Below are 576,716 nucleotides of genomic sequence, written 5' to 3'. Positions count from 1 at the left end.
CAAGAATTTAGATTGCTCGGCTTCAAGTCTTTCTTTTCTCAATTTACTTGGGTAAGGAAGTGGTGGTTGATATGGTTTAACATAAGGTTTAGCCTTAACTGTGTTATCTTCATTAACCTTTTCAACTACCGATTCTGTTTCCTTATCTTGTTCAGATTATGGTTCTTGTGGAGTAGGAATAGAGTCATCAGAAATTACAGGCATTTCAGGTGGTTTAAGCGTAATACCACTTCTCGTGGTAATGGCTTTAGCTATTTCATTCCGGGGGTTAGCATTTGTATCACTAGGTAGACTTCCCGATTTTCTTTCACCTATCAACCTTGCTAGGTTGCTCACTTCTTGTTTCAAATTTTGAATAGAAGCTTGTTGATTTCTAAATGCTTGAGCATTTTGTTCATTGGTTTGTTTCTGAGATGTAAAAAATTGAGTTTGAGATTCAACTAGCTTCGACATCATGTCTTCTAAATTTGGCTTTTTATCATCGGTTTGTGGTGGTTTGTTTGGAAAAATAGGTCTTTGCTGATTGTAGGTATTATTAGATACTTGTTGATTGCTAGGACCTTGTTGGTTGTTGTATGGAACATTTAGGTTATAATTCTGATTTTGATTGTAAATTGGTCTTGGAAGTTGATAATTATTTCCAGGCCTTTGGTTTATGTATGAAACATTCTCTCTTTGTTCCATTGTTTGTTCAATACTGAGACAATCTTTTGTCAAATGTGGTCCTCCACACTGCTCACAACTAATTCGTATTGAGTGAATATCTTTAGTCATCTTTTCCATTCGTCTCTCGACAACATCTACCTTTGCAGAAATTGAATCAAAGTCATGGCTAGAATCGGCTCTAGCCGCTTTAGATGATCTAACGATATCTTTTTCTTGATGCCACTCATGTGAGTGGGAAGCAGTGTTATCAATAATTTTGTAAGCTTCAGTTGCGGTTTTCTTCATAATGGAACCATCAGCTGCTATGTCGATGTCTTTTATTGTAGTGATGTCGCATCCTTGGTAGAATATTTGTACTATTTGATAAGTATCTAAACCATGTTGCGGACATCCTCTCAATAACTTTCCAAATCTTGTCCATGCCTCATATAAAGTTTCATTTGGCTTTTGTGTGAACGTAACAATTTCTTCTTGAAGTCTTACAGCCTTAGATGCCGGAAAGAATTGTTTAAGAAAATTTTCAACTAAAACATCCCATGTATCGATCGCCCCTTCAGGTAACGATTCTAACCAATCTTTGGCTTCTCCCTTTAAAGTCCAGGGAAATAACATGAGATAGATCTGTTCATCCTCCACTTCTCTAATTTTAAATAGAGTACAGATCCTATTAAAGGTACCAAGATGTTCATTTGGATCTTCCTTCGGCGCACCACTAAATTGGCATTGATTAGTTACCATGTGTAGGATTTGTCCTTTGATTTCATAATCTAGTGCATTAATGTCTGGTTGAGTAATTGCATGACCTTGGCCAGTGCGTTTAGCCCTTATTCGGTCTTCCATACTTAGAGGTTCCAGATTTTTCATGATCGAATTTGTTGAATCTGAATCACTAGAGGATTCTGATTTAATGGTTTGTTCCTCGACAATCTCTGTTTGAATGATTGGTGGTTCCGAAGGAAAGATTAGTGGTTCAGGATCTATGAATTGTCCCTGAATATCCTCCGGATTCTCAATTGTGAGGTCAGGTTCAAAAAATGGATTATCGGAAATTGAATTGGAGTACTTGGTCGACTAGATGACGATTCTAAAGAAAAATCAACGGCGAAAATATTGGCTAGATGTCTTGATCGAGTTGCAGGTGGTGAACGTATGAAAGGTGGTGAACGTTTTGCTCGGTGCATTCACTGAATATCCTATTAGTTATAAAAATAAAAATTATATAAGTTATCAAATTAATAGACTTTTCTGATTTTACCCACGTTTCGAATAGCCAAAAGATGCAGCAGGTAGCCAGGACCCTTTAAATCGGAAGCCCACAACTCGCCACTAACAAATCCAACTATTACTACGAACCAGAAAAATTTGGATGTCTATCAATTTAACCGCTTAAAATAATTTTTCGTTGAAGTTTAAATAATTTTTAGAGAAGAAATAGAAAATTCTATGTCCTAAAAACTAGAGAGTCGAGAAATAAGAAAGAAAAAGAGTGCGTCGAAAAACGTCGAAAAATAAAAATAAGAAAGTAGTGCGTCGAAACTTAGAATTCTAAAAATTAAAAATTAAAAGTTGCGTCTAAAGGTATTAAAGCTTAAAAGGAATTCTATATCCAAAATGGCAATAACTTAAAAAGTACTAAAATCTTAAAACGGCGTCGCAAAATTCTAAAGCACCTATATCTTAGTCTAAAGAAAAAGCACTTAAGGGATTTTACGGCAAATCTTAAAAATCTAAAAATATAAATAACTACGGCAAAATACTAAACTATAACTTAAAACTAATTACGAGCGAAAAATATAAATATTACGAATTAACGATTAAAAAGATACAAAATATAAAAATAAAACTTAAAGTTTATAAAAATACAATTTTTATAAAAATATTATTTTTAAAAAGTATTAGTTTTATAATTAATAAAACTAATTTAAACTAAATATTACAAATTAAATAAAACTAAACTAAATATTAAAATAAACTAAACCTAATTAGGTTTTAATTAATAATAATAATTAATCAAATCTAACCCTAAACTGGTCGGACTAGGATACTGACCTGTCTTTTCACCTCATGCGATCGCATGAGGTATTAGTTGTTTTTCCATGTGATCGCATGAACTCAGATACTAGGCCTGATTAGTTGGGCTGCTACAGTGTCAGCCCGATTACTTATTTTTTTTTCTGTTTTTAATTTATATAGAATATTTATATAAAATAAATAAAAACTTAATTTTTTTTAAAAAAAACTACCTATTAGTTTTTGTAACTAAAAGAAAATACAAACTTTTTAATTTTTTATATTTTGAACAACTCTTAAAAATATATATATTTTGTATTTTTTTTTAAATTTTTGTATTTTTAATAATTAAAAACGTATTTTTTTATTTTAAAAAAAATTAAAACTTGATAAAAAATCTTTATTTTTATAGCGTTGCGCTTTCGGCGTTTAACTTTCCCCGGCAGCGGCGCCAAAAATACTTGATGTGCGTAGAGGTGTATACGAAATAGTTATATTTTTACTACGAAATACTATTAAATATGATATAATTTTACACAAGTTATTTATTTATTTATAGAGTGGATATACTTAAACCTTGCTACAACACTTATAGGCAGTGTACCTAATCGTACAGTAGTGTAGTTTTTAGTAAGTCCGGTTCGTCCACAGAGAACTAGCTAAGTTTAACGCTATATTTTTAAAACTATATTTGTAAATATATAAATATATATATAAGTAGTATTATTATTATAAAAGGGGGTTTTTACCGTTTAATGATCGGTTTGTCAATTTTAAAACTTAAGTCGCAGTTAAAACCTAATGTAAAATATTAAAAATAAATATAACTTAATTTAAAGCGTAAAGTAAATGACAATAATTAAAGTGCGATAAATTAAAGTGCGTAAATAAAATGACAATAAATAATATTGCGATAATTAAAAAGTACGATAATTAAAAGTGCAATTAAATAAAATGACAGTAAATAAAAGTGCGATGAAATATGAAATAAAGGAATTATGCTTATTTAAACTTCCGTAATCATGATGTTTGACGGGTTGATTTTAGTTTATTACCATGGGTTAATTGTTCTTTGTCCTGGATTATTCGATATGTTCATCTGGTTTTTGTCCAAAACAGTCCATCAGTCATAAATATAAAGTGCGAGTATCCTCGTCAAATTATTCTTATATCCGAAGTCAAATATTCCAACTAATTGGGGACTTAAACTATAATTACACCAATTTTCCTTGTATGTAATTCACCCCTGTTTTAATAAGTCTATTAACTATTAATCCATTCCCGTGTCCGGTTAAATGAACAATTATTAGTACTTATAAACATCCCGCCCATCGTGTCCGATCGAGTGTATGTGGTTATTTATAGGTACGTCCAATTATAATTTTTATATTAAATTAACGAACTATCATTCAATTAAACAAATATAAAGCCCATTAATAGCCCATAGTCTAATTTCCACAAGTGTCGTTCGTTTGTCCAAACCCCAATTATGGTACAAAGCCCAATTACCCAATTTTAATATTTAGCCCAACATCACGATTACTTCGGCTTAAATAAGCATAATAATAACTTTGCTACGAGACATTAATTTAAAAAGGTTGAACATAACTTACAATGATTAATAATAGTGTAGCGTTAAACGGACAGAAATTCGACTTACACACTTACAACATTCGCTAACATACCCTTATTATTAAACTTTAATATTAAAATTATAATTAAAATATAAATATAAATATATATATATATGAGAGGAGTGAGAGATAGATGATAGAGTAAGGTGTATATAATTCGGCCAGAACTCGTTCCAATTTATAGATGTGGCCAGGCATTTGCTCTAATGCGATCGCATGAAAAACCTTCTTCCTAGCCATGCGATCGCATGGCCACTTTTTACAGCTCAGGATCTTTTGTTTTTTATTTGCCGACGGTTTATATAATGTAATATATATATATATATATAATTTTAAGAATTAATTATATATTATATTATATTTATCTGCATAGTTGACTTGTAATTTTTATTCCGTTGCGTCGAGCGTTGAGAGTTGACTCTGGTCCCAATTTCGGATTTTCGAACGTCCTTTCGTACTATTTAATATCTTATACTTTGCATTTTGTGGCTCGTACTCTTGTAATTTTTAGACGTTTCTCATCAATAATTTGAACCTCTTGGATTGTACTTTGTACTTTTTAACTTTTTAGTTGTTTGTGTCTTCAATTCGTCGAATCTTTCTTTTTTCTTCACCTTTTATTGTTTAAACGAATATCACTTGTAAATAGAACAATTGCAACTAAAAGTGTGACGACCCGGAGATTTCCGACCAAATTTAAACTTAATCTTCATATTTGATTTCGACACAAGAAGCAAAGTCTATTTAAGTGAATCTCAAAAACTTTGAACTATTTCATATATCCATATGACGTTCGACTATTTCCGACGATTCAAGAAAAATTGCTTATAAATAAAGATGTATATATATATATATATATATATATATATATATATATATATATATATATATATATATATATATATATATATATATGGTTTTTATTACCTAATTAATATTATATGTATATTACAATATAAATAAAATATATAAATATTAACTAATCAATAGGTGTTAATATGTATATTAGATGTTATAAAATATTACATACTTTAAGAATATGCAATATCAACAAATTTAAAGTTACTTACAAGATAAAATGTAATAATAGTATTATTATTAGTTTTATTATTATGATTTTCATTATTATTTATTATTAGTATTAATATATATTTATTTAATTAATAACACAAAGTATATAGAATAGTATATCTATATGCAGAAGTTGTTTCCCTATCTTAATCAACTTTTGCAATTTGTTTTCTGTCTCAATCCTAGTTACCAGTCGAGTGATCACATATACAAAAGAACAAAATTTGTTGGACAACAAAATCTCTAATTTGTACAATCAATTAAAATCAATATCTGCTTTATTCATTTTTTTTTCTGTTCGTTCTTTATCTTCTTCCTCTTGTTTGGAATAACCTGTCGACATCCCTCCCATCTATACCAATCGATCAACTTGTGTACTGAGTGAATTATTCAGTTTTGTAAATTAAATTCTTATCTGTTTTGATAAAGAAAACGAGAGAGATAGATGCACACAACCATCTTCACGATCTCTGTAAAACACCACTCAACCATGCACCACCTTTCAATACCACAAGTCCGCCACCTCCTGTTTCGTGAATACCACAACCACCACCACTAAAATTGTTATTGTTTCGGTTTATAACCCATCACCAAACCAATTATATACGGCTGCACCTATTTATATTTAAGTTCTTGTTATACTAGTCATGTACCATCGCAAAACAACATCATAAACCTATTCTTCCTTTTCGGTTGTTGTCACATACTGCTGCTACATGTGTAAGTTCTTTCTGTTTTCTGTTTCTGTTTAAAATAATTGCAGTAACCCTACAACCATTTAAACCCTCACCTTTTTGTTTCTTCAAAATGTTTTCTGTCAAATGAGCTATGCAGTTGCTTTACTTCAGTCTTTCTGTTTGAACACCTATGGAAACCAATCCTTTAGACAACCTGCTACTAACTGCTATTGCTGCTACACTTAATTTTTCTTCTATTTTCTTGTTCCCCGAATTAATCAAACGAAGCCAGAAGATTGCTGCTGCTGCTTTATTTGGTTTCTAATATTGGTGAATGAACTAGGGTGTTGATAATATTTGTAGTGAAGTAATAGCAATGATAAGGATGATATGCTATAAAGATAAGATATTGCATATTAATATGCATGCATTATTAATCATCAAGAAAGGAATATGCAAGTGGGTAGTATGGCAGACAAATCAATGCAATTAAAATCCACTAGATAAACTTTTGAGCTGTCTTAATTTTTTGGAATTCATATTTGACATCGAGCATAATTAGAGAATTAGGACAAGTCTAGTAATTGGGTTGAGGTGTCATATGGGTCGGTCCATTATGATTTGATTATAAAATTCAAGGTTGCTAATTGATCGAGTGTTTTTTTCCTTTATGGCCGAGAACACACAACCCCACTTGATATTATAAGGGCCACGCATGCTGTAAAGTAGATGAAAACAATCAGATACATATTACAAACTTAATTAACAATAATTAGATATAGATTATGATAATAATGATTATGATAACGTACATGATGGTGATGATATCGATAATGAAGATGATTAGAGTGATGATGTATAAGGATATGATTAGATGAAGATTACGTTAATGAATAAAATTAAGAGCGTTTACGATATTGATAATGATGATAAAACTTATGATGTCGATGATGGTACCTAAAGGTGATGATAAATGGAACGGATGATGATGATATTAATTATGTGATGATAATGAGGATGTTATGATCATAATAATATTCCATACGATTAGGATAGATATAGGATGATGTTGATGATGATCATGTATTGATCATGATGTTAGTAAAGAAGAAGACAGACGAATATACTGGGTAAATCGATTTCATCTGGGAAACTAAAACAGAATTAAACAAACAGAGCGTTGGTTAAGGGTTTCTTAGGAGAAGGAGAGATCTTGGTTTCGAACCTGGGCAGTGACAGTTTATTTATCTTTTTATGGAAGCTTGTTTATCTCTTAAGGTATTATTATTATTATTATTATTATTATTATTATTATTATTATTATTATTATTATTATTATTATTATTATTATTATTATTACTACTACTATTATTATTATTATTATTATTACTACTATTATTATTATTATTATTATTATTATTATTATTATTATTATTATTATTATTATTATTATTAGTATTGGTATTATTATTATTATTATTATTATTATTATTATTATTATTATTATTATTATTATTATTATTATTATCATTATTATTATTATTATTATTATTATTATTATCATTAGGTATTAGTAACATCATGACCATTATTAGTATTAATATTATCATTATGATTATTATTATTATTACTATTATTATTATTATTATTATTACTCTTATTGTTATTTTTATCATTATTATTCTTATTATTATTTTTAACATTAATATCATTATTTTTAACATTATTATTATTATCATTTTTACTACTAGTATCATTATAAGTGTTATTATTATTATTATTATTATTATTATTATTATCATTATCTTTATTACTAGTATTATCATTATTATTATTTTTACAACAAATAAATATTATGTATATAAAAATTATACTTATAATAATATTACATATTATAAACATATTTTCTTACATATATATATATATATATATATATATATATATATATATATATATATATATATATATATATATATATATATATATATATATATATAATTTAAGATATAATAAATTTGTTCGTTTACAAATATATGTGTTAATATATATACATGATATAGGTTCGTGAATCCGAGGCCAACCCTGCATTGTTCAATATAGTCATATGTATTTTTACTACAAAATACATTAGGTGAGTTTCATTTGCTCCCTTTTTAAATGCTTTTGCAATATATTTTTGGGACTGAGAATACATGCGCTGCTTTTATAAATGTTTTACGGAATAGACACAAGTAATCGAAACTACATTATATGGTTGAATGATCGAAGCCAAATATGCCCCTTTTGCTTGGTAACCTAAGAATTAGTAAACCGATCTACTAATTGACGCGAATCCTAAAGATAGACCTATTGGGTCTAACAAACCCCATCCAAAGTACCGGATGCTTTAGTACTTCGATTTCGTTTTTATCATGTCCGAATGATTTCCCAGAATGATAGGGGATATTCTTATATGCATCTTGTTAATGTCGGTTACCAGGTGTTCAATCCATATGAATGATTATTTTTGTCTCTATGCATGGGACGTATATTTATGAGAAATAAAAATCTTGTGGTCTATTAAAATGATGGAAATGATTATTTATGTTAAACTAATGAACTCACCAACCTTTTGGTTGACACTTTAAAGCATGTTTATTCTCAGGTGTTAAAGAAATCTTTCGCTGTGCAATTGCTCATTTTAAAGATATTACTTGGAGTCCTTCATGACATATTTCAAAAGACGTTGCATTCGAGTCGTCGAGTTCATCAAGATTATTATTAAGTTAATTATAGTTGGATATACTATAAAATGGTATGCATGCCGCAACTTTCGATGTAATGAAAGATTATTTTTTCAAAAACGAGTGAAATGTTTGTAAAATGTATCATATAGAGGTCAAGTACCTCGTGATGTAATCAACTGTTGTGAATCGTTTATAATCGATATGGACTTCGTCCGGATGGATTAGAACAGGTCGTTTCAGTTGGTATCAGAGCGGTGGTCTTAGCGAACCAGGTCTGTATTAGTGTGTCTAACTGATAAGTCGATATGATGCATTAGTGAGTCTGGACTTCGACCGTGTCTGCATGTCAAAAGTTTTGCTTATCATTTCTAGTCAGAAATCATCTGCTTATCATCCTTAGAAAATTACCTGCTTATCATTATTAGTCTAGACACGTCTTGCTATATTAATTACATGAGTAGTGTATGGACAAAAATTCATATCTTAACGTATCTGCTAAATCATATCTTATCGTATCTGTTACTTTAAACTTTGCATGACATATCCCGCAAATTCCTCCGTAATCTACAAAATCTTTTGATCTATATATATAGATATCCTATGTAAATAGAATACCACCCGATAGCCAGAAAAATCACTTTATATCGAAAAAAATCCTTTATCCAATCGTACGAAATGGAATTCGTCGTTAGTTCAAGTCACTCGGATTCTGAAATGGAATCTCGCTCAAGCTCCGAAAGCAGTGTGACCGGAATGGATCAACCAATCAGTCATCACCTAATCTGGATGAATTGGGGATGGGTTTGTAGCCTCCTCAATCATTGGAGACAAGAAGAATGCGATCCTTTCCATCCACCACATTGTCCTCTTGACGAAGAACCTGAAGCACTTACCGGCGAACCTGTCCGAAACACCATTTTCTCTCTCATTTCTAGAGTGTCTCGTCACGATTATATACTTCATTAAAATCTAGATTTTATTTATCCGCTCGTCTGAACCGACAATCACCCCGGTGTAATAGAAGAAGTCAACGAGCTTCGTGCTAGGGTAGTGGCTTTGGAGAATATGGTGCAAAGGTTACAAACACCAGCCGCAACACCAGCAGCATAACCAATACCATCATCATCAATACTAACAGTACCATTACCCCCTCCAACCACAACCGCGTCGTAAACCTCAACTTTACAATCTATCCCACGAGCACCCATGTCATACGCTCTGTAGATATCAAGGAATACCAATAACAACAAACGATGAAGTATTGATTCATAACTTCATTAAAGAAACCTTCTGCAGCGATTATGTAATCTCCAAAGTCTTAGAGATTATCTATTCTAACTCTAACCAGAAATCAGATGAGTGAACCAAAATGATAGAAGGAAGAGTAGAAACCCTGACAAGAATGATGAGTGATTCGCAAGCTAGAATTGTTTTACTGCAACATCAACAGTACCGTTAACATCACCAGCACATTCAGTGCCATCAGCATCGCCAGAATCAGCAACACCTATAACATCAAAAGCTCCGCCAGTTCAAGAATCACCGTGGACACCATTACGAATCAATAACACATATCTTGTATCCACAAGTTATGAAGTATTAACTCATTGCCACTGAAGAATTTATATGTATATATTATATATATAAATTTTTAAACCATAATAAATCTTTCCGTACTAAACTATTATGTGTGAATCTTAACTACTCGGTTAATTCATACTACTAATATGCTATAATGTACATCCTTAGACAACGACTTAACCATTATTAACTACAATCTATGTTTCAATTTAATGAATTCCATTTCATAATAATCAAGCGTATTATTCAAATATATGTTTGATTTTACACTTTCATCATCGATGTACTCGAAACTTTTCAGATAACATCATTCGTATCTTGCGAAGTTCACAAGAATTTCACGAACACCAACATCACGCAAAGTATAAATTCATAATATTATTGAAGAAATACTCCGTAAAAGTGATGTAATTTCTAAAGTTTTTAGAGATTATGCAATTCTAGTTGCAACCGTAAATCAAATGAGTTTAATAGTAACTTAATAAATCTATATTACATCTGAAGAAAATATATATGTAAGTATATTTTCATAAGGATTATAATTAAAAATTCTTTTGTACAAACTGTTAATGGTGAAAATATTTTAACGGGTAGGTAATACCTGAGGAATATTCAGATTTCGCATTAATAAGTTACACTGTACATTCTTCAAAGCTGATTCAATAGTCGTTTACTATCTTACTTACATCCGCCGATATACAAATCCGTTCACCACAGAATAACCATTTTCTTCCAATTTCATATTTGGATTTTGATTTATCAGAATCCAACAAGTGGCATAATGAAGAAAACATTTGACAAAATAAAATTTGTTAGAAACAAATAAATTAACTATGAGAAATTTTACTAAGAATCCACGCTAATTGTTCCTAGCTAATTTTTCCTAGCTAACTGATTACATTTTATTTATCGCAATTTACATTCTCGCAATTTTATTTATTGTCATTTAATTTCTGTTATTTATTTTTACGCACTTTAAATATCGGGACACGTATACAAGGTTTTGACATATCATATCGATGCATATATATATATATATATATATATATATATATATTATTTGGAATAACCATAGACACTCTATATGCAGTAATGATCGTGTTCTCTATACAGGGTTGAGGTTGATTCTACAATAATATATATACTTTGAGTTGTGATCGAGTCTGAGACATGTACATGGGTCACGATACGTATTAATTAATTCGAATATTATATATTAAACTATATATGAATTATTGAATTGCTAACTGTGGACTATAAACTGAGGACTACCAACATTGGACAATTAAAATGAATTAAAATATTGATTATAACACATGAAACTAAACAATTCTTCAAGTTTGCCACTTGATTTCATTTTAAACCTCATTTGTATCTTGACGATTACAATCTGCGTTCAAACCTTTCATGATTCTTGAAAACACCTCAATCGAAAGGATGAACCAACCGCACTTCATCTACGAAAGGAAAGATTTACGCATATAGTTATGCACCTGAAAAACTCTCAGAAACTGAGAAAATGTTTAACACGTAGCTGTGCTAATTCCTTAGTGTTATTATTACCCAAAATAACTTTGCAGTTCTTTTTAAAAATAGCCAATTTTTTCACAACTCCAACAAGACAACTTCGATTTTTCATTCAAAACAACCTTATTATAATCTTGATATATCTGCGTGATCATTTATTGTTACCAGAGAACCTTTTATATTCCACCATATTACCATCAGCGTTTAATCATCTAAAAACACAATTCTCCTAAAACCACCTCGGATTGATAACCGATGATTCAGATATCGTAGCATTAAATACAGAGGAAACAGAAAAATGGTAGATGGTTTAAACGGCCAAAAGTTTAATGATAAACAAAGGAGTGTTAGGAACGCTCGATAGAAAATTTGGTACTGAAAAACGGTTTGAGCTAACCATGGAGGAGACCAAGGACAAATACAAGGACCAAACCTTATATTCAAAGAATCCAGGAAATTTTGGATCCGCCGAAATCTTTAGAGAAAATCCTGCTCCGAAGTCATGTTAAAATCTTACGGAAAATTTTTCTTCATCAACCTTCGAACTTAGAAATTCCAAAATATCATCATAAATATCTTCGATATTTCTAAGGATATTTTCATAAATATTCTTGTCCGCAATTATCTACCTCTTCGTGTTTTCTGTATTCCATTATATTGAAAAATTCTGTAAAAGCTAAGTATAAATTATGAATGAATTGTGGAGAAGTGTTGGGAATTGAAACATGGGTTAGTATAATATAATGACGCTTGGCCAACGTGATTATATTACAGTAAGTCATGCTGAGTTTCTAATGAAACATGATGATGATTCACAGTAGATCATACCATCATCATGAGTCATGTTACATCACTCTTTCATTCTGATTAACTTCTAAACATATCAAGAAAATATATTCTTGATGGTTCTATTCTCAGTGATTATGGTAATTTACCAAATCAAATCGTGCTGTTATGTTCCTTCCTGCTAGAACATTACGATCATTCGAAACTCCATATCTACGAATCCTGGACTGTTACTCACTTTACTAGAGGTCGAAAAGAGAAGAAAAAGGCAAAGAGCTCCGAAACATAAGGGAAGATATAAAACCCGACAACAACACAGAAATCACAAACCGTGTACATTAATACGAATAGCAATATAAAGACACGGTAGTATGATAAACACAATAACCCCAAGGTAATAGTAGAAGTGAATAGATTCCTCCGGTGGTAAATGAAAAGAAGAATGACAGATACGATAGTTAGGAAAATATCAAGAATCAGAACTGGATGGAGCATTTCCACAATATTTTGGAAATAGGAATAGAGGAAGAAAGTATAGGAATGGTGGAAAATAATGGAATGGAAGAAGTTCATTTATAGTGGAAATACCAGACAAAGCAATCGGGACAGATGACCGCATTTAATTATAGAGATCTTAATTTCCTTATTCGCCGAAGGATCAAATCTTTTAGATTTCGAAGATTTTCTTTAAATTTCTTGAATTCCGGAATTCAACCAAGGCAATGTCAAAAGTTAAGACGCGCCTTATTTTCTAAATTCAACCATGACTAGTCAAAAGTTATGATGAAACTTATCTTTCACATTTCACTATTTAGTAATAGCTTCATTCGTATGCTTCGAGTAGTTGAATTGTTTTATTCAATTTATTCAATGGTGATAAAACTCTATTCTGCAACTATTATTCGTCATGAAAACATTCTTATTGTTAACCACGATAACCACACTCAAATTTCGGGACGAAATTTCTTTAACGGGTAGGTATTGTGACGACCCGGAGATTTCCAACCAAATTTAAACTTAATCTTCATATTTGATTTCGACACAAGAAGCAAAGTCTATTTAAGTGAATCTCAAAAACTTTGAACTATTTCATATATCCATTTGACCTTCGACTGTTTCCGACGATTCACGAACAATTGCTTATATATATATATATATATATATATATATATATATATATATATATATATATATATATATATATATATATATATATATATATTTATATATATATATATATATATGGTTTTTATTACCTAATTAATATTATATGTATATTACAATATAAATAAAATATATAAATATTAACTAATCATTAGGTGTTAATATGTATATTAGATGTTATAAAATATTACATACTTTAACAATATGTAATATCAACAAATTTAAAGTTACTTACAAGATAAAATGTAATAATATTATTATTATCAGTTTTATTATTATGATTTTCATTATTATTTATTATTAGTATTAATATATATTTATTTAATTAATAACAAAAAGTATATAGAATCGTATATCTATATGCAGAAGTTGTTTCCCTATCTTAATCAACTTTTGCAATTTGTTTTCTGTCTCAATCCTAGTTACCAGTAAAGTGATCACATATACAAAAGAACAAAATTTGTTGGACAACAAAATCTCTAATTTGTACAATCAATTAAAATCAATATCTGCTTTATTCATTTTTTTTCTGTTCGTTCTTTATCTTCTTCCTCTTGTTTGGAATAACCTGTCGACATGCCTCCCATCTATACCAATCGATCAACTTGTGTACTAAGTGAATTATTCAGTTTTGTAAATTAAATTCGCATCTGTTTTGATAAAGAAAACGAGAGAGATAGATGCACACAACCATCTTCACGATCTCTGTAAAACACCACTCAACCATGCACCACCTTCTAATACCACAAGTCCGCCACCTCCTGTTTCGTGAATACCACAACCACCACCACTAAAATTGTTACTGTTTCGGTTTATAACCCATCACCAAACCAATTATATACGGCTGCACCTATTTATATTTAAGTTCTTGTTATACTAGTCATGTACCATCGCAAAACAACATCATAAACCTATTCTTCCTTTTAGGTTGTTGTCACATACTGCTGCTACATGTGTAAGTTCTTTCTATTTTCTGTTTCTATTTAAAATAATTGAAGCAACCCTACAACCATTTAAACCTTCACCTTTTTGTTTCTTCAAAATGTTTTTTGTCAAACGAGCTATGCAGTTGCTTTACTTCAGTCTTTCTGTTTGAACACCGATGGAAACCAATCCTTTAGACGACCTGCTACTAACTGCTACTGCTGCTACACTTAATTTTTCTTCTGTTTTCTTATTCCCCGAATTAATCAAACGAAGCCAGAAGATTGCTGCTGCTGCTTTATTCGGTTTCTAATATTGGTGAATGAACTAGGGTGTTGATAATATTTGTAGTGAAGTAATAGCAATGATAAGGATGATATACTATAAAGATAAGATATTGCATATTAATATGCATGCTTTATCAATCATCAAGAAATGAATATGCAAGTGGGTAGTATGGCAGACAAATCAATGCAATTAAAATCCACTAGATAAACTTTTGAGCTGTCTTAATTTTTTTGGAATTCATATTTGACATCGAGCATAATTAGAGAATTTGGACAAGTCTAGTAATTGGGTTGAGGTGTCATATGGGTCGGTCCATTATGATTTGATTATAAAATTCAAGGTTGCTGATTGATCGAGTGTTTTTTTCCTTTATGGCCAAGAACACACAACCCCACTTGATATTATAAGGGCCACACATGCTGTAAAGTAGATGAAAACAATCAGATACATATTACAAACTTAATTAACAATAATTAGATATAGATTATGATAATAATGATTATGATAACGTACATGATGGTGATGATATCGATAATGAAGATTATTAGAGTGATAATGCATACGGATATGATTAGATGAAGATTACGTTAATGAATAAAATTAAGAGGGTTTACGATATTGATAATGATGATAAAACTTATGATGTCGATGATGGTACCTAAAGGTGATGATAAATGGAACGGATGATGATGATATTAATTATGTGATGATAATGAGGATGTTATGATCATAATAATATTCCCTACGATTAGGATAGATATAGGATGATGTTGATGATGATCATGTATTGATCATGATGTTAGTAAAGAAGAAGACAAACGAATATACTGGGTAAATCGATTTCATCTGGGAAACTAAAATAGAATTAAGCAAACAGAGCATTGGTTAAGGGTTTCTTAGGAGAACGAGAGATCTTGGGTTCGAACCTGGGCAGTGACAGTTTATTTATCTTTTTATGGAAGCTTGTTTATCTCTTAAGGTATTATTATTATTATTATTATTATTATTATTATTATTATTATTATTATTATTATTATTATTATTATTATTATTATTATTATTATTACTATTATTATTATTACTATTATTATTATTGTTTTTGTTATTATTATTATTATTATTATTATTATTATTATTATTATTATTATTATTATTATTATCATTAGGTATTAGTAACATCATGACCATTATTAGTATTAATATTATCATTATGATGATTATTATTATTACTATTATTATTATTACTCTTATTGTTATTTTTATCATTATTATTCTTATTATTTTTTTTAACATTAATATCATTATTTTTAACATTATTATTATTATTATTATTATTATTATTATTATTATCATTTTTACTACTAGTATCATTATAAGTGTTATTATTATTATTATTATTATTATTATTATTATTATTATTATTATTATTATTATTATTATTATTATTATTATTATTATTATTATTATTATTATTATTATCATTATCTTTATTACTATTATTATCATTATTATTATTTTTACAACAAATAAATATTATGTATATAAAAATTATACTTATAATAATATTACATATTATAAACATATTTTCTTATTTATAAATATTAAAATAACTATATAAACATTAGTCATTTTAAAGATATATATATATATATATATATATATATATATATATATATATATATATATATATAAAATTTAAGATATAATAAATTTGTTCATTTACAAATATATGTGTTAATATATAAACATGATATAGGTTCGTGAATTCGAGGCCAACCCTGCATTGTTCAATATAGTCATATGTATTTTTACTACAAAATACATTAGGTGAGTTTCATTTGCTCCCTTTTTAAATGCTTTTGCAATATATTTTTGGGACTGAGAATACATGCGCTGCTTTTATAAATTTTTTACGGAATAGACACAAGTAATCGAAACTACATTATATGGTTGAATGATCGAAGCCGAATATGCCCCTTTTGCTTGGTAACCTAAGAATTAGTAAACCGATCTACTAATTGACGCGAATCCTAAAGATAGATCTATTGGGCCTAACAAACCCCATCCAAAGTACCGGATGCTTTAGTACTTCGATTTCTTTTTTATCATGTCCGAAGGATTTCCCAGAATGATAGGGGATATTCTTATATGCATCTTGTTAATGTCGGTTACGAGGTGTTCAATCCATATGAATGATTATTTTTGTCTCTATGCATGGGACGTATATTTATGAGAAATAAAAATCTTTTGGTCTATTAAAATGATGGAAATGATTATTTATGTTAAACTAATGAACTCACCAACCTTTTGGTTGACACTTTAAAGCATGTTTATTCTCAGGTGTTAAAGAAATCTTTCGCTGTGCAATTGCTCATTTTAAAGATATTACTTGGAGTCCTTCATGACATATTTCAAAAGACGTTGCATTCGAGTCGTCGAGTTCATCAAGATTATTATTAAGTCAATAATAGTTGGATATATTATAAAATGGTATGCATGCCATCAACTTTCGATGTAATGAAAGATTGTCTTTTCAAAAACGAGTGAAATGTTTGTAAAATGTATCATATAGAGGTCAAGTACCTCGCGATGTAATCAACTGTTGTGAATCGTTTATAATCGATATGGACTTCGTCCGGATGGATTAGAACGGGTCGTTTCAAAAAGCTTGTCTTTCTTGAGGGATAATGCTATGAAATATATGTTCGTTTTTAGCGTTATCAACCATCCTAAAGAAGAAGATGTGAATCTCTCTGATTCTTTCCAAGAACTCGTCAACGAATACCTGGAAGAAACCATGGCTATATGTAGTCAAGATCAAATTTCTAAGGATCTATTTTTTACACCTCCTGAAGGAAATCTCGACAACCATTCAGCCATAAACCTTAGTTAACACAAATCTCCCCTCTCTGAAAGTAATTTTCTTGGCAAGACTATTCAAATAGCACCGCTAGGACAAGGCATTCCTTTACCTCTATTAAGGAGAAGACCGAATGAAGAAACAGATTTCATTCCAGTATATCAGGAACCCCAGTCAAAGGAGGGCTGTGAGGAGTTTCCCGAACCTAACTTTGAAACTAAAGAAGACGTTTCTGAAGAGAAAGCATTAAGAAGGACAATTTCCAGAAATAGAAATGAAGAACAGATAGCATCAGTGACCGCTACTGAAGAATCAGAATTCCAGGAGAAGTATGACTCATTAGACCGAAAGGAGATAGCTAGGATGAAGCCATCTATCGAGGAACCTCTGAAATTGGAATTAAAGAAGTTACCCGAGAATCTGGAGTATGCATTCTTAGATGGAGAATCGTAACTCCCTGTAATCATCTCGAAAGACCTCACGCCACAAGAAAAGGCAAAATTAATTCAAGTTTTGAAATCACATAAGAAAACAATTGCTTGGAAGATCTCCGACATAAAAGGGATCAGCCCCAACTATTGCACCCATAAGATCTTCATGGAAGATGATTTCAAACCTTCAGTTCAGAGGCAAAGAAGGGTCAACCCTATGATTCAAGAAGTCGACAAGAAAGAAGTAATCAAACTTCCGGACGCCGGTCTAATCTATCCCATCTCTGATTTGCCATGGGTTAGTCCTGTTCAAGTGGTACCCAAAAAGGGAGGGACAACCGTAATTCAAAATAAGAATAATGAGCTTATTCCAACTCGAGAAGTCACCGGTTGGACGGTTTGCATTGATTATCGTAAACTAAACGATTCAACCCGGAAGGATCATTTTCCATTACCTTTCATCGATCAAATGTTGGAACGTCTATCAAGAAATGAATACTACTGTTTCCTTGACGGTTTTTCCGGCTACTTTCAAATTCCCCTCGATCCAAAGGACCAAGAAAAGACAACCTTTACCTGTCCTTATGGAACATTTGCTTATCGACGCATGCCCTTTGGGTTATGCAATGCACCAGCTACATTCCAGCGATGCATGGTAGCAATATTCCACGACATGATTGAACGTTGTATGGAAGTCTTCATGGACGATTTCTCAGTTTTTGGTAGTACCTTTGATTCGTGCCTTTCAAACCTTGACAAGATGCTCACCCGGTGTGAAGAGTCGAATTTAGTTCTGAATTGGGAAAAATGTCACTTCATGGTTAAAGAAGGGATAGTTTTAGGACATAAGATTTCAAAAGCAGGAATAGAAGTTGATAAGCTAAGATTGAGACCATTACTAAACTTCCAGAATCAACCATAGTAAAAGCGGTAAGGAGTTTCCTAGGACACGCCGGTTTCTACCGACGCTTCATTAAGGATTTTTCAAAGGTCACACGACCTCTCACTCATCTCCTAGGAAAGGAAGTTCCGTTTGTCTTCAATGAAGAATGTCGAAAAGCATTCAACTATATGAAGGAACAGCTAACACATGCACCCATCATGATAGCTCCTGATTGGAGTCTACCGTTTGAAATCATGTGTGATGCGAGTGACTTCGCATTTGGATCCGTGCTTGGACAATGGGTAGATAAGCACTTTCATCCAATCTATTATGCAAGCAAAACCCTAACCGGAGCTCAAGAGAATTACACTACCACGGAAAAGGAGCTGCTAGCCATAGTATTCGCCTTCGACAAATTCTGTTCCTATCTCATCCTGTCCAAAACTACAGTCTATACAGATCATTCAGCCCTCAAATATCTATTCACTAAGCAAGAAGCGAAACCAAGACTCCTACGATGGATCTTACTCCTTTAGGAATTCGATATTGAGATTAAAGATAAGAAAGGAGCAGAGAATGTCGCAGCAGACCATCTTAGTCGTTTGGAGAACCCAGCGATGGAAAAACTTGTTGAACAAGATATCAGAGATAAATTTTTGGAAGAATAGCTTATGAGTTTAGGACAAACTCACATAGGATCACAATTTACTGACACTCCTTGGTATGCCGACATGGCCAACTACCTAGTTTCCGGAGTAGTACAGAAGGGAATGAGGACCTCCAGAAGAAGGAAGTTCTTCAGGGATGCCAAGTACTACTACTGGGAAGATCCTTACCTGTTTAGAATTTGCCCTGATCAGATAATCAGGAGGTGCGTAGATGAAAAACAAGCAGCAGGGATTCTTCACCAATGTCACCATGGACCAACTGGAGGTCATCATGGAGCAAACTTAACCGCAAGAAAAGTCTACGAATCAGGATTTTATTGGCCGTCTATATTCCAAGATGCGCAAGAGTTTGTAAAGCGTTGCTACGCATGCTAAAGGCAAGGTATTATCTCTATGAAGAATGAGATGCCTCGGACTAATATCCAAGCTTGCGAGATCTTCGATATATGGGGATTAGACTTCATGGGGCCATTCCCAAAGTCTAATGGAAAAGAATATGTCCTCGTAGCAGTAGATTACGTCTCCAGATGGGTCGAAGCCCAAGCATTTCCAACTAATGATGCCAAAGTCGTCACCAACTTCCTGAAGAGACTCTTCTGCAGATTTGGAGCTCCCCGTGCTATAATAAGTGATAGAGGCACACACTTCTGTAATACTCAATTTATGAAGGTGATTCAACAATACGGAGTTACCCACAAAATGTCCACTGCCTATCATCCGCAGACTAACGGACAATCAGAGGTCACGAATTGAGCACTCAAAAGAATCTTAGAATGAACTGTCAGCCATCATGGAAATAAATGGGCCAAGAAACTAGACGATGCTCTGTGGGCATTCCGGACTGCTTACAAGAATCCTCTAGGGACTACACCCTACCGCATGATCTATAGAAAAGCCTGTCACCTTCCGCTAGAACTTGAATATAAAGCTCTCTGGGCGCTGAAGACCTGCAACCTCGACCCCTCAGTTACCACAAAGCATCGGAAGATGCAGATGAACGAACTCGCCAAATTAAGAGATCAAGCATACGAAACATCATACATCTACAAGGAATGAACGAAGCTTACGCATGATGCAAAATTAATCCCTACGAAGTTTGCCCATGGAGATAAAGTTCTACTCTTCAATTCTCGGTTCAAAAAGTTCGCTGGAAAATTTAGATAAAGATGGAGTGGCCCATACAAAGTTGTACATGCTTTTCCACACGGAGCCGTGGAATTGGAAGGACCTACTGGCAACTTCAAAGTCAACGGCCACCGGTTAAAAGCTTATCTAGAAGACCACGATAAGGAGGAGCACCTCTTCTTCTTTGATCCATTCTGAAGATCTGGCAAAGAAAAGTCGAGCTGTAACGACTTGATAAACAAAGTGCTTTTGGGAGGCACCCCATGCTTATCCTTTTATTATTATTTATTTTTATTTCGATTATTTTCAGTCTTAAGATATTATCTCTGTGTACTAACAACTAAGCACCGTACTTGCGCTTAGTAGTTAAAAGATTGTTGAATGTGTTCAGGCAAAAATGCCAAGTTCAGGAGCTTCAGTTTACATCCTAGTTCGCAGGAGGAGGACTCCTAGAGTTTACTCATCCGAAAGTAGTGCTGATCAGAACAGACCATCAACAGGGAAATTAGGCCCAAGGCGATTCATATTGGAGAGTGTTGAGGAGGACATTGGTACAGCACTGCCAGCTCCTCACGTTCGACGATCTAGACGTTTAGCCAGGAGACCTGCCGAGCACACAAAGCTACCAGAGACACATGAGCCACAGACGGTGATACACTATGGAGCCACTTTAAGTGACCCTGATCTTACATGGGCACTACTCAGAGACCAGCAGAGGCTCTACCGAGCTCTTAGAGCATACCTTCAGCGTGAGGGGATGCCGCGCAGTACTCTGGGCCTGCTTCATTTAGGCTAGCGCGCCGTGTTCAGCCGACACGACAAGCTACCCCCAGGCGTTCCACACCGGCCTCAGCTCACTCAGTTGACTCAGCTGCCATGCCTGCACATGCTACTCCTATTCACATCACGCCGCCTACTACAGTCACTGAGCCAGTTCCACTCTCTGAGCTACCTGAGGGTTGTCACTTAGTCACTATTCCCATATCAGTTGAGCCACCAACGGCCCAGGTATTTGAGATCACCGGGAGCATACCTGACGAGGAGCCTTTTCAGAGCCTATCCCACATGGAGTTGCCATCAAACCTCTGTCTGGATTCACTACTAGGCCCTGAGTTAGATATAGGGCAACCTCTTGAGTACTTACCAAGACTAGAGGATGATGATGATCCCTTTGGATACTTCGCGGCGCCGACTCAACACATCGACCAGGATAGTATCCCATAGACTATTTTACATTATTTTATTTTTAGTTTTATCTTTTTGAAGCATTGTACTAAAAAAGTTATATATAGTGGAAATGCTGCCTTTCTCTTTTTTTTTCTTCATGCAGAAATATTATCAAAAGAGACTGGTCCTTAGGAGATTGACCGTAGGAGGGCCCAGCACTAGGAAAGTAACACGACCATAAGGAAGTAATCCTTCCTCAAACCTATTTCAATTATAACGCACTAAAATCTCTAAGTGTGGGGTAACCCCCGCAACTAACTTGGAAATTTTAGAAGTCAATGTCCTTAATTTATAAAATATTAAAATATTCTTTCTAGAGAACATTAGGGACAATGTTCTTCTAAGTGTGGGGTAATGGGTAAAGGTCGAAGGTTTTAAAGGTCAAGTAACCGTAAAACGCCAAGTTTGAAAAATTCTTTTGTCTAAAAAGTAATTAAGCAATGGATATTGGGTAATTTTGAAAAATTCTTACCTTGTTTTTGCCCAAAAGATCTAATAAAATTGCTAGAAATTGGTTTTCAGAACATTTATTAGAACGGAACGATTAAGCTGAAACTTATGTTTTGTGTCAAAATATTTCTTTTAAGAAAATATGTAAAAGGCTACGCATGATCAATCACGACCTCTACTCCCAAAAATGTAAGGAATCTTGAACCCAAAGTACCTGTATGACCCATCAAATCTACAGTACTTTGTCATTTTGATTGATGAGCGTGCCGGTGTATGGTTCAAGTTAGAACTTGGTTTAGACATACGTTTCAAGACCAATGGTTAGTAAGCGCCATACGTGGTGCAGGTGCGATACTCCTTCCGAAATCATTCTGAATAGAGAAGACAAAAGCCATCTGTTTCCGTTTCCACTCCACGCAATTTAAGCCGACCAACTCACATAAAGAGTTGATGAATCAGAAATATTCACCCCAAATTCGCTCCCAAAATACACCATTCACCTTCACTCCCATTTCCATTCATCAAAAGATCCAGAGATTAGTAAAGAGATAGATCGATCAAATTCGCTTCAAAAGCACTTATTGAAAGATTCCGAACCCCTGACTGTTTTTGATAGTTCTAAGACCTATTCTCAGTGTATTATCACTTCCTCTCTGGGCACTAGGAACGAAAGATAAAAGTTTAGAGAAAGGTGAAGCGACCCGTCCTAATCCATAAGGACGAATACAATAACATATGATTACATCGCGAGGTATTTGACCTCTATATGATACATTTTACAAACATTGCATTCGTTTTTAAAAGACACACTTTCATTACATCGAAAGTTGACGGCATGCATACCATTTCATAATATATCCAACTATAATTGACTTAATAATAATCTTGATGAACTCAACGACTCGAATGCAACGTCTTTTTAAATATGTCATGAATGACTCCAAGTAATATCTTTAAAATGAGCAAATGCACAGTGGAAGATTTCTTTAATACCTAAGAATAAACATGCTTTCAAGTGTCAACCAAAAAGTTGGTGAGTTCATTAGTTTATCGTAATCAATCATATTCCATAATTTTAATAGACCACAAGATTTCTTTTTTCCATAAATATACATCTCATATCAGGCATTTAGCAAACTGCATAGAGATAAAAATCATTCATATGGTGAACACCTGGTAACCGACCTTAACAAGATGCATATAGAATATCCCCATCATTCCGGGACTCCCTTCAGACATGATAAATTTGAAGTACTAAAGCATCCGGTACTTTGGATGGGGCTTGTTGGGTCCAATAGATCTATCTTTAGGATTCGCGTCAATTAGGGTGTTTGTTCCCTAATTCTTAGATTACCAGACTAAAAAGGGGCATATTCGGTTTAATAATTCAGCCATAGAATGTAGTTTGAAGTACTTGTGTCTATTTCGTCAAACATTTACAAAGCAGCGCATGTATTCTCAGTCCCATATATTGCAAAAGCATTTAAAAAGGGAAATATTTTGTAGTAAATATATTCATACGACGATACTAAACAATGCAGGGTTGGACTTGAATTCACGAACCTATACCAAGTATATATATTAACACATATAATTAACATGTAATGTTAAACAAACTAGTTTATGTATATTACTTATTTAATTTAGTAATATATTTGTTATTTCAAAGGTTATATATATATTTATTTTGTATTTTAATATTTATACATATAGTTATACTAATACATATATATCTATATAATTAGTATCATATTGTTAAATCAAAATTTTTTTATATATAAATATTAATGTAAACAGTGTTATTAGGTTCAATATATAATGTATATGTAATATTGATAATGCTAAAAATGAACATATATTTCATAGCATTATTCCTCAAGAAAGACAAGCTTTTAGTTGCAATTGTTCTATTTACAAGTGATATTCGTTTAAATAATAAAAGGTGAAGACAAAAGACAGATTCGACGAATTGAAGACGCAAACGACCAAAAAGCTCAAAAGTACAAAAGACAATCAAATAGGTTCCAATTATTGATAAGAAACGTCTCGAAATTACAAGAGTACAAGATTCAAAACGCAAAGTACAAGATATTAAATTGTACGCAAGGACGTTCGAAAATCCGGAACCGGGACCAGAGTCAACTCTCAACGCTCGACGCAACGGACTAAAAATTACAAGTCACCTATGCACATAAATATAATATAATATTTAAATAATTCTTATAATTATTTAATATATTATATTTATTTATAAAACCGTCGGTAAACAAAGAGCCAAACTTGTGTGAGCTGTATTTACAAACTCCGCGACTCGCGGAGTTTTAAGGCCAAAAGGGCCGCGAGTCGCGGAGGCCCAAATTCTGAAAGTCCCTATAAAGCCAACCGAATTCTGATCATTTTTGACACTCTTAATCTATCTCTCTTTCAATATATACGTAAAAATATATATATAATTTATATTTTAATTTTAATTTTAATTTTAAATCCTAATAATAAGGGTATGTTAGCAAATGTTGTAAGGGTGTAAGTCGAAATTCTGTCCGTGTAACGCTACGCTATTTTTAATCATTGTAAGTTATGTTCAACCTTTTTAATTTAATGTCTCGTAGCTAAGTTATTATTATGCTTATTTAATCCGAAGTAATCATGATGTTGGGCTAATTACTAAAATTGGGTAATTGGGCTTTGTACCATAATTGGGGTTTGGAGAAAAGAACGACACTTGTGGAAATTAGACTATGGGCTATTAATGGGTTTTATATTAACTAAACAATACCTTGTTAATTTAATATACAAACTTATAATTTGACGTATTTATATATAACCACATACGCTTGACTGGGTACGGTGGGCGGGATATCTATAAATACCAATAATTATTCATTTTACCGGATACGGAACTGGATTAATAGTTAATAGACTTGTTGAAACAGGGGTGAATTACATTCAAGGGTAATTGGTGTAATTGTTAACAAAGTAGTAAAACCTTGGTTTACACGCAGTCGATAACCTGGTGTATTCATTAAACAAAGTATTAAAACCTTGTTACAATTCGAATCCCCAATTAGTTGGAATATTTGACTTCGGGAATAAGAATAATTTGACGAAGGCTTTCGCTCTTTATATTTATAACTGATGGACTATTATGGACAAATCCGTATGGACATATTAAATAATCCAGGACAAAGGACAATTAACCCATGGGCATAAAACTAAAATCAACACGTCAAACATCATGATTACGGAAGTTTAAATAAGCATAATTCTTTTATTTCATATTTAATTTCCTTTATTTTATATTTAATTGCACTTCTAATTATCGCATTTTTATTGTTATTGTATTTAATTGCACTTTTAATTATCGTACTTTTTAATTATCGCAAGTTTATTTTATCGCACTTTTATTATTCGCAATTTCATTATCGTTATTTACTTTACGCTTTAATTTAAATCTTGTATTTATTTTTAATATTTTACATTTGGTTTTAACTGCGACTAAAGTTTTAAAATCGACAAACCGGTCATTAAACGGTAAAAACCCCCTTTATAATAATAATATTACTTATATATATATTTGTATTTTTATAAAAGTAAACTAATATAGCGTTAAGCTTTGTTTAAAAAGATTCCCTGTGGAATTAACCGGACTTACTAAAAACTACACTACTGTACGATTAGGTACACTGCCTATAAGTGTTGTAGAAGGTTTAAGTATATCCATTCAATAAATAAATAAATATCTTGTGTAAAATTGTATCGTATTTAATAGTATTTCCTGTAAAAATATAAGCTATTTTATATACTACTCTGCTAAAACATCAAGTATTTTTGGCGCCACTGCCGGGGAACTCTTAAAAGCCGGAAGCGCAACGCTAATAGGAACAAAAAAAAAAGATTTTTAGTTTACTTTTATTAAAATTCGTTTTTATAAAAATACGTTTTAAATATTCGAAAATATAAAAAGAAAAACAAAAATATAAGTATTTTTAAGATTTTGTTAAATATTTAAGTTTTATAAAGTTTATTTATTTTTATTTTACAAAAATATAAGTCTTATTTAAATATTTGGTTTTTATTTAAAACATAAAAAAAAATGCGTCAAAATTAAAACTGTACCAGAGTTGAATTTTGAACCCCGCGACTCGCGGAGTTTTCTTCCTCGACTACCGCAACTCGCGGAGAAACTCTGACACGCGACAGAACCCTAATTCTGCATTTATTACGGGTAATTATTAATTATTATAATTATTAACCCTAATTATTATTATTATTATAATTAGTTTTATTTTAAAGTTTTACTTTTTATTTAATTTATATTTTAGTTAAATTAGTTTAATTAAATTGTAAAATTAATAGTTTTATAAAATAAATAATATTTTTATAAAAAATTGTACTTTTTACAACTTTTTGTATATTTTTATATTTTATCCATTTTTAATTGTTTTAGCGTAATATTTGTATTTTTCGCTCATATTTAGTTTTAAACTTAGTTTTTGCCATAGTTATTTTTACTTCTAGATTTTTAGGCTTTGCCGTAAAATCCCTTAAGTGCTTTTTCTTTAGACTAAGATTTAGGTACTTTAGAATTTTGCGACGTCTTTTTAAGTTTTAGTTTCTTTTTAAGTTATTTCCATTTGGGATTTAGTTTTTCCTGTAAGGTTTAATATTTTTAGACACCTTTTACCTATGTATCAATTATCATTCCAATTAGTAATCTCAATTTGCGATTATAATTTTAAGTTAGTTGTAGTAATAAGGTTAGGTTAGTCAAGTATTTTTAAGTGTTATAAGTTTCTTTTATTTTTCCGTCACCTTTTATTTTTCAACCATTTTTCTTTTTCGACCTTTTTCGACGAACTCTTTTTCTTTCTTATTTCTCGCTATTCTAGTTTTAGGACATAGATTTTTATTCTACTTCTTATCTAAATTTCTTAAAATTACGAAAATTTATTTTAAGTGGTTAAATTGATAGACATCAAAATTTTCTGGTTCGTAGTAATAGTTGGATTTGTACGTGGACCGGGTTATTGGAGCCAAACAGTCCTCAATTATATTGAGACCAAACGAATCCTGCCCCTCTGCTGCATCTTTTGGCTATTCGAAATGTGGGCAAAATCAGAAAAGTCTATTGATTGGATAACTTATTATAATTTTTCTTTCCTTTTAAAAACTAATAGGATATTCAGTGAATGCACCGAGCAAGACGTTCACCACCTTTTGTACGTTCACCACCTTTTGTACGTTCACCACCTGTAACTAGATCAAGACATTTAGCAAATATTACCATCGTTGATTTTTCTTTAGAAACATCATCCAGTCGACCAAGTACTCCAGTTCAAATTTCCGATAATCCATTTTTTGAACCCGACCTCACAATTGAGAATCCGGAGAATATTCAGGAACGATTCGTAGATCCTGAACCATTAAACTTTCCTCCGGAACCACCAATCATTCAAACAGAGATTGTTGAGGAACGAACCATTAAATCAGAATCCTCTAGTGATTCCGATTCAATAAATTCAATTATGGAGAATCTGGAACCTTTAAGTATGGAAGACCGAATGAGAGCTAAACGCACTGGCCAAGGTCACGCAATTACTCATCCAGACATTAATGCGCCAGATTATGAAATCAAAGGACAAATTCTACACATGGTGACTAATCAATGCCAATTTAGTGGTGCGCCGAAGGAAGATCCAAATGAACATCTACGTACCTTTAATAGGATCTGCACACTATTTAAAATCCGAGAAGTGGAGGATGAACAGATATATCTCATGTTATTTCCCTGGACTTTAAAGGGAGAAGCCAAAGATTGGTTGGAATCGTTACCTGAAGGGGCAATTGATACATGGGATGTTTTAGTTGAAAAATTTCTTAAACAATTCTTTCCTGCATCTAAAGCCATAAGACTTCAAGCAGAAATTGTTACGTTTACACAGAAGCCAAATGAAACTCTATATGAGGCGTGGACAAGATATGGAAAGTTATTAAGAGGATGTCCGCAACATGGTTTAGACACCTGTCAAATAGTACAAATATTCTACCAAGGATGCGACATCACTACAAGGAAAGACATAGATATAGCAGCTGGTGGTTCTATTATGAAGAAAACCGAAACTGATGCTTACAAAATTATTGATAACACTGCTTCCCACTCACATGAGTGGCACCAAGAAAAAGATATCGTTAGATCATCTAAAGCAGCTAGAGCCGATTCTAGCCATGACTTAGATTCCATTTCCGCAAAGATAGATGCTGTCGAGAGATGAATGGTAAAGATGACTAAGGATATTCACTCAATACGAATTAGTTGTGAGCAGTGTGGAGGACCACATTTGACAAAAGATTGTCTCAGTATTGAATTAACAATGGAACAAAGAGAGAATATTTCATACATAAACCAAAGGCCTGGAAATAATTATCAGAATAATTATCAACCGCCAAGACCGATTTACAATCAAAACCAGAATTATAACCGAAATATTCCATACAACAACCAACAAGGTCCTAGCAATCAACAAGTATCCAATAATACTTACAATCAGCAAAGACCTAATTTTCAAAACAAACCACCACAACAAACCGATGATAAAAAGTCAAATTTAGAAGATATGATGACGAAGCTAGTTGAAACTCAAACGCAGTTTTTCACATCTCAGAAACAAACCAATGAACAAAATGCTCAAGCATTTAGAAATCAACAAACTTCTATTCAAAATCTGGAACAAGAAGTAAGTAACCTAGCAAGGTTAATAGGTGAAAGAAAACCGGGAAGTTTACCTAGTGATACAAATGCTAACCCCCGAAATGAAACAGCTAAAGCCATTACCACAAGAAGTGGTACAACACTTAAACCACCTGAAATACCTGTAACTTCTGATGAAGCTATTCCTACTCCACAAGAACCACAACCTGATCAAGATAAGGAAAAAGAACCGGTAGTTGAAAAGGTTAATGAAGATAACACAGCTAAGTATAAACCTTATGTTAAACCATACCAACCACCACTTCCTTACCCGAGTAAAATGAAGAAAGAGAAACTTGAAGCCGAGCAATCCAAATTCTTGGATATGTTTAAACAGATAAATGTAAATCTTCCTTTCATTGATGTGATTTCAGGAATGCCTAGATATGCTAAATTCTTGAAAGATCTAATCTCAAATAGAAAGAAAATGGAAGAACTCTCGGCTGTTACCATGAATGCTAATTGTTCAGCAGTGCTGTTGAATAAGATACCAGAAAAATTATCTGATCCAGGAAGTTTCACAATTCCATGTTTTCTGGGTAGTCTTAGTTCAATAGAAGCATTGGCAGACTTAGGTGCTAGTATAAATCTAATGCCGTATTCACTATACGCTAAACTAGACCTTGGAGAATTGAAACCAACCAGAATAAGCATACAACTAGCCGATAGATCAATTAAATATCCTAGAGGGATAATGGAGAACATGCTAGTTAAAGTTGGTACTTTAGTATTTCCAGTAGATTTTGTTGTTTTGGACATGGAAGAAGATTCTCAAGTTCCTCTCATATTAGGAAGACCATTCTTAAACACGGCTAAAGCAATGATAGACGTGTTTGGTAAGAAATTGACCCTAAGTATAGAGGACGAGAGTGTTACCTTTTCAGTTGATAGAGCAATGCAACAACCACAATCTGCAGATGATACATGTTATTATATTCAAACTATAGATGCACATGCAGAATTATTAGAAGAATTTCCAGAATTACAAGGAACAGGAGAATGTTCTTTAGGAGAAGGTAATGAACCAATTGATGAAGCTGAAATGTTAGCTACACTTATAGCTAATGGATATGAACCAACAACAGAAGAAATTCAAATGCTAAAAGAAGAAGACAGATATCGATACAAATCATCGATAGAAGAACCTCCGAAATTAGAGTTAAAACCACTTCCAAACCATTTGGAATACGCTTATTTACATGGTGAATCTGAATTACCTGTAATAATATCGTCTTCTCTTACTGAAAATGAGAAATCACAACTCATTTCTGTGTTGAAAGCTCATAAACCAGCCATTGCATGGAAGATTCATGATATTAAAGGAATAAGTCCTTCGTATTGCACACATAAAATCCTTATGGAAGAAGGCCATAAAACGTATGTGCAACGCCAACGAAGACTAAATCCTAATATGCAAGATGTAGTTAAAAAAGAGATTATTAAACTGCTAGATGCAGGTCTAATTTATCCAATCTCTGATAGTCCATGGGTAAGCAGTTCAATGCGTGCCTAAGAAGGGTGGCATGACTGTCATTACAAATGAGAAAAATGAGCTTATTCCTACTAGGACTGTAACAGGATGGCGTGTGTGTATTGATTATAGAAAATTAAATGACGCCACCAGAAAAGATCACTTTCCCTTACCTTTTATTGATCAAATGTTGGAAAGATTAGCCGGAAATAGTTACTATTGTTTTCTAGATGGATTTTACGGATATTTTCAAATTTCAATAGCACCCGATGACCAAGAGAAAACCACATTCACGTGCCCTTATGGTACTTTTGCTTACAAACGCATGCCATTTGGACTTTGCAACGCCCCTGCAACCTTTCAAAGGTGCATGATGGCGATTTTTCATGACATGATAGAAGAATGCATGGAAGTTTTCATGGATGACTTTTCAGTCTTCGGTGATACATTTGAATCATGTCTAGTTAATCTGGAACGAATGCTTATTAGATGCGAACAATCAAATCTAGTACTTAATTGGGAGAAATGCCATTTCATGGTTAAAGAAGGCATCGTTCTTGGACATAAAATTTCAAAAGAAGGAATTGAAGTGGATAGAGCTAAAGTAGATGTAATTGCTAAACTTCCACATCTCACCAATGTTAGAGGAGTTAGGAGTTTTCTAGGGCATGCCGATTTTTACCGACGTTTCATAAAAGATTTTTCAAAAATTGCCACTCCTATGAATAAACTCCTAGAAAAAGATGCTCCATTCATCTTTTCCGATGAGTGTATCAAATCTTTTAATATTCTTAAAGAGAAACTCACTAATGCGCCGATCATGATAACACCAAATTGGAATCTACCATTTGAACTAATGTGCGATGCAAGTGATTTTGCAATGGGAGCCGTTTTAGGACAAAGGATTGAAAAACGATTTCAACCTATATATTATGCTAGTAAGACATTACAAGGAGCACAAACGAACTATACAACTACTGAAAAAGAACTCCTTGCTATTGTCTTTGCTTTTGACAAATTTCGTTCATATCTCGTTCTAGCAAAAACGGTGGTCTATACCGACCATTCTGCTCTTAGATACCTATTTTCAAAACAAGATGCTAAACCAAGATTAATCCGTTGGATCTTACTCTTACAAGAGTTTGATATTGAAATCCGAGATAAAAGAGGAGCAGAAAATCTCGCCGCTGATCATCTTTCTCGTCTTGAAAATCCTGAGTTAGAAGTTCTAAATGAATCGGCCATACAAGACAACTTTCCTGATGAATACCTATTGAAGATAGATTATAAAGAAATTCCATGGTTTGCAGACTATGCAAACTATTTAGTATGTGGATTCCTTGAAAAAGGATTATCATACCAAAGACGAAAGAAATTCTTCAGTGATATAAAACACTATTTTTGGGAAGATCCACATCTGTTTAAAAATTGTCCCGATGGAATAATACGCCGATGTGTATTTGGAGATGAAGCTAGTAAAATATTAAACCATTGTCACACAGGACCAACAGGAGGGCATTATGGGCCTCAACTAACAGCAAGAAAAGTTTATGATGCTGGATTCTATTGGCCTACAATTTACAAAGACGCACACCTTCTTTGCAAATCCTGTGATGCTTGTCAAAGGGCCGGAAAAATAAGTCAACGTGATGAAATGCCACAAAATGTCATCCAAGTATGTGAAGTATTTGACATTTGGGGTATTGACTTTATGGGTCCATTTCCAAAATCTCATAATAATCTATATATACTCGTAGCCATTGATTATGTATCCAAATGGGCGGAAGCACAAGCTCTCCCAACTAACGATGCACGAGTTGTAGTCAACTTTTTAAAACGTCTTTTTGCAAAGTTTGGAACACCGAAAGCTTTAATAAGTGATCGGGGTACTCATTTCTGTAATAATCAACTTGAGAAAGTTCTTAAAAGATATGGAGTAACTCATAAAATCTCCACCGCATATCATCCACAAACAAGTGGACAAGTTGAAAATACCAACCGAGCTTTAAAACGTATTCTAGAGAAAACCCTAGGATCAAATCCGAAGGAATGGTCCATTAAATTGGAGGATGCACTCTGGGCTTTTAGAACAGCCTACAAAACTCCAATTGGAACCACACCTTTTAGACTTGTTTATGGAAAAGCATGTCATCTTCCAGTAGAAATTGAACACAAAGCATTTTGGGCTTTGAAGACATGTAATCTTGATTTACATGAAGCTGGACGTCTACGATTAAGTCAACTAAACGAATTAGAAGAATTAAGGCATGAAGCATATGAAAATTCGTTAATCTATAAAGAAAGAACGAAGAAATGGCATGATAAAAGAATCAGAAGTTCAAAAGAATTTAAGGAAGGAGACAGAGTTCTTCTTTTCAATTCACGATTCAAGCTATTTCCTGGAAAATTGAAATCAAGATGGTCTGGACCATTCATAGTCAAAAGAGTTTTCCCATACGGAACGATAGAATTAATAAATTCAAATGGGATTGAATTTAAAGTTAATGGTCACAGAGTTAAACATTACATAGATGGTCCGATGGAAGTTGACAATGAAGTTAATCATAATTTCACCACCCAAGAAAACCTTCAAAATGAAAACATAAATATGTTATCAACAACATATGAAAAATCAAAATTGGAATATAGGGAGGATTCAAATTTGAGTGATGAAGAAGAATTCCTATACAAACCTCCCATTCCAAGAAATGAAGAAAAATGTGAACAAGAAATTCAAATAGAAATAAAAGAATCAAGGAAAGAACACCCGAAAAAAGTTTACAAACCAACTCAACTTACTAAAGCAGGAGACCCGGGTGAATTTATCATTTCTTGCTTACTTAATGATGGTGCTGTATATAATGGACTCGCAGATTTAGGAGCAAGTGCAAATATTATGCCTCTTTCCTTATACAAAAGATTAGGCATGGGTAAATTAAAACCAACCAAAATAGGTGTTCAATCATTTGACAAAACCATTAAACACCCGGTTGGAATAGAAAATAATTATTTGTTAACGTGGGAAGTTTGACATTTGTTGCAAACTTCATAGTGATTAATATGGAGGAAAACCTTGATATTCCTCTAATTCTAGGTCGCCCATTTTTAGCGACCACCGAGGCATTCATTGATGTAAGAGAAGGTAGAATGACACTTAGGGATGGTGATACATCGATCACCTTTGTGAACCGAAAGTTTAGATCTCCACAAACCAAAACTGTTAGACCAATAAAAACGCATAAGTGTGGGGAAGATGAAGAAACACTAAATGATGATCCAATCACAAAGAATGCCGCTGATAATACGAAATTAGATGAACCCATTTTTAACAGTTCAACGAAGAAACTTTATAAACGGATTCACGATGCTAAGATTAAAGGAATCTTTAAGTTATATAACCGATTAATATCCAATTTATCGTCAAAAGAAAAGGCAATGTTAGTTGAATTTGTGAAAGTTACGGAGGAAATCAACAAATGGATTGAAGAAAAAGTCAAAGATATACAAGTTGTTGAAGATTCAATTGAAAATAATGTTAATCACAATTTCAACTAAGTATAGGGGGTTTATGTATTTCTGTTAGAGTTAGATTGTCTGTTTTCGTATAGTTCACAAAAATGGAACCCGAATGGTCTTTCCCTAGCAGACCCTAAAGAACTAGTCTTCTTCCCCCATTCTGAATTTTTATTTTTTTTTAGGTTTTTACAAAATGAAGACTGCCTGTGAACTAAACCATGGTCTAATGCTACACGCTTTGATCACTAAACGTAATAATGACACACTTCCGAGTGAAATAGTATCAGTAATCAGAGAAAGAATGGACGGAGTTAGAAAAGAATCCAGATGCGAAGATAATAAGTTACAATTTGGTAAAGGAAAATCAAAATCCGCAGCGAAAAGAAGAGCACGACACCTAGAAAGATGTCACAAATGCGGAAAATGGTCACATGGAGGTAAATTTTCAAATAATCAAACCTATTCAAACACCGAATTTGTTACTTTATGCAGAGACGGACCGTTCATATGTTTAGAAAAAAAGACACTGAATGCTCGAGGTTACGCCTATGTATCCATGGAAAACCAATTAAATCGACTATCTTATGAATGGGATAGATCATATAACTAAGAAATCTATTTCACAGGTATGTTTGTACAGTTTTTATTTATTTTTATTTTTAACCTTTTGATAATAAACGCTAATTTGTTCGCTATAAAGTATTAAATTGGTATTGAATAAAATTAGGTTTGGCGACCGAAATTATTGATATCATTCAAAAATTTATTACATCACTGCGAAATTTAACGTTTATTCTTAAGGTATAAATATCTTTAATCAATCAACCCAAAATATTTCAAAAATTCGACATGAGTTAAATTAGGTCTTGGAACCGAAATTACTTTACCGAAAAGAGGGGCGCATATTTTTGATAATATTTGATTGATTAAAGTGGAATAAAAAGCCAAAAAGATTTTTAATTTTATTTTTACCATGTTTTTAAAATTAATATATAAATCTTAAATTAATATTGTAAACTTTGTAAAATCAATATATTTAAAATTGTAAATATTTGAAAAAATTAATATAAGTTTGGTGTGAATTTATAATATGAATTTTTAAAATTAAGTTTGGTGTGAATTTTTAATTTTTAAAAAATGAATTTTTAATTTTATGAATTTCAAATTTTAAGTTTGGTGTGAATTTTTAATATTAATTTTGAATTTTATATTTAAATTGTGTGAATTTAAAAACAAAAAAATTTACTTTATCTCATTAAGTTAAAAATATGATTTTTAAAATTCGTCGTAAGTTGAAGACTAGGTCGTTGAACCGAAATTGCTTTACCCGAGGGAGGGACGAGAACTTTTATTATCATTATTTTTAATCTTATTGAATTAAAGTATGCCAAAAACATTAAAAAACCCAAAAATCTTAGCTTTTAAAACAATCGCTACAAAAAGACAAATTTTAAAATTTTGTCGAAGGACGAACTAGGACATCGATCCGAAACGACCTCGTCCTAAATAACAAGGGAAACAAAATTTTAAAATTAATTACTTAATTGTTTTAATTAGTATAAGTTATAAAAAAAAAATACCAAACTCCGCGACTCGCGGAGTTTGAAGGTCCAAACACCGCGACTCGCGGAGGGACCAAAACACAGAAAAAAAATAAAACGTAAAAAAACAGATCAGTCCACACTACCACCTACACATACTGCAAAAACACTGCGAAAAAACCCGAAAAATACACCCCAAAATCACAATTTTTAACCGTTAATCATCAAATCTTTTACTAAAATCATGTTGAGAAGGATGCTATCAAGGAATTACTCAAGAAAAACGGTAAATTTCTACACCTAAACACCATTTAATCCGAAATTAGTGTTCTTGAGCAATTTTTTCCCCAATTTGATTTTGATGCTTTTTAGTGTAATTATGCTTAAATTGTTTATGTATTATGCTTGTATAACCTAGATTGATGCTGTTTAACATGATTAGAAGCCTTAAACTTTGAATTTTGAGTAATCTAGGGTTTGTGTTCTTGAGCAATTTGGGGCTTTTTGATATAAACAGGTTATGGCCGATTTTTGTCATGAATTGTTGCTAAATTAAGTAGTGTAACATGTTTAGGTAGTTAAATGATCCAAACTTTGAGCCTAAACATGATTTTGAGAATTAAAGTGGACTTTTTCAAGTCTAAAAATTCATGAACTTGATTTTTGAAAGATAATGCCATTTGAAACTTGTTTAATTGCTAGTAATGATTATTTTGACATGTTATTTGAGTTGAATGCTTATGAACTTGGCGAACATTTTCGTATATGCTATTTTGAAAAAGTGTAGATTTGATAAAAATATGAAAATGAGCTTAAGTTTGATATAAATTGATCATGTCATTGTAATTATTTTGATTGATGATTTTGCTGACACTAATGCATATTTGGATGCACAAAAATTGTGTTTGATGTGTTTTGCAGACTGAAAGGGGTGAATCTTCATCCCAAGCTCGCAATGCTCCTGCTGAGAATGCGGAACAATAGAAGGTGGATAACTACTACAACCAAGATATACCTCATCCAGTCATGACATTTTCTGATATGCACTTGGAAGAGTTGCACCCGAACCTGAGATTTGACAGACTTTGGATAGATTATCCAATGTATCAAAGGGGTTTGCATACTCTTCATTCTAAAGTTGTTGAGGTACCTAGGGTCATAGAATGGGGACCATTAGAAGCTGTAGAATTGGCCGGGCCAATTAGGGAATTACTTGTACAGAGGTATGGTAATTCTACTTTTAATGACTGGGTACGTTTATTCACCATGCGTAGACCTGTATATAAAGTATGGTGTGAAGAATTGTTGTGTAGTATAGAATTAAATGATCGGGTAGCTAGTTTAACCGATCGATCTTTTATTAGATTTTTGTTAGGAGGTTCGATGCGCCACATGTCTTTACTAGACATGGCTCAGGCTTTACGTATATATACGCCTGAGGAGTTAGCATCTGCCGATTGTAGAGGGTTGATACTAAATGGTAGAAAGATAGATGAAAATTTTGATACACACGGTGTATGGAGTCAAATGAAAAGCCATCACCGATTCAAAGGGGGAAATTACTCTTATTTGGATATAGATAGAGCTGAATTAAGAGTAATTCATAGGTTTTTAGCTAATTCGATTACACAAAGAGGTAAAAACAAGGAAAAGGTAAATGAACAGGATTTGTTTTACCATATGTGTATTCGAGACCCATAAAGCGATGTAAGTATACCTTATTGTGTGGGTTATTATTTATCAGCTATGGTTAGGGGGATGAGACCGCATAGCATAATAGGAGGTGGTATTTTTATTACTTTGATTGCTAAATATCTCGGTGTGGATATAAGTCGGGGGGAATTATTAGTCGAAGAACCAGAACCCCGCGATACAATAGGTTTAAATGTATACCATGGTGCGAAAGTTTTGAAGAGGCGAAATAACGCCGCAGTACAATACCATGGTAGACATCCACAGGTTGAGAGAAACCAATAGCAAGGTAATGTAGGAGGGGGAAATGAAATGCAAGAAATGCAAAGGTTTATAGCTTCACAGGAATACGAAAATGCTAGACAGAGAGCATTTGAAGATTGGCAAGTTCATCAAAACCAAATCATAGCTCATTGCCAACATATAGGTAGAAACTATATTCCTACACCAAAACCCATATTCCCTCCCTGGTCTATAGAGATGCAACCACCGTATCCTACGTATAACCCTGCCGAAGCATTCTATAGCACCTATGGTTATGCTTGGAACCCCTATTGGTATCAGTATCATCCCTAGTCTACTTAGTTTTATTTATTTTGTAATTTATAATGTTGATACGTTTAATACTTATGTTAATATTGTAATAGTTGTTATAATTTTCTAACTTTTATTCTTAGATTTTAATAATTTTTGAATGTGGGGTAATATACCAAACTTCAAAAATATGTATATATGTTTGCAGTTTATCTTATGTACACAACAGGGTAAAACAACGCATTTTCAAAGACTGGCATTAAGTTCAGCAAAAGCAACTAATTTTGACGACAAGATGCAAAATATATGTGAAATAACAACAAGACGGAATGAACAAATGATGTACACCATTTATCATTCAGCAAACAAACGCCAATATATTTGGAAACTTTGGTAAAATTTAATCATTTTCACACAAATCACCCTCAATAATTTAAATTGTTACTGATTTCTTGCAAATGAGGGCATTGCAAGATCTTAAGTGTGGGAAGGGGTTAAATTCTTTCGGATTTTAAAATTTTTATCTTAAACACTGGGTTACCATTAAAAATACTAGTAAAGCAGTAGTTGTATTAGAATCTAGTGCTCTCTGATAATAAAGAACAGCCCTAGTCTTATATACTGACTACCCAATTCTAGTAAAATTTTTCAAAATTTTCAATTAAATGAACTCAAAATCATGTTTATACATATTTATGAACGATAAAACTAGGTTTTAACACCGAAATTATTGTAACCTCGGAAAGGACATAAATTGAGAAACAAACCAAAATGTTAAAATTCATTTAAAATGGAATAGAGGACAATAAAAAGGAAAATAAAAGCCAAGTGTGGGAAAATTTTCCAAGTTATTCAAAACATATATCACATATTTTTGTACAAATAACTGAAAATACTTTTGCTTTGGACTAAACTAAAAAGTTTTACCTGATTTACTGTAAGAAAGATGGATCTACACGATGAATCAATTCCATCATTAAAAGGAAGTAAAGTCTTCCGAAAAAGACACGCGCTTCTTGATTTAGGTCATGAAGTTGTCGTCCAGACCAGCTGTAGGTTGACGAAAAATCTAGAAAAGTCATCACTAAAATCAGCAGGAAATCCACGGACCTCAGCATTAAACAGGGTCGCCAAGTGGTCAGATTTATCCTAACCATGAGAAGGATTTATCTCGTACAATGGGGGGCACCATGCAAATTAGCTTGATAAGACTAATGAATCAGATCCCCAGAAAGGATAATCTCCTTAAAGATTAAAAATCAGCTTTTAAGACTGATATTACTCAATCCTTGAGATTGACCTTAAAGATTGAGAATTCAAACTCATGGAATTCAATGATATCTAAACTCGAGCTTGAACGAGAAAATATTTTGATCAAAATTACAAACCGATTTGTTTTCTGAAAACCCTATTTTCAATGCGTTCATTACCATTGAACGTAAAATCCTAGGAATTCACCTGGAATTCATTAGGTCACCTGAACTAAATCGGGTGTCAACCGTAAGAACGGTGGTTGCATAGTTGTCAAAGACAGGACCTTGTGCCAGACCGAAAAATCATAAGGGTGAGCTTTACTATTGCTCCTACCAAGGATAGTAATTGCGTCCGACACGTTATAGACCATAATCAAATGCATGTCATTAGACATTGGCTTAACAGTTGCTTGTTCAACGCTTTCCTTTATAACCAGACGGTAGTTTACCGAAAGGTAATATACGGGACAAGTAAACTGGACGTGTTGCTTTCCAAATACAAGGTTAGCAAGTGGGTGACACAAAACCATAAGTTTTGAGCTAAAATTTTCAAATCTGAAACCCACCAAACCCACAAAAATATTTTGCAAACACCGGTAAAGGGTTATTCCGGAAAACTTATCTAGGGTAAAAACTAGATTTAATTTTCAAAAGATCAAATGTTTTCATAAAGATCCAATTTCCTTAATGGATCTAAATTTTTATAGTCATGTGGGACTGTAAACCATATCGTTACTACCATTGTTTATACCACCGTATAGAAATCACTGATGTACAAAGTGTGAAGAATAAAGAAGTGATTCTAGTATTTCAAGACGATATTGCTTGAGGACAAGCAACGCTCAAGTGTGGGAATATTTGATAATGCTAAAAACGAACATATATTTCATAGCATTATTCCTCAAGAAAGACAAGCTTTTAGTTGCAATTGTTCTATTTACAAGTGATATTCGTTTAAATAATAAAAGGTGAAGACAAAAGACAGATTCGACGAATTGAAGATGCAAACGACCAAAAAGCTCAAAAGTACAAAAGACAATCAAAGAGGTTCCAATTATTGATAAGAAACGTCTCGAAATTACAAGAGTACAAGATTCAAAACGCAAAGTACAAGATATTAAATTGTACGCAAGGACGTTTGAAAATCCGGAACCGGGACCAGAGTCAACTCCCAACGCTCGACGCAACGGACTTAAAATTACAAGTCAACTATGCACATAAATATAATATAATATTTAAATAATTCTTATAATTATTTAATATATTATATTTATTTATAAAACCGTCGGTAAACAAAGAGCCAAACTTGTGTGAGCTGTATTTACAAACTCCGCGACTCGTGGAGTTTGAAGGCCAAAAGGGCCGCGAGTCGCGGAGGCCCAAATTCTGAAAGTCCCTATAAAGCCAACCGAATTCTGATCATTTTTGACACTCTTAATCTATCTCTCTTTCAATATATACGTAAAAATATATATATATAATTTATATTTTAATTTTAATTTTAATTTTAAATCCTAATAATAAGGGTATGTTAGCAAATGTTGTAAGGGTGTAAGTCGAAATTCTGTCCGTGTAACGCTACGCTATTTTTAATCATTGTAAGTTATGTTCAACGTTTTTAATTTAATGTCTCGTAGCTAAGTTATTATTATGCTTATTTAATCCGAAGTAATCATGATGTTGGGCTAATTACTAAAATTAGGTAATTGGGCTTTGTACCATAATTGGGGTTTGGACAAAAGAACGACACTTGTGGAAATTAGACTATGGGCTATTAATGGGTTTTATATTAACTAAACAATACCTTGTTAATTTAATATACAAACTTATAATTCGACGTATTTATATATAACCACATACGCTTGACTGGGTACGGTGGGCGGGATATCTATAAATACCAATAATTATTCATTTTACCGGATACGGAACTGGATTAATAGTTAATAGACTTGTTGAAACAGGGGTGAATTACATTCAAGGGTAATTGGTGTAATTGTTAACAAAGTAGTAAAACCTTGGTTTACACACAGTCGATAACCTGGTGTATTCATTAAACAAAGTATTAAAACCTTGTTACAATTCGAATCCCCAATTAGTTGGAATATTTGACTTCGGGAATAAGAATAATTTGACGAAGGCTTTCGCTCTTTATATTTATGACTGATGGACTATTATGGACAAATTCGTATGGACATATTAAATAATCCAGGACAAAGGACAATTAACCCATGGGCATAAAACTAAAATCAACACGTCAAACATCATGATTACGGAAGTTTAAATAAGCATAACTCTTTTATTTCATATTTAATTTCCTTTATTTTATATTTAATTGCACTTCCAATTATCGCATTTTTATTGTTATTGTATTTAATTGCACTTTTAATTATCGTACTTTTTAATTATCGCAAGTTTATTTTATCGCACTTTTATTATTCGCAATTTCATTATCGTTATTTACTTTACGCTTTAATTTAAATCTTTTATTTATTTTTAATATTTTACATTTGGTTTTAACTGCGACTAAAGTTTTAAAATCGACAAACCGGTCATTAAACGGTAAAAACCCCCCTTTATAATAATAATATTACTTATATATATATATTTGTATTTTTATAAAAGTAAACTAATATAGCGTTAAGCTTTGTTTAAAAAGATTCCCTGTGGAACGAACCGGACTTACTAAAAACTACACTACTGTACGATTAGGTACACTGCCTATAAGTGTTGTAGCAAGGTTTAAGTATATCCATTCAATAAATAAATAAATATCTTGTGTAAAATTGTATCGTATTTAATAGTATTTCCTGTAAAAATATAAGCTATTTTATATACTACTCTGCTAAAACATCAAGTATTAATATAGTTTTACTATGTGTAATAAGTATATTTTTATATACAATTTGTTTGTTAAAATGATAGTTTTTGAAATAATGATTTACCAATAATAATAATAATAATAATAATAATAATAATAATAATAATAATAATAATAATAATAATAATAATAATAATAATAATAATAATAATAATAATAAATAATAATAATGGTACTACCTTAAGAGAAACGAGTATGTTGCAGCTTCTAAAAAAAAATGTGACTGATCGGATTCGAACCCATGACCTCTCGATTAACACCAACAGGCTCAACCACTTAACCATTCAATTATTTCTGTAATAATTCTCTCGATGGTATATATAATACGCATGGAACAGTTTTAACTTCTATCATTATCATTAGTAACACTTTACTTATCATCATCATCAATATCATAAAACACGCACCAACATTTTCTTTTTCACGTATCATCCTATCATCTTCCTCAATCATTATCAATACCGTATCATCATCATGATTATACATCATCAACCGTCGAGCATCATCATTTTCCTAATCTAACTACCAACATCATAATACGCAAGGCATCACCATCATCTATCTGTTATCAACACAATTCGTATATCATATAATATCATCAACTCGACATCATAACCTATTCATAATCGTTATTTATCCTACTTATTATTATCGAGTATCATGTATCATGTATCATCGACATGTTTAAAGTTATGATATCATCTTAGCATCAGTTTTATTATGTATCGTATATTAAAAGTCCAGCCCACAAAAGAACATCAAATGGGTCTTGACCCAATAGAACACAAGTTCATGGCCCAAGATCTAAAATAAATTCACGGTCCATCAATAAAATAAAAAAAACGTCTGCAAATAGAGTGAAAATTGGTTTACTTGCAAGTGGGATTGAGGAGATAGTGATCCATCACTTTCATCCCTTTTCTTTTCCTTTTCTTTTTTTTTATACGCCATAATCATCATTCATTGTCATCTTGTTTTATCCACTTTTCCATCATCATCATCATTTTGTTCCAAAAAAAACATAGCAATAACAGTGGGTTTGTGAGATTTATATCGGACAGAAGGAAGAAGAGAAAAAAAACAGAAAGATAGATGTTTAGGTGGCGGTGGTTTGGTGTTCGATGGTGGATTGAAGGTGGACTAGGATGATGATGGCGGGTTTGGGTCGTAAAAAGTGGTGGTGTTCTTGATTGAGGTTCTCTTATAAAAATCATAACAGTGATCGATGGTTCCAGGTTTGATGCGTTTGGAACGATTTAAAACTGAAACAAGAAGATTAAAGGAACAGTTGCAGGTGAGTGTGGTTTAGTGGTCGTGTTTGTTTGAAACATAATTAGAAACACAAGATAAAAGTGATGGAAGGTTGTAGGTTCATGATGGTAGGGGTGGAGAATGGTGGCGGTTCAATGGTTATCGAGTGGTGGCTTGGTGATCATGAGGTGGTAATCGATGGTGGTTTAAATGACAAAGTGATGATGAAAGTGTGTTGGTGATCAAGGTTATAGAATGCATATGATTATGTATACGTATGTTATATAAAGAAGATAGATAGATAAGATAAAGTGTGGCTAGTTGAAATAAAAAGAAAACATAAATGTTAAGTAAGAATATTATGCAAGACACAAGAGGGGTGGAAGCACAGAGAAAAAGAAAGAAAAAATATTAAAGTTGATATTGATATCTAACAGATTTCGCGTTTCTATCTGATTTCATGTGTTATAATTAATATTAATAATTAATAATAATAGTATAATAATAATCATTAACTTAAAACATGTGAATTGTAAAAATATCTGCCGACACATTTGAGTTCTTTAATAAACACAGTGAATTTCATACTCCGTTGATAATCAGTGGCGGATAAACTTATTCAGAAAAATCCCAGATTTTGAGATTAAATATATTTATTTATTTTGGTCATTATGGTATAAAATTCGATCATTAACTATTAAATAAAAATTACATTAATTATTCACTCCCAACCCCAAGTAAAATATGAAAAGTTTTAGAATTCAATAAATAGTTCCTAAATACATTTTTAATAAGTCTAAAATTTATAAAACTCATTTTCGGATCACCGCTTATTTTAAAATCACATAAATTCCTTTTTAACTCGTTTACTATCAATCGAATGACACTTGAGCGTTACCGTCGTTTACTAAATAGATTAGAATCACAAAATATATATTTAATATACTTTATTTATAGATATGTTTTAAATAATATTTATTATATTTTTATTTTATTTTACATAATTAATTTTACCATCAACAACATATACCATTTCAAATTATATTTCGAATTATTATTTATATATATACACACGTATCTATTTTCAATTAATTGTTCGTGAATCGTCGGGAACAGTCGAAGGGTAATTGCATACATGAAAATAGTTCAAAATTTTTGAGACTCAACACAACAGATTTTTCTCATCGTGTCGAAATCATATAAAGATTAAATTTAAATTTGGTTGGAAATTTCCGGGTCGTCACAAAAGGGTATGCCGAAAAAAAATGATGATGAAAGAGCAAAGTCTGTATGAATAAGGCAAAGAAAAAGCCGAGAAGTTGCCCTAAAGAAGGATGTCGAAAGAGCCAAAGAAAATTCTAGACAAAGTCTTAGCAAAATCCGCCTCTTCCGAAGAAAGCTTCTACGAATTCCAGGACGTTCTCTATCCAAAAATGGAAACTCTAAAGAATCAAAGTCGATCAATTCTCTCAAAAATCAAAAGATCTGGATACCTTTCACCGATCCATAAAATTCTCAACCAAACCCTATAACCCGTCTTCCTCTTGAAAGAATGCTTAGGAAGAAGATCAGTGCCGTCCTTACTTAACCGGTGGAGATATCGATGCTTTACCAAGCCTATGATGAGAACTGTTACACGACTGGCTTCTGAGCAATGATACAATTAGAATAGGACACCCTAAACACTTGAGTGATATGAGTGATCCACTAGTGAGGAGCCTGATCATGTATACTCTACATCTGAGAGTTGGAAAGTACGCCTTTTTCACTATGGACGCGATTGAAATCTAGCGACCAAAACATCAAAGCTCGAAACTTTTTCTAATACTTTTGAAAGATGTGCCGACTTCCGATGAAGGCATAATAAAAAGATCTACGGGTGGGGCAAGGGAGAGTCTATTATAAAGATCCTTATATTCCCGCTTTTTGCTTGAGGACAAGCAAAGGCAAGTGTGGGGTATTTGATATCGGATAAAAAGTCACATTTTTATCCCTAATATTAAGCCCTAGAACAATAAAGATTTAAACTTTGTCGGAAAAATTATCGCTTTTTCGGTTGATTTTGCAGATTAAGTAATTACGAAGGCGATGTAAAAAGAATCAAGTAAAACGGAGCTAAAACGAAGATCCTAGAGCGAAAACGGTGAAAGACAAGAAATCAAGTTACGATCCAGCAAACCAGCAAGCCAAACGGCCTGCTAAACGGTCTGCCAAACGGCTTGCCAGTATGGCAAACGGCCTGCTAAACGGTCAGAGCAAACGGGCACCTTAAACAGGCAAACCTGGCAAACGGCCCCTGCAAACTGCCTGCCAAACGGCTTGCCAAATGGCCTGCCAGCCGTTTGCAGGCAAATTCCAAGTCTATTTAAAGGGCTTTCTCCATCCATTTCAACACATACTCAATTTGTAATTCATTTCATATTTTTAAGTTTTTAGTTAGTTTTTAGTAGTAGTTAGATTAGCTTTTATTTTCCGGAGGATATCCCGGCGAGTCCCTGCGATCTCGGGCAGATTTCTTCGGCCTTTTTAGGTTTTTATCCGAAACGCTTGTCTTTTGTATTAAACATGTATTCTTACTTTTTATATTTAATGATTCATTCCGATATTACCATGATAGCTTAATTAATCTGTATGTTGCCATGTTAGAAGTTTGGGTTAGCATAATTATGTTAATTTAGTACGATTACTGTTATAATACTGAACTAAGAAGTCTGATAGATTTGTATGCTAGCATCTTAAGGATTGACCAACCTAGGTTGTGATCAAGACTTGTCCACCTATATGAAATTAGCTACTTCATAGGATTAAGACCCCTGGTTATACTGTATCTGAAGATTCTATAAACTCGGTATGGCCGGAGTTCCCGAGAGGCATTTAATGCGCTTTTAGGACACGGAACTTAGGAATTGAGACATGAATGACCTAGTTGTAGCGACCCGAACTTTTCCATGTTTATATATATTAAATGAAATTATCATTTACATGATTAAGTATTTCGAACATGTTAAGTAATCGAACTTGTTAAGACTTGATTAATTGAAATAGGTTTCATATAGACAATTGACCACCCAAGTTGACCGGTGATTCACGAACGTTAAAACTTGTAAAAACTATATGATGTCATATATATATATATATATATATATATATATATATATATATATATATATATATATATATATATATATATATATATAGTGAAATGACCCGTCCTAATCCATCTGGACGAAGTCACCAACATCTGGTCCATTGCGATGAACGACTCCAAATAATGTCTTTAAAATGAGCAAATACACAGCGGAAGGTTTCTTTCATACCTGAGAATAAACATGCTTTCAAGTGTCAACCAAAAGGTTGGTGAGTTCATAAGTTTATCATAAAACAATTAAATTCATCATTTTGATAGACCACAAAATTTAAATCCTGCATGGTACAAATGGGCCCAAATCCTACACCCACCTGTAATGTACATGCGATATCTTTTAAATACAGTACACCTTTCTCGTGTACGAAATCTATTTTTCATAAATCTTAGTAACCGTACACATATCTCGTGTACAAAATATAATACACATAACTTGTGTATAAAAATCATTCTCTCGATACATAACATTCACATCAATTGGTGGCAATTATCATGTCCACATAATTCAACGGTGGCAATTATCATGTCCACATAATTCAATGGTGGCAATTATCATGTCCACATAATTCAATGGTGGCAATTATCATGTCCACATTATGCAATAGTAATCCACAGAACTTCTGTCTGCAAAATAATTCATTCGAGGAATGTTTTGCTTGTGTCTATCTCGTCAAACATTTATAAAAGCATTTCATGTATTTGCAGTTCAAAATATATTTCAAAAGCATTTAATAAAGCAGTTGTAAAAACAGCGCATGTATTCTCAGTCCCAAAAATGTAAAGAGTAAAAGGGAATCAAATGAACTCACGCATATAAATATTGTAAAACAGTCTTTAAAACAGTGCATGTATTCTCAGCCCAAAAATATAAAGAGTAAAAGGGAGCAAATGAACTCACAATACGATATTTTATAGTAAAAATATTCATACGACGGAACTGAACAATGCAAGGTTGACCTCGGATTCACGAACCTATATCATTTATATATATATTAACACATATAATGGTAATCGAAGAAATATATATATTATTAGTGATTTTAATTGTTATTTTATATTATGTGTTTTATTAATAACTTAATTAGATATATTTATTTTTATATAGCTAATTAACATTTATTACTAAGGTATTAATATGGTTAGGTTTTATGTCATAAATATATTTTTATATAGAAAATCTTTATTTGATATATTAATAATACTAATAATAATAATGATAAAAATAAAACTAATTGTGATAAAAATTATGATAATTCTAATAATAATAAAAGTGACACTTTTAATAATAAAAATGATAGTTTAAAAAAAAATGTTAATTTCAATAATAATACCAATAAAATGATAAATAATAAAAAAAATAATTTTAGTAATAAAGATCAAAATAATAATATTACTGATAATAATAATAACTATAATAATAATTTTTCCCCTAAACCCTAAAATGATAATAATAATAATAACAATAATGGTTTTACTCAAAATAATACTACTAATAATAACCTTAATGCTAATAATAATACTTCTAATGATAATAATAATAATGATATTTATAATGATAATGATAATAATAATAATGATACTTTTACTAATAATGATATCTTTTATCCATTAATGATAACAACAATAATATCAATAATGTTAATAATAATAATAGTTGTAATAATAATGATAATAGGAAAAGAAGACTACCTTTAAGAATAAGATTTCAAAAAAAAAAAAAAAACTATAGCCCAGGCTCGAACTCGCGACCTCTTGTTCCATGCAAATACCCTTAACCATCCAACTGTTCGTTTATTTTTGAAGTAAATAGGATTCTAATTTGTTTTAATCCGATTTTCTGTATTACCAACTATTAACTAACCCGTGATTATCATAATCATTATCTTAATGGATCAAATGTTTCTTAAGCCCAATTCTTCCAATCCATCAACAAACAAGGCCCAAGTAGCAATTCCATATAAGCTTAAATGGCCCAATATAAGAGTAATCCAAAGTTTAATATCAGTTATATCTATCGATCCATTAATCAAGAACAAAAGTTCCGTAACAGTTCTGAATCATAGTAGGGTTCAGGTGATGTTCGTTGGTTATCTTAGTCGACCAGGAGCAGGTTCGAAGCAAAATAACAGAAATAACAATCGAAAGTAAGTAGTTGCTTTGGTTTGATCTTGCTCGACAGAAAAACAAAAATACCAGTGGTGGTGGTTGTGATCCGATCCAGGAATAGAATAGCAGCATGAGTGTATTGTACAGAACTTGAAGGTAACGGTTTTTAATGGTGGTGATGATTGTATTGGTCCGAACAAAAAACACATTAACTGTAGCAGTTGACGAAATCAACAAGTGGGTCTTCTTCATCATTCATCAACAATCATAAATTATCATCATCTTTATCATCTATATTCGTCATCATTTCTCATCATCATCATAATAGAAACAGATGATGTACATAGTAAGTTCGATAGTGATGGGTTAATAAATAGTGATTGATGGTGGTTTGGTTTTCGTTTGGGTTTCGTACAGCAACAAAGAACGGAGCAGTGACATAAGGTGGTTTAATGATGGTTTGTAGTGTTCGACAATAAACAGGTGGAAACAGAATTGAAAACGAAGGATAGAAGAAAGACAGAAAGAAAGAAAATAAGATAGTGATGGTGGTGTTTGTGCGTTGATCAAAATGGTGGCAATGGTGATGGTGAATCTTCAAAGATGGTGGTGGTCTATTGTGTTCACGGAGAGAGAGAGAGAGAGAGAGAGAGGAACTAAGAGAGAGAGAGAGTGGCAGTTTTGGGTGTTGGACTTGGCGGAGATGGTAGCTTCGGTGGTGGTGAAGGTGATACTATTTCGATGATAGTGATGGTTATCGATTTACCAGTGCTTCGTATTTGATTATGTTGGTTTGATGTTCAGTGATGGTTGGTTCGGTTTTAGTCTGATCAAAACAGAAATATAGATTGAAAAGAACAAACAGTGGTGACGTTTGTAATGATGTTGATGGTGGTGATTTTCGAAGGTGGGATGTTGAGTGGTTGTCGTCATGGTGGTGATTGGTGGTGACTCGCGGTGGTGGAAGGCCTAGGGTGATGAAGGTTGATCGGGTAAATGATATTATTGATTGCACACCTATTTTGATTCGTATATGATATGTATATAATATATATGCTGTGAGGTTGATAATGAAAGAACAAAAAGGAACACAGTAATACTTGTGAATGATTAGTCTTATTTTCATTAATTTTTGCTGACACTCAGCATAGCTATTATTTCGTGTCCATTGCTAAACAGTTAAAATATAAAATTGTTCCTAAAAATCCCAAACTTTTAGATTAAATATAATTAATTATTTCACTCATTAACTGTTTGAAACCTGATCAAAAAGGCTTGAGAATTGTTTATTTTCTGTTCCAATTTATGTGTACGGAGTACTAATATTTAATCTTAAAAATGTAAAAATATTTTTAACAAATCTATAATCTTCGTAATCAATTTACAGTCCAACTTTTATCTTAATTATTCATGAACATGTATTATATCTATATTAAAACTAAAGAAACGTCAACCGAGTGTTACTGACGTTTACTAATTAGGCTCGAAATCAGTTATTTTTAATATATTCTCTTTCTATATGCAAACAGTTTTAAATAACAAGTTTTAACTACTAAAATAAATATATTATATATTTTTAATATAATTATATATTTACAAGAAATATTTACATATATATATATATATATACATATATATATATATACATATATATATATATATATATACATATATATATATATATATCTATACATTTATAATAATAGCTTTTATTACATCGCATAATATTTTACATCTTTATTTTCAACAATTTAATCATATATTATTTCAAATAATATTTCAAATTATTATTATATATGTATATATATATTTAAATATACATGAATCTATTTACAATTAGTTGTTCGTGAATCGTCGGGAATGGTCGAAGGTCAATTGAATACATGAAAACAGTTCAAAGTTTTTGAGACTCAAACTAACAGACTTTGCTTATCGTGTCGAAATCATATTAAGATTAAGTTTAAATTTGGTCAGAAATTTTCGGGTCATCACAGTACCTACCCATTAAAGAAATTTCGTCTCGAAATTTGAGTGTGGTCGTCATGGCTAACAATAAAGATGTTTTTCATGACGAATATAAGTTGGTGAATAGAGTTTTATTACCATAGAATAATACGGATAAGATAATTCGATTACTCGGAGAGTACGAGTGAAGCTATCACTAAATAGTGAAATGACAAAGACATGTTTCATCATAACCTTTGACTATTCATGGTTGAATTCCGGAATTCAAGGAATTTAAAGAAAATCTAGAAAATCTATAAAATCTGATTCTTCAGCGAATAAGGAAATTAATATCTCTCTAATTAAATACGGTGATCTGCTTCGATTACTCTGTCTGATATTTCCATTATAAATTAAACTCTTCCGTTCCATTATTCTCACCATTCCTATACTTTCCTTCTTGTTTCATACATCCAAAAGATTCTGAAAATGCTTAATCCCTTTCTAATCCTTGATATTTTTCTAATTATCATTTCTGTCATCCTTCTTTTCAATCTTCCACCAGAAAAATCTGTTTACCTCTACTATTACCTTGGGGTGATACTATTCTTAATTCTACCGTGTCTTTATATTGCTATTCGTATTAATATCCATGGTTTGTAATTCTGTTGTTATTGTTGGGCTTTATATTTTTTCTCTTATATTTTGGAGCTCTTTGCCTTTTTATTCTCCTTTCGTCCTCTAGTAAAGCGAGTAATGATCCGGAATTCGTAAGTATGGAATTTCGAATGAACTTAATGTTCTAAACGAGAAAGAATGTAATAGCACAATTTGATTTGTCAAATTACCAGAATCACTGAGAATAGAACTATCAAGAATATATTTTCTTGATATGTTCAGAAGTTAATCAAAATAAAAGAGTTATGTAACATGGCACATGATGACATTAAGATTTGTGAATCATCACGTTCCATTAGAAACTCAGCATGACTTAATGTAATATAATCACGTTGATCAAGTGTCATTATATTATACTAACTCATGCATCAGTTCCCAACATTACTTCAATAACATTCATATTTTAAGCTCGAAAGTTTACAGAATATAGAAACTAACAGTTTCTATATGATGTAACACTGATAGCACGAAGAGATTAATGATTTCAGATAAGAATAGTTATAAAAAATATCTTCAGAAATATGGAGGATATTTATAATAAAAGATACGATGATATCTTGGAATTCCTAATATCGAAGGTTGGTGAAGAAAATTTGTCCGCAAGAGTTTGGAGTCAGAAACAAGGTATTCGCTAAAGATTTCATCAGAGACAGAATCATCAGGATTCTTAATGTACAAGTTTAGTCCTTGTGATTTGTTCAGAGACTTCTTCGTAGTTTGCTTAAATCAGTTTTTTTTTTCAGTTTCAAACCTTTTTCTGAGCTTTGCCAACATACAATTTTTTATCATCAATTTTTGGTTGTTGAGGTCGTTTACATTTTTTGTTGCTTCATTCAACTTTTCAAAATTCAAAGTATTAATTCGCAGACTGGGTGCTTTTTAGAATTTCAGAATGGAAGATCATAGTTCTAAGAGATAAATGTTATATGGATACATATAACTGTTGATGTGAAAGTGTTGCGAGACTCACCATACAGATTTGCTGATTCCCGGTAATTGGTATGGCAATTCTTGTTACAAGATGCGGATGAGTACATGATGAGACTTCAATAGATAAATATAGTGATTTTTCGGAGAGATTTAAGCCAAGGAGCAACGAGGTTGTTGGTACGTTTGCTGGTAATATGATGGAATATAAAAGAATTCTCCGGTATCAAAAGGGTAATCGTATATATCATGATTATAGTAAAGCTACTTCGAATGAAAAGTTGAAGTTGACTTGTTGGAGCTGTGACAAAATTGGCTACTTTGAAAAGGGATCGCAAAGTTATTTTTGCTAATAAATGCCAAAGGATCTGACGCGGCTACGTGTTAAACTTTTACTCAGTTGCCGAGAGTTTTCAGGTGCATAATTATACGCATCAATCTTTCTTTCTGTAGATGAAGTGCGGTTGGTTCATTATCTTGATTAAGGTATTTTTAAGAATCATGAAAGGTTTGAACGCAAATTGTAATCGTCAAGATACAAATGAGGTTTAAGATGAGATCAAATGGCAAACTTGAAGAATTGTTTAGTTTCATATGTTATAAACAATATTTTAATTCATTTTAATTGTCCAAAATTATTAGTCCACAGTCGATAGTCCATAGTTAACATTCCAATAATTCATATATAGTTTAACATATAATATTCGAATTAATTAATACGTGTCGTGACCCGTATTCGTCTCAGACTCGATCACAACTCAAACTATATATATTATTGTAGAATCAACCTCAACCCTGTATAGCTAACTCCTGCATTACTGCATATAGAGTGTCTATGGTTATTCCAAATAATATATATAGATGCGTCGATATGATATGTCAAAACCTTGTATACGTGTCCCGATATTTAAAGTGCGTAAAATAAATAACAGAAATTAAATGACAATAAATAAAATTGCGATAAATAAATTGCGATAAATAAAATGTAATATGGAATTAATCAGTTAGCTAGGAACAGTTAGCTAGGATTTTGTTAGCGTGGATTCTTAACAAATTTTCTCATAGTTAATTTGTTTGTTTCTAACAAATTTTATTTTGTCCAATGTTTTCTTCATTATGCCACTTGTTGGATTCTGATAAATCAAAATCCAAATATAAAATTGGATGAAAATGGTTATTCTGTGGTGAACGGATTTGTATATCGGTGGATGTAAGTAGGATAGTAAATGACTGTTGAATCAGATTGGAAGAATGTACAGTGTAAGTTATTAATGTGAAATCTAAATATTCCTCGGGTATTACCTACCCGTTAAAATATTTTTGCCATTAACAGTTTGTACAAAAGAATTTTTAATTACAATCTTTATGAAAGCATATATACATATATATTTTCTTCAGATGTAATCATAGATTTAATGAGTTAACATGATATTAAACTCATTTAGTTTTTGGTTGGAACTAGAATAAATAATCTCTAAAACTTTAGAGATTACATATTCGCCATGTCGGACGAAGATAAATGAGGTAGAACGATACGTAGAACGATGATTGTACTTGAAGTACAGAATGAGATATTGAGGCATGGATTGTTGATAGTACTGGTGCTGTTACTGATGGTACTGTTGGTGCCAGTGATGTTGCTGAAGCTGTTACATTTTGCACCATGTTCTCCAAATTGATTATTTGAGCGCGAAGTTCGTTGATTTCTTCTATTATTCCGGGATGATTGTCGGTTCGGACCAGCGGATGAATAAGATCTAGAATCTGAGATAGTACTTAATCGTGACGAGATACTCTGGAAATGAGAGAGAAAATAGTATTACGAACAGGTTCGCCGGTAATTGCTTCAGGTTCATCGCCAAGCGGTGAATTCGGTTGGTGGAAGGGATCGCCTTCTTCACGTCTCCATTGATTAAGTCGACTACGAAACCATCTCCAATTCATCCCGAATAGATGATGGCTAATTGGTTGATTCATTCCGGTTACACTGCTTTCGGAGCTCGAGTGGAAATCCATATCGGAATAGCTGTCGGAATAACTATCGGAATAGCTATAGAAATCTGAGGGACTCGAACTGGTTGAGTGATTCATCTCGTATGATCAGATGAGGGATTTTCGATAAGAAATGGATTATAGATGTAGATTAGTACCCTACAATACATAATTTACATATGCATATATAATACTAAAATCCCATAAGTTACGGAGGAATCTACGGAAGCTGTCAGGCAAAGGTAACAATAACAGATACACTAAGATATGAATTTATCTATACACTGTCTATGCAATAGAGGCAGTAAGACATGTCTAGACTAAGAATGATAAGCAGGTAATTTCCTAAGGATGATAAGCAGATGATTTCCGACTAAAAATGATAAGCAAAACTTTTGACATGCAGACACGGTCGAAGTCCAGACTCACTAATGCATCTAAACAACTATCAGTTAGACACACTAGTGCAAGACCTGGTTCGCTAAGACCACCGCTCTGATACCAACTGAAATGACTCGTCCTAATCCATCTGGACGAAGTCACCAACATCTGGTCCATTGCGATGAACGACTCCAAATAATGTCTTTAAAATGAGCAAATGCACAGCGGAAGGTTTCTTTCATACCTGAGAATAAACATGCTTTCAAGTGTCAACCAAAAGGTTGGTGAGTTCATAAGTTTATCATAAAAAATTAAATTCATCATTTTGAAAGACCACAGAATTTAAATCCTGCATGGTACAAATGGGCCCGAATCCTACACCCACCTGTAATGTACATGCGATATCTTTTAAATACAGTACACCTTTCTCGTGTACGAAATCTATTTTTCATAAATCTTAGTAACCGTACACATATCTCGTGTACAAAATATAATACACATTACCTGTGTATAAAAATCAGTCTCTCGATACATAACATTCACATCAATTGGTGGCAATTATCATATTTACATAATTCAACGGTGGCAATTATCATGTCCACATAATTCAACGGTGGCAATTATCATGTCCACATAATTCAATGGTGGCAATTATCATGTCCACATAATTCAATGGTGGCAATTATCATGTCCACATAATTCAATAATAATCCACAGAAATTCTGTCTGCAAAATAATTCATTCGAGGAATGTTTTGCTTGTGTCTATCTCGTCAAAAATTTATAAAATCATTTCATGTATTTGCAGTTCAAAATATATTTCAAAAGCATTTAATAAAGCAGTTGTAAAAACAGCGCATGTATTCTCAGTCCCAAAAATGTAAAGAGTAAAAGGGAATCAAATGAACTCCATATAAATATTGTAAAACAGTCTTTAAAACAGTGCATGTATTCTCAGCCCAAAAATATAAAGAGTAAAAGGGAGCAAATGAACTCACAATACGATATTTTGTAGTAAAAATATTCATACGACGGAACTGAACAATGCAAGGTTGACCTCGGATTCACGAACCTATACCATATATATATATATATATATATATATATATATATATATATATATATATATATATATATATATATATATATATATATATATATATATATATATATATATATATATATATATATATATATATATATATATATTAACACATATAATGGTAATCGAAGAAATATATATATTATTAGTGATTTTAATTGTTATTTTATATTATGTGTTTTATTAATAACTTAATTAGATATATTTATTTATATATAACTAATTAACATTTATTACTAAGGTATTAATATGGTTAGGTTTTATGTCATAAATATATTTTTATATAGAAAATCTTTATTTGATATATTAATAATACTAATAATAATAATAATGATAAAAATAAAACTAATTGTGATAAAAATTATGATAATTCTAATAATAATAAAAGTGATACTTTTAATAATAAAAATGATAGTTTAAAAAAATGTTAATTTCAATAATAATACCAATAAAATGATAAATAATAAAAAAATAATTTTAGTAATAAGGATCAAAATAATAATATTACTGATAATAATAATAACTATAATAATAATTTTTCCCCTAAACCCTAAAATGATAATAATAATAACAATAATGGTTTTACTCAAAATAATACTACTAAAAATAACCTTAATGCTAATAATAATACTTCTAATGATAATAATAATGATATTTATAATGATAATAATAATAATGATAATTTTACTAATAATGATATCTTTTATCCATTAATGATAACAACAATAATATCAATAATGTTAATAATAATAATAGTTGTAATAATAATGATAATAGGAAAAGAAGACTACCTTTAAGAATAAGATTTCAAAAAAAAAAAAAACAAAAAACTATAGCCCAGGCTCGAACTCGCGACCTCTCGTTCCATGCAAATACCCTTAACCATCCAACTGTTCATTTATTTTTGAAGTAAATAGGATTCTAATTTGTTTTAATCCGATTTTCTGTATTACCAACTATTAACTAACCCGTGATTATCATAATCATTATCTTAATGGATCAAATGTTTCTTAAGCCCAATTCTTGCAATCCATTAACAAACAATGCCCAAGTAGCAATTCCATATAAGCTTAAATGGCCCAATATAAGAGTAATCCAAAGTTTAATATCAATTATATCTATCGATCCATTAATAAAGAACAAAAGCTCCGTAACAGTTCCGAATCATAGTAGGGTTTATGTGATGTTCGTTGGTTATCTTAGTCGACCAGGAGCAGGTTCGAAGCAAAATAATAGAAATAACAATCGAAAGTAAGTAGTTGCTTTGGTTTGATTTTGCTCGACAGAAAAACAGAAATACCAGTGGTGGTGGTGGTTGTGATCCGATCCAGGAATAGAATAGCAGCATGAGTGTATTGTATAGAACTTGAAGGTAATGGTTTTCAATGGTGGTGATGATTGTATTGGTTCGAACAAAAAACACATTAACTGTAGCAGTTGAAGAAATCAACAAGTGGGTCTTCTTCATCATTCGTCAACAATCATAAATTATCATCATCTTTATCATCTATATTCGTCATCAGTTCTCATCATCATCATAATAGAAACAGATGACGTACATAGTAAGTTCGATAGTGATGGGTTAATAAATAGTGATTGATGGTGGTTTGGTTTTCGTTTGGGTTTCGTACAGCAACAAAGACTGGAGCAGTGACATAAGGTGGTTTAATTATGGTTTGTAGTGTTCGACAAGAAACAGGTGGAAACAGTATTGAAAACGAAGGATAGAAGAAAGACAGAAAGAAAGAAAATAAGATAGTGATGGTGGTGTTTGTGTGTTGATCAAGATGGTAGCAATGGTGATGGTGAATCTTCAAAGATGGTGGTGGTCTATTGTGTTCACGGAGAGAGAGAGAGAGAGAGAGAGAGAGGAACTAAGAGAGAGAGTGGCGGTTTTGGGTGTTGGACTTGGCGGAGATGGTAGCTTCGGTGGTGGTGAAGGTGATACTATTTCGATGATAGTGATGGTTATCGATTTACCAGTGCTTCGTATTTGATTATGTTGGTTTGATGTTCAGTGATGGTTGGTTCGGTTTTAGTCTGATCAAAATAGAAATATAGATTGAAAAGAACAAACAGAGGTGACGTTTGTGATGATCTTGATGGTGGTGATTTTCAAAGGTGGGAGGTTGAGTGGTTGTCGTCATGGTGGTGATTGGTGGTGACTCGCGGTGGTGGAAGGCCTAGGGTGATGAAGGTTGATCGGGTAAATGATATTATGGATTGCACACCTATTTTGATACGTATATGATATGTATATAATATATATGCTGTGTGGTTGATAATGAAAGAACAAAAAGGAACACAGTTGAAATGTCCCGTTCTTATTGATTAAAAACGTTCCATATTAATTGATTTCGTTGCGAGGTTTTGATCTCTATATGAGACGTTTTTCAAATACTGCATTCATTTTTAAAACAAACCATAACCTTTATTTCATAGATAAAGGTTTTAAAAATCTTTACGTAGATTATCAAATAATGATAATCTAAAATATCCTGTTTACACACGACCATTACATAATGGTTTACAATACAAATATGTTACAACAAAATAAGTTTCTTGAATGCAGTTTTTACACAATATCATACAAGCATGGACTCCAAATCTCGTCCTTATTTAAGTATGCGACAGCGGAAGCTCTTAATAATCACATGAGAATAAACATGCTTAAAACGTCAACAAAAATGTTGGTGAGTTATAAGTTTAACCTATATATATCAAATCATAATAATAGACCACAAGATTTCATATTTCAATACACATCCCATACATAGAGATAAAAATCATTCATATGGTGAACACCTGGTAACCGACATTAACAAGATGCATATATAAGAATATCCCCATCATTCCGGGACACCCTTCGGATATGATATAAATTTCGAAGTACTAAAGCATCCGGTACTTTGGATGGGGTTTGTTAGGGCCAATAGATCTATCTTTAGGATTCGCGTCAATTAGGGTGTCTGTTCCCTAATTCTTAGATTACCAGACTTAATAAAAAGGGGCATATTCGATTTCGATAATTCAACCATAGAATGTAGTTTCACGTACTTGTGTCTATTTTGTAAATCATTTATAAAACCTGCATGTATTCTCATCCCAAAAATATTAGATTTTAAAAGTGGGACTATAACTCACTTTCACATATTTTTACTTCGTCGAGAAGTAAGACTTGGCCACTGGTTGATTCAAGAACCTATAACAATATATACATATATATCAAAGTATGTTCAAAATATATTTACAACACTTTTAATATATTTTGATGTTTTAAGTTTATTAAGTCAGCTGTCCTCGTTAGTAACCTACAACTAGTTTTCCACAGTTAGATGTACAGAAATAAATCGATAAATATTATCTTGAATCAATCCACGACCCAGTGTATACGTATCTCAGTATTAATCACAACTCAAACTATATATATTTTGGAATCAACCTCAACCCTGTATAGCTAACTCCAACATTCACATATAGAGTGTCTATGGTTGTTCCGAAATATATATATAGATGTGTCGACATGATAGGTCGAAACATTGTATACATGTCTATGGTATCTCAAGATTACATAATATACAATACAAGTTGATTAAGTTATGGTTGGAATATATTTGTTACCAATTTTCACGTAGCTAAAATGAGAAAAATTATCCAATCTTGTTTTACCCATAACTTCTTCATTTTAAATCCGTTTTGAGTGAATCAAATTGCTATGGTTTCATATTTAACTCTATTTTATGAATCTAAATAGAAAAAGTATAGGTTTATAGTCAGAATAATAAGTTACAAGTCGTTTTTGTAAAGGTAGTCATTTCAGTCGAAAGAACGACGTCTAGATGACCATTTTAGAAAACATACTTCCACTTTGAGTTTAACCATAATTTTTGGATATAGCTTCATGTTCATAATAAAAATCATTTTCTCAGAATAACAACTTTTAAATCAAAGTTTATCATAGTTTTTAATTAACTAACCCAAAACAGCCCGCGGTGTTACTACGACGGCGTAAATCCGGTTTTACGGTGTTTTTCGTGTTTCCAGGTTTTAAATCATTAAGTTAGCATATAATATAGATATAGAACATGTGTTTAGTTGATTTTAAAAGTCAAGTTAGAAGGATTAACTTTTATTTGCGAACAAGTTTAGAATTAATTAACTATGTTCTAGTGATTACAAGTTTAAACCTTCGAATAAGATAGCTTTATATGTATGAATCGAATGATATTATGAACATCATTACTACCTTAAGTTCCTTGGATAAACCTACTGGAAAATAGAAAAATGAGATTTTAAATTATTATATTATCATGATATTATCATGTATGAATATCTCTTAATATGATATATATACATTAAATGTCTTTACAACGATAATCGTTACATATATGTCTCGTTTAAAAATCATTAAGTTAGTAGTCTTGTTTTTACATATGTAGTTCATTGTTAATATACTTAATGATATGTTTACTTATCATAGTATCATGTTAACTATATATATATCCATATATATGTCATCATATAGTTTTTACAAGTTTTAACGTTCGTGAATCACCGGTCAACTTGGGTGGTCAATTGTCTATATGAAACATATTTCAATTAATCAAGTCTTAACAAGTTTGATTTCTTAACATGTTGGAAACATTTAATCATGTAAATATTAATCTCAATTAATATATATAAACATGGAAATGTTCGGGTCACTACAGTACCTACCCGTTAAATAAATTTCGTCCCGAAATTTTAAGCTGTTGAAGGTGTTGACGAATCTTCTGGAAATAGATGCGGGTATTTCTTCTTCATCTGATCTTCACGTTCCCAGGTGAACTCGGGTCCTCTACGAGCATTCCATCGAACCTTAACAATTAGTATCTTGTTTTGTTTAAGTCTTTTAACCTCACGATACATTATTTCGACGGGTTCTTCGATGAATTGAAGTTTTTCATTGATTTGGATTTCATCTAATGGAATAGTGAGATCTTCTTTAGCAAAACATTTCTTCAAATTTGAGACGTGGAAAGTGTTATGTACAGCTGCGAGTTGTTGAGGTAACTCAAGTCGGTAAGCTACTGGTCCGACACGATCAATAATCTTGAATGGTCCGATATACCTTGGATTTAATTTCCCTCGTTTACCAAATCGAACAACACCTTTCCAAGGTGCAACTTTAAGCATGACCATCTCTCCAATTTCAAATTCTATATCTTTTCTTTTAATGTTAGCGTAGCTCTTTTGTCGACTTTGGGCAGTTTTCAACCGTTGTTGAATTTGGATGATCTTCTCGGTAGTTTCTTGTATTATCTCCGGACCCGTAATCCGTCTATCCCCCACTTCACTCCAACAAATCGGAGACCTACACTTTGTACCATAAAGTGCTTCAAATGGCGCCATCTCAATGCTTGAATGGTAGCTGTTATTGTAGGAAAATTCTGCTAACGGTAGATGTCGATCCCGACTGTTTCCGAAATCAATAACACATGCTCGTAGCATGTCTTCAAGCGTTTGTATCATCCTTTCGCTCTGCCCATCAGTTTGTGGATGATAGGCAGTACTCATGTCTAGACGAGTTCCTAATGCTTGCTGTAATGTCTGCCAGAATCTTGAAATAAATCTGCCATCCCTATCAGAGATAATAGAGATTGGTATTCCATGTCTGGAGACGACTTCCTTCAAATACAGTCGTGCTAACTTCTCCATCTTGTCATCTTCTCTTATTGGCAGGAAGTGTGCTGATTTGGTGAGACGATCAACTATTACCCACATAGTATCAAAACCACTTGCAGTCCTTGGCAATTTAGTGATGAAATCCATGGTAATGTTTTCCCATTTCCATTCCGGGATTTCGGATTGTTGAAGTAGACCTGATGGTTTATGATGCTCAGCTTTGACCTTAGAACACGTCAAACATTCTCCTACGTATTTAGCAACATCGGCTTTCATACCCGGCCACCAAAAATGTTTCTTGAGATCCTTGTACATCTTCCCCGTTCCAGGATGTATTGAGTATCTGGTTTTATGAGCTTCTCTAAGTACCATTTCTCTCATATCTCCAAATTTTGGTACCCAAATCCTTTCAGCCCTATACCGGGTTCCGTCTTCCCGAATATTAAGATGCTTCTCCGATCCTTTGGGTATTTCATCCTTTAAATTTCCCTTTTTTAAAACTCCTTGTTGTGCCTCCTATATTTGAGTAGTAAGGTTATTATGAATCATTATATTCATAGATTTTACTCGAATGGGTTCTCTGTCCTTCCTGCTCAAGGCATCGGCTACCACATTTGCCTTCCCCGGGTGGTAACGAATCTCAAAGTCGTAATCATTCAATAATTCAATCCACCTACGCTGCCTCATATTCAGTTGTTTCTGATTAAATATGTGTTGAAGACTTTGGTGGTCGGTATATATAATACTTTTGACCCCATATAAGTAGTGCCTCCAAGTCTTTAATGCAAAAACAACCGCGCCTAATTCCAAATCATGCGTCGTATAATTTTGTTCGTGAATCTTCAATTGTCTAGACGCATAAGCAATCACCTTCGTTCGTTGCATTAATACACAACCGAGACCTTGCTTTGATGCATCACAATAAATCACAAAATCATCATTCCCTTCAGGCAATGACAATATAGGTGCCGTAGTTAGCTTTTTCTTCAATAACTAAAACGCTTTCTCTTGTTCATCATTCCATTCAAATTTCTTCCCTTTATGCGTTAATGCAGTCAAGGGTTTTGCTATTCTGGAAAAGTCTTGGATGAACCTTCTGTAGTAACCAGCTAGTCCTAAAAACTGGCGTATGTGTTTCGGAGTTTTCGGGGTTTCCCACTTTTCAACAGTTTCTATCTTTGCCGGATCCACCTTAATACCTTCTTTGTTCACTATGTGACTGAGGAATTGAAATTCTTCCAACCAAAATGCACACTTTGAAAATTTAGCGTACAATTCTTCCTTCCTCAATACTTCTAACACCTTTCTCAAATGTTCACCGTGTTCTTGGTCATTCTTTGAGTAAATAAGTATGTCATCAATGAAAACAATGACAAACTTGTCAAGGTATGGTCCACACACTCGGTTCATAAGGTCCATGAACACAGCTGGTGCATTAGTTAAACCAAACTGCATGACCATAAACTCGTAATGACCGTAACGTGTTCTAAAAGCAGTCTTTAGAATATCGTCTTCTTTCACCCGCATTTGATGATACCCGGAACGTAAGTCAATCTTTGAATAAACAGACGAGCCTTGTAGTTGATCAAATAACTCGTCGATTCTCGGTAGTGGGTAGCAGTTCTTGATGGTAAGTTTGTTCAACTCTCGGTAGTCGATACACAACCTGAATGTACCATCTTTCTTCTTGACAAACAAAACAGGAGCTCCCCATGGTGATGTGCTTGGTCGAATGAAACCATGCTCTAAAAGTTCTTGTAATTGGCTTTGCAGTTCTTTCATCTCGCTGGATGCGAGTCTGTAAGGAGCACGAGCTATTGGTGCAGCTCCTGGTACAAGATCTATTTGAAATTCAACGGATCGATGTGGGGGTAATCCCGGTAATTCTTTCGGAAACACATCAGGAAATTCTTTTGCGACGGGAACATCATTGATGCTCTTTTCTTCAGTTTGTACTTTCTCGACGTGTGCTAGAACAGCATAGCAACCTTTTCTTATTAGTTTTTGTGCCTTCAAATTACTAATAAGATGTAGCTTCGTGTTGCCCTTTTCTCCGTACACCATTAAGGGTTTTCCTTTTTCTCGTATAATGCGAATTGCATTTTTGTAACAAACGATCTCTGCTTTCACTTCTTTCAACCAGTCCATACCGATTATCACATCAAAACTCCCTAACTCTACTGGTATCAAATCAATCTTAAATGTTTCGCTAACCAGTTTAATTTCTCGATTCCGACATATATTATCTGCTGAAATTAATTTACCATTTACTAATTCGAGTAAAAATTTACTACCAAAGGCGTCAATGGACAACTTAATTTGGCACAAAAATCTCTACTCATATAGCTTCTATCCGCACCCGAATCAAATAAAATGTAAGCAGAATTATTGTCAATAAGAAACGTACCCGTAACAAGCTCTGGGTCTTCCTGTGCCTCTGCCGCATTAATATTGAAAACTCTTCCGCGGCCTTGTCCATTCGTGTTCTCCTGGTTCGGGCAATTTCTAATAATGTGGCCCGGTTTTCCTCATTTATAACAAACGACATTGGCATAACTTGCTCCGACACTACTTGCTCCGCCATTACTCGTTCCGACATCATTTGTTCCTTTCATTCTATTAACCCCTGGTCCGTAGACCTCACACTTCACCGCGCTATGACCATTTCTTTTACACTTGTTGCAAAATTTGGTGCAGAACCCCGAGTGATACTTTTCACACCTTTGGCATAGCTGCTTCTGATTGTTGTTGTTGTTGCAGTTATTATTGTTGTTGGGATGATTGTTGTAGTTGCTCTTGTTGTTGTTGTTGTTGTTGTTGTTGTTGTTGTTGTTGGGCCGTTTGTTGTAGTTGCGATTGATGTTGCGATTGTTGGGATAATTGTTGCGATTATTGTTGTAATTGTTGTTGTTGTTGTATTGGTGATTCTTATCACCATTTTCCTCTCACTTTCTTTTGACTTGCTTCACATTGGCCTCTTCAGCAGTCTGTTCTTTAATTCTTTCTTCAATCTGGTTCACTAGTTTGTGAGCCATTCTACATGCCTGTTGTATGGAGGCGGGCTCGTGTGAACTTATATCTTCTTGGATTCTTTCCGGTAATCCTTTCACAAACGTATCGATCTTCTCTTCTTCATCTTCGAATGCTCCCGGACACAATAGGCACAATTCTGTGAATCGTCTTTCGTACGTGGTAATATAAAATCCTTGGGTTCGTAACCCTCTAAGTTCTGTCTTGAGCTTATTGACCTCGGTTCTGGGACGGTACTTCTCGTTCATCAAGTGCTTGAATGCTGACCACGGTAGTGCGTACGCATCGTCTTGTCCCACTTGCTCTAGATAGGTATTCCACCATGTTAACGCAGAACCTGTGAAGGTATGCGTAGCGTACTTCACTTTGTCCTCTTCAGTACACTTACTTATGGCAAACACCGATTCGACCTTCTCGGTCCACCGTTTCAATCCGATCGGTCCTTCGGTTCCATCAAATTCCAAAGGTTTGCAGGCAGTGAATTCTTTCTAGGTGCATCCTACACGATTTCCTGTACTGCTAGATCCAAGGTTATTGTTGGTATGTAGCGCAGCCTGTACTGCGGCTATGTTTGAAGCTAGAAAAGTACGGAATTCCTCTTCATTCATATTCACGGTGTGTCGAGTAGTCGGTGCCATTTCCTTCAAAATAGTCAAATGGAACAAGTTAATCATACAGAATATTAAGAGTAGTTAATAGTATTTCGTAGCATAATATGAACTCATTTATAAAAGCTTTTTCTTCATATTAGCGTTTTATAAGTTTAAATTCGGGTAGTACCTACCCGTTAAGTTCATACTTAGTAGCTAATATACAATTCAACTACTACAATTCTATATGAAAAACTGATTATAATAATATTTCGCGTTCAAACTTTTACGCAATATTTTACAAACTTACAATACCGCTTATTTTACATATAGCATGAAATATAGCACACAATAAATTTGATACAAGATAGTTGTGAAGATAATTCTAGCTAGTACACAAGTCGTTCAGCAAAGGCAATAAAGACACGTAATTCATACGTCCAGAAACAAGTCATGCATTCTGGTTTTACTAGGATTACTTCCCATCCTTGGTCTTGTGGAACATAACCGTTATGGCCGTTGATAAGACAGCGTGTTGTAACGTCGTCAAAGGGACGAGGGTTACGTAATGTCCAACAGTCCCGTAACAATCTAAAAACCTCATTTCTTACCCCAATTACCGACTCCGTCACTTGTGGAAACGTTTTGTTTAATAGTTGTAGCCCGATGTTCTTGTTCTCACTTTGGTGAGAAGCGAACATTACTAATCCGTAAGCATAACATGCTTCTTTATGTTGCATGTTAGCCGCTTTTTCTAAATCACGAAGTCCAATATTCGGATATATTGAGTCAAAATAATTTCTTAACTCATTGCGTAAAATAGCATTTGGGTTCCCCGCAAAATATGCGTCAAAGTAAACACATCGTAACTTATGGATTTCCCAATGTGATATCCCCCATCTTTCGAACGAAAGCCTTTTATAAACCAAGGCATTCTTGGAACATTCTTCGAATGTCTTACAAACTGATCTCGCCTTAAATAGTTGTGCCGAAGAATTCTGACCGACTCTAGACAAGATTTCATCAATCATGTCTCCGGGTAGGTCTCTTAAAATATTGGGTTGTCTATCCATTTTGTGTTTTTATACTGTAAAATAGACAAGAGTTAGATTCATAAAAAAATACTTATTAATACAAGCAATTTTTACATATATCATAAAGCATAAGCACACTATATTACATATATTACACCACATGAATACAACTATCTTATTCCGACTCGCTTGTTTCTTCTTCTTCGGTTTTGGTTCGTTTTGCCAAGTTTCTAGGGATATATGATGTTCCCCTAATACGAGCCGTCGTTTTCCACATTGGTTTAGAAAAACCTGGTGGTTTAGAGGTTCCCGGGTCATTGTTACAACTTAAGGACTTCGGGGGTTGACGATACATATAAAGTTCATCGGGGTTGGAATTAGATTTCTCTATTTTTATGCCCTTTCCCTTATTATTTTCTTTTGCCTTTTTAAATTCAGTTGGGGTAATTTCTATAACATCATCGGAATTCTCGTCGGAATCCGATTCATCGGAGAATTGGTAATCCTCCCAATATTTTGCTTCCTTGGCGGAAACACCATTGACCATAATTAACCTTGGTCGGTTGGTTGAGGATTTTCTTTTACTTAACCGTTTTATTATTTCTCCCACCGGTTCTATTTCTTCATCCGGTTCCGATTCTTCTTCCGGTTCCGATTCTTCTTCCGGTTCCGACTCTTCTTCCGGTTCCTCTTCGGGAACTTGTGAATCAGTCCACGAATCATTCCAATTTACATTTGACTCTTCATTATTATTATGTGAGTCAATGGGACTTGTTCTAGAGGTAGACATCTATCACATAATATCAAACGCGTTAAGAGATTAATATATCACATAATATTCACATGTTAAAAATATATAGTTTCCAACAAAATTTGTTAAGCAATCATTTTTCAAGTAAACACGGTCGAAGTCCAGACTCACTAATATATCCTAACAAACTCGATAAGACACACTAATGCAAAATTCTGGTTCTCTAAGACCAACGCTCGGATACCAACTAAAATGTCCCGTTCTTATTGATTAAAAACGTTCCATATTAATTGATTTCGTTGCGAGGTTTTGACCTCTATATGAGACGTTTTTCAAAGACTGCATTCATTTTTAAAACAAACCATAACCTTTATTTCATAGATAAAGGTTTTAAAAAGCTTTACGTAGATTATCAAATAATGATAATCTAAAATATCCTGTTTACACACGACCATTACATAATGGTTTACAATACAAATATGTTACAACAAAATAAGTTTCTTGAATGCAGTTTTTACACAATATCATACAAGCATGGACTCCAAATCTCGTCCTTATTTAAGTATGCGACAGCGGAAGCTCTTAATAATCACCTGAGAATAAACATGCTTAAAACGTCAACAAAAATGTTGGTGAGTTATAAGTTTAACCTATATATATCAAATCATAATAATAGACCACAAGATTTCATATTTCAATACACATCCCATACATAGAGATAAAAATCATTCATATGGTGAACACCTGGTAACCGACATTAACAAGATGCATATATAAGAATATCCCCATCATTCCGGGACACCCTTCGGATATGATATAAATTTCGAAGTACTAAAGCATCCGGTACTTTGGATGGGGTTTGTTAGGCCCAATAGATCTATCTTTAGGACTCGCGTCAATTAGGGTGTCTGTTCCCTAATTCTTAGATTACCAGACTTAATAAAAAGGGGCATATTCGATTTCGATAATTCAACCATAGAATGTAGTTTCATGTACTTGTGTCTATTTTGTAAATCATTTATAAAACCTGCATGTATTCTCATCCCAAAAATATTAGATTTTAAAAGTGGGACTATAACTCACTTTCACAGATTTTTACTTCGTCGGGAAGTAAGACTTGGCCACTGGTTGATTCACGAACCTATAACAATATATACATATATATCAAAGTATGTTCAAAATATATTTACAACACTTTTAATATATTTTGATGTTTTAAGTTTATTAAGTCAGCTGTCCTCGTTAGTAACCTACAACTAGTTTTCCACAGTTAGATGTACAGAAATAAATCGATAAATATTATCTTGAATCAATCCACGACCCAGTGTATACGTATCTCATTATTGATCACAACTCAAACTATATATATTTTGGAATCAACCTCAACCCTGTATAGCTAACTCCAACATTCACATATAGAGTGTCTATGGTTGTTCCGAAATATATATATAGATGTGTCGACATGATAGGTCGAAACATTGTATACGTGTCAATGGTATCTCAAGATTACATAATATACAATACAAGTTGATTAAGTTATGGTTGGAATAGATTTGTTACCAATTTTCACGTAGCTAAAATGAGAAAAATTATCCAATCTTGTTTTACCCATAACTTCTTCATTTTAAATCCGTTTTGAGTGAATCAAATTGCTATGGTTTCATATTGAACTCTATTTTATGAATCTAAACAGAAAAAGTATAGGTTTATAGTCGGAAAAATAAGTTACAAATCGTTTTTGTAAAGGTAGTCATTTCAGTCGAAAGAACGACGTCTAGATGACCATTTTAGAAAACATACTTCCACTTTGAGTTTAACCATAATTTTTGGATATAGCTTCATGTTCATAATAAAAATCATTTTCTCAGAATAACAACTTTTAAATCAAAGTTTATCATAGTTTTTAATTAACTAACCCAAAACAGCCCGCGGTGTTACTACGACGGCGTAAATCCGGTTTTACGGTGTTTTTCGTGTTTCCAGGTTTTAAATCATTAAGTTAGCATATAATATAGATATAGAACATGTGTTTAGTTGATTTTAAAAGTCAAGTTAGAAGGATTAACTTTTGTTTGCGAACAAGTTTAGAATTAACTAAACTATGTTCTAGTGATTACAAGTTTAAACCTTCGAATAAGATAGCTTTATATGTATGAATCGAATGATGTTATGAACATCATTACTACCTTAAGTTCCTTGGATAAACCTACTGGAAAATAGAAAAATGGATCTAGCTTCAACGGATCCTTGGATGGATCGAAGTTCTTGAAGCAGAATCATGACATGAAAACAAGTTCAAGTAAGATCATCACTTGAAATAAGATTGTTATAGTTATAGAAATTGAACCAAAGTTGGAATATGATTATTACCTTGTATTAGAATGATAACCTACTGTAAGAAACAAAGATTTCTTAAGGTTGGATGATCACCTTACAAGATTGGAAGTGAGCTAGCAAACTTGAAAGTATTCTTGATTTTATGTAACTAGAACTTGTAGAATATATGAAGAACACTTAGAACTTGAAGATAGAACTTGAGAGAGATCAATTAGATGAAGGAAATTGAAGAATGAAAGTGTTTGTAGGTGTTTTTGGTCGTTGGTGTATGGATTAGATATAAAGGATATGTAATTTTGTTTTCATGTAAATAAGTCATGAATGATTACTCATATTTTTGTAATTTTATGAGATATTTCATGCTAGTTGCCAAATGATGGTTCCCACATGTGTTAGATGACTCACATGGGCTGCTAAGAGCTGATCATTGGAGTGTATATACCAATAGTACATACATCTAAAAGCTGTGTATTGTACGAGTACGAATACGGGTGCATACGAGTAGAATTGTTGATGAAACTGAACGAGGATGTAATTGTAAGCATTTTTGTTAAGTAGAAGTATTTTGATAAGTGTATTGAAGTCTTTCAAAAGTGTATAAATACATATTAAAACACTACATGTATATACATTTTAACTGAGTCGTTAAGTCATCGTTAGTCGTTACATGTAAGTGTTGTTTTGAAACCTTTAGGTTAACGATCTTGTTAAATGTTGTTAACCCAATGTTTATAATATCATATGAGATTTTAAATTATTATATTATCATGATATTATCATATATGAATATCTCTTAATATGATATATATACATTAAATGTCTTTACAACGGTAATCGTTACATATATGTCTCGTTTAAAAATCATTAAGTTAGTAGTCTTGTTTTTACATATGTAGTTCATTGTTAATATACTTAATGATATGTTTACTTATCATAGTATCATGTTAACTATATATATATATCCATATATATGTCATCATATAGTTTTTACAAGTTTTAACGTTCGTGAATCACCGGTCAACTTGGGTGGTCAATTGTCTATATGAAACATATTTCAATTAATCAAGTCTTAACAAGTTTGATTGCTTAACATGTTGGAAACATTTAATCATGTAAATATCAATCTCAATTAATATATATAAACATGAAAATGTTCAGGTCACTACAACAGTAATACTTGTGAATGATTAGTCTTATTTTCATTAATTTTTGCCGACACTCAGCATAGCTATTATTTCGTGTCCATTGCTAAACAGTTAAAATATAAAATTGTTCCTAAAAATCCCAAACTTTTAGATTAAATATAATTAATTATTTCACTCATTAACTGCTTGAAACCTGATCAAAAAGGCTTGAGAATTGTTTATTTTCTGTTCCAATTTATGTGTACGGAGTACTAATATTTAATCTTAAAAATGTAAAAATATTTTTAATAAATCTATAATCTTTGTAATCAATTTATAGTCCAACTTTTATCTTAATCATTCATGAACATGTATTATATCTATATTAAAACTAACGAAACGTCAACCGAGTGTTACTGACGTTTACTAATTAGGCTCAAAATCAGTTATTTTTAATATATTCTCTTTCTATATGCAAACAGTTTTAAATAACAAATTTTAACTACTAAAATAAATATATTATATATTTTTAATATAATTATATATATTTACAAGAAATATTTACATATATATATATATATATATATATATATATATATATATATATATATATATATATATATACACACACATTTATAATAATAGCTTTCATTACATCGCATAATATTTTACATCTTTATTTTCAACAATTTAATCATATATTATTTCAAATAATATTTCAAATTATTATTATATATGTATATATATATTTAAATATACATGAATCTATTTACAATTAGTTGTTCGTGAATCGTCGGGAATGGTCGAAGGTCAATTGAATACATGAAAACAGTTCAAAGTTTTTGTGACTCAAACTAACAGACTTTGCTTATCGTGTCGAAATCATATTAAGATTAAGTTTAAATTTGGTCGGAAATTTTTGGATCGTCACATTTAGTTAACATGGTATTATGATAAGTAAACATATCATTAAGTATATTAACAATGAGTTATATACATAAAAACAAGACTACTAACTTAAGGATTTCGAAACGAGACATATATGTAACTATTATCGTTGTAACGACATTTAAATGTATATATATCATATTAAGATATATTAATATATCATAATATCATGATAATATAATAATTTAACATCTCATTAGATATAATAAACAATGGGTTAACAACATTAAATGAGATCGTTAACTTAAAGGTTTCAAAACAACACTTACATGTAACGACTAACGATGACTTAACGACTCAGTTAAAATGTATATACATGTAGTGTATTTAGATGTATTAATATACTTTTGGAAGACTTCAAGACATATATCAAAACACTCATACTTAACGAAAATGGTTACAGCTACATTCCCATTCTTTTTTCATCAAGAATTCTAGTCGTATTCATACCCGTACAATACACAACTTCTAGACGTACTTACTATGGGTATATACCAATAGGAACTAGCATGGGATTTCACTCTTGATTATGTCATGCATGACTAATCAATTTTAACTTCTACCATGAACTAGTCAACTAACTAGAACTCCTTTTAACCCCACTCACCACTCACCACTTACCACTCATCATTCACTTCATTTCACTTCCAATTCTCTTTCTAATTCTCCATCAACACACACACATACACTTATGAACGAATTTTTCCATATCTAATCATCATCTTCATCAAAAAATACTTCAAGAATCAAGCTATAATCATCTTAGGAAGAACACTTCAAGAACACTTCGAAAATCCTTTCAAGTTTACTAGTTTACTTCCAAGCTTTCTAATCCATTCCAAGTAATCATCTAAGATCAAGAAACCTTTGTTATTTATAGTAGGTTATCTTTCTTATTCAAGGTAATATTCATATTTAAACTTTGATTCAATTTCTATAAATATAAACTATCTTAATTCGAGTAAAAATCTTACTTGAACTTGTTTTTGTGTCATGATCCTACTTCAAGAACTTTCAAGCCATCCAAGATCCTTTGAAGCTAGATCATTTCTTGTCACTTCCAATAGGTTTACCTACTAAACTTGAGGTAGTAATGATGTTCATAACATCATTCAATTCATATTTATAAAACTATCTTATTCGAAGGTTTAAACTCGTAATCACTAGAACATAGTTTAGTTAATTCTAAAGTTGTTCGCAAACAAAAGTTAATAATTCTAACTTGACTTTTAAAATCAACTAAACACATGTTATATATCTATATGATATGCTAACTTAATGATTTAAAACCGAAAAACACGAAAAACACCGTAAAACCGGATATACGCCGTCGTAGTAATACCGCGGGCTGTTTTGGGTTAGTTAATTAAAAACTATGATAAACTTTGATTTAAAAGTTGTTCTTCTGGAAAAATGATTTTTCTTATGAACATGAAACTATGTCCAAAAATCATGGTTAATCTCAAAGTGGAAGTATGTTTTCCAAAATGGTCATCTAGACGTCGTTCTTTTGACTGAAATTGCTACCTTTACAAAAATGACTTGTAACCTGTATTTACGACTATAAACTTATACTTTTTCTATTTAGATTCATAAACTTAAGTTCAATATGAAACCATAGCAACTTGAAACACTCAAAACGGATTTAAAACGAAGAAGTTATGAGTAAAACAAGATTGGATAATTTTTCTTGTTGTAGCTACGTGAAAATTGGTAACAAATCTATATTAATCATATTCTAGCTAACTTATATTGTATTATACAAGTATTCTAATATATTATGTAATCTTCGGATACCATAGACACGTATGCAAATGTTTTGATATATCATATCGACCCATCTATATATATTATTTGGAACAACCATAGACACTCTATATGCAGTAATGTTGGAGTTAGCTATACAGGGTTGAGGTTGATTCCAAAAATATATATACTTTGAGTTATGATCTAGCCTGAGACGTGTATACACTGGGTCGTGGATTGATTAAAGATAATATATATCGATTTATTTCTGTACATCTAACTGTGAACAACTAGTTGTAGGTTACTAACGATGACAGCTGACTTAATAAACTTAAAACATTAAAATGTATTAAAAATGTTGTAAATATATTTTGAACATACTTTGATATATATGTACATATTTGTTATAGGTTCGTGAATCGACCAGTGGCTAAGTCTTACTTCCCGACGAAGTAAAAATCTGTGAAAGTGAGTTATAGTCCCACTTTTAAAATCTAATATTTTGGGATGAGAATACATGCAATTTTATAAATATTTTACGAAATAGACACAAGTAAATGAAACTAAATTATATGGGTGAATGATCGAAGCCGAATATGACCCTTTTTAGCTTGGTAGCCTAAGAATTTGGGAATAGACCCCCAAATTGATGCGAATCCTAAAGATAGATCTATCGGGCCCAACAAGCCCCATTCTGGAATTTGGAATGCTTTAGTACTTCGAAATTATCATGTCCGATGGGTGTCCCGGAATGATGGGGATATTCTATATGCATCTTGTTAATGTCGGTTACCAGGTGTTCACCATATGAATGAATGTTATCTCTATGTATGGGATGTATATTGAAATATGAAATCTTGTGGTCTATTATTATGATTTGATAATATATAGGTTAAACCTATAACTCACCAACGGTTTTGTTGACGTTTTAAGCATGTTTATTCTCAGGTGATTATTAAGAGCTCCCGCTGTTGCATACTAAAATAAGGACAAGATTTGGAGTCCATGCTTGTATGATATTGTGTAAAAACTGCATTCAAGAAACTTATTTTTTGATGTAATATATTCTTATTGTAAACCATTATGTAATGGTCGTGTGTAAACGGTATATTTTAGATTATCATTATTTGATAATCTACGTATTGTTTTTTTTGAAACCTTTATCGGTAAAATAAAGGTTATGGTTGTTTTAAAAATGAATGCAGTCTTTGAAAAACGTCTCATATAGAGGTCAAAACCTCGCGACGAAATCAATTAATATGGAACGTTTATAATCAATATGAACGGGAAATTTCAGTTGGTATCCGAGCGTTGGTTTTAGAGAACCAGAAATTTGCATTAGTGTGTCTTATCGAGTTTGTTAGAATACATTAGTGAATCTGGACTTCGACCATATTTTCTTTAAAAACGATTGTTTAACACTTTTGTTGGAAACTATATATTATTAGCATTTAAATATTATGTGATATATTAACCTCTTAATGTGTTTGATATTGTGTGATAGATGTCTACCACTAGTACAAATCCCATCGACTCCCCTAATAATAATGAAGAGTTGAATATACTTTGGGAAGATTCACAAATTTCCGAAGAGGAACCGGAAGAGGAGGAACCAGAAGAAGAGGAACCGGAAGAAGAGCAACCAGAAGAGGAGGAATCAGAAGAGGATGAACCGGAAGAAGAAGAAGAGGTTCCGAAGGAAGAAATATTGATACCTACAGTAAATCGTTTAAATAAAAGAAAATCCTCAACCAACGGACCAAAGTTAAAAGTGGTCAATGGTGTTTCCGCCGAGGAAGCAAAATATTGGGAAGATTACCAATTTTCCGATGAATCGGATCCCGATGAGGATTCCGATGATGTTATAGAAATTACCTCGACCCAATTTAATATAGCAAAAGAAAATAATAAGGGAAAAGGTATAAAAATAGAGAAACCTGATTCCAACCCCGATGAGCTTTATATGTATCGGCAACATCCGTATTTCCTAAAGTGTAATAATAACCCGAGAACCTCTAAACCACCAGGTTTTTCTAAACCATTGTGGAAAACGACGGCTCGTATTAGAGGAACACCATATATCCCTAGAAAATTAGGAAAGCGAACCAAGTCCGAAGAAGAAGAAACCAGTGATTCAGATTAGGGAGTTGTAACCATGTTGTGTATTATATGTATTGTAGTGTGCTTGTACTTTTATGTTCTATGTAAAAATTGCTTGTATTGTTTGTTAATTATCTTTTATGAATCTAATCCTTGTCTATTTTACAATATAAAAACAAAATGGACGTTAAGGGTAGACAACCGAATATTTTAGAAGACCTACCAGAGGATATGATTGAGGAAATCTTGTCTAGAGTCAGTCAGAATTCATCAGCACATTTAGTTATGGCGAAATTAACTTGTCAAACATTTGAAAGACTTTCCAGAAATGCCTTAGTTTATAAAAGGCTTTCCTTTGATAGGAGGGTATATCACATTGGGGAGACTGTAAGTTACGCCGTGTTTTCTTTAAAGCGTTAAATGCGGGGAACCCAAATGCAATTTTACGCTACAGGCTAAGAACCTATTTTGACTCAACATATCCCAACATAGGATTTCGCGAGTTAGAAAGAGCTTCTAACATGCAACATAAAGAAGCATGTTATGCTTCCGGGTTAGTGACGTTCGCTTCTTACCAAAGTGAGAAAAAGAACATCGGATTACAACTTTTAAATAAAACCTTTCCACAAGTGACGGATTCAGTAGTTGAGGTGAGAAACAAGGTTTTTAGATTATTACGGGGCTGTTGGATATTACGAAACCCTCGTCCTTTTGACGACATTACAACATGTTGCCTAGCCAATGGTCATAACGATTACTTTCCACAAAACCAAGGATGGGAAGTCATCTTAGTAAAACCAGAATGCATGACTTGTTTCTGGACTTATGAATTACGTGTCTTTATCTCTTTTGCTGAACGACTTGCGTATTAACTAGAATTGCCTTTATAGCTGCCGAGTAGCAAAGTTATTATTGTGCTATATTTCATCCTATATGTATAATAGTGGTATTGTAAATTTGTAAAATATTGTATAAATTTGAACGCGATATATTATTATAATCAGTTTTTTCATATAGAATTATAGGAGTTGAATTGTATATTAGCTACTAAGTATGAACTTAACGGGTAGGTACTACCCGAATTAAAACTATAAAACGCTAATATGAAGAAAAAGCTTTTATAAATGAGTTCATACTATGCTACGAAATACTATTGACTACTCTTAAAATTCTATATGATTAACATAATTCTTTTGGGCTATTTTTGAAGGAAATGGCACCGGCAACTCGTCAGAATTTGAACATGAGTGAGGAAGACTTCCGTATTTTCCTAGCAGCAAACATAGCTGCAGTACAGGCTGCGATGCAAAATAACAATAACTCTGGATCTAGCAGTGGAACTAATTCCACAAGAAATCGTGTAGGATGCTCCTACAAAGAATTCACTGCCTGCAAACCTTTGGAATTTGATGGAACCGAAGGACCAATTGGATTGAAATGGTGGACCGAGAAGGTCGAATCGGTGTTTGCCATAAGTAAGTGTACTGAAGAGGACAAAGTTAAGTACGTTACGCATACCTTCACAGGAACTGCGTTAACGTGGTGGAACACCTATCTTGAACAGGTAGGACAAAATGCTGCTTACGCACTACCATGGTCGGCATTCAAGCAATTGATGAATGAGCAGTACCGTCCTAGAAACGAAGTCAATAAGCTCAAGGTAGAGCTTAGAGAGTTACGAACACAAGGGTTCGACATTACCATATATGAACGATGATTCACAGAGTTGTGCCTATTATGTCCAGGAACATTCAAAGATGAAGAAGAGAAGATCGACGCGTTTATAAAAGGGTTACCAGTAAGGATTCAAGAAGATGTGAGTTCACACGAGCCCGCTTCCATACAAAAGGCAAGTCGAATGGCTCATAAACTCATAAATCAGATTTAGGGAAGAATTAAAGAGCTGGCGGCCGAAGAAGCCAACACGAAACGACATAAGAGGAAGTGGGAGGGAAACGGTGACAAGAATCACCAGTACAACAACAATAACAATTACAGCCACAATCGCAACAACTATCCCAACAACCGCAACAACAATCGCAACAATAACCGCAATCCTAGCAATAACTACAACAAACATCCCAACAACAACAACAACAACTAAAACAACCGTTCCAACAACTATATCAATCCCAACAACAACCTCAATAACAACAACGGCAACAAAAACCAAAAATGCCAAAGGTGTGAAGAGTACCACCAGAATGGGTTCTGCAGGACATTTTGCACCAAGTGTAAAAGAACTGGCCATGGTGCGAAAAAGTGTGAGGTCTACGGACCAAAGTTTAACAGAACTAAAGGGACAAATAGTGGCGAAACAAGTAATGCCGCCTTTGTTTGTTATGGATGTGGAAAACCGGGCCACATTAGAAGTAATTGCCCGAATCAGGGGAATACTAATGGGCAGGGCCGCGGAAGAGTTTTCAATATTAATACGGCAGAAGCGCAGGAAGACCCGGAGCTTGTTATGGGTACATTTCTTATTGACAATAAATCTGCTTATGTTTTATTTGATTCGGGTGCGGATAGAAGCTATATGAGTAGAGATTTTTGTGCTAAATTAAGTTGCCCATTAACGCCTTTGGATAGTAAATTTTTACTCGAATTAGCAAACGGTAAATTAATTTCAGCAGATAATATATGTCGGGAGAGAGAAATTAAACTGGGGGATGAAACGTTTAAAATTGATTTAATACCAGTCAGGTTAGGGAGTTTTGATGTAATAATTGGCATGGACTAGTTGAAAAGGGTAAGAGCAGAGGTTGTTTGTTACAAAAATACGATTCGCATTATGCGTGAAAAAGGAAAACCTTTAATAGTGTACGGGGTAAAGAGCAACGTGAAATTAAATCTTATTAGTAGTTTGAAGGCGCAAAAACTAATAAGAAAAGGTTGTTACGTCATTCTAGCACACATTGAGGAAGTTAAACCTGAAGAAAAGAATATCAGTGATGTTCCCGTCTCAAAAAAAATTCCCGATGTATTTCCGAAAGTATTTCCGAGATTACCCCCACATCGATCCGTTGAATTTCAAATAGACCTTGTACCAGGAGATGCACCAATAGCTCGTGCTCCATACAGACTCGCACCCAGCAAAATGAAAGAATTACAAAGTCAGTTACAGGAACTTTTAGAGTGTGGTTTCATTCGACCAAGCACATCACCGTGGGGAGCTCCTATTTTGTTTGTCAAGAAGAAGGATGATACATTTAGGTTGTGTATCGACTACCGAGAGTTGAACAAACTTACCATCAAGAACCGCTACCCACTACCGAGATTCGACGACTTATTTGATCAACTACAAGGCTCGTCGGTTTATTCGAAGATTAATTTACGTTCTGGATATCATCAAATGCAGGTGAAGGAGGATGATATTCTGAAGACTGCTTTTAGGACGCGTTACGGTCATTACGTGTTTATGGTTATGCCGTTTAGATTGACTAATGTACCAGCTATGTTCATGGACCTCATGAACCGAGTGTGTGGACCATACCTTGACAAGTTTGTCATTGTTTTCATCGATAACATACTTATTTACTCAAAGAATGACCAAGAGCACGAAGAACATTTGAGAAAAGTGCTAGAGTTGTTGAGGAAAGAAAAACTGTAAGCTAAGTTTTCAAAGTGTGCATTTTGGTTGGAAGAAGTTCAATTCCTCGGTCACATAGTGAACAAAGAAGGTATTCAAGTGGATCCGGCAAAGATTGAAACCGTTGAAAAGTGGGAAACCCCAAAAACTCCGAAGCATATACGCCAATTTTTAGGACTGGCTGGTTACTACAGAAGGTTCATCCAAGATTTTTCCAAAATAGCAAAACCCTTGACTGCATTAACGCATAAAGGGAAGAAATTTGAATGGAAGGATGAGCAGGAGAAAGCGTTTCAATTATTGAAGAAAAAGTTAACTACGGCACCTATATTGTCATTACCTGAAGGGAACGATGATTTTGTGATATATTGTGATGCCTCAAAGCAAGGTCTCGGTTGTGTATTAATGCAACGAACGAAAGTAATTGCTTATGTGTCTAGGCAATTGAAAATTCACGAGCAGAATTATACGACGCATGATTTGGAATTAGGCGCGTTGTTTTTTCATTAAAGACTTGGAGGCACTATTTATATGGGGTCAAAAGTATTATATATACCGACCACAAAAGTCTTCAACACATATTTAATCAGAAACAACTGAACATGAGGCAGCACAGATGGATTGAATTGTTGAATGATTACGACTTTGAGATTCGTTACCACCCGGGGAAGTCAAATGTGGTAGCTGACGCCTTGAGCAGAAAGGACAGACAACCTATTCGAGTAAAAGCTATGAATGTAATGATTCACACTAACCTTACTACTCAAATAAAGGAGGCGCAACAAGGAGTTGTAAAAGAGGGAAACTTAAAGGATGAAATACCCAAAGGATCGGAGAAGCACCTTAATATTAGGGAAGACGGAACCCGGTATAGGGCTGAAAGAATTTGGGTACCAAAATTTGGAGATATGAGAGAAATGGTACTTAGAGAAGCTCATAAAACCAGATACTTAATACATCCTGGAACGGGTAAGATGTACAAAGATCTCAAGAAACATTTTTGGTGGCCAGGTATGAAAGCCGATGTTGCTAAATACGTAGGGGAATGTTTGACATGTTCTAAGGTCAAAGCAGAGCATCAGAAACCATCAGGTCTACTTCAACAACCCGAAATCCTGGAATGGAAATGGGAAAACATTACCATGGATTTCATCACTAAATTTCCAAGGACTGCAAGTGGTTTTGATACTATTTGGGTAATAGTTGATCGTCTCACCAAATCAGCACACTTCCAGCCAATAAGAGAAGATGACAAGATGGAGAAGTTAGCACGACTGTATTTAAAGGAAGTCATCTCCAGACATAGAATACCAATCTCTATTATCTCTGATAAGGATGGCAGATTTATTTCAAGATTCTGACAGACATTACAGTAGGCATTAGGAACTCGTCTAGACATAAGTACTGCTTATCATCCACAAACTGACGGGTAGAGCAAAAGGATGATACAAACGCTTGAGGACATGCTACGAGCATGTGTTATTGATTTCAGAAACAGTTGGGATCGACACCTTCCGTTAGCAGAATTTTCCTACAACAACAGCTACCATTCAAGCATTGAGATGGCGCCATTTGAAGCACTTTATGGTAGAAAGTGCAGGTCTCCGATTTGTTGGAATGAAGTGGGGGATAGACAGATTACGGGTCCGGAGATAATACAAGAAACTACCGAGAAGATCATCCAAATTCAACAACTCAACAACGGTTGAACACCGCCCAAAGTTGACAAAAGAGCTACGCTGACATTAAAAGAAAAGATATAGAATTTGAAATTGGAGAGATGTTCATGCTTAAAGTTGCACCTTGGAAAGGCGTTGTTCGATTTGGTAAACGGGGGAAAATAAATCCAAGGTATATTGGACCATTCAAGATTATTGATCATGTCGGACCAGTTGGTTACCGACTTGAATTACCTCAACAACTCGCGGCTGTACATAACACTTTCCACGTCTCGAATTTGAAGAAATATTTTGCTAAAGAAGATCTCACTATTCCGTTAGACGAAATCCAAATCAACGAAAAACTTCAATTCATCAAAGAACCCGTCGAAATAATGGATCGTGAGGTTAAAAGACTTAAGGAAAACAAGATGCCAATTGCTAAGATTCAATGGAATACTCATAGAGGACCCGAGTTCACCTGGGAACGAGAAGATTAAATGAAGAAGAAATACCCGCACTTATTTCCAGAAGATACGTCAACACCTCCAACTGCTTAAAATTTCGGGACGAAATTTATTTTACGGGTAGGTACTGTAGTGACCCGAACTTTTCCATGTTTATATATATTAAATGAAATTGTTATTTACATGATTAAGTGTTTCCAACATGTTAAGTAATCAAACTTGTTAAGAATTGATTAATTGAAATAGGTTTCATATAGACAATTGACCACCCAAGTTGACCGGTGATTTACGAACGTTAAAACTTGTAAAAACTATATGATGTCATATATATGGAGATATATATATATATATATATATATATATATATATATATATATATATATATATATATATATATATATATATATATATATATATATATATATATATATATATATATATAGTTAACATGGTATTATGATAAGTAAACATATCATTAAGTATATTAACAATGAGTTATATACATAAAAACAAGACTACTAACTTAAGGATTTCGAAACGAGACATATATGTAACGATTATCGTTGTAACGACATTTAAATGTATATATATCATATTAAGATATATAAATATATCATAATATCATGATAATATAATAATTTAACATCTCATTAGATATAATAAACAATGGGTTAACAACATTAAATGAGATCGTTAACTTAAAGGTTTCAAAACAACACTTACATGTAACGACTAACGATGACTTAACTACTCAGTTAAAATGTATATACATGTAGTGTATTTAGATGTATTAATATACTTTTGGAAGACTTTAAGACATATATCAAAATACTAATACTTAGCGAAAATGGTTACAGTTACATTCCCATTCTTTTTTCATCAAGAATTCTAGTCGTATTCATACCCGTAATATACACAGCTTCTAGACGTACTTACTATAGGTGTATACTAATAGGAACTAGCATGGGATTCCACTCTTGATTATGTCATGCATGACTAATCAATTTTAACTTCTACCATGAACTAGTCAACTAACTAGAACTCCTTTTAACCCCACTCACCACTCACCACTCACTACTTACCACTCATCATTCACTCCATTTCACTTCCAATTCTCTTTCTAATTCTCTCTCAAAACACACACACACATACTTATGAATGAATTGTTCCAGTAGCTAATCATCATCTTCATCAAAAATTACTTCAAGAATCAAGCTATAATCATCTTAGGAAGAACACTTCAAGAACACTTCGAAAATCCTTTCAAGTTTACTAGTTTACTTCCAAGCTTTCTAATCCATTCCAAGTAATCATCTAAGATCAAGAAACCTTTGTTATTTACAGTAGTTTATCTTTCTTATTCAAGGTAATATTCATATTCAAACTTTAATTCAATTTCTATAACTATAAACTATCTTAATTCGAGTAAAAATCTTACTTGAACTTGTTTTTGTGTCATGATCCTACTTCAAGAACTTTCAAGCCATCCGAGATCCTTTGAAGCTAGATCATTTCTTTTCACTTTCAGTAGTTTTACCTACTAAACTTGAGGTAGTAATGATGTTCATAACATTATTCAATTCATATATATAAAACTATCTTATTCGAAGGTTTAAACTCGTAATCACTAGAACATAGTTTAGTTAATTCTAAACTTGTTCGCAAACAAAAGTTAATCCTTCTAACTTGAATTTTAAAATCAACTAAACACATGTTCTATATCTATATGATATGCTAACTTAATGATTTAAAACCTGAAAACACGAAAAACACCGTAAAACCGGATATACGCCGTCGTAGTAACACCGCGGACTGTTTTGGGTTAGTTAATTAAAAACTATGATAAACTTTGATTTAAAAGTTTTTCTTTTGGAAAAAAGATTTTTCTTATGAACATGAAACTATATCCAAAAATCATGGTTAAACTCAAAGTGGAAGTATGTTTTCCAAAATGGTCATCTAGACGTCGTTCTTTCGACTGAAATGGTTACCTTTACAAAAACAACTTGTAACCTGTATTTCTGACTATAAACTTATACATTTTCTGTTTAGATTCATAAACTTAAGTTCAATATAAAACCATAGGAACTTGAAACACTCAAAACGGATTTAAAACAAAGAAGTTATGGGTAAAACAAGATTGGATAATTTTTCTTGTTGTAGCTACGTGAAAATTGGTAACAAATCTATATTAATCATATCCTAGCTAACTTATATTGTATTATACATGTATTATAATATATTATGTAATCTTGGGATACCATAGACACGTATGCAAATGTTTTGACATATCATATCGACCCATCTATATATATTATTTGGAACAACCATAGACACTCTATATGCAGTAATGTTGGAGTTAGCTATACAGGGTTAAGGTTGATTCCAAAAATATATATACTTTGAGTTGTGATCTAGCCTGAGACGTTTATACACTAGGTCGTGGATTGATTAAAGATAATATATATAGATTTATTTCTGTACATCTAACTGTGGACAACTAGTTGTAGGTTACTAACGAGGACAGCTGACTTAATAAATTTAAAACATTAAAACGTATTAAAAATGTTGTAAATATATTTTGAACATACTTTGATATATATGTACATATTTGTTATAGGTTCGTGAATCGACCAGTGGTTAAGTCTTACTTCCCGACGAAGTAAAAATCTGTGAAAGTGAGTTATAGTCCCACTTTTAAAATCTAATATTTTGGGATGAGAATACATGCAATTTTATAAATGTTTTACGAAATAGACACAAGTAAATGAAACTAAATTATATGGGTGAATGATCGAAGCCGAATATGCCCCTTTTTAGCTTGGTAGCCTAAGAATTTGGGAACAGACCCCCAAATTAACGCGAATCCTAAAGATAGATCTATCGGGCCCAACAAGCCCCATTCTGGAATTTGGAATGCTTTAGTACTTCGAAATTATCATGTCCGATGGGTGTCCCGGAATGATGGGGATATTCTATATGCATCTTGTTAATGTCGGTTACCAGGTGTTCACCATATGAATGAATTTAATCTCTATGTATGGGATGTATATTGAAATATGATATCTTGTGGTCTATTATTATGATTTGATAATATATAGGTTAAACCTATAACTCACCAACATTTTTGTTGACATTTTAAGCATGTCTATTCTCAGGTGATTATTAAGAGCTTCCGCTGTTGCATACTAAAATAAGGACAAGATTTGGAGTCCATGCTTGTATGATATTGTGTAAAAACTGCATTCAAGAAACTTATTTTTTGATGTAATATATTCTTATTGTAAACCATTATGTAATGGTCGTGTGTAAACGGTATATTTTAGATTATCATTATTTGATAATCTACGTATTGTTTTTTTTTTTAAACCTTTATCGGTAAAATAAAGGTTATGGTTGTTTTAAAAATGAATGCAGTCTTTGAAAAACGTCTCATATAGAGGTCAAAACCTCGCGACGAAATCAATTAATATGGAACGTTTATAATCAATATGAACGGGACATTTCACTAGTATGCCTATTGACTGTTCCGAAGAGACTTCTTAAGAGCTGTTAAGATCTAGTTAGTGCCTTCACTGTTTGACTCAAGCCTATTGCATGTTCTTGTCTGATTGTTGCCTTAGGTCTTAATCATATCAACTGTTTAGGTATTCATTAGATTTCTATCTGCTTTACTATCAGTATATTAACTGTGATGCTGTATAATGTTTGAATTGATATGATCTGATTAGTATGATGTAATGGTTGTTAGTTTTCATTTAAGGTTTTGCCAACTTAAACCGACGGATTCCTTCGGTTTGTGATCAGTGTTCAATCAACACGGCACGTTGTTATTCAGTTAACTAAACTGATAACGAGGGTTAGGATTAGAGCTTAACTCACTAATAAACCTAGTGATTTACTGAGGATAACCTCCGAGGTATTGTTACCTTTCAATTATACGACCAAGTGACATACTTCTCACTGCTCAAAGAGAACTCCAAGAGTTCAGAGATAAGTAGGTCTGTGTAATTGGCTCATCCAACCAGATCTACATCATTCCAAGCATCGTCTTAACATAAGCATAATTACCTTTTCCTAACCCAATACTGATATCTTGGTCAACATTTCCCTGATCTGCATACTCCGGATATCCTTTCACTTATTTACTTTTCTGCACCTAGGACTTTTAGCTAAAAAAACAACTACTATCTTTTATCCAAGTATTTTAACTAAAAGACAATTATCCGCTTGATCTTCAATTCGTTAATCAGCAAAAAAATACGACACTAGGTTAACTTATACCTTCTACACCTTAGAAAGTAAAGGTAAATTTAGGCCCCGCATAATATAAATAAATGAAGACACTGTGTGCCACCAAACCGGACATCCTGCGACCTAACGACACCGCACAAATAAAATCATTCGTTAGTAGCATATCAACGCTCTTATGCAATATGGAGGGCGGACAGTGATTTTGATATTTTCTTAATATGAAAATAACAAAGGCGTATACATTTTACTGATACACTAATATTAAGCAGAAATATATTATGCCATATAATGGCAAAAATTTTTAATTTCATAAATATGTTATGAAACAACATTTGACGGATAACGGATAACGAAACACAAATCAATACATATGTCATAATCAGTATTCAGTTCAAGGTAAAAATCATCTTATATGATTTTTAAGTTTTCTGTAGCTTAAATTAGTTAAACACATATAATAGAAACATGTTAATCATGGAAAGAAAGAGCATGATAAAATCAAATATAAGAATACATATGATCAGCATTAAAAAGTTACATGTTGTTATTACAGATCGATTTCATTGTACTTTCAAATGGGCACACCTAAGATATCTTTCACAGAAACATCTTCCCTGCTGCATATATCTTTTAAAGTGACAATCTTCAGGGTGGATACTTCATCCATTGCCACCTGTAGCTTAGCATCAACATCTGGTTTAATATGTTTTGAAATTTCAGCTGGTAAGGGGTCAGGTTTCGTAGGAAGAGCATTCACAATTTCCTCTACAGCCTCTGCAAGGTCTTTTTCTTTAAATGCCACCAAATATCTGTGAAAAGTTTGACCAACAAGAGGAGAGCTTAATACCCTTTCCACAAGGGCAGGGAGACCAGCCTTTAAATCCATAAAATTCTTCTTAGCATCAGCAGCAGCAGCAGCAATGTTTTCTTCAATCAATCGATTCTTATCCTCTAACATTTTCTTTAACTCCTCATTCTCCTTCAGCTGTTTATCATTCTCCTCCATACACTTTTCTTTCTCTACCCTCTCCGAAATGCATTTTGTTTCTACCACCTGCAACAACTCATCTTTCTTCTTTGCTGCATCCACTGCAGTTCTCAGTTTCAAACTCCCATCTTCCAAATCACTTTCCAGTTTCTTTATTTTGGTAACATTATGTGCAACATTTGAAATAATGGCCTTCTGAGCCTCTTGCATCTTAAGATCGTGGATCACATGTTGATTTAGAAGTACCAAGGCTGCAGCAGTGGATTAACAACTTTGTTTGTGCGTCATAGTAGACAGAGAAGAAGACAGATCAACAAGTGTATTTTCCTGCATTGAATACAATAGTTATGATAAGAAAATAATTACCAATGAAATGGTGTTATTAGACCATAAATCTTATAAGGATTACATTCAGAAACTCAGCAAAACTATCAGATTTATTGGCGGGATCATCAAGGAAAGCCTACAGACTGCCTAGCGGTACGGATGATGGTTAAGTAGATGCTGAGGATTGTGTTGTGTCAGTTCCTTTGGGAGTATGCAGAGTATTGAATGGAGGAGTCTCAAAAGTATCATCATCAGTCTCTTCATCACTGTCATCTTCCACATCAGTGGCCTTATTACTCTCATCATCTTTCCAAGCAGTAGTATTAACAACATCATCTTGAAGAATCAATCCTATTAAATGAAGAAGCAGATAAATATACATCAGAGCACCAACACAAATGGACAATTTACTTACAAAGGTACAGATAAGAAACATACTTCTCTTTTTTGGCTTCTCAGTAGAATCACTTATTGGACGCTTCCCTTCACATTTGGAGTGTCTAGCAGTCTTCTTGGCGCTGGACGGTTGAGGGGTAGTTTCGATAATCTCAACATCAGGAGACGGTTAAGCAGTACCACCATCTCCACCCTCAGCAGGCCGCTCTGGGCTCTTCAGTTGTTGCTCTAATTCAGCATCCTTGGCTTTATCAGCCTCTATTTCAGCAGGGGTCTTGGGACGCTCATAAATAATAAGCGGATCTAGATTGGTTTTCTTAAAGTCCTGTAGACCTGCATCTCTTATTCTGCAATCAAATAACATACAAACAAGCAAAAACATATATATAAGAACATATACAACTCATGGTAACATAACAATGGGCAAAATATATCAATAAAGGTGCCTACCATGTTCCCAGCGTAGCACCGGCATATATCCAGCACACCAATTATTACTCATTTTGTAGAGCACTAAAATGGCTTCATAATCATTGTATGACCTTTGTGGAAACTGAAAAGTCTTTAATGTTTCAAGAATCAAATTTTCATCATCAGATACAGTGATTGACTTGCTAACTCCTATTGTTGTTTTTCTCCATCCACGAACACATGCCCGGGCATCCTGAACAACCCTTTCATTGACAAAGAAATAGGGATCTTTCCAATTTTTTAAGGAAGTTTCCTTCACCCCAGTAAAAGCTTTATTTGGCTTACAATCAAATGTATACCAGCATCTGCTAACTAATCTAGTTCTAAACAGTTCATGAAAAATATTTACATTTGGGACTTTTTCTACAGCATTACAGTAAATTTCAAAAAGAATAATTTTTTGTAACCCTAATGGATGAATTTGACTAAGACCTATTCTATAATGGGCTAGAATCTGTTGAAGAAAAGAAGAGAGACGAATACGGAGGTTTCTTACAGTTAATTGAAGTTTATAGAGAGTAATCATCTTCTTAGGAGGTGTATTGGCCCTATCATTGGGCGAGGGAACAATAGGATTTAGCAATCTAAGATTTCTGTGCTTTTTACATAATTGTTCTATATCGGCTTCAGTAATACTGGAAGGGATGGTGCTAACATCACGATTATCTCTTTGGGAAGAAGTGCTACTGGATTCGGTCATGGTAGTATGAAAAATAAAAATTCAAGCAGAATTTTGAATAATTGCACTTAACAGATCGCTAAAATGAATAATTGCAGTTATCTTCACAGTAAATAATAATTTTTCAGATAAGGAAAAAGGAAAAGGGAACGGGCTACTTATAGTCAAGTATATTGATAATGAAGGGATAAGATTGACACAGGTGCATGGGCCAGATCAATTGGACAACAATTTAAATTTTGAAAATAAATCAAAAAGATTTTGGGGTAATTTCATAATTGAAATGCGACGTCAGAGCAGGAAAGCAGACGGCTGCAGCAGTTTTGTGTCTTCGAGGAAAAAGGCATCTTTTATTTTTAGTTTAATGACTTTATTTTTTGCAAAAATAAAGACATTAAACTGGGGGGACTTAATGGTGTATCCTAGGGGATACACGCATAAAAACACCATTTCCATACAGAAAGATGGATCAAAAAGCATAAAAGATAATAAAATTTGGCAGTTTTTAGTGTTTGCCGCCCAGCGTCAAGTGTAAGCCCTGCAGGCAGCTTCTATGCTTAAGCACTTTAACTTAGCGCGTGAACGGCACGCAGCCACGTCAGCACATGCCATCGACCTTCCGGATACTTCGCGTAATAGAACTATTCAGCGATTGACACGTGTATCCCGAGAATTTCGGACATTCTATGCCTATAAATAGACCCCCTGGGTCACCACATTTGACATCTGAACTTCAGTCAGAGAGAAGTATGTGATGACCCGAAAATTCTGAACAAATTTAAACTTAATCTTTATATGTTTCCGACACGATAAGCAAAGTCTGTAATGTTGAGTCTCGAAAAATTTGGAACTGTTTCATATGTTCAACTGACCTTCGACCATTCCCGACGCTTCACGAACAACTATTTGTAAATAGATACATATATATATATATATATATATATATATATATATATATATATATATATATATATATATATATATATATAATAATAATAATAATAATAATAATTTGAAATATTATTTGAAATAATATATGATTAAATTGTTGGAAATAAATATGTAAAATATTATGCGATGTAATGAAAACTATTATATATATATATATATATATATATATATATATATATATATATATATATATATATATATTACTTGTAAATATATAAAATTATATTAAATCTATTTGTTTAAAAATATATATATATATATATATATATATATATATATATATATATATATATATATATATATGTATATAAATATTACTTGTAAATATATAAAATTATATTAAATCTATTTGTTTAAAAATATATAATATATTTATTTTAGTAGTTAAACTTGCTATTTAAAACTATTTATATATAGAAAGAGACTATATTAAAAATAAATGATTTCGAGCTTAAATAGTAAACAATTGTAATACTCGGTTGGCATTTCACTAGTGTTCATATAGATCTAATATGAGTTTATGAAGATTCAAAATTAAAGTTGAACTGTAAATCGATTACGAAGATTTTAGATTTGATGGAAATATTTTTACCTTTTTATTTTAAATTTTAGTATTCCGTATACATTATTTGGAACAGAAAATAAATAATTAACGAACCTTTTAAATCAGGTTTCAAACAGTTAATGACCAAAATAAATAAATGGATTTAGTTTTAAAATATGGGATTTTCTGAATTAAATTTATCCGTAACTGTTTAGCAAGGGACACGATATAACACTACGTAATAGGACAAACTTCTGGCTGCTAAACTATTTATTAATGTTCAATTGATTATTGGTTAACTGTGCCAATGATTTGCATTATATTACTGTGTTGTTGCTTTTCCTATCTACCTCAATTTTATATATATACATACAATGTTCATATAAGAGAGATAGAGATATACATATGTTTGATCATCCATAAATCTCACCATCTCCACCACTACACCCCGTCACCTCTCTACCACCCTGCAACTGTTACTTCCACCACCACTCAACCCACCATGATCATGAAAAACCGCCACCTTGAGTAACCCCTTCACTTCCACCACCTTCATCTCTAATGAAACCCAAAATCAACCACCATACTTATTTCATGTTTTCTGTTTTGGAGATCACCATCGACCAACTAGCCGTCATCATCACGCTCGTTAAACCCTCATCACCATCAAGAATCCGCCATCAACTATTTCGTCTACAACCGAGTACACACCACCCATCAAAACAGCTACACTCTTCTATTTCTGTTACTATCGACTGCTACAGCTACACTTTTCCGTTTCCATTCAGCCGTCCACCATCACCGGTTACACTCACCACCCTAACCCACTCTCACGTTTTATATATTTTTTTTCTTTTCGAAAACAGCAAACAATCACCACGTATCCATCGCTCCTTACAAATTTATCTCACTCAGTATATTGAATTTGGTGGATTACAATTCATCTGTATGAATCAATATATCCTACTTGTAATAAGAACAGTTATCGTGTTAATAACAATACTTATACCAAATACGAAAACAATGAAATCGATGTTTGACGACTGGTTTCAGCTTCTGTTCCTGTTTGTGGTGATGTAATGAAGCTTCAGATAAAAGTTGATGACAAAATTAGAAGGATAACTGATGCGTGTTTCAAAACAGTTGGTTGTGGTTCTGCTATTTCCTCTTATGTTGTCGCAAATAAATGGGTCAAGGGAAAAGAAGGAAGAAGATGATGAGCTGGAAAAAAAACATTTAGATAGCGACAGTTATAATTCATGTTCCAAACATAATGAACTCGGGCCAATTAAACTTCTGTTGGACTGATTTATTAAATTAAACTTGGGCTCGTGAACTGATTGGGCCGATTAAGTGAAGTTGGGCCGAAGACCCAACTAAATTAAGGTTGGACTAAAATAGTTACTGATGAGTAATATGGGTTAAATAAAATAAAACGTGATATAGTTTAGAAAATCAGGAACAGAGCGACTTGTTAAGGTGTTTGTAGGTATTCGAGAGGTCTCGGGTTCAAGCCCGGTCTCTGCCATTTTTTTTTAGGAAAGCTTTTAAGGTAGTTTTATCTATTATTATTATTATTATTATTATTATTATTATTATTATTATTATTATTATTATTATTATTATTATTATTATTATTATTATTATTATTATTATTATTATTATTATTGATATTATTATTATCACATCTTTATTATTATTAAAGATAAGTATTATTATTACCATTAACATTATTATCATTATAAGTATTATTATTATCATGAGTATTAAAATTCTCATTTTTAAAACTATCATTAGTATTATTATTAGAATTTTTTTTTTTTATTATTTGTATTATTTTTAGTGACATTATTATTATTTTTATTATTATTGTTGTGTAAACAAAAGTGTAGATCGGCAGGGACACCTTAACCCTGTGTTGCTTTTGGCAACCCACCAAGCCAACCCCATAATAGCCGGATGCCTGTAAAATACCTCCCCCCAATACCCAACAATTGCGTGCAAGCCGAGTGATTCGAACCTGCGCCCCATTTTTGTGTAAGGGGTAAACAACTGCGGGCCCGGGGATCATAAGCAACAGGTACCACTGAAGCACTTATTATCATTTTTATTAATAATAGTGTCATTTTTATTATCATAATAACTATTATTATTATTATAAAATAAAACAACTTTTTATTTTATTATATAACTATTAATTATATAAAACTATATTTGATACAACCATAGTAATATTTTTATATTAAATAGTAATTATTTATTTAAGGTATATAATTAGTTAAGTTATTAATGAAACACATGATTTAAAATAACAATTAAAATCACTAATAATATATAAATTTATTCGATTACCATTACATGTGATAATATACATAATTGAATATAGGTTCGTGAATCCGAGGCCAACCTTGCACTTGTTCAATACCATTATATGCGTAATTACTACAAAATACAGTATAGTGAGTTTCATTACTCCCTTTTTAAAATGCTTTTGTAATATATATTTTTGGGACTGAGAATACATGCGCTGCTTTTATAAATGTTTTACGAAATAGACACAAGTAATCTAAACTACATTATATGGTTGAATGATCGAAATCAAATATGCCCCTTTTAGTCTGGTAATCTAAGAATTAGGGAACAGACACCCTAATTGACGGGAATCCTAAAGATAGATCTATCGGCCCAACAAGCCCCATCCAAAGTACCGGATGCTTTAGTACTTCGAAATTATCATGTTCGAAGGGAGTCCCGGAATGATGGGGATATTCTATATGCATCTTGTGAATGTCGATTACCAGGTGTTCAATCCATATGAATGATTTTTGTCTCTATGTATGGGACGTATATTTATGAGAAATGGAAATGAAAATCTTGTGGTCTATTAAAATGATGGAAATGATCGATTATGATAAACTAATGAACTCACCAACCTTTTGGTTGACACTTTAAAGCATGTTTATTCTCAGGTATGAAAGAAATCTTCTGCTGTGTATTTGCTCATTTTAGATATATTACTTGGAGTCATTCATGACATATTTCAAAAGACGTTGCATTCGAGTCGTTAAGTTCATCAAGATTATTATTAAGTCAATTATAGTTGGATATATTATGAAATGGTATGCATGCCGTCAACTTTCGATGTAATGAAAGTTTGTCTTTTAAAAACGAATGAAATGTTTGTAAAATGTATCATATAGAGGTCAAGTACCTCGCGATGTAACCAAATGTAATGTATTCATCCAGATGGATTAGGATGGGTCACTACAGGTGGTATCAGAGCGGTGGTCTTAGCGAACCAGGTCTTGCATTAGTGTGTCTAACTAATAGTTGGTTAGATGCATTAGTGAGTCTGGACTTCGACCGGATCTGCATGTCAAAAGTTTTTCTTATCATTCCGTGTCAAAAATTACCTGCTTATCATTCTTATAAATTCACTTGCTTATCATTCTTAATCTAGACATATCTTACTGCTTGAATTGCATGAATAGTGTATAAACAAAATTCATATCTTAGCGTATCTGCTAATTCATATCTTAGCATATCTGTTACAATAAACTTTGCCTAACATATTCCGTAAATTCCTCCGTAATCTACGAAATATTTTGTTCTATATATATAGATATTCTATGTAATTAGAATACCATCCGATATCCGAAAATTATTTCATACCGAAAAACCCTTTACTCAATCGTATGAAATGGAACTCGTCACTAGTTCAAAACCCGCGGATTCCGACAGCCATTCCGACATGGATGTTCACCTAAGCTTCGAAAGCAGTGTGACTGGAATGGATCAACCAATTAGCCATCATCAATTCTGGATGAATTGGGGATGGATTCATAGTCGACTTAATCAATGGAGACGAGAAGAAGGCGATCCTTTCCACTAACCGAATTCACCTCTTGGTGAAGAACCTGAAACACTTATTGGTGAACCTGTTCGAAACACCATTTTCTCTCTCATTTCCAGAGTATCTCGCCATGACTGTATCATAACTCAGATTCTAAACCTTATTCATTCGCTCATTCCTACTGACAATCATCCCAAAGTAATCGAAGAAGTCAACGAACTTCGCTCTCGAGTAATCAATTTGGAAAACATGGTGCAAAACCTACCAGCTTCAGCAACAGCACCGGCAACACCAGTACCACCAATAACATAAGCCTCAACATCACACGCCTCAGTATCACCATCTGTACTTCGAGTATGATCTTCGTTCTACGTATCGTTCTACCTCATTTATCTTCGTTCAACATGGCGAATATGTAATCTCTAAAGGTTTAGAGATTATTCATTCTAGTTCCAACCGAAAACCAAATGAGTTTAATATCATATTAACTCATTAAATCCATGATTACATCTGAAAAAAATATATATGTATATATGTTTTCATAAAGATTGTAATTAAAAATTCTCCTGTACAAACTGTTAATGGTGAAAATATTTTAACGGGTAGGTAATACCCGAGGAATATTTAGATTTCACATTAATAAGTTACACTGTACATTCTTTGAATCTGATTCAACAGTCATTTACTATCCTACTTACATCCACAGATATACGAATCCGTTCACCACAGAATAACCATTTTCATTCAATTTCATATTTGGATTTTGACTTATCAGAATCCAATAAGTGGCATAATGAAGAAAATATTGGACAAAATAAAATTTGTTAGAAACAAACAAATTAACTATGAGAAATTCTGTTAAGAATCCACGCTAACTATTCCTAGCTAACTGTTCCTAATTCCTTATTACATTTAATTATCGCAATTTATTTATCGCAATTTATTTATCGCAATTTTAATTCTCGCAATTTTATTTATCGTCATTTAATTTCTGTTATTTATTTTACGCACTTTATTTATCGTCATTTAAATACTGTTATTTACGCATTTTAAATATCGGGACACGTATACAATGTTTTGACATATCATATCGACGCATCTATATATATTATTTAGAATAACCATAGACACTCTATATGCGGTAATGATAGAGTTAGCTATACAGGGTTGAGGTTGATTCTAAAATAATATATATACTTTGAGTTGTGATCGAGTCTGAGACATGTATACAATGGGTCACGATACGTATTAATTAATTCGAATATTATATATGAATTATTGAATTACTTACTGTGGACAACTATGGACTACCAATATTGGACAATTAAAATGAATTAAAATATTGATTATAACATATGAAACTAAACATTTCTTCAAGTTTGCCACTTGATTTCATCTTAAACCTCAATTGTATCTTGACGATTACAATTTGAGTTCAAACCTTTCATGATTATTGAAAACACCTCAATCGAGAGAGTAAACCAAACGCACTTCATCTACGGAAGAAAAGATTGATGCATATAGATATGCACCTAAAAACACTCGAAAACTGAGTAAACATTAACACCTATCTGTGCTAGCTCCTTTGCGTTGTTATTACCAAGAATAACTTTACAATCCCTCTCCAAATTAGCCAATTTTGTCACAGCTTTAGTAAATCAACATCGACCTTTCATTCGAATAAGTTTTATTATAACTTTGATATATACGTTTGCCCCTTCATCATCGTTACCGGAGAACAGTTTATATCCCACCACATTAGCAGAAAACTTACCAGCAACTTCATTACTCATTGACTTAAGTTTCTCCGAAGAATCATTATATTTGTTCATTAAAACCTTATCATATACTCAACCACATCTTATAACGAGAATTGTCATACCAATTACCGAAAATCAGCAATCAATATTTTGAATCTCGCAGCGTTTCTACATCAACGGTTATATGTATACATATAACATTCATCTTTTAGAATTATGATCTTCCATTCTGAAATTCTGAAAAGCACTCAGTCTACGAATCAATACTCCAAATATTGAAAAAGCTGAATGAAGCAGCAAAAACTGTAAACAACCTTAACAGTCGAAAGTTTGATGATAAAGAATAGTGTTGGCAAAGCTCAGAAAAAGAGAAGGTTTGGAACTAAAAAACGGATTGAGCAAACTATAAAAAAGGCTGTGGACAAATCATAAAGACTAAACCCGCCTTCAAAGAATCCAAATGATTCAGTATCTGCTGAAGTCATTAACGAATACCTTGCTCCTGACTCTACACTTTCACGGACAAATCTTCATCATCATCCATCGATATTAGAAATTCTAAGATATCATCGTATCTTTCATTATAAATATCCTCGATATTTCTGAAGATATTTTTATAGCTATTCTTATCTAAAATCAATTATCTCTTCGCACTATCTGTATTACATCATAAAGGAAATTGTTTAGTTCTATATCCTGTAAACCTTCGAGTTTAAAATACTAATGTTTTGAAGTAGTGTTGGGAACTGATGCATGAGTTAGTATAATATAATGACACTTGATCAACGTGATTATATTACAGTAAGTCATGCCGAATTCCTAATGGAACATAATGATTCACAGATCATAACATCATCATGTGTCATATTACACGACTATTATATTCTATCTAACCTCTAAACATATCAAGAACATATTATCTTGATAGTTCTATCTTTTCCTTGAATTCAGGAAATCAACCACGACTACGTCACCGGTTAAGGTGAACCTGTATTTAATCATTTCACTCTTTTGTGATAGCTTCACTCGTACGCTTCACATAAATGAATCGTTTTATCCATATTACTCACTAATGATAAAAACTCTAATTTATAGCTCGTATGCGTCATGAAAACATACTTATTATCAGTCATGACCATTCTAATCAAATTTTGGGACGAAATTTCTTTAACGGGTAGGTACTGTGATGACCCGGAAATTCCGAACAAATTTAAACTTAATCTTTATATGTTTCCGACACGATAAGAAAAGTCTGTAATGTTGAGTCTCAAAAAATTTGGAACTGTTTCATATGTTCAACTGACCTTCTACCATTCCCGACGCTTCACGAACAACTATTTATAAATAGATACATATATATTTAATATATATATATATATATATATATATATATATATATATATATATATATATATAATAATTTGAAATATTATTTGAAATAATATATGATTAAATTGTTGGAAATAAATATGTAAAATATTATGCGATGTAATGAAAACTGTTATTATATATATATATATATATATATATATATATATATATATATATATATATATATATATATAGATATATATATATATATATATATATATATATATATATATATATATATATATATATATATATATATGTATATAAATATTACTTGTAAATATATAAAATTATATTAAATCTATTTGTTTAAAAATATATAATATATTTATTTTAGTAGTTAAACTTGCTATTTAAAACTACTTATATATAGAAAGAGACTATATTAAAAATAAATGATTTCGAGCTTAAATAGTAAACAATTGTAATACTCGGTTGGCATTTCGCTGGTGTTCATATAGATCTAATACGAGTTTATGAAGATTCAAAATTAAAGTTGAACTATAAATCGATTACGAAGATTTAAGATTTGATGGAAATATTTTTACCTTTTTAGTTTAAATTTTAGTACTCCGTATACATTATTTGGAACAGAAAATAAATAATTAACGAACCTTTTAAATCAGGTTTCAAACAGTTAATGACCAAAATAAATAAATGGATTTAATTTTAAAATACGGGATTTTCTGAATTAAATTTATCCGTAACTGTTTAGCAAGGGACACGATATAACACTCCGTAATAGGACAAACTTCCGGCTGCTAAACTATTTATTACTGTACAATTGATTATTGGTTAACTGTGCCAATGATTTGCATTATATTACTGTGTTGTTGCTTTTCCTATCTACCTCAATTTTATATATATACATACAATGTTCATATAAGAGAGATAGAGATATACATATGTTTGATCATCCATAAATCTCACCATCTCCACCACTACACCCCGTCACCTCTCCACCACCCTGCAACCGTCACTTCCACCACCACTCAACCCACCATGATCATGAAAAACTGCCACCTTGAGTAACCCCTTCACTTCCACCACCTTCATCTCTAATGAATCCCAAAATCAACCACCATACTTATTTCATGTTTTCTGTTTTGGAGATCACCATCGACCAACTAGCCGTCATCATCACGCTCGTTAAACCCTCATCACCATCAAGAATCCACCATCAAGTGTTTCGTCTACAACCGAGTACACACCACCCATCAAAACAGCTACACTATTCTGTTTCTGTTAATATCGACTGCTACAGCTACACTTTTCCGTTTCCATTCAGCCGTCCACCATAACCGATTACACTCGCCACCCTAACCCACTCTCGCGTTTTATATATTTTTTTTCTTTTCGAAAATAGTAAACAATCGCCACGTATCCATCGCTCCTTACAAATTTATCTCACTCAGTATATTGAATTTGGTGGATTACAATTCATCTGTTCGAATCAAGACGTCCTACTTGTAATAAGAACAGCTATCGTGTTAATAACAATACTTATACCAAATACGAAAATAATGAAATCGATGTTTGACGACTAGTTTCAGCTTCTGTTCTGGTTTGTGGTGATGTAATGAAGCTTCAGATAAAAGTTGATGACAAAACTAAAAGGATAACTGATGCGCGTTTCAAAACAGTTGGTTGTGGTTCTGCTATTGCCTATTATGATGTCGCAAATAAATGGGTCAAGGGAAAACAGAAGGAAGAAGATGATGAGCTGGAAAAAAAACATTTAGATAGCGACAGTTATAATTCATGTTCCAAACATAATGAACTCGGGCCAATTAAACTTTTGTTGGACTGATTTATTAAATTAAACTTGGGCCCGTAAACTGATTGGGCCAAACATATGATTTAAAATAACAATTAAAATCACTAATAATATATAAATTTGTTCGATTACCATTACATGTGTTAATATACATAATTGAATATAGGTTCGTGAATCCGAGGCCAACCTTGCACTTGTTCAATGCCATTATATGCGTAATTACTACGAAATACAGTATAGTGAGTTTCATTACTCCCTTTTTTAAATGCTTTTGCAATATATATTTTTGGGACTCGGAATACATGCGCTGCTTTTATAAATGTTTTACGAAATAGACACAAGTAATCGAAACTACATTATATGGTTGAATGATCGAAATCGAATATGCCCCTTTTAGTCTGGTAATCTAAGAATTAGGGAACATACACCCTAATTGACGCGAATCCTAAAGATAGATATGTCGGGTCCAACAAGCCCCATCCAAAGTACCGGATGTTTTAGTACTTTGAAATTATCATGTTCGAAGGGAGTCCCGGAATGATGGGAATATTCTATATGCATCTTGTGAATGTCGATTACCAGGTGTTCAATCCATATGAATGATTTTTGTCTCTATGTATGGGACGTATATTTATGAGAAATGGAAATGAAAATCTTGTGTTATATTAAAATGATGGAAATGATCGATTATGATAAACTAATGAACTCACCAACCTTTTGGTTGACACTTTAAAGCATGTTTATTCTCAGGTATGAAAGAAATCTTCCGCTGTGCATTTGCTCATTTTAGAGATATTACTTGGAGTCATTCATGACATATTTCAAAAGACGTTGCATTCGAGTCATTGAGTTCATCAAGATTATTATTAAGTTAATTATAGTTGGATATATTATGAAATGGTATGCATGCCGTCAACTTTCGATGTAATGAAAGTTTATCTTTTAAAAACGAATGCAATGTTTGTAAAATGTATCATATAGAGGTCAAGTACCTCGCGACGTAACCAAATGTAATGTATTCATCCAGATGGATTAGGACGGGTCACTACAAAGTACACTTTCTTTCTCACACAGTTCTTTCTCACTCTAAATGCACATTAGCCGCTTAGCAGCAATACGCTAGACGGATCAATTACAGATTGTTCCCCAGATTGATTGAGGCCACCCCACGGATCTCTCATCCGTGTTCCGGGTCTGTAGAGATTAATTCTTGAGGGCAAACATCAATCAACATCATACGCCACACGCTGAGCAGCTATTGTCTTGTACTTGTACCTTACAGCCGCTATATGGAAAATCGTACCAACAACTTTCATTAGCAAAATGACAAGTAATTAAGAAAGGTTGATGAAGTTTTTGGAAGATTATGGTTTGTCAAGAGATAAAATTCTGCAATTACCTCTTTAAGTAATCAATGACAAATGGTCAAAGCTTGAAGACTTTCTTCTTTTATGGACATGTCAACTTCCACACTTATGTCCAAAACAAAAGGGTAATGGGGATAATTTCAGAGATACTTGTCCTTTAGTTGCAGCTATTTAACAAGGGAAAATGACAATTTTCAAAGGACAAAAATGGCCATAAGAATCAGATGTCAGAGATACATGGTCGAACCACGGTCGACCGTGCAGCGAGTAGCTTCCAGGCAGGTTTCTCTTTCCTATAAAAGCCAGGTCTTGAAGCATTTGAAGACTCACCTCTTGCACTCATATTTTCTCATACTTACTGATATCACTCTTATAACTAAATTGTAATCTTTTTAGAGTGATTCTAGCAAGAGTACTTGTAAGCTTAAGTTGTAAGTTTACTTGTAAACTATCTTTGTAGTGACCCGTCCTAATCCATCTGGACGAAGTCATTAACATTAGGTTCCATTGCGATGATCGACTCCAAGTAATGTCCTTAAAATGAGCAAATGCATAGCGGAAGACTTAATTCGTACCTGAGAATAAACATGCTTAAAAGTGTCAACCAAAAGATTGGTGAGTTCATAGGTTTATCATAACAATCATTTCAATATATTAATAGACTACAAGATTTCCGTTTATATATATATATATATATATATATATATATATATATATATATATATATATATATATATATATATATGTAAACTCGCAAGTGTATAAAAGTATTCTATAAGTTTTAGGCACCCGGTAACAAGCCTTAACGTTCATGTTTTACCCTCTGAAGTACACCAAATCAGGTGTGTTTAAAATAACCTCGAAGTACTAAAGCATCCCATAGTCAGGATGGGGATTGTCAGGCCCAATAGATCTATCTTTAGGATTCGCACCTATCGTACATAGACAAGTAGTTTAATGTTACCAAGCTAAGGGTATATTTCTGGTTTAAACCCACATAGAATTAGTTTTAGTACTTGTGCCTATTTCGTAAAACATTTATAAAACAGCGCATGTATTCTCAGCCAAAAAATATATATATAAAGGGAGTAATGAAACTCACCATACTGTATTTTATAGTAAAAATACATAGGATGACATTGAACAAGTATAGGGTTGGCCTTGGATTCACGAACCTATATCATTTGTATATCTATTAATACATATAATCGTAATTGAATACTTTCATATATTATAACTTATGTTATATATTATTTATTTAGTTTGTATATATATTTGAAAAATGATTATTATTTATATAGCTTTATATAACTATTATTCATCATTAATAATAATAAAATTGTATATTAAAGTTTATATATGATAAAAATATATGTTTATATTTTAATTGATATCTTTTATATATAGCTTAATTTATATCTTTTTAATAATAAAAATAATATAGTGTAATATATTTTTATATAAAAATATCTATTTGTAGTAGTACAGACAAGGTTGAAAAAGACGCGAGACGGGGCCGAAACGGTAGCGACCTCAAAACGTCGCAACGGAAAAAACGGGACCGAGACGGGGTTGAAACGGATGTTGATTAATGTTGACTTTTATATATATAAATATATATTTACACATATTATAGAGCTAAAAAACATTCGTTGACAAGTTTGTACCTATAATTGCTAATAGCGTTAATATAATACAAAATGGAATACTAAACTAAGTTAATTTTGATTGATTTGACCGACTTATGACTGATTTTAACAGAATTTCTAACTTTTGATCGGCGTTGACCCAATTTTTTCTGCATTTGACCTGACTTTTGACCGTTGACCGACTTATAAGAAAACGGGACGGGGTCGAAACGGTTTAGTCACCAAAACACCGCAACGGGCGTCGAAACGGAAGCAACGGACGCCGTTTACAACAGTGAGTACAGATAATGATAAAAATGATAGTAATAGTATTGATAATGATAATGATAATAATAATAATAATAATAATAATAATAATAATAATAATAATAATAATAATAATAATAATAATAATAATAATAATAATAATAATAATAATAATAATAATAATAATAATAATAATAATAATAATAATAATAATAATAATAATAATAATAATAATGTACAACCTTTGAAGAAAGGAGCTCTAAAATAAAAAGCCATTGCCCGGGCTCGAACCCGAGACTTCTCGCTCAACAGCCACAACCCTAACCATTCTTCTACTTGTTCTTTTCTAATTTAATTCACAGCAGAATTCTATCTAACCCATACTTTCTGTTTTTCATATTCATTACTTAGCATCATCATTATTGTGACTATCATCAACTAATCAACTAATCATCATCATCTTCTTATCATCATAACATCATCAACTCGTTCTCACTATCATAATCATAATTCCATCATTCTAATCATAGTCCGAATCATAATCATCTATTATCTCTCGGCTCTATTAACAATATTTACCTTCATTTTCATAGTTTAATCCAACAAAAGGAGAAATGGGATTAAAACCCAACAAAACACAGCCCATATTTACGGTCATCAAACTTTGTTTTGGATGTATAATATATCTCATGGATACAAATTGGGAATGGGTCTCAATTAACAACAAACACTTCACCTAATCAATTAAAAATTCAGACGTCTTTTTACTTGGCACAAATTGGTCGGCCAACAATATTTTTTAAATGTGACGACCCGGCAATTTCCGACCAAATTTAAACTAAATTCTTATATGATTCCGACACGATAAGCAAAGTCTGTAATGTTGAGTCTAAAAAAAAAACTTTGAACTGTTTTGTATATTCAATTGACCTTCGACCGTTCTCGACGATTCATGAACAGCTATATATAAATAGATACTTATACATTAATTTGAAAATATTATTTGAAATAATATATGATTTAATTGTTGAAAATAAATATGAAAAATAATATGCGATGTAATAAAAACTATTATTATAAATATATAGATATATATTTATATATATAAATATGTATATAAATATTACCTGTAAATATATAAATTATATTAAATTCAATGGTTTAAAGATATATAATATATTTATTTAGTAGTTAAACTTGCTATTTAAAACTCTTTATATATAGAAAGAAAATATATTAAAAATAAATGATTCCGAGCCTAATTAGTAAACGTCAGTAACACTCGGTTGACGTTTCGTTAATTTTAATATAGATATATTACATGTTCATGAAGGACTAAAATAAAAGTTGAACTGTAAATCGATTACGAAGATGTTAGATTTGTTAAAAATATTTTTACCTTTTTAAGTTTAAATATTAGTACTCCGTACATATAAATTTATAAATTGGAACAGAAAATAAATAATTATAGAACCTTTTTGATCAGGTTTCAAACAGTTAATGAATGAAATAATTAAATATATTTAATTTAAAAGTTTGGGATTTTTAGGAACACTTTTATACGTTAACTGTTTAGCAAAGAGCATGAGATCTAGTCCGCGGAAACAAGAATTCTAAATAAAATAAAAATTATGTCGGCATGTACAGGAAATGGTGGCTATCTGCATGTTCTAAAAAGTTAATATTATATTATAATTATAATAATAATAATAATAATAATTATTATTATTATTATTATTATTATTATTATTATTATTATTATTATTATTATTATTATTATTATTATTATTATTATTATATATTATATAAATATAAAAATCTTCATTATATGTACCCATATCTATATCGATACATTGGAGAGGAAGTAGCTCGCCGGACTTCTCACCTCGCCGGACCATCACCTCGCCGGACCACCACTGATCACCCTCTCCCACCTACAACCACCAATCCATCCACAGAGAGCTACTCTACATCTCTTCTCTCTCTTCCCCACTCGATCTCCTTCTTCTTTCGTGATTTTTTTTTATTTTTTTTCGTAAACCCATTAAACCCACCACATTAACCAAACACAATCACCAACACAACCAATTATTTTTCCTGTTAAAGTTTGATCGTGTACAAACTGCAGTCGCTAAAAAAAAAAATTTTATTTATTTATTTTGTATACGTGAACCTGTAACAATGGTGAAGATGAGGCACGAGGAATATGATGTATAGTAATCTTGATATGATGATGACGACAGTGCATATTGATGATGATGAAGTAACGATAATTATGATGATGGTCTCCATGATGAGTCACGATGTTGATTAAAGATGATGAGGAATCGAAAAATAGAAAACGATAAAGATGATGATGATGTTACTATGACGTACATGATGATGATAAAATGGGTGATGATAAAGATTATGATACGGGATGATGAATGATGATAATGTTGAAGATGATGAATAGTAATGGGTCACAATGAAATCGTGATTTTATGTCGATGATCATGATGATGTTATGATATGATATGATGATGAAATGATCGAAGGAGAAGATGAACAGTGAAACGGTTAAGATGATGATGATAATGACGTACGGTTTAGATGATGCACTATAGTTCTATGGTTAAGATGATGATGATGATCGATAGTATTACGATGGTGATGATAACATAAGGTGTGATGATGATGATGAGAACAAGGTATGATGAGGATGATGATGCCGATAAGTATGATGATGATGATGCTGTAGAGTATGATGATAATGATGCCGTAGAGGATGATACATGAATGATGATACACTCGATGATGATGATGATGATGATGATGATGGCGTGATAGTCATGATGGTATATATTTTTATTATTATTATTATTATTATTATTATTATTATTATTATTATTATTATTATTATTATTATTATAGGTATTAACATATAACATTTTATTAAGTAATATCATTAAAATTATCATTTTTATTAAAAAAAAATTTTTATTAAAGTTATCATTATTAGTAAAATTTTCATTATATATAAAATTATCATTTTTATTAAACTTATTATTATTATTATTATTATTATTATTATTATTATTATTATTATTATTATTATTATTATTATTATTAAGTATTATGAATATTAGTTATTACTGTTATTATTACTAAAATAAATATTAGTTACCATTTATCATAACCCTAGTTGCAATTATGATTATGATTATTATTAATGTTATTACTAATATCATTAACAATAAAAGTATTACTATTAAGTAACATGATTATTAATATTATCATTAATAATAAAATTTCTATTATTATTATGATTATCGGTATTAACAATATCATTATTAGTATTATTATTAATAAAGTTATTATTATTATTAATAGTAAATCATTATTATTATCAAAACTATCATTTTAAACAAATAAATATTTTGTACATAAAATATACTTATTACATATACTATAACTATATTAATATTTCAAACAACCATATTTATCAAACTTATTAATATTACTTATTTAAATACATACATACAGCAAATTAATGATTTTTAAATATAACACTAAACAATAATGTAAATAAATATGGATATATTAATATAACTATATAGATATTAATCATTTTGAATATATACACAAATTAAATATATAATATAGAAATTAAGATATAATAAATAAATTCATTTACTACAAATTGATATAGGTTCGTGAATCCGAGGCCAACCCTGCATTGTTCTGTTGTTAAATATCGTTATATGTATTTTTACTACAAATTACATTATGGTGAGTTTCATTTGCTCCCTTTTACTCATTACATTTTTGGAACTGAGAATACATGCGCTGTTTTTACAACTGCTTTATTAAATATTTTTGAAATATATTTTGAACTGCGAATACATGCAAATGCTTTATTAACTATTTTACAATATTTACATGTGTGAGTTTCATTTGCTCACTTTTACTCATTACATTTTTGGAACTGAGAATACATGTGCTGTTTTTACAACTGCTTTATTAAATGTTTTTGAAATATATTTTGAACTGCGAATACATGCAAATGCTTTATTAACTATTTTACAATATTTACATGTGTGAGTTTCATTTGCCCTTTTTACTCTTTACATTTTTGGGCTGAGAATACATGCAAATGCTTTATTAATTGTTTTACAAAATTTATATGTGTGAGTTTCATTAATCCCTTTTTAAATGCTTTTGCAATATATATTTTTGGGACTGAGAATACATGCGCAGTTTTTACAATTGTTTTACGAAATAGACACAAGTAATTGAAACTACATTATATGGTTGAATGATTGAAATCGAATATGCCCCTTTTTATTAAGTCTGGTAATCTAAGAATTAGGGAACAGACACCCTAATTGACGCGAACTCTAAAGATAGATCTATCGGGCCCAACAAGCCCCATCCAAAGTACCGGATGCTTTAGTACTTCAAAATTTATATCATGTCCGAAGGAGGATCCCGGAATGATGGGTATATTCTTATATGCATTTTGTGAATGTCGATTACCAGGTGTTCAATCCATATGAATGATATTTTGTCTCTATGCATGGGACGTATGTTTATGAGAAATGGTAATATGAAATCTTGTGGTCTATTAAAAGTTATAAAATGATTATTTATGATAAACTAATGAACTCATCAACCTTTTGGTTGACACTTGAAAGCATGTTTATTCTCAGGTACGAAAGAAATCTTCCGCTGTGCATTTGCTCATTTTAGAGATATTACTTGGAGTCATTCATGACATATTTCAAAAGAAGTTGCATTCAAGTCGTTGAGTTCATCAAGATTATTATTAAGTCAGTTATAGATAGATATATTATAAAATGGTATGCATGCCGTCAACTTTTTATGAAATGAAAGATTGTCTTTTCAAAAACGAATGCAATGTTTGTAAAATGTATCATATAGAGGTCAAGTACCTCGCAATGTAATCAACTATTGTGAATCGTTTTTAATCGATATGGACTTCGTCCGGATGGATTAGGATGGGTCTTGACATTAAACGTCCCAATATCTCCTTTTGTGATAATAGAAAATATTTGCTCATTCCTTTAAGGTAGGGACAATCTCTTTTTTTTTTAATGGCCACTATATCAAATCACTCGCCATAATATAAAGTTGGTACCCTATCACTTTAAAAATAAAATAAAACGAGGCTAGCTGCTGTAATCATCGATGGTTGCAGCACACAATAGTAGTCCAAATTTTACGTACTGTTTGTCAAAGAAATTCAGTGGGTTTTTGCAGCGTACTTCGAGTAGGTTTTATGGCGATTTTGTTTGTGGAAGAAGGTGATAGTGAGGATGACGGTTATGGTAGTGATGGGGTGGTTGATGGTTTTGTTCATCCAAAACCGATACAGAAAGAATAGAAGTAAAAGGAGAAGTGACAACATAATTTGGAAGTGGTGATGAAGTAGTGGTTTGTTGATTTGTTTTGTTGATGTTTTGTCGAGCTGCAGTGGTCAAGAGAAAAGCAAATTTGTTTTAGTGGTGATTGATAACGAGTATCAATAAGGATCAAGGTGGTGGGTTTTGAATGGGTGAAAGTAATGGGTTGTTGTTAGTTTAAACCGAAACAAGTAATGAGTATGGAATAGTTATAGGGTGATTTTGGGTTCGATTTCCTTGTATAGAAAAGAAGTAAACTGCCGCATGTAATGGTGTTGGTTATGTCGGGTTAGTGAAGGTGATGATAAAGTGGTAATGGGTTTAGTGTTCAAGGTGTGATGAAAGGTGATAGAGTAGGTTATGGTGGCGGACGTGGTTGATGGTGATCGAATGCATTCTCAATAAGATAGAGATGATGCATATATAATTGTATATGTTGACAGATTTATTCCCTTAAGAATGAACAAAAAAGAAAATGTTAAAACTTGATTTAGACCTGCAACTGATTTTGGCTTCTGCTGCAGAGATTAAACTTGATTTGTACGACCAATTAAACAAAGTTCAATCACCTACAGTTTTCGAAAACGAATAGAATACCAAATTCCGGTATTTATGTTTACGTACATATCTGTATGTATATATATCTGTATTTATATTTGTTAATTGATAGTGTGGTTAACTGGTCTCATAATATACTCGAATTGATGACTTTAAATAAGGATCAATGGTCGTCAGAAAGATGTTCAGGTACAAAACTACAAAAATAAAAATAAAATAATCTAAAAGGAGATGGAGATTGCTAACAGACTTTGTTGGTTTGCTGTGATCTTATTCGATTTATAAACAAGGGAAACAAAATCAGTACATTGTGATTGTGACAAGAAACAAATTCCACTCATATATATCTGATTCTTTTATAATTCATATAATATAATTAATATTAATAAATAATTAAGTATATTAATAATAATAATTCTAATAATAATAATAATATCTAATAATAAAAGTGATATATATAATATATATATATATATATATATATATATATATATATATATATATATATATATATATATATATATATATATATATATATATATATATATATATATATATATATATATATAACAAGTTACAAGAATTCTATTTTTATATTAGAATAAAGATATTACTTGTACTGATATAGATATTAATGTTAACAATAATAAAAGTAATCATAATATTACACAAATATATTTTCAACTTGTAGTTACATTTAATATAATAATTTTACAATTTACTACCTATGTAATGTTCACTAATTATGCAATATATAATTGAATTATTACATATAATAATACTTATACATAGAATTCCTATATATTTATGTGTATATATTTATTACAACATACATATTATATTTATTGTGTATAGGATTCATATATAAATAACATCTTAATGATTTTGTATTTACTCTACATATTTAATTCAAATGATTAAATGGTATTATATTAGTTCAACTTAATATATACACTTATATTTATATTTACATATATATATTTAATTACTTGCTTATTTACACACAATTGTTTGTGAATCGTCGGGAATAGTCAAAGGACAAATGAATTTATATAAACAGTTCCATAAATTTTTAAGACTTAACATTACAGACTTTGCTTAACTTGTCGGAATCATGTAAAGATTAAGTTTAAATTTGGTCGGAAATTCCCGGGTCGTCACAGTACCACCAGTTAAAGAAATTTCGTCCCGAAATTTAAGTGAGGTGGTCATTGCTAACAATAAAAATATTTTCATGACGAATATGAGTTGATAAATTGCGTTTTGTCATCCTTGAGTATTATGGATAAAACGATTCGATTATTTGAAGAGTACGAGTGAAGCTGTTACAAAAGAGTGAAGTGAATAATTGCAGATTCGTCTTGTCTGGTGATGTAGTCTCGGAATTTAGAGGAAATCTTCGTAATAAAATTTGATTCTTCGATAATTAAGGAAATTAGGATCCTCTTTGGTTCAATGCGATAATCTGTCTCAATTGCTTTGTCAGATATTTCACTATAAATCTACTCCATTTATTTCCTTTATATTTTGGAGTTCTATACTTCGGTTTTCTCTTCCCAACTTTAAGTTAAGTGAATAATGGTCCAGAATTCGTAGATATAAGTTTCAGAATGAACATTGCTAATGTCCTAAGAAAGAAACGGTAATAGCACAATTTGACTTGTCAAATTACCAGAATTCAAGGAAAGATAGGACTGTCAAGAAAAATATGTTCTTGATATGTTTATAGATTAGACAGAACATAAGAGTCGTGTAACATGGCACATGATGACGTTATGATCTGTGAATCATCACGTTCTATTAGAAACTCAGCATGACCTACTGTAATATAATCACGTTGATCAAGTGTCATTATATTATACTAACTCATGCATCAGTTCCGAAACACTACTTCAAAAACATTCATATTTTAAATTCGAAGGTTCACCGAATATAGAAACTAAAACAGTTTCCTTTTATGATATAATGCAGATAACGCGGAGAGATAATTAATATCGGACGAGAATATTTATGAAGATATCTTCAGAAATATTGAGGATATTAATAAAGAAAGGTACGATGATATCTTAGGATTTCAGAATCAAATTGTGATGAAGATATTCATTCACGATGATTTAGAGTGGTTAAGGAGTAAGGTATTCGCTAAAGATTTCATCAGAAACAGAATCATCTGGATTCTTTATGTACAAGTTTAGTCCTTGTAATTTGTTCAGAGTCTCCTTCATGGTTTTCTCAATCCAGTTTCCAGTTCCAACTTTTCTGAGCTTTGCCAACATACTATTCTTTATCTTTATACCTTCGACGGTTAAAGTCGTGTACAGTTTTTGCTGCTGTATTCAGCTTTTTCAGAATTTGGAGTATTGATTTGTAGATTGGGTGCTTTTCAAAATTTCAGAGTGGAAGATCATAATTCTTAGAGATAAGGATTATATGTATACTTATAACTATTGAAGTAAAAACGCTGCGAGATTTAAAAATACTGATTGCTAATTCCCGGTAGTTGGTATAGTAATTCTCGTTATAAGATGTAAATGAGTAAATGATAGGGTTTCACTGAATATAGTGATTTTTGGGAAAGTCAAAGATCAACAGAGTTGTTGGTAAATTTACTGCTAATGTGGTGAGATATAAACGGTTTCCCGGTATCGATGATGAAAGACAACTTATATATCAGGGTTATAATAAGCTAATCCGAGTGAAAATTCGAAGTTGACTTGTTGGAGCTGTGACAAAATTGGCTAATTTGGAAAGGGATTGCAAAGTTATTTCCGGTAATAACAATGCTAAAGGATCTGACACAGATACATGTAGTTGGATCATCCTATCGATTGAGGTGTTTCCAAGATTCGTGAAAGGTTTGAACGCAGATTGTAATCGTCAAGATACAAATGAGGTTTAAGATGAAACCAAGTTACAAAGGATGTTTAAGATTAAATCAAGTGGCAAACTCGAAGAATTGTTTAGTTTCATATGTTATAATCAATATTTTAATTCATTTTAATTGTCCAATATTGGTATTCCACAGTTAGCAGTCCACAGTTACTAATTCAATAATTCATATATAGTTTATAATATTCGAATTAATTAATACGTACCGTGACCCGTGTACATATCTCAGACTCAATCACAACTCAAAGTATATATATTATTATAGAATCAACCTCAACCCTGTATAGCGAACTTGAGTATTACCGCATATAGAGTGTCTATGGTTATTCCAAATAATATATATACATGCGTCGATATGATATGTCAAAACTTTGTATACGTGTCCCAATATTTAAAGTGCGTAAAATAAATAACAGAAATTAAATAACGATAAATAAAATTGCGAGAATATAAATTTTGATAATTAAATTGCGGTAAATAAAATGTGACTAGTTAGCTAGGAACAGATAGCTAGGAACAGTTATCGTGAATTCTTAACAATATTTCAATTAGTTAGTTCGTTTGTTTCTAACAAATTTTATTTTGTCCAATGTTTTCTTCTTTATGCCACTTGTTGGATTCTGAGAAGTCAAAATCCAAATATGGGATTGAATGAAAATAGTTATTTTGTGGTGAACAGATTCGTATATCTATGAATGTAAATAGAATAGTAAATGACTGTTGATTCAGATTCGAAGAATGTACCGTGTAACTGATTAATGTGCAATCTAAATATTCCTCGGGTATTACCTACCCGTTAAAATATTTTTACCATTAACAGTTTTGTACAAAAGAATTTTTAATTACAATCTTTATGAAAACATATATACATATATATTTCTTCAGATGTAATCATAGATTTAATGAGTTAATATGATATTAAACTCATATGATTTTTGGTTTGATCTTGAATAAGTAATCTCTGAGACTATTAGGAACTACATATTCTTCGCAGAATATTAATGAAGTTATGGGTCAATACTTTATCGGTTATTGTTGTTGGTACTCCTTGGTATCTATGGTGCGTATGATGTTGATGTTCGAGGTATAGTTTGTGATGTCGAGGTGTGGGATGCGGATGTTGTTGTTGGTGATGGTGATGGTACTGTTGGTGTTGCTGATGGTGGTAATGTTTATGTTGCCGGTGCTGCTACTGGTGTTTGTAACCTTCGTACCATATTCTCCAAAGATACTACCCGAGCGCGAAGCTCGTTGACTTCTTCTATTACACCGGGGTGACTGTCGGTTCGGACGAGTGGATAAATAAGATCTAGAATTTGGTATAGTATATGATCGTGACGAGATATTCTGGAAATAAGAGAGAAGATGGTGTTTCGAACAGGTTCCCCGGTAAGTGCTTTAGGTTCTTCACCCCAGAGGTGAATTCGGTTGGTGGAAGGGATCACCCTCTTCTTGCCTCCAATGATTAAGTAGGCTACGAACCCATCGGATGAATTGGGGATGGCTGATAGATTGATTCATTCTGGTGACACCGCTTTCGGAGCTTAGGTAAATATCCATGTCGAAATAGTTGTCGAAATAACTATCGGAATAGCTATCGGAATCTAAGGGACTCGAACTAGTTGAGGGATTCACCTCGTACGATCAGATGAAGGATTTTCGATAAGAAATAGATTATAGGATGTAGATTAGTACCCTACAATACATAATTACATATGCATATATAATACTAAAATTCCATAAGTTACGGAGGAATCTACGAAAGCTGTCAGGCAAAGGTATCAATAACAGATACGCTAATATATAAATTAGCAAATACGATAAGATATGAACTTCGTCTATACACTATTCATGCAGTCGATGCAGTAAAATGTGTCTAGACTAAGAATAATAAGCAAGTGATTCCCTAAGAATGATAAGCAGGTAATTTTTGACACAAATGATAAGCAAAACTTTTGACATTCAGACACGGTCGAAGTCCAGACTCACTAATGCATCTAAACAACTATCAGTTAGACACACTAATGCAAGACCTGGTTCGCTAAGACCACCGCTCTGATACCAACTGTAGTGACCCGTCCTAATCCATCTGGACGAAGTCATTAACATTAGGTTCCATTGCGATGATCGACTCCAAGTAATGTCCTTAAAATGAGCAAATGCACAGCGGAAGACTTAATTCGTACCTGAGAATAAACATGCTTAAAAGTGTCAACCAAAAGATTGGTGAGTTCATAGGTTTATCATAACAATCATTTCAATATATTAATAGACTACAAGATTTTCGTTTATATATATATAAATATGTACACTCGCAAGTGTATAAAAGTATTCTATAAGTTGTAGGCACCTGGTAACAAGCCTTAACATTCATGTTTTACCCTCTGAAGTATACCAAATCAGGTGTGTTTAAAATAACCTCGAAGTACTAAAGCATCCCATAGTCAGGATGGGGTTTGTCAGGCCCAATAGATCTATCTTTAGGATTCGCGCCTACCGTACATAGACAAGTAGTTTAATGTTACCAAGCTAAGGGTATATTTCTGGTTTAAACCCACATAGAATTAGTTTTAGTACTTGTGCCTATTTCATAAAACATTTATAAAACAGCGCATGTATTCTCAGTCCAAAAATATATATAAAAAGGGAGTAATGAAACTCACCATACTGTATTTTATAGTAAAAATACATAGGACGACATTGAACAAGTATAGGGTTGGCCTTGGATTCACGAACCTATATCATTTGTATATCTATTAATACATATAATCGTAATTGAATACTTTCATATATTATAACTTATGTTATATATTATTTATTTAGTTTGTATATATATTTGAAAAATGATTATTATTTATATAGCTTTATATAACTATTATTCATCATTAATAATAATAAAATTGTATATTAAAGTTTATATATGATAAAAATATATGTTTATATTTTAATTAATATCTTTTATATATAGCTTAATTTATATCTTTTTAATAATAAAAATAATATAGTGTAATATATTTTTATATAAAAATATCTATTTGTAGTAGTACATATAATGATAAAAATGATAGTAATAGTATTGATAATGATAATGATAATACTAATAATAATAATAATAATAATAATAATAATAATAATAATAATAATAATAATAATAATAATAATAATAATAATAATAATAATAATAATAATAATAATAATAATAATAATAATAATAATAATAATAATAATAATAATAATAATAATAATAATAATAATAATAAAAATGTACAACCTTTGAAGAAAGGAGCTCTAAAATAAAAAGCCATTGCTCGGGCTCGAACCCGAGACTTCTCGCTCAATAGCTACAACCCTAACCATTCTTCTACTTGTTCTTTTCTAATTTAATTCACAGCAGAATTCTATCTAACCCATACTTTCTGTTTTTCATATTCATTACTTAGCATCATCATTATTGTGATTATCATCAACTAATCAACTAATCATCATCATCTTCTTACCATCATAACATCATCAACTCGTTCTCACTATCATAATCATAATTCCATCATTCTAATCATAGTCCGAATCATAATCATCTATTATCTCTTGGCTCTATTAACAATATTTACCTTCATTTTCATAGTTTAATCCAATAAAAGGAGAAATGGGATTAAAACCCAACAAAACACAGCCCATATTTACGGTCATCAAACTTTGTTTTGGATGTATAATATATCTCGTGGATACAAATTGGGAATGGGTCTCAATTAACAACAAACACTTCACCTAATCAATTAAAAATTCGGACGTCTTTTTACTTGGCACAAATTGGTCGGCCAACAATATTTTTTAAACGTCCCACTAGCTCCTTTTGTGATCATAGAAAATATTTGCTCATTCCTTTAAGGTAGGGACAATCTCTTTTTTTTTAATGGCCACTATATCAAATCACTCGCCATAATATAAAGTTGGTACCCTATCACTTTAAAAAGAAAATAAAAAGAGGCTAGCTGCTGTAATCATCGATGGTTGCAGCACACAATAGTAGTCCAAAATTTACGTACTGTTTGTCAAAGAAATTCAGTGGGTTTTTGCAGCGTACTTCGAGTAGGTTTTATGGCGATTTTGTTTGTGGAAGAAGGTGATAGTGAGGATGACGGTTATGGTAGTGATGGGGTGGTTGATGGTTTTGTTCATCCAAAACCGATACAGAAAGAATAGAGGTAAAAGGAGAAGTGACAACATAATTTGGAAGTGGTGATGAAGTAGTGGTTTGTTGATTTGTTTTGTTGATGTTTTGTCGAGCTGCAGTGGTCAAGAGAAAAGCAAATTTGTTTTAGTGGTGATTGATAACGAGTATCAATAAGGATCAAGGTGGTGGGTTTTGAATGGGTGAAAGTAATGGGTTGTTGTTAGTTTAAACCGAAACAAGTAATGAGTATGGAATAGTTATAGGGTGATTTTGGGTTCGATTTCCTTGTATAGAAAAGAAGTAAACTGCCGCATGTAATGGTGTTGGTTATGTCGGGTTAGTGAAGGCGATGATAAAGTGGTAATGGGTTTAGTGTTCAAGGTGTGATGAAAGGTGATAGAGTAGGTTATGGTGGCGGACGTGGTTGATGGTGATCAAATGCATTCTCAATAAGATAGAGATGATGCATATATAATTGTATATGTTGACAGATTTATTCCCTTAAGAATGAACAAAAAAGAAAACGTTAAAACTTGATTTAGACCTGCAACTAATTTTGGCTTCTGCTGCAGAGATTAAACTTGATTTGTACGACCAATTAAACAAAGATCAATCACCTACAGTTTTCGAAAACGATGGAAAATAGAATACCAAATTCCGGTATTTATGTTTACGTACATATCTGTATGTATATATATCTGTATATATCTTTATATTTGTATTTATATTTGTTAATTGATAGTGTGGTTAACTGGTCTCATAATATACTCGAATTGATGACTTTAAATAAGGATCAATGATCGTCAGAAAGATGTTCAGGTACAAAACAACAAAAATAAAAATAAAATAATCTAAAAGGAGATGGAGATTGCTAACAGACTTTGTTGGTTTGCTGTGATCTTATTCGATTTATAAACAAGGGAAACAAAATCAGTACATTGTGATTGTGACAAGAAACAAATTCCACTCATATATATCTGATTCTTTTATAATTCATATAATATAATTAATATTAATAAATAATTATGTATATTAATAATGATAATTCTAATAATAATAATATCTAATAATACAAGTGATATATATAAAATATATATATATATATATATATATATATATATATATATATATATATATATATATATATATATATATATATATAACAAGTTACATGAATTCTATTTTTATATTAGAATAAAGATATTAATAATACTGATATAGATATTAATGTTAACAATAATAAAAGTAATCATAATATTACACAAATATATTTTCAACTTGTAGTTACATTTAATATAATAATTTTACAATTAACTACCTATGTAATGTTTACTAATTATGCAATATATAATTGAATTATTACATATAATAATACTTATACATAGAATTCCTATATATTTATGTGTATAGATTTATTACAACATACATATTATATTTATTGTGTATAGGATTCATATATAAATAACATCTTAATGATTTTGTATGTTACTCTACATATTTAATTCAAATGATTAAATGGTATTATATTAGTTCAACTTAATATATACACTTATATTTATATTTACATATATATATATTTAATTACTTGCTTATTTACACACAATTGTTCGTGAATCGTCTGGAATAGTCGAAGGACAAATGAATTCGTATAAACAGTTCCAAAAATTTTTAAGACTTAACATTACAGACTTTGCTTAACTTGTCGGAATCATGTAAAGATTAAGTTTAAATTTGGTCAGAAATTCCCGGGTCGTCACAATCTTCTTAAAGGGATCTAAAAGGTAGTTGTGTTTTTACTAGGATAGTGCATTAGGATCTTGTGGTAAGAGCTATAGGTGTTTGTGAAATATTCAAAGGGACGTAAGGGTTCACAAGTTGCGGCTTATCGAAGTACTAGTGTTATATCCAAACACTCCACCGAGTTTGGAGTATCATAGTGAAGAAAAATCTCAATTCATAGAATTGAGGAGTGGATTAAGGAAGATTAGTTAACATCTTTTCGAACTACTATAAATCGTTGTGTGTGTTCTCTCTTCCTTTATATTTTTTATTACATCTTTACATACATATATCTTGTTAGTATCATTTGAGAACAAACATTTCAAGTTACACTATATCAAGTTCAAGTTCAAGAAGAAGAAAAGAAAATTTTTAAAAAAATCGACTAAGTAACTATTTACCCTCCCTCTAGTTACTTACAATTGGTATCAGAGCGGTTGCTTTAAACGTTTTGTCAAAAATTACTAATTTGAAATTTAAGATTAATTTTTGCAAATCTTAGAGTTTAAGATCATGGAACAAAAATTTGAGAACTTGAACTATAGTGAAGGATGCTCCATGCAAAGGCCTCCACTTCTTGAAAGTGAAGGATTTTTCTATTGGAAGCATCGATTTGAAACGTATGTCCGCTCCAAAGATATAGACTATTGGAACATTATTACTAAAGGTGATTATGTTCCATTTAATTTTGGTGATGATAAGAAAACTAAAATATACATACCCGAGGAAGAATAGACTAAGGAACACAAAGTAGATGTAGGCAAAAACTATGAAGCTAAAATGACCATTTTTAATGCTTTTCCTAGGAAAGAATATGAGAGAGTTTTTATGATGGGTAGTGCTAAAGAAATTTGGGATAGAATCATGGTTACTCATCATGGAAACCCGCAAGTCATAGAAAATAAAGTAAAATTGCTTACAACTAAACATGAACAATTTGCCATTGAAGATTATGAAAAAATAGATAGTGCCTATACTAGATTTAAAAATATTTGTTCAAGTTTGAAAGCTCTAGGTACAATCTACACGGATAAGCAATATGTTCGAAAATTCTTAAGGGCTCTACCATCAAGATGGAGACCAAACGTGATGGCAATTGACGAATCAAAGAATGCGGAGAAGTTAACTCTAGATGAACTCATTAGAAATCTCAAAGTACATGAGGTCATACTAGATAATGATGATGAGGTTGAAAAGGCCAAGAGAGAAAAGAACAAGTCAATCGCTCTAAATGTGACGACTCTAAAATTTTCGATCAAATTTTAAACTTAATCTTTATATGGTTTCGATACGATAAGCAAAGTATGTAATGTTGAGTCTAGGAAATTTTGGAACAATGTTCATATATTCAATTGACCCTTTGACTGTGCCCAACAATTCACGAACAATTGTTTGTAAATAAATATGTATATAAATATAAATATGATATTATTATCTATATAATTTATATTAATAATAATTATTATATAATAATAAGTATAAAATGTATAAATATTAAACATTCAACATATGTTATTATATAATATTTAATTATAATTTAAAAATATATTTGTTATAATATTATTATCATCACTTTTATTATCATTAATATCAATATTTGTATTATTAATATTATTATATAAAAATGGAAATATGTAACTTGTTATATTTTAATTATAAATTGTATTATTATTAACAATCATTATTATTAATTATTATTAAACTTATCTTTTTATTAAACCTCCATGGTTATTAATATTATCATATCAGTATTATTAATTCTCTTTATTATTTTGTTATTTATAATCATATTATTGTTATTATTAGTATTAGTATTCTTATTATTAATAACATTATCAATATTATTGTTATTTAATATTACTACAAAAATTATTATTAATAATTATTAGCAGCTGTATTATTATGATTATTAATAATATTAATATTGTTATAATTAGTAGCATTATTAGTATTACAAATAATATTATTATTACCATTTTTATTATTAATATCATTATTATTATCTAATATTATTATAATTATTATTAAAATAATTATCAGTGATATTATTAATATTTACTAGAAAATAATACATTTTATGGTTATTAACATTAATAATATGATTATTATCATTTTTATTATTATTTATATCATTATTATTTATTATCATTATTAACATAATTATTAATATCAATAACACCTTTAATAATTATTAAAATTTATTTTATAAACTGTGAATCAAAACATGAACGTACGAATTTGTTACTGGTAGCTTTCATACTATTTGTGATTATCAAAATTCGTACAAATCAAGGTTTAACCACTACAACAAATCCAAATTTCTGTCATCAATCAATTTTCCCTTTTTATTTTTTTATTTTTTTTATTTTCTCGATATTCTCCTGTCGAGCCTCATTCATTATTAAAATCAACCAATTGAGGTATAATTCAGTGTTTTCAATTCCTCTTCATTATCATTATCTGTTACCATTCATAAATAAGTCAAATTGTCGAATTAAAACCAAAAACAGGAACTAAAACAGTCGCCTGCTCTGTATTATCATATTTTTGCTCATAAATCGAATTTGAATGAAACTTCAAAATCCTTAAATGTAGTTTTGTTAGAAATCCTTTACTTAAACTATCTGGAAAGTTTTAATTGCCAATTTTTAGTATCAAGTTCCAATCTTGAGGTCAAAGTTTAGGATCAAAAAGTCAAACGATGTAATCTTTTTTAAATTCGAACTGGTTTTTGTGTTTTTAGTTAAATTAACGATCCAGATAGTTTATAAGAAAGATTTTCAACTGATTTCATGTAGGAATCATGGCCTCAAACAGACTAAATTTCAAAATCAAAACTGATGTTCATACGTGTTCTATATTTCCTGTTACAGCATATTTTATTTAATTTCCTTTTATTTTAATAACTTTCATCACTTAAAAGAATCGTTTCTGTGTTGTTTATCAACCCTAAAACAAATTCGATACCTTGATGTTATGTTGATTTCGTTCCTGGTCGATTTGAATTTGGTGCTGATGATGAAGAAAAAGGAAAAAAGTAATATTTCGGGTTATATAAATTTAGGCTAAGCTTTAGTCAGAAAAACGGATTAGTGCAGATGGTTTGGGGATATGTCGGTTTAGCGGGAGGTCAAGGGTTCGAGTCCCGTCGGGAACATTTCTTTTTACGCAAAGTTTCAAGGGTATACACTCTTAACTTTATTTCTATTATTATTATTATTACTAGTAATTATTATGATTATTATTATTATTATTAATGTTATGATTATTATGATTATAAGTATTATTGTTATTAGGATTATTATTATTATTATTAACAAGTATTATTATTAAATGTAATTATTATCATTATTCTAATTATTATCATTAACTTAGTACTAAATAGGATGAGTATTACGACTATTATTATTATGTTTATGATTAAAAATTATTATTATTATATATTCATTAATATTGTTATTATTATTATTGTTATCTATATCAATAAAGGTACCATTGTTAGAATTTTAGAATTTTCAGTGTTATTAATATAAGTATTATTATTACTAAGAAAATGATGCAAAAATATTATTACTTCACTAATATTTGAATTTGTATCATTTTTATAATTATTAGTATTATTATCATTAACATGAGTATCATTATTAACAATATCGTTATTATTATTGTTATTAGTATTATCATTATTAATAAAAATTTTATTACTAGTAAATCATTTTTATCAAAACTATCATTTTTAACAAATAAATATTTTGTACCAAAAATTATACTTACTATATATACTATAATTATATTTCATATAATAATATATCAAACATACTAATATTTTTATATAAATACTTACATATAACTAAATGTATAGATAAAAATTAATTTTAAATATATATACAAAATATACCAATATAACATAAGATATATTATATATAAATAAAGTATATATTTTAAATAGATTTTAGTATAAATTCTATATAATTACACGTATCTAAAAACCTATACAATTAATGAATGAAATTATGAGATTTCTATTAAATGTTTTAATAGATATACAATTGATATAGGTTCGTGAATCCGAAGCCAACCCTACACTTGTTCAATGTCGTCATATGTATTTTTACTACAAAATACAATATTGTGAGTTTCATTTGCTCCCTTTTTAAATGCTTTTGCAATATATAATTTTTGGGACTGAGAATACATGCACTGCTTTTGTAAATGCTTTACGAAATAGACACAAGTAATCGAAACTACATTCTATGGTTGGATTATCGAACCGAATATGCCCTTTGTTGAACTTGGTAGCCTAAGAATTGGTGTTTATTATAATTGCCACCAATTAACGCGAATCCTAAAGATAGATCTATGGGCCTTGACAAGCCCCAGTCAGAGAATTTGAACTGCTTTAGTACTTTGATTTATCATGTCTGATGTGAGTCCCGGAATGATGGGGATATTCTATATGCATCCTGTTAAGGTCGGTTACCAGGTGTTCAATCCATATGAATGAATTTTAATTTGCGAGTTATGCGTGCCAATATACGAAATCTTGTGGTCTATTAAAATTATGGAAATGATCGATTATGATAAACTAATGAACTCACCAACCTTTTGATTCACACTTTAAAGCATGTTTATTCTCAGGTTTGAAAGAAATCTTCTGCTGTGCATTTGCTCATTTTAGAGATATTACTTGGAGTCATTCATGACATATTTCATAGGACGTTGCATTCGAGTCGTTGAGTTCATCAGGATTATTATTAAGTCAATTATAGTTGGATGTATTATGAAATGGTATGCATGCCGTCAACTTTTGATGTAATGAAAGTTTGTCTTTTAAAAACGAATGCAATGTTTGTAAAATGTATCATATAGAGGTCAAATACCTCGCGATGTAACCAAATGTAATGTATTCGTCCAGATAGACTAGGACGGGTCATCACAGGTGGTATCAGAGCGGTGGTCTTAGCGAACTAGGTCTTGCATTAGTGTGTCTAACTGATAGTTGTTTAGATACATTAGTGAGTCTGGACTTCGACCGTGTCTGCATGTCAAAAGTTATGCTTATCATTTCGTGTCGAAAATCATCTACTTATCATCCTTAGGAAATTACCTGCTTATCATTCCTAGTCTAGACACATCTTATTACATTGATTGCATGAATAGTGTATAGACAAATTCATATCTTAGCGTATCTGCTAATCTATATTTTAGCGTATCTGTTACTGTAGACTTTATCAGACACGTTCCCATAATTCCCTCCGTAATCTACGGTTTCTTTTGTACTATGTATAGGTATTCTATGTAATTAGAATATCATCCGATATCCGAAAATCATTTTATATTGAAAAACCCTTTACTCAATCGTACGAAATGGAACTCACCACTAGTTCAAGTCCCTCGGATTTCGACAGCTATTTCGACATGGATGTTCACCTAAACTCCGGAAGCAGCGTTACCAGAATGAATCAACCAATCAGCCATCCCCAATTCATTTGATGGGTTCGTAGTTACTTAATCAATGAAGACGTGAAGAAGGCGATCCCGTCCACTAACCAAATTCACCTCTTGGTGAAGAACCTGAAGCACTTACCGGCGAACCTGTTCGAAACACCATATTCACCCCCATTGCCAGGATATCCCACAACGATTATATGATATCCCAAATTCTGAACCTTATTCATCCGCTCGTTCCAACCGTCAATCATTCATGGGTAATAGAAGAAGTCAACGAACTTCACGCTCGAGTAATTAATTTGGAGAATATGGTGCAAAACTTACCAGCTTCAGCAACAACATCAACACCAGTACCACCAACAACCCAAGTTTCAACAACACACGCCTCAACATCACAATCTGTACCTCAAACATAATCATCGTTCTACATGATGTTCTACATCATTTATCTTCGTTTGACATGGCGATTATGGAATCTCTAATATTTTAGAGATTATATATTCTTGTTCTAACGGTAAATCAAATGAGTCTAATATCATATTGACTCATTAAATCCATGATTACATCTGAAGAAAATATATATGTATATATGTTTTCATAAAGATTGTAATTAAAAATTCTTTTGTACAAACTGTTAATGGTGAAAATATTTTAACGGGTAGGTAATACCCGAGGAATATTTAGATTTCACATTAATAAGTTACACTGTATATTCTTCAAGTCAGATTCAACAGTCATTTACTATCTTACTTACATCCACAGATATATGCATCCGTTCACCACGAAATAACCAGTTTCATTCAATTTCATATTTGGATTTTGACTTACCAGAATCCAACAAGTGGCATAATGAAGAAAACATTGGACAAAATAAAATTTTTTAGAAACAAACAAATTAACTATGAGAAAAGTTTTGTTAAGAATCCACGCTAACTGTTCCTAGCTAACTGTTCCTAGCTAATTGATTACATTTTATTTATCGCAAGTTATTTATCGCAATTTATATTCTCGCAATTTTATTTATCGTCATTTAATTTCTGTTATTTATTTTACGCACTTTAAATATCGGGACACATATACAAGGTTTTGATATATCATATCGATGCATCTATATATATTATTTGGAATAACCATAGATACTCTATATGCAGTAATGATCGAGTTAGCTATACAGGGTTGAGGTTGATTCTACAATAATATATATACTTTGAGTTGTGATCGAGTCTGAGACATGTATACAAAGGGTCACGAATACGTATTAATTAATTCAAATATAATATATTAAACTATATATGAATTATTGAACTGCTAACTGTGGACTATCAACTGAGGACTACCAACATTGGACAATTAAAATGAATTAAAATATTGATTATAACATATGAAACTAAACAATTCTTCAAGTTGCCACTTGATTTCATATTAAACCTCATTTGTATCTTGACGATTACAATCTGCGTTCAAACCTTTCATGATTCTTGAAAACACCTCAATCGAGAGGATGAACCAACCGCACTTCATCTACGAGAAGGAAGAGTTAAGCAATAATCATGCACCTGGAAAACTCTCGGAAACTAAGTAAAAGTTTAACACGTATCTGTGATAGCCCCTTTGGTATTGTTATTACCGAAAATAACATTGCAATTGTTTTTCAAATTAGTCAATTTTGTCACAACTCCAACAAGTCAACTTCGACTTTTCGTTCGAAACAACCTTATTATAACCTTGATATATACGTTGTCTTTTCACCTTCGTTACCGGAGAACCATTTATATTCCACCATATTACCAATAGACGTACCGGCAACCTCGCTGCTCCTTGGCTTAAATCTCTCCGACAAATCACTATATTTATCTATTGAAGTCTTATCATGAACTCATCGGCATTTTGAGGCATCAATCGATAATCTCGAATTTCTCAACGATTATACGACAACAATTATATATATATATATATATATATATATATATATATATATATATATATATATATATATATATATATATATATATATATATATATATATATATATATATATATATATATATATATATATATATATATATAACTTCTATCTCCTGGATTTACGAACTTCAATTCTAAATTTCTGAAAAGCACCCAGTCTACAATTCAGTACCTGGCGAAATGTCTAGCGAATATCTTGCTCCTTAATTATTCTAAATCCTTGCAGAAGAATTTTCTTCAGTAACCTTCGATATTATAAATTCTAAGATATCATAGTATCTTTCATTATAAATATCATCGATATTTCTGAAGATATTATCATAACTATTCTTACCTGAAATCATTTATCTCTTCGCAAAATCACTATTACATCAGAAAGGAAGCTGTTTTAGTTTCTAAATTCTGAAACCTTCGAGTTTAAAATATGAATGTTTTTGAAGTAATGTTGGGAGCTGAAGCATGAGTTAGTATAATATAATGACACTTGATCAACGTGATTATATTACAGTAAGTCATGCTGAGTTTCTAATGAAACATGATGATTCACAGACTATAATGTCATTATGTGCCATGTTACATGACTCATACATTTTACCTAATCTCTAAACATATCAAGAACTTAATTTCTTGATAATTCTATCTTTTCTCTTGAATTCTGGTAATTTAACCAATCAAGATCGTGCTATTACAATCTCTCTCTTAGAACATTAGTTATGTTCATTCGAAACTTCATACCTATAAATTCTGGACCATTATTCCCTTGACTTAAAGTCGGGAAGAGAAAACAAAAGGATGGAACTCCAAAATATAAAGAAAATAAAGGGAGTGGATTTATAGTGAAATATCAGACAGAGAAATTGAGACAGATCATCGCATTTAACAAAAGAGGATACTAATTTCCTTAATTAACGAAGAACCAAATCTTATTACAAAGATTTCTCCTAAATCCCTTGAATTCCGGAAATTAACCATGACTACGTCACTGGTTAAGACGAACATGCAATTATTCATTTCACTCTTTTATGATAGCTTCATTCGTACACTTTGAATAATTGAATTATTTTATCCTTATTACTCAATGTTAATAAAACTCTAATTTTCAGCTCGTATGCGTCATGAAAACATACTTATTGTCAGCCATGACGATCCCAATCAAATTTCGGGATGAAATTTCTTTAACGGGTAGGTACTGTGACGACCCAGAAATTTTCGACCAAATTTAAACTTAATCTTTATATGGTTTCGATACGATAAGCAAAGTATGTAATGTTGAGTCTAGGAAATTTTGGAACAATGTTCATATATTCAATTGACCCTTTGACTGTGCCCAACGATTCATGAACAATTGTTTGTAAATAAATATTGTATATAAATATAAATATGATATTATTATCTATATAATTTCTATTAATAATAATTATTATATAATAATAAGTATAAAATGTATAAATATTAAACATTCAACATATGTTATTATATAATATTTAATTATAATTTAAAAATATATTTGTTATAATATTATTATCATCACTTTTATTATCATTAATATCAATATTTATATTATTAATATTATTATATAAAAATGGAAATATGTAACTTGTTATATTTTAATTATAAATTGTATTATTATTAACAATCATTATTATTAATTATTATTAAACTTATCTTTTTATTAAACCTCCATGGTTATTAATATTATCATATCAGTATTATTAATTCTCTTTATTATTTTGTTATTTATAATCATATTATTGTTATTATTAGTATTAGTATTCTTATTATTAATAACATTATCAATATTATTGTTATTTAATATTACTACGAAAATTATTATTAATAATTATTAGTAACTGTATTATTATGATTATTAATAATATTAATATTGTTATAATTAGTAGCATTATTAGTATTATGAATAATATTATTATTACAATTTTTATTATTAATATCATTATTATTATCTAATATTATTATAATTATTATTAAAATAATTATCAGTGTTATTATTAATATTTACTAGAAAATAATACATTTTATGGTTATTAACATTAATAATATGATTATTATCATTTTTATTATTATTTATATCATTATTATTTATTATCATTATTAACATAATTATTAATATTAATAACACCTTTAATAATTATTAAAATTTATTTTATAAACTGTGAATCAAAACATGAAAGTACGAATTTGTCACTGGTAGCTTTCATACTATTTGTGATTATCAAAATTCATACAAATCATGGTTTAACCACTACAACAAATCCAAATTTTTGTCATCAATCAATTTTCCCTTTTTATTTTTTTATTTTTTTATTTTCTCGATATTCTCCTGTCTAGCCTCATTCATTATTAAAATCAACCAATTGAGGTGTAATTCAGTGTTTTCAATTCCTCTTCATTATCATTATCTGTTACCATTCATAAATAAGTCAAATTGTCGAATTAAAACTAAAAACACGAACTAAAACAGTCGCCTGCTCTGTATTATCATATTTTTGCTCATAAATCGAATTTGAATGAAACTTCAAAATCCTTAAATGTAGTTTTGTTAGAAATCCTTTACTTAAACTATCTGGAAAGTTTCAATTGCCAATTTTTAGTATCAAATTCCAATTTTGAGGTCAAAGTTTAGGATCAAAAAGTCAAACGATGTAATCTTTGTGAAATTCGAACAGGTTTTTATGTTTTTAGTTAAATTAACGATCTAGATAGTTTATAAGAAAGATTTGCAACTGATTTCATGTAGGAATCGTGGTCTCAAACAGACTAAATTTCAAAATCTAAACTGATGTTCATACGTGTTCTATATTTCCTGTTACAGCATATTTTATTTAATTTCTTTTTATTTTAATTACTTTAATCACTTAAACGAATCGTTTCTATGTTGTTTATCAACCCTAAAACAAATTCGATACCTTGATGTTATGTTGATTTCGTTCCTGGTCGATTTGAATTTTGTGCTGATGATGAAGAAAAAGGAAAAAAATAATATTTTGGGTTATATAAATTTAGGCTAAGCTTTAGTCAGAAAAACGGATTAGTGCAGATGGTTTGGGGATATGTCGGTTTAGCGGGAGGTCAAGGGTTCGAGTCCCGTCGAGAACATTTCTTTTTACGTAAAGTTTCAAGGGTATACACTCTTAACTTTATTTCTATTATTATTATTATTACTAGTAATTATTATGATTATTATTATTAATGTTATGATTATTATGATAATAAGTATTATTGTTATTAGGATTATTATTATTATTATTATTATTATTATTATTATTATTATTATTATTATTATTATTATTATTATTATTATTATTATTATTATTATTAACAAGTATTATTATTAAATGTAATTATTATCATTATTCTAATTATTATCATTAACTTAGTACTAAATAGGATGAGTATTACCACTATTATTATTATGTTTATGATTAAAAATTATTATTATTATATATTCATTAATATTGTTATTATTATTATTGTTATCTATATCAATAAAGGTACCATTGTTAGAATTTTAGAATTTTCAGTGTTATTAATATAATATTATTATTACTAAGAAAATGATGCAAAAATATTATTACTTCACTAATATTTGAATTTGTATCATTTTTATAATTATTATTATTATTATCATCAACATGAGTATCATTATTAACAATATCGTTATTATTATTGTTATTAGTATTATCATTATTAATAAAATTTTTATTACTAGTAAATCATTTTTATCAAAACTATCATTTTTAACAAATAAATATTTTGTACCAAAAATTATACTTACTATATATACTCTAATTATATTTCATATAATAATATATCAAACATACTAATATTTTTATATAAATACTTACATATAACTAAATGTATAGATAAAAATTAATTTTAAATATATATACAAAATATACCAATATAACATAAGATATATTATATATAAATAAAGTATATATTTTAAATAGATTTTAGTATAAATTCTATATAATTACATGTATCTAAAAACCTATACAATTAATGAATGAAATTATGAGATTTCTATTAAATGTTTTAATAGATATACAATTGATATAGGTTCGTGAATCCGAGGCCAACCCTACACTTGTTCAATGTCGTCATATGTATTTTTACTACAAAATACAATATTGTGTGTTTCATTTACTCCCTTTTTAAATGCTTTTGCAATATATAATTTTTGGAACTGAGAATACATGCATTGCTTTTATAAATGCTTTACGAAATAGACACAAGTAATCGAAACTACATTCTATGGTTGGATTATCGAACCGAATATGCCCCTTGTTGAACTTGGTAGCCTAAGAATTGGTGTTTATTATAATTGCCACCAATTGACGCGAATCCTAAAGATAGATCTATGGGCCTTGACAAGCCCCAGTCAGAGAATTTGAACTGCTTTAGTACTTCGATTTATCATGTCCGATGTGAGTCCCGGAATGATGGGGATATTCTATATGCATCCTGTTAAGGTCGGTTACCAGGTGTTCAATCCATATGAATGAATTTTAATTTGCGAGTTATGCGTGCCAATATACGAAATCTTGTGGTCTATTAAAATTATGGAAATGATCGATTATGATAAACTAATGAACTCACCAACCTTTTGATTCACACTTTAAAGCATGTTTATTCTCAGGTTTGAAAGAAATCTTCCGCTGTGCATTTGCTCATTTTAGAGATATTACTTGGAGTCATTCATGACATATTTCATAGGACGTTGCATTCGAGTCGTTGAGTTCATCAGGATTATTATTAAGTCAATTATAGTTGGATGTATTATGAAATGGTATGCATGCCGTCAACTTTCGATGTAATGAAAGTTTGTCTTTTAAAAACGAATGCAATGTTTGTAAAATGTATCATATAGAGGTCAAATACCTCGTGATGTAACCAAATGTAATGTATTCGTCCAGATAGATTAGGCCGGGTCATCACACTAAAGGCCAAGATTCATGATGAATATGACATCGATGATGAAGATGATGATATTCTAAATGATGATGAACAACTTGCATTTATTGATCACTCATTTAAGAAATTTTATCGAAGGCTGGAAAACCATGTTCGTCCTCTAATGGAACAAAAGAAAATGTCGTTCGATTCCAAGAAAAAGTTTGTACGAAAATGCTTCGGGTGCGGTGACCCAAACCACTTGTTAAGTGAATGTCCTAAGAGAAAGAATGAAAAGGCTTTTCTTGGAGGTACATGGGACGATGAAGAAAATGACACACATGAAGAAGGAAAGGAAACGTGTCTCATGGCCATTGATATTCCAAGTGATGATGACAAGGCTTCACAATTCGAACAAACCGACAATGAGGTACTTTCAAATTGTTTTGAGTTTAGTATTGACAACTTTGCTAAATTATGTGTCTTAAGTAGTAAAGTAAGTAACAAAAACACGAGTCTAAAGGAAGAAACTAACTTGCTTAGGTTAGAAATCTTACAACTTAAAGAAAAAATATCCAACTCACAAGAATGCCTTACATGTGACGACTTAAAACATGAAAACCTTGTTTTGAACAAAACTAACATACTACTTGAAAATAAAATTAAGTTTTCAAAATATGATGGAAGTAGTAAAGTGTTAGAAAATATTTTGAGTGTTCAAAAACCAATAAATAACAAACAAGGGCTATGATACAAGGAGAATACTCTTGAGGTAAAATCATCCAAACAAAAGCCAATAGTTTTTGTTAAACCCAAAGTAGTGGAAATACCAAAACCAAAGGCTTCCATAGCTAATCAAGTTAAAACAAGTAGGAAAGAAATCAAGTCATTTGTGAAAAATCCTTCAAGAAGAATAATTAATCAAAACTTTGGAAGAAGTAAGGTCGAAACTAAAACACTTCTTAAAAAGAACAACAATATTAATATTGTGAAAAGATGGGTTAGATTAGGAGTCTTTAATGCTAATCATCACGGACCCAACAAACATTGGGTACCAAAGTTATTGATTGATTAAATATAGGTTTGTCTCAATGGTGTTGTACAAAATGAAGAGTGGATAATTGATAGTGGATGTACAACACACATGACGGGCAACAAAGAGTTCTTCACAAAGTATACGGAGCACAATGGAGGTGATGTAATCTTTGGTGGCGATGTGAAAGGAAAAATCGTCGGTAAAGGTAACATTACTAATCAAAAGATTACACTTGATAATGTGTTACACATTAAAAATCTAAGTTTTAACTTGCTAAGTGTAGGAAGAATATGTGATAAAGGATATAACATGACATTTACTAAAAATTCCTCACACATAATAAAAGATGGTAAAAGTGTCATAAATGGAATTAGGAAGAAAGGTCTTTATACATGTAAATTAGATGATTTCAAACATGTAGATATTTGTCTCACATCTATACATGATACTACTACCTTGTGGCATAAGAGACTAGGGCATGCTAATATGAAACTAATTCATAACATATCTTCAAAAGACATAGTTAGAGACTTGCCTAAATTGAATTATGAAAGTCACTTTTGTGATGCATGCAAAGTAGGAAAATAAGTTCATGCAAGTCATAAACCTAAGAACTTTATCTCCACAAAAATATGTCTAGAACTTTTACACATGGATTTATTTGGGCCATCGGCCGTTTAAAGTTATAGAGGAAATTTTTATACTTTAGTAATAGTAAATACTTTTCTCAAGATATACATGGACACTATTTCTAAAGCATAAGAATGAAGCGTGTGAAAGATTTATAATTTTTGCTACTAAGATACAAAATTTGCTTGGTTGTACTATAGTAACAATAAGAACGGATCATGGTAGACAATTTGATAATGATGCTCCATTTTGAGTCTTTTGTGATTTAAATGGTATCTCCCATAATTTCTCAGCTCCTCACACACCTCAATCCAATGGGGTTGTTGAAAGGAAAAACCGAACTCTTCAAAAAATGAGTCAAACAATGTTAAATAAACAATCAATACTTCAAAAGTTTTAGAGTGAAGCCATTGCCACCTCCACCTACATTCAAAATAGACTCTTAATTAGACCATCAATGGATAAAATACCCCATGAATTCTTAAATGGTAGAAAACCAACCGTAAGTCATCTTAGAGTATTCGGGTGCAAATGTTTTATCTTAAACAAAAAGGAATATCTTACAAAGATACGAAGGAGTGTTCTTAGGATATTCGTTAGAAAGTAAGGCATATAGGGTTCTAAATAAATAAACCAATGTCATAGAAGAATCCCTAGACGTCACATTCAATGAAACTCCTCCACCACCTAAGACTAAATAAAACACCCCGCCAAATTCCCATCTGATGGCGTGTTAATCATAGGTCCCATAGTTAACAGTTACGCCCTCTATACGAGACGTTTCAAAGCAATCGCATTTAATTTTATTAAAAAGTTGGCTTTCAAAACATAAGTCAATAAATTCCCCAAATAAGTAACACTGTTGTGATCGTAACCACAAGCTAACAGTATTAAACAGTTGTATAAGTTTTAAATGCGAAAGTAAATAATGTCTTTAATAAAGTATGCTGACTCCACGACCAGACCAAGAATCAAACACAGCGGAAGTCTACCTCTTAAGGACCTGAGAATAAAAACACGCAAAACAGGTCAACAATAATGTTGGTGAATCTACAGGTTTAAATTAATGTAACAGTATCTAAAAAACAGTTATCAGAAAATAGTTCAAGTTCATTGACCACGAGATTTTACAAGTACAACTCCAAGTTGTGAAACGTTTACATAATCCATGAGCACATGAATACTAGCAATGACCAGAGTATAGAATCCACTACACTCTCTTTATCCCATAACAATGTTATACACTTGTTCGAGTGTATCTAATGTTTAAAGTAAATGCGCCAGTTAATATTGTTTGGGCGAGGTTTGTCTAACCTAACAGATCCGTCCATCTAATGTGTGCTTACCCGAAGGTAATAAAAGTATTCAAGCTAGGGGCTTTGTGAACAAACTCAATATGTATAATAAGTACTCGTGTCAACATAAAAGCATTTGAAAATGTAAGTACAACAATGTGTATTCTCATCCCTGAAAACATGTAAAAAGCGGGAGTGTAGACTCACCTTCGATAAAGCTCGTATTGAAAAGTAGACAAATAACTTGTACGGATTAGTGCAGAGTAATGCAACCTAAGTATACGTATTTAGGTTGGTCAATATGTAAGTCTTTTATAATAGTGTTTTCATAGAGTAAGTTGTCTTATTGCTCGACTCGACGCGTTTCAAAATAAAAGTCAACTAATTCATGCAAGTCAAACAAAGTCAACTAAAGTCAAACCAAAAGTCAAACTTGGTCAAAGTAGTCAAATAATGTCAAAATCAGTAGGGTCATGTCAAATGTTGGTCAACATGTCAAACCTAAGTCAAACAACACGTTTTAGTTCATAAATGGTCAATTACACGATCACAGTTTATCGCCATGCATAACGTTCATGTACATGTAGCAAACGACGCATAATATCTCATAGCACGTAATTCATGGTAATACAAAAAATTCGAGATCACAAGTAGACTCAAAATCAATTCTAAAAAGTCCGGCCAGGGTCTCATACGATGTCTGCATGTTGGGTTTCAGAAGGGGTACATTTATGGTTTACTAAATCAGTTTATGTCCGCGCACTAAACTCGTAATGGCTATAACCGGAGCTAGGGACATGAAATTAATGCAAGGTCAGTGGCCATGGTTCAAGGACAAGTCAAAATATCATATATCCAAAAATGAGCAACTTTGGTTTAGCCAATTGGTACAGTTTATTCATTCAAGTTGGATGTTCTGTTTCAGCTCAATTCAGAAATTTCCAATACTATGGCCCTAGTGTGCACAATGCATAAGGTTTTAGAGGTTGCAACAAACTAAAAAATATCACATAACATATAAAGATTCATATTACAGAAGCATTCATGTTAATTCACAAAACACAAACCACAGAGTACAAATCAGAGAACAAGTGGCAGATTCGATCCTAGTATAGCTAGTCACTTTCGCATGCAATTATTCGAAGATATAGATATTAATAGACCATGATATCTACATGAAAAGTGAAGAACTTTTTATTTAAATTACAGATATGAAAAGCTCTAATCTCAAAAGTCAATACATTTTAGCATACAAGTCTGTTTTCATGCACGTGCTAGAAAAATCTACATTTTCATTCGATTAGGCATATCACAAGTTTTACTCAAGAAAATGACATGATATCCTAGTGTAACCTGAGTGTTTTTGAATTATCTATCCAATGGTAATCAATACATAAGCCAATTCGTGACCCATCAATACCAGTTTTCTGATCAAGCATAAAAACACAACGATAATTCAAACGGTCATAACTTAAGCATACGGAAACGAAAATACGCGAATCCAAAGCCTAAAATTAATAGTTTTTTGAGAGGATTCCAAATACATCATAATATTTAACATTAAAGAAAGCCAAGCTTCTGTTATCACACAAATCAAATTCGGTATTAACCCTAATCACATCAAACGATAAAATTAACGACAACAATTAACATGTACGCGTATAGACTTGAGAAATTGACAAATTACACTATCAAACATCAATAAAATCAGATTTTAAAAATTAGGGTTCATAGTATTATACCTTTGATCAAGAAATTGTTTATACCAACGAGTAGCTATCGATGTGAATTACAATTCTCGTGTTGAAGGTTAGGGCTAAAGATCAAAATTGAGTGGTGATGTGTGTGGGATGATGATCGACGAAGAGGCAGAGGGAGGAGGAGCAGTCGACTTCTTTTTTTTAGGTTTAAGGGATAATGCAGTGCAATTAGATTACTAGTCTTATTATGTTAGGGCCTAATGACACTAGTTACAAGCAAGTCCAACAAGTTAGCCCAAAAAACAAAATTGATGGGGTGGGGTGGATTGTTTGGTCGAATGGCCCATGTGGTGAGTCACTGGGCTCGTTTTTTGCAAAAGCGCGTGCTCGTGGCTCGTTTCAAGTGCCGTTTAGACGTACCGAAGGCCCGGAACGCTAAACCGATCGTTAAAACGCAACCAAACATTTAATTTATTAAATCATCAAATAAATTAAATATTTTTAAAAGTTAATAATTATTAAAATAATTATTTAGATAAACCCGAGCGTTTCAATGCTCAAAAGGTAGTTATCCAAACCGTATCGTTTTTATCGTATTTCTTTATTCGAAATATATTTTTAAATTAATATTCACCCACAATAATTATCGTAACCCTCCAAGGATCAAGTATGTATTTAATACACATAAACACATAAAACGTCAAGTAATCGCCGTTAAATTAACTAACAGAAAGTTAACGGAAGTGACGGAAAAAGCAGGGTTGTTACACTAAACCTTTAGAGGATGATGATGTGATAGAATAAGACGCTATAGAAATAATGCCAACTCAAATTGAGTCCAATGACACAAATGAGGATAGATCTCATTTAAAGCCAAGTAAGGATAACTTAGCATCCTCGATCGATCTTAAACATGTTAAGGATCATCCCATAGATCAAGTCATATGAGACATCAATACTAGAACCACAAGGTCACAAGCATTCAACCTAATTGCCAACTACGCTTTCATCTCCCAAATAGGACCCAAAAATATTAAGGAAGCCCTATTAGATGAAAGTTGGGTAGAAGCAATGCAAGAGGAATTAAATCAATTCCAAAGGAGCGATGTATGGGATTTGGTTCCTTTACCTAGTGAGAGCAATATCATAGGTACCAAATGGGTTTATAGAAACATACTAGATAAAGATGGCAATGTAGTTAGAAACAAAGCTAGACTAGTTGCACAAGGATATAGCCAAAAAGAGAGAATTGATTATGATGAAACATTTGCTCCTGTCACTAGGCTAGAGTCAATAAGAATACTTTTGCATATGCGTGTGCCAATAACTTCAAACTTTATCAAATGGATGTCAAAAGTACCTTTTTAAATGGTGGCATAAATGAAGAAGTATATGTATCACAACCTCCGGGGTTTGAAGATTTTGAAAAGCCATATCATGTTTTTAAACTTAAAAAGGCTCTCTATGGACTTAAACAAGCCCCTAGAGCATGGTATGAAAGACTTAGAACCTTTTTAATAAATCACGGTTATGAAATGGGAAAAATTGATAATACACTCTTTATTAAAATGAAAAAGATTTAGTTATAGTTCAAATATATGTTGATGATATTGTATTTGGATCTACTAACGAATCTCTTAGCAATGAGTTTTCTAAGATAATGCATGATGAGTTTGAAATAGGCATGATGGGTGAACTCAAGTTCTTTCTCGGACTACAAATCAAATAACTAGAACATGGAACGTTCATCAATCAACAAAAGTACATTCATGAAATGATCAAAAAGTTTGGAATGGAGAACTCAAAACCAATGGTGACTCATATGGCAACAAATGTGAAACTTACTTTGGAAGGGGAAGGAGAACCGTTCGATAGTACAAAATACAGGGGAATGATTGGATCCCTTCTATACTTAACGGCAAGTCGGCCCGATATCATGTTTAGTGTGTGCTTGTGTGCAAGATTTCAAGAAAATCCAAAGACATCGCACGTAGAGGCCGTCAAAAGGATCTTTAGATACTTAAAGGGGACAATGCATCTTGGATTATGGTATCCAAAGTTCACCGGGGTTGATATTATATGCTTTGCAGATTCTGATCATGGAGGATCAATGATTGATAGAAAAAGCACAAGTGGAGTATGCGCGTTCATGTGTCTTTACTTAACATCATGGTTCTCAAAGAAGCAAACGTCCGTTGCATTGTCTACCACTGAAGCCGAATATGTGGCTATGGGAAGAGCATGCGCACAAGTGTTGTGGATGAAGCAAACCTTCCTCGATTACGGTATCATATCATCCGAAATACCCATATGTTGTGATAGCAAAAGTGCTATAGATTTATCTAAAAATCAAATATTACACTCTAGGACTAAACACGTAGACAATAGGCACCATTTCCTTCGTGACCACGTCCAAAATGATAATATTGTGATAGACGAGGTAGAATCTGCGGAAAACATAGCTGACATATTCACTAAGCCCCTTAAAAGGAAACCTTTAACTAGCTTAGGAATGGGTTGGGAATGATGGAACATACTCCATAAAATCCCCTTCAGATCACGCACGATCGAACTACGGTTGACCGTGTTGGAAGCCGCCTGATGTCTGATGATTTTCTTTGTTTTTTATGTATTCTCTTAAATATCCAAACAACTTTTCCACCAACCACATGTAGCGACCCGACAAAATCGCCATTGACGGCGCCGTCTACTTAGGTCCCGTTACGTGGTCATAAGTCTTTAAATAACGTTTGACCAAAAGTATATCGCATTCATTTCATAAGTAAAGATGTTTAAAGGTTTACAAAAGTAGTTCAACGACTAGTTACATTACAATGTTAACGTACAAATGAAACCTATGCGACATGATTTAGTAAAGTCAAAAGACGCTTCACGTATGCATGTATACTCGAAATCCAAGCAAGTATCAAAATAGAGTGTGGAAGCATGTATCACTTAGCGTTCAAGGACCTGAGAAAATATATAGAAAAACTGTCAACGAAAAACGTTGGTGAAATCATAGGTGTAATAGTAAACGTTGTTTTTGAACCACAAGATTTTGTATTGCCATAACGTTGATTATCTAAAGCGTTTTCATTCCGAAGTTGTTACACGTTTGTGGAGCACCCAATTATCAAGACTTAACTATTTACGAACCTCGTTATCATAGTGTTAGAACCTACACTATATACTCGAAAATATATTTCATCCGCTAACTGTAGCGAACCGTCCGAATGAGGGCTTGTCAAGCCCATGTGATCACATAACATAAGTTCACATTTACACCCTGCAAATGTAACTAATGATAATTGAATTGAGGCCTTTTTTTTTCTAACTCGCACGTGGAATGTTTGTTTTCGTACTTGTGTTCAAAGCATAAAAGTATGATACGTATATGTTTCTCATCCCATAGTGTAAAGAGTAATAGTTGTTGAAAAGGTGGGACTATGATCTCACCTTGATTGCACGAATATAAACGTACTTCACAAAGTAATGTGTGCAAGAATAGATGCTAGTCTTGACCTAAACAAATAGGTTGTATCAATAATGGTAAACACAGTCGGTCAAAGTTGTTCAATTAGTCCTATGGCTCATTACGACTCAATTATATAGCATGTGAATCAAGCTATCAAGTTTCATGCAAGAATCAAGTATAGAAGAAGATTAGAACGGTTTAAACAAGTATTGGTTAAGTTTGACAAAAGTCAACTTTGGTCAAGTCAAAGTCAACAAAAAAGTCAACACGTTCGGGTCGGGTCCCGAACTATTTTTCTGAGCTAATTATTCATATATAAGCATGTTAGAACAAGTTACATGTTAATCGGAGGTGTGTAGCATAGTTGGAATTAAACGAAAAAGTGCAAAGTTGAACAGTCCCCAAACGCGACCAATGTTGCGCCGCGACATAGCTGGGCCGCGCCGCGGCAATACACGGGAGCTAATCCCTGGGCTGGTGCAAGTGTTCAAGTCTCGAGCCAAAACTCATTTTAACACAACTAATGAACCGTAAACACTTAAAACGCATACCATACATCGTTGAAAAGGTAATTTAACGAGGAATACAACTAAACACATATCATCAATCAATTATAGCATTTACAATAATCAAAACCACATTAAATGTTCATCATTAATGACATTCAAGCTCATAAATGCAACCAATGATTCGGAAACCAAATGCACACATATAATACGCCGTTTCGTAGGTAATTTCGCATACAATACAACTAAACACTTACAATTAACATTGCAAAGCATTCAATGAATCAAAAATCCATTTTGCTTCTATCAAACCCTAATTTAAAATCATAAATTTAGCAATTATGTTTATGGAGTCTTCCTAAGTCAACCTACACATCAAATTGAAGCTAGTGGTGCTAGTAACATATTTAATACGTGCACTTTTAACATTTAACAACATTCAAGCAACCAAATCTCAAAATCAAACACACTCATTTCAAGTTCATGCTAGTTACTCAAAATAACAAGATCGAGCATATAATTCACATATCCATGTTAGACTTGAGCCATAGACACTAATTAACATACTTTCAAGTTTAAAAGATCAAGAACAAGAAATTTAGTGTTTTTATAAAGTTACCCAAATGTAATGAAGTTGGTATGGATTCGAAGAGGAAGTTGCAAGGATTCCCAATATGTAATTTGTTTTGAAGAATGCTTGCTAGATCGGATTAAGATGATTAATTCTTGTTTGAGGGTTTGAGAGCAAAAAGGTGTAAGTAGTGGAAAGGTGGAGGATGAATGAATGGAGGAGATGGGTGTTGACCATTTGACCTAGTCAAATCTTTGCCCACTTGGTAACATTGGTCCCTCAAGTTTGTAAGCGGTTGCGTGAACTACCTAAACGAATTATTTTAAAACGCGTATTAACGGAAGATGTTATAATTAAATAACGGAATTTACATTAATTAAACGGAAAGTAAACGGAAAAAGGCGGGATGATACATTACCTACTCCTTAAAAGAAATTTTGTCCCGAAATTTAAGTAGGCGTAGTAGTCGTTGTTTCTTCCTCGTGATCTTGCATTACCGAAACCACGAATAAATGAGGGTACTTTCTTTGCATTTGATCTTGTCTTTCCCAAGTAAACTCGGTTCCTCTTTTGGCGTTTCAACGGACTTTGACAATAGGAATGCGGCTTTGTTTTAGCGTTTTGATGGAGTGGTCCATAATTTCAACCGGTTCTTCCACAAAATGAAGTTTGTCATCAATAGTAAGCACCTCGAGAGGGATGACGAGTTCGGGTTCGGCAAAACACTTCTTCAAATTTGATACATGGAAAGTAGGATGAACGGAGCTCAGTTGAGGCGGAAGATCTGAACGATAAGCAACGGTTCCAACACGCTTCAAGATTTTGAAAGGACCAATATACCGCGGATTTAGCTTCCCGCGTTTCCCGAAATAGATTACACCTTTCCAAGGTGCGACTTTTAATATTACGCGGTCACCGACTTGGAATTCGAGGTCATTGTGTCTGGTGTCGGTATAGCTCTTTTAACGACTACGGGCCGTCCTAAGCCTATCTCGGATTTGAACGATCTTCTCGGTTGTTTCATGAATGAGTTCGAGTCCGGTGATTTGTGTGTCGCCTACTTCGCCCCAAAAAGAGGTGAACGACATTTTCGGCCATATAAAGCTTCAAAAGGTGCGGCGTTGATACTCGCGTGATAACTATTGTTGTAAGAGAATTCGGAAAGAGGTAAGTGCTTATCCCAAGCTTTTCCAAAATCGATAATGTAAGCTCGTAACATATCTTCCAAGGTTTGAATTGTGCGTTCGCTTTGTCCGTCGATTTGCGGATGGTATGCGGTGCTCATGTCTAATCGTGTTCCCAACGCTTCTTATAAAGTACACCAATATCTAGAAACAAAACGACCATCTCGGTCAAAAATAATCGATAAAGGTACACCAAGATGGGCTACGATCTCTTTAATGTAAAGGTTTGCAAGTTTCTCCATTTTGTCCGTTTCCTTCATGGCTAGGAAGTGGGCGGATTTGTTGAGACGATCTACAATAACCCAAATAGTATCATAACTGCTCACCATTCTTGGTAGTTTTGTGATAAAATCCATCGTTATTCTTTCCCACTTCCATTGTGGGATTTCGGGTTGTTGAAGTAGTCCGGACGGTCTTTGATGTTCGGCTTTGACTTTGGAGCAAGTTAGGCACTTTCTAACATAGGTAGCAACGTCCCTTTTAATGTTCGGTCACCAATATTGTTCTTTGAGGTCGTGGTACATCTTATTGGCACCAGGGTGAATCGAATATCTTGACTTATGGGCTTCGTCTAGAATAAGGCTTCGTAAGTCCCCATAACTAGGTACCCAAATTCTTTCGGCAAAATATCGGAGTTCGGTCTCCTTAACTTCGAATCGAGAGGTGAGGACGTTCAAGCATTCGAGAGAGATGTTTTCATCCTTGAGAGCCTCGTCTTGGGCTATACGGATACCACTATTAAGGTTGGTGTGGTTGGTGATGTTTAAAGCTCGGACACGAAGAGGCACTGCTCTTTCTTTTCGACTTCAGGCATCGGCTACTACATTTGCCTTTCTGGGATGGTAACTGATGTGTGCACGATGGTATACGAAATAGATTATATTTTACTACGAAATACTATTAAATACGATACAATTTTACACAAGTTATTTATTTATTTATTGAATGGGATATACCTAAACCTTACTACAACACTTATAGGCAGTGTACCTAATCGTAGAGTAGTGTAGTTTTTAGTAAGTCCGGTTCGTTCCACAGGGAGCTAGCGATTACGTACTATATTTATTTTAAACTATATTTGTATCAATAAATATATAAGTAATATTATTATTATTATAAAAGGGGGGTTTTTACCGTTTAATGACCGGTTTGTCGATTTTATATTTTAAGCGTAAAGATAAATGACGATAATATAAATGACAGAATTTAAATTGCGATAAAGTAAATTGCAGTAATTAAAATGACAGTAAATAAAGGTACGATGAAATATGAAATAAAAGTATTATGCTTATTTAAACTTCCGTAATCATGATGTTTGACGTTTTGATTTTAATTAATTGTTACCCGAGTTAATTGTTCTTTGTCCTGGTTTATTTGATACCTATCTGGTTTTTGTCCATAATAGTCCATCGGTCATAATTATAAAATGCTCATCAAATTAACCTTATTCCCGAAGTCAAATGTTCCAACTAATTAGGGATTCGAACTGTAACACGGTTTTAATACTTTGTTAATAATTACACCAGGTTATCGACTGCGTGTAATCCAAGGTTTTAATACTTTGTTAACAATTACACCAATTACCCTTGTATGTAATCCATCCCTATTTTAATAAGATATGAACATTAATTTACACACTTGATCAGTTTGAATAATCAATTACCCAACCCGAATAATTAATTAAATGATCGTAAAAGATGTCATATAAACGTCACTAAATGGGACATGCATAATCATTTAATAATTATTAGATTAACTAATTTGAAGATAGGTTCGACAGATTCTAATGAGCTGTCATTCGATTAGACAATACCCCCATCTATTAATAGTTCATAGTCCAATGTCCACAAGTGTCGGTCTTTTGTCCAAACCCGAATTATGGTACAAAATCCAATAACCCCGTCTTAAATATTTAGTCCAACATCACGATTACTTCAGCTCAAATAAGCATAATAATAACTTGGTTACGAGACATTAATTTAAAAAGGAAGAACATAGCTTACAGTGGTTATTAATCGCGTAGCGTTACACGGACAGAACTCCGACTTTAAAACCCGTAAAATATTTCTTACAATAACCCAACTAAACCATAATTTATTATTAATCTTAAATTAAAATTATAATTATAATATAAATATATTACATATAGAGATTGAGAGATTGGAAAAAGGTGTGTAGAATTCGAGCAGAATGTGTGAGCTTTTATAGGCCCACTTTGAACTGTAAAGCTCCGCGAGTGCGGTACTTTTGTGCCTTACAGCTCCGCGAGTGCGGAGCTTCGGATTCCAGCTCACCAAATTGAGTTAAACGTGGGCTGCTGAATATTATAATATATAATATAATAATATATAATTTTATATAATTTTATATATATTATATTATACTCTTGTGCATAGTTGACTTGTAATTTTAGCTCCGTTGAGTTGTACTTTGATGCCCGGTTTATGTCTCAGTTTTGAATTTTCAAACGCCTTTTCGTACGCTTAGATATCTTGTACTTTGCATTTCGCGGCTTGTACTCTTGTCATTTTTAGGCGTTTCTCATCAATAAATTGAACCACTTAGATTGTACTTTGTACTTTTTAGCTTTTTGGTCATTTGCGTCTTCAAATCGTCATTTTCTTCTTTTGTCTTCGCACTTATTTATTTAAACGAATATTACATAAAAATAGAACAATTGCAACCAAAAGCTTTACATATTGGAAGGATATTGCTATGAAATATATGTTCCTTTTTAGCATTATCAAATATCCCCACACTTGAACGTTGCTCGTCCTCAAGCAATACAGAACTTGAAATTAAAATCACACTTCACTCGAATCATTTTTTTATTCCCACACTTTATACATCAGTGATTTTGATACGGCGGTATAAACAATGATAGTAACGATGTGGTTTACAGTCCCACATGACTATAAAAATTTAGATCCTTTAAGGAAATTGGATCTTTATGAAAACATTTGATCTTTTGAAAATTCAAGCTAGATTTTACCCTAGATAAGTTTTTCAAAATAACCCTTCACCGGTGTTTGTAAATTGTTTGTGGGTTTTGTGGGTTTCAGATTTTAAAATTTTAGCTCAAAACTTGCGATTTTGTGTCACCCACTTGCTAACCTTGTATTTAGGAAAGCACGCGTCCAGTTTACTTGTCCCGTATATTACCTTTCGGTAAACTACCGTCCGATTGTAAAGGAAAGCGTTGAACAAGCAACTGTTAAGGCAATGTCTAATGACATGCAGATGTTCATGGTCTACAACGTGTCGGATGCAATTACTATCCTTTTTAGGAGAAATAGTAAAGATCACCCTATAAATTTTTCGGTCTGGCACAAGGTCCTGTCTTCGACCATGCTATGCAACCACCGTTCTTACGGTTGACACCCGATTTGGTTCAGGTGACCTAATGAATTCCAGGTGAATTCCTAGGATTTTACGTTCAAAGGTAATGAAAGCATTGAAAATAGGTTTTCAGAAAAGAAATCGGTTTTAATTTGATCAAAATATTTTCTCGTTCAAGCTCGAGTTTAGATATCATCGAATTCCATGAGTTTGTAATTCTCAATCTTTAAAGTCAATCTCAAGGATTGAGTAATATCAGGCTTAAAAGCTGATTTTTAATCTTTAAGGAGATTATCCTTTCTGGGGGTCTGATTCATTAGTCTTATCAAGATAATTTGCACGGTGCCCTCTCCATTTTACGAGGCAGATCCTCTCATGGATAGGATAAGTTTGACCACTTGGCGACCCTGTTTGATGCTGAGGTCCGTGGATTTTCTGCTGATTTTAGAGATGACTTTTCTCGATTTTTCGTCAACCTACAGCTGGTCTGGAAGACAACTTCCTGACCTAAATCAAGAAGCGCGTGTCTTTTTTGGAAGACTTTACTTCCTTTTAATGATGGAATTGATTCATCGTGTAGATCCATCTTTTCTTTCAAATGTATTACAATAAATCGGGTAAAACGGATCAGTATTGTTCAAAGCAAAAGTACCTTCAATAATCTTGTACAAAAATATGTGATATGTGATTTAAATAACTTGGTAAATTTTTCCCACACTTGGCTTTTATATTTCTTTCTTTGCATTTTTATTCTCTTCTATTTCATTTTAAATGAATTCAAACGTTTTGGGTTGTTTCTCAATTTATGTCCTTTCCAAGGTAACAATAATTTCGGTGTTAATACCTAGTTTTATTGTTCATAAATATGTATAAACAAGATTTTGAAATCATTTATTTGAAATTTTTTAAAAATTTTACTAGAAGTGGGTAGTCAGTATATAAGACTAGGGCTGTTCTTTATTATCAGAGAGCACTAGATTCTAATACAACTACTGCTTTACTAGTAAAATTTAACGGTGGCTATTAAACCAAGTGTATAAGTCAAATGTTTAAAACCCGAAAGAATTTAATCCCTTCCCACACTTAAGATCTTGCAATGCCCTCATTTGCAAGAAATCAGTAAAAATTTAAATTCATGAGGGTGATTAGTGTAGAAAAGTGATTAAAAATACCCAGTTTGTAATTACTAAGCTCGTCGAGTGATAGATGGCGCGCCTCATCGTTCATTTCTTTTGTTGTAATTTCACATATGTTTTGCGTCTTATCGTCAAAATTAGTAGCTTTTGCTGAACTTAATGCCAGTCTTTGAAAGTGCGCTATTTTACCCTGTTTTATACATAAGATAGAATACAAATATATATATATACATATTTTTGAAGTTTGGTATATAACCCCACGTTCATATAATATTTTTAGCATACTTTAGATCAATAATATTAAAATAATGATAATAAAATTTTTCGCCCCGCCCTCGGGTAAAGCAATTTCGGTTCCATGACCTAGTGTTTAACTTACGACGAATTTTAGAAATCGTTTTTTTAAACTTAATGAAATAAAGCAAATTTTTGTTTTTAAATTCACACAAAACATAAACTTAAAAAGCGTATCAATTTCATATAAAACCTACAAAACAAAAACAAAAAAATTCAAAATGGGGGGAGAAAACTAGTTCTTTAGTGTTTGCTAGTGAAAAAGACCAATCGGATTCCACTCTCGAAACTACACAAGAACAGAACAACTAACTCTAGACAGCATTTTCTTTTTAGAACATTTGAATCTCCCCACACTTAGGTAGTTGTGGTGTCGAAATTGTGGTTAACTTCATCGTCAATTTCTTTTGGACCATAATCAACTTACATATCTGTGACTTTTGCTTTAAGCCATTGGTCGGATTCCTGTGTAATATCCACAAATTCAACTGGTTTCGCTTTTTCTTTAGGCGATAGATTGGATACTAACCGGCTACATAACTTAAAGTTCCCCTTGGTTCTAGCATCGCGAATCCGTTTAATAAGTTTCTTCATTGAACTGTTAATAACGGGATCATTTAATTTCGTATCAACAACGGGGTTGTTTGTTATCAGGTCATCATTAGACGTTACTTCATCTTCCCCATACTTAGGCATTTTATTATTACTAAGCACTACCGTTGGAGTTGGTAAAACAATATGCTTCTTACCAATCATTTTTGTTGGTTCAACGGTTTTGGTTAGTGGAGATTTAGACTTTCGAATTACAAAGGTGACCGATTAGTCACCATCATTAAGTGTCATTCTACCCTCTCTTACATCAAATAACGCCCCGGTGGATGCTAAGAATGGTCGACCTAAAATTAGAGGAATGTTTGGGTCCTCTTCTATGTCAATGACAATAAATTCGACTAGAAAGGTTAAATTAGCTACTTGAACGGGTAGGTTGTCAGCAATTCCAACTGGGTGCCTAATGGTTTGATCAAAGAGTCGAACACTCATTTTCGTTGGACTAAACTCACCTACTCCTAATCTCTTATATAATGAAAGAGGCATAACACTCACACTCGCACCTAAATCTGCTAGTGCATCATACATGACACAATCACTAAGTAAACAGGGAACAATAAATTCACCCGGATCACCTAACCTGGGTGGAGGTTTTGGTGGAACTGTCTTCACCGGGTTTACTTCTACTGTTTTGTTTCTTGCACTTTCTTATTCTTTTTCTTCTTCTTTCCAAAGGTATCACAAACTTTATTACCTATCACTTGCTCATACTCAACTTCTTTTCTTGAAAACGGGATGGGTGGTCTGTATGTTGTCACCACTGGCTTTACATACTCGGGTGGTGGTGGTGTTGTAACTTCTTCATTGTTACTCACATCTAAAACCTTCCCATCTTCTGATGCTGGTTTTTCAGAATTCGTTGATACCATATTAACATTCTCATTCCGAGGATTTACTTCAGTATCACTCGGTAGCTTTCCTTGTTCCCTCTCACTCATCATACTAGCAAGAGTACCTACGTATTTTTCTAGATTCAAAATGGAAGCTTGTTGAGTTCTTAATGACTGATCAAACCTCTCATTTGTTTGGGTTTGAGATGTAATAAATTGTGTTTGAGATTTCGTTAGCTTTGCCATCATTTCTTCCAGATTTGGCTTTTTCTCTTCGGTTTGTTGTGGTGGTTTATACAAGCCAGGTCTTTGTTGATTGAAAGTGTTGTTTTGAGTTGGTTGGTTATTCGGACCTTGTTGGTTGTACGAGTTATTGTTGGGTCCATTTGGATTGTAAAGAATGTTTTGATTTTAATTAAAGTTTGGCCTTGTCGGTTGATAATTATTTTGATAATTATTTCCCGGCCTTTGGTTCATGAAGAAAACATTCTCACGTTGTTCCATCGTTTGCTCAATGTGACAATCTTTTGTTAAGTGTGGTCTACCGCATTGCTCACAACTGATTCGTATTGCGTGAATATCTTTTGTCATTTTTTCCATTCGTCTCTCGAAAGCATCTATTTTTGCGGAAACAGAATCAAAGTCATGGCTAGAATCGGCTCTAGCCGCTTTAGATGAACGATATATATCTTTTTCTTAGTGCCACTCATGCGAGTGGGAAGCTGTGTTATCAATAATTTTGTGAGCTTCGGTTGCGGTTCTCTTCATAATGGAACCACCAGCTGCTGTGTCGATGTCTTTTCGTGTAGTAACATCACATTCTTGGTAGAATATTTGTACTATTTGATAAGGGTCTAAACCGTGTTGAGGACATCCTCTCAACAATTTTCCGAATCTTGTCCATGCCTCAAATAGAGTTTCATTTGGCTTTTGCGCGAACGTAACAATTTCTCCTTGAAGTCTCACGGCTTTAGATGCCGGAAAGAATCTTTTAAGAAATTTCTCAACTAAAACATCCCATGTATCAATCGCCCCTTCAGGTAACGATTCTAAACAATCTTTGGCTTCTCCCTTTAAAGTCCAGGGAAACAACATGAGATAGATCTGTTCATCCTCAACTTCTCTGATTTTAAATAGAGTACAGATCCTATTAAAGGTACGAAGATGTTCGTTTGGATCTTCTTTTGTCGTACCACTAAATTGGCATTGATTAGTTACCAAGTGTAGGATTTGTCCTTTGATTTCATAATCTGGCGCATTAATGTCTGGCTTAATAATGGCGTGACCTTGGCCAGTGCGTGTAGCTCTCATTCGGTCTTCCATACTTAGAGGTTCCTGATTTTCCATAATTGAAATTGTTGAATCTGAATCACTAGAGGATTCTGATTTAATGGTTTCTTCCTTGACAATCTCTGGTTGAATGATTGGAGGTTCAGGAGGAATGATTATTGGTTCAGGATCTCTGAATTGTCCTTGAATATCCTCCAGGTTCTCAATTGTGAGGTTGGGTTTAAAAAATGGATTATCGAAAATTTGAATTGGAGTACTTGATCGACTAGATGATGATTCTAAAGAAAAATCAACGGCGACAATATTAGCTAGATGTCTTGATCGAGTTACAGGTGGTGAGCGTATGAAAGGTGGTGAACGTTTTGCTCGGTGCATTCACAGAATATCCTATTAGTTATAAAGATATAAATTATATAAGTTATCAAATTAATAGACTTTTCTGATTTTGCACACGTTTCGAATAGCCAAGAGATGTAGCAGGTAGCCAGGACCCTTTAAATCGGAAGCCCACAACTCGCCACTAACAAATCCAACTATTAAACACTTAAAATAATTTTTCGTCGAGATTTAAAGAAAATATAGAAAATTCTATGTCCTAAAAACTAGAGCGTCGAAATGAAAAAGAAAAAGAGCGTCGAAAAACAAGCGGTCGAAAAATAAGCGTCGAAAAATAAAAGTCAAAAAATAATAAAAAAGAGAGTAGAGCGTCGAAACTAAAAAGCCTAAAAACTAAAAATAAAAACTTGCGTCTAAAGGTATTAAAGCTTAAAAAGAATTCTAAACCCAAAACGGCAATAACTTAAAAAGGTACTAAAATTTATTAAATACTAAAGCGATAAGCGACGTCGTAAAATTCTAAAGCGCCTAGATCTTAATCTAAAGAAAAAGCACTTAAGGGATTTTACGGAAAAGCCTAGAAATCTAGAAATATAAAATAACTACGGCAAAATACTAAGTTTAAAACTAATTACGAACGATAAATATACAATTGACGACTTAAACGATTAAAATATACAATTTATAAAAAGATATAAAAAATGATAAAATTACTTATTTTTATAAAAATATTATTTTTACATTATAATTTTATAAAAGTATTAATTTATAAAACTAAATAAAACTAAAAATAACAAATTATAATTAAACTAAACTAAATATATTAAATTAAAACCCTAATTAGATTTAATAATAATAATTATAATTAATTAAAACCCTAAATTCGTAATTAATGCAGGCTGAGGTTTGACCTGTCAGAGAGGCTCCGCGAGTGCGGTTTGATGATGCCAGAGGTGCTTCGCGAGTGCGGAATTACACAGATTCAGAATTCGTGGAGGCCAAAATTGCAGGTTCAGCGTAATTTTTTTTCTGATTTTAATATATTAAAATATAATTTAAATAAAACTTATATTTTAAAAATTACCTATTAGTTTTATATAAAAAAATGAACTTTTTAATTTCGTACTTAGAAATATAGATATATATATATATATATATATATATATATATATATATATATATATATATATATATATATATTTTATGTTTTTATATTTTTTTAAAAACTTATATATATAGCTTAAAAACTTATTTTTTTTTTTATAGCGTTTCGCTTTCGGCTCCCCGGCAGCGGCGCCAAAAACTTGATGTGTGCACGATGGTATACGAAAGATATTAATATTTACTACGAAATACTATTAAATACGATACAATTTTACACAAGTTATTTATTTATTTATTGAATGGGATATACCTAAACCTTGCTACAACACTTATAGGCAGTGTACCTAATCGTAGAGTAGTGTAGTTTTTAGTAAGTCCTGTTCGTTCCACAGGGAGCTAGCGATTACGTACTATATTTATTTTAAACTATATTTGTATCAATAAATATATAAGTAATATTACTATTATTATAAAAGGGGGTTTTTTACCGTTTAATGACCGGTTTGTCTATTTTATATTTTAAGCGTAAAGATAAATGACGATAATATAAATGACAGAATTTAAATTACGATAAAGTAAATTGCAGTAATTAAAATGACAGTAAATAAATGTACGATGTAATATGAAATAAAAGTATTATGCTTATTTAAACTTCTGTAATCATGCTGTTTGACGTTTTGATTTTAATTAATTGTTACCCGGGTTAATTGTCCTTTGTCCTGGTTTATTTGATACCTATCTAGTTTTTGTCCATAATAGTCCATCGGTCATAATTATAAAATGCTCGTTAAATTAACCTTATTCCCGAAGTCAAATATTCCAATTAATTAGGGATTCGAACTGTAACAAGGTTTTAATACTTTGTTAATAATTACACCAGGTTATCGACTGCGTGTAATCGAAGGTTTTAATACTTTGTTAACAATTACACCAATTACCCTTGTATGTAATCCACCCCTGTTTTAATAAGATATGAACATTAATTTACGCACTTGATCAGTTTGAATAATCAATTACCCAACCCGAATAATTAATTAAATGATCGTAAAAGATGTCATATAAACGTCACTAAATAGGACATGCATAATCATTTAATAATTATTAGATTAACTAATTTGAAGATAGGTTCGACAGATTCTAATGAGCTGTCATTCGATTAGACAATACCCCCATCTATTAATAGTTCATAGTCCAATGTCCACAAGTGTCGGTCTTTTGTCCAAACCCGAATTATGGTACAAAATCCAATAACCCCGTCTTAAATATTTAGTCCAACATCACGATTACTTCGGCTCAAATAAGCATAATAATAACTTAGTTACGAGACATTAATTTAAAAAGGAAGAACATAGTTTACAGTGGTTATTAATCGCGTAGCGTTACACGGACAGAACTCCGACTTCAAAACCCGTAAAACATTTCTTACAATAACCCAACTAAACCATAATTTATTATTAATCTTAAATTAAAATTATAATTATAATATAAATATATTACATATAGAGATTGAGAGATTGGAAAAAGGTGTGTAGAATTCGAGCAGAATGCGTGAGCTTTTATAGGCCCACTTTGAACTGTACAGCTCCGTGAGTGCGGTACTTTTGTGCCTTACAGCTCCGCGAGTGCGGAGCTTCGGATTCTAGCTCACCAAATTGAGTTAAACGTGGGCTGCTGAATATTATAATATATAATATAATAATATATAATTTTATATAATTATATATATATTATATTATATTCTGGTGCATAGTTGACTTGTAATTTTAGCTCCGTTGAGTTGTACGTTGATGCTCGGTTTATGTCTCAGTTCCGAATTTTCGAACTCCTTTTCGTACGCTTAGATATCTTGTACTTTGCGTTTCGCGGCTTGTACTCTTGTCATTTTTAGGCGTTTCTCATCAATAAATTGAACAACTTGGATTGTACTTTGTACTTTTGAGCTTTTTGGTCATGTGCGTCTTCAAATCGTCATTTTCTTCTTTTGTCTTCGCACTTATTTATTTAAACGAATATTACATAAAAATAGAACAATTGCAACTAAAAGCTTTACATATTGGAAGGATATTGCAATGAAATATATGTTCCTTTTTAGCATTATCAGTAACAAAGCTCACAATCGTAATCATTTAAGGTTTCAATCCACCGTCGTTGTCTCATGTTTAGTTGCTTTTGGTTGAAGATGTGTTGGAGGCTTTTGTGATCGGTGAAGATAGTACTTTTGGTTCCATAAAGATAGTGTCTCCACATTTTAAGTGCAATGACAACGGCTCCGAGTTCGAGATCATGTGTCGTGTAGTTCCGTTCATGGATTTTCAATTGTCGGGAGGCATAAGCGATAACCTTTTTTTGTTGCATCAATACACACCCAAAACCATGTTTCGAGGCATCGCAATATACAACAAAGTCATCATTGTCCTCGGTGAGAGATAAGATAGGAGCGGTGGTTAACTTTTTCTTCTAGATTTGAAACGCGGACTCTTGTTCGGTTGCCCAAACGAATTTCCTTCCCTTGTGAGTTAACACGGTTAGAGGACATGCAACCAAAAAGAAATTTTCGATGAACCTACGATAATACCCGGCGAGGCCTAAGAATTGGCGAATGTGAGTAGGAGTAATAGGGGTTTCCCATTTGCTAATGGCTTCGATTTTTGCGGGATCGACCTTAATACCTTGATCGCTTACAACATGACCAAGAAATTGAACTTCCTTCAACCAAAATTCACACTTAGAGAACTTGGCATAGAGTCGTTCTTGTCTTAAGAGTTCGAGCACAAGTCGAAGGTGTTGCTCGTGCTCTTCTTCGCTTTTAGAATAGACCAAGATATCATCGATGAATACAATAATGAACTTGTCGAGATACGGTTTGCACACGTGATTCATAAGATCCATGAACACCACCGGTGCATTAGTTAGACCAAATGGCATAACAAGGAATTTGTAACTACCATAACGATTCTGGAAAGCGGTTTTGGAGACATCTTCCCCCTTAACCCTTAGTTGATGATAACCCGAGCGGAGATCGATTTTTGAATATACACAAGATCCTTGTAATTGATCAAAGAGGTCGTCGATGCGTGGAAGAGGATACTGGTTTTTAACTGTTAATTTATTTAGTTCACAATAATCGATGCGCATTCGTAGGGATCCATCTTTCTTCTTAACGAATAAAATCGGAGCACCCCATGGTGAATGGCTAGGTTGGATAAAACCACGGTCAAGTAGTTCCTGAATTTGACTTTGCAATTCTTGCATTTCGGATGGAGCAAGTCTATAAGGTGCACGTGCTACGGGTATGGCTCCCGGGATAAGATCGATTTGGAATTCTACCGGTCGATGAGGTGGAAGACCCGGAAATTCATCGGGAAATACATCGAAAAAGTTACGAATAATTGGCACATCATCGATATGCTTCTCATCGGTCTCGGCTTTCTTAACGTGGGCTAGGATCGCGAAACAACATTTACGAAGGTATTTTTCAACTTTTAGGCACGAGACGAGATTGAGTCCGGTGTAACTCTTATCGCCATAGACAATCAAGGATTCACCATTCTCGATAGGAATTCGGATTGCGTTAAGATCACAAAGGATGTGAGATTTTGTTTTTGCTAACCAATTCATACCAATTATTACATTGAAGCTCCCTAGTTCCATAGGTATCAAGTCAATTTCAAACTCTTTACCCAATAAATTTAACGTATACCCCCGATAATATTTGTCGGCACTTAATAGTTTCCCGTTGGCCACTTCAATAGTATAAGTAGTATCTAGGGGGAGTGGTGGAGTGCAAAAAGCATGAGTCAAAGTCTTGGATACAAAACTCTTATCGGCACCCGAATCGAATAAACACGAAACATAAGTGTTGTTGAGAAGAAACGTACCCGTGACTAGTTCATTGTCATCTCGGGCCTCCGCGGCGTTAATGTTGAAAGCTCGGCCGCGTGCATTGGGGTTGGCTTTCTTCTTTGGGCATGTATTTCTAAAATGACCCGGCAGGCCACATTCAAAACAAACACCCGTCTTTGGTACATTAGGCCCCTTTTGAGCGACGGGGGCGGCACTTCTATAATCATTGGCCACATAACCACTTCTTTGACACCAGTGGCAAAATGGCTTGCCACATTCACCATAGTGATGCTTGTGGCATTTGTTGCAAAAAGGTTGAGTTCCGGTATAACTTTTCTTGCCGTCGGAAGTGAAAGGCTTTTTGGTGGAGGTACTGTTGTTGTAGTTGCTTGATGGAGTGGCTTCCCAATTTCTTTTGTTGCCACCCGACTTATCATCAGCCTTAGGTGCCGGTACTTCGATTTCATCCACCGTTTCTATCAATTGGTGGGCCATCTTTAAATCTTCTTGTAGGTTAGCGGGTTTGGATGACATTACCCCGTGTTTGATGCTCTTAGGGAGGCCATCCATGTAAAGTTCAACCCTTAGGGGCTCGGGAGTCACGAGGGCCGGACACATTATTGCTTGCTCGGAAAAGTGTTGATTATAAGTCTTGAGGTCGTTTTCGACCGCTTTCAAACTTCTTAACTCGCTTTCGAGCTTTCGAGTCTCCTCACGTGGGAAGTATTCGGTGATCATCTTTCCACTTAAGTCGGCCCAAGAGAGTACGTGCGCTTCATCGGTGCCCACCAATTATACATATGTATTCCACCATGTGAGAGCAATACCGGCGAAAGTGTGAGTGGAAAACTTGACCTTAGCTTGGTCCCGGCAACCGCTTATGCTAAAGACGGCTTTCGTTTGTTCGAACCATCGGGTGAGAGTAACCGGTCCCCCGATTCCATCAAAAGTATGAGGTTTGTACCCCATGAAAGCTTTGTAGGAGCATCCCTGGTTTGAATTACCGGCTCTGTTGTTGTTGTTATTGTTGTTATTGTTTTGGTTATTGTTATTGTTATTGGATGAGTGGTCGGCCATGGCCGCATCTACGGCGGTGGCTATCATTCGTTGAAGAGCTTGTTCGGGAGTTTCATTGCGTGGAACTCGGCGAGGAGGCATTGTTCCTTCAAGACACAAGAATATCGTTGACTAACATTCTCAATAATACTAATCGTGATATGGAAAAAAGATAGATAGAAATTTTCCTTGACTCGCCCTAAATTCTTCATGTTATTATGTCGGAACGTCCATATGAGTCACCGTAATATAATCCCGGCAATTATATTACCCTAATTCATATGTGCATTCGACATTATTTCATAAAGTCAAGATGGCGTGTCATTCAAATTAAACAACGTGAGATTAAGATGAAATAAGAGTTAGATATGAATAGAATAGTTTAAGTATAAATGCACAAGTAGTCAAGCAAGTCCTACTTCAAGTCTATATGCCGGTTGTAGTCTAGACTCACCAATGTACCCTATGACTCGGGGTTAACACCAATGAACTCTAAATCCCTACAACCAACGCTCCGATACCATCTGTAGCGACCCGACAAAATCGCCATTGACGGCGTCATCTACTTAGGTCCCGTTACGTGGTAATAAGTCTTTAAATAACGTTTGACCAACAGTATGTCGCATTCATTTCATAAGTAAAGATGTTTCAAGGTTTACAAAAGTAGTTCAACGACTAGTTACATTACAATGTTAATGTACAAATGAAACCTATGGGACATGATTTAGTAAAGTCAAAAGACGCTTCACGTATGCATGTATACTCGACATCCAAGCAAGTATCAAAATAGAGTGCGGAAGCATGTATCACTTAGCGTTTAAGGACCTGAGAAAACATATGGAAAAACTGTCAACAAAAAATGTTGGTGAAATCATAGGTGTAATAGTAAACGTTGTTTTTGAACCACAAGATTTTGTATTGCCATAACGTTGACTATCTAAATCTTTTTCATTCCAAAGTTGTTACACGTTTGTGGAGCACCCAATTATCAAGACTTAACTGTTCACGAACTCTGTTATCATAGTGTTAGAACCTACACTATATACTCTAAAATATATTTCATCCGCTAACGGTAGCGAACCTTCCGAATGAGGGCTTGTCAAGCCCATGTGATCACATAACATAAGTTCACGTTTATACCCTGCAAGTGTAACTAATGATAATTGAATTGAGACCTTTTTGTTCTAACTCGCACGTGGAATATTTGTTTTCGTACTTGTGTTCAAAGCATAAAAGTATGATACGTATATGTTTCTCATCCTATAGTTTAAAGAGTATTAGTTGTTGAAAAGGTGGGACTATGATCTCACCTTGATTGCACAAATATAAACGTACTTCACAAAGTAACGTGTGCAAGAACGGATGCTAGTCTTGACCTAAACAAATAGGTTGTATCAATAACGGTAAACACGGTCGGTCAAAGTTGTTCAATTAGTCCTATGGATCGTTACGACTCGATTATATAGCATGTGAATCAAGTTGTCAAGTTTCATGCAAGAATCAAGTATAGAAGAAGATTAGAACGGTTTAAACAAGTATTGGTTAAGTTTGACAAAAGTCAACTTTGGTCAAGTTAAAGTCAACGAAAAAGTCAACACGTTCGGGTCGGGTCCCGAACAATTTTTCTGAGCTAATTATTCATATATAAGCATGTTAGAACAAGTTACATATTAATCGGAGGTGTGTAGCATAGTTAGAATTAAATGAAAAAGTGCAAAGTTGAATAGTCCCCAAACGCGACCAATGTCACGCCGCTACACGGGAGCAGATCCCTGGGCTGGTGCAAGTGTTCAAGTCTCGAGCCAAAACTCATTTTAACACAACTAATGAACCGTAAACACTTAAAACGCATACCATACATCGTTGGAAAGGTAATTTAACGAGGAATACAATGAAACACATATCATCAATCAATTCTAGCATTTACAACAATCAAAACCACATTAAATGTTCATCGTTAATGACATTCAAGCTCATAAATGCAACCAATGATTCGGAAACCAAATGCACACATATAATACGCCGTTTCGTAGGTAATTTCGCATACAATACAACTAAATACTTACAATTAACATTGCAAAGCATTCAATGCATCAAAACTCCATTTTGCTTCTATCAAACCCTAATTTAAAATCATAAATTTAGCAATTATGTTTATGGAGTCTTCCTAAGTCAACCTACACATCAAATTGAAGCTAGTGGTGCTAGTAACACATTTAATACATGCACTTTTAACATTTAACAACATTCAAGCAACCAAATCTCAAAATCAAACACACCCATTTCAAGTTCATGCTAGTTACTCAAAATAACAAGATCGAGCATATAATTCACATATCCATGTTAGACTTGAGCCATAGACACTAATTAAAACACTTTTAAGTTTAAAAGATCATGAACAAGAAATTTAGTATTTTTAGAAAGTTACCCAAATGTAATGAAGTTGGTATAGATTCGAAGAGGAAGTTGCAAGGATTCCCAATATGTAATTTGTTTTGAAGAATGCTTGCTAGATCGGATTTAGATGATGAATTCTTGTTTGAGGGTTTGAGAGCAAAAAGGTGTAAGTAGCGGAAAGGTGGAGGATAAATGAATGGAGGAGATGGGTGTTGACCATTTGACCTAGTCAAATCTTTACCCACTTGGCAACATTGGTCCCTCAAGTTTGTAAACGGTTTCGTGAACTACCTAAACGAATTATTTTAAAACGCGCATTAACGGAAGATGTTATAATTAAATAACGGACTTTACATTAATTAAATGGAAAATAAACGGAAAAAGGCGGGATGTTACACCACATCTCTTCTTTAAACCCCAACCACTGGATTTCTAGATTTGCTTTTGTCTTATTTTCAAGTACTCCCCAAAAAGTGGTCCATACTCTTTCAATTCTCTTCAAGGTACGCATCTAAAATTTACTTTCAATTTTACTAGATTGATTATTGATTATATTATAGTCTTTCCAAACTAATAGGAACACTTGTTTCTTGCATGAATTCCTTAAATATATGAGTAAAATTGTTATAAAAAGCATTTCTTATCAAATGTGTCATAATAGTGATTTCTTGCATAAAAACTCATATATGTTTTAAGCTTTTATACTCACTCATACACACACACACATATGTTTGAACAAATCATTATGATACTTGTGAATCTCATGACTAGTATCTATTCTTGACAAACATAAATCAAAATGATGAAACTTGTCAAAATTTTCAAAAAGGAAATGGCACAATTTATTTTCAAATTTATGTTTTCAAAATGAGTCTAGACAAGGACTAATCTACACATGTTTAGCATATAGTTTTTCAAAATTATATAAACTTGAATATTTTGCTAAAATTGTGGCTTTTCTAGGAAATCACCAACATGAGAAATCAACGTATTACGAACAATAGGCAACACATGGAGACTAGAACACTTCATGAAGAGCGTGTTGTTCATCATACAGAATTTCCCGAACTAACTCAACTTTTCAATTAAAACAATTGATTTTTATTCCTTGAGTTTGATGAAGTCATTTATCCAACGTTAATTAGGGAATTTTATGCTCATCTTAATGTTTCAAATCCCGACCAAGTTGCATTTCAACTTTTCAATACACCTTACACTTGGTCTTTTGAACAATTCGCGACCGTTATGGCTATCCTTTCTAATGGGCTTTCCTTTAATACTCCTTCAACCGATCTAAGATAACTTAACCCTACATTTCCGTTGCAACCTATCTTAGATCTCATTACCACTCCTAGAGTACAACGAAACCTCAACCAACGACTTCGCATTCAAGATGACGATATACGCCATGATCTTCAACTCATTCTAAGCGTCATTCGAAACAATGTCTATTGTTAGGAACCTACCGCTACTCACATTTCAGGAACCGAAGTTGTTGTCATGTGGTCTCTTCTTACTCATGAACCCATAAATCTCGCTTATCTCACTACTCAAAGAATGGGTTAGCTTCAAGAACTAGGAACTCGCCCACTTCCATACTCAAACCATCTTAATCGACTTTTCCGATTTGTTGGTGCCATTAGCCCTTCTCAAATTCCTCAACCCGTGTCCACAATTCCTCTAACTTATTAGGAAGCTCATCCGGTAATCATTCTCTCTTCCGACAAATAAAGCTCAACTATCTCTGATGCGTTTAGCACCAATGGAATTTATCCTTGAACAAGCAATGTTGGTTAAGAATAATTTTAAGGGCGGGTAGATACAACACTTGTCTAAGAATGAAACTTTTTATGTATTAGTTATTGTAATGTACTTGCTATGCTTATTATGTTTTGTTACTCCTTATGTTTAATATTGGTTCGCGGGGGAGCCATTCTATTGATAAACAGGAACAATTGATAAGTGTGTACAATTTAAGGGGGAGCATTACTCTAGGGCGCACTTAGTTCCAAGAGGGACTAACCTTTTTGCTTCGACAAAAGGGGGAGAAAGTGTATGGTAAGTGATGTTAACACTTATGTCGGCTTACATAGTTAAAACACTTACTCATATGTTTGTCATCATCAAAAAAGGGGAGAATGTTGGTTAAAATTCCAATCATAATATTCAAAAGTTAATCACTTTGTTTTGATGATGACACAAAAGAGATAAGTGGTTAATCATATGTAAGACGACATGAGTTCATAAGCTTAAAATCTCTCTAGCAAAATACCAATGCATAAGTAATCAACTTTGTAAAAATGGTACGTGGCTACACCACGGTCGACCATGAACCTGACCATGTGTGTCCTGTACCAACGAATTCAAGTTTTTCTAAAACTGTCAATCTCAGCTAGCCTCACAGTCAACCACAGCTCGACTGCAGTTTTCTCTGTTACCAAATTCATTAACTTTAAGTTAGACCACTTTGAGGCATCGATAATTTATAAAACCTTTTTAAACATACTTATAATAGTTGCCCTCTTTGATCTCAAAGGAGTTTTGAATCAAAAGATGTTAATTTTTACTAATCACACCTAATGACATCTTAATGACATTTTAAGCCAAATTTAGATTAAACACACAAGTGTTATATCTTTTTATCCCATTACAGAATGTCATTTGAACATACTAATAATGGTCATTGAAGTCCCAATTAAAGAGGTGCTCTCCCATTAGTTTTATGTACTATTGTATGTATGTAAATGTGATTAGTTCAATCTAGTCAAAATTGTAACAACGATCATTTTGTTCCAACTAGACTCAAACTAGTTCATTTGAGTTGTAACAATGTTCCAAAGGGCAATATACTTCCATTAACAAAATGACAAGTAATTAAGAAAGGTTGATGAAGTTTTTGAAAGATAATGGTTTGTCAAGAGACAAAATTCTGCAATTACCTCTTTAATAATCAATGACAAATGGTCAAGGCTTGAAGACTTTCTTCTTTTATGGATATGTCAACTTCCACACTTATGTCCAAAATAAAAGGGGTAATGGGGATGATTTAAGATATACTTGGCCTTTAGTTGCAGCTATTCAACAAGGGAAAACTACAATTTTCAAAGGACAAAACGGCCATAAGAATCATATGTCAGAGGTACACGGTCGAACCACGATCGACCGTGCAGCGAGCCGTATAGCTTCCAGGCGGATTTCTCTTTCCTATAAAAGCCAAGCCTTGAAGCATTTGAAGACTCACCTCTTGCACTCGTATTTTCTCATACTTACTGATATCATTCTTATAACTAAATTGTAATCTTTTTAGAGTGATTCTAGCAAGAGTACTTGTAAGCTTAAGTTGTAAGTTTACTTGTAAACTATCTTCTTAAAGGGATCTAGAAAGTAGTTGTGTTTTCACTAGGATAGTGCATTAGGATCTTGTGGTAAGAGCTATAGGTTTTTGTGAAGTCTTCAAAGGGACGTAAGGGTTCACAAGTTGTGGCTTATCGAAGTACTAGTGTTGTATCCGGACACTCCACCGAGTTTGGAGTATCATAGTGAAGAAAAATCTCAATTCGTAGAATTTATGGGTGGATTAAGGAAGATTAGTTAACATCTTCTCGAACCACTATAAATCGCTGTGTTTGTTCTCTCTTCCCTTATCTTTTTGATTACATCTTTACATACATATATCTTGTTAGTATAATTTGAGAACAAACATTTCAAGTTACACTATATCAAGTTCAAGAAACCGAAAAGAAAATTTTTTAAAAATCAACTAAGTAACTATTCACCCCCCTCCCCCCTCTAGTTAGTTACAATTAGTATCAGAGCGGTTGCTCTAAACGTTTTGTCAAAAATTACTAATTTGAAATTAAGATTAATTTTTACAAATCTTAGAGTTTAAGATCATGGAACAAAAATTTGAGAACTTGAACTATAGTGAAGGATGCTCCATGCAAAGGCCTACACTTCTTGAAAGTGAAGGATTTTGCTATTAGAAGCATCGATTTGAAACGTATATCCGCTCCAAAGATATAGACTATTGAAACATTATTACTAAAGGTGATTATGTTCCATTTAAGTTTGGTGATGATAAGAAAACTAAAATATACATACCCGAGGAAGAATGGACTAAGGAACACAAAGTAGATGTAGGAAAAAACTATGAAGCTAAAATGACCATTTTTAATGCTTTGCCTAGGAAAGAATATGAGAGAGTTTTTATGATGGGTAGTGCTAAAGAAATTTGGGATAGTATCATGGTTACTCATCATGGAAACCCGCAAGTCATAGAAAATAAAGTAGAATTGCTTATAACTAAATATGAACAATTTGCCATTGAAGATTATGAAAAAAAATAGATAGTGCCTATACTAGATTTAACAATACTTGTTCAAGTTTGAAAGCTCTAGGTACAATCTACACGGATAAGCAATATGTTCGAAAATTCTTAAGGGCTCTACCATCAAGATGGAGACCAAAGGTAATGGCAATTGACGAATCATAGTATGCGGAGAAGTTAACTCTAGATGAACTCATTAGAAATCTCAAAGTACATGAGGTCATACTAGATAAAGATGATGAGGTAGAAAAGGCCAAGAGAGAGAAGAACAAGTCAATCGCTCTAAAGGCCAAAATTCATGATGAATATGACATCGATGATGACGATGATGATATTCTAAATAATGATGAACAACTTGCATTTATTGTTCGCTCATTTAAGAAATTTTATCGAAGGCCGAGAAACCATGTTCGTCCTCCAATGGAACAAAAGAAAACGTCGTTCGATTCCAAGAAAAAGTTTGAACGAAAATGCTTCGGGTGCGGTGACCCAAACCACTTGATAAGTGAATGTCCTAAGAGAAAGAATGAAAAGGCTTTTCTTGGAGGTGCATGAGATGATGAAGAAAACGACACACAATAAGAAGGAAAGGAAACGTATCTCATGGCCATTGATATTCCAAGTGATGATGACAAGGCATCACAAGTCGGACAAACCAACAATGAGGTACTTTCAAATTGTTTCGAGTTTAGTATTGATAACTTTGCTAAATTATGTGTCTTAAGTAGTAAAGTAAGTAACAAATACACGAGTCTAAACGAAGAAAATAACTTGCTTAGGTTAGAAATCTTACAACTTAAAGAAAGAATATTCAACTCACAAGAATGCCTTACATGTGACGACTTAAAACATGAAAACCTTGTTTTGAATAAAACTAACAAACTACTTGAAAATAAAATTAAGTTTTCAAAATATGATGGAAGTAGTAAAGTGTTAGAAAATATTTTGAGTGTTCAAAAACCAACAAATAACAAACAAGGGCTAGGATACAAAGAGAATACTCTTGAGGTAAAATCATCCAAACAAAAGCCAATAGTTTTTGTTAAACCCAAAGTAGTGGAAATACCAAAACCAAAGGCTTACATAACTAATCAAGTTAAAACAAGTAGGAAAGAAATCAAGTCACTTGTGAAAAATCCTTCAAGAAGAATAATTAATCAAAACTTTGGAAGAAGTAAGGTCGAAACTAAAACACTTCTTAAAAAGAACAACAATGTTAATATTGTGAAAAGATGGGTTAGAGTAGGAGTCTTTAATGCTAATCATCCTGGACCCAAAAAACATTGGGTACCAAAGTTATTGATTGATTATATATAGGTTTATCTCAATGGTTTTGTACAAAATGAAGAGTTAGGAGTCTTTAATGCTACTCACACACTACGTATGCTACTCGAATCAATATTTCGAATCTGTAACTGTGCGGATGCCAACCGGGTGAAGTATGCTACTCACACACTAAGTGGCCTTGCTTTGACTTGGTGAAATGCTTATACCCAAACTGTAGGGCTAGATGCTGCAAATTCCATTCCGTGGGCCGTCGTAAAAAGGATGATGACTGATAAATTCTGCCCAAGGAACCAGATTCAGAACCTGGAAGTTGAGTTCTAGGAATTGAAGGTAAAGGGCACCGACATTGAGACTTATACCAACCGATTCATAGAGTTGGCTACTTTGTACCCAAACATGATACCTACTTAACAGAAGAAAATATAGAGGTACATGGAGGGACTTCCTGAAGAGATTCAGGGAAATGTAATTGCTGCAGGGAAAGAGACCCTAGATGGGGTGATACTGATGGCTCAAAATTTAATGATGGCTAAGAAGAGAAGGAGTGCAGCCAATAAGCAAGCTGAGGTTAAGACTAGTGATGGCAAGAGGAAGTTTGAACCAGCTCAGGGTTCAAGTCAGGGTTCAAATAAAAAGGCTACTGATAATTCCAGAAGCGGCTATGCTGGGACGAAACCACAGTGTACTCATTGTGATAAGCACCATTATGGGAAGTGTATGGCCGAGTGCACCAAGTGCAAGAAGGTGAGTCATATATCCAAGTATTGTAGAGTTCCCATTAATCTCGCAACAAAGGCAAACGCAATTACTCCAACTTGCTATGGTTGTGGAGAAGTGGGGTACTACCGTACTCAATGCCCAAAGAATAAAGTAAACGCTGGAAATGCTAAGAGTCGTGCCTTTGTGATGAATTCCGAAGAAGCCCGTGATGATGAGGAAGTGATAACGGGTACGTTTCTTGTTAACAACTTCTATGCTACTATTTTATTTCAATTCTGGTGCTGATAGAAGTTATGTGTCTACTGAATTTTGTGCCTTATTCAATGAAAAACCACAAGTCTTAGAAATTAAGCATCTTGTAGAAGTAGCAAATGGTAAGGTTATGAAAGTAGACAACATTTATAAAAATTGTGATCTGATCCTAGCTGATAAACACTTTAAGATCGACCTTTTGCCAGTCGAGTTAGGAAGCTTTGATGTAGTCGTAGGGATGGATTGGTTACGTCCATTAAGAGATGCAATCATGTGCTATGAGAAAACCATTAACATCCCTTTGGAGAATGGTGAAACACTAATTGTTCCAGGGGAGACAAGTGGTTCTAAACTTAATATCATCTCTTGTATCAAAACCCGTAAGTATCTAATGAAGGGATATCAAGCAATCTTGGCTCATGTTAAGGAAGTCGAACCGGAAGAGAAACTCGTTGAAGATGTGCAAGTGGTTAGAGACTTTCCTGAAGTATTTCCTGAAGAACTCCCCGGTCTCCCTCCCCAACGACAGGTTGAGTTTTAAATTGATTTAATTCTCAGTGCTGCACCTATTGCAAAGGCACCTTACCGATTAGCTCCATCTGAGATGAAGGAATTATCCAACCAACTCCAAGAACTTTTGGAGAAAGGTTTTATTTATCCTAGCTCGTCTCCATGGGGTGCACGCGTTCTTTTTGTCAAGAAGAAAGATGGCACGTTGAGAATGTGTATTGATTACCGAGAACTCAACAAGCTCACCATCAAGAATCGTTATCCACTCCCGCGTATTAATGACCTGTTTGACCAATTGCAAGGGTCAAGCATCTATTCGAAGATTGATCTTAGGTCGGTTTATCATCAACTGAGAGTCAAGGAAGCTGATGTTTCTAAGACTGCTTTCCGAACTCGTTACGAACATTATGAGTTTCTTGTCATGCCTTTTGGTTTAACCAATACTCCTGCTGTGTTCATGGATCTTATGAACCGTGTATGCAAACCTTATCTTGATTAATTCGTGATCATTTTCATCGATGATATCTTAATCTATTCCAAGAGCGAGAAAGAGCATGAGCAACACCTGCGGTTGATTCTAGAGCTTTTAAAGAAAGAACAACTGTACGCCAAATTTTCCAATTGTGAATTTTGGCTTCGGACCGTACAATTCATCGGACATGTAGTTGATAGTGAAGTAATACATGTCGACCCGGCAAAAATCACTGCTATTCGGAACTGGGAAGTGCCTAAGAGTGCGAAACATATTCACCAATTTTTGGGACTTGCTGGTTATTACCGAAGGTTTATCAAAGACTTTTCTATTCTAGCCAAACCTCTCACCAAGGTAACTCATAAGGGGAAGAAGTTTGAGTGGTCCCAAGAACAGGAATCTGCTTTTAAGGTTCTAAAGGATAAATTGACCACAACCCCGATTCTATCATTACCTGATGGCACCGATGCTTTGTAATCTATTGTGATGCCTCGAACCAAGGTTTCGGATGTGTCTTAATGCAACGTAACAAAGTTATAGCTTACGCATCTAGACAGCTGAAGAAACATGAGAAGAACTATACCACGCATGGCCTGGAGTTAAGAGCTGTGGTATTCACATTGAAGATGTGGAGACATTACCTCTACGGGATAAAATTCACGGTATTTACCGATCATAAAAGTCTTCAACATATCTTTGACTAGAAGCAATTGAACATGAGACAAAGGCATTGGGTAGAGTTATTAAATGACTATGACTGCGAGCTTAAGTATCATCCTGGTAAGGCGAATGTAGTTGCTGATGCCCTTAGTAGAAAGGATCGTGCCAAACCGATCTGAGTTCGAGCTTTAAATATACGTATTCATACAAATCTTACATCTCAAATCCGTGAAGCACAACTTGAGGCATTGAAGGAAGAGAATGTCCAACTCGAGGGACTGAAAGGTCTCGAAAAGCAACTTGAACTTAAGGGAAACGGAACAAGGTATTTCAATAACCGAATCTGGGTCCCAATCTTCAGAAATCTTCGAGAACTAGTCTTGGATGAAGCACATAAGACTAGGTATTCTATTCACCTAGGCTCCAGTAAAATGTATCATGATGTGAAAAAGTTTTATTAGTGGCCTAATCGGAAATCTGATATTGCTGATTATGTGAGCAAGTGTCTTACTTGTTTGAAAGTTAAGGCCGAGTATCAAAAGCCGTCTGGTTTACTTCAATAGCCGATATTCCGCAGTGGAAGTGGGAATGTATCACTATGGATTTTATAACTAAATTGCCTAAGACTTCAAATGGCAATGATACTATTTGAATCATAGTGGATCGTCTTACTAAATTTGCACACTTCTTACCGACAAGATGGAGAAATTATCACAACTTTATATCAAAGAGATTCACTTCTAGATTCATGGAGTCCCTATCTCTTTCATTTCTGATCGTGACAGTCGATTCACTTCTAGATTCTGGAAATCTCTACAATCTGCTCTTGGAACTCAACCCGACATAAGTACTGCTTATCATCTGCAAACCGATGGTCAAAGTGAACGAATCATTCAAACATTGAAAGATATGCTTCGTGCTTGTGTTATCGATTTCGACAATGGTTGGGATAGACACTTGCATTTAGCTGAATTTTCTTACAACAACAGCTATCACACAAGTATTAAGGTTGCACCTTTTGAGGCCTTATACGGACAAAAAAGCAGATCCCCACTGTGCTGGGATGAATTAGAGGACAAACAATTAACTGGTCCTGAAATCATACATGAAACTACTGAAAAGATTGTTCAGATTAAAAAACGATTAGAAACTGCTCACAGCTGACAGAAGAGCTATGCTGATAATCGTCGGAAAGATTTAGAATTCCAGGTTGGTGATAAAGTCATGTTGAAAATATCCCCTTGGAAAGCCGTCGTTCGTTTTGGTAAACGAAGTAAACTAAGTCCGCGTTTTGTTTGACCTTTCAAGATTACTGATTGAATTGGTCCCGTGGCATATCGATTAGAATTACCCTCTGAGCTTAGTAATGTACATGATGTATTTCATGTCTCGAATCTTAAAAAGTGACTTGCTGATGACACACTCGTTATCCCGTTGGATGATATCCGCATTGATGATAAAATGCATTTCGTTGAAGAACCGGTAGAGGTTATGGATAGTGAGGTTAAACGCTTGAAACAGAGCAACATCCTAATTGTTAAGATCCGTTAGAATTCACGAAGAGGCCCCGAGTATACCTGGGAACGTTAAGATCAGATGAAGCGGAAATATCCCCATCTTTTCTCAACCGCTGATGCATCCGAGAAATCCACCTGAAACTTCGGGACGAAGTTTAAATTAACGGGGAGGTACTATAACAACCCTCATTTTTCCATTCTGAAATGACCAAAATACCCTAAGGGTTTCGCTTATTTGTTCTGTGTATTTGATTTAGGGTTGTTATCTGCATATAATGAATGAACTTAATTAACACACGCATTTAATAAACTTAATCATAACCCTAAATATTAATTATTACTATAAAAACTCTAACCCTAATATATTATTATTATTAATAATAAATATATAAATATGTATTATGTATATATTAATAGGTATAAATAATATATAAGTATAAAATTATGTGTACATATATAAAATGTATAAGTTTTGTGTATTAAATATAAAAGTATAATGTAAATAATTAAATAAATTAAATTTTAAGAATGATTAATTAAAATTGTAAAAATATAAATTTATATATATATATTTGTTTATTTATTTTTGGTTTATAATCAAATAAAAAGGAAAAAGAGAATAAATAAAATAACAAATAAATTCTAGAATGTTCCATTAAAAATAAATAATTATATATATATATATATATATATATATATATATATATATATATATATATATATATATATATATATATATTTAAATTTGGTCATTTTTTTAAAAATAAATAAATAAGTAATTAAAAGAATTATTTCCAAATATAAACCTTTTACTTGTTTTCCAAGCCAATTTATTAGTATAAATACCCCTCATGGCTTCACAAAATTTTTATACAAACTTGGAGCTTCTCTCTAACCCTAAATAATTTTTGTAAGTTTTTCTCATCTTTCTTATTATTTTTTTCAATTTTTATTTTCTTTTTATTTTCTTTTCAGCCAATAATAACAATAATATTAAAATAAATATAATACAAGTTAAATAAATATATATAATTTATGATAAATACTGTTATGATTGTTAGAGTTAAGAAAAGTTATTTTTATAAATTTTCAATTCGTTTTTGTAATTTGAAATTAACAAAAACAGAAACTGTTTATGTATATGTATACACTATATGTATATATGTGTAAAAAATCAAATTAAATAGTTATAACCCATTAAAATTCATAAAACTAATTTTTACAAGTTCTAATAATCTTATAAAAGATATGTAAGTCAAGATATTAATTTTTATGATGAGTTATATACTTATTTTCAATTATTCTAATCGGCTAGTATATATATATATATATATATAAAAATCAATAAAAAATAGTATACGAACTCAAAAACTGGAAAAATAATTTTTGTAGCTTCCTACTAATGTAAAAAGAATTTTTGAGTCAAAACCCTAATTTATTTACAGTTTTATATATTTATTATGTATTTAGTGTTGAAATTGATATATATATATATATATATATATATATATATATATATATATATATATATATATATATATATATATATATGTGTGTGTGTGTGTGTGTGTGTGTGTGTGTGTGTGTATGTGTTATAAAATAGATTAAATGGTATAAAATATTAAGGATAGTAGGTTATGAGTGAAAACTATTTGGAACTGTTAAAGAACATATACAAATAATTTTTGTAATTTTTGGAATATTATTTATAATTAAAAACGAATTATGTATTATTTAATCATAGAAACAATGTGAAATTCGTGATAAATATAAAACTAGTAAATGAAATTTATATAAATTTTTTTAAGTTTATATAATATACCTAGACCTGCAAAATTTATAAAAATTAATTATTGAGTCAAATTAGTATTTATTTTGTAATTTAGCTTCTAATGTATATATACCAAAAATAGATAACAAGATAAATACAAAATAAATATAATATTAAAATAGAAAATTTTTATAAAATTTTTATGAAGGTTTATAAACTGTAAAAGATCTGTAAAAATTATAGCTAAATTTGTTTGGTATTTATTTAATTAATTATGAATTTGTTATGTGTATATATATATATACGATAAATATGTAAATACAATATATATTAATTAATTATTATATTCAGAGGTAAATAATTAATAATAAACATTAATATTATATATTAGATAATAATAACTTATATAAACTATAATGTATAATAAATTTATTTATATATATATATATATATAACAAATACAATAAAGTATAATACTAATTAAATAATTAAATATAATATATATTATATATGTATAACAATAATGATTATATAGTAATATAATAACATAAAAGGAATGGTATTTGTATATATGCAATTAATATTTAAACACTTAAATATAATATAACTATTAGTATGTAATACTAATATAATTAATTAAATTAATATTTATATATATAATATATAATAAAACAATAATAATTAAATACTTATATATGTGTGTGTGTGTGTGTGTATATATATATATATATATATATATATATATATATATATATATATATATATATATATATATATATATATATATATATATATATATATATATATATATATATATAGCGACCCTACAAAATCGTCATTGACGGCGCTGTCTACTTAGGTCCCGTTACGTGGTCATAAGTCTTTAAACAACGTTTGGCCAAAACTATGTCGCATTCATTTCATAAGTAAAGATGTTTCAAGTGTTACAAAGTAGTTCAAAGGCTAGTTACGTTACAACGTTTTAAGTACGAATGAAACCTATGCGACACAAATTTAAGTAAAGTCAAGTAAGTATCAAAAAGTAGAGTGCGGAAGCATGTATCATTTAGTGTTCAAGGACCTGAGAAAACATATAGAAAAATGTCAACGAAAACGTTGGTGAAATCATAAGTGTAGTAGTAAACGTTGTTTTTGAACCACAAGATTTAATATAGTTGATTATCCAAATCGTTTGTATTCCAAAAGTATGTTCGCGAGCACCCAATTATCAAACTTAACTATTTTGTACCCTGTTACGTAGTGTTAGAACATACACTATACTCGAAAATATATTTCATCCACTAACGGTAGCGAACCGTCCGAATGAGGGCTCGTCAAGCCCAATGTGATCACATAACATAAGTTCACGTTTACACCCTGAAAGTGTAACTAATGATAATTGAATTGAGGCTTTTTGTTCTAACTCGCTGTGGAATGTTTGTTTTTGTACTTGTGTTCAAAGCATAAAAGTATGATACGTATATGTTTCTCATCCCATAGTTTAAAGTAAAAGTTGTTGAAAAGGTGGGACTATGATCTCACCTTGGTTGCACGAATAGTAAATTGTACTTCAAAAAGTAACGTGTGCAAGAACGAATGCTAGTCTTGACCTAAACAAATAGGTTCGTATCAATATCGGTAAACACGGTTGGTCAAAGTGTTCAATTAGTCCTATGGCTCATTACGACTCGATTATAAAGCATGTGAATCAAGTTGTCAAGTTTCATGCGAGAATCAAGTATGCAAGAAGATTAGAACGATTTAAACAAGTATTGGTTAAGTTTAGATAAAAGTCAACTTTGGTCAAGTCAAAGTCAACAAAAAAGTCAACACGTTCAGGTCGGGTCCCGAACTATTTTTCTTAGGTTTTTATTCATATATAAGCATGTTAGAACAAGTTACATGTGAATCGGAGGTGCGTAGCATAGCAAACATTTTTCGAAAAAGTGTCATGGTGATCAGCCGCTGAACACGGCTTATGTCGCGCCGCGACATGGAATGGCCGCATCGCGGCAATTAACTGGAGCTGGTGCATGGCTCGTTTCAAAAGTCTAAGTCCCAAACCAAATTTCATTCAAACACATTTAACGAACCGTAAACATTCAAGGCACGAATCTTATATCGTTGGAATGGTAATTTGACGAGGAACACAACTAAACACATTTTATCAATCAAAATTATCATTTGCAATAATCGAATTTCCAAATTGAATGATCAATTAATGCCCATCATTAATGCTTCAAATTCATAAATGCACATTTATGATTCGGGAATTAAATGCACACATATGATACGTCATTTCGTAGGTAATTATGCATACAATACAACTAAACACTTACAAACCACATTGCAAAGCATTCAATGCATCAAAAATCCATTTTACTTCTAGCAAACCCTAACTCAAAATCATAAATTTAGCAATTATGTTTATGGAGTCTTTCTAAGTCAACCTACACATCAAATTGAAGCTAGTGATGCTAGTAACACATTTAATATATGCACTTTTAACATCTAACAACATTTAGGCAAACGAAACTCAAGATTAAACACACCCATTTATCAAGTTCATGCTAGTTACTTAAAATAACAAGATCGAGCATATAAATCACATATTCATGTTAGACTTGAGCCATAGACACTAATTAACACTTTTATAAGTCAAAATTATCAAGAACACAAAATCTAGTGATTTTAGAAAGTTACCCAAATGCAATATAGTTGGTATGGATTCGAAGAGGAAGATGCAAGGATTCCAAATATGTAATTTGTTTTAGTTGATGCTTGTTAGATCGAAAATAGATGATGAATCTTTGAGTTAGTTGTTTGAGAGAGAAGTTGAAAGTAAGAGAGAAAGTGAAAGATGAATGGAGGAGGATGGAGTTGACTAGTTGACCTAGTCATCTCTTTGCCCTCTTGGCGAGTTTAGTCCCTCAAGTTTGATTCGGGTGCGTGAATTACCTAAACGAAATATTTTAAAACGCGTATTAACGGGAGATGTTATAATTATATAACGGACTTTAAAATAGTATAACGGAAAGTAAACGGAAAAAGACGGGATGTTACATTACCTACTCCTTAAAAAAAAATTCGTTCCGAAATTTAAGTAGGCGTAGTAGTCGTTGTTTCTTCCTCAGGATCTTGCGGTTCCGAATTCACGAATAGATAAGGGTATTTCCTTTGCATTTGATCTAGTCTCTCCCAAGTAAACTCGGGTCCCCTTTTGGCGTTTCAACGGACCTTGATAATTGGAATTCGGCTTTGTTTTAACGTTTTGACGGAGTGGTCCACAATTTCAACCGATTCCTCCATGAAATGAAGTTTGTCATCAATGGTAAGCTTCTCATGAGGGATGACGAGTTCGGATTCGATGAGATACTTCTTTAAATTAGAGACATGGAAAGTAGGATGCACGGAGCTCAATTGAGGCGGAAGATCTAAACGATAAGCAACGGTTGCAACACGCTCCAAGATTTCGAAAGGACCAATATACCGTGAATTTAGTTTCCCGCATTTCCCAAAATGGATTACACCTTTCCAAGGTGGGACTTTTAACATTACGCGATCACCGACTTGAAATTCAAGGTCGTTGCGTCTTTTGTCGGTATAGCTCTTTTGAGGACTACCGGCCGTCCAGAGCCTATCTCGGATTTGAACGATCTTCTCGGTTGTTTCATGAATAAGTTCGGGTTCGGTGATTTGTGTGTCACCTACTTCGGCCCAACAAAGAGGAGAACGACATTTTCATCCAAACAAAGCTTCGAAAGGTGCGGCGTTGATACTTGCGTGGTAACTATTGTTGTAAGAGAATTCGGCGAGAGGCAAGTTCTTGTACCAAGTTTTTCCAAAATCGATAACACAAGCTCGTAGTATGTCTTCCAAGGTTTGAAGCGTGCGTTCGCTTTGTGTAACACCCCGACTTTTTCCGTTACTATCGTTACTTGTCCGTTAAGTATTTAACGGTGATTACTTAGAACCGTATGTGTTTAACAGAATTAAATGCATATTTGATCCTAGTGGATTACTTGAATTAATATGTTATATTAATTTATGAACTTATTTCGGACAGCGAAATAACTAGAAAACGTTACGATTAAGTTAATCGCCTAGAAAGCTTTTCAGTTTACGAAATTCAGAAAAACGATAAAATAAATATTTATAATAATTATTGACTTTATGAAAAACATATTTAATTTATTATATATTTAAAGAATTAAACTTGGTGGGATGCGTTTTAACGACTAGTTAACGTTCCGGAGATCCGGTACGGTTAACGGCACTTGAAATGGACCACGCGCACATGAGTAGTTATGCTAAAACAAGCTCGAGACCTCATTAAGAGGCCATTCGGCCGAACCCCATTAGTGGGCACCCTTATGTACTAAGTTTGTGGCTTATTGGATCTTTAATGACTAAATTAGGCCCAAACCCGACATTTAAATAGCTAGCAACCCTCCCCTAAACCCTCATTCTTTCTTGGCCGATGGTTTTTGCTCCCTCCCCCTCCCTTCTTGTCATCGACATCAGCCCACACCACCATCATCACCAAAACTCAAAATTTGAAGAAAGCATAAGCATAAATGTTGTTCCAATCGTCGTTCTCTACGCGTACATACTTGCAATTTGTGATTCTAAGGTATAATTGAAAACCCTAATCTTATTAGATCTGATTTTAGTTCAATTACATAGTGTAATCAAGTCTAGTGCTCAATTGATGGTGTTATGTGTTGTTATTTATCGTTTGGTTGCGTAATTAACGTTGTACGTACGAAAAACGAATTTGTTTATTGATGATCTGATTTAATTGACATGAGATCTGATTTTGTAATATGTTTAATTAGAAAGATGTCAAAAATTTATTAATTTTAGACTCCGATTTTGCCTGATTTCGTTATCGTATGCTTAAGATATGCTTAATCGAAGTTTTCGTTAGGGTTTGCATGAGATACGAATTTTCTGAGTTGCATGCTTTGTGTTTTAGCTTATATAGAGTATACTACTGTATTCCTTGTAAAAATTTATGCAATTTAGACTTAAGATTTGCGTCAAAAGGTTATGTAATGCTCCCGCTATGTCAAAACGAAGTTTCGTGTCGTAAAGTGAGCTGAATCAGTTTTCAAAGTTACATAAAAATTTCTAGAGTGTACTAGGAGTTGATTGAGACTTTTATATTCTGGAATATGTTAGATTATATGTTACTTGACATATTTCATTTGTATGCGAACTTGCGAGAATGTGATTTTCCATGATATATATGCTCGTCTAAATGATGTGTCCGGTTGATGATTAAAAAATGATGAGTCTGTAAAGATTTGCAAAACTGTACAAATTGGCTAAAGATATGTCTTTGATTATTTTATCACTAAAACTTTGGGATGTTTTAAGATAACACCAATTGGCCGTTCGTCAAGGTCTATTTTCTATATTTTATGAAAAATGTTTAAAAACTGATGCTCGGGCAGAAATTTCTGTAATGAACTATGAATTGATCCTTTCTGATATTGGACTTTTATTTATCGTATGAGGCTTTTGCTGGACTTTTGGAATCGATTTTAAGTGTAGTTATGATCTGGAGTTTTTCATGATTTAATGATTTATGTGCTATGAGCTATAATTGGATCTTTCTACGACGTACGAATTTCTAAGACATGCGTTAAGGTGCAAAAGTGCAATATGCTTAATTATGACTTGTAAAGTGATACTTGACCTAGGTATGAATTATTGATCATGTTTGTATAACCTACTGAGATGTTTGACTTTAGTTAACCACATTGACCGAGTTGACTTTAGGGTTGACTTTGGTTGACTTGCTTGGATTAGTTGACTTTTACTTGTTCGTTGAGTCAGTCTGAGCACTAGGACTTTGCGTACACTATGTGTTGAAATAGTATGACCTATATGTATATACTTAAGATGACTTACGTGATTAGGTTGCGTTGTTCGGTCGAGATTGTTCGACTACAATACGTTTTGCTAAGATATTTCAGGTGCTTTTGCTAAGGTGAGTCTACAGTCCCTTTTTCATCAACATTTTTGGGATGAGATACATGCTACTTTTGAACTATTTTCTTAAACTATTTTTACAACGATATTACATATTAGGCACGAGTAACTTACCAAGAATATACATATGAGTTCAGATCAAAAATCCCTTAGCTTGATTATATTAGTTACTTTGTAAGCTCGACTTTATAGGGACGGTACCGTTAGGTTTGAAAAACCTCACCGCAATGTTAAACAGGTGCTTATATAGTTGTTACTCGTACACTTGATCGGTGTATCGCCAGTATAGGGTAAACTAAAGATGTGTGCTCGGCTCACGCAAAGGTTAAAGCTTTATAATCAAGTGCTCATGATAAGTGTATATTATTACGAAGCTTTTCAGAAATCTCGTGGCCTAACTTACGAAGAATGTTACTTAAAGATGATGTTTACAAACTTGAAACTAGACATGGTAATGTCTACAAACAGATGAAATGAAAAGAACTTTTTGATGTCACTCACAGTTGAAACTTGACATTTTACAAACAGTTTATTACTTAGCATTTTCTATATGCAAACTTTTTAGATTAAACCTTAGCGGTTTATTCAGATAAACGATTTTTGAGAAATGATTTTCAACAAACGATTTATGGAAACTGTTTTATGAAACATACGAGAACTATTTACTCAAACCTGTAGATTCACTCAACTTTATGTTGATCCGCTTTGCATGTTTTATCTCAGGTATTTGTTGCTTCCGCTGTAGAATATTGCTGTTATGTAGAAGTCAAGCCAAGCATTGGGACCAGAGTTAATACGCCGTTAGTGGATTCTGACGGGGTATTACATTTGGTATCAGAGCTTTGATATAGGGAACTAGGATACATTAGTGTGCTAACCGTAGGGCGCATTAGTGGGTCTAGTCTAAAGTCATGTACTTAGAATGACTGTTATACGCCATGCTTGCACTGTTTGCTCTACTATGCTACACGTAGGGCTACATATTATATATCACATGCATATACGCATCTATACCCATAATTATATGGACTTGGACTAGATATATGATATCACGAATCACATACGTACACACGACGCGACACTTAAGAGAATTAAGTTGACTATGCTATCTTGAACTTATGGAGTGATGTCGAATGGATATGTGAGATAGCATAATGTAATGACCAGGATTACATTACGGTAACTCATATAGAAGTTCCAAAATTACAAAATAAGGAATTGGGAGCGAGTCAAGTAGGTTACCAGGATAAACATCGTTTAGAACTTGAACCCTATAATCTCCAATATGTGTAGAAATTTACACAGTGCGAATTAATTGCTATTATAACCTATAAGAAGCGTGTAATCAAGTCACAACTCGTCACTACTTGAAACTGTCCGTCACCACCAAACACTACTTGATACTACGAAGACACTGCTAGAACATACTCATCATCTCATACCACTACTTATCGTTGCTTACTACTACACAGCGTCGCCTCTCACTGCTAGACACGACTGATCACTACTTTCTCACTGCTTGTCATTACTAGTTACTACTTGATGCCACCCATTGCTACTTACGAATACTAAAATACTACTCATCACTACTAGCACCTCCACGATTTACTACTAGCTACTATGCATCACGACTCATTTATGATATATCCTTAGAGGATGAATTCCTTGTAACAGCCTACAAAATCCGTAGTAGATATTGTCCACTTAACGTCCGACTTTCCTATCATTCAGCCACCCGCGGCTTCACGATTTTGCTTTCTAATACTGGACTACCGGAAGAGGTATTCACACCTTCCCTCATAAAGGGTATTTCGTTCTTCTTTCCCACCGATGTGGGACAAGTCTGATAATTCACCCTGCAATCAATATCAACATCGATGAAGTTCTTCACGAGTCTGTTCTTACTCAGCAATCATAATGTTTATATACTATCATCATCGGTGCCGATAGAAACTTTATCGCTAGAGAATTCTGTCACAACATTTGGAAACCAATAACTGCCTTAGACAACGTGAACCCTACGGAACTATCAACTGGGAAGAAAACACATAAAGATTGATGTGATTTTGGTTTAAGGAGGTCCTTCTTTAAGAAGTTTGATCGTACACTCCCATCGTAAACGTCTCTCACCCGAAACTCACCCCAAACTTAAATCAACGATTGCTCCTAAACCTTTGCAAATTAGAAGCTAAGACCCATATTGTTAAGCTCATAACAACCTTCCATACCGAACAGTACTTTTTCCGACAATTGGCGAGCCATTACAATAGAAATCTACATGAGTGATGCTTGGAGTTAAATTATTATACTTGGACTACCATATCTCTTTATTTAACATTGTGGTTCGAATGGATTGGTTATGTGACGACACAACCAAGGCTGTTGCGACCAGAAGGCCATTCGAATTTCTTTTACCGAAGATGAATCAATGATGGTGTACAGAGAGAAGATCAGTACACCGTTGTATTACATTAATTACTCGGAGGTCCAGAAGTACATGAGATAAGGATGTCTCGTGATTCTGGCACATATGAGCAAAGTTGAATCAGTAGTTAAGAGCTCGAAGATGTCCCAACCGTTAGAAATTTTCCTTAAGATCCTTCCGAGAGAATTACCATGTCTTCTACCGCATAGAGACGTAGAATTTCATATTGACTTAATGCCGGGAGTGGCGCCTGTAGCACGTGCACCGAATAGGCTTGCACCTTCAGAATTGAAAGAGCTGTCTAGTCAGTTACGAGAGCTTTTAGACAAAAGATTCATTCGACTGAGTTCTTCACCATGGGCAGCTACAATTCTTTTTGTGAAGAAGAATGATGGATCTATGAGACTATGTACCGATTACACTGAGTTGAATAAGTTGACTATCAGGAATAGATATTCGTTGCCAAGAATAGATTATTTGTTTGATCAATTGCAAGGATCGGGATGTTACTCTAAGATAGATCTGAGGTCAGGTTACCATTATATGAGAGTAAAAGGGATAGATATACCAAATACAGCGTTTAGAACATGCTATAGGCATCATGAATTTACCATAATGCCGTTTGGATTGACGAACGCACCGGCAGTGTTCATGGATCTCATGAACCGTGTGTGTAAGCCATATCTAGACAAGTTTGTTATTGTGTTTATCGGCGATATTCTGGTATATTTCAAGTATGAGAAGGAACATGAGCAATATCTTCGTTTGCTACAAGAGATGCTCAGGAAAGAGCAGCTATATGCGAAGTTTTCGAAGTGTGACTTATGGCTGCGAAGATGGAAACGGTCAAGAAATGAGAGACTCCTAAGTCGCCAATGCATGTTCGGCAATTCTTAGGTCTCGTCGGCTATTATAGAATATTCATTGAGGGATTTTCTACAGTTACACGACCGTTAACAGCTTTGACTCACAAGGGTAAGAAGTACGAATGGACAAAGTTGCATGAAGCTGCATTTCAGTTGTTAAAAGAGAAGTTAACGACTGCGCCGATTTTGTCTTTACCCGAAGGAACCGAGGATTTCGTAGTCTACTGCGATGCTTCACGACAGGGTTTTGGTTGCGTGTTGATGCAATGTACGAAAGTGATTGCTTACGGATCACGACAATTAAAGATACAAGAACAGAATTACACTACGCACGATTTAGAACTTGGTGCTGTGGTATTTGCACTGAAGATGTGGAGACACTATCTGTATGGTACTAAGTTTACTGTTTTTACGGATCACAAGAGTTTACAACATATCTTTGACCAGAAACAGCTTAATATGAGGCAGAGACGTTGGATAGAGCTATTGAATGACTACGACTGTGATATTTGCTATCATCCTGGCAAGGCTAATGTAGTTGCAGATGCTTTGAGTAGGAAGGAGAGAGTTAAGCCTATTCGAGTTAGAGCATTGAACTTGACTATTCGAAGGAACCTTACTTCACAGATACATGATGCACAGTTAGAGGCGTTGAAATACCGAATCACTTCGAGGAATCGATAAGAAGTTCATTACTCGAGACGATGGAACCCGATATTTTATCGACAAAGTTTGGGTACCGAAGTTTGGCGGATTAAGGGAACTAGTGTTAGAAGAGGCACACAAGACTAGGTATTCTATTCACCCTGGATCTGACAAGATGTACCAAGATCTTAAGGCACTTTATTGATGGCCTAACATGAAAGCTGACATCGCTACCTATGTTGGTAAGTGCTTGACTTGCGCTAAGGTCAAGGTTGAGCATCGGAAACCGTCAGGACTGCGGACACAGCCAGAGATTCCTCAATGGAAGTGGGAAAATACTAGTATAAATTTTATCACTAAGTTACCCAAGACTGTGGGAGGTTATGATACGATTTAAGTCATCATTGATCGTCTCACAAAGTCTGCTCATTTTCTACTGATTAGAGAAACGGATAAGATGGAGAAGTTGGCACAGGTTTACCTAAAGGAAGTGGTTTCACGACATGGAGTGCCGCTATCCATTATTTCCGACAGAGATAGTAGATTTACATCTAGATTCTGGCAAGCTATGTAAGATGCCATGGGAACTCGTTTAGACATGAGTATAGCATACCATCCACATACTGATGGTCAAAGTGAGAGAACCATTCAGACATTAGAAGACATGTTAAGAGCGTGTGTTATTGACTTTGGAATTGGATGGGATAGACATTCACCGTTAGTAGAGTTTCCTTATAACAATAGTTATCACACAAGTATCAAGGCAGCGCCTTTTGAAGCACTGTATGGCAGAAAGTGCAGATCACCCGTATGTTGGACTGAGTTAGGAGATAGTCAATCGACTGGTCCTTAGATCATACACGAAACAACCGAGAAGATCGCGTAGATCCAAGACAAACTAAAAATGGCGCGAAGTCTTCAAAAGAGTTACGCCAATGTTAGAAGGCGAGATTTAGAATTTCAGGTTGGAGAAAAGGTTATGCTCAAGGTATCACCCTAGAAGGGTGTAGTACGTTTCAGTAAAAGAGGCAAGCTAAGTCCGAGATATATTGGACCGTTTGAGATTACCGAAAGAATTGGACCGGTAGCATACAGATTGAAACTATCGCAAGAACTTAGTGAGATTCACGACACTTTTCACGTTTCTAACTTGAAGAAATGCTCATCGGACGAAAGTTTGATAATTCCTTTGGATGAGATACAAGTTGATAGTAGACTTCATTTCGTAGAGGAAACTATTAAAATTACGGACCGTAAGGTCAAACGTATAAAGCAGAGCAACATACCGATTGTAAAAGATCGGAGGAACGCCCGTAGAGGACCAGAATTCACGTGGGAGCGTGAAGATCAAATGAGACTAAAGTATCCGCAACTGTTTTCCAAGGAGACGGCTATGGCGGATGATAGTGCTCCAAATGAACATATATTTAGGCACAATATCCTTCCAATATGTAAAGCTTTTAGTTGTAATTGTTCTATTTTTATGTAATATTCGTTTAAATAAATAAGTGCGAAGACAAAAGAAGAAAACGACGATTTGAAGACGCAAATGATCAAAAAGCTAAAAAGTACAAAGTACAATCCAAGTGGTTCGAATTATTGATGAGAAACGTCTAAAAATTACAAGAGTACGAGCCGCGGAACGCAAAGTACAAGATATCTCCGCGTACGAAAGGACGTTCGAAAATCCGGAACCGGGACCAGAGTCAACTCTCAACGCGCGACGCAACGGAGCTAAAATTATAAATCAACTATGCACATAAATATAATATAATATATAAATAATTCTTAAAATTATATATATATATATATATATATATTATATTATATATTAAAAACCGTCGACAAACTAGAAAACAAAGTTATGTGAGCTGGATCAGAGGGCCATGCGATCGCATGGCCAGAAGGCACAAAACTCATGCACTCACATGAGTTACTGTAGCAGGCCAAGTATTATAAAAAGGCAGTTTGCTCGACGTTTTAAAGACACAAGATTCAATCTATCTCTCACTCTCTTAAATATATATATATATATATATATATATATATATATATATATATATATATATATATATATATATATATATATATATATATTTAATTATAATTTTAATATTAAAGTTTAATAATAATAAGGTTATGTTAGCGAATGTTGTAAGTTTTTAAAGCCGGAACTCTGTCCTGGTAACGCTACGCAATAAATAATCACTGTAAGTTATGTTCTTCCTTTTTAAATTAATGTATCGTAACTAAGTTATTATTATGCTTATTTAAGCCCAAGTAATCGTGATGTTAGACTAAATATTAAAGACATGGTTATTAGATTTTATACCATAATTAAGGTTTGGACAAAAGACCGACACTTGTGGACATTGGACTATTGACTATTAATAGATAGGGGTATTGTCTAATCGAATTACAACTCATTAGAATCTGCCGAACCTATCTTCAAATTAGTTAATCTAATAATTATTAAAATGATTATGTATGTTCTATTTAGTGACATTTATACGACATCTTTTACGATCATTTAATTAATTATTCGATTAACTAATTTGAAGATAGGTTCGACAGATTCTAATGAGTTGTAATTCGATTAGACAATACCCCCTATCTGAAAGGACTCGTCCTAATCCATCCGGACGAAGTCCATATCGATTATAAACGATTCACAACAGTTGATTACATCACGAGGTACTTGACCTCTATATGATACATTTTACAAACATTGCATTCGTTTTTGAACAGTCAATCTTTCATTACATCGAAATTTGACAACATGCATACCATTTCGTAATATATCTTACTATAATTGACTTAATAATAATCTTGATGAACTCGACGACTCGAATGCAACGTCTTTTGAAATATGTCATGAATGACTCCAAGTAATATTTCTAAGATGAGCAAATGCACAGCGGAAGATTTCTTTCGTACCTGAGAATAAACATGCTTTAAAGTGTCAACCAAAAGGTTGGTGAGTTCATTAGTTTAACATAATAATCATTTCATAATTTTAATAGACCACAAGATTTCATATTTCCATTTCTCGTAAACATACGTCCCATGCATAGAGACAAAAATATCATTCATATGGATTGAACACCTGGTAACCGACATTCACAATATGCATATAAGAATATCCCCATCATTCCAGGATCCTCCATCGGACATGATATAAATTTCGAAGTACTAAAGCATCCGGTACTTTGGATGGGGCTTGTTGAGCCCGATAGATCTATCTTTAGAGTTCGCGTCAATTATGGTGTCTGTTCCCTAATTCTTAGATTACCAGACTTAATAAAAAGGGGCATATCCGATTTCGATCATTCAACCATATAATGTAGTTTCAATTACTTGTGTCTATTTCGTAAAACAGTTATAAAAAACAGAGCATGTATTCTCAGTCCCAAAAAAATATATTGCAAAAGCATTTAAAAAGGGATTAATGAAACTCACGCATATAAATATTGTAAAACAGTTAATAAAGCATTTGCATGTATTCTCAGCCTAAAAATGTAATGATGTAAAAAGGGCAAATGAAACTCACGTAAATAAATATTGTAAAAACAGTTAATAAAGCATTTGCATGTATTCGCAGTTCAAAATATATTTCAAAAGCATTTAATAAAGCAGTTGTAAAAACAGCGCATGTATTCTCAGTCTCAAAAATATAAAGAGTAAAAGGGATCAAATGAAACTCACCATATTGTATTTTGTAGTAAAAATACATATAACGACATTGAACAAGTATAGAGTTGGCCTCGGATTCACGAACCTATATCATTTGTGGATATATTAATACACGTAATCGTAATCGATCAATTATATATATATATTTTTGGTATTAATAATATACTTGTTGTTCTATATGTTATTTAATATATTTAGTTTATATGTTTTATATAACTATTACTTATCATTAATAATAAAAACTATATATTAAGGTTTAGTATATATTTATATATTAATTGATATAGTTTAACTAATATCTTTTTAGTAATAAAAGTATAGCGTAAAGTATTTTATATAAAAGTATCTATTTAGGATACTATTGATAGTTTTAGTGATAACAAAATAATAATTTTATAAGAATGATAATAATGATAATAAGTTTAATAATAATAATACTAATGATTATATTAATAATAATGATAATATTTTATAATACTACTTGTGTTACTAATAATAATAACAATATTCTTATTTATAACTATAATCATAATAATAATAATGATAACTAATACTTGCATGACAAAATTTATAATAATAAATACATTAGTAATGTTAATAATAATAATAATAATAATAATAATAATAATAATGGTTTTAATACTCATAACTATGATAATATTAATAATAAGTGTTATAATACTAATAATAACAATAACAATAATATCAATAACAATAATAATAATAATCATAGTAATAACATTAATAATATAAATGATAATAATAATAATAATAATAATAATAATAATAATAATAATAATAATAATAATAATAATAATTAATAAAGAATAAATATGAAACTACCTCTTATAAATCGAGTTCCAAAAAAAAAACAAGCCACTGCAGGGCTCGAACCTGAGACCTCTCGCTAACCCGTAAACTCCTTTAACCGTTCATCCATTTATGTTTTTCTGTTATATTACTCAACCTATATATATTTAATCCGTATATTTGTTTTTCCCTATTTCTTCTTCTCTAAAAAAATATATATATGCTCCAAACCAGAATTGAACCCACGATCTCCTGGTAATCTAACAACACTCCTAACCATCAGACCACTCTTATTTTTCTAACATTAATATCATTCCAAAACTATAAAACCCGTGTCCCTTTCTGTTTCGTGTTCTTCTTAGCCCTTCACTCATTTAATCGGCCAAAGCCATAGGATCATAACAGCAACACGACCCAACTAAGATGTCTAAGCCCAACCGATTCTTTAGTTCAATTAACAGCCCGTAATATTAACTAAAAGAATTCCACAGATTCTCGTGGCTGTTTAACAAATTCGAATCAAATGAATAAAATAAAGGGGCAGTCCTCTTCTTTCTATGCTAATCGACCAAAGGGAATGGCCCCCTATTGCTCCCCACTAATATTTATCTAACTTATTATATCTATGTACTACAATCAATTGGATTCCCACTTGCGTGTCTTAAAATAACGAATAAAAACAACATGTCTATATCATTCATCATCATTCACGCAAGATTATCATATAGCCCACCATCCTTTATATTTGATTATAATCATCTTGGTTCATCATTTTATCATCACAGCTTAAAAAAAATATATATAAATAAAGTAGAAACAACTGCTACAGCAGCGAGACAACAGAAAGATGGTGTCGTTGGTTGTGTTGTGATGATTGGAACGGTGGCGATTTGTTGTAGTGGTCATGAGTTGATGTAGTGGAGGATGATGGCGGTTTTACAAAGGTGATAAAGAATAGTGATGGGTGCTCGATAATAGTGGTTTAGTGGAAGTGTTTTGGTGGTTCGTAACTGTCGAAACAGAAATAAAAACATTTAAAAATTCTGTTTTTGTTCAGCGTTTGCAGCAGTAGTTGTTGTTGTTTGTATTGTTTTCAAGATGAATGAGAAGGTGGTTTTGGTTGGCAATCAACGGTGGCCAAGGTGGTTATCATAGGTGGTGGTTTAATGTGGTGGTCTGGTTCTCGGTTGTCAACAACAATTGAAGGTGGTACCTAAGTGGTAGTTCTTGGTGTGATTATAGCCGAAGGTAGTTGAGTGGTTTAGAGTGATGGGAGGTGGTATAAGGTGGTGATTAGAAGTTGGTTTATAGTGATACAGTGGTGATGAATATCAAACTGAAACAGGAAGATATAGCAGTGGTTCTCGATGACTTGTGGTGATTGTTCAAGTTTGCAATGAAATAAAAGGTGTTGGTTAAATGGTTCAGTAATGGGTTTCTATTATAACAAAAATAAACAAAAAGTGTAGCAAACACAAGTGGATGTCTTGAAAGTGTAATTAAAATGTGTGTTTGGCTTTCAAACAGAAATATATATAGTAGGTGATTGAATCGTTGAAGAGAAGATATAGATGATTAGTTTATGGTGGTTCTCGGTTTGTGTTTGTACTACAGATATGAAGATGATGATAGAGTGGATGTGAGGGTGTTGGGGAAGAAAGAATTAGAAGGGAAGATGGTTATGCATTTTTAACTACATGTGGGAATATGTATATATAATATTAGATAATGGTTAAATGAGAATCTAAAAACAGAACGAATAGATACAAATGGTGGTGTCGACATGAATTCACAAGCAGATAGGAAGAATCAATCATAAAGATAAATAAGTAAAAATAATATAAAGTAGATAATGACATCAAACGGATTTTGTAATATTCTGTTTGATTTTTCATCGAATTGTGGTAGCTAGTGAAGATATAAGATTTAACAATGATGGGTAACAACTTATGCATAATTAACTTGTCTTTGTTTTTAAATATAAATATATTAATGATAATAAGAATTCTGTTAATAATAATTCTGTTAATAAAACAATTACTAATAATAATAATAATAATTCTAATAGTAATATTAATACTAGTAGTAATTACAATAATAATAATATCAATAATAATACTAATGTTGATATTAATATTAGTAGTCATAATAATATTAGTGTTAATACATCATTTATATTTTAACTTGAAATATATATATTACATCTTTCTACATATAACATTTATACTTATTACGATATTCATAAAACCATTATGTATAGGAATTATATATATATATATATATATATATATATATATATATATATATATATATATATATATATATATATATATATATATATATATATGTGTGTGTGTGTGTGTGTGTGTGTGTGTGTGTGTGTGTGTGTGTGTGTAGCTACATAATCATTTACACACATTTGTTCGTGAGTCGTCGGGAGTAGTCAAAGGTTAACTGAATCCATATAAATAGTTCAAAAATTTTGTGACTCAACATTACAGACTTTACTTATCGTGTTAAAATCATATAGAGTTTAAGTTTAAATTTGGTCGAAATTTCTGAGTCGTCACACTATCTATTAATAGTCAATAGTCCAATGTCCACAAGTGTCGGTCTTTTGTCCAAACCTTAATTATGGTACAAAATCTAATAACCCTGTCTTTAATATTTAGTCTAACATCACGATTACTTGGGCTTAAATAATCATAATAATAACTTAGTTACGATACATTAATTTAAAAAGGAAGAACATAGCTTACAGTGATTATTTATTGCGTAGCGTTACCCGGACAGAGTTTCGGCTTTAAAAACTTACAACATTCGCTAACATAACCTTATTATTATTAAACCTTAATATTAAAATTATAATTAATATATATATATATATATATATATATATATATATATATATATATATATATATATACATATATATATATATATATATATATATATATATATATATATATATATATATATATATATATATATATATATATATATATATATATATATATTTAAGAGAGTGAGAGATAGATTGAATCTTGTATCTTTAAAACGTCGAGCAAACTGCCTTTTTATAATACTTGGCCTGCTACAGTAACTCATGTGAGTGCATGAGTTTTGTGCCTTCTGGCCATGCGATCGCATGGCACTCTGATCCAGCTCACATAACTTTGTTTTCTAGTTTGCCGACGGTTTTTAATATATAATATAATATATATATAATTTTAAGAATTATTTATATATTATATTATATTTATGTGCATAGTTGATTTATAATTTTAGCTCCGTTGCATCGCGCGTTGAGAGTTGACTCTGGTCTCGGTTCCGGATTTTCGAACGTCCTTTCGTACGCGGAGATATCTTGTACTTTGCGTTCTGCGGCTCGTACTCTTGTAATTTTTAGAGGTTTCTCATCAATAATTCGAACCACTTGGATTGTACTTTGTACTTTTTAGCTTTTTGATCATTTGCTTCTTCAAATCGTCGTTTTCTTCTTTTGTCTTCGCACTTATTTATTTAAACGAATATTACATAAAAATAGAACAATTACAACTAAAAGCTTTACATATTGGAAGGATATTGTGCCTAAATATATATTCATTTGGAGCACTATCAGCGGACGTGCACTAAAATTTCGAGACAAAATTTTTCATAACAGGTGGGTAATGTAACAACCCGACTTTTTTCATTACTATCGTTACTTGTCCGTTAAGTATTTAACGGTGATTACTTAGAACCATATGTTTTTAACAGAATTAAATGCATATTTGATCCTAGTGGATTACTTGAATTAATATGTTATATTAATTTATGAACTTATTTCGGATAGCGAAATAACTAGAAAACGTTACGATTAAGTTAATCGCCTAGAAAGCTTTTCAGTTTACGGAATTCAGAAAAACAATAAAATAAATATTTATAATAATTATTGACTTTATGAAAAACATATTTAATTTATTATATATTTAAAGAATTAAACTTAGTGGGATGCGTTTTAACGACTAGTTAACGTTCCGGAGATCCGGTACGGTTAACGGCACGCGAAATGAACCACGCGCACATGAGTAGTTATGCTAAAACAAGCCCGAGACCTCATTTAGAGGCCATTCGGACGAACCCCATTAGTGGGCACCCTTATGTACTAAGTTTGTGGCTTATTGGATCTTTAATGACTAAATTAGGCCCAAACCCGACATTTAAATAGCTAGCAACCCTCCCCTAAACCCTCATTCTTTCTTAGCTGATGGTTTTTGCTCCCTCCCCCTGAAATGTCCCGTTCTTATTGATTAAAAACGTTCCATATTAATTGATTTCGTTGCGAGGTTTTGACCTCTATATGAGACGTTTTTCAAAGACTGCATTCATTTTTAAACAAACCATAACCTTTATTTCATCAATAAAGGTTTAAAAAGCTTTACGTAGATTATCAAATAATGATAATCTAAAATATCCTGTTTACACACGACCATTACATAATGGTTTACAATACAAATATGTTACAACAAAATAAGTTTCTTGAATGCAGTTTTTACACAATATCATACAAGCATGGACTCCAAATCTTGTCCTTATTTAAGTATGCGACAGCGGAAGCTCTTAATAATCACCTGAGAATAAACATGCTTAAAACGTCAACAAAAATGTTGGTGAGTTATAGGTTTAACCTATATATATCAAATCATAACAATAGACCACAAGATTTCATATTTCAATACACATCCCATACATAGAGATAAAAATCATTCATATGGTGAACACCTGGTAACCGACAATAACAAGATGCATATATAAGAATATCCCCATCATTCCGGGACACCCTTCGGATATGATATAAATTTCGAAGTACTAAAGCATCCGGTACTTTGGATGGGGTTTGTTAGGCCCAATAGATCTATCTTTAGGATTCGCGTCAATTAGGGTGTCTGTTCCCTAATTCTTAGATTACCAGACTTAATAAAAAGGGGCATATTCGATTTCGATAATTCAACCATAGAATGTAGTTTCACATACTTGTGTCTATTTTGTAAATCATTTATAAAACCTGCATGTATTCTCATCCCAAAAATATTAGATTTTAAAAGTGGGACTATAACTCACTTTCACAGATTTTTACTTCGTCGGGAAGTAAGACTTGGCCACTGGTTGATTCACGAACCTATAACAATATATACATATATATCAAAGTATGTTCAAAATATATTTACAACACTTTTAATATATTTTGATGTTTTAAGTTTATTAAGTCAGCTGTCATCGTTAGTAACCTACAACTAGTTGTCCACAGTTAGATGTACAGAAATAAATCGATAAATATTATCTTGAATCAATCCACGACCCAGTGTATACGTATCTCAGTATTGATCACAACTCAAACTATATATATTTTGGAATCAACCTCAACCCTGTATAGCTAACTCCAACATTCACATATAGAGTGTCTATGGTTGTTCCGAAATATATATAGATGTGTCGACATGATAGGTCGAAACATTGTATACGTGTCTATGGTATCTCAAGATTACATAATATATAATACAAGTTGATTAAGTTATGGTTGGAATAGATTTGTTACCAATTTTCACGTAGCTAAAATGAGAAAAATTATCCAATCTTGTTTTACCCATAACTTCTTCATTTTAAATCCGTTTTGAGTGAATCAAATTGCTATGGTTTCATATTGAACTCTATTTTATGAATCTAAACAAAAAAAGTATAGGTTTCTAGTCGGAAAAATAAGTTACAAGTCGTTTTTGTAAAGGTAGTCATTTCAGTCGAAAGAACGACGTCTAGATGACCATTTTAGAAAACATACTTCCACTTTGAGTTTAACCATAATTTTTGGATATAGTTTCATGTTCATAATAAAAATCATTTTCTCAGAATAACAACTTTTAAATCAAAGTTTATCATAGTTTTTAATTAACTAACCCAAAACAGCCCGCGGTGTTACTACGACGGCGTAAATCCGGTTTTACGGTGTTTTTCGTGTTTCCAGGTTTTAAATCATTAAGTTAGCATATCATATATATATATAGAACATGTGTTTAGTTGATTTTAAAAGTCAAGTTAGAAGGATTAACTTTTGTTTGCGAACAAGTTTAGAATTAACTAAACTATGTTCTAGTGATTACAAGTTTAAACCTTCGAATAAGATAGCTTTATATGTATGAATCGAATGATGTTATGAACATCATTACTACCTTAACTTCCTTAGATGAACCTACTGGAAAAGAGAAAAATGGATCTAGCTTCAATGGATCCTTGGATGGCTCAAAGTTCTTGAAGCAAAATCATGACACGAAAACAAGTTCAAGTAAGATCATCACTTGAAATAAGATTGTTATAGTTATAGAAATTGAACCAAAGTTTGAATATGATTATTACCTTGTATTAGAATGATAACCTACTGTAAGAAACAAAGATTTCTTGAGGTTGGATGATCACCTTACAAGATTGGAAGTGAGCTAGCAAACTTGAAAGTATTCTTGATTTTATGAAACTAGAACTTTTGGAATTTATGAAGAACACTTAGAACTTGAAGATAGAACTTGAGAGAGTTCAATTAGATGAATAAAATTGAAGAATGAAAGTGTTTGTAGGTGTTTTTGGTCGTTGGTGTATGGATTAGATATAAAGGATATGTAATTTTGTTTTCATGTAAATAAGTCATGAATGATTACTCATATTTTTGTAATCTTATGAGATATTTCATGCTAGTTGCCAAATGATGGTTCCCACATGTGTTAGGTGACTCACATGGGCTGCTAAGAGCTGATCATTGGAGTGTATATACCAATAGTACATACATCTAAAAGCTGTGTATTGTACGAGTACGAATACGGGTGCATACGAGTAGAATTGTTGATGAAACTGAACGAGAATGTAATTGTAAGCATTTTTGTTAAGTAGAAGTATTTTGATAAGTGTATTGAAGTCTTTCAAAAGTGTATAAATACATATTAAAACACTACATGTATATACATTTTAACTGAGTCGTTAAGTCATCGTTAGTCGTTACATGTAAGTGTTGTTTTGAAACCTTTAGGTTAACGATCTTGTTAAATGTTGTTAACCCAATGTTTATAATATCAAAAGAGATTTTAAATTATTATATTATCATGATATTATGATGTACGAATATCTCTTAATATGATATATATACATTAAATGTCGTTACAACGATAAACGTTACATATATGTCTCGTTTCAAAATCATTAAGTTAGTAGTCTTGTTTTTACATATGTAGTTCATTGTTAATATAATTAATGATATGTTTACTTATCATAATATCATGTTAACTATATATATAACCATATATATGTCATCATATAGTTTTTTTACAAGTTTTAACGTTCGTGAATCACCGGTCAACTTGGGTGGTCAATTGTCTATATGAAACCTATTTCAATTAATCAAGTCTTAACAAGTTTGATTGCCTAACATGTTGGAAACATTTAATCATGTAAACATCAATCTCAATTAATATATATAAACATGAAAAAGTTCGGGTCACTACAGTACCTACCCGTTAAATAAATTTCGTCCCGAAATTTTAAGCTGTTGAAGGTGTTGACGAATCTTCTGGAAATAGATGCGGGTATTTCTTCTTCATCTGATCTTCACGCTCCCAGGTGAACTCGGGTCCTCTACGAGCATTCCATCGAACCTTAACAATTGGTATCTTGTTTTGCTTAAGTCTTTTAACCTCACGATCCATTATTTCGACGGGTTCTTCGATGAATTGGAGTTTTTCGTTGATTTGGATTTCATCTAACGGAATAGTGAGATCTTCTTTAGAAAAACATTTCTTCAAATTCGAGACGTGGAAAGTGTTATGTACAGCCGCGAGTTGTTGAGGTAACTCAAGTCGGTAAGCTACTGGTCCGACACGATCAATAATCTTGAATGGTCCAATATACCTTGGATTTAATTTCCCTCGTTTACCAAATCGAACAACGCCTTTCCAAGGTGAAACTTTAAGCATGACCATCTCTCCAATTTCAAATTCTATATCTTTTCTTTTAATGTCAGCGTAGCTCTTTTGTCGACTTTGGGCGGTTTTCAACCGTTGTTGAATTTGGATGATCTTCTCGGTAGTTTCTTGTATAATCTCCGGACCCGTAATCTGTCTATCCCCCACCTCACTCCAACAAATCGGAGACCTGCACTTTCTACCATAAAGTGCTTCAAACGGCGCCATCTCAATGCTTGAATGGTAGCTGTTGTTGTAGGAAAATTCTGCTAACGGTAGATGTCGATCCCAACTGTTTCCGAAATCAATAACACATGCTCGTAGCATGTCTTCAAGCATTTGTATCGTCCTTTCGCTCTGCCCATCAGTTTGTGGATGATAGGCAGTACTCATGTCTAGACGAGTTCCTAATGCTTGCTGTAATGTCTGCCAGAATCTTGAAATAAATCTGCCATCCCTATCAGAGATAATAGAGATTGGTATTCCATGTCTGGAGACGACTTCCTTCAAATACAGTCGTGCTAACTTCTCCATCTTGTCATCTTCTCTTATTGGTAGGAAGTGTGCTGATTTGGTGAGACGATCAACTATTACCCAAATAGTATCAAAACCACTTGCAGTCCTTGGCAATTTAGTGATGAAATCCATGGTAATGTTTTCCCATTTCCATTCCGGGATTTCGGGTTGTTGAAGTAGACCTGATGGTTTCTGATGCTCAGCTTTGACCTTAGAACACGTCAAACATTCTCCTACGTATTTAGCAACATCGGCTTTCATACCCGGCCACCAAAAATGTTTCTTGAGATCCTTGTACATCTTCCCCGTTCCAGGATGTATTGAGTATCTGGTTTTATGAGCTTCTCTAAGTACCATTTCTCTCATATCTCCAAATTTTGGTACCCAAATCCTTTCAGCCCTATACCGGGTTCCGTCTTCCCGAATATTAAGATGCTTCTCCGATCCTTTGGGTATTTCATCCTTTAAATTTCCCTCTTTTAAAACTCCTTGTTGCGCCTCCTTTATTTGAGTAGTAATGTTATTATGAATCATTATATTCATAGATTTTACTCGAATGGGTTCTCTATCCTTCCTGCTCAAGGCATCGGCTACCACATTTGCCTTCCCCGGGTGGTAACGAATCTCAAAATCGTAATCATTCAATAATTCAATCCACCTACGCTGCCTCATATTCAGTTGTTTCTGATTAAATATGTGTTGAAGACTTTTGTGGTCGGTATATATAATACTTTTGACCCCATATAAGTAGTGCCTCCAAGTCTTTAATGCAAAAACAACCGCGCCTAATTCCAAATCATGCGTCGTATAATTTTGTTCGTGAATCTTCAATTGTCTAGACGCATAAGCAATCACCTTCGTTCGTTGCATTAATACACAACCGAGACCTTGCTTTGATGCGTCACAATAAATCACAAAATCATCATTCCCTTCAGGCAATGACAATATAGGTGCCGTAGTTAGATTTTTCTTCAATAACTGAAACGCTTTCTCTTGTTCATCATTCCATTCAAATTTCTTCCCTTTATGCGTTAATGCAGTCAAGGGTTTTGCTATTCTGGAAAAGTCTTGGATGAACCTTCTGTAGTAACCAGCTAGTCCTAAAAACTGGCGTATGTGTTTCGGAGTTTTCGGGGTTTCCCACTTTTCAACAGTTTCTATCTTTGCCGGATCCACCTTAATACCTTCTTTGTTCACTATGTGACCGAGGAATTGAACTTCTTCCAACCAAAATGCACACTTTGAAAACTTAGCATACAATTCTTCCTTCCTCAATACTTCTAACACCTTTCTCAAATGTTCACCGTGTTCTTGGTCATTCTTTGAGTAAATAAGTATGTCATCAATGAAAACAATGACAAACTTGTCAAGGTATGGTCCACACACTCGGTTCATAAGGTCCATGAACACAGCTGGTGCATTAGTTAAACCAAACGGCATGACCATAAACTCGTAATGACCGTAACGTGTTCTGAAAGCAGTCTTTGGAATATCATCTTCTTTCACCCGCATTTGATGATACCCGGAACGTAAGTCAATCTTTGAATAAACAGACGAGCCTTGTAGTTGATCAAATAAGTCGTCGATTCTCGGTAGTGGGTAGCGGTTCTTGATGGTAAGTTTGTTCAACTCTCGGTAGTCGATACACAACCTGAATGTACCATCTTTCTTCTTGACAAACAAAACAGGAGCTCCCCACGGTGATGTGCTTGGTCGAATGAAACCACGCTCTAAAAGTTCTTGTAATTGGCTTTGCAGTTCTTTCATCTCGCTGGGTGCGAGTCTGTAAGGAGCACGAGCTATTGGTGCAGCTCCTGGTACAAGATCTATTTGAAATTCAACGGATCGATGTGGGGGTAATCCCGGTAATTCTTTCGGAAATACATCGGGAAATTCTTTTGCAATGGGAACATCATTGATGCTCTTTTCTTCAGTTTGTACTTTCTCGACGTGTGCTAGAACAGCATAGCAACCTTTTCTTATTAGTTTTTGTGCCTTCAAATTACTAATAAGATGTAGCTTCGTGTTGCCCTTTTCTCCGTACACCATTAAGGGTTTTCCTTTTTCTCGTATAATGCGAATTGCATTTTTGTAACAAACGATCTCCGCTTTCACTTCTTTCAACCAGTCCATACCGATTATCACATCAAAACTCCCTAACTCTACTGGTATCAAATCAATCTTAAATGTTTCGCTAACCAGTTTAATTTCTCGATTCCGACATATATTATCTGCTGAAATTAATTTACCATTTGCTAATTCGAGTAAAAATTTACTATCCAAAGGCGTCAATGGACAACTTAATTTAGCACAAAAATCTCTACTCATATAGCTTCTATCCGCACCCGAATCAAATAAAACGTAAGCAGATTTATTGTCAATAAGAAACGTACCCGTAACAAGCTCCGGGTCTTCCTGTGCCTCTACCGCATTAATATTGAAAACTCTTCCACGGCCTTGTCCATTCGTGTTCTCCTGGTTCGGGCAATTTCTAATAATGTGGCCTGGTTTTCCACATTTATAACAAACTACATTGGCATAACTTGCTCCGACACTACTTGCTCCGCCATTACTCGTTCCGACACCATTTGTTCCTTTCGTTCTATTAACCCCTGGTCCGTAGACCTCACACTTCGCCGCGCTATGACCATTTCTTTTACACTTGTTGCAAAATTTGGTGCAGAACCCCGAGTGATTCTTTTCACATCTTTGGCATAGTTGCTTCTGATTGTTGTTGTTGTTGCGGTTATTATTGTTGTTGGGATGATTGTTGTAGTTGCTGTTGTTGTTGTTGTTGTTGTTGTTGGGCCGTTTGTTGTAGTTGCGATTGATGTTGCGATTGTTGGGATAATTGTTGCGATTATTGTTGTAATTGCTGTTGTTGTTGTATTGGTGATTCTTATCACCGTTTTCCTCCCACTTTCTTTTGACTTGCTTCACATTGGCCTCTTCAGCAGTCTGTTCTTTAATTCTTTCTTCAATCTGGTTCACTAGTTTGTGAGCCATTCTACATGCCTGTTGTATGGAGGCGGGCTCGTGTGAACTTATATCTTCTTGGATTCTTTCCGGTAATCCTTTCACAAACGCGTCGATCTTCTCTTCCTCATCTTCGAATGCACCCGGACACAATAGGCACAATTCTGTGAATCGTCTTTCGTACGTGGTAATATCAAATCCTTGGGTTCGTAACCCTCTAAGTTCTGTCTTGAGCTTATTGACCTCGGTTCTGGGACGGTACTTCTCGTTCATCAAGTGCTTGAATGCTGACCACGGTAGTGCGTACGCATCATCTTGTCCCACTTGCTCTAGATAGGTATTCCACCATGTTAACGCAGAACCTGTGAAGGTATGCGTAGCGTACTTCACTTTGTCCTCTTCAGTACACTTACTTATGGTAAACACCGATTCAACCTTCTCGGTCCACCGTTTCAATCCGATCGGTCCTTCGGTTCCATCAAATTCCAAAGGTTTGCAGGCAGTGAATTCTTTGTAGGTGCATCCTACACGATTTCCTGTACTGCTAGATCCAAGGTTATTGTTGGTATGTAGCGCAGCCTGTACTGCGGCTATGTTTGAAGCTAGAAAAGTACGGAATTCCTCTTCATTCATATTCACGGTGTGTCGAGTAGTCGGTGCCATTTCCTTCAAAATAGTTAAATGGAACAAGTTAATCATACAGAATATTAAGAGTAGTTAATAGTATTTCGTAGCATAATATGAACTCATTTATAAAAGCTTTTTCTTCATATTAGCGTTTTATAAGTTTAAATTCGGGTAGTACCTACCCGTTAAGTTCATACTTAGTAGCTAATATACAATTCAACTACTACAATTCTATATGAAAAACTGATTGTAATAATATTTCGCGTTCAAACTTTTATACAATATTTTACAAACTTACAATACCGCTTATTTTACATAAAGCATGAAATATAGCACACAATAACTTTGATACAAGATAGTTGTGAAGACAATTCTAGCTAGTACACAAGTCGTTCGGCAAAGGCAATAAAGACACGTAATTCATACGTCCAGAAACAAGTCATGCATTCTGGTTTTACTAGGACTACTTCCCATCCTTGGTCTTGTGCAACATAACCGTTATGGCCGTTGATAAGACAGCGTGTTGTAACGTCATCAAAGGGACGAGGGTTACGTAATGTCCAACAGTCCCGTAATAATCTAAAAACCTCATTTCTTACCCCAATTACCGACTCCGTCACTTGTGGAAACGTTTTGTTTAATAGTTGTAGCCCGATGTTCTTGTTCTCACTTTGGTGAGAAGCGAACATTACTAATCCGTAAGCATAACATGCTTCTTTATGTTGCATGTTAGCCGCTTTTTCTAAATCACGAAGTCCAATATTCGGATATATTGAGTCAAAATAATTTCTTAACCCGTTGCGTAAAATAGCATTTGGGTTCCCCGCAATATATGCGTCAAAGTAAACACATCGTAACTTATGGGTTTCCCAATGTGATATCCCCCATCTTTCAAACGAAAGTCTCTTATAAACCAAGACATTCTTGGAACGTTCTTCGAATGTCTTACAAACTGATCTCGCCTTAAATAGTTGTGCCGAAGAATTCTGGCCGACTCTAGACAAGATTTCATCAATCATGTCTCCGGGTAGGTCTCTTAAAATATTGGGTTGTCTATCCATTTTGTGTTTTTAAACTGTAAAATAGACAAGAGTTAGATTCATAAAAAAAATACTTATTAATACAAGCAATTTTTACATATATCATAAAGCATAAGAACACTATATTCCATATATTACACCACACGAATACAACTATCTTATTCCGACTCGCTCGTTTCTTCTTCTTCGGTTTTGGTTCGTTTTGCCAAGTTTCTAGAGATATATGATGTTCCCCTAATACGAGCCGTCGTTGTCCACATTGGTTTAGAAAAACCTGGTGGTTTAGAGGTTCCCGGGTCATTGTTACAACTTAAGGACTTCGGGGGTTGACGATACATATAAAGTTCATCGGGGTTGGAATTAGATTTCTCTATTTTTATGCCCTTTCCCTTATTATTTTCTTTTGCCTTTTTAAATTCAGTTGGGGTAATTTCTATAACATCATCGGAATTCTCGTCGAAATCCGATTCATCGGAGAATTGGTAATCCTCCCAATATTTTGCTTCCTTGGCGGAAACACCATTGACCATAATTAACTTTGGTCGGTTGGTTGAGGATTTTCTTTTACTTAACCGTTTTATTATTTCCCCCACCGGTTCTATTTCTTCATCCGGTTCCGATTCTTCTTCCGGTTCCGATTCTTCTTCCGGTTCCGACTCTTCTTCCGGTTCCTCTTCGGGAACTTGTGAATCAGTCCACAAATCATTCCAATTTACATTTGACTCTTCATTATTATTAGGTGAGTCAATGGGACTTGTTCTAGAGGTAGACATCTATCACATAATATCAAACACGTTAAGAGATTAATATATCACATAATATTCATATGTTAAAAATATATAGTTTCCAACAAAAATGTTAAGCAATCATTTTTAAAGAAAACACGGTCGAAGTCCAGACTCACTAATGCATCCTAACAAACTCGATAAGACACACTAATGCAAATTTTCTGGTTCTCTAAGACCAACGCTCGGATACCAACTGAAATGTCCCGTTCTTATTGATTAAAAACGTTCCATATTAATTGATTTCGTTGCGAGGTTTTGACCTCTATATGAGACGTTTTTCAAAGACTGCATTCATTTTTAAACAAACCATAACCTTTATTTCATCAATAAAGGTTTAAAAAGCTTTACGTAGATTATCAAATAATGATAATCTAAAATATCCTGTTTACACACGACCATTACATAATGGTTTACAATACAAATATGTTACAACAAAATAAGTTTCTTGAATGCAGTTTTTACACAATATCATACAAGCATGGACTCCAAATCTTGTCCTTATTTAAGTATGCGACAGCGGAAGCTCTTAATAATCACCTGAGAATAAACATGCTTAAAACGTCAACAAAAATGTTGGTGAGTTATAGGTTTAACCTATATATATCAAATCATAACAATAGACCACAAGATTTCATATTTCAATACACATCCCATACATAGAGATAAAAATCATTCATATGGTGAACACCTGGTAACCGACAATAACAAGATGCATATATAAGAATATCCCCATCATTCCGGGACACCCTTCGGATATGATATAAATTTCGAAGTACTAAAGCATCCGGTACTTTGGATGGGGTTTGTTAGGCCCAATAGATCTATCTTTAGGATTCGCGTCAATTAGGGTGTCTGTTCCCTAATTCTTAGATTACCAGACTTAATAAAAAGGGGCATATTCGATTTCGATAATTCAACCATAGAATGTAGTTTCACATACTTGTGTCTATTTTGTAAATCATTTATAAAACCTGCATGTATTCTCATCCCAAAAATATTAGATTTTAAAAGTGGGACTATAACTCACTTTCACAGATTTTTACTTCGTCGGGAAGTAAGACTTGGCCACTGGTTGATTCACGAACCTATAACAATATATACATATATATCAAAGTATGTTCAAAATATATTTACAACACTTTTAATATATTTTGATGTTTTAAGTTTATTAAGTCAGCTGTCATCGTTAGTAACCTACAACTAGTTGTCCACAGTTAGATGTACAGAAATAAATCGATAAATATTATCTTGAATCAATCCACGACCCAGTGTATACGTATCTCAGTATTGATCACAACTCAAACTATATATATTTTGGAATCAACCTCAACCCTGTATAGCTAACTCCAACATTCACATATAGAGTGTCTATGGTTGTTCCGAAATATATATAGATGTGTCGACATGATAGGTAGAAACATTGTATACGTGTCTATGGTATCTCAAGATTACATAATATATAATACAAGTTGATTAAGTTATGGTTGGAATAGATTTGTTACCAATTTTCACGTAGCTAAAATGAGAAAAATTATCCAATCTTGTTTTACCCATAACTTCTTCATTTTAAATCCGTTTTGAGTGAATCAAATTGCTATGGTTTCATATTGAACTCTATTTTATGAATCTAAACAAAAAAAGTATAGGTTTCTAGTCGGAAAAATAAGTTACAAGTCGTTTTTGTAAAGGTAGTCATTTCAGTCGAAAGAACGACGTCTAGATGACCATTTTAGAAAACATACTTCCACTTTGAGTTTAACCATAATTTTTGGATATAGTTTCATGTTCATAATAAAAATCATTTTCTCAGAATAACAACTTTTAAATCAAAGTTTATCATAGTTTTTAATTAACTAACCCAAAACAGCCCGCGGTGTTACTACGACGGCGTAAATCCGGTTTTACGGTGTTTTTCGTGTTTCCAGGTTTTAAATCATTAAGTTAGCATATCATATAGATATAGAACATGTGTTTAGTTGATTTTAAAAGTCAAGTTAGAAGGATTAACTTTTGTTTGCGAACAAGTTTAGAATTAACTAAACTATGTTCTAGTGATTACAAGTTTAAACCTTCGAATAAGATAGCTTTATATGTATGAATCGAATGATGTTATGAACATCATTACTACCTTAACTTCCTTAGATGAACCTACTGGAAAAGAGAAAAATGGATCTAGCTTCAATGGATCCTTGGATGGCTCAAAGTTCTTGAAGCAAAATCATGACACGAAAACAAGTTCAAGTAAGATCATCACTTGAAATAAGATTGTTATAGTTATAGAAATTGAACCAAAGTTTGAATATGATTATTACCTTGTATTAGAATGATAACCTACTGTAAGAAACAAAGATTTCTTGAGGTTGGATGATCACCTTACAAGATTGGAAGTGAGCTAGCAAACTTGAAAGTATTCTTGATTTTATGAAACTAGAACTTTTGGAATTTATGAAGAACACTTAGAACTTGAAGATAGAACTTGAGAGAGTTCAATTAGATGAAGAAAATTGAAGAATGAAAGTGTTTGTAGGTGTTTTTGGTCGTTGGTGTATGGATTAGATATAAAGGATATGTAATTTTGTTTTCATGTAAATAAGTCATGAATGATTACTCATATTTTTGTAATCTTATGAGATATTTCATGCTAGTTGCCAAATGATGGTTCCCACATGTGTTAGGTGACTCACATGGGCTGCTAAGAGCTGATCATTGGAGTGTATATACCAATAGTACATACATCTAAAAGCTGTGTATTGTACGAGTACGAATACGAGTGCATACGAGTAGAATTGTTGATGAAACTGAACGAGAATGTAATTGTAAGCATTTTTGTTAAGTAGAAGTATTTTGATAAGTGTATTGAAGTCTTTCAAAAGTGTATAAATACATATTAAAACACTACATGTATATACATTTTAACTGAGTCGTTAAGTCATCGTTAGTCGTTACATGTAAGTGTTGTTTTGAAACCTTTAGGTTAACGATCTTGTTAAATGTTGTTAACCCAATGTTTATAATATCAAAAGAGATTTTAAATTATTATATTATCATGATATTATGATGTACGAATATCTCTTAATATGATATATATACATTAAATGTCGTTACAACGATAAACGTTACATATATGTCTCGTTTCAAAATCATTAAGTTAGTAGTCTTGTTTTTACATATGTAGTTCATTGTTAATATAATTAATGATATGTTTACTTATCATAATATCATGTTAACTATATATATAACCATATATATGTCATCATATAGTTTTTTTACAAGTTTTAACGTTCGTGAATCACCGGTCAACTTGGGTGGTCAATTGTCTATATGAAACCTATTTCAATTAATCAAGTCTTAACAAGTTTGATTGCTTAACATGTTGGAAACATTTAATCATGTAAACATCAATCTCAATTAATATATATAAACATGGAAAAGTTCGGGTCACTACACCCCCTCCCTTCTTGTCGTCGACATCAGCCCACACCACCATCATCACCAAAACTCAAAATTTGAAGAAAGCATAAGCATAAACGTTGTTCCAATCGTCGTTCTCTACGCGTACATACTTGCAATTTGTGATTCTAAGGTATAATTGAAAACCCTAATCTTATTAGATCTAATTTTAATTCAATTACATAGTGTAATCAAGTCTAGTGCTCAATTGATGGTGTTATATGTTGTTATTTATCGTTTGGTTGCGTAATTAACGTTGTACGTAGGAAAAACGAATTTGTTTATTGATGATCTGATTTAATTGACATGAGATCTGATTTTTTAATATGTTTAATTAGAAATATTTTGAAAAGTTATTAATTTTAGACTCCGATTTTGCGTGATTTCGTTATCGTATGCTTAAGATATGCTTAATCGAAGTTTTCGTTAGGGTTTGCATGAGATACGAATTTTCTGAGTTGCATGCTTTGTGTTTTAGCTTATATAAAGTGTACTACTGTATTCCTTGTGATAAGTTATGCAATTTAGACTTAAGATTTGCGTCAAAAGGTTATGTAATGCTCCCGCTATGTCAAAACGAAGTTTCGTGTCGTAAAGTGAGCTGAATCAGTTTTCAAAGTTACATAAAAATTTCTAGAGTGGACTAGGAGTTGATTGAGACTTTTATATTCTTTAATATGTTATTTTATATGTTAATTGACATATTTCTTTTGTATGCAAACTTGCGATAATGTGATTTTCCATGATATATATGCTCGTCTAAGTGATGTGTCCGGTTGATGATTAAAAACTGATGAGTCTGTAAAGATTTGCAAAACTGTACGAATTGGATAAAGATATGTCTTTGATTATTTTATCACTAAAAGTTTGGGATGTTTTGAGATAACACCAATTGGCCGTTAGTCAAAGTCCATTTTCTATATTTTATGAAAAATGTTTAAAAACTGACGCGCGGGCAGAAATTTCTGTAATGAACTATGAAAGGATCCTTTATGATATTGGACTTTTATTTATCGTACGAGGCTTTAGCCAGACTTTTTGGAATCGATTTTAAGTGTAGTTATGATCTGGAGTTGTTCATGATTTAATGATTTATGTGCTATGAGCTATAGTTGGATCTTTCTATGACGTACGAATTTCTAAGGCATGCTTTAAGGTGCAAAAGTGCAATATGCTTAATTATGACTTGTAAAGTGATACTTGACCTAGGTTTGACTTATTGATCATGTTTGTATGACCTACTGATATGTTTGACTTTAGTTAACCACATTGACCGAGTTGACTTTAGGGTTGACTTTGGTTGACTTTGGTTGACTTGCTTGGATTAGTTGACTTTTACTTGTTCGTTGAGTCAGTCTGAGCACTAGGACTTTGTGTACACTATGGGTTGACATAGTATGACCTATATGTGTATACTTAAGATGACTTATGTGATTAGGTTGCGTTGTTCGACTACAATACGTTTTGCTAAGATATTTCAGGTGCTTTTGCTAAGGTGAGTCTACAGTCCCTTTTTCATCAACATTTTTGGGATGAGATACATGCTACTTTTGAACTATTTTCTTAAATTGTTTTTACAACGATATTACATATTAGGCACGAGTAACTTACCAAAAATATACATATGAGTTCAGATCAAAAATCCCTTAGCTTGATTATATTAGTTACTTTGTAAGCTCGACTTTATAGGGACGGTACCGTTAGGTTTGACAAACCTCACCACAACGTTAAACAGGTGCTTATATAGTTGTTACTTGTACACTTGATCGGTGTATCTCCAGTATAGGGTAAACTAAAGGCGTGTGCTCGGCTCACGTAAAGGTTAAAGCTTTATAATCAAGTGCTCATGATAAGTGTATATTATTACGAAGCTTTTCAGAAATCTCGTGGCCTAACTTACGATGAATGTTACTTAAAGATGATGTTTACAAACTTGATACTGGACATGGTAATGTATACAAACAGATGAAACGAAAAGAACTTTTTGATGTCACTCACAGTTGAAACTTGACATCTTACAAACAGTTTATTACTTAGCATTTGCTATATGCAAACTTTTTAGATTAAACCTTAGCGGTTTATTCAGATAAATGATTTTTGAGAAATGATTTTCAACAAACGATTTATGGAAACTGTTTTATGAAATATACGAGAACTATTTACTCAAACCTGTAGATTCACTCAACTTTATGTTGATCCGCTTTGTATGTTTTATCTCAGGTATTAGTTGCTTCCGCTGTAGAACATTGCTGTTATGTAGAAGTCAAGCCAAGCATTGGGACCAGAGTTAATACGCCGTTAGTGGATTCTGATGGCGTATTACACTTTGTCCATCGGTTTGTGGATAATATGCGGTGCTCATGTCTAAACGCGTTCCCAACGCTTCTTGTAAAGTACGTCAAAATCTAGAAACAAAATGGCCAACTCGGTCGGAAATAATCAATAAAGGCACATCGTGATGGGAAACGATCTCTTTAATGTAAAGTTGTGCAAGTTTTTCCATGTTGTCGGTTTCCTTCATGGCTAGGAAGTGCGCGGATTTGGTGAGACGGTCTACAATAACCCAAATAGTATCATAACCGCTCGCCGTTCTTGGTAGTTTTGTGATAAAATCCATCGTTATCCTTTCCCACTTCCATTGCGGGATTTTGGGTTGTTGAAGTAGTCCAGCCGGTCTTTGATGTTCGGCTTTGACTTTGGAGCAAGTTAGGCATTTTCCAACATAAGTAGCGACATCCCTTTTAATGTTCGGCCACCAATATTGTTCCTTGAGGTCGTGGTACATCTTATTGGCACCGGGGTGAATCGAATATCTTGACTTATGGGCTTCGTCTAAAATAAGGCTTCGTAGGTCCCCATAACTAGGCACCCAAATTCTTCCGACGAAATATCGGAGTCCGGTTTCTTTACCTTCGAATCGAGAGGTGAGGACGTTCAAGTGTTCGAGAGAGATGTTTTCATCCTTGAGAGCCTCATCTTGGGCTACACAAATTTGACTATTGAGGTTGGTGTGGATGGTGATGTTTAAAGCTCGGACATGAAGAGGCACCGCTCTTTCTTTTTGACTTAAGGCATCGGCTACTACATTTTCCTTCCCGGGATGGTAACGAAGCTTGCAATCGTAGTCGTTTAAGGTTTCAATCCACCTTCGTTGTCTCATGTTTAGTTGCTTTTGATCGAAGATGTGTTGGAGGCTTTTGTGATCGGTGAAGATGGTACTTTTAGTTCCATAAAGGTAGTGTCTCCACATTTTAAGTGCAAAGACAACGGCTCCGAGTTCGAGATCATGTGTCGTGTAGTTCCGCTCATGAATTTTTAGTTGTCGAGAGGCATAAGCAATGACCTTCTTTCGTTGCATCAATACACACTCAAAACCATGTTTCGAGGCATCGCAATATACAACAAAATCATCATTGCCTTCGGGAAGAGACAAGATAGGAGCGGTGGTTAGCTTTGTCTTCAAGATTTGAAATGCGGATTCTTGTTCGGTTGCCCAAATGAATTTCTTTCCCTTGTTAGTTAACGCGGTTTAAGGACGAGCAACCAAGGAGAAGTTTTCGATGAATCTACGATAGTACCCAGCGAGACCCAAGAATTGACGAATGTGAGTAGGAGTAGTAGGAGTTTCCCATTTGCTAATGGCTTCGATTTTCGATGGAAAAACCTTAATACCTTGATCAATTACAACATGACCAAGAAATTGAACTTCCTTCAACCAAAATTCACACTTGGAGAATTTGGCATAGAGTCGTTCTTGTCTCAAGAGTTCAAGCACAAGTCAGAGATGTTGTTCGTGCTCTTCTTCGCTTTTAGAATAGACCAAAATATCATCGATGAACACGATAACGAATTTGTAGAGGTATGGTTTGCACACGCAGTTCATAAGATCCATGAACACCGCCGGTGCGTTAGTGAGACCAAATGGCATTACAAGAAATTCATAACTACCATAACGAGTCCGGAAAGCGGTTTTGGAGACATCTTCCCCCTTAACCCTTAATTGATGATAACCCGAGCGGAGATCGATTTTCGAATATACATGAGATCCTTGTAATTGTTCAAAGAGTTCGTCGATGCGTGGAAGAGAATATCGGTTTTTAACCGTCAATTTATTTAGTTCACGATAATCGATGCACATTCGTAGGGATCCATCTTTCTTTTTAACAAACAAAATCGGAGCGCCCCATGGTGAATGGCTAGGTTGGATAAAACCACGGTCAAGTAGTTCTTGGATTTGACTTTGCAATTCTTGCATTTCGGAGGGAGCAAGTCTATACAGTGCACGTGCTACGGGTGCAGCTCCCGGAATAAGATCGATTTGGAATTCTACCGGTCGATGAGGTGGAAGACCCGGCAATTCGTCGAGAAATACATCGGAAAAGTCACGAACAATTGGCACATCATTGATATGCTTCTCATCGGACTCGACTTTCTTAACGTGGGCAAGGATTGCAAAACAACCCTTACGGAGTAGTTTTCTAATTTTAAGGCACGAGACGAGGTTAAGTCCGGTGCAACTCTTATCGCCATAAACAATCAAAGGTTCACCATTCTCGATAGGAATTCAGATTGCGTTAAGATCACAAAGGATGTGAGATTTTGTTTTTGCTAACCAATTCATACCAATTATTACATCGAAGCTCCCTAGTTCCATAGGTATCAAGTCAATTTCAAATTCCTTACCCAATAAGTTTAACATACACCCCCGATAATATTTGTCGGCACTCAATAGTTTCCCATTGGCCACTTCAATAGTATAAGTAGTATCTAGGGGGAGTGGTGGAGCGCGAAAAGCGTGAGTCAAAGTCTTGGATACAAAACTCTTATCGGCACCTGAATCGAATAAACAAGTAACATAATTGTTGTTGAGAAGGAACGTACCCGTGACTAGTTCATTGTCATCTCGGGCCTCCGCGACGTTAATGTTGAAAGCTCGGTCGCGTGCGTTGGGGTTGGCTTTCTTCTTTGGGCATGCATTCCTAAAATGACCCGGTAGACCACATTCAAAACAAACACCCGTCTTTGGTGCATTGGGCCCCTTTTGAGCGACGGGGGCGGCACTTCTACAATCATTGGCCACATGGCCACTCCTTTGACACCGGTGGCAAAACGGCTTGCCACATTCTCCATATTGATGTTGTGGCATTTGTTGCAAAAAGGTTGAGTCCCGGCATAACTTCTCTTGCCGTCGGAAGTGAAAGGCTTTTTGGTCAAGGTGTTGTTGTTGTAGTTGTTTCATGGGGTGGCTTCCCATTTTCTCTTGTTGCCACCCGATTTATCCTCGGCCTTAGGTGCCGGTACTACGATTTCGTCCACCGTTTCTATCAATTTGCGGGTCATATTCAAAGCTTCTTGGTGATTAGTGGGTTTGGATGACATTACCCCGTGTTTGATGCTCTTAGGGAGGCCATCCATGTAAAGTTCGACTCGGAGGGATTCGGAAGTCACGAGAGCCGGACACATTAAGGCTAGTTCGGCAAACCGTTGATTATAAGCTTTGAGGTCGTTTTCGACCACTTTTAGAGTTCTTAGCTCTTGCTCGAGCTTGCGAGTCTCTTTACGTGGGAAGTATTCGGTGATCATCTTCCCCTTTAAGTCGGACCAAGAGAGAGCGTGGGCTTCATCGGTACCCACCGATTGTACATACGTGTTCCACCACGTGAGAGCGATACCGGCAAAAGTGTGGGTGGAATATTTGACCTTGTCTTGGTCTCGACAACCGCTTATGCTAAAAACGGCTTCCGTTTATTCGAACCATCGGGTGAGAGTAACCGGTCCCCCGGTTCCATTGAAAGTATGAGGTTTGCACCCCATAAAAGCTTTGTAGGGGCATCCCTCGTTTGAATTTCTGGCTCCATTGTTGTTGTTGTTGTTGTTGTTGTTGTTGTTGTTGGGGTTGTTGGTGTTGGATGAGTGACCGGCCATGGCCGCATCTACGGCGATGGTGATCATTCGTTCAAGAGCTTATTCAGGAGTCTCATTGCGTGGAGCTCGGCGAGGAGGCATTGTTCCTTCAAGACACAAGAATATCGTTGATTAGTATTCTCAATAATACTAATCGTGATATGGAATAAAGATAGAGAGAAAATTTTCCTTGACTCGCCCTAAATTCTCTATGTCATAACATCGGAACGTCCATATGAGTCACCGTAATATAATCCCGGCAATTATATTACCCTAATTCATATGTGCATTCGACATTATCACATAAGGTCAAGATGGCGTGTCAATCAAATTAAACAACGTGAGATTAAGATGTAATAAGAGTTAGATACGAATAGAAGAGTTCAAGTATAAATGCACAAGTAGTCAAGTAATTCCTACTTCAAGTCTATATGCCAGTTGTAGTCTAGACTCACCAATGTACCCTATGACCCGGGGTTGACATCAATGAACTCTAAATCCCTACAACCAACGCTCTGATACTATCTGTAGCGACCCGACAAAATCATCATTGACGGCGCCGTCTACTTAGGTCCCGTTACGTGGTCATAAGTCTTTAAACAACGTTTGACCAAAAGTATGTCGCATTCATTTCATAAGTAAAGATGTTTCAAGTATTACAAAGTAGTTCAAAGGCTAGTTACGTTAAAACGTTTTAAGTACGAATGAAACCTATGCGACACAAATTTAAGTAAAGTCAAAAGACGCTCCGTATGCATGTATACTCGACATCCAAGCAAGTATCAAAAAGTAGAGTGCGGAAGCATGTATCATTTAGCGTTCAAGGACCTGAGAAAACATATAGAAAACTGTCAACGAAAAACGTTGGTGAAATCATAGGTGTAGTAGTAAACGTTGTTTTTGAACCACAAGATTTAATATAGTTGATTATCCAAATCGTTTGTATTCCAAAAGTATGTTCGCGAGCACCCAGTTATCAAAGTTAACTGTTTTGTACCCTGTTACGTAGTGTTAGAACATACACTATACTCGAAAATATATTTCATCCGCTAACGGTAGCGAACCGTCCGAATGAGGGCTCGTCAAGCCCAATGTGATCACATAACATAAGTTCACGTTTACACCCTGCAAGTATAACTAATGATAATTGAATTGGGGCTTTTTGTTCTAACTCGTTGTGGAATGTTTGTTTTCGTACTTGTGTTCAAAGCATAAAAGTATGATACGTATATGTTTCTCATCCCATAGTTTAAAGTAAAAGTTGTTGAAAAGGTGGGACTATGATCTCACCTTGGTTGCACGAATAGTAAATTGTACTTCACAAAGTAACATGTGCAAGAACGAATGCTAGTCTTGACCTAAACAAATAGGTTCGTATCAATATCGGTAAACACGGTTAGTCAAAGTGTTCAATTAGTCCTATGGCTCATTACGACTCGATTATAAAGCATGTGAATCAAGTTGTCAAGTTTCATGCGAGAATCAAGTATGCAAGAAGATTAAAACGGTTTAAACAAGTATTGGTTAAGTTTGGACAAAATTCAACTTTGGTCAAGTCAAAGTCAACAAAAAAGTCAACACATTCGGGTCGGGTCCCGAACTATTTTTCTGAGGTTTTTATTCATATATAAGCATTTAGAACAAGTTACATGTTAATCGGAGGTGCGTAGCATAGCAAACATTTTTCAAAAAAGTGTCATGGTGATCAGCCGCTGAACACGGCTTATGTCGCGCCGCGACATGGAATGGCCGTGTCGCGGCAATTAACTGGAGCTGGTGTCTGGCTCGTTTCAAAAGTCTAAGTCCCAAACCAAATTTCATTCAAACACATTTAACGAACCGTAAACATTCAAGGTACGTATCTTATATCGTTGGAAAGGTAATTTGACGAGGAATACAACTAAACACATTTTATTAATCAAAATTATCATTTGCAATAATCGAATTTCCAAATTGAATGATCAATTAATGCCCATCATTAATGCTTCAAATTCATAAATGCACATTTATGATTCGGGAATTAAATGCACACATATGATACGCCGTTTCGTAGGTAATTATGCATACAATACAACTAAACACTTACAAACCACATTGCAACTCATTCAATGCATCAAAAATCTATTTTACTTCTACCAAACCCTAACTCAAAATCATAAATTTAGCAATTATGTTTATGGAGTCTTTCTAAGTCAACCTACACATCAAATTGAAGTTAGTAATGCTAGTAACACATTTAATACATGCACTTTTAACATCTAACAACATTTAGGCAAACAAAACTCAAAATTAAACACACTCATTTATCAAGTTCATGCTAGTTACTTAAAATAACAAGATCGAGCATATAAATCACATATTCATGTTAGACTTGAGCCATAGACACTAATTAACACTTTTATAAGTCAAAATTATCAAGAACACAAAATCTAGTGATTTTAGAAAGTTACCCAAATGCAATATAGTTGGTATGGATTCGAAGAGGAAGATTCAAGGATTCCGAATATGTAATTTGTTTTAGTTGATGCTTGCTAGATCAAAAATAGATGATGAATCTTTGAGTTGGTTGTTTGAGAGAGAAGTTGAAAGTAAGAGAGAAAGTGAAAGATGAATGAATGGAGGAGGATGGAGTTGACTAGTTGACCTAGTCATCTCTTTGCCCTCTTGGCGAGTTTAGTCCCTCAAGTTTGATTCGGGTGCGTGAATTACCTAAACGAAATATTTTAAAACGCGTATTAACGGGAGATATTATAATTATATAACGGACTTTAAAATAGTATAACGGAAAGTAAATGGAAAAAGATATATATATATATATATATATATATATATATATATATATATATATATATATATATATATATATATATATATATATATATATATAACATGAACTAATTGTATGTACAAGTAACCCTTATTAGGTGTTGTATTTATATACACACCCGACTAGTGAATACTATAATCATACTGATGAAAGTTTGACTTATGCAAACCTCGCCGCTACTTACGGTCGTAAGTGAATGATGTCTAGGTTGCCATTATGGGATAAGGTTGTGGATCTCGAATGTCATGACATAGTTTCTGATCAAGATTCCTGGCCCTCGGTAACATCTGGTCATTCCGGACTTATTTGATAGCATCGAGGTTTGCGAAGGTTGTACAAGGTCTAAACTTGATTATGGTAGACATGCAAACACTTGTAAAACCACTCTAAGTTTACCTAGGATTTCCATTGTCATTTGGACAATGTCTGATTGAACTCTTTCATCTCTAGGTTGAGGTCTTTGCTGTTCATTTCTTGCTTCTATTTTCGTTTATGGATTTTCTTCGCCGTGCTATTTTAGGGTGAACTTCATAGCCCCACTTTTTACTATTTCTTAATTGTTTACAAACTTTGGGGTGAGACACATGCTTGCTTTTAAAATTGTTTTACGCTTAGACACAAGTACTTAAAACTGTTTAATTGTGGTGCCATACTATGTTTCATGCTAAATCCATACCATGATATCGTTAATTTCTTAGTGAACGCAAACTTAGTTAATGTGAGTAGGCCTACTGAGAGCGACATCTCTATCTAGTTGACTGTTGGTCAATGGATACATGTTAATGATTCCACGACACGAACGAACAAAGTGTTAGGGTAACTTAGGTTTAGTCTCGATATCATAACTTCAGCACTTACTTTTGAACGATGTCTCTACATCAAACTTTAAAACTAAATCTTGTGGTCTAAAATGATTATAAACCTATGTTGTTCACTCAACCATTTTTGGTTGACACTTTAATCATGTTTTGTCTCAGGTGAAGATTGTTAAAAGATTAGTTGCTACTTGGACCTGGTTACTATGGAGTCCGCATTCATTATTTATATTATGCATTTAAACAATTTCATTTACATTTTGGTTTATCATTTGTAATGACAATTTATTTTCGCTGCTTTAAATACATTGGTTTTTTATAAAAACGTCTCATTTAGAGTCGTTCTCGCTTTACACTTGTGTTATGGTAATGGTTAGTCACATATGACCCCCGATCCCATTTAGGGGGTGTGACAATCGAAAAACAGTAGTATTTGGCTGATGAAATCTACCTCGAATTGGCAACCGTGTGGAATCGTTTAAATGTCCAGTTGGCCCAAAGACATCAAATTTCAAGAAATACCAAGAAGCTACAAGAAAAGATATAGAACGAGCATTTGGAGTTCTATAAGGTTGATGATAAATCACTAAAAACCCCGTAATACCATATTATGCGAGTAAAATTCAAAGAATTATGTATGCGTATGTGATCTTATACAATATAATATGGTCGCTGAAGACAAATGACGCACAAAAGGTAAACTTGAAGAAGATTACCAACTAGTCACCGTGTTCAAACTATTGAACATGTAGGTTCTTCCAACGTTTCTAACAGTTCGGACGACGAAGACGACGATCAATTTTATCAAAAAAAAAAAAAAAAAAAAAAATTCCATTTTGAGTAGTTTATATTAATTTAATTTCGCTGTCATTTTATTTAGTTTTAATGTATTGTTTAAATTTATATTGATGCTATTTAAGTTTAAAAAAGTTACTCCTATAAATTATAAATAATTATAAATAAATTAATATATAATAATGGATTAATGGGGTTCTTATTATGTGAAGAAATGTGTTATAGATGACGGTGAATGTATTTTGATATGGGAGGAAATAGTGACGTGGGAGAAAATGATATTATAGTTGGGACTGGCTCTGAGGCTCTGAGATAAATGCCACTCCGTATTTGGTTTAAAAATAAGCTATTTTGACTTGATGCATAACATTTTTTTGGTACATCTGTAGTTGAAATTGATTGGACGGCCAATTGTAAAGCAACCAAAATGAGATTCAAGTATTATATACAGGTAGAGAAGAATCTAAATAGTTGCTGCTGGCTACAAGTTACAACTCTTGTCTCTTATGAATTTATAACTCAAATGAAAAAGAACATGGTACTTCATGACTCGTGAGGTGACGAGGGTCGTAATATATTTTATTTGCATGTATTCTTTATTGGTTTAGATGCAGGCTACAAGTAAGTCAAGTAAAACGTAGGAGATTATAAAAGTTTTTCGTTTTGTCATTTTTCGAAGTTTTGTTATATTAGTAAAGTATTTTTTATTTAAAAATGTAATAAACAATATTTATGGAATTATAAGGGGGTTTACTTTATAAAACAACATATCTCCTCACCCATTAGATTTGATAAAAAAAAATTAGTTATATTGTAAAAAACTAAAAAATTAATGTATAATGATGACGTAGGGTTTGGCCCAATTAGGGTCTATGCAATTAACTTGGCCCCAAGTCAAGTAACCCTAATTCCCATCTATAAATATGGGGCAAAACCTACATCAAGTTCACACTCTCCCAATCGCATACACCCTCATGCGGTCATTCAATCTCGCCTCTCACTCTCTCAATGAAAGCACGCGGCAGTCATAGCCGGATCTTCTCCTCGATCGTCTTCACGATCGCAACACTAGGGTTTTTACCTACGGGTCTTGTAGGGTTTTTCCTCCCTTTGCCGTCGATAGGGTCCGACTATCGACCGGCGGGCAATTCGTTGGCCACCCTCCCGAGATCATCATCTCGGGTACGGGTTATTCACGATAACTGGACCGGAGATCAACGACGTTGACGCCTAAAAAAACCCTTTCGCATTGATGTTCGTGTGTAGGTTTTCCCTTGGAAAAAATATGCATGAACAATTGGCGCCCACTGTGGGGCACGATGCATTATGTCTCGTGTTTCTACCGTCTATCGTTCGGTTTGAGAAGATTTATCTTTTCTTATTGAGCTTTTAATTCGTTATATGCGGTTTAAGTACATGAATATTTAGCGCAGATGTTCGCGCGCTTGCGCAACTGTCCACACGCTTTTGTCCAGGTTACGCACGCTTTGCGCACAGTTGTCCGCGACTTTAGACGCAATTTTCATGCGGTTTTACGCATGCTAGTTCATGCGGTTTCCCCGCGCATTCTGCATGCGGTTTTTTGCGCATATGTTCGCGGGTTTACGCACAGTTGTTTGCGCAGGCTCCTGTGAACTTATTTTCCGCAGCATAATGAGAAGTTCGATACGATACTTGACAAAAATATCATACCGAACTTGCGGGACTTGATGACGTAGGGTTTGGCCTAATTAGGGTCTACGCAATTAACTTGGGCCCCAAGTCAAGTAACCCTAATTCCCATCTATATATATGGGGCAAAACCTACATCAAGTTCACACGCTCCCAATCGCATACACCCTCATGCGGTCATTCAATCTCGCCTCTCACTCTCTCAATGAAAGCACGCGGCAGTCATAGCCGGATCTTCTCCTCGATCGTCTTCACGATCGCAACACTAGGGTTTTTACCTACGGGTCTTGTAGGGTTTTTCCTCCCTTTGCCGTCGATAGGGTCCGACTATCGACCGGCGGGCAATTCGTTGGCCACCCTCCCGAGATCATCATCTCGGGTACGGGTTATTCACGGTAACCGGACCGGAGATCAACGAAGTTGACGCCTAAAAAAACCCTTTCGCATTGATGTTCGTGTGTAGGTTTTCCCTTGGAAAAAATATACATGAACATATAATTATAATTATAGTAAAAGTAAATAGTAAACTTATCAAAATACTCAACCATTGAATTTGATAAATTCTTCCTTAATTATATTGTATAAATAATTAATGTATAACTAGAAAAACACTAGCCCGCGCAATGCGGCACGGACTTTCGGGTTACATATTCATATTTAACGTAACGTTAGCATTTACAGAATTTAAAACTCGTTGATACGGTATGTTTGGAAGCGCGTGGTTAGTACCTAGTATGCCTAATGTACTGCGCATGTTTTATGCCATAAAAATCACGTAACAAAGGGAACAGAACCATCAATATGAGTTGGTTAGTTTGGGGTTGTTTGTTATACGTGTTACGTGTATGTATATGTATAAAAAGTAGTCTCAAGTATTTAACGTTTTTAAAGTCCGTTTTACGCATAGCTAGTTGCGTTGTGTTCATAAAATTATTTCGAGTTGAACTGTTAAGTCAGAAAATTTAATTCAAAGCTAGTGGAAAGATACAACCCGTTAAAAAATCGGGTGAAATTTTTTTTTTTTTTATTAGTTTGTTTACATTTTACCTTGTTTGTTGGGGCTTGAAATTGTACATAGAGAGTAAGTTTGAGGGGTGTGTTTGTAATTTATTTTAGAATATATATATAAAGAAATTATAGTAAACTTATCAAAATCAGTTATATCATCGCACCGGGAGTTGACTAATTCGGTAGTACCTGCAAACAAACTGTCGGATTCTACTTCGGCTTTTATGCCAACTGACTCATTTGAAAATTTAAATAGCTTTGCATAGCATAAATACTGAACGTTTCGTTTTCTTTGGTTCTGGCCCACACAAAATGGCCGGGAAGGCCCAATCATAATTATACATGTATCTATGTTTATATTATACATGTATCTATGTTTATATTAATATAATGATAATGATTTTCTTGCTTTTTAAAATACAAAAAATAGATAGAGAGATGCAAGTTTTTGTTTAAAACAACTTTACTTTGCAATGATTAATTAAAGATCAATTTGTTGGTTTGTGGTCCAAACATCTACACAAATAGATTAGATTAATTAATAATTAATTAACCACAAATATCTACACATCTTCTACTTAAAACTATTCATATTTGCTATAAGCAATTTTTCGAGTCTATAGTATTCTATTCCAACTTGTAACTTTTACAAATGAATAGTTAAACCAATGCCATTTTTAATGTTCAAGTAATTTGTGAACGACGAGTATTAATGAGTTATATGGTGGATGTTTTCAACTTTTTTTATAGTTACAACAGAATATAATATTTGTAAAGTATTTACTTGAGACATCTTGTAAAAATATTAGATCCAACTATTATTAATTATTATTAATTATTAATCCTACATACTATTACCCATGCAAAATTTGGTGGCATGCTCAAATAAAAAAAAAAAAAAAAAAAAAAAAAAAAAAAAAAAAAAAAAACAACTGTCCCTCAAACTTTGCACAAGTTACACTTCTAACCCCCAAAACAAGACCCAAAATGTAAACTCATACTTTTACTTAAAAACTTAAATAAACTCCACCCAATTTTTTAACGGGACCTATCTTCTCGCTTGCTATACGTTGAATTTATTCGACATCACCGTTCAACTCGAAATAATTTTACAAACACAGCGCAACTAACAAAATCAACTATTAGGTTATCAATAGTCAATAGTAAGATATAAAATGCATTCCAAGTGTTCTAATACACATAATGCTATTTACCCACGGTGACTTTAAAAAACTCACAAAAGTTGTGGCCGCTTTGTAAATAATCAGTTCGTAAACCGAATCAAATATTCAAATTTTTAATAATAAAAATATATAATTACAAAATAGTATTATATTTATTTGATAATATCTCCCAAAGTTACGTTTAAGAAAATCTTATAATATGTTATAAGATATAAGATTTTCTCCAAGACAATTTTAAAAGTTGTTTTTAATGTGCAAAACAATTGTATGCAAGGATTATACATTTACTTTAAATGATGGTTATGAAATGTATAAAACCTTTATACATTTTAACGACGACTTTGAAGTGGTCTATACTATACTACTGTGGTCATGTTTGACAACAAGTTTTTTTGAACTTTTAGCTTTTAGTTTTTATGTAAATACTCGTATTAAATAAAAAGTTCCATTTGGTTGCAATAGCTTACAACATTTTAAGGGAGGAAAAAAGCTAAAAGCTACCAGAAGTAGCGTTTAGCTTTTTGTCATTTTACTCTTTATTTAACAGTTTCAGCTTCACTGCCAAACAACTAAGAGTATGTTTGGCAAAACTAGCTTGTAGCTGGTAGTTTTTAGCTGATAGCTAGTAGCTGGTGGCTTTTAGTTGATAGCTGATAGCTGGTAGCTGTTAGCTTTTTAATATATTTTAGTGTTTGACAGAGAAGCTGAATCTGTTAAATAAAGAGTAAATTGACAAAAAGCTAGAAGGTAGAAGGTAGAAGGTAGAAGCTAAAAGCTAAACAAGTTGTCCCGTTAGTTATGGTACTGCGACTCTCGTGCAACTCGGCTTGTTATAATACAAGTTGTCCCGAACATAAGCAAGCCTAGGAGATAAGGTGTTTTTCCTACATTATCATTCGAGTTTAATTTAGCTTTCTCGTGTTTGCGGGTTTCTCGTGTTTGCATTATACCTTGTATAGATATAGGAGTAATTCACATATCATCTTGCGTAGTGACCCAAACTTTTTCATGATTATATATATTAAATGAAAACTATATTTGCATGATTAAATGTTTCCAACATGTTAAGCAATCAAACTTGTTAAGACTTGATTATTTGAAATGAGTTTTATGTAGACAATTGACCACCCGAGTTGACCGGCGATTCACGAACGTTAAAACTTGTAAAAACTATATGATGATATATATATATATATATATATATATATATATATATATATATATATATATATATATATATATATATATATATATATATATATATGGATATATATATATAGTTAACATGATATTATGATAAGTAAATATCTCACTAGGTATATTAACAATGAGTTATATACATAAAAATTTGAGATTACTAAGTTAAGAAACTCGAAACGATATATATAACGATTATCGTTATAACAACGCCTTACTAAATACATATGTATCATATTAAGGTATTGTTACACTATATTTAACATGATAAAATGATAATTATATATATCATTATGTATGTTAACAATGAACTACATATGTAAAACAAGACTACTAACTTAAGAATTTCGAAACGAGGCATATATGTAACGATTATCGTTGTAACGACATTTTAATGTATATATATCGTATTAAGATATATTCATACATCATAATATCATGATAATGTAATAATTTAACATCTCATTAGATATAATAAACAATGGGTTAACTACATTAAATGAGATCGTTAACTTAAAGGTTTCAAAACAACACTTACATGTAACGACTAACGATGACTTAACGACTCAGTTAAAATGTATATACATGTAGTATTTTAAGATGTATTCATACACTTTTGAAAGACTTCAAGACACATATCAAAGTACTTCTACTTACCAAGACATGTGGGAACCATCATTTGACAACTAGCATGACTTATGAGCATGAAAACAAAAACTAGTAACCTTATATTGACTAAGCATTAGGCATTTTTTTCAAACAACACACACATCACATTTCTTTGATTTTCTAATCCAAATTCTCTCCACCTTAACTCTCTCTAAGTTTAAAAACGTCTATACTTCAGTAATATTGATCATCTAGGTCAATCTAGCTTCAATTACAATCAAGAAACATCATCATTCAAGAACACATCAAGAACACTTCACAAATACTTTCAAGTTTACTAGCTTACTTTCAATCTTGCAAATCCATTTCAAGTGATCATCCAATCTCAAAAAATCTTTCTTATTTACAGTAAGATATCTTTCTAATTCAAGGTAATACTCATATTCAAACTTTGATTCAATTTCTATAACTATAACAATCTTATTTCAAGTGGAAATCTTACTTGAACTTGTTTTCGTGTCATGATTTTACTTCAAGAACTTTCAAGCCATTCAAGAATCCTTTGAAGCTAAATCAATTTTGTCACTTCCAGTAGGTTTACCTACTAAACTTAAGGTAGTAATGATGTTCATAACATCATTCGATTCATATATATATATATATATATATATATATATATATATATATATATATATATATATATATATATATATATATATATATATATATATATATATATATATATATATAACTATCTTATTCGAAGATTTAAACTTGTAATCACTAGAACATAGTTTAGTTAATTCTAAACTTGTTCGTAAACAAAGTTAATACCTCTAACTTAACTTTTAAAATCAACTAAACACATGTTCTTTATCTATATGATATGCTAACTTAATGATTTAAAGCCTGGAAACACGATGAACACCGTAAAACCGGACATACGCCGTCGTAGTAAAACCGCGGGCTGTTTTGGGTTTGATAATTAAAAAAACTATGATAACTTTGATTTAAAAGTTGTTCTTCTGGGAAAATGATTTTTCTTATTAACATGAAACTATATCCAAAAATCATGGTTAAACTCAAAGTGGAAGTATGTTTTTCAAAATGGTCATCAAGACGTCGTTCTTTCGACTGAAATGACTACCTCTTACAATATTGACTTATAACCTGTATTTCTGACTATAAACTTATACTTTTTATGTTTAGTTTCATAAATTTTAGTTCATTATGAAACCGTAGCAACTTGAATCACTCAAAACGGATTTAAAACGAAGAAGTTATGGGTAAAACAAGATTGGATAATTTTGATTGGTGTAGCTACGTGAAATTTGTAACAAATCTATACAAACCATAACTTAACTAACTTATACTGTATTATATATGTATTCTAACATATATTATGTAATCTTGGGATATCATAGACACGTATACAATGTTTTGACATATCATATCGACCCATCTATATATATTAGTTGGGAACAACCATAGACACTCTATATGCAGTAATGCTAGAGTTAGCTATACAGGGTTGAGGTTGATTTCAAAATAATATATATACTTTGAGTTGTGATCTAGTCTGAGACTTGTATACACAGGGTCGTGGATTGATTCGAGATAATATATATATTGATTTATTTCTGTACATCTAACTGTGGACAACTAGTTGTAGATTACTAACGTTGGACTGCTAACTTAACAAACTTAAATCATTAAAACGTAATAAAAAATGTTGTGAATATATTTCGATCATACTTTGATATATATGTACATAATTGTTATAGGTTCGTGAATCGACCCGTGGCCAAGTGTTATTTTCCCGACGAAGGAAAAATCTGTGAAAGTGAGTTATAGTCCCATTTTTACTATCTAATATTTTTGGGATGAGAATACATGCAGTTTTGAAAATGATTTACAAAATAGACACAAGTATTGAAACTACATTCTATGTTGAATCATTATACCGGATATCGCCCTTGTTGAACTTGGTAGCCTAAGAATTGGTGTTTATTATAATTGCCACCAATTGACGCGAATCCTACAGATAGATCTATGGGCTTTGACACGCCCCAGTCAGAGAATTTGAACTGCTTTAGTACTTCAATATTTATATATGGGGATATTCTAGATGCATTTGTTAATGTCGGTTACTAGGTGTTCAACCATATGAATGATTTTTATGCAGATTGCATGTTATTGAAAGATGAAATCTTGTGGTCTATTATTACAATTTGATATATAGGTTAAACCTATAACTCACCAACATTTTTGTTGACGTGTAAAGCATGTTTATTCTCAGGTGATTATTAAGAGCTTCCGCTGTTACATGCTAATTTATGGACAAGAGTTGGAGTCAGCATGCTTGTATAATATTTTTCAAAAACTGCATTCGAAGACATATATATTGTTGTGTAATATTATTGTAAACCATTATGTAATGGTCGTGTGAAAACGCTATATTTTAGATTATCATTATTTGATAATCGTCGTAATATTTTAAAGGTTATGGTTTGTTTTAAAAATCGAATGCAGTCTTTGAAAAACGTCTCATATAGAGGTTAAAACCTCGCAACGAAATCAATTAATATGGAACGTTTATAATCGATATGAACGGGACATTTCAGTTGGTATTCGAGCATTGGTCTTAGAGAACTAGAAATTTGTATTAGTGTGTCTTATCGAGTTCGTTAGGATGCATTAGTGAGTCTGGACTTCGACTGTGTTTACTTGAAAAACGATTGCTTAACATTTTTGTTGGAAACTATATATTGTTAACATGTAAATATTATGTGATATATTAATCTCTTAACATTTTTGATATTGTGTGATAGATGTCTACCTCTAGTACAAATCCCATCGACTCGCCTAATAATAATGAAGAGTCGAATATATTTTGGGAAGATTCACAAATTCCCGAAGAGGAACCGAAAGAAGAGGAACCGGAAGAAGAGGAACCGGAAGAAGAGGAACCGGAAGAAGAGGTTCTGGAGGGGAAAATATTAGGAACCACAGATAAACAGATAAATAAAAGAAAATCCTCAACCAATGGACCAAAGTTAATAATGGTCAATGGTGTTTCCGCCGAGGAAGCAAAATATTGGGAAAATTACCAATTTTCTGATGAATCGGATCCCCATGAGGATTCTGATGATGTTATAGAAATTACCTCGACCTAATTTGAAAAAGCAAAAGAAAATAATAAGGGAAAAGGCATCAAAATAGAGAAACCTAATTCCAACCCCGATGAACTCTACGTTAACATGAAATACCCTGATGGGGTGTACCGTAAACACCCGTATTTCTTAAACTTTCACTATAACCCGGGAATATCTAAGCCACCAAGTTTTTCTAAACCATTTGTGAAAACGACGGCTCGCATTAGAGGAGCACAATATATCCCTAGGAAGTTAGCAAAACGAACCAAGTCCGAGGAGGAAGAAACGGGTGAGTCGGAATAAAGAATTGTAATCATGTTGTGTAATATATGTATTGTAACGTGCTTGTATTTTTATGTTATATGTAAAAATTGCTTGTATTGGTTGTTAGTTATCTTTTACAAATCTAATCCTTGTCAGTTTTACAGTATAAAACACACAATGGACGTTAAGGATAGACAACCAAAAATTTTAGAAGACCTACCAGGGGATATGATTGATGAAATCTTGTCTAGAGTCGGTCAGAATTCATCGGCACAATTATTTACGGCGAAATTAGTTTGCCGAACATTTGAAAGATGTTCCAAGCATGCCTTAGTTTATAAAAGGCTTTCCTTTGAAAGATGGGGTATATCACATTAGGGAGACTTTAAGTTACGCCGTATTTTCTTTAAGGCATTAAATGCGGGGAACCCAAATGCAATTTTACGCTACGGGTTGAGAGCCTATTTTGACTCCACATATCCCAACATAGGACTTCGTTCTTTAGAAAGAGCTTCTAACATGCAACTTAAAGAAGCATGTTATGTTTACGGGTTAGTGATGTTCGCTTCTCACCAAATTGACAAAAAGAACATCGGATTACAACTGTTAAATAAAACATTTCCACAAGTGATGGAATCGGTAGTTGGGGTAAGAAACAAGGTTTTTAGATTGTTACAGGGCTGTTGGGCATTACGTAACCCCCGTCCTTTTGACAACGTTACAACATGCTGCCTAGCCAACGGTCACAACGGTTATTTTCCACAAGACCAAGGATGGGAAATAATACTAGTAAAATCCGAATGCATGACTTGTTTCTGGACTTATGAATTACGTGTCTTTATTGCCTTTGCTAAACGACTTGCGTATTAACTAGAGCTGTCTTCACAACTACCTTGTATCAAAGTTATTGTGTACTATATTTCATGCTATAAGTATAATAGCGGTATTGTAAGTTTGTAAAATTGTATAAAAGTTTGAACGCGAAATATTATAATCAGTTTTTCATATAGAATTGTAGTAGTTGAATGGTATATTAGCTACTAAGTATGAACTTAACGGGTAGGTAGTACCTGAATTAAAACTTATAAAACGCTAATATGAAGAAAAAGCTTTTATAAATAAGTTCATATTATGCTACGAAATACTATTAACTACTCTTAATATTCTATATGATTAACTTAATTCTTTTGGCCATTTTTGAAGGAAATGGCACCGAATACTCGTCAGAACTTGAACATGAGCGAGGAAGACTTCCTTGTTTTTCTTGCTGCCAACATAGCCGCAGTACAGGCTGCAATGCAAAATAACAACAATAACTCCGAATCTAGCAGTTGAACTAATTCCACAAGAAATCGTGTAGGATGCTCCTACAAAGAATTCACTGCCTGTAAACCTTTGGAATTTGATGGAACCGAAGGACCAATCGGATTGAAACGGTGGACCGAGAAGGTTGAATCGGTGTTTGCCATAAGTAAATGTACTGAAGAAGACAAAGTAAAGTACGCTACGCATACCTTCACGGGTACTGCATTAACATGGTGGAACACCTACCTCGAGCAGGTGGGACAAGATGTTGCTTACACACTACCGTGGTCAACATTCAAGCATTTGATGATGAGCAGTATCATCCCAGAAATGAGGCCAATAAGCTCAAGGTAGAGCTTAGAGGGTTACAAACACAAGGATTTGATATTACCACGTACGAACGACGATTCACAGAGTTGTGCCTATTGTGTCCGGGAGCGTTCGAAGATGAAGAAGAGAAAATCGACGCATTTGTAAAAAGGTTACCAGAAAGGATTCAATAAGATGTGAGTTCACACGAGCCCACCTCTATACAAAAGGCAAGTCGAATGGCTCATAAACTCATAAACTCATAAATCAGATTGAGGGAAGAATTAAAGAGCAGGCGGCCGAAGAAGCCAACACGAAACAAGTCAAGAGGAAGTGGGAAGAAAACAGTGACAAGAGTCACCAACAAAATAACAGTAACTATCGCTTCAACAACCAACACAGCAATCACAACTACAATCGCCCCATTTTTCGCAAAAACAAACGCAACAGCAACTATCCCAACAACAACAACAACAACCACAATAACCGTCCTAACAACAATAACAATAGCAACAACAACCAAATCAATAACAACAATGGCAACAACAATCAGAACAATAAATGTCTAAGGTGTGGAGGGTATCATCCACATAAGTTCTGTGTAGTAGTGTGTACCAAGTGTAACAGAACCGGACATAGTGTAACAAAGTGTGATGTCTATGGACCAAAGGCATATAAAAATAACAGAACAAATAATTCCATTATTTGTTACGGATGCGGAAAGCCGGGCCATTTCAGCAAAGCATACCCTAATCAAGGGAATAATAATGGGCAAGGCCGTGGATGAGTCTTCAACATTAATTCGGCAGAAGCGCAGGAAGACCCAGAGCTTGTTACGGGTACGTTTCTTATTGACGATAAATCTGCTTATGTTTTATTTGATTCGGGTGCGAATAGAAGCTATATGAGTAGAGATTTTTGTTCCAAATTAAATTGTCCATTAATGCCTTTGGATAATAAATTTTTGCCCGAATTAGCAAACGGTAAACTAATTACAGCAGATAAAGTATGTCGGGATAGAGAAATTAAACTGGTTGACGAAACGTTTAAGATTAACTTAATACCAGTCGAGTTAGGGAGTTTTGATATAATAATTGGCATGGACTGGTTGAAAAAGGTGAGAGCAGAGGTCGTTTGTTACAAAACTGTGATTCGCATTATGCGCGAAAAAGGAAAACCTTTAATGGTGTACGGAGAAAAGAACAACGCGAAGTTAAATCTTATTAGTAGTTTGAAGGCGCAAAAACTAATAAGAAAAGGTTGCTATGTCATTCTAGCACACATTGAAGAAGTCAAACCTGAAGAAAAGAACATCAGTGATGTTCCCGTCGCAAAAGAATTTCCCGACGTATTTCCGAAAGAATTACCGGGACTACCCCAGATCGATTCGTTGAATTTCAAATAGATCTTGTACCAGGAGCTGCACCAATAGCTCGTGCTCCTTACAGACTCGTACCCAGCAAAATGAAGGAATTACAAAGTCAACTACAAGAACTGTTAGAACGTGGTTTCATTCGACCAAGCACATCACCATGGGGAGCTCCTGTTTTGTTTGTCAAAAAGAAGGATGGTACATTCAGGTTGTGTATCGACTACCGAGAGTTGAACAAACTTACCATCTAGAACCGTTATCCACTACCGAGAATCAACGACTTATTCGATCAACTACAAGGCTCGTCAGTTTATTCGAAGATCGATTTACGTTCTGGGTATCATCAAATGCAGGTGAAGGAGGATGATATTTCAAAGACTGCTTTCAGAACGCGTTGCGGTCATTACGAGTTTATGGTTATGCCGTTTGGATTGACTAATGCACCAGCTGTGTTCATGGACCTCATGAACCGAGAGTGTGGGCCATATCTTGACAAGTTTGTCATTGTTTTCATCGATGACATACTCATTTACTCAAAGAATGATCAAGAGCACGAGGAACATTTGAGAAAAGTGCTAGAATTGTTGAGGAAGGAACAACTGTACGCAAAATTTTCAAAGTGTGCATTTTGGTTGGAAGAAGTTCAATTCCTCGGTCACATAGTGAACGAAGAAGGTATTCAGGTAGATCCGGCAAAGATTGAAACCGTTGAAAAGTGGGAAACCCCGAAAACTCCGAAGCATATACGCCAATTTTTAGGACTGGCTGGTTACTACAGAAGGTTCATCCAAGATTTTTCTAAAATAGCAAAACTCTTAACTGCATTAACGCATAAAGGGAAGAAATTTGAATGGAAGGATGAGCAGAAGAAAGCGTTTCAATTGTTGAAGTAAAAGTTAACTACGGCACCTATATTGTCATTGCCTGAAGGGAACGATGATTTTGTGATATATTGTGACGCCTCAAAGCAAGGCCTCAGTTGTGTATTAATGCAACGAACGAAAGTAATTGCTTATGCGTCTAGACAATTGAAGATTCACGAGCAGAATTATACGACACATGATTTGGAATTAGGCGCGGTTGTTTTTGTATTAAAGACGTGGAGGCACTACTTATATGGGGTCAAAAGTATTATATATACCGACTACGAAAGTCTCCAACACATATTTGATCAGAAACAACTGAACATGAGGCATCGTAGGTGGGTCGAACTGTTGAACGATTATGATTTTGAGATTCGTTACCACTCGGGGAAGGCGAATGTGGTAGCCGACGCTCTGAGTAGAAAGGACAGAGAACCTATGCGGGTAAAAGCTATGAATATAGTTATTCGTACTAACCTTACCACTCAAATAAAGGAGGCACAGCAGGGAGTTTTAAAAGAAGGAAAGTTGAGGAATGAAATACCTAAAGGATCAGAGAAACATCTAAATATTCGGGAAGACGGAACCCGGTATAGGGCTGAAAGAATTTGGGTACCAAAGTTTGGAGATGTGAGAGAAATGGTACTTAAGGAAGCACATAAAACCAGATACTCAATATGTAAGACCCAAATATTTATTGTACATAATGTATTTATGGTGTACGATGCGTGTATAAAGTTTACGTGTTGCTTGCTCGAACGCCGAAGGAAACTGGACGTTGTCTGAAGTGACAAGGTGTGTACGTATCCTTTCAACCCCAAATAAAGTTTGTGTTGATGTTCCAAAGCCTTACCATTGGAAAGGAAATCTTATCACGTTTCCAACGATATTTGATTCATCGAAAACGGATCTACGGTCAAAAAGTTATGGCCAAAACAAGAAACTGAAAACTGACCTGAAGGTTGGAGCGGCGCTCCACCTTTCGGCGCGGCGCGCCGAACCCGTCTGATGCAATTTTCAGCCTTTTTAAAAGATCTAAATGAGGGGTACTTTGGTCTTTTCACTTGTGGTCGGTTTGGGGTCATCAAAACTGATCCATTGATCAGTTTGGATCACATCTCACTCATCAAACACTCCCATCCTCAAACCCTAGAGAGAGATTGAGTTCTAGTGAGAGAGAACTCCATTTGGAGAAGAAGGAGGTTGTTTAGGGTCAAACCTTAAGCATTAAAGTTGTTCTACTCGTCAACGGCATCATTTTGGCGGTATTGGTAAGTTCTAACTCCAATTTCATTCTTGATTTTGCTATTCAAAGTTAGGGTTTGAACTTGATTTGTTGATAAACCCATTTAGACTCATGAAGTGGGTTTAGTGACGCTAGTAATCGGGTTTATTGTTAGTGTTGGTGGATTTTGGGTTGGTGAACAAATTGGCCTTGATTAAGACTTGTAATTGGGTTTAATCACTAGGTTTAGCGATTATGGAAGTGTTGGAACACTTTTAGGTGTGTTGGTTGACTAATTTTGACTTTGGGTCAAAATTAGGGTTTGGTGATGATTATGACCCAATTGTCGAATTAATAAGGTTTATAAACTTAAAATGGATTAGGTTGAAGCATAGAACCGAGTTAAATATGTTTTGGTGTCAAAACTTGCTAATGGCGTGATATTGACTTCTTATGGGTCAAATTAGGGTTTAAGTGTCATTTTGGGTAAGATAGGTATTTAACACCTATGATGGGGTTTAATTGGCGTATTAAGACCATTCTCACTTGTGTTAGTGATTATTGGTTAATTTTGGGCGCGGTTTGTACTTGGAAGTGCATTTGGGTCAAATTTGCACTAAGTGTCAAATTGGGCTGGTTTGTAAATCCAATCTAAGTGTGTTGTTGAATTTGTGATAATGGAATAGGTACTTTCCATTGACGAGTTGCAGATTATTTGGTAGCATTCTTCAAGGCGACAAGGTGAGTGGTAATATCCTATATGCATATGTATGTGTAGGAGGAGTGCGGGTCGGGAGAAGGGGTTCTCGCTTGTAGAGCTCGTTTCTCGTATAGGTGGAATAATTATATGTGTAGGTATATAATATATCTATTTGTGGTAGCGTGAAATGTGTAGTGTCGAGGTGTTAAGACACCACGTTTCATGTGACGAGTGATGTGTCGAGGTGTTAAGACGCCACTCGGAGTGAAGCATCGAGGTGTTAAGATGCCACTCTAAGTAATTGACGGGTGAAGCATCGAGGTGTTAAGATGCCACTCGGGGTGAAGCATCGAGGTGTTAAGGTGCCACCTAGGGGTGTAGTGTCGAGGTGTTAAGACACCACTCCGTAAAATAATGAGTGAAGCATCGAGGTGTTAAGATGTCACTCGGGGTGAAGTACCGAGGTGTTAAGGTGCCACCCTAGGGTTTAGTGATACGAGGTGTTAAGTATACTAAAGAATGTTATGAACATCGATGACTTGTTTCGCGAAAGTCATTCCCTTGCGAAGATTTGGTTAACCATGGTTATTGTGATGTAAGCGTAAGCAATTATGCTATTCGAGATATTTAAATATATATATATTGTGTACGTATAATGTTGTTTATATTAATGAATTGTTGTGATGTAGCTAACCCTCCGGGTGTGGCTTATTGGCGTTGTTCACACCGTCGTTGGTGAACTCACTTTATTTATTGTTAGCTTGTTGCTTAGTGATGTTACGGTATGCTTAGACTAGCTTGCCTTTATGCTTGGATGCTTCGGTATGCGGTATTTGATATTTGTGTGGCGTGTCCATTTTATACATATATATGTATGTAGTATGTTATCATTCACTAAGCGTTAGCTTACCCTCTCGTTGTTGACTTTTTTTATAGATTGCATGGATGCGGAGGCTCGGGTAAGCGGGGACTAGTGGACTCGCGTAGTTGCTTTAGAAGGCTTGCTTTTGGATTGATTAGGATTGGGTAGCGTATCCCCAATCGCCATGCTCGACCTTTATTTTGTATTACAAATCATGTGGTTGAAAACTTGTATTTTCGTACGAAAGTCGTAAAACGGCCGATGTGGGCCCGGTCTTCGTAAAACTAATTTTATTAATGGAACGTGTTAGTTCTACATATATTAATGTATGGTTAAAAGCGTTTTGTCTAAATACGTCGGGAAGTGGTCAAACATTTTCGCATTTCATGACTTTTTGGACAGGCCACTTTGGCGCGCCGCGCGGCCATATGGCGCTCTGCGCCATGTGCTGTGCCAGCAAAATATTTTTTTTTCTGCGTTATTGGTTGGTTAATGGGTTGGGTTGTTACAAGTGGTATCAGAGCATGGTCTAAGGGATTTAGGTGACTTGAGATAGGTGCCTAGACTTAGACTTGTGTGTGTGCTTAATTGTTGCGGGACTTGTAGGATTACGGGTCGAAATGGGTTTAGTTAGTGCCTTGTTTATAGATTGACTAACGTGTATATTAGTAATGCGGATATTATTAATATATTATTGTGATGTGATAATAATTCTCGCGTGTGTTTATATCACGTAGGATTTTGTTTGTGCTTTGTTTATGTTGCAGTTGCATATATCATCGAGCGAGGCGGTCGTTGTACTAACGAGCCGATACGGTGTGTATGCGTAATAAGGACTTGCAAACCTTATTACGGGTGCAAATCGTGTCTAGCAAGTGATGTACGACGAGTGTTTAACAAGATGGGACGGTGTTGTGCGTGTGGTTTATACGTTCGTGATCTAATCGTTTGCATTCCTTAGAATGAAAACGGAAGATGGATACGGAACGAGTGAGCCTATTCACGAAGGTAAGGATGAGTTAACGTTAAAGATTGAGGCTGTGTTTGAACGATATGTCTCGATTTTCACCGGCAGAGTTAGAGAAGTAACCAAGGAGTTGGTCGAAGGACAAATGACGAAAGTGGTCCGAGACCAAGTGACTAAAGTTGTAAAGGAAGAGTTTGAAAAGAGGTTTCCCAAACCTCGAGGTAGCGATGATGAAGATGTACTTGCAAGGTTAGGATTACACGGTGCTCATGGTAAGAGGGCACGAAGTACGCCTGAAGGCGTCGGGAATGTGAAGAAGAAGAGTAAGAAGGGTTACAAGCCTACGTGCTTTAAGTGTGGGGAACGGGGTCATTTGGCACAAGATTGTACGGTAGTGCCTTTAGGCTCAATCAGGTGTTTCATTTGCCGGATGGAGGGACACCGGAAGTCAGAGTGTTCCGAATCGCATGACGATCGGGTTAGGAGGTTAGATCGCGAATATATGATGGGAAATGGAGCACGGAAGCCCAACAGCGCTACATCAGGTACTTTTAGTACGAAATCATATGTCATTCGTTTGTAATAACATGCGGTATGTGCGTAAGTCTTAGCTAAACTTTATTCTCCGTTGGAGATAATTTGTAGCAAGCGGGCGGTTTACGTTTATGGTTCCGGTTTGCTCTCAGCAGAGTGTATAAGTGGTGTGTTGTGCCTTGACTCTATGGTGTGAATCCTTGGGTGCTTAGGCATTTTGGTTGGTATCGAGTTGTTTAGCTCGTTCGAGTGAGACCCTTAAGGTCTCAATTGTGTTGTGCATGTTATTGATATGGGTGACGTTCCTAATGGAAGTACCCTATGGTGACTTTGGATTGTCGGGCGAAGGGCGTAAGACTTGGCGTAACCAAGCATTCCTTAGTATTTGGGAAATGTCTCTACCAAGCCTTGGAAATGAGTTTTGGTGTTTGGATGTTAGAGCGTGTTCGCTCTCGTGTTGAAGTTGATGAACCATGAGGTTCAACGGGTGGGATGAAACCCGAGAAATCGAGTGTTTTGGATCTCGATGTATGTTGGTAAAGGATTCTATGTGACGCGACATTAGGTGCCTCTTTTATACCTACTAGCGTGGTGTTCGACTCCGATTGTGTTGCAGTTACATTGTACTTAGGGTACCGAAGTGAAACCCTTAGGTTCATGAGTGATCGGGTGAAATTCGACAAACTAAAGCAATTGGATGATTGCGAGTGTATAGTTCGTGTAATTTGTGGTACACTTTTCATTCGAAATGTTCAAGGATAGGTTAGGATCCTTGGTATGCTCAAAGTTGGAGCAAGACATGGTGATGGGCCGTGCGAACCCAATTATTGGTAAAGTCTACCTTTGGTAGCATTGTACGGGTGTATGAAATGCGGTTATGGAACATAATTCCAAGAGGAGGAGTTACACTCCCGCACGAGGAGGTTTTAGTGTGAGATTTCGGACAATGTTTTAGTAAACCGAAACTTGTGTCGGGACCTAGATTTGGTCGATTGTGGTAGAGTACAATTTCGGTTAAATTGTACTTATGATTTTGGATTTGAATTATCACCAAGGTGGTAATGTGGTAAATCTCGTTGAGAGATAATGGACGTGTTTGGCAAGCAAGGTGAAATCCCTCGGTTAAGGGATGTGTGTGTCGGATTCTCTTTTAGAGAATTATTGTTTTGTACCTATGTTTGATATAGGTGGTTCTTGCTCGATTGTGTGGATGGTTAGTGGTATCCGTTAGGGTTCACTATTGTAGTGACCCGAACTTTTCCATGTTTATATATATTAATTGAGATTGATATTTACATGATTAAATGTTTCCAACATGTTAAGCAATCAAACTTGTTAAGACTTGATTAATTGAAATATGTTTCATATAGACAATTGACCACCCAAGTTGATCGGTGATTCACGAACGTTAAAACTTGTAAAAACTATATGATGACATATATATGGATATATATATATATATATATATAGTTAACATGATACTATGATAAGAAAACATATCATAAAGTATATTAACAATGAACTACATATGTAAAAACAAGACTACTAACTTAATGATTTTTAAACGAGACATATATGTAACGATTATCGTTGTAAAGACATTTAATGTATATATATCATATTAAGAGATATTCATACATGATAATATCATGATAATATAATAATTTAAAATCTCATTTGATATTATAAACATTGGGTTAACAACATTTAACAAGATCGTTAACCTAAAGGTTTCAAAACAACACTTACATGTAACGACTAACGATGACTTAACGACTCAGTTAAAATGTATATACATGTAGTGTTTTAATATGTATTTATACACTTTTGAAAGACTTCAATACACTTATCAAAATACTTCTACTTAACAAAAATGCTTACAATTACATCCTCGTTCAGTTTCATCAACAATTCTACTCGTATGCACCCGTATTCGTACTCGTACAATACACAGCTTTTAGATGTATGTACTATTGGTATATACACTCCAATGATCAGCTCTTAGCAGCCCATATGAGTCACCTAACACATGTGGGAACCATCATTTGGCAACTAGCATGAAATATCTCATAAAATTACAAAAATATGAGTAATCATTCATGACTTATTTACATGAAAACAAAATTACATATCCTTTATATCTAATCCATACACCAACGACCAAAAACACCTACAAACACTTTCATTCTTCAATTTTATTCATCTAATTTATCTCTCTCAAGTTCTATCTTCAAGTTCTAAGTGTTCTTCATAAATTCCAAAAGTTCTAGTTTCATAAAATCAAGAATACTTTCAAGTTTGCTAGCTCACTTCCAATCTTGTAAGGTGATCATCCAACCTCAAGAAATCTTTGTTTCTTACAGTAGATTATCATTCTAATACAAGGTAATAATCATATTCAAACTTTGGTTCAAATTCTATAACTATAACAATCTTATTTCAAGTGATGATCTTACTTGAACTTGTTTTCGTGTCATGATTCTGCTTCAAGAACTTCGAGCCATCCAAGGATCCATTGAAGCTAGATCCATTTTTTCTCTTTTCCAGTAGGTTTATCCAAGGAAATTAAGGTAGTAATGATGTTCATAACATCATTCGATTCATACATATAAAGCTATCTTATTCGAAGGTTTAAACTTGTAATCACTAGAACATAGTTTAGTTAATTCTAAACTTGTTCGCAAACAAAAGTTAATCCTTCTAACTTGACTTTTAAAATCAACTAAACACATGTTCTATATCTATATGATATGCTAACTTAATGATTTAAAACCTGGAAACACGAAAAAGACCGTAAAACCGGATTTACGCCGTCGTAGTAACACCGCGGGCTGTTTTGGGTTAGTTAATTAAAAACTATGATAAACTTTGATTTAAAAGTTGTTATTCTGAGAAAATGATTTTTATTATGAACATGAAACTATATCCAAAAATTATGGTTAAACTCAAAGTGGAAGTATGTTTTCTAAAATGGTCATCTAGACGTCGTTCTTTCGACTGAAATGACTACCTTTACAAAAACGACTTGTAACTTATTTTTCCGACTATAAACCTATACTTTTTCTGTTTAGATTCATAAAATAGAGTTCAATATGAAACCATAGCAATTTGATTCACTCAAAACGGATTTAAAATGAAGAAGTTATGGGTAAAACAAGATTGGATAATTTTTCTCATTTTAGCTACGTGAAAATTGGTAACAAATCTATTCCAACCATAACTTAATCAACTTGTATTGTATATTATGTAATCTTGAGATACCATAGACACGTATACAATGTTTCGACCTATCATGTCGACACATCTATATATATTTCGGAACAACCATAGACACTCTATATGTGAATGTTGGAGTTAGCTATACAGGGTTGAGGTTGATTCCAAAATATATATAGTTTGAGTTGTGATCAATACTGAGATACGTATACACTGGGTCGTGGATTGATTCAAGATAATATTTATCGATTTATTTCTGTACATCTAACTGTGGACAACTAGTTATAGGTTACTAACGAGGACAGCTGACTTAATAAACTTAAAACATCAAAATATATTAAAAGTGTTGTAAATATATTTTGAACATACTTTAATATATATGTATATATTGTTATAGGTTCGTGAATCAACAGTGGCCAAGTCTTACTTCCCGACGAAGTAAAAATCTGTGAAAGTGAGTTATAGTCCCACTTTTAAAATCTAATATTTTTGGGATGAGAATACATGCAGGTTTTATAAATGATTTACAAAATAGACACAAGTACGTGAAACTACATTCTATGGTTGAATTATCGAAATCGAATATGCCCCTTTTTTATTAAGTCTGGTAATCTAAGAATTAGGGAACAGACACCCTAATTGACGCGAATCCTAAAGATAGATCTATTGGGCCTAACAAACCCCATTCAAAGTACCGGATGCTTTAGTACTTCGAAATTTATATCATATCCGAAGGGTGTCCCGGAATGATGGGGATATTCTTATATATGCATCTTGTTATTGTCGGTTACCAGGTGTTCACCATATGAATGATTTTTATCTCTATGTATGGGATGTGTATTGAAATATGAAATCTTGTGGTCTATTGTTACGATTTGATATATATAGGTTAAACCTATAACTCACCAATATTTTTGTTGACGTTTAAAGCATGTTTATTCTCAGGTGAATATTAAGAGCTTCCGCTGTTGCATACTAAAATAAGGACAAGATTTGGAGTCCATGTTTGTATGATATTGTGTAAAAACTGCATTCAAGAAACTGATTTCGATGTAACATATTTGTATTGTAAACCATTATGTAATGGTCGTGTGTAAACAGGATATTTTAGATTATCATTATTTGATAATCTACGTAAAGCTTTTTAAACCTTTATTTATGAAATAAAGGTTATGGTTTGTTTTAAAAATGAATGCAGTCTTTGAAAAACGTCTCATATAGAGGTCAAAACCTCGCAACGAAATCAATTAATATGGAACGTTTTTAATCAATAAGAACGGGACATTTCAGTTGGTATCAGAGCGTTGGTCTTAGAGAACCAGAAAATTTGCATTAGTGTGTCTTATCGAGTTTGTTAGGATGCATTAGTGAGTCTGGACTTCGACCGTGTTTTCTTTAAAAATGATTGCTTAACATTTTTGTTGGAAACTATATATTTTTAACATATGAATATTATGTGATATATTAATCTCTTAACGTGTTTGATATTATGTGATAGATGTCTACCTCTAGAACAAGTCCCATTGACTCACCTAATAATAATGAAGAGTCAAATGTTAATTGGAATGATTTGTGGACTGATTCACAAGTTCCCGAAGAGGAACCGGAAGAAGAGTCGGAACCGGAAGAAGAATCGGAACCGGAAGAAGAATCGGAACCGGATGAAGAAATAGAACCGGTGGGGGAAATAATAAAACGGTTAAGTAAAAGAAAATCCTCAACCAATCGACCAAAGTTAATTATGGTCAATGGTGTTTCCGCCAAGGAAGCAAAATATTGGGAGGATTACCAATTCTCCGATGAATCGGATTTCGACGAGAATTCCGATGATGTTATAGAAATTACCCCAACTGAATTTAAAAAGGCAAAAGAAAATAATAAGGGAAAGGGCATAAAAATAGAGAAATCTAATTCCAACCCCGATGAACTTTATATGTATCGTCAACCCCCGAAGTCCTTAAGTTGTAACAATGACCCGGGAACCTCTAAACCACCAGGTTTTTCTAAACCAATGTGGACAACGACAGCTCGTATTAGGGGAACATCATATATCCCTAGAAACTTGGCAAAACGAACCAAAACCGAAGAAGAAGAAATGAGCGAGTCGGAATAAGATAGTTGTATTCGTGTGGTGTAATATATGTAATATAGTGTTCTTATGCTTTATGATATATGTAAAAATTGCTTGTATTAATAAGTATTTTTTTATGAATCTAACTCTTGTCTATTTTACAGTTTAAAAACACAAAATGGATAGACAACCCAATATTTTAAGAGACCTACCCGGAGACATGATTGATGAAATCTTGTCTAGAGTCGGCCAGAATTCTTCGGCACAACTATTTAAGGCGAGATCAGTTTGTAAGACATTCGAAGAACGTTCCAAGAATGTCTTGGTTTATAAGAGACTTTCGTTTGAAAGATGGGGGATATCACATTGGGAAATCCATAAGTTACGATGTGTTTACTTTGACGCACATATTGCGGGGAACCCAAATGCTATTTTACGCAATGGGTTAAGAAATTATTTTGACTCAATATATCCGAATATTGGACTTCGTGATTTAGAAAAAGCGGCTAACATGCAACATAAAGAAGCATGTTATGCTTACGGATTAGTAATGTTCGCTTCTCACCAAAGTGAGAACAAGAACATCGGGCTACAACTATTAAACAAAACGTTCCCACAAGTGACGGAGTCGGTAATTGGGGTAAGAAATGAGGTTTTTAGATTATTACGGGACTGTTGGACATTACGTAACCCTCGTTCCTTTGACGACGTTACAACACGCTGTCTTATCAACGGCCATAACGGTTATGTTCCACAAGACCAAGGATGGGAAGTAATCCTAGTAAAACCAGAATGCATGACTTGTTTCTGGACGTATGAATTACGTGTCTTTATTGCCTTTGCTGAACGGCTTGTGTACTAGCTAGAATTATCTTCACAACCATCTTGTATCAAATTTATTGTGTGCTATATTTCATGCTATATGTAAAATAAGCGGTATTGTAAGTTTGTAAAATATTGTGTAAAAGTTTGAACGCGAAATATTATTATAATCAGTTTTTCATATAGAATTGTAGTAGTTGAATTGTATATTAGCTACTAAGTATGAACTTAACGGGTAGGTACTACCCGAATTTAAACTTATAAAACGCTAATATGAAGAAAAAGCTTTTATAAATGAGTTCATATTATGCTACGAAATACTATTAACTACTCTTAATATTCTGTATGATTAACTTGTTCCATTTAACTATTTTGAAGGAAATGGCACCGACTACTCGACACACCGTGAATATGAATGAAGAGGAATTCCGTACTTTTCTAGCTTCAAACATAGCCGCAGTACAGGCTGCGCTACATACCAACAATAACCTTGGATCTAGCAGTACAGGAAATCGTGTAGGATGCACCTACAAAGAATTCACTGCCTGCAAACCTTTGGAATTTGATGGAACCGAAGGACCGATTGGATTGAAACGGTGGACCGAGAAGGTTGAATCGGTGTTTTCCATAAGTAAGTGTACTGAAGAGGACAAAGTGAAGTACGCTACGCATACCTTCACAGGTTCTGCGTTAACATGGTGGAATACCTATCTAGAGCAAGTGGGACAAGACGATGCGTACGCACTACCGTGGTCAGCATTCAAGCACTTGATGAACGAGAAGTACCGTCCCAGAACCGAGGTCAATAAGCTCAAGACAGAACTTAGAGGGTTACGAACCCAAGGATTTGATATTACCACGTACGAAAGACGATTCACAGAATTGTGCCTATTATGTCCGGGAGCATTCGAAGATGAGGAAGAGAAGATCGACGCGTTTGTGAAAGGATTACCGGAAAGAATCCAAGAAGATATAAGTTCACACGAGCCCGCCTCCATACAACAGGCATGTAGAATGGCTCACAAACTAGTGAACCAGATTGAAGAAAGAATTAAAGAACAGACTGCTGAAGAGGCCAATGTGAAGCAAGTCAAAAGAAAGTGGGAGGAAAACGGTGATAAGAATCACCAATACAACAACAACAGCAATTACAACAATAATCGCAACAATTATCCCAACAATCGCAACATCAATCGCAACTACAACAAACGGCCCAACAACAACAACAACAACAACAGCAACTACAACAATCATCCCAACAACAATAATAACCGCAACAACAACAACAATCAGAAGCAGCTATGCCAAAGGTGTGAAAAGAATCACTCGGGGTTCTGCACCAAATTTTGCAACAAGTGTAAAAGAAATGGTCATAGCGCGGCGAAGTGTGAGGTCTACGGACCAGGGGTTAATAGAACGAAAGGAACAAATGGTGTTGGAACGAGTAATGGCGGAGCAAGTAGTGTCGGAGCAAGTTATGACAATGTAGTTTGTTATAAATGTGGAAAACCAGGCCACATTATTAGAAATTGCCCGAACCAGGAGAACACGAATGGACAAGGCCGTGGAAGAGTTTTCAATATTAATGCAGTAGAGGCACAGGAAGACCCGGAGCTTGTTACGGGTACGTTTCTTATTGACAATAAATCTGCTTACGTTTTATTTGATTCGGGTGCGGATAGAAGCTATATGAGTAGAGATTTTTGTGCTAAATTAAGTTGTCCATTGACGCCTTTGGATAGTAAATTTTTACTCGAATTAGCAAATGGTAAATTAATTTCAGCAGATAATATATGTCGGAATCGAGAAATTAAACTGGTTAGCGAAACATTTAAGATTGATTTGATACCAGTAGAGTTAGGGAGTTTTGATGTAATAATCGGTATGGACTGGTTGAAAGAAGTGAAAGCGGAGATCGTTTGTTACAAAAATGCAATTCGCATTATACGAGAAAAAGGAAAACCCTTAATGGTGTACGGAGAAAAAGGCAACACGAAGCTACATCTTATTAGTAATTTGAAGGCACAAAAACTAATAAGAAAAGGTTGCTATGCTGTTCTAGCACACGTCGAGAAAGTACAAACTGAAGAAAAGAGCATCAATGATGTTCCCATTGCAAAAGAATTTCCCGATGTATTTCCGAAAGAATTACCGGGATTACCCCCACATCGATCCGTTGAATTTCAAATAGATCTTGTACCAGGAGCTGCACCAATAGCTCGTGCTCCTTACAGACTCGCACCCAGCGAGATGAAAGAACTGCAAAGCCAATTACAAGAACTTTTAGAGCGTGGTTTCATTCGACCAAGCACATCACCGTGGGGAGCTCCTGTTTTGTTTGTCAAGAAGAAAGATGGTACATTCAGGTTGTGTATCGACTACCAAGAGTTGAACAAACATACCATCAAGAACCGCTACCCACTACCGAGAATCGACGACTTATTTGATCAACTACAAGGCTCGTCTGTTTATTCAAAGATTGACTTACGTTCCGGGTATCATCAAATGCGGGTGAAAGAAGATGATATTCCAAAGATTGCTTTCAGAACACGTTACGGTCATTACGAGTTTATGGTCATGCCGTTTGGTTTAACTAATGCACCAGCTGTGTTCATGGACCTTATGAACCGAGTGTGTGGACCATACCTTGAAAAGTTTGTCATTGTTTTCATTGATGACATACTTATTTACTCAAAGAATGACCAAGAACACGGTGAACATTTGAGAAAGGTGTTAGAAGTATTGAAGAAGGAAGAATTGTACGCTAAGTTTTCAAAGTGTGCATTTTGGTTGGAAGAAGTTCAATTCCTCGGTCACATAGTGAACAAAGAAGGTATTAAGGTGGATCCGGCAAAGATAGAAACTGTTGAAAAGTGGGAAACCCCGAAAACTCCGAAACACATACGCCAGTTTTTAGGACTAGCTGGTTACTACAGAAGGTTCATCCAAGACTTTTCCAGAATAGCAAAACCCTTGACTGCATTAACGCATAAAGGGAAGAAATTTGAATGGAATGATGAACAAGAGAAAGCGTTTCAGTTATTGAAGAAAAAGCTAACTACGGCACCTATATTGTCATTGCCTGAAGGGAATGATGATTTTGTGATTTATTGTGATGCATTAAAGCAAGGTCTCGGTTGTGTATTAATGCAACGAACGAAGGTGATTGCTTATGCGTCTAGACAATTGAAGATTCACGAACAAAATTATACGACGCATGATTTGGAATTAGGCGCGGTTGTTTTTGCATTAAAGACTTGGAGGCACTACTTATATGGGGTCAAAAGTATTATATATACCGACCACAAAAGTCTTCAACACATATTTAATCAGAAACAACTGAATATGAGGCAGCGTAGGTGGATTGAATTATTGAATGATTATGACTTTGAGATTCGTTACCACCCGGGGAAGGCAAATGTGGTAGCCGATGCCTTGAGCAGGAAGGACAGAGAACCCATTCGAGTAAAATCTATGAATATAATGATTCATAATAACATTACTACTCAAATAAAGGAGGCGCAACAAGGAGTTTTAAAAGAGGGAAATTTAAAGGATGAAATACCCAAAGGATCGGAGAAGCATCTTAATATTCGGGAAGACGGAACCCGGTATAGGGCTGAAAGGATTTGGGTACCAAAATTTGGAGATATGAGAGAAATGGTACTTAGAGAAGCTCATAAAACCAGATACTCAATACATCCTGGAACGGGGAAGATGTACAAGGATCTCAAGAAACATTTTTGGTGGCCGGGTATGAAAGCCGATGTTGCTAAATACGTAGGAGAATGTTTGACGTGTTCTAAGGTCAAAGCTGAGCATCAGAAACCATCAGGTCTACTTCAATAACCCGAAATCCCGGAATGGAAATGGGAAAACATTACCATGGATTTCATCACTAAATTGCCAAGGACTGCAAGTGGTTTTGATACTATTTGGGTAATAGTTGATCGTCTCACCAAATCAGCACACTTCCTACCAATAAGAGAAGATGACAAGATGGAGAAGTTAGCACGACTGTATTTGAAGGAAGTCGTCTCCAGACATGGAATACAAATCTCTATTATCTCTGATAGGGATGGCAGATTTATTTCAAGATTCTGGCAGACATTACAGCAAGCATTAGGAATTCGTCTAGATATGAGTACTGCCTATCATCCACAAACTGATGGGCAGAGCGAAAGGACGATACAAACACTTGAAGACATGCTACGAGCATGTGTTATTGATTTCGGAAACAGTTGGGATCGACATCTACCGTTAGCAGAATTTTCCTACAACAACAGCTACCATTCAAGCATTGAGATGGCGCCGTTTGAAGCACTTTATGGTAGAAAGTGCAGGTCTCCGATTTGTTATAGTGAAGTGGGGGATAGACAGATTACGGGTCCGGAGATTATACAAGAAACTACCGAGAAGATCATCCAAATTCAACAACGGTTGAAAACCGCCCAAAGTCGACAAAAGAGCTACGCTGACATTAAAAGAAAAGATATAGAATTTGAAATTGGAGAGATGGTCATGCTTAAAGTTGCACCTTGGAAAGGCGTTGTTCGATTTGGTAAACGAGGGAAATTAAATCCAAGGTATATTGGACCATTCAAGATTATTGATCGTGTCGGACCAGTAGCTTACCGACTAGAGTTACCTCAACAACTCGCGGCTGTACATAACACTTTCCACGTCTCGAATTTAAAGAAATGTTTTGCTAAAGAAGATCTCACTATTCCGTTAGATGAAATCCAAATCAACGAAAAACTTCAATTCATCGAAGAACCCGTCGAAATAATGGATCGTGAGGTTAAAAGACTTAAGCAAAACAAGATACCAATTGTTAAGGTTCGATGGAATGCTCGTACAGGACCCGAGTTCACCTGGGAGCGTGAAGATCAGATGAAGAAGAAATACCCGCATCTATTTCCAGAAGATTCGTCAACACCTTCAACAGCTTAAAATTTCGGGACGAAATTTATTTAACGGGTAGGTACTGTAGTGACCCGAACTTTTCCATGTTTATATATATTAATTGAGATTGATATTTACATGATTAAATGTTTCCAACATGTTAAGCAATCAAACTTGTTAAGACTTGATTAATTGAAATATGTTTCATATAGACAATTGACCACCCAAGTTGATCGGTGATTCACGAACGTTAAAACTTGTAAAAACTATATGATGACATATATATGGATATATATATATATATATATAGTTAACATGATACTATGATAAGAAAACATATCATAAAGTATATTAACAATGAACTACATATGTAAAAACAAGACTACTAACTTAATGATTTTTAAACGAGACATATATGTAACGATTATCGTTGTAAAGACATTTAATGTATATATATCATATTAAGAGATATTCATACATGATAATATCATGATAATATAATAATTTAAAATCTCATTTGATATTATAAACATTGGGTTAACAACATTTAACAAGATCGTTAACCTAAAGGTTTCAAAACAACACTTACATGTAACGACTAACGATGACTTAACGACTCAGTTAAAATGTATATACATGTAGTGTTTTAATATGTATTTATACACTTTTGAAAGACTTCAATACACTTATCAAAATACTTCTACTTAACAAAAATGCTTACAATTACATCCTCGTTCAGTTTCATCAACAATTCTACTCGTATGCACCCGTATTCGTACTCGTACAATACACAGCTTTTAGATGTATGTACTATTGGTATATACACTCCAATGATCAGCTCTTAGCAGCCCATGTGAGTCACCTAACACATGTGGGAACCATCATTTGGCAACTAGCATGAAATATCTCATAAAATTACAAAAATATGAGTAATCATTCATGACTTATTTACATGAAAACAAAATTACATATCCTTTATATCTAATCCATACACCAATGACCAAAAACACCTACAAACACTTTCATTCTTCAATTTTCTTCATCTAATTGATCTCTCTCAAGTTCTATCTTCAAGTTCTAAGTGTTCTTCATAAATTCCAAAAGTTCTAGTTTCATAAAATCAAGAATACTTTCAAGTTTGCTAGCTCACTTCCAATCTTGTAAGGTGATCATCCAACCTCAAGAAATCTTTGTTTCTTACAGTAGATTATCATTCTAATACAAGGTAATAATCATATTCAAACTTTGGTTCAAATTCTATAACTATAACAATCTTATTTCAAGTGATGATCTTACTTGAACTTGTTTTCGTGTCATGATTCTGCTTCAAGAACTTCGAGCCATCCAAGGATCCATTGAAGCTAGATCCATTTTTTCTCTTTTCCAGTAGGTTTATCCAAGGAAATTAAGGTAGTAATGATGTTCATAACATCATTCGATTCATACATATAAAGCTATCTTATTCGAAGGTTTAAACTTGTAATCACTAGAACATAGTTTAGTTAATTCTAAACTTGTTCGCAAACAAAAGTTAATCCTTCTAACTTGACTTTTAAAATCAACTAAACACATGTTCTATATCTATATGATATGCTAACTTAATGATTTAAAACCTGGAAACATGAAAAACACCGTAAAACCGGATTTACGCCGTCGTAGTAACACCGCGGGCTGTTTTGGGTTAGTTAATTAAAAACTATGATAAAATTTGATTTAAAAGTTGTTATTCTGAGAAAATGATTTTTATTATGAACATGAAACTATATTCAAAAATTATGGTTAAACTCAAAGTGGAAGTATGTTTTCTAAAATGGTCATCTAGACGTCGTTCTTTCGACTGAAATGACTACCTTTACAAAAATGACTTGTAACTTATTTTTCCGACTATAAACCTATACTTTTTCTGTTTAGATTCATAAAATAGAGTTCAATATGAAACCATAGCAATTTGATTCACTCAAAACGGATTTAAAATGAAGAAGTTATGGGTAAAACAAGATTGGATAATTTTTCTCATTTTAGCTACGTGAAAATTGGTAACAAATCTATTCCAACCATAACTTAATAAACTTGTATTGTATATTATGTAATCTTGAGATACCATAGACACGTATACAATGTTTCGACCTATCATGTCGACACATCTATATATATTTCGGAACAACCATAGACACTCTATATGTGAATGTTGGAGTTAGCTATACAGGGTTGAGGTTGATTCCAAAATATATATAGTTTGAGTTGTGATCAATACTGAGATACGTATACACTGGGTCGTGGATTGATTCAAGATAATATTTATCGATTTATTTCTGTACATCTAACTGTGGACAACTAGTTATAGGTTACTAACGAGGACAGCTGACTTAATAAACTTAAAACATCAAAATATATTAAAAGTGTTGTAAATATATTTTGAACATACTTTAATATATATGTATATATTGTTATAGGTTCGTGAATCAACAGTGGCCAAGTCTTACTTCCCGACGAAGTAAAAATCTGTGAAAGTGAGTTATAGTCCCACTTTTAAAATCTAATATTTTTGGGATGAGAATACATGCAGGTTTTATAAATGATTTACAAAATAGACACAAGTACGTGAAACTACATTCTATGGTTGAATTATCGAAATCGAATATGCCCCTTTTTATTAAGTCTGGTAATCTAAGAATTAGGGAACAGACACCCTAATTGACGCGAATCCTAAAGATAGATCTATTGGGCCTAACAAACCCCATCCAAAGTACCGGATGCTTTAGTACTTCGAAATTTATATCATATCCGAAGGGTGTCCCGGAATGATGGGGATATTCTTATATATGCATCTTGTTATTGTCGGTTACCAGGTGTTCACCATATGAATGATTTTTATCTCTATGTATGGGATGTGTATTGAAATATGAAATCTTGTGGTCTATTGTTACGATTTGATATATATAGGTTAAACCTATAACTCACCAACATTTTTGTTGACGTTTAAAGCATGTTTATTCTCAGGTGAATATTAAGAGCTTCCGCTGTTGCATACTAAAATAAGGACAAGATTTGGAGTCCATGTTTGTATGATATTGTGTAAAAACTGCATTCAAGAAACTGATTTCGATGTAACATATTTGTATTGTAAACCATTATGTAATGGTCGTGTGTAAACAGGATATTTTAGATTATCATTATTTGATAATCTACGTAAAGCTTTTTAAACCTTTATTTATGAAATAAAGGTTATGGTTTGTTTTAAAAATGAATGCAGTCTTTGAAAAACGTCTCATATAGAGGTCAAAACCTCGCAACGAAATCAATTAATATGGAACGTTTTTAATCAATAAGAACGGGACATTTCAACTATAGTGTAACAGAGTGCGATGTTGCACTACTCGTTGTTCGAGGCCAAAAGTACGTATGTGATTGGTGAAGCATGACCTTCGGGGTCCGCTAACTTCATCATAGTATTTTTGATTGGTGGAGCATGACCTTCGGGGTCCGCTGACTTCATCCGGTGTTGAGTGATCTATTGGTTGTTTTATACACCGATGGTAGGATCGTGAGGACCATGTTGTGTGATTAGTAATTGCGATAGCCGTGTTTCGCTCACGTGTTGTTACGGGTGTGACAATAGTCGATTTTGGACACCTTGGGATTAGCGTTGCCATAGTCGTTTTGGGCGCTTTTGGTTTTAGTCGTTGCTTATGATGTTAGGATAGTGGCGTATTGGTTGTATTGCGCACTACAAAGGATGTTTAGTGGTAAGAGTAATCCGTGAGGATTCATGTGGTTCGATCTTCAACGTTCTGATTGTTGACTTTAGGTTGAGACTTGGTCACTTTTAGCGTTGTCCGTGGTAAAGGTACGCTAAGGAATTTATATCTCGGTACGAGGTTGGTTGAGTTTTTCCCGATATGGGAAATTGAGCAGGTTTTAGTGCTCGGATTGTGGTTTAGATAAATCACGGTTGACGATTTTAGTTGTTAAAAGTGATCCATTGGGAAGAATTGTCTAGGGAAGTTCGTATTGGGACTTGAGTGAGGATCGTTGAGTAGGTACGGATTGGTTAAGTGGAGAAAATCACGAGGACGTGATCGAGTTTAAGTGGGGGAGAGTTGTAAGACCCAAATATTTATTGTACATAATGTATTTATGGTGTACGATGCGTGTATGAAGTTTACGTGTTGCTTGCTCGAACGCCGAAGGAAACTGGACGTTGTCTGAAGTGACAAGGTGTGTACGTATCCTTTCAACCCCAAATAAAGTTTGTGTTGATGTTCCAAAGCCTTACCATTGGAAATGAAATCTTATCACGTTTTCAACGATATTTGATTCATCGAAAACGGAGCTACGGTCAAAAAGTTATGGCCAAAACAAGAAACTGAAAACTGACCTGAAGGTTGGAGCGGCGCTCCACCTTTCGGCGCGGCGCGCCGAACCCGTCTGATGCAATTTTCAGCCTTTTTAAAAGGTCTAAATGAGGGGTACTTTGGTCTTTTCACTTGGGGTCAGTTTGGGGTCATCAAAACTGATCCATTGATCAGTTTGGATCACATCTCACTCATCAAACACTCCCATCCTCAAACCCTAGAGAGAGATTGAGTTCTAGTGAGAGAGAACTCCATTTGGAGAAGAAGGAGGTTGTTTAGGGTCAAACCTCAAGCATTAAAGTTGTTCTACTCGTCAACGGCATCATTTTGGCGGTATTGGTAAGTTCTAACTCCAATTTCATTGTTGATTTTGCTATTCAAAGTTAGGGTTTGAACTTGATTTGTTGATAAACCCATTTAGACTCATGAAGTGGGTTTAGTGATGCTAGTAATCGGGTTTATTGTTAGTGTTGGTGGATTTTGGGTTGGTGAACAAATTGGCCTTGATTAGGACTTGTAATTGGGTTTAATCACTAGGTTTAGTGATTATGGAAATGTTGGAACACTTTTAGGTGTGTTGGTTGACTAATTTTGACTTTGGATCAAAATTAGGGTTTGGTGATGATTATGACCCAATTGTCGAATTAATAAGGTTTATAAACTTAAAATGGATTAGGTTGAAGCATAGAACCGAGTTAAATATGTTTTGGTGTCAAAACTTGCTAATGGCGTGATATTGACTTCTTATGGGTTAAATTAGGGTTTAAGTGTCATTTTGGGCAAGATAGGTATTTAACACCTATGATGGGGTTTAATTGGCGTATTAAGACCATTCTCACTTGTGTTAGTGATTATTGGTTAATTTTGGGCGCGGTTTGTACTTGGAAGTGCATTTGGGTCAAATTTGTACTAAGTGTCAAATTGGGCTGGTTTGTAAATCCAATCTAAGTGTGTTGTTGAATTTGTGATAATGGAATAGGTACTTTCCATTGACGAGTTGCAGATTATTCGGTAGCATTCTTCAAGGCGACAAGGTGAGTGGTAATATCCTATATGCATATGTATGTGTAGGATGGGTGCGGGTCGGGAGAAGGGGTTCTCGCTTGTAGAGCTCGTTTCTCGTATAGGTGGAATAATTATATGTGTAGGTATATAATATATCTATTTGTGGTAGCGTGAAATGTGTAGTGTCGAGGTGTTAAGACACCACGTTTCATGTGACGAGTGATGTGTCGAGGTGTTAAGACGCCACTCGGAGTGAAGCATCGAGGTGTTAAGATGCCACTCTAAGTAATTGACGGGTGAAGCATCGAGGTATTAAGATGCCACTCGGGGTGAAGCATCGAGGTGTTAAGGTGCCACCTAGGGGTGTAGTGTCGAGGTGTTAAGACACCACTCCGTAAAATAATGAGTGAAGCATCGAGGTGTTAAGATGCCACTCGGGGTGAAGTACCGAGGTGTTAAGGTGCCACCCTAGGGTTTAGTGATACGAGGTGTTAAGTATACTAAAGAATGTTATGAACATCGATGACTTGTTTCGCGAAGTCATTCCCTTGCAAAGATTTGGTTAACCATGGTTATTGTGATGTAAGCGTAAGCAATTATGCTATTCGAGATATTTAAATATATATATATTGTATACGTATAATGTTGTTTATATTAATGAATTGTTGTGATGTAGCTAACCCTCCGGGTGTGGCTTATTGGTGTTGTTCACATCGTCGTTGGTGAACTCACTTTATTTATTGTTAGCTTGTTGCTTAGTGATGTTACGGTATGCTTAGACTAGCTTGCCTTTATGCTTGGATGCTTCGGTTTGCGGTATTTGATATTTGTGTGGCGTGTCCATTTTATACATATATATGTATGTAGTATGTTATCATTCACTAAGCGTTAGCTTACCCTCTCGTTGTTGACTTTTTTTATAGATTGCATGGATGCGGAGGCTCGGGTAAGCGGGGACTAGTGGACTCGCGTAGTTGCTTTAGAAGGCTTGCTTTTGGATTGATTAGGATTGGGTAGCGTATCCCCAATCGCCATGCTCGACCTTTATTTTGTATTACAAATCATGTGGTTGAAAACTTGTATTTTCGTACGAAAGTCGTAAAACTGCTTATGTGGGCCCGGTCTTCGTAAAACTAATTTTATTAATGGAACGTGTTAGTTCTACATATATTAATGTATGGTTAAAAGCATTTTGTCTAAATACGTCGGGAAGTGGTCAAACATTTTCGCATTTCATGACTTTTTGGACAGGCCACTTTGGCGCGCCGCGCGGCCATATGGCGCGCCGCGCCATGTGCTGTACCAGCAAAAAAAAAAAATTCTGCGTTATTGGTTGGTTAACGGGTTGGGTTGTTACACAATACATCCCGGAGCGGGAAAGATGTACAAAGATCTCAAGAAACACTTTTGGTGGCCGGGTATGAAAGCCAATATTGCTAGATACGTAAGAGAATGTTTGACATGTTCTAAGGTCAAAGCTGAACATCAGAACCATCAGGTCTACTTCAACAACCCAAAATCCCAGAATGGAAATGGGAAAACATTACCATGGATTTCATTACTAAATTGTCAAGGACTGCAAGTGGTTATGATACTATTTGGGTAATAGTCGATCGTCTCACCAAGTCAGCACACTTTCTGCCAATGAGAGAAGATGATAAAATGGAAAAATTGGCACGTTTATACTTGAAGGAAGTTGTCTCCAGACATGGAATACCAGTCTCTATTATCTCTGATAGGGATGACAGATTTGTTTCAAGATTCTAGCAGACATTACAGCAAGCATTGAGAACTCGTCTAGAAATGAGTACTGTCTATCATCCACAAACTGATGGCCAAAGTGAAAGGATGATACAGACCCTTGAAGATATACTACGAGCATGTGTTATTGATTTCGTAAACAGTTGGGATCGACATCTACCGTTAGCAGAATTTTCCTACAACAACAGTTACCATTCGAGTATTGAGATGGCGCCGTTTGAAGCACTTTATGATAGAAAGTGCAGGTCTCCGATCTGTTGGAGTGAAGTCGGAGATAGACAAATTATGGGTCCGGAGATAATACAAGAAACTACAAAGAGAAAATCATTCAAATTCAACAACGGTTAAAAACCGCTCAAAGTCGACAAAAGAGCTACGCGGATATTAAAAGAAAAGATATAGAATTTGAGATTGGAGAGATGGTCATGCTTAAGGTTTCACCTTGGAAAGGCGTTGTTCGATTTGGTAAACGGGGAAAACTAAATCCAAGGTACATTGGACCATTCAAAATTATAGATCGTGTCAGACCAGTAGCTTACCGACTTGACTTACCGCAACAACTCACCGGGGTACATAATACCTTTCATGTCTCGAATCTGAAGAAATGTTTTGCTAAAGAAGATCTCACTATTCCATTAGACGAAATCCAAATCAATGAAAAACTTCAATTCATCGAAGAACCCGTCGAAATAATGGATCGTAAGGTTAAAAGACTTAAGCAAAATAAAATACCGATTGTTAAGGTTCGATGGAATGCTCGTAGAGGAACCGGGTTCACCTTGGAGTGTAAAGATCAGATGAAGCTGAAATACCCGCACTTATTTCCTGAAGATGCGTCAACACCTCCAACAGCTAGAAATTTCGGGACGAAATTTATTTAACGGGTAGGTACTGTAGTGACCCAAACTTTTCCATGATTATATATATTAAATGAAAACTATATTTGCATGATTAAATGTATCCAACATGTTAAGCAATCAAACTTGTTAAGACTTGATTATTTGAAATGAGTTTCATGTAGACAATTGACCACCCGAGTTGACCGGCGATTCACGGACGTTAAAACTTGTAAAAACTATATGATGATATATATATATGAATATATATATATATATATATATATATATATATATATATATATATATATATATATATATATATATATATATATATATATATGTAAAATATATATATATATATATATGTAAAATATATATATATATATATATATATATATATATATATATATATGTAAAATATATATATATATATATATATATATATATAGTTAACATGATATTATTATAAGTAAGTATCTCACTAGGTATATTAACAATGATTTATATACATAAAAAAATGAGATTACTAAGTTAAGAAACTCGAAACGATATATATAACGATTATCATTATAACAACGCCTTACTAAATACATATGTATCATATTAAGGTATTTTTACACTATATTTAACATGATAAAATGATAATTATATATATCATTATGTATGTTAACAATGAACTACATATGTAAAACAAGACTAATAACTTAAGAATTTCGAAACGAGGCATATATGTAACGATTATCGTTGTAACGACATTTTAATGTATATATATCATATTAAGATATATTCATACATCATAATATCATGATAATGTAATAATTTAACATCTCATTAGATATAATAAACAATGGGTTAACTACATTAAATGAGATCGTTAACTTAAAGGTTTCAAAACAACACTTACATGTAACGACTAACGATGACTTAACGACTCAGTTAAAATGTATATACATGTAATATTTTAAGATGTATTCATACACTTTTGAAAGACTTCAAGACACATATCAAAGTACTTCTACTTATCAAAAATGCTTACAATTGCATTCTCATTCATTTTCATCAACAATTCTACTCGTATACACCCATATTCGTACTAGTACAATACACAGCTTCTAGATGTATTTACTATTGGTATATACACTCCAATGATCAGCTCTTAGCAGCCCTTGTGAGTCACCAAGACATGTGGGAACCATCATTTGACAACTAACATGACTTATGAGCATGAAAACAAAAACTAGTAACCTTATATTGACTAAGCATTATGCATTTTTTTCAAACAACACACTCATCACATTTCTTTGATTTTCTAATCCAAATTCTCTCCACCTTAACTCTCTCTAAGTTTAAGAAAATCTATACTTCAGTAATATTGATCATCTAAGTCAATCTAGCTTCAATTACAATCAAGAAACATCATCATTCAAGAACACTTCATAAATACTTTTAAGTTTACTAGCTTACTTCCAATCTTGCAAATCCATTTCAAGTGATCATCCAATCTCAAGAAATCTTTCTTATTTACAGTAAGATATCTTTATAATTCAAGGTAATACTCATATTCAAACTTCGATTCAATTTCTATAACTATAACAATCTTATTTCGAGTGGAAATCTTACTTGAACTTGTTTTCGTGTCATGATTCTACTTCAAGAACTTTCAAGCCATCCAAGAATCCTTTGAAGCTAGATCAATTTTTGTCACTTCCAGTAGATTTACCTACTAAACTTAAGGTAGTAATGATGTTCATAACATCATTCGATTCATATATATATATAACTATCTTATTCGAAGATTTAAACTTGTAATCACTAGAACATAGTTTAGTTGATTCTAAACTTGTTCGTAAACAAAGTTAATCCCTCTAACTTAACTTTTAAAATCAACTAAACACATGTTCTATATCTATATGATATGCTAACTTAATGATTTAAAACCTGGAAACACGATGAACACCGTAAAACCGGACATACGCCGTCGTAGTAAAAACGCGGGCTGTTTTGGGTTTGATAATTAAAAAAACTATGATAAACTTTGATTTAAAAGTTTTTCTTCTGTTCTTATTAACATGAAACTATATCCAAAAATCATGGTTAAACTCAAAGTAGAAGTATGTTTTTCAAAATGGTCATCAAGACGTCATTCTTTCGACTGAAATGACTACCTCTTACAATATTGACTTGTAACCTGTATTTCCGACTATAAACTTATACTTTTTCTATTTAGTTTTATAAATTTCAGTTCATTATGAAACCATAGCTACTTGAATCACTCAAAACGGATTTAAAACGAAGAAGTTATGGGTAAAACAAGATTGGATAATTTTGCTTGTTGTAGCTACGTGAAATTTGTAACAAATCTATACAAACCATAACTTAACTAACTTATATTGTATTATACATGTATTCTAACATATATTATGTGTAGTGACCCAAACTTTTCCATGTTTATATATATTAATTGAGATTATATTTACATGATTAAATGTTTCCAACATGTTAAGCAATCAAACTTGTTAAGACTTGATTAATTAAAATATGTTTCATATAGACAATTGACCACCCAAGTTGACCGGTGATTCACGAACGTTAAAACTTGTAAAAACTATATGATGACATATATATGGATATATATATATATATATTTAACATGATACTATGATAAGTAAACATATCATTAAGTATATTAACAATGAACTACATATGTAAAAACAAGACTACTAACTTAATGATTTTTAAACGAGACATATATGTAACGATTATCGTTGTAAAGACATTTAATGTATATATATCATATTAAGAGATATTCATACATGATAATATCATGATAATATAATAATTTAAAATCTCATTTGATATTATAAACATTGGGTTAACAACATTTAACAAGATCGTTAACCTAAAGGTTTCAAAACAACACTTACATGTAACGACTAACGATGACTTAACGACTCAGTTAAAATGTATATACATGTAGTGTTTTAATATGTATTTATACACTTTTGAAAGACTTCAATACACTTATCAAAATACTTCTACTTAACAAAAATTCTTACAATTACATCCTCGTTCAGTTTCATCAACAATTCTACTCGTATGCACCCGTATTCGTACTCGTACAATACACAGCTTTTAGATGTATGTACTATTGGTATATACACTCCAATGATCAGCTCTTAGCAGCCCATGTGAGTCACCTAATACATGTGGGAACCATCATTTGGCAACTAGCATGAAATATCTCATAAAATTACAAAAATATGAGTAATCATTCATGACTTATTTACATGAAAACAAAATTACATATCCTTTATATCTAATCCATACACCAACGACCAAAAATACCTACACACACTTTCATTCTTCAATTTTCTTCATCTAATTGATCTCTCTCAAGTTCTATCTTCAAGTTCTAAGTGTTCTTCATATATTCTACAAGTTCTAGTTACATAAAATCAAGAATACTTTCAAGTTTGCTAGCTCACTTCCAATCTTGTAAGGTGATCATCCAACCTCAAGAAATCTTTGTTTCTTACAGTATGTTATCATTATAATACAAGGTAATAATCATATTCAAACTTTGGTTCAATTTCTATAACTATAACAATCTTATTTCAAGTGATGATCTTACTTGAACTTGTTTTCGTGTCATGATTCTGCTTCAAGAACTTCGAGCCATCCAAGGATCCGTTGAAGCTAGATCCATTTTTCTCTTTTCCAGTAGGTTTATCCAAGGAACTTAAGGTAGTAATGATGTTCATAACATCATTCGATTCATACATATAAAGATATCTTATTCGAAGGTTTAAACTTGTAATCACTAGAACATAGTTTAGTTAATTCTAAACTTGTTCGCAAACAAAAGTTAATCCTTCTAACTTGACTTTTAAAATCAACTAAACACATGTTCTATATCTATATGATATGCTAACTTAATGATTTAAAACCTGAAAACACGAAAAACACCGTAAAATCGAATTTACGCCGTCGTAGTAACACCGCGGGCTGTTTTGGGTTAGTTAATTAAAAACTATGATAAACTTTGATTTAAAAGTTGTTATTCTGAGAAAATGATTGTTATTATGAAAATGAAACTATATCCAAAAATTATGGTTAAACTCAAAGTGGAAGTATGTTTTCTAAAATGGTCATCTAGACGTCGTTCTTTCGACTAAATTGACTACCTTTACAAAAACGACTTGTAACTTATTTTTATAACTATAAACCTATACTTTTTCTGTTTAGATTCGTAAAATAAAGTTCAATATGAAACCATAGCAATTTGATTCACTTAAAATGGATTTAAAATGAAGAAGTTATGGGTAAAACAAGATTGGATAATTTTTCTCATTTTAGCTACGTGAAAATTGGTAACAAATCTATTCCAACCATAACTTAATCAACTTGTATTGTATATTATGTAATCTTGAGATACCATAGACACGTATACAATGTTTTGACCTATCATGTCGACACATCTATATATATTTCGGAACAACCATAGACACTCTATATGTGAATGTTGGAGTTAGCTATACAGGGTTGAGGTTGATTCCAAAATATATATAGTTTGAGTTGTGATCAATACTGAGATACGTATACACTGGGTCGTGGATTGATTCAAGATAATATTTATCGATTTATTTCTGTACATCTAACTGTGGACAACTAGTTGTAGGTTACTAACGAGGACAGATGACTTAATAAACTTAAAACATCAAAATATATTAAAAGTGTTGTAAATATATTTTGAACATACTTTGATATATATGTATATATTGTTATAGGTTCGTGATCAACCAGTGGCCAAGTCTTACTTCCGACGAAGTAAAAATCTGTGAAAGTGAGTTATAGTCCCACTTTTAAAATCTAATATTTTTGGGATGAGAATACATGCAGGTTTTATAAATGATTTACAAAATAGACACAAGTACGTGAAACTACATTCTATGGTTGAATTATCGAAATCGAATATGCCCCTTTTTATTAAGTCTGGTAATCTAAGAATTAGGGAACAGACACCCTAATTGACGCGAATCCTAAAGATAGATCTATTGGGCCTAACAAACCCCATCCAAAGTTCCGGATGCTTTAGTACTTCGAAATTTATATCATATCCTAAGGGTGTCCCGGAATGATGGGGATATTCTTATATATGCATCTTGTTAATGTCGGTTACCAGGTGTTCACCATATGAATGATTTTTATCTCTATGTATGGGATGTGTATTAAAATATGAAATCTTGTGGTCTATTATTATGATTTGATATATATAGGTTAAACCTATAACTCACCAACATTTTTGTTGACGTTTTAAGCATGTTTATTCTCAGGTGATTATTAAGAGCTTCCGCTATCGCATACTTAAATAAGGACGAGATTTGGAGTCCATGCTTGTATGATTTTGTGTAAAACCTGCATTCAAGAAACTTATTTTGTTGTAACATATTTGTATTGTAAACCATTATTTAATGGTCGTGTGTAAACAGGATATTTTAGATTATCATTATTTGATAATCTACGTAAAGCTTTTTAAAACTTTATTGATGAAATAAAGGTTATGGTTTGTTTTAAAATGAATGCAGTCTTTGAAAAACGTCTCATATAGAGGTCAAAACCTCGCAACGAAATCAATTAATATGGAACGTTTTTAATCAATAAGAACGGGACATTTCAGTTGGTATCCGAGCGTTGGTCTTAGAGAACTAGAATTTTGCATTAGTGTGTCTTATCGAGTTTGTTAGGATGCATTAGTGAGTCTGGACTTCGACCGTGTTTACTTGAAAAATGATTGCTTAACAAATTTTGTTGGAAACTATATATTTTTAACATGTGAATATTATGTGATATATTAATCTCTTAACGCGTTTGATATTATGTGATAGATGTCTACCTCTAGAACAAGTCCCATTGAATCACCTAATAATAATGAAGAGTCAAATGTAAATTGGAATGATTCGTGGACTGATTCACAAGTTCCCGAAGAGGAACCGGAAGAAGAGTCGGAACCGGAAGAAGAATCGGAACCGGAAGAAGAATCGGAACCGGATGAAGAAATAGAACCGGTGGGGGAAATAATAAAATGGTTAAGTAAAAGAAAATCCTCAACCAACCGACCAAGGTGAATTATGGTCAATGGTGTTTCCGCCAAGGAAGCAAAATATTGGGAGGATTACCAATTCTCGGATGAATCGGATTCCGACGAGAATTCCGATGATGTTATAGAAATTACCCCAACTGAATTTAAAAAGGCAAAAGAAAATAATAAGGGAAAGGGCATAAAAATAGAGAAATCTAATTCCAACTCCGATGAACTTTATATGTATCGTCAACCCCCGAAGTCCTTAAGTTGTAACAATGACCCGGGAACCTCTAAACCACCAGGTTTTTCTAAACCAATGTGGAAAACGACGGCTCGTATTAGGGGATCATCATATATCCCTAGAAACTTGTCAAAACGAACCAAAACCGAAGAAGAAGAAACAAGCGAGTCGGAATAAGATAGTTGTATTCGTGTGGTGTAATATATGTAATATAGTGTGCTTATGCTTTATGATATATGTAAAAATTGCTTGTATTAATAAGTATTTTTTTTTATGAATCTAACTCTTGTCTATTTTACAGTATAAAAACACAAAATGGATAGACAACCTAATATTTTAAGAGACCTACCCGGAGACATGATTGATGAAATCTTGTCTAGAGTCGGTCAGAATTCTTCGGCACAACTATTTAAGGCGAGATCAGTTTGTAAGACATTCGAAGAACGTTCCAAGAATGCCTTGGTTTATAAAAGGCTTTCGTTCGAAAGATGAGGGATATCACATTGGGAAATTCATAAGTTACGATGTGTTTACTTTGACGCATATATTGCGGGGAACCCAAATGCTATTTTACGCAATGGGTTAAGAAATTATTTTGACTCAATATATCCGAATATTGGACTTCGTGATTTAGAAAAAGCGGCTAACATGCAACATAAAGAAGCATGTTATACTTACGGATTAGTAATGTTCGCTTCTCACCAAAGTGAGAACAAGAACATCGGGCTACAACTATTAAACAAAACGTTCCCACAAGTGACGGAGTCGGTAATTGGGGTAAGAAATGAGGTTTTTAGATTGTTACGGGACTGTTGGACATTACATAACCCTCGTCCCTTTGACGACGTTACAACACGCTGTCTTATCAACGGCTATAACGGTTATGTTCCACAAGACCAAGGATGGGAAGTAATCCTAGTAAAACCAGAATGCATGACTTGTTTCTGGACGTATGAATTACGTGTCTTTATTGCCTTTGCTGAACGACTTGTGTACTAGCTAGAATTATCTTCACAACCATCTTGTATCAAATTTATTGTGTGCTATATTTCATGCTATATGTAAAATAAGCGGTATTGTAAGTTTGTAAAATATTGTGTAAAAGTTTGAACGCGAAATATTATTATAATCAGTTTTTCATATAGAATTGTAGTAGTTGAATTATATATTAGCTACTAAGTATAAACTTAACGGGTAGGTACTACCCGAATTTAAACTTATAAAACGCTAATATGAAGAAAAAGCTTTTATAAATGAGTTCATATTATGCTACGAAATACTATTAACTACTCTTAATATTCTGTATAATTAACTTGTTCCATTTGACTATTTTGAAGGAAATGGCACCGACTACTCGACACACCGTGAATATGAATGAAGAGGAATTCCGTACTTTTCTAGCTTCAAACATAGCCGCAGTACAGGCTGCGCTACATACCAACAATAACCTTGGATCTAGCAGTCCAGGAAATCGTGTAGGATGCACCTACAAAGAATTCACTGCCTGCAAACCTTTGGAATTTGATGGAACCGAAGGACCGATCGGATTGAAACGGTGGACCGAGAAGGTCGAATCGGTGTTTTCCATAAGTAAGTGTACTAAAGAGGACAAAGTGAAGTACGCTACGCATACCTTCACAGGTTCTGCGTTAACATGGTGGAATACCTATCTAGAGCAAGTGGGACAAGACGATGCGTACGCACTACCGTGGTCAGCATTCAAGCACTTGATGAACGAGAAGTACCGTCCCAGAACCGAGGTCAATAAGCTCAAGACAGAACTTAGAGGGTTACGAACCCAAGGATTTGATATTACCACGTACGAAAGACGATTCACAGAATTGTGCCTATTGTGTCCGGGAGCATTCGAAGATGAGGAAGAGAAGATCGACGCGTTTGTGAAAGGATTACCGGAAAGAATCCAAGAAGATATAAGTTCACACGAGCCCGCCTCCATACAACAGGCATGTAGAATGGCTCACAAACTAGTGAACCAGATTGAAGAAAGAATTAAAGAACAGACTGCTGAAGAGGCCAATGTGAAGCAAGTCAAAAGAAAGTGGGAGGAAAACGGTGATAAGAATCACCAATACAACAACAACAGCAATTACAACAATAATCGCAACAATTATCCCAACAATCGCAACATCAATCGCAACTACAACAAACGGCCCAACAACAACAACAACAACAACAACAACAACAGCAACTACAACAATCATCCCAACAACAATAATAACTGCAACAACAATAAGAATCAGAAGCAGCTATGCCAAAGGTGTGAAAAGTATCACTCGGGGTACTGCACCAAATTTTGCAACAAGTGTAAAAGAAATGGTCATAGCGCGACGAAGTGTGAGGTATACGGACCAGGGGTTAATAGAACGAAAGGAACAAATGGTGTCGAAACGAGTAATGGCGGAGCAAGTAGTGTCGGAGCAAGTTATGCCAAAGTAGTTTATTATAAATGTGGAAAACCGGGCCACATTATTAGAAATTGCCCGAACCAGGAGAACACGATTGGACAAGGCCGCGGAAGAGTTTTCAATATTAATGCGGCAGAGGCACAGGAAGACCCGGAGCTTGTTACGGGTACGTTTCTTATTGACAATAAATCTGCTTACGTTTTATTTGATTCGGGTGCGGATAGAAGCTATATGAGTAGAGATTTTTGTGCTAAATTAAGTTGTCCATTGACGCCTTTGGATATTAAATTTTTACTCGGATTAGCAAATGGTAAATTAATTTCAGCAGATAATATATGTCGGAATCGAGAAATTAAACTGGTTAGCGAAACATTTAAGATTGATTTGATACCAGTAGAGTTAGGGAGTTTTGATGTGATAATCGGTATGGACTGGTTGAAAGAAGTGAAAGCAGAGATCGTGTATTACAAAAATGTTATTCACATTATACGAGAAAAAGGAAAACCCTTAATGGTGTACGGAGAAAAGGGCAACACGAAGCTACATCTTATTAGTACTTTGAAGGCACAAAAAATAATAAGAAAAGGTTCCTATGCTGTTCTAGCACACGTCGAGAAAGTACAAACTGAAGAAAAGAGCATCAATGATGTTCCCATTGCAAAAGAATTTCCCGATGTATTTCCGAAAGAATTACCGGGATTACCCCCACATCGATCCGTTGAATTTCAAATAGATCTTGTACCAGGAGCTGCACCAATAGCTCGTGCTCCTTACAGACTCGCACCCAGCGAGATGAAAGAACTGCAAAGCCAATTACAAGAACTTTTAGAGCGTGGTTTCATTCGACCAAGCACATCACCGTGGGGAGCTCCTGTTTTGTTTGTTAAGAAGAAAGATGGTACATTCAGGTTGTGTATCGACTACCAAGAGTTGAACAAACATACCATCAAGAACCGCTACCCACTACCAAGAATCGACGACTTATTTGATCAACTACAAGGCTCGTCTGTTTATTCAAAGATTGACTTACGTTCCGGGTATCATCAAATGCGGGTGAAAGAAGATGATTGTAACATCCCGCGTTTTTCCGTTAAATTTATTTTTAACACTATTTTCTTTTTTAAATAAAATCTTTCGTTATTTAAATTCGTAGTTTCCGTTGACCAACGTTCTTAATTTTTCCCGTTATTTAATTATAACATCACTCGTTTACTCGAGCGTTTTTAAAATATTCGTTTGGTTAATTCCCGCACCCGCTTTGAAACTTGAGGGACCGAGGTTGCCAAGTGGGCAAACTAGTTGACTAGGTCAACTAGTCAACCCACCTTATCCACCCATTCATTTCACCTCCCACCTTCTCCCTCTTTTCTCTCTACTTCCCTTTCATGAACTCAAACACCCATCCTCACAAATTCATCATCTAAATCCGATTGGAGAAGCAAACATCAAAACAAATTACTTTTTCGTGATCCTCTCTTCATCCTCTTCGATTTGGTACCAATTTCATAGCTTGGGGTAAAGTTTCTAAAAACTCTAGATTTCTCTAAATTCGTGTTTTGACTTGAAATGGTGTTAGTTAGTGTCTATGGCTCGTGTATAACATGAAAATATGATTTATTTGCTCGATTTGTTGTTTTGAAGTAACTAGCATGAACTTGAAAATGGGTGTGCTTAATCTTTAATTTTATATGAGTTAATGTTGTTAAATTGTTAAAGTTCATGTTTTAATTGTGTTACTAGTATCACTAGCTTCGTTTTGATGCATAGGTTGACTAAGAAAACTTCAAAAACATGAATATTGATTTTTGTAGATTTTGGTTAGGGTTTGATAGACTTAAAACGAACTTTTTGATGCTTGAATGCCATGAAATGTTATTTGTAAGTGTTTAGTTGTAATGCACGTTTCATTACCTTCAAAACGGCACATCATATGTGTGAATTGGATTCCCGAAACTTAAAATGCATTTGATGAACTTGAACTTTGAAAATAAACCTTTATTGATCAATTGACGAGTTTTCGGTTATTGTAATTGATGTTTTTGCTTGGTGAAAAGTAGTTAGTTGTATTCCTTGTCAAAATACCTTTCCAACGATATAAGATACTTGTTTTGGATGTTTACGGTTTAGGATTTATGGGTATTTGAAGTTGGATTCGTGCTTGAGTGTGAAAACTGCCAGAATTCTCTGCACAGGTAATGGCGCGGCGCGCCATATACCCGCGCGGCGCGCCAAAGTGGTCTGTCCAACTTTGTCGATTTTTGAATAATGTTTGCTATGCTACACACCCCCGATCAACATGAAACTTGGACAACATGCTCATATATGATTTCTAAGCTCATGAAAATAGTTCGGGACCCGACCCGACCCCATTGACTTTTTCATTGACTTTGACCAAGTTTGACTTTTAGTCAAACTTAACAAAACACTTATGCAATCGTTCTAATCTTATTTTATACTTGATTCTTGCATGAAACTTGACAACGTGATTCACTTGCTATACTATTCGAGTCGTAACGAGCCATAGGACTAATTGAACACATTTCACCCGACCTTGTGTCGTAACCGGTTAATTGATACAACTTATTTGTTTAGGTCAAGGCTAAGCAACTTTCATGCACACGTTTACTTTGTGAAGTACATTTATACTCGTGCACTCGAGGTGAGATCATAGTCCCACCTTTTCAACAACTTTTTATACTTTTAAATTGTGGGCTGAGAAACATATACTTTGTTACATTTTGTACTACTTACTTTTATACTTTGAACACAAGTACAAGGAAAACAAACATTCCACAGCGAGTTAGAACAAAAATCCTCAATTCGATTATCATTAGTTACACTTGCAGGGTGTAAGCGAGAACTTATATTGTGTGGCCATACGGGTTTGACAAACCCTCATTACGGACGGTTCGCTACCGTCTACGGATGAAATATATTTTCGAGAAACAGTGTATGTTCTAACACTATTGTGATGGGGTTCTATGGAAGGAAACGTTAAGTCTTGATAATTGGGTGCTCGCGAACAATACTTTTGGAATGCAAACGATTTTGATAATCAACTATGGGAATACTAAATCTTGTGGTTCAAAAACAATGTTTACAAATACACCTATGATTTCACCAACGTTTTTCGTTGACAGTTTTCTATATGTTTCTCAGGTTCATACTCAGCTACTTGATACATGCTTCCGCACACTTTGATTACTTGCTTGAGGTCAAGCATACATGCATACGCTAGTGATAGCACTTTTGGATTAAACCTTAAAGCATACATACTTACGCTATTTATAGCAACTGTGATTTTCAACTTATATTATGTCGCAAGTTATTTCATTTATACTTTACAATTTTTGTAATCTTAAACTTGTTGTCGAATTGTTTGTAAACTAAACTTTGCAAGTCTTGTACATTTCAAATGAATGCGACATAATTTTGGTCAAACGAGTCTCATATAGGGACTATGACCACGCAACGGGACCTAAGTAGTCGGCGTCGTCAATGACGATTTTGCCGGGTCGCTACAGATGGTAAAAACTACACTACTGTACGATTAGGTACACTGCCTATAAGTGTTGTAGTAAGGTTTAAGTATATCCATTCTCTAAATAAATAAATATCTTGTGTAAAATTGTATCGTATTTAATAGTGTTTCGTTGTAAACTTCAATAGTATTTTATACCCCTTAGCTTTGACATCAAGTATTTTTGGTGCCGCTGCCAGGGAACTTTCTAAACGCCGGAAGCGCAACGCTAATAAAAAAAAAAAAAGATTTTTAGTTTACTTCTATTAAAAATTCGTTTTTGTAAAAATACGTTTTAATTATTCAAAAATATAAAAAGAAAAACAAAAATATAAGTATTTTTAAGATTTTGTTAAATATTTAAGTTTTATAAAGTTTCTTTATTTTTATCTTATAAAAACATAAGTTTTATTTAAGTATTTTGTTTTTATTTAAAAAACATAAAAAAGATATATATATATATAAATCTAGTTTTAAGCATTTTATTTATAAAATTATAAAGTGATTCTATTTTTTTTAAAGTTTTAAATATAAAAGTTTTATTAATACACATATTTAAAAACAGAAAAATAAATAAATAAAAAAAATAAATAAAGAAAAAAACGCGTCGAATTTAATAAGCTGTCATCTGAATTTCTGAACCCCGCGACTCGCGGGATTTTCTGCATTAATTACCGCAAGTCGCGGAGATAACCTGACACGCGACAGAACCCTAATTCAGCATTAATTACGGGTTATTTAATAATTATTATTATTATTAACCCTAATTATTATTATTATTATAATTAATTTTATTTTAACTTTTACTTTTTATTTAATTTATGTATTTAGTATTAATTAGTTTTATTAAATTGTAAAATTAGTAGTTTTATTAAATAAATAATATAAAAATAATATTTTTATAAAAATTGTACTTTTTACAACTTTTTGTATATTTTTATATTTTGTCCCTTTTTAATCGTTTTAGCGTAATATTTGTATTTTTAGCTCATATTTAATTTTAAACTTAGTTTTTGCTATAGTTATTTTTACTCCTAGATTTTTAGGCTTTGCCGTAGAATTCCTTAAGTGCTTTTTCTTTAGACTAAGATTTAGGTGCTTTAGAATTTTGCGACGCCTTTTTAAGTTTTAGTTTCTTTTTAAGTTATTTCCATTTGGGATTTAGTTTTTCCTGTAAGCTTTAATATTTTTAGACACCTTTTACTATGTATCAATTATCATTCCAATTAGTAATTTCAATTTGCGATTATAATTTTAAGTTAGTTGTAGTAATAAGATTAGGTTAGTCAAGTATTTTTAAGTTTTATAAGTTTCTTTTATTTTTTTTCGTCACCTTTTATTTTTCAACCATTTTTCTTTTTCGACCTTTTGCGACGAACTCGTTTTCTCTCTTATTTCTCGCCATTCTAGTTTTTAGGACTTAGAATTTTTTCTACTTCTTATCTAAATTTTCTTAAAATTACGAAAATTTATTTTAAGTGGTTAAATTGATAGACATCAAAATTTTCTGGTTCGTAGTAATAGTTGGATTTGTACGTGGACCGGGTTATTGGAGCCAAACAGTCCTCAATTATATTGAGACCAAACGAATCCTGCCCCTCTGCTGCATCTTTTGGCTATTCGAAACGTGGGCAAAATCAGAAAAGTCTATTGATTGGATAACTTATATAATTTTTCTTTCCTTTTTAAAAACTAATAGGATATTCAGTGAATGCACCGAGCAAGACGTTCACCACCTTTTGTACGTTCACCACCTGTAACTCGATCAAGACATTTAGCAAATATAACCGCCGTTGATTTTTCTTTAGAATCGTCATCCAGTCAACCAAGTACTTCAGTTCAAATTTCCGATAATCCATTTTTTGAACCCGACCTCACAATTGAGAATCCGGAAAATATTCAGGAACGGTTCGTAGATCCTGAACCATTAAACTTTCCTCCGGAACCACCAATCATTCAAACAGAGATTGTTGAGGAACGAACCATTAAATCAGAATCATCTAGTGATACCGATTCAACAAATTCAATTATGGAGAATCTGGAACCTTTAAGTATGGAAGACCGAATGAGAGCTAAACGCACTGGCCAAGGTCATGCAATTACTCATCCAGACATTAATGCACCAGATTATGAAATCAAAGGACAAATTCTACACATGGTGACTAATCAATGCCAATTTAGTGGTACGCCGAAGGAAGATCCAAATGAACATCTACGTACCTTTAATAGGATCTGCACACTATTTAAAATCCGAGAAGTGGAGGATGAACAGATATATCTCATGTTATTTCCCTGGACTTTAAAGGGAGAAGCCAAAGATTGGTTGGAATCGTTACCTGAAGGGGCGATTGATACATGGGATGTTTTAGTTGACAAATTTCTTAAACAATTCTTTCCTGCATCTAAAGCCGTAAGACTTCAAGCAGAAATTGTTACGTTTACACAGAAGCCAAATGAAACTCTATATGAGGCGTGGACAAGATATGGAAAGTTATTAAGAGGATGTCCGCAACATGGTTTAGACACCTGTCAAATAGTACAAATATTCTACCAAGGATGCGACATCACTACAAGGAAAGACATAGATATAGCAGCTGGTGGTTCTATTATGAAGAAAACCGAAACTGATGCTTACAAAATTATTGATAATACTGCTTCCCACTCACATGAGTGGCACCAAGAAAAAGATATCATTAGATCATCTAAAGCAGCTAGAGCCGATTCTAGCCATGACTTAGATTCCATTTCCGCAAAGATAGATGCTGTGGAGAGACGAATGGAAAAGATGACTAAAGATATTCACTCAATACGAATTAGTTGTGAGCAGTGTGGAGGACCACATTTGACAAAAGATTGTCTCAGTATTGAATTAACAATGGAACAAAGAGAGAATATTTCATACATAAACCAAAGACCTGGAAATAATTATCAGAATAATTATCAACCGCCAAGACCGATTTACAATCAAAACCAGAATTATAACCGAAATATTCCATACAACAACCAACAAGGTCCTACCAATCAACAAGTATCTAATAACAATTACAATCAGCAAAGACCTAATTTTCAAAACAAACCACCACAACAAACCGATGATAAAAAGCCGAATTTAGAAGATATGATGACAAAGCTAGTTGAAACTCAAACGCAATTTTTCACATCTCAAAAACAAACCAATGAACAAAATGCTCAAGCATTTAGAAATCAACAAGCTTCTATTCAAAATCTGGAACAAGAAGTGAGTAACCTAGCAAGGTTAATAGGTGAAAGAAAACCGGGAAGTCTACCTAGTGATACAAATGCTAACCCCCTGAGTGAAACAGCTAAAGCCATTACCACAAGAAGTGGCACAACACTTAAACCACCTGAAATACCTGTAACTTCTGATAAAGCTATTCCTACTCCACAAGAACCACAACCTGATCAAGATAAGGAAAAAGAACCGGTAGTTGAAAAGGTTAATGAAGATAACACAGTTAAGGATAAACCTTATGTTAAACCATACTAACCACCACTTCCTTACCCGAGTAAAATGAAGAAAGAGAAACTTGAAGCCGAGCAATCCAAATTTTTGGATATGTTTAAACAGATAAATGTAAATCTTCCTTTCATTGATGTGATTTCAGGAATGCCTAGATATGCTAAATTCTTGAAAGATCTAATCTCAAATAGAAAGAAAATGGAAGAACTCTCGGCTGTTACTATGAATGCTAATTGTTCAGCAGTGCTGTTGAATAAGATACCAGAAAAACTATCTGATCCAGGAAGTTTCACAATTCCATGTTTTCTGGGTAGTCTTAGTTCAATAGAAGCATTGGCAGACTTAGGTGCTAGTATAAATTTAATGCCGTATTCACTATACACTAAACTAGACCTTGGAGAATTGAAACCAACCAGAATAAGCATACAACTAGCCGATAGATCAATAAAATATCCTAGAGGGATAATGGAGAACATGCTAGTTAAAGTTGGTACTTTAGTATTTCCAGTAGATTTTGTTGTTCTGGACATGGAAGAAGATTCTCAAGTTCCTCTCATATTAGGAAGACCATTCTTAAACACGGCTAAAGCAATGATAGACGTGTTCGGTAAGAAACTGACCCTAAGTATAGAGGATGAGAGTGTTACCTTTTCAGTTGATAGAGCAATGCAACAACCACAATCTGCAGATGATACATGTTATTATATTCAAACTATAGATGCACATGCAGAATTATTAGAAGAATTTCCAGAATTACAAGGAACAGGAGAATGTTCTTTAGGAGAAGGTAATGAACCAATTGATGAAGCTGAAATGTTAGCTACACTTATAGCTAATGGATATGAACCAACAACAGAAGAAATTCAAATGCTAAAAGAAGAAGACAGATATCGATACAAATCATCGATAGAAGAACCTCCGAAATTAGAGTTAAAGCCACTTCCAAACCATTTGGAATACGCTTATTTACATGGTGAATCTGAATTACCTGTAATAATATCGTCTTCTCTTACTGAAAATGAGAAATCACAACTCATTTCTGTGTTGAAAGCTCATAAAACTGCCATTGCATGGAAGATTCATGATATTAAAGGAATAAGTCCTTCGTATTGCACACATAAAATCCTTATGGAAGAAGGTCATAAAACGTATGTGCAACGCCAACGAAGACTAAATCCTAATATGCAAGATGTAGTTAAGAAAGAGATTATTAAACTGCTAGATGCAGGTTTGATATATCCAATTTCTGATAGTCCATGGGTAAGCCCAGTTCAATGCGTGCCGAAGAAGGGTGGCATGACTGTCATTACAAATGAAAAAAATGAGCTTATTCCTACTAGGACTGTAACAGGATGGCGTGTATGTATTGATTATAGAAAATTAAATGACGCCACCAGAAAAGATCACTTTCCCTTACCTTTCATAGATCAAATGTTGGAAAGATTAGCCGGAAATAGTTACTATTGTTTTCTAGATGGATTTTCCGGATATTTTCAAATTCCAATAGCACCCGAAGATCAAGAGAAAACCACATTCACGTGCCCTTATGGTACTTTTGCTTACAAACGCATGCCATTTGGACTTTGCAACGCCCCTGCAACCTTTCAAAGGTGTATGATGGCGATTTTTCACGACATGATAGAAGAATGCATGGAAGTATTCATGGATGACTTTTCAGTCTTCGGTGATACATTTAAATCATGTCTAGTTAATCTGGAACGAATGCTAATTAGATGCGAAAAATCAAATCTAGTACTTAATTGGGAGAAATGCCATTTCATGGTTAAAGAAGGCATCGTTCTTGGACATAAAATTTCAAAAGAAGGAATTGAAGTGGATAGAGCTAAAGTAGATGTAATTGCTAAACTTCCACATCTCACCAATGTTAGAGGAGTTAGGAGTTTTCTAGGGCATGCCGGTTTTTACCGACGTTTCATAAAAGATTTTTCTAAAATTGCCACTCCTATGAATAAACTCCTAGAAAAGGATGCTCCATTCATCTTTTCAGATGAGTGTATCAAATCTTTTAATATTCTTAAAGAGAAACTCACTAATGCGCCGATCATGATAACACCAAATTGGAATCTACCATTTGAACTAATGTGCGATGCAAGTGATTTTGCAATGGGAGCCGTTTTAGGACAAAGGATTGAAAAACGATTTCAACCTATATATTATGCTAGTAAGACGTTACAAGGAGCACAAACGAACTATACAACTACTGAAAAAGAACTCCTTGCTATTGTCTTTGCTTTTGACAAATTTCGATCATATCTCGTTCTAGCAAAAACGGTGGTTTATACCGACCATTCTGCTCTTAGATACCTATTTTCAAAACAAGATGCTAAACCAAGATTAATCCGTTGGATCTTACTCTTACAAGAGTTTGATATTGAAATCCGAGATAAAAGAGGAGCAGAAAATCTCGCCGCTGATCATCTTTCTCGTCTTGAAAATCCTGAGTTAGAAGTTCTAAATGAATCGGCCATACAAGACAACTTTCCTGATGAATATCTATTGAAGATAGATTATAAAGAAATACCATGGTTTGCAAACTATGCAAACTACTTAGTTTGTGGATTCCTTGAAAAAGGATTATCGTACCAAAGACGAAAGAAATTCTTCAGCGATATAAAACACTATTTTTGGGAAGATCCACATCTGTTTAAAAGTTGTCCCGATGGAATAATACGCCGATGTGTATTTGGAGATGAAGCTAGTAAAATATTAAACCATTGTCACACAGGACCAACAGGAGGGCATTATGGGCCTCAACTAACAGCAAGAAAAGTTTATGATGCTGGATTCTATTGGCCAACAATTTACAAAGACGCACACCTTCTTTGCAAATCCTGTGATGCATGTCAAAGGGCCGGAAAAATAAGTCAACGTGATGAAATGCCACAAAATGTCATCCAAGTATGTGAAGTATTTGACATTTGGGGTATTGACTTTATGGGTCCATTTCCAAAATCTCATAATAATCTATATATACTCGTAGCCATTGATTATGTATCTAAATGGGCGGAAGCACAAGCTCTCCCAACTAACGATGCACGAGTTGTAGTCAACTTTTTAAAACGTCTTTTTGCAAGGTTTGGAACACCGAAAGCTTTAATAAGTGATCGGGGTACTCATTTCTGTAATAATCAACTTGAGAAAGTTCTTAAAAGATATGGAGTAACTCATAAAATCTCCACCGCATATCATCCACAAACAAGTGGACAAGTTGAAAATACCAACCGAGCTTTAAAACGTATTCTAGAGAAAACCGTAGGATCAAATCCGAAGGAATGGTCCATTAAATTGGAGGATGCACTCTGGGCTTTTAGAACAGCCTACAAAACTCCAATTGGAACCATACCTTTTAGACTTGTTTATGGAAAAGCATGTCATCTTCCAGTAGAAATTGAACATAAAGCATTTTGGGCTTTGAAGACATGTAATCTTGATTTACATGAAGCTGGACGTCTACGATTAAGTCAACTAAACGAATTAGAAGAATTAAGAAATGAAGCATACGAAAATTCGTTAATCTATAAAGAAAGAACGAAGAAATGGCATGATAAAAGAATCAGAAGTTCAAAAGAATTTAAGGAAGGAGACAGAGTTCTTCTTTTCAATTCACGATTCAAGCTATTTCCTGGAAAATTAAAATCAAGATGGTCTGGACCATTCATAGTCAAAAGAGTTTTCCCATACGGAACGATAGAATTGATAAATTCAAATGGGATTGAATTTAAAGTTAATGGTCACAGAGTTAAACATTACATACATGGTCCGATGGAAGTCGACAACGAAGTTAATCACAATTTCGACACCACAGCTAACTAAGTGTGGGGAGAATCAAGTCTTTAAATGATAATATGTATTTCTGTTAGAGTTAGATTGTCTGTTTTCATGTAGTTCTCGAAAATGGAACCCGAATGGTCTTTCCCTAGCAGACCCTAAAGAACTAGTCTTCTCCCCCCATTCTGAATTTTTTATTTTTTTTAGGTTTTTACAAAATGAAGACTGCCTGTGAACTAAACAATGGTCTAATGCTACACGCTTTGATCACTAAACGTAATAATGACATACTACCGAGTGAAAGAGTATCAGTAATCAGAGAAAGAATGGACGGAGTTAGAAAAGAATCCAGATGCGAAGATAATAAGTTACAATTTGGTAAAGGAAAATCAAAATCCGCAGCGAAAAGAAGAGCACGACACCTAGAAAGATGTCACAAATGCGGAAAATGGTCACATGGAGGTAAATGTTCAAATAATCAAACCTATTCAAATACCGAATTTGTTACTTTATGCAGAGACGGACCGTTCATATGTTTAGAAGAAAAGACACTGAATGCTCGAGGTTATGCCTATGTAGCTATGGAAAACCAATTAAACCGACTATCTTATGAATGGGATAGATCATATAACTAAGAAATCTATTTCACAGGTATGTCTGTACAGTTTTTATTTTTATTTTTATTTTTAACCTTTTGATAATAAACGCTAATTTGTTCGCTAAAAAGTATTAAATTGGTATTGAATAAAATTAGGTTTGGCGACCGAAATTATTGATATCATTCAAAAATTTATTACATCACTGCGAAATTTAACGTTTATTCTTAAGGTATAAATATCTTTAAACAATCAACCCAAAATATTTCAAAAATTCGTCATGAGTTAAATTAGGTTTTGGAACCGAAATTACTTTACCGAAAAGAGGGGCGCATATTTTTGATAATATTTGATTGATTAAAGTGGGATAAAAAGACAAAAAGATTTTTAATTTTATTTTTACCATGTTTTTAAAATTAATATTTAAATCTTAAATTAATATTGTAAACTTTGTAAAATCAATATTTTTAAAATTGTAAATATTTGAAAAAAAAAAATTAATATAAGTTTGGTGTGAATTTATAATATGAATTTTTAAATTAAGATTGGTGTGAACTTTTAATTTTTAAAAATATAAATTTTTAATTTTATGCATTTTAAATTTTAAGTTTGGTGTGAATTTTTAATATTAATTTTGAATTTTATATTTAAGTTGTGTGAATTTAAAAACAAAAATTTACTTTATCTCATTAAGTTAAGAATATGATTTTTAAAATTCGTCGTAAGTTGAAGACTAGGTCTTTGAACCGAAATTGCTTTACCCGAGGGAGGGACGAGAACTTTTATTATCATTATTTTTAAATCTTATTGAATTAAAGTATGCCAAAAACATAAAATAAAAAAAAACCCAAAAATCTTAGCTTTTAAAACAATCGCTACAAAAAGACAAATTTTAAAATTTTGTCGAGGGACGGACTAGGACATCGATCCGAAACGACCTCGTCCTAAATAACAAGGGAAACAAAATTTTAAAAATTAATTACTTAATTGTTTTAATAAGTTAATGATTATAAAAAAAAAAAATACCAAACTCCGCGACTCGCGGAGTTTGGAGCTTAAATCTCCGCGACTCGCGGAGGGTTCGGAAATCAGAAAAAAAAATAAAGAGCTGCAAACTGATCAGTCCACACCCCCAACAGCAAAATAACTGCGAAAAACACTCCGCAAAAACATGAAAAAAACCCCCAAAATCACAATTTTTAACCGTTAATCACCAAATCTTTTGCTAAAATCATGTTGAGAAGGATGCTATCTAAGAATTACTCAAGAAAAACGGTAAATTTCTACACCTAAACACCATTTAATCCGAAATTTGGTGTTCTTGAGTCATTTTTTTCCCAATTTGATTTTGATGCTTTTTAGTGTAATTAGGCTTAAATTGTTTATGTATTATGCTTGTATTACCTAGTTTGATGCTGTTTAACATGATTAGAAGCCTTAAACTTCAAATTTTGAATAATCTAGGGTTTGTGTTCTTGAGCAAATTTGGGGCTTTTTGATATAAACAGGTTATGGCCGGTTTTTGTCATGAATTATTGCTAAAATAAGTAATGTAACATGTTTAGGTAGTTAAATGATCCAAACTTTGAGCCTAAATATGATTTTTGAGAATTAAAGTGGACGTTTTCAAGTCTAAAATTCATGAACTTGATTTTTGAAAGATAATGCCATTTGAGACTTGTTTAATTGCTAGTAATGATTATTTTGACATGTTATTTGAGTTGAATGATTATGAACTTGGCGAACATTTTCGTATATGCTTATTTGAAAAAGTGTAGATTTGATGAAAATATGAAAATGAGCTTAAGTTTGATATAAATTGATAATGTCATTGTAATTATTTTGATTGATGATTTTGCTGACACTAATGCATATTTGGATGCACAAAATTTGTGTTTGATGTGTTTTGCAGACTGAAAGGGGTGAATCTTCATCCCAAGCCCGCAATGCTCCTGCTGAGAATATGGAACAACAGGAGGTGGATAACTACTACAAGCAGGATATACCTCATTCAGTCATGACCTTTTCTGATATGCACTTGGAAGAGTTACACCCGAACCTGAGATTTGACAGACTTTGGATAGATTATCCAAAATACCAAAGGGGTTTGCATACTCTTCATTCTAAGGTTGTTGAGGTACCGAGGGTCATAGAATGGGGACCCTTAGAAGCTGTAGAATTGGCCGGGCCAATTAGGGAATTACTTGTACAGAGGTATGGTAATTCTTCTTTTAATGACTGGGTACGTTTATTCACCATACGTAGACCTGTATATAAAGTATGGTGTGAAGAATTGTTATGTAGTATAGAGTTGAATGATCGGGTAGCTAGTTTAACCGATCGTTCTTTTATTAGATTTTTGTTAGGCGGTTCGATGCGCCACATGTCTTTACTGGACATGGCTCAGGCTTTACGTATATATACGCCTGAGGAGTTAGCGTCTGCCAATTGTAGAGGATTGATACTAAACGGTAGAAAGATAGATGAAAATTTTGATACACACGGTGTGTGGAGTCAAATGACAAGCCATCACCGTTTCAAAGGGAGAAATTACTCTTATTTGGATATAGATAGAGCCGAATTAAGAGTGATACATAGGTTTTTAGCTAATTCGATTACACAAAGGGGTAAGAACAAGGAAAAAGTAAATGAACAGGATTTGTTTTACCATATGTGTATTCGAGACCCACAAAGCGCTGTAAGTATACCTTATTGTGTGGGTTATTATTTATCAGCTATGGTTCGGGGGATGCGACCGCATAGCATAATAGGAGGTGGTATTTTTATTACTTTGATTGGTGAATATCTCGGTGTGGATATAAGTCGGGGGGATTATTAGTAGAAGAACCGGAACCCCGCGATACTATAGGTTTAAATGTATACCATGGTGCGAAAGTTTTGAAGAGGCGAAATAACGCCGCAGTACGATACCATGGTAGACATCCACAGGTGGAGAGAAACCAGCAGCAAGGTAATGTAGGAGGGGGGAATGAAATGCAAGAAATGCAAAGGTTTATAGCTTCTCAGGAATACGAAAATGCTAGACAGAGAGCATTTGAAGATTGGCAAGTTCATCAGAACCAAATCATAGCTCATTGCCAACATATAGGTAGAAACTATATTCCTACACCGAAACCCATCTTCCCTCCTTGGTCTATAGAGATGCAGCCACCATATCCTACGTATGACCCTGCCGAAGCATTCTATAGCACCTATGGTTATGCCTGGAACCCCTATTGGTACCAATATCATCCTTAGTTTACTTATTATTTTTTTTTTATTTTGTAATTTGTAATTATTGATACGTTTAATACTTTTGTTAATATTGTAATCATTTTTATAATTATCTAACTTTTATTCTTAGATTTTAATAATTTTTGAATGTGGGGTAATATACCAAACTTCAAAAATATGTATATATGTTTGCAGTTTATCTTATGTACACAACAGGGTAAAACAACGCATTTTCAAAGACTGGCATTAAGTTCAGCAAAAGCAACTAATTTTGACGACAAGATGCAAAATATATGTGAAATAACAACAAGACGGAATGAACAAATGATGTGCACCATTTATCATTCAGCAAACAAACGCCAATATATTTGAAAACTTTGGTAAAAATTTAATCATTTTCACACAAATCACCCTCAATAATTTAAATTGTTACTGATTTCTTGCAAATGAGGGCATTGCAAGATCTTAAGTGTGGGAAGGGGTTAAATTCTTTCGGATTTTAAAATTTTTATCTTAAACACTTGGTTACCATTAAAAATACTAGTAAAGCAGTAGTTGTATTAGAATCTAGTGCTCTCTGATAAAAAAGAACAGCCCTAGTCTTATATACTGACTACCCAATTCTAGTAAAATTTTTCAAAATTTTCAATTAAATGAATTCAAAATCATGTTTATACATATTTATGAACGATAAAACTAGGTTTTAACACCGAAATTATTGTTACCTCGGAAAGGACATAAATTGAGAAACAAACTAAAATGTTAAAATTCATTTAAAATGGAATAGAGGACGATAAAAAGGAAAATAAAAGCCAAGTGTGGGAAAATTTACCAAGTTATCTTAAACATATGTCACATATATCTGTAACAAATAACTGAAAATACTTTTGCTTTGGACTAAACTAAACTGTTTTACCCGATGAAAGAAAAGAAGAGATGGATCTACACGATGAATCAATTCCATCATTAAAAGGAAGTAAAGTCTTCCGAAAAAGACACGCGCTTCTTGATTTAGGTCAAGAAGTTGTCGTCCAGACCAGCTGTAGGTTGACGAAAAATCTAGAAAAGTCATCACTAAAATCAGCAGGAAATCCACGGACCTCAGCATTAAACAGGGTCGCCAAGTGGTCAGATTTATCCTAACCATGAGAAGGATTTATCTCGTACAATGGGGGGCACCATGCAAATTAGCTGGATAAGACTAATGAATCAGATCCCCAGAAAGGATAATCTCCTTAAAGATTAAAAATCAGCTTTTAAGACTGATATTACTCAATCCTAGAGATTGACCTTAAAGATTGAGAATTCAAACTCATGGAATTCAATGATATCTAAACTCGAGCTTGAACGAGAAAATATTTTGATCAAAATTATAAACCGATTTGTTTTCTGAAAACCCATTTTCAATGCGTTCATTACCATTGAACGTAAAATCCTAGGAATTCACCTGGAATTCATTAGGTCACCTGAACTAAATCGGGTGTCAACCGTAAGAACGGTGGTTGCATAGCATGGTCAAAGACAGGACCTTGTGCCATACCGAAAAATTATAAGGGTGAGCTTTACTATTGCTCCTACCAAGGATAGTAATTGCATCCGACACATTACAGACCATAATTAAAAGCATGTCAGGGGACATTGCCTTAACAGTTGCTTGTTCAACGCTTTCCTTTACAACCGGACGGTAGTTTACCGAAAGGTAATATACGGAACAAGTAAACTGGACGTGTTGCTTTCCAAATACAAGGTTAGCAAGTGGGTGACACAAAACCGCAAGTTTTGAGCTAAAATTTTCAAATCTAAAACCCACCAAACCCACAAAAATATTTTGCAAACACCGGTAAAGGGTTATTCCGGAAAACTTATCTAGGGTAAAAACTAGATTTAATTTTCAAAAGATCAAATGTTTTCATAAAGATCCAATTTCCTTAATGGATCTAAATTTTTATAGTCATGTGGGACTGTAAACAATATCGTTACTACCATTGTTTATACCGCCGTATAGAAATCACTGATGTACAAAGTGTGAAGAATAAAGAAGTGATTCTAGTATTTTAAGACGATATTGCTTGAGGACAAGCAACGCTCAAGTGTGGGAATATTTGATAATGCTAAAAACGAACATATATTTCATAGCATTATTCCTCAAGAAAGACAAGCTTTTAGTTGCAATTGTTCTATTTACAAGTAATATTCGTTTAAATAATAAAAGGTGAAGACAAAAGACAGATTCGACAAATTGAAGACGCAAACGACCAAAAAGCTCAAAAGTACAAAAGACAATCAAAAAGGTTCCAATTATTGATAAGAAACGTCTCGAAATTACAAGAGTACAAGATTCAAAACGCAAAGTACAAGATATTAAATTGTACGCAAGGACGTTCGAAAATCCGGAAGCGGGACCAGAGTCAACTCTTAACGCTCGACTAAACGGACTAAAAATTACAAGTTAACTATGTATATAAATATAATATAATATATAATTAATTATATTAATTATATATATATTATATTTATAAATAAAAACCGTCGGCAGGGAAAGACTCCAAAGGGACTGAGCTGTAAATTCATTCTCCGCGACTCGCGGAGTTTGAAGAGGATTTCACCGCGAGTCGCGGAGCCCCCAGTTTTGAAACTCCCTATAAAGCAAACCGAATTCTGATCATTTTCATCCATCTTTTTCTTCTTCTTCTCATACGTAAATTATATATATATATTTATAATTTATATTTTAATTTTAATTATAATTCTAATAATAAGGGTATGTTAGCGAATGTTGTAAGGGTGTAAGTCGAAACTCTGTCCGTGTAACGCTACGCTATTTTTAATCATTGTAAGTTATGTTCAACCTTTTTACATTAATGTCTCGTAGCTAAGTTATTATTATGCTTATTTAAAACGAAGTAATCATGATGTTGGGCTAATTACTAAAATTGGGTAATTGGGCTTTGTACCATAATTGGGGTTTGGACAAAAGAACGACACTTGTGGAAATTAGACTATGGGCTATTAATGGGCTTTATATTTGTTTAACTAAATGATAGTTTGTTAATGTTAATATAAAGATTTACAATTGGGCGTCCTTATAAATTACCATATACACTCGATCGGACACGATGGGCGGGGTATTTATATGTACGAATAATCATTCATTTAACCGGACACGGGAATGGATTAATAGCCACTAGAATAATCAAAACAGGGGTGAAATTACATTCAAGGGTAATTGGTGTAATTGTTAACAAAGTAGTAAAACCTTGGTTTACACGCAGTCGATAACCTGGTGTATTCATTAAACAAAGTATTAAAACCTTGTTACAATTCGAATCCCCAATTAGTTGGAATATTTAACTTCGGGAATAAGGATAATTTGACGAGGGCACTCGCACTTTATATTTACGACTGATGGACTGTTATGGACAAAAACCAGACGGACATATTAAATAATCCAGGACAAAGGACAATTAACACATGGGCATAAAACTAAAATCAACACGTCAAACATCATGATTACGGAAGTTTAAATAAGCATAATTCTTTTATTTCATATTTAATTTCCTTTATTTTATATTTAATTGCACTTCTAATTATCGCATTTTTATTGTTATTGTATTTAATTGCACTTTTAATTATCTTACTTTTTAATTATCGCAAGTTTATTTTATCGCACTTTTATTATTCGCAATTTCATTATCGTTATTTACTTTACGCTTAAAATTAAGTCTTGTATTTATTTATTATTTTACATTTGGTTTTAACTGCGACTAAAGTTTTAAAATCGACAAATCGGTCATTAAACGGTAAAAACCCCCCTTTATAATAATAATATTACTTATATATATGTATTTGTATTTTTATAAAAGTAAACTAATATAGCGTTAAGCTTTGTTTAAAGATTTCCCTGTGGAACGAACCGGACTTACTAAAAACTACACTACTGTACGATTAGGTACACTGCCTATAAGTGTTGTAGTAAGGTTTAAGTATATCCATTCTCTAAATAAATAAATATCTTGTGTAAAATTGTATCGTATTTAATAGTGTTTCGTTGTAAACTTCAATAGTATTTTATACCCCTTAGCTTTGACATCAGTTACCTCAACAACTCGCGGCTGTACATAACACTTTCCACGTCTCGAATTTGAAGAAATGTTTTACTAAAGAAGATCTCACTATTCCGTTAGATGAAATCCAAATCAACGAAAAACTTCAATTCATCGAAGAACCCGTTGAAATAATGGATCGTGAGGTTAAAAGACTTAAGCAAAACAAGATACCAATTGTTAAGGTTCGATGGAATGCTCGTAGAGGACCCGAGTTCACCTGGGAGCATGAAGATCAGATGAAGAAGAAATACCCGCATCTATTTCCAGAAGATTCGTCAACACCTTCAACAGCTTAAAATTTCGGGACGAAATTTATTTAACGGGTAGGTACTGTAGTGACCCGAACTTTTCCATGTTTATATATATTAATTGAGATTGATATTTACATGATTAAATGTTTCCAACATGTTAAGCAATCAAACTTGTTAAGACTTGATTAATTGAAATATGTTTCATATAGACAATTGACCACCCAAGTTGACCGGTGATTCACGAACGTTAAAACTTGTAAAAACTATATGATGACATATATATAGATATATATATATATAGTTAACATGATACTATGATAAGTAAACATATCATTAAGTATATTAACAATGAACTACATATGTAAAAACAAGACTACTAACTTAATGATTTTTAAACGAGACATATATGTAACGATTATCGTTGTAAAGACATTTAATGTATATATATCATATTAAGAGATATTCATACATGATAATATCATGATAATATAATAATTTAAAATCTCATTTGATATTATAAACATTGGGTTAACAACATTTAACAATATCGTTAACCTAAAGGTTTCAAAACAACACTTACATGTAACGACTAACGATGACTTAACGACTCAGTTAAAATGTATATACATGTAGTGTTTTAATATGTATTTATACACTTTTGAAAGACTTCAATACACTTATCAAAATACTTCTACTTAACAAAAATTCTTACAATTACATCCTCGTTCAGTTTCATCAACAATTCTACTCGTATGCACCCGTATTCGTACTCCTACAATACACAGCTTTTAGATGTATGTACTATTGGTATATACACTCCAATGATCAGCTCTTAGCAGCCTATGTGAGTCACCTAACACATGTGGACAATCATTTGGCAACTAGCATGAAATATCTCATAAAATTACAAAAATATGAGTAATCATTCATGACTTATTTACATGAAAACAAAATTACATATCCTTTATATCTAATCCATACACCAACGACCAAAAACACCTACAAACACTTTCATTCTTCAATTTTCTTCATCTAACTGATCTCTCTCAAGTTCTATCTTCAAGTTCTAAGTGTTCTTCATATATTCTACAAGTTCTAGTTACATAAAATCAAGAATACTTTAAAGTTTGCTAGCTCACTTCCAATCTTGTAAGATGATCATCCAACCTCAAGAAATCTTTGTTTCTTACAGTAGGTTATCATTCTAATACAAGGTAATAATCATATTCAAACTTTGGTTCAATTTCTATAACTATAACAATCTTATTTCAAGTGATGATCTTACTTGAACTTGTTTTCGTGTCATGATTCTGCTTCAAGAACTTCGAGCCATCCAAGGATCCGTTGAAGCTAGATCCATTTTTCTCTTTTCCATTAGGTTTATCCAAGGAACTTAAGGTAGTAATGATGTTCATAACATCATTCGATTCATACATATAAAGCTATCTTATTCGAAGGTTTAAACTTGTAATCACTAGAACATAGTTTAGTTAATTCTAAACTTGTTCGCAAACAAAAGTTAATCCTTCTAACTTGACTTTTAAAATCAACTAAACACATGTTCTATATCTATATGATATGCTAACTTAATGATTTAAAACCTGGAAACACGAAAAACACCGTAAAACCGGATTTACGCCGTCGTAGTAACACCGCGGGCTGTTTTGGGTTAGTTAATTAAAAACTATGATAAAGTTTGATTTAAAAGTTGTTATTCTGAGAAAATGATTTTTATTATGAACATGAAACTATATCCAAAAATTATGGTTAAACTCAAAGTGGAAGTATATTTTCTAAAATGGTCATCTAGACGTCGTTCTTTCGACTGAAATGACTACCTTTACAAAAACGACTTGTAACTTATTTTTCCGACTATAAACCTATACTTTTTCTGTTTAGATTCATAAAATAGAGTTCAATATGAAACCATAGCAATTTGATTCACTCAAAACGGATTTAAAATGAAGAAGTTATGGGTAACACAAGATTGGATATTTTTCTCATTTTAGCTACGTGAAAATTGGTAACAAATCTATTCCAACCATAACTTAATCAACTTGTATTGTATATTATGTAATCTTGAGATACCATAGACATGTATACAATGTTTCAACCTATCATGTCGACACATCTATATATATTTCGGAACAACCACAGACACTCTATATGTGAATGTTGGAGTTAGCTATACAGGGTTGAGGTTGATTCCAAAATATATATAGTTTGAGTTGTGATCAATACTGAGATACGTATACACTGGGTCGTGGATTGATTCAAGATAATATTTATCGATTTATTTATGTACATCTAACTGTGGACAACTAGTTGTAGGTTACTAACGAGGACAGCTGACTTAATAAACTTAAAATATCAAAATATATTAAAAGTGTTGTAAATATATTTTGAACATACTTTGATATATATGTATATATTGTTATAGGTTCGTGAATCAACCAGTGGCCAAGTCTTACTTCCCGACGAAGTAAAAATATGTGAAAGTGAGTTATAGTCCCACTTTTAAAATCTAATATTTTTGGGATGAGAATACATGCAGGTTTTATAAATGATTTACAAAATAGACACAAGTACGTGAAACTACATTCTATGGTTGAATTATCGAAATCGAATATGCCCCTTTTTATTAAGTCTGGTAATCTAAGAATTAGGGAACAGACACCCTAATTGACGCGAATCCTAAAGATAGATCTATTGGGCCTAACAAACCCCATCCAAAGTACCGGATGCTTTAGTACTTCGAAATTTATATCATATCCGAAGGGTGTCCCGGAATGATGCGGATATTCTTATATATACATCTTGTTAATGTCGGTTACCAGGTGTTCACCATATGAATGATTTTTATCTCTATGTATGGGATGTGTATTGAAATATGAAATCTTGTGGTCTATTATTATGATTTGATATATATAGGTTAAACCTATAACTCACCAACATTTTTGTTGACGTTTTAAGCATGTTTATTCTCAGGTGATTATTAAGAGCTTCCACTGTCGCATACTTAAATAAGGACGAGATTTGGAGTCCATGCTTGTATGATATTGTGTAAAAACTGCATTCAAGAAACTTATTTTGTTGTAACATATTTGTATTGTAAACCATTATGTAATGGTCGTGTGTAAACAGGATATTTTAGATTATCATTATTTGATAATCTACGTAAAGCTTTTTAAAACCTTTATCTATGAAATAAAGGTTATGGTTTGTTTTAAAAATGAATGCAGTCTTTGAGAAACGTCTCATATAGAGGTCAAAACCTCGCAACGAAATCAATTAATATGGAACGTTTTTAATCAATAAGAACGGGACATTTCAGTTGGTATCTATTTCTGATGATGTTATAGAAATTACCCCAACTGAATTTAAAAAGGCAAAAGAAAATAATAAGGGAAAGGGCATAAAAATAGAGAAATCTAATTCCAACCCCGATGAACTTTATATGTATCGTCAACCCCCGAAGTCCTTAAGTTGTAACAATGACCCGGGAACCTCTAAACCACCAGGTTTTTCTAAACCAATGTGGAAAACGACGGCTCGTATTAGGGGAACATCATATATCCCTAGAAACTTGGCAAAACGAACCAAAACTGAAGAAGAAGAAACAAGCGAGTCGGAATAAGATAGTTGTATTCGTGTGGTGTAATATATGTAATATAGTGTGCTTATGCTTTATGATATACGTAAAAATTGCATGTATTAATAAGTATTTTTTTTATGAATCTAACTCTTGTCTATTTTACAGTATAAAAACACAAAATGGATAGACAATCCAATATTTTAAGAGACCTACCCGGAGACATGATTGATGAAATCTTGTCTAGAGTCGGTCAAAATTCTTCGGCACAACTATTTAAGGCTGTGACGCCCCGTACTAAATCATCATGTACGGACCATCAACAACAGGATCATTACAAGGTTAAGTACTATATGCGTTTTCAAAACAGAGTTTGTATTCATTAATAAAAGTGACGTCATAACATACGTCAATTGTTTTACAAATCAAAGTATGCTTCACTAAGTAGAAGCATTAAATAAGTGTACGTGACCATAATGGTCGTTACATAACATAAATTCGTAAGCAAAAAGTTTGAATGCAACATAAGTAGTCATGCGATAACAACTCTAGGCAGAGGGTTCTACAGCACGACTAGTAAGATAGCGAAAGCGACTTCAAGCACCTGAGAAAATACATGCTTAAAAAGGTCAACACAAAGGTTGGTGAGCTATAGTTTAAGTATAACAGTAATGTAAGTAGGCCACAAGATTTCAGTGCTACAACGAGCGTTTCAAAAGTATGTAAAAGTATATGCTTAACCGTGGGCACCCGGTAACTAACTTAACGTTTAATGTACCCCCTTAAAGTGCACTTGGCAAGTGCGTATAACCTCGAAGTATTAAACACTCGTTAAATGCTAGCGCTACTAGCCCGAGTGGGGATGTCAAACCCTATGGATCCATATCTAAGATTCGCGTTCACGGTTCAAAAACCAATGATTAAACGTTACCGAGCTAAAGGGAATGTTTCTTCCGTTATATAACCCACACATATATAAAGTTTAAGTACTCGTGCCTAGTATGTAAAACATAAAATCCGCATGCATTCTCAGTTCCCAAAATAAGTTAAAGTAAAAAGGGAATGCTATAACTCACAATGATTAGTAGTAATGGTAAGGTAGTAGTCGGAAAGTGGTGTGCAAGTAACGGTCCAAACGTCCTCAACCTAAGTCAAATAGCACTAAGTCAAATAGTCGTCTCAAAAGGTTTACAAGTACGTAATTAAGGTCATAAGGGTCATCATCAATCATCATTAAACAAAAGGTAACAAGTAAGACTCGTTTATGAAAGTCGTTTAAAACAAAGGCTGACTTCGGTCAGTCACCACGGCCTCTACCCTTACTGAATTAAGGTGAGACCAGTGGTCATGGCTCCGTATATGAGTCCCTTAAGTGTGGTAAAATTTACAGAAGCAAACTCGTCTTGGTTTGACCGTGGCGACGGTCTAAGTGCGAGTAGGTCAGAAATTTCTGCACAACGTTAAAGGACATGGTAACGATCGGAGGGCCATAAATCCTAAACCGTAACTCGGATTAAGACGAGTCCTATATGAAAAGTTATCTACTCGAAAAGTTCTATCTAAAAATCAAGGTTAGAACAGCCCAGGTCTACTGGTCTGTTCCAGAAGCATCAGGTCAGTAGGTTTTGGACAGAACAGTGGGTTTTGGAGAGTTCCGGTTGTCTCGGTGCTTGATGTTCATCACGGTTCTCATCCTTGATGCGTATAGCTTCAAGTGTACAACTCGTTGATGTGTTAACATCATTTTGACCAAGGTTTGTCCATCATAACTCAAGTGCAAGTGTTGTAAGTGTTTGATGAACCAAGGTTACATGTAAGTTTATGAACAAGTTCATGAACACTAAGAAAGATCACAACCAAGTGTTGGATCCATGATACTTGCACCAAAGTGTAAGCTCTTGTTGGTTTCATGTCCTTGTTCAAATGTGTAGTAAGCAACTAACAATAAGAAATAAAGAAAATGAATGATAAGCCTAAACCAACCATGAAGGTGGTATTCTAGTAACATACAACAATCAAGAACACAAGTAACAATTATAAAGATTATAAACTTTAAATCTTTTGAAACAAAATAAAGTAGAAAACTAACTAAATAAGAAAATGGTTCATAGTTGCTCATACTTTTAAAGATTCAACCCAAGTTGATCTTTAAGTGAAGTAACTTTAAAGTTACTTCAAGAACTACAAGTAATGAGTTTATACAACTATGAACTTTGATCTTTTGAAACAAAATATGTAGAACATAACTAGATAGATTATGTTCTTGATGTTCTTGTTATAACAAGATAAAGATGAAGAATCAAAACTAGAAAGTTTGATCTTGTAACTTAGTAAATAAAGACAAGTAAGTAAGTAAATAATAACTAGTAACTTTCAAGTAATCAACCTTAAACAAGAACAAGTAACAATTTAACAACAAAGAATGATGATGAAGATGGATTGGAAATCGGTTTTGGTTGAAGAAAAAGAAGAGAAATAAAGTTCATACACTTACAAGAACAAGAGAGAATTTGAGAGAGAATGAAGCAAGTTTTGTGTGTGTGTTTGAGTGAGAGATTTCAAGTGAATTAGTAATGCAAAAATAATGAAGTGTGGACTCCTTGAAGCCCCCAAACCCCACGGCCTGCAGCCCCTAGGGGAAGGGTGCATGGTTTGTTGGTTAAAAGCTTGTAAAGGTTGATTAAAGTTGGATAATAAGGTGGTGTTCATGGGGATTATGGCAACTAGGTTCCATTTCCAAGCTAACCATCTAGTTCCAAGTTAAATGATACTTACAAGTTGCAAGAGTGGGCTAACTAATCCATAATATAAGTAGGGTGGGCTTACACAAGTCCATTAACACTAAAAGGCCCAAGTTTGCAAGTAGTTAGCAAGTAATCCAATAAAAGTCCAACTTAAGCCCAAGTAACTAACTAATAGCTTTAGTTAATTAAAATGATTAATAAAATTAATCATGAATGTAAATAATATCTTAAAATATTATTCGTGCAAGTTCCGGGTGTCACAAAGACGTTTCGGGCATTTAAAGTTCAAGTACGGGCAATTAAAGCAACATGTAAATGTAATAACATACATTCGTTTAATCAAGCGTATTAATAATAATAATTATTAATAAATAACGTTGGAAAAACCAGGGTCGTTACATTACCCACCTGTTAAAGAAAATTTCGTCCCGAAATTTAAGCTGAAGTAGATGGAGGAGTCGGGAAAAGATGAGGATATTTCCGCATCATTTGATCCTCTCGCTCCCAAGTAAACTCAGGTCCTCGTTTGGCATTCCATCGTACCCGAACGATCGGAATCTTGTTGCGTTTCAAAGTTTTGATCTCACGATCCATAATCTCAACAGGTTCCTCCACAAAGTGGAGTTTGTCATCAATAGTAAGTTCTTCCAAAGGTATGATGAGTTCGGGTGCAGCAAGACACTTCTTCAAGTTTGACACATGGAAGGTAGGATGAACTGAGCTCAATTGTGCTGGTAGATCCAAACGGTATGCAACTGGTCCAACACGTTCCAAGATCTCGAATGGACCAATGTATCGTGGGTTCAACTTTCCACGTTTTCCAAAACGGATCACACCCTTCCAAGGTGCAACCTTCAACATTACACGATCACCAACATTAAATTCAAAGTCCTTCCGTTTAAGATCGGCATAGCTCTTTTGGCGATCACGGGCAGTCTTAAGTCTAGCTTGGATCTGAGCAATCTTCTCCGTGGTTTCGTGAACTACCTCGGGTCCGGTGATTTGCTTTTCGCCTACTTCGGCCCAACAAATAGGAGATCGGCACTTACGACCATACAATGCTTCAAAAGGTGCAGCATTAATGCTTGAGTGATAACTGTTATTGTACGAGAATTCGGCGAGTGGCAAATGCCTTTCCCAGGCCTTTCCAAAATCAATGACACATGCACGCAGCATGTCCTCCAAGGTCTGAATCGTTCGTTCACTTTGCCCGTCAGTCTGAGGATGATAAGCAGTACTCATGTCAAGACGAGTTCCCATGGCTTCTTGCAAAGAACGCCAAAATCTGGAAGCAAAACGGGGATCGCGATCGGAGATGATTGATAAAGGTACACCATGACGAGATACAACCTCTTTGATGTACAGCTGAGCAAGTCTTTCCATTGTATCAGTTTCCTTCATCGCTAGGAAGTGTGCAGATTTGGTGAGGCGGTCAACAATAACCCAAATAGTATCGCATCCGCCCACCGTCTTCGGCAGCTTAGTAATGAAATCCATTGTGATCCTTTCCCACTTCCATTGTGGGATTTCCGGCTGTTGAAGTAACCCAGAAGGTCTCTGATGTTCGGCTTTAACCTTCGAGCAAGTCAAACACTTACCAACATAAGTCGCAACGTCCTTCTTAAGATTCAGCCACCAATACTGTTCTTTAAGGTCGTGGTACATCTTACCTGCACCAGGGTGAATCGAATATCTCGATTTGTGTGCTTCATCAAGTATCAGGCTTCGTAGATCTCCATAGTAAGGTACCCAAATTCTTCCGGCATAACATCGGAGTCCAGACTCTCTAACCTCGAATCGAGAGACAAGTATGTTCAAATGCTCGTGAGATATGTTCTCCTCCTTGAGAGCCTCAACTTGGGCTACTCTGATCTGGTTGTTGAGGTTCGAGTGGATGGTGATGTTCAGAGCCCTAACACGGAGAGGTGCCGTCCTCTCCTTTCGGCTTAAAGCGTCAGCTACAACATTGGCCTTGCCAGGGTGATAACGGAGTTCACAATCGTAGTCGTTGAGCGTCTCGATCCATCGACGCTGTCTCATATTCAATTGCTTCTGATCGAAGATGTGCTGGAGACTCTTGTGATCGGTGAAGATAGTGCTCTTAGTTCCATACAAATAATGTCTCCACAATTTGAGTGCAAAGACAACGGCTCCAAGTTCAAGATCATGTGTAGTGTAGTTCCGCTCGTGAATCTTCAATTGGCGGGAGGCATAGGCAATAACCCTTGATCGTTGCATCAGTACACAACCAAAACCACTCTTCGATGCATCGCAATAAACAACAAAGTCGTCACTGCCTTCAGGAAGTGATAGGATAGGTGCGGAGGTTAACTTCTTCTTCAAAGTTTGGAATGCTGATTCGTGTGTGGGTTCCCAAGTGAACTTCTTGCCCTTGTGAGTCAGTGCGGTCAAAGGACGCGCAATCAGAGAAAATCCTTCGATAAACCTTCGATAATAACCGGCGAGACCTAGAAATTGGCGAATATGCGTTGGAGTAGTGGGGGTCTCCCACTTGCTGATGGCTTCAATCTTGGTGGGATCAACTTTGATACCCTGGTCGCTTACAACATGACCCAAAAATTGTACTTCCTTCAACCAAAATTCACACTTGGAGAATTTGGCGTAAAGTTGCTCTTGTCTTAAGAGTTCAAGCACTAATCGGAGGTGTTGCTCATGTTCTTCTTCGCCCTTAGAGTAGATGAGGATATCATCTATGAAGACGATAACAAACTTATCCAAGTAAGGCTTGCAGACACGATTCATGAGATCCATGAACACGGCAGGTGCATTTGTCAAACCGAATGGCATCACGAGGAACTCATAATGACCATAACGGGTCCTGAATGCAGTTTTCATCACGTCACTTTCCTTCACCCTCAGCTGGTGATATCCGGATCGCAAATCGATCTTTGAATAAACGCTCGATCCTTGTAGTTGATCAAAAAGATCATCAATTCGTGGAAGAGGATATCGATTCTTGATAGTCAATTTGTTGAGTTCACGGTAGTCGATACACATACGGAAGGATCCATCCTTCTTCTTTACAAACAACACAGGTGCGCCCCAAGGCGAGAAGCTTGGTTGGATAAACCCTCGATCTAATAGCTCTTGTAGTTGACTCTGTAATTCTTGCATCTCGGAAGGTGCGAGTCTATAAGGTGCGCGAGCTACAGGTGCAGCTCCTGGCACTAAGTCAATCTGAAACTCTACTGCCCTCGGTGGCGGTAATCCAGGCAGTTCTTCGGGAAATACATCGGAAAACTCGTTCACAATACGCACATCGTTCACGTTCTTCACCTCAGTTTCTACCGCTTTCACATGTGCTAGGACAGCAAGTCCCTTCTTCATAATCTTTTGCGCTTTCACGCAACTAATGAGGTTCAACTTCGAGGTACATCTCTCTCCATAGATAACCAGTGGTTCGCCATCTCCTTGTGGTATGCGAAGTGCTTTATCTCCACAGATAACATCGGCCTTTATCTTGCTCAACCAATCCATACCGACGATCACGTCAAAACTTCCCAGTTTGATAGGTATCAAATCAATTTCGAAATCTGCACCAGCTATGTTGATAATAGCTCCACGACTAATATGGTCAACCTTTTCAAGTTTTCCATTGGCGACCTCGACAAGCATACTTTCCTTCAAAGGAACTAACGACCAATCTAACTTATCACAAAAATGTCTACACACATAGCTCCTATCGGCACCAGTATCAAATAGGACAGAAGCTAAAAGATTGTTGATCTTGAATATACCTGTCACCAAGTCGGGGTTGTCGCGAGCGTCCCTTGCATTAACGTTGAAGGCTCTAGCACGTGGTGGTCCGCCATCCTTACGCTTGTTAGGACACTCGTTTCTGAAATGGCCCGTCTTTCCACATTCATAACACTTCTTAGGCCCATTGTTGTTGTGGTTTGGCTTCACATTCAAAGTGGTAACCTTGCAATCCTTGCCAACATGTCCAGATCGTTGGCACTTCTCACAGATAACATTGCAATACCCAGTGTGGTGCTTGTAGCACCTATTGCATTGTGGTAAGGTTCCTTTGTAGTTCGGATTGGTGCGGTTGTTGTTGTTGGGGTTGGTGTTGTTGTTGTGCATGTTGTTGTTTTGCCTGAACCCTTCATGTCGTTTTGCCGGGTTTTGATCATAGTTCCTACCCCTGTTGTTGTTGTGGTTGTTGTCCCATTTCCTCTTTTCACCACTAACAGTTTCAAACTTAGCCTTCTCCGGCTCGTCAAGGATGATTTGATTCAAGAGAGTATGCGCCATGCGCATTGCTTCGGGAACACTTGGTGGCTTGGATGAGGTAACATTACCCTTGATGGACTTAGGAAGTCCCGAGAAGTATTTCTCCAAACGCTTAAATTCGGGGGTGACCATGGTTGGACACATAAGAGCCAATTCCAAAAACCTACGGTTGTAGCTGTTAAGGTCGTTCCCTACGGTTTTCAATTGCATAAATTCGATTTCCATCTTTTGAATCTCGGTTCTCGGACAGTATTCCTCGATCATAGCACATTTAAATTCTTCCCAAGGCGTAGCATACGCCTCATCAATTCCTTTCGCTTGGGCCATGGTATTCCACCATGTGAGCGCGCCATCAGATAGCGTGCAAGATGCAAATTTCGTTTTGTTAGCCTCAGAACAATTGCTAACCCTGAATACCGATTCCAACTTTTCGAACCATCTGGTGAGACCGACGGGTCCCTCAGTGCCACTGAAGTAGTGTGGCTTGCAGTTTTGGAATTCCTTGTAAGTACACCCATCTCGGACGACAGGTGGATTGACAGGCGGTGGTGGTGGAACTTGGGGTTGTCTTTCAGCTAGTGCAGCAGCGACTCGCTCGTTAATCATTTCCTCAATTTGTGCCGCGGTGGGGATAGATCTCCCGTTGGCCATGATGTTCTATACAAACATTTTGACTCAAGTCAAAATCCATTATGCAAATAATAATAATATAGTATATAACAACCAACATGAAAGCAGCACAACACATGTTGATTAAGTAACGCAAGCAGATATAGGTACCACAAAACCATGAGATGATAACGTAAATAGAACACTTGCGCAAGAAGTAAGCAACACAAATTCCATTCATTAATGATAATAAGTTCATACATTACAATAAGTTCGTACATTACATAAGTGAAATATGAAATTACAAAAGAAATTACAATACAGAATCTAGTACAAAGTCCTACGGCGATGGTGGGTACAAGATGTCCAAAACATGAGCCAACTGCTCCTCGAGCTCAGTAACTCGGGTCTGGAGAATCTCAATCTCCCGCCTCATTTCCTCATTAGAGGAAGATGATGGGGCAGGTGGTGCTGGCGGTGCAGGTGGAGCCGGTGGTGCTGAAGTGGATGGTCCGGCTCTGGGTGGAGACGGTAATATCAGTGGGTCGGCGGGGTACGGCACCAGCCGTTTACGAGCAGTGATCCTACGACGCCGACCATAAGCGTCAGTGATAGTACGACCAGGAATTATGCCAGCGAAGCGATACCGCTTCTTCGGCGGGGTAGAAGGTGCCTGAATCGGTCGGTCAGCGGGATCCTCCTCATCACTGGAGTCGTCAGATGAGGTGTCGTCTGAAGAAGCATCGGTGGAAGAACCGTCGTCTGAATCATGCGGTGGTGGCGCGGGTGGCTCAACATATCCGAAAGCGGCCAACATCTGTCGGTGTCGGCCTGGCGTAATCACGGCTAAGCGGCCGTCGGCAGTGCGTCGGCAAGGTGTGCGCCAGTGATTACGGAAGGGTCCTTCCCCGAACTCCGCGGGGATCTCCATGCCACCAATGCGAGCCAGTTGCCTCAGGGGTCTGGAAGAAGACGCCGGGATAGGCACACTAGAGCTAGCTCCAGAACTAGAGGCGCCGGGGTTGCCAGTGGGTGTCGGGGCCGGAATGTCGGCAGCAGCAGCAGCAGCAACAGGTGCAGCAGTGGGTGGAACAACGGGGCCTGAGCCGCTCGGGATGTCAGTAGGTGGAACGTCCGACATCTGAACAAGGAAAAATAAATTTTCCATGTCAGTATGTCATAAAGCAAGCAAATAATAGGCCAACAGTTTAATTCATGTATAACAATAAGTAGCATGGCAATATCAGTAATCGTACGAAACTAGCATGCAATCGAAAGCAAGTAATAGCATGCAGTAGTGAAATCACGTAGTAGCATACGGCATATAGCAGTAACAGTAAGCAGCAGCATGCAGTAAGTTCAGCGGAAACAAGTAAACTAACAAGTTGTAGATTAGCCCTATTAGTGAATCCTACTCGGGTCGGTCTTAGACTCACTAACGCATCCTAATTCCCTACAACCAATGCTCTGATACCAAATGTGACGCCCCGTACTAAATCATCATGTACGGACCATCAACAACAGGATCATTACAAGGTTAAGTACTATATGTGTTTTCAAAACAGAGTTTGTATTCATTAATAAAAGTGACGTCATAACATACGTCAATTGTTTTACAAATCAAAGTATGCTTCACTAAGTAGAAGCATTAAATAAGTGTACGTGACCATAATGGTCGTTACATAACATAAATTCGTAAGCAAAAAGTTTGAATGCAACATAAGTAGTCATGCGATAACAACTCTAGGCAGCGGGTTCTACAGCACGACTAGTAAGATAGCGGAAGCGACTTCAAGCACCTGAGAAAATACATGCTTAAAAAGGTCAACACAAAGGTTGGTGAGCTATAGTTTAAGTATAACAGTAATGTAAGTAGGCCACAAGATTTCAGTGCTACAACGAGCGTTTCAAAAGTATGTAAAAGTATATGCTTAACCGTGGGCACCCGGTAACTAACTTAACGTTTAATGTACCCCCTTAAAGTGCACTTGGCAAGTGCGTATAACCTCGAAGTATTAAACACTCGTTAAATGCTAGCGCTACTAGCCCGAGTGGGGATGTCAAACCCTATGGATCCATATCTAAGATTCGCGTTCACGGTTCAAAAACCAATGATTAAACGTTACCGAGCTAAAGGGAATGTTTCTGCCGTTATATAACCCACACATATATAAAGTTTAAGTACTCGTGCCTAGTATGTAAAACATAAAATCCGCATGCATTCTCAGTTCCCAAAATAAGTTAAAGTAAAAAGGGAATGCTATAACTCACAATGATTAGTAGTAATGGTAAGGTAGTAGTCGGAAAGTGGTGTGCAAGTAACGGTCCAAACGTCCTCAACCTAAGTCAAATAGAACTAAGTCAAATAGTCGTCTCAAAAGGTTTACAAGTACGTAATTAAGGTCATAAGGGTCATCATCAATCATCATTAAACAAAAGGTAACAAGTAAGACTCGTTTATGAAAGTCGTTTAAAACAAAGGCTGACTTCGGTCAGTCACCACGGCCTCTACCCTTACTGAATTAAGGTGAGACCAGTGGTCATGGCTCCGTATATGAGTCCCTTAAGTGTGGTAAAATTTACAGAAGCAAACTCGTCTTGGTTTGACCGTGGCGACGGTCTAAGTGCGAGTAGGTCAGAAATTTCTGCACAACGTTAAAGGACATGGTAACGATCGGAGGGCCATAAATCCTAAACCGTAACTCGGATTAAGACGAGTCCTATATGAAAAGTTATCTACTCGAAAAGTTCTATCTAAAAATCAAGGTTAGAACAGCCCAGGTCTACTGGTCTGTTCCAGAAGCATCAGGTCAGTAGGTTTTGGACAGAACAGTGGGTTTTGGAGAGTTCCGGTTGTCTCGGTGCTTGATGTTCATCACGGTTCTCATCCTTGATGCGTATAGCTTCAAGTGTACAACTCGTTGATGTGTTAACATCATTTTGACCAAGGTTTGTCCATCATAACTCAAGTGCAAGTGTTGTAAGTGTTTGATGAACCAAGGTTACATGTAAGTTTATGAACAAGTTCATGAACACTAAGAAAGATCACAACCAAGTGTTGGATCCATGATACTTGCACCAAAGTGTAAGCTCTTGTTGGTTTCATGTCCTTGTTCAAATGTGTAGTAAGCAACTAACAATAAGAAATAAAGAAAATGAATGATAAGCCTAAACCAACCATGAAGGTGGTATTCTAGTAACATACAACAATCAAGAACACAAGTAACAATTATAAAGATTATAAACTTTAAATCTTTTGAAACAAAATAAAGTAGAAAACTAACTAAATAAGAAAATGGTTCATAGTTGCTCATACTTTTAAAGATTCAACCCAAGTTGATCTTTAAGTGAAGTAACTTTAAAGTTACTTCAAGAACTACAAGTAATGAGTTTATACAACTATGAACTTTGATCTTTTGAAACAAAATATGTAGAACATAACTAGATAGATTATGTTCTTGATGTTCTTGTTATAACAAGATAAAGATGAAGAATCAAAACTAGAAAGTTTGATCTTGTAACTTAGTAAATAAAGACAAGTAAGTAAGTAAATAATAACTAGTAACTTTCAAGTAATCAACCTTAAACAAGAACAAGTAACAATTTAACAACAAAGAATGATGATGAAGATGGATTGGAAATCGGTTTTGGTTGAAGAAAAAGAAGAGAAATAAAGTTCATACACTTACAAGAACAAGAGAGAATTTGAGAGAGAATGAAGCAAGTTTTGTGTGTGTGTTTGAGTGAGAGATTTCAAGTGAATTAGTAATGCAAAAATAATGAAGTGTGGACTCCTTGAAGCCCCCAAACCCCACGGCCTGCAGCCCCTAGGGGAAGGGTGCATGGTTTGTTGGTTAAAAGCTTGTAAAGGTTGATTAAAGTTGGATAATAAGGTGGTGTTCATGGGGATTATGGCAACTAGGTTCCATTTCCAAGCTAACCATCTAGTTCCAAGTTAAATGATACTTACAAGTTGCAAGAGTGGGCTAACTAATCCATAATATAAGTAGGGTGGGCTTACACAAGTCCATTAACACTAAAAGGCCCAAGTTTGCAAGTAGTTAGCAAGTAATCCAATAAAAGTCCAACTTAAGCCCAAGTAACTAACTAATAGCTTTAGTTAATTAAAATGATTAATAAAATTAATCATGAATGTAAATAATATCTTAAAATATTATTCGTGCAAGTTCCGGGTGTCACAAAGACGTTTCGGGCATTTAAAGTTCAAGTACGGGCAATTAAAGCAACATGTAAATGTAATAACATACATTCGTTTAATCAAGCGTATTAATAATAATAATTATTAATAAATAACGTTGGAAAAACCAGGGTCGTTACAAAGGCGAGATCAGTTTGTAAGACATTCGAAGAACGTTCCAAGAATGCCTTGGTTTATAAAAGGCTTTCGTTCAAAAGATGGGGGATAACACATTGGGAAATCCATAAGTTACGATGTGTTTACTTTGACGCATATATTGCGGGGAACCCAAATGCTATTTTACGCAATGGGTTAAGAAATTATTTTGACTCAATATATCCGAATATTGGACTTCATGATTTAGAAAAAACGGCTAACATGCAACATAAAGAAGCATGTTATGCTTACGGATTAGTAATGTTCGCTTCTCACCAAAGTGAGAACAAGAACATCGGGCTACAACTATTAAACAAAACGTTTCCACAAGTGACGGAGTCGGTAATTGGGGTAGGAAATGAGGTTTTTAGATTGTTACGGGACTGTTGGACATTACGTAACCCTCGTCCCTTTGACGACGTTACAACACGCTGTCTTATCAACGGCCATAACAGTTATGTTCCACAAGACCAAGGATGGGAAGTAATCCTAGTAAAACCAGAATGCATGACTTGTTTCTGGACGTATGAATTACGTGTCTTTATTGCCTTTGCTGAACGACTTGTGTACTAGCTAGAATTATCTTCACAACCATCTTGTATCAAATTTATTGTGTGCTATATTTCATGCTATATGTAAAATAAGCGGTATTGTAATTTGTAAAATATTGTGTAAAAGTTTGAACGCGAAATATTATTATAATCAGTTTTTCATATATAATTGTAGTAGTTGAATTGTATATTAGCTACTAAATATGAACTTAACGGGTAGGTACTACCCGAATTTAAACTTATAAAATGCTAATATGAAGAAAAAGCTTTTATAAATGAATTCATATTATGCTACGAAATACTATTAACTACTCTTAATATTCTGTATGATTAACTTGTTCTATTTGACTATTTTGAAGGAAATGGCACCGACTACTCGACACACCGTGAATATGAATGAAGAGGAATTACGTACTTTTCTAGCTTCAAACATAGCCGCGGTACAGGCTGCGCTACATACCAACAATAACCTTGGATCTAGCAGTACAGGAAATCGTGTAGGATGCACCTACAAAGAATTCACTGCCTCCAAACCTTTGGAATTTGATGGAACCGAAGGACCGATCGGATTGAAACGGTGGACCGAGAAGGTCGAATCGGTGTTTACCATAAGTAAGTGTACTGAAGAGGAGAAAGTGAAGTACGCTACGCATACCTTCACAGGTTTTGCGTTAACATGGTGGAATACCTATCTAGAGCAAGTGGGACAAGACGATGCGTACTCACTACCGTGGTCAGCATTCAAGCACTTGATGAACGAGGAGTACCGTCCCAGAACCGAGGTCAATAAGCTCAAGACAGAACTTAGAGGGTTACGAACCCAAGGATTTGATATTACCACGTACAAAAGACGATTCACAGAATTGTGCCTATTGTGTCCGGGAGCATTCGAAGATGAGGAAGAGAAGATCGACGCGTTTGTGAAAGGATTACCGGAAAGAATCCAAGAAGATATAAGTTCACACGAGCCCGCCTCCATACAACAGGCATGTAGAATGGCTCACAAACTAGTGAACCAGATTGAAGAAAGAATTAAAGAACAGACTGCTGAAGAGGCCAATGTGAAGCAAGTTAAAAGAAAGTGGGAGGAAAACGGTGATAAGAATCACCAATACAACAACAACAGCAATTACAACAATAATCGCAATAATTATCCCAACAATCGCAACATCAATCGCAACTACAACAAACGGCCCAACAACAACAACAACAACAACAGCAACAACAACAACAACAACAACAGCAACTACAACAATCATCCCAACAACAATAATAACCGTAACAACAACAACAATCAGAAGCAGCTATGCCAAAGGTGTGAAAAGTATCACTCAGGGTTCTGCACCAAATTTTGCAACAAGTGTAAAAGAAATGGTCATAGCGTGGCGAAGTGTGAGGTCTACGGACCAGGGGTTAATAGAACGAAAGGAACCAATGGTGTCGGAACGAGTAATGGCGGAGCAAGTAGTGTTGGAGCAAGTTATGCCAATGTAGTTTGTTATAAATTTTGAAAACCGGGCTACATTATTAGAAATTGCCCGAACCAGGAGAACACGAATGGACAAGGCCGCGGAAGAGTTTTCAATATTAATGCGGCAGAGGCACAGGAAGACCCGGAGCTTGTTACGGGTACGTTTCTTATTGACAATAAATCTGCTTATATTTTATTTGATTCGGGTGCTGATAAAAGCTATATAAGTAGAGATTTTTGTGCTAAATTAAGTTGTCCATTGACGCCTTTGGATAGTAAATTTTTACTCGAATTAGCAAATGGTAAATTAATTTCAGCAGATCATATATGTCGGAATCGAGAAATTAAACTGGTTAGCGAAACATTTAAGATTGATTTGATACCAGTAGAGTTAGGGAGTTTTGATGTGATAATCGGTATGGACTGGTTGAAAGAAGTGAAAGCAGAGATCGTTTGTTACAAAAATGCAATTCGCATTATACGAGAAAAAGGAAAACCCTTAATGGTGTACGGAGAAAAGGGCAACACGAAGCTACATCTTATTAGTAATTTGAAGGCACAAAAACTAATAAGAAAAGGTTGCTATGCTGTTCTAGCACACGTCGAGAAAGTACAAACTAAAGAAAAGAGCATCAATGATGTTCCCATTGCAAAAGAATTTCCCAATGTATTTCCGAAAGAATTACCGGGATTACCCCCACATCGATCCGTTGAATTTCAAATAGATCTTGTACCAGGAGCTGCACCAATAGCTCGTGCTCCTTACAGACTCGCACCCAGCGAGATGAAAGAACTGCAAAGCCAATTACAAGAACTTTTAGAGCGTGGTTTCATTCGACCAAGCACATCACCGTGGGGAGCTCCTGTTTTGTTTGTCAAGAAGAAAGATGGTACATTCAGGTTGTGTATCGACTACCGAGAGTTGAACAAACTTACCATCAAGAACTGCTACCCACTACCGAGAATCGACGACTTATTTGATCAACTACAAGGCTCGTCTGTTTATTCAAAGATTGACTTACGTTCCGGGTATCATCAAATGAGGATGAAAGAAGATGATATTCCAAAGACTGCTTTCAGAACACGTTACGATCATTACGAGTTTATGGTCATGCCGTTTGGTTTAACTAATGCACCAGCTGTGTTCATGGACCTTATGAACCGAGTGTGTGGACCATACCTTGACAAGTTTGTCATTGTTTTCATTGATGACATACTTATTTACTCAAAGAATGACCAAGAACACGGTGAACATTTGAGAAAGGTGTTAGAAGTATTGAGGAAGGAAGAATTGTACGCTAAGTTTTCAAAGTGTGCATTTTGGTTGGAAGAAGTTCAATTCCTCGGTCACATAGTGAACAAAGAAGGTATTAAGGTGGATCCGGCAAAGATAGAAACTGTTGAAAAGTGGAAAACCCCGAAAACTCTGAAACACATACGCCAGTTTTTAGGACTAGCTGGTTACTACAGAAGGTTCATCCAAGACTTTTCCAGAATAGCAAAACCCTTGACTGCATTAACGCATAAAGGGAAGAAATTTGAATGGAATGATGAACAAGAGAAAGCGTTTCAGTTATTGAAGAAAAAGCTAACTACGGCACCTATATTGTCATTGCCTGAAGGGAATGATGATTTTGTGATTTATTGTGACGCATCAAAGCAAGGTCTCGGTTGTGTATTAATGCAACGAACGAAGGTGATTGCTTATGCGTCTAGACAATTGAAGATTCACGAACAAAATTATACGACGCATGATTTGGAATTAGGCGCGGTTGTTTTTGCATTAAAGACTTGGAGGCACTACTTATATGGGGTCAAAAGTATTATATATACCGACCACAAAAGTCTTCAACACATATTTAATCAGAAACAACTGAATATGAGGCAGCGTAGGTGGATTGAATTATTGAATGATTACGACTTTGAGATTCGTTACCACCCGGGGAAGGCAAATGTGGTAGCCGATGCCTTGAGCAGGAAGGACAGAGAACCCATTCGAGTAAAATCTATGAATATAATGATTCATAATAACCTTACTACTCAAATAAAGGAGGCGCAACAAGGAGTTTTAAAAGAGGGAAATTTAAAGGATGAAATACCCAAAGGATCGGAGAAGCATCTTAATATTCGGGAAGACGGAACCCGGTATAGGGCTGAAAGGATTTGGGTACCAAAATTTGGAGATATGAGAGAAATGGTACTTAGAGAAGCTCATAAAACCAGATACTCAATACATCCTGGAATGGGGAAGATGTACAAGGATCTCAAGAAACATTTTTGGTGGCCGGGTATGAAAGCCGATGTTGCTAAATACGTAGGAGAATGTTTGACGTGTTCTAAGGTCAAAGCTGAGCATCAGAAACCATCAGGTCTACTTCAACAACCCGAAATCCCGGAATGGAAATGGGAAAACATTACCATGGATTTCATCACTAAATTGCCAAGGACTGCAAGTGGTTTTGATACTATTTGGGTAATAGTTGATCGTCTCACCAAATCAGCACACTTCCTGCCAATAAGAGAATATGACAAGATAGAGAAGTTAGCACGACTGTATTTGAAGGAAGTCGTTTCCAGACATGGAATACCAATCTCTATTATCTCTGATAGGGATGGCAGATTTATTTCAAGATTCTGGCAGACATTACAGCAAGCATTAGGAACTCGTCTAGACATGAGTACTGCCTATCATCCACAAACTGATGGGCAGAGCGAAAGGACGATACAAACGCTTGAAGACATGCTACGAGCATGTGTTATTGATTTCGGAAACAGTTGGGATCGACATCTACCGTTAGCAGAATTTTCCTACAACAACAGCTACCATTCAAGCATTGAGATGGCGCCGTTTGAAGCACTTTATGGTAGAAAGTGCAGGTCTCCGATTTGTTGGAGTGAAGTGGGGGATAGATAGATTACGGGTCCGAAGATTATACAAGAAACTACCGAGAAGATCATCCAAATTCAACAACGGTTGAAAACCGCCCAAAGTCGACAAAAGAGCTACGCTGACATTAAAAGAAAAGATATAGAATTTGAAATTGGAGAGATGGTCATGCTTAAAGTTGCACCTTGGAAAGGCGTTGTTCGATTTGGTAAACGAGGGAAATTAAATCCAAGGTATATTGGACCATTCAAGATTATTGATCGTGTCGGACCAGTAGCGTACCGACTTGAGTTACCTCAACAACACGCGGCTGTACATAACACTTTCCACGTCTCGAATTTGAAGAAATGTTTTGCTAAATAAGATCTCACTATTCCGTTAGATGAAATCCAAATCAACGAAAAACTCCAATTCATCGAAGAACCCGTCGAAATAATGGATCGTGAGGTTAAAAGACTTAAGCAAAACAAGATACCAATTGTTAAGGTTCGATGGAATGCTCGTAGAGGACCTGAGTTCACCTGGGAGCATAAAGATCAGATGAAGAAGAAATACCCGCATCTATTTCCAGAAGATTCGTCAACACCTTCAACAGCTTAAAATTTCGGGACGAAATTTATTTAACGGGTAGGTACTGTAGTGACCCGAACTTTTCCATGTTTATATATATTAATTGAGATTGATATTTACATGATTAAATGTTTCCAACATGTTAAGCAATCAAACTTATTAAGACTTGATTAATTGAAATATGTTTCATATAGACAATTGACCACCCAAGTTGACCGGTGATTCACGAACGATAAAACTTGTAAAAACTATATGATGACATATATATGGATATATATATATATAGTTAACATGATACTATGATAAGTAAACATATCATTAAGTATATTAACAATGAACTACATATGTAAAAACAAGACTACTAACTTAATGATTTTTAAACGAGACATATATGTAACGATTATCGTTGTAAAGACATTTAATGTATATATATCATATTAAGAGATATTCATACATGATAATATCATGATAATATAATAATTTAAAATCTCATTTGATATTATAAACATTGGGTTAACAACATTTAACAAGATCGTTAACCTAAAGGTTTCAAAACAACACTTACATGTAACGACTAACGATGACTTAACGACTCAGTTAAAATGTATATACATGTAGTGTTTTAATATGTATTTATACACTTTTGAAAGACTTCAATACACTTATCAAAATACTTCTACTTACCAAAAATTCTTACAATTACATCCTCGTTCAGTTTCATCAACAATTCTACTCGTATGCACCCGTATTCGTACTCGTACAATACACAGCTTTTAGATGTATGTACTATTGGTATATACACTCCAATGATCAGCTCTTATCAGCCCATGTGAGTCACCTAACACATGTGGGAACCATCATTTGGCAACTAGCATGAAATATCTCATAAAATTACAAAAATATGAGTAATCATTCATGACTTATTTACATGAAAACAAAATTACATATCCTTTATATCTAATCCATACACCAACGACCAAAAACACCTACACACACTTTAATTCTTCAATTTTCTTCATCTAATTGATCTCTCTCAAGTTCTATCTTCAAGTTCTAAGTGTTCTTCATATATTCTACAAGTTCTAGTTACATAAAATCAAGAATACTTTCAAGTTTGCTAGCTCACTTCCAATCTGGTAAGGTGATCATCCAACCTCAAGAAATCTTTGTTTCTTACAGTATGTTATCATTCTAATACAAGGTAATAATCATATTCAAACTTTGGTTCAATTTCTATAACTATAACAATCTTATTTCAAGTGATGATCTTACTTGAACTTGTTTTCGTGTCATGATTCTGCTTCAAGAACTTCGAGCCATCCAAGGATCCGTTGAAGCTAGATCCATTTTTCTATTTTTCAGTAGATTTATCCAAGGAACTTAAGGTAGTAATGATGTTCATAACATCATTCGATTCATACATATAAAGCTATCTTATTCGAAGGTTTAAACTTGTAATCACTAGAACATAGTTTAGTTAATTCTAAACATGTTCGCAAACAAAAGTTAATCCTTCTAACTTGACTTTTAAAATCAACTAAACACATGTTCTATATCTATAGGATATGCTAACTTAATGATTTAAAACCTGAAAACACGAAAAACACCGTAAAACCGGATTTACGCCGTCGTAGTAACACCGCTGGCTGTTTTGGGTTAGTTAATTAAAAACTATGATAAACTTTGATTTAAAAGTTGTTATTCTGAGAAAATGATTGCTATTATGAATATGAAACTATATCCAAAAATTATGGTTAAACTCAAAGTGGAAGTATGTTTTCTAAAATGGTCATCTAGACGTCGTTCTTTCGACTGAAATGACTACCTTTACAAAAACGACTTGTAACTTATTTTTCCAACTATAAACCTATAATTTTTCTGTTTAGATTCATAAAATAGAGTTCAATATGAAACCATAGCAATTTGATTCACTCAAAACGGATTTAAAATGAAGAAGTTATGGGTAAAACAAGATTGGATAATTTTTCTCATTTTAGCTACGTGAAAATTGGTAACAAATCTATTCCAACAATAACTTAATCAACTTGTATTGTATATTATGTAATCTTGAGATACCATAGACACGTATACAATGTTTCGACCTATCATGTCGACACATCTATATATATTTCGAAACAACCATAGACACTCTATATGTGAATGTTGGAGTTAGCTATACAGGGTTGAGGTTGATTCTAAAATATATATAGTTTGAGTTGTGATCAATACTGAGATATGTATACACTGGGTCGTGGATTGATTCAAGATAATATTTATCGATTTATTTCTGTACATCTAACTGTGGACAACTAGTTGTAGGTTACTAACGAGGACAGCTGACTTAATAAACTTAAAACATCAAAATATATTAAAAGTGTTGTAAATATATTTTGAACATACTTTGATATATATGTATATATTGTTATAGGTTCGTGATCAACCAGTGGCCAAGTCTTACTTCCCGACGAAGTAAAAATCTGTGAAAGTGAGTTATAGTCCCACTTTTAAAATCTAATATTTTTGGGATGAGAATACATGCAGGTTTTATAAATGATTTACAAAATAGACACAAGTACGTGAAACTACATTCTATGGTTGAATTATCGAAATCGAATATGCCCCTTTTTATTAAGTCTGGTAATCTAAGAATTAGGGAACAGACACCCTAATTGACGCGAATCCTAAAGATAGATCTATTGGGCCTAACAAACCCCATCCAAAGTACCGGATGCTTTAGTACTTCGAAATTTATATCATATCCGAAGGGTATCCCGGAATGATGGGGATATTCTTATATATGCATCTTGTTAATGTCGGTTACCAGGTGTTCACCATATGAATGATTTTTATCTCTATGTATGGGATGTGTATTAAAATATGAAATCTTGTGGTCTATTATTATGATTTGATATATATAGGTTAAACCTATAACTCACCAACATTTTTGTTGACGTTTTAAGCATGTTTATTCTCAGGTGATTATTAAGAGCTTCCGCTGTCGCATACTTAAATAAGGACGAGATTTGGAGTCCATGCTTGTATGATATTGTGTAAAAACTGCATTCAAGAAACTTATTTTGTTGTAACATATTTGTATTGTAAACCATTATGTAATGGTCGTGTGTAAACAGGATATTTTAGATTATCATTATTTGATAATCTACGTAAAGCTTTTTAAACCTTTATTGATGAAATAAATGTTAAGGTTTGTTTTAAAATGAATGCAGTCTTTGAAAAACGTCTCATATAGAGGTCAAAACCTCGCAACGAAATCAATTAATATGGAACGTTTTTAATCAATAAGAACGGGACATTTCATTATGTAATCTTGGGATACCATAGACACGTATACAATATTTCTGACATATCATATCGACCCATATATATATATTATTTGGGAACGACCATAGACACTCTATATGCAGTAATGCTAGAGTTAGCTATACAGGGTTGAGGTTGATTCCAAAATAATATATATACTTTGAATTGTGATCTAGCCTGAGACTTGTATACAATGGGTCGTGGATTGATTCGAGATAATATATATTGATTTATTTCTGTACATCTAACTGTGGACAACTAGTTGTAGATTACTAACGTTGGACTGCTAACTTAACAAACTTAAATCATTAAAACGTAATAAAAAATGTTGTGAATATATTTCGATCATACTTTGATATATATGTACATAATTGTTATAGGTTCGTGAATCGACCCGTGGCCAAGTCTTATTTTTCCGACGAAGGAAAAATCTGTGAAAGTGAGTTATAGTCCCATTTTTACTATCTAATATTTTTGGGATGAGAATACATGCAGTTTTGAAAATGATTTACAAAATAGACACAAGTATTGAAACTACATTCTATGTTGAATCGTTATACCAGATATCGCCCTTGTTGAACTTGGTAGCCTAAGAATTGGTGTTTATTATAATTGCCACCAATTGACGCGAATCCTAAAGATAGATCTATGGGCTTTGACACTCCCCAGTCAGAGAATTTGAACTGCTTTAGTACTTCGATATTTATATATGGGGATATTCTAGATGCATTTGTTAATGTCGGTTACCAGGTGTTCAACCATATGAATGATTTTTATGCAGATTGCATGTTATTGAAAGATGAAATCTTGTGGTCTATTATTACAATTTGATATATAGGTTAAACCTATAACTCACCAACATATTTGTTGACGTTGAAAGCATGTTTATTCTCAGGTGATTATTAAGAGCTTCCGCTGTTGCATGCTAATTTATGGACAAGAGTTGGAGTCAGCATGCTTGTATAATATTGTTCAAAAACTGCATTCGAAGACATATATATTGTTGTGTAATATTATTGTAAACTATTATGTAATGGTCGTGTGAAAACGCTATATTTTAGATTATCATTATTTGATAATCGTCGTAATATTTTAAAGGTTATGGTTTGTTTTAAAAATCGAATGCAGTCTTTGAAAAACGTCTCATATAGAGGTCAAAACCTCGCAACGAAATCAATTAATATGGAACGTTTATAATTGATATGAACGGGACATTTCATCTTGTATCTATTTCATCGTTTTATTAATAAAATTTCATCCGATCTTTCAAAAAAAAAAAAAAAAAAAAAAGCTAAACGCTACTTCTAGTAGCTTTTAGTTTTTTTTCCTTCGTCTAAAAGCTTTAATCTTCTTTAATCAAACGGAGATTTTAAAAAAAAAAATATAGGTTTTTTTCATAAAAATTATAAACTAAAAGTTCCAAAAAACTACGCACTAAATATAGCTAAAATACATATAAAATTAACAGTTACCTACTAGCTAAAAGTTACCATGTGTTATCTTAATTAACACAAAATTAAGAACAACAAAACAAGACAAATAAAACCCCCCCTCCGTCATATCTATTGTCCATCTTTATCTTTTTAGATGTCCCAAATTAACTGTCTACTTTTATAAATGAAAAAAAATAATGTAATAAATTTCTTTTGTATCCCTACTTATAAATGTAACACAAAAAGATGGATAAAATATAAAGGTAAAATTAGAAAGTTAACAGAAAAATACATATGTATCACTTTAGGGAGATGATTCTTACACACACTTTTTTGATCCTTACACATCAATTTAAAGAAATGGAGTATTATTAGAAAAGTAAAAAGTTAAAATAGGTGTGTGAGGATTAAAAAAAAGTGTGTTAGAATCATCCCCATCACTTTATCACGTATTTTTTTCTTAAACAATTGATTTGGGACAAAAGGAGTAAAGAAAAGAAACAGAAAAAGACGCACCAAATGACAACAGAAACCCCAACCACTTTAGATCATCTCCCACAATCCAAAAAAATGAATTCTATATTTCTACTGGCCGGCGGCCACCATCATCACCACCACCGTAACCATATAAATAATCATCACCACTTCACTCCCACTACTCAGATTCAATTAATTACTTAATTTCACCTCAAATGGCAACTTCCTCTTTCATCTCAACCAAACCACATCTCGATTCTTCCAGAATCCCATCTTCTTCTGATGTTATTTTTCCTTCAATTTTGAATACAAGTATCAAGAACTCAAACCGAAAAGGGTTTCGTGGAGTTCGAATTGTGAAATCTTGCAGTCAAGAAGTTGTAGTCATTGGTGGTGATGATCATAAAGTAAAAGTTGCTGTTGAGGGAGTGAATGATAAGTACAAAAATAAAGGCAGAGTCTTGAAAGTTGGGTTAATATGTGGTGGGCCCTCTGCTGAACGTGGGATTTCGCTTAATTCTGCTCGATCAGTTCTTGATCATATTCAGGTCTTTAATTCAACTAATTTAATCAGCCCATTATGTGTTTTTATGTATATGTTGTTTAAGTCCATGTGTTTTTCACTGTTGGGACTATTTAGTTATGTAACCTCACTTAAGTGTCATTCATTTATTCATAGTAATGTTGCAGGGTCAACAATTTGCAGTTTAATTGACCAAAAGGTCACATTTTGATTAGTTCTTGATCATATTCAGGTTTTTAATTAAACTAATTTAATCAGCCCATTATGTGTGCTATATATACAGGTTGTTTAACTTTATATATTTTACACTGTTGGGACAATCTAGTTATGTAACCTCACTTAAGTGTCAATCCATTAATTCATAATAATGTTGCAGGTATAACAATTTGCTGTTTAATTAGCCAAAAGGTCACATTTTGACTAGTTAATACTAGTATCGCATTTGAAGTAATTACGAAATATACATATACTCACTGGATAATGGTGTTTTGTACTTATGTCAGGGTGATGACCTGCATGTAAGCTGCTACTACATTGATCCTAATCTCAATTCGTATGCTATATCCTCTGCCCAGGTTATACGCTATAGCTTTATATTCTATAACAACTTTTCAAGTTATTAGTGTTTTTGTTGATCTCCGAGATGTTTAGGACCATTATGAGTTTAAAAATGCCCTACAGAAGTAACAATAGAAGGGGCTCATGGATAAAAAATGTATAACATCTAGAGGTAGTTATGGAGCCAATGGGAATAAATAGGTATTTTTGACTTTAAAGTATACTAATTACTTTTGCAGGTCTATTCGAATACTCCTGCCGATTTTGATTTCAAACTTGAAAGGTAAACAGTGAGTGAGAAAATTGTTATTTGTATAAACGTGGAAATTTCGAGCATTTACTTATGAATGGTCACGTGGGTAATGTTCTATCTGTAACAGAACAATCAGCTAAATGGAAATTTAATAAAAAAAACACCTTAACAGGAGAGGATCGTGTGGTCGAAGTTCTCCAAAGTGTGTTATTCATGTATAAAACCTCGTATATGTTACACTGTTATCGTAATAATCATACTTTGACACATTTCTACCCGCACCAAAACTTACCCATATTGACCTATTACTAAATCTACTCGACATGCCAATTTTCCACCTGTATTTTCAGTTGATTCTTCTGTATACTGAATTTTCTTATTCCTTTTTTTGCCAGCCTGGCACGAAGTTTCAAGACTCTGACCGAGTTTGCAGAACACCTAGGTGCATCTGTGGACATAGTTTTCCCTGTTATACATGGTCGTTTTGGTGAAGATGGTGGCATTCAGGTTAAAACCACTTCTAATATATATAGTTAAACAAAAAAATCTGAAATCATGTGTAGTAATAATAGATAAAATATATTTATGATGTTTTTGCTTATTGAAAAATCATCAGGAGCTTCTTGAAAAATCAAATGTTCCATTTGTTGGCACAAGATCAAAAGAATGTCGTACGGCATTTGACAAGGTATGATTACTTGCTCTTTCATGTATTATTTCATATCCATTAATTATTTGTTGAAGCGCATAATGTTTTTGTTGACTTTGGCAGTATGATGCTTCACTGGAGCTTAAGAGGCAAGGATTTATAACAGTGCCCAACTTTGTACTTCAGGTAATTTTTCTGAGTAAAATAACCTTTTTAGCATCTGATTTATGTTTTCCCGTTTCCCGCTTCTGTTTATTATTTTTATTTTTTGGCTTGAGTAGTAACAGCATCTTAGAATCTGCGATGTTAAGAATTATATCAGTAATAAGATGTTTGTGCCTATGCAAGTAATACCTGTTGTATTCTCGTTTGTTCTCTACGAATTACTTCTAAAATGTTACTGTGCTCATTCCTTAAAATTTGAACGTTTCAGGGAAGTGAACTGGATGAGTCTGGGCTGTTGAAATGGTTCGTTGACAATCAAGTAGATGCTAATTCAGGGAAAGTTGTGGTAATTTCCGAAATATAAGTACCCATAACGAAGAACTTGTTTAAGTCTTGATCTGGTTGCATAATTGAGTGTTACTCACATGTTTTCAGGTGAAACCCACCAGAGCAGGGTCAAGTATTGGAGTTACCGTTGCCTATGGCGTTTCCGATTCCCTAAACAAAGTTAGAGAAATAATATCCGAGGTCTTTTTTGTCTTTTTCTACTTTCCCAATCTTTAATTTATGACGACACACAAGATTATTTTCACTATAAGTGGCAATTTGAATCCATTTAGTTATAAATTGGGTCGATTTAGGGGTGAAATAAGATCTTTAACTATGAGTTTATTTTTTATTTTACTACTTGTCAGGGGATCGATGATAAAGTTATTGTTGAAATTTTTCTTGAAGGAGGTAGAGAATTTACGGCAATTGTTCTTGACGTTGGTACAGATATTGACTGCAAACCGGTTGTGTTTCTTCCAACTGAGGTAACTAACAACTAATCATCATCTTACGTTAATCGAACCCACAACCACATTTTTATTCTTTTAATAGGATATAACTTGGACCCACAAAATGGTCACACATAGGATGTTTATGTGCTCCGTTGCATTGTTATAATTAGGTGGAACTTCAGTCTAGTGATAGTGCTGATATAACCGAAAAAGATGCAATATTTAACTACAGGAAAAAGTATCTTCCCACTCAGCAGGTAATGTAAAATATTTTCGATATACGTTGTAATCTTTACTATTATGATAGTTTTTTAATCTTTTTAAAATAACATTTAAGGTTTTCAGGTTGTTTATCACACTCCACCTCGTTTTCCGATAGAAGTAATAGAGAAAATTCGGGAAGGGGCGTCTATATTATTTAAAAGACTTGGATTACGAGATTTTGCAAGAATTGACGGTTGGTATTTACCGCCTTCTGATAATATTTCGTCATCGGAGACAAATAATTTTGGGAGGACTGAATCAGGAATCGTCATATATACTGATATCAACTTGGTAAAAACTATTTTATTTGTAATCATGCAGTATATTCATCAACTTGCATTTCATTAACATGTTCCTCTCTTTTAGATAAGTGGAATGGAGCAAACAAGTTTCCTATTTCAGCAAGCTTCAAAGGTAATCTTGACAAATTCATTTGTAAATTTTAAGATTTGTTGATGATTATTGTTATAAACAGCTACTGTAATAGTAATTATATGGAAGTTTTATGATTTAGGTTGGGTTCTCACACTCAAATATTTTGAGAACTATTATCAAGCGTGCTTGTTTGCGGTTCCCTAATCTTGCTTCGTATTGTACCGAGTCAAACCAAACACCTAGAAAACCGAAGTCTTCAAAGCTTAGTGAACTATTTTCTGACCGTGAAGATGTTCGCAAAGTTTTTGTCATATTTGGTGGAGACACGTCCGAACGGCAAGTATCTCTTATGAGTGGAACTAATGTTTGGCTCAATCTTCAAGTGTCCGGTGATGTGAGCTCTCTTCTTTCAAAATATACATTTCATATACCACTAATAAATGTTAGTTGCCAATATTGAACTTAATGTTTATGAAAAATCTGGAAAATTTGCGGGACTTGAACCGTATAAGGCACAAGTTTATCAAGAAAACAAATAGTATTAAAAGCATTTTAGTTCAGTTTTCGGTGATTTTATGGTGTTTCCCAACAGAAAGAAAAAAAAAGGGTTAAAAGTCATATTAAAAATATGTTATGATCAGTTACCGTTGTTAATTCACAGAATGAATTCATTTTGTGTGGTTACAGCTTGAGGTAACTCCTTGTTTACTTGCTCCTGGTAATGATGCTTCATCTGAGGTCAGCTCAAGGACGGTGTGGTCATTACCGTAAGTCAAATTTTAATATTATGTGTGCTTATAACTTATAAGATGCTAGTAAAAGATTATAAATGTTTAAAAAAATAAATACATAAATAAATAAATGTTTTAAAAAAAAAATACATTTTACTCCATATGATAAAAGAAATTGAGTAATTTTTTATCAGCTAAAAAGAGTGTTTGAATGTGCTTATGTTGTTTAAAGTTGATAAAAGAATAATTTTTCTGTATGAGCAAAATATATACAATCTAATACTAAAACTTATTATTATCGATGATAATAACATTTTTGTTTTTTTGTTTGTGTATACAGTTACTCCCTTGTGCTAAGGCATACTACAGAAGAAGTCCTCGATGCTTGCACCGAGGCACTTGAGCCTTCTCGTGCTGCATTGACTTCACGTTTGAGGAAGCAAGTGATGGATGAACTAGCTTCTGGTTTTAAAAACCATAAGTGGTTCACGGGTTTCGATATATCTGATGAACAACCTAAGAAATTTACACTAGAAAACTGGATAAAGCTAGCCAAGGAAGTTCAGGCCACGGTTTTCATTGCAGGTTTGTAGATACTCAACCATATGATTATTGCAATACTGATGATTGATTACAAAAGTTGGAAAGTGTTATGTAATTATTGATATTTCAATTTTGATGGAATATTGTTAAGATTAAGTTTTGATATATATTAAAATAAAACACTTGGACAGTGCATGGAGGTATTGGTGAAGATGGTACGCTGCAATCTTTGCTTGAGGCTGAAGGAGTGCCTTACACAGGTGGAAGTTTGTGCACATGTTTATAATATTTTTATTGTTATTCATCTACATTACTTGTGTATACTGCCCTTTCCATATCAAAGGTCCTGGATTTTCGGCTTCAAAGACATGTATGGACAAAGTGGCAACATCTCTTGCCGTTAAACATGTACTATTCCTTACTTAACATGTTCCCTACAAGTGACAAAATGGGTATCCATTGTATCACTAATTGAACAAATTTGAATACAGCTTACAGATTTCGGGGTTCTTACCATAAATAAGGACGTTAGGCGAAAAGAAAATCTTGTGAATACTTCTACATCTGATGTTTGGGATGAGGTGGTATCAAAGCTCCAATGTGAAACTGTGTGTATCAAACCAGCAAGAGACGGGTGCTCGACCGGAGTCGCAAGACTCTGGTAAGTTTCGTTCATAGACTACTACACTCCATTTACTTGTACATGTGTGCAATTGGGTGATTCCTTATATTTATGGTTTAAACGGGAAAGAAAGAAAAAAAGAAATACTATCTTATAATAAACCTACTAATTGTGTACTAAATAATCAGATATTTGTCGAAAGTAAATGTTGCACTTTTTTGGGATTGAGAGTGCATTTATTACCTTTATGTATATCGTATTATTGTATCATCGTGTCATATATCCATATCTATATGTTCTCGTTCTTTATATTTTTCTTTTCTTTATGAAAACTCAGTTGTGCCGATGACCTTGCTGTTTATGTAAAAGCGTTGGAGGACTGTCTTCCTAGAATTCCTCCAAATAGCTTTGCAAAGGTACTAAGTATATTACCCTTGTTGAACAGCTACCCAACTTGCCAATTATACATTTTCCTATATCGGGCATTAGTTTGAATGTTTTTTTGTTATGATTGCATACATAGGCTCATGGGTTAATTGAGATGCCAGTTCCTCCACCAGAGCTTTTAATCTTTGAACCGTTCATTGAAACTGATGACATCACTATTGTCTCCAAATCAACAAATGAAAGTGAACGTCTCTTGTGGGAAGGAAGTAGTAGATGGGTCGAAATAACCGTTGGGGTCATTGGAAAACGAGGTTCCATGCGCTCTTTAATGCCTAGTGTCACCGTTAAAGAAAGCGGTGACATTTTATCCCTTGAAGAGAAATTTCAAGGTGATTGATTGTACCTTTCCTTCTCTTTGGATACAAACATTACTAGTGTCTGTTTTGAGTAACAAAATCTGTTTTGGAACTGATTATCTAAGAGTATAATAAGATTATGTGCTGATATCTACTACTCATCCTCAATAGTAGTTTCTGTATCAAATATTTAGTTTTTTTTACTAATAAAAGATAATATTTGATTATGACATCTACTTTCATTGCAGGTGGAACAGGGATTAATCTTACCCCACCCCCAATGTCAATAATGAGGTTAGTAATGAAATATGTAATGTTTATATTTATGTTGGTACATACTACTCTACTTATTTTTAAAGTAATCTGTGCATGAACATATTAATTTTTTGTCTATGAAGTTAAATAGCCAACGCAAACTATAAACTTGATGTTTGGAAATATATCTTCTGCCAGTATTTATTATACATTCGCATGTTTATGTTTATGTTATTGTTTTGTGTGATGTATAATATAACTATAACAATTATATTCTTTTGACCTCACATATCAATGGACGTTCGACAAATCTAGTGACCCATTCCTGTAACGTTTTTGGGCCAATGAATGATAAAGTACATTGCTTTGTTAGCATTACAAGCTGTTTATTTTATGTTGCATTTTGTGACGGTTTTCTTGTTTTGTCTGACAACTGTTTAAGTACCGAGGCGTTAATAAGATGCAAAGAGCGAATTGAGCTTATAGCTAACACCCTGGAGCTTGAAGGATTTTCTCGTATTGATGCGTTTGTTAATGTGGATAGTGGAGAGGTACGCCGATACATTCCAGTTATCTTCAAATTTTATTGTTTCATTTGATTACCATATAGACATGGCCTTGTTTCTGTTAGGATTTAGGACCCAAACAAGACAAGTGATTTATACTAATCACTAACCCACGAACGACAAACGAATAATTAAAGCAAAACGATAAATAAACGACACAGGATTTAACGTGGTTATATCCCAACTCCAAAACACGGAGAAGGGTTTAGTCCACGGGCGCAAACCAAAGATTTTTCACTATTAATTTCGTGCACATATGTTAGGGTTACAATAGGGTGTTTATATAGGCATATCTAAACAAGGAAACAACTTAAAGAGCAAGAAAACGCTTTTTTCCTCGTCAGGCTCCCGGATAGGCTTAAGCCGCGACGCGGCTGGAGGAGCCGCGTCATGGCTTAAAGCGTGATTTTCAAAACTCACAGCATTGCAACCTTCGAACCTTAATCCAAGTGTTGAGCCATGACGCGCCTTAAGACTAAAACGCACTTTTCTTGTTGTTTTGATATCCTTCACACATCCAACAGTTTCTCATTACGGAGTATATGATTTCGTATAGTTTTTTTTCTTATAAAAATTAATTTTCTGATAATGTAATTTCAAAGAGGTCAACGGAACTTAATGTATTTTAAAAGTTAATTTTAATTGTTTTCTCATTATCACTTCTGATTGCAGGTTTTGGTTATCGAAGTCAACACTGTGCCCGGAATGACTCCTTCAACTGTATTGATTCATCAGGTTTGTTTACATAAAAGAAACTCCATCAAATGAAAATTATAACGTTGCGTCTTTCGATAGTTCTGAAGTTTAAATTACATATATGTCCCTTGGCAACATTACAAAATGACACATGCTACTAAATCAGTTTCAAAAGATTCCTTTTTTAGTGCACATTAAAAAGTCTTAGTCATATAATGAAATGTACTATGTACTACTAGTAATCACTAAACAAAACTTCACCAAATTAACTGCACATATCATGGAAACATGATTACTTGTGTTCATTTTTTTACCTTTATGAAAGTCATCCTAGTTTTTCAACTTCAGTATTGTAACGTCATAAGATATTGAGACAAATTTCAAAAATTTATTAAACTAAATTAAGTCCAAAACTATTAAGAAGACAATTAGTTCTTATATTTTCTAGGGATAAAAAAGCTTGCTTTTGAATATGTAAAGTCTTGTTTGACTTTCTAAGTCAAACATGGTATCTTTCTGGGAATAGGATTAAAAGCTATACGGTTTTTAAAGTTTCGTTGTGGGTTTATCCTGTTACGTGGTGCTTGTTTCTCATCCTTATTGTGTGGGTTCCAGATTTATATATCGCGAAATTGGGAGCCTTTAAAATTTGTAACAATATTAGTTTAAAAATATACACAAATATCCGTATTTATCCTTGATAATAAACGGTTTACCATTTTGTTACAGGCACTTGCAGAGGAACCTCCGGTGTATCCTCATCGATTTTTCCGTATTCTTCTTGATCTGGGTTCCGAACGATTCATGTAAAGCGTATTGTTGTTAGAACATGTTTTAGTCCTTGAAAAAACTTTGTGTTGCAACTTCTTTAATTTGAATATGTCAAACACATCAAATGAATTTAATTATTATAAATAAATGTTATCTACTGTTTTATGTCCATATTTTCAAGTAAGATGTTTATAATTCAGGACAGTTTTTATAACTAAGCTACAATTGTTATTATAATGTTTAATTTAAAGAGTACAAATTACACAGGCGTATGAATAAGGAAAATAACACTACTTTTTTAAAGAGTACAAATTACACAGGCGTATGAATAAGGAAAATAACACTACTTTTCATATTCATTCATTTATAGTGTAGTAGAAATTTGTCTATTTCATTGCATGAAAGAGATGGGTAAAGAGTCAATGTTGAGTTTCTATATTTTTCTTTTCAGTGAACATAAAATAAATAAACCCAGATGGTGAATAAATTTATTTTCTATATATCTGTCAACATAAAAAGTCGTTTTAATCTACATGGCAAGCTTAAAAAGTCAATATTAATCTAGTATATATTTGGTTATCTTACACTATAAGTTCATGTTACATTTATAAAAAGATTTAACCCAGTCGATATCTAGTACAATCACCTTTCATTTGTCAATGGTACGTCACTATTATCATGTAGATCAGGTCATATAATGTTACGAAGATAGGCTCGCAGCTAGACTTGGTCCAAAGCATGTCGTTTGCACCAGTTGTGAACAGGTCAACAATCACATCTTTTTAAATCTCGAGGCTTCTCGCTCACAAGGTCATTTCGTGTTTATTGTGTTGTTCTTGATGGCTCAACCAGGCTATGTTCCTTCATGTGTTTCAGTTTTTGTGATTGGGTCTCAGTTTGTAGCACCATATCCATTTGAACTCATTGTGTCCACAAATTCAAGTGGAAACCATTTAGTCACAGATGTTGACCATAAAGTCTTGTTCAAAGTCAAACCATGCAACTCAGACTACCACGAGCAGCGTGTACTGCTTGGTTATGATGACCAACCCATCGCTCTTATTCGTGAAAAGGTGAATTTCTACTTTACATAGAATATTAAATTTGTCCGTTGTTTTTTTTTTCAAAGGCGAGTTGTTAACATCGAATACTCTCATTTGCCACGCACGCACGTGTTTTCGGGCGGAAACCCGAACCGCATTACAGGTATCCAAACCTTAAACCATCCCGAGGGGCATGCAGGTCGGACCTGGATCCTGGATACGGGTCGGTAGAGCCTCCCAGGGCAAATCGGCTTTCAGGAAATAAATCCCACGGATACTTTTAAGGGGAGAGGCTCGAACTTGAGACCTCCCCAACTCATCCCAATACACAAGTGTAAAGAGGTGAATCACTGGACCACTAGGGTGGGTTCAAAATTGTCCATTGTTGCATTATCATTATCTTAACATTGAATAGTAACAAATTTTCAGAACATGTGTACACGTAGTACATGGAATGTATTTAGAGGAGAAAGTAAAGAGGATACAGATTTGATATTTAGCGCCAAAGAACCAAAGATTTTTCAGTCTAAGACAGATCTGCGCGTGTTCTTGGCAAACAAAACGAGCAGTAAAGAAGCTTGTGATTTCAAGATCGCGGGTAGTTGGACAAACCGAAGTTGCACTATTTATATGGGAAATTCTTCAACAGCAATAGCACAAGTAAGGTTCACTATCTTTACGTTGTACGTTTTCTAGTTAATTCGGTTATTTTGAGGTTAGTGTATGAAGTTTATGTTGTGGAGAGTTAGCATGAAGTCAAACTATTGAGTGGACCTGTTCTTGTAGATGCACAAGATGACAAAGAATTCAAAGTACATAAAGGACAAATTCATGGTGGCCATTAATCCAAACGTGGATTATGCATTCGTGGTTGCGCTTATTGCGATTGTTGAAGCTATGAAAAGCTCTGGTGATGATGAAGATGTTGACAATATGGTTCAAGCTATTGGAATTGTGGCTCAAGTTGTTGGTGCAAATTAAGTGTTTGTTTACGTTTTTTTTCTTGGTTAACTTCACTGTAATGATTAAAGATGACAATATCAATATATAATATCAATACAAAATGAATGTATACAATTATCAAAGAATGAATAATCGTGTGTACTTATTTTGTCTAATAAATAATAAATAATGTAAATGATAAAAATGATAATTGTACATAAATTTTAAGACTTTTAGCTTAAATCTTAATCAGACATAAATATATAAATAAATATGTGAAAAATACAACATCTCACTGATACTAATAAGCAGGGTGGTTAGTCGCGCATTGCGACGACCACCACTCTGCTGCGCACGAGAAACTTTTTGTAATACATAACTTTATATTTCAACAATAATATTTTAACGCTAATAAGCTTAAATAACTCGAGACAATAATCTGCCACGTGTCATTCAATCAGTTATTTTCATCTATTAAGAGTGTTCCCAATGGAGTAAGACCTTCATTTTAATCCAGGTCCGCTACCTCAGCGCCACTTCAGCACTTCCTTCCCAGGACTAACCAGGACTAACTCAGGACTAAACACTCTCAACAGTTACACCCTTCTTATATATATATATATATATTTCTTAACATTTAAATAATTAAAACAAACATAAAATATAAAACTACATTTTCATTAAAATAAAAAAACATTACAATTAATTAAAAAAACAGTTCGAAAAAAAAAAAAAACAATACGAAATTAAAAAAAGCAGTGCGAATACAATTAAAAAAAAACTAGTCGTCGCTTAGTATGGTTGAGATTGTTGGGTCGGGTAGTAAGGTTGGTTATTAAAGAATTGTTGGTGTTGATTTTGTTGGGTATGAATGTTTGTGAACATACCTGTGTAGGGATTGGAGGGATATGAATTTGCAAAACGAGAAAACCCCGCATTTTGTTGCGATTGTTCAAGACAAAATTGAAACATGTCATTTCCGACATTCGAGTCTTGAACAATTGGGCGTTTGCCTTTGCTTTTGGATGAAGATTTTTTGGAAGAAGACATGGTAGAAATTGACAGAATTAGGAAGAAAATGTGTGTAAAAATGATATGAAATGGTATGTAAAATGGTAGAATAATGAGTGTTTATATAGGAGTGTATTTGAAGGAAAAAAAATTAAAAATTAAAAATTAAAAAGAGACGTTGGAAGAAATAGCCGTTTTTTTTTTTTTTTTTTTTTTTTTTTTTTTTTTTTTTTTTTTTTTTTTAACGGCTACTTTTTGCTTTTTTTTTTATTTCTCTCGCCCTCATATATGATTAAAATGGACACAAGGTTGGACGAAAAGGTGGGCGGCACCTTGGGCGGACCCCTGGGCGGCCCGCTGCCATCGGCTCCCAGGAGGGCGGCCGGCTGGGCGGCCCCAGGGCAGTACCGTTGGGAGTTCTCTAATTGAATTACGAAATTTAATATTTAATAATTTAATTTAATAAACAAATTTCATTACATAAATATTATATTATATTATCATATAATATTATAATAATAACGATAGATGTTATAACTATATTAATAATATTATATTATTATTATTATTATGAAATTATTTTAGAGACTATTTTAGTATTTATGTTCAAACAATAAATATTATTATAACGAGGTTTAATTAAGTTCTATAATAAAATAAATAATATCATAATAATCTTAAATTTATATTAAACATGAAACTTCAATTTAATATAAATGTTGGAGTAATATAGGGGCAGGATCAATGGGGAAGTAACCAATCGGGGAAAAGCGGGGGGAAGTAAAAAAAAAAAATTTCTTTTTTTTGGAATTTTTTTTCAGTCATCAAGATCACACGAAAATATGAACATTTAGAAAAGAGACTTCGTGATGAATGTTATTATTTAGGGGGGAAAACGATCGACAAAAATAACATTCAAGATAATATTGATCGTGAAGAATGTTAACGTTTTTTTTTCATGTTTTGTGAAGTAAAATTTAGCCCAATTTAGAGTTTAGGGTTTATGGTTTAGTGTTTTGAGTTTAGTCCCCAAACCCAAAACCCTAAACCCTGAACCCCAAAACTCTAAACCGTTAGCCGGCTTTTGTAGCAAATTGTCACGACCATACTTTTTTCGTTATCTTTTACCGCTTATTATTTAACGTCCGTTAATTGTTATTCGTGCCACGTCATTTCTATGAACTATATTATTATTTTAGTAATAATATATTAATTATTATGTGCTATGTGAATATTTGTAATCATATTTTAAAATGTACGTTTCTACGTGTCGGGGATTTCTATCCGGCGAATCTTTTCGGTTTTCAAACTAATGGTCAGACTTTTGGGATTTTTAAATCTAAATTATTTTAAATATGATATTTTGATGTCATATGATTATATATAGTGTTTATATATTTTATTTATCGCGTATATGTTATCTCTCAGAAGAATTAATCGCGTAGTAGTGTTTTCGCGTTTCGGACTTCGATCGGGCGTTCGGGCCAAAAGTAATTTACCATTTAACAAAATTGGGCTAGTGGGGCCCACCCCATTCATATTTTCGGCCGAACCAAGACCCCCCCCCCCCCCCCCCACCAATTCAATTTCATTTTCATTTTTGCATTTTTCATTCACTTATTCCCATTTTCTCTCTAAACCTAATTCTCTAATATTTTATCTCCCTCTTCTCCTTTCTTTTTTTTGGCCGTCGCATATCACACCACCATCATCATCATTTGATCATCAAAACTTGCTTGGATCATTCAATTGTTTGCATAATCGAGTTGCTCTCATTGATCTCTACGCGTTCATATCAATTGATTCTCGATTAGGGTATAAACCATAACCCTAGCTTTTTGATTTTTATTTAATTTTTCTGTTTTTGATGATTATTATGATAGTATAGCACTTGTGTATTGTTAGATTAATGATTGGATGCATAGAGTTACTCGTTATTGCATGTTTTCGGTTTGTTTGATTTGGGACAGCGGACTATTTGATCATTTCAGTACATTTAACTGATGTTTTTGATAAATTAAAGTGTTTAGACGAGTTCCTCTCATCAAGAGATTAATTTTAGACTCCGAATTCATGTTATTTTGATTCTCGGAACTTAAGTTAGGCATAAAATGGTGTTTTCATGGAATTAAAAGATAAAAACGAATGTGTTCAGCTTTGGTCCGACTTTATGACAGAGACGACCCGTCCTAATTCATAAGGACGAATACAATAACATATGATTATATTGCGAGGTATTTAACCTCTAAATGATACGTTTTACAAACATTGCATTCATTTTTAAAAGACAAACTTTCATTTCATCGAAAGTTGACAGGCATGCATACCATTTCATAATATATCCAAACTATAAATGTCTTAATAGTAATCTTGTTGAACTCAACGACTCGAATGCAACGTCTTTTGAAATATGCCATGAACGACTCCAAGTAATATCTCTAAATGAACAAATGCACAGCGGAAGATTTCTTTCAAACCTGAGTATAAACATGCTTTCAAGTGTCAACCAAAAGGTTGATGAGTTCATTAGTTTAACATAAACATTCATTTTCATCATTTTAATAGACCACAAGATTTCAGATATTTAATTGTACACGTAACCCGAGTACAAAATAGTACGCATAACCTGCGAATTAAAAATCATTCATATGGTGAACACCTGGTAACCGACATTAACAAATGCATCTAGAATATCCCCAAATATACAGGTACACTCATCTGTATATAAAGTCGAAGTACTAAAGCATCCATAACCTGGATGGGGTTCGTTAGGCCCATAGATCTATCTTCAGGATTCGCGTCAATTTGGGGGTCTGTTCTCAAATTCTTAGGCTACCAAGCTAAAAAGGGTGATATCCGGTATAATAATTCAACCATAGAATGTAGTTTCAGTACTTGTGTCTATTTCGTAAAACAGTTATAAAAGCAGCGCATGTATTCTCAGTCCCAAAATATATATAAAAAGGGAGTAATGAAACTCACAATATTGTATTTCGTAGTAATTATGCATATGATGGCATTGAGCAAGTGCAAGGTTGTCCTCGGATTAACGAACCTAAATTAATTATATATATTTATATGTTGGTCAATATCTGTCTAACAATTTAGGTCAAGTCGTAGTGTATCACAATCCTAATGCTCGAGATCGATATGCAAAAGTTAACAAAATCAGTTTGACCCAAAATGACTTTCAAAATCTATACATGATTATTATATAACTTAAATATAGTCGTTTTATATATTTAACAGATTTTATTAGAGTAAATAATATAAATCATTTATTAATAAATAAAAATTTATATTAAAATTTATATATAATAAAAATATTCTTTTATATATCTTATATAATAAAATTTATAAAGTTCATTTAATATCATAAAAATATAATAGTACGTATTATTAATGTAATTATATTACATGTGGTAAAATATCTTAGTATCACATATTCATTTAATAAAATAATATTGATAATAATAATAATGAATAAAAGTTGTATTATTTTGTGATAATAATAATATTAATTATAATAATAACAATATTTATATTTACTAATGATAATAATAATTTTGATAGTTAATAATAATCATTTATAATAATACCAATGTCATAATAATAATATTACTAATAATGATAAAAATATTATAATCATGTTAATCATAATAATAATGTTAATAATATTGTTGTTATTAATAATACTAATAATAATAAAAATGATAATTTAAATGAAAATATAGTTTTAAGATTATAATGATATTTTCTAACAACCATGATAATTATAATAATAACGATACTTTTTAATATTAACTGTAGTAATAATAATATTTTATATAAAAATAATAATTCTAGTCAAAATGACAATTTTTAATAATAATAATAATACTAAAATGATTATAATAATGATATCTTATAATAATAATAATATTTCTTAATAAAAATGATAATTTTAATAAAAATGATGGTTTTAATATTAATGATACTTTTAATAATAATAATAACGATAAAAATAATAAAATGATAGTTTTGATAAAAATATTAATTATTTTAATAATAATAATAATAATAATAATAATAATAATAATAATAATAATATTGATTATTAAATAATAATGATAATAACGACGACAACGATAACGATAACGATAACGATAATGATAACGATAACGATAATGATAACGATAACGATAACGATAATAATAATAATAATCATATTATAGATAATTCAATTGACGATATATTTTAATCCGTTCATCGACATCGTACACTTTCTAAATGAAAAGTTATTAAATTTTCGACAGCTTTCCAACGACATGCATATCATAAACCTTATATCAGTAATATATGTATTAAATTCGTGAATCATCATATGATATCTAACTACAAAATTAAATATACAAGCATGTATAATCCCATATACTCGAGCACTAGTCAGGGATACACTATTAATATATGAAAGTTAAGTTATGAGTACTCACGTATCAATATTGAGGTTCAATATTGCAGGAAAGTACGTAGGCGCAACGAAGATGATAAACACTAGTTTGACCTCACGAGCTATACCCCCGAACCATACCCATAACCTCCATAGCTATAACCCATAATTTCCTTAGCTCAATCTCATTCGAAAAACATGTTTTGAAATAACCCGAGCATACCCTCGTCGTAGTATTTTATATATATATTAATAATAATACCCATACTACTAGTTAAGATTAATAATAATATTAATCTTAATAATAATAATAATAATAATAATAATAATAATAATAATAATAATAATTATTATTATTATTATTATTATTATTATTATTATTATTATTATTATAATATATATAAAGAGAGATTGAGAGACATAGGTAATTATGTGTGTGTATATGTGAACGAACTCGCTCGATTTATAGAAGTGTCCTGAGATTCCAATCCATGCGATCGCATGGATGTTGTGTGTGGTCTTCATGCGATCGCATGGCCACAGCTTACAGCTCATAAACGTTTGTTTGATCCTGCCGACACACATTTAATATATATATATATATATATATATATATATATATATATATATATATATATATATATATATTTAATCTTTATAATTATTTAAATATTATATTATATTTGTGTGCATAGTTATCTTGTAAATTTAGTTCTAACGACTTGTACGTTGTCACTCGACTTATGCCTCAGTTTCAGTTTCTTGAACGCATTTTCGTACGCTTAGAAAACTAGTGTTTTACGTTTCGCGATGTGTACCTTTAATAAAATATAGACTTAAGTTATTAATAAACTATATCACTCAAAATGTAACTTGAACGTATAAGTGTTATGGTCAATTGCTTCTATAAATCGACTTCTCGTTGTTTACTAAAATACATTTAATAATACATAAATATAAAATTTTTATTATAAGAAAATAATATAATCAAAATGTTTTATATATTTTATTACGTTATGAAGTATATATATTAACGTTCGAAAATATATTTAATGTTATTTAAAATCCTTATTATAGTAAATAAATATAACATTTTACCACGTTATATTATTATTTATGAATATATAAATTTATATATCTTATATATATTTGAAGTATTTTAATAATATAACATCAAACTAATTATATTAAAACTCATTTTATTTAAAGATTAAAATAAATAGAACTCATTATCTCATAAAACGTTTTTAAGAAAGTATAATCGTATGTAACTTATAACGAATCTCAAGTTTTTATCTTATAGTTTAATCGTGAATTGGGAAGTAAGGTCTAATGGTTAATTCAAGGTAGGAAATCATTTTAAAGTAAACATTGATTTACCTAACCTGTCACTATCCATTCTCTAAACTATTTTCATTCACCAATTTTCATTTTTCACATTAAATAATATGAAAGTTAAATAGTTATCTTATTAAAATCACGAAGAAATTATTGTAAAGCATGAATTTGAAATCAAATAGGAATCTCCACTAACCCTTATCTAGTTCTCGTTAATTGACACATTTGTTCTTATATGTAGATTACTTTATCAATTATTCCGAATATCGTTAAAAATATTAGATTTCTCAAATCATAGTGGACCTCAAAACAAAGATCCGTAATCATAATCACAATGTAACTGATAAATCAATTATTTAATATTACCTTCTAATTCCATCGATAAATATATTGAAACAAATACGTTCATGTAAAGTACTATACGTTTAATACTTTGTTAATATTCTCAAGTTATAATATATATATATATATATATATATATATATATATATATATATATATATATATATATATATATATATATATATATATATATATATATATATATATATAATTATATCCATTTATATAATGGTTCGTGAATCGTTGAAATTTGGTCGAGGTTAAAATGAATGTATGAATGCAGTTTAAAATTCTTGAGATTTAACTTAACAAACTTTGCTTATCGTGTCGGAGTAATATAGAGATAAAGTTTAAATTTGGTCGGAAATTTCTGGGTTGTCACAGTGACCACTTTTGGAGTCTCTAGGGTGTACTAGTGTGTTACGATTGATGATGGGATGAACATTCATGTTCGGGTCATCGAAATCCTTGCCACGGATCACCCGGTATGACTAAAATAAGATTTTGAACGGATTAAAGTTCCAAGTTGAATTATGGCTGTTGGTCACAACTTGGGGGCTGATTTTGGGGTGTTCTTGAGTACCCTAGTGTGTCAGGTGGTTTGGTTAGGCGAAGATATATATAAGACTCGCCGAAAACCGACACCCGGGGCTCAAGTTATGACCCGATGAACTTTTAATTAAAACTTATGGTTATAAAATTTGAACTTATGATATAAATAATGATTTTCATTATTATTACATTAATTATGATATAAAAGTAATTAATTTAATTTAAGACTTATGATATATACATTTACTATATCATTTAATAATTACTTATGATTTAATGAAACTTTTAATTAAACTTATAATTAATAATACATTTATTATTAATGAAAAATACTTATGATAAGTATTAAAACTTACGTTATGAGATTATTATAATAAGACTTATAATAAATATTAATTAATTAATTAATTATTATAAGTCTTAGTTATTATTTAATTATAATTTAATTATTAAATACTTATGATTTAATAATTATAATTAAAACTTATGATATGATTAATAATTCATTATTATTTAATAATACATATGACATGATTAAAATTTATTATTAATTAATAATACTTATATTATGATTAATATTTAATTACTTAATTAAATACTTATGATATATTAATTATATCATTTAAACTTATGTTAACTTTAATAATTCATTTTAATTTAATTAAACTTATGTTATGACATGATTATACATATATGAATTTAAATAACATTATAACTTATATTATTAATATAATTTATACTTTAAAATTTCAATGTTGACTAAGTTTGGCTAAGGTTGACTTTTGAGTTGACTCTCGGTTGACTTTGACTTTCAGTTGACTTTTCTAATTAAGAAAACTTTCCTAAGTTATAAACTTTCCAAAAATATAAACTTTCTAAATATGAAAACTTTCCTAAAATAGAAACTTTCCTAAAATAGAAACTTTCTAAAAATAGAAACTTTCCAAAAATAGAAACTTTCTAAAAATAGAAAGTACGGGTTCTACGCTGTCCTGATCATACCGAAACATACCGAGTGTTGTTCTATGCTTATTTGCAACAAGTACTATAGCTATCATACTAAGACTTGACCTAAGTTAGTTATTTATATCGACTTGCTTTAATTATAGGTCGGCATTGTGATCATTCTTGATCACTTTTTCATTTGCGGTTCACATTTTCGTGTGGTTACTTCGTTTACGTTAAGGTGAGTTATAGTCCCGTTTTTCATACTATTTAAAGTATTTTTGGGATGTGATTACATGCATTTTGTTTTTACGGTTAGACACAAGTGGCAATTAAATTTAAATTATTCATTATGAGTTGAACGAAAATATTTCCTAGTCTGGTAACTGTAATCACTGGTTTCTACTGGTGAACGCGAATCCTGTGAATAGATCTATCGGGCTTGACAACCCCATTACGAGCTAGTCGCGCTAGTAATTTATAATCAGAATGTATTAGTACTTCGTTATTATTTGAAGATACACCTGTTCAGTGTATATATTGTGTTTCGTAAGGGTATGGAAATGGTTAAGTGGTTACCAGGTGACTCATGGGTTAATGGAATAATATTTTATGTTTTCTAACATTTTAAATATTGTGGTCTAAAGTTTATACGTTTATTTAAACCTATAATTCACTCAACATTTTTGTTGACATTTTACTCGCATGTTTTTTGTAAAGACCCGTCCTAATCCATAAGAACAAATACAATAACATATGATTACATTGCGAGGTATTTGACCTCTATATGATACATTTTACAAACATTGCATTCATTTTTAAAAGACAACTTTCATTACATCGAAAGATGACAGGCATGCATACCATTTCATAATATCCAAACTATAAATGACCTAATCTGTCATTTATTTAACAATAATCTTTAGCGAACTCAATAACTTGAATGCAACGTCTTTTGAAATATCTTTTGAAATATGCCATGAAAGACACCAAGTAATATCTTTAAAATGAGCAAATGCATAGCGGAAGATTTCTTTCAAACCTGAGAATAAACATGCTTTCAAGTGTCAACCAAAAGGTTGGTGAGTTCATTAGTTTATCATAATCAATCATTTCCATAATTTTAATAGACCACAAGATTTCATTTATTCAATAATCATACACTCGCAAGTGTTTAAAATTCATTCATATAGATTGAACACCTGGTAACCGACATTAACAAAATACATCTAGAATATCCCCAAACATATAAACATCGAAGTACTAAAGCGGTTCAAATTCTCTGACTGGGGCGTGTCAAGGCTCATAGATCTATCTTTAGGATTCGCGTCAATTGGTGGCAATTATAATAAACACCAATTCTTAGGCTACCAACTTCAACAAGGGCGATATCCGGTATAACAATTCAACCATAGAATGTAGTTTCAATTACTTGTGTCTATTTCGTCAAACATTTATAAAAGTGCATGTATTCTCAGTCCCAAAAATATATATTGCAAAAGTATTTAAAAAGGGAGCAAATGAAACTCACAATACTGTATTTCGTAGTAAAAATACATATGACGTCATTTGCACAAGTGCAAGGTTGGCCTCGGATTCACGAACCTAAATTAAGTATATATATATATGTATGTCGATAACTTACACTATTCTTATTTCATCATGATACTTATACTCATTATTTCCTAATCGATTCGTTTAATAGCTTTTAGTACTCTTTTATATCGCATTCATAATAATGATAATAATCACAATCATAATAGTTAGATAATACTAATATTAGTTTTAAAGATAATGATACTAATAAGTATTATAATAATAATACTAGTAATTATAATAATAATGATGATAATATTAATAATAATTTTTGATGATAGTAACAATAATAATAATAATAATAATAATAATAATAATAATAATAACGATTTTTAAATAATGATACATATATTAATAATGATAATAATAATAATAATAATAATAATAATAATAATAATAATAATAATAATAATAATTACTAGATAATAATAATATTAATGGCGATAATAACGACGATAGTAATAATAATCATTTTAACAAAAATTCAGTTGACTATAACTTCTAAACTGTTCATCGAAACCATTCGAGTTCTAAATGAAAAGTTCTTAATTTTTCGCTAGCTTTCCAATGACATGCATATCATATACCCTATCTCAGTAACATATGTATCTAATTCAGGATTCAACATAACTATCTAACGATTATAGTAGACGTACAAGCATGCATAATTCTAAATACTCGAGCACTAGTCAGAGATACACTAATAATATATAAAAGTTAAGTTATGAGTGCTCACGTATCAATATTGAGATTCAATATTGCAGGAAAGTACGTAGGCGCAACGAAGATGATAAACACTAGTTTGACCTCACGAGCATACCCTCGAATCATACCCATAACCTACATAGCTATAACCCATAATTTTCTTAGTTCTGCCCCGCTCGTAAAATTATTTTGAACTAACTCGCTCATGACCTCGTCGTAGTATTTTATGTATAATAATACTAATAATAATAATACTACTAATAATAATAATACAATTAATAATAATAACTAGAAAAACAAAACTCGCGCTTCGCTGCGAGATGTTTTGATCCGTTAATAGTTGGTTAAGTAAATGTTTAAAATATAAGGAAATGAAAAAGGGAAAAAAAAAAAGGAAGTTGTAAAGATAATAAGGGGAAAAATTAATGTATTTTTGTGAAAATATGGCAATTATCATTTTGTTCGATGGTCTCTGGTATTGACGGTTGGGTCATTGATGTGCATCAAACAAATAACCCAGAAGATTTAACGTTAAAACTGCGAAAGATTAAACATATTTACTAATTTTATTATTATCCTTAAAATAATAATAATAATAATTAATAATAATAATATAATAATTAATAATAATAATAATGTAGTATCCTAATTTGGTCTTGTATCAGCTGATTTTGTAAATTTATACTCCAATATTGTAATATTGTTGTTGAACTAAGCGTACCGAATAAGCTTCTTATTATCTCTTACTATTTTAACTCCCTAAAAGCATCTATATTTTTCATTTCTCTCCTTTTCAACTCCCTAAATAAAAAACCTCACCACTCAACTCCACCCTAATCAGGGTGCTGCCGCCAACCACCATATAATAGCCGCCGTGAATCACCAAGAAATCGTCGCTATAACCACCCAACCGTCTCCTTCTCATAGATCTGGACACCTTCACCTCCGCCGATACCATGAAACGCTGCCATCGCATGTCTTCTTCCTTTATGCTCCAAATCCGGCAACCATAAGCCGCCACGCGCCGCCACTTTTACTGCCGGAAGTTTTCCTTTTAACTGGAAAAACTATTTTTCTGACGCATTTGAATTCAACTCCCACGCGGTCATCTAGTATCCAAGGGTATTCAATTACATGTACTATTTTCTCTCTACATCTTCCATCACCAATATCTACAAAGCAAATATTTTTTAAACTGACTTTTAGTGCTGATCGGATCTTCACTTCTGTTTGCTTCTGGTGTGGTGTTCATGTTTCGCCGGTGACATGTGGCGGAGGCTGAAGGTGGCTAGTGGTGGTGTTGATGGAAGGTGGTTGCTGATGGTGGAGTGGTGGTGGTGGTGGTGGCAGGGGTAGGAGGGTTCATGGTGGTAGAAGGTATGGTGTTGGTAGCAAAAGCATTTGTTTCAAGATTTTTTTTTTTTTTTGCAATTTATAAAAATTAATAAGTTGTCAATTTTGGTGTATGATCTTGTTTATCATATTTGTTTCAAGATTTTTTTTTAATTTTTTTTTTTTGCAATTTATGGGGTGTAAAAAGACAAAATTACCCTGTATGTTACTGTTATACTGTAGCTACTGTTATATTGTAGCAATTTTGAAGATGTGGTGGGATTTAATTGGTGGGCATTGTCCATATATATATATATATATATATATATATATATATATATATTAATCTTAATAATAATAATAATAATAATAAATATGAAGTGCGAGAGAAAGATTTAAGAATGAAGTGAATTACATAAACTGAAAACAAGCTCGATTTATAGCACCTGGCACACCTACTCCCCTCATGCGATCGCATGAGTGTGTGAGGGTGGCCTCATGCGATCGCATGAGCCACATTTCCAGCTCATAAATCACCATGTAGGCTACTGACACCATTGTTTGCATATATATATATATATATATACATATATATATATATACATATATATATATATATATATATATATATATAATATATATAATCTTTAGAATTAATTAAATATTATATTATATTCTCGTGCATAGTTGATTTGTAATTTTAGTACCGATGTGTTGTACGTTGACCCTTGACTTAAGTATCGGTTTCGGTTTTTCGAACGCATTTTCGTACGCTTAGAAAACTGGTACTTTCCGTTTCGTATAATGTACCTTTATCAATAACAAGACTCAAATCAATGAAAAATTATCCCACTCAAAGTGTAACTTATTCATTTGAGTGTTTTGGTCATTTGCTTCTATAAATCGACGTCTCGTTATTTACCAATATATATTATAATAATACTATTTTAAATCCAAAACGTTTTACGACCAAGTTAATATTATATTTTATCACTTTGTAAAATAATGATATTATTATTTAAAAATATAAACTTATATATTTTAGAAATATTTATTTGCTAATATAATATTTAGTTTTTCAAAAACTAATTATATTTCAAAGTTTAATATATTTAAAATCGTTTAAATGTTAGATATTATTATATCACCTTACCTTTTACGCTCTAGTACATAATTTGATATGATTCATTTATGCGCCAATGTTTAATTTAACTTCTCAGATGTTCTAATTAACATATCTATAAATCAATCAAATCAATAAACAAGTGTTACTATCGATTACTTAACTTATCGATATTCATTTTCTAAGTTATCTATATTCCCCAATTTTACTTTTACATTAAATAATATGAAAGTTAAATAGTTTATCTTATCAAAAGTTACGAGACAATTATTGTAAGGCATGTATTGGAAATCAACAGAAATTTCCACCAATCTGTCTAGCTCTCGCAACTTGACACTTTGTCCTTACTCGAAGATCACTTTACCATTTATTTTGAATACCGTTAAAAAGGAAAGGTTTCCTAAATCAAAGTGGATCTCTCAACAGAGACTCGAATCATAATTCAATGTATCTGACATTTCAACCATATGATATTATCTTTTAATTCCGTCGATAATTATTTTAAATAAATTTTGAAACAAAAACGTTCATATAAAGTATTATACATCTAATACTTTGTTAACGTTTTCAAGTTATAATATATATACATATATATACATTTTCATATCCAATTAAATAATGGTTCGTGAATCGTCGAAATCCGGTCAAGGTTAAATGAGTGTACGAACACAGTTTAATATTTTTGAAATTCAACTTAATAAACTTTGCTTATCGTGTCGGAAACATATAAAGATCAAGTTTAAATTTGTTCAGAAATTTCCGGGTTGTCACAGTACCTACCCGTTTGTAACAACCCGACTTCGCTTTACCAAAAAAAAGTACCAAAAAAAAAAAAATTTCTGGTGCAGCACATCTGGACGGCGTCCAGCAAAGAAAGCTTGGACGGCATCCAGCAGATCTGGACGGCGTCCAAATGGCCTGCCAGATTTTGCTCACGGGTCCAACTCACATGAGCGGAAATCTCGCTTCCCGACACTTTTAAACGAAAACCTTTTTAAAACATATCAATATAAGTAAACTAATAGATTTCCAACATCAAAACAAGTTTTACATCATCGGGCCCACAATCGCCCATTGATGTACGCAGAGGTGTATACGAAATAGTTATATTTTTATACGAAATACTATTAAATACGATACAATTTTACACAAGTTATTTATTTATTTATAGAGTGGATATACCTAAAGCTTACTACAACACTTATAGGCAGTGTACCTAATCATATAGTAGTGTAGTTTTTAGTAAGTCCGGTTCATTCCACAGGGAACTAGCCAAGTTTAACGCTATATTTTTAAAACTATATTTGTATCAATATATATATATATATATATATATATATATATATATATATATATATATATATATATATATATATATATATATATAAGTAGTATTATTATTATAAAAGGGGGTTTTTACCGTTTAATGACCGGTTTTTATGTCTTAAGTCGCAGTTAAAATCTAATGTAAAATATTAAAAATAAATATAACTTAATTTAAAGCGTAAAGTAAATGACGATAATTAAAATACAATAATTTAAAGTGCGATAAATAAAATGATGATAAATAAAATTGCGATAGTTAAAAAGTATGATAATTAAAAAGTGCGATAAATAAAAATGCAATGAATAAAATGACAGTAAATAAAAGTGCGATGAAATATGAATTAAAGGAATTATGCTTATTTAAACTTCCGTAATCATGATGTTTGACGTGTTGATTTTAGTTTATTACCATGAGTTAATTGTCCTTTGTCCTGGATTATTCGATATGTCCATCTGGTTTTTGTCCATAACAGTCCATCAGTCATAAATATAAAGTGCGAGTGTCCTCATCAAATTATCCTTATATCCGAAGTCAAATATTCCAACTAATTGACAACTTAAACTGTAACAAGGTCTTAATACTTTGTTTAATAATTACACCAGGATATCGACTACGTGTAACCCAAGGTTTTAATACTTTGTTAACAATTACGCCAAGTGTCCTTGTACATAATTCACCCCTGTTTTAATGAGTCCATTGACTATTAATCCATTCCCGTGTCCAGTCAAATGAACGATTATTAGTACTTATAAATATCCCGCCCATCGTGTCCGATCGAGTGTATATGGATATTTGTAGGTACGTCTAATTGTAAATCTTTATATTAAATTAACGAACTATCATTTAATTAAACAAATATAAAGCCCATTAATAGCCCATAGTCTAATTTCCACAAGTGTCGGTCTTTTGTCCAAACCCCAATTATGGTACAAAGCCCAATAACCCCGTCTTTAATATTTTAGCCCAACATCACGATTACTTCAATTTAAATAAGCATAATAATAACTTAGCTACGAGACATTAATTTAAAAAGGTTGAACATAACTTACAATGATTAATAATAGCGTAGCGTTACACGGACAGAATTTCGACTTACACACTTACAACATTTGCTAACATACCCTTATTATTATTAATCTTAAATTAAAATTAAAATTAAAATTATAAATTATATATATATATGTATGTATATATATATATATATATATATATATATATATATATATATATATATATATATATATATATATATATATATATATATATATATATATCGTGAGAGAGTGTGGATAGAAAAAGATGTGTTTTTGTTCGCTGAATTCGTCGCCTTTTATAGATGTGGCCAGCATTTTAGGGCCATACGATCGCATGAGCTTCCTTTGCATATGCCATGCGATCGCATGGAGTCTAGGGACAGCTTACATAACTTTGTTTTCTTGTTTGCCGACGGTTTTAATTATATAATATATATATATATATATATATATATATATATATATATATATATATATATATAATTTTTAGAATTAATTATATATTATATTATATTCATGTGCATAGTTGACTTGTAATTTTTAGTCCGTTGCGTCGCGCGTTGAGAGTTGACTCTGGTCCCGGTTCCGGATTTTCGAACGTCCTTGCGTACAATTTAATATCTTGTACTTTGCGTTTTGCGGCTCGTACTCTTGTAATTTTTAGACGTTTCCCATCAATAATTTGAACCACTTTGATTGTACTTTGTACTTTTTAGCTTTTTTGGTCATTTGCGTCTTCAAATCGTCGAATCTATCTTTTGTCTTCACCTTTTATTATTTAAACGAATATCACTTGTAAATAGAACAATTGCTACCAAAAGCTTGTCTTTCTTGAAGGATAATGCTATGAAATATATGTTCGTTTTTAGCATTATCAAATATTCCCACACTTGAGCATTTCTTGTCCTCAAGTAATATAGTCTTGAAATAAAAATACTAGAATCACTTCTTTATTCTTCACACTTTGTACATCAGTGATTTCTATACGGCGGTATGAACAATGGTAGTAACGATGTGGTTTACAGTCCCACATGACTATGAAAATTTAGATCTTTTAGGAAATTGGATCTTTATGAAAATATTTGATCTTTTTGAAAATTCAATCTAGCTTTTACGATAGATAAGTTTTCTGGAATAACCCTTCACCGGCGTTTGCAAAATATTTTTGTGGGTTTTGTGGGTTTCAGATTTGAAAATTTTAGCTCAAAACTTACGGTTTTGTGTCACCCACTTGCTAAACTTGTATTGGAAAAGCAACACGTCCAGTTTACTTGCTCCATACATTACCTTTCGGTAAACTACCGTCCGGTTGTAAAGGAAAGCGTTGAACAAGCAACTGTTGAGGCAATGTCCCGTGACATGCTTTTGATTATGGTCTATAACGTGTCGGATGCAATTACTATCCTTTGTAGGAGCAATAGTAAAGATCATCCTATAGTTTTTCGGTCTGGCACAAGGTCCCGTCTTTGACCATGCTATGCAACCACCGTTCTTACGGTTGACACCCGATTTGGTTCAGGTGACCTAATGAATTCCAGGTGAATTTCTAGAATTTTACGTTCAATGGTAATGAACGCATTGAAAATAGGGTTTTCAGAAAATAAATCGGTTTGTAATTTAATCAAAATATTTTCTCGTTCAAGCTTGAGTTTAGATATCATCGAATTCCATGAGTTTATAATTCTCAATCTTTAAGGTCAATCTTAAGGATTGAGTAATATCAGGCTTAAAAGCTTATTTTTGATTTTTAAGGAGATTATCCTTTCTGGGGATCTGATTCATTAGTCTTATAAGCTAATTTGCATGGTGCCCCCCATTGTACGAGACAGATCCTCTCATGGTTAGGATAAGTCTGACCACTTGGTGACCCTGTTTGATGCTGAGGTCCGTGGATTTCCAGCTGATTTTTGAGAAAACTTTTCAAGGTTTTTCGTAGACTCTACAACTGGTCTGGACGACAACTTCCTGACCTAAATCAAAAAGCGCGTGTCTTTTTCTCGGAAGACTTTACTTCAATTTTAAATTCTATTACAATAAACTGGGTAAAACTTGATTAAAATCGTCCAAAATAAAAGTATCTTCAATTATTTGTACAAAAATATGTGACATATGTTCTAAATAACTTGGTAAATTTTTCCCACACTTGGCTTTTATTTTCCTTTCTTTGCCTTTTTATTTTCCTCTATTCCATTTTAAATGAATTCTAACATTTTGGGTTGTTTTTCAATTTATGTCCTTTCTGAGGTAACAATAATTTCGGTGTTAACACCTAGTTTTATCGTTCATAAATTTGTATAAACATGATTTTGAGTTCATTTAATTGAAAATTTTGAAAATTTTTACTAGAATTGGGTAGTCAGTATATAAGACTAGGGCTGTTCTTTATTATCAGAGAGCACTAGATTCTAATACAACTACTGCGTTACTAGAATTTTTTAATGGTAACCAAGTGTATAAGTCAAAAATTTTAAAAATCCGAAAGAATTTAACCCCTTCCCACACTTAAGATCTTGCAATGCCCTCATTTGCAAGAAATCAGTAACAATTTAAATTATTGAGGGTGATTAGCGTAGAAAAATGATTAAATTTTACCAAAGTTTCCAAACATATTGGCGTTTGTTTGTTGACTGATAAATGGTGCACATCATTTGTTCATTCCGTCTTGTTGTTACATCACATTTGTTTTTCGTTTTGTCGTCAAAATTAGTAGCTTTGAAATTAATAACATGCATGGTAATTTGAAATGGGACTTAACATCCCACTTTCAAATCAAATATGAAATATTAGTACGACATAATAAAAATGTTAAAACTTACATAAAAGTATCACAATATTATATGTTTAAACATAAATAAATAAAAATAATAAAATGATAAAAATCATAGAAATTCACCAACGGGAACTGTATCAATCTGGATAGGGGTTCCAGTTCATGTTGTCGGTCGGGTTCCACGGTTGGTTATAGGTGTACTGATAGGCTTGGTTGGGGTCGTAGAGAGTAAATGGTGGCCGCATATCGGGCTGGTGTGGCGGATAGTAAGCAGGTCGGGTCGGTACGTAGTTATTTGGTACCTGAGGTGATAGCTGGCTCATGATCTGATGCTGATGATAGTGCCATCTATCATGCTGTCGTTGCCTGGAATGCTCATACACATTCTCGGCGTGTCACTGCTCGAACTGACTATGTCTAGCCTCATTTATCATTTCTACCTCATCTATACGCTGGTAAACGTCAGTAACAGCCTCCCTATTGACATCCCTAATGTCATCCGGTTCCTCCATTTTCTCATCTGAACCTCTCTCTACCTGTGGATGACGACCCTCATATGGTACTGCCTGATTGCGTCTTCTCTTTAATACCTTTGCACCCTGATAGACCCGCAATCCTAAAGTCTCAACCTGTTCCCTACATACCATTAGTGAACCCCCTTGATCCCTATCTATACCTAAATACTCTCCAATAAAAGTAACAAAAATACCTCCTCCTATTATTCCCCCATCCTGTATTCCTTCCACCATTTTGGACAGATAAAAACCAACACAGTAAGGGATATTAACAAAGCTTCTAGTGTTTCGAATACACTTATGGTAAAATAAATCGTGTTGAGTCACTTTCTCCTTGTTGTTACGTCTTTGTGTAATCGAATTAGCTAAAAATCTATGTATAATACGAAGCTCAGCTTTGTTAATGTCTAAATAGGAGTGTCTTCCTCCCCGCGTAAAAACGTTATAATTTGACATATGCCTCCAGACGACGTCAGCGTCAAAATTCCTATCTACCCTTTCACCATGATAAATCAAATTTGTACAATTAGGTAGTAGTAATTCACCAGGAGTGTAAATCTGTAAAGCCCTGGCCATGTCCAGCATGGACATCCTATACATCCTACGGCCAAGTAAAAATCTAAGAAAATTCCTATCGTCTAACCTAACTACATCTGCATCAACACACCACTCCTTATATACAGGCCTACGAATGGTGAATAAACGTTCTCAATCGGGAAAAGAAGAGTTACCATACCTTTGGATCAGATGCTACCTAACTGAGTTAGCTAGTTGGACCCTTTCCAAAAGCTCCCAATCGATTACCCTCGGTACTTCTACATTTTTCGGTACCAATTTAAATTTGTTACTTTGGTACGTCGGGTAATCTCTCCATCTTCGATCAAATCTCAAATTGGGATGCAACTGTTCTTCATGAATCGTTGGGTGTTCTATTATTGGATGAATCGGAAATTGTACGTAGGCATTAACATATTCTTGTTGCGGATCATAATACGGTATGTGTTGATCATTATGATATTGTTGTTCCTGTTGTTGTTCCTATTCAGGTTCTGGTTCATATTGCATTTCTGGTTCAGGTTCGTTTTCAGGTTATTTGGATGATGATCCACCGCCAGATTCGGTATATTTCTGCAAAACACATTAAACACAAAATTTGTGCATCTAAATATGCATTAGTGTTAGCAAAATAACAACTTGAAACAATTACAATGACATGTTTAATCCATATTAAACTCATGCTCATTTTCATATTTTTATCAATTCTACACTTTTTCAAATAAGCATATATGAAAATGTTTACAAAGTTCATAAGCATTCTACTCAAATAACATGTTAAAATAATCATTACTAGCAATTTAAACAAGTTTCAAATGGCATTTACATCAATTTAATCAAGTTCATGAATTTTAGACTTAAAAAGTCCACTTTAATTCTCAAAAATCATGTTTAGGATCAAAGTTTGGATCATTTAGCTACCTAAACATGTTACACTACTTAATTTAGCAATTATTCATGACAAAAATTGGCCATAACCTGTTTATATCAAAAAGTCTCAAATTACTCAAGAACACAAACCCTAGATTTCTAAAAATTTTGAAGTTTAAGGCTTCAAATCATGTTAAATAGCATCAATCTAGGTTATACATGCATAATATACTAACAATTTAACTCTAGTTACACTAGAGCAACAGCAAGCGTCGATTTATTGACGTATTGACTGCCGTTTAGAGCCTAAATTGAATTGTAGGCAGGATTTAAAACCCATGGAAATTTGATTCTACCATTTTCATGGCGTCTCACCTTTATTTTTAATTTTATTTTACTTTAAAAAAAAAAATTTCCTACTTATTGGCCGGAGGTCCACTCGGAAGCAATCTCTTTATCCGTCGAATAGAGAGAGGGATGACTTTCTCTACTTTTGAGAGTGTTCCACTCTGGGTGGAGAAATGACTTGTTTTTATTCTAGGATAGGGGAAGGATTGTCTACATCTCACCTCCCCTATACACCACTCATGTGGTATTGGGTTTTGTTGTTGTTGTTGTTGTTGTTGTTGTTACACTAGAAATTAACAAAATTAAATTAGGTAAAAATTAGCTCAAGAACACTAAAACTGAAAATTTAAAGAGTTTAGGGGTGAAATCTTTACCTTTTTCCCTCCCCATCTAAAGAAAGACATGATTGTAGTTGATTTTAGGACGAAATTTGGTTGAATTTGGTGAAAAATTGATGATTTTAGGGGTGATTTAGTGTGTGTGTTCGTGTTTGTGTATGTGTGTTGTGTGAAGAAAGAGCAGGTCGACTGACTTATGCTCCTGACCAGTTTTCTGCCTTCATGCGATCGCATGAGGTTACATGGTAAATCTCATGCGATCGTATGAGGTCCCTGCCTTTATATATATATATATATATATATATATATATATATATATATATATATATATATATATATATATATATATATATATATATATCAAAATCTTTAACTTATAAAACAAATAATTAAATAAATTTAAAATTTTGTTTTCCTTGTTATTTAGGACGAGGTCGTTTCGAATCGTTGTCCTAATCCGTCCCTCGATAAAATTTTAAAATTTGTCATTTTTAAGCGTGGTTTTAAAAGCAAAGATTTTTGAATTTTTTTAATGTTTTTGGCATACTTTAATTCAATAAGATTAAAAATAATGATAACAAAATTTCTCGTCCCGCCCTCGGGTAAAGCAATTTCGGTTCAACGACCTAGTTTTCAACTTACGTTGAATTTTAAATATCAAATTTTTAACTTAATGAAATAAAGTAAATTTTTATTTTTAAATTCACACCAAACTTAAATTTAAAATGCGTAAAATTAAAAATTCATATAAATATCATTAATATTTTTATATATTAATTTTTCAAACTTATATTAAAAATATTAATTTTTTTTAAAAAATATTTAAAAACTTAAAAATATTGGTTTTAAAAATGTACATAAATAATTTAATATTTATATATTAATTTTAAAAATAAGGTAAAAATTAAAATTAAAAATCTTTTTGGTCTTTTTGAAGGTATTTCGTATGCCCGAGAGACATACTAAATTAATGTGGCTGACGTGTTATGATCCAAGTCGGGTCATACCCAATAACAAACTTACCGACACCTTATTTGTATTTGATTTTAACGATTGGTTCATTGATCAAATACGCGACACTTGAACTTTAAGAAAAATGGTTTTCTTAAATATTACTTGATGTGTATTATATAAATTATGGAATAATTTATATATTATGGATTTAATTATTTATAGGTTAAATAATTAATTTATTTATGTTACATTTTATATATAAATTGGTTTTATATAATAAAATGTATATAATAAATGGAAGTTTTATAAAATGTGTTTTATAAAATCTAATTTTATAAAACAAACCATTTTATTTAAAAGAATTGGAAGTGGCATGGGAGTATGGAGTAAGCATGCTCTTTTGACTTGTCTTTTACCATGTTACTTCCATTCTAGGTGCATATTAACCAAGGCTCTCTTGGAGACCAAAAAAACATGCATTTACACATCAAAACATAAGCAAAAAAAACTGCACAAAGCTCTCTCCAAGAGCTGTTCTGGCCGTGGCCTTTTGGTGCACAAAAGGGTTTCATAATTTGGTTTTTGGAAGCCAAATTCAAGTGTCAACAAAACCTAACCAAAGTACAAGGTGTTGGTTACAAGTTTGGGGTATAATCTCTTGAGGTTTCATCCATTTGAAGCTCCATTCAACATCATCATCTTCATCACTTTCAACTAGCTTGGAATAGGTATAACATCTTATTCTTGCTTGTAGTTTGTAAGCTTATTTCTCAACTTGATCCTTTTCTTGGGATTTAACTTTTATATGGTTAAAGATATACAAGTTTCAATTGGTAATTTTACATGCTTCCGCTTTGAATGATTCTTAAAAGGTTTTAAGTATTATGAAACTTGTTAAATCCCAACAATGGTATCTAGAGCCGAAGTTGTTGAAATATGCTTCGAGATGATTTATTAAACCCACTATAATTTTGCATTCTATGAACATGCATGAAGTAGAATGTAAAATTTTCGGTTTTGGGTGGTTTGTCTTTTTGGCCAAAATCACTTGTGATTCTGCATTCTGTATTGTCAATCACTTGTGATTCTGTACTGCCAATCACTTGTGATTCTGTACTGCCGATCACTTGTGATTCTGTACTGCCAATCACTTGTGATTCTAAACTGCCGATCACTTGTGATTCTGTACTGCCAATCACTTGTGATTCTGTATTGCCTATCACTTGTGTAGTTAATGTTCACAATCTAAGCCTTGACCTTGTGTTTGGTTGCATGCATGGTTGATTGATATTTATTCAATTGGTTTGTAATAATATTTATTCATTTGGCATGTAATAATTCATTTGGTTATGTAATTTATTTTATATTTGGTATGTAAAATAGATTAGGTTGTAATTTCATTTTTTAGACAAAATGTATTAGGATATATTTTGTAAAATGATGAAGAATGATGAAGACTTGAAGAACAAATGAAGAAGCATTTGGATGCAAGGTTAAGTGGGAGATTTGAAATCTCCTACTTTGTGTTATAACCCCTTATCCGGTGGCATTTGTTTTCGGCTAAACAAATGTCTATCAAAATGGCTTGATTGTGAACATATTTGTTTTGCATGCATGGTTGTTTATTGTATGATTGTGGATTGTATGGTTGTATGCTACAAGTTAATCACACAAGTTAACAACAAGCAAAATGGCAATTTAATTGGTTAAATTATACATTAATTAACGACATGCAAAACGTCAATTTAAATGGTTAAATTAAAAATGGCTAAAAGGACATTAATAAACGGTTATTAAGATCATGATTAGGATCATATATATAAAATGGTTTATAGACATGAAATTGGCTTTTCATAATGAACTATACACCAAATGCATGTTGGTGTATGGCAAATGTTTTCTTAAACTAGAATTTATGAAAACTTAAAATCCCTTAACTAAAACAAGGTAAACAAGTTAAACGCCATCCTTTTGTGGAAACACTTAGACGTATTAGGAAACTCTTGATGGGATAAAGGTCACCTAACCGTCATGAGCGAACTAATATGAGTAAGGTACACTTCGCATACATGTGGGATAAAGGTCACCTAACCACTTGTATGTTAAGTCTACATGTTTACACAAGTAGGACGACTTGATTTGGGAATCATGAACTTAGGGTCACCGAAGCATGATGAACAAATAGGCGTTGATGGGATAAATATGCCATGCAAAAGGATTGCATGATCCCATAACTTAGAAGTTGCAAAAGGATTGCAATTGTCACATAAATGACTACCTAGCTAAATCAAATAACGGGATAAAGGTCACCTAACCGAAATTTGATTTACCGTTGGATTCTAAGATTTAATAAAACAATTAAAAACAAAAGGGTATTGTTTATTAAATTTAAAATCGATACTTAAAAGGACTTTGTTAAATTTTGTAGATGGCTGCAAATAACAACAACATGCAAAATGCACCACTTAACCTAAACAACCTATCATTAAGGTCTCTCCTCGAGAAAGACAAACTCAACCATACGAACTTTATGGATTGGTTCCGTAATCTTAGGATTGTCCTCAAACTTGAGGACAAAGCGTATGTGTTGGAGGACCCTATTCCCGACCAAACGGATGAGGAAGATATAGAGGGCATGGCTTATTATGACAAGTATTGCGCCGATTCGGTGCAAGTCGCTTGTCTAATGCTTGGGACTATGATACCCGAACTCCAAAAGGATTTCGAACATCATAGTGCATATGACATGATTACGCAATTGAAGGAGATGTTCCTTCAACAAGCACGTGTCGAGCGCTTCGAAACGGTTCGAGCGTTACATGCATGTCGTATGGATGACACCCAATCCGTATCCTCTTATGTCCTCAAAATGAAAAGCCTTATTGATCGCGCAAACCGTCTTAATCTCAACATATCTAATGAGCTAGCCACTGATCTTATCCTAAACTCCCTGTCAAAGAGGTTTGACCAATTTGTAATTAATTACAATATGAATGGGATGGATAAGACCATTGGTGAGCTTCATGGCATGTTAAGAACGGCCGAAACAAGCATGGGTAAAAGGGCTTCACCCGTGCTAATGATCAATGATGGCGGGTCAAAAGGTAACAACGCCTCTAAGCCTAAGGTGGCTAAGAGAAAAGGACCCGCCTATCAAGGCAAAGGGAAGGGGAAGATGGTTACCCCAACCATCAACAAGGCCAAGAAGCAAAAGGTAGCCGAGAAGGCAAACCCCAAGGAAGACCCATGTTTCGGTTGCGGTGAGATGGGTCATTGGAAACGAAACTGTCCGGTCTACCTTAAGGAGTTGAAGGACAAGAGGGATGCAGGGCAAACCTCAGGTAATATATATATGGTATATATAGAGCTAAGTATTACTTCTTCTAATACATGGGTATTAGACACTGGATGTGGAACTCATATTTGCAATTCTTTGCAGGGGTTCAAAAGAAGTGATCATAAGGCGGGAACATCAAGTCTCTATATGGGCAATGGTGCAAAGGTGCATGTTAAAGCTCAAGGAGATTTTATTTTGAAGCTTCCAAGCGGATTGGAACTTATTTTAGAAAATGTTTTGTATGCTCCGGATTTGTGTAGAAACATTATTTCTATTTCTCGCTTAAAACAATGTGGTTACGTTGTTAATTTTATTGATGATGATATTCATGTTTCTAAAGATAATGTATTCTATTTCAAGGCTTCGCCTTCAAATGGAATTTATGAATTGGTTCATGATGACACATCATCTAGTAGCTCAATGTACCATACAAGCACCAAGAAACTCAAAAGGGATTTGAGTGATTCCTACTTATGGCATTGTCGCCTTGGTCACATAAACAAGAACCGAATACATACACTTCAAAAGAATGGACTTTTGAAATCAAATGAAATGGATTCGTTTGAAGTATGTGAATCTTGTTTACAAGGCAAGATGACTAAAGCACCTTTCAAAGGGACCTATGAAAGGGCTAAAGATTTATTGGGATTAATACATTCGGATGTATGTGGACCCTTTAAACCCATGACTAGGAAAGGTGAAAGATACTTTGTTACTTTCATTGATGACTTTAGTCGTTTCGGATATGTCTACTTATTAAGACACAAGGACGAAACGTTTGAAGCATTCAAAGAATATCAAAACGAAGTACAAAATCAACTCAATAAGACAATTAAGGTACTACGTACCGATAGAGGAGGTGAATACCTAAGCGATGCCTTCCAAGATCATCTTAGGAGTTGTGGGATTATCTCACAACTTACTCCACCCGGAACACCCCAACTTAATGGAGTTTCCGAAAGGAGGAACCGAACCCTAATGGATATGGTTCGATCTATGATGGCAAGAAGCTCGTTACCTCTGTCATTTTGGGGTTATTGTCTAAGCTCCGCGGCTCGTATTTTAAATATGGCCCCAACCAAGAAGGTGGAACGAACTCCTCATGAGATGTGGTTTGGAAAACCTCCTTCTCTTTCATACTTGAAAGTATGGGGATGTGAAGCTTATCCTAAGCGTTATGTAGCAAATAAGCTACATGCTCGATCCACAAAGTGTATCTTCATAGGATATCCCAAAGATGACATGGGATATTACTTCTATGATCCATCCGAGCAAACCGTATTTGTTGCTCGGAAAGCGGAATTCCTTGAAACCAAGTTCCTTATGGAAGGTGATGGTGAAAGGAAGATAGATCTTGTAGAGGTACAAGATCAAGCCGATGATACACAATTGGTTGGCACTAGTACTCAACATGAGGATGTTGAAAATGATCAAGTGGATGATCAAGGTACACAAGACGTTCGAAGATCTAGTAGGATTAGTAATCCTCCCGAGAGATATGGGTTTCTCGTGGAAGGTTGCTATACGGTTGATTTGGATGAACCGACAAACTACAAAGATGCTTTATCAAGAATTGATAAAGATAAATGGCAGGAAGCCATGAACGCCGAGATGCAATCCATGTATGAAAACCAAGTTTGGGAACTTGTTGTGCAACCTCCTAGCTCCAAGCTAGTTGATTGCAAATGGCTTTTCAAGAAGAAAACCGACATACATGGAAACTTGGATACATACAAAGCTAGACTTGTAGCAAAAGGTTTCACTCAAACTCAAGGGGTTGATTATGATGAAACTTTCTCGCCAGTGGCAATGCTAAAGTCTATTAGGATATTATTTTCCATTGCTGCTCACTATGACTATGAAATATGGCAAATGGATGTCAAAACCGCTTTCCTAAATGGATATCTTGAGGAAGATGTCTATATGGTACAGCCCGAAGGTTTTGTTGATCCGAAAAATCCTAAAAAGGTATGCAAGTTGAAGAAATCAATCTACGGATTGAAACAAGCATCTAGAATGTGGAATCATCGCTTTAATGAAGAGGCAAAGAAATTTGGCTTCATTAAAAATGGTGATGAAGCTTGTGTATATAAGAAAGCTAGTGGGAGCACTATCATGTTCCTTGTACTATATGTGGATGATATATTATTATTTGGGAATGATATTACCACAATGCAAGGAGTCAAAACTTGGCTAAAGAGTTGCTTCTCCATTAAGGATCTTGGAGATGCACAATACATATTGGGGATAGGGATCTATAGGAATAGATCCAAGAGATTGATAGGTTTAAGTCAAAGTACATACATTGATAAAATCTTGAAAAGGTTCAAGATGGAAAACTCTAAGAAAGGTTTGGTACCTATTCAAAGAGGAACCGTTCTCAATTCATCTCAGTGTCCTACCACGAAAGATGAACAAGAGAGAATGAAGAAAGTCCCATATGCATCTGCTATTGGGTCTATCATGTATGCGATGATATGTACTAGACCGGATGTGTCATGCGCTCTAAGCTTGACAAGTAGATACCAGAATAACCCAGGAAACAGTCATTGGATTGCTGTTAAAAGTATATTGAAATACCTTAGGAGAACTAAGGATATGTTTCTAATATATGGGTCTGGTGAGGAGGAACTCGCCGTAAAAGGTTACGTGGACGCGAGTTTCCAAACTGATCGAGATGACTCTCGATCACAATCCGGTTATGTCTTCATGTTAAATGGTGGTGCGGTCTCTTGGAAGAGTTCGAAACAGGAGGTTGTTGCGTTATCCACTACAGAGTCGGAGTACATTGCCGCCTCACTGGCAGCTCAGGAAGCTGCATGGATGAAGAAATTCATCGACGACTTAGGAGTGGTCCCTTCCATTCAGGACCCTCTTGAGATCTTTTGTGACAACGAGGGTGCGATTGCTCAAATCAAGGAACCTCGTGCTCATCAAAAGACTCGTCACATTGAGCGGAGATTCAACTACATCAGGGATGAGGTTGAAAAGGGAAAGATATGTATTCACAAAGTTCACACAGATCATAATGTTGCGGATCCACTCACGAAGCTTTTACATGGGCCAAAACATGAGGGACATGTTTGTGCGTTAGGGCTTCGATATTCTAGTGATTGGAATTGATCTACTTTATGTATTGTAACGGAACGAATTAGTTCAAACTCATTAATATAATTATGGTATTAATTTAATTATGAGTCATGTTCCAATTTAGCATATTTCATCCATGAATAAACTATTATTCTAAATTCCGTAGTCGATCACATTTGTGGGAACAAGTGTGAGGTTTAGACTATTATGAACTCGGATTGGTATACATTCATAGGTTGAATGTGGGGCAAGGTTGCAACCAAGGTTCATAGATATTTGTGGGAAACAAATATTGGAAGACCCGCTCTCAAGAATTACTGTATAGAGCCTTTGTGGTTGATCACATGTAATCTTGAGTAAAGGCGAATATCATTGTATCCTCTGACCTGAGATACATATTGGGTTCGGATATTCACCTAGTACTGTGCCTTGATTCTTTTCTTCGCTATTCTGAAACATGGTAGTACATAAGGAAGAACTCAGGTATATTACAAAGTGTATATCTAGGACGTATGTAGTCAAGATGGAATTTGTCCCTCTTATTTGTTGAGAGTAAGATGTCTAAGGCCTGAAAAGTTAAATCTATAAGAGAGTGATCACTCTGTATCTCTTGGATTTAACATGACATCTAGGACGAAAGGAAATAATGAAAGATTCACCTAATCATATTCGAGATGGGAACTCGAAAGGGATGATGTTATTGAATGGCACAAAGTCATAACATATTAGGGGTGATGGACGGTGTGTTAGGCTGTATCCATCACTTGCATTAATTTCTTATGTTTCTCGTGCAAGTGAGAGATTGAAGGTATTTCGTATGCCCGAGAGACATACTAAATTAATGTGGCTGACGTGTTATGATCCAAGTCGGGTCATACCCAATAACAAACTTACCGACACCTTATTTGTATTTGATTTTAACGATTGGTTCATTGATCAAATACGCGACACTTGAACTTTAAGAAAAATGGTTTTCTTAAATATTACTTGATGTGTATTATATAAATTATGGAATAATTTATATATTATGGATTTAATTATTTATAGGTTAAATAATTAATTTATTTATGTTACATTTTATATATAAATTGGTTTTATATAATAAAATGTATATAATAAATGGAAGTTTTATAAAATGTGTTTTATAAAATCTAATTTTATAAAACAAACCATTTTATTTAAAAGAATTGGAAGTGGCATGGGAGTATGGAGTAAGCATGCTCTTTTGACTTGTCTTTTACCATGTTACTTCCATTCTAGGTGCATATTAACCAAGGCTCTCTTGGAGACCAAAAAAACATGCATTTACACATCAAAACATAAGCAAAAAAAACTGCACAAAGCTCTCTCCAAGAGCTGTTCTGGCCGTGGCCTTTTGGTGCACAAAAGGGTTTCATAATTTGGTTTTTGGAAGCCAAATTCAAGTGTCAACAAAACCTAACCAAAGTACAAGGTGTTGGTTACAAGTTTGGGGTATAATCTCTTGAGGTTTCATCCATTTGAAGCTCCATTCAACATCATCATCTTCATCACTTTCAACTAGCTTGGAATAGGTATAACATCTTATTCTTGCTTGTAGTTTGTAAGCTTATTTCTCAACTTGATCCTTTTCTTGGGATTTAACTTTTATATGGTTAAAGATATACAAGTTTCAATTGGTAATTTTACATGCTTCCGCTTTGAATGATTCTTAAAAGGTTTTAAGTATTATGAAACTTGTTAAATCCCAACACTTTTATCCCACTTTAATCAATCAAATATTATCAAAAATATACGTCTCTCTTTTGGGTAAAGTAATTTCGGTTTCATAACCTAGTTTTACTCATGACGAATTTTTGAAATATTTTGGGTTGATTGATTAAAGATATTTATACCTTAAGAATAAACGGTAAATTTCGCAGTGATGTAATAAATTTTTGTACGATATCAATAATTTCAGTTTCGCATACCTAATTTTATTGAATATCAATTTAATACTTTATAGCGAACGATTTAGCGTTTATTATCAAAAGGTTAAAAGCAATAAATAAAAACAAATAAAAACTGTACATACTTACCTGTGAGAAAGAATTCTCAGAGACCTGCTTTAGCTGACTCATAGGAGAGTCGTGTGATTTGGTTTTCCATAGCTACATAAGTGTAACCTCGATTCTTCAATATCTTTTCTTCTAAACATATGAACGGTCCTTCTCTGCATAGAGTAACAAATTCGGTATTTGAATATGTTTGATTGTTTGAACATTTACCTTCGTGTGACCATTTTCCGCATTTATAACATCTTTCAAGGTGTTGTGCTCTTCTTTTTGTTGCGGATTTTGATTTTCCTTTACCAAAATGTATCTTATGATGATCTTTCCTGAGTTCTCTCCTTACTTCGTCCATTTTGCCTCTTATGAATGATACCACTTCACTCGGGAGTGTGTCATTATTACGTTTTGTAATCAAAGCGTGTAGTAGTAGACCATGGTTCAGATCAAAGGAATTCTTCATCTCGTAAAACCTAAAAAAAATAAAAATTCAGAATGGAGGGAGAAGATTAGTTCTTTAGGGTCTGCTAGGGAAAGACCATTCGGATTCCATTCTCGGGAACTACACGAAAACAGAATATCTAACTCTAACAGAAATACATATTACCTTAAAAAGATTCGAATCTTCCCACACTTAGTTAGCTGTGGTATCGAAATTGTGATTAACTTCATCTTCAACTTCCATTGTATTATCTATATAATGTTTAACTCTGTGACCATTAACCTTAAATTCAATCCCATTTGAATTTATTAATTTTACTGTTCCGTACGGGAAAACTCTTTTGATTATGAATGGTCCAGACCATCTTGATTTCAATTTTCCAGGAAATAGCTTGAATCGTGAATTAAAAAGAAGAACTCTGTCTCCTTCTTTAAATTTTTTTGAACTTCTGATTCTTTTATCATGCCATTTCTTCGTTCTTTCTTTATAGATTAACGAATTTTCGTATGCTTCATGTCTTAATTCTTCTAATTCGTTTAATTGACTTAACCGTAGACGTCCGGCTTCATGCAAATCAAGATTACATGTCTTCAAAGACCAAAATGCTTTGTTCTCAATTTCTACTGGAAGGTGACATGCTTTTCCGTAAACGAGTTTAAAAGGTGTGGTTCCAATTGGAGTTTTATAGGCTGTTCTAAAAGCCCAGAGTGCATCCTCCAATTTCATGGACCATTCCTTTGGATTTGATCCTACGGTTTTCTCTAGAATACATTTTAAAGCTCGGTTGGTATTTTCAACATGTCCACTTGTTTGTGGATGATAAGCGGTTGAGATTTTATGAGTTACTCCATATCTTTTGAGAACTTTCTCAAGTTGATTATTACAGAAATGAGTACCCCGATCACTTATTAAAGCTTTCGGTGTTCCGAACCTTGCAAAAAGACGTTTTAAAAAGTTGACTACAACTCGTGCATCGTTAGTTGGGAGAGCTTGTGCTTCTGCCCATTTAGATACATAATCAATGGCAACGAGAATGTAGAGATTATTATGAGATTTTGGAAATGGACCCATAAAGTCAATACCCCAAACGTCAAATACTTCACATACTTGAATGACATTTTGTGGCATTTCATCACGTTGACTTATTTTTTCGGCCCTTTGACAAGCATCACAGGATTTACAAAGAAGGTGTGCATCTTTGAAAATTGTAGGCCAATAGAATCCAGCATCGTAAACTTTTCTTGATGTGAGTTGAGGCCCATAATGTCCTCCTGTTGGTCCTGTGTGACACTAGTTTAAGATTTGACTGGCTTCATTCCCGAATACACATCGGCGTATTATTCCATCGGGACAACTTCTAACAAATGTGGATCTTCCCAGAAATAGTATTTTATATCACTAAAGAATATCTTTCGTTTTTGGTACGACAACCCTTTTTCAAGGAATCCACATATTAAGTAGTTTGCATAGTCTGCAAACCATGGAATTTCATTATAATCTATCTTTAATAGATATTCATCAGGAAAGTTATCTTGTATGGCCGATTCATTTAGAACATCTAATTCAGGATTTTCAAGATGAGAAAGATGATCAGCGGCGAGATTTTCTGCTCCCTTTTTGTCTCGGATTTCAATATCGAACTCTTGTAAGAGTAAGATCTAACGAATTAATCTTGGTTTGGCATCTTGTTTTGAAAATAGGTATCTAAGAGCACAATGGTCGGTATAGACCACCGTTTTAGCTAGAACGAGATATGAACGAAATTTGTCAAAAGCAAAGACAATGGCAAGGAGTTCTTTTTCAGTAGTTGTGTAATTCGTTTGTGCTCCTTGTAACATCTTACTAGCGTAATAAATAGGTTGAATTTTTTTTTCAATCCTTTGTCCTAAAACGGCTCCCATTGCAAAATCACTTGCATCACACATGAGTTCAAATGGTAGATTCCAATTTGGAGTTATCATGATCGGCTCATTAGTGAGTTTTTCTTTAAGAATATTATAAGATTTGATGCATTCATCCGAAAAGATGAATAGAGCATCTTTTTCTAGGAGTTTATTTATAGGAGTGGCAATTTTAGAAAAATCTTTTATGAAACGTCGGTAAAAACCGACATGCCCTAGAAAACTCCTAACTCCTCTAACATTGGTGGGATGTGGAAGTTTAGCAATTACATCTACTTTAGCTCTATCCACTTCAATTCCTTCCTTTGAAATTTTGTGACCAAGAACGATGCCTTCTTTAACCATGGCATTTCTCCCAATTAAGAACTAGATTTGATTGTTCGCATCTAATAAGCATTCGTTCAAAATTAACTAGACATGATTCAAAAGTATCACCGAAGACTGAAAAGTCATCCATGAAAACTTCCATGCATTCTTCTATCATGTCGTGAAAAATTGTCATCATGCACCTTTGAAAGGTTGCAGGGGCGTTGCAAAGTCCAAATGGCATGCGTTTGTAAGCAAAAGTACCATAAGGGCACGTGAACGTGGTTTTCTTTTGGTCTTCGGGTGCTATTGGAATTTGAAAATATCTGGAGAAACCGTCAAGAAAACAATAGTAACTGTTTCCGGCTAATCTTTCTAATATTTGATCAATGAAAGGTAAGGGAAAGTGATCTTTTCTGGTGGCTTCATTTAATTTTCTATAATCAATACAAACACGCCATCATATTACAGTCCTAGTAGGAATAAGCTCATTTTTTTCATTTGTGATGACAGTCATGCCACCCTTCTTAGGTACGCATTGAACTGGGCTTACCCATGGACTATCAGAGATTGGATAAATTAAACCTGCGTCTAGCAGTTTAATAATTTCTTTCTTAACAACATCTTGCATATTAGGATTTATTCTTCGTTGGCGTTGCACATACGTTTTATGACCTTCTTCCATAAGGATTTTATGTGTGCAATATGAAGGACTTATGCCTTTAATATCATGAATCTTCCATGCAATAGCTAGTTTATGAGCTTTTAGCACAGAAATGAGTTGAGATTTTTTATTTCCAGTAAGAGAAGACGATATTATTACAGGTAATTCAGATTCACCATGTAAATAAGCATATTCCAAATGGTTTGGAAGTGGCTTTAACTCTAATGTCGGTGGTTCTTCTATCGATGATTTGTATCGATATCTGTCTTCCTCTTTTAGCATTTAAATTTCTTTTATTATTGGTTCGTATTCATTAGCCATGAGTGTAGCTAACATTTCAGCTTCATCAATTGGTTCAGTTCTTTCTCCTAAAGAACATTCTCCTGTTCCTTGTAATTCTGGAAATTCTTCTAACAATTCTGTATGTGAATCTATATTTTGAATATAATAACATGTATCATCTGCAGATTGCAGTTGTTGCATGACTCTATCAACAGAAAAGGTAACACTCTCGTCCTCTATACTTAGGGTTAGTTTCTTACCGAACACGTCTATTATTGCTTTATCCGTGTATAAGAATGGTCTTCCTAATATGAGAGGAACTCGAGAATCTTCTTTCATGTCCAGAATAACAAAATATACTGAAAATACTAAAGTACCAACTTTAACTAGCATGTTCTCCATTATCCCTCTAGGATATTTTACTGATTGATCGGCTAGTTGTATGCTTATTCGTGTTGGTTTCAATTCTCCGAGGTCTAGTTTAGTGTATAGTGAATACGACATTAAATTTATACTAGCACCTAAGTCTGCCAATGCTTCTATTGAACTAAGACTACCCAGAAAATATGGAATTGTGAAACTTCCTGGATCTGATAATTTTTCTGGTATCTTATTTAACAGCACTGCAGAACAATTAGCATTCATAGTAACAGCCGAAAGTTCTTCCATTTTCTTTCTATTTGTGATTAGATCTTTCAAGAATTTGGCATACCTAGGCATTCCTGAAATCACATCAATGAAAGGAAGATTGACATTTATTTGTTTAAACATATCCAAGAATTTGGATTGCTCGGCTTCAAGTCTTTCTTTTCTCATTTTACTAGGGTAAGGAAGTGGTGGTTGATATGGTTTATGTAACACCCGATAATTGGGCCTAGATGAAATGACCATTTTGCCCTTGTGTGCGTTTATATTGTTATTTTATTAGTTGAATGTTTATAGTCATTTGACTATTTGGTTGAGACCAGTTCGTGACAAGGGTCATAGAACAGGTTTGTTTATTTAATTTGGACTTCGTTTGGATTGCCAAATGATGTACGAAAGATATCAGATAACTGATAAATACCCGTGTGTCCCGTACCTTCATCTTCATCTAATCAAAACCCTAAAATCTAATCTTTGATCTAGAGCTTAAATTATTCACATCTTCTTGTTCTCTGTGATTTTGTGATCATTTTAAGGTAAGCATCTCTTATATTCATGTAGTGATTCTTGCTCAAATTGGGTTTTTGTGTTCTTGAGCAAAAGTTAGGTTTTGATGCTTGATTATTGATCTAAAGTGTTTGATATGTTCTATTGTTGTTAGAAATATGTTTTATATAGTTTATATGATGTTTTGGGAGTGGTTTTGGTGTTAGATCTTGCAAAAATTGAGTTTTTGGGCCAAAATGGCAAAAATCAGTGAGCTGGAAATGTTCTAACAGCTCCCACACTTCTGACAGGTCACCCGTACATGTGACCACGCGTTTGAGGCTCAACCACGCGGTTGAGGACTCACTCGCACGAGTGAGGCCTCGTCCGTGCGAGTGAGCACTGGTCAGTTTTTGGTAAACTTGAAAAGGCTGTAACTTTCTAACCGTAACTCTGTTTTAGATGAATAAACTATCGTTGGACTCATCTTGAAATTTAATATCCAATGATAAGGTTTTAAGAAACTAAATCAAAATTTATTTTGGTCAGAAAAAGGGATTTTATTGTGTATGTCTTGTTCTGTACTCGTTTGGTGTCATTATTGACTGAGTTTATGTTGTAGACTTATAATATGATGAATATATGATAATATGACCTAGTTTATAGTATTTATCAATTATATTATTGATTAGAATACTATACTGACTTTGTTTCCGATGTTTCCAGGTGATCAGGAGAAGTGAAGACTCAGAAATATAAGACCTCTGAGTACTTCTTGTGCTGGTTTTCGGTGAGTGGGTTAATCTAGCCATTAAGACATATAGTGACATGACCTAGACCGTTGACCTAGTTGCTATGCTTAGAATCTTTATTGTTGTGTGATGTGGACTATGACCTCACGCGTTTATTGGACCGACCTTGCTTCTAATTAGGTCGGGAGAGATCAACCTTGCTTCTGATCAGGTTGGGCTCATTAATGTTGTATGATTAATATAAGTTAGAATCACGCATCCGTCGCGTGTGGAAGACTTATACTAGTGATACAGAGTTATGAGTTTTCGGTAGACTCTAGACTGATCAACTGGGGTCGTTGGCCCGGCTAGGCCACCGAGTCTCTCAATGGGTTACTTCAAATTACCCAGATGGTTGCTTCTGATTGACCATTGCTTGTAGTTATCACGGTTACTTTGGATTGACCGTTGCTGAAGATGTGTTTATGCCTTAGTGGTCTTTGGAATTAATTAATTGTTGGATATTGTATTTGTATTGCTTTTATGTTGTATGTTAAGGGTAGATTGCTATGTTTCTGCATGTTCTAGTAGTTATGTGATTAACTGTCTGATTAATTTGTTGCTGCATGTTCTAGTGATTGTACCTATGTGTTTTAGCTGTTAGATTAGTCCATTTACTTAGCTTCGTGCTAACCCCTCCACCTTCCCCCTTGCAGATTGTAGGTCTTTTGCTTTTATGGACATGGGAGAAGATGGGCGTGTTGAGTTGTGTTCGAAAAGTCTAGAACTCTGATGTTGTCTATATGAAATCGAATATTAACGTAACACCGGTTTTTGATAACAATGTATTTATGTATGAAGTGTAATAATTATGTTTACGTTTGTACGTAAGGGCACGTTTTGTAAATAAGACTACCACTGTGTTACAAAAAAAAGTACGGTGTTACAATTTGGTATCAGAGCATAGGTTTGGCCGCATCGACATTGTACTTGAATGTCATGTTCCCAACCTTGAGAGGATCTTGTCGAACATAACACAAAGGGGACGGGTTAAGTGAATGTAGGAGCTTTTATGTGTTAGTTGATAGGCACTAACCGGTTATCTACTAAGAGTTTGTGTGAGATGTTGTGGTAGTGCAGATATGTCAGGTAATCTAGACACTGCCCCCAATGCCTCTGAAACCTTTAGAGCTCCTGATGAAGAAGGTCATGTATCAGAAGAAGAAGTATCAGAAGAAGTGTTAGAGCTTTAGAGTCAGTTGAAAGATGCTCAAGATAGGATCAAAGAGCTTGAACAACAAGTGATATCGCATTCTAACACCACAGCAATAAATCAAAGCTTTCCTCCAAGTGTTTACCCACAGTTTGGAAACATTTCTCAACAACAGTATGTGCCACCTCAGTACCAGATACCATCTCAGTTCAATCTACTACTTCCGAATCAAGTGATGTACCCGTTTCAGACACCATTCTTCCAACCACCGATGTTTGAAAAGAAGAAGTGCTCGTATAAGGACTTTCTTAATTGTCAACCTTCAGAGTATACTGGTAAAACTGACCCGACTGAGACTCTAAATTGGCTCAGGGAAGTGGAAAGAGCATTAGATGCTTGTCAGTGCGAGCCAGAGTTGAGAGTGTTATATGCCAGTCGATTGTTCAAGGGGCGAGCTATGGAGTGGTGGGACTCTATCACAGGTCATTTATTAAAGGAACAACTAAGTCAAGTGTCATGGGAGCAGTTTCATGCCAAGGTTCGTGAGCAGTATTGTTCAAAATATGATCTGGAGAAATTGAAAACTGAGTTTTTGGGGATGAGAATGACTGATGATATGACGATTGATGATGTTATTTTGGACTTTACCTCTAAGTTAAGGTTTTGTCAACAGTGGGTAATGCATGAGAAAGATAAAATTCAGCATTTTATTAGAGTTATTAAGCCGGAGTATCGGTCAATGGTTAGATTTGCTTCTTCTTTATCGCAAGCTTTTGAGATGGCTAAAGCGATAGAGGGTGATGTTAAAGCCGCAAGGAATACGGCAGTGGGGAGTGGTTCTTATGGGAAGAGGTCGGAAGGTCAATCCAGTTATCAGTCCAGTCCAAAATCAAGAAAGTCAACCGGGTCTAGTATGAGGGAAGTTTCGAGTACGAGTGGGTCAGGTTCCGTACAGAAAGAGTGGTGTAACTCGTGCAGATCTTACCACAGTGGACAGTGTTCTCCAGATACGAAAAGGTGTCTAAGGTGTGGTATAGTGGGTCATGATGTTCAACAATGTTCTTTCGAAAGCAATGTATGCTGGAATTGTTATAAGGAAGGTCATAGGTCAGCGCAGTGTCCGGCAGCGGGTAGAGGGAGTTCCGGGGCAGGGTCTGGGTGCAGTCGGCGTCTGTTGGTGGATCTACCGCATCAGTAGGATAGAAGAGAAAAGGTCCTCCCACGGCTATAGCCAGAGTTTATCAGATGGTAGCAGATACTGATGTTGTGTCAGAAGACGTAAACACTGGTATGTTCAGACTAACTTTGTTGTTGCTTTTGATTTCAGGAATGCGTGTTTAGTATGTTATATAGATGATGTAATCTATTTAGTGATAGGTGATTTGAGGTAGTGTTATCTGTAGTGATAGAGATGGATTTAGGTTTCTCGGATTTTCTTAACTGAAATGGAGACGTGATCTATGATAATGTATTACGTCTGGCCAACGTAAGCACATTTTGGTAGATCATGCAGAAGTTTCAATAAGATAAGACGAGAATTAGGTTAGGTGACTACTTGATTAGATGTTGTTATGTGTTGTGTGACTGGTAGTTGATAGTATTTTTGTCGTGACCTACGACTTTGACCAGATTTTGAGGACGGAATCTCTTTAAGGAGGGTAGATTTGTAACACCCGATAATTGGGCCTAGATGAAATGACCATTTTGCCCTTGTGTACGTTTATATTGTTATTTTATTAATTGAATGTTTATAGTCATTTGACTATTTGGTTGAGACCAGTTCGTGACAAGGGTCACAGAACAGGTTTGTTTATTTAATTTGGACTTCGTTTGGATTGCCAAATGATGTACGAAAGATATCAGATAACTGATAAATACCCGTGTGTTGCACAGTGTGGAAATTATCCACAATTAAGTGTCTAGAGCTGGCCATTTCTCTCACTTTCCAGATTATTCCCAAACACACACTCGTACCTTCATCTTCATCTAATCAAAACCCTAAAATCTAATCTTTGATCTAGAGCTTAAATTATTCACATCTTTTTGTTCTCTGTGATTTTGTGACCATTTTAAGGTAAGCATCTCTTAGATTCATGTAGTGATTCTTGCTCAAATTGGGTTTTTGTGTTCTTGAGCAAAAGTTAGGTTTTGATGCTTGATTCTTGATCTAAAGTGTTTGATATGTTCTATTGTTGTTAGAAATATGTTTTATATAGTTTATATGATGTTTTGGGAGTGGTTTTGGTGTTAGATCTTGCAAAAATCGAGTTTTTGGGTCAAAATGGAAAAAATCAGCGAGCTGGAATGTTCTAACAGCTCCCACACTTTTGACAGGTCACCCATACATGTGACCACGCGTTTGAGGCTCAACCACGCAGTTGAGGACTCACTCGCACGAGTGAGGCCTCGTCCGCGCGAGTGAGCACTGGTCAGTTTTTGGTAAACTTGAAAAGGCTGTAACTTTCTAACCGTAACTCCGTTTTCGATGAATAAACTATCGTTGGACTCATCTTGAAATTTACTATCAAATGATAAGGTTTTCAGAAACTAAATCAAACTTTATTTTGGTCAGAAAAAGGGATTTTATTGTGTATGTCTTGTTCTGTACTCGTTTGGTGTCGTTATTGACTGAGTTTATGTTGTAGACTTATAATATGATGAATATATGATAATATGATCTAGTTTATAGTATTTATCAATTAGATTATTGATTAGAATACTATACTATTTCTGATGTTTCCAGGTGATCAGGAGAAGTGAAGACTCAGAAATATAAGACCTCTGAATACTTCTTGTGCTAATTTTTGGTGAGTGGGTTAATCTAGCAATTAAGGCATATAGTGACATAACCTAGACCGTTTACCTAGTTGATATGCTTAGAACCTTTGTTGTTGTGTGATGTGGACTATGACCTCGCGCGTTTATTGGACCGACCTTGCTTCTGATCAGGTCGGGAGAGATCAACCTTTCTTATGATCAGGTTGGGCTCATTGATGTTGTATGATTAATATAAGTCAGAATCATGCATCCGTCGCGTGTGGAAGACTTATACTAGTGATACAGAGTTATGAGTTTTCGGTAGACTCTAGACTGATCAACGGGGGTCGTTGGCCCGGCCAGGCCGCCGAGTCTCTCAATGGGTTGCTTCGGATTACCCAGATGGTTGCTTATGATTGACCATTGCTTGTAGTTATCACGGTTGATTTGGATTGACCGTTGCTGAAGATGTGTTTATGCCTTAGTGGTCTTTGGAATTAATTGATTGTTGGATATTGTATTTGTATTGCTTTTATGTTGTATGTTAATGGTAGATTGCTATGTTTCTGCATGTTCTAGTAGTTATGTGATTAACTGTCTGATTAATTTGTTGCTGCATGTTCTAGTGATTGTACCTATGCGTTTTAGCTGTTAGATTAGTCCATTCACTTAGCTTCGTGCTAACCCCTCCACCTTCCCCCTTGCAGATTGTAGGTCTTTTGCTTTTATGGACATGGGAGAAGATGGGCGTGTTGAGTTGTGTTCGACAAGTCTAGAACTCTGATGTTGTCTATATGAAATCGAATATTAACGTAACACCGATTTTTGATAATAATGTATTTATGTATGAAGTGTAATAATTATGTTTACGTTTGTACGTAAGGGCACGTTTTATAAATAAGACTACCACTGTGTTATAAAAAAAAGTACGGTGTTACAGTTTAACATAAGGCTTAGCCTTAACTGTGTTATCTTCATTAACCTTTTCAACTACCAGTTCTGTTTCCTTATCTTGCTCAGGTTGTTGTTCTTGTGGAGTAGGAATAGAGTCATCAGAAATTACAGGTATTTCAGGTGGTTTAAGTGTAATACCACTTCTTGTGGTAATGGCTTTAGCTGTTTCATTCTGGGGGTTAGCATTTGTATCGATAGGTAGACTTCCCAGTTTTCTTTCACCTATCAACCTTGCTAGGTTGCTTACTTCTTGTTCCAGATTTTGAATAGAAGCTTGTTGATTTCTAAATGCTTGAGCATTTTGTTCATTGGTTTGTTTCTGAGATGTGAAAAATTGAGTTTGAGATTCAACTAGCTTCGACATCATGTCTTCTAAATTTGGCTTTTTATCATCGGTTTTTGGTGGTTTAATTGGAAAAATAGGTCTTTGCTGATTGTAAGTATTGTTGGATACTTGTTGATTGTTAGGACCTTGTTGATTATTGTATGGAACATTTCGGTTATAATTATGATTTTGATTGTAGATTGGTCTTGGCGGTTAATAATTATTCTGATAATTATTTTCAGGCCTTTGGTTCATGTATGAAACATTCTCTCTTTGTTCCATTGTTTGTTCAATACTGAGACAATCTTTTGTCAAATGTAGTCCTCCACACTGCTCACAATTAATTCGTATTGAGTGAATATCTTTAGTCATTTTTTCCATTCGTCTCTCGACAGCATCTATCTTTGTGGAAATGGAATCAAAGTTATGGCTAGAATCGGCTCTAGCCTCTTTAGATGATCTAACGATATCTTTTTCTTGATGCCACTCATGTGAGTGGGAAGCAGTGTTATCAATAATTTTGTAAGCTTCAGTTGCGGTTTTCTTCATAATGGAACCACCAGCTGCTATATCGATGTCTTTTCTTGTAGTGATGTCACATCCTTGGTAGAATATTTGTACTATTTGATAAGTGTCTAAACCATGTTGCGGACATCCTCTCAACAACTTTCCAAATCTTGTCCATGCCTCATTCAGAGTTTCATTTGGCTTTTGCGTGAACGTAACTATTTCTTCTTGAAGTCTCATGGCTTTAGATGCCGGAAAGAATTGTTTAAGAAAATTTTCAACTAAAACATCCCATGTATCAATCGCCCCTTCAGGTAATGATTCTAACCAATCCTTGGCTTCTCCCTTTAAAGTCCAGGGAAATAACATGAGATAGATCTGTTCATCCTCCACTTCTCGGATTTTAAATAGTGTACAGATCATATTAAAGGTACGAAGATGTTCGTTTGGATCTTCCTTCGGCGCACCACTAAATTGGCATTGATTAGTTACCATGTGTAGGATTTGTCCTTTGATTTCATAATCTGGCGCATTAATGCCTGGTTGAGTAATTGCGTGACCTTGGCCAGTGCGTTTAGCTCTCATTCGGTCTTCCATACTTAGAGGTTCCAGATTTTCCATTATTGAATTTGTTGAATCTGAATCACTAAGGGATTCTGATTTAATGGTTTCTTCCTCGACAATCTCTGGATGAGTGATTTGTGGTTCAGGAGGAATGATTAGTGGTTCATGATCTCTGAATTATCCCTGAATATCCTACGGATTCTCAATTGTGAGGTCGGGTTCAAGAAATGAATTATCGGAAATTTGAACTGGAGTACTTGGTCGACTAGATGACGATTCTAAAGAAAAATCAACGGCGACAATGTTGGCTAGATGTCTTGATCGATTTATAGGTGGTGAACGTATAAAAGGTGGTGAACGTTTTGCTCGGTGCATTCACAGAATATCCTATTAGTTATAAAAGATAAAAATTATATAAGTTATCAAATTAATAGACTTTTCTGATTTTGCCCACGTTTCGAATAGCCAATAGATGCAGCAGGTAGCCAGGACCCTTTAAATCGGAAGCCCACAACTCGCCACTAACAAATCCAACTATTACTACGAACCAGAAAATTTTGGATGTCTATCAATTTAACCACTTAAAATAATTTTTCGTTTTGAAATTTTAGAGAAGAAATAGAAAATTCTATGTCCTAAAAACTAGAGCGTCGAGAAATAAGAAAGAAAAAGAGCGCGTCGAAAAATGTCGAAAAAAATAAAAGGTCGAAAAATAAAAATAAGAAAGAAAAGTGTCGAAACTCAAAAGTCTAAAAACTAAATATTAAAAGTTGCGTCTAAAGGTATTAAAGCTTAAAAGAATTCTATATCCAAAACGGCAATAACTTAAAAGTTACTAAAATTTTGAATACTAAAGCAATAAGCGACGTCGTAAAATTCTAAAGCGCCTAAGTCTTAATCTAAAGAAAAAGCACTTAAGGGATTTTACAACAAAGCCTAAAAATCTAGAAATAAAAATAAACTACGGCAAATACTAATCTTAAACTAATTACGAACGATAAATATATAAATTACGATTAAACGACTAAAAGATACAAAATTTAAAAAATAAAACTAAAGTTATAAAAATACAATTTTTATAAAAATATTATTTTTATATTATTATTTTATAAAAGTATTAATTTATATAATTAATAAAACTAATTATAACTTAAAAATACAAAATAAATAAAACTAAAACTAATTAATATAATAATTAACCCTAATTAGGGTTTACTAATAATAATAATTAAATTAAACTCCGTAATTAATGCAGTACCAGGTTCAATCCTTGCGTGTCAGACAATCTCATGCGGTCGCATGAGTTTTAGCCTACGGGATCATGCGGTCGCATGGCCCAGATATTCAGATCACAAATTGGGCTGCTACAGTGTAGCCCGAATATTTTTATATTTTTTTTTTATTTTTCTGTTTTTAATTTATTTATATAAAATGAATAAAAACTTAATTTTTAAAAAATAAAATAGAAATAGAAAAACTTTATATTTTAAACAAACTCTTAAAAATATATATATATCGTTTTTCTTTTTATATTTTTGTATTTTTAATATTTAAAACGTATTTTTACAAAAAGAAATTAAAACTTAATAAAAATCTTTTTTTTTAAATAGCGTTTCGCTTCGGCGTTAAGTGATCCCCGGCAGCGGCGCCAAAAATACTTGATGTGCGCAGAGGTGTATACGAAATAATTATATTTTTATACGAAATACTATTAAATACGACACAATTTTACACGATTTTATGTCTTAAGTCGCAGTTAAAATCTAATGTAAAATGTTAAAAATAAATATAACTTAATTTAAAGCGTAAAGTAAATGACGATAATTAAAATGCAATAATTTAAAGTGCGATAAATAAAATGATGATAAATAAAATTGCGATAATTAAAAAGTACGATAATTAAAAAGTGCGATAAATAAAAATGCAATGAATAAAATGACAGTAAATAAAAGTGCGATGAAATATGAATTAAAGGAATTATGCTTATTTAAACTTCCGTAATCATGATGTTTGACGTGTTGATTTTAGTTTATTACCATGGGTTAATTGTCCTTTGTCCTGGATTATTCGATATGTCCATCTGGTTTTTGTCCATAACAGTCCATCAGTCATAAATATAAAGTGCGAGTGTCCTCGTCAAATTATTCTTATATCCGAAGTCAAATATTCCAACTAATTGGCAACTTAAACTGTAACAAGGTCTTAATACTTTGTTTAATAATTACTCCAGGATATCAACTACGTGTAACCTAAGGTTTTAATACTTTGTTAACAATTACGCAAGGTGTCCTTGTACATAATTCACCCCTGTTTTAATGAGTCCATTGACTATTAATCCATTCCCGTGTCCGGTCAAATGAACGATTATTAGTACTTATAAATATCCCGCCCATCGTGTCCGATCGAGTGTATATGGATATTTATAGGTACGTCCAATTGTAAATCTTTATATTAAATTAACGAACTATCATTCAATTAAACAAATATAAAGCCCATTAATAGCCCATAGTCAAATTTCCACAAGTGTCGGTCTTTTGTCCAAACCCCAATTATGGTACAAAGCCCAATAACCCCGTCTTTAATATTTTAGCCCAACATCACGATTACTTCAATTTAAATAATCATAATAATAACTTAGCTACGAGACATTAATTTAAAAAGGTTGAACATAACTTACAATGATTAATAATAGCGTAGCGTTACACGGACAGAATTTCAACTTACACACTTACAACATTTGCTAACATACCCTTATTATTATTAATCTTAAATTAAAATTAAAATTATAAATTATGTGTTTTTGTTCGCTGAATTCGTGTGGATAGAAATATTAAAGATGTGTTTTTGTTCGCTGAATTCGTCGCCTTTTATAGATGTGGCCAGCATTTCAGGGCCATGCGATCGCATGAGCTTCCTTTGCATATGCCATGCGATCGGATAGAGTCTAGGGACAGCTCACATAACTTTGTTTTCTTGTTTGCCGACGGTTTTAATTATATAATATAATATATATATATAATTTTAAGAATTAATTATATATTATATTATATTCATGTGCATAGTTGACTTGTAATTTTTAGTCCGTTGCGTCGCGCGTTGAGAGTTGACTCTGGTCACGGTTCCGGATTTTCGAACGTCCTTGCGTACAATTTAATATCTTGTACTTTGCGTTTTGCGGCTCGTACTCTTGTAATTTTTAGACGTTTTTCATCAATAATTTGAACCACTTTGATTGTACTTTGTACTTTTTAGCTTTTTTGGTCATTTGCGTCTTCAAATCGTCGAATCTGTCTTTTGTCTTCACCTTTTATTATTTAAACGAATATCACTTGTAAATAGAACAATTGCAACCAAAAGCTTGTCTTTCTTGAAGGATAATGCTATGAAATATATGTTCGTTTTTAGCATTATCACCCATTTTACGAGTTTCGTTCAAAAAAATACAAGTTTCGACCATTAGAGTTTAAGTTCCAAACGACACCTAGTACATGGTGTTTGGGGTTAAACTACCCAATCTCGGTCAAACTTCAAAAAGCTAAACACCCAAAAGTATCCCCTATTGATACAAGCGGGGGACCACTAATCTAACCGAATACCTTTGCCTTTGTCCACGCCGGAGCCTAAAAAGGAAAACAACGAGAGGGTAAGCTAACGCTTAGTGAATGCAATAATTATACGTATACATATATAACCTACTTACTTGCATCACTTACACAATACCCTACACGAGCTAGCAATTCTACAATCATGCAAAACATTATGCATATACCAATAATTGCAATTCACAATGAGCTGGCAATACCAATAGCATATAGTTCATAATTAAATATGCTAACACAAAATTCGTACAACCATGGTTAACCAAACGAACAAGGGAACGGTACATAAAAGACCGTCGGAGTTCATAACATCCATTAGTGTTACTTAAACACCGCGTAATCAGTAATTCCCCGGGTGATGTCTTGAACAACGCGACTCACTCACCCCCATGACAATGTGGCGTCTTGAACACCGCGACGATTCCACATGTCAATCAAAACAATGAGTGGTGCCTTGAACACCGCGGCATCCACTCCCATGACAATGTGGTGCCTTGAACACCGAAGCATCCACATGTCATTCAACCAATGAGTAGTGTCTTAAACATCGTGACAATGCTACTCGTTACTTAGAATGTGGTGTCTTGAACACCGCGACAATGCCACATTCATACAACACAAATAAATACACTATATACGTACACGCATAATTATTCCACTCACCTTACGCCTTTGGTGAATCAATCAACCAAGCTCGCGACTTCAAGGTAACGTACCTATTACAATATGCACATATATCAATCATTCATTCAAGTTGGTCAACCAACTCACTCTCCATCCTTAGGTCATTTCGACCCATGGTGCAATTCCGACCCATTTGCACACTTAACCCTAATATTGGGTCAACTTCGCCAAAAACCCTAACCCTAGCCATTTATGGTCTTAATACACATATAATCACAATGTTATCTCATTTTCACACTAACAAGAGAACTTAAGTCATCAAAGACCCGTTTTACCCATTCGAGGTTTCCACACCCATTCGGGTCACCTCATACCCAAATAGCACCCATTTACATAACATCTAGGCGTGCTAGTGGTTAACTAACCAATTTAAGACTCATAAACACATTTAGCATTTCAAAACCCTAGGTTAGTCATCCTTGAGCCATCATGACCCAAACTTACCCAAAGACCCCCAAATCACTAACAAATGGGTTTTATGTTCATTACTAGCCCAAACCCTAACCCTTAAACACATTAAACTAAGGAAATCAAGTTTAGGACTTACCACCACAATCAAAACATAGCAAATGAGGAGATGAATAACTTTAATGCTCAAGCTCTAACCCGAAACAAGCTTCTTCCTCTTCTATTTGAGCTTTCTCACAATTGAATCACACTCGCTCTTTAGAATTGAAGTCGAAGAGGTTTGGTGGTTGTAAGTGGAGTAAATGGTGCTCTAAAAACTGATCTAGGGCTTTAAATTCGTCCCCCAAGTGAGATTACCAAAATACCAACTTTAAATATCTAAAAACAAGGCAGCTGGCCTGCCAGCTAATCTGGATGGCGTCCAGATTTCTGGACGGCGTCCAGCCCTTTACAACGGGATGGCGTCCCACCAATTTGGACGGCATCCAAAGCACCTGGGAATACAGGATCTTACAACTCTCCCCCACTTGAACCGGATTGCGACCTCACAATCCAAGCCGCATGACAAGCAGGAAGATACACAAGAACAAACTCTTCGGGCTCTCAAGTAAACTCGGAACCTTTACTACGACGCCATTGAACTTTAAAAGTCCTAACCACTTTATTTCTCAATCTTTTGACCTTCTCGTCGAGTATAGCAATCGGCTCCTCAACATATTCCAACTTATTATTTAGCTCAATCTCGTCTAATGGTACCCATGATGAATCATCCGCAAGACACTTACGGAGATGGGAAACATGGAATGTATTATGGATCCCCGCAAGTTCTTCGGGTAATTCCAAACGATACGCAACTTCGCCAACCCGAGCTAAAACTTTAAATGGGCCAATAAACCGAGGAGCTAGCTTTCCCCGTTTTCAAAACCGAATAATACCTTTCCATGGCGAAACCTTAGGCATCACCATGTCACCTTCTTGGAATTCGATCATTTGCCTACGTTTGTCGGCATACGACTTTTGTCTATCTTGCGCCTTTTTCAAATGAGCCCGAATCATATCGATTTTGCTATTCGTTTCTAAAACCAAATCGGTACTCCCGATTTCCTTTTGTCCCACTTCACCCCAACAAATTGGAGTTTGACATCTTCGCCCATAAAGCATCTCATACGGTGGCATCCCGATACTAGTATGATAACTATTATTGTACGAGAATTCCACCAAAGGCAAGTGCTCGTCCTAACTACCACCGAAATCAATAATACATGCCCGTTACATATCCTCTAATGTTTGATTCATACGTTCGGTTTAACCGTCCGTTTAAGGATGATACGCCGTGCTCAATTTTAATTGTGTACCCATATCGTCATGAAACTTTTCCCAAAACCGAGATGTAAAACGGGTATCTCGATCCGAAATAATAGATATAGGAACCCCATGTCGAGCGACTACTTCCTTGATAAACAATTTAGCCAAGGTCTCCGACGATATCGCTTCCCTAATGGGAAGAAACAAAGCACTTTTTGTCAATCGGTCAACTATCACCCAAATTGAATCAAATTGGGTTCTCGACGTCTTTGGTAACTTTGTGATAAAATCCATGGTAATGTGCTCCCATTTCCACTTCGGGATTTCTAACGGTTGTAACTTACCATACGGCTTTTGGTGTTCGGCTTTAACTTGCAAACACGTGACGCATTGCTCAACATACTTAACAACATCACGTTTCATGCCCGGCCACCAATACTCCTTCCTTAAATCAAGATACATTTTTGTTGCGCCCGGATGAATGGAATACTTTAACTTATGTGCTTCATCAAGTAGTACTCGTCGATAATCCCCCATCTTAGGCACCCACACTCTTCCTTGAAAAGACAACAAACCACGCGAGCCCATAGTAATGAACTCCGATTGCCCCACTATTCGTTCCACATGCTTGTTGTGAACGTAAGCCTCTATTTGAATCACACCAAGTTTTTCAAGAAAATCGTTAGTAATAATCATACGTAACAATCCCAATCGTAACGCCGGGTGATGACTCTTTCGACTTAACGCATCCGCGACCACATTCGCCTTGCCCGGATGATAAAGTATTTCACAATCATAATATTTTACCACATCCATCCACCTACGTTGACGATAATTCAAATCTCTTTGGTTAAAGAGATGTTTCAAACTCTTATGATCCGAATAAATCGTACTCTTGACACCATACAAGTAATGGCGCCAAATTTTCAATGCATGCACAACCACCGCCAACTCAAGATCATGAGTCAGATATCTCGTCTCGTGTTCCTTTAATTGTCGAGAGGCGTAAGCGATGACTTTACCTCTTTGCATTAGAACACACCCGAGCCCATTTAGCGAAGCATCACAATAAACCGTCATGTCTTCCGCACCTTCCGGCAACACCAACACCGGAGCTTGACACAACTTTTCTTTTAACAATTGAAAAGCAATTTCTTGCTCGCTCTCCCAAATAAACCTCGCGTTCTTCCTCGTCAATTTCGTCAACGAAGAAGCGATCTTAGAAAAGTCTTGGATAAACCAACGATAATAACCGGCCAATCCGAGAAAACTTCGGATTTCCGTAGGCGTAGTCGATCGTCTCCAACTCTTCACCGTCTCGATCTTCCCCAGATCTACTTGAATACCGTCTTTGTTCACAATGTGACCAAGGAATTATACTTCCCTTAGCCAAAATTCACATTTGGAGAATTTAGCATACAACTTCTCCTTCCGCAACGTCTTTAACACACTCCGCAAATGATGTTCATGTTCCTTCATACTCTTCGAATAGACAAGTATGTCATCAATGAACACAATTACCGACTTGTCCAACATAGGTTGGCATACTCGGTTCATAAGATCCATGAATGCCACCAGTGCATTCGTAAGACCAAAAGGCATTACCACGAATTCAAAATGCCCATAACGCGTTCGAAAAGCCGTTTTCTCAATGTCTTCCTCACGGACCCGCATTTGGTGATAGCCAGACAGTAGGTCAATTTTAGAGAAATACGTTGCACCTTGGAGTTGGTCAAATAAATCGTCAATCCGAGGCAATGGATAACGATTTTTGAGCATCACTTTGTTCAACTCCCGATAATCGATGCACATCCGCATACTACCATCCTTTTTCTTCACGAATAAAACCGGAGCGCCCCATGGCGAAGCACTCGGTCGAATGAAACCCTTCTCAAGCAACTCTTGGGTTTGATTTAACAACTCTTGCATTTCCGTTGGCACTAAACGATAAGGAGTTTTAGCAATGGGGGTAGCCCCCGGAACCAACTCAATGCGAAATTCAACTTGTCTTTCCTCCGGAACACCCGGTAACTCGTCCGGAAAAATGTCTTCGAATTCACTAACCACCGGAATTTCATGAATGGGTGGTGGCTCATCACGAGTATCAACAACATGGGAAAGAAAAGCCATGCCACCACTAACAAGGAAACGACGTGCCCGTGCAAAAGTGCATATCGCCACAAGTCTTCTACGCTTATCACCGTGAATAATTAACTCTCCCCCACTTGGGGTCTTCACACGAATAAATTTTTTATGGCATGCAATATCGGCTCTATTATGATCGAGCCAATCCATACCAACAACGATATCAAAATCACCCAAAGTCATCAGGATAAGATCAATCTTAAAGTTTTCGGCACCAAAAACGACATCACAATTTTTACACACATCAACCACTAGCACCGTCTTGCCGTCCGCTATTTTGACTTCTACCGGACGACTTAACTTAGCTAAAGGTCTATTAAGTCTAGGCACAAATTTTGGAGACACAAACTACAAATTTGCACCGTTATCAAATAGAATCCTTGCCGGATTAGAGTTAACCATAAAAGTACCTGAGACAACTTCATTGGATTGCTTGGCCTCATCATTGGTCATCAAGTAATTGTGACCCCTAGCCGTACCCGCCACCTTTTCAAGCCGCTTGACATTATCATTTCGCAACTCGGGACATTCCGGCCTCTTGTGCCCTTCTTTACCACAATTATAATAAGTGACTTTGGTTGTAGAAGATGGGTTGGTGCAATCACGGGCCATATGCCCCTTTCGTCCACAATTGTGACAAGATTAACGGAATTCTCCGGGAACACTCTTCTTCATACTATTAGCACTTTCGGAACCCTTCTTACTCTTTTTGTTTGAAAAGTTCGAATGGCTCGAACCTTCAATCTTTCTCTTGTCGAACGTAAAGCCACTTTTTCTCAACACAAGCGCCTCAAACCCTTTGGCCATATTAAACAACTCATCAAAGCTCTTCACCACATTCACACTAATCTTTTCTTGATAACTATCATTCTAGATTCGATAGAAATCTTCTTTCAACATTTTATCATTCCCGACATACTCCGGGCAAAATTGGGTCTTGGACAAAAACACGGATTTGAGAGTGTTCAAATCCATCGACCCTTGCCTCAAGGAACGTAACTCGTCCTTAAGCCTAGTAAGATCGGCCGAAGTTCGGTACTCATTGAAAAACTCCGCCTTGAATTCATCCCACGTGAACTCCATACATTGTTCTTCGCCATAAACTTGGATTTTCGCGTCCCACCACAATTTAGCATTGTCCCTCAACATACTACACCCGTACCTTGTCTTCTTATCGAGAGGACATTCACAAGTACGGAAGGCCCCCTCCATATCAGAGATCCATCGGGCACTCTTAAGAGGGTCTCGTTCACCTTCAAAGGTGGGAGGTTGAGAATCCTTGAAGTTCTTATAGAAAAAGTCCCATCTTCCCGCATTATCTTCGTGAAGAACGGCCTTAACTTGCTCCTTTACTACAATGACTAGTTGCTCATCAATCGTATCAAGAAACATTTTCTTAACATCCTCGAGGAACTCCGCCTTTTGATGTTTAAAGATGGCCTCAACTTTGGTCGTGAACTCAACATCCTCATGTACTTCTGTCATTGGTTTCGTGTCCATTTCTCATTTTCATTCTAAAAAACAGAAAAGATTAAACAATGAAACGAAAGGACTTAACACATATGTATATACATATACACCACACTACCCCATCTTGCTCAACAATCGTCGTACATCGCTTGTTTGACACGATTTGAACCCGTAACAATGGTAGCTAATCATTGTTAAGCGAGAACGTCGCATTAACTTGCTAGTAAAACATCTATCTCGCTTGATGATTGCTATCACAACACAAAACAATTAGCGCAAGGTTAGTTCACATAAACCTAAGCACTAATCAACACCCGGTCCGACCCATCTCCTACAAGTCCCGCATTTAAACGCATACACATTAAAGTCTAAGTCTAGGCACCTATCTCAAGTCGCCTAAATCCCTTAGACCATGCTCTGATACCACTTGTAACAACCCGGCTTCGCTTTACCAAAAACGTGTACCAAAAAAAAAAATCTGGTGCATCACATCTGGACGGCGTCCAAATTTTTGGACGGCGTCCAGCAGATCTGGACGGCGTCCAAATGGCCTGCCAGATTCTGCTCACGGGTCCAACTCACATGAGCGGAAATCCCGCTTCCCGACACTTTTAAACAAAAACCTTTTTACATCATATCAATATAAGTAAAACTAATGGATTTCCATCATCAAAACAAGTTTTACATCATCGGGCCCACAATCGCCCATTTTACGAGTTTCGTTCAAAAAAATACAAGTTTCGACCATTAGAGTTTAAGTTCCAAATGACACCTAGAGCACGGTGTTTGGGGTTAAACTACCCAATCTCGGTCAAACTTCAAAAGGAGAAACACCCAAAAGCATCCCCTATCGATACAAGCGGGAGACCACTAATCCAACCGAATACCTTTGCCTTTGTCCACGCCGGAGCCTAAAAAGGTAAACAACGAGAGGGTAAGCTAACACTTAGTGAATGCAATAATTATACATATACATATATAATCTACTTACTTGCATCACTTACACAATACCGTACACGAGCTAGCAATTCTACAACCATGCAAAACATTATGCATATACCAATAACCGCAATTCACAATGAGCTAGCAATACCAATAGCATATAGTTCATAATTAAATATGCTAACACAAAATTCGTACAACCATGGTTAACCAAACGAACAAGGGAACGGTACTTAAAAGACCGTCGGAGTTCATAACATCCATTAGTGTTACTTAAACACCGCGTAATCACTAATTCCCCGGGTGATGTCTTGAACAACACGACTCACTCACCCACATGACAATGTGGCATCTTGAACACCGCGACGATTCCACATGTCAATCAAAACAATGAGTGGTGCCTTGAACACCGCGGCATCCACTCCTATGACAATGTGGTGCCTTAAACACCGTGGCATCCACATGTCAATCAACCAATGAGTAGTGTCTTAAACACCGTGACAATACTACTCGTTACTTAGAATGTGGTGTCTTAAACACCGCGACAATGCCACATTCATACAACATAAATAAATACACTATATACGTACACGCCTAATTATTCCACTCACCTTACGCCTTTGGTGAATCAATCAACTAAGCTCACGACTTTAAGGTGTAGTGACCCAAACTTTTCCATGTTTATATATATATTAATTGAGATTGATATTTACATGATTAAATGTTTCCAACATGTTAAGCAATCAAACTTGTTAAGACTTGATTAATTGAAATATGTTTCATATAGACAATTGACCACCCAAGTTGATCGGTGATTCACGAACGTTAAAACTTGTAAAAACTATATGATGACATATATATGGATATATATATATAGTTAACATGATACTATGATAAGAAAACATATCATAAAGTATATTAACAATGAACTACATATGTAAAAACAAGACTACTAACTTAATGATTTTTAAACGAGACATATATGTAACGATTATTGTTGTAAAGACATTTAATGTATATATATCATATTAAGAGATATTCATACATGATAATATCATGATAATATAATAATTTAAAATCTCATTTGATATTATAAACATTGGGTTAACAACATTTAACAAGATCGTTAACCTAAAGGTTTCAAAACAACACTTACATGTAACGACTAACGATGACTTAACGACTCAGTTAAAATGTATATACATGTAGTGTTTTAATATGTATTTATACACTTTTGAAAGACTTCAATACACTTATCAAAATACTTCTACTTAACAAAAATGCTTACAATTACATCCTCGTTCAGTTTCATCAACAATTCTACTCGTATGCACCCGTATTCGTACTCGTACAATACACAGCTTTTAGATGTATGTACTATTGGTATATACACTCCAATGATCAGCTCTTAGCAGCCCATGTGAGTCACCTAACACATGTGGGAACCATCATTTGGCAACTAGCATGAAATATCTCATAAAATTACAAAAATATGAGTAATCATTCATGACTTATTTACATGAAAACAAAATTACATATCCTTTATATCTAATCCATACACCAATGACCAAAAACACCTACAAACACTTTCATTCTTCAATTTTCTTCATCTAATTGATCTCTCTCAAGTTCTATCTTCAAGTTCTAAGTGTTCTTCATATATTCTACAAGTTCTAGTTACATAAAATCAAGAATACTTTCAAGTTTGCTAGCTCACTTCCAATCTTGTAAGGTGATCATCCAACCTCAAGAAATCTTTGTTTCTTACAGTAGGTTATCATTCTAATACAAGGTAATAATCATATTCAAACTTTGGTTCAATTTCTATAACTATAACAATCTTATTTCAAGTGATGATCTTACTTGAACTTGTTTTCGTGTCATGATTCTGCTTCAAGAACTTCGAGCCATCCAAGGATCCGTTGAAGCTAGATCCATTTTTCTCTTTTCCAGTAGGTTTATCCAAGGAACTTAAGGTAGTAATGATGTTCATAACATCATTTGATTCATACATATAAAGCAATCTTATTCGAAGGTTTAAACTTGTAATCACTAGAACATAGTTTAGTTAATTCTAAACTTGTTCGCAAATAAAAGTTAATCCTTCTAACTTGACTTTTAAAATCAACTAAACACATGTTCTATATCTATATGATATGCTAACTTAATGATTTAAAACCTGGAAACACGAAAAATACCGTAAAACCGGATTTACGCCGTCGTAGTAACACCGCGGGCTGTTTTGGGTTAGTTAATTAAAAACTATGATAAACTTTGATTTAAAAGTTGTTATTCTGAGAAAATGATTTTTATTATGAACATGAAACTATATCCAAAAATTATGGTTAAACTCAAAGTGGAAGTATGTTTTCTAAAATGGTCATCTAGATGTCGTTCTTTCGACTGAAATGACTACCTTTACAAAAACGACTTGTAACTTATTTTTCCGACTATAAACCTATACTTTTTCTGTTTAGATTCATAAAATAGAGTTCAATATGAAACCATAGCAATTTGATTCACTCAAAACGGATTTAAAATGAAGAAGTTATGGGTAAAACAAGATTGGATAATTTTTCTCATTTTAACTACGTGAAAATTGGTAACAAATCTATTCTAACCATAACTTAATCAACTTGTATTGTATATTATGTAAGCTTGAGATACCATAGACACGTATACAATGTTTCGACCTATCATGTCGACACATCTATATATATTTCGGATCAACCATAGACACTCTATATGTGAATGTTGGAGTTAGCTATACAGGGTTGAGGTTGATTCCAAAATATATATAGTTTGAGTTGTGATCAATACTGAGATACGTATACACTGGGTCGTGGATTGATTCAAGATAATATTTATCGATTTATTTCTGTACATCTAACTGTGGACAACTAGTTGTAGGTTACTAACGAGGACAGCTGACTTAATAAACTTAAAACATCAAAATATATTAAAAGTGTTGTAAATATATTTTGAACATACTTTGATATATATGTATATATTGTTATAGGTTCGTGAATCAACCAGTGGCCAAGTCTTACTTCCTGACGAAGTAAAAATCTGTGAAAGTGAGTTATAGTCCCACTTTTAAAATCTAATATTTTTGGGATGAGAATACATGCAGGTTTTATAAATGATTTACAAAATAGACACAAATACGTGAAACTACATTCTATGGTTGAATTATCGAAATCGAATATGCCCCTTTTTATTAAGTCTGGTAATCTAAGAATTAGGGAACAGACACCCTAATTGACGCGAATCCTAAAGATAGATCTATTGGGCCTAACAAACCCCATCCAAAGTACCGGATGCTTTAGTACTTCGAAATTTATATCATATCCGAAGGGTGTCCCGGAATGATGGGGATATTCTTATATATGCATCTTGTTATTGTCGGTTACCAGGTGTTCACCATATGAATGATTTTTATCTCTATGTATGGGATGTGTATTGAAATATGAAATCTTGTGGTCTATTATTATGATTTGATATATATAGGTTAAACCTATAACTCACCAACATTTTTGTTGATGTTTTAAGCATGTTTATTCTCAGGTGATTATTAAGAGCTTCCGCTGTTGCATACTTAAATATGGACGAGATTTGGAGTCCATGCTTGTATGATATTGTGTAAAAACTGCATTCAAGAAACTTATTTTGTTGTAACATATTTGTATTGTAAACCATTATGTAATGGTCGTGTGTAAACGGGATATTTTAGATTATCATTATTTGATAATCTACGTAAAGCTTTTTAAACCTTTATTGATGAAATAAAGGTTATGGTTTGTTTTAAAATGAATGCGGTCTTTGAAAAACGTCTCATATAGAGGTCAAAACCTCGCAACGAAATCAATTAATATGGAACGTTTTTAATCAATAAGAACGGGACATTTCAGTTGGTATCCGAGCGTTGGTCTTAGAGAACCAGAATTTTACATTAGTGTGTCTTATCGAGTTTGTTAGGATGCATTAGTGAGTCTGGACTTCGACCGTGTTTACATGAAAAATGATTGCTTAACAAATTTTGTTGGAAACTATATATTTTTAACATGTGAATATTATGTGATATATTAATCTCTTAACGCGTTTGATATTATGTGATAGATGTCTACCTCTAGAACAAGTCCCATTGACTCACCTAATAATAATGAAGAGTCAAATGTAAATTGGAATGATTCGTGGACTGATTCACAAGTTCCCGAAGAGGAACCGGAAGAAGAGTCGGAACCGGAAGAAGAATCGGAACCGGAAGAAGAATCGGAACCGGATGAAGAAATAGAACCGGTGGGGGAAATAATAAAACGGTTAAGTAAAAGAAAATCCTCAACCAATCGACCAAGGTTAATTATGGTCAATGGTGTTTCCGCCAAGGAAGCAAAATATTGGGAGGATTACCAATTCTCCGATGAATCGGATTCCGACGAGAATTCCGATGATGTTATAGAAATTACCCCAACTGAATTTAAAAAGGCAAAAGAAAATAATAAGGGAAAGGGCATAAAAATAGAGAAATCTAATTCCAACCCCGATGAAATTTATATGTATCGTCAACCCCCGAAGTCCTTAAGTTGTAACAACGACCCAGGAACCTCTAAACCACCAGGTTTTTCTAAACCGTTGTGGAAAATAATAGCTAGTATTAGGGGAACATCATATATCCCTAGAAACTTGGTAAAACGAACCAAAACCGAAGAAGAAGAAACAAGCGAGTCGGAATAAGATAGTTGTATTCGTGTGATGTAATATATGTAATATAGTGTGCTTATGCTTTATGATATATGTAAAAATTGCTTGTATTAATAAGTATTTTTTTTATGAATCTAACTCTTGTCTATTTTACAGTATAAAAACACAAAATGGATAGAAAACCCAATATTTTAAGAGACCTACCCGGAGACATGATTGATGAAATCTTGTCTAGAGTCGGTCAGAATTCTTCGACGCAACTATTTAAGGCGAGATCGGTTTGTAAGACATTCGAAGAACGTTCCAAGAATGTCTTGGTTTATAAAAGGCTTTCGTTCGAAAGATGGGGGATATCACATTGGGAAATCCATAAGTTACGATGTGTTTACTTTGACGCATATATTGCGGGGAACCCAAATGCTATTTTACGCAATGGGTTAAGAAATTATTTTGACTCAATATATCCGAATATTGGACTTCGTGATTTAGAAAAAGCGGCTAACATGCAACATAAAGAAGCATGTTATGCTTACGGATTAGTAATGTTCGCTTCTCACCAAAGTAAGAACAAGAACATCGGGCTACAACTATTAAACAAAACGTTCCCACAAGTGACGGAGTCGGTAATTGGGGTAAGAAATGAGGTTTTTAGATTGTTACGGGACTGTTGGACATTACGTAACCCTCGTCCCTTTGAAGACATTACAACACGCTGTCTTATCAACGGCCATAACGGTTATGTTCCACAAGACCAAGGATGGGAAGTAGTTCTAGTAAAACTAGAATGCATGACTTGTTTCTGGACGTATGAATTACGTGTCTTTATTGCCTTTGCTGAACGACTTGTGTACTAGCTAGAATTATCTTCACAACTATCTTGTATCAAAGTTATTGTGTGCTATATTTCATGCTTTATGTAAAATAAGCGGTATTGTAAGTTTGTAAAATATTGTATAAAAGTTTGAACGCGAAATATTATTATAATCAGTTTTTCATATAGAATTGTAGTAGTTGAATTGTATATTAGCTACTAAGTATGAACTTAACGGGTAGGTACTACCCGAATTTAAACTTATAAAACGCTAATATGAAGAAAAAGCTTTTATAAATGAGTTCATATTATGCTACGAAATACTATTAACTACTCTTAATATTCTGTATGATTAACTTGTTCCATTTGATAATTTTGAAGGAAATGGCACCGACTACTCGACACACCGTGAATATGAATGAAGAGGAATTCCGTACTTTTCTAGCTTCAAACATAGCCGCAGTACAGGCTGCGCTACATACCAACAATAACCTTGGATCTAGCAGTACAGGAAATCGTGTAGGATGCACCTACAAAGAATTCACTGCCTGCAAACCTTTGGAATTTGATGGAACCGAAGGACCGATCGGAATGAAACGGTGGACCGAGAAGGTCGAATCGGTGTTTGCCATAAGTAAGTGTACTGAAGAGGACAAAGTGAAGTATGCTACGCATACCTTCACAGGTTCTGCGTTAACATGGTGGAATACCTATCTAGAGCAAGTGGGACAAGACGATGCGTACGCACTACCGTGGTCAGCATTCAAGCACTTGATGAACGAGAAATACCGTCTCAGAACCGAGGTCAATAAGCTCAAGACAGAACTTAGAGGGTTACGAACCCAAGGATTTGATATTACCACGTACGAAAGACGATTCACAGAATTGTGCCTATTGTGCCAGGGAGCATTCGAAGATGAGGAAGAGAAGATCGACGCGTTTGTGAAAGGATTACCGGAAAGAATCCAAGAAGATATAAGTTCACACGAGCCCGCCTCCATAAAACAGGCATGTAGAATGGCTCACAAACTAGTGAACCAAATTGAAGAAAGAATTAAAGAACAGACTGCTGAAGAGGCAAATGTGAAGCAAGTCAAAAGAAAGTGGGAGGAAAACGGTGATAAGAATCACCAATGCAACAACAACAGCAATTACAACAATAATCGCAACAATTATCCCAGCAATCGCAACATCAATCGCAACTACAACAAACGGCCCAACAACAACAACAACAACAACAACAACAACAACAACAATAGCAGCAACTACAACAATCATCCCAACAACAATAATAACCGCAACAACAACAACAATAAGAAACAGCTATGCCAAAGGTGTGAAAAGTATCACTCGGGGTTCTGCACCAAATTTTGCAACAAGTGTAAAAGAAATGGTCATAGCGCAGCGAAGTGTGAGGTCTACGGACCAGGGGTTAATAGAACGAAAGGAACAAATGGTGTCGGAACGAGTAATGGCGGAGCAAGTAGTGTCGGAGCAAGTTATGCCAATGTAGTTTGTTATAAATGTGGAAAACCGGGCCACATCATTAGAAATTACCCGAACCAGGAGAACACAAATGGACAAGGCCGCGGAAGAGTTTTCAATATTAATGCGGCAGAGGCACAGGAAGACCCGGAGCTTGTTATGGGTACGTTTCTTATTGACAATAAATCTGCTTACGTTTTATTTGATTCGGGTGCGAATAGAAGCTATATGAGTAGAGATTTTTGTGCTAAATTAAGTTGTCCATTGACGCCTTTGGATAGTAAATTTTTACTCGAATTAGCAAATGGTAAATTAATTTCAGCAGATAATATATGTCGGAATCGAGAAATTAAACTGGTTAGCGAAACATTTAAGATTGACTTGATACCAGTAGAGTTAGGGAGTTTTGATGTGATAATCAGTATGGACTGGTTGAAAGAAGTGAAAGCAGAGATCGTTTGTTACAAAAATGCAATTCGCATTATACGAGAAAAAGAAAAACCCTTAATGGTGTACGGAGAAAAGGGCAACACGAAGCTACATATTATTAGTAATTTGAAGGCACAAAAACTAATAAGAAAAGGTTGCTATGCTGTTCTAGCACACGTCGAGAAAGTACAAACTGAAGAAAAGAGCATCAATGATGTTCCCGTCGCAAAAGAATTTCCCGATGTATTTCCGAAAGAATTACCGGGATTACCCCCACATCGATCCGTTAAATTTTAAATAGATCTTGTACCAGGAGCTGCACCAATAGCTCGTGCTCCTTACAGACTCGCACCCAGCGAGATGAAAGAACTGCAAAGCCAATTACAAGAACTTTTAGAGCGTGGTTTCATTCGACCAAGCACATCACCGTGGGGAGCTCCTGTTTTGTTTGTCAAGAAGAAAGATGGTACATTCAGGTTGTGTATCGACTACCGAGAGTTGAACAAACTTACCATCAAGAACCGCTACCCACTACCGAGAATTGACGACTTATTTGATCAACTACAAGGCTCGTCTGTTTATTCAAAGATTGACTTACGTTCCGGGTATCATCAAATGCGGGTGAAAGAAGATGATATTCCAAAGACTGCTTTTAGAACACGTTACGGTCATTACGAGTTTATGGTCATGCCGTTTGGTTTAACTAATGCACCAGCTGTGTTCATGGACCTTATGAACCGAGTGTGTGGACCATACCTTGACAAGTTTGTCATTGTTTTCATTGATGACATACTTATTTACTCAAAGAATGACCAAGAACATGGTGAACATTTGAGAAAGGTGTTAGAAGTATTGAGGAAGGAAGAATTGTACGCTAAGTTTTCAAAGTGTGCATTTTGGTTGGAAGAAGTTCAATTCCTCGGTCACATAGTGAACAAAGAAGGTATTAAGGTAGATCCGGCAAAGATAGAAACTGTTGAAACGTGGGAAACCCCGAAAACTCCGAAACACATACGCCAGTTTTTAGGACTAGCTGGTTACTACAGAAGGTTCATCCAAGACTTTTCCAGAATAGCAAAACCCTTGACTGCATTAACGCATAAAGGGAAGAAATTTGAATGGAATGATGAACAAGAGAAAGCGTTTCAGTTATTGAAGAAAAAGCTAACTACGGCACCTATATTGTCATTGCCTGAAGGGAATGATGATTTTGTGATTTATTGTGATGCATCAAAGCAAGGTCTCGGTTGTGTATTAATGCAACGAACAAAGGTGATTGCTTATGCGTCTAGACAATTGAAGATTCACGAACAAAATTATACGACGCATGATTTGGAATTAGGCGCGGTTGTTTTTGCATTAAAGACTTGGAGGCACTACTTATATGGGGTCAAAAGTATTATATATACCGACCACAAAAGTCTTCAACACATATTTAATCAGAAACAACTGAATATGAGGCAGCGTAGGTGGATTGAATTATTGAATGATTACGACTTTGAGATTCGTTACCACCCGGGGAAGGCAAATGTGGTAGCCGATGCCTTGAGCAGGAAGGACAGAGAACCCATTCGAGTAAAATCTATGAATATAATGATTCATAATAACCTTACTACTCAAATAAAGGAGGCGCAACAAGGAGTTTTAAAAGAGGGAAATTTAAAGGATGAAATACCCAAAGGATCGGAGAAGCATCTTAATATTCGGGAAGATGGAACCCGGTATAGGGCTGAAAGGATTTGGGTACCAAAATTTGGAGATATGAGAGAAATGGTACTTAGAGAAGCTCATAAAACCAGATACTCAATACATCCTGGAACGGGGAAGATGTACAAGGATCTCAAGAAACATTTTTGGTGGCCGGGTATGAAAGCCGATGTTGCTAAATACGTAGGAGAATGTTTGACGTGTTCTAAGGTCAAAGCTGAGCATCAGAAACCATCAGGTCTACTTCAACAACCCGAAATCCCAGAATGGAAATGGGAAAACATTACCATGGATTTCATCACTAAATTGCCAAGGACTGCAAGTGGTTTTGATACTATTTGGGTAATAGTTGACCGTCTCACCAAATCAGCACACTTCCTGCCAATAAGAGAAGATGACAAGATGGAGAAGTTAGCACGACTGTATTTGAAGGAAGTCGTCTCCAGACATGGAATACCAATCTCTATTATCTCTGATAGGGATGGCAGATTTATTTCAAGATTCTGGCAGACATTGCAGCAAGCATTTGGAACTCGTCTAGACATGAGTACTGCCTATCATCCACAAACTGATGGGCAGAGCGAAAGGACGATACAAACGCTTGAAGACATGCTACGAGCATGTGTTATTGATTTCGGAAACAGTTGGGATCGACATCTACCGTTAGCAGAATTTTCCTACAACAACAGCTACCATTCAAGCATTGAGATGGCGCCGTTTGAAGCACTTTATGGTAGAAAGTGCAGGCCTCCGATTTGTTGGAGTGAAGTGGGGGATAGACAGATTACGGGTCCGGAGATTATACAAGAAACTACCGAGAAGATCATCCAAATTCAACAACTGTTGAAAACCGCCCAAAGTCGACAAAAGAGCTACGCTGACATTAAAAGAAAAGATATAGAATTTGAAATTGGAGAGATGGTCATGCTTAAATTGCACCTTGGAAAGGCGTTGTTCGATTTGGTAAACGAGGGAAATTAAATCCAAGGTATATTGGACCATTCAAGATTATTGATCGTGTCGGACCAGTAGCTTACCGACTTGAGTTACCTCAACAACTCGCGGCTGTACATAACACTTTCCACGTCTCGAATTTGAAGAAATGTTTTGCTAAAGAAGATCTCACTATTCCGTTAGATGAAATCCAAATCAACGAAAAACTTCAATTCATCGAAGAACCCGTCGAAATAATGGATCGTGAGGTTAAAAGACTTAAGCAAAACAAGATACCAATTGTTAAGGTTCGATGGAATGCTCGTAGAGGACCCGAGTTCACCTGGGAGCATGAAGATCAGATGAAGAAGAAATACCCGCATCTATTTCCAGAAGATTCGTCAACACCTTCAACAGCTTAAAATTTCGGGACGAAATTTATTTAACGGGTAGGTACTGTAGTGACCCGAACTTTTCCATGTTTATATATATATTAATTGAGATTGATATTTACATTATTAAATGTTTCCAACATGTTAAGCAATCAAACTTGTTAAGACTTGATTAATTGAAATATGTTTCATATAGACAATTGACCACCCAAGTTGATCGGTGATTCACGAACGTTAAAACTTGTAAAAACTATATGATGACATATATATGGATATATATATATATATAGTTAACATGATACTATGATAAGAAAACATATCATAAAGTATATTAACAATGAACTACATATGTAAAAACAAGACTACTAACTTAATGATTTTTAAACGAGACATATATGTAACGATTATTGTTGTAAAGACATTTAATGTATATATATCATATTAAGAGATATTCATACATGATAATATCATGATAATATAATAATTTAAAATCTCATTTGATATTATAAACATTGGGTTAACAACATTTAACAAGATCGTTAACCTAAAGGTTTCAAAACAACACTTACATGTAACGACTAACGATGACTTAACGACTCAGTTAAAATGTATATACATGTAGTGTTTTAATATGTATTTATACACTTTTGAAAGACTTCAATACACTTATCAAAATACTTCTACTTAACAAAAATGCTTACAATTACATCCTCGTTCAGTTTCATCAACAATTCTACTCGTATGCACCCGTATTCGTACTCGTACAATACACAGCTTTTAGATGTATGTACTATTGGTATATACACTCCAATGATTAGCTCTTAGCAGCCCATGTGAGTCACCTAACACATGTGGGAACCATCATTTGGCAACTAGCATGAAATATCTCATAAAATTACAAAAATATGAGTAATCATTCATGACTTATTTACATGAAAACAAAATTACATATCCTTTATATCTAATCCATACACCAACGACCAAAAACACCTACAAACACTTTCATTCTTCAATTTTCTTCATCTAATTGATCTCTCTCAAGTTCTATCTTCAAGTTCTAAGTGTTCTTCATATATTCTACAAGTTCTAGTTACATAAAATCAAGAATACTTTCAAGTTTGCTAGCTCACTTCCAATCTTGTAAGGTGATCATCCAACCTCAAGAAATCTTTGTTTCTTACAGTAGGTTATCATTCTAATACAAGGTAATAATCATATTCAAACTTTGGTTCAATTTCTATAACTATAACAATCTTATTTCAAGTGATGATCTTACTTGAACTTGTTTTCGTGTCATGATTCTGCTTCAAGAACTTCGAGCCATCCAAGGATCCGTTGAAGCTAGATCCATTTTTCTCTTTTCCAGTAGGTTTATCCAAGGAACTTAAGGTAGTAATGATGTTCATAACATCATTCGATTCATACATATAAAGCAATCTTATTCGAAGGTTTAAACTTGTAATCACTAGAACATAGTTTAGTTAATTCTAAACTTGTTCGCAAACAAAAGTTAATCCTTCTAACTTGACTTTTAAAATCAACTAAACACATGTTCTATATCTATATGATATGCTAACTTAATGATTTAAAACCTGGAAACACGAAAAACACCGTAAAACCGGATTTACGCCGTCGTAGTAACACCGCGGGCTGTTTTGGGTTAGTTAATTAAAAACTATGATAAACTTTGATTTAAAAGTTGTTATTCTGAGAAAATGATTTTTATTATGAACATGAAACTATATCCAAAAATTATGGTTAAACTCAAAGTGGAAGTATGTTTTCTAAAATGGTCATCTAGATGTCGTTCTTTCGACTGAAATGACTACCTTTACAAAAATGACTTGTAACTTATTTTTCCGACTATAAACCTATACTTTTTCTGTTTAGATTCATAAAATAGAGTTCAATATGAAATCATAGCAATTTGATTCACTCAAAACGGATTTAAAATGAAGAAGTTATGGGTAAAACAAGATTGGATAATTTTTCTCATTTTAACTACGTGAAAATTGGTAACAAATCTATTTTAACCATAACTTAATCAACTTGTATTGTATATTATGTAATCTTGAGATACCATAGACACGTATACAATGTTTCGACCTATCATGTCGACACATCTATATATATTTCGGAACAACCATAGACACTCTATATGTGAATGTTGGAGTTAGCTATACAGGGTTGAGGTTGATTCCAAAATATATATAGTTTGAGTTGTGATCAATACTGAGATACGTATACACTGGGTCGTGGAATGATTCAAGATAATATTTATCGATTTATTTCTGTACATCTAACTGTGGACAACTAGTTGTAGGTTACTAACGAGGACAGCTGACTTAATAAACTTAAAACATCAAAATATATTAAAAGTGTTGTAAATATATTTTGAACATACTTTGATATATATGTATATATTGTTATAGGTTCGTGAATCAACCAGTGGCCAAGTCTTACTTCCTGACGAAGTAAAAATCTGTGAAAGTGAGTTATAGTCCCACTTTTAAAATCTAATATTTTTGGGATGAGAATACATGCAGGTTTTATAAATGATTTACAAAATAGACACAAGTACGTGAAACTACATTCTATGGTTGAATTATCGAAATCGAATATGCCCCTTTTTATTAAGTCTGGTAATCTAAGAATTAGGGAACAGACACCCTAATTGACGCGAATCCTAAAGATAGATCTATTGGGCCTAACAAACCCCATCCAAAGTACCGGATGCTTTAGTACTTCGAAATTTATATCATATCCGAAGGGTGTCCCGGAATGATGGGGATATTCTTATATATGCATCTTGTTATTGTCGGTTACCAGGTGTTCACCATATGAATGATTTTTATCTCTATGTATGGGATGTGTATTGAAATATGAAATCTTGTGGTCTATTATTATGATTTGATATATATAGGTTAAACCTATAACTCACCAACATTTTTGTTGACGTTTTAAGCATGTTTATTCTCAGGTGATTATTAAGAGCTTCCGCTGTCGCATACTTAAATATGGACGAGATTTGGAGTCCATGCTTGTATGATATTGTGTAAAAACTGCATTCAAGAAACTTATTTTGTTGTAACATATTTGTATTGTAAACCATTATGTAATGGTCGTGTGTAAACGGGATATTTTAGATTATCATTATTTGATAATCTACGTAAAGCTTTTTAAACCTTTATTGATGAAATAAAGGTTATGGTTTGTTTTAAAATGAATGCGGTCTTTGAAAAACATCTCATATAGAGGTCAAAACCTCGCAACGAAATCAATTAATATGGAACGTTTTTAATCAATAAGAACGGGACATTTCATAAGGTAACGTACCTATTACAATATGCACATATATCAATAATTCATTCAAGTTGGTCAACCAACTCACTCACCATCCTTAGGTCATTTCGACCCATGGTGCAATTCTGACCCATTTGCACACTTAACCCTAATATTGGGTCAACTTTGCCAAAAACCCTAACCCTAGCCATTTATGGTCTTAATACACATATAATCACAATGTTATCTCATTTTCACACTAACAAGACAACTTAGGTCATCAAAGACCCGTTTTACCAATTCGAGGTTTCCACACCCATTCGGGTCACCCCATACCTAAATAGCACCCATTTACATAACATCTAGGCGTGCTAGTGGTTAACTAACCAATTTAAGACTCATAAACACATTTAGCATTTCAAAACCCTAGGTTAGTCATCCTTGAGCCCTCATGACCCAAACTTACCCAAAGACCCCAAATTACTAACAAATGGGTTTTATGTTCATTACTAGCCCAAATCCTAACCCTTAAACACATTAAACTAAGGAAATCAAGTTTAGGACTTACCACCACAATCAAAACGTAGCAAGTGAGGAGATGAACAACTTTAATGCTCAAGCTCTAACCCGAAACAAGCTTCTTCCTCTTCTATTTGAGCTTTCTCATACTTGAATCACACTCTCTCTCTCTCTAGAATTGAAGTGGAAGAGGTTTGGTGGTTGTAAGTGGAGTAAATGGTGCTCCAAAAACTGATCTAGGGCTTTAAATTCGGCCCCCAAGTGAAATTACCAAAATACCCACTTTAAATATCTAAAAACAAGGCAGCTGGCCTGCCAGCTAATCTGGAAGGCGTCCAAATTTCTGGATGGTGTCCAGTCCTTTACAACGAGATGGCATCTCACCAATTTGGACGGCGCCCAAAGCACCTGGGAAAACAGGATCTTACACCGTTAAAGAAATTTCGTCCCGAAATTTGATTGGGATGGTCATGGCTGACAATAATTATGTTTTCATGACGCATACGAGCTGAAAATTGGAGTTTTATCATCAGCGAGTAATATGGATAAAACAATTTAATTAAGTAAAGAGTACGAGTGAAGCTATCACAAAAGAGTGAAGTGGGTAGGTGTAGATTCGTCATATCTTTTGACATAGATAGGATTGATTTCCAAGTTCAAGAGATTTGGAGAATATCTTTGTAATAAGATTTTATTCTTCGGTAATCAAGGGAATTAGGATCTGCTTTAAATGCGATCATCTGTTTTGATTGCTCTGTCGGATATTTTACTATAAATCCACCCCCTTAGTTTCCTTACAACTCACACCTTCTATTCTTTCTGAAAGGACCCGTCCTAATCCATCTGGATGAAGTCTTCAACAGCTGGTCCCATTGTGAGGTTCTGACCTCTATATGCTCTGAATGACTCCATATAATATGAGCAAATGCACAGCGGAAGATTTCTTTCGTACCTGAGAATAAACATGCTTTAAAGTGTCAACCAAAAGGTTGGTGAGTTCATCAGTTTATCGTAAACAATAAAATTCATCATTTTGATAGACCACAAGATTTAAATCCTGCATGGTACAAATGGGCCCGAATCATATACCCACCTGTAATGTACATGCGATATCTTTTAAATACAGTACACCTTTCTCATGTACGAAATCATCTTTCATAAATCTTAGTAACCGTACACATATCTTGTGCACAAAAATAACATACACATAACCTGTGTATAAAAATCATTCTCTCGATACATAACATTCACATCAATTGGTGGAAATTATCATGTCCACATAATTCAATGGTGGCAATTATCATGTCCACATAATTCAATGGTGGTAATTATCATGTCCACATAATTTAATGGTGGCAATTATCATGTCCACATAATTCAATAGTGGCAATTATCATGTCCACATAATTCAATAATAATCCACAGAACTTCTGTCTGCATAATAATTCATTCGAGGAATGTTTTGCTTGTGTCTATCTCGTCAAACATTTATAAAATCATTTCATGTATTCGCAGTTCAAAATATATTTCAAAGGCATTTAATAAAGCAGTTGTAAAAACAGCGCATGTATTCTCAGTCCCAAAAATGTAAAGAGTAAAAGGGGGCAAATGAACTCACAATACGATATTTTGTAGTAAAAATATGCCTACGACGGAACTGAACAATGCAGGGTTGGCCTCGGATTCACGAACCAATATCATTTGTATATATTAATACATACTAATTATATTATTTTCATATGTCTCACATATTTATTTTGTATATAAAACTAGTAATGTTGTTATGTTATATGTTTTAAATATATTTTTATATATGTATATATCATTTGTTTGTTAAAAATAGTAATTTTAGTAATACTACGATTATATTAATATAGGTAAAAATGATAAATCATAATTCTTAATATTACTAAATAAGGTAGTGTTGTTAATAATTATTTTAATGATATTTATAATAATAACTGTAAAATATTAATTTTTCATTTAATGATACTTAATAATAATGATTTTAGCAATTACATATTAGTAACACTTATTATAATATAAATAATCATACTTATAATAATGATACTAATAATAATAACAATATTAATGGTAATACTTATAACAATAATAATTATTTTAATGCTTATAACAATGTTAATAATAATAATAATACTAATAATGATCATAATTATAATAGTAATACATATAGTAATAATAGTAATAATAATAATAATAATAATAATGATAATAATAATAATAATACTAAGTAATGATATTTAGTAATAATAATAATAAATGAAAAGGATAATAATAATAATTATAATCTTAATAAATGTTTAAGCTACCTTAAAGAAAAAGCTGTAAAAAAAATTATGCTCCATCCAGACCTTGAACCCGTGACCTCATGTAAACCCGACACCCACATAAACCGTCCAGCTATACTCGCTTTTCTGAATTAATTATACAACCTAATTTATTTAACCTATTTTCTGTTAACTTCCCTTTTCACCTTCTGCTTCATAGAATCGAATTCAACCAGAGTACCAATTTAAACATGACACTTTATAGTTTTGATCTTAGGATTTTCAACTAAGTTTAATCGATCTACCCAGGATTTATTTATTCAATCAAACAAACAAAAAGATAAAGAAAATAATAAAAATTAAAGAAAAGCTGTCTGTTTTGGTTCACGATGAACTTCAAATTGGTTTTCGAATTCTAGACAGTTTTAGGTGGTAGTTATAACATGAAATTGATAGTAAATCATTCCTTTAAACTTTTCACATTATCAATTGAACCTGAAATACCAAAACAAGCTCGAATTCTTCAATGAACAAAACGTTTGACCTTTAAAACCCAAACTTTGACTCCGAAATTCAAACTTGTTAAAAGGAATTGAGATTTGATACTCTACAGATAGTTTTAATAGATGAATCCTAACACGACTGCACTTACAGATTTTAAAATGGCTTTCGAAATCGTAGGATTTGACAAGATGACTAAGAACGGAGAACTAGCTGTGTTCTTCATGTTTTCTGTTTTAATTCGAGTAGATGGAAGCTGTTAAGGGCATTTGAAATTTGATATTTGATAATGTGAAGTAATTGGGTATCACTTACAACAAAAATTTATCTTTTATAGCATAATGAAGTCGACAGGTTCATTACACAGACAGAAAACAAAATAAAAAAATAAATAAATAAATAAAAAGGGATATTGATTGATAACTGATTTCGTTTTCTTATGTGATTCTGATTTCTACTCGTGACTAGATCAGAGACAAGGAAATAATATTTGATAAGGATGTTAACTGATTTTAATTATATATCTGATTCTATATATAATATTTATATTAATAATAATTAATAAATATACTAAATATTATAATATGTTAAAAATAATAATACTATTAATACTATTAGTAATAATAAAGAAAAATGGAAGAAAGACAAGGAAATTAGCTGGTGAATTTTATATATCAGATAATACACACGTATTTATATATATTTTTTTATATATAATTTATATTAATAATCATCTTTAAGGAAATTGATAATAATAATAATATTTAATAATATTGCTACTATTAATCATATGGTTAAAATTACACTTTACTACTAGTGATAATAATAATGATATTAACAAATCAGATATAACAAATTTCAGTATTATAACTTTAATGATATTGATATTAACATTAATAATGATAATGAATGTAATAATAATCATATAATAATTATAATTAAACTTGTAGTTACTTTTAAAAATTTATATTACAATTTATATCATATGCTATATGACTACATCTATTGAATATTTATTATTTATATATATTTTATAAATACTTCAATATAGAAATCTTTTATATCTATAATTATGTAAATTTATAATAATATCATATATCTATTTATATATATATATTTATTTTAATAACAACTTAATTATTTTGTTTGTTACCTTACATTTTTAATTCTAATTGATGAACGTATACTTTTTAATTTAATTATATATATATATATATATATATATATATATATATATATATATATATATATATATATATATATATATATATATATATATATATATATATATATATTTACATCATTAATTACACATTGGTTCGTGAATCGTCGAGAATAGTCAAAGGGTAAATAAATACATGAACACACTTCAAAGTTTTTGAGATTTAAATATTACAGACTTTGCTTATCGTGTTAAAATCCTATACAGATTAAGTTTAAATTTGGTCAGAAATTTTTGGGTCGTCACAGTACCTACCCGTTAAAGAAATTTCGTCCCGAAATTTGAGTGAGGTGGTCATGGCTAACAATAAAAATATTTTCATGACGAATATGAGTTGATAAATAGAGTTTTATTACCATTGAGTAATAAAGATAAAATCATTCGATTATTCAAAGTGTACGAATGAAGTTATCACAAAAAGGTGGAAAGAGTAAATGCAGGTTTGTCTTAACCGGTGACTTGGTCACAGTTGATTTCCGGAAATCAAGAAATTTAAAGAAAATCTTCAAAATCTATAAGATCTGATTCTTTGGGATTTATGGGAAATAAGATCTCTATAATTAAATGCGATCACCTGTCTCGATTGCTCTGTCTGGTATTTTCACTATAAATGAACTTCTTCTGTTTCATTATTTCCCATCACTTCCAATTTCTAAATTTTAATTCATTCTTCCAAATCATCAATCAATATGCTTCATCCAGTTTTAATTCTGGATATATTCCTGACTTTCATATTAATCATTCTCCTTTTTCATCTACCACCGGAGGAATCTGTCTATTTCTACTATGCTCTTGGGTTTATAGTGTTTTTAGTTCTCCCGAGTCTTTATATTGTTTTTTGTATTAATATCCACGGTTTGTGACCTCTAAGTTGTTATTGGGCTTTATATTTTCTCTTATATTATAGAGCTCTTTGCATTTTTATCCTCCTCTCGAACTCTGGTAAAGCGAGTAACGGTCAAGAATTCGTAAGTATGAAGTTTCGAATGAAGTTAATGTTCTAAATAAGAAAGAACGTAATAGCACGATTTGATTTGTCAAATTACCAAATTTACTGAGAATAGAACTATCAAGAATATACTTTCCTGATATGTTCAGAAGTTAAGCAGAATGAAAGAGTTATGTAATATGGCACATGATGACGTTATGATCTGTGAATCATCATGTCCCATTAGAAACTCAGCATGACTTACTGTAATATAATCACGTTGATCAAGTGTCATTATATTATACTAACTCATGCATCAGCTCCCAACACTACTTCAAAATATTCGTATTTTAAACTCGAAAGTTTACAGAATATAGAAACTAATAGTTTCTCATATGATGTAACACTGATAGCTCAAAGAGTTAAATGATTTCAGATAAGATTAGTTATGAAAATATATTCAGAAATATCGAGGATATTTATAATGAAAGATACGATAATATCTTTGAATATCTAAGATCAGAGGATGATGGAAACTATTGTCTGCAAGGGTTTAGAGTAAGGAGCAAGATATTCGCTAAAGACTTCAGCAGGCATTGAATCATTTGGATTCTTTGAAGTCAAACTTATTCTTTGCGATTTGTCCACGGCTTCCTTCATAGTTTTGCATAATCCGCTTTTCGGTACTAAATTTTTTATTGAGTGTTTCCAATACTCCATTCTTTATCATCAAACTTTCGACGGTTAAGGTCTTGTACAGTTTTTGCTGCTGTATTCAGCTTTTTCAACATTACGAGTATTGGTTCGCATACTGGGTGTTTTTCAGAGTTTCAGAATGGAAGATCTTAATTCTAGAAGATAATTGTTATATGTATACATATAACTATTGATGTAGAAATGCTACTAGATTTGAAATACTGATTGCTGATTCTCGGTAATTGGTATGGCAATTATCGTTACAAGATGCGGATGAGTACATGATGAGACTTCAAAAGATAAATATAGTGATTTTGTCAGAGAGATTTAAGCCAAGGAGCAACGAGGTTGCTGGTACGTCTGCTGATAATATGATGGAATATAAAAGGTTCCCCGGTAATAATAAAAGAGCACGCATATATATCAAGGTTATAGTAAGGTTGTTTAGAATGAAAAGTCGAAGTTGAATTGTTGGAGCTGTGACAAAATTGACTAATTTGAAAAGAATTGAAATGTTATTTTCGGTAATAACAACGCCAAAGGAGCTAGCTCTGTTATGTGTTAAACATTTACTCAGTTTCTGAGAGTTTTTCAGGTGCATAACTATATGCATCAATCTTTTCTTCCGTAAATGAAGTGCGGTTGGTTCATCCTCTCGATTGAGGTGTTTTCAAGAATCATGAATGGTTTAAACGCAGATTGTAATCGTCAAGATATAAATGAGGTTTAAGCTGAAATCAAGTGGCAAACTTGAAGAATTGTTTAGTTTCATATGTTATAATCAATATTTTAATTCATTTTAATTGTCCAATGATATTAGTCCATAGTCGATAGTCCACAGTTAACAGTCCAATAATTCATATATAATTATATATATAATATTCGAATTAATTAATACGTATCGTGACCCGTATACATCTCAGACTCGATCACAACTCAAACTATATATATTATTGTAGAATCAACCTCAACCCTGTATAGCGAACTCGATCATTACAGCATATAGAGTGTCTATGGTTATTCCAAATAATATATATAGATGCGTCGATATGATATGTCAAAACCTTGTATACGTGTCCCGATATTTAAAGTGCGTAAAATAAATAACAGAAATTAAATGATGATAAATAAAGTGCGTAAAGTAATTAACAAAAATTAAATGACGATAAATAAAATTGCGATAACTAAATTGCGATAAAATAAATTGCGATAAATAAATTGCGATAATTAAATTGCAATAAATAAATTGCGATGAAATAAAATGTAATACGGAATTAACAGTTAGCTAGGAACAGTTAGCTAGGATCTTGTTAGCGTGGATTCTTAACAAAATTTCTCATAGTTAATTTGTCTATTTCTAACAATTTTTATTTTGTTAAATGTTTTCTTCATTATGCCACTTGTTGGATTCTGATAGGTCAAAATCCAAATATGAAATTGAATGAAAATGATTATTCTGCAGTGAACGGATACGTATATCCGTGGTTGTAAGTAGGATAGTAAATGACTGTTGAATTAGATTTGAATGAATGTACAGTGTACTTATTAGTGTGAAATCTGAATATTCCTCGGGTATTACCTACCCGTTAAAATATTTTCACCGTTAACAATTTGTACAAAAGAATTTTTAATTACAATCTTTATGAAAATATAGTTACATATATATTTTCTTCAGATGAAATCATGGACTTAATGAGTTAATATGATATTAAACTCATCTGATTTACGGTTAGAATTAGAGTACATAATCTCTAAAACATTAGAGATTACATAATCGCCATGAAGAACGAAGATAATTGATATAAAATGATACGTAGAATGGTGATTATACTCGAGATACAGAATGAGATGTTGAGGCATGGATTGTTGATGGTACTTGTGATATTACTGATGGTACTGTTGGTGCCGGTGATGTTGCTGAAGCTGGTAAATTTTGCACCATATTCTCCAAATTGATTATTCGAGCGCGAAGTTCATTGACTTATTCTATTATTCCGAAATGATTGTCGGTCGAAACGAGCAGATGAATAAGGTTTAGAATTTTAGATAGAATATAATCGTGGCGAGATACTCTGGAAATGAGAGAGTAAATGGTATTACGAACAGGTTCACCGGTAAGTGCTTCAGGTTATTCGTCAAGAGGGCAATGTGGTGGATGGAAGGGATCACCTTCTTCTTGTCTCCAATGACTAAGTATATTACGAACCCATATGATGAATTGGAGATGGATGATTGGTTGATTCATTCTGGTGACGCTGTTTCCGGAGCTTAGGTGAATATCCGTGTCGGAATAACTGTCGAAATCTAAGGAATTCGAACTGGTTGAGGGATTCATCTCGTACGATCAGATGAAGGATTTTCGATAAGAAATAAATTATAGGATGTAGATTAGTACCCTGCAATACATAATTTACATATGCATATATAATACTAAAATTCTATAAGTTACGGAGGAATCTACGGAAGCTGTCAGGCAATGGTAACAATAACAGATACGCTAAGATATGAATTTATCTATACACTGTCTATGCAGTAGAGGCAGTAAGACATGTCTAGACTAACAATAATAAGCAGATAATTTCCTAAGGATGATAAGCAGATGATTTTCGACTAGAAATGATAAGTAAAATTTTTGACATGCAGACACGGTCGAAGTCCAGACTCACTAATGCATCCTAACGACTTATCAGTTAGACACACAAATGCAGACCTGGTTCGCTAAGACCACTGCTCTGATACCAACTGAAAGGACCCGTCCTAATCCATCTGGACAAAGTCTTCAACAGCTGGTCCCATTGCGAGGTTCTGACCTCTATATGCTCTGAATGACTCCATATAATATGAGCAAATGCACAGCGGAAGATTTCTTTCATACCTGAGAATAAACATGCTTTAAAGTGTCAACCAAAAGGTTGGTGAGTTCATAAGTTTATCGTAAACAATAAAATTCATCATTTTGATAGACCACAAGAGTTAAATCCTGCATGGTACAAATGAGCCCGAATCCTATACCCTCCTGTAATGTACATGCGATATCTTTTAAATATAGTACACCTTTCTCGTGTAAGAAATCATCTTTCATAAATCTTAGTAACCGTACACATATCTTGTGCACAAAGATAACATACACATAACCTGTGTATAAAAATCATTCTCTCGATACATAACATTCACATCAATTGGTGGCAATTATCATGTTCACATAATTCAATGGTGGAAATTATCATGTCCACATAATTCAATGGTGGCAATTATCATGTCCACATAATTCAATAGTGGCAATTATCATGTCCACATAATTCAATAATAATCCGCAGAACTTCTGTCTGCATAATAATTCATTCGAGAAATGTTTTGCTTGTGTCTATCTCGTCAAACATTTATAAAAGAATTTCATGTATTCGCAGTTCAAAATATATTTCAAAGGCATTTAATAAAGCAGTTGTAAAAACAGCGCATGTATTCTCAGTCCCAAAAATGTAAAGAGTAAAAGGGGGCAAATGAACTCACAATACGATATTTTGTAGTAAAAATATGCCTACGACGGAACTGAACAATGCAGGGTTGGCCTCGGATTCACGAACCTATATCATTTGTATATATTAATACATATGATCGTAATCGAACAAGTTTATATATATATATATATATATATATATATATATATATATATATATATATATATATATATATATATATATATATATATATATATATATATATATATATATAATACTAATTATATTATTTTCATATGTCTCACATATTTATTTTGTATATAAAACTAGTAATGTTGTTATGTTATATGTTTTAAATATATTTTTATATATGTATATATCATTTGTTTGTTAAAAATAGTAATTTTAGTAATACTACGATTATATTAATATTGGTAAAAATGATAAATCATAATTCTTAATATTACTAAATAAGGTAGTGTTGTTAATAATTATTTTAATGATATTTATAATAATAACTGTAAAATATTAATTTTTCGTTTAATGATACTTAATAATAATGATTTTAGCAATTACATATTAGTAACACTTATTATAATATAAATAATCATACTTATAATGATAATGATACTAATAATAATAACAATATTAATGGTAATACTTATAACAATAATAATAACTATTTTAATGCTTATAACAATGTTAATAATAATAATAATACTAATAATGATCATAATTATAATAGTAATACATATAGTAATAATAGTAATAATAATAATGATAATAATAATAATACTAAGTAATGATATTTAGTAATAATAATAATAAATGAAAAGGATAATAATAATAATTATAATCTTAATAAATGTTTAAGCTACCTTAAAGAAAAGGCTGTAAAAAAAATATGCTCCATCCAGACCTCGAACCCGTGACCTCATGTAAACCCGACACCCACAAAAACCATCCAGCTATACTCGCTCTTCTGCTTTAATTATACAACCTAATTTATTTAACCTATTTTCTATTAACTTCCCTTTTCACCTTTTGCTTCATAGAATCGAATTCAACTAGAGTACCAATTTAAACATGACACTTTATAGTTTTGATCTTAGGATTTTCAACTAAGTTTAATCGATCTACCCAGGATTTATTTATTCAATCAAACAAACAAAAAGATAAAGAAAATAATAAAAATAAAAGAAAAGCTGTCTGTTTTGGTTCACGATGAACTTCAAATCGGTTTTTGAATTCTAGACAGTTTTAGGTGGTAGTTATAACATGAATTTGATAGTAAATCATTCCTTTAAACTTTTCACATTATCAATTGAACCTGAAATACCAAAACAAGCTCGAATTCTTCAATGAACAAAACGTTTGACCTTTAAAACCCAAACTTTGACTCCGAAATTCAAACTTGTTAAAAGGAATTGAGATTTGATACTCTACAGATAGTTTTAATAGATGAATCCTAACACGGCTACACTTACAGATTTTAAAATGGCTTTCGAAATCGTAGGATTTGACAAGATGACTAAGAACAGAGAACTAGCTGTGTTCTTCATGTTTTCTATTTTAATTCGAGTAGATGGAAGCTGTTAAGGGCATTTGAAATTTGATATTTAATAATGTGAAGTAATTGGGTATCACTTACAACAAAAATTTATCTTTTATAGCATAATGAAGTCGACAGGTTCATTACACAGACAGAAAACAAAATAAATAAATAAATAAATAAATAAAAAGGGATATTGATTGATAACTGATTTCGTTTTCTTATGTGATTCTGATTTCTACTCGTGACTAGATCAGAGACAAGGAAATAATATTTGATAAGGATGTAAACTAATTTTAATTATATATCTGATTCTATATATAATATTTATATTAATAATAATTAATAAATATACTAAATATTATAATATGTTAAAAATAATAATACTATTAATACTATTAGTAATAGTAAAGAAAAATGGAAGAAAGACAAGGAAATTAGCTGGTGAATTTTATATATCAGATAATACACACGTATTTATATATATATTTTTTTATATATAATTTATATTAATAATCATCTTTAAGGAAATTGATAATAATAATATTTAATAATATTGCTACTATTAATCATATGGTTAAAATTACAATTTACTACTAGTGATAATAATAATAATGATATTAACAAATCAGATATAACAAATTTCAGTATTATAACTTTAATGATATTTATATTAATATTAATAATGATAATGAATGTAATAATAATTATAATTAAACTTGTAGTTACTTTTAAAAATTTTATATTACAATTTATATCATATGCTATATGACTACATCTATTGAATATTTATTATTTATATATTTTATAAATACTTCAATATAGAAATCTTTTATATCTATAATTATGTAAATTTATAATAATATCATATATCTATTTATATTTATTTATTTTAATAACAACTTAATTATTTTGTTTGTTACCTTACATTTTTAATTCTAATTGATGAACGTATACTTTTTAATTTAAATTATTATATATACACTTGTATATATATATATATATATATATATATATATATATATATATATATATATATATATATATATATATATATATATATATATATATATATATATATATATATATATATTTACATCATTAATTACACATTGGTTCGTGAATCGTCGAGAATAGTCAAAGGGTAAATAAATACATGAACACACTTCAAAGTTTTTGAGATTTCAATATTACAGACTTTGCTTATCGTGTCAAAATCCTATAAAGATTAAGTTTAAATTTGATCGAAAATTTCCGGGTCGTCACACTTTCTCCCTCAACTCATACTTTAAAGCATTCATTAATATGCTCCATCCAGTGCTGATTCTTGATATACTCCTCACTTTCATTTCTGTCGTTCTTCTTTTTCATCTGCCGCCGGAGGATTTTATTTATTTTTACTATTACCTTGGGGTTATAGTAATTTTAATTCTCCCGTGCCTTTACGTGGCAATACTATTGATATGCACGGTGTGTAATTTATGTGTTGTTGTCGAACTTTATATTTTCTTTTATATTCAAGAGTCCCATACTTTTGTCTCCTCCTCTCGACTTCAAGTCAAGCGAGTAATGGTCCAGAATTCGTAGGTATGAAGTTCGGAATGAACATAGTTAATGTTCTAAGAATGAAATGGTAATGGCACGATTTTGATTTGTCAAATTACCAGAATACCTCGAAAATGACCGATTCATCAAGAAATATTTTCTTGATATTTTAGAGGTTAAATAGAATGTAAGAGTCGTGTAACATGGCACATGATGACGTAATGATCTGTGAATCATCACATTCCATTTAGAAACTCAGCATGACTTACTGTAATATAATCACGTTGATTAAGTGTCATTATATTATACTCACTCATGCTTCAGTTCCCAACACTACTTCAAAAACATTCTTATCTTAAACTCGAAGGTTTCAGAATTTAGAAATTAAAATAATTTCTTTTATGATGTGATGCAGATAGCGCAAAGAGGTAAATGATTTCAGATAAGAATAATTATGGAAATATCTTCAGAAATATGGAGGATATTTATAATGAAAGATACGACGATATCTTAGAATTTCTAATATCAGAGGATGATGAAGAATATTGTCCGCAAGGGTTTAGAGTCAGGAGCAAGGTATTCGTTAATGACTTCAGCAGATATTGAATCATTTGGATTCTTTGAAGGCCGGTTTAGTCTTTGTGATTTGTCCACAGCCTCCTTCATACTTTGCTCAATCCGTTTTCCTGTTCCAAATCTTCTCTTTTTCTGAACTTTGCCAACTCACTATTCTTTATCATCAAACTTTTTACTGTTAAGGTCGTTTACAGTCTTTGCTGCTTCATCAGTATTTTTTCAAAATTTCGAGAATTAGTTCGCAGTTTAGGGTGTTTTTCAGAAACCTCACAATCACAGTATGTAAGTACAAGAGATAGACGTTATAGGTACACATATAACTGTTGGCGTATACATGCTGCGAGATTTCAAATTTACTGATTGCTAATTCCCGATGATTCATATGACAATTCTCGTTACAATATGCAGATGAGTAAATGATGGGGTTTTGATAATTATAAAGATTTTTTTTTCGAAAAGTCAAAGATCAGTGAAGTTGTTAGTAAGTTTATTGCTAATGTGGTGGAACATAAACGGTTCTTCGGTAACGATAGCGAAAAGGGCAACGTATATATCAAGGTTATAATAAGGCTGTTTCGACTGAAAAGTCGAAGTTGACTTGCTGGAGCTGTGACAAAACTGACTACTTTGGAAAAGAATTGAAAAGTTATTTTAGCTAATAAATGTCAAAGGATCTGACATGGATACGTGTTAAACTATGACTTTGGTTTCAAGAGTTTTCAGGTACATAACTGTGGGTAATATGTGATTGGATCATCATCTCGATTGCTCATTATTTGAAGTGTCTTCCGGAATTTCTGAGGGTTTGAACACATATCGTAATCGTTAATATATATATATATATATATATATATATATATATATATATATATATATATATATATATATATATATATATTGAAATGTCCCGTTCTTATTGATTAAAAACGTTCCATATTAATTGATTTCGTTGCGAGGTTTTGACCTCTATATGAGACGTTTTTCAAAGACTGCATTCATTTTTAAAACAAACCATAACCTTTATTTCATAGATAAAGGTTTAAAAAGCTTTACGTAGATTATCAAATAATGATAATCTAAAATATCCTGTTTACACACGACCATTACATAATGGTTTACAATACAAATATGTTACAACAAAATAAGTTTCTTGAATGCAGTTTTTACACAATATCATACAAGCATGGACTCCAAATCTCGTCCTTATTTAAGTATGCGACAGCGGAAGCTCTTAATAATCACCTGAGAATAAACATGCTTAAAACGTCAACAAAAATGTTGGTGAGTTATAGGTTTAACCTATATATATATCAAATCATAATAATAGACCACAAGATTTCATATTTCAATACACATCCCATACATAGAGATAAAACTCATTCATATGGTGAACACCTGGTAACCGACATTAACAAGATGCATATATAAGAATATCTCCATCATTCCGGGACACCCTTCAGATATGATATAAATTTCGAAGTACTAAAGCATCCGGTACTTTGGATAGGGTTTGTTAGGCCCAATAGATCTATCATTAGGATTCGCGTCAATTAGGGTGTCTGTTCCCTAATTCTTAGATTACCAGACTTAATAAAAAGGGGCATATTCGATTTCGATAATTCAACCATAGAATGTAGTTTCACGTACTTGTGTCTATTTTGTAAATCATTTATAAAACCTGCATGTATTCTCATCCCAAAAATATTAGATTTTAAAAGTGGGACTATAACTCACTTTCACAGATTTTTACTTCGTCGGGAAGTAAGACTTGGCCACTGGTTGATTCACGAACCTATAACAATATATACATATATATCAAAGTATGTTCAAAATATATTTACAACACTTTTAATATATTTTGATGTTTTAAGTTTATTAAGTCAGCTGTCCTCGTTAGTAACCTACAACTAGTTGTCCACAGTTAGATGTACAGAAATAAATCGATAAATATTATCTTGAATCAATCCACGACCCAGTGTATACGTATCTCAGTATTGATCACAACTCAAACTATATATATTTTGGAATCAACCTCAACCCTGTATAGCTAACTCCAACATTCACATATAGAGTGTCTATGGTTGTTTCGAAATATATATAGATGTGTCGACATGATAGGTCGAAACATTGTATACGTGTCTATGGTATCTTAAGATTACATAATATACAATACAAGTTGATTAAGTTATGGTTGGAATAGATTTGTTACCAATTTTCACGTAGCTAAAATGAGAAAAATTATCCAATCTTGTTTTACCCATAACTTCTTCATTTTAAATCCGTTTTGAGTGAATCAAATTGCTATGGTTTCATATTGAACTCTATTTTATGAATCTAAACAGAAAAAGTATAGGTTTATAGTCGGAAAAATAAGTTACAAGTCGTTTTTGTAAAGGTAGTCATTTCAGTCGAAAGAACGACGTCTAGATGACCATTTTAGAAAACATACTTCCACTTTGAGTTTAACCATAATTTTTGGATATAGTTTCATGTTCATAATAAAAATCATTTTCTCAGAATAACAACTTTTAAATCAAAGTTTATCATAGTTTTTAATTAACTAACCCAAAACAGCCAGCGGTGTTACTGCGACAGCGTAAATCCGGTTTTACGGTGTTTTTCGTGTTTCCAGGTTTTAAATCATTAAGTTAGCATATCATATAGATATAGAACATGTGTTTAGTTGATTTTAAAATTCAAGTTAGAAGGATTAACTTTTGTTTGCGAACAAGTTTAGAATTAACTAAACTATGTTCTAGTGATTACAAGTTTCAACCTTCGAATAAGATAGCTTTATATGTATGAATTGAATGATGGTATGAACATCATTACTACCTTAAGTTCCTTGGATAAACCTACTGGAAAAGAGAAAAATGGATCTAGCTTCAACGGATCCTTGGATGGCTCGAAGTTCTTGAAGCAGAATCATGACACGAAAACAAGTTCAAGTAAGATCATCACTTGAAATAAGATTGTTATAGTTATAGAAATTGAACCAAAGTTTGAATATGATTATTACCTTGTATTAGAATGATAACCTACTGTAAGAAACAAAGATTTCTTGAGGTTGGATGATCACCTTACAAGATTGGAAGTGAGCTAGAAAACTTGAAAGTATTCTTGATTTTATGTAACTAAAACTTGTAAAATATATGAAGAACACTTAGAACTTGAAGATAGAACTTGAGAGAGATCAATTATATGAAGAAAATTGAAGAATGAAAGTGTTTGTAGGTGTTTTTGTTCGTTGGTGTATGGATTAGATATAAAGGATATGTAATTTTGTTTTCATGTAAATAAGTCATGAATGATTACTCATATTGTTTGTAATTTTATGAGATATTTCATGCTAGTTGCCAAATGATGGTTCCCACATGTGTTAGGTGACTCACATGGGCTGCTAAGAGCTGATCATTGGAGTGTATATACCAATAGTACATACATCTAAAAGCTGTGTATTGTACGAGTACGAATACGGGTGCATACGAGTAGAATTGTTGATGAAACTGAACGAGGATGTAATTGTAAGCATTTTTGTTAAGTAGAAGTATTTTGATAAGTGTCTTGAAGTCTTTCAAAAGTGTATGAATACATATTATAACACTACATGTATATACATTTTAACTGAGTCGTTAAGTCATCGTTAGTCGTTACATGTAAATGTTGTTTTGAAACCTTTAGGTTAACGATCTTGTTGAATGTTGTTAACCCATTGTTTATTATAACAAATGAGATGTTAAATTGTTATATTATCATGATATTATGATATATAATATATCTTAGTATGATGTATATACAGTTAAATGTCGTTACAACGATAATCGTTACATATATGTCTCGTTTCGAAATCATTAAGTTAGTAGTCTTATTCTTACATATGTATTTCATTGTTAATACACTTAATAATATATTTACTTATCATTTAACATAATTAACCAAGTGTATCAATATCTTAATATGATTCATATGTACCTAGTAAGACGTTGTTATAACGATAATCGTTATATATATCGTTTTCGAGTTTCTTAAATTAATAGTCTCATTTTTATGTATATAACTCATTGTTAAAATACCTAATGAGATACATACTTATAATAAAAACATGTTAACTATATATATAACCATATATATGTCATCGTATAATTTTTACAGGTTTTAACGTACGTGAATCACCGGTCAACTTGGGTGGTCAATTGTCTATATAAAACATATTTCAATTAATCAAGTCTTAACAAGTTTGATTTCTTAACATGTTGGAAACATTTAATCATGTAAATATCAATCTCATTTAATATATATAAACATGGAAAAGTTCGGGTCACTACAGTACCTACCCGTTAAAAAATTTCGTCCCAAAATTTTAAGCTGTTGAAGGTGTTGACGAATCTTCTGGAAATAGATGCGGGTATTTCTTCTTCATCTGATCTTCATGCTCCCAGGTGAACTCGGGTCCTCTACGAGCATTCCATCGAACCTTAACAATTGGTATCTTGTTTTGCTTAAGTCTTTTAACCTCACGATCCATTATTTCGACGGGTTCTTCGATGAATTGAAGTTTTTCATTGATTTGGATTTCATCTAACGGAATAGTGAGATCTTCTTTAGCAAAACATTTCTTCAAATTCGATACGTGGAAAGTGTTATGTACACCCGCGAGTTGTTGAGGTAACTCAAGTCGGTAAGCTACTGGTCCGACACGATCAATAATCTTGAATGGTCCAATATACCTTGGATTTAATTTCCCTCGTTTACCAAATCGAACAATGCCTTTCCAAGGTGCAACTTTAAGCATGACCATCTCTCCAATTTCAAATTCTATATCTTTTCTTTTAATGTCAGCGTAGCTCTTTTGTCGACTTTGGGCGGTTTTCAACCGTTGTTAAATTTGGATGATCTTCTCGGTAGTTTCTTGTATAATCTCCGGACCCGTAATCTGTCTATCCCCTACTTCACTCCAACAAATCGGAGACCTGCACTTTCTACCATAAAGTGCTTCAAACGGCGCCATCTCAATGCTTGAATGGTAGCTGTTGTTGTAGGAAAATTCTGCTAACGGTAGATGTCGATCCCAACTGTTTCCGAAATCAATAACACATGCTCGTAGCATGTCTTCAAGCGTTTGTATCGTCCTTTCACTCTGCCCATCAGTTTGTGAATGATAGGCAGTACTCATGTCTAGACGAGTTCCTAATGCTTGCTGTAATGTCTGCCAGAATCTTGAAATAAATCTGCCATCCCTATCAGAGATAATAGAGATTGGTATTCCATGTTTGGAGACGACTTCCTTCAAATACAGTCGTGCTAACTTCTCCATCTTGTCATCTTCTCTTATTGGCAGGAAGTATGCTGATTTGGTGAGACGATCAACTATTACCCAAATAGTATCAAAACCACTTGCAGTCCTTGGCAATTTAGTGATGAAATCCATGGTAATGTTTTCCCATTTCCATTCCGGAATTTCGGGTTGTTGAAGTAGACCTGATGGTTTCTGATGCTCAGCTTTAACCTTAGAACACATCAAACATTCTCCTACGTATTTAGCAACATCGGCTTTCATATCCGGCCACCAAAAATGTTTCTTGAGATCCTTGTACATCTTCCCCGTTCCAGGATGTATTGAGTATCTGGTTTTATGAGCTTCTCTAAGTACCATTTCTCTCATATCTCCAAATTTTGGTACCCAAATCCTTTCAGCCCTATATCGGGTTCCGTCTTCCCGAATATTAAGATGCTTCTCCGATCCTTTGGGTATTTCATCCTTTAAATTTCCCTCTTTTAAAACTCCTTGTTGCGCCTCCTTTATTTGAGTAGTAAGGTTATTATGAATCATTATATTCATAGATTTTACTCGAATGGGTTCTCTGTCCTTCCTGCTCAAGGCATCGGCTACCACATTTGCCTTCCTTGGGTGGTAACGAATCTCAAAGTCGTAATCATTCAACAATTCAATCCTCCTACGCTGCCTCATATTCAGTTGTTTCTGATTAAATATGTGTTGAAGACTTTTGTGGTCGGTATATATAATACTTTTGACCCCATATAAGTAGTGCCTCCAAGTCTTTAATGCAAAAACAACCGCGCCTAATCCCAAATCATGCGTCGTATAATTTTGCTCGTGAATATTCAATTGTCTAGAGGCATAAGCAATCACCTTCGTTCGTTGCATTAATACACAACCGAGACCTTGCTTTGATGCGTCACAATAAATCACAAAATCATCATTCCCTTCAGGCAATGACAATATAGGTGCCGTAGTTAGCTTTTTCTTCAATAACTGAAACGCTTTCTCTTGTTCATCCTTTCATTCAAATTTCTTCCCTTTATGCGTTAATGCAGTCAAGGGTTTTGCTATTCTGGAAAAGTCTTGGATGAACCTTCTGTAGTAACCAGCTAGTCCTAAAAACTGGCGTATGTGTTTCGGAGTTTTCGGGGTTTCCCACTTTTCAACAGTTTCTATCTTTGCCGGATCCACCTTAATACCTTCTTTGTTCACTATGTGACCGAGGAATTAAACTTCTTCCAACCAAAATGCACACTTTGAAAACTTAGCGTACAATTCTTCCTTCCTCAATACTTCTAACACCTTTCTCAAATGTTCACCGTGTTCTTGGTCATTCTTTGAGTAAATAAGTATGTCATCAATGAAAACAATGACAAACTTGTCAAGGTATGGTCCACACACTCGGTTCATAAGGTCCATGAACACAGCTGGTGCATTAGTTAAACCAAACGGCATGACCATAAATTCGTAATGACCGTAACGTGTTCTGAAAGCAGTCTTTGGAATATCATCTTCTTTCACCCGCATTTGATGATACCCGGAACGTAAGTCGATCTTTGAATAAACAGACGAGCCTTGTAGTTGATCAAATAAGTCGTCGATTCTCGGTAGTGGGTAGCGGTTCTTGATGGTAAGTTTGTTCAACTCTCGGTAGTCGATACACAACCTGAATGTACCATCTTTCTTCTTGACAAACAAAACAGGAGCTCCCCACGGTGATGTGCTTGGTCGAATGAAACCACGCTCTAAAAGTTCTTGTAATTGGCTTTGCAGTTCTTTCATCTCGCTGGGTGCGAGTCGGTAAAGAGCACGAGCTATTGGTGCAGCTCCTGGTACAAGATCTATTTGAAATTCAACGGATCGATGTGGGGGTAATCCCGGTAATTCTTTCGGAAATACATCGGGAAATTCTTTTACAATGGGAACATCATTGATGCTCTTTTCTTCAGTTTGTACTTTCTCGAAGTGTGCTAGAACAGCATAGCAACCTTTTCTTATTAGTTTTTGTGCCTTTAAATTACTAATAAGATGTAGCTTCGTGTTGCCCTTTTCTCCGTACACCATTAAGGGTTTTCCTTTTTCTCGTATAATGCGAATTGCATTTTTGTAACAGACGATCTCTGCTTTCACATCTTTCAACCAGTCCATACCGATTATCACATCAAAACTCCCTAACTCTACTGGTATCAAATCAATCTTAAATTTTTCGCTAACCAGTTTAATTTCTCGATTCCGACATATATTATCTGCTGAAATTAATTTACCATTTGCTAATTCGAGTAAAAATTTACTATCCAAAGGCGTCAATGGACAACTTAATTTAGCACAAAAATCTCTACTCATATAGCTTCTATCCGCACCCGAATCAAATAAAACGTAAGCAGATTTATTGTCAATAAGAAACGTACCCGTAACAAGCTCCGGGTCTTCCTGTGCCTCTGCCGCATTAATATTGAAAACTCTTCCGCGGCCTTGTCCATTCGTGTTCTCCTGGTTCGGGCAATTTCTAATAATGTGGCCCGGTTTTCCACATTTATAACAAACTGCATTGGCATAACTTGCTCCGACACTACTTGCTCCGCCATTACTCGTTCCGACACCATTTGTTCCTTTCGTTCTATTAACCCCTGGTCCGTAGACCTCACACTTCACCGCGCTATGACCATTTCTTTTACACTTGTTGCAAAATTTGGTGCAGAACCCCGAGTGATACTTTTCACACCTTTGGCATAGCTGCTTCTGATTGTTGTTGTTGTTGCGGTTATTATTGTTGTTGGGATGATTGTTGTAGTTGCTGTTGTTGTTGTTGTTGTTGTTGTTGGGCCATTTGTTGTAGTTGCGATTGATGTTGCGATTGTTGGGATAATTGTTGCGATTATTGTTGTAATTGCTGTTGTTGTTGTATTGGTGATTCTTATCACCGTTTTCCTCCCACTTTCTTTTGACTTGCTTCACATTGGCCTCTTCAGCAGTCTGTTCTTTAATTCTTTCTTCAATCTGGTTCACTAGTTTGTGAGCCATTCTACATGCCTGTTGTATAGAGGCGGGCTCGTGTGAACTTATATCTTCTTGGATTCTTTCCGGTAATCTGTAGCGACCCGACCAAATCATGTTTGACGGCGCCGTCTACTTAGGTCCCGTTACGTGGTCATAAGTCTTTAAGACAAAGTTTGACCAAAGTATGTCGCCTTCATTTCAAAAATAAAGATTGTTCCCAAAGTTTACAAGAATTGTTCAACCAATAGTTAAGTTACAACGTTATAATACGAATGAAATCTAGGCGACACGGTTTAAAGTAAAGTCAAAAGACGCTCCATGAAATGCACATATACCCGACATCCAATGCAAGTATCAAATAATGAGCGGAAGCATGTATCATGTATCGTTCAAGGACCTGAGAAAAACATAAAAATCTGTCAACGAAAACGTTGGTGAAATCATAGGTTTAAGTAAGTAAGTACAAGTGAACCACAAGATTTGCATCAATGAAATAATAGTAATACATTCCAAAAGTTTGTTTCACGAGCACCCAATTATCAATGCTTAACATTTCCTTCCATTGAACCCCATCACTTAGTGCTAGAACGTACACTGTTTCTCGAAAATATATTTCATTCGTAAACGGTAGCGAACCGTTTGAATGAGGGTTTGTCAAACCCATATGGATCCATACAACATAAGTTCTCGCTTACACCCGGCAAGTGTAACTAATGATAATCGAATTGAGGATTTTGTTCTAAACTCGTATGTAGAATGTTTGTTTTCCTGTACTTGTGTTCACTTAGTAAAAGAAATGTTTATGTTTTCTCATCCCAAATGTAAGTTCAAAAAGAGTAAAAGTGGGACTATGATCTCACCTTGTATGCACGAACCAAAAAGTACTTCGACAAGTAAACGTGCAGTAACAATGCTAGTCTTGACCTAAACAAATAGGTTGTATCAATAACGAAAGTCACGAGGGGTCAAAGTTGTTCAATTAGTCCTATGGCTCAATACGACTCGATTACGAAGCATGTGAAGCAAATAGTCAAGTTTCATGCAAGGTGCACGTATAGAAACAAGTTAGAAAGATTACATAAGTAATTGGTCAAGTTTGATTAAAAGTCAAACTTGGTCGGGTCAAAGTCAACGAAAAAGTCAACACGTTCGGGTCGGGCCTCGAACGAATTTTCTGAAGTTTTTAATCATATATAAGCATGTTGGAACAAGTCTCATGTGAAACGGAGGTCTAGAACGTCCCAAACATTTTTCGTTAAATGACAACCAAAACAGCCCACTTTAGGCTTATGGGACGGCGTCCCAAAAGGCCTAGACGGCGTCCCAATAGGAAGGTTGGGACGGCGTCCCAGGTTGCTAGACGGCGTCCCAACATAAAGATTGGGACGGCGTCCCAAGTTGCAAGACGGCGTCCTGGTTGGGTTGCAGGCCCTGTTTGCTGCAACTCTAAGTGCACGAACCAACAATCAAACCAACCCAAATTACAAACCGCAAACAATTAGAACATGTATTTTATATCACCGGAAAGGTAATTTGACGAGGAAAACACCTAGACACATTTCATCAAGCAATTCAACACTTACACACCCCAAAACCGCATTTAAACATCCATAATCAAGGTTCAAGTTCCAAATATGCATTTCATGATTCGGGCAACCAATTTACATGTACGATATGCCGTTTCGAAGGTAATTAAGCATACAACACAACTTAACACTTATAATTAACACTTCATGTCATTTAATGCATCAAAATCCATTCCTAGTTCATGAAACCCTAACCAAAAGTTACCAAATTTCATAATCAAGTTTAAGAGGTTTCTTTGATCAATCTTTACATCATAATGAAGCTAGTAACACTAGGAACAAGATTAAAACATGAAGTCTTAGCATCTAACAACACATGAACACTTAAAACTCAAGATTAAGCATGTTAACTTTCCATATGAACTAGTTACTCCAAAATACCAAAAACGAGCATACAAAACACATAAACAAACTAGACTTGAGCCATAGATACTAATTAACAAACTTATAACTTAAAAATCTCAAGAACACAAAGATTAGTGATTTTAGAAAGTTACCCAAAATTGATGAAATCGGTATGGAATCGAAGAGGAGATCACGAGGAGTTCAAATATGTATTTTGTTTGGCAAGAAGATCACTAGCTCGGTTTTGGATGATGAATCTTTGTTCTTGAAGTTGAGAGGAAAAGTTGAAGTATTAAGAAATTGGAAGAGATGAATGAATGGATAGAATGAGAGTTTGACTCTTTGACCTAGTCACAAGTTTCAACATTTGGCAAGATTGGTCCCTCAACTTAAATCGGGTGCGGGAATTACCTAACAAGATAATTCAAACGCATATTAACGAGATGTGTTATAAACATCTAACGGAACTTAAATAGTTAAACGGAAAAGTTGACGGAAAAAGGCGGGATGTTACATTACCTACACCTTAAAAGAAATTTCGTCCCGAAATTTAGGTAGGCGTAGTAGTCGTTGTTTCTTCCTCGAGATCTTGCGTTTCCGAATTCACGAATAGATGAGGATACTTCCTTTGCATTTGATCTTGTCTTTCCCAAGTAAACTCGGGTCCTCTTTTGGCATTCCAACGAACCTTGACAATCGGAATTCGGCTTTGTTTCAATGTCTTGACGGAGGTGTCCACAATTTCAACCGGTTCCTCCACAAAATGAAGTTTGTCATCAATAGTAAGTTCTTCGAGAGGGATGACGATATCGGGTTCGGCAAGACACTTTTTCAAGTTAGATACATGGAAGGTAGGATGAACGGAGTTCAATTGAGGCGGAAGATCTAAACGATAAGCAACGGTTCCAATACGCTCCAAGATTTCGAAAGGACCAATATACCGCGGATTTAGCTTCCCGCGTTTCCCAAAACGGATTACACCCTTCCAAGGTGCGACTTTTAACATTACTCGGTCACCGACTTGAAATTCAAGATCGTTGCGTCGTTTGTCGGTATAGCTCTTTTGACGACTTCGGGCCGTCCTAAGCCTATCTCGGATTTGAACGATTTTCTCGGTGGTTTCGTGAATGAGTTCGGGTCCGGTGATTTGCACGTCGCCTACCTCGGCCCAACAAAGAGGTGAACGACATTTGCGGCCATATAGCGCTTCAAAGGGTGCGGCTTTAATACTCGCGTGATAACTATTGTTGTAAGAGAACTCGGCGAGAGGTAAGTGCTTGTCCCAAGTTTTTCCGAAATCAACCACGCAAGCTCGTAACATGTCCTCTAAGGTTTGAATTGTACGTTCGCTTTGTCCATCGGTTTGAGGATGATATGCGGTGCTCATGTCTAAACGTGTTCCCAACGCTTCTTGCAATGTACGCCAAAATCTAGAAACGAAACGGCCATCTCGGTCGGAGATAATCGATAAAGGTACACCGTGTCGGGCTACGATCTCCTTAATGTAAAGTTGTGCAAGTTTCTCCATTTTGTCCGTTTCTTTCATGGCCAGGAAGTGTGCGGATTTGGTGAGACGGTCAACAATAACCCAAATGGTATCATAACCGCCCGTCGTTTTTGGTAGTTTGGTGATAAAATCCATCGTTATCCTTTCCCACTTCCATTGCGGGATCTCGGGTTGTCGAAGTAGTCCGGACGGTCTTTGGTGTTCAGCTTTGACTTTGGAACATGTCAAACACTTGGAAACATAAGTAGCTACGTCCCTTTTGATGTTCGGCCACCAATATAGCTGTTTAAGGTCGTGGTACATCTTATTGGCACCGGGGTGAATCGAGTATCGTGACTTATGGGCTTCATCTAAAATAAGGCTTCGTAGGTCCCCATAACTAGGCACCCAAATCCTTCCGGCGAAATATCGGAGTCCGGTTTCTTTAACTTCGAATCGAGAGGTGAGGACGTTCAAGTGTTCGAGAGAGATGTTTGCATCCTTGAGAGCCTCATCTTGGGCTACCCGAATTTGGCTATTAAGGTTTGTGTGGATGGTGATGTTTAAGGCTCGGACACGAAGAGGCACCACTCTTTCTTTTCGACTTAAGGCATCGGCTACTACATTTGCCTTCCCGGGATGGTAACGAAGCTCGCAATCGTAATCGTTTAAGGTTTCAATCCACCTTCGTTGTCTCATGTTTAGTTGCTTTTGATCGAAAATGTGTTGAAGGCTTTTGTGATCGGTGAAGATAGTACTCTTGGTTCCATAAAGATAGTGTCTCCACATTTTAAGTGCAAAGACGACGGCTCCGAGTTCGAGATCATGCGTCGTGTAGTTTCGTTCATGGATTTTGAGTTGTCGAGAAGCATAAGCAATGACTTTCGTTCGTTGCATCAATACACACCCAAAACCATGTTTCGAGGCATCACAATATACAACAAAGTCATCATTGCCTTCGGGAAGTGACAAGATAGGAGCGGTGGTTAGCTTCGTTTTCAAGATTTGGAATGCGGATTCATGTTCGGTCGCCCAAATGAATTTCTTTCCCTTGTGAGTCAATGCGGTTAGAGGACGTGCAACCAAAGAGAAATTTTCGATGAATCTACGATAGTACCCGGCGAGACCCAAAAATTGACGAATGTGAGTAGGAGTAGTAGGAGTCTCCCATTTACTAATGGCTTCGATCTTCGTGGGATCGACTTTAATACCTTGATCACTTACAACATGACCAAGAAATTGAACTTCCTTTAACCAAAATTCACACTTGGAGAATTTGGCATAGAGTTGTTCTTGTCTTAAAAGTTCAAGCACAAGTCGGAGATGTTGTTCGTGCTCTTCTTCATTTTTAGAATAGATCAATATGTCATCGATGAACACAATAACGAATTTATCGAGATACGGTTTGCACACGCGGTTCATAAGATCCATGAACACCGCCGGTGCGTTAGTGAGACCAAATGGCATGACAAGGAATTCATAACTACCATAACGAGTTCGGAAAGCGGTTTTGGAGACATCTTCCCCCTTAACCCTCAATTGATGATAACCTGAGCGGAGATCGATTTTCGAATATACACAAGACCCTTGTAGTTGATCAAAGAGGTCATCGATGCGAGGAAGAGGATATCGGTTCTTAACCGTCAATTTATTTAGTTCACGATAATCAATGCACATTCGTAGGGATCCGTCTTTCTTTTTAACAAACAAAATCGGAGCGCCCCAAGGTGAATGGCTAGGTTGGATAAAACCACGATCAAGTAGTTCTTGGATTTGACTTTGCAATTCTTGCATTTCGGATGGAGCGAGTCTATATGGTGCACGTGCTACGGGTGCGGCTCCCGGAATAAGATCGATTTGGAATTCAACCGGTCGATGAGGCGGAAGACCCGGCAATTCGTCGGGAAATACATCGGAATAGTCACTAACAATTGGCACATCATCGATGTGCTTCTCATCGGACTCGACTTTCTTAACGTGGGCAAGGATCGCAAAACAACCCTTACGGAGTAGTTTTCTAACTTTAAGGCACGAAACGAGGTTGAGTCTGGTGCAACTCTTATCGCCATAAACAATCAAAGGTTCACCATTCTCGATAGGAATTCGGATTGCGTTAAGATCACAAAGAATGTGAGATTTCGTTTTGACTAACCAATTCATACCGATTATTACATCAAAGCTTCCTAATTCCATGGGTATCAAGTCAATTTCAAATTTCCTACCCAAAATGTTTAACGTACACCCCCGGTAATATGTGTCGGCACTTAATAGTTTTCCGTTAGCCACTTCAATGGTATAAGTGGTATCTAATGGAAGAGGTGGAGTGCTAAAATAATGAGTCAAAGTCTTGGATACAAAGCATTTATCGGCACCCGAATCGAATAAGCAAGAGACATAAGAATTGTTGAGAAGAAACGTACCCGTGACTAGTTCAGTGTCATCCCGGGCTTCCTCGGTGTTAATGTTGAAAGCTCGGCCGCGCGTATTGGGGTTATCTTTCCTCTTCGGGCATGCATTTCTATAATGGCCCGTTTGGCCACATTCGTAACAAGTGCCCGTCTTTGGTGCATTGGGCCACTTTCGAGCGACGGGAGTGGCACTTTTACAATCGTTGGCCTTATGACCAACTCCTTGGCACCGGTGGCAAATTAACTTACTACATTCGCCAAAGTGATGTTTGTTGCATTTGTTGCAAAGAGGTAGGTTCCCGGCATAACCCTTCTTGCCGTCGGAAGTGAAAGATTTCTTGGCAAAGTTGTTGTTGCTTGATTGGGAGGGTTCCCACTTTCTTTTGTTGCCGCCCGATTTATCCTCGGCCTTAGGTGCCGGAACTACGATTTCGTCAACCGTTTCAATTAGTTGGCGAGCCATGTTCATAGCGGCTTGATGAGTAGTGGGTTTGGATGACATCACCCCTTGTTTGATGCTTTTTGGAAGACCGAGCATGTAGAGCTCAATCCTTTGAGATTCGGGGTTAACAAGATTAGGACACATCAAGGATAGTTCGGCGAAGCGTTGATTATAAGCTTTAAGATCGTTTCCGACCGCTTTCAAAGCTCTTAGTTCTTCCTCAAGCTTTCGGGTTTCTTCGCGCGGAAAATATTCAACAATCATCTTTTCCTTTAGATCGGCCCAAGAGAGGGCATGAGCTTCATCGGTACCCACCGATTGAACATAGGTGTTCCACCATGTTAGAGCAATTCCGGAGAAAGTGTGAGTGGAGTATTTGACCTTGTCTTGGTCCCGACAACCGCTTATGCTAAAGACGGCTTCCGTTTGTTCAAACCATCGGGTGAGCACGACCGGTCCCCCGGTTCCATCAAAAGTGTGAGGTTTGCACCCCATGAAAGCTTTATAGGAGCATCCCTCGTTTGAGTTTCCGGCTCCATTGTTGTTGTTATTGTTGTTGTTGTTGTGGTTGTTATTATTATTGTTGTTGGATGAGTGACCGGCCATGGCCGCATCTACGGCGGTTGCTATCATCCGTTCGAGAGCTTGTTCGGGAGTTTCATTGCGGCGTACACGACGAGGAGCCATTGTTCCTTCAAGACACAAGAATATCATTGATTAGTATTCTCAATAATACTAACCGTGATATAGAATAAAGATAAAGAGAAGTTTTTCCTCGACTCGCCTTAAATTCTTTATGTCAAAATGTCGGAACGTTCATATGAGTCACCGTAATATAATCCCGGAAATTATATTACCCTGATTCATATGTGCATTCGACATCATTTCATATAGTCAAGGTGGCGCGTCAATCAAATTAAACGACGTGAGATTAGGATGAACTAAGAGTAGATATGAGTAGAAGCGTACGAGTATAAATGCACAAGTAGTCAAGTAATTCCTACTTCAAGTCTATATGCCAGTTGTAGTCTAGACTCACCAATGTACCCTATGACTCGGGGTTGACACTAATGAACTCTAAATCCCTACAACCAACGCTCTGATACCATCTGTAGCGACCCGACCAAATCATGTTTGACGGCGCCGTCTACTTAGGTCCCGTTACGTGGTCATAAGTCTTTAAGACAAAGTTTGACCAAAGTATGTCGCCTTCATTTCAAAAATAAAGATTGTTCCCAAAGTTTACAAGAATTGTTCAACCAATAGTTAAGTTACAACGTTATAATACGAATGAAATCTAGGTGACACGGTTTAAAGTAAAGTCAAAAGACGCTCCATGAAATGCACATATACCCGACATCCAATGCAAGTATCAAATAATGAGCGGAAGCATGTATCATGTATCGTTCAAGGACCTGAGAAAAACATAGAAATCTGTCAACGAAAACGTTGGTGAAATCATAGGTTTAAGTAAGTAAGTACAAGTGAACCACAAGATTTGCATCAATGAAATAATAGTAATACATTCCAAAAGTTTGTTTCACGAGCACCCAATTATCAATGCTTAACATTTCCTTCCATTGAACCCCATCACTTAGTGCTAGAACGTACACTGTTTCTCGAAAATATATTTCATTCGTAAACGGTAGCGAACCGTTTGAATGAGGGTTTGTCAAACCCATATGGATCCATACAACATAAGTTCTCGCTTACACCCGGCAAGTGTAACTAATGATAATCGAATTGAGGATTTTGTTCTAAACTCGTATGTAGAATGTTTGTTTTCCTGTACTTGTGTTCACTTAGTAAAAGAAATGTTTATGTTTTCTCATCCCAAATGTAAGTTCAAAAAGAGTAAAAGTGGGACTATGATCTCACCTTGTATGCACGAACCAAAAAGTACTTCGACAAGTAAACGTGCAGTAACAATGCTAGTCTTGACCTAAACAAATAGGTTGTATCAATAACGAAAGTCACGAGGGGTCAAAGTTGTTCAATTAGTCCTATGGCTCAATACGACTCGATTACGAAGCATGTGAAGCAAATAGTCAAGTTTCATGCAACGTGCACGTATAGAAACAAGTTAGAAAGATTACATAAGTAATTGGTCAAGTTTGATTAAAAGTCAAACTTGGTCGGGTCAAAGTCAACGAAAAAGTCAACACGTTCGGGTCGGGCCTCGAACGAATTTTCTGAAGTTTTTAATCATATATAAGCATGTTGGAACAAGTCTCATGTGAAACGGAGGTCTAGAACGTCCCAAACATTTTTCGTTAAATGACAACCAAAACAGCCCACTTTAGGCTTATGGGACGGCGTCCCAAAAGGCCTAGACGGCGTCCCAATAGGAAGGTTGGGACGGCGTCCCAGGTTGCTAGACGGCGTCCCAACATAAAGATTGGGACGGCGTCCCAAGTTGCAAGACGGCGTCCTGGTTGGGTTGCAGGCCCTGTTTGCTGCAACTCTAAGTGCACGAACCAACAATCAAACCAACCCAAATTACAAACCGCAAACAATTAGAACATGTATTTTATATCACCGGAAAGGAAATTTGACGAGGAAAACACCTAGACACATTTCATCAAGCAATTCAACACTTACACACCCCAAAACCGCATTTAAACATCCATAATCAAGGTTCAAGTTCCAAATATGCATTTCATGATTCGGGCAACCAATTTACATGTACGATATGCCGTTTCGAAGGTAATTAAGCATACAACACAACTTAACACTTATAATTAACACTTCATGTCATTTAATGCATCAAAATCCATTCCTAGTTCATGAAACCCTAACCAAAAGTTACCAAATTTCATAATCAAGTTTAAGAGGTTTCTTTGATCAATCTTTACATCATAATGAAGCTAGTAACACTAGGAACAAGATTAAAACATGAAGTCTTAGCATCTAACAACACATGAACACTTAAAACTCAAGATTAAGCATGTTAACTTTCCATATGAACTAGTTACTCCAAAATACCAAAAACGAGCATACAAAACACATAAACAAACTAGACTTGAGCCATAGATACTAATTAACAAACTTATAACTTAAAAATCTCAAGAACACAAAGATTAGTGATTTTAGAAAGTTACCCAAAATTGATGAAATCGGTATGGAATCGAAGAGGAGATCACGAGGAGTTCAAATATGTATTTTGTTTGGCAAGAAGATCACTAGCTCGGTTTTGGATGATGAATCTTTGTTCTTGAAGTTGAGAGGAAAAGTTGAAGTATTAAGAAATTGGAAGAGATGAATGAATGGATAGAATGAGAGTTTGACTCTTTGACCTAGTCACAAGTTTCAACATTTGGCAAGATTGGTCCCTCAACTTAAATCGGGTGCGGGAATTACCTAACAAGATAATTCAAACGCATATTAACGAGATGTGTTATAAACATCTAACGGAACTTAAATAGTTAAACGGAAAAGTTGACGGAAAAAGGCGGGATGTTACATAATCCTTTCACAAACGCGTCGATCTTCTCTTCCTCATCTTCGAATGCTCCCGGACACAATAGGCACAATTCTGTGAATCGTCTTTCGTACGTGGTAATATCAAATCCTTGGGTTCGTAACCCTCTAAGTTCTGTCTTGAGCTTATTGACCTCGGTTCTGGGACGGTACTTCTCGTTCATCAAGTGCTTGAATGCTGACCACGGTAGTGCGTACGCATCGTCTTGTCCCACTTGCTCTAGATAGGTATTCCACCATGTTAACGCAGAACCTGTGAAGGTATGCGTAGCGTACTTCACTTTGTCCTCTTCAGTACACTTACTTATGGCAAACACCAATTCAACCTTCTCGGTCCACCGTTTCAATCCGATCGGTCCTTCGGTTCCATCAAATTCTAAAGGTTTGCAGGCAGTGAATTCTTTGTAGGTGCATCCTACACGATTTCCTGTACTGCTAGATCCAAGGTTATTGTTGGTATGTAGCGCAGCCTGTACTGCGGCTATGTTTGAAGCTAGAAAAGTACAGAATTCCTCTTCATTCATATTCACGGTGTGTCGAGTAGTCGGTGCCATTTCCTTCAAAATAGTCAAATGGAACAAGTTAATCATACAGAATATTAAGAGTAGTTAATAGTATTTCGTAGCATAATATGAACTCATTTATAAAAGCTTTTTCTTCATATTAGCGTTTTATAAGTTTAAATTCGGGTAGTACCTACCCGTTAAGTTCATACTTAGTAGCTAATATACAATTCAACTACTACAATTCTATATGAAAAACTGATTATAATAATATTTCGCGTTCAAACTTTTATACAATATTTTACAAACTTACAATACCGCTTATTTTACATAAAGAATGAAATATAGCACACAATAACTTTGATACAAGATAGTTGTGAAGATAATTCTAGCTAGTACACAAGTCGTTCAGCAAAGGCAATAAAGACACGTAATTCATACGTCCAGAAACAAGTCATGCATTCTGGTTTTACTAGGACTACTTCCCATCCTTGGTCTTGTGGAACATAACCGTTATGGCCGTTGATAAGACAGCGTGTTGTAACGTCGTCAAAGGGACGAGGGTTACGTAATTTCCAACAGTCCCGTAACAATCTAAAAACATCATTTCTTACCCCAATTACCGACTCCGTCACTTGTGGAAACGTTTTGTTTAATAGTTGTAGCCCGATGTTCTTGTTCTCACTTTGGTGAGAAGCGAACATTACTAATCCGTAAGCATAACATGCTTCTTTATGTTGCATGTTAGCCGCTTTTTCTAAATCACGAAGTCCAATATTCGGATATATTGAGTCAAAATAATTTCTTAACCCGTTGCATAAAATAGCATTTGGGTTCCCCGCAATATATGCGTCAAAGTAAACACATCGTAACTTATGGGTTTCCCAATGTGATATCCCCCATCTTTCAAACGAAAGTCTCTTATAAACCAAGACATTCTTGGAACGTTCTTCGAATGTCTTACAAACTGATCTCGCCTTAAATAGTTGTGCCGAAGAATTCTGACCGACTCTAGACAAGATTTCATCAATCATGTCTCCGGGTAGGTCTCTTAAAATATTGGGTTGTCTATCCATTTTGTATTTTTAAACTGTAAAATAGACAAGAGTTAGATTCATAAAAAAATACTTATTAATACAAGCGATTTTTACATATATCATAAAGCATAAGCACACTATATTACATATATTACACCACACGAATACAACTATCTTATTCCGACTCGCTCGTTTCTTCTTCTTCGGTTTTGGTTCATTTTGCCAAGTTTCTAGGGATATATGATGTTCCCCTAATACTAACTGTCGTTTTCCACAACGGTTTAGAAAAACCTGGTGGTTTAGAGGTTCTCGGGTCATTGTTACAACTTAAGGACTTCGGGGGTTGACGATACATATAAAGTTCATCGGGGTTGGAATTAGATTTCTCTATTTTTATGCCCTTTCCCTTATTATTTTCTTTTGCCTTTTTAAATTCAGTTGGGGTAATTTCTATAACATCATCGGAATTCTCGTCGGAATCCGATTCATCGGAGAATTGGTAATCCTCCCAATATTTTGCTTCCTTGGCGGAAACACCATTGACCATAATTAACCTTGGTCGGTTGGTTGAGGATTTTCTTTTACTTAACCATTTTATTATTTCCCCCACCGATTCTACTTCTTCATCCGGTTCCGATTCTTCTTTCGGTTCCGACTCTTCTTCCGGTTCCTCTTCGGGAACTTGTGAATCAGTCCACGAATCATTCCAATTTACATTTGACTCTTCATTATTATTAGGTGAGTCTATGGGACTTGTTCTAGAGGTAGACATCTATCACATAATATCAAACGCGTTAAGAGATTAATATATCACATAATATTCACATGTTAAAAATATATAGTTTCAACAAAATTTGTTAAGCAATAATTTTTCAAGTAAACACGGTCGAAGTCCAGACTCACTAATGCATCCTAACAAACTCGATAAGACACACTAATGCAAAATTCTGGTTCTCTAAGACCAACGCTCGGATACCAACTGAAATGTCCCGTTCTTATTGATTAAAAACGTTCCATATTAATTGATTTCGTTGCGAGGTTTTGACCTCTATATGAGACGTTTTTCAAAGACTGCATTCATTTTTAAAACAAACCATAACCTTTATTTCATAGATAAAGGTTTTAAAAAGCTTTACGTAGATTATCAAATAATGATAATCTAAAATATCCTGTTTACACACGACCATTACATAATGGTTTACAATACAAATATGTTACAACAAAATAAGTTTCTTGAATGCAGTTTTTACACAATATCATACAAGCATGGACTCCAAATCTCGTCCTTATTTAAGTATGCGACAGCGGAAGCTCTTAATAATCACCTGAGAATAAACATGCTTAAAACGTCAACAAAAATGTTGGTGAGTTATAGGTTTAACCTATATATATCAAATCATAATAATAGACCACAAGATTTCATATTTCAATACACATCCCATACATAGAGATAAAAATCATTCATATGGTGAACACCTGGTAACCGACATTAACAAGATGCATATATAAGAATATCCCCATCATTCCGGGACACCCTTCGGATATGATATAAATTTCGAAGTACTAAAGCATCCGGTACTTTGGATGGGGTTTGTTAGGCCCAATAGATCTATCATTAGGATTCGCGTCAATTAGGGTGTCTGTTCCCTAATTCTTAGATTACCAGACTTAATAAAAAGGGGCATATTCGATTTCAATAATTCAACCATAGAATGTAGTTTCACGTACTTGTGTCTATTTTGTAAATCATTTATAAAACCTGCATGTATTCTCATCCCAAAAATATTAGATTTTAAAAGTGGGACTATAACTCACTTTCACAGATTTTTACTTCGTCGGGAAGTAAGACTTGGCCACTGGTTGATTCACGAACCTATAACAATATATACATATATATCAAAGTATGTTCAAAATATATTTACAACACTTTTAATATATTTTGATGTTTTAAGTTTATTAAGTCAGCTGTCCTCGTTAGTAACCTACAACTAGTTGTCCACAGTTAGATGTACAGAAATAAATCGATAAATATTATCTTGAATCAATCCACGACCCAGTGTATACGTATCTCAGTATTGATCACAACTCAAACTATATATATTTTGGAATCAACCTCAACCCTGTATAGCTAACTCCAACATTCACATATAAAGTGTCTATGGTTGTTCCGAAATATATATAGCTGTGTCGACATGATAGGTCGAAACATTGTATACGTGTCTATGGTATCTCAAAATTACATAATATACAATACAAGTTGATTAAGTTATGGTTGGAATAGATTTGTTACCAATTTTCACGTAGCTAAAATGAGAAAAATTATCCAATCTTGTTTTACCCATAACTTCTTCATTTTAAATCCGTTTTGAGTGAATCAAATTGCTATGGTTTCACATTGAACTCTATTTTATGAATATAAACAGAAAAAGTATAGGTTTATAGTCAGAAAAATAAGTTACAAGTCGTTTTTGTAAAGGTAGTCATTTCAGTCGAAAGAACGACGTCTAGATGACCATTTTAGAAAACATACTTCCACTTTGAGTTTAACCATAATTTTTGGATATAGTTTCATGTTCATAATAAAAATCATTTTCTCAGAATAACAACTTTTAAATCAAAGTTTATCATAGTTTTTAATTAACTAACCCAAAACAGCCAGCGGTGTTACTACGACGGCGTAAATCCGGTTTTACGGTGTTTTTCGTGTTTCCAGGTTTTAAATCATTAAGTTAGCATATCATATAGATATAGAACATGTGTTTAGTTGATTTTAAAATTCAAGTTAGAAGGATTAACTTTTGTTTGCGAACAAGTTTAGAATTAACTAAACTATGTTCTAGTGATTACAAGTTTCAACCTTCGAATAAGATAGCTTTATATGTATGAATCGAATGATGTTATGAACATCATTACTACCTTAAGTTCCTTGGATAAACCTACTGGAAAATAGAAAAATGGATCTAGCTTCAACGGATCCTTGGATGGCTCGAAGTTCTTGAAGCAGAATCATGACACGAAAACAAGTTCAAGTAAGATCATTACTTGAAATAAGATTGTTATAGTTATAGAAATTGAACCAAAGTTTGAATATGATTATTACCTTGTATTAGAATGATAACCTACTGTAAGAAACAAAGATTTCTTGAGGTTGGATGATCACCTTACAAGATTGGAAGTGAGCTAGAAAACTTAAAAGTATTCTTGATTTTATGTAACTAGAACTTGTAAAATATATGAAGAACACTTAGAACTTGAAGATAGAACTTGAGAGAGATCAATTAGATGAAGAAAATTGAAGAATGAAAGTGTTTTTAGGTGTTTTTGTTCATTGGTGTATGGATTAGGTATAAAGGATATGTAATTTTGTTTTCATGTAAATAAGTCATGAATGATTACTCATATTTTTGTAATTTTATGAGATATTTCATGCTAGTTGCCAAATGATGGTTCCCACATATGTTAGGTGACTCACATGGGCTGCTAAGAGCTGATCATTAGAGTGTATATACCAATAGTACATACATCTAAAAGCTGTGTATTGTACGAGTACGAATACGGGTGCATACGAGTAGAATTGTTGATGAAACTGAATGAGGATGTAATTGTAAGCATTTTTGTTAAGTAGGAGTATTTTGATAAGTGTCTTGAAGTCTTTCAAAAGTGTATGAATACATATTAAAACACTACATGTATATACATTTTAACTGAGTCGTTAAGTCATCGTTAGTAGTTACATGTAATTGTTGTTTTGAAACCTTTAGGTTAACGATCTTGTTGAATGTTGTTAACCCATTGTTTATTATAACAAATGAGATGTTAAATTGTTATATTATCATGATATTATGATATATAATATATCTTAGTATGATGTATATACAGTTAAATGTCGTTACAACGATAATCGTTACATATATGTCTCGTTTTGAAATCATTAAGTTAGTAGTCTTATTTTTACATATGTATTTCATTGTTAATACACTTAATAATATATTTACTTATCATTTAACATAATTAACCAAGTGTATCAATATCTTAATATGATTCATATGTACCTAGTAAGACGTTGTTATAACGATAATCGTTATATATATCGTTTTCGAGTTTATTAAATTAATAGTCTCATTTTTATGTATATAACTCATTGTTAAAATACCTAATGAGATACATACTTATAATAAAAACATGTTAACTATATATATAACCATATATATGTCATCGTATAGTTTTTACAAGTTTTAACGTTCGTGAATCACCGGTCAACTTGGGTGGTCAATTGTCTATATAAAACATATTTCAATTAATCAAGTCTTAACAAGTTTGATTGCTTAACATGTTGGAAACATTTAATCATGTAAATATCAATCTTAATTAATATATATAAACATGGAAAAGTTCGGGTCACTACATATATGATGTTCTAACACGGTTTTGAAGTCAAAGTATAGCTTTGAAAAATGTAAGGATTCTAAGAGTGATGTCTTCTATTAAGTCTTGACTTGGATTTTGATTTGCCAAAATCAGATTATGCAATCAAATTTGGATAAGAATGGTTGTTTTGATTTATATAAAGGAATATGTATCGTTGTGAAGGTAGTGAGTATAGTTGATGATTGTTGAATCAGAATTGAAGAATGTGACATATTAATTGTGAATTCATATATCTCTCGGGTATTACCTACTCGTTAATTTTTTTCACAATTTGTACAAAAGAATTTTATTACAGTCATTATGAAAACATAGATTTAATGAGTTAATATTAAATTAAACTCATTTGATTTACGGTTGAAACTAGAATTGAATAATTCCTAAAACTTTAGAAATTACATAACTTTTACGAAGTATTTCTTCAATGAAATTGAAATTATGAATCAATACTTCGTTGTTGATTTCTAATGATGTCCACGGTGATTCTTGAACTGGCGAAGCTTGTAATATTATAGATTCTGACAGTGCTGGTGATGTTGACGATACTGTTGCTGTTGTTGGTAAAACGAGTCTAGCTTGTAAATCGTGCACCATTCCGGTCAGGGTTTCTCCTCTACTATCTTTGTTCACTTATCTGATTTGTAATCATAATCAGAATAATCTCTAAGATTTTGGAGATTACATAATTGCCGCAAAATCTTTCTTCAATGAAGTTATGAATCAATACATTATCATTTATTGTTGTTGGTATTCCTTAGTATCTACAAGGCGTATGTCGTCGATGGACAGTTTATGATGTTGAAGCATGGAATGTGGATGTTGTTGATGGTGGTAATGGTTCTATTGACATTGGTGATGGTGGTACTGTTAATGCCGGTGTTGCTGCTAGTGCTCGTAACCTTTGCACCATATTCTCCAAAGCCACTACCCGAGCGCGAAGCTCGTTGACTTCTTCTATTACACCGGGGTGATTGTCGGTTCGGACGAGCGGATAAATAAAATCTAGAATTTGATGTAGTATATAATTGTGACGAGATACTCTGGAAATGAGAGAGAAAATGGTGTTTCGGACATGTTCACCGGTAAGTGCTTCAGGTTCCTCGCCAAGAGGGCAATGTGGTGGATGGAAGGGATCGCCTTCTTCTTGTCTCCAATGATTAAGTAGACTACGAACTCATCCCCAATTTATCCAGAATAGATGATGGCTTATTGGTTGATCCATTCCGGTCACACTGCTTTCGGAGCTCGAGTGAAACTCCATATCGGAATCCGAGGGACTTGAACTAGTGGAGAGTTCCATTTCGTACGTTTGAATAAAGAATTTTTTTTTCGATATGAAATGATTTCCGGCTATCGGATGGTATTCTAATTTCTTAGAATATCTATATATATAGAACAAAAGATTTCGTGAATTACGGAGGAATTTACGGAATATATCGGGCAAAGTTTAAAGTAACAGATACCTAATATGAATTAGCAGATATGCTAAGATATGAATTTTGTCTATACACTATTCATGCAATCAATGCAGTAAGATGTGTTTAGACTTAAGATGATAAGCATAGTTTCCGACAAGATATGATAAGCAAAACTTTTTAACATGCAACTAAGGTCGAAGTCCAGACTCACTAATGCATCCTAATGACTATCAGTTAGATACACTAATGCAGACCTGGTTCGCTAAGACCACCGCTCTGATACCACATGTAAAGACCCGTCCTAATCCATAAGAACGAATACAATAACATATGATTACATTGAGAGGTATTTGACCTCTATATGATACATTTTACAAACATTGCATTCATTTTTAAAAGACAACTTTCATTACATCGAAAGATGACAGGCATGCATACCATTTCATAATATCCAAACTATAAATGACCTAATCTGTCATTTATTTAACAATAATCTTTATCGAACTCAACAACTTGAATGCAACGTCTTTTGAAATATGCCATGAAAGACACCAAGTAATATCTTTAAAATGAGCAAATGCATAGCGGAAGATTTCTTTCAAACCTGAGAATAAACATGCTTTCAAGTGTCAATCAAAAGGTTGGTGAGTTCATTAGTTTATCGTAATCAATCATATTCATAATTTTAATAGACCACAAGATTTCATTTATTCAATAATCATACACTCGCAAGTGTTTAAAATTCATTCATATGGATTGAACACTTGGTAACCGACATTAACAAAATACATCTAGAATATCCCCAAACATATAAACATCGAAGTACTAAAGCAGTTCAAAATCTCTGACTGGGGCGTGTCAAGGCCCATAGATCTATCTTTAGGATTCGCATCAATTGGTGGCAATTATAATAAACACCAATTCTTAGGCTACCAAGTTCAACAAGGGTGATATCCAGTATAACAATTCAACCATAGAATGTAGTTTCGATTACTTGTGTCTATTTCGTCAAACATTTATAAAAGTGCATGTATTCTCAGTCCCAAAAATATATATTGCAAAAGTATTTAAAAAATGAGCAAATGAAACTCACAATACTGTATTTTATAACGACCCGTCCTAATCCATCTGGACAAATACCTTACAATTGGTTACATCGCGAGGTACTTGACCTCTATATGATACATTTTACAAACATTGCATTCGTTTTTAAAAGACAAACTTTCATTTCATTGAACGTTGACAGGCATGCATACCATTTCATAATATATCCAACTATAAACGACTTAACAATAATCTTGATGAGCTCAATGACTCGAATGCAACGTCTTTTGAAATATGTCATGAATGACTCCAAGTAATATCTCTAAAATGAGCAAATGCACAGCAGAAGATTTCTTTCATACCTGAGAACAAACATGCTTTAAAGTGTCAACCAAAAGGTTGGTGAGTTCATTAGTTTAACATAAATAAGTATTTCCATCATTTTAATTGACCACAAGATTTTCATTTCTCATAAATATACGTCTCATGCATAAAGACAAAAATATCATTCATATGGATTGAACACCTGGTAACCGACATTAACAAGATGCATATAAGAATATCACCTATCATTTCGGGAAATCCTTCGAACATGATAAAAACAACATCGAAGTACTAAAGCATCCGGTACTTTGGATGGGGTTCGTCGGGCCCATAGATCTATCTTTAGGATTCGCGTCAATTAGGCGTGCACTAATTCTCAAAATTAGTGATGTTCCCTAATTCTTAGGTTACCAAGTAAAAAGGGGCATATTCAGCTTCGATCATTCAACCATATAATGTAGTTTTGATTACTTGTGTCTATTTCGTAAAATATTTATTAAAATTTCGCATGTATTCTCAGCCCAAAAACATAAAGGGTAAAAAGGCAAATGAAACTCACCTAATGTATTTTGTAGTAAAAATACATATGACAATATTGAACAATCCAGGGTTGGCCTCGGATTCACGAACCTATATCAATTGCATATCTATTAAAACATATAATGGAAATCACATAATTTCCTTTATTATATATTATTTATGTGTTTGTAGTTTATATTGAATTCCCTTTAAAAATATATATACTTATATTATATCTTAAAGTATATGTTATATGTATTCATTTTATATATATTGAAAATAATTAACATCTATACATTTAGTTATATATATATATATATATATATATATATATATATATATATATATATATATATATATATATATATATATATATACATATATATTTAGTATTATATTAAAAATATCTAATTTGTTGTATGTAAGTGTTTATATAAGAAATACTAATATGTCTTATATATTGTTATATGGAATATTTATATAATTGTAGTATATGTAATAGGTATGTTTTATGTACAAAATATTTATTTGTTAAAAATGATAGTTTTGATATTAATAGTCCTACTAATAATAACTTTATTAATAACCATAATACTAATAATAAAAATGAAAATGATAATAATGATAATAGATATGTTAATAATGATTCTAATAATACTAATAAGTACATAATGATACTAATACTAATATTAATAAAATACTAATAGTTTGTGTTATTTTGATAATAATAATAATCCTAATCATAATAATAGTAATAATACATATATTAGTAATAATGATAATGATAAAAATTATAATTTTAGTAACAATAACAATAATAATAATAATAATTTTGGTAATGAAATCTACCTTCAAAAGTCTTTCTAAAAAAAATATGCCCGAACGGGATTTGAACCCGAGACCTCTCGCTCACCCACAAACACCCTTAACCATTCTGCCATTCATGTCCTACTTATTTATTATGAAACCCAAATATATATATCTAATATCTATTTCAACTTGAATCATCTTCTACCTTAAATCCATTCAACCATGGAACTTCAAAAATCAAAATAACGAATTCGAGTTTTCATTTATGACTTGTAAACAACATGAAATAAAAAAATAAAAGTGTTCTTGTATTTAAAAAAATTGAGAAAAAACTAAAAAAAAAAGCTACTGCTTGCTAGTAGCTCCTAAAAAAAATTAATACTTTCAATTTTGAGTTCATTTTGGACAATCTTTACAACATGAAATATGTTTCAAATCATTCCTAAAAACTTTGTGAATCATCAATTTCAACAGAAACATCAATTAGAACTCGAATTTGATTGTAGAATAATAGTTGACTTTTTAAAATTAAAACTTTGACTCGCAAATTCGAATTCGTTATTAAGAATTAGAACTTGAGATTTTACAGGAAGTTTAAGTAAATGATTCCTAACAACTCTGCATTTTTAGTTTTTGAAATTTGTTTCGAATTCACATTTTTGTATCTCACGGTCAAGAACACATGACCTCAAAATTTGGTTTTTAGATTTAGAATGTTATAGGTTATGATTACAACATGTATTGTATTGCAAATCATTCCTATAATCTTTATGGATCATCAAATTAACTGAAAACATCAAAACAAATTCGAATTTGATTCAAGAACACTTAGTTGACTTTTAAAACCCAAAACTTTGACTCTCAAATTAGAGATTAATAGAAAGAATTGAGGATTGAAAACTTACAGATAGTTTAGATAGACGATTCCTAATAAGATTGTATTATTACATTTTGAAAACTCATTCAAAATCAAAATATGGTTAAAAAAGATGAAGAACAGAGGTGTCGAGCTTTATTTCATGAATTTTGTTGGTTTGGTTCTTTCTCAAAATGCAGGTGCCTATATAATGAAAGAGTTTTTGTTCTGTATTCAAGATTGAAATGGACTTGTAACAACATCCGACAATTACAAAATCACAAATAGTTTTGAGGGATATATGTAACTGATTTTGATTCTCTATAATTATTTTTAATAAATATTAATAGTAAATGTACTAATAATATTAATAATAATTATATTAATAATAATCCTAAAAATAACTAAATAATAGTAATAATATTATAAAATGATAATAAAAAAATAAGAATTCATTTAAATCATAAATAAATTTTAATCTTAGATTATTTTCATAATTATAATAATATTTATAATAATAATACTATTAGTGTTAATAATATTAAATTGTATTATTTTTTTATTAATAATAATAATGTCTTTTTAAAACAATAATAACAACATTAATATCCTAAATTACATGCTTTAACTTTTATATGTAATAATAAAAATATTCATAATACTGGGATTAATATTAATATTAATTTTAATGAAAGTAATAATAACTTTGTTAAGATAATAACTATATTTTAACTTGAAATAAGATTTAATATGTTATCCTTACATTTCTTTAATTATTTACTACTTATTTTATATAATAACCTATTTAAATATTTATATGTTTTATATACATATTACAATATATAATATCAATTATTTATAGAATTCATATATATATATATATATATATATATATATATATATATATATATATATATATATATATATATATAGATTCATTTAAATAATAGCTTAATTATTTTTGTATATTACTTTACATTTTCAACTCCAAATGATTATTTTGTATTTTCTTAATTCAACTTAATATGTACACTTATATTTATATATGAATATATATAATTACATTTTTATTTACACACAATTGTTCGTGAATCGTCGGGAATAGTCGCAGGTTAAATGAATCCATGTAAATAGTTCAAAAATTTTGAGACTCTACATTACATACTTTGCTTATCGTGTCGAAATCATTTAAAGATTAAGTTTAAATTTGGTCGGAAATTTTCGGGTCGTCACAGTACCTACCCGTTAAAGAAATTTCGTCCCGAAATTTGAGTGTGGTTGTCATGGCTATCAATAAGAATGTTTTCATGACGAATATGAGTTGTTAAATAGAATTTTATCAATATGAAGTAACATGGATAAGATAATTTGATTATTCAAAGAGTACGAATGAAGCTATCATCAAAGAGTGAAATTTGGAATCAAAGATTCATCTTAACTTTTGATGTGGTAACTGTTGAATTCCGGAATTCAAGGGATTTAAAGAAAATCTTCGAAATCTAAAAGATTTGATTCTTCGACGAATAAGGAAATTAAGATCTCTATAATTAAATACGGTGATCTGCCTCGATTACTCTGTCTGATATTTTAATTATAAATTAAACTCTTCCGTTCCATTATTCTCACCATTCCTATATTTTCTTTCTTAGTTCATACATCCAAAAGATTGTGAAAATGCTTAATCCAGTTCTAATCCTTGATATTTTCCTAATTATCATTTCTGTCGTCCTTCTTTTCAATCTTCCGCCAGAAAAATCTGTTTACTTCTACTATTACCTTGGGTGATATTATTCTTAATTATACCGTGTATTTATATTGCTATTCGTATTAATATCCACGGGTTGTAACCTCCGTGTTGCTATTGGGCTTTATATTTTCTCTTATATTTTGGAGCTCTTTGCCTTTTTATTCTCCTCTCGTCCTCTAGTAAAGCGAGTAATGGTCCAGAATTTGTAAGTATGGAGTTTTGAATGAACTTAATGTTCTAAATGAGAAAGAACGTAATAGCACGATTTGATTTGTCAAATTACCAAAATCACTGAGAATAGAACTATCAAGAATATATTTTCTTGATATGTTCAGAAGTTAATCAGAATGAAAGAGTTATGTAACATGACACATGATGACATTACAATCTGTGAATCATCATGTTCCATTTAGAAACTTAGCATGACTTACTGTAATATAATCACGTTGATCAAGTGTCTTTATATTATACTAACTCATGCATCAGTTCCCAACATTACTTCAATAACATTCATATTTTAAGCTCGAAAGTTTACAGAATATAGAAACTGACAGTTTCTATATGATGTAACACTGATAGCACGAAGAGATTAATGATTTCAGATAAGAATAGTTATAAAAATATCTTCAAAAATATGGAGGATATTTATAATGAAAGATACGATGATATCTTGGAATTTCTAATATCGAAGGATGGTGAAGAAAATTTGTCCGCAAGGGTTTGGAGTCAGAAGCAAGGTATTCATTAAAGATTTCATCAGAAATAGAATCATCAGGATTCTTCATGTACAAGTTTAGTCCTTGTGATTTGTTCAGAGACTCCTTCGTAGTTTGCTCAATCAGTTATTCAGTTCCAAACTTGTTCTGAGCCTTGCCAACATACAATTCTTTATCATCAACTTTTGGCTGTTGAGGTCGTTTACAGTTTTTGTTGCTTCATTCAACTTTTCAAAATTCAGAGTATTAATTTGCAGACTGTGTGCTTTTCAGAATTTCAGAATGGAAGATCATAGTTCTAAGAGATAAATGTTATATGGATACATATAACTGTTGATGTGGAAACGTTGCAAGACTCACAATACAGATTTGCTGATTCCCGGTAATTGGTATGGAAATTCTTGTTACAAGATGTGGATGAGTACATGATGAGATTTCAATAGTTAAATATAGTGATTTGTCGGAGGGATTTAAACCAAGGAGCGACGAGGTAGTTGGTACATCTGCTGGTAATATGGTGGAATATAAAAGGTTCCCCGGTAACAATAAAAGAGCATGCATATATATCAAGGTTATAATAAGGTCGTTTCGAACGAAAAGTCGAAGTTGACTTGCTGGAGCTGTGACAAAATTGGCTAATTAGAAAAGGAATTGCAAAGTTATTTTCGGTAATAACAATGCCAAAGGAGCTAGCACATATATGTGTTAAACGTTTATTCAGGTTCCGAGTATTTTCAAGTGCATAACTATATGTATCAATTTTTTCTTTCGTAGATGAAGTGCGGTTGGTTCATCCTCTCGATTGAAGTGTTTTCAAGAATTATGAAATGTTTGAACGCAGATTGTAATCGTCAAGATACAAATGAGGTTTAAAATGAAATCAAGTGGCAAACTTGAAGAATTGTTTAGTTTCATATGTTATAATCAATATTTTAATTTATTTTAATTGTCCAATGTTATTAATCCACAGTCGATAGTCCAAAGTTGACAGTCCAATAATTCATATATAGTTTAATATATAATATTCGAATTAATTAATACGTATCGTGACCCGTGTACATGTCTCAGACTTGATCACAACTCAAATTATATATATTATTGTAGAATCAACCTCAACCCTGTATAGCTAACTCCAGTATTACTGCATATAGAGTGTCTATGGTTATTCCAAATAATATATATAGATGCGTCGATATGATATGTCAAAACCTTGTATACGTGTCCCGATATTTAAATGCGTAAATAACAGTATTTAAATGACGATAAATAAAGTGCGTAAAATAAATAACATAAATTAAATGACGATAAATAAAATTGTGAGAATATAAATTGCGATAAATAAATTGTGATAATTAAATTTCTATAAATAAATTGCGATAAAATAAAATGTAATACGGAATTAACAGTTAGCTAGGAACAGTTAGCTGGAACAGTTAGCGTGGATTCTTAACAAAATTTCTCATAGTTAATTTGTTTGTTTCTAACAAATTTTATTTTGTCCAATGTTTTCTTCATTATGCCACTTATCGGATTCTGATAGGTCAAAATCCAAATATGAAACTGAATGAAAATGGTTATTCTGTGATGAACGGATATGTGCATCGGTAGATGTAAATAGGATAGTAAATGACTGTTGAATCAGATTTGAAAGAATGTACAGTGTAACTTATTAATGTGAAATCTAAATATTCCGCAGGTATTACCTACCCGTTAAAATATTTTCATCATTAACAGTTTGTACAAAAGAATTTTTAATTACAATCTTTATGAAAACATATATAAATATATATTTTCTTCAGATGTAGTCATAGATTTAATGAGTTAATATGATATTAAACTCATTTGATTTACCGTTAGAACAAGAATATATAATCTCTAAAATATTAGAGATTACATAATCGCCATGTCGTACGAAGATAAATGATGTAGAACGTCATGTAGAACGAAGATAATCGATGTAGGACATCATGTAGTATGATGATTATGCTGGAGGTACAGACTGAGAGTTTGAGATGTGTATTGTTGAGGCTTGTGCTGTGGATGTGGTTGTTAATGGTACTGGTGTTGCCGGTGTTGTTGCTGATGGTACTGTTGGTGCCGATGATGTTATTGAAGCTGGTAAATTTTGCACCATATTCTCCAAAAATCATTACTCAGGCGCGAAGCTCGTTGACTTCTTCGATTACTTCGGGATGATTGTCGGTAAGAACGAGTGAATGAATAAGGTTTAGAATTGTGGATAGAATATAAACGTGGCGAGATACTCTGGAAATGAGTGTGAAAATGGTGCTTCGAATGGGTTCGTCGGTAAGTGCTTTAGGTTCTTCGCCAAGAGGTGAATTTGATTGATGGAAAGGATCGCCTTCTTTGCGTCTCCATTGATTAAGTCAACTACGAACCCATCAGATGAATTGGTTGATTCATTCTGGTGACACTGCTTTCGGAGCTTAGGTGAAACTCCATATCAGAATAGCTATCGGAATCCGAGGAATTCGAACTGGTTGAGGGATTCATCTCGTACGATCAGATGAAGGATTTCAGATAAGAAATAGATTATAGGATATAGATTAGTATCCTGCAATACATAATTTACATATGCATATATCATACAAAAATCTCATGAGTTACGGAGGAATCTACGAAGCTGTCAGGCAAAGGTAACAATAACAGATACGCTAAGATATGAATTTTGTCTATACACTATTCATGCAGTCAATGTAGTAAAATGTGTCTAGACTAAGAATGATAAGCAGGTAATTTCCTAAGGATGATAAGCAGGTAATTTTTGACACGAAATGATAAGCAAAACTTTTGACATGCAGACACGGTCGAAGTCCAGACTGACTAATGCATCTAAACAACTATCAGTTAGACTCACTAATGCATGACCTGGTTCGCTAAGACCACCGCTCTAATACCAACTATAACGACCCGTCCTAATCCATCTGGAGGAATACCTTACAATTGGTTACATCGCGAGGTGCTTGACCTCTATATGATACATTTTATAAACATTGCATTCGTTTTTAAAAGACAAACTTTCATTTCATTGAAAGTTGACAGGCATGCATACCATTTCATAATATATCCAACTATAAATGACTTAACAATAATCTTGATGAGCTCAATGACTCGAATGCAACGTCTTTTGAAATATGTCATGAATGACTCCAAGTAATATCTCTAAAATGAGCAAATGCACAGCAGAATATTTCTTTCATACCTGAGAATAAACATGCTTTAAAGTGTCAACCAAAAGGTTAGTGAGTTCATTAGTTTAACATAAATAATTATTTCCATCATTTTAATAGACAATAAGATTTTCATTTCTCATAAATATATGTCCCATGCATAGAGACAAAAATATCATTCATATGGATTGAACACCTGGTAACCGACATTAACAAGATGCATATAAGAATATCCCCTATCATTTCGGGAAATTCTTCGAACATGATAAAAACAACATCGAAGTACTAAAGCATCCGGTACTTTGGATGGGGTTCGTTGGGCCCATTGATCTATCTTTAGGATTCGCATCAATTAGTCGTGCACTAATTCTCAAAATTAGCGATGTTCCCTAATTCTTAGGTTACCAAGTAAAAATGGGCATATTCGGCTTCGATCATTCAACCATATAATGTAGCTTTGATTACTTGTGTCTATTTCGTAAAACATTTATTAAAATTTCGCATGTATTCTCAGCCCAAAAACATAAAAGGTAAAAAGGCAAATGAAACTCACCTAATGTATTTTGTAGTAAAAATACATATGACAATATTGAACAATGCAGGGTTGGCCTCGGATTCACGAACCTATATCAATTGCATATCTATTAAAACATATAATAGAAATCACATAATTTCCTTTATTATGTATTATTTTTGTGTTTGTAGTTTATATTGAATTCCATTTAAAAAAATATATACTTATATTATATCTTCAAGTTTATGTTATATGTATTCATTTTATATATATTTAAAATGATTAACATCTATACATTTAGTTATTTTATTATATCCATATATATATATATATATATATATATATATATATATATATATATATATATATATATATATATATATATATATATATAGTGGTAGGATCAAGAGGGAAGTAACCATTCGGGGGGAAGCGGGGGGAAGCAAAAAACTTTTTTTTTTGTTTTTTGAAAAAACTTTGTTCACGAACATTATAGATGAGATGAAAATATGAACATTTAGTAGAGACACTTTGTGATAAATGTTTTTATTTTGGCGGGAAAATGCTCGAAGAAATAATATATAACAATTATCGTGTTTTTCGAGCGTATTTTGAGATTTTAGCTATTGGGGTTTAGATATTAGGGTTTAGATATTAGGGTTTATAGGGTTTAGATATTAGGGTTTAGAAATTTAGGGTTTAGGGTTTAGATTTAGGGTTTAGATTTAGGATTTAGATTGAGTTTTTAACACGAACGGTTTAGAGTTTAGGGTTTAGAGTTTAGGGTTTGGTGTTTTGGGTTTATTGAATAAACCCAAAACACCAAACCCTAAACCCTAAACCCTAAACTCTAAATCGGGCTAAATTTTAATTCACAAAACATGAAGAAAAAAAACGTTCATATTCTTCACGGACAATATTATCTTGAATGTTATTTTTGTCGATCGTTTTCCCGCCTAAATAATAACATTCATCGCGAAGTGTCTCTTCCAGATGTTCATATTTTTGTGTGATCTTGATGCAGGAAAAAAAAATTCAAAAAAAACGAAAAAAAAAAATTTTTTTGCTTCCCCCCGCTTCCCCCCGATTGGTTACTTCCCCATTGATCCTACCCCTATATATATATATACATATATATATATATACATATATATATCTATATTTAGTATTATATTAAAAATATCTAATTTGTTGTATGTAAGTGTTTATATAAGAAACACTAATATGTCTTATATATTGTTATATGGAATATTTATATAATTGTAGTATATGTAATAGGTATGTTTTATGTACAAAATATTTATTTGTTAAAAATGATAGTTTTGATATTAATAGTCCTACTAATAATAACTTTATTAATAACCATAATACTTAATACTAATAATAAAAATGATAATGATAATAATGATAATAGATATGTTAATAATGATTCTAATAATACTAATAAGTACATAATGATATTAATACTAATATTAATAAAATAATAATAGTTTGTGTTATTTGGATAATAATAATAATCCTAATCATAATAATAGTAATAATACATATATTAGTAATAATGATAAAAATTATAATTTTAGTAACAATAACAATAATAATAATAATAATAATTTTGGTAATGAAATCTACCTTAAAAGCCTTTCTAAAAAAAATATGCCCGAATGGGATTTGAACCCGAGACCTCTCGCTCACCCACAAACACCCTTAACCATTCTGCCATTCATGTCATTATGAAACCCAAATATATATATATATATATATATATATATATCTAATATCTATTTCAACTTGAATCATCTTCTACCTTAAATCCATTCAACCATGGAACTTCAAAAATCAAAATAACGATTTCGGGTTTTCATTTATGACTTGTAAACAACATGAAATAAAAAAATAAAAGTGTTCTTGTATTTAAAAAAATTGAGAAAAAACTGAAAAAAAGCTACTGCTTGCTGGTAGCTCCTAAAAAAAATTAATACTTTCAATTTTGAGTTCGTTTTGGACAATCTTTACAACATGAAATATGTTTCAAATCATTCCTAAAAACTTTGTGAATCATCAATTTCAACAGAAACATCAATTAGAACTCGAATTTAATTGTAGAATAATAGTTGACTTTTTAAAATTAAAACTTTGACTCGCAAATTAGAATTCGTTATTAAGAATTAGAACTTGAGATTTTACAGGAAGTTTAAGTAAATGATTCCTAACAACTCTGCATTTTTAGTTTTTGAAATTTGTTTCGAATTCAAATTTTTGTATCTCACTGTCAAGAACACATGAACTCAAAATTTGATTTTTAGATTTAGAATGTTATAGGTTATGATTACAACATGTATTGTATTGCAAATCATTCTTATAATCTTTATGGATCATCAAATTAACTGAAAACATCAAAACAAATTCGAATTTGATTCAAGAACACTTAGTTGACTTTTAAAACCCAAAACTTTGACTCTCAAATTAGAGATTAATAGAAAGAATTGAGGATTGAAAACTTACAGATAGTTTAGATAGACGATTCCTAATAAGATTGTATTATTACATTTTGAAAATTCATTCGAAATCAAAATATGGTTAAAAAAGATGAAGAATAGAGTTGTTGAGCTTTATTTCATGAATTTTGTTAGTTTGGTTCTTTCTCAAAATGCAGGTGCCTATATAATGAAAGAGTTTTTGTTCTGTATTCAAGATTGAAATGGACTTGTAACAACATCCGACAACTACAAAATCACAAATAGTTTTGAGGGATATATGTAACTGATTTTGATTCTCTATAATTATTTTTAATAAATATTAATAGTAAATGTACTAATAATATTAATAATAATTATATTAATAATAATCCTAAAAATAACTAAATAATAGTAATAATATTATAAAATGATAATAAAAAAAATAAGAATTCATTTAAATCATAAATAAATTTTAATCTTAAATTATTTTCATAATTCTTATAATATTTATAACAATAATACTATTAGTGTTAATAATATTAAATTGTATTATTTTTTTATTAATAATAATAATGTATTTTTAAAACAATAATAACAATATTAATATCCTAAATTACATGCTTTAACTTTTATATGTAATAATAATAATATTCATAATACTGGGATTAATATTAATATTTATTTTAATGAAAGTAATAATAACTTTGTTAAGATAATAACTATATTTTAACTTGAAATAAGATTTAATATGTTATCCTTACATTTCTTTAATTATTTACTACTTATTTTATATAATAACCTATTTGAATATTTATATGTTTTATATACATATTACAATATATAATATCAATTATTTATAGAATTTATATAATTAGAGATTAATAGAAAGAATTGAGGATTGAAAACTTACAGATAGTTTAGATAATAGCTTAATTATTTTTGTATATTACTTTACATTTTCAACTCCAAATGATTATTTTGTATTTTCTTAATTCAACTTAATATGTACACTTATATTTATATATGAATATATATAATTACATTTTTATTTACACACAATTGTTCGTGAATCGTCGGGAATAGTTGTACGTTAAATGAATCCATGTAAATAGTTCAAAAATTTTGAGACTCTACATTACAGACTTTGCTTATCGTGTCGAAATCATTTAAAGATTAAGTTTAAATTTGGTCGGAAATTTCCGGGTCGTCACATATTTCGTAGTAAAAATACATATGACGTCATTTGAACAAGAGCAAGGTTGGCCTCGGATTCACGAACCTAGATTAAGTATATATATATATATATATATATATATATATATATATATATATATATATATATATATATATATATATATATATATATATATATATATATATATATATATATATGTCTAACAATTTAGGTCAAGTCGTAGTGTATCACAATCCTAATGCTCGAGACTAATATGCAAAAGTTAACAAAAGTTAATTTGACTCAAAATAATTTCTAAAATTTATACATGTTTATTATATAACTTAAATATAGTCGTTTTATATATATTTAAATATATTTATCAGATTTTATTAAAGGAAATAATAAAAGTCATTTATTAATAAGAATTTATATTTAAAAATTAATATATGATAAAAATATACCTTTTTATATATTTTAAATAATAAAATTCATAAAGTTCACTTAATATTATAAAAATATAGTGGTATGTAATATTAATGTAATTATATTACGTGTGGTAAAAATATCTTTGTATCACATATTTATTTGATGAAATAATATTGGTAATAATAATAATAAGTAAAAGTTGTATTATTTTGCGATAATAATAATTATTATTGTTCTACTAATAAAAATAACAATATTTATATTTACTAAAAATGATATTAATTATGATAAAATGATAATTTATAATAACAATTATATTCCTATTAAAATGATAATTTTAGTAAAAAAATGATAGTTTCAATATTAATAATACTTTTGATAATAATAATAGTGATAAAAATGATATTTTTATCTAAGTCGATAACTTACACTATTCTTATTTCATCATGATACTTATACTCATTATTTTCTAATCGATTCGTTTAATAGCTTTTAGTACTCTTTTATATCGTATTCATAATAATGATAATAATCGCAATCATAATAATTAGATAATACTAATATTAGTTTTAAAGATAATGATACTAATAAGTATTATAATAATAATACTAGTAATTATAATAATAATGATGATAATATTAATAATAATTTTTGATGATAGTAACAATAATAATAATAATAATAATAATAATAATAATAATAATAATAATGATTTTTAAATAATGATACATATATTAATAATGATAATATTAATAATAATAATAATTACTAGATAATAATAATATTAATGACGATAATAACGACGATAGTAATAATAATCATTTTAACAAAAATTCAGTTGACTATAACTTCTAAACTGTTCATCGAAACCATTCGAGTTCTAAATGAAAAGTTCTTAATTTTTCGCTAGCTTTCCAACGACATACATATCATATACCCTATCTCAGTAGCATACCTATCTAATTCAGGATTCAACATAACTATCTAACAACAATATTAGACGTACAAGCATGCATAATTCTAAATACTCGAGCACTAATCAGGGATACACTAATAATATATAAAAGTTAAGTTACAAGTGCTCACGTATCAATATTGAGATTCAATATTGCAGGAAAGTACGTAGGTGCAACGAAGATGATAAACACTAGTTTGACCTCACGAGCATACCCTCGAATCATACCCATAACCTCCATAGCTATAACCCATAATTTCCTTAGTTCTGCCCCGCTCGTAAAATTATTTTGAACTAACTCGCTCATGACCCCGTCATAGTATTTTATGTATAATAATACTAATAATAATAATACTACTAATAATAATAATACGATTAATAATAATAATATTAATCTTAATAATAATAATAATAATAATAATAATAAATATGAAGTGCGAGAGAAAGATTTAAGAATGAAGTGATTTGCATAAACTGAAAACACGCTCGATTTATAGCACTTGGCACACCTACTCCCCTCATGCGATTGCATGAGTTTGTGAGGGTGGCCTCATGCGATTGTATGAGCCACATTTCCAGCTCATAAATCACCATGTAGGCTACCGACACCATTGTTTGTATATATATATATATATATATATATATATATATATATATATATATATATTATTTAATATATAATATATTTAATCTTTAAAATTAATTAAATATTATATTATATTCTCATGCATAGTTGATTTGTAATTTTAGTACCGATGTGTTGTACGTTGACCCTTGACTTAAGTATCGGTTTCGGTTTTTCGAACGCATTTTCGTACGCTTAGAAAACTGGTACTTTATGTTTCGTATAATGTACCTTTATCAATAACAAGACTCAAATCAATGAAAAATTATCCCACTCAAAGTGTAACTTATTCATTTGAGTGTTTTGGTCATTTTCTTCTATAAATCGACGTCTCGTTATTTACCAATATATATTATAATAATACTATTTTAAATCCAAAACGTTTTACGACCAAGTTAATATTATATTTTATCACTTTGTAAAATAATGATATTATTATTTAAAAATATAAACTTATATATTTTAGAAATATTTATTTGCTAATATAATATTTAGTTTTTCAAAAACTAATTATATTTCAAAGTTTAATATATTTAAAATTGTTTAAATGTTAGATATTATTATATCACCTTACGTTTTACGCTCTAGTACATAATTTGATATGATTCATTTATGCGCCAATGTTTAATTTTGTAACAGACTGAAACCCGTGCTAGTTGTAAGTGGACTATTTTTGCCCTTAGGGTTTGTGCTTAGTCTTAAGTGATTTTTATTTTAATTATTTTATTAGTATTTTATTATAATTGTGTTGTGACCAGTTTGTGACAAGGGTCCCAGAACAGGTTTATTTATTTTATTTGGACCTCGTTTGGGTTACCTAATCTTGTGCGAAAGATATCAGATAACTGGTAAATACCCGTGTGTTGCTCAGTGTGGGAATTAAACCCAACTAAGAGACTAGTGTACTGCCTTCTTCTTTCCATTTCTAGAATTTTCCCACACACACCCGTACCTTCATCCCTCCCACCTAACCAAACCCTAATTCTCCATTGTTGATCTTGAGCTCGAATTGGTCTTGAAATCACGTTCTTTACACTCTACTAATTCTTTTAAGGTATGAATCATGAGCTTTCATGATCAATTTAGTGTTAAAATGGTGTTTTTAAGTGTATTTGTTCATAAGCTTGATTTTGTGTCAAAATCCATGGATTTGATGTTGTTATGGTCAAAACTTTATGGGTTTATAGTCTATAACATGTAGTAATTGAGTTGTGGTAAGTTTTGGTGTCGAAAACGAGCTCTAGATCGAGTTTTGGTGAATTTAGCTTGAAGTCCGTAGGTTGTGTTCAGAATCTGCAGATGATGAACACAGTCGGCCGACTGTCGGTCGACAGTCGACCGACTGGCTAGTGAACCGACCGACTGAGTTCGACTTTCGGCCGATTGTGGTGATACCAAATAAATCGACCGATTGGGAAAGTCAGTCGACCGGTTGTGTCAAAAGTCGACCGACTGTCTATGTCAGTCGACCGATTGAGGAGACAGTCAACCGACTGTGTGTACAGGGCAGAATGTTTTACCAAAATGCCTTTTTTCTAGCCGTTATGCTACCCGTTTATATTTTGGTGTTCAGGATGTAAATTTTGAAAGTGCACAAGTGTTAAGCATGAAAATTTTAGCGGACGCATTTTTTTATGAATTTGCTATAATTCGCTGTCAGTGTGTCTAATCTTGATGGGAACACTATTCTAATATGGTTTTTGTTGTTCTCAGGAGATAAGGACAAGGAAGAAGCTCAGAAATAATAACTGAGCAGTTGCTGGTAATTGGTGAGTGGGTCTATCTACGGATAGAGTTTAAGTAGCATATCATGCTACTGTGGTTGACTCTTTTACCATGCATAGTGTAGGAATTGCCATGATAGAATAATATCGTTTGCCTGATGTTGTATGTGAATTATGTGTACACTGTGTGAATGGCACCAGTCGAGCCTAGGGAGACTGGGGACTCGAGACCGTGCCTAGGAGAGGTTAGAGTCCGTATGAGGTCAACCGTGCCTAGGGGAGGTTGGGTCCATAGGCTACTAATTATGGAGTATAGCGTGAATGATGCATCCCCTGCATCTGGATAACTATACTGTTAATTGTGTAGCAGGGACTATCGGTAGACTCAAGCCCGATCAGCTGGGAGTCGTGTGCTCGTACAAGTCGCCGATCCTCGTATTGTCTTATTGTATGCTAGTTGGTAGTTAGCAAGTGTTGTTGTTAGTATATAGCTTGTGTGTGGCTTAAGCTATATCTGTTAGATAGATTTCATTCACTTAGCGGTGCGCTAATCCCCCACATATTCTCCCTTTGCAGGTTTAGGTACTGCTAGTCGGGAAGGGTGCTATTGCAGAAGACATGTTTGACAACCCAACTCTGATGTGGACTTTTGTATAAATAATGTTTTGTGATAATGTAACACCGTTGTGTAAACTTAAACGTAATGACGTGACTTATATTGTGTTTGTTAATAAAGTCTTCCGCTGTGTATTTAAAAAAAAAATGGCCGGTGTTACAAGTTGGTATCAGAGCATGGTTTGGCAGCAAGTGTGTGCGCGTACTTTGTTCCCAAACCCTGAGGCAAGTCAAACATGTCTGTGGGAGTGGGGGGCTAAGTGAAAATAGGATATACGTGTGTTAGTTGTGATTGAACTAACTGTTATCCACTAAGCTTTTGTGTGAGCTGTTTTGTAGCACAGGTATGTCTGATAGAAATGCAACTGGCCCATCCAACCCCGGAACATTTAGAGCACCAGAAGAGGGTGTTGAGTCTGATGATGATCAGAGTAGTTACATCCTTCAATTAGAAAGTAAGCTAAAAGAGGCTGAGGACAAAATTAATGAGCTTGAATTGGCAAGGCATTCTGTAAATGATGATACACCACCTGGATTCCCAACTGCGCAATCCCAAACGATACCTAATGTGCACCAGAACCAGTTTCAGAATCAAGTACCTAATCAATACTATATGCCACCACAAAACACTTTTACTTACCAAAATCCCATGATGATGAACCCGTACCAAATGCAAATGTTCCAACAACCTTACATACAACCACCCAAAAGATGTACTTATAAGAACTTCCGTGATTACAAACCCTCTGAGTTTTCTGGAAGTACTGATCAGACTGTAACTCTCAATTGGTTGTGAGAAATTGAAAGGGTATTTGAAGCGTGCCAGTGTGAACCCGAGCTGAAAGTGACATATGCTAGTCGAATGTTGAAAGGTAGGGCTATGATTTGGTGGGATTCCTTGATTTCCAGTATACCGAAAGAACAAGTGAGTATGATCACTTGGGAGCAGTTTCATGGAAAGGTGTGTGAACAGTACTGTAATCCATTTGATATGAACCGAATCAAGACTGAGTTCCTTGAAATGAAGATGACACCTCAAATGATGATCGACGAGGTAGTAGAGAAGTATATGGATAAACTAAGGTTTGTACAACAGTGGGTGCCAGACGAAGCGTCTCGTATACAACATTTTGTTAATATCATTTTGCCAGAGTACCGAACTTTTGTTAGAACGGCTACGTCGTTGTCTCAAGCGGTTGTGATGGCTAAGATGGTAGAAAGTGATGTTCAGGCTGCCAGAAATAGAATGTTTGGTAATGTGCTGCAAGTATCTGGTCAATCAGGATCTAAATTCAAGAAGTCTAGTGGGTTTAAATCGAAGGGTAAAAGTGGTCAGAGTAGTTCTGGATCTGGATCAGGTAAAGGGAATTGGTGTCACACGTGTCGATCTTCTCACAGTGGTCAGTGTTCTGAGGCTACAAGAAGATGCTTAAAGTGTGGTGTGGTTGGGCATGAGTCTTCAGCATGTCCGTATCCGAATAGTGTGTGTTGGAGTTGTCATAAACCAGGGCATCGTGCAGTTAGTTGTCCGTCGAAAAGTGGTAGTTCCGGGGCAGGGTCAGGGGCGCGTTCAGCATCAGCCGTAGGGTCAACTGCCTCGAGTGGGCAGAAGAGGAAGAACCCTCCAACAGCAGAGGCTAGAGCTTTTTAGATGTCAGTTGAGAATGCTGTGGCAACCGACGAAGTGATCACCGGTATGTTTCTAATCAACTCAATACCTGCTCGTGTATTGTTTGATTGTGGTGCCAATAGGTGTTTTATGTCCCTAGATTTCTATGCTAAGTTGAATTTACCAGCTAATGTGTTACCCAAGCCGGTTAGTGTAGAAGTAGCCGATGGTAAGATCACACCAGTTACAACATATGTGTCTGGGGTTTGTATAGAGATTGAAGGGAAGTCTTTCCCGGTGACTTGTTTAGTGTTACCTATTCCTAGCTTTGATGTAGTACTAGGAATGGATTGGTTGAGCTCGCTTAGGGCTAATATTAAGTGTGATAGGAAAATGATTACCTTTCGTTCGACCGATGGAACCCGTGTTGTGGCTCGAGGGGAGCGGGGAGGATATAATTTTCCGTTGATAACCATGATGAAAGCGAAAAAGTCGATGGAAAAGGGTTGTGATTCGTTTCTTGCGTATGTGATTGGTACGAAGAAAGAAAAGAGAACTGTGGCCGATATTCCAGTAGTATCAGAATTTCCCGAAGTGTTCCCAGATGAGTTACCAGGTCTGCCGCCGGTAAGGGAAGTCGAATATAAGATTGAGTTGGTTCCTGGAACAACTCCAGTTGCAAAAGCTCCATACCGATTAGCGCCATCTGAAATCCATGAAATGATGTCACAGATTCAAGAGTTATTAGATCGTGAGTTTACTTGTAACACCGGCCATTTTTTTTTTTTTTTATATACACAGCGGAAGACTTTATTAACAAACACAATATAAGTCACGTCATTACGTTTAAGTTTACACAACGGTGTTACGTTATCACAAAACATTATTTATTCAAAAGTCCACATCAGAGTTGGGTTGTCAAACATGTCTTCTGCAATAGCACCCATCCCGACTAGCAGTACCTAAACCTGCAAGGGGGAAAACATGTGAGGGATTAGCGCACCGCTAAGTGAATGGAATCTATCTAACAGATATAGCTTAAGTCACACACAAGCTATATACATCAACAATACCTGCTAACTACCAACTAGCTTACAAAAGAAAATACGAGGATCGGCGGCTTGTACGAGCACACGACTCCCAGCTGATCGGGCCTGAGTCTACCGATAGTCCCTGCTACTCAATTCACAGTATAGTTATCTAGATGCAGGGGATGCATCATTCACACTATACTCTACAATCAGTAGCCTATGGACCCAACCTCCCCTAGGCACGGTTGACCTCATACGGACTCTAACCTCTCCTAGGCACGGTCTCGAGTCCCCAGTCTCCCTAGGCCCGACTGGTGCCATTCACACAGTGTACACGTAATTCACATACAACATCAGGCATACTATATTATTCTAACATGGCAATTTCTACACTATGCATGGTAAAAGAGTCAACCACAGTAGCATGATATGCTACTTAAACTCTATCCGTAGATAGACCCACTCACCAATTACCAGCAACTGCTCAGTTATTATTTCTGAGCTTCTTCCTTGTCCTTATCTCCTGAGAACAGCAAAAACCAAGTTAGAATAGTGTTCCCATCAAGATTAGACACACTGACAGCGAATTATAGCAAATTCATAAAAAAAATGCGTCCGCTAAAATTTTCATGCTTAACACTTATGCACTTTCAAAATTTACATCCTGAACACCAAAATACAAACGGGCAGCATAACGGCTAGAATTCCACACTTAGTAAGAATTTCACTGCCTAAGACCATCGTTCGATGGTCCCATCCATCGGCCGATCGTCAACACACCATCGGTCGATGGTCACACCCAATCGGCCGATCGTCAAAATTTCATCAGCTGGTCAGAAGTCATACACCATCGGTCGATGGTCCTGTCCACCGGCCGATCGTCCCTCACCATCGGTCGATGGTCAACTACCATCGGCCGAAGGTAGTTCATCAGCTGCAACAGCAGCAAAGTGACGGGTTTCAACCCAAAATCACCAAATCTCGACTTTAGACACGTTTTTGACCTCAAAACTGAACACAACTCGTACACTAAACTTTTTGGAACATAAACCCACAACATTCAAACACAAACAACATCAATTTCTACCAATTTTACACAAAACCCCATTTTAACAAAAACTAACTTAAAACACCCATTTTGACACTGATTTGATCACGAAATTAAACAAACTTTACCTTGTTAGAATCACAACAACACAAGGAACGATTTGACACAAAAATCAAGCTTCAATTCGAGATCAAATGATTTAGGGTTGAGATGAAGATGGTGAAGTTTAGGTTAGGTGAATGTGTGAGTGAGAGGAAAGTTCAGGAAACCTCAAGAAAAGAGCTGGTCACTAGCTTATATTTGTGTTAAAACACAATACCCCATCACACACGGGTATTTACCACTTATCTGATATCTTTCGCACAAGATTAGGTAACCCAAACGAGGTCCAATTAAAATAAACAAACATGTTCTGGGACCCTTATCACAAACTGGACACAACACAAATATAATAAAACACTAATTAAATAATTAAAATAAAAGCACTTAAGACTAAGCACAAACCCTTAGGGCAAAATAGACAACTTACAACTAGCCCGGGTTTCAGTCTGTTACATTATCCGACCGAGTTCTTCACCGTGGGGTGCTCCGGTATTGTTTGTTAAAAAGAAAGATGGGTCAATGCGTATGTGTATTGATTATCGTGAATTGAACAAAAGAACTGTGAAGAATAAGTATCCGTTACCTCGAATAGATGATTTGTTCGATCAGTTACAGGGTGCTTCATTCTTTTCTAAGATAGACTTACGATCCGGATATCATCAGGTTCGTGTTGCTGAATCAGATATACCGAAAACAGCGTTCAGAACAAGGTATGGTCATTATGAATTTCTTGTCATGCCTTTTGGGTTGACGAATACGCCAGCAGTCTTCATGGATCTAATGAATAGAGTGTGTCGTCCATTCTTAGATAAGTTTGTGATTGTGTTTATTGATGACATATTGGTGTATTCGAAAACAGAGAGTGAACATGCTGAACATCTGAGGTTGGTTTTGAACTTGTTAAAATGTGAGCAACTATTTGCAAAATTTTCAAAGTGTGAATTTTGGTTACGTGAAGTGCAGTTTTTGGGTCATGTGATTTGTACCGAGGGTATAAAAGTTGATCCGACAAAGATAGAAGCGGTAATGAATTGGAATTCTCCGAGGACTCCGACTGAGATTAAGAGTTTTCTGGGATTGGCTGGTTATTATCGCAGATTTATCAAAGATTTCTCCAAAATAGCGGGTCCATTGACTAAGTTGACTCGTAAAGATATAGCCTTTCGATGGACTGATGAACAGGAAAAGGCTTTTCAGATACTGAAACGGCTACTATGTCAGGCACCAGTGTTAGCTTTACCAGAAGGTTCAGACGACTTCGTGGTATACTGTGATGCATCATATGCTGGGTTGGGTTGTGTATTAATGCAAAGAGATAAAGTAATCGCCTACGCCTCGCGACAGTTGAAAGTTCATGAGAAGAATTATCCAGTGCATGATCTTGAAATGGCTGCAGTAGTGTTTGCTTTGAAACTATGGAGACATTATTTGTATGGAACTCATTGTGTTATTTGTACAGATCATAAGAGTTTGCAATATATCTTCTCACAGAAAGAATTGAATATACGTCAGAGACGGTGGCAAGAGTTGATCAAAGATTATGATTGTGAAATTAAATATCATCCGGGTAAGGCAAATGTGGTTGCAGATGTGCTAAGTCGTAAAAAGTCAAGTGAAAATGTGAAATTCCTTCGTTTGAATATAACTTCAGATTTGATTAATAGCTTAAGAACCGTTCGGGCCTGTGCTTTGGAGGACGAACATATTAAATATGAACAAATGATCAAACGAAAAGTGGACTTAAGTGATGACTCACGTGGACTAAAGACTTTAAACAATCGTGTTTGGGTACCTAAGCTTGGAGATTTGAGGGATTTAATTATGACAGAAGCTCACAAATCCAAATTGACAGTACATCCGGGTAGTAATAAGATGTATCATGATTTGAAAACAGTGTATTGGTGGCCGACAATGAAAACAGATATCGCTCGATATGTTGAAAAGTGTCATATATGTGCTCAAGTGAAGGCAGAACATCAGAAACCTTATGGTTTGCTACGTCAGTTACAGATTCCAGAGTGTAAATGGGAACATATAACGATGGATTTTGTGACCAAACTACCAAGAACTCAGAAACGACACGATATGATTTGGGTAATAGTGGATCGTCTAACTAAAAGTGCTCATTTTCTTGCTACTCGTGAAACAGCTTCGTTAAGTGAGTTAGCCGAATTGTATGTTAAAGAAATAGTTAGTCGACATGGCATGCCATTATCGATCTTCTCAGACAGAGATTCCAGATTTGTGTCGAATTTTTGGAACAGTCTTCAACAGAATTTAGGTACACGTGTGAATTTAAGTACAACTTATCATCCTCAGACAGATGGTCAGAGTGAAAGAACGATACAGACTTTGGAGGATATGTTAAGGGCTTGTGTGTTAGAATACGGTGGTTCGTGGGATACACATTTACCGTTGGTCGAATTCGGGTATAATAATTCATATCATTCGAGTATAGGGATGCCGCCCTATGAAATGTTGTATGGTCGTCATTGCAGAACTCCGACTTGTTGGTTAGAAGCAGGGGAGAAACAGTTTGCAGGTCCCGAAATTGTTCAAATGACAGCCGAAAAAGTTGCAATTGCGCGAGAAAAGTTGAAAGCCGCTAGAGATAGACAGAAAATGTATGCTGATCCGCGTAGACGTCCGATAACCTTTAGTGTGGGTGAACGAGTGTATCTGAAAGTTTCGCAGTGGAAAGGGGTTATCAGATTCGGTAAACGCGGTAAGTTAGCACCGAGATTTATTGGTCCATTTCAGATCAGTGAAGTGTTGAACGATCAGACTGTGGTGTTAGATCTTCCGCCAGAGTTAGCCGGTATTCATAATACATTTAACGTGTGTTATCTTCGTAAGTGTAAAGTCGATGATGAAACGCAACTCCTTCCTTTAGAAGATTTAAGGGTCGATTTGAATAAGAAATTGGTGGAAGAGCCGGTCCGTGTAGTTGACCGAAAGGTGACTAAGTTGAGAAATAAAGAGATACCGATGGTGTTGATTGAGTGAAAACACAGTTTGGGTTCTAATCTTACGTGGGAAATGGAAGAGTTGATGAGAAACCGCTACCCTCATTTGTTTGACTAAGACCAGATTCCGAGGACGGAATCTCCTTAAGGGGGGTGGATTTGTAACAGACTGAAACCCGTGCTAGTTGTAAGTGGACTATTTTTGCCCTTAGGGTTTGTGCTTAGTCTTAAGTGATTTTTATTTTAATTATTTTATTAGTATTTTATTATAATTGTGTTGTGACCAGTTTGTGACAAAGGTCCCAGAACAGGTTTGTTTATTTTATTTGGGCCTCGTTTGGGTTACCTAATCTTGTGCGAAAGATATCAGATAACTGGTAAATACCCGTGTGTTGCTCAGTGTGGGAATTAAACCCAACTAAGAGACTAGTGTACTGCCTTCTTCTTTCCATTTCGAGAATTTTCCCACACACACCCGTACCTTCATCCCTCCCACCTAACCAAACCCTTATTCTCCATTGTTGATCTTGAGCTCGAATTGGTCTTGAAATCACGTTCTTTACACTCTACTAATTCTTTTAAGGTATGAATCATGAGCTTTCATGATCAATTTAGTGTTAAAATGGTGTTTTTAAGTGTATTTGTTCATAAGCTTGATTTTGTGTCAAAATCCATGGATTTGATGTTGTTATGGTCAAAACTTTATGGGTTTATAGTCTATAACATGTAGTAATTGAGTTGTGGTAAGTTTTGGTGTCGAAAACGAGCTCTAGATCGAGTTTTGGTGAATTTAGCTTGAAGCCCGTAGGTTGTGTTCAGAATCTGCAGATGATGAACACAGTCGGCCGACTGTCGGTCGACAGTCGACCGACTGGCTAGTGAACCGACCGACTGAGTTCGACTTTCGGCCGATTGTGGTGATACCAAATAAATCGACCGATTGGGAAAGTCAGTCGACCGGTTGTGTCAAAAGTCGACCGACTGTCTATGTCAGTCGACCGATTGAGGAGACAGTCGACCGACTGTGTGTACAGGGCAGAATGTTTTACCAAAGTGCCTTTTTTCTAGCCGTTATGCTACCCGTTTATATTTTGGTGTTCAGGATGTAAATTTTGAAAGTGCACAAGTGTTAAGCATGAAAATTTTAGCGGACGCACTTTTTTTATGAATTTGCTATAATTCGCTGTCAGTGTGTCTAATCTTGATGGGAACACTATTCTAACTTGGTTTTTGTTGTTCTCAGGAGATAAGGACAAGGAAGAAGCTCAGAAATAATAACTGAGCAGTTGCTGGTAATTGGTGAGTGGGTCTATCTACGGATAGAGTTTAAGTAGCATATCATGCTACTGTGGTTGACTCTTTTACCATGCATAGTGTAGGAATTGCCATGATAGAATAATATCGTTTGCCTGATGTTGTATGTGAATTATGTGTACACTGTGTGAATGGCACCAGTCGAGCCTAGGGAGACTGGGGACTCGAGACCGTGCCTAGGAGAGGTTAGAGTCCGTATGAGGTCAACCGTGCCTAGGGGAGGTTGGGTCCATAGGCTACTAATTGTGGAGTATAGTGTGAATGATGCATCCCCTGCATCTGGATAACTATACTGTTAATTGTGTAGCAGGGACTATCGGTAGACTCAAGCCCGATCAGCTGGGAGTCGTGTGCTCGTACAAGCCGCCGATCCTCGTATTGTCTTATTGTATGCTAGTTGGTAATTAGCAAGTGTTGTTGTTAGTATATAGCTTGTGTGTGGCTTAAGCTATATCTGTTAGATAGATTTCATTCACTTAGCGGTGCGCTAATCCCCCACATATTCTCCCCTTGCAGGTTTAGGTACTGCTAGTCGGGAAGGGTGCTATTGCAGAAGACATGTTTGACAACCCAACTCTGATGTGGACTTTTGTATAAATAATGTTTTGTGATAATGTAACACCGTTGTGTAAACTTAAACGTAATGACGTGACTTATATTGTGTTTGTTAATAAAGTCTTCCGCTGTGTATTTAAAAAAAAAAATGGCCGGTGTTACAAATTTAACTTCTCAGATGTTCTAATTAACATATCTATAAATCAATCGAATCAATAAACAAGTGTTACTATCGATTACTTAACTTATCGATATTCATTTTCTAAGTTATCTATATTCCCCAATTTTACTTTTACATTAAATAATATGAAAGTTAAATAGTTTATCTTATCAAAAGTCACGAGGCAATTATTGTAAGGCATGTATTGGAAATCAACAGGATTTTCCACCAATCTGTCTAGCTCTCGCTACTTGACACTTTGTCCTTACTCGAAGATCACTTTACCATTTATTCCGAATACCGTTAAAAAGGAAAGGTTTCCTAAATCAAAGTGGATCTCTCAACAGAGACTCGAATCATAATTCAATGTATCTGACATTTCAACCATATGATATTATCTTTTAATTCCGTCGATAATTATTTTAAATAAATTTTGAAACAAAAACGTTCATATAAAGTATTATACATCTAATACTTTGTTAACATTTTCAAGTTATAATACATATATACATATATATACATTTTCATATCCAATTAAGTAATGGTTCGTGAATCGTCGGAATCCGGTCAAGGTTAAATGAGTGTACGAACACAGTTTAATATTTTTGAAATTCAACTTAATAAACTTTGCTTATCGTGTCGGAAACATATAAAGATCAAGTTTAAATTTGTTTGGAAATTTCCGGGTTGTCACATTTTCACAGGTACTTGATTAATTGGGCTTCCGCTGTGTTAGAGTGTCTGCATGCATTTGGGCAGATTTTGTTAAACATTTTATGAAACATTGAACTTGCATTCTCTTTTTGGTTATTAAAATGTGGGTGTTGGTTGACATTGTTTTGGTCAACTTTGGATATTTTAATAAGTTGAGTTTGTTTAGAACTACTTATTTTAGTAAATTTCCTTTTTGGAAAACTTTTGAAATAAAGAATGCAATGTTGTTTAATAAATTCATCTAAAGTTCGATTAAGCTGTAAGACCAAGTGACGGAGCCGTTAAGGGTACTTGATGGGGCCATCGCACAAATTCTATCTGTTCTTCGTCGCTTTGGGTTGTGGGGATTACTTCCTAGCCCCAGTGGGAGTAGTGACTAGCGTTATAGATCGTTGGGCGGCCGGAAGGTTGCCACGAGTAAGTCAGTTTGGGGGACCGAAGGCAGTTCTTCGTGGACCAAACATGTAGCTTACCGAATCAGTTACGACACGGATAGGAATGCATGCTATAAAAGATAGGTTTGAATCTGATACATCAACCGTCTAATCAATATCCTTGTACGAGTCCACAATCACTACACGACGTTTGTGTTAAAAACTCAATCTAAATCCTAAATCTAAACCCTAAATTTAAACCCTAAACCCTAAATTTCTAAACCCTAATATCTAAACCCTATAAACCCTAATATCTAAACCCTATAAACCCTAATATCTAAACCCTAATATCTAAAACCTCAACATACGCTCGAAAAACATGATAATTGTTATATATTAATTCTTCAAGCGTTTTTCCGCCAAAATAAAAACATTTATCACAAACTGTCTTTATTAAATGTTTATATTTTCATCCAATATATAATGTTCGTGAACAAAGTTTTTTCATAAAACGAAAAAAAATTTGCTTCCACCCGCTTCCCCCCGATTGGTTATTTCTCCCTTTATCCTACCACGAGTAACATATGTATACATACCATTTATAATATTTTTTATTAATAGTATTTCTCATATAACATTATAATATTTTTTATGAATGATATATATTTTATAAAATAAAATAAATTTATTATTTGCGCATAAATTTAAAAAATTATGTTAATGTATATATATATATATATATATATATATATATATATATATATATATATATATAAGCACGTGATAATAATCCTACGTGTCAACTCCCCATTAATTCTTGCCATGTATCAACTCCTCATTTATTTCCGCCATGTGTCATTCTATCAGTTATTTCCATAATTTAATTTAATTATTTAATTTACTAATATTTTTGATACAAATATTATCAGTAATAAAGTTTTTTTTATAATTGTATTATACATTTGATAAGTGTCAATATTGACGTTATCGACTATTAATTTATACAAATGTCGTGTAACGCACGATCTCATAAAACTAGTAATAATATATAATATATATAATATAATACGGAGTATAATAATATAATCCGTAACATGTTTTAGCGTTCATATAATCTATATTTTCTATTAAATTGCTAAAATGATGATGTCATCATAACTCTATTTTAACTCATCATTTAACACATGTCATCTTCACAATAATCATGGTGATGTCATTAATATTTTAATAACTTAAATAAATAAATAAATAAAATAATTTATGAAGTGATTATTACTATAATTAAAAAACCAAGCTTCTAAATCTATCATTTTTTTCTTGAGATAAAAAAAATTACGCCTAACATAAAGCAAAACAGGGTTATATTTAAACTCCTTTCCTCCACCTATATAGAATCCGTGATTATTTTATTTTCTAAAACTTTTATCATTCAAAATTTTGGGTATGCACATTCTCTCTCAAAAAATTTGTCTGTTTATATGATTACATAAGCATATTTTATTTCTTACTTTTCAACTATGATCAAACATGTTCATGAATTACCATGTATCTGTTTTCATGCATAATCCTTAATATGATTTTTGTTAGTAATATTTTTGTCTTTTATTACTCATGAGGTTTTGTTATGTGGTATTTGTCTAATTTTTCATGAGGTTTTGTTCATCATTTATCCTATTAATTTTTTAAATACGTTTTGTTCTAGGTATCTTATTAAAAAGTATTTGAAAGGAATGACAATTGTTACACCATTTGGATATCATTTTGTTACACCATTTGGAAATTGCTACACAATTTATATGGAAAAAATTAACCGTCTTACTTTTAGGTGGAAGCAACTGCAGTTAATTGCCATGGGAGAATCGCAGAAGCTTCTGGAGTAATTAGGGAGCGATGAATGGGGAAGTGATGTGGTGGTGGTGATAAATACCAAGCAAGGAAAAATAACCGAAATACCTTTAGTAATAAAATAATAGGTTGAATAGTAAAAATATGAGTTCTAATGATATATTATTAACTTGTTTGTATTTGTAAACAATACTAAATTTTGTTACACCATCATGGTGTAATTTTTTTACACCAGTTGTTTTTCAACTAATTTTATTCTAGGCATCATTTTGTTACACCATTTAAATAATACTATATTACAGAAGACACATAATATTACAGCTCACAAAAAATTAGAAGTTTTTTAACTTCACATTTTTTTTTTATTAAAAACGTATCATATGTGTTTAGTCTATCATATTTTTAAATAACATATCATACAAATTGATATACTAAAATCTTCTCAATTTTAAAATAGCATATCTTTCCAATTTGAAATCGAATAATTTTTTATTCCACACTAAATTAACCCTTATATACTAAAATTCATGCCTAAATATGTAGTTTCAATTCATTTGCATTATAGTTTTTAGTTTGCATTCACACTACAATCGGTCCCTCAAATTCAACTCAATTTACACAACAGTCCTTCAAGTTTACAATTTTTTAGGAATAAAAAGTGTAAACATATAATCTTATTAAAATAAAAGAAAATAACTCCCCCGAATTTATACGGGCTATATCTTCTCGATCGGTGCGAGTTAAATTTTTCCGAGACCACCCCAACTCCAAAAAGTCTCACGCACCCAACGGACTAACTATACGCAAAACGGACACTTTTTAAAAAAACGTTTAACACAACGACAACCCGTATCTTTCTGTTCGCCGCAAGTTAAATTTTTTCGACAGCCTTGTTACACTCAAAAAAAAAATTATGAACACAACGAAACAAACTACGTTCGAAACGGACACTTTTTAAAAAACACTTAAGACAACAACATCTAAAACGACGCTTAAGACATGAGCCGTTTTCCCCTCTGTAAATACGCAACGCTACGTTAAATATGAATACACAAGCCGAAAGCCCCCGCCGCATCGCGCGGGCCGGATCCGGACTAGTTGAAAATAAAGTCAACATGTGAAGTTAATAAAACATATTATATTAATTATTCGATTCAACACCTGCCACTAGCACTGTAGTCATGTTAAAAAAAAATTACCGTATCATTCATTAGAACAAAAAATATAAACGATTTAATTTGACCACACTCTTCCTATATATTGATTCAAAAATCGAATATTTTTATACACACATATATTCCTTACTTAACTAAAATAACTTGCAATTACCATTGCACATTAAATGCGCATTCCCGTCAATTAACCCACTTACCAATCTATCATCTACAATCTTTTCCAAACATTTGGTACTATTAAAGGGATCTCTTGGAAACAAGATCGTTCTTTTGCCTTTGTGAGATTTGAGAAGTTAGCTCAAGCAAACGATGCTATATTCAATATGAATGGCAAACTTATCAACAACAGGACACTTTTTGTAGGGTATGCCAAAAAGGATTTGAACATCGCTTTCATCCCTACTGGTAATCATTCTGTTTCTTTCAACAAGCAAAATCCATCCACTAATGATAATAGTGTAAAGATTAACCTTCCCCCTAATCAAGAAACATGTAATCGATTATCTTTAACTGCACTCATTATTGATAAAGAGCCTATCGATGCATTTAAACTTTTCAAATGGTTAAAGAGTAGGTTCATATCTATTAAGTCGATTTCTGCTTGGGGACCATACGGATACATGGTTCAATGTAGCGATCCTGAAAGTTATCAAAGAATGACCATGGGGCCGACCTTGAATGAGTTAGAATTCATGGAAGTCATTCCTATGATTCAAAGAAAAAACATATTCTTTAGAATCACGAAAGTGAGGATAGAAGGAATCCCATTTGATTGTGTTTCTCCGAATTGCACCGTCGAAGTAGCTAAGAATTATGGTAGAGTGATTCACATCGATCAACACTCTTATAATCTCAAAAGGGCCGACGTGTTAATTGCCTTGATAGAGGTCAACGATCCAGGACCTATTAAGGGTTATACCAAAGCAAAAGTGGCAGATATGTCCTCTGTTAATCTCTGGCTCGATGAAGTATTTATCGACGATCCAATTGTAATTATCAACGATGAAACTATTGAAGAGTATAACGCTGGCCTTCGTCTGTTTATGCAGTCATTGGAAAATAATACTGACGAAAAAAGCTCACCGGTGCCGGAAGTTTCACCGGAAAATGTGCCTGAAGATGGTAAAATAGACGTTTCAGGGGAAGGTTTTGTTTCAAATTTCAAAACTCCTACTAAGCCTACCAAGCTAGATAGGATTATGGAACCAAAAGTCATACATAATTCTTTGGAAAAAGTCAAAAAGGCTATTGTAGATGAAAAAGAAAAAGCTGCACAGGAGATTACAAAATCTCTTTTTTCACCAAAAAATAAGACAAAGACAAACAGTACAAGATGGGCTTAAATCAAATTCCTCTTTCCATTCCTCTACCCAACCCTTACCTTTCAGTCACTCTCCTGCTGCAGCAAAACTACTTCATACAGATCAATGTCTTGGAAAATCCTGCAAGAAAGAATGCCAAGAAATTAATGCTAGATGTTTACCGGTAGAAAATAATAAACAACCTTTGTTTCTTAACAAAAAAGGTGGTTTTAAGAAAGCATCCAAAGTTAATTCCAACAATTGGGTTAATGAGGTTCCAAACTTAAGCGACCTTTTTGACACCACCAGCGAGATTAACCACGTTGTAGGCACCTTGGCGAATGTTAAAAACAACAACACAAACTGTCAACAATTTGCTTCAAGAAAATTAACTCGTAAAGAAGAATTGTACAATTTTGGTGTGTTTATGGATAATATGACGGATGATGATACTCCTATTAAGCATAAATCATGAGGCCGCTTCCAACCTTTTCCTCGGAATCTAAGTTCTACAATTTTCTCTCAATTAAGTTTCAATTTTCAGTCCTGTTTATCAACATCAATCATCTTTTCGTATTTTTCTGTCTATTTTACCTTTTCAATTCCTAGGCTCAGGTCCATTTTGGCATGATCCTGATTTCAAGCTTCTCATTCGTTGTCTCTCGCCTCCTTTCTTCAAGGTTTCTCTAATTTCTGTCACAAGCAAGCTGAGATCGAGTGGTATGGGTGTTGTCGAGCTTCTTCTGATGTCGTTTTTCTTTCAAGCCATTGGTGTACTCTTAGGGTTTAGATGCCCTGAATTAATTTTGGGATGACTTTATCGTACAAGCTGATCATCTTCTTCTTAGGCGTTTGGGCCCGTTGATGGTTGGTGCAAGGTGGGCTTAGGGCCTTTAATTTCGTTGGGCCTCATTTTAGGCTCCTTGTTATGCTTCTTGGGCTCCTAAGGTTGTCTTTGTTGGGATTAGTGTTCTATTTAGGTTTTTTGCCCGACATTCTTGTATTTTCGTCAATTTTTTTTGGGCTCTCAAGCCTCTTCAAATGTAATATGTTGTTTTTTCTTCATCGTTCCGATGAAGGTTTAATATATATATTTCTTTTTCGCCGTAAAAAAAAAAATTAACCCATTTACACAAATTAAATGTTAATTATCGTGTAAAACAAAAATTATATTAAAATTAATATTGATTGACGATTAAAATTGATTTATATTGATTTAAAATTGAATGTGCAAGACAATTCAAAATACAAAGCGTAATTTAATTTTGGTGGAGATGATTACAATTTTTGAATTTAAATTAGATTATATCTATCCACAATTGATTGCCAAAATAATAGCTATATACCGGGAGATTTTAACCAAAAATTGAAATAGATAGTCATTAAAAGGCGTCATTCAATCACGGATTTGGACAAGATATTTATAATTTTTTGAAAATAAATTAGATGATAAGTATCCACAATTGATTGCCAAAATAATAGCTAAACTACCGGAATTATTATAATCAAAATTCGGAACAGATTTTGAATCATAAATTAAGATATTTTATCTACAGTGTGACATATGATCGATATAAATTATAAAGGATACATATTCCATTGAATAATCCATTTATATTCGTAATTGCAAACTTAAAATTTACGGTATACACAAAAAGAAAAAAAAAATCAGTGACACTTATGATTGATGACTAATGTTATTTACAAAGAAGTTTAAAGAAGTTTTTGAGAACTTATAATATAACTTTGATACAAGTAAATTTCTACATTTTTATATTCTTTATTATAAAAAAGTGTGATTTTTATTATTTGATTTTTTTTTTTAGGTAAAGGGATCACCCGGTAAATCTTATAAATGATAAAATAAAGAATACAAAACAAGGGAAACAGTAGAAGACACAAAATCAACTACTAACGACCACAACTCAACATCACAAAGACTACCAACAAAACATTGCTCAAACCACCCCAAACTCCTTATGGGATCTTCCATCGATCTTTAAGAAGACGCACCTTACTTGAATTCTTGAACTTCAACGTCATGAGCTTCAATCTAACCGTGGAAAAAACCAAGTCAAAAACCTGATCCGCCGAACGAATTGTGATGACCCGAAAATTTTTGACTTATTTAAACCAATTCTCTATACGATTTATTATTTTAACACGCGAAACAAAGTCTGTTAGATTGAGTCTCAAAATTTTAGAACTGTTTCATATATACAATTACCTTTGATTACTCTCGACGATTCATGAACAATTATATGTATGTATATATATATATGTACAAGTAAAAACGACTTTCCTACAGTAAAACCCTATTTGCTACAGTAAAATACTATTTGCTACAGTAAACCACTATTTGCTACAGTAAAACACTATTTGCTACAGTGAAACCGTATTTTGCTACAGTGCTACAGTGAAAAACGACTTTGCTACAGTGATTTGCTACAGTAAACACTATTTGCTACAGTAAACACTATTTGCTACAGTAACACTATTTGTTGCTGTAAAACACTATGAGCCTAGGTCTGCTGGTTCTGAGAGATCACAAGCTGGTACTGATTCTACTGATATTGATCAGCAACCTTCTGTTGCTGCTCACTCATCTGAACCAGCTGATGATCAAGATGCTGTGTGTTCTACAACCAGCTATTTGATGAACCAGCATCCAATTGAGCAGATTATTTGCTACAGTAAAACACTATTTGCTACAGTAACACTATTTGATGTCGACAAACTACCAAACAAAAACAGAAAAGGCGGCCATGCGATCGCATGGCAAAAACACTGAAAACTCATGCGATCGCATGAGCTACAGTAAACGGAAAAGTAATATAAATACGCCTGTTTTGCTCGACGAATTATCACATATTTTTTTCTTCAGTAATAAAAATTTATATTTAAATTATAATTATAATTTTAAATTTAAGTTTAATAATAATAAAGTATATTCGAGGGTGTTTTAATTCGGGTTTTAAACCACTATAAGCTAAGGAAATATTGGGTATTGTTCGGGGTATTGTTCTTGAATCCAAGGCCAACCATACAGTCGTCTACCATCATTACGTCTACGCAATTTGCCTACAATATTGAGTCTCAATATTGAACTGTGAGTTTATAGTCTCCCTTTTTAAATACTTTAAATATTTTTGGGCTGAGAATATATGCAATTTATTTTAAACGCGATAAGACACAAGTACATACTAAATTCTACACTGAGTTAAACCGAAAATCCCTTAGCTTTGGTAACTAGTAGCTGCCAGTACATAGGATATGGACTGGTGGGCGCGAATAATTGTATATGGATCCATAGGGCTTGACATCCCCGTCCGAGCTAGAGCACTAGCCTTTTAACGGACGTATGTTATTTGAGTTTAAGACACGTTGGTTTGCGTGTATTAAAACGAATGGGGTAATTATCACTATAGCGTTAAGTTTAGTTACCAGGGTGCTCTGTTACGTAGAATCTATTGATAAACTTTTGATGAAATCTTGTGGTCTATCTTTATATATGTTTATGACTCGAGCAATTAAACCTATAACTCACCAACATTCGTGTTGACTTTTTAGCATGTTTTATTCTCAGGTCCTTAGAATGCTTCCGCTGTGATGTGCTTGTTGCCTGCATGGAGTCTCTCATGCTTTGTACAAAGTTTATTGCATTCAAAATAAAACTGCGTTGTGTAATAAATAATTGGACTGTGATGTCAACCTGTAAATTAAAGACTTATGTATTTTGGGGTTTTGCTTATACCTAAGCACTCGCCCACATGTTTATAACTTTCTATGTTTAGAAAGTTACTTATTTTAATGAATGCAATATTTTATCAAAACGTATCATATAGAGGTCAAAACCTCACTGTGGAATCAATGATTAATGTGCCGCGTCAATAGCGATTTTGACGGGTCGTTACAGTTGGTATCAGAGCTTGAGGTCATAGGGAACCAGAAATTACATTATTGTGTTTAACTGGTAATTGTTAGGATGCATTAGTGAGTCTGGACTATGACCATATCTGTTTTTCCTGATTTTTGCTTATTATTTGGTCAAAAACATTATATGTGATATATTTATATGCTAACGTAATTGTTGTTTCAATTATGTGATAGATGACTTCTTCTAATCCTATCATTTTGTACGACTCGGAATCGGACACTGAATCTATTCTATCCACAACTGAAAAGGGCGTTCCAATACCTATTAAAGAAGAAATTGTGTTAGCCGGGGAATCTCAACTCCCGGTAAACCCAGAGGAGGTTCCAGCTCCACCCAGCTTTAGTTTTCCGGAGCCACAATATCGTTGGCATGGACCCATGATCCCTGGAGTAAAAGAGGATCGTCCATTTCTAAACAAATATGGACATTGGTCCAGATATACCGCCGACGGGCGGGTTGTGCCGATTACGCCTGGCAGATTTCGGTTCATGACCACCGGTACATATTCTTGCAGTTCGTCATCATATTCTCCTACACATGACTCAGACAGTTCGTCATCAGACGAGATCAGTAAGGAGGAGGATTTCGCTAATGAAATAAAAGAGATCACTAAGGAGAAATTCCAACTTGCTATAGATAATAAAAACAACCACAATAATAAAATGTCCTTAATTATTAAAAAAGAACAGGACCATTCGATCCGTAACCACCCTTATTGTATTAAACCCACTGAGGCAACGGGTACCTCAAAACCCCAACTAAAAATAAAATACACTGCCAGAATGTCTGTCGGACCATGTGCACACAAACAATTGGCAGAGAGAACCAAATGGGAAGAAGTTTCTGATAGTTCTGAATGAACGACCTCGCAACCATAAATCTTCCATGCGCTATTTTATTGCTTATGTGTGCTACTCTATCTTGTTATATAAAATAAGCATATGTAAAATATCAGTATTGTATGGTATTGTATTATTTTGGTTTATTAATAATAAATGCATGGAATGATTATTTGTATTATTACTACTTCTTATTATTATTATTATTACATAATAATGTAGTAACTCGCTATAATTTTTTATAGTGGAATATTATTAGGATTTTAGTAGTTAATTCCTTGTACTAGCTATTATGTATGAACTTAACGGGTAGGTAATACCCTAGAAATAATTATAAAATGCTAATAAGAAGAAAAGGCTTTTATAATAATTGGTTCATATTATTAATATGCTACGATTAACTATTGACAACTCATTTTACCTATAATATTCTATATGATTAAATTATATCTGTTGTGTTTATTGAAGAAACATGTCTCAAATGTCGGATGCTGAGTTTGAGCAACTAGTCGAGAAACGTGTGAATGAAAGAATTGCTGCAACCGAAGCAGCAAAAGCAACAGCCGAAGCAACAGCCGTAAACACAAACTCACGAAACGGATGCTCATACAAAACTTTTCAAGGATGCAAACCACAGACGTTTAGTGGAACCGAGGGACCAGTCGGTCTAACCCGATGGTTTGAAAAGATGGAGTCCGTTTTCAAAATCAGTAATTGTGCGAACGGAGACAAGTCAAAGTATGCTTCGTGCACGTTGCAAGATGGTGCACTTACTTGGTGGAACAATTATGCTAAAGCAGAAGGAATAGATACGGCATATGATATCTCTTGGGAAGAACTGAAAAAGATGCTAATCGAGGAGTACTGTCCTCGAAACGAGATCAGAAAAATGGAATCTGAGTTACGTAATCTGAAGGTTATCGGCGCGAATCTCAATAACTATGAAAAGCGTTTCATGGAACTAGCCTTGTTGTGTCCCGAATTGGTGCCAAACGAGAAACGAAAGATAGAAATGTATATTGACGGTTTATCGATCAATATCAAAGGAAATGTTACATCGTCCAAACCAAATACGATGCAGGAAGCCATGACTATGGCACACCAACTCATGGACCAGATCACAGAGAGTTCAATTAAGGCACCAATTACCGAAGTCAAGACAACTGAAGGAAAGAGGAAATGGGAAGACTATAAGGGCAAAAGTACTCACCTGAAGAAACAAGAAACTTTTAAAGGTAAACAAGATGGGGCAACTGCAAGTCCAAACTATAAGGGACCCCATCCGTTCTGCAAAAGATGTTACACACATCATGCAGGTTATTGTCAAGTGGTCTGTGATAAGTGCAACAAGAAAGTACATGTGGCGAAAGATTTTTATGCCACCGTTTCTGAAGTAAAGACAAAACTGACCGATGTCAAGAAATGTTTTGGGTGCGGGAAGTCTGGTCACTTTATAAATCAATGCCCTGATAAGGAGAAGAACAAAGAACCCGCACGTGGGAGGGCATTTAATGTTAGTGCCAGTAAAGCACGTGAGGATCCTAATCTTGTCACGGGTACGTTTACCGTTAATAATCAACTAGCTTCTATTATGTTTGATACGGGTGCTGATAGAAGTTATATGTGTAAAGACTTTAGTTTTAAACTAAAATGTGCATCATTACCTCTAGACGATAAATATACTATTGAATTAGCTAATGGTAAACTGATAAAAGCCGATAAAATTTGCCATGGTTGCGAAATGAATCTCGCTGGTGAAACCTTCAAAATCGATTTGATACCCGTAGAATTAGGAAGTTTTGACGTAATCGTTGGCATGGACTGGATGTCCAAAACAAGAGCGGAAGTTGTTTGCGCTGAGAAAGCAATTCGCATCCCTCGTAAGGATGAAACGTCATTAATGATTTATGGGGAGAAGAGCAACTCAAAGCTGAACTTTATCAGCTGTATGAAGGCCCAGAAACTTATAAGAAAAGGTTGTTATGCTATTTTGGCACATGTAAAGAAGATCGATACTGAAGAAAGAAGCATTAATGACATGCCGGTTGTAAGAGAATATCCCGGAGTATTTCCAGAAGAATTACCGGGGCTACCTCCACACAGATGTGTAGAATTCCAGATTGATCTCATATCAGGAGCTGCACCTGTAGCCCGATCTCCATATAGACTTGCACCTTCAGAAATGCAAGAATTACAAGACCAGTTGCAAGAATTATCGGACCGTGGATTTATTCGTCCTAGTTTTTCACCTTGGGGTGCTCCTATTCTGTTCGTCAAGAAGAAGGATGGATCTATGAGAATGTGCATAGATTACCGAGAATTAAACAAATTAACGATCAAGAATCGGTACCCATTACCGAGGATTGATGATTTGTTTGATCAATTGCAAGGATCAAGTGTTTATTCCAAGATTGATCTACGCTCCGGATATCATCAGCTGAGAGTGAAGGAAGAAGATGTTCCTAAAACCGCGTTCAGAACCCGTTACGGTCACTATGAATTTCTAGTCATGCCTTTTGGATTGACTAATGCTCCAGCAGTATTCATGGATCTAATGAATCGCATCTGTAGACCGTATTTAGACAAATTTGTCATTGTTTTTATCGACGACATATTGATTTACTCGAAGAACAAGGAAGAACATGAGCAACACTTAAGACTGGTACTAGAGATACTCAAGAAAGAAGAATTGTACGCAAAATTTTCGAAGTGTGATTTCTGGTTACAAGAAGTACAATTTTTGGGACATGTTGTCAGTAAACATGGAATTAAAGTTGACCCTGCCAAGATCGAAGCCATTAGTAAATGGGAAACACCGAAGACTCCAACACAAATCCGCCAATTCTTAGGTCTTGCTGGTTACTACCGAAGATTCATTCAAGATTTCTCTAGAATCACCAAACCCTTAACTTCATTGACTCAAAAGGGAAAGAAGTATGATTGGTCCACGGAACAGGAATCCTCATTCCAGTTGTTAAAGAAGAAGTTAACGTCTGCACCCATTTTGTCATTACCAGAAGGAAATGATGATTTCGTGATCTATTGTGACGCTTCGCGCCAAGGTTTAGGATGTGTATTAATGCAACGCACAAAAGTTATCGCATATGCCTCACGACAACTAAAAATTCATGAAAAGAACTATACAACACACGATTTGGAACTTGGAGCTGTAGTTTTTGCACTCAAAATATGGAGACACTATCTATATGGCACCAAGTGTACAGTGTACACTGACCATAAGAGTCTTCAGCATATTTTTGATCAAAAACAACTCAATATGAGACAACGTCGCTGGGTAGAGTTGTTAAACGATTACGATTGTGAAATCCGTTACCACCCTGGAAAGGCTAATGTTGTAGCTGATGCCCTAAGTCGAAAAGAAAGAGTAAAACCTCTTAGGGTCCGAGCTTTGAATATTACAATTCGTACCGATCTCACAAAGCAAATTCAAGCAGCACAGTTAGAAGCTTTAAAAGAAGAAAATGAAAAAGGCGAAATGAGCAGAGGGTTAGAAAAACAGCTTGAGGTAAAAGCCGATGGAACCCTGTATTTTGCTGATAGGATATGGGTACCAAAATATGGTAATCTAAGGCAACTAGTACTAGATGAAGCACACAAAACGAGGTACTCAATTCACCCAGGAAACGGGAAAATGTACCACGATCTCAAGAAGTTTTATTGGTGGCCTAATATGAAGACAGAAATTGCTACTTATGTAAGCAAATGTTTGACGTGTGCAAAGGTCAAAGCTGAGCACCAAAAGCCGTCAGGATTACTGCAACAACCAGAAATTCCGCAGTGGAAATGGGAAAGAATAACTATGGATTTCATTACGAAATTGCCAAGGACTGCAAGTAGTCATGATACTATTTGGGTGATAGTTGATCGTCTAACTAAATCAGCTCACTTTCTACCAATAAAGGAGACAGACAGTATGGAGAAATTAGCACGCCTATATTTGAAGGAAGTAGTTTCCAGGCATGGTGTACCCATCTCTATCATATCTGATCGCGACACCCGATTCACATCACGTTTCTGGCAGTCATTACAAAAAGCATTGGGAACTCGATTAGATATGAGCACCGCTTATCACCCACAGACAGATGGTCAAAGTGAAAGAACAATACAAACATTGGAAGACATGTTACGGGCATGCGTGATTGACTTTGGAACCAGTTGGGATCGACACTTACCGTTGGCAGAATTTTCATACAATAACAGCTATCATACGAGCATCAACGCAGCGCCATTTGAAGCACTTTACGGTAGAAAGTGCAGATCTCCTATATGTTGGAGTGAAGTAGGAGAAAGACAACTTACTGGACCAGAAATTATTCACGAAACCACCGAAAAGATCATTCAAATACAACAGCGATTGAAAACGGCCATGAGTCGCCAAAAGAGTTATGCTGATGTAAGAAGAAAACCGCTAGAATTTCAAGTGGGCGACAAAGTCATGTTGAAAGTGTCACCCTGGAAAGGCGTTGTACGATTCGGTAAACGAGGAAAGCTAAGTCCTAGGTACGTAGGACCCTTTGAAATCACCGAAAGAATTGGAACAGTTGCTTATCGATTAAAGCTACCGCAAGAACTTAGTAGTGTTCACAACACATTTCACGTGTCAAATTTGAAGAAATGTTTAGCTGAAGAGGATGTCGTAATTCCTCTTGACGAAATACGAATCAATGATAAACTTCATTTTATCGAAGAACCTGTTGAAATCATGGACCGTGAGGTCAAACAATTAAAACAAAGCAAAATACCGATAGTTAGGGTTCGTTGGAACGCAAGACGAGGACCCGAGTTTACTTGGGAACGTGAAGATCAGATGAAGCAAAAGTATCCACATTTGTTCACTGATATCGCTCATGAAACAGGTACTACTCAAAATTTCGGGACGAAATTTTCTTTAAGGGGGAGGTACTGTGATGACCCGAAAATTTTTGACTTATTTAAACCAATTCTCTATACGATTTATTATTTTAACACGCGAAACAAAGTCTGTTAGATTGAGTCTCAAAATTTTAGAACTGTTTCATATATACAATTACCTTTGATTACTCTCGACGATTCATGAACAATTATATGTATGTATATATATATATGTACAAGTAAAAACGACTTTCCTACAGTAAAACCCTATTTGCTACAGTAAAATACTATTTGCTACAGTAAACCACTATTTGCTACAGTAAAACACTATTTGCTACAGTGAAACCGTATTTTGCTACAGTGCTACAGTGAAAAACGACTTTGCTACAGTGATTTGCTACAGTAAACACTATTTGCTACAGTAAACACTATTTGCTACAGTAACACTATTTGTTGCTGTAAAACACTATGAGCCTAGGTCTGCTGGTTCTGAGAGATCACAAGCTGGTACTGATTCTACTGATATTGATCAGCAACCTTCTGTTGCTGCTCACTCATCTGAACCAGCTGATGATCAAGATGCTGTGTGTTCTACAACCAGCTATTTGATGAACCAGCATCCAATTGAGCAGATTATTTGCTACAGTAAAACACTATTTGCTACAGTAACACTATTTGATGTCGACAAACTACCAAACAAAAACAGAAAAGGCGGCCATGCGATCGCATGGCAAAAACACTGAAAACTCATGCGATCGCATGAGCTACAGTAAACGGAAAAGTAATATAAATACGCCTGTTTTGCTCGACGAATTATCACATATTTTTTTCTTCAGTAATAAAAATTTATATTTAAATTATAATTATAATTTTAAATTTAAGTTTAATAAAAAATAAAGTATATTCGAGGGTGTTTTAATTCGGGTTTTAAACCACTATAAGCTAAGGAAATATTGGGTATTGTTCGGGGTATTGTTCTTGAATCCAAGGCCAACCATACAGTCGTCTACCATCATTACGTCTACGCAATTTGCCTACAATATTGAGTCTCAATATTGAACTGTGAGTTTATAGTCTCCCTTTTTAAATACTTTAAATATTTTTGAGCTGAGAATATATGCAATTTATTTTAAACGCGATAAGACACAAGTACATACTAAATTCTACACTGAGTTAAACCGAAAATCCCTTAGCTTTGGTAACTAGTAGCTGCCAGTACATAGGATATGGACTGGTGGGCGCGAATAATTGTATATGGATCCATAGGGCTTGACATCCCCGTCCGAGCTAGAGCACTAGCCTTTTAACGGACGTATGTTATTTGAGTTTAAGACACGTTGGTTTGCGTGTATTAAAACGAATGGGGTAATTATCACTATAGCGTTAAGTTTAGTTACCAGGGTGCTCTGTTACGTAGAATCTATTGATAAACTTTTGATGAAATCTTGTGGTCTATCTTTATATATGTTTATGACTCGAGCAATTAAACCTATAACTCACCAACATTCGTGTTGACTTTTTAGCATGTTTTATTCTCAGGTCCTTAGAATGCTTCCGCTGTGATGTGCTTGTTGCCTGCATGGAGTCTCTCATGCTTTGTACAAACTTTATTGCATTCAAAATAAAACTGCGTTGTGTAATAAATAATTGGACTGTGATGTCAACCTGTAAATTAAAGACTTATGTATTTTGGGGTTTTGCTTATACCTAAGCACTCGCCCACATGTTTATAACTTTCTATGTTTAGAAAGTTACTTATTTTAATGAATGCAATATTTTATCAAAACGTATCATATAGAGGTCAAAACCTCACTGTGGAATCAATGATTAATGTGCCGCGTCAATAGCGATTTTGACGGGTCGTTACAGAATCTTCCCATTGAAACATCGATTATTTCTCTCCATCCATATAAAGTAAATAGAAGCGGAAAACATTAGTTTCACAACAATAACTCTCGCGACTTTCTGATGGGCAAAAGGACTAACATGCTGAATGAACTCTTTCCAACCTTGAACTAACATCGGTAACTCAATGACATTCAAAACCTTCATCCAAACACTTTTTGGGAATGCGCACTCGAAAAATAAATGAACATGCGAATTCGGTTGTTGCTTGCAAAAAGCGCAAACCAAATTATTTCCAGGCATATTTTCCCACGGCTTAACTTTGTCATGAGTTTTAAGTTTCTACCTAACTAAAAGCCATGTAACAAAAGCGTGTCTAGGAATACAATGAGCGTGCCATATCACCGAATACCATCCAACAACACTTGCACAAGGCCTTATGGTATGCCAAACAGTCCCCACTGAAAATTGCTGCATATTGCCATCTGCATCTCGCCAATTTACTTTGTCATCCTCATTATTAATCACAGGTGGTTGAATTAAATTCAAGATTGGATACTTTAGGTTCCAATTGGCAGGCCACTTCCATCCTGATTGATCAACAACATCGTGAACTTTAGACGTAGTAGAATACCCGGCTGAATTGATGTCTCTGTAAGAAACTATATTTGCCAACGGACCAAGATCACACCAAGTGTCATACCAAGCCGAACATGAGCTCCCATTTCCAATCTGATGTATAATATACGGGCGAATAATGTCTCGAATATGCAAGATTTTACGCCAACCCCAACTATCCATGGATTGAACCGAAACCTCCCACACACTTTTCGAACTCAACCTATACTCATGTATCCACTTGACCCAAAGTGATTGCTTATGAGTAATGAGACTCCATAAATGATAGGACATCAAAGCCACATTCCATCCTTTAAGCCTTTTAATCCCAAGGCCGCCTTCCTCCTTCGGCAAACAAACATCATCCCATTTTACTTTCGTCTTTCCTTTTTTCATCTAGCCTTGACTCCATAAAAAACCCCTCATAAGCTTTTCGATATCTTTAATTAAAGAATCCGGAAGAATGAAAACTGACGACCAATATACTTGCATCGAGGTCAGGACCGAAATGATGAGTTGAACTCTACCCGCGAAAGATAAGAATTTATTCTTCCAATCATCTAACTTGTGCCTTATTCTTTCCACAAGGACTTGACAATCCTGGTTCATAAGTCTAGACGAAATAAGCGGAACGCCTAGATATTGAATAGCTAACTTACCTTCCGCAAACGACATGATATCCAAAATCTGACTTTTAGCTGCATTTGAACAGTTGGCTAGAAAAACAGTACTTTTTGGCATGCTTGGAACAAGACCCGAACACAACTTAAACTCCTCGAGAGCATTAGCAATAACACGAACCGATTCTTTATTGTCACACGAGAACAAAAATAAATCATCCGCGAAACAAAGATTAATAATATCTTGTGTTTCACACTTTGGATGGTATCGAAACAACTCCGACGAATTAACTCCCCGTTTCAGCATAAGAGTTAAAACCTCCATAATAATCGTAAAAAGGTAAGGAGACAATTGTAGCGACCCGACCAAATCATGTTTGACGGAGCCGACTACTTAGGTCCCGTTGCGTGGCCGTAGTCCCTATATGAGACTCGTTTGACCAAAATTATGTCACGTTCATTTGAAACGTATCATGCTTGCAAAGTTTAGTTTACAAAACCGTTCGACGACAAGTTTAAGTTTACAAAAGTATAAGGTATAAATGAAATAACTTGCGACATAATTAGTTGAAAATCACGGTTTCTATAAATAGCGTAAGTATGTAGACAAAAGTTTGAATCCAAAGGTGCTATCACTAGCGTATGTATGTATGTATGCTTGACTCCAAGCAAGTATGAGTGTACGCGGAAGCATGTATCAAATAGCCAAGTATGAACCTGAGAAACATATAGAAAACTGTCAACGAAAAACGTTGGTGAAATCATAGGTGTTTTAGTAAACGTTGCATTTGAACCATAAGATTTAATATAAGATGATTATCAAAATCATTTGCATTCCAAAGTTGTTGTTTGTATCGCGGGCACCCAATTATCAAACTTAACTGTTTTGCAACCTTTGCGTAGTGTTAGAACATACACTAGACCCGAAAATATATTTCATCCACTAACGGTAGCGAACCGTCCGAATGAGGCTCGTCAAGCCCATGTGATCACATAATATAAGTTCTCGTTTACACCCTGCAAGTGTAACTAATGATAATTTAATTGAGGATTTTTGTTCAAACCCGTACGTGGAATGTTCGTTTTCGTACTTGTGTTCAAAGTGTAAAAGTATGATACATATATGTTTCTCATCCCATAGTTTAAAGCATAAAAGTTGTTTGAAAGATGGGACTATGATCTCACCTCGAGTGCACGAGTATAAAAGTACTTCACAAAGTAAACGTGTGCATGATAGTTGCTTAGCCTTGACCTAAACAAGTAAGTTGTATTAATTAACCGGTTACGACACAAGGTTGGGCGAAATATGTTCAATTAGTCCTATGGCTCGTTACGACTCCATTAAATATAGCATGTGAATCACGTTGTCAAGTTTCATGCAAGAATCAAGTATAAAAGAAGATTAGAACGATTGCATAAACGTTTGGTTAAGTTTAACTAAAAGTCAAACTCGGTCAAGTCAAATTCAACGAAAAAGTCAACACGTTCGGGTCGGGTCCCGAACTATTTTTCTATGCTTAGAAGTCATATTTGAGCATGTTGGCCAAGTTACATCTTAATCGGAGGTGCGTAGCATAGTTGGAATTAAACGAAAAAGTGCGTAGCATAGTTGGAATAACCGAAATCTCGTCAAGTGATCATTAAAGGTTTGTTTTCAAAGTTTCAAGTTCACAAAAAGCACTTTAAAATTCGAGAATCCAATTCACGCATATGATACGCCGTTTTGAAGGTAATGAAATATACGTTACAACTAAACACTTACTAATAACATTTCATGGCATTCAAAACATCGAAAGTTCATTTTAAGTCTATCAAACCCTAACCAAAATTCACAAAAATCAATAATCATGTGTTTGAAGTTTTCTTAATCAACCTACGCATCAAAACGAAGCTAGTGATACTAGTAACACAATTAAAACATGAACTTTAACAATTTGACAACATTAACTCATCCAAAATCAAAGATGAAGCACACCCATTTTCAAGTTCATGCTAGTTACTCCAAAACAATAAATCGAGCAAACAAAACATATATTCATGTTATACTTGAGCCATAGACACTAACTAACACCATTTCAAGTATATAAAACGAATTTGAGAAATCTAGAGTTTTTAGAAAGTTACCCAAACGAGATGAAATTGGTACCAAAATGTAGAGGATGAAGAGAGGATCACGAATATGTAATTTGTTTTGAAGTTTGCCTCTTGATCCGGATTTAGATGATGATTTTTGTGAGTTGGGTGTTTAAGTTCAAAAATGAAAGATGAGAAAGGAGAGAAAGAGATGAGGAGGTGAGTGGAAGTGAATGGGTGGATGAGGTGGGTTGACTAGTTGACCTAGTCAACTAGTTTGCCCACTTGGCAACCTCGGTCCCTCAAGTTTCAAAGCGGGTGCGGGAATTAACCAAACGAATATTTTAAAAACGCTCAAGTAAACGAGTGATGTTATAATTAAATAACGAGAATATTATGAACGTTTGTCAACGGAATCTACGAATATAAATAACGAAAGATATTATTTATATAAAAAAAGATAGTGTTAAAAATAAATTTAACGGAAAGACGCGGGATGTTACATTACCTACACCTTTAAAGAAATTTCGTCCCGAAATTTAGTTGGAAGTAGTAGTTGTTGTTTCTTCTTCGAAACCTTGCGTTGCAAATTCTACGGATATGTGAAGGTACTTCCTTGGGCATTTCAACGAACTTTGACAGTCGGAATTTTACGTTAGTTTAAAGTTTGGTTTCACGATTTATAGTTTCAACCGGTCCTCCTAGGAAGTGAAGTTTATCGTTGATAGTAAGTTCATCGAAGAGGATAACAAGTTCTTGTTTCGCAAGACACGCCTTTAAGTTTGATACACAGAATGTAGGATGAACGGAATTTGTGAGTCGGAAGTGCGAAGCGGTAAGCAACGGGTACAACATGCCCCAAGATTTCAAAAGGACTAAAAATATCGCGGATTTAGCTTTCTACGTTTCCCAAAACGGATTACACCTTTTCAAGGTGCGACTTTTAACGTTACGCGGTTTCCCACATGGAATTCGAAAGGTTTACGTCTAACATTGGCATAACTCCTTTGGCGACTACGGGCCGTCTCGAGCCTTTCTCGGATTGGAACGATCTTAACGGTTACTTCATGAATGAGTTCGGGTCCGGTGGTTTGCTTGTCACCTACTTCGGTTCAACGATTAAGAAAACGAAAATTATGGCTATATGAGTTCTTGAAAGGTGTGTCGTTAATACTCGGATGAAAATTATTGTAGTAAGAGAATTCGGCTAAAGACAAAAACTTTCCCCAAGTAAATTTGAAGTTGATAACGCAAACTCGTATTATGGTTTCCAAGGTTTAAATAGTATGTTTGCTTGGTCCTTCGGGTTATGGTTGATGTGTTGTACTCAAGTCTAAACGTGGTCCCGAGGCTCTTGTAAGGCACTCCGAAATCTAGAAGTGAAACGAGGATCTCGATCCCGAAATGAGGTACAGTTCTGTAAGGTATATTCGAACAAGTTTGTTAGGACTTGAAAACGTTTGTTGGAACAAGTTTTTGTTTCTCAAGAATTTCGCGCCGCGGAAGATTTATCGGTTTCCGAAAACATTTGTTAGGACTATTCATCTTCGTGGCGAATGTTAGTATAATGTGAAGAGTCTCTCTCTCCATTGAGAATCTAAATAAAAGATTTCCTTAAACGGAAGTTCGAGTGTGATGTGAGAGGAGTTTCCGCCTCGATGAGAGCATGACAAGCATATCGTAGTTCGTCGATAAAACTATGCAAAAACGAGATAGTATACACGTGTAACATATGTTTGATGTTGAAAGAATTTGCCATTCGTTCGAAAGCATAAGTATGGTTCGATAATAATCGAAGGTGTGTTCCTGGTATAGTTGTTATCAGTATTCTCGGAGTTTTCGGATATCCAACAAGAAAAATGAAGTCATGTACATGGCTGTAACACCCGTTTTCAGTTACGAGTTATTTTGAACGACATTCGAAATACGAGGCATGTAAGTGTATATTTGGATCCCAAATAAAGTTGGATTTGATGTTCTAAAACCTTACCATTGGATAGTAAATCTCATTACGTTTCCAACGATATTTGATTCGTCAAAAACGGAATTACGGTTTGAAAGTTACGACCAAAACAAGTTCAGTTTCAGACTAAGTTCATTGGGACTCCGTCCAGACTTTGGGACGCCGTCTAACAATGAAGGTTAGGACGCCGTCCAGAAGGCCTGACGGGCCAACAGCTCTATTTTACTCAAATTAAAAGGGGTATTTGGGTCTTTTCACTTGGGGTCGGTTTGGGATCATCAAAAATGATCTAGAACTCCATTTGGAGCTCATTCTCACCCACACAAAACACTCTCATCTTATTTTAGAGAGAGAGGGTTAATTTAGAGTGAGAAAGCTTGGTTTGGTGAAGAAGATGAGCGTTTCGGGTCAAAGCTCGATAGTTAAAGTTGTTCCTTTCATTCACGGCTACATTTTGGTAGTATTGGTAAGTCTCAACTCCAAATTTCATTGTTAAGATTCTTGTGTACATTTAGGGTTTGAGCTTGTTATTTGTAAAACCCTTTTAGATGATGAAGAGGGTTTATGGAAACCCACTATTTTTTATATTTTGCGGGTTTTGGGTTGGTTAATGATTTAAGCATGTTTAAGGTTTGTAAGTGGGGTATAATCACTAGTATTAGTGATTTTAGGAGTGTTGGAACTTGTAAGACCCATTTGGGGGTAAAATGGGTGAATTTGGGTTATGTTGAGATAAGGAAAACCCTAATAGCTATGATCTAGGGTTTGGCCATGTGAATTGAAGTTGTAAGGGTTAAATTGTGTTGATTAGTCATTAATACACTTGTAAATGATGGAAGAATTGTAAATGGGTCATGTTTGGCTAAAATGTTATGTATAAGTGTTGAAATGGGTCAAATGAGTTAAGGTTGACCTAATTGGGTGAAATGGGTATGAAACACCCTAAGTTTGTGCTAATTGGTGTTAGTAGACTTACATCACTAGTTTTAGTAATTAAAGATGAGTCTTGGCCATTTTATGGGCGGTTTTGGGTGTGAGTGAGTATTGTGGTTAATTCCACAAGTTGTGTATTGAATGTGTACTTATGTATTAGGTACCTTGCTCGAAGCATACGGAAGTGCTAAATCACCACCGACGTGATAAGGTGAGTGGAATAATTATATGCGTAGGTATATAATGTATCTATTTGTTGTAGCGTGAAATGTGTAGTGTCGAGGTATTAAGACACCACGTTTCACGTGAAGAGTGTAGCATCGAGGTGTTAAGATGTCACTCGGGTGTAGCATCGAGGTGTTAAGATGCCACCTAGGAGTGTAGTGTCGAGGTGTTAAGACACCACTCCGTAAAATAATGAGTGAAGCATCGAGGTGTTAAGATGCCACTCGGGGTGAAGTGCTGAGGTGTTAAGGTGCCACCCTAGGGGTTAGTAGTGCGAGGTGTTAAGTGCCCTAACAGATGTTGTGAACACCGATGGCGTTTTCGTGAGCGCCGTTGAAATGTCCCGTTCTTATTGATTAAAAACGTTCCATATTAATTGATTTCGTTGCGAGGTTTTGACCTCTATATGAGACATTTTTCAAAGACTGCATTCATTTTAAAACAAACCATAACCTTTATTTCATCAATAAAGGTTTAAAAATCTTTACGTAGATTATCAAATAATGATAATCTAAAATATCTTGTTTACACACGACCATTACATAATGGTTTACAATACAAATATGTTACAACAAAATAAGTTTCTTGAATGCAGTTTTTACACAATAACATACAAGCATGGACTTCAAATCTCGTCCTTATTTAAGTATGCGACAGCGGAAGCTCTTAATAATCACCTGAGAATAAACATGCTTAAAACGTCAACAAAAATGTTGGTGAGTTATAGGTTTAACCTATATATATCAAATCGTAACAATAGACCACAAGATTTCATATTTCAATACACATCCCATACATAGAGATAAAAATCATTCATATGGTGAACACCTGGTAACCGACATTAACAAGATGCATATATAAGAATATCCCCATCATTCCGGGACACCCTTCGGATATGATATAAATTTCGAAGTACTAAAAAATCCGGTACTTTGGATGGGGTTTGTTAGGCCCAATAGATCTATCTTTAGGATTCGCGTCAATTAGGGTGTCTGTTCCCTAATTCTTAGATTACCAGACTTAATAAAAAGGGGCATATTCGATTTCGATAATTCAACCATAGAATGTAGTTTCACGTACTTGTGTCTATCTTGTAAATCATTTATAAAACCTGCATGTATTCTCATCCCAAAAATATTAGATTTTAAAAGTGGGACTATAACTCACTTTCACAGATTTTTACTTCGTCGGGAAGTAAGACTTGGCCACTGGTTGATTCACGAACCTATAACAATATATACATATATATTAAAGTATGTTCAAAATATATTTACAACACTTTTAATATATTTTGATGTTTTAAGTTTATTAAGTCAGCTGTCCTCGTTAGTAACCTACAACTAGTTGTCCACAGTTAGATATACAGAAATAAATCGATAAATATTATCTTGAATCAATCCACGACCCAGTGTATACGTATCTCAGTATTGACCACAACTCAAACTATACATATTTTGGAATCAACCTCAACCTTGTATAGCTAACTCCAACATTCACATATAGAGTGTCTATGGTTGTTCCGAAATATATATAGATGTGTCGACATGATAGGTCGAAACATTGTATACGTGTCTATGGTATCTCAAGATTACATAATATACAATACAAGTTGATTAAGTTATGGTTAGAATAGATTTGTTACCAATTTTCACGTAGCTAAAATGAGAAAAATTATCCAATCTTGTTTTACCCATAACTTCTTCATTTTAAATCCGTTTTGAGTGAATCAAATTGCTATGGTTTCATATTGAACTCTATTTTATGAATCTAAACAGAAAAATTATAGGTTTATAGTCGGAAAAATAAGTTACAAGTCGTTTTTGTAAAGGTAGTCATTTCAGTCGAAAGAACGACGTCTAGATGACCATTTTAGAAAACATACTTCCACTTTGAGTTTAACCATAATTTTTGGATATAGTTTCATGTTCATAATAAAAATCATTTTCTCAGAATAACAACTTTTAAATCAAAGTTTATCATAGTTTTTAATTAACTAACCCAAAACAGCCCGCGGTGTTACTACGACGGCGTAAATCCGGTTTTACGGTGTTTTTCGTGTTTCCAGGTTTTAAATCATTAAGTTAGCATATCATATAGATATAGAACATGTGTTTAGTTGATTTTAAAAGTCAAGTTAGAAGGATTAACTTTTGTTTGCGAACAAGTTTAGAATTAACTAAACTATGTTCTAGTGATTACAAGTTTAAACCTTCGAATAAGATAGCTTTATATGTATGAATCGAATGATGTTATGAACATCATTACTACCTTAAGTTCCTTGGATAAACCTATTGGAAAAGAGAAAAATGGATCTAGCTTCAACGGATCCTTGGATGGCTCGAAGTTCTTGAAGCAGAATCATGACACGAAAACAAGTTCAAGTAAGATCATCACTTGAAATAAGATTGTTATAGTTATAGAAATTGAACCAAAGTTTGAATATGATTATTACCTTGTATTAGAATGATAACCTACTGTAAGAAACAAAGATTTCTTGAGGTTGGATGATCACCTTACAAGATTGGAAGTGAGCTAGCAAACTTGAAAGTATTCTTGATTTTATGTAACTAGAACTTGTAGAATATATGAAGAACACTTAGAACTTGAAGATAGAACTTGAGAGAGATCAATTAGATGAAGAAAATTGAAGAATGAAAGTGTTTGTAGGTGTTTTTGGTCGTTGGTGTATGGATTAGATATAAAGGATATGTAATTTTGTTTTCATGTAAATAAGTCATGAATGATTACTCATATTTTTGTAATTTTATGAGATATTTCATGCTAGTTGCCAAATGATGGTTCCCACATGTGTTAGGTGACTCACATGGGCTGCTAAGAGCTGATCATTGGAGTGTATATACCAATAGTACATACATCTAAAAGCTGTGTATTGTACGAGTACGAATACGGGTGCATACGAGTAGAATTGTTGATGAAACTGAACGAGGATGTAATTGTAAGCATTTTTGTTAAGTAGAATTATTTTGATAAGTGTATTGAAGTCTTTCAAAAGTGTATAAATACATATTAAAACACTACATGTATATACATTTTAACTGAGTCGTTAAGTCATCGTTAGTCGTTACATGTAAGTGTTGTTTTGAAACCTTTAGGTTAACGATCTTGTTAAATGTTGTTAACCCAATATTTATAATATCAAATGAGATTTTAAATTATTATATTATCATGATATTATCATGTATGAATATCTCTTAATATGATATATATACATTAAATGTCTTTACAACGATAATCGTTACATATATGTCTCGTTTAAAAATCATTAAGTTAGTAGTCTTGTTTTTACATATGTAGTTCATTGTTAATATACTTAATGATATGTTTACTTATCATAGTATCATGTTAACTATATATATATATATATATCCATATATATGTCATCATATAGTTTTTACAAGTTTTAACGTTCGTGAATCACCGGTCAACTTGGGTGGTCAATTGTCTATATGAAACATATTTTAATTAATCAAGTCTTAACAAGTTTGATTGCTTAACATGTTGGAAACATTTAATCATGTAAATATCAATCTCAATTAATATATATAAACATGGAAAAGTTCGGGTCACTACAGTACCTACCCGTTAAATAAATTTCGTCCCGAAATTTTAAGCTGTTGAAGGTGTTGACGAATCTTCTGGAAATAGATGCGGGTATTTCTTCTTCATCTGATCTTCACGCTCCCAGGTGAACTCGGGTCCTCTACGAGCATTCCATCGAACCTTAACAATTGGTATCTTGTTTTGCTTAAGTCTTTTAACCTCACGATCCATTATTTCGACGGGTTCTTCGATGAATTGAAGTTTTTCGTTGATTTGGATTTCATCTAACGGAATAGTGAGATCTTCTTTAGCAAAACATTTCTTCAAATTCGAGACGTGGAAAGTGTTATGTACAGCCGCGAGTTGTTGAGGTAACTCAAGTCGGTAAGCTACTGGTCCGACACGATCAATAATCTTGAATGGTCCAATATACCTTGGATTTAATTTCCCTCGTTTACCAAATCGAACAACGCCTTTCCAAGGTGCAACTTTAAGCATGACCATCTCTCCAATTTCAAATTCTATATCTTTTCTTTTAATGTCAGCGTAGCTCTTTTGTTGACTTTGGGCGGTTTTCAACCGTTGTTGAATTTGGATGATCTTCTCGGTAGTTTCTTGTATAATATCCGGACCCGTAATCTGTCTATCCCCCACTTCACTCCAACAAATCGGAGACCTGCACTTTCTACCATAAAGTGCTTCAAACGGCGCCATCTCAATGCTTGAATGGTAGCTGTTGTTGTAGGAAAATTCTGCTAACGGTAGATGTCGATCCCAACTGTTTCCGAAATCAATAACACATGCTCGTAGCATGTCTTCAAGCATTTGTATCGTCCTTTCGCTCTGCCCATCAGTTTGTGGATGATAGGCAGTACTCATGTCTAGACGAGTTCCTAATGCTTGCTGTAATGTCTGCCAGAATCTTGAAATAAATCTGCCATCCCTATCAGAGATAATAGAGATTGGTATTCCATGTCTGGAGACGACTTCCTTCAAGTACAGTCGTGCTAACTTCTCCATCTTGTCATCTTCTCTTATTGGTAGGAAGTGTGCTGATTTGGTGAGACGATCAACTATTACCCAAATAGTATCAAAACCACTTGCAGTCCTTGGCAATTTAGTGATGAAATCCATGGTAATGTTTTCCCATTTCCATTCCGGGATTTCGGGTTGTTGAAGTAGACCTGATGGTTTCTGATGCTCAGCTTTGACCTTAGAACACGTCAAACATTCTCCTACGTATTTAGCAACATCGGCTTTCATACCCGGCCACCAAAAATGTTTCTTGAGATCCTTGTACATCTTCCCCGTTCCAGGATGTATTGAGTATCTGGTTTTATGAGCTTCTCTAAGTACCATTTCTCTCATATCTTCAAATTTTGGTACCCAAATCCTTTCAGCCCTATACCGGGTTCCGTCTTCCCGAATATTAAGATGCTTCTCCGATCCTTTGGGTATTTCATCCTTTAAATTTCCCTCTTTTAAAACTCCTTGTTGTGCCTCCTTTATTTGAGTAGTAATGTTATTATGAATCATTATATTCATAGATTTTACTCGAATGGGTTCTCTGTCCTTCCTGCTCAGGGCATCAGCTACCACATTTGCCTTCCCCGGGTGGTAACGAATCTCAAAGTCGTAATCATTCAATAATTCAATCCACCTACGCTGCCTCATATTCAGTTGTTTCTGATTAAATATGTGTTGAAGACTTTTGTGGTCGGTATATATAATACTTTTGACCCCATATAAGTAGTGCCTCCAAGTCTTTAATGCAAAAACAACCGCGCCTAATTCCAAATCATGCGTCGTATAATTTTGTTCGTGAATCTTCAATTGTCTAGACGCATAAGCAATCACCTTCGTTCGTTGCATTAATACACAACCGAGACCTTGCTTTGATGCGTCACAATAAATCACAAAATCATCATTCCCTTCAGGCAATGACAATATAGGTGCCGTAGTTAGCTTTTTCTTTAATAACTGAAACGCTTTCTCTTGTTCATCATTCCATTCAAATTTCTTCCCTTTATGCGTTAATGCAGTCAAGGGTTTTGCTATTCTGGAAAAGTCTTGAATGAACCTTCTGTAGTAACCAGCTAGTCCTAAAAACTGGCGTATGTGTTTCGGAGTTTTCGGGGTTTCCCACTTTTCAACAGTTTCTATCTTTGCCGGATCCACCTTAATACCTTCTTTGTTCACTATGTGACCGAGGAATTGAACTTCTTCCAACCAAAATGCACACTTTGAAAACTTAGCGTACAATTCTTCCTTCCTCAATACTTCTAACACCTTTCTCAAATGTTCACCGTGTTCTTGGTCATTCTTTGAGTAAATAAGTATGTCATCAATGAAAACAATGACAAACTTGTCAAGGTATGGTCCACACACTCGGTTCATAAGGTCCATGAACACAGCTGGTGCATTAGTTAAACCAAACGGCATGACCATAAACTCGTAATGACAGTAACGTGTTCTGAAAGCAGTCTTTGGAATATCATCTTCTTTCACCCGCATTTGATGATACCCGGAATGTAAGTCAATCTTTTAATAAACAGACGAGCCTTGTAGTTGATCAAATAAGTCGTTAATTCTCGGTAGTGGGTAGCGGTTCTTGATGGTAAGTTTGTTCAACTCTCGGTAGTTGATACACAACCTGAATGTACCATCTTTCTTCTTGACAAACAAAACAGGAGCTCCCCACGGTGATGTGCTTGGTCGAATGAAACCACGCTCTAAAAGTTCTTGTAATTGGCTTTGTAGTTCTTTCATCTCGCTGGGTGCGAGTCTGTAAGGAGCACGAGCTATTGGTGCAGCTCCTGGTACAAGATCTATTTGAAATTCAACGGATCGATGTGGGGGTAATCTCGGTAATTCTTTCGGAAATACATCGGGAAATTCTTTTGCAATGGGAACATCATTGATGCTCTTTTCTTCAGTTTGTACTTTCTCGACGTGTGCTAGAACAGCATAGCAACCTTTTCTTATTAGTTTTTGTGCCTTCAAATTACTAATAAGATGTAGCTTCGTGTTGCCCTTTTCTCCGTACACCATTAAGGGTTTTCCTTTCTCTCGTATAATGCGAATTGCATTTTTGTAACAAACGATCTCTGCTTTCACTTCTTTCAACCAGTCCATACCGATTATCACATCAAAACTCCCTAACTCTACTGGTATCAAATCAATCTTAAATGTTTCGCTAACCAGTTTAATTTCTCGATTCCGACATATATTGTCTGCTGAAATTAATTTACCATTTGCTAATTCGAGTAAAAATTTACTATCCAAAGGCGTCAATGGACAACTTAATTTAGCACAAAAATCTCTACTCATATAGCTTCTATCCGCACCCGAATCAAATAAAACGTAAGCAGATTTATTGTCAATAAGAAACGTACCCGTAACAAGCTCCGGGTCTTCTTGTGCCTCTGCCGCATTAATATTGAAAACTCTTCCGCGGCCTTGTCCATTCGTGTTCTCCTGGTTCGGGCAATTTCTAATAATGTGGCCCGGTTTTCCACATTTATAACAAACTAAATTGGCATAACTTGCTCCGACACTACTTGCTCCACCATTACTCGTTCTGACACCATTTGTTCCTTTCGTTCTATTAACCCCTGGTCCGTAGACCTCACACTTCGCCGCGCTATGACCATTTCTTTTACACTTGTTGCAAAATTTGGTACAGAACCCCGAGTGATACTTTTCACACCTTTGGCATAGCTGCTTCTGATTGTTGTTGTTGTTGCGGTTATTATTGTTGTTGGGATGATTGTTGTAGTTGCTGTTGTTGTTGTTGTTGTTGTTGTTGTTGGGCCGTTTGTTGTAGTTGCGATTGATGTTGCGATTGTTGGGATAATTGTTACGATTATTGTTGTAATTGCTGTTGTTGTTGTATTGGTGATTCTTATCACCGTTTTCCTCCCACTTTCTTTTGACTTGCTTCACATTGGCCTCTTCAGCAGTCTGTTCTTTAATTCTTTCTTCAATCTGGTTCACTAGTTTGTGAGCCATTCTACATGCCTGTTGTATGGAGGCGGGCTCGTGTGAACTTATATCTTCTTGGATTCTTTCCGGTAATCCTTTCACAAACGCGTCGATCTTCTCTTCCTCATCTTCGAATGCTCCCGGACACAATAGGCACAATTCTGTGAATCGTCTTTCGTACGTGGTAATATCAAATCCTTGGGTTCGTAACCCTCTAAGTTCTGTCTTGAGCTTATTGACCTCGGTTCTGGGACGGTACTTATCGTTCATCAAGTGCTTGAATGCTGACCATGGTAGTGCGTACGCATCGTCTTGTCCCACTTGCTCTAGATAGGTATTCCACCATGTTAACGCAGAACCTGTGAAGGTATGCGTAGCGTACTTTACTTTGTCCTCTTCAGTACACTTACTTATGGCAAACACCGATTCTACCTTCTCGGTCCACCGTTTCAATCCGATCGGTCCTTCGGTTCCATCAAATTCCAAAGGTTTGCAGGCAGTGAATTCTTTGTAGGTGCATCCTACACAATTTCCTGTACTGCTAGATCCAAGGTTATTGTTGGTATGTAGCGCAGCCTGTACTGCGGCTATGTTTGAAGCTAGAAAAGTACGGAATTCCTCTTCATTCATATTCACGGTGTGTCGTGTAGTCGGTGCCATTTCCTTCAAAATAGTCAAATGGAACAAGTTAATCATACAGAATATTAAGAGTAGTTAATAGTATTTCGTAGCATAATATGAACTCATTTATAAAAGTTTTTTCTTCATATTAGCGTTTTATAAGTTTAAATTCGGGTAGTACCTACCCGTTAAGTTCATACTTAGTAGCTAATATACAATTCAACTACTACAATTCTATATGAAAAACTGATTATAATAATATTTCGCGTTCAAACTTTTACACAATATTTTACAAACTTACAATACCGCTTATTTTACATATAGCATGAAATATAGCACACAATAAATTTGATACAAGATGGTTGTGAAGATAATTCTAGTTAGTACACAAGTCGTTCAGCAAAGGCAATAAAGACACGTAATTCATACGTCCAGAAACAAGTCATGCATTCTGGTTTTACTAGGATTACTTCCCATCCTTGGTCTTGTGGAACATAACCATTATGGCCGTTGATAAGACAGCGTGTTGTAACGTCGTCAAAGGGACGAGGGTTACGTAATGTCCAACAGTCCCGTAACAATCTAAAAACCTCATTTCTTACCCCAATTACCGACTCCGTCACTTGTGGGAACGTTTTGTTTAATAGTTGTAGGCCGATGTTCTTGTTCTCACTTTGGTGAGAAGCGAACATTACTAATCCGTAAGCATAACATGCTTCTTTATGTTGCATGTTAGCCGCTTTTTCTAAATCACGAAGTCCAATATTCGGATATATTGAGTCAAAATAATTTCTTAACCCATTGCGTAAAATAGCATTTGGGTTCCCCGCAATATATGCGTCAAAGTAAACACATCGTAACTTATGGATTTCCCAATGTGATATCCCCCATCTTTCGAACGAAAGCCTTTTATAAACCAAGGCATTCTTGGAACGTTCTTCGAATGCCTTACAAACTGATCTCGCCTTAAATAGTTGTGCCGAAGAATTCTAACCGACTCTAGACAAGATTTCATCAATCATGTCTCCGGGTAGGTCTCTTAAAATATTGGGTTGTCTATCCATTTTGTGTTTTTATACTGTAAAATAGACAAGAGTTAGATTCATAAAAAAAATACTTATTAATACAAGCAATTTTTACATATATCATAAAGCATAAGCACACTATATTACATATATTACACCACACGAATACAACTATCTTATTCCGACTCGCTTGTTTCTTCTTCTTCGGTTTTGGTTCGTTTTGCCAAGTTTCTAGGGATATATGATGTTCCCCTAATAAGAGCCGTCGTTATCCACATTGGTTTAGAAAAACCTGGTGGTTTAGAGGTTCCCGGGTCATTGTTACAACTTAAGGACTTCGGGGGTTGACGATACATATAAAGTTCATCGGGGTTGGAATTAGATTTCTCTATTTTTATGCCCTTTCCCTTATTATTTTCTTTTGCCTTTTTAAATTCAGTTGGGGTAATTTCTATAACATCATCGGAATTCTCGTCGGAATCCGATTCATCGGAGAATTGGTAATCCTCCCAATATTTTGCTTCCTTGGCGGAAACACCATTGACCATAATTAACCTTGGTCGGTTGGTTGAGGATTTTCTTTTACTTAACCGTTTTATTATTTCCCCCACCGGTTCTATTTCTTCATCCGGTTCCGATTCTTCTTCCGGTTCCGATTCTTCTTCCGGTTCCTCTTCGGGAACTTGTGAATCAGTCCACGAATCATTCCAATTTACATTTGACTCTTCATTATTATTAGGTGAGTCAATGGGACTTGTTCTAGAGGTAGACATCTATCACATAATATCAAACGCGTTAAGAGATTAATATATCACATAATATTCACATGTTAAAAATATATAGTTTCCAACAAAATTTGTTAAGCAATCATTTTTCAAGTAAACACGGTCGAAGTCCAGACTCACTAATGCATCCTAACAAACTCGATAAGACACACTAATACAAAATTCTGGTTCTCTAAGACCAACGCTCGGATACCAACTGAAATGTCCCGTTCTTATTGATTAAAAACGTTCCATATTAATTGATTTCGTTGCGAGGTTTTGACCTCTATATGAGACGTTTTTCAAAGACTGCATTCATTTTAAAACAAACCATAACCTTTATTTCATCAATAAAGGTTTAAAAATCTTTACGTAGATTATCAAATAATGATAATCTAAAATATCCTGTTTACACACGACCATTACATAATGGTTTACAATACAAATATGTTACAACAAAATAAGTTTCTTGAATGCAGTTTTTACACAATATCATACAAGCATGGACTCCAAATCTCGTCCTTATTTAAGTATGCGACAGCGGAAGCTCTTAATAATCACCTGAGAATAAACATGCTTAAAACGTCAACAAAAATGTTGGTGAGTTATAGGTTTAACCTATATATATCAAATCGTAACAATAGACCACAAGATTTCATATTTCAATACACATCCCATACATAGAGATAAAAATCATTCATATGGTGAACACCTGGTAACCGACATTAACAAGATGCATATATAAGAATATCCCCATCATTCCGGGACACCCTTCGGATATGATATAAATTTTGAAGTACTAAAGCATCCGGTACTTTGGATGGGGTTTGTTAGGCCCAATAGATCTATCTTTAGGATTCGCGTCAATTAGGGTGTCTGTTCCCTAATTCTTAGATTACCAGACTTAATAAAAAGGGGCATATTCGATTTCGATAATTCAACCATAGAATGTAGTTTCACGTACTTGTGTCTATTTTGTAAATCATTTATAAAACCTGCATGTATTCTCATCCCAAAAATATTAGATTTTAAAAGTGGGACTATAACTCACTTTCACAGATTTTTACTTCGTCGGGAAGTAAGACTTGGCCACTGGTTGATTCACGAACCTATAACAATATATACATATATATTAAAGTATGTTCAAAATATATTTACAACACTTTTAATATATTTTGATGTTTTAAGTTTATTAAGTCAGCTGTCCTCGTTAGTAACCTACAACTAGTTGTCCACAGTTAGATATACAGAAATAAATCGATAAATATTATCTTGAATCAATCCACGACCCAGTGTATACGTATCTCAGTATTGATCACAACTCAAACTATACATATTTTGGAATCAACCTCAACCCTGTATAGCTAACTCCAACATTCACATATAGAGTGTCTATGGTTGTTTCGAAATATATATAGATGTGTCGACATGATAGGTCGAAACATTGTATACGTGTCTATGGTATCTCAAGATTACATAATATAAAATACAAGTTGATTAAGTTATGGTTGGAATAGATTTGTTACCAATTTTCACGTAGCTAAAATGAGAAAAATTATCCAATCTTGTTTTACCCATAACTTCTTCATTTTAAATCCGTTTTGAGTGAATCAAATTGCTATGGTTTCATATTGAACTCTATTTTATGAATCTAAATAGAAAAAGTATAGGTTTATAGTCGGAAAAATAAGTTACAAGTCGTTTTTGTAAAGGTAATCATTTCAGTCGAAAGAACGACGTCTAGATGACCATTTTAGAAAACATACTTCCACTTTGAGTTTAACCATAATTTTTGGATATAGTTTCATGTTCATAATAAAAATCATTTTCTCAGAATAACAACTTTTAAATCAAAGTTTATCATAGTTTTTAATTAACTAACCCAAAACAGCCCGCGGTGTTACTACGACGGCGTAAATCAGGTTTTACGGTGTTTTTCGTGTTTCCAGGTTTTAAATCATTAAGTTATCATATCATATAGATATAGAACATGTGTTTAGTTGATTTTAAAAGTCAAGTTAGAAGGATTAACTTTTGTTTGCGAACAAGTTTAGAATTAACTAAACTATGTTCTAGTGATTACAAGTTTAAACCTTCGAATAAGATAGCTTTATATGTATGAATCGAATGATGTTATGAACATCATTACTACCTTAAGTTCCTTGGATAAACCTACTGGAAAAGAGAAAAATGGATCTAGCTTCAACGGATCCTTGGATGGCTCGAAGTTCTTGAAGCAGAATCATGACACGAAAACAAGTTCAAGTAAGATCATCACTTGAAATAAGATTGTTATAGTTATAGAAATTGAACCAAAGTTTGAATATGATTATTACCTTGTATTAGAATGATAACCTATTGTAAGAAACAAAGATTTCTTGAGGTTGGATGATCACCTTACAAGATTGGAAGTGAGCTAGCAAACTTGAAAGTATTCTTGATTTTATGTAACTAGAACTTGTAGAATATATGAAGAACACTTAGAACTTGAAGATAGAACTTGAGAGAGATCAATTAGATGAAGAAAATTGAAGAATGAAAGTGTTTGTAGGTGTTTTTGGTCGTTGGTGTATGGATTAGATATAAAGGATATGTAATTTTGTTTTCATGTAAATAAGTCATGAATGATTACTCATATTTTTGTAATTTTATGAGATATTTCATGCTAGTTGCCAAATGATGGTTCCCACATGTGTTAGGTGACTCACATGGGCTGCTAAGAGCTGATCATTGGAGTGTATATACCAATAGTACATACATCTAAAAGCTGTGTATTGTACGAGTACGAATACGGGTGCATACGAGTAGAATTGTTGATGAAACTGAACGAGGATGTAATTGTAAGCATTTTTGTTAAGTAGAATTATTTTGATAAGTGTATTGAAGTCTTTCAAAAGTGTATAAATACATATTAAAACACTACATGTATATACATTTTAACTGAGTCGTTAAGTCATCGTTAGTCGTTACATGTAAGTGTTGTTTTGAAACCTTTAGGTTAACGATCTTGTTAAATGTTGTTAACCCAATATTTATAATATCAAATGAGATTTTAAATTATTATATTATCATGATATTATCATGTATGAATATCTCTTAATATGATATATATACATTAAATGTCTTTACAACGATAATCGTTACATATATGTCTCGTTTAAAAATCATTAAGTTAGTAGTCTTGTTTTTACATATGTAGTTCATTGTTAATATACTTAATGATATGTTTACTTATCATAGTATCATGTTAACTATATATATATATATATATATATCCATATATATGTCATCATATAGTTTTTACAAGTTTTAACGTTCGTGAATCACCGGTCAACTTGGGTGGTCAATTGTCTATATGAAACATATTTCAATTAATCAAGTCTTAACAAGTTTGATTGCTTAACATGTTGGAAACATTTAATCATGTAAATATCAATCTCAATTAATATATATAAACATGGAAAAGTTCGGGTCACTACAGCCGTTCCCTTTTACTATTGGTTAACCATGGTTATTGTGTTGTAGTGTAGGCATATTACTTTGTTCATGTTATATATGCTTGTGTTATGCTAGCATGATTATTGGAGGTTATAGCTTGTATTTGTGACGATAAGCTAATTGTGTTTGCTAGCATGTTTGCAGTATTTGTGTAAGTGATTGCAAGTAGGTATATTATATATGTATGTATATAATTATTGCATTCACTAAGCTTTATGCTTATCCCTCTCGTTGTTTACCTTTTTACAGGTATTTTGTTATGAAGCTAGCTAGTTGTTAGACTATATGCATAGGAGCGCTTCGGCTCGAAGGGGTAGCTTTTGGTTATATGGACGCGGATTGGGGATTTGGTAGTCTCCGGGATTATGCTATTGGTATTGGGTTAGGTTATAGAGTCCTAATCCGTCTAAAGAATTAAATGGGTCGAAATCGTTACATTATTTGTAAAACGAGTCATTGTGGGCCCGGTGTTGTAAAACTTATGTTTACTGTGGAAATCTCTTGGTTTTACTTAATATGATGTGTTGTGAAAGTCGTTTCGTTTAAAAGTGTCGGGAAGCGGGTTTTCCACTCGCGTGAAATTGAAAAACTGATCAGTCCACTTTATTTCATTTGGACGCCGTCCAAATGCTTGGGACGCCGTCCTATCTTTCTATAACTGGACGCCGTCCAGATACACTGCCATACAAAAAAAATTTTAAGGCGTATTTTTGGTAAAACGATGTCGGGTTGTTACAAGTGGTATCAGAGCATAGTCTAAGGGAATTAGGTGACCTTGGAATAGGTGCCTAGTCTTAGACTTATTGGCGATTGTGCGTTCTTTGCGGGACTTGTAGGATTACGGGTCGGATTGAGATTTGTTAGTGCCTTAGAGTAGGTGACTAACTAGGACTTGTTTTTGTCCAAAGTGTGATGATGTGGGGCCTTATTTCGCTTGTAAATTAGTGCTTTAGATTGCTAGTGCCTAAGGTAAGTAGGCGAACTTGGACGTTGTTTTAGTGATAGTCACCTAGGTTGTAGGTTGACTTATCGTTGTGGTGTACTTGTGTACGTTTATTACTATTGTATATTGGTGTATATATATATACAGGTATCTAATTGGTGCATTGTCTTAGAGATGAATCTATTGGAGAGATTCAAAGGTTTGGCGGTTTTGAGTGATCAAGTTCACGGTAAGGACTTTGGTCATTCGGGTACTAGGAGTTATCGCGTGTTATTTTGTGTGAATGTTGCGTCAGTCCAGGTAAAGTACTTTGTGTGACCATGTGGAAATGGTAAGATACGCATTTGTAATAATGACCGATCACCATTATTACGAAAGTGTATCTTGACACTAAACATGACATGACAAGTACCGAACGGAGGAGACGTGGCATGGTTGGGGTAGAACGGGACGAATTAGGAATCTTTTATTGGTTCCTAGGATATAGTAGTCTCGAGTGATGTGCTTGTTATCACATCAGGTTCTTTGTGAGTCGGGAAGTGTACGATGGAATCGGTTAGTTAAGTGAGCGAGCTAACTCACGAGTTTGGTGCGTGCTTAGCCACCCTAAGTAGTGGGTGCATTATTGAGATTGTAATTGGTTTTAGTTACCCACCGTAACTAGGATGACCGATTTACGCTTGCGTGTGTGCGACGAGGACTTGAATTCCGTAATGGAATGCGACAAGTCTAATGATTGTAGTTTTGAGTTACACTCGGTAGAGTGTGTGGGTAGAGAATCGTGTAAGGATTCTAATTGTGAGTCGCCTTGGAATTGGCGAATCGAGGAGTCTTCGGGTCATTAAACTCATGGGAGTGGGACCCATATGACGATGTTTACGATAGTGTGTTGGTGTGTTGTGGATTATAGGGTAACATTCCTAACGGAATACCCCTGTCGTTGTGACTGTGCCGATAGGTGGAAGGGTGTAAGACTTGGTGTTCTCAAGCATCTCCTTAGTGTTAGATGAAGGGTTTCGTTAGGCTATATCGTTTTGGCCTTGTGAAAATTGCGGGTAGCGTGTGATCGCTAGGAACCTTCGATAAGACGATAAACCGTAAGGTTTGTCGGGTATGTATGACTTCGGGTCATTATTATAGAGAGACGGGTGACATCGGGTGTATGGAACATAAAGATCGAGTTCTAAAATTTAGTAGGTTGTGGCGGGAGTCTGTATGACACTGCGTCAGGTGCCTTCTTATACCTGCTAGTGTGATGTTCAACTCCGATGATGGTGTGATCACTTTGTGCTTAGGGTGCCGGTGAGATACCCTTGGAAGCAGCGGAGATTATAATAGTGATCGACGGGTGATAGTAATACGACGGTTGCAAAATTCGAAGTTTAAGAGCATTGTGATGAATACTTCTTATGAAGTGATGGGCGAGCAAATCTTGTTGCTCTTAAGTGATAGACGGGTAAAGATGACCGGTGAGCCGGTGACAGACTTAATGGTCGGTTAGTCCGAAGGGTTTTGATGAAGTGTTGATATTGTGGTGGATGCAATTATGGTGTCAGAATTGGTCACTCTTCTCCATGAGAGTGAGCAATTGTTGATAACAATTCGTCAAGTGGAAGGTCGGGTGATCTCGACTGAGAATCACGACTAAGTAAGCGGCGTGACATATGCCTAGGCTAAGAGGCATATGTAAGACTTTGGTGGAGTTTGCTTTTCGAACGATTAAGGTAGTTAGTTGTGAATTGTGGTATGAAGGTGCGATTTCATCGCGTGTACGACGTCTCAAGTGATTGTGCATGTCGGCTCTGAGAGCCTAAAGCAAATTTGCGGTGAATTGATGTTTATGACCAACGGTGAGAATGGTCAGGTGTGATGTGGAATTACAATTCCGCGGGATGTTATCATCTTGGCGGTGAGAATAGGGAGATAAATCCTAAGTGGGGGAGTTTTTACTGCCGCCCGAGGAAAACTCCAGTGGTGTTATGTATAGTGAAATGTTGGAGCGTACCGTGCTAAGCCTCAATGGGTATTCGGAGCTCCTAATGAGGAAGAGTGACGGGTTTCTAATGTCGACTCGAGATCGTGCTTTACAATTGTGAGTTACAACTCGAGAATGTTATGCGTGAAGATTGTGATGATGGGATCGAAGGAAGTGTAAGACTTCCTATGTAAGGTGGTCGTGTAGTACCAATGTGCGGTATGAGACCAAATGTGAAGTTTGAGATCCCGGAGTGAGAGAATGAAGTTGTCGTTGCGGGTGCTCCCGTAGTGAAAAATCTGGGTTGTCGTGAAACCCGGACAGTATAATTGAATGAGAACAAGTTCGATATCGTGACGAATATCGTATTTTCCCTGTTGGGAAACGCAACCGTGGAGATTGTCAGTGGATTATTCCACTTTATGGACGAATGTGAGGCGGAGAGTGTCGATTCTGATTGTCTCACATCGAGACACGCGGATGTTGTTTGTTTGCGAGAGAGTGTTCCCTAGTAATGCGACTGTTAGTTGCATTGAAATGTCGAGACCATCTTTAACGGACGGTCTAGGTAGGAAGGTCCACCCGGCGTGGTGAATATTTTTGTAGATCGTGTGGCGAATTGCGGAATTTTGTGATGATAATTCGCCTTGACGGGATTCTAGTATATGATTAGTCTCCATGCTAGTACTCGGAAGCCGTCTGGTGTGATTGTGTCGTAGGGTTTAGAGGAGGAACCCTCGTCGAGTGTTGATGTTTTACTCAGCACATGGTGTATTATTGTTGTCCTGGATTAATCTAGTGACGGATTGGTCGTGTGCGGATTGACTGATTGAGTGATATGGTTACAGACATAGATTGAGGCGAGTTATAGCCGAGAGAACTTGAAGGTATATGTAGTGATTTTCATATTTTCCTATATGGAAACTCTGGACGTTGAGTGTATGAGTTATCGTTTGTTGCGGTAGTGCACGCTAGTGATTATTAGCGTGTGGTTAGATCTTCAGATTTGTAGAAGATGTTATGGATGTCGGGCTTGGTTGTGTTTCGTAAGATCGTGAGGCGTGACGACGATGTTTATCGACAAATTGTTCTACTCTTAGGATGATTGTGAAGTGTATGGTATGAGTTTAGATACTCGGCGTAGGAGCAACGGTTACAGTTGTTTCGACTCGTGGGTTGATTACCCAATATTGTTGTATTATGATGCATTAGTGCACGAAGCGAGAGTGCGGATGCAAGTACTACTTATGTGACTCCGCATTGGAAGCGGAGATGTTCGAGGGAGAACTGCTTAACTTCTATTATAGGTGCGGATCACGAGGACGTGATCCAATTTAAGTGGGGGAGAGTTGTAACACCCGTTTTCAGTTACGAGTTATTTCGAACGACATTCGAAATACGAGGCATGTAAGTGTATATTTGGATCCTAAATAAAGTTGGAGTTGATGTTCTAAAACCTTACCATTGGATAGTAAATCTCATTACATTTCCAACGATATTTGATTCGTCGAAAACGGAGTTACGGTTTGAAAGTTACGACGAAAACAAGTTCAGTTTCAGACTAAGTTCATTGGGACTCCGTCCAGACTTTGGGACGCCGTCCAACAAAGAAGCTTAGGACGCCGTCCAGAAGGCCTGACGGGCCAACAGCTCTATTTTACTCAAATTAAAAGGGGTATTTGGGTCTTTTCACTTGGGGTCGGTTTGAGATCATCAAAAATGATCTAGAACTCCATTTGGAGCTCATTCTCACCCACACAAAACACTCTCATCTTATTTTAGAGAGAGAGGGTTAATTTAGAGTGAGAAAGCTTGGTTTGGTGAAGAAGATGAGCGTTTCGGGTCAAAGCTCGAGAGTTAAAGTTGTTCCTTTCATTCACGACTACATTTTGGTAGTATTGGTAAGTCTCAACTCCGAATTTCATTGTTAAGATTCTTGTGTACATTTAGGGTTTGAGCTTGTTATTTGTAAAACCCTTTTAGATGATGAAGAGGGTTTATGGAAACCCACTATTTTTTATATTTTGCGGGTTTTGGGTTGGTTAATGATTTAAGCATGTTTAAGGTTTGTAAGTGGGGTATAATCACTAGTATTAGTGATTTTAGGAGTGTTGGAACTTGTAAGACCCATTTGGTGGTAAAATGGGTGAATTTGGGTTATGTTGAGATAAGGAAAACCCTAATAGCTATGATCTAGGGTTTGGCCATGTGAATTGAAGTTGTAAGGGTTAATTGTGTTGATTAGTCATTAATACACTTGTAAATGATGGAAGAATTGTAAATGGGTCATGTTTGGCTAAAATGTTATGTATAAGTGTTGAAATGGGTCAAATGAGTTGAGGTTGACCTAATTGGGTGAAATGGGTATGAAACACCCTAAGTTTGTGCTAATTGGTGTTAGTAGACTTACATCACTAGTTTTAGTAATTAAAGATGAGTCTTGGCCATTTTATGGGCGGTTTTGGGTGTGAGTGAGTATTGTAGTTAATTCCACAAGTTATGTATTGAATGTGTACTTATGTATTAGGTACCTTGCTCGAAGCATACGGAAGTGCTAAATCACCACCGACGTGATAAGGTGAGTGGAATAATTATATGCGTAGGTATATAATGTATCTATTTGTTGTAGCGTGAAATGTGTAGTGTCGAGGTGTTAAGTCACCACGTTTCACGTGAAAAGTGTAGCATCGAGGTGTTAAGATGCCACTCGGGTGTAGCATCGAGGTGTTAAGATGCCACCTAGGAGTGTAGTGTCGAGGTGTTAAGACACCACTCCGTAAAATAATGAGTGAAGCATCGAGGTGTTAAGATGCCACTCGGGGTGAAGTGCCGAGGTGTTAAGGTGTCACCCTAGGGGTTAGTAGTGCGAGGTGTTAAGTGCCCTAACGGATGTTGTGAACACCGATGGCGTTTTCGCGAGCGCCGTTCCCTTGTACTATTGGTTAACCATGGTTATTGTGTTGTAGTGTAAGCATATTACTTTGTTCATGTTATATATGCTTGTGTTATGCTAGCATGATTATTGGAGGTTATAGCTTGTATTTGTGACGATAAGCTAATTGTGTTTGCTAGCATGTTTGCGGTATTTGTGTAAGTGATTGCAAGTAGGTATATTATATATGTATGTATATAATTATTGCATTCACTAAGCTTTATGCTTACCCCTCTCGTTGTTTACCTTTTTACAGGTATTTTGTTATGAAGCTAGCTAGTTGTTAGACTAGATGCATAGGAGCGCTTGGGCTCGAAGGGGTAGCTTTTGGTTATATGGACGCAGATTGGGGATTTGGTAGTCTCCGGGATTATGCTCTTGGTATTGGGTTGGGTTATAGAGTCCTAATCCGTCTAAAGAATTAAATGGGTCGAAATCGTTACATTATTTGTAAAACGAGTCATTGTGGGCCCGGTGTTGTAAAACTTATGTTTATTGTGGAAATCTCTTAGTTTTACTTAATATGATGTGTTGTGAAAGTCGTTTCGTTTAAAAGTGTCGGGAAGCGGGTTTTCCACTCGCGTGAAATTGAAAAACTGATCAGTCCACTTTAGTTCATTTGGACGCCGTCCAAATGCTTGGGACGCCGTCCTATCTTTCAATAATTGGACGCCATCCAGATACACTACCATACAAAATTTTTTTTAAGGCGTATTTTTGGTAAAACGATGTCGGGTTGTTACAATGGCACATGGTGGTGATTAGGTTGATCGAGTCCAATCACCATCACGTGTCATTAGAACTTTGGTATGACTTACCGTAATATAACTACGTTGACATTATATTACGCTAACTCATACCTCCATCCCTACATCACTCCATAGGTTCAAGTTCGTGTAATCGTGAAGATTTAAAATGAACAAAGTGTAGCGACGTCCCTAACGTGACTCGTATTGAATCGAAAGAATTAGTGCAACTTTAAAGAAGCATTCCCCGAGGGAAGTGTATAAATGATTGTTCACGTTAATGTGGTTCAAGTCAAACGGTAACGTATTTAGGTATGAAAAGAGTAAGGAATCATGATAACGAATAGTACGTAACCGTAGTGATAAATAGTGACGAAGATACTCACCTAGAGTAGCGATGGTAGTAACAAGAAGTGGTAGATAGTAAGGAACACCGGTGTGACACCGATAGTAAGTTGAAACGGTGGTGAATAACAATCTGGGAGACAGAGTTCCCGAACAAGTGTGACTAATGAAGTCGTCGTCATCCTTACGCGTATGAATCTTGAATTTACGTATGTTACCAAAAAGTGGCAGAATATGGATTCGTATGATGAAAACTTGGTACCATTAAGAGGTTCACCTAAGAATGATTCAAGTATAATGCACAAGTAGTCAAGTAAGTGCTATCTATAGCAAATGTATGTCAGAATGCAATGGCTAACTATCCGGTTGTAGTCTAGGTTCACTAATGCGTCCTAACGACTCTGTCAGACACACTAATGCACATCCTAGTTCCCTACAACCAACGCTCTGATACCATCTGTAGCGACCCGACCAAATCATGTTTGACGGTGCCGACTACTTAGGTCCCGTTGCGTGGTCGTAGTCCCTATATGAGACTCGTTTGACCAAAAATATGTCGCGTTCATTTGAAACGTATCATGCTTGCAAAGTTTAGTTTACAAAACCGTTCGACGACAAGTTTAAGTTTACAAAAGTATAAAGTATAAATGAAATAACTTGCGACATAATTAGTTGAAAATCACGGTTTCTATAAATAGCGTAAGTATGTAGACAAAAGTTTGAATCCAAAGGTGCTATCACTAGCGTATGTATGTATGTATGCTTGACTCCAAGCAAGTATGAGTGTACGCGGAAGCATGTATCAAATAGCCAAGTATGAACCTGAGAAACATATAGAAAACTGTCAACGAAAAACGTTGGTGAAATCATATGTGTTTTAGTAAACGTTGCATTTGAACCACAAGATTTAATATAAGATGATTATCAAAATCATTTGCATTCCAAAGTTGTTGTTTGTATCGCGGGCACCCAATTATCAAACTTAACTGTTTTGCAACCTTTGTGTAGTGTTAGAACATACACTAGACCCGAAAATATATTTCATCCACTAACGGTAGCGAACCGTCCGAATGAGGCTCGTCAAGCCCATGTGATCACATAATATAAGTTCTCGTTTACACCCTGCAAGTGTAACTAATGATAATTGAATTGAGGATTTTTGTTCAAACCCGTACGTGGAATGTTCGTTTTCGTACTTGTGTTCAAAGTGTAAAAGTATGATACGTATATGTTTCTCATCCCATAGTTTAAAGCATAAAAGTTGTTTGAAAGATGAACTATGATCTCACCTCGAGTGCACGAGTATAAAAGTACTTTACAAAGTAAACGTGTGCATGATAGTTGCTTAGCCTTGACCTAAACAAGTAAGTTGTATTAATTAACCGGTTATGACACAAGGTCGGGCGAAATATGTTCAATTAGTCCTATGGCTCGTTACGACTCGATTAAATATAGCATGTGAATCACGTTGTCAAGTTTCATGCAAGAATCAAGTATAAAAGAAGATTAGAATGATTGCATAAACGTTTGGTTAAGTTTAACTAAAAGTTAAACTCGGTCAAGTCAAAGTCAACAAAAAATTCAACACGTTCGGGTCGGGTCCCGAACTATTTTTCTATGCTTAGAAGTCATATTTGAGCATGTTGGCCAAGTTACATCTTAATCGGAGGTGCGTAGCATAGTTGGAATTAAACGAAAAAGTGCAAAGTTGAACAGTCCCCAAACACGACCATTGCCGCGCCGCGACAGAGGAGGGCCGCGCCGTGACATTAGGCATGGCCTGGTACCTGGGCTATTTCAAAAGTTCAAGTCTTGATCCAAAATTTAATTTAGCGCAAAACACAAACCGTAAACACTTAGAATACTTATCTTATATCGTTGGAAAGCTCTTTTGACAAGGAATACAACTAACCACTTTTCATCAATCAAAAGCATCAATTACAATAACCGAAATCTCGTCAAGTGATCATTAAAGGTTTGTTTTCAAAGTTTCAAGTTCACAAAAAGCACTTTAAGATTCGAGAATCCAATTCACGCATATGATACGCCGTTTTGAAGGTAATGAAACATACATTACAACTAAACACTTACTAATAACATTTCATGGCATTCAGAACATCGAAAGTTCGTTTTAAGTCTATCAAACCCTAACCAAAATTCACAAAAATCAATAATCATGTGTTTGAAGTTTTCTTAATCAACCTACGCATCAAAACGAAGCTAGTGATACTAGTTACACAATTAAAACATGAACTTTAACAATTTGACAACATTAACTCATCCAAAATCAAAGATGAAGCACACCCATTTTCAAGTTCATGCTAGTTACTCCAAAACAACAAATCGAGCTAACAAAACATATATTCATGTTATACTTGAGCCATAGACACTAACTAACACCATTTCAAGTATATAAAACGAATTTAGAGAAATCTAGAGTTCTTAGAAAGTTACCCAAACGAGATGAAATTGGTACCAAAATGTAGAGGATGAAGAGAGGATCACGAATATGTAATTTGTTTTGATGTTTGCCTCTTGATCCGGATTTAGATGATGATTTTTGTGAGTTGGGTGTTTAAGTTCAAAAATGGAAGATGAGAAAGGAGAGAAAGAGATGAGGAGGTGAGTGGAAGTGAATGGGTGGATGAGGTGGGTTGACTAGTTGACCTAGTCAACTAGTTTGCCCACTTGGCAACCTCGGTCCCTCAAGTTTCAAAGCGAGTGCGGGAATTAACCAAACGAATATTTTAAAAACGCTCAAGTAAACGAGTGATGTTATAATTAAATAACGAGAATATTATGAACGTTTGTCAACGGAATCTACGAATATAAATAACGAAAGATATTATTTAAAAAAAAAGATAGTGTTAAAAATAAATTTAACGGAAAAACGCGGGATGTTACAACAATGGGTCCCCCTGGCGCAAACCCTTTTTTCCTTGAAAAAAACCATGAAGCTCTCCGTTCACATTTAAAGAAAAAGACGTCGTTGAGACACACTTCATAATCCTGTTGACCATAGTAGTATGAAATCCAAATTGATGCAGAATATATTCAAGAAAATTCCAATCAACAGTATCGTATGCTTTTTGAATATCCACCTTGAATGCACATCTAGGAATACCTCGATCTAAGTGATAATTTTTCATCAAATCCTGCGTCAACAAAATATTATCCGATATACGACGACCTGGTATAAATGCCGACTGGTTATCACTAACTATATACTTCAAACCATCTTTAATGCGGTTAGTGATAATCTTGCTAATAATTTTATAAATAACATTGCAACAAGAAATAGGCCGAAAATCATTAACCTTGGAAGGGACTTGAATCTTCGGAAGAAGAGAGATAGTCGTGTGATTAATCTCCTTTAGAAATTGCCCATTAGAGAAAAATTCTTTAATAGCCTCAACAACATCATCGCCAATAATATCCCACGCGTGCTTAAAAAAGGCAGTCGAATATCCATCCGGACCCGGAGACTTATCAACCCCAAAATTAAAAACAACATCCTTGACTTCACTCGTATCCACGGGTCTAATCATTCTTTGCGCAATGTCTAGAGGAAGGCGATTACTGAACAAATTTTGACGGTATGTAATGTTATTACATGTAGATGCATTACCCAAAACTTGGATATAATGATCCACAAAAATATTTGGCACGTCCACTCCCTGATGCACATTACCACCATGGTCAACAATATTGTGGATTTTACTTCTATGCTTTTTCCCTTGAACGACGTTGTGGAAATAGCTAGAGTTACTATCACCAACTCGTAACCATTCAATTTTTGATTTTTGCTTCAGGAAACGCTCCTCATCCAACACCGCCTCATTAAAAAGTTTCAAAGTTTCACTTTCTTTGACACGAATGTCTTTAGAATGAGGATTTTTATCCAACTGATATTGAATGTCATCAAGATCCTTCCGAATGTTTTGAACCCGCTCGTGCAAATTTCCCTTTGCCCACATGAGCTTCCGTAACGGTTTCTTTAACATGCGCAACTTTTTGACAATCTTATACATTTTGTGACCTTCAACCTCACTTCTCCACCCATTATCTACCACATTCAAAAAATCCTCATGGAACGCCACATGATTACTGAAGCGAAACGGTTTTCGTTTAGACCCAACAGCCTTTGGCAGTCGCAGAATAGAAGGACTGTGATCTGAGTTCCTGAACGGCTGAAATATAGCGAAAGCATCCGGGTAATCTTGCAAGAAAAAATCATTCGCCATAATATGATCAATCTTTTTAAGAATACCAGAAGTCGAGTTTGGGCGTTGGTTCCACGTAAACTGCAGACCCGTTCTATTAACATCCGTCGTGCAAAGTTGATCAACACATTCTTTAAATTCCCGCATAGGAAGAGTAGACCGAGACGACCCCGATGTAGATTCCTCAATTGCAAGAGAAGCGTTGAAATCTCCCATCATCACCCACGGATGGTTCCCGAAAAACTTTTTATGCATAAGTAAATCACGCCACAAAACCCTTCTTTGCACGTATTTATTAGCTGCATACACAAACGAGACAAACATCTGCGAGTTATCCTGAGTAAACCGAAGTTGGCAATGAATGACCTGATCCTATAGCGACAAAACCATGAGATTGACATCCTCCGGGTTCCACCAAATAATAATGCGCGTACCTCTAACACAAACCGAATTGTTTGAAGTCCATTCCCATCTCGAAAAAATAACAGAACAAACCTTGGCCAACTTATTGATGACCACATGTGATTCTAAAATGGCACATACTGATATTTTATTGCTAGCAACCACCTCTTGAACCTCCGTTTGCTTAGGGGTGCGGTTCATACCCCTTATGTTCCAAGCTGCGACGCTAATCATGGGACCGATTTAATCCGGGAGTGCTTGCCCCCTTGGTTTTTTCGGCCATAAACTTTGAAGTTTCAGTATTCTCTAGCTCGACATCACTCTCCTCATCCATTAAACCATTATCTATGATCTTATTTCGTGGCTCGTCATCCTCCTGCAACTCAGTTAGGGAGCCAAACGCATTACTTGTAATTATCTTTGTTTGATCAGCGTGAGTACTAGGCTCAGACTCCCCTGGCCCAGTAGTCTTGGGCATATTATTTTGATCACCAGTTTTCTTACCCACCGGTCTGTAAACCATCTTCTTTTTTTGAGGTCCCACAACATAACCATGATATTGCTTCTGGATATTTTTTCCACTGTATACACTCTTGCCTTTGTTTCCAACTACTTTAAACCCATCGACATCTTTATCGTTTACAACAATTTTCTCTTCAGCATTCTTTGGACATTGTAGATCATTATGGCCAAATACTTTACAACAAGAACATCTCGGTGGCTTCCATTTGTATTCAATACGAACCACCTCCACATTATTTGAATTCGTATTCAACTCGGTGGCTTCCATTCGTATTCAATTCGTATTCAGTAATCTTGGGCATATTATTTGAATTTGATACTTGCTTTCATCATACTTATTATATTTGCGTCCAATAATAATATCAAGAACATACAACTAGATTCATGAAGATGGATATGTCAAGAATGCTTCTTATGATGAGCATAAATGAGTTAATGATGCATTTTTTTTTTTTTTTTGGCAAAAGATACTCTATTTATTTAACATAGTCAAGTTGTTTTAGAAACATACTTGTATTTTCTTCCACGTTATTATATTTTGTTATTATTTAATATATTGTAGCACTTTCATTTTCATTCAATGGTTAATGGTTAATGTGTATCTAATTTGCAATGTCATCTTAACTATATGATTATAGAATTTTCATTCGCTTAATACTTTAAATAAATCATTCGACTATTTTATTTAAATAAATCCGTAGTTCCACCGGTCGTTGTACAACTATAACTTTAACTTTGTATTTTATTTTTATAAGACCATTAAAAATTTGTAAAAATAAATAAAAGGTCAAATCTATTTTGATGATAGAACTTTAAAATCTTTTACTTTTTTGTCACCGACTTATTATTTTCTCTCTTTGATTCAACCTCATTCCAAATCTCTACACAATATTATTCCCTCATATTCCCCTTTCGTTCCCATTCTTGTTCCGTCAAACCCTAATTTTCCTCGCAGGTACTTTTCTAATATCTCTTAATTGCACCATATTTAATCCAAATTGTATTGATTTATGTAACTTAATTCGTGTTTGTTGTTTCATTATATCGAAATTATATTGCTTGTATGCTCATTTAATCGTTCATATTGATGCAATTCCCTTTATTGTATTGACTTTGCTTTCTAATTGTAAATACCTAATTTTTTCATATTAGGGTTCTTATTTGTTACCAATGCAACAATAAATTGTTTTAATTGATTGATATTTCTATTGTTTTGTTATAGCCTGAATATGCCCTAGAATTTACATTTGCTTATTTTAATAAATTAACACAATTTTTATTGAATAGATTCGTTACTTGTAGTATTTGGTGGGACATTTTATGGCATTTGAATCCAAACTGAAAACAAAGACTGTTGATATAAAGAATTCAGAAGATACAAAAGCTGATTCGAACCATATTGTTGCGTCTGGAAAAAGTTTGCTTATTGATTCAGAAACTGTAGTTACCGAGTCTGGAAAATCCATACATTTTGCTAAGTTATCGATTGATGAGTGTTTATTGAGTGTTCATAAAACGATTACTGATCTTCCGGCAGCCTTAATATCTGAGATATTTAACTTTCTTGACCCAAAGGAGCTCGGTGTTGTTTCGTGCGTGAGTCCGTCTTTGTATAAAATTGCATCTGATCATCACGTTTGGAAAACGTTCTATTGTGAGAGATGGGGACTACCTTCAGTCCCCATCTCTATAAATGCAGAGTGTTCGGTTGAGAATTCGTGGAAACAACTTTTTGTCGAAAGAGAATTTCGTAGTAAGACGTTTTTGGGACGTTACAGTCTCGACACTCTTTATGGTCATATTGAGCCTGTTCGCACGCTTTTTATTTTGCCTTCAAAAAAACTTATATTCACTTCAGGCTATGATTCAATTGTTAGAATGTGGGATTTGGAAGATGGTATGTCGATTGCATCATCTCGACCTCTCGGTTGCACCATTAGAGCCGTTGCAGCTGATTCTAAGGTTTTAGTTGCTGGTGGGTCCGATGGGTTTATACACGGTTGGAGAGCCGAAGATGGTCACCCTCATTTATTCAACATTATAGGACCTCAAATGTCTTTAACCGAGTTTCGGCTTTGGGAACATGAAGGTCCTATAACTTGTGTTGGGTTAGATTTAACTAGAATTTACAGCGGGTCGTGGGACATGACCATACGGGTTTGGGATCGTTTGTCTCTCAAGTGTGTGCACGTTTTGAACCATAATGATTGGGTGTGGGCCCTGGTTCCGCGTGATTCTACATTAGTAAGTACTTCTTGTTCGGATGTATATGTTTGGGACACTAGTAGTTTTTCACTTATAGACGTTATTAAAGATGCCCATGTAGGTAATACTTATTCTCTTGCTAGAAGTCACACGGGTAGTTTTGTTTTCACCGGTGGAGAAGATGGGACGATACGTATGTTTGAGATTTGTAGTCATAGATGTGGTAGGTCCATGCGCCAGGTGGCAACGTGGGCCCCTCATTCGAGTCCAGTAAATTCCCTTTCGTTTGAGTTTCCGTGGCTAGTTTCCGCTTCGAGTGATGGCAAGCTTTCGCTTATTGATGTTAGGAAGCTTATAAAAAGATATCAACATTCGCCTAATAGGAAACGGTATTATATTAATGGAAATAAAGTGGACCGGGAAAATGTGGAGCCCCCACAAAGAATGTTGCATGGTTCGGGCGGGAGTTTATTTTGTGTAGGGATCGGTTTTGACCGAATTATAAGTGGAGGGGAAGATGGTACAGTTAGGATTTGGAATTTTTCGCAAGCATTTGAAACGGCTAAAAGAGTATCGGCTTTAAAAGCGTTACGTTATGAGAACCGAATGAGGCGTCGTAAGCTTCAGAATGAGATGGATAGTAAAGGTAAAAGGGCTGATCAGTGTTTAATTGCTGCTAAGAACAAGCGTGGGTTGACCCGTAAGGTCAAAGGTGAAAGGTCAACTCTTAAAGTCAAATATTTGAATTGCTGATGTTGGTTCTCTGGTTGCAGTTGTTACTTCCATGCTCATTCCAGTTGTGTTGTATACACTACTACTGCTATTATTATTATTATGGTAAACTCAGCCTTCTATTTTAGGAAACTAATGTTTCATTGTATTGAATTTTATTACATTCTTTGACATATAAAATTGCATGAAAAATAGCTTAATTGGTAGAGCATAGCCTTGCCAAGGCTGAGGTTGAGGGTTCAAGTCCTCTGCAGCTATCAGCTCTATATTTGTAGTACTCCGTAATAATAGTTAGATACTTAGATACATCGATAATTCTATATAATAAGGTTTAATCTTTACATTAAACGGTTAAGGTTGTCGTTGTTCAAGCTATCCGATGATTGAGTATTTTTACTCATATGTACAAAATTTAACTGGATTATTTCGTGGCATTTTCTAACCCTTTAACATGGTCACTTCAAGATTGTTGGGTTAGGGTAAATGTAAGGGTTATGAGTGCATCATTTTAGGGTTATTGGGTATTTGGGTTAGCTTGATAAGAAAAAGGTAAATCAGTCGAAATGCCCCTAAATCACGAAGTGTATAACGATATGCCATTGAAATTTCGAAATTGTCTAAATGCCCTAGACCACGCACGGTGCGTTCTGGGGGGCGTACGTGAGTGTTCCTCGTCGAGCTACGGGGTAAGTCGCTCGTCAACTTGCAAACGCACCACACACTTGACCATGCACGATGTGTGGTGCGTGTGCGAGTTGCAGGGTAAGTTGAAGCATAGCCAGTAAAACGGTCAACCACCAAGGCACCACACACACGAACACGCATGACCCAGAACTCACCGTGCGTGGTGCGTTTTCAAGATGCATTTTGGCAATTTTTGAAATTTCTAGTAAGGGCATGTTTGACACACAGTTTTTTGAAGCTTTTTGGAGCTTTTAACTTTTAGTTTTTATGAAAAAGCTTCTAATCAATAAAAAGTTCCGTTTGGTTAAAGAGCTTTTAGCTTTTAGAGAGGTTAAAAATCTCATATTTTTAAACGCTAGCTTCTCAAGCGTTTCAATTTTGAGAAGAGCTTTTTGTTTGTTAATTACACAAATACCCTTGCCAATACTTTAGCATACTCCCACTGTTAATAATCTTCCACGGTTAGGATTTGCCTCATATAAATGTAACTCACTTCTGGTGGGTCTCCTAGTGTACATCTTTAATGCTTCTTCCCCATTTTAATAAACATTTTGCTCTTCAAGAAAAGAAAAAAAGTAACGAAATAACTCTAAGATTACATCTAATGTTTACTGAGTACAAATTAAAAGAGAACATGAGATGAGCTTAATGATGTTAATAATCATGACACACGCACCGAAGGACTATTTGAAGGAAGAAGGAATGAGATGAAACATGTTCGTAACAATATTGCTACATTAATATGGAATGATCGTCATTAATAATTTAGTAGTATTATATATGTTTTCGGTTATTAGTAGTATTATATATATGTTTTTGGTTATTTGGTAATGACTGTTTTATTAAACTAAAATAGTGATATTTAAGTATTTTTTCTAGTGTCCATTTTTGTCATTTTACTTATTTTATAACAGCTCCAGCTTCTTTGCCAAACAATTAAATACATTTAAAAAGCTTCAGCTAAACGCTTTCAGCTAAACGCCTGCAGCTAAACGCCTGCAGCTAAACGCCTGCAGCTAAACGCTTGCAGCTTCCAGCTAGTTTTGCCAAACATACCCTACGTATTATTAAACACTTCGAGATTTACGAGCATTTCGACTAATATTCCCAATAAGAAAAATATTGCATTTTTTAATACAATAACAACAATATCCAATCACGCATATGTGAGGTACGGGGAGGTGAGATGTAGACAATATTTCCTCTGCCCTTGAATAGAAGATAAGTCGTTTATGCAACCACGAGTCCAGAAAAAATTATCCACTCTTGAATAGAAGATAAGTCGTTTCTCTAACCACGAGTCAAGAAAAAATTCTCCACCCACAGGAAGAGAAAGTCATTCCTCTCTACTTCAGGGTAGGGATTGCTTCAGTGAGGACCTCCGCAAAAAAAAAGTCGTCATGAAAATGGTAGAATCAAATTTCCATGGGTTTTAAAGTCTGCCTGAAAATCAATTTAGGCTCTACAAGGGCAGTCAAGTCGCCAATAAGTCGACGCTTGTAATTGCCTCAATTAATAGAGCCGAAAGGCATTGAAAACGGAACTCGAAAGGCATTGAAAAGCCCACTAGCAAATGTGAAATCAAACATTTAATATATATTAAGCCGAATAGTGTTTGTCTATTAACAGTAAATGTGGCATCAAAAGCCCACTAGCAAGGTGAATAGCCGACTAGCCGAGTACTACACTGCGTGATAACCTCCTCCTTTAGGTTCCTACTACCAACATTGATTACGCCTTTTTGTCGATCACTTGAGTGTACTTCAAACAACAATTATCATCATTCAAAACTGCATTGTTGAGACTCGATATGTTTTGGATGTAGTCTTGAAGCTACACTGTTACAGTATATATGTTTAAATCTAACTGAAGTCAGTAGTTAACACACGCTAGAAATTTATAAACCTGAAATTCAACAACAGTAAAACAATTGCATGATGCACCTTTAATATGTGTCAAAAGCGTCTAAGGAACTCTGTTGTTGTGAGTTGAATTTTTTTGTTTTTTACTATTTTATTTTTTTAACTGCAAATTCGTCATCGACTACTCTCATTTGCCACCCATACACGCGTTAGGAAGAAACTCCTCACATCCATCGCGCAAAGCGTACCCGAAATGTTTTAGGTTAACTGTTTGGCCAGCACAAACTGAGGCTTTTACTACTCAACCAAATTTTCAGTGATTTGTGAGTTGAGTTTTAGTAATTGCAGTTTTATCATTCCATTTTATTTTAGTGTATTGATTTTGATTTAATATGAATTTTAATTTAGTTTTAATTTAATTTTAATTTATCTTGTTGTTTGTTTTAACTTTGAAAATAGTACAATGTTAAACTTGTTAGAGTTGAGTTTGCTCCTCTCGAAGGAACTGAAAAGAACTACATGGCATGGGTCATAAATGTGACCAAAAAATTACTCCCTCCGTTCCAAATCTATTGTCCCCAGACAAAAAACACGCAGTTTTAGAAAATTCCACTAACTTCATTCTTCACCAATAATATATCTTCTCTCTCCAGAATAACCTCTTTTGATTGGTTGAAAAAGAATCTGGATAATTAATTTGGGACATCCCAAAATAGAATAATGGACAATAGATTTGGGACGGAGGTAGTAGTTATCTGGTAAAAAGCAATACCAATATTCTCATTCTTTTCTACATTTGACCAAAAATATTTGCCATGGTCAAACTTCAATTTTTTTTTTCTTTTCTACTTCCCCACAAACTTGACACCATGCCATCTCCTTATATATATATATATATATATATATATATATATATATATATATATATATATATATATATATATATATATATATATATATATATATATATATATATAGTGGTAGGATCAAGAGGGAAGTAACCATTCGGGGGGAAGCGGGGGGAAGTAAATTTTTTTTTTTTTTTTCGTTTTTTGAAAAAACTTTGTTCACGAACATTATAGATGAGATGAAAATATGAACATTTAGTAGAGACACTTTGTGATAAATATTTTTATTTTGGCGGAAAAACACTCGAAGAAGTAATATATAACAATTATCGTGTTTTTCGAGCGTATTTTGAGGTTTTAGCTATTGGGGTTTAGATATTAGGGTTTAGATATTAGGGTTTATAGGGTTTAGATATTAGGGTTTAGAAATTTAGGGTTTAGGGTTTAGATTTAGGGTTTAGATTTATGATTTAGATTGAGTTTTTAACACGAACGGTTTAGAGTTTAGGGTTTAGGGTTTAAGGTTTGGTGTTTTGGGTTTATGGAATAAACCCAAAACCCTAAACCCTAAACCCTAAACTCTAAATCGGGCTAAATTTTACTTCACAAAACATGAAGAAAAAAAACGTTCATATTCTTCACGAACAATATTATCTTGAATGTTATTTTTGTCGATCGTTTTTCCGCCTAAATAATAACATTCATCACGAAGTGTCTCTTCTAAATGTTCATATTTTCGTGTGATCTTGATGCCGGAAAAAAAAAATTCAAAAAAAACGGGAAAAAAAAATTTGCTTCCCTCCGCTTCCCCCGATTGGTTACTTCCCCATTGATCCTGCCCCTATATATATATATATATATATATATATATATATATATATATCAAATTTCAACTTCATAAAAATATTACCAATAATCATTTCATTCAACTCATTTCTAGAAAGACAGTATTCTAATTTCTCAATTCAATCACGCACAAGGCCCGATACTTCTGTTTCTACTAACAAGATGGTATGCTATCTTCTCTGTTTTCAATCATTGTGTTCAAAGATATGCTCTTTTATTTATGTATCTATCTTAAATTATTATCTGGATTACTATTTGTTTCAAATATTAATCATCGTCTTTAGGTTACTTGTTAAATTTAAAGCTAGATTTCAAGATAATATTACGCCAAAATAGGTTCCTTCTATGATATGTGTATAGATAGATTGGGTTGTATTAGGTTAGTAGACAAATTTTACTAATTTTGTAATTGACATGATATGATGGAAGTCAACTTGTGATTAAATGTGTTCTTATTATATAAAACAGGAAGAACAAGTGAAAAGTCAACCACAAGAAATGAATTTGACTATACAGAATGATTTCATGTTAGAAACTAACAAACCAAAATCAGAGTCAATACAATCTGTTCAAACTCAAAATATTTCAGATCAATCTCAAACTATTAGAGATCAAACAAAGGTAGATGATGGTTACAATTGGAGAAAATATGGTCAAAAGCTAGTCAAAGGTGGCGAAATCCCTCGCAGTTATTACAAATGTACGTTCGCTAATTGTTCAACAAAGAAGAAAGTCGAAAGAAATTTAGAAGGACGTATAACAGAGATTATTTACAGAGGAAATCATATTCATGCCAAGCCTCAAAATGCGAAAGAGTCATCTTCAAACAATTACATTGAAGCCCCAACTAAAAACAATCATTTTGATTCTTCAGCTTCATTTGGGGAAGATGATTTCATGTCAAATACTAACAAACCAATATCAGAGTTAATACAATCTGTTCAAACTCAATATATTTCAGATCAGTCTCAAGCTACTACAGATCAAACAAAGTTAGAAGATGGTTACAATTGGAGAAAATATGGTCAAAAGCAAGTCAAAGGTGGCGAAATCCTTCACAGTTATTATAAATGTACATTCCCTAATTGTTCAACAAAGAAGAAACTTGTCATAAATATAGAAGGACTTATAACAAAGATTGTTTACAGAGGAAATCATATTCATGCCAAGCCTCAAAATGCCAAAAAGTCAACTTCAAACGCTTGCATTGAAGCCCCAAATGAGAACAATAATTTTGATTCTTCAGCTTCAACTGGGGACGATGATCTTGAGCAAGCCTCGTCGATGAGTAGATCCGGAGATGACCATGAAATTGAGCCCGGGGCAAAGAGATGGTAAGTGTACTTAGAATATAAGTGTGATTGCGATTGACTAAATGCTAACAATCTCTCTTTTCACTAACTTTTTAATTTAAATGGATTTTATAGGAAAGGAGAAACCGAGCAGTAGAACAGTTCGAGAACTGAAAATTTTGCTATTAGACTAGTTGCAGTGGTAGGGGGCGTGGCTTGGTGGTGTGGGTTGTTTTTTGTACTTTTTTGATGATTATGATGTGTGAGTTTTTTGTGTGAAGTAGTGGTGGTGTGCGTTTTTGGTGTGGGTTATAAGTATTGTGATGATGTGTTAAAATATTATTGCGTTAGGTATTAAAAAGGAATAAAAATAATATATTTAAAATAATAAGAAATTAAAAAAACAAAAGCAATGTGTGTTGCATGTTCCGTTGCTTACCAACGCACGCAGACCAAATTGCACAATCCAACGCTCCAATATTTGGGTGAGGGGGCATTGCTTGGAGCCATGTAGGATCCAACAAGCGTTGGATTTCACCGATACAATCGGTCTTATAAGAACTTTTAACCCTAACTATGACGTGGAGTCAGTTGGTGAACTTTTTGGCGAAAAGGTGAGTTTTTAATTGTGACGTGACAATATCATGATGGAGTGAAGTTAAATAATGGCGAGTGTTAAGTTTAAGTGTTAAATTTGTATCAAAAATGTTTTGGGTAATGTGGTAAAATATAATTAGAACTTGTGATGATCGCTCCAAATCCATATGGACGAACACGTCATTCATCGATTTCATTGCGAGGTATTTGACCTCTATATGATACGTTTTGTAAACATTGCATTCTTTTGAAAAGGCACACCATAAATGAATATTTAAATCAAAGGTTTTCGACATCTGATGATTTCTACATATAGACAATCACCGTAAATAATAGTTTACAATAGTACTTCCATTGACAATGCAGTCAAAATAAGATACATGGTGATGATTTGGTGAATGCAACGTTTCCTTGATAAATATGCCATGTAAGACTCCATGCACATAGCTTGTCTAACATATAAGCAAACAGCGGAAGACTTCTAGGAACCTGAGAATAAACATGCTAACAAGTGTCAACACAAAGGTTGGTGAGTTCATAGTTTTAGTATTTCGCATAATCTGTATATAAAGGTGGATCACAAGATTTCGGTTGTTCAATCCAGAAACGTTTATCAAAATATTCTACGAAATTGAGCACCCTGGTAACTAAACTTAACGTATATATAATTTGTACCCTTTGTATAATCATCTTAATAATACACGTAAACCAACGTGTACGCTTCTCAAATAGCATACGTCCGTTAAAAGGCTAGTGCTCTAGCTCGGACGGGGATATCAAGCCCTATGGATCCATATACTACTACTCGCGCCCACCAATTCTTATAACTGGCAGTTACTAGTTACCAAAGCTAAGGGATTTTCGGTTCAAACTCAGTGTAGAATTTAGTATGTACTTGTATCCATTGCGTTTAAAATAAAGTGCATGTATTCTCAGCCCAAAAATATAGATTGCAAAAGCAATTAAAAAGGGAGCAAATGAAACTCACACTTTATAATTATTGTAAAACAGTTATTAAAGCATTTGCATGTATTCTCAGCCCAAAAATGTAAAGGGTAAAAGGGATCATATGAAACTCACCTTAGCCGCATAAAAAGTCGTTCACCAAAATGTGACCGAAACTCGGATTACCAAATAACCGTAGATCTCAACCTAGAGAACATATGCTGGTCAATAATTGTTTATCAAGCTAGGTCAGGTCATAGTGTATCACAATCCTAATGCTCGAGACCGACATACAATAGTTATCAAAAGTTATTTCAAAAAGTCAATCTGACTCCATACAATAGTTGAATGATCATGGCAATAGAATCATTTTAATATTTCACATAGTTTTCCAATTCTTGTAAAATTAAACTATAGTTTTTATAAGGCTTTAAAATATGATAAAACAATCAGTTTTGACAATTGTTCAATAAAACGAGACGTGCCTTATATAAGATTTCAGTTACTCGGTTGGTAATATTTAAAAGTCCATTTTATCAATCTCGTAAACAAGTTGTTTATATCTTAATTGCAGATTCAAAAGCAATTTCAATTAACGTCAATCATAATTCAGTTGATCATATATTTTAATCCGTTCATCGAAGCTATTCGATATCTAAATGAAAAGTTATTGATTTTTCGCCAGCTTTCCAAAAACATGTATATCATATACCTTTTACCAGTAATATATGTATTTAATTCGTGATTCATTATAACTGTTTAACGACGAAATTTAGCATACAAGCATGTATAAATATATATACTCGAGCACTGGACATGGATACACAATTAATATATAAAAAATAAAATATGAGTGCTTACGTATCAATATTGAGATTCAATATTGTAGGAAAGTACGTAAACGTAACGGAGATGATAAACACTAGGTTTGACTTTACGAGCATAATCCCCAAATCATACCATAACCTCCATAGCTATAACTCATAATTTCCTTAGCTCTATCCCGCTCGAAAAACCATTTTGGAAGTGACAAGCTCATGACCTCGTCGTAGTATTTTATGTATAATATTACTAAAAATATTAAGATTAATAATAATAATAATAATAATCTTAATAATATAATAATAATAATAATAATAATAATAATAATAATAATAATAATAATAATAATAATAATAATAATAATAATAATTAATATAAATAATAAATAATAATAATATTACACATGGAGTAATATATGTGTAAGAACTCGAGCAGAAACTGGACTTTTATAGGCAACTTTTTGAAATCTGATGCCCATGCGATCGCATGGGTTTTTAGTGTATTTGCCATGCGATCGCATGGCTGCCTGATCCAGCTCAAAATGTTTTTGTTTTCTTGTTTGTCGACATATTATTATATAATATATATAATATATATAATTTAAATAATTAATTATATATTATATTAAATTCATGTGCATAGTTGACTTGTAATTTTCGTTCCGATGACCCGTACGTTGTCACTCGACTCATGTCCCGGTTCCGGTTTCTCGAACGCATTTTTGTACGCTTAGAAAACTCGCAATTTACGTTTTGTGACTCGTACCTTTGTCAAAATATAGTTTTAAATTATCAATAAACTATATCATTCAAAGTGTATCTTAAACTTTCGAGTGTTTTGGTCATTTACTTCTATAAATCATTGTCTCGCTATTTGTTGATATATATATATATAATAACAAATCGTTTTATGACCAAGTTAATATATATTTTCAACATTCATAAACACGTTTTAAATATACGTCGCAAGTTATTCATACAATTAATATTCCAACTTATCATATATATTCAAATAAATATTTAAACCAATAAGTTTAATGTACGGTATTAAACAATTAAAACTTTATTACGTTTTCAAGTTATAGTATATATATATGTATCTATTTACATGTAATGGTTCACGAATCGTTGAGAACAACCGAAGGGTACTTGAATAGTTCAAAAATTTTGAGATTCGGTTTTACAGACTTTGCTTATCGTGTCGGAAACGTTAAATCATTTAAAGATAAAGTTTAAATTTGGTCAGAAATTTCTGGGTCATCACAGTACCTACCCGTTAAAGAAATTTCGTCCCGAAATTTGAGTGAGGTTGTCATGGCTAACAATAAAAATGTTATTATGACGAATATGAGTCGATAAATAGAGTTTTATCACTATTGAATAATATGGATAAAACAATCCAATTACTTGAAGCGTATGAGAGAAGCCGTCGCAATAAAGTGAAATGGAGAATAGAGATTCATCTTAACTTTTGATGTATTAACGATTGATTTTCGGAATTTAAGGAATAGAAAATCTTCATAATCTATATAAGATTTGATTCTTCGGAATTTGTGGAAATTAGGATTTTCTTTGATTAAATGCGTAATCTGCCTCGATTGCTATGTCTGATATTTCGCTATAAATTGACCTCTTCCGTTTCATTTCTTTCACCACTCCTACATCTTCTTTCTTATTTCATACATCCCAATAGATTGTGAAAATGCTTAATCCAGTTCTGATTCTTGATATTTTTTTGGCTATCGTATCCTTCATTCTTCTTTTTCATCTGCCACCAGAGGAGGTTATTTTCTTCTACTATTACCTTGGGGTTATAGTGTTTTTCATTCTCCCGTGTCTTTATATTGCTATACGCATTGACATACACGGTTTGTAATTTCATGTTTGTTATCGGGCTTTATATCTCCCCTTATATTTCAATGTCCCTACTTCTGTCTTCTATAATCATTGTCATTCACGGTTAATACTCCCTCTTATTTGCTGCGATTTATACTCCAATTTCTATTTCGGAGCTTTGTCCCTTCGTTTCTTCTTCTTGCGATTAGGCATCTCTTGTAATGGTCCAGAATTCGTAGTTATGGAGTTTTGGATAAACATAGTTAATGTTCTAAGAAAGAAACGGTAATGGCACAATTTGACTTGTCAAATTACCAGAATATCCGGAAAAGACCGAATCATCAAGAAATATATTTTCTTGATATATTTAGAGATTATATGGAATGAAAGAGTTATGTAACATGGTTTATGATGAGGGTGGGATCTGTGAACCTTTATCAAGTTCCATTAGAAACTCAGCATGACTTACTGTAATATAATCATGTTGATCAAGTGTCATTATATTATACTAACTCATGCTTCAATTCCCAACATTACTTTAAAACATCTATTTTTCGAATTTTTCAGATTTTAGAAACTAAAATAGTTTCTTTTATGATGTAACAAAGAAAGCGCGAAGAGATGAATGATTTCAGATAAGAATGGTTATAAAAAAAGTATCTTCAGAAATATGGAGGATATTTATAATGGAAGATACGATGATATCTTAGAATATTTAAGATAAGATGATGATGAAGAATATTGTCCGCAAAGGTTTTAGAGTAAGGAGCAAGGTATTTGCTAAGGATTTCAGTAGACACTGAATCATTTGTATTCTTTGAAGGTAGATTTCGTTTTTGTGATTTGTCCACAGCCTCCTTCATGGTTTGCTCAATCCGTTTTTCAGTTCCAAACCTTCTCTTTTCTCAGCTTTACCACCATACTATTCTTTATCATCAAACTTTTGACTGTTAAGGTCATTTACAGTTTTTGCTGCTTCATCAGCATTTTTCCAAAATAAGGAGAACTATTTTCGTAGTTTGGGGTGTTTTTCAGAAACTTCACATTCGAAGTATGTAAGTCTAGAAGACAGATGTTATCTATATATAACTGTTGTCGTAGAAAATGCTGCGAGATTCAAAATACTGATTGCTAATTCTCGGTGGTTGGTATGGCATTTATTGTTACAAGATGTGGATGAGTACATGATAGGGTTTCAATGAGTATAAGGATTTTTTGAAAGGTCAAGGATTAATAAAGTTGTTGATAAATTTACTGCTAATGTGGTGGAACATGAAAGGTTTCCCGGTAACAAGAACGTATATGTCAAGGTTATAATAAGGCTAATCTGAAAAGTCGAAGTTGACTAGTTGGAAGTGTGATAAAACTGAATACTTTGAAAAGGGATTGCAAGATTATTTTCGGTAAAAACAACGCTAAAGGATCTTGCAAAGTTTTGAAGTCAAAGTATAGCTTTGAAAGATGTAGAGATCTAAGAATGATGTTACTAGTTCAGAGTTATGACTTGGATTCTGTTCTGTCAGAATATGTAATCAAATTTAGATGAGGATGGTTGCTTTGATTTTTATAAAAGAATATATATTGTTGTGAAAGTAGTGAGTATAGTTGATGATTTGTTGAATCAGAATCGAAAAATGTAACATATTAATTGTGAATTTATATATCTCTCGGGTATTATCTACCCGTTAAAATATTCTCACCATTAACAGTTTGTATAAAAGAATTTTCTTAATTACAATCTTCATTAAAATATACCTACATATATATTTTTCTTAGATGTAATCATGGATTTAATGAGTTAACATAATATTAATCTCATCTGGTTTTTGACTAGGACTAGAATATATAATCTCTAAAACTTTTAGAAACTACATATTCTCTGCAAAATATTTCTTCGATGAAGTTATGAATCAATACTTCATCGTTTGTTGTTGTTGGTATTCCTTGGTATCTATGGTGCGTATGACGTTGATGTTCAAGGTACATATTGTGATGTTGAGGCTTGCGGTGCGGATGTTGTTGGTGGTGGTAATGGTACTGTTGGTGTTGTTGTCGGTGGTATTGTTGATGCCGGTGATTCTGCTGGTGCTTATAACCTTTGCACCATATTCTCCAAAGCCACTACCCGAGTGCGAAGCTCGTTGACTTCTTCTACTACACCGGGATGATTGTCAGTTCGGACGAGCGGATGAATAAGATTCAGAATTTGAGATAGTATATTATCGTGACGAGATACTCTGGAAATGAGAGAGAAAATAGTGCCTCGAACAGGTTCGCCGGTAAGTGCTTTAGGTTCTTCGCCAAGAGGGAAATGTGGTGAATGGAAGGGATCACCTTCTTCTTGTCTCCAATGACTAAGCAGTCTACGAACCCATCCCCAATTCATCTAGAATAGGTGATGGCTGATTGGTTGATCCATTCCGGTTACACTGTCTTCGGAATTCAGGTGAATATCCATATCGGAATAGCTGTCAAAGTTTAAGGAATTTGAACTAGATACGGGATCCATCTTGTATAATTAGGGAGATGATTTTTGATATGAATTATATTATAGAATTTAGTTTGGTATTCTTCAATACATAATTTACATATGTATATATAATACCAAATTCCATAAATCACGGAGAAATTTTCGGAAGATGTCAGGAAAAGTTTACAGTAACAGATACGCTAAGATATGAATTTTTATCTATACACTATTTATGCAATAAATGCAGGAAAACGTGTCTAGACTTAAGAATGATAAGCATGTAATATCCGACAAGAAATGATAAGCAAAACTTTTAACATGCAGACACGGTCGAAGTCCAGACTTACTAATGCATCCTAACAACTATCAGTTAGACACACTCGTGCAAGACCTGGTTCACTAGGACCAACGCTCTGATACCAACTGTGATGATCGCTCCAAATCCATATGGACGAACACGTCATTCATCGATTTCATTGCGAGGTATTTGACCTCTATATGATACGTTTTGTAAACATTGCATTCTTTTGAAAAGGCACACCATAAATGAATATTTAAATCAAAGGTTTTCGACATCTGATGATTTCTACATATAGACAATCACCGTAAATAATAGTTTACAATAGTACTTCCATTGACAATGCAGTCAAAATAAGATACATGGTGATGATTTGGTGAATGCAACGTTTCCTTGATAAATATGCCATGTAAGACTCCATGCACATAGCTTGTCTAACATATAAGCAAACAGCGGAAGACTTCTAGGAACCTGAGAATAAACATGCTAACAAGTGTCAACACAAAGGTTGGTGAGTTCATAGTTTTAGTATTTCGCATAATCTGTATATAAAGGTGGATCACAAGATTTCGGTTGTTCAATCCAGATACGTTTATCAAAATATTCTACGAAATTGAGCACCCTGGTAACTAAACTTAACGTATATATAATTTGTACCCTTTGTATAATCATCTTAATAATACACGCAAACCAACGTGTACGCTTCTCAAATAGCATACGTCCGTTAAAAGGCTAGTGCTCTAGCTCGGACGGGGATATCAAGCCCTATGGATCCATATACTACTACTCGCGCCCACCAATTCTTATAACTGGCAGTTACTAGTTACCAAAGCTAAGGGATTTTCGGTTCAAACTCAGTGTAGAATTTAGTATGTACTTGTATCCATTGCGTTTAAAATAAAGTGCATGTATTCTCAGCCCAAAAATATAGATTGCAAAAGCAATTAAAAAGGGAGCAAATGAAACTCACACTTTATAATTATTGTAAAACAGTTATTAAAGCATTTGCATGTATTCTCAGCCCAAAAATGTAAAGGGTAAAAGGGATCATATGAAACTCACCTTAGCCGCATAAAAAGTCGTTCACCAAAATGTGACCGAAACTCGGATTACCAAATAACCGTAGATCTCAACCTAGAGAACATATGCTGGTCAATAATTGTTTATCAAGCTAGGTCATGTCATAGTGTATCACAATCCTAATGCTCGAGATCGACATACAATAGTTATCAAAAGTTATTTCAAAAAGTCAATCTGACTCCATACAATAGTTGAATGATCATGGCAATAGAATCATTTTAATATTTCACATAGTTTTCCAATTCTTGTAAAATTAAACTATAGTTTTTATAAGGCTTTAAAATATGATAAAACAATCAGTTTTGACAATTGTTCAATAAAACGAGACGTGCCTTATATAAGATTTCAGTTACTCGGTTGGTAATATTTAAAAGTCCATTTTATCAATCTCGTAAACAAGTTGTTTATATCTTAATTGCAGATTCAAAAGCAATTTCAATTAACGTCAATCATAATTCAGTTGATCATATCTTTTAATCCGTTCATCGAAGCTATTCGATATCTAAATGAAAAGTTATTGATTTTTCGCCAGCTTTCCAAAAACATGTATATCATATACCTTTTACCAGTAATATATGTATTTAATTCGTGATTCATTATAACTGTTTAACGACGAAATTTAGCATACAAGCATGTATAAATATATATACTCGAGCACTGGACATGGATACACAATTAATATATAAAAAATAAAATATGAGTGCTTACGTATCAATATTGAGATTCAATATTGTAGGAAAGTACGTAAACGTAACGGAGATGATAAACACTAGGTTTGACTTTACGAGCATAATCCCCAAATCATACCATAACCTCCATAGCTATAACTCATAATTTCCTTAGCTCTATCCCGCTCGAAAAACCATTTTGGAAGTGACAAGCTCATGACCTCGTCGTAGTATTTTATGTATAATATTACTAAAAATATTAAGATTAATAATAATAATAATAATAATCTTAATAATATAATAATAATAATAATAATAATAATAATAATAATAATAATAATAATAATAATAATAATAATAATAATAATAATAATAATAATAATTAATATAAATAATAAATAATAATAATAATACACATGGAGTAATATATGTGTAAGAACTCGAGCAGAAACTGGACTTTTATAGGCAACTTTTTGAAATCTGATGCCCATGCGATCGCATGGGTTTTTAGTGTATTTGCCATGCGATCGCATGGCTGCCTGATCCAGCTCAAAATGTTTTTGTTTTCTTGTTTGTCGACATATTATTATATAATATATATAATATATATAATTTAAATAATTAATTATATATTATATTAAATTCATGTGCATAGTTGACTTGTAATTTTCGTTCCGATGACCCGTACGTTGTCACTCGACTCATGTCCCGGTTCCGGTTTCTCGAACGCATTTTTGTACGCTTAGAAAACTCGCAATTTACGTTTTGTGACTCGTACCTTTGTCAAAATATAGTTTTAAATTATCAATAAACTATATCATTCAAAGTGTATCTTAAACTTTCGAGTGTTTTGGTCATTTACTTCTATAAATCATTGTCTCGCTATTTGTTGATATATATATATATATAATAACAAATCGTTTTATGACCAAGTTAATATATATTTTCAACATTCATAAACACGTTTTAAATATACGTCGCAAGTTATTCATACAATTAATATTCCAACTTATCATATATATTCAAATAAATATTTAAACCAATAAGTTTAATGTACGGTATTAAACAATTAAAACTTTATTACGTTTTCAAGTTATAGTATATATATATGTATCTATTTACATGTAATGGTTCACGAATCGTTGAGAACAACCGAAGGGTACTTGAATAGTTCAAAAATTTTGAGATTCGGTTTTACAGACTTTGCTTATCGTGTCGGAAACGTTAAATCATTTAAAGATAAAGTTTAAATTTGGTCAGAAATTTCTGGGTCATCACAGAACTTTATGGAGAGAATGAATCAATAATATAGATATTACGTATTGGTTGAAATAAAATATCACGCCTCATTTTCATTTGTCACTATCGTGACTGACGCTCCATTTTCATCACGAGTAACCCCCGTTAACGGCATCAGGGGTGTCAGACTTTTCCACCTCATTTCCATACAAGACTTTGGGCTTTTGTTGATGAGGGGTTCTCACGCTCTTTATGGATGGTCTAAGATGTTATAATGTCTGAGGTAAATGGTGTACTTTTTGGTGAAAAATTGAGTTTTGATTGTGAGTGTATTTGACCTTCATTAACCTAAAGGTCAAATTTTTGTGTCAAATATTTGTAAGGTGATGTGGTAAAATCATTGAAAATTGAGTGAGAAAAAATAAATTAAATAAATATGTAAAAAGTTTCTTGAATTATGATTGGTTAACACAAGTCATACGCTTCAAAACAATTTCGTCAATTTATTAACTGACGCTCAGATTCTGACAGCTCTTTATTGACCGTTCCCTTTCGTCACATTGATACAAGTCATCTGACGCATTGCATTCCACGCCGCTATAGTAATGATCTTATAGAATAATAGCTATATATTTAACCCATAATGGATATCAATGAATCATATATGTATCAAATGATTATATATTAACATTCATACTCATTTACTTTTTTAAATTCATATAAATATCCATATTCATATAAATAAAATTCATTCATTCATATCCGTATTTTTTGGATTATTCGAGTTAACGAATATCCTCTGGATGCTAAGCTCTTTTCTAAGGAATTTAATGATATCCCATGTCGCACTACAATTATATATGATACAATTGTATTCTGGGATGAACTATTTTCCCATGTAAAATATTGTATTGTATTCCACGATGAGTACTAACGACAGCCCTAGGGTTGTCGTTAACATGTATCAAGTAATTGTACATGGCGGTTATTAGTCATTTTCATAAAGGCGGTTATCAAAATTTACAACATTTTAAAGCATGTTAACGGCAACCCTTAGGGCTGTCGTTAGCATTTTCCTTATCATTATTATTAATAGACAAAATTACATGGGGGGTCCCTGTGGTATGTTCAAAATTACAACCGTAGTCCAAAAGATTTTTTTTGACTCGGGGGGTCACTGTGGTATGCACTCGTTTCATGGGGAGTCCAAATCTTTAACGGACGTTAGTTTTTCTGTTAAACCTCATTAGGTGCCATGCATGTGAGGGTAAAAATGTCATTAAATATTTTATTTGTCCATTCCCCTTTAATACTTACATGTAGGGATGACAATGGATCGGATATGGATCTGGTGATCCGTATCCATATCCATATCCTTTTAGTTTTTGTTCATCTATATTCATATCCATATCCATTTAATTTCAGGTCATCCATCCATATCCAATGGATTTAGCAGGTTAATGGATATCCAATGGATGTTAAAACATTGTTATAATATTTTCTAATTTTTTATTAAAATAAAAATGTAGTATAGCAAAAATAAATATGACATGACATAATTAAAATCTATTCAACAAGAATGTGTAATCTTTTTTGAAGATATAACAAAATTTTTTACTTTTACTATAAAACATTGATTATGAAAAATTAAATATAAAATTTGTAAGTTTATTTTATTAGATATACGTATTTTATTATAATATATTATAGGTATTTCATTATGGGTTGAAAGAAAAATGTAAATTTAATGGTAATTAAACTTGTAATAGTAAATATGTACGTATATATCTATATTTATATATTTGTATATGTATTTCGGGTGGTAATGGATATATCCGTGGATGAAACTTTTCATTCATATCCATATCCATATCCGTATCCATATCCATTTAGGTACATCCATATCCATCACGAAGCGGGTGGATCGGGTGGATATCCATCGGATCAGGTGGCCATTGCCATCCTACTTACATGTTTACTGTATGAAAGCATCAGTTCAATTTTCACATATATTTCTTCTTCATCCATCATCTTCTTTTTTCAAAAACTTTGAATATTACTGTAATAAAATAAAACCAGTTCAAGCTCCTCAACTACCATCACCAGCGACCGTCGCACATTGCACAGTTGGTTCACTGTCGTCACCATTTTTTAATTCGGAGATGGCGGAGATAACTCAGGTCTTGTTAGAATCCACACCGGATCTGGACACAAACACCCACCGAATGGACACAAAGTTAGTTTGTAAATTTCTATTTTGTTGTGATGATTAGGTTTATGATGCTGATTTTAATAGAGGTGTGATTTGTCCGCAACCAAAGTAATGTGAATCTTGATGGGATTAGATCTAATAATACTAATAAAAGGAAAAGAATGAATTTAGGTTTGGGTTGTACCGAATTTTGATTTTTAACAAAAGGTATTGTATTTCGGTTCACCTAATAGGTACTCCTTTTACGTATGTACTAATAGTTTTATTAACTGATTTGATGATAATTCAATGGTTTCTACATGTGAAATGGATTGAATTAAAAGCAAACAGGTAAGATATTGTGACTAACTTAGTAAGATGGTGTGACTAATTTTTATTTGGTAAGATAATGTGAAATCGATTCAAAGGTTACTAGAAGTTACGATGATACATTGATTTGGTGATGGATTTTTAATTTATTATAATACTGTGACTAATAATTTTGTTCCTAAAATTGTAATTCACATAAGTGGAAAGACAACAAAGGACTCAATTTTGGGTTTTAGGACTCACCACCAAAAGTCGTTGCCTGTGGTACCTACAAGCAACAGACCCTTTGATTTTTTTCTTCTAACTTCAGTTTTGATTTACATTTTGAGTTTGATTTTAGTGTTTATCACATTTACATTTTGGTGGATATTAGGGTATAAGAATGAAAGCGCTTGTGGGGGTGATGATGGCAGTGGTGGTGGTGGTGGCGGCAGTGGTGGTGTTCAGTGGCGGTACCAGGATTTTTTTTTCACTGCGGTAAAAAAAAAAATTTAAAACTGTAGCAATTTTTTGGGGCAAAATATAGAGGTTTTTGGGCAAAATATGGAGGTTTTTAGGCAAATTATGGAGGTTTTTAGGCAAAATTTGGAGGTTTTGGGACAAAATTTGAAGGTTTTAGGGTAAAATTTGAAGATTTTTTGGTCATAATTTGAAGATTTTGAGACAAAATATTTAAGTTTTAGGGCCAAAAAAAAAAAATCCACCGGAGACAAAGTTGGAAAAATTCAAAATTTTTACACTGAAAATTGTAAATTCACTGGGGGCGACTGCCCCCGCTTGTCCCTTCATAAAATCGCCCCTGGTGGTGGCACCGTGGGAGATGGAGGAGGTATAGTAGTTGCTTCTTGATTTTGACTAGATATCTCGGAATTTGGGTTTCATGTGTTTTTTAATTTGGGGTTTTTTTAGAGAAGAATATTATCATTAAATAATATAGGAAAACAAAATGACGATTTTACCCTCATGCACACTGCACATGATGGGATTTAAACAGAAAATGTAACAGATGTTAGGCAATTGGACTCCCCGTGAAACGAGTGCATACCTCAGTGACCCCCCGAGTCAAAAAAACTCTTTTGGACTCCAGTTGTAATTTTGAACATACCACAGGGACCCTCATGTAATTTTGTCTTATTAATAGGTTATAACTCTGTAATGACCCAACCCTCGTTATACCAAAATACGACCCAAAAAAAAAAAAAAAAATTTATGTTTCAATACATCTGGACGGCGTCCAGTACTGAAGGTCTGGATGGCATCCACCCCTTTGGGACGGCGTCCCAATGAACTAAATAATTCTGATCCCCGGGTCCAACTTACTCGAGCGGAAAACCCGTTTTCCGACACTTTTAGACGAAACCCTTTTTACAACATGTAAACATAATTAAACTAAGGAGTTTCCACCATAAAATCAAGTTTTACAACATCGAGCCCACATCGACCGTTTTACGAGTTTCGTTCAAAAATACAAGTTCGACCATAAGAGTTTAAGTTCCAAACGACACCTAGAGCATGGTGTTTGGGGTTAAACTACCCACATCTTGGCCAAACTTCAAAAGCTAAACATTCCAAATGCGTCCCCTATCAAAACAAAGCGGGAGGCCACTAATCAACCGAACACCCTTACCCTTGTCCACGCCGGAACCTAAAAAGAGTAAACAACGAGAGGGTAAGCAAAGCTTAGTGAGTACAATATTTATACATACACATATATAACCCATCTATTTGGAATCGCACCCACTAAATACCTCATACGAAAATGTAACTCAAAAAGCATGCCGTCATACTCAATATGCTAGCAACTCGTACACTATCATAACACCACCTTAGCATATACTCAACACAATATATATATATATATATATATATATATATATATATATATATATATATATATATATATATATATATATATATATTGCATGCTAAACAAATCTAACACATAATATGGTTAACCATAACGCTATGGTGCTACCAGCTCGTGGTTCACACCATACGCATTTGAGTCTCACTCTTTTATAGTGCTACCGGCTCGTGGTTCACACTTTGTTTATAGTGCTACAGGCTCGTGGTTCACACTTGTTTATAGTGCTACCGGCTCGTGGTTCACACTTGTTTATATTGCTACCGGCTCGTGGTTCACATTTGTTTATAGTGCTACCGGCTCATGGTTCACACTTGTTTATAGTGCTACCGACTCGTGGTTCACACTTGTTTATAGTGCTACCGGCTCGTGGTTCACAATTGTTACTCGTCACATACATGCTATGGTACTACCGGCTCGTGGTTCATGCCATAACATTCACAAATAAATACGCCATATATATACGCATAATTATTCCACTCACCTTAACGTCTTCGGTGAGATGATCAAGCTCGCAACCTTCAACGCGACGTACCTATATATATATATATACATATAATCAATCACACAATCGAGTTGGTCAACCAACTCATTCGCCATCCTAGTATCATTTTGACCCATTTCAAGGTCCACACCCCCATTTGGGTCACTACATACCCCAATAACACCCACTTACATAACATCTAGGTGTGCTAGTAGTTAACTAACCAACTTAGGTCTCACCAACACCAATTTACACTTTGAAACTCTAGATTAGTCATCTTTGAGTCCTCATGACCCAATCTTACCCAAAAACCCCCAATTCACAAGCAAATGGGTTTTAAGTTCATGACTAACCAAAACCCTAACCCTTAAACAATTAAAGTAAGGAAATCAAGGTTAAGACTTACCACCACAATCAAAACGTAGCTAGGAAGTAGATGAACAACTTTAAAACTCGAGCTTTGACCCGAAACAAACTTCTTCCTTCTTGGATTGAGATTTCTCACACTAAAAGTTTGATGGCCCCGTCAAAACACTTACCGGCTCCGTCACTTGGTCCCACAGCTTGATCGAACTTAAATGAACTTATCAAACGACATTGCATTCTTTTATTTCAAAAGTTTCCCAAAAAGGAAAGCATACCAAAATATGTAGTTTAAAAGTAACCCAACATATTAATAATCCAAAGTTGACACAAAACATTGTCAACAACCCACAAGTATTAATTATTCAAAAACAGAATGCAAGCCAAAGTTTCATAAAAATCTGCCCAAATGCATGCAGACTCTTCTAAACACAGCGGAAGCATCACATAATCTCAAGTACCTGTGAAAACATGCGAGTAAACTGTCAACACAAAGGTTGAGTGAATTATAGGTTTAAATAATTGAATAAACTTTAGACCACAAGATTTAAAAATGTTAGAAAACATTAAACATTATTCCATTATCAATGAGCTACCTGGTAACCACTTAACCCTTTATTTACCCTTGCCAAACACAATAAAAATATAAACTGGACAGTGTATCTACAACAAAATACGAAGTACTAAACATTCCGATTATAAATTGCTAGCGCGACTAGCTCAAAATGGGGTTGTCAAACCCGATAGATCTATCCGTAGGATTCGCGTTCACCGGTAGAAACCAATGATTACAGTTACCAGACTAGAGAATATTTTTGTCCAACTCACAATGAATAATTTTAATTTAATTGTCACTTGTGTCTAAACGTGAAATAAAATGCATGTAATCACATCTCAAAAATATACTTTGAAAAGTATGTAAAAACGGGACTATAACTCACCTTAATAGTAATGAAGTAACCAACACAATTTAGCGAACAGCAAATGAGTACAGTGATCAGGAATGATCACAACGCCGACCTATAAATAAAGCAGGTCGATATAAATAACTAACTTGGGTCAAGTCTTAGTATGATAGCTATTGTACATGTTGCAAGTAGTCATAGAACATTACTCAATATGCATCGGTTTGATCGGAACAGCTTACGGACACACACTTTCTATTTTTAGAAAGTTTCTATTTTTAGCAGGTTTCCATTTTTGGAAAGTTTCTATTTTTGGAAAGTTTCTATTTTTGGAAAGTTTCTATTTTTTGGAAAGTTTCCAAATTTAGAAAGTTGCTATTTTAGGAAAGTTTATAAGTTAGAAAAGTTTCCTTAATCAGAAAGTCAACAAAAGTCAACTGAAAGTCAAAGTCAACCAAAAGTCAACTCAAAAGTCAACCTTGGTCAAACATGGTCAACGTAAATTTTGAAAGTGTAAGTTATAATAATAATGTAAGTTATAACGTTTATTAAAGTTAAATATGTCCAATTATGTCATAACATAAGTTTAATTAAATTAAAATTAATTATTAAAGTTAATATAAGTTTAAATGATATAATTAATATAACATAAGTATTTAATTAATTAATTAAATATTAGTCATAATATAAGTATTATTAATTAATAATAAATTTTAAATCATATCATAAGTATTATTAATTAATAATGAATTATTAATCATATCATAAGTTTCTAATTATAATTATTAAATCATAAGTATTTAATAATTAAATTATAATTAAATAATAACTAAGCCTTATAATAATTAAATAATTAATTAATCCTTATTATAAGTCTTATTATAATAATCTCATAATATAAGTTTAATTCTTATCATAAGTATTTTCCATTAATAATAAAAGTATTATTAATCATAAGTTTAATTAAAATGTTAATTAAATCATAAATATTAATTAAATGATATAATAAATATATATCATAAGTCTTAAATAATAATAATTACTTTTTTTTATCATAAGTAATTAAATGATATTGAAATCCATTATTTATATCATAAGTTTAATAATTAATCACAAGTTTTAAATCAAAAGTTCATCGGGTCGTATCCTGAGCCCCGGGTGTCAGTTTTCGGCGAGCCTTACATATATCTCCGCCTAAGCAAACCCCCTGACACTTTGGTACACTCAAGAACACCCCAAGAACAGTCCAGAAGTCGTGATGTACAGCCATTACACTACTTGGAACTTCAATTCACTCAAAAACGTGTTTTAGACGTAACGGGTGATTCGTGGCTCGGATTGAGATGACCCGAACATGAAAGTTCGCCCCACCATCAGTCCTAACACACTAACACAAACTAAAGTCACCAAATATGGTCACAAAGTCGGACCAAACTTGGTTCATACCAAAATCACATTTCAATCTTAATAAAATACCACTTTGATCATATATAGGGCTCCGGGAATCGAAACAACATGAATCCGGAGTCTAAATTAATGTCTTGATGAGAGGAACTCATCTAGATACTTTATTTTAACTTTTATATCAGTCACAAAGTCAGAAACACACGAATTAGCTGCTGTCCCAAAAATATCAAACCGAAAACATATGTTTACGAGTAATTCTATGCATACAAACACCATTACAATAACAATTAATCATCATATCATACTATTAAAATAGACATCAAATACAGAAAAATAAAGAAAAATTAAAAGTTCTAGGGTTAGGGTTTATACCCTAATCAAGAAACAATTGGTATGATCGCGTAGAGAACGGAACGAGGAATGCGTTGGTGTTAATTGATTGATGATCCAAGTCTTGATTTGATTGATGATGATGATGATGTGGGTGGTGGTTGCCGTCGCCAAAAAGAGAGAAAGGGGGGAGGGAGAGCAAAAACTTGATAATTAGGTTTTAGGAAATTAAATGTGAAGTGTAAATGAAAAAAAAAACAAGGGAATGGCACTCCCCCCCATGGGGTTCGGCCGAATTTGGGATGGGGTGGGCCCTATGGTGGGCCAAACTTGTTAAATTATAATTCCTTTTGGTCCGAAAGCCCGAACAAGTCCCGAAACGCGAAAACGCAATTACGCGATTAAAAATCCGGAAAGATAACAAACGCGCGACGAAAAATAAATATAAATACCCTATATAATAATATGATCTTAAAATATCATATTTAAAATAATTAGGATTTAAATATCCCAAAAACGCGACCGTTGGTTTAAAAACCGAAAAGATTCGCCGGATAGAAATCCGCGACACGTAGAAACGTATAAATTAAAATATGAATACAATTATTCACAATACATTTAATAATTAATATATTATTATTATTATAATAATATAGGTCATAGAAATGACGTAGAACAAATAACAGTTAACGGTCGTTAAATAATTAACGGTAAAAGATAACGGAATAAGTAGGGTCGTGACAGTACCTTCCCGTTACGGAAATTTCGTCCTGAAATTTAAGCAGGTGCAGGGGTTGACTCAGCATCTGGGAACAAATGTGGGTACTTCTGCTTCATCTGATCTTCACGCTCCCAAGTGAACTCGGGACCACGTCTGGCGTTCCATCTAACCCGGACAATAGGAATTCGGCTCTGCTTAAGAGTCTTAACTTCTCGATCCATAATTTCAATAGGTTCCTCAATAAAGTGTAGTTACTTATCAACATGAAGTTCTTCCAGAGGAATAGTCTTGTCGGCCTCGGCCAAACACTTCTTTAAGTTCGATACATGATAAACATCGTGAACAGCACTGAGTTCTTGTGGCAACTTCAAATGATATGCCGCGGGTCCAACTCTCTCAACAATCTCAAACGGTCCAACAAAACGAGGACTTAGCTTTCCCCTTTTACCAAAACGGATCACACCCTTCCAAGGTGAAACCTTTAACATAACACGATCACCAACTTGAAATTCCACATCTTTCCTTCCCCTATCGGCATAACTCTTTTGCTGACTTCTAGCGGTTCTCAACCTTTCCTTAATCTGTACAATCTTCTCGGTAGTCTCGTGAATAATCTTTGGACCTGTGAGTTGAGCATCCCCAACCTCATTCCAACAGACAGGAGACCTACACTTCCTACCGTACAGAGCTTCAAACGGTGCAGCTTGAATACTTGCGTGATAACTGTTGTTATAAGAAAACTCAGCTAGCGGCAAATATTTATCCCACCCATTACCAAGATCAATAACACACGCTCGTAACATATCTTCCAACATCTGAATGGTCCTTTCACTCTGACCATCCGTTTGAGGATGATAAGCGGTGCTCATATCTAACCTAGTTCCCAACGCTTCCTGCAAAGATCGCCAAAACCTCGATACAAATCGACCGTCTCGGTTCAAAATAATGGATACAGGAACACCATGCCTAGAAACAATCTCCTTCAAGTACAAACGAGTAAGCTTCTCCATTGAATCTGTTTCCCTAATCGGCAAAAAGTGAGCCGACTTAGTGAGTCAATCTACAATCACCCAAATAGTGTCATAGCCACCCGCAACTTTCGGTAACTTAGTAATAAAATCCATTGTAATTCCTTCCCACTTCCACTCGGGAATCTCGGGTTGTACCAACAGTCCAGACGGTTTTTGATGTTCAGCTTTAACCTTAGCACAGGTCAAACACTTAGCCACATACGTAGCCTCATCAGCTTTCAAATTTGGCCACCAATACAGCTCCTTAAGATCATGATACATCTTTCCTGAACCAGGATGAATAGAGTACCTAGACTTGTGAGCCTCATCCAAAACAAGTTGTCGCAGTTCACCAAACTTCAGAACCCAAAGATGTCCTACAAAGTACCTAGTACCATCTGCTCGAATCTCAAATTTCTTAGCCATACCTCTTACGTTCTCTTTCACAAAATTCTCTTCCTTTAAGGCTTCTTGTTGTGCCTCAAGAATCTGCCTTGCGAGGTTTGTTCTAATTGTCATATTCAAGGCCCTAAACCTGCGAGGTTCAGCCCTTTCTTTACGACTCAACGCATCCGCCACAACATTGGCCTTACCCGGATGATACAAAAGTTCACAATCGTAATCGTTCAACGTCTCAATCCATCTTCGTTGTCTCATGTTCAACTGTTTCTGATCGAGGATATGTTGAAGACTTTTGTGATCTGTATACACAGTACTCTTGACCCCATACAAATAATGTCTCCAAATCTTAAGCGCAAAAACAACGGCCCCCAACTCTAAATCATGAGTTGTATAGTTCTGTTCGTGAATCTTCAACTGGTGTGACACATACGCAATGACTTTCTTTCGCTGCATTAAAACACAGCCAAAGCCCTGACGCGAAGCATCACAATAAACAACATAATCATCATTACTCTCAGGTAGTGACAATATCGGAGCGGTAGTCAACTTCTTCTTTAAAATCTGAAAAGCAGTCTCTTGTTCATCCTTCCACTCGTACTTCTTCCCTTTATGCATTAAAGCAGTCAGAGGTTTCGCGATACGAGAGAAATCTTGTATGAACCTTCGATAGTAACCTGCCAATCCTAGGAACTGACGAATCTGGGTAGGAGTTTTCGGAGTTTCCCACCTTTCAATCGCCTCAATCTTAGCAGGATCAACTTGTATCCCTTGTTTACTAACAATGTGTCTAAGGAATTGAACTTCTCGTAACCAGAAAGCACACTTAGAGAACTTAGCGTACAACTCTTCTTTTCTCAACAGATCAAGCACTAACCTCAAATGTTCTTCGTGCTCTTCATCACTCTTCGAATAAATAAGGATGTCGTCGATGAACACAATAACAAACTTGTCCAGATAGGGTCTACACACACGGTTCATGAGGTCCATGAACACAACAGGTGCATTTGTCAATCCGAACGACATAACAAGAAACTCAAAGTGACCGTAACTGGTGCGAAAAGCAATTTTCAAAACATCAGATTCTTTAACACGCAACTGATGATAGCCGGAACGAAGATCGATTTTTGAATAAACATATGAACCCTGAAGTTGATCGAACATATCATCAATTCTCGGAAGGGGATAACGGTTTTTAATAGTAAGCTTGTTCAACTCACGATAATCAATGCACAAACGAAAAGAACCATCCTTCTTCTTAACAAACAAAACAGGAGCTCCCCAAGGGGACGAACTAGGACGAATAAAACCTTTGTCCAACAACTCACAGAGTTGACTTGACAATTCTTGAAGTTCAGAAGGCGCAAGACGATAAGGAGCACGTGCTACGGGAGCAGCACCGGGAACAAGATCAATTTGAAATTCTACCGCGCGTTGCGGCGGAAGGCCAGGTAAATCTTCGGGAAATACCTCGGGAAAATCTCTAACAATGTGAACATCTCCAACGCTCTCCGTTTCTTTATTGGAATCAACAACATGGGCTAGAATAGCATGACAGCCTTTGCGAAGATGTTTAAGAACCTTCAAACAGCTAATAAGATTTAACTGTCGGCATTTCTTATCTCCAAGAACCATCAGTGGCTCTCCAACCACATTAGTAATACGAATAGCTTTATTATAACACACAATCTCAGCACGATTCACAGATAACCAATCCATCCCAATGACAACATCAAAACTACCAAGTTCAATCGGTACCAAATCTATCCCGAAATCCCTACCAGCTAAACTAATGTTACACTTACGATGCACAGTCTTAGCAGTGAGTACCTTACCATTAGCTATTTCAACAACATACGTATTGTCTAAAGGAGTTAACAGTGTTTTGATTGTTGGACTTAATCTACTCGACACAAAACTCAAATCAGCCCCTGAATCAAATAGTACATAAACTGATAAATCGTTGACCGAGAACGTACCAGTAACAAGTTTAGGATCTTCCTCAGCATCCCTGGCGTTAATGTTGAACGCTCTACCACGTGCAGTCTCTGCAGTCTTCTTGTTGGGACAGGCATCACGGAAATGCCCCGGCTTCCCACACTCGTAACAAACTCTCGGATTACCACCATTATTCAACTTTCCATTACCATTACCATTACCATTCCCACCTCTATTACCAGCATTATTACCACTATTACCACCTGCGGCAGGAGTAGCACAACCCGACAGAAGCACCGTACAATCCTTAGCAATGTGTCCCTGTTTGGAACACCTCTTGCAAGTCACGGTACAGAAACCATCATGAGCCTTGTAACAACGAGGACACACACGCTGACTGCGGTTATTCGAACCAGAAGTATCCTGCTTTTTCTGCTGATTCTGGTTTTGATTGCGGTTATTATCCCACTTTCTCTTCCCATTATCAGCTTTCTTAACAGCCTCTTCACTGAGTTCGGTTACAGCACCCTTGCTTCTTCTCAAGATCTTATCATTCAACTTATGAGCCATCGACATCGCGGCCTCAATAGTCTGGGGCTCACTAGATTCAACTCCATGTTCAATTTTCTCGGACAACCCATCAATGTAAGCTTCAATCTTAAGATTCTCATTGGCATAAAAATTAGGGCACAACAAAGTCAACTCAAAGAACCTCTGCTCGTAGGTATCTAATTCGGTGCCCTTCATTTTCAAGTTTTTAAGTTCAACCTCTAACTTCTTAAGCTCACCCCTAGGTCGGTAGCGGGTGATCATTCTTTCCTTGAAATTATTCCAAGTTAACCCATAAGCCACATCGTTTCCCAAACTGTTAACCAAGTTGTTCCACCAGGTCAATGCACTATCCTTCAAAGTGCAGCTAGCAAAACTAACCTTGTCTTCCTCTCGGACTCGACTAACCCTGAAAATAGACTCGATTTTCTCGAACCAGCGGGTAAGTCCTATGGGTCCTTCTGTACCACTGAATTCATGTGGACGACTTGCCATGAACGTTTTGTGGGAGCATCCCACCTGATTGTTGTTCACATTAGCATTAGCATTCGCTGCCATAGCAGCAGCTATCCCTTCAGTAACAAGATGTTGGATACGGGCTTCGGTGGACTCTCTAGGAGGCATGATCTTCAAAACAGAATAACACAACCGTTAGTACTAAGAATAATACCAGTGTTATAAAGGAATAGATCGAACACGAAAAGATTAACCATTAAAATAATAGTCAGTAACCACTATGAGTAATAACATGATAGTTATGATTGTTATAGAAATAACCACCACATGCATACATATTTTATGATAACATCATACAACATACATAACACCTAACATACATGATCTACATTACGCATAATATAACATGCCAAGAGTCACAACATCAGAAATAAAATGTGATAATGATAATAGATGTCATAAAAATAACCATCCATACATAATGAAAAACATCCCATAACAAAACCTTAATAAAATCCTCGGCAAAACGCCGTACATAACCTAAAAATGTATGTATGAAAGGACATTAAGTCTTATGAAATAAATTATCAATCATGAATCATCATATCACATCTGCTTAGAGCGGGTGTGATAAGCTGGGCCAACATGAGTCTCAGCAGAAGGCTCATACTTCCGCAACTTTCCTTTCACTTCTTCCAACTCTGCCTTCAAACCACGAACTGTGCTCTATAGAGCCTCGAACCTAGCGTCAACTTCACGGTTACGCTTACGATTCTCGAACCCAACATTGTTCTTGAAGCTAACAAACGAATCCATACTAGCTCGTATCTGGTCCATCATATTGTTATGTGGCAAAGTACGCATACAATCACTAAGAGCATTGATACGCGTCACTTCATTGTAAGCCCTGTTCATATGAGTAAGGGTGGAAAAGTAGTAGTGAACAGGATCATCGATCTGGGGTTGACCAGCACGGCGTCTGGCAGCATCCGGAGGAGCAGGAGCAGCAATGGAGTTATCGCTCGAAGTAGACATCTGCAAACAGTAAAACCACAAACCATATACCAAATAGAAATAAATGCTTATGATATAACTTATATGAAATGGAATGCATAATAATGCTATAGCAAAAGGCTCAGGCTGTAGACTAGACTCTAATGCACCCTAAGAACCACGGGTTGTCCACATTAAGACCGCCTAGTTGCCTACAACCTGGCTCTGATACCAACTGTGATGGCCCCGTCAAAGCACTTAACGGCTCCGTCACTTGGTCCCACAGCTTGATCGAATTTAAATGAATTTAACAAACGACATTGCATTCTTTTATTTCAAAAGTTTCCCAAAAAGGAAAGCATACAAAAATATGGAGTTTAAAAGTAACCCAACATATTAATAATCCAAAGTTGACACAAAACATTGTCAACAACCCACAAGTATTAATTATTCAAAAACCGAATGCAAGCCAAAGTTTCATAAAAATCTTCCCAAATGCATGCAGACTCTTCTAAACACAGTGAAAGCATCACATAAACTCAAGTATCTGTGAAAACATGCGAGTAAACTGTCAACATAAAGGTTGAGTGAATTATAGGTTTAAATAATTGAATAAACTTTAGACCACAAGATTTAAAAATGTTAGAAAACATTAAACATTATTCCATTATCAATGAGCCACCTGGTAACCACTTAACCCTTTATTTACCCTTGCCAAACACAATAAAAATATACACTGGACAGTGTATCTACAACAAAATACGAAGTATTAAATATTCCGATTATAAATTGCTAGCGCGACTAGCTCGAAATGGGGTTGTCAAACCCGATAGATCTATCCGTAGGATTCGCGTTCACCGGTAGAAACCAATGATTACATTTACCAGACTAGAGAATATTTTTGTCCAACTCACAATGAATAATTTAAATTTAATTGTCACTTGTGTCTAAACGTGAAATAAAATGCATGTAATCACATCCTAAAAATATACTTTGAAAAGTATGTAAAAACGGGACTATAACTCACCTTAATAGTAACGAAGTAACCAACACAATTTAGCGAACAGCAAATGAGTACAGTGATCAGGAATGATCACAACGCCGACCTATAAATAAAGCAGGTCGATATAAATAACTAACTTAGGTCAAATCTTAGTATGATAGCTATTGTACATGTTTCAAGTAGTCATAGAACATTACTCAATATGCATCGGTTTGATCGGAACAGCTTACGGACACACACTTTCTATTTTTAGAAAGTTTCTATTTTTAGCAGGTTTCCATTTTTGGAAAGTTTCTATTTTTGGAAAGTTTCTATTTTTGGAAAGTTTCTATTTTTTGGAAAGTTTCCAAATTTAGAAAGTTGCTATTTTAGGAAAGTTTATAAGTTAGGAAAGTTTCCTTAATCAGAAAGTCAACAAAAGTCAACAAAAGTCAAAGTCAACCGAAAGTCAACTCAAAAGTCAATCTTGGTCAAACATGGTCAACGTAAATTTTGAAAGTGTAAGTTATAATAATAATGTAAGTTATAACGTTTATTAAAGTTAAATATGTCCAATTATGTCATAACATAAGTTTAATTAAATTAAAATGAATTATTAAAGTTAATATAAGTTTAAATGATATAATTAATATAACATAAGTATTTAATTAATTAATTAAATATTAGTCATAATATAAATATTATTAATTAATAATAAATTTTAAATCATATCATAAGTATTATTAATTAATAATGAATTATTAATCATATCATAAGTTTCTAATTATAATTATTAAATCATAAGTATTTAATAATTAAATTATAATTAAATAATAACTAAGCTTTATAATAATTAAATAATTAATTAATCCTTATTATAAGTCTTATTATAATAATCTCATAATATAAGTTTAAATCTTATCATAAGTATTTTTCATTAATAATAAAAGTATTATTAATCATAAGTTTAATTAAAATGTTAATTAAATCATAAATATTAATTAAATGATATAATAAATATATATCATAAGTCTTAAATAATAATAATTACTTTTTTTATCATAAGTAATTAAATGATATTGAAATCCATTATTTATATCATAAGTTTAATAATTAATCACAAGTTTTAAATCAAAAGTTCATCGGGTCGTATCTTGAGCCCCGGGTGTCAGTTTTCGGCGAGCCTTACATATATCTCCGCCTAAGAAAACCCCCCGACACTTTGGTACACTCAAGAACACCCCAAGAACAGTCCACAAGTAGTGATGTACAGCCATTACACTACTTGGAACTTCAATTCACTCAAAAACGTGTTTTAGACGTAACGGGTGATTCGTGGCTCGGATTGAGATGACCCGAACATGAAAGTTCGCCCCACCATCAGTCCTAACACAATAACACACCCTAAAGTCACCAAATATGGTCACAAAGTTGGACCAAACCTGGTTCATACCAAAATCACATTTCAATCTTAACAAAATACCACTTTGATCATATCTAGGGCTCCGGGAATCGAAACAACATGAATCCGGAGTCTAAAATTAATGTCTTGATGAGAGGAACTCATCTAGATACTTTATTTTAACTTTTATATCAGTCACAAAGTCAGAAACACACGAATTAGCTGCTGTCCCAAAAATATCAAACCGAAAACATATGTTTACGAGTAATTCTATGCATACAAACACCATTACAATAACATTTAATCATCATACTATTAAAATAGACATTAAATACAGAAAAATAAAGAAAAATTAAAAGTTCTAGGGTTAGGGTTTATACCCTAATCAAGAAACAATTGGTATGATCACGTAGAGAATGGAACGAGGAATGCGTTGGTGTTAATTGATTGATGATCCAAGTCTTGATTTGATTGATGATGATGATGATGTGGGTGGTGGTTGCCGTCGCCAAAAAGAGAGAAAGGGAGGAGGGAGAGCAAAAACTTAATAATTAGGTTTTAGGAAATTAAATGTGAAGTGTAAATGAAAAAAAAAAGAAAACAAGGGAATGGCACTCCCCCCATGGGGTTCGGCCGAATTTCGGATGGGGTGGGCCCCATGGTGGGCCAAACTTGTTAAATGATAATTCCTTGTGGCCCGAAAGCCCAAACGAGTCCCGAAACACGAAAACGCACTTACGCGATTAAAAATCCAGAAAGATAACAAACGCGCGACAAAAAATAAATATAAATACCCTATATAATAATATGATCTTAAAATATCATATTTAAAATAATTAGGATTTAAATATCCCAAAAACGCGACCGTTGGTTTAAAAAACTGAAAAGATTCGCCGGATAGAAATCCGCGACACGTAGAAACGTATAAATTAAAATATGAATACAATTATTCTCAATACATTTAATAATTAATATATTATTTTTAATATAATAATATAGGTCATAGAAATGACATAGCACAAATAACAGTTAACGGTCATTAAATAATTAACGGTAAAAGATAACGGAATAAGTAGGGTCGTGACAAAAAGTCTCCTCTCTCTAGGATGTAAGTGGAAGGAAAAAGGTAGGTGGAAATGAAGTAAAGTTCTCCACCAAACTGATCTTGGGGCCTTTAAGTCATCCCCCGTGTGAAATTACCAAGATACCCTTTAAAATATCTAAAAACAAGACAGCAGGCCCGCCAGTACATCTGTACGGCGTCCAAATTACTGGACGGCGTCCAGCTCTTCACACTGGGTCGGCGTCCCACCATTTTGGATGGCATCCCGATCAACAGGAAAGTCAGGATCTTACAACTCTCCCCCACTTGAGCCAGATTGCGTCCACGCAATCCAAGCCGCATGACAAGAGGGAAGATACACCAACCAAACTCTTCGGGATCCCAAGTAAACTCGGAACCTTTACTACGACGCCATTGAACCTTATAAGTTCTCACCTCTTTATTCCTCAACCTTTTCACTTTTTCGTCGAGTATTGCAATCGGATCCTCAACATACTCTAACTTATTGTTTAACTCAATTTCGTCTAATGACATCCATGAAGAATCATCCGCAAGACACTTACGGAGATGGGAAACATGAAATGTATTATGGATCCCCGCAAGCTCTTCGGGTAATTCCAAACGATACGCAACTTCGCCAACACGAGCCAAAATCTTAAATGGCCCAATAAACCGAGGAGCTAACTTCCCCCATTTTCGAAAATGAATAATACCCTTCCATGGCGAAACCTTAAGTGAAAGGACCCGTTCATATACATTATAAATGATTCTCAATAGTTGATTACATCGCGAGGTACTTGACCTCTATATGATACATTTTACAAACATTGCATTCGTTTTTAAAAAGACAAACTTTCATTTCATCGAAAGTTGACGGCATGCATACCATTTCATAATATATCCAACTATAATTGACTTAATAATAATCTTGATGAACTCAACGACTCGAATGCAACGTCTTTTGAAATATATCATGAATGACTCCAAGTAATATCTCTAAAATGAGCAAATGCACAGCGGAAGATTTCTTTCATACCTGAGAATAAACATGCTTTCAAGTGTCAACCAAAAGGTTGGTGAGTTCATAGGTTTATCATAAAATAATAAAATTCATCATTTTGATAGACCACAAGATTTAAATGCTGCATGGTACAAATGGGCCCGAATCCTATACCGACCTGTAATGTACATGCGATATCTTTTAAATACAGTACACATTTCTCGTGTACGAAATCCATTTTTCATAAATCATAGTAACCGTACACATATCCCGTGCACAAAAATAACATACACATAACCTGTGTAGAAAATCATTCTCTCGATACATAACATTCACTTTACTTTCATTGCTTGGCTTGGTAACTGACCTTAACAAGATGCATATAAGAATATCCCCTATCATTCCGGGACATCCATCGGACATGATAAAACAATATCGAAGTACTAAAGCATCCGCTACAACGGATGGGGTTTGTTAGGCCCAATAGATCTATCTTTAGGATTCACGTCAATTAGTAGACTGGTTTACTAATTCTTAGGTTACCAAGCAAAAAGGGCATATTCGGCTTCGATCATTCAACCATATATTGTAGTTTCAATTACTTGTGTCTATTTCGTAAAACATTTATAAAAGCAGCGCATGTATTCTCAGTCCCAAAAATATATATTTCAAAAGCATTTAAAAAGGGAACAAATGAAACTCACATAGTGTATTTTGTAGTAAAAATACATATGACGCTACTGAACAATGCAGGGTTGACCTCGGATTCACGAACCTATATTCAATCATGTATATTAATACATGTGCTGGTATTCGAACAAATATATATTTTTAGTGATTTTATATTATGTATTTTATTAATAACTAAATTAACTATACTTATTTTATATATTTTAGATAAATAATTAGTATTTATTATGAAAATATTAATGTTGTTATGTGATGTGTTTTAAATATATTCTTATATAGCTATTTGTTTGGCATAATAATAGCAAATAATAAATAAAAATTTATATTTTTTTTTATGATAATAATAATAATACTAAAAGTAATTAGATTTATAATGATCCCGATTTTAATAGACTTGACAATAATACTAATAATAAAAGTAATATTAGTAATAATAATAATTTTAAGAAAAATGATAATAATATTAATTATACTAATTATCTTATTTCTAATATGGATAATAATAATAATTACATAATATCAATCAATAATAAATAATAAATAATAATAATAATAATAATAATAATAATAATAATAATAATAATAATAATAATAATAATAATAATAATAATAATTATGAAAACTACCTTTAAAGACTTAAAAACAATAAATCTCCTGAGCCAGGACTCGAACCCATGACCTCTCGCTCAACACACAACACCCTTATCCGTCCCTCTGTTCCTGCTTTTTCTATTTTATTTAGCTCCCAATATTTACTTAACCCTCCATTTATCTCGTCCCAAATTATTCATGGCCCAACATAATAATATAAGTTGTCCACGGCCCAACAGAAAATCCGAAGCCCAACAGAATATATCTCGGCCCATTGTCATAAATTGGCCCACGTTGAATTAAAATGGAATTTGTTGTGATCGTCCAGGAGAGAAAAAAAAAGAAAAAAATAATAATAAATAAACTAGAAAGTAAACCTTGAAGTTTCGGTTCCTCTTCAAACAGATTAATCGACTAGTTTGCATACATCAACAATTTCGGTTTTTTTATATTATTATTTTTTAATAAAAATTGAACTAGTGGAGTGCATTTGGCCAATCAATATCAATTGGGTAGTTGACAGTTCATAAAAAGAATTTTGATACTTGATAAAAATTTTCAAATTGAACATGGGATTCTCATACTGTCACCATCACCCTCCATAATGCTTTAACAAAAAAAATTAAATAAATAAATAAAATATAAATGAACGCCACTTTTTTTTAATACACAAGTTGTCGGTCATATATGTTAGTTAGCTCCACTAGTATGTTTGATATTGTGTTATATGTATTTTAAATGTAAGTTGATGAATCAATCGAAATCTTCTTATAAAACACCGAATCCCTTCTCGCCCAAAACGCATACACATAATCAATAGAACCGTGAATCAATATTATCTTCCACTTCGTTTAGTTGTTCAACAAAAGAAAATATGGTAGTAAGAAAACGGTTCTATGGGTGAAGGTGGTGGAGGCGGTGATTGATGGAGGAGAACAGAAAAACAATAGCAAAGAAAGGAAATGGATGGTAATGTTTTTCTATAATTTAAGTGTATGCATATATATATATATATATATATATATATATATATATATATATATATATATATATATATATATATATATATATATATATATATATATATATATATATATATATGTATGTCTTGAATATGTATATGTGTATGTATGATATATAGGTGTGGGTGTGATTGTGTTGATCGATTAATAGAGTAAAACAGGAACCTTAAATATCTACGGTTACAGTTGGTGGGTGGATGATCGTTTGAACTAGTAATCAGGAGAGCAGAAAGAAAAGCGTACGCGAAATAGCAGCAATAAACCGAGCTCGAACAATCGTGAACAACTGTATTTTTTCTTTAACATGGATTAGTAGTTAAAGGTGTTGATTAAATGGAGGTGATGATTGTTTGAAGAAAATGATGTTGTTTGTGTTTCTTGGTTCTTTCAAATTCCGTTTCTTCATATTTTTGCTAAATTCACTCAATTCATTGTTGTTGTAAGTGGTAAATGGTTAAGTAGTATTATTATAACTTAATTGCCTCAATTATCGTTTGTTTTATAGCTAATTTGGCTAGAAAAGGAAAATATTCTGTCAGAAAGAAAATAAGAAAAGTAAGATCGATCCTCAACAGAATTTGTTTGGTTATATGACTAATTGGAATTGATCGTACCAGTTTGTAGATAATAAACGATTTATAAAACAGTTGATAATGATAGGAACTGAATTTGATTCTTAGGATGAATTACGTAATTATTTTTTATTTATAAATATATATAATTGTATTTATATAAATATATATTAGTATATGTGTTTTTATATATGTAAATCTGTATTTTTATATATATCTATTTGATTATAATTCATAAACTTTAATATTTATAATGTTATTAATCAATAAAATACTAATACTAATAATAACTATAATAAATTTTCTAATAAAAATTTCTGAATACTAATAATAATAATAAAGATAATATTAATGATAATATTATCAATAATAATAATAATTGTATTAATAATAATTATAAATAGTAGTGATATTAAGAATCATAGAATTGATAATTTTTAATAAGTTTACTAATAACAATCATAATAAGACAATAACAATAATATGTTTATTAATACTAATAATAATACTACTTATCATAATATTGTTGATAATAATAATATTAATAATTTTGATAATATAATAACTTATATCAAATATATAAAGAATCATAATAACATTAATTATACAAATTTTAATATCTAATATCAATGAAACAGATAATAATAATAACAATAGAATTAATAATGATAATAATACTAATGTTAATAATAATATTTGTACATGTCAAATTTCATATATACTTTATATAATAATATTAATGATACCAATATTGATAATAATAGTGAAATTAATGGAAATAAATTTAATATTACAAATATATTACTATCAATTATATAACTTATTGAATCTTTAATATTTACAATATATATAATATTACTTATCTATAGAATTTGTTTATACATATATTTTTATATATTTAACACACAATTGTTCGTGAATCGTCGAGCACAGTCAAAGGGTAATTGATTACATGGATAAAATTCCGAAATTTTTGAGACTCAACATTTCAGACTTTGCTTATAGTGTCAAAATCATATAAAGGTAAAGTTTAAATTTGTTCGGAAATTTTCGGGTCGTCACAGTACCTACCCGTTAAAGAAATTTCGTCCCCGAAATTTCATCGAGATGGTCATGGATGACAATAAGTATGTTTTCATGACGCATATGAGTTGATAAATAGAGTTTTATTACTGTTGGGTAATATGGATAAGATAATTCGATTACTCAGAGAGTACGAGTGAAGTTATCAGAAAAGAATGAAATGAGTAAATGTAAATTCGTCTTAACCGGTGACGTAGTCATGGTTGATTTTCGGAATTCAAGGGATTTAAGGAAGATCTTCGCAATAAGATTTGTTTCTCTGGTAACTAAGGAAATTAGAATCCTCTTTGATTAAATACGATAATCTGTTTCGATTTCAAGGCCTGATGCTCCCACTATAAATGAACCTCTTTCGTTCCATTTGTTCCCTCAACTCTCAACTTTTATACTTCAATTCATATTTCTAAAACATTTGCCAAATTATCAGAAGTCACTAGAAAAGATAGAATTATCAAGAAAATATGTTCTTGATTTTGTTTAGAGATTTAGTAGAATGTAAGAGTCGTGTAACATGGCACATGATGACGTTATAGTCTGTGAACCATCACGTTCCATTAGAAACTCAGCATGACTTACTGTAATATAATCACGTTGATCAAGTGTCATTATATTATACTAACTCATGCATCAGTTCCTAACACTACTTCAAAATCATTCATATTTTAAGCTCGAAAGTTTACAGAATATAGAAACTAACAGTTTCTATATGATGTAACACTGATAGCACGAAGAGATTAATGATTTCAGATAAGAATAGTTATGAAAATATCTTCAGAAATATGGAGGATATTTATAATGATAGATACGATGATATCTTAGAATTTCTAATATCGAAGGATGGTGAAGAAAATTTGTCCGCAAGAGTTTGAAGTCAGAAGCAAGGTATTCGCTAAAGATTTCATCAGAAACAGAATCATCAGGATTCTTAATGTACAAGTTTAGTCCTTGTGATTTGTTCAGAGACTCCTTCATAGTTTGTTCAATCAGTTTTTCAGTTTCAAACTTTTTCTGAGCTTTGCCAACATACAATTCTTTATCATCAACTTTTGGCTGTTGAGGTCGTTTACAGTTTTTGTTGCTTCATTCAACTTTTCAAAATTCAGAATATTAATTCGCAGACTGGGTGCTTTTTAGAATTTCAGAATGGAAGTTCATAGTTCTAAGAGATAAATGTTATATGGATACATATAACTGTTGATATGGAAACGTTGCGAGACTCACCATACAGATTTGTTGATTCTCGGTAATTGGTATGGCAGTTCTCATTACAAGATGTGGATGAGTATATGATAGGGTTTCAATGGATAAATATAGTGATTTATCGGAGAGGGTTAAGCCAAGGAGCAACGAGGTTGCTGGTTAGTTTACTGCTAATGTGGTGAAATATAAACGGTTCTCCAACAACGATGATGAAAAGGGCATCATATATATCAAGGTTATAATAAGGCTAATCCTGAATGAAAGTCGAAGTTGATTTGCTAGAGCTGTGACAAAATTGGCTAATTTTGGAAAGAGATTGCAAAGTTATTTTCGATAATAATAACACTAAAGGAATTAGCACAGCTACGCGTTAAACGTTTACTCAGTTTTCGAGAGTTTTCAGGTGCATAACTATATGCATCGATCTTTTCTTCCGTAGATGAAGTGCGGTTGGTTCATCCTCTCGATTGAGGTGTTTTCAAGAATTATGAAAGGTTTGAACGCATATTGTAATCGTCAAGATCTAAATGAGGTTTAAGATGAAATCAAGTGGCAAACTTGAAGAATTATTTAGTTTCATATGTTATAATCAGTATTTTAATTCATTTTAATTGTCCAATATTATTCGTCCACAGTCGATAGTCCACAGTTAACAATCCAATAATTCATATATAGTTTAATATATAATATTCGAATTGATTAATATGTATCGTGATCCGTGTACATGTCTCAGACTCGATCACAACTCAAAGTATATATATTATTATATAATCAACCCCAACCCTGTATAGCGAACTCGATCATTACAACATATAGAGTGTCTATGGTTATTCCAAATAATATATATATATATATGCATCGATATGATATGTCAAAAACTTGTATACGTGTCCCGATATTTAAAGTGCGTAAAAATAAATAACAGAAATTAAATGACGATAAATAAAGTGAGTAAAGTAAATAACAGAAATTAAATGACGATAAATAAAATTGTGAGAATGTAAATTGCGATAATTAAATTGTGATAAAAAAATGTAATCAGTTAGCTAGGAACAATTAGCTAGGAACAGTTAGCGTGGATTCTTAACAAAATTTCTCATAGTTAATTTGTTTGTTTCTAACAAATTTTATTTTGTCAAATGTTTTCTTCATTATGCCACTTGTTGGATTCTGATAAATTAAAATCCCAATATGAAATTGGATGAACATGGTTATTCTATGGTGAACGGACTTGTATATCAGTGGATGTAAGTAGGATAGTAAACGACTGTTGAATCAGCTTCGAAGAATGTACAGTGTAACTTATTAATGTGAAATCTGAATTTTCCTCGGGTATTACCTACCCGTTAAAATATTTTCACAATTAACACTTTTTACGAAAGAATTTTTAATTACAATCTTTATGAAAACATATATACATATATATTTTCTTCAGATGTAATCATGGATTTAATGAGTCAATATGATATTAAACTCATTTGATTTACCGTTAGAACAAGAATATATAATCTCTAAAACATTAGAGATTACATAATCGCCATGTCGAACGAAGATAAATGATGTAGAACGATTCGCAGATTGATGATTATGCTCGAGGTACATAATGAGATGTTGAGGTGTGAGATGTTGAACTTGGGTTGTTGGTGGTACTGGTGTTGTTACTGATGGTACGGTTGGTGCCGATGATGTTGCTGAAGTTAGTAAATTTTGCACCATATTCTCCAATAATCATTACTCAGGCGCGAAGCTCGTTGATTTCTTCGATTACTCCGGGATGATTGTCGGTCAGAACGAGCGGATGAATAAGGTTTAGAATTGTCGATAGAATATAATCGTGACGAGTTACCCTGGAAATGAGGTTGAAAATGGTGTTTCGGATAGGTTGGCCAATAAGTGCTTTAGGTTCATTGTTAAGAGGTGAATTCGGTTGATGGAAAGGATCACCTTATTCTTGTCTCCAATAATTAAGTAGAATACGAACCCATTAGATGAATTGGGGATGGCTGATTGGTTGATTCATTCTGGTGACGCTGCTTTCGGAGCTTAGGTGAAACTCCATATCGGAATAGCTATCGGAATCCAAGGAATTCGAACTGGTTGAGGGATTCATCTCGTACGTTCAGATGAAGGATTTTTTGATAAGAAATAGATTATAGGATGTAGATTAGTACCCTGCAATACATAATTTACATATGCATATATAATACTAAAATCCCATAAGTTACGGAGAAATCTACGGAAGCTGACAGGCAAAGGTAACAATAACAGATACGCTAAGATATGAATTTATCTATACACAGTCTATGCAATAGAGGTAGTAAGACGTGTCTAGACTTTAAAGATGATAAGCAAATAATTTTTGACACTAAATGATAAGCAAAACTTTTGACATGCAGATACGGTCGAAGTCCAGACTCACTAATGCATCTAAACAACTATCAGTTAGACACACTAATGTAAGACCTGGTTCGCTAAGACCACCGCTCTGATACCAACTGAAAGGACCCGTTCATATACATTATAAACGATTCTCAATAGTTGATTACATCGTGAGGTACTTGACCTCTATATGATACATTTTACAAACATTGCATCCGTTTTTAAAAAGACAAACTTTCATTTCATCGAAAGTTGACGGCATGCATACCATTTCATAATATATCCAACTATAATTGACTTAATAATAATCTTGATGAACTCAATGACTCGAATGCAACGTCTTTTGAAATATGTCATGAATGACTCCAAGTAATATCTCTAAAATAAGCAAATGCACAGCGGAAGATTTCTTTCATACCTGAGAATAAACATGCTTTCAAGTGTCAACCAAAAGGTTGGTGAGTTCATAGGTTTATCATAAAATAATAAAATTCATCATTTTGATAGACCACAAGATTTAAATGCTGCATGGTACAAATGGGCCCGAATCCTATACCCACCTGTAATGTACATGCGATATCTTTTAAATACAGTACACATTTCTCGTGTACGAAATCCATTTTTCATAAATCATAGTAACCGTACACATATCCCGTGCATAAAAATAACATACACATAACCAATGTATAAAATCATTCTCTCGATATATAACATTCACTTTACTTTCATTGCTTGGCTTGGTAACCGACCTTAACAAGATGTATATAAGAATATCTCCTATCATTCCGGGACATCCATCGGACATGATAAAATAACATCGAAGTACTAAAGCATCCGCTACAACGATGGGGTTTGTTAGGCCCAATAGATCTATCTTTAGGATTCGCATCAATTAGTAGACTGGTTTACTAATTCTTAGGTTACCAAGCAAAAGGGGCATATTCGGCTTCGATCATTCAACCATATATTGTAGTTTCAATTACTTGTGTCTATTTCGTAAAACATTTATAAAAGCAGCGCATGTATTCTCAGTCCCAAAAATATATATTGCAAAAGCATTTAAAAAGGGAGCAAATGAAATTCACATAGTGTATTTTGTAGTAAAAATACATATGACGCTACTGAACAATGCAGGGTTGACCTCGGATTCACAAACCTATATTCAATCATGTATATTAATACATGTACTGGTATTCGAACAAATATATATTTTTAGTGATTTTATATTATGTATTTTATTAATAACTAAATTAACTATACTTATTTTATATATTTTAGATAAATAATTAGTATTTATTATGAAAATATTAATGTTGTTATGTGATGTGTTTTAAATATATTCTTATATAGCTATTTGTTTGGCATAATAATAGCAAATAATAAATAAAAAATTATATATTTTTTTTATGATAATAATAATAATAATACTAAAAGTAATTAGATTTATAATGATCCCGATTTTAATAGACTTGACAATAATACTAATAATAAAAGTAATGTTAGTAATAATAATAATTTTAAGAAAAATGATAATAATATTAATTGTACTAATTATCTTATTTCTAATATGGATAATAATAATAATTACATAATATCAATCAATAAATAATAATAATAATAATAATAATAATAATAATAATAATAATAATAATCATAATAATAATAATAATAATAATAATACTACTACTTATGAAAACTACCTTTAAAGACTTAAAAACAATAAATCGCCTGAGCCAGGACTCGAACCCACGACCTCTCGCTCAACACACAACACCCTTATCCGTCCCTCTGTTCCTGCTTTTTCTGTTTTATTTAGCTCCCAATATTTACTTAACCCGCCATTTGTCTCGTCCCAAATTATTCATGGCCCAACATAATAATATAAGTTGTCCACGGCCCAACAGAAAATCCGAAGCCCAACAGAATATATCTCGGCCCATTGTCATAAATTGGCCCACGTTGAAATAAAATGGAATTTGTTGTGATCGTCCAGGAGAGAAAAAAAAGAAAAAAATAATAATAATAAAACTAGAAAGTAAACCTTGAAGTTTCGGTTCCTCTTCAAACAGATTAATCGACTAGTTTGCATACATCAACAATTTCGTTTTTTTTTAATAAAAATTGAGCTAGTGGAGTGCATGTGGCCAATCAATATCAATTGGGTAGTTGACAGTTCATAAAAATAATTTTGATACTTGATAAAAAATTTCAAATTGAACATGGGATTCTCATACTGTCACCATCACCCTCCATAATGCTTTAACAAAAAAAAAAAAATTAAATAAATAAATAAAATATAAATGAACGCCACTTTTTTTTTAATACACAAGTTGTCGGCCATATGTGTTAGTTAGCTCACTAGTATGTTTGATATTGTGTTATATATATTTTAAATGTAAGTTGATGAATCAATCGAAATCTTCTTATAAAACACCGAATCCCTTCTCGCCCAAAACGCATACACATAATCAATAGAACCGTGAATCAATATTATCTTCCACTTCGTTTAGTTATTCAACAAAAGAAAATATGGTAGTAAGAAAACGGTTCTATGGATGAAGGTGGTGGAGGCGGTGATTGATGGAGGAGAACAGAAAAACAATAGCAAAGAAAAGAAATGGATGGTAATGTTTTTCTATAATTTAAGTGTATGCATATATATATATATATATATATATATATATATATATATATATATATATATATATATATATATATATATATATATATATATATATATATATATGTCTTGAATATGTATATGTGTATGTATGATATATAGGTGTGGGTGTGATTGTGTTGATCGATTAAGAGAGTAAAACAGGAACCTTAAATATCCACGGTTACAGTTGGTGGGTGGATGATCGTTTGAACTAGTAATCAGGAGAGCAGAAAGAAAAGCGTATGTGTATGTATGATATATAATTGTGGGCGTGATTGTGTTGATCGATTAAGAGAGTAAAATAGGAACCTTAAATATCCACGGTTACAGTTGGTGGGTGGATGATCGTTTGAACTAGTAATCAGGAGAGCAGAAAGAAAAGCGTACGCGAAATAGCAGCAATAAACCGAGCTCGAACAATTGTGAACAACTGTATTTTTTTCTTTAACATGGATTAGTAGTTAAAGGTGTTGATTAAATGGAGGTGATGATTGTTTGAAGAAAATGATGTTGTTTGTGGTTCTTGGTTCTTTCAATTTCTGTTTCTTCATATTTTCGCTAAATTCACTCAATTCAGTGTTGTTGTAAGTGGTAAATGGTTAAGTAGTATTATTATAACTTAATTGCCTCAATTATCGTTTGTTTTATAGCTAATTTGGCTAGACAAGGAAAATATTCTGTCAGAAAGAAAATAAGAAAAGTAAGATCGATCCTCAACATAATTTGTTTGGTTATATGACTAATTGGAATTGATCGTACCAGTTTGTAGATAATAAACGATTTATAAAACAGTTGATAATGATAGGAACTGAATTTTATTCTTAGGATGAATTACGTAATTATTTTTTATTTATAAATGTATATAATTGTATTTATATAAATATGATGTCGTGCGAGGTGTATATGAAATAGCTTATATTTTACTAGGAAATACTATTAAATACGATACAATTTTACACAAGATATTTATTTATTTAGAGAATGGATATACTTAAACCTTGCTACAGCACTTATAGGCAGTGTACCTAATCGTACAGTAGTGTAGTTTTTAGTAAGTCCGGTTCGGTCCACAGGGAATCTTTTAAACAAAGCTTAACGTTATATTAGTTTTATTTTATAAAAATACAAGTATATATATAAGTAATATTATTATTATAAAGGGGGGTTTTTACCGTTTAATGACCGGTTTGTCGATTTTAAAAACTTTAGTTGCAGTTAAAACAAAATGTAAAATATTAAATAAATAAAAGACTTAATTTAAAGCGTAAAGTAAATAACGATAATGAAATTGCGATAAATAAAAGTGCGATAAAATAAACTTGTGATAATTAAAAAGTACGATAATTAAAAGTGCAATTAAATACAATAACAATAAAAGTGCGATAATTAGAAGTGCAATTAAATATAAAATAAAGGAAATTAAATATGAAATAAAAGAATTATGCTTATTTAAACTTCCGTAATCATGATGTTTGACGTGTTGATTTTAGTTTTATGCCCATGGGTTAATTGTCCTTTGTCCTGGATTATTTAATATGTCCGTCTGGTTTTTGTCCATAACAGTCCATCAGTCATAAATATAAAGTGCGAGTGTCCTCGTCAAATTATCCTTATACCCGAAGTTAAATATTCCAACTAATTGGGGACTTAAACTGTAACAAGATTTTAATACTTTGTTTAATAATTACACCAGGATGTCGACTGAGTGTAACCCAAGGTTTTAATACTTTGTTAACAATTATGCCAAGTGTCCTTGTACATAATTTCACCCCTGTTTTAATAATTCTAGTGGCTATTAATCCATTCACGTGTCCGGTTAAATGAACGATTATTCGTACATATAAATATCCCGCCCATCGTGTCCGATCGAGTGTATATGGTTATTTATAGGGACGCCCAATTGTAAATCTTTATATTAAAATTAACAAACTATCATTTAGTTAAACAAATATAAAGCCCATTAATAGCCCATAGTCTAATTTCCACAAGTGTCGTTCTTTTGTCCAAACCCCAATTATGGTACAAAGCCCAATTACCCAATTTTAGTAATTAGCCCAACATCATGATTAATTCAGATTAAATAAGCATAATAATAACTTAGCTACGAGACATTAATGTAAACAGGTTGAACATAACTTACAATGATTAAAAATAGCGTAGCGTTACACGGACAGAATTTCGACTTACACCCTTACAACATTCGCTAACATACCCTTATTATTAGAATTAAAATTAAAATTAAAATTAAAATATAAATTATAAATATAAATATTACGTATAGATATAGAGAGATTGATATATTGATGATGAAAAATGATCAAACTGCGTTACCTTTTATAGGGATTTGAGTCCAGGTAATCTCCGCTACTCGCGCCCTTTTTGCTCTTCAAACTCCGCGAGTCGCGGAGTTTGTTTTTACAGCTCACCCAGCTTTGGCTCTTTGTTTGCCGACGTTTTTTAAATATATTATAATATATATATATTAATTTTAAGAATTAATTATATATTATATTATATTCATGTGCATAGTTGACTTGTAATTTTTAGTCCGTTGCGTCGAGCGTTGAGAGTTGACTCTGGTCCCGTTCCGGATTTTTGAACGTCCTTGCGTACAATTTAATATCTTGTACTTTGCGTTTTGAATCTTGTACTCTTGTAATTTCGAGACGTTTCTTATCAATAATTGGAACCTCTTTGATTGTACTTTGTACTTTTGAGATTTTTGGTCGTTTGCGTCTTCAATTCGTCGAATCTGTCTTTTGTCTTCACCTTTTATTATTTAAACGAATATCACTTGTAAATAGAACAATTGCAACTAAAAGCTTGTATTTCTTGAGGATAATGCTATGAAATATATGTTCGTTTTTAGCATTATCAAATATTTCCACACTTGAACGTTGCTTGTCCTCAAGCAATATAGTCTTGAAATACTAGAATCACTTCTTTATTCTTCACACTTTGTACATCAGTGATTTTTTTACGGCGGTATAAACAATGGTAGTAACGATGTGGTTTACAGTCCCACATGACTATAAAATTTAGATCCATTAAGGAAATTGGATCTTTATGAAAACATTTGATCTTTTGAAAATTAAATCTAGTTTTTACCCTAGATAAGTTTTCCTGAATAACCCTTCACCGGTGTTTGCAAAATATTTTTGTGGGTTTGGTGGGTTTCAGATTTGAAAATTTTAGCTCAAAACTTGCGGTTTTGTGTCACCCACTTGCTAACCTTGTATTAGGAAAGCAACACGTCCAGTTTACTTGTTCCGAATATTACCTTTCGGTAAACTACCGTCCGGTTGTAAAGAAAAGCGTTGAACAAGCAACTGTTAAGGCAATGTCCCCTGACATGCTTTTAATTATGGTCTATAACGTATCGGACGCAATTACTATCCTTTGTAGGAGCAATAGTAAAGCTCACCCTTATAATTTTTCGGTTTGGCACAAGGTCCTGTCTTTGACCATTATGCAACCACCGTTCTTACGGTTGACACCCAATTTGGTTCAGGTGACCTAATGAATTCCAGGTGAATTCCTAGGATTTTACGTTCAATGGTAATGAACGCATTGAAAATGGGTTTTCAGAAAACAAATCGGTTTATAATTTGATCAAAATATTTTCTCGTTCAAGCTCGAGTTTAGATATCATTGAATTCCATGAGTTTGAATTCTCAATCTTTAAGGTCAATATCTAGGATTGAATAATATCAGTCTTAAAACCTGATTTTTGATCTTTAAAGGAGATTATCCTTTCTGGGGATCTGATTCATTAGTCTTATCAAGCTAATTTGCACGGTGCCCCCCATTGTACGAGATAAATCCTTCTCATAGCTAGGATAAATCTGACCACTTAGCGACCCTGTTTGATGCTGAGGTCCGTGGATTTCCTGCTGATTTTAGTGATGACTTTTCTAGATTTTTCGTCAACCTACAGCTGGTCTGGACGACAACTTCATGACCTAAATCAAGAAGTGCGTTTCTTTTTCGAAAGACTTTACTTCCTTTTAATGATGGAATTGATTCATCGTGTAGATCCATCTTTCTTACAGTAAATCGGCTAAAACAGTTAATTATCGTCCAAAACAAAAGTATTTTCAATTATTTGTACAAAAATATGTGATATATTGTAACGACCCGTCAAAATCGCTATTGACGCGGCACATTAATCATTGATTCCACAGTGAGGTTTTGACCTCTATATGATACGTTTTGATAAAATATTGCATTCATTAAAATAAGTAACTTTCTAAACATAGAAAGTTATAAACATGTGGGCGAGTGCTTAGGTATAAGCAAAACCCCGAAATACATAAGTCTTTAATTTACAGGTTGACATCACAGTCCAATTATTTATTACACAACGCAGTTTTATTTTGAATGCAATAAACTTTGTACAAAGCATGAGAGACTCCATGCAGGCAACAAGCACATCACAGCGGAAGCATTCTAAGGACCTGAGAATAAAACATGCTAAAAAGTCAACACGAATGTTGGTGAGTTATAGGTTTAATTGCTCGAGTCATAAACATATATAAAGATAGACCACAAGATTTCATCAAAAGTTTATCAATAGATTCTACGTAACAGAGCACCCTGGTAACTAAACTTAACGCTATAGTGATAATTACCCCATTCGTTTTAATACACGCAAACCAACGTGTCTTAAACTCAAATAACATACGTCCGTTAAAAGGCTAGTGCTCTAGCTCGGACGGGGATGTCAAGCCCTATGGATCCATATACAATTATTCGCGCCCACCAGTCCATATCCTATGTACTGGCAGCTACTAGTTACCAAAGCTAAGGGATTTTCGGTTTAACTCAGTGTAGAATTTAGTATGTACTTGTGTCTTATCGCGTTTAAAATAAATTGCATATATTCTCAGCCCAAAAATATTTAAAGTATTTAAAAAGGGAGACTATAAACTCACAGTTCAATATTGAGACTCAATATTGTAGGCAAATTGCGTAGACGTAATGATGGTAGACGACTGTATGGTTGGCCTTGGATTCAAGAACAATACCCCGAACAATACCCAATATTTCCTTAGCTTAAAGTGGTTTAAAACCCGAATTAAAACACCCTCGAATATACTTTATTATTATTAAACTTAAATTTAAAATTATAATTATAATTTAAATATAAATTTTTATTACTGAAGAAAAAAAATATGTGATAATTCGTCGAGCAAAACAGGCGTATTTATATTACTTTTTCGTTTACTGTAGCTCATGCGATCGCATGAGTTTTCAGTGTTTTTGCCATGCGATCGCATGGCCGCCTTTTCTGTTTTTGTTTGGTAGTTTGTCGACATCAAATAGTGTTACTGTAGCAAATAGTGTTTTACTGTAGCAAATAATCTGCTCAATCGGATGCTGGTTCATCAAATAGCTGGTTGTAGAACACACAGCATCTTGATCATCAGCTGGTTCAGATGAGTGAGCAGCAACAGAAGGTTGCTGATCAATATCAGTAGAATCAGTACCAGCTTGTGATCTCTCAGAACCAGCAGACCTAGGCTCATAGTGTTTTACAGCAACAAATAGTGTACTGTAGCAAATAGTGTTTACTGTAGCAAATAGTGTTTACTGTAGCAAATCACTGTAGCAAAGTCGTTTTTCACTGTAGCACTGTAGCAAAATACGGTTTCACTGTAGCAAATAGTGTTTCACTGTAGCAAATAGGGTTTTTACTTGTACATATATATATACATACATATAATTGTTCATGAATCGTCGAGAGTAATCAAAGGTAATTGTATATATGAAACAGTTCTAAAATTTTGAGACTCAATCTAACAGACTTTGTTTAGCGTGTTAAAATAATAAATCGTATAGAGAATTGGTTTAAATAAGTCAAAAATTTTCGGGTCATCACATATATATTTTGAATAACTTGGTGAAAATTTCCCACACTTGGCTTTTATTTTCCTTTTTGTTCTCCTCTATTCCATTCTTAAATGAATTCTAACATTTTGGTTTGTTTCTCAATTTAAGTCCTTTCCAAGGTAACAATAATTTCGGTGTTAACACCTAGTTTTCTCGTTCATAAATATGTATAAACATGATTTTGAATACATTTAGTTGGAAATTTTGAAAATTTTACTAGAATTGGGTAGTCAGTATATAAGACTAGGGCTGTTCTTTATTATCAGAGAGCACTAGATTCTAATACAACTACTGCTTTACTAGTATTTTTAATGGTAACCAAGTGTTTTAAGTTAAAAATTTTAAAAATCCGAAAGAATTTAACCTCTTCCCACACTTAAGATCTTGCAATGCCCTCATTTGCAAGAAATCAGTAACAATTTAAATTATTGAGGGTGATTAGCATAGAAATAATTAAATTTTACCAAAGTTTTCAAACATATTGTTGTTTGTGCTGAATGATAAATGGTGCACATCATTTGTTCATTCCGTCTTGTTGTTATTTCACATATATTTTGCATCTTGTCGTCAAAATTAGTTGCTTTTGCTGAACTTAATGTCAGTCTTTGAAAATGCGTTGTTTTACCCTGTTGTGTACATAAGATAAACTGAAACATATATACATATTTTTGAAGTTTGGTATATTACCCCACATTTAAAAATTATTAAAATCTAATAATAAAAGTTAGAAACTTATAAAAACTATTACAATATTAACATAAGTATTAAATGTATCAACATTACAAATAATAAAATAAATAAAACTAAGTAGACTAGGGATGATACTGATACCAGTAGGGGTTCCATGCATAACCGTATGTGTTATAGAATACTTCGGCTGGGTTATACGTAGGATACGGTGGTTGGATCTCTATAGACCAGGGAGGAAATACGGGCGATGCTGTAGAAATATAGTTTCTACCTACATGTTGGCAATGAGCTATGATTTAGTTTTGATGAACTTGCCAATCTTCAAATGCTCTATGTCTAGCATTTTCATACTCTTGTGAAGCTATAAACCTTTGCATTTCTGTCATTTCATTTCCCCCTCCCACATTACCTGGCTGTTGGTTTCTCTCAACCTGTGGATGTCTACCATTATATCGTACTGTGGCGTTATTTCGCCTCTTCAAAACCTTCGCACCATGGTATACATTTAAACCTATTGTATCGCGGGGTTCTGGTTCTTCAATTAATAATCCCCCCCGACTTATATCCACATTGAGATACTCATCAATTAGTGTAATAAATATACCACTTCCTATTATATTGTGCGGTCTCATCCCTCTAACCATAGCTGATAAATAATAAACCACACAATACGGTATACTTACAGCGCTTTGTGGGTCTCGAATACACATGTGGTAAAATAAATCCTGTTCATTTACCTTTTCCTTATTCTTACCTCTTTGTGTAATCGAATTAGCTAAAAACCTATGAATTACTCTTAACTCTGCTCTATCTATATCCAAATAAGAGTAATTTCCCCCTTTAAATCGGTGATGGCTAGTCATTTGACTCCATACACCATGCGTATCAAAATTTTCATCAATTTTCCTACCGTTCAATATCAACCCTCTACAAATCGGCAGATGCTAACTCCTCAGGCGTATATATACGTAAGGCCTGAGCCATGTCTAGTAGAGACATGTGGCGCATCGAACCTCCTAACAAAAATCTAATAAAAGATTGATCGGTTAAACTAACTACCCGATCATTTATTTCTATACTACACAATAATTCTTCACACCATACTTTATATACAGGTCTACGCATGCTGAATAATCGTACCCAATCGTTAAAAGTAGAATTACCATACCTCTGTGTAAGTAATTCTCTAATTGGCCCGGCCAATTCTACAGCTTCTAACGGTTCCCATTCTATTACCCTAGGTACTTCAACAGCTTTAGAATGAAGAGTGTGCAAGCCTCTTTGGTATTTTGGATAATCTATCCAACGTCTGTCAAATCTCAAGTTCGGGTGCATATCAGAAAATGTCATAACTGGATGAGGTATATCTTGTTTGTAGTAGTTATCCACCTCCTGTTGTTCCGCATTCTCAGCAGGAGCATTGCGAGTTTGGGATGAAGATTCACCCCTTTCAGTCTGCAAAACACATCAAACACAATTTTTGTGCATCCAAATATGCATTAGTATCAGCAAAATCATCAATCAAAATAATTACAATGACATGTCCAATTTATATCAAACTTATGCTCATTTTCATATTTTTATCAAATCTACACTTTTTCAAATAAGTATATACGAAAATGTTCACCAAGTTCATAAGCATTCAACCCAAATAACATGTCAAAATAATCATTACTAGCAATTAAACAAGTTTCAAATGGCATTATCTCTCAAAAATCAAGTTCATGAATTTTAGACTTGAAAAAGTCCACTTTAATTCTCAAAATCATGTTTAGGCTCAAAGTTTGGATCATTTAACTATCTAAACATGTTACACTACTTAATTTAGCAACAATTCATGACAAAAATCGGCTATAACCTGTTTATATCAAAAAGCCCCAAATTGCTCAAGAACACAAACCCTAGATTACTCAAAATTTAAAGTTTAAGGCTTCTAATCATGTTAAATAGCATCAATCTAGGTTATACAAGCATAATACATAAACAATTTAAGCATAATTACACTAAAAAGCATCAAAATCGAATTGGGTATAAAATTGCTCAAGAACACTAATTTTTCGGATTAAAGGGTGTTTAGGTGTAGAAATTTACCATTTTTCTTGAGTAATTCCTTGATAGCATCCTTCTCAACATGATTTTAGTAAAAGATTTGATGATTTTCGGTGAAAAAATTCGATTTTGGGAGTAATTTTTTGGTATTTTTCACAATTTATGTTGGTGTTGTGTGTGCAATCTGATCTGCTCTGGCGTTTTTATTTTTTTCAGTATTTTAGACCCTCCGCGAGTCGCGGCGTTTGGTAGTTTCAAATACCGCGAGTCGCGGTGTTTGTTTTTTTTTTTTTTAAAATAAACCTTAACTTATAAAACAAATATAAAATAAATTTAAAATTTTGTTTTCCTTTGTTTTAGGACGAGGTCGTTTCGGATCGATGTCCTAGTCCGTACCTCGACAAAATTTTAAAATTTGTCTATTTGTAGCGATTGTTTTAAAAGCTAAGATTTTTGGGTTTTTTTTTTTTTTTTTTTTTTTATGTTTTTGGCATACTTTAATTCAATAAGATTAAAAATAATGATAATAAAAGTTCTCGTCCCTCCCTCGGGTAAAGCAATTTCGGTTCAAAGACCTAGTCTTCAACTTACGACGAATTTTACAAATCATATTTTTAACTTAGCGAAATAAAGTAAATTTTTGTTTTTAAATTCACACCAAACTTAAATTAAAAATGCATAAAATTAAAAATTCATATTTTAAAAATTAAAAATTCACACCAAACTTAATTTAAAAATTCATATTATAAATTCACACCAAACTTATATTATATTTTTGTTGTTATACATACAAACTTAAAAATATTAATTTTTCAAATATTGACAAACTTAAATATATTGATTTTACAAAGTTTACAATATTAATTTAAGATTTATATATTAATTTTAAAAACATGGTAAAAATAAAATTAAAAATCTTTTTGGCTTTTATCTTACTTTAATCAATCAAATATTATCAAAAATATGCGCCCCTCTTTTCGGTAAGGTAATTTCGGTTCCACGACCTAATTTAACTCATGACGAATTTTTGAAATATTTTGGTTTGATTGATTAAAGATATTTATACCTTAAGAATAAACGTTAAATTTCGCAGTGATGTAATAAATTTTTGTATGATATCAATAATTTCGGTCGCCAAACCTAATTTTATTCAATACCAATTTAATACTTTATAGCGAACAAATTAGCGTTTATTATCAAAAGGTTAAAAATAAAAATAAAAATAAAAACTGTACAGACTTACCTGTGAGATAGTATTCTTAGTGATATGATCTATCCCACTCATAAGATAGTCGGTTTAATTGGTTTTCCATAGCTACATAAGCGTAACCTCGAGCATTCAGTGTTTTTTCTTCTAAACATATGAAGGTCCATCTCTGCATAAAGTAACAAATTCGGTGTTTGAATAGGTTTGATTATTTGAATATTTACCTCCATGTGACCATTTCCCGCATTTGTGACATCTTTCTAGGTGTCGTGCTCTTCTTTTCGCTGCGGATTTTGATTTTCCTTTACCAAATTGTAACTTATTATCTTCGCATCTGGATTCTTTTCTTACTACGTCCAATCTTTCTCTGATTACTGATACTAGATCACTCGGAAGTGTGTCATTATTATGTTTAGCGATCAAAGCGTGTAGCATTAGACCATGGTTTAGTTCACAGGAAGTCTTCATTTCGTAAAAACCTAAAAAAATAAAAATTCAGAATGGGGGGAGAAGACTAGTTCTTTAGGGTCTGCTAGGGAAAGACCATTCGGGTTCCATTTTCGAGAACTACACAAAAACAGACAATCTAACTCTAACAGAAATACATATTATCCTTTAAAGACTTGATTCTCCCCATACTTAGTTAGCTGTGGTATCGAAATTGTGATTAACTTCGTTGTCGACTTCCATCGGACTATCTATGTAGTGTTTAACTCTGTGACCATTAACCTTAAATTCAATCCCATTAGAATTTATTAATTCTATCGTTCCGTATGGGAAAACTCTTTTGACTATGAATGGTCCAGACCATCTTGATTTCAATTTTCCAGGAAATAGCTTGAATCGTGAATTGAAAAGAAGAACTCTGTCTCCTTCTTTAAATTCTTATGAACTTCTGATTCTTTTATCATGCCATTTCTTCGTTCTTTCCTTATAGATTAACGAATTTTCGTATGCTTCATGTCTTAATTCTTTTAATTCATTTAGTTGACTTAACCGTAGACGTCCAGTTTCATGTAAATCAAGATTACATGTCTTCAAAGCCCAAAATGCTTTGTGTTCAATTTCTACTAGAAGATGACATGCTTTTCCATAAACAAGTCTAAAAGGTGTGGTTCCAATTAGAGTTTTGTAGGTTGTTCTAAAAGCCCAGAGTGCATCCTCCAATTTAATGGACCATTCCTTCGGATTTGATCCTACGGTTTTCTCTAGAATACGTTTTAAAGCTCGGTTGGTATTTTCAACTTGTCCACTTGTTTGTGGATGATATGCGGTGGAGATTTTATGAGTTACTCCATATCTTTTGAGAACTTTCTCAAGTTGATTGTTACAGAAATGAGTACCCCGATCACTTATTAAAGCTTTCGGTATTCCAAACCTTGCAAAAAGACGTTTTAAAAAGTTGACTACAACTCGTGCATCGTTAGTTGGGAGAGCTTGTACTTCTGTCCATTTAGATACATAATCAATGGCTACGAGAATATAGAGATTATTATGAGATTTTGGAAATGGACCCATAAAGTCAATACCCCAAATGTCAAATACTTCACATACTTGAATGACATTTTGTGGCATTTCATCACGTTGACTTATTTTTCCGGCCCTTTGACAAGCATCACAGGATTTGCAAAGAAGGTGTGCGTCTTTGAAAATTGTAGGCCAATAGAATCCAGCATCATAAACTTTTCTTGCTGTTAGTTGAGGCCCATAATGCCCTCCTGTTGGTCCTGTGTGACAATGGTTTAAGATTTTACTAGCTTCATCTCCGAATACACATCGGCGTATTATTCCATCTGGACAACTTTTAAACAAATGTGGATCTTCCCAGAAATAGTGTTTTATATCACTGAAGAATTTCTTTCATTTTTGGTACGATAATCCTTTTTCAAGGAATCCACATACTAAGTAGTTTGCATAGTCTGCAAACCATGGTATTTCATTATAATCTATCTTCAATAGATATTCATCAGGAAAGTTGTCTTGTATGGCCGATTCATTTAGAATTTCTAATTCGGGATTTTCAAGACGAGAAAGATGATCAGCGGCGAGATTTTATGCTCCTCTTTTATCTCAGATTTCAATATCGAACTCTTGTAAGAGTAAGATCTAACAAATTAATCTTGGTTTAGCATCTTGTTTCGAAAATAGGTATCTAAGAGCAGAATGGTCAGTATAGACCACCGTTTTTGCTAGAACGAGATATGAACGAAATTTGTCAAAAGCAAAGACAATAGCAAGGAGTTCTTTTTCAGTAGTTGTGTAATTTGTTTGTGCTCCTTGTAATGTCTTACTAGCATAATATATAGGTTGAAATCGTTTTTCAATCCTTTGCCCTAAAACGGCTCCCATTGCAAAATCACTTGCATCGCACATTAGTTCAAACGGTAGATTCCAATTTGGTGTTATCATGATCGGTGCATTAGTGAGTTTCTCTTTAAGAATATTAAAAGATTTGATGCATTCATCTGAAAAGATGAATGGAGCATCTTTTTCTAGGAGTTTATTCATAGGAGTGGCAATTTTAGAAAAATCTTTTATGAAACGTCGGTAAAAACCAGCATGCCCTAGAAAACTCCTAACTCCTCTAACATTGGTGGGATGTAGAAGTTTAGCAATTACATCTACTTTAGCTCTATCCACTTCAATTCCTTCTTTTGAAATTTTATGACCAAGAACGATGCCTTCTTTAACCATGAAATGGCATTTCTCCCAATTAAGTACTTGATTTGATTGTTCGCATCTAATAAGCATTCTTTCCAGATTTATTAGACATGATTCAAAAGTATTACCGAAGACTGAAAAGTCATCCATGAAAACTTTCATGCATTCTTCTATCATGTCGTGAAAAATCGCCATCATGCACCTTTGAAAGGTTGCAGGGGCGTTGCTGAAATGTCCCGTTCTTATTGATTAAATACGTTCCATATTAATTGATTTCGTTGCGAGGTTTTGACCTCTATATGAGACGTTTTTCAAAGACTGCATTCATTTTTAAAACAAACCATAACCTTTATTTCATAAATAAAGGTTTAAAAAGCTTTACGTAGATTATCAAATAATGATAATCTAAAATATCCTGTTTACACACGACCATTACATAATGGTTTACAATACAAATATGTTACATCAAAATCAGTTTCTTGAATGCAGTTTTTACACAATATCATACAAACATGGACTCCAAATCTTGTCCTTATTTTAGTATGCAACAGCGGAAGCTCCTAGTATTCACCTGAGAATAAACATGCTTTAAACGTCAACAAAAATGTTGGTGAGTTATAGGTTTAACCTATATATATCAAATCGTAACAATAGACCACAAGATTTCATATTTCAATACACATCCCATACATAGAGATAAAAATCATTCATATGGTGAACACCTGGTAACCGACATTAACAAGATGCATATATAAGAATATCCCCATCATTCCGGGACACCCTTCGGATATGATATAAATTTCGAAGTACTAAAGCATCCGGTACTTTGGATGGGGTTTGTTAGGCCCAATAGATCTATCTTTAGGATTCGCGTCAATTAGGGTGTCTGTTCCCTAATTCTTAGATTACCAGACTTAATAAAAAGGGGCATATTCGATTTCGATAATTCAACCATAGAATGTAGTTTCACGTACTTGTGTCTATTTTGTAAATCATTTATAAAACCTGCATGTATTCTCATCCCAAAAATATTAGATTTTAAAAGTGGGACTATAACTCACTTTCACAGATTTTTACTTCGTCGGGAAGTAAGACTTGGCCACTGGTTGATTCACGAACCTATAACAATATATACATATATATCAAAGTATGTTCAAAATATATTTACAACACTTTTAATATATTTTGATGTTTTAAGTTTATTAAGTCAGCTGTCCTCGTTAGTAACCTACAACTAGTTGTCCACAGTTAGATGTACAGAAATAAATCGATAAATATTATCTTGAATCAATCCACGACCCAGTGTATACGTATCTCAGTATTGATCACAACTCAAACTATATATATTTTGGAATCAACCTCGACCCTGTATAGCTAACTCCAACATTCACATATAGAGTGTCTATGGTTGTTCCGAAATATATATAGATGTGTCGACATGATAGGTCAAAACATTGTATACGTGTCTATGGTATCTCAAGATTACATAATATACAATACAAGTTGATTAAGTTATGGTTGGAATAGATTTGTTACCAATTTTCACGTAGCTAAAATGAGAAAAATTATCCAATCTTGTTTTACCCATAACTTCTTCATTTTAAATCCGTTTTGAGTGAATCAAATTGCTATGGTTTTATATTGAACTCTATTTTATGAATCTAAACAGAAAAAGTATAGGTTTTAGTCGGAAAAATAAGTTACAAGTCGTTTTTGTAAAGGTAGTCATTTCAGTCGAAAGAATGACGTCTAGATGACCATTTTAGAAAACATACTTCCACTTTGAGTTTAACCATAATTTTTGGATATAGTTTCATGTTCATAATAAAAATCATTTTCCCAGAATAACAACTTTTAAATCAAAGTTTATCATAGTTTTTAATTAACTAACCCAAAACAGCCCGAGGTGTTACTACGACGGCGTAAATCCAATTTTACTGTGTTTTTCGTGTTTCCAGGTTTTAAATCATTAAGTTAGCATATCATATAGATATAGAACATGTGTTTAGTTGATTTTAAAAGTTAAGTTAGAAGGATTAACTTTTATTTGCGAGCAAGTTTAGAATTAACTAAACTATGTTCTAGTGATTACAAGTTTAAACCTTCGAATAAGATAGCTTTATATGTATGAATCGAATGATGTTATGAACATCATTACTACCTCAAGTTCCTTGGATAAACCTACTGGAAATGAGAAAAATAGATCTAGCTTCAAAGGATCCTTGGATGGCTTGAAAGTTCTTGAAGCAGAATCATGACACGAAAACAATTTCAAGTAAGATTTCCACTCGAAATAAGATTGTTATAGTTATAGAAATTGAATTAAAGTTTGAATATGATTATTACCTTGTATTAGAAAGATAACCTACTGTAAGTAACAAAGGTTTCGTGATCTTGGATGATTACTTGGAATGGATTTAGAAAACTTGGAATTAAACTTGCAATCTTGGAAGTATTCTTGATTTTATGAAACTAGAACTTTTAGAATTTATGAAGAACACTTAGAACTTGAAGATAGAACTTGAGAGAGATCAATTAGATGAAGAAAATTGAAGAATGAAAGTGTTTGTAGGTCTTTTTAGTCGTTGGTGTATGGATTAGATATAAAGGATATGAAATTTTGTTTTCATGTAAATAAGTCATGAATGATTACTCATATTTTTGTAATTTTATGAGATATTTCATGCTAGTTGCCAAATGATGGTTCCCACATGTGTTAGGTGACTCACATGGGCTGCTAATAGCTAATCATTGGAGTGTATATACCAATAGTACATACATCTAAAAGCTGTGTATTGTACGAGTACGAATACGGGTGCATACGAGTAGAATTGTTGATGAAACTGAACGAGGATGTAATTGTAAGCATTTTTGTTAAGTAGAAGTATTTTGATAAGTGTCTTGAAGTCTTTCAAAAGTGTATAAATACATATTAAAACACTACATGTATATACATTTTAACTGAGTCGTTAAGTCATCGTTAGTCGTTACATGTAAATGTTGTTTTGAAACCTTTAGGTTAACGATCTTGTTGAATGTTGTTAACCCATTATTTATTATAACAAATGAGATGTTAAATTGTTATATTATCATGATATTATGATATATAATATATCTTAGTATGATATATATACAGTTAAATGTCGTTACAACGATAATCGTTACATATATGTCTCGTTTCGAAATCATTAAGTTAGTAGTCTTATTTTTACATATGTATTTCATTGTTAATACACTTAATAATATATTTACTTATCATTTAACATAATTAACCAAGTGTATAAATATCTTAATATGATTCATATGTACCTAGTAAGACGTTGTTATAACGATAATCGTTATATATATCGTTTTCGAGTTTCTTAAATTAATAGTCTAATTTTTATGTATATAACTCATTGTTAAAATACCTAATGAGATACATACTTATAATAAAATCATGTTAACTATATATATAACCATATATATGTCATCGTATAGTTTTTACAAGTTTTAACGTTCGTGAATCACCGGTCAACTTGGGTGGTCAATTGTCTATATGAAACCTATTTCAATTAATCAAGTCTTAACAAGTTTGATTGCTTAACATGCTGGAAACACTTAATCATGTAAATAAAAATTTCATTTAATATATATATATAAACATGGAAAAGTTCGGGTCACTACAGTACCTACCCGTTAAATAAATTTCGTCCCGAAATTTTAAGCAGTTGGAGGTGTTGACGTATCTTCTGGAAATAAATGCGGGTATTTCTTCATCATCTGATCTTCACGCTCCCAGGTGAACTCGGGTCCTCTACGAGCATTCCATCAAACCTTAACAATCGGTATCTTGTTTTGTTTAAGTCTCTTAACCTCACGATCCATTATTTCGACGGGTTCTTCAATTAATTGAAGTTTTTCATTGATTTGGATTTCGTCCAACGGAATAGTGAGATCTTCTTTAGCAAAACATTTCTTCAAATTTGAGACGTGGAAAGTGTTATGTACAGCCGCGAGTTGTTGAGGTAGCTCCAGTTGGTAAGCTACTGGTCCGACACGATCTATAATCTTGAATGGTCCAATGTACCTTGGATTTAGTTTCCCCCGTTTACCAAATCGAACAACGCCTTTCCAAGGTGAAACCTTAAGCATGACCATTTCTCCAATTTCAAACTCTATATCTTTTCTTTTACTGTCTGCGTAGCTCTTTTGTCGACTCTGGGTTTTCAATCTTTGTTGAATTTGGATGATTTTCTCGGTAGTTTCTTGTATTATCTCCGGACCCGTAATCTGTCTATCCCCCACTTCACTCCAACAAATTGGAGACCTGCACTTTCTACCATAAAGTGCTTCAAACGGCGCCTTCTCAATGCTTGAATGGTAGCTGTTGTTGTAGGAAAATTCTGCTAACGGTAGATGTCGATCCCAACTGTTTCCGAAATCAATAACACAAGCTCGTAGCATGTCTTCAAGCGTTTGTATCATCCTTTCGCTCTGCCCATCAGTTTGTGGATGATAGGCAGTACTCATGTCTAGACGAGTTCCCAATGCTTGCTGTATTGTCTGCCAGAATCTTGAAATAAATCTGCCATCCCTATCAGAGATAATAGAGATTGGTATTCCATGTCTGGAGACGACTTCCTTCAAATACAGTCGTGCTAACTTCTCCATCTTGTCATCTTCTCTTATTGGCAGGAAGTGTGCTGACTTGGTGAGACGATCAACTATTACCCAAATAGTATCATAACCACTTGCAGTCCTTGGCAATTTAGTAATGAAATCCATAGTAATGTTTTCCCATTTCCATTCCGGGATTTCAGGTTGTTGTAGTAGACCTGATGGTTTCTGATGTTCAGCTTTGACCTTAGAACATGTCAAACATTCTCCTACATATTTAGCAATATCGGCTTTCATACCTGGCCACCAAAAATGTTTCTTAAGATCCTTGTACATCTTCCCCGTTCCAGGATGTATTGAGTATCTAGTTTTATGAGCTTCTCTAAGTACCATTTCTCTCATATCTCCAAATTTTGGTACCCAAATTCTTTCAGCCCTATACCGGGTTCCGTCTTCCCGAATATTAAGATGCTTCTCCGATCCTTTGGGTATTTCATCCTTTAAATTTCACTCTTTTAAAACTCCTTGTTGCGCCTCCTTTATTTGAGTAGTAAGGTTAGTGTGAATCATTATATTCATAGATTTTACTCGAATGGGTTCTCTGTCCTTTCTGCTCAAGGCATCGGCTACCACATTTGCCTTCCCCGGGTGGTAACGAATCTCAAAGTTGTAATCATTCAACAATTCAATCCACCTACGCTGCCTCATATTCAGTTGTTTCTGATTAAATATGTGTTGAAGACTTTTGTGGTCGGTATATATAATACTTTTGACCCCATATAAGTAGTGCCTCCAAGTCTTTAATGCAAAAACAACCGCGCCTAATTCCAAATCATGCGTCGTATAATTTTGCTCGTGAATCTTCAATTGTCTAGACGCATAAGCAATCACCTTCGTCCGTTGCATTAAAACACAACCGAGACCTTGCTTTGATGCGTCACAATAAATCACAAAATCATCATTCCCTTCAGGCAATGACAATATAGGTTCCGTAGTTAGCTTTTTCTTCAATAATTGAAACGCCTTCTCTTGTTCATCCTTCCATTCAAATTTCTTCCCTTTATGCGTTAATGCAGTCAAGGGTTTTGCTATTTTTCAGAAATCTTGGATGAATCTTCTGTAGTAACCAGCCAATCCTAAAAATTGACGTATATGCATCGGAGTTTTTGGGGTTTCCCACTTTTCAACGGTTTTGATCTTTGCCGGGTCTACCTGGATACCTTCTTTGTTCACTATGTGACCGAGGAATTGAACTTCTTCCAACCAAAATGCACACTTTGAAAACTTAGCGTACAGTTTTTCTTTCCTCAATACTTCTAGCACTTTTCTCAAATGTTCTTCGTGCTCTTGATCATTCTTTGAGTAAATAAGTATGTCATCGATGAAAACAATGACAAACTTGTCAAGATATGGCCCACACACTCGGTTCATAAGGTCCATGAACACAGCTGGTGCGTTAGTCAATCCAAACGGCATAACCATAAACTTGTAATGACCATAACGCGTCCTAAAAGCAGTTTTTGGAATATCATCCTCCTTTACTCGCATTTGATGATATCCAGAACATAAATTGATCTTCGAATAAACCGACGAGCCTTGTAGTTGATCAAATAAGTCGTCAATTCTCGGCAGTGGATTACGGTTTTTGATGGTAAGTTTGTTCAACTCTCTGTAGTCAATACACAACCTAAATGTACCATCCTTCTTCTTGACAAACAAAACAGGAGCTCCCCATGGTGATGTGCTTGGTCAAATGAAACCACGTTCTAATAGTTCTTGCAGTTGGCTTTGTAGTTCTTTCATCTCGCTGGGTGCGAGTCTATAAGGAGCACGAGCTATTGGTGCAGCTCCTGGTACAAGGTCTATTTGAAATTCAACAGATCGATGTGGAGGTAGTCCCGGTAATTCTTTCGGAAATACGTCGGGAAATTCTTTTGCGACGGGAACATCATTGATGCTCTTTTCTTCAGTTTGTACTTTCTCGACGTGTGTTAGAACAGCATAGCAACCTTTTCTTATTAGTTTTTGTGCCTTCAAATTACTAATAAGATGTAGCTTCATGTTTCCCTTTTCTCCGTACACCATTAAGGGTTCTCCTTCTTCTCGTACAATGCGAATTGCATTTTTATAACATACGATCTCTGCTTTCACCTTCTTCAGCCAGTCCATGCCAACTATTACATCAAAACTCCCTAACTCTACTGGTATCAAATCAATCTTAAATATTTCGCTACCCAGTTTAATTTCTCGATTCCGGCATATATTATCTGCTGAAATTAATTTACCGTTTTCTAATTCGAGTAAAAATTTACTATCCAAAGGCGTCAATGGACAACTTAATTTAGCACAAAAATCTCTACTCATATAGCTTCTATCCGCACCCGAATCAAATAAAACGTAAGCAGATTTATTGTCAATAAGAAACGTACCCGTAAGAAGCTCCGGGTCTTCCTGTGCCTCTGTCGCATTAATATTGAAAACTCTTCCGCGGCCTTGTCCATTCGTGTTCTCCTGGTTCGGGAAATTTCTAATAATGTGGCCTGGTTTTCCACATTTATAACAACTACATTGGCATAACTTGCTCCGACACTACTTGCTCCGCCATTACTCATTCCGACACCATTTGTTCCTTTCGTTCTGTTAACCCCTGGTCCGTAGACCTCACACTTCGCCGCGCTATGACCATTTCTTTTACACTTGTTGCAAAATTTGGTGCAGAACCCCGAGTGATACTTTTCACACATTTGGCATAGCTGCTTCTGATTGTTGTTGTTGTTGCGGTTGTTATTGTTGTTGGGATGATTGTTGTAGTTGTTGTTGTTGTTGTTGTTGTTGTTGTTGTTGGGCCGTTTGTTGTAGTTGCGATTGATGTTGCGATTGTTGGGATAATTGTTGCGATTATTATTGTAATTGCTGTTGTTGTTGTATTGGTGATTCCTATCACCGTTTTCCTCCCACTTTCTTTTGACTTGCTTCACACTGGCCTCTCCAGCCATCTGTTCTTTAATTCTTTCCTCAATTTGGTTCACTAGTTTGTGAGCCATTCTACATGCCTGTTGTATGGAGGCGGGCTCGTGTGAACTTATATCTTCTTGGATTCTTTCCGGTAATCCTTTCACAAACGCGTCGATCTTCTCTTCCTCATCTTCGAACGCTCCCGGACACAATAGGCACAATTCTGTGAATCGTCTTTCGTACATGGTAATATCAAATCCTTGGGTTCGTAACCCTCTAAGTTCTGTCTTGAGCTTATTGACCTCGGTTCTGGGACAGTACTTCTCGTTCATCAAGTGCTTGAATGCTGACCACGGTAGTGCGTACGCATCATCTTGTCCCACTTGCTCTAGATAGGTATTCCACCATGTTAATGCAGAACCTGTGAAGGTATGCATAGCGTACTTCACTTTGTCCTCTTCAGTACACTTACTTATGGCAAACACCGATTCGACCTTCTCGGTCCACCGTTTTAATCCGATCGGTCCTTCGGTTCCATCAAATTCCAAAGGTTTGCAGGCAGTAAATTCTTTGTAGGTGCATCCTACACGATTTCCTGTACTGCTAGATCCAAGGTTATTGTTGGTATGTTGCGCGGCCTGTACTGCGGCTATGTTTGAAGCTAGAAAAGTACGAAATTCCTCTTCATTCATATTCACGGTGTGTCGAGTAGTCGGTGCCATTTGTAACATCCCGCCTTTTTCCGTTTACTTTTCCGTTTAACTATTTAAGTTCCGTTATATGTTTATAACACATCCCGTTAATATGCGTTGAATTATCTCGTTTAGGTAATTCCCGCACCCGGTTTAAAGTTGAGGGACCAAACTTGCCAAAGGTTGAAACATTTGACTAGGTCAAAGAGTCAACCCTTATTCTCATCCATTCATTCATCTCTTTCATTTTACTACTTCACCTTTTCTCTCAAAACCCTCAAACCTTCAATCATCATCCAAATTCGTTCAAGAAGGATTCGATCAAAACAAATTGCATATTTGAACTCCTCGTGATCTCCTCTTCGTTTCCATATCGATTTCATCAATTTTGGGTAACTTTCTAAAATCACTAATTCTTGTGTTCTTGAGATTTTTAAGTTATAAGGTTGTTAATTAGTGTCTATGGCTCGAGTCTAGTTTGTTTATGTGATTTGTATGCTCGTTTTTTATATTTTGATGTAACTAGTTCATATTGAAAGATGACATGCTTAATCTTGAAATTTGAGTGTTCATATGTTGTTTGATGCTAAGAGTTCATGTTTTAATTGTGTTTCTAGTGTTACTAGCTTCATTATGATGTATAGTTTGATTAATGAAACCTCCTAAACTTGATTATGAAATTTGGTGAATTTAGGTTAAGGTTTCATGAACTTAAAATGGACTTTTAATGATTTGAATGACATGGAATGTTAGTTGTAAGTGTTAGGTTGTGTTGTATGCTTAATTACCTTTCCGATGATATAAGATACATATCTTGATTGTTTGCGGGTCATGAAATGTGTTGGTTTGTGTTTTGGTTCGTGCACTTAGGAAATACAGCAAACAGGGCCTGGAAACCGATCAGGACGCCGTCCAGATACTGGGGACACCGTCCCATTGTACTAAAACTGGCTGTTTGGGTTGTCATTTGACGAAAAATGTTTGGGATGTTCTAGACCTCCAATTCACTTGCAACTTGTTTTAACATGCTTATATATGAATAACTAGCATAGAAAATTTGTCCGAGACCCGACCCGAACATGTTGACTTTTCCGTTGACTTTGACTCGACCAAGTTTGACTTTTTGTCAAACTTAACCAAATACTTATGCAACCTTTCTAACATGATTATTTACTTGTAACTTGCATGAAACTTGACTAGTTGATTCACATGTTAATATAATCGAGTCGTAACGAGCCATAGGACTAATTGAACATCTTTGACCCTTCGTGACTATCGTTATTGATACAACCTAATTGTTTAGGTCAAGACTAGCATTGTTCTTTGCACACGTTACTTGTCGAAGTACTTTTTGGTTCGTGCATACAAGGTGAGATCATAGTCCCACTTTTACTCTTTTTGAACTTACTTTTGGGATGAGAAAACATAAACGTTCTTTTAAACTACGTGAACACAAGTACAGGGAAAACAAACATTCTACATACGAGTTTGAACACAAATCCTCAATTCGATTATCATTAGTTACATCAGATGGTGTAAGCGAGAACTTATGTTATATGGCCATATGGGTTTGACAAACCCTCACTTCGGACGGTTCGCTACCGTCTACGGGTGAAATATATTTTCGGGAAACAGTGTATGTTCTAACACTATTATTACGGGGTTCAACGGACGGAATGTTAAGCTTTGATAATTGAGTGCTCGTGAATATTAACTTTTAGAATGTACTATGACTTTATCGATGTTGCAAATCTTGTGGTTCAACTTACTTTTACTCACTTACTTATTTAAACCTATGATTTCACCAACGTTTTCGTTGACAGATTCTCTATGTTTTTCTCAGGTCCTTGAACTTAGGTGATATATGCTTCCGCTCATACTTTTTGATACTTGCATTGGATGTCGAGTATACTTGCATACGTGGAGCGTCTTTTTGACTACTTTTAATCGTGTCGCACGTGTTTCATACAAACTTTAAACATTGTTATGTACTTGTTATGGAAACTACTTTTGTAAACTTTGAAACACCCTTATTTATGAAATGAATGCGACATACTTTTCGGTCAAACTTTGTTATAAAGACCTACGACCATGTAATGGGACCATACGTAGATGACGCCGTCATTTGACGATTTGTCGGGGTCGCTACACCATTTCCTTCAAAATAGTCAAATGGAACAAGTTAATCATACAGAATATTAAGAGTAGTTAATAGTATTTCGTAGCATAATATGAACTCATTTATAAAAGCTTTTTCTTCATATTAGCGTTTTATAAGTTTAAATTCGGGTAGTACCTACCCGTTAAGTTCATACTTAGTAGCTAATATACAATTCAACTACTACAATTCTATATGAAAAACTGATTATAATAATATTTCGCGTTCAAACTTTTATACAATATTTTACAAACTTACAATACCGCTTATTTTACATAAAGCATGAAATGTAGCACACAATAACTTTGATACAAGATAGTTGTGAAGATAATTCTAGCTAGTACACAAGTCGTTCAGCAAAGGCAATAAAGACACGTAATTCATACGTCCAGAAACAAGTCATGCATTCTGGTTTTACTAGGACTACTTCCCATCCTTGGTCTTGTGGAACATAACCGTTATGGCCGTTGATAAGACAGCGTGTTGTAACGTCGTCAAAGGGACGAGGGTTACGTAATGACCAACAGTCTCGTAATAACCTAAAAACCTCATTTCTTACCCCAATTACCGATTCCGTCACTTGTGGGAACGTTTTGTTTAATAGTTGTAGCCCAATGTTCTTTTTCTCACTTTGGTGAGAAGCGAACATTACTAACCCGTAAGCATAGCATGCTTCCTTATGTTGCATGTTAGCCGCTTTTTCTAAATCATGAAGTCCTATATTCGGATACATTGAGTCAAAATAATTTCTTAACCCGTTGCGTAAAATAGCATTTGGGTTCCCCGCAATATATGCGTCAAAGTAAACACATCGTAACTTATGGGTTTCCCAATGTGATATCCCCCATCTTTCAAACGAAAGTCTTTTATAAACCAAGACATTCTTGGAACGTTCTTCGAATGTCTTACAAACTGATTTTGCCGTAAATAATTGTGCCGAAGAATTCTGACCGACTCTAGACATGATTTCATCAATCATGTCTCTGGGTAGGTCTCTTAAAATATTGGGTTGTCTATCCATTTTGTATTTTTATACTGTAAAATAGACAAGAGTTAGAAAAAAAAAATACTTATTAATACAAGCAATTTTTACATATATCATAAAGCATAAGCACACTATATTACATATATTACACCACACGAATACAACTATCTTATTCCGACTCGCTCATTTCTTCTTCTTCGATTTTGGTTCATTTTTCCAAGTTTCTAGGGATATATGATGTTCCCCTAATAAGAGCTGTCGTTTTCCACAACGGTTTAGAAAAACCTGGTGGTTTAGAGGTTCCCGGGTCATTGTTACAACTTAAGGGCTTCGGGGGTTGACGATACATATAAAGTTCATCGGGGTTGGAATTAGATTTCTCTATTTTTATGCCCTTTCCCTTATTATTTTCTTTTGCCTTTTTAAATTCAGTTGGGGTAATTTCTATAACATCATCGGAATTCTCGTCGGAATCCGATTCATCGGAGAATTGGTAATCCTCCCAATATTTTGCTTCCTTGGCGGAAACACCATTGACCATAATTAACCTTGGTCGGTTGGTTGAGGATTTTCTTTTACTTAACCGCTTTATTATTACCCCCACCGGTTCTATTTCCTCCTCCGGTTCCTCCTCTTCCGGTTCTGATTCTTCTTCCAGTTCTGATTCTTCTTCCGGTTCTTCTTCGGGAACTTGTGAATCAGTCCAATATATATTCAACTCTTCGTTATTATTAGGTGAGTCAATGGGATTTGTGCTAGAGGTAGACATCTATCACACAATATCAAACATGTTAAGAGATTAATATATCACACAATATATACATGTTAATAATATATAGTTTCTAACAAAAATGTTAAGCAATCATTTTTAAAGAAAACACGGTCGAAGTCCAGACTCACTAATGCATCCTAACAAACTCGATAAGACACACTAATGCAAATTTTCTGGTTCTCTAAGACCAACGCTCGGATACCAACTGAAATGTCCCGTTCTTATTGATTAAAAACGTTCCATATTAATTGATTTCGTTGCGAGGTTTTGACCTCTATATGAGACGTTTTTCAAAGACTGCATTCATTTTTAAAACAAACCATAACCTTTATTTCATAAATAAAGGTTTAAAAAGCTTTACGTAGATTATCAAATAATGATAATCTAACATATCCTGTTTACACACGACCAGTACATAATGGTTTACAATACAAATATGTTACATCAAAATCAGTTTCTTGAATGCAGTTTTTACACAATATCATACAAACATGGACTCCAAATCTTGTCCTTATTTTAGTATGCAACAGCGGAAGCTCTTAGTATTCACCTGAGAATAAACATGCTTTAAACGTCAACAAAAATGTTGGTGAGTTATAGGTTTAACCTATATTTATCAAATCATAACAATAGACCACAAGATTTCATATTTCAATACACATCCCATACATAGAGATAAAAATCATTCATATGGTGAACACCTGGTAACCGACATTAACAAGATGCATATATAAGAATATCCCCATCATTCCGGGACACCCTTCGGATATGATATAAATTTCGAAGTACTAAAGCATCCGGTACTTCGGATGGGGTTTGTTAGGCCCAATAGATCTATCTTTAGGATTCGCGTCAATTAGGGTGTCTGTTCCCTAATTCTTAGATTACCAGACTTAATAAAAAGGGGCATATTCGATTTCGATAATTCAACCATAGAATGTAGTTTCACGTACTTGTGTCTATTTTGTAAATCATTTATAAAACCTGCATGTATTCTCATCCCAAAAATATTAGATTTTAAAAGTGGGACTATAACTCACTTTCACAGATTTTTACTTCGTCGGGAAGTAAGACTTGGCCACTGGTTGATTCACGAACCTATAACAATATATACATATATATCAAAGTATGTTCAAAATATATTTACAACACTTTTAATATATTTTGATGTTTTAAGTTTATTAAGTCAGCTGTCCTCGTTAGTAACCTACAACTAGTTGTCCACAGTTAGATGTACAGAAATAAATCGATAAATATTATCTTGAATCAATCCACGACCCAGTGTATACGTATCTCAGTATTGATCACAACTCAAACTATATATATTTTGGAATCAACCTCGACCCTGTATAGCTAACTCCAACATTCACATATAGAGTGTCTATGGTTGTTCCGAAATATATATAGATGTGTCGACATGATAGGTTGAAACATTGTATACGTGTCTATGGTATCTCAAGATTACATAATATACAATAAAAGTTGATTAAGTTATGGTTGGAATAGATTTGTTACCAATTTTCACGTAGCTAAAATGAGAAAAATTATCCAATCTTGTTTTACCCATAACTTCTTCATTTTAAATCCGTTTTGAGTGAATCAAATTGCTATGGTTTCATATTGAACTCTATTTTATGAATCTAAACATAAAAAGTCCTTAACCATAAGAACGAGTTAGATAACGTATGATTTCATTGCGAGGTATTGACCTCTATATGCGACATTTTTAAAAGAACAACTGCATTTATTTTACATTACAAACCATAACTCTTATGTTAATACAAGCTTTAGACAATATAAAGATGATTATCGTTTAGCGATAATCTTAGACTTACAAACTTTACATGTGATGATAACAAAACGATTTCTAGCATATTTTACATTACAATTCCTCGGATATGCAGTTTTATTTTTGACACAAATATGCATACTCAAGATCTTGCTTAAATTCAACATGTTGCAGCGGAAGCTTTTAGTTATAACCTGAGAATAGACATGTTTAAAACGTTAACATAAAGTTGGTGAGATATAGGTTTAATGCCGGCAGCGATATAAATATAGACCACAAGATTTCATATGTAAACATTTTAATAAAAATATTTTAAGTGGTTGAGCACTTGGTAACCATACTTAACATTTAATCACATCGCATATTCCCTTTATTATGAAATCTTACTACACTGTACCAAGTGTAGTCACGAAACGAAGTACTGTGGAACCGTTGAATACTGTTCGTCCAGTCCGGTTGGGGTTGTCAGGCCCGATAGATCTATCAACAGGATTCGCGTTTACAATACTTCTGTAAATAGTAGTTACCAAGCTACAGGGAAGTATGCCAGTGGTACAACTCAACGTAGAATATATTTTTCAGTTACTTGTGTCCATAACGTAAAACATAAAATACATGTATTCTCATCCCGAAATACTTAGAGTTTAAAAGTGGGACTATATACTCACTTTTGCCTTGAAGATATATATATTTTGACTTGGTCTCCGGTTGATATCACGAACCTATCCATATATAGTTTATCAATATGTTTCCATTTTAAACAATCGTCACATATATATACTTATTATACTTTTAATAGTTTTAATAATTTCTTAGTCCGTAGTTAGCAGTCCGATGTTAGTAATTCAATTTTAATGGTTCATATTTAGGTGTTTAATAAATAAAACCCCCATCGAAATAAATAAAACCCCATCGTATTTGTATTGGTCGGGATTAATCTTGACCCACGGTACCGGTGTTGTCAAATGACGTGTTGCGTACATAAAGTACCGGTGTTGTCAAATGACGTGTTGCGTACAATCATGGGATCTTATGATTAATCTTCTCGTATTGTTTACGGGTGGTCCTGAAATATATAAAATTAAATTATGAGTACATATATATAAAATATCATGTTATTTTAGAAAGATGTGATTCATTTAATTTTTCTCCAATTATTTTCGTGGCTAAACTAGTTTTGGATATCCGATCTTGTTTTGGTCATAGTTTCTTCGTTACAACTCCGTTTTCGTTGGTTCAACTTGCCACTTCCTTGGATCGAGTTCTTCTTTAAGACTATGAACTGTAAATACCTTAGTTTGTATTCGAAATCACAGGTCATAGGTCAAACTTTGGTGAAACTTATTAAGCTAATCATTTTCCCTTATGTAAACAACATTAAATGATTATTTTTCTAAAAATACTTATACTTTGAGTTAAATCATGAAATTTTTATGTGTTATCATATTCATAGTAAATATCATTTTTCCAGAAAATAAACCTCCAATTCAAGGTTCAAAATAGTTTTTAATTATCCAACCCAAAACCGCCCCCGGTTGCACTCCGACGTCGTAAAAACAGTTTTTAAGGTGTTCTTTGAAAAACCAAGTTATACCTTGTTAAATTAGCATATATTTATGATATATTACATGTCTTGAAGTATTTTAAAAGTTAAGTTAGAAGGATCTATTTAGTTTGCAAACAAGTTTGAAAACATTCAAACTATGTTCTTGTTGTTAAAATTTTATACCATAAAATAAGATAGCTATATATATATGAATCGAATAAGGTTATGAAAAAAGTTACTACCTCAAGTTACTTGGACAAGATTGCTGTAAAAGAGGAGTAAAAACCTAGAACCAAAAGAGTGATGGAATTGGATGAAAGATTGGAAGTAAACTTGTGTTCTTGGAAGGATTCTTGAAGTGTTTTTGTAAGGGTTTTCTTATGATAATTAAGTGATGTTTTTGGAACTAGATCTTCATGGTTGTGAGCTGAGATGGTTAAGGGGTTTAAGGCTCATAAGTGTGTGTGTTTTTAGCTAGAGAATTGAAGTAAAAATGAATCAAAATGATGATCCCCCATGGCTCTTAAAAAACGTGAATGGGGGGGGGGGAACCAAGACAAGATTTTAGTTTGTAATTTTATGTATTTAGTCAAGCAATCATACAAAAGTAATTACCTTATACATAAGGCATGAACAAGGGCTGGTTGGTGGTGATTTGATGTGTATTTACCAATAGTAAATACATATAGAAGCTAGGTATGATACGAGTACATATACTCTAGATATACGTATAGAAATCTTGTGAAAACGGAATGAGAATTCAAATATAGCTATCTTTTGTGAATATACTTATATGGTTTTATGTATTTAAGTCCTTAAAAAGTGATTAAATACATTATATATACGATATATTTATAAACATTATAGGTCATAAGTATTTATGTCAAATAACGTTACGTATGGTTATCGTTTTGAAAACTTAAGTTAGTAGTTTCAAAATATACTTATAACTTATTGTTATTAATTCAAAATGAGATATTAAAACATCCATAAATCATGTTAAATATGTATATATACATATATATACACAAACGTATAATTATCATATATTATATAGTTCGTGATATCATCGGTCAAACTAGACGGTCAAACGTTGTGTAAAACTCTTTTCGAAAACATAAGTTTCAATAATTTGGATTGCTTATCATGTTGGTAAGGTTTAATTTATGTAAATATTAATCTTATAAGTATAGATTGATCGAAAAAGTCCGGGTCATTACAGTGCCTACCCGTTAAATAAATTTCGTCCCGAAATTTTAAAATTGTACCTATTTTGCGTCATCGAGAAACAAGTGTGGATACTTTTGTTTCATCTGATCCTCTCGTTCCCAAGTAAACTCAGGACCTCTTCGAGCATTCCAACGAACCTTAACGATCGGTATGTTGCTCTGCTTGAGCCGTTTAACTTCACGATCCATGATTTCGATTGGTTCTTCGATGAATTGTAGTTTCTCGTCGACATGGATTTCTTCAAGAGGAATGGTGAGATCTTCCTTTGCAAGACACTTCTTAAGGTTTGAGACGTGAAATGTATTATGTACTCCAGCGAGTTGTTGTGGTAACTCGAGTCGATAAGCTACCGGTCCAATGCGTTCGATAATCTTGAACGGGCCTACGTACCTTGGGTTCAGTTTACCCCTTTTTTCGAAACGTATTACACCTTTCCATGGTGACACCTTTAACATAACCATGTCACCGATCTGAAACTCTAATGGTTTCCTTCGAACATCGGCGTAGCTCTTTTGGCGACTACGGGCTGTTTTCAATCTTTCCTTAATTTGTACTATCTTTTCTGTAGTTTCATGTATGATCTCGGGACCAGTTAATTTTCGATCTCCTACTTCATTCCAACAGATAGGAGATCTACACTTCCTTCCATACAGTGCTTCGAATGGCGCAGCTTTAATGCTCGCATGATAACTATTATTATACGAGAATTCTGCTAATGGTAGATATTTATCCCATCCGTTTCCAAAATCGATCACACATGCCCTGAGCATGTCTTCAAGAGTTTGAATCGTTCTTTCACTCTGCCCGTCGGTTTGCAGATGATATGCGGTGCTCATATCCAAACGAGTTCCTAGGGCCTCTTGTAGCGATTGCCAGAACTTTGATGTAAATCTACTATCACGATCGGATATAATGGAAATAGGTATTCCATGCCTTGAAACAATTTCCTTTATATACAATCATAATAGTTTCTCCATTCTATCCGTTTCCTTTATAGGCAAGAAATGTGCAGATTTGGTGAGACGATCAACAATCACCCAAATGGTGTCGTATCCCCAGGCAGTCTTTGGTAACTTCGTGATGAAATCCATGGTAATACCATCCCATTTCCATTCTGGGATTTCTGGTTGTTGAAGTAACCCTGACGGGTTCTGGTGTTCTGCTTTGACTTTAGAACAAGTTAAACACTCCCCAACATATGTTGCAACGTCTGTCTTTAAATTAGGCCACCAATAATGTGTCTTAAGATCTTGGTACATCTTTCCAACTCCAGGATGTATCGAGTATCTTGTCTTATGTGTCTCATTCAATATCAACTTCCTTAATCCACCCAACTTCGGTACCCAAATACGGTTTGCAAAATATCGAATTCCGTCTTCCCGTATAACGAGTTGCTTCTCATACTTCTTCATTATTTCATTTCTTATGTTTTCTTTAGTAAGTGCTTCTCGTTGAACTTCTTTGATTTGTGAGTTAAGATTCATGCGAATTTTTATGTTCATTGCTCGTACTCGAATTGGTTCTCGTTCCTTTCTGCTTAGAGCATCGGCCACCACGTTCGCCTTCCCGGGATGATAACGAATTTCACAATCATAGTCGTTTATCAGCTCGACCTACCTACGTTGCCTCATGTTCAGCTGTTTCTGATCAAAAATATGTTGAAGACTTTTATGATCAGTGAACACAGTGCATTTAACCCCATACAAGTAGTGTCTCCATATCTTCAATGCAAACACGACTGCTCCCAGTTCTAAATCATGCGTCGTATAATTCTGCTCGTGAATCTTCAATTGTCGGGATGCGTATGCAATAACTTTCTTCCGTTGCATAAGAACGCAACCAAAACCTTGTCGCGAAGCGTCACAATATATTTCAAAATCATCGTTCCCTTCTGGTAACGATAAAATAGGCGCCGTAGTTAACTTCTTCTTTAGTAATTGAAATGCACTCTCCTGCTCAGATGTCCATTCATATTTCTTCCCTTTTTGCGTTAACGCTGTCAACGGCTTAGCTATTCGGGAAAAATCTTGAATAAACCTTCTATAATAACCGGCTAAACCCAAAAATTGGCGTATCTGCGTTGGTGTCTTAGGAGTCTCCCATTTTTCAATGGCTTCAATTTTTGCTGGATCAACCTGAATTCCTTTGCTACTAACAACGTGGCCAAGAAATTGCACTTCTTTCAACCAGAAAGCACATTTAGAAAATTTAGCATATAGCTGTTCTTTTCTCAACAACTCTAATATCAACCTTAAATGCTGCTCATGCTCTTGCTCACTCTTGGAATAGATAAGAATATCATCAATGAAAACGATAACAAACTTATCTAAATATGGACTACAAACTCGATTCATGAGGTCCATGAATACAGCTGGCGCATTTGTCAACCCAAACGGCATGACCGAAAATTCGTAATGACCATAACGTGTCCGAAAAGCAGTTTTCGGTATATCTTCTTCTTTGACGCGTAATTGATGATAGCCCGATCTTAGGTCAATTTTCGAGTACACACATGATCCTTGGAGTTGATCAAATAAGTCGTCAATTCTCGGTAGTGGATACCGATTCTTGATAGTTAACTTATTTAATTCACGATAATCTATACACATCCTAAAAGATCCATCTTTCTTTTTAACAAATAGAATCGGAGCTCCCCACGGTGAAGTACTTGGTCGTATGAATCCACGATCCAGTAATTCTTTTAACTGACTCTGAAGTTCTTTTAACTCGGACGGTGCAAGTCTATATGGAGCACGGGCAACTGGTGCAGCTCCTGGTACTAAATCTATTTGAAATTCTACAGATCTAAATGGAGGTAATCCCGGCAACTCTTTCGGAAAAACTTCAGGAAAATCTCTTGCCACAGGCACGTCGTTGATGCACTTCTCTTTTTCTTTCTTTTCGACTTTATTAACATGTGCTAGAATAGCATAACATCCCTTTTCTAAACACTTCTTGGCTTTCAAACAGCTAATGAGTTTTAGCTTCGAGTTACCCTTCTCTCCATAAATCATCACCGGCATTTTATCCTTACAAGGAATGCGAATTGCCTTCTTGGCACACACAACTTCGGCTCCTACTTTGGACATCCAGTCCATGCCGACTATTACATCAAAACTTCCTAATTCTACGGGTATTAAGTCAATTTTAAATGTTTCTCCGGCTAAATTTATTTTACAATCACGGCAAATTTTATCGGCTTTAATTAGTTTACCATTAGCTAACTCAATCATGTACTTAGCATCTAGAGGTAATGATGAACAATTCAATTTAGCGTAAAAGCCTCTACTCACGTAACTTCTATCGGCACCAGTATCAAATATAATAGATGCGGATAAGTTATTAATGGTAAACGTACCCGTAACAAGCTCCGGGTCTTCACACGCCTCTCTAGCATTAATAACAAATGCTCTTCCACGTGCAGATCCATTATTCTTCTCTGGATTCGGACACTGGCTCTTATAGTGACCTTGTTTTCCACACCCATAACAAGTAATGGTAGCCAAAGCAGTTCTATTTGCATTGGTGGCAGGAGTCTTGGTACCATTTGTATTTGTAACGAGAGCCCTAAAATCTTCAGCAAGATGACCCTTTCGATTACATTTGTTGCATACCACATTACAGTAGCCAGAGTGATGTTTGTGGCATCGGTTACATAAAGGATTTTGTCCTTTGTAACCAAAGCTTAAACCGCTACCCGCACCTTGCGTGATTTCTTGTTTCTTAAAAGATTGTTGTTGGTTACCTCGATCATAATTTCCATTCCACTTTCTTTTGTTACCTGATACCTTCACATCAGTATTGGATACTTTCTTATCCATGATGACCTGATCCATTAGCTCGTTTGCCATGGTTATAGCTTCATGAATTGTCTTAGGTTTCGATGCTGTAACATTTTCCTTGACCTTTTTGGGCAAACCATCTTTGTACATTTCAATCTTCCGTTCTTCGGTTGGAACCAATTCAGGACATAGCAAAACTAATTCCATGAATCGCTGATTGTAGTTGGTGATTTCAGTACCAACAACCTTCAGGCTTCGTAATTCATCTTCCAACTTCCTAACCTCGTTCCTTGGACAATACTCGTTGATTAACATTATTTTGAATTCTTCCCATGGGGTATCATAAGCTACATCTCCTCCTACAGCCTTCACATAATTTTTCCACCACGTGAGTACACTATCTTGTAAAGTGCACGATGCATACTTGGTCATGTCCTTTTCAACACAACCACTGATTTTAAACACAGTCTCCATCTTTTCTATCCACCGGGTTAAACCGATCGGTCCTTCCGTTCCACTGAATGATGAGGGCTTGCAAGCTTGAAAAGTCTTGTAGGTACATCCTACACGAGGATTTGGGTTAACTGCAGCAGCTCTTGCAGCTTCGACCCATAACATTCTGTCGTTCACTCGCTGGTTAATGAATTCCTCGACTTCTTGTTCCGTCATTCGATTCAATCGCGCCATTTCCTAATGAAAGAAAATAATTATTCACATGGAATATTATAGATGTAGTGTGTATTTATAGTACATTATAGCTTGTTAACAATATGAACCAGGTATTATTATAAAAGCCTTTTCTTCTTATTAGCATTTTATAATTATGTCTAGGGTAGTACCTACCCGTTAATGTTCATACTTAATAGCTTAGTACAGAACCAATTACTACAATCTAAATAATACTTAACCATGGAAAATTATTGCATTTCATACTTCACTATTTTACATATGCTTATCTTACATCGAACATTAAGCAAACCACACTAATAATATTATACAAAACATTATATGATCCCATGGTTTAATACGACAGCGCATCGTTTGGTCTATTTTCTAGGACGTTTAGGTTCAAGGAATGGCCTAACGCTTATCCTAGCTGTCTGCCTATATTTTGGCTGTGGGGCTGAAGAACTAGATGCCGGGATAGAACGAATAGGAATAGCGGGAATAGGGGTGGTAGTGTCTAGTGGAGTTGGTGCCACATCATCCTTACTAAACTCAGGATTTGAATTTTCTAATTCATTAGCCTTTCATTTCTTTCCTAGTTCGAACTTGTCTTTCGTAATTTCTTGTATTTCTTCCTCGGGTTCACTTTCCTCCTCGGGTTCACTTTCCTCCTCGGGTTCACTTTCCTCCTCGGGTTCACTTTCTGGGTTCTTTATTGTTGGTTCATCCAGAATTTGTGAGTCTTCCCCAAAGATATTATTTTCGTCATCGGATAGGTTAATGACTGAAACACCATCTGAAGATTCTGATTCGGAGTCGCTGAATGTGATAATAAGTTTTGAGCCAGACATCTATCACACAACAACTAACCCATTAGTACTACATAATATTTACATATAAATTTTAACCAACAATGATAAGCAATGGTTGTTAAATCAGATCCGGTCAAAGTCCAGATTTACTAATGTATCCTAACGACTTATCAGTTAGACACACTAATGCAAACCTGGTTCGCTAAGACCACCGCTCTGATACCACATGAAACAACAGTGGGGACGCATCCCACTCAGTGCCTTCCCAGCTAACCGCCTGGTGACCACTGAGCGTACCTCAGACACTGATTTTACGGCCCGCCTCTCGGCAGTACAGCCAACCCTAATAGGGACCGCGAGGAGTAAGAGCCAATGCTTCGTCACAGGTAACACTGTGAGAACCCCCTCTACGATTAACCCGCTAATAAACGGCATTAAACCAGCTCTGATACCACATGTCATAACCCGTCCTTAACCATAAGAATGAGTTAGATAACGTATGATTTCATTGCGAGGTATTGACCTCTATATGCGACATTTTTAAAAGAACAACTGCATTTATTTTACATTACAAACCATAACTCTTATGTTAATATAAGCTTTAGACAATATAAAGATGATTATCGTTTAGCGATAATCTTAGACTTACAAACTTTACATGTGATGATAATAATACGATTTCTAGCATATTTTACATTACAATTCCTCGGATATGCAGTTTTATTTTTGACACAAATATGCATACTCAAGATCTTGCTTAAATTCAACATGTTGCAGCGGAAGCTTTTAGTTATCACCTGAGAATAGACATGTTTAAAACGTCAACATAAAGTTGGTGAGATATAGGTTTAATGCCGGCAGGGATATAAATATAGACCACAAGATTTCATATGTAAACATTTTAATAAAAATATTCTAAGTGGTTGAGCACTTGGTAACCATACTTAACATTTAATCACGTCGCATATTCCCTTTATTATGAAATCTTACTACACTGTACCAAGTGTAGTCACGAAACGAAGTACTGTGCAACCTTTGAATACTGGTCGTCCAGTCCGGTTGGGGTTGTCAGGCCCGATAGATCTATCAACAGGATTCGCGTTTACAATACCGCTGTAAATAGTAGTTACCAAGCTACAGGGAAGTATGCCAGTGGTACAACTCAACGTAGAATATATTTTTCAGTTACTTGTGTCCATAACGTAAAACATAAAATACATGTATTCTCATCCCGAAATACTTAGAGTTTAAAAGTGGGACTATATACTCACTTTTGCCTTGAAGATATATATATTTTGACTTGGTCTCCGGTTGATATCACGAACCTATCCATATATAGTTTATCAATATATTTCCATTTTAAACAATCGTCACATATATATACTTATTATACTTTTAATAGTTTTAATAATTTCTTAGTCCGTAGTTAGCAGTCCGATGTTAGTAATTCAATTTTAATGGTTCATATTTAGGTGTTTAATAAATAAAACCCCCATCGAAATAAATAAAACCCCATCGTATTTGTATTGGTCGGGATTAATCTTGACCCACGGTACCGGTGTTGTCAAATGACGTGTTGCGTACATAAAGTACCGGTGTTGTCAAATGACGTGTTGCGTACAATCATGGGATCTTATGATTAATCTTCTCGTATTGTTTACGGGTGGTCCTGAAATATATAAAATTAAATTATGAGTACATATATATAAAATATCATGTTATTTTAGAAAGATGTGATTCATTTAATTTTTCTCCAATTATTTTCGTGGCTAAACTAGTTTTGGATATCCGATCTTGTTTTGGTCATAGTTTCTTCGTTACAACTCCGTTTTCGTTGGTTCAACTTGCCACTTCCTTGGATCGAGTTCTTCTTTAAAACTATGAACTGTAAATACCTTAGTTTGTATTCGAAATCACAGGTCATAGGTCAAACTTTGGTGAAACTTATGAAGTTAATCATTTTCCCTTATGTAAACAACATTAAATGATTATTTTTCTAAAAATACTTATACTTTGAGTTAAATCATGAAATTTTTATGTGTTATCATATTCATAGTAAATATCATTTTTCCAGAAAATAAACCTCCAATTCAAGGTTCAAAATAGTTTTTAATTATCCAACCCAAAACCGCCCCCGGTTGCACTCCGACGTCGTAAAAACAGTTTTTAAGGTGTTCTTTGAAAAACCAAGTTATACCTTGTTAAATTAGCATATATTTATGATATATTACATGTATTGAAGTATTTTAAAAGTTAAGTTAGAAGGATCTATTTAGTTTGCAAACAAGTTTGAAAACATTCAAACTATGTTCTTGTTGTTAAAATTTTATACCATAAAATAAGATAGCTATATATATATGAATCGAATAAGGTTATGAAGAAAGTTACTACCTCAAGTTACTTGGACAAGATTTCTGTAAAAGAGGAGTAAAAACCTAGAACCAAAAGAGTGATGGAATTGGATGAAAGATTGGAAGTAAACTTGTGTTCTTGGAAGGATTCTTGAAGTGTTTTTGTAAGGGTTTTCTTATGATAATTAAGTGATGTTTTTGGAACTAGATCTTCATGGTTGTGAGCTGAGATGGTTAAGGGGTTTAAGGCTCATAAGTGTGTGTGTTTTTAGCTAGAGAATTGAAGTAAAAATGAATCAAAATGATGATCCCCCATGGCTCTTAAAAAACGTGAATGGGGGGGGGGGGGAACCAAGACAAGATTTTAGTTTGTAATTTTATGTATTTAGTCAAGCAATCATACAAAAGTAATTACCATATACATAAGGCATGAACAAGGGCTGGTTGGTGGTGATTTGATGTGTATTTACCAATAGTAAATACGTATAGAAGCTAGGTATGATACGAGTACATATACTCTAGATATACGTATAGAAATCTTGTGAAAACGGAATGAGAATTCAAATATAGCTATCTTTTGTGAATATACTTATATGGTTTTATGTATTTAAGTCCTTAAAAAGTGATTAAATACATTATATATACGATATATTTATAAACATTATAGGTCATAAGTATTTATGTCAAATAACGTTACGTATGGTTATCGTTTTGAAAACTTAAGTTAGTAGTTTCAAAATATACTTATAACTTATTGTTATTAATTCAAAATGAGATATTAAAACATCCATAAATCATGTTAAATATGTATATATACATATATATACACAAACATATAATTATCATATATTATATAGTTCGTGATATCATCGGTCAAACTAGACGGTCAAACGTTGTGTAAAACTCTTTTCGAAAACATAAGTTTCAATAATTTGGATTGCTTATCATGTTGGTAAGGTTTAATTTATGTAAATATTAATCTTATAAGTATAGATTGATCGAAAAAGTCCGGGTCATTACAAGTTTATAGTCGGAAAAATAAGTTACAAGTCGTTTTTGTAAAGGTAGTCATTTCAGTCGAAAGAACGACGTCTAGATGACCATTTTAGAAAACATACTTCCACTTTGAGTTTAACCATAATTTTTGGATATAGTTTCATATTCATAATAAAAATCATTTTCCCAGAATAACAACTTTTAAATCAAAGTTTATCATAGTTTTTAATTAACTAACCCAAAACAGCCCGCGGTGTTACTACGACGGCGTAAATCCAATTTTACGGTGTTTTTCGTGTTTCCAGGTTTTAAATCATTAAGTTAGCATATCATATAGATATAGAACATGTGTTTAGTTGATTTTAAAAGTCAAGTTAGAAGGATTAACTTTTATTTGCGAACAAGTTTAGAATTAACTAAACTATGTTCTAGTGATTACAAGTTTAAACCTTCGAATAAGATAGCTTTATATGTATGAATCGAATGATGTTATGAACATCATTACTACCTCAAGTTCCTTGGATAAACCTACTGGAAATGATAAAAATAGATCTAGCTTCAAAGGATCCTTGGATGGCTTGAAAGTTCTTGAAGCAGAATCATGACACGAAAACAATTTCAAGTAAGATTTCCACTCGAAATAAGATTGTTATAGTTATAGAAATTGAATTAAAGTTTGAATATGATTATTACCTTGTATTAGAAAGATAACCTACTGTAAGTAACAAAGGTTTCTTGATCTTGGATGATTACTTGGAATGGATTTAGAAAACTTGGAAGTAAACTTGCAATCTTGGAAGTATTCTTGATTTTATGAAACTAGAACTTTTGGAATTTATGAAGAACACTTAGAACGTGAAGATAGAACTTGAGAGTGATCAATTAGATGAAGAAAATTGAATAATGAAAGTGTTTGTAGGTGTTTTTGGTCGTTGGTGTATGGATTAGATATAAAGGATATGAAATTTTGTTTTCATGTAAATAAGTCATGAATGATTACTCATATTTTTGTAATTTTATGAGATATTTCATGCTAGTTGCCAAATGATGGTTCCCACATGTGTTAGGTGACTCACATGGGCTGCTAAGAGCTGATCATTGGAGTGTATATACCAATAGTACATACATCTAAAAGCTGTGTATTGTACGAGTACGAATACGGGTGCATACGAGTAGAATTGTTGATGAAACTGAACGAGGATGTAATTGTAAGCATTTTTGTTAAGTAGAAGTATTTTGATAAGTGTCTTGAAGTCTTTCAAAAGTGTATGAATACATATTAAAACACTACATGTATATACATTTTAACTGAGTCGTTAAGTCATCGTTAGTCGTTACATGTAAATGTTGTTTTGAAACTTTTAGGTTAACGATCTTGTTGAATGTTGTTAACCCATTGTTTATTATAACAAATGAGACATTAAATTGTTATATTATCATGATATTATGATATATAATATATCTTAGTATGATATATATACAGTTAAATGTCGTTACAACGATAATCGTTACATATATGTCTCGTTTCGAAATCATTAAGTTAGTAGTCTTATTTTTACATATGTATTTCATTGTTAATACACTTAA

General features: G+C 33.9%; 5 protein-coding genes and 1 non-coding gene across 6 annotated transcripts; all 6 read left to right on the top strand.

The window, feature by feature from the left end:
• Window positions 1-1,039: 1,039 nt before the first annotated feature.
• Window positions 1,040-1,146, top strand: LOC139856657 (small nucleolar RNA R71). Its single transcript, XR_011762124.1, has one exon. It is a non-coding gene; the product is annotated as a small nucleolar RNA R71 (small nucleolar RNA).
• Window positions 1,147-135,109: 133,963 nt separating this feature from the next.
• LOC139853832 (secreted RxLR effector protein 161-like) lies at window positions 135,110-135,844 on the top strand. Its single transcript, XM_071843179.1, has one exon. It carries the CDS (start codon window positions 135,110-135,112, stop codon window positions 135,842-135,844), a length of 735 nt encoding a protein of 244 aa, XP_071699280.1.
• A 163,381-nt stretch (window positions 135,845-299,225) lies between these two features.
• Window positions 299,226-307,814, top strand: LOC139851556 (uncharacterized). The gene is made up of 24 exons (XM_071840637.1): window positions 299,226-299,695; window positions 300,174-300,245; window positions 300,468-300,511; window positions 300,877-300,988; window positions 301,098-301,169; window positions 301,254-301,316; window positions 301,564-301,641; window positions 301,731-301,823; window positions 301,991-302,110; window positions 302,248-302,334; window positions 302,423-302,632; window positions 302,708-302,755; window positions 302,856-303,110; window positions 303,404-303,483; window positions 303,788-304,032; window positions 304,182-304,250; window positions 304,334-304,398; window positions 304,482-304,651; window positions 304,950-305,028; window positions 305,136-305,388; window positions 305,604-305,649; window positions 306,053-306,161; window positions 306,849-306,911; window positions 307,602-307,814. The coding sequence occupies exons 1-24, from the start codon at window positions 299,363-299,365 to the stop codon at window positions 307,680-307,682; spliced, it is 2,847 nt and encodes a 948-aa protein (XP_071696738.1). The 5' UTR covers window positions 299,226-299,362; the 3' UTR covers window positions 307,683-307,814.
• Window positions 307,815-308,220: 406 nt separating this feature from the next.
• On the top strand, window positions 308,221-309,806 carry LOC139853212 (protein LURP-one-related 10-like). Its single transcript, XM_071842591.1, has 3 exons — window positions 308,221-308,716; window positions 309,116-309,346; window positions 309,473-309,806. The coding sequence occupies exons 1-3, from the start codon at window positions 308,483-308,485 to the stop codon at window positions 309,665-309,667; spliced, it is 660 nt and encodes a 219-aa protein (XP_071698692.1). The 5' UTR covers window positions 308,221-308,482; the 3' UTR covers window positions 309,668-309,806.
• Window positions 309,807-491,154: 181,348 nt separating this feature from the next.
• LOC139853161 (F-box/WD-40 repeat-containing protein At5g21040-like) lies at window positions 491,155-493,415 on the top strand. Its single transcript, XM_071842539.1, has 2 exons — window positions 491,155-491,243; window positions 491,591-493,415. The coding sequence occupies exon 2, from the start codon at window positions 491,609-491,611 to the stop codon at window positions 493,244-493,246; it is 1,638 nt and encodes a 545-aa protein (XP_071698640.1). The 5' UTR covers window positions 491,155-491,243; window positions 491,591-491,608; the 3' UTR covers window positions 493,247-493,415.
• Window positions 493,416-497,963: 4,548 nt separating this feature from the next.
• Window positions 497,964-498,572, top strand: LOC139853830 (probable WRKY transcription factor 33; the record flags this gene model as incomplete). Its single annotated transcript, XM_071843178.1, has 1 exon — window positions 497,964-498,572. A coding segment is annotated over exon 1 (609 nt), but the record flags the coding sequence as incomplete, so codon positions are not given.
• Between the last annotated feature and the right edge of the window lie 78,144 nt (window positions 498,573-576,716).

The sequence above is a fragment of the Rutidosis leptorrhynchoides genome, chromosome 6, assembly GCF_046630445.1.
Source record: "Rutidosis leptorrhynchoides isolate AG116_Rl617_1_P2 chromosome 6, CSIRO_AGI_Rlap_v1, whole genome shotgun sequence".
In the NCBI taxonomy this organism is placed as follows: Eukaryota; Viridiplantae; Streptophyta; class Magnoliopsida; order Asterales; family Asteraceae; genus Rutidosis; species Rutidosis leptorrhynchoides.
Note: the sequence above shows the minus strand (reverse complement) of the source record. Positions and strands in the feature narration are given on the sequence as shown.

Coding starts and splice junctions, on each gene's coding strand:
- LOC139853212 (XM_071842591.1), top strand. CDS start 308,483: ATGGCTCAACCAGGCTATGTTCCTTCATGTGTTTCAGTTTTTGTGATT. Junction 308,717..309,115: donor TCGCTCTTATTCGTGAAAAG/GTGAATTTCTAC, acceptor ACAAATTTTCAG/AACATGTGTACACGTAGTAC. Junction 309,347..309,472: donor CTTCAACAGCAATAGCACAA/GTAAGGTTCACT, acceptor CTGTTCTTGTAG/ATGCACAAGATGACAAAGAA.
- LOC139853832 (XM_071843179.1), top strand. CDS start 135,110: ATGGAGAACTCAAAACCAATGGTGACTCATATGGCAACAAATGTGAAA.
- LOC139851556 (XM_071840637.1), top strand. CDS start 299,363: ATGGCAACTTCCTCTTTCATCTCAACCAAACCACATCTCGATTCTTCC. Junction 301,824..301,990: donor TTAGAGAAATAATATCCGAG/GTCTTTTTTGTC, acceptor ACTACTTGTCAG/GGGATCGATGATAAAGTTAT. Junction 305,650..306,052: donor CCCCCAATGTCAATAATGAG/GTTAGTAATGAA, acceptor CAACTGTTTAAG/TACCGAGGCGTTAATAAGAT.
- LOC139853161 (XM_071842539.1), top strand. CDS start 491,609: ATGGCATTTGAATCCAAACTGAAAACAAAGACTGTTGATATAAAGAAT.